This window comes from Cygnus olor, chromosome 8 (assembly GCF_009769625.2).
Source record: "Cygnus olor isolate bCygOlo1 chromosome 8, bCygOlo1.pri.v2, whole genome shotgun sequence".
Lineage (NCBI taxonomy): Eukaryota > Metazoa > Chordata > Aves > Anseriformes > Anatidae > Cygnus > Cygnus olor.
Window position 1 is genome coordinate 30,806,467 of NC_049176.1, and position 564,007 is coordinate 31,370,473.

Sequence of the window (564,007 nt, forward strand, 5' to 3'; positions counted from 1 at the left end):
ACAGGACCGTATGGCCATAGGGCTGCTGGAAACACGTGGACGTGGTAGGTGATTGTTAGAGGTAACCACAAGGGGAAGAAGGTGTACATGCTGTCTAGTTTACTTTTTCTGGATGTTTCTGACTCTGGATGAGCCAGACTTAGAGCAGAAGCAATCTTAATGGGCTCAGAGGACTTCTTCAGTCCTGCCTTCCTGCTCTCCATCCTTTTTTGTGTTTTTTTTTTTTTTCCAAGTGTCTGTAGAAATTTGCTGCAACCCAAAGCCTGCTAGAGCAGAGCATCCTGGCTCCAGTTTTTGTTCCTTCTTACAGCTTGCCTTTTGCACGAAGGAATTCTTATTCAAAGGGAAAGCTATTTACTTGTTCACCTAGCACACAGAGTACTGGCTCAGCACCATGCAGGCCGCGTGCAGGGAGGCTCGTTGAGCAAGGCAGCTTGATTGGATTTCTTTTTAATTTTGTTTTTAAAAAGACTTGGAGTTTTTGGCTTATTAATTAAGCACCTTTGGTACAGGCTTTTTTTCCTGCTGTTAATCCTTGTAGCTGAAGCGTTAGAAAGCTTTGTTGGTGGTGGTGTTTGTATATCAGTGTTTGTGACAAATTATGAGCCAGCCAACTGTGATGGACAGTGTGGGTTTGCTTCCCTAGAATCCTGTTGCAAATGATTTTGGAGTTAGTTCACGCAATGATGCCACTGAGACGGCACCAGCAGGCCGTCTTACTCTTGCTCTAGCTCAGCAGACAGTAGTGAAGCCATTTTTTCAATATGGATTTTTTTCTTTCTAAAGAAAGTCTTAAAACGGCAGGTCAAGCTTTGTGATGTGACCAGGATACGTATTTTCAAGGCTTAAAAAAAATAATCCTCTCCTCCCTCACTTGCTACGTTCTATAGATAAGCTAGTCTGCACTGGGCATACAGGCAGGAAAGGCTTAAGACAGCCACCTAGCCGTGCAGTTCATGGACTTAAGTTTTTCTGGGATTCAGTATGTATTGATAAGTTCACTTGTAATATTTTGTTCAAACTCTTTTTATATATGGAACTTGCTCAACTTGTTACCCTTTTCAATGAAAAATAAATTGTTGGTAAAGTGGCATTCTGTGGAACAGAACCATCTCTGGACTACTGTTAAAGTGAGCACATAAGGTAGGGGAAGGTTGTTTTAAGGACATGTTCTGAGCACTATTCCTATGGAATACACACTTTAAAAATCTTTAATAGATAATGTGAAAAAGAAACACATGGAGGAAAAAAAAACTTTATTAATTTCTTTGTATAAAGAGTAACAAAGTGCTTACAGATTTAAGTCGGGCTCATACGTGACATACAGAAAAAAACAGGTAATACTGTAAAAATAAATCTGACCTGGTTGCTGCTCATAATTACAATTTTATATATATATATATATATAGATAGATAAAGACATCTTTCTCTGTTATTGCCAGAACTATTTCCTCAAAGCACTTCCAAAATCGAGGTTTTGCCCAAGTTCTAGGACGCGGGTCAGCAATAGGTTTCCAGTTAAACTACTGTTCATCAAAGACTGACAGATGTACAAAACGAGACTACACTCCTTCACTTGACTCAATTACAGTTTAAATGCTGGATCTGGTCCTGACAGTAACACTTCCCTGGTCCCAGTCTGCCCCAGCTGGGCTCCGGCACTCCTGGTCAACCAAATACTTCACAAGCACATGGCTGGAGACTTAAGTCAAATTAAACAAAGGCCAGTGATAGTATTTAAAGCATAATCACCTTGCATCAAGGGAGCAGCTTTACAGAAAAACTGCTAAAATGAATTAACATGCTGGCCAAAACTGGCAAAAAAAAAAAAATAGAGTACGGTGTGCACTCCTCTGGTGGCACTGCTGATAACAAGACACCTTTTTTTTTTTGGTTGAGGTGTTCTTTCCCTCTCCTAGGGACAGTTTTCCTGTTGTTCAGTCCTCCCCTTTACAATTTACAAAATTATTCTTTGCTAGGGGAGTGTCTCCCCCCCTCCCCATCTGTACATGGCTTAATTTTCTTTTCTATCCCCAAAGAAGTTATATGTTTTCCTGCGTACATTTCCCCACACCGTGCACTGTGGCTCACTTGCAACACAAGCTGAAGATCAACATGTTTGTTTGCATGTTTAATAGCTACATAACTGGTGGAAGCTTCAGGGGGTAGAAATGTGTAATGTGGGGCAGATGGGTTAGGAAAAGTAAATGCATTTATCCAGAGATGGGGTTTCTCAATGAAACACATGCTGATGCATACTTTTTTTTTTTTTTCCCTTTTTGAAGCATGATGGTGAAGCAATTTTTTTTTAAAATATGATTGAGAGCGCAGAACCGCAAATGGCTTAAGCAGAGTTATGATACTGTTTTCTCTGAATTTTTGCGCCCAAGTTGTTTTTTTTTGTTACTGAAATGTAAGCGCATCTCAGCCAAAATTTTCTAAAAGCTTCCTCAAAAACGCCATAAAAATTAGGAGTTCTCTTATGTCCACTAGGTTCACGGAATAAATGTGAACCACAGACTTGCTTTAAATGCTACAGTTGCACTGAGATCCATGCACTGAGAACTATGCTACAGGTTGCACTGAGATCCATGCACTGAGAACTGTAGCATTTTTTTTGACACTGCTCTTTCAGCTCACGTTTATCTGGACAGTTCAAATTGGAGCAAGACCATAATCAAATAAAGGTGAAACTGTGTTGCAGTAACCGGCGTAAAAGGAGTTGAAGCTATTGTTTCTGCCATACCTTTTAAATCAATTTGATCCAACTGTTGACTAAATAAAAAAAGGAAACCTGTTGGAAAAATAATCCTTTGAACACATTAGCACAGTCAGAATACAAATTACAGTAGTTAAAAAATGAAAGGTCTGGGCATTTATATTTTGACACACATTTAAAGCACATTATAAAAAATTAATTATATTTTGCTCATAATTGTTTCAAATCCTTGAATCAGGTTGTGAAAGGTTGTCCGTTTATCATGCTTGAATATCCAGCATTTCCTCATCAGCTGGTCAACCTAGCAGAAAAGAAGAGAAATTTTTAAAGGATGAGTAAAACAATTTGTATCTCCAATGAACATCATAGACCTGATTCTTACTGCTGTGAAGTCAAGAACGCAGGATAGAAACATGCCAAGGATTCTGCTCAGAATTGGCAAGTTTTTGAAAGCAGGGCTTTTTTTGGTTTTGCCTATGTAAAGGTGTATGTTTGATAGCGCAAACCACTGACGCAGTAATAACGTAAACAGCTGAAAACGATGCAACAGCTTCATTACAGTTTCAGGAGTGTTTGTTTAGTCACAGTATCTACTAATTGCCTATCAGTGGCTAGGGCACTGCTTAACCAACAGCACCTGGACCTAGGGGACAGTGACTGGCAGCCTGATGCACCTCTCAGTGTTGCACCGGTCTGGGCACCAGGAGCTTGCTGGCGACCAGGGCCTGCTGGTGCTGAGCCCTTCCAGGCCAGGGCCCACACACAGCTCACCTCCCCATCCTCCCAAGTCACTGCGGCAGGTGCCTGCCCTGCCCTGAGCCGCGCTGACCAGCAGCATCCTGCCCTCCTGCCTCCGACAGCCATCAGCCCACAGCCCATCCCCAGCGCAGTGCAGCCAGCCCCTGGCTCCTCCACGGGCAAGAGGCCACGGGCCAGGGTCTGCTGGGGACAGCAGTCTGGGCTGCCACACACCCAGGAACTGTACTTCAAAACTCAAGGACTCCAAATGAATTTTATGTGGAACCAGGTCCTTTAGCCAAGGTCTTAACCCCTCTGCAGGGATGGTGCACTGTGGTAAAATCAGTGCTGAAAAACATTTAAAGATAATACTTAAAAAACTTGCAAATGCCTTTCTAATAGAGCTGAAGCACTTCTCACTGAGAGCGTATCCAAAACAAATATGTGGTGCTTTTGCTGCTAGTTCACTGTAAAAGGAAGACGATTAGAGAAGTGTAAAATTGTTTGCTAGTGTTTATAAAATTATAAAAGCATAGCTGTGTTACCTCTTCTGGGCAGTTGGGAGGACGTGGCAAACGCTTTTCTTCTTGTAAGACGCGCACGAGCCGTGCTACTGTCATCTGACCCTGCGTGGGACCGATCATTTTCAAGAACTCCTGTGAAAAGAGCAAGAGTCAGCTGTGCATCCTCTTACCCAGCACAAATCCAGACTGTTGCAATTTGACAGCAAGATGGCATTTCAAACTCAAAATGAAAAGAAACTGTAGATGACTGCCATGCAGATAACGTGCACCATACATTAGAAAATGGGGAGTGACATCTGTAAATTGAGTTTCCTCGCCAGGACATGCAGCCTGTCACCACAACTTACCTCTGTCTTAGTGAAAGACAACCTCGAGGGTTGTTTTCAGAAGAGAAATTCTTTCCATTTTTTTGTTTAAAAAAAAAAAAAAACTGATTTAAGCAGCCTTAACAGCAGTTTCTTTCACAACCACTTACCGCCATCGGGCTGGACTCCGAATCACAGTAGGTTAGCAGCTCATACAGTGTCACCCCAAACGACCAGACATCTGAAGCGATGTAAAATTTACTCTGAAGCAAGCATTCTGGAGCATACCTGTGGCCACAACGTGACAGTGTTACATTTTATTCACAGCTGCACAGATTTACTCATAAGTACACACATCTAAAGTAAGCAAATTGAAGAGGTGCGCTCTGCATTTATAGAGGCCTTATACATGAAAGTGTCCATAGGGCTTGGAACGCCACAGAAGTAGTAAACAGGGTGTAACTGTTACACAACAAATCACTGTGAGACTAAGGAGACCAAAAACAAATACAAAATAATGCAAAAAATACATAAATCAATGCAGGAAGAAATTAATAACACAAGAGCAGATTAGTATAATCTACCATGTGCCTCTTTCTTGCTCTGATACCGTCTCTTTATTGAGGCCTCTTACCAAAATAGGATAAATTATCAGGACACCTAAAAGCCCAAGTCTCTGGGAGCAGACAGGTTAGTCTGCTGCACAGTCTGATTAATGAAAATTAGTTCTAATTTATTACCAAAAAACAGGGCTGTCGAGGTCATCTTTGACAGTGTAGTACTCCTTATCAGTCTCAATTGCTTTGGTGAGACCAAAATCACCAATCTTCACTCTGTTCTCACTTTCAACAAGGACATTTCTTGCTGCTAGGTCACGATGCACATACTGACGGGAGCCCAAATAGTGCATTCCCTGCAAGAGAAGAAAGACTATTGCACTAGTTTCTCCAACATCTATGTCACTGTTTTTCTTCCAATTTCCCCCTCAAATGCTCCCTTATTCATCTGGTAATACTCCAGGCAGCTATTCAGATGGCAGGTTCTCCTGTTGGCACTTCCCAGGGTCCTTTTCTGACCCACATCCTCCCTCTAAACTCTGCCTTTGATTACCCCCTGTTGAGGCAGTTTGTTGTGCTTCTGCTTTTACTCTGTTTAACTTTCAGTCAAGCGACCACCATGTCCACAGCCACCTCTCCATGACACGTTTCTTTGTGTGCTGCTAGAACTGATGTCTGTGTTTATGCTGCTTCTAATTGCCTGGTCCTCCCTAATCACAAAGCTACAGCCTCTTAAAGCACGTTGCTTCACGCAGTCTCACTCACTGTACTGTGCACTTGCATCTCTTCCTCACTTACAATATTTGCAGATTGCTCCTTCCCTCTTACCTGCACACCATTTCTAAATGCTGTTCTCCCTCCTCTCTATTACTTCCAATTCTGTAGTAGGAACAACTTTTTCTCATAGTAATCTTTTATGCAAGCGAACAAAATAAGTACTCCCTTGCTGATCTTTGTGCCAATAGCATCTGCAACACTGGAGAGACTGCTTTAGGATACAGGTTCTTGGGGACAAAGCAATGAGAATGGTTTTGTTTATAAAGCAAGCCTCCCTTTCCCTTCTCCCTTACTCTACAAAATGAAATAAATGAATTAAACTAATAATTAAACTAATCAAACAGAGGAGTTGCAGGAAGTCTCTGGTGCCATGCTCACCTTGCAGATCTGAACTGCGTATTTCAGAAGTTGTTTGAGATTGATTTTGTTCTTGTTCCGTGGCAGATACTCCTTTAAGCTCCCAGAAGGAAGAAATTCCATGATGAGTTTAATCCCATTTCCTCCTAAAAACAGAGCGTATGCTTAATTTGCGAGCATGCGTCCCTTTATGTCATTAACACCTTTTGTACGAGGCCCACAGCACTGGTAATATTTGTTCTGGAATAATACTGACAACCTTGGCCAGACTATGGGCTATCTCCCGCATCAGTCATTGTACCAATACAGAGGAGAATCTATTCCAGGCAGCACAATTACTGAATATAAAGTTCTTAAAGCTTTTAAATATTAACTTAAAATAATCACTTTTGCAAATGCAAAGTATAAGGCAATGGAGCTCTCTTTGATGATACCGCGGTTTATGGGGTGATTCTGTCAGCTCACTCCTGGAACACAGAAACCACCACCCTGCCCAGGTGGCTCATTCCTTTTAATGGATTTGGTGAGATCATCAACCCCTTCGGTCACATCAAAGTTAGCTAAGCACAAAAATGGGCAGAAAGAGGACGACTTCTGCCTCCTTCTGCCTCTCAGAGAAATTGCTGCTTTTTCCATGAAGAAAGAGATCTAAACCCATAACATAGAACTAAGACTGTTCTACTTTTTAAAATGCTTAACTTTTAAAGGAAAACTTTTATACTTTGGTGTATAGTTTTAGTATTCTTTATGAAGATTTACCGTCTTCTGTGCAAATTCCCTTATATTTGACAATGTTCTCGTGATAAAGATTCCTCAAGATTTCTATTTCCTTCTTGAGGTCAGCAATGTGATTCCCTCCGCTCTCCGGCTTTAGAGATTTAACTGCCACTTGTTCTCCTGTATTGTCACCTTCTGGATCGTATCTGCACAGTTCAACCTTGCCAAAGTGGCCCTAATTGTCAAAGAAAAGATAACATTATTTGACACAATGCTCAGTAACCTAACCCTAACGTCACTGATGCACTACTTCAGGCATTTACGATTCACCTCTTTGTGCTGCGACACAGAAAGCACACGGAGCTATGTACACACACACACACACACACACACACAAACACACACACACACGGACACACACACACTCTCATTTCCATAAAAACACAGAGACCAAGAGACCAGAAATTCCCCTTAGTAACAAAGGTGCAAACACGATCACTGTTAACTGGCTATCCCCAGAAGATTGCCTGCATTTCCATACAGAGCACACCTACTTTCTTGAAGCTGGATTCACCAGGAATTCCATGCCCCCCGTGCCCCTGAGCAGGCCTTGTGCATACGAAAAGCCTCCTCCTCGGTTGCCTCCACCACCCCCATACTTCGTGCAAAAATTTTTGCAGCTGCCCTTCATGCTCAGCCCTAACTGGACTTAAGGGCAACCTGGTCCAGAAAAAGTTGTATTTCTGGTTTCCAGTGCAGGGATCTAAAGCTGACATTCCTCTTACCTCTCCCAAATCACGGATCCTCTTCAAGAATCGTTTTTCGAAGAGCGTGGGGTCGACCTCTGTAACGGGCTTCTTCTCTGAGACAATATCAGGATCTGGGAGGGGAAAAAAATGTCCTAAGTTAGGCAGACCCTTCTGCAAGGACTTCTTGGTCTTGACACTTCAAGGTATCCTTGCTCACTTCCAATCTGCTGCTCTAAGTGCCTGTCTCCCTGCTGTCCCAACCTATTATTTAACCTTTGCCTATTTGTTGACAGGCAATTCCTCCCATTTGCATGTGCCAGTCCATCATTTGCTTGCTGGGTCTTTCTGCAGACTCTGACTCAGTTTTCTCTCCCAGTACTTCCTGCCCTGCAGGAGTTATTCCCCTTCTATGACTCTGTACTGCTAGACAGGGGCAGTACAGCTTTGCCCTTATTACACGCTGATTTTCTGTTAGCTGCTCTTTAGTAACTACAACAGAAGGTGAACCAGGAATGTTGTTAATGCCCTGATTCAGTCACGCGAGCCCTGTGGAAATCTCATGGAGCTCAAGGACTGCCTTAAGACTAACTTAAGCTGTTGCATAAAATACAGACTATCAAATGGCGGTAAACACCAGCGTAACTTAAGCCACATATTCAGTACGAATTAAATGCTTGCATCCTATTTGCACTTAATCTGTAGAAAGGGGCACTTCCACTGTCATAAGGACAGCTCCTGTCAATACAACCGTACACAGCATGGTTACTGAGATTCCTAATTCCTGAGATGCTGCTGCTCAATTGCCTACTTGTAATGCCCACTAAGTTCTAAAACACCTTGTTTCGTAGAACACAGTCAGCACATGTTCCTTCTAGCTTCTTTGTTTACAAGCTGTGACGGCAGGAATTTTATTCCACAGAGGAGCAGCAAGTGGGTATCTGACAAAGTATCCACCTGCAAGATCACTGTGGAAAGGAGCCTGTTTTGTGCAAGGGCTACACATTACAATAAACGGTTTCTAAGGCTCAAAGATTAAAAAAACACCTGCATATTAACAGACTTATTAAAAATAAATCTGTTCTTACATAAACAAAAATGGAACATATAACAAAATCATGTCAACTGATTTTATAGCAGCTGCTGTAAAGATAAGAAAGGATTTATAATTTGTGGTATATAGAGAAACAGGATTCAGAGTAACAGGATCTCTTCTCTCTGGTGACTAGCAATAGGACCTGAGGGAATGGCATGAAGCTGCATCATCGAGTTGGACTCGATGATCCTTGTGGGTCCCTTCCAACTCAGGATATTCTACAATACTGTCACCATGCAACAATGCTGCTGTAAGGTGTCCCACTTAGCCAAAAAACCTGGCCTTCTTCATCCAACCCTTCAGCCAATAATTAAAACCAAGCCTTACTTTGCTCCTCCAGTTTGTTGATGTCTCTCATGATTGCTCTGAAGAAGGGTCTCTGATGGGGATCGTAGTTCATGCACTGTTTCATCAGGTCAGCTAGTTCCTTGCATGATGGTGTTGCCAGCACGAAATGCCCCTCGTAGAACCTCTCCTTCTGTAAGGTGCAAATCACAGAATCACGGAATCATTAAGGTTGGAAAAGACCTCCGAGATCAGCTGGGGCAACCATAACAAAACGGAAACTCCTGCATGAATTTTAGCTTGTAACTTCATCAGCCCATGTTCTGTATCAGAAGGTGTGACCGTAAGAGCCTGAACTCAGGAACTTTTTCGTAACTTCATTCTCCTTTTCAGCAGTGACTCTAAATCATCTCCTGCTAGTAGAGAGCTATTATTGAGTCTGGTGCCATTTGGAGCAACCACTTACAGCACATGTAGTTTGCAGTATGTGCGGAGCATTTCACCTTTCAGAAGGTATTTTTCTGCCAGACGCCAGGCTCACCAGGTTACTTAGGCACTGGGCCACATGGCTACATGGAAGCACTTGCCAAAGAAACATAATACTGGCTGCTCTTCACAAACTCTGAGAAGGTAAGAGCTCTGGGACAGATGGGACGAGGGTGGCCCTGTGCAAAAGCTAAAAGCAAAACTACCCAGCCGTCTACCACATGCAGGAGGTAACCTGCAGCCAGGGCAGCAAGTTCCTTTCAGTTACCTCCTGTTAAAACAACTCAGGCAGTGACTCAAGTACTCAAGTCATTTCCTTCAGGCAAGCAGCAGCTGCCTTGCTCCATCACCTTCCCAACACAGCAAAACTTCCAAGAGAGAAAAGGCTGATATGGAACAATGCTGAGGGACTCTGGCAGTGATGAACAGAAACTGCCAGCAGTAAAGTAGAACGATTTTTTTTTTAAGCTTTCAGATCAAGCCATATGGAGTCCCAAGGAGACTAGTTACGAGCCAATGTCCAGAAGGAACAAACAAGAACAGAAAACTAGGTGCTTTTAAGCAGAACCTGAGTAAGTTTTTAACTGGACATATTGATTAGAAAAGGACAGGTGTGACAGCATCAGAAGCTCTGTTCAGTTGTCACCGTGCTGCATTTTGAGAATCACCAACAAGGTCAGGTTGAAGCAATAAACAGCATCTTTGTAGTAAGGACAACAATTTCTGCTGTGATCTGTGGCAATTTAAACAGCATTTGCCCCTTGTCAAGTACAGCTGAGCTGGTTTTGGTACAAGTTGAAAGCAACTTAAATTGGGTATAGAAACTGAAGTGCCAAAGAGGATGCATGTCCAGGTAAAGTTAATATAATGTAGTTTTACCTCTGCTAACGTCTTGTCTTTCAGTGGTATTTCTCCATTATAGCAGATTTCCCACAGCGTTGTACCAAAACTCCACTTATCTGCTGCAATGCTTAAATTTTTTGAGTCTTCAACACATTCAGGTGCAATCCAGGGGATTCGCTCGACACATTCTTAGATAAAAGACAGAACCAGAGCATTTTGGAATTAATATTGAAGGGCTTAAGACTTACAGCTTACTTATTCTTGCCTAACAGCTGCTTAACTAAAATAAACTAAAGCTGCAGTATTTGTCCAGTTTCAGGGAAATCTTGATTCTCAAATCCCTGTTCTCATACGGACATTTTTGTGGCTTTTATAAGCTCTAGCTTTGAGCCATCCAGAAACTAAGACTCCTCCTGTATTATCTCACTGGACTTTCACATGACTTTAGGAGAAATGAATACAACAAGCACTGACCATCAGCAACACCCCTTTAGTTCAGTGTAGTTTTCAGCTTCACAAAAGCTGATTACTTTTATTTGAGAACCAATTCTAGCTGGTATAATCTCCATTGTTTCCCTTCCCCACCACACTGAAGAGAAAAATCCGATTCCTGTACCATACCTTGTCTGGACAGCACAGTTATTGGTATTCCTGGGTCGCTCAGCTTTATGAAAGGACCATATTCAGTATCAATTCCCTCTCTTGCCAGTAGGATGTTTTTAGTACACACATTTCCATGTACCAAATCCTTATCCTCCTACAGTAAGGTAGGAAAAGAAAACGGTGAGTGCAATGAGCTAGCAATGCTCAGCAAGTGCTCTAACACCTATGGCATGGGGGGAATCACTGTAGAATACTCCAAGCTGAAATCCAAAAATACAGCTTGGAAGAAATCATCCTAGAGAAAAACAGGGAAAGGAGAAGTAGGAATATGCTGTTCACTCTTAAGCATTAGTATTTGTAGGTGTGATAGATTTTAGAAAAAAGACCAACATTTGATTCCTGTTTCATGACAAGAAAACCTGCAGAAATGGAACACTGACTTGCAACTACAAACAAGGAACCAGTGGCAAACACAAGCATGAAGAGTGTTTGGCTTATTTAAAGTAATAGAAAGATTTTTTTAAAAAAATCTATACATTGCACAGTCTCAGTGCCTGCGAGAGGAAATTCATTAGTTACTAACGCAGATGAAATCTGTGTGGCCTTAGATTGCAGCAAGCTATAGACAATGCTTTTCTCAAGGTGCCTTCTTACCAGGTAGCTTAGTGCACTTGCAAGTTGCTTGGCTACTTTGAATTTCCAAGGAGTTGTCAGGAGTTCACTTTTCCGATGCATAAACAAATCCAGAGGCCCAAATTCAACAAACTCTTCAACCATGACATCTACAAAGTCGGGTACATAAGTCAGTATTGCAATGACCAGTGTCTGGAGAAACCTTATAGGCCTGTTCCCAACTTCTCTTTCCACCCCCCACTTCAATGCAAACTGGTTGTAAGAGGTCATTATTCCACCTTCTTAAAGTTTATTTCAGTGCTCAAAGAGTCCAAACTAAAAGGCTGCCAAGAGAGGCTTTGCATAGTAAAAGAACAGAAAACTTGGAACAAAGCATTTCCAAGGCCACGGGGCAGAGCCTTCCCAGGGAAATGACTGCTGCTAGAAGGCTAGTTTGTATTGACACTACTGTCAGCACTTGGCTTTCTGACCTCAAGGAATCACCCTTTAACACTTTTATTCAAAGACAGCACTGGAAGGGAAAACTCGTTAGTGAAAGGACTTGGCAGCTGCTTGGCTGTTCCCATTCCACTTCTGTCTGCCCTGAAAAATCAACCACATCTCTCTCAAGGCTAGCTCTGAACTGAATGGCTGCCCTGTCCTTACCAAAACCTGCTGCTTCAAAATCTGTCCAAAGAGATGTTAACTGAACTCACCTTCTACGTCCCGGACACAGACTCCATGGAGGAGGACAATGTGCTTGTGGGAAACCTGCCTCATCATGCTCGCTGTTTCAAAGAATGCCTGTTAGAAAGGGAAGGAGATTAGCCATGAAACTGCTGATCATCGTGGCAGTCGTCCATGCCCTTAACAAACTACAAAGCAGCAATAACATAAACATTTGCAAAAGATCCCTGTGTTTTCCAGTAGCATAAAGGGATCGACATAAAAGGATCATAAAAGGATCAACAGTAGGGAAATGCTGTCCCACTGCAGTAACGGGGCAGGGGAGGGCTGTTGCGGATGTGTTGTTCACTGGGTCATGTAAGCAAGCAGTGCTCTCCCTGGCACTCTTGCAGACACACAGATACCAGGTCTGATCGCCCCCACTGTGATGCATTATTAGCTTCTCTTAGTAGATGACTAAGCAAAATGTAAATCAAATCACTTGCCTGTGGCCTTGTTGATGACAGAGCTGGCAACAGACTGCCAAGCCCAGTGCACAATGCAGAGGTAGTTTCTGGAAGGTAGCGGTGCCCTCACTGAACTCCCTTGCTCTCAGATGACAGTTCAGACCTTGGGTATGGGTATGCCTGTGCGTTTCACACCACTACAAGGTGTGGGTCCACGTGCAGGCTAGAAGTAAATAGTGGATTACTCCTGCCAGAACCCAGTGCTGCTTCCTGTCTAAGGAAATCAACTTTTTTAGCTTCTCAAAGGGCTGATCAATGATGGATTTGACTACCTGGAATGGTGAGAGCTATCTTCAGCGTTTTTCCATTCCCCTACCACATACACAAACACTAAGTTTCTCAGGCATTGCATAGTTACAATGTGGTGAGGCCCAGTATTGCAGGACAACAGAAAAAGAGAAAAAACTTGCCAAAGAAATGTCTCTGTGGCTGGGGTCCAAGACTTTGAGGAGGACTTTAATCTCTTTTTCATTTTGATATCCTTCATTCTCATCATCTTTGTAGTTGAGAATCCCTGAGTAAATCTGTGTTCTTGTCCCTCTTCCAAGATGTTCACCCTAAGACACAACACACCATATACTTTCAAACCAGGACACGAAGCAAACAAATACATGTTTACACAAATAGCTGAATCTGCACTCAATTCTGCCTCTCAGAATTAGCCCTCCACTTGATCTAGCTACATGTACTTAAAATTTTTAGAGTGGAAAAAACAACGACAACATGTTATTCTTCATTTTAGTAGTCTCTCTGAGAACACTTACCCCGTAAACTCATTGGATATTAAAGGGCTATTACATCTGCACTAACATCAAACAGGCTCAGTGTGATTTAATGCGATTAGACTAAACATCAAATGAATAAATAGTAACTCTTATTTACAATAAGCTGCTATTGAGGCAATCTTTTATGTGTTTCCAAAAGTTAAGGAAGTAATATTTCAATGGAACACTTTGTTTGGGAATGTAATTTCCTCCTAAATAACAGAGGATTCCGTCTTGGGATATTTTTGCAGGAAGTCTGCATACTGACTGCAAATTACCAATCAAAAAAACAATTGATACAAACTCTATCTGTCTTCCCCAGTCAGTAATTTTGTTTTGTTTTGTTTTTAAAAAAGAAAAAAAAGATGAACCTTTATTTAACCGAAGAAGCTAACTGCATGATTTAAGAGGCAAAGTCTTTTAGAAACGTTCAGTGTGATCCGTGCATTCAAACAAATGTTTTTTAAAATTTATTCAGGTTACCTGCACCACTAACTGCGAGTGACTGTCACAAGATTTAGGAACATATCTGCTAAATCAGTTTGGAAAACAAGATTCTAAATGCCAAGACTCTGCAGACCTTTTGAATATTTTACCTTTTTTTTGCTGTGGGATATTGTCTTAAACCTCAAGTTGCCCATTTCCCTAATATGCCAGGCTTTAAAAGATACAAGTACATTTAGTAACAAACCAGGTAGCAACAGCAGGTCCTAAGACTTTCATGATTTTTTTAATAATGACCTTACAAGCATCTTTTTTCACATGCTTTAGAAAATTGCTTAAATATTCATTTGATTTCTGGTGAAACGCATTACTCCCAAGCTTTGCTTCTTTTTCCATGCAAGGCCATGTAAACATCTGGATTCTGCAATAAGAAGCTTTAATACAAATAAAGATTCAAAAGGTTTTATTGAGGAGAAATGGGAATAGAAGAACTGTCCAACCAGCCATAATGTAGCGATTCTCTATTACCTGACTGGGTATGGAGGGCTGCCCTACTTGTTGGATTTTAAGAGACAAACAGTGTTCAGCAGCTACCTACCTGCGTAATTTCTTCTTTGAGGATTCGATGGAAACTCAGCTGCCCTAGATGATAAACAGGCTGCCATTCCTGAGCCTTCTTGGTTGCAACTAGCAAGTTGGAGATCTCTGGAAGGCAGGGAGAGAAAATATTCGTTAAGACTTCTCAAAGATAACTGCATACACTCACCTTTCTCAAACAGTAACATTTTTGTATGCTCACTGAAGTAAATTCTCAAACAAATGAGAAGGGAGAAAAGAAGAAACTTTGACCAAATTCCTGTTCAAGTAACTTCTGCTCATCACTCAACAGAGAATTCACCAAAACAGAGCTATATTTTTTATTTTATGTACACGATCTAACATGAGCTGTATCACAGCTGATAAGAAACCATTGGTACTTACTGCACAGAGAAGTATCCAGGGCCCAAAAAGACACTACTTCGGCCGCAGATTAAGTGAAATAACACACATTCCCTCCTGCCTACAGGTATGGATGGCCCTTTTCCACTATCCAGGTGGATATGAGACAGCTGGAGTCTCATTTCCTCTCTTTACCTCCTTGAAAGTTTCTTGTGCTCTGGGAAACACTAACAGTCTGTTTTCAAAGCATAAAACTTAAAGTAGGGAACGCGAAATAAGCAGAAGGAAAAGTCTGCTGCTGCTTCCCCCTGTTTCTGGTCAGGGAGAGGCATCGTTAGATCCAAAAGCCTTACAGGTTAATGTTGTCTTCCTGCATCTGACAGCTGGCGTTATTTATTACGATACAATGGTTTTAGATGTCTGTGTGCACCTGGCCCTCCCAGTACTGGGAGCATAACATGTACGTGCATCAGGACTAAACCACTGTCTAGCACCTGAAAACAATCCGTTAACAGATCATTTGTTGGAAATACTCTTCTCTTTCTTCAGGCCCTAAGCATCTTTGTGAATAACCAATTAAACAGACAGATTCAAAAGAAAATGAAGAGGAAAAAAAAAAACAGGGAAGAAACAGAATAGGGAACAGCAAAGACAACACATTGGGTCCAACTGAAGTTCAGAGATGCAACTGTCATGACAAAAGCTGAGGAGGGGAGAAAACTCCTTGATCTGTTTTGCTTATTTATTCTAAATACAGCTGTCAAAATTTAATTGAAATGTCAAAACGTTTAATCTCTCCGTGCTCCAGACAATTAACAACGTTCTTGAGAAGTGCTGAAAAACTCAAACTAGCTACAGAATGCTCTACGATCTTCTAAACAAGCAGGTAATGAATGCAGCTCAGTTATTCCCCTTATTCTAACAGGAAACCATTATCTGATCAACACAACCATGCCATTGTGTGTTTCCTTTCATAAAAAATTCAGCTGCAAGACACTTGTAGCTTACAGCAGTTTTATTAAGCGTTGGCATTAACAGTTTAACAAATGCACAGTTGTCCCAGTCATCTAAAATCTGATCTCACAGACAAATCTACTGACTTCAAGGGTGCTCGGCTTGATAACAGCTCCAGACAAAGCTTTCCCCACTGCTCTTTGAAGATTAATAAAATAAACAACACATCATAATGACAGCAAATAAGCTTGATACCAAAGGTTGCCATGCAACAAGCTGCAGGTTGCAAACCTCTGCTGGAACAACATAACGTGATGCACGGCAGCACTGCCTGGCGTACGTGACTCAGTGGAGAAAAGGAAGAACCTTATATGGTCCCTGCTTTGACACAACATCGCAGCTCATGACTCAGAGTCAGCTGTGACATTTTCTTCTTAAACAAATCTAGCGCTCTGCCTCTGCCATCGATACTGCAGAGGCTAGTTGTTCAGGTGCAAAAAGGCAAACCACTGCCATTAGAAAAGTTCATACAAACAAGGCTCTTGAGAAGTACCAGCCCCTGAGCATCCTGTACTGAGCTTGTAACACTAAAAGGAAACCCCTAAAGCCTTGTTCACAGCATTTGCTTTTGCTTTTTGACAAGATCCCCAAACACAGAGAAGCAAGAAACTTAACAGAAGAGCTTGACACAAGAATACAGAACAAACAGAGCAGACTAAAAATGCCTCCAATGCTGAAGCTTGTTTCCTTTCAACAGCAAAGTCTGTAGTTTTTCTTAAGGGACAGAGCCTACCTCTTGGTTTTGGTTGGCAGCACCTCTTCAGTGTAAAGCTTATGTTGTCTGTCCGAAGTATTTGTCCTTTAAGGTGATCCATCAGCTCTTTTAAGGATGCGAAAGATTTGTTTGAACCGTGTAGGAAGTACCCCCCTTTTTTCACCTCAATCTGGAAGTTCTTGTACTGGATTGAACTATTTATCATCTGGAGAGAGTGGGGAAAAAAAGAAAGGAAAATACTGATCACTAAAGTGAAAGAACATTTGTAGGAGTGAATAAAGCCATAAAGCCTTTGAAATTACTACTAGGAACAATTAAACACTTGCTCCTATGCTAGCTAGGTTCCTCTAATCAAACTTCAACAAAGCCAGAGAAGGCCCTGGAATTCCTGTAACCTTCAGTCCCAAGAAGGCTCATAAAAAACAGAGTGGAAAAAGAGCAACATAAAGATGCAAACTTTTAACAGGTCCAAATTACAGCTTCTGTGTTCTGCACAGCCTGAGAGTATTCAGAATCCCTGACTCTTCAGAAGGAATTTTCTTCCATGCTCAAGAAGCATTAGGTAAGTTGCAGTGACAAATTCTGTATGTCACTCTCACAGCATATGAGCTAAATAAGCTTAATTTGAACCATGTTCATGCACAGTTCTATTGCTATGAACAGAAGTGTTCTGGATGTAACAAAACATATTCATCAGAGAGAGCACAAGAGTCTGGGGAAAATAAAGCTATGAATACTAGTGTCTACCCCCTGCCGCATCAGCTGTCAAAGAAAACTAAGAGGAACTGCCCTAAAGAAGATAAATATAACATCATGGATTACAGGGAGCCACTAGTCTTTAGCTCATTACCAGATTACTACTGGGAATGCCACACCTGACGTACCTCTGAGCCTTCGAAACAAGTCACTGTCATGAGGATGTGGTTAAAGTTCGTGCAGCTCCATCTCAACACGTACATTCCTGCTTCATTTCCTTCCTGTCGCAGTTTGTTGATGGCATATTCGGTGCTGAAAGAGTCAACGTGCAAATGAATAAAACCATCAAATGAGCAGTTGCATCCAAAAGCTATTGTTAGTAAATACACAGGAAAGTAATCCTAAATTTGGAACAAAAACATATCATCGTAACTTTCGTAACTTACAAATATTTGTACTATTATTAAAACATAATTTGTGTTTATTACATATGCTCACATTTAGCTGTATAAGAGCAAGGAAAGATTTATTATGCTCTTAGCATGCTTAGTGGGGAAACTCTGCTTCCAACACAGTGCACATGTAAGTTCTCTTAAACACAAAAGGAAAAGCCAGAAACATGGACAGGAAGGAAAATAATTCATTCAGCAAATTAAAAATAAAAAGCAAAGCTTTGTACATCCATTCAGGGACTCCCAGGGTCAGCACAGATAAGAGTAGAGTTTACCTTTGTGTACCTAAAATATTCCCATCTGCTCAACTGATGATTATAGCTATTAATGAAATAAGTCTCAAAATACTCCTACACTGATGACAAGAGAATTGGTGACATTATTTTTTCTTCTGATTACATGAAAAAAGTTGTCCTACAACCTCTTGGTAACTAATACTGGCCATTACAGAAACCTTTTAAAGCCAGATTTCCTCAATGGATTCAATATGCAGCAGAATTAGAGGACTAATTATTCAAGTGGGTCAATTCAAATCAAACCATTTTACTAACCAAATGGGTCCGTGGCATCCGTTTTTTATGTTGTGTTCGATCAGTGGGGGAGCCACATCTGTGCAGAGATAATGGTGGGCATCTGCTGTAAGTCTGAAGTATCCATCTATCAATGATGCAAATGACAAGGCCTCATCATGTGAGGACAGTTTTAATTCCTAAAACAAACAGATATTTTAGTCAAGAATTCTTACAGTTCTGTTAAAATATTTGAGAAATATCTAGCAATTTATTCACAGTGAGTAAACAATTGTTCAGAAACACATGATAGAAAACCATACACATTTAGGAGGCCAACAGTGACCATTCTGCACCCTCCCTACTTATTACTGGCTAGAAACTCATTCTCTGGCATGACTTGCGTTCTGCTGTAATCCTGGGTGAGATCTGTAATGCAAGCTCTTGCAGTACTCATTGTGAAACCTCACAAGTTCAGGACTAGGGCAGGCATGTTGGATTTGAAGCCAAGGGCACTTTGGTAGCTCCTTTCTAAATTCTAACAGCTGACAGCCCACAGAAAGAAAAAAAACAGTTAGGAGACTAAAATTAGTGACTCTCCTCCTCCCCTTTCCCAAGGTCCCTCTGCCCTCCCTCACTGAGCTCCTCTTTCTTGACGCTCCTTTTGGCTGTTCCAGGCTGTACGCAGGAAGGCCACGGGCTGAGAAGCACAGCTAGGAGATCATAAACTCTTACTGGTATGCAGCAACAAGTGTAGAGAAATAACTGTCTTCATCAACTTGCTGCTCTTCTAATTAGCACTTTTGCATTTGTACACTGTTGAAGACAGTATATTTAACTACTCTTTAAAAGTCCCATTAGGAAATGTTCCCCAAGGAGGTTGTCACCTGTCGCCCAACAATACTGTGCCACTGTAACAACCCACAGGAAGGAAAACTATCCAGGTTTGGATCTTACCATCCTTTTGTTATCCTGCTTGTTAATGCTCACAGTAGACTCCTTGATGACAATGTGGGTGATTTCAGGGAAATAGGAAAAATTGTTCCATAAATCTCGAATTTTGTGTTTTTCTTCTTCCTTTTTGGTTTTGCCATCAGATTTTTTCTTCTTCTCCTTTTCTGTCTGTACAGACTGCAAATATATTTGGGATAAAAATATATCAATACAAACATTTTTTTAGCACAGTGCTTTCACTATGAAACAAAAATTCACAACAAATTAATCTTCTACATCTAGTTAATTGTTGAATGCCTTTGCACTGAATTATCAATTCTGTGATCACTGCCTGTATCGCCAGGACTTACTTCTATCAAGAACTGTCCATGAGACAACTTTCATGAGGATGAAAGAAACCAGTTGTTAGCCAGGCAAGTTACCTCTCTCACTATGCTAGCAATAATAATAGTGGTAGTGCAGGGCTGAAACAGCGATACTGAAATTTCTGAAGTATGTACATGAAGTACACTTTCTGAGCTCAGCCCAAAAGCCAGAGCGACATTCTTCTCACGGCGCCTGCCTGAACTTCTGCCGACAGCAGCTGGAAATCTGCATGCAGACCACAATGACACTGGTCTCCTCACAGATCAAAAACTACTGAAAACTATTACTAACTACATACTTGAAAAATACAAACGTTCAGACTAAGCAAAGCTTCCTGCTAGTCACTGAATGCTTTTCACTGAGATGAAGTGTTTGGTTTAGCCATTTAAATAAAAATAATCTACAAATCAGCAGAAACAGAAGCCTTACAAGAAACAGGCTGTACTTCTTGCAAGCTTTTCTTCTCAATATCCGTTCTTCCTTCCCTCCCCCTCATTAATATTATCATTTCAAACAGAAATTCTCCACCAGAGATAATTAGCTTACATCTAAATGTAGAGAAGCACAACATTTCTGTGCTACAAAAGATAGCCATCAGTAGGTTTCTCATCACAGTAGGGAACTGAGGCAAGCAAAAAGAGGTCTATTTGTTCATGTATTGTATGTGGAGAAAAACTATAGAATATGCCATAATCCCTTCAAGCACAAAGTACATTTAATATTTATATACACAAAGTACAAAAGAGGTTAAACAAAGTGAGCTCAGCAGCACTGAAACAAAGGACATCATATGAAATATCACTGGCATGAGAAAGCTGAGCTTTAATGTCACTATATTTTAACTTACTCATGAAAAGTCTATCAGTATGAGTAATTCTGGCATCTGGGGTTGCCAAACATACAGAAAAAAGCATCAGCAGACCTTGATATCAAGACAGAGCACCAAACCGTAAGGGCCTCCACGTGCATTAATCTTTCATGACTTGAATCTGGTCTGGCAGATACAGCAGTCTTTAGTTTTTCTGGTGAAACTTCCAGGCAAAGAGGCTGCCAGAGAGTATGTGGAGTGTGCATCCTTGGAATTTCCCAAGACCAGAATGGCTAAAGCCCTAATCAATCTGGTCTCACCTCAGAGCTAACCCTGAGCAGGGGGTTGGACACGACAAATCCTGAGGTCTCTTCCAACCTGAATTATCCTACGATTCTATGAAAGGAGCCCTTTTAAAAAAGAAAAAGCTGATCTGCAGTGTCTGAAGATCATGTACACTTTTTAGCAGTTGTTGTGCCCGCGAAAGTAATCTTCAAATTCCCATTTATCAAAGGATACTTACATTTGGCTTGAGCCTCCACTGAATTCCATTGTTTCCTGTCACGATGACTTCATATAGTGGAAGGATTTCGTTGTCACCACAATTAAATCTATTTATTTCATTCTCGGATGAAATCAGCAGAGATGAAGTCTCAAAAATTTCTGCTCCATAATGTTTAGTCAAAGTCTCCATTGTTGATAAGTATTTAACTTTCAGATCGCGTGGAGACACACTACTGTCACAAATGGTTTTGTTGTTAAACTCTTTAAGGAAATGCTTGAAAACATTATTTATCCGAATCCTGGTTAAGAAATTCCTTTGTCTGATAGTCTTGTTCAAAGTTTCAGGAATATAATGTTTATAACTAGGAAGAAAAACAACAGTACGAGTTAATACAGTTGATTCCTAAGTTTTTAACTCTAAAATGTGGTACTGCCTTACATTTTGAAAGTAATTTATAGAGAACAAGAGGCAGTAAACCAGTGTGCAGCTGGTACTGCAGAAACAGTTTATGGCATTAGTAGCCAACAGGAATTCAAATAATAACCTTACCTGGAAGCTTTATAGGCAAACGGATACAGCCCACCCAAATCAGTAACATTAAGTTGCCACTTAACAACGCTACCATTTCTGAACTTATTAACCTGGAATCCTGAATTTACAGCAAGTATGCAACACATCAGTACACTGGCTGCACTAGCTGCATAAATTTCATATAATCTTCAGGTAAGAAGTAACTCAAATTTTCTATTACATATCCCAATTGACCAGATTAGGAAGACACACATAGCAGTATTAGTGTTGGGGCTTGTAACTCCTACATAGTCAGACCGTGCAAAGTAAAATGCTTAAGGTCCCTTTAGGAAGAGAAGTGAAGCATATCCAACAGCAAGGAAGAATTCATCCCAACTTACCTGATATCTTTGGGAAGCTCTGGAAGTTTCAACTTTTTGTTGATGGCATAGTGAGAGATTGCAAGGACAGCCATTCCCAGACATTCATTTTCAATTTCATGAACTTCTTGATCATTTTTAGGGTCACGGATTGGTGCTAGGCCTTTCACTAAGTCATACTGACCCTTAACAAGGAGAGAAAAAAAATATATAATAGGTTTGGCATTTGTCATGCTAGCAACCGAAGTCACAAGATCAGAGGCTCTCCTTGAGCAAGAAAAGAGTCACCCAAAACTGAAAGCCATGACAAGAAGGGGTAGAGGAAGAAGATAAGAGCTATGCAGTAAGATGCCATCTTCTCTTGGACCAATAAAACAGGAATGTAGGCAAGCACTAGTCACCCCACAAACCCTGCCTATTTGAGAAGAAACATCAACACTTGTGCCTGACAAAAGTTTATTAAAATGATGATTCATGGAACAGGTGGAATCATCACAAACATCATCACAGCACATCCATCCCATACACAGTCTCTGTCGTCTGGCAATATTCACTAAGGTCCCTACCCATTGTTTTTACCTTTTTTGCTGGCAATCAGAAAAGAAAGAAAAAAAAAAGACAAAACACACTTTGCAGCATGTTATATGCTCATATAAAACAAGGCACAAATTAGGTAGATTTCGCAAAAGAAACCCTTTGCTTCTTACTACTTTAGAATGCAAGTGGTACCATTAAGATGTATTTCTAGCTGTAGCTACCTGGGTATTTTCTCATATTGTGGTTTCACAACAGAACGATTTTCAGTTAGGAACACAAGCTTGCTGAAATAGAAACTGCACCTACTTGCCACGACTAGCATGCAGCATGCTACCAGCAACTGGGAGGCACAACAGAAGGAAAGAAAAACTGCATGCAAGTAGGCTGTGTGACAATGGCTCACTCAGAGGGTGGTGAGGCACTGGAACAGGTTGCCCAGAGAAGCTGTGGATGCCCCATCCCTGGTGGTGTTTAAGGCCAGCTTAGATGAGGCCCTGAGCAACCTGATCTAGTGGGTGGCGTCCCTGCCTATGGCAGCGGGGTTGGAGCTAGATGATCCCTGAGGTCCCTTCAAACCCAAGCCATTCTGTGATTCTATGAATGGCATCATGTGCAAATTTTTCACAAAAGGTATAGCATTTATATAAAAACCAGTTAATAGTAAAGCAACTGTGTTGTAAAAACGTAGCCTGTGGCTACGTTTTTGGACTGTGAGACAGTTTCTTTACATATTCTGCATATGGCCTGATTGTTCTTCATTAGGAAATTCTCTTTTCTCCATGTTGTGTAAAGTATGACCAATGCCAACAGGTAAGGTTAAACATACATTAAAGCTTGAACATAGTTTTTTAAAGCAGACAATTTCTACTGGATCAAATAGTTGTCGTGCTAGTGAAATGGCACAGACACTTGCATGCAACCTCCTACCTGTGCAAAGATGTACTCTAATGAGTTTGCGTCAAGGATCGGGGTTCCTTCTGGAACATGCTTCTTCTCGTAAGAGTTCTTTGACTTCTTTGGCGAATGCCTCCACACGGAGGGTTCATTTTCACTAGTCCCATGCCAGTTTGTAAAGTAGTATCTTGCAAGAAAAAGAGAAATAAACTTTAAAAATCCGGGAGAAAATCCTCAATTTATATTAGATACATATTCTAAACTTGCAAAACAAAACAAGGTACATGCCAAAAACTTTCGATTTTCTGCCTCAGTGTAAGAGACTATGCCTCTACTGTGCATTAACCAATAGTTGACATTTGCATTCCAAATTAAAATGGCTCATCTAAAGCGTTAACACGGCTTCAGACCTCTTCCTCTATAACCGCTGAGTGCCTCCCTCCAGGCCACAGCTGGAAGTACTAGAAGCTATGCACTGGAATTTCTGCTTCCCTTTGGTTTTGGATGGAGATGGTGAAAAAGACACTAATTTAAATCATCCAGCTTTAAAGGGACACAGTCAATCTTCTCTGTGTATTACAACTAAGCTTTTTAATCTATCTGCACACAAGGCTTTTTAAAAACCTGCTAAAAGTAGTTGGCATCTGCTGCAAACGAAGGAAATTGTTGAGATCAAGCGTCTGCCAGAAGCTTTGAAAAATCTTTGTCTAAATTGCTCTAGAAATTTCTTTCTGAGTTCTGTTAAGATTTTAAATCGCATAAAGCTTAGTTAAATCTGGTATGAATCAATGTGCCTTTTGCAAGAGTTCATTCCTTGCACATGATCATGACGTACTTACAATTAAAAGGTTACAGGAGAGCAGATTTACCCAGCTGCTAAGTAGGAAGGATTTCTGTTAGAATACACCACTAACTCCAGAGAAGCATTCGGCGCTACCCACAGCAAACAATGCAGAAGTACTTACTAATACAAGGGGAGGTGCGAAAGGAGACTTTCCTGATGGACAGTGACCACAGTGAGCTCCACATAATGTTACCACAAACTCTTGACAGCTAAGATTTTAATGTCTGCCTAAATGTGCCATCGGCAAAATCGTAAGGAGCTTGTGTGACCAAAATAACATTGAGAACAACTTACAAAGGAAAAAGACAAATGAATGTGAATGATAATAAGCACTGCACATAAAGGGAGAAGTAAAGAAAATTGAGTGGAAAAAAACTAAGTTTTTAAAGTAAAAAATGCTGCGGCATGAGGGATTAATATATCCAACTCCTGAATTGCAAATACACATTTTCTATATTGAAAGAAAAAGCGGAATAGATGAACTAACTTATAAGCTACAGGCACATTTGAAAATTACAAACAACAAATCTGTTTAAGTAACAAATCATAATGTTGCCCAAACAGTTTCAATTCGAATGTAACGCAATAAAAATTGCAAGAGGCGTATCCTGGAAGACAGGAAGAGAGCGGGCAGGCAACAAATCAGTCAGCAAATGCTTATGAATGGTACAGGACAGGACAACCCTCATGCAAGTGTGCAAGGTCTAAAATATGTGACTATAATTTCGTGATTTGTCTCTGACCAGAATGGGAGCTCATGGATTAAGTCCCAGTTCTGCAGTGGTCAAGGTTGGTGCGTACCAGCCTCAGTGCAGGCTCAGGATCTTGAAGAGCAAAAGAAAATTCGTGCTCTTAGTTTAGGACCACGTGTTTTCATCACGTTATCTGCACAGTAAGTTGACTGCCCATATGAAGAATTATGTATTACCCTACTCCTAAAGATACTCTCCGCATTGTGTTTTTGTCCTTTCTTTCTTTTTGCTAAGTCTTTTTAAGACCCAAAAGGCTTACATACATAGCATGGGTAAGAATACCAACACACAACTATGCTAAAAACTCCCAACACATCCTGTAAGATACTGCAGAAATCCTTTGGTTTAAGCACAAAAAGCAAAAGGAAAGAAAGCAAATCCTTCTGCCTCCAGGAAATTACTTTTTTTTCCACATGCTACTTTATAAAATGACTGATAATTAATAACACTGATTGTTTTGTTATTTCCTGAAAACAATTATGGGCAAGGTATTGTGTATTGTTTGTAACTGAGTGGAGAATTTGTTCCTTTACCTATTAGACTGCCATGATTAAAACAAGACTTATAAGTTACAATAAAAATTAAAGCCCCATTGTTTGTGGAACCATACACACAAAGCAGGAGAGTCTCTGCCTTGAAGGGACTGATTGACTTGTGGCAAGGAGAGAAAGACGATTATTATTCCACTTTCAAAGACAGAAATGGGAGCACAAGTTTTTTGGATTCAGAAGTCCTGCAGAAGACCTGGAAAGGAGATCCATTCAGTCTGGCCAAGGAGTGTTGAAATGCTGGAGGGGCACCTGCTCTTCCTTCTCTTTCACCTATGGGTGACTCTGATGACCCTTCTTTCCTGGATTTCCAAACCCTATGCCTTGGGTCCCTTTGCCATGCCAACAAACACTGCTACCTCTGGCTTAACCACCATCCAGCTATGAAACAGTTAAGCTTGTGAGCTAATTAGTCAGGATATTACAAAATACTGTGGTTTCTTATGCTGTAGACTCCTTTTTCACTTGATGCAAATACGGGTCCTGTTACAAAGTTTCTAGTAAAAAGCAAGTCCTTTCAAAATATTACCAAAAGTATACTAACTAGCATGGATTTTCCAGGGAGAAGAGGAAGATGGGAAGTCCAGACTATCAGAAACGAAACACAAAGCTTTCAGCAGTGGAAGAAAAATCTAACATCTAAAAGCATTTCAAACTACTAAGTCACGTACCTTCAATTTATATACATATAATTTCAATAGGAAAAACCAAACCTATCAAGTCAATGAAATTTCAGAAGTAAGGTTGTCAACATAAAACTGATTTAGTCTCTGAATGATTATATACAATCTAATACAGTGCACTATTAAAAAAGCCCAGCCCACTTTCCTTTTTCAAAAGGAATTCTGCCTCTTGCAGAGCTCTGAATAAACAGTATTTATTTAGAGAACAGTTTCACAATCCTGTGCTGTTCATAATTTCTTAGTGCCCAGCCCTCTCTCAGTTCAGGTTCCCAAGCCAAGACACCAAACAGATAGTAAACGAAAGAAAGGAAAACCCCACTTCAGCAAGGCACTACAGTATTCCTGGGGAGACAAGAATCTCTAGATTTTAGCACCTAAATTTATAGAAGTTCCTGGAGTGAGTCCTCATCACCCACCCAACGTGGAAACATACAAACACTAAACACAGTGGAAAATATTTTTTAAGAATTAAATTAAAATTAAAAACAAAGCATCGAACTTTTCAGAGGATTAAATTCACACAACTGTATGTTTAAAATACCCTCTTTTTTTTTTCTATAGAGAAAAGCAGACCACATCAAATTCCAGCATCAGGGGAAAACGTCCCAGATTCAGATTATACGAAGAATTTATTATTTTTTATTATCAGTATACTGTTAATCTGACTGATCTCTTGAAGCAAGAAAGGGCACTTAATGCTCTGTAACAAGCTTTTAGAGTTTTCAGAGCTTTCTTTAAAGAGTCACTCAATTCACTCTTGTAGGGTGTTTATCTGCCAAACTTAATCACAGCTGTTTAAATCCAAGATTAGCTGAGGTTAAGTCATTAATGCTGCTAATAACAGCATTTATGCGGTGTTGCAGAAAAAAGAAAATACTATAGTATCCTCTTCCTCTTTTGAATGTAGGTATCAGTACCATGATTCTTTGAAAAGCAAAGATCTTTCTGTAAACTGGCAGTATTTTTTTTCTCATAACAGTTCAACCAATAATAGTAACAATTCCAGTATAGCACAAGTTGTAATCAGAATTGGAATACTTTACAGTTCAAAGATCCCATTTACAAAGCTCTCTTTTTGTATCTGCATAAGCAAAGTGGCTGTTATTCTCTAACAAGCCTAGAAAACGATTTGGATGCACAGCCTGAGGCTTACATGTGCCAGTTCCCTCATTAGCATGTACAAGTGATAGCAATGTTGATTATCAAGAAAAAGATATTACAATGCATACAGCTATATAAGCACCCCATTTTAGAAATGTTTTTCTCTGTAGCCTAAACTGACCATATATGTGAGTATTACATTTTATGCCAATGAGGGGTATTATATAGAAGCTTATTTTCTTATAGTTGTTCCTTGAAGAATCAACAAAAGCGTGATGATTAGTGCACTTGCTTCAGGAACATAGGCAAAGTTTCAGAAAGTTCAGAAGTTTCTAGACTAATTATTCCTACATTACACACTTAAAGCTCATACTGATGCAAAAAGTCAAAATTTAAAAAAAAAGAGGAAGCATAATGTGCAGAACTGGATTTCTATCAAAACAGAATAACAAAAAATATATCAAAAAGGAAGGACATCTTTTCTTTAGCTAGTGAATGTGGCAGTGCTCAAGAGCTGCCAATTCTGCTGCTTTCACTTTGCAGTGGATGACAGCCAGTACACCCATTCTGCCCCACACATCTCAACAGGGAACGTGCTGTATTCTAACAGTACCCCCTGAAGTTCAACCTCCTGGTATGTATGGAGGATAAAGATCCTGCCAACAACGGCTTTGATTTTCTGATGCTTTCTCCAGTCTAGTAACTGCCACCCGCAGTCAGGCCACATGGATTCCCCTACGGTCCTAGAGGAGAATTTCAAAAGCAACAGCGTGTTGCTTTCTCCTTTCAAGCTAATAGCAAAATTCCCATTGACTTCAGCAGGAGTACAGTTCACTCTGAACACTTCAAATGGAAATTGAAACATGCAAACTACTGATATGATAAAACAACGTTTCTGAGCCATTTTTTTTCAATTTAGCTGTTAGACAGTTCAGTCACCTACTGTTTCGTGGATATGGGTTCTTGTGGTTTTCAACTTCTGGGGTGTTTTTCAGGGTTATATAGCGAAGATGAAAAAAAATCAGGAGACGTTTAAAGCTTTTCCTGTTAATCTCTTATCTATGGTGTGAAGAGCAAGCTGCTGCTTTTGGTTTTACTTTTTAGCTTCTTTAGTGAGTTCAGTAGTATGAGTTAGAGCATCTATCTATTGTTAAGACAAATGCCCCAGTTCCCAAGGAATCATTTTTCAGATGTTTTACACTTACCTCATTCGATAATGCAGCCGGTGAGAAGTTTTTTCATCTATCTTAAAGACCTGGTTTGGTGCGTACCAGAGTCTTTTGTTCTCATCAAACAGTGCAAAGAGATTATGGCACAGAGGAGATATAGCTGTCAGAGGAAAGAAAGCAAGCACATGAATTCACAAGGCCACAATACATATGCACAACCTAAAAACATAAATACATAAATTAACTATCTGATCTTGCAAAATATACCATAAAGAAAAACTGACACAAGGATTAGTTTAAAACAATTATTAGAAAGATATGACCAAAGGGGAAATGCAAACTGTGTACTGGTCGACTCCACTGATTGCATTATGTATTAAACAGCCTGACATTTCTATTAGCTATTTCTACCATGGAATTTATTTGGAAGTTGATTTTGCCAAAGGTCTGAACTTAAGAGGAAAAGCCTTTAAAAAATTCACCTTTTCCAAATTACAGAAATGGGTGTTTTAAGAGAACCACTCAGCAATACCACAACTTTGTTCTCAGTTTTACTTTATTAATAAATTTTGCTCCCATAGCTGAAAGAGAAGGTTTTAGGAAAATGATCAAAATCCCCTTTTTGTTAGCAGACAGGCACAAAGCATAACGTACCATTTTTCCATTCTTAGCTAATTCAGCAGAGGGTTTTCCAACAAAGAACAGACTTTAACTTGTAGGTCTAAGCTGACCTGCTTTAACCTTTGCCTTTACATCATCCCAGAGAAAAACAAGCTACGGTATGTTTACAGGGCTGTGTTTGTTTGAATTCCTTGCTTCAGCTTCCTGTTCAATAGGAAGCAGTACCTTTTTGCAAAAGCCCCGTCCAGGCAAGCAGCTCTGTCCCAGAGAGCACTAAAGCATGTGCTTAAGTGCCGTTCTGAATCAGGGCCAACTGCCGAGCACATTGTTTGGGTCCTACAGAACTCAGTGAAACCAATTCTGCTTCGAATTTGTAAGAGAGAGTGCAAAAGAGAAGAAGAGAAACCAAGGAAATAAAACCTGAACAACCTAACTGCAAAGTTCACAGAAGATGGGGCTGGACACCCACTACTTCCAGCAGGCCAACCAGCAGCACGTAGATGCCGTCGGTGGTTTAACTACGCAAGCAGTGATTTACAGCGCAGACCAGCATCACAGGCTTGCTGAAATGGGTAAGACTTTTGTCCTTCACACGCACTTGTTGTGGACTTAGCAAAGACCAAGAGAAGGCAGAAAGAAGTTCCCTTAAGGAAAACTCACCTAAAGTCATTTCTTTAACAGTTGTAAACTTTCTAATAGAAGTTACTGGCAGCAGTTGCACAGTATGTGGGCTCACACCTCTACAAAGAGCAGCAGCTCATAGCTCTTACATGCTGACACAAACAGGTTTTAAGTACTCCCCATTCTCATTAAAACTATTCAAAAACAGTATGAGTGCTTATTTGATGAGATTTGTCCTTCAGATTCCTATCATTCCTGTCTTTAGAATGAAAGAGAAGTAATGAGGTAAATGAACTGGAGGGTGCTCAATCTCACAAGAACCAAGATGGCGTGGGAAAAGAAAATATTGTAAAACTGCAAAAAGCTTATGCCCAGAAACAGACAGTTAGATGTTTATACAGCTGGATTTACTACTCCCGTATCAGCTGAACAGTATTTAGTATTCCAGGAACCTTGGGAAACAGAAAATTCTGGGGGATAAAAGAACCTCAGAAGTTCGGAAGTGTAAATGCAGAAGTACACTACACCTAAGATTCATGAGGCTTAAACATAGATTAAACAGACTGATTCCAGTAGAATTATACATACATTCAAATATTTTGCTGAGTCAAGGAACACAACGGCAAAGCAAGGAGCTTTCATTATACATTTCTGTATTACCACAATTGTGCACAGTTACGGTAATCTTAGCTGGTGAGTTATTAACACTACAGACATTGTAATTCTGCAAAGGAGCGTTGGGCAACAAAAGAGAAAATTAAAACTGGGAAAGCAGCAAATGGTTATATTTTCTCCGATTAGCCCTCTCCAAAATAATATGGAACAGATCTTGACAGGCTTACCAACTAGTATAAGGTAAAAACAGCTTTGTGTAACATATTTGTACACTGTGTCTCCTCTTCTCCTATAAGAGGCCTAATCAATCCCACTAAAAGAAATCAGTACTTGTATCTGCCAGAAACCAGGGCAAGAGATCACCATTTTACACGAATCTCAGGAAAGTCTCTTCCATTTCTTCCATGTTAAACAGTTTGAGAACTGCCCAAGCAGACCCTTGGAAAAGGTTTCCACCCTAGACTTTTTATCATGCATACTTTTTCTATACGTATTGACTGATGTGGAGAGAAGGACATACCACTTTTAATGCTGTCACGCCTTGTCACTGAAAACTTGTACAAAATCCATATACTCACAACACCTCCGGGCGGCTTCAATGCACAACTCTTCCGAGGTAAACTCGCCGCTGGTATACCGAATGGGATCTTCATCTTGCAGGTAGAAAAGAATTTCTAAACCCTGATGCTGAGCTTCCAGGTTTACTTCGCTCTTCTTTGTGCTCCTCATTTTTGCACAGAAAGCCATGGCTTTGCAATCTTCTTTTACATTTAGATACTGAAAGTGGAGGAAAAGTGTTTAAAGAAAACATGATGAAGGAGAGTTTGATTGATTTGGTTCCATGTTTTTAGTTGCCAGTTCAGTAGCAAACATTCCAAAACACAAATTTCCATATTGAAAAAAAAAAAAGACAAAAATAAAAATGTGACTGGAAATAGACTATTTAGGTCATAGAATAAATAAAATGCAATTCATAGATAAAATTAGAGATTGCTTGAAGGTACAAAATTGAAGGCTCAGTTTGGCTCATCCTTATTTCCTGTGAAAATATTTGTCAGTACACAAATGTGTTGCTTAGAAAGGTTACTGAACACTGTGATGAGCTAGGCACAGCATTTCTCGATCTTTTCATATTGGTAACCTGATTATTCAAAGCCAACATTTTTCATAAATGAGGGGAAAAGTGAAGAAAGAAATGTCAATGGTTATTCTGTTTCTGGTAACTGTTTCAAATAATTCCCCTCAGCTGAAGTTCTGGTTGTTCCACAACTATTCTGAAAGGTTTCTCTTACTGTAAAGCAGGAATAACTTTCACATCCTTAAGTATCTAACTGATTGAAAAACAATACTTGAGGCTGGCTAATATAAACAGCACAATTTACGCTTCCTTAAAAAAAAAAAAAAAAGAGTCAGCTTCTATTTTTACAATCTATCTTAACAGCCAAATACATCTGACAGCTTTCTCCCATCCCACCCTTTGGTTTTTTGAACTCCTTATACTTCGTGTGTCATGGTGAAAAAGTGGGCTTAATGAAGTATCTTTCAGACTGCCAAGAAGGCATACAAGGGAGCTCTGACTCGAAAGGAAAGGCGCGTAGCATTTTATACTTGGTACTTAAACAGAAAGGGCAGAAAGGAGTTAAGTGACCACAGACTTCATTTACTCTGGGGTCTGTGTTCCACATTTTACTAAACTTCAGTTCAGTTAATAACAAAAGCCCAAACCACCAATTCTGTAGTTTACAAACATAATCCTCCCACCGAAAAACAAACAAAACCAAACCTCATAACCCAACACACCTGCATTTATGTGACTGTCTGATCCTCTACGTGACTGAAACAGACTATCTTCACGCTCTCCAAGAGCAACTTGTACCTGGCTGGAAAAAAAGAAAAAGTCAGGAATTCCTTTGTACAGTATCAGAGGCACCAAATATACGGTCAGGATGATAAAAAGCCACGTGCACTCTGACAGATTCTTCCCATTAATGTAAGCCAGATCCAGATCTAGTCAACCAAGTACAGACAGAGCAAGCATCCAGGAGTGCAGTCCACACACTCTTCGTAAATCTACTAATTCCTTTTGCCTCTTTGGGTGCACTGGTTGAGAGGCAAACAAAAAGCAGGTGGAAAGCCTTGATTGTTTTATCATTTTTTCATATTTTCAGAGCATCAACAATCTGTCTGGTCATGCCCATGGCAACCCTGGGAGTATTTTTCCCTTTGCTTCACCTCCTTCATGGCTTTTGAAGTCACTTCATTCTTCGTAACTTTTAACTGAATATTAGCAATTGTAATTATTCCCTAGACCCTCCTTCCAGATTATCAGGTTCTGTTCTTTGCCCTTTTACTCTCCTTTGCTCTGTTGGAGATGCAGAGCCTTGGCTGGGTGGCAGAGGATAAGGGAACTGCCCACAGGAGTGAGTATCACTGCAAGGCTCACATTTCTCTTGGAGGAACCTTGTTCACAAGGAACACAGCAGTAACTTCCATGCCTTCAGGCAGCAGGGACACCTTCCAAGAGCCTATGTTTTTTTAAGCCTTTCCCATGACCACAAATAACCTCAGTATTCTGAGGCTGCTTTGCAAAACTACCCCCACCCAAAGGTACAGCTTATCTGTACCACCTGAAGCAAACTAGAAAAACATCAATACCTTTTTTTTTTTTTTTTTTTTTTTAATGGTAGGTGTGACACTGCCTCTATTTAATGTATTGTCTTATGCTGGGGCTGTAAAACCAAAGAGGTGCTACAGGGATGCTTAAGAAGCACAGGGAAAAGAGTGGGCATCAGTAAGGAGTCTCCCTAGTCCCAGTCCTGATGACAGAGCGCGGAGCATCGGCGAAGGAGCTGGCACGTGCGGATGTTCCTCTTCAAAGAGCACAGGCACCATCCATCAACCACTGCTCCATGCTGTCAAGGGGAAACCTGACCAGCTGCACACCAGGAACCACCAGGAACCACTAACTGGATGCAGCAGTAAAACAGAAGTGCCAAAATGTGACTACACCAAACATGGTGGTACCGCTGGTGTGGTAAACGTTGCCCATCACCCATCTGAGGCTGAAAGACTCCTCCATTTGTATCCTCCATCTCTTCTTTCTCTCTTCTTCCCTCTCTCTGCCAACATGTACTTGAACTAAATGTGTATTGGTTTCGCTGCAACAGCATCAGGCTTTAATCCCACATAGCAGACTTTAAAGATATTGCTTTATAAGCCTTAGGCTTAGTTTGGGGAAAGCCTGGCACAGAACCACAAGCTTCCCTTGTGCTTGGAAAGTGCCCAGCAAGCATCACACAATCATAACAAAAATAATGTTTAACAGCACAGCACGTATTTACAATTAAATGGCATGTTCCTTTCATCTGTGTCACGTTAATGTTAAATTTGAGTTTCTAGACACATTCCCTCAGCAATAATATGGGGAAGAAGTAATTGAGAGCATGATTACTGGAACATGCAGACAAGCCAGTAATTATGTCTGCACAGCACCAGAAAATGTAAATGCAAAAGGTTAAGGATGGAGCTGTTATCTAACTGAAAACACTCCCTTTTCAACAACGTATCTTGCAACTGAAACTCAATATATTTTAATGTCTGCGTGGGCATAACATTAAAGAGATTGTCTAGAGGTTTTAAAATGTGAAGGCAAATGTAAAACCATTGCCCTTGCAGATTCATAAATCAAAACTGTTTCTTTTCAACGTAGCGTTCCTTGGTTTTGCTTAATAGCTGGTGCTTGTTTCTAATCGGGGCAGCAATTCCCAGAACACAAAAGTACCACACTGCTGCTTCCACTGCAGCACGCTTTTGGGGGTGAGAGGAGAGCCCAGCGTCCAGCTCCCACCTTGCTGCTCACTACCAAGCCTTCCCGAGGGTGCTGCGTTCGCTGTCAGGAAAGCACCTTGTCAGAAGGGCATGGTGACGGTCTGAGAGCCCCACTGACCTCTCCCCGGCCCCAGAGTAACATCACTGAATGCCCCGGTCCCGAAATGGCTGGGCTCCTGGCCCGGCCTGCCCGAGGCCACCACGTTCACCTCAGTGCCTCCACCCAGAAGCCCGCCTCACGCAGCCCTGTCACAGCTTCATCACAGAAGAACCCTGAGGGGAATTTTAATCCTTTGCCACTTGACAGTTTCAGAGCCTTGGCGCAGCACTGATTTTTGTTTATCTTCTGCAGATTATCTCCTTCCCTCCTGAGTGTTTCGCTGATGAGTCTGTGGGCACCACTGCAGCCCTCCCCTCGCCGAGTTCATTTTGCTTGACTCGCGCCACGTTTGGCGGGCCTCATCCTGCCTGGCGAGCCCGTCTCCCAGCACCCACGCCATCCTCCACCAGCGTCACCTGGGTTGGCGGGGACACGATGACAGACGTGCCCGACTCTGCTGGAAGCCGTGCGACCGCACGGCCCTCACTTTTCCCAGAGCACGTTTCTCTTCACCGCTCTCTGTTCCTAATGCGACAACAGTTTTCTGCGACGCGCTTTGAGAAGATATGTAGGGCAAGATAGGACACCCAGACACCATCTGCTAACAACACATCTAGAAAGCTGATGTATTAAAGTCTTTTGAGCTCTCCCCAAAGCAAAAGGTTTCTTTCATCACTTAAATCCTGCCCTACCTACACACATGTATTTGCCACCTCCTTGGAAGCCCGTATTGGAGTAACCGAGTAGCTCAGCTAGCTGACAGGGAGAGCCAATTCCCAGCCCAGGGCACCCACCAGCAGAGGGGGACAATGACTCATCCTTCTCACAAAGGGTTTCAACCACAAAATGCGTGATTTTTGGTGCACGGGCACATAAACAATACCACGGCATCACAAGTGTCAAAAGCAACATCTAATTTCTTTGGACTAGGTCAACCTACAGACCTAAGACCTGAAGAAAGCTTTCTGTCCTCATGCACAGATGAGAACCCCGTAAAAATTTGGTTATCAGAAAGATGCAAAGTTAAAACCTACAGAGAGGGAATTCTAGTAGGCAGGTTGCTCAAAATCAGTTTGCTTCTGGTCTGGCTACTGAACTATTAAGCCTTTATGAAAATTTGGAAGAAAAGTATCTGGTGAAAACCTCCAATTCCTGCCTAAGATGCTGCAGCCAAGATCTCATCAGTAAAGGCAGAGCAGTTCAAGCCCAACACCCCCGGCATTTCTAAGGAAAAAAAGACAAACATACAACATTGTTGAATAACCCCTCCCAACCCCTGTATGCCTCAAAAGTCAAAGAAAGAGAAGGAAGGGGAATAAACTAAATACTTCAGAATCTATTTGCCAATCTGTCCCTGACCAGAAGGCAGCTGTCAATATGTCGGTGGGGATGGAGGAGCAAGAAAAGCCGACGGGGCTGCGACACCTCCTGCCAAGCTGGCACATTCTGCACCCGCTGAGAGCCCACGCTCTACAAAAATACCCAGAAACGCAAGAAGCGTTTCCCTAGAATAAGGAAACAGGATTAAATTGTCAGCTGGGGGATATTTCAAGGTATCAGACACCACAGAAATTGGCTCTGAGCTCCACCAGGCATTTGTAAATCTCATCTCACATGAGCTCACACGAGGCTCTGGATGCCCCCTAGCTCTGGTTTCTTACGTGAGCAATGGAGTTGTACATGTAAGACATTTTCCCAGGCAAAAGCAACAAATGAAACCTCCACAAGCTTTGAGAAGAAGCCCACACAACTCATGTCTACACTCAAGCGGAGGCAAACCTGTGCGCTGAGACTTGCTTGGACCTGAAAATTAAGTTTTGCTTCCTGCACATTTTGGGGAGCTGACACGAAAGCGAGACACGGATGGACGGTGCTGCCCAGCTGCAGGAAGGCGCCGGCCCCGCTGCACCTCCCCGGCCATCGCTGCCAGGCACTTGAACCACCACAGCCAAAGAACTGGAAGCAAAACGCAAAGCTGGAAGGCCTGTTTCAGGGGCAAAAGTCCCTAAAACACAAGGAGAGGAAAATCCCAGACAATATCTGACCAAACTAGAACTTGGTTTTATGCACCATTTTCAAGCTCTTCCTCTTTTTCTTCTCTCGCAGCCCGCTTAGTTTCTTGTTTCATGAAAAGGACACAGCCAGGGGATGTTTACGATTGCTTACGCTCACAAAGTAACATGTAGACTTTCCTAAAATGTTCTTTTTGAAAATTCAAACCCCGTACTACAGCGCACAATGAGGTTGCCTTCTAAACTGCATCTGTGTCCTTTCAGTGCATACACATTATTACTTCATCCTCGCGATGGATGCGCTCACTGCCTCCTTTTTTCCCACAGGACCCTTTCGCTGAACGCACCGTTCGGGGTTGGCTTTGTTCTCAAAGAGTGATGCCACCCCACGTTGTTTACCTCTGCCCTACAAACAGCGTTATTAATTCCCCTTGGGTTTTTCTACAGTATTCATTCTGCGATGTGACTGATCTATGCTGAAAAACTTTGTTTTAAACATCGGGCTGAGAACACAGAACGGAAATTTTCAGCAAAATTAGTTAACGTTAAAGAGTAGTGAAGTTCTTAAGAACTGAAAAACGGAGTGCACATGATGGGTAGGGCAGCCAGCCTTCACTGTACGCACGCTTACATGAACAGATGTGATATATTTCCATTTTTAGCAATCTAACTCTGAAAAGCAGAGGATGCAGGCTCCTATAGCGTTCACGTACTGACTACTTCAGACCAGACTGAGCGCTTTATGAACCCACTCAGTTCGCTGTCACACTATGAGAACTAAACGCGCTCATTTCCTGTGCTTTTCCAACGCGATTTCAAAAACTTCTGCGAATTTCATGACATGTCACCTATGTGGGAAGAACATTTTCAGCTCACTCGAAAAGCTGTGTGTTAATTTACCACATCTGGTCTGTAACTGCAGTTGTAGACGTGTGAGCACACACACAAAGTCCCGTTTTCCTCTCTTTCCAGCCCAATGTTCCTTTGGACACTAACTTGGCTTCCCCTGGCTGGGCTGGTGTGGAAAGAATAGCCACCAGCGACTCTTTGAGCTTGCTTCTAAACTATAAACTTGTACCAAATCCTTTCTCATCCACAGTTTCTGGTATAACAACAGCTTCAAATGATACAATCTGATATTATATGCTTCAACAGTCAATGTTAAGCAGCTTTCAGCTAAAGCAGTACCTAGGAGGTAAATATATCTGCGTATCAAGCTTCAACCCACCTTGGAAACCTACCACACCTACCGCACAATGACACGATTTCTGTGTTACCACCTCACAGCCGATACTCCCAAACTCACATCACACACAAACCAGATAAAAGTTCTTTTGTTGCTTTTGTTTTGTTGTTTTTTTTCCCATAAGCCGACCAGCTAAAAAAAGCTTCATTACTAAGACCGATGCTACTGGGATTGCAGGGGGATTCCAGGCTTGAAGAGAGAGGATGGACAACCTGATTTTTTTATTCCTGCCTGGGACACGACACTAATGATCCCTTTCCTTCCTCTGAATCCCCCTCCAGGCTGCTCACCTATGTCCCCTGTGCTGCGCCAGCATGCGGCGGCTCGCCCCGCGCGGTGGCGACGGAAGCCCGCTGGCCGAGAGCCACCCCATCTTCCCAGCAGGGAAGCAGGTCTTCAGGAAACTCGGCCTCTTCCTGGTGGCACGGCGCTGATTTCAGGGCTTTCCTGAGGGTCAGTTCAGATGTGTGGAAAAGCTTGCGGGACAATCAGCCGGCGTGGCGAAGAGCTCCACGAATCCACGTTTTCTTGGAAGAGGCAGCGGTACGGGCGTGCAAAGCTCGTTGCTTCAGGGCTCAGCTGGCAAGTGATGCTCGGCAGGTCGCTGCAACGGGCACGGCCAGACTACGCACGTGCCCTCCGTGCCCGTCAACAGCTAAAACTCCGCTGCAAGACTCTGCCACGCAGAAGGACCAGAAGAAAAAACACAGCACGTGTGACAACTGAAACACTGCAGGGACTGACACCGAGCTCGCTGCCGCGGGTGCTCAGGCGAGAGCAGCCACCCGGCCGGGATGGTGCTCCCAAACACACACGGGGACCCGGTGTCCAGCAGTGTGCCGGGACTTCATCAAAGCTTCAACACCTCCCTTCTTCCTCCCTGACACCCTGGCACCCCGAGCTCCCCGACCACTTGGGACTGCTGTAGGAGCCACCAGCAGTTTCCCCAGCAGGAAAAGCCTCCAGGAGGGAGGTGAAGAAGCACTTTGGCCTTCCAGATGCAGACCTGTGACTCGCAACAGCTCCTCTCTTTAACTGGACTGGATCAAGAGAGGTCATCGCTTTGTCCTGCTTCGCAAGCTTTCCAGTCTCTCCGATGCCACCGTGCTGATACATGCAACGAAGAGCCCTGACGCCTGGGGACTCGCTATGCGTCTGCACGCTCTCTGCAGGAGTTCTACATGCCACGATCCATCCAGATCCACCCTGCTCAGCAATCCCAGCTGCTCGGCAGGGTGCAGGTGCAGGGGAGATGAGCCCCAGGTCCGTTACAGCTGCCACGTTTCTCCTGGGTAACTATTTAGACTTAGGACATACCCGGGGGCATCTCTGTAGCCCACTTTCACAAAACTACATCACCTTTAGCATAATACAGCAACGATATGTCCCTTCAGATATAACGGCCATCTCCACGGTCCACTGGTGCTCCCCAATGGGGGAATCCTACGTTGTATTTATTTTTAAAGAAAAGGAGAGCTTAGATTTACGATGATGGCACTTGGACTTCCAATCCTGCCTTCGATCTTTCCTAAGAAACGAACCAAAACAAGCAAACAGCTGACGCCCAGCAAAGGCAAGAGTGCTTAACCAGCACAAGAACACTATCAGCACGCCTCTTCTGCAGGCGAGCAGAGGAGGAGAAATTCAGCGACGTGCCCACTTACCAGGAAATCGGCGCCGGCGCTGGTAACCAGCCCGGCTCTCCCCCGTCCCACTCGGAGGCCTCTAGCACAAGAGGCAGAATTAGCAGCAGTAGTTCCCCCAAATACCAACGGTACGAGTAGGCAGACTTCACACGCGCTACAGCTTTCTAGTTCGAGCGTACATAAAACATGCGAAGGGGCCGGGACTTCTCGGTGACCACAGAGCTCCTGCAGAGCTACCCCTCGCCGCGGCTCGCCGGCTGCTCACAGACCACTCTCGCGAAGCTCCCGGCGCGGTAACCGCACACGGTCACTTCTCTCGTGCTCAGCCCTGTAGCCACTTCCTTGAGAGCAACTACAGATGTTCTTAACCTTTCTCGCTTTCAAATCACAAAATGGAGACTTTTGTCCCAGTTCTCCCCACCCCCTGCTTCCTGCTCCCCGGCGCCTGGCTGCACGTGGTGGCACCCTGGGGGGCACCACCAAGCCCCGGCCCCACGCCTCCCCTCCATATGCCGGGGGCACCAGGCCTCAGAGAAGGACTGGGTGAAGGAAGAGGTGTCGCCAAAGCACAAGTTCCTCAGCCCGGAGGAGGAACTCACCCAGCACCATCCAGAAGCACTTCTGGCACCCAGCACCTCCTGAGCAGCAGGAACCACCCGAGGCGAAGAGCAACCTCGGGCTGATCGCAGCAGCCCTGCGAGGGGGAGCCGAAATGCTAGCACCTCTTTGCACTTTCACCGCTTGTAAAGGCTTAAACAGTTTTAGCTATTTGGTCAACATCTACTGTGCACATGGCAAGACGCTCGAACCCCCCAGACTGCTTTATTCACGAAGATTTCTGGTAGTCACGGGCTTCCTGTGGCGGCTTTGCACTTTGGTAAGTGTTTTTTGATGGTTTGCTTTTTTTTTTTCTTTTTTTTTTTAATGTGGTGAGAAGATAATTTTAAAGCTCACTCTTAAGGGCTCACCATTTAAAACAAGTTATAAACAAAAGCAAACAAAACTTCGCCAGTTATCTTTGCCTTTTTGTGCAGAGCAAAACCACCAACAAAGACATCTACTAACCAGTAAACATGCGTTCTATAATAAACCTACAAAACCATACCATTTCAGAGCCAACTTTGGGTTTGCTATCAAGAGTAAGAGCATTTTGGTCTCAGAAGTCTCTTACCCCTCTCTGAATTCTCCTGCTTTTCCCTGTAATGCCGGTAGCCCCAACACTACAGCTCTGCATGCAGTTCTGGCTGGACCACGTAGCCCCACGGTACCAGAACAATTTCAGGGTTAAAGACGGTCTCTCAACCAAAGCCCTTCCCGTCAGGCGCCACATAAAGAGCTCCAACGCGACGCAGTAAGGAGCTGGGAGTTGAAGCACGCACATCTCCGTGAAGTGGCAGGTGCTCTGGTAGCGCAGGGGGTGCCAAGTGCAGCTGCACGTCGCGGTGCAAAGACATCTGTACAATTCTCCACATGCAGTCAAGCAGAACAGGAATGGAATAACGAGAAAAAAATCAGTAGGATTCGAGATCTGAGCACAGATTGCCTCTGGTCTTACCAACAGGGCTGCAGATTAAGTTAAATTGGCAAGAAACGTTGAGGCACGTTCCCTGCCTGCAGCCACCAAACAAAGACTCTTCTCCTGCTGTCCTCACCCAGCTCCTCCAGCAGTCGCACCCACTTCTGCCCATCATCTCTGACAGGTGAATGCATACCTACACTGCCATCAAGAGAACCAAGGAAACCAAGAAGGAAAAACGCACCTTACCAGTGACAAAGGATGCTCCGGTGGCACCCCGTGCCCTTCAGGCAGGACCTGCCTCCTGCCAAAGCTCCACCGGGCACAGCAAAACCCAGCAACGCGAAGCAACGGAGCGTAGCTTCTGTCTTCCTGTCCCCCTCCTTTCCCCCAGCACACATGTACACATGTAAGGTAGGAATATGGCAGTACTACCTGCCAGCACTAACATCCCATTCCTTCACCGAGAAGGACCAGCCAGCCTTTCTCCAACGCATGAAGCCCTACAACCATCAGGAAAAAAAGATGTTTCTGCATCTAGAAAGTTGGAGGCACTGGTCCAAAAGTGGCACTACCTCTCCCTCTGCCCGATATAAACTGCATTTTAATTTCTGCTACACCATGCAAAGCACCACCTGCGTTTGGAAACAGATTTGCCCCATGCGTGGCTCTCTTCTCCGTGACCGTAAGCAGAGCCCCTCCAGCCCACCCCACGCACCACACACCGCACAGGTCCCCAGGCACCCTCTGGAAATAAGATGCAGGTTACCACTCTCACTAGTACTAAAGCAGTCAAAAAATGGAGGGTAAATGTTTTAATGGTAGTAGATGTTGCAAAGGGGAACCATTACTTAAAAGCCAAAAGCATTCAGGTTAATTAACACTGCAATAAACAGGCAAAAAAAAAAACCTTATTTATCCACGTATGCGCACGAGAGACGTGCTGAAAAGAAAGTGAACACCAAGGAGCTTTCCAGCCCAAAAAGTTCCCATGGAAAGCCACTGGACTACGCGGATTCAAACTATTTTAATGATCAAAACTATTTGGGCTGTGTAAAGAAAACTTGTTCCAAGTTCAGAAAAGCTGGAGAAGGACTAGCTCAGCACTTCGTGTTAAAACACAGCCTGCCCACGGACGAGGCCTCCGGCATCTGAGGACAGGGAGCTGCACGGTGGCAGAGGATCCGCTCAACCCGCAGGAGCGCAACGTGGCCCAAACGCCGCGCCTGCTGTTAGAGCTCTGCTGGAGGGGGAACGCTGGGTGGGCAGGTGAGCGAGGCGGCTTCAGAAAAGGAGCAGCTCCCGAGTCCTCGTGTCATTTTCTTGCATTTTGCGATTGGCGCATGCTGAAACGAAGTAACCGGATATATTTGGCTCAGTTTGGGCGGTTTTCTCTACAAAGTTGTACAGTTTTTGGTGGTTTTCTGGCTCAAGTTACACAGGGCTTCCTACCGCTCCTGGCAGCACGATGGAGATCAGCCCTGGGAAAGGAGAACCAGACTCACGTCCCGACACTGCTACTTGAAGCTAACTTTATTCCTATTTTACTGTGACTACCTCTGGCATGCACCGTGCATACGCTGGCCCGCTCATGCCCACGCACATTTCTCCAAAGACGTGTACGACCGAGGAGGAGAAGCACCGGCTGCTGTTGGGACATCGTTTTTAATGAGTGGGAAACGCAGGTCTTTATTGCCCAGCTGTTGCGATAACCACGCGGAGCAATTACTTTTTATGACTGACTGATCACCAGAGCACACCTGCAGAACAGCCAGCTGTAAACACGTTTACTCCCATTAGTCAGAAGAAGGAACCCCACTAGTTAATGGGGTTGTCAGACACAAAATAAGAGACAACGACACTGAAGCTCCTCTTCAAGTCCATTCACTGCTTGTTTTCTGCTCCCCTCACCACTTCGCCAAGGCTGGAGCTTCTGGGGGAGGACAGGGGAGCAGCTCATCCCTGCCAGGACTGCTCCATCCGTACCACCAAGGGCCTCTCCTCCTGTGGTTCATACATCCCAAAGGCCAGCCAGGGTGGTTGCATGCGTGTGAGAAACAGAAAAGGACAGAAAACGGTGCATAAACTGACTTTTAGAAAAAAGGAATAACAGTGACAGATCTTGAAACTGGTTTATTTTCAGACTGCCTGGGGCAGGAACTCCTCTTTTCTCTTTAAAAAGCCGAGCGCTGCTCTACCTCTTCTCCCACTAACGAGCAGCACACGCCATAGCTGAAAAATGAGTCTGCGCTGACCTTTGCTCGCTTTGGTCTCAGGTAAATGGTTTGTTAAGAAAAAAGTGCTGTGTTCAAAACACGTTCCCCAGCTGGAGCCGGGAGGGTGCCTGGCAAGCCTTGCACATTGTCCTTTTCTCCTGCACCTGACCCAATGCAGACGTCTGCCTTCGAGCTGGATGCCACGCGCTCCTCGTACCGCCGGCCTGGGCAATTGAGTCCAAGATGCTTCCTACCTTGTCCTAAAACAGAAAACTAGAGTAGGTCAAACAAGGCTTCCAAGTCTTTCCTTAGACTAACAAGGGACCTCAGACATCCGCAGCCACGCTCATCTCTTTAGCCTGGAGACTGAAAAGCTGGATGAGCAGACTCTCCCCCGGGATATGCTTCAGTTTACTTGCAATTATTTCTAGATTCCCAGGCCTTAATGAATATATTGCCTACCTTACCATAAAGAGGAGCACATAAGCCCTAAATATCACCTGTAAGGGTAATAAACAGCTGCAAATCTCACCCTAAGTCATTTTTCTCTGATCCAAGCCATGACAAAGAGCTGAATCTGGAAAAAAAACATCGCTTCTCACAGCTTCAGGCTCGTTTCCTCCTAAAAGTCAAATACAAGTAAATCAGCAGAAGCCAATTAAAATAGAGGAAACCAACCAGTGAAGCTATTTAGAAACGAGGTTTGCATAGACAACTCGAGCTCTGCCAAGCAGCAAGGTTACCAAAAAGCAGAGCCCGAACCGCGGTGGCTCTGCAGCAATAGGATTTGATGCTCCTTCTCAGCTCTTTCAGCCTTCCGTGCACAGCCCTGCAGCCAACACTTGCTGCTTTATGCATGCACAACTGTTCACCTGGAGAGGCATCACCCGCTGCTTTCAGGGTGCAAATGGTGCCAGCCACATCTCAAGTGGCCCCTGGATACTAGGACAGCACAGGTCCCGTTGTTTTTGTAGTGATTCTCCTACAGGACTTGAGAAATTGGCATAGAAGTGATGCTGGCTGCCAACCGCTGCAATGAGCCTTATCTAAGAGTCGTTTTTTTCCGCCTGAAGTGGAGCAATACGCTGCTACCCATCTAGGATTGTTCTGATCTCCCGAGACAACAAAGGTAACCGACAATTCAGCGTTTAAGCGCCGCAGACTTAGCCACAAGCAGCTTGTTCTGCAGGAACGGGGGCCGAGAAGGAACCTGTAAATCGGGCCCACCCCTCTGCTATCCCCAGCGTGGCACAGACACCAGCACCCAGCCCGCCTGCACACACCCGGATTAGCTGAGTAAAGCAGTACGGGATCTCAAAACACCGTGCCAGTAACGGTGGAATTTTTCAACCAAAGTTTTAACTGATTTCATCGAGTTCTCTGCTTCCTACTGAACAGCCACCCCCAGTCTAACTGTGAATGCTGCGGCTTGACGCGGTGCGCTCGTCACAACCAAGAGAACTGCTGCTGCGCGTATTTTGTCAGCGATGACTTATATCCTAGCATCGCCCTATCCGACAATCCAAATATTTGCATTCAATTCATTCAATCTCTTGGACAAATCCCCAGGCTATTTTTAACTAACCAGATAAACGGAGTAAGTTTTACATATTGACCTCAGAGTTGTGTCAACAGCGGCTCAAAGGTGGTAAGACAGCAGTGGCTCTAGCGTACATCGCTGAGCAGCAGAACTTTGTTTTTCTTCTCTCCACGAGTCCTGTTTGCGTTACAGGTTTTGGAGCTTACGCTGCAGATTTCAGAAGCGTCCTCTCGCTGATGGTTTGGTCACAGAATGACTGAAGCTTGCCTTTATGTTTATCTGTACCCAGGCAGCCTCTAGCCCTTGACAGAGAGGTGGGGCAATGGATGGGACCTCACCACACACAACAATTTCTGAACAATTTCAGTCTGACAGTCTAAACACTTTTCTGCCTAGAAAGTCCTGTACCTCTTCCGGTTCACCCGTCCGACTGAACTTTTCTCCAAAATCCTGATAGGGTTGAATCATCTCGCGTTTGTTTACAGTTCGTTGATTTCTCTTTTTAGAAAGCATCTCCTTGTCCTGTTCGCACAGCTACTGCACGGTAACTTGGTGGTCTTCCCTTTAACAACGAAATCCTCCTCCTCTGAGCGTCGCACGATGTACGGAAATTGTGGAAGAAGTCCCAGTCGCACATACTCTGTATTTCAGAGCATCGAGTGAAACTCTTTGAAGTCTAGCTATTATAAAGAAGTCTGCCCAAAGAAAAAAATAAATAAAGTTACACAATGGTTGATGTAACTGTTACATCTTCAGGAGTCTGCTGGCACTCCCGGGAGCGCCTTTATATTACACAAGTTTACAGGAGCTCGCTGTTCCTCCATTTCCAGTTTTGGCTAAGAGCAATTTAATACAAGTTTACGGCCAATCCTCACCACGCACTTCCCAGTCTGGGTACAGTTTTACGGCAGTTCTTCAGAAGCACACAGGAGCAGACGTTGCTTGGCTGCAGCCCTCCTGCCCTCGCTTCTGAGGCCTCTCTCCAGGCTCAGGACCATTTCACTGCTGCCCCGACTCAGCACCAACAAGCCATCAGGTCTTGCTTCGCCTCCCGTTGCTGATGAGTCCCACGATACCAGCTGCACACACAACAGGTCGGCCTTTCTTTCCAAGAGGCTGATGACCACGAGTTATCTCACCTTTAACAGCCAAAGCATGCCCAGTTTATCCCAACTCAGCCACCGTGCCTCTGCTCTGAAGAATCGTGACCCCAACCAGCTTCAGAACCAACACGGAGCTCGAGGAACCTGGCTGTGCACCGGACACTTGTTTGCACAGCACGAGAGGAAAGCGACTGCCAGGCCCTGCGTGCGCCCCACGGCTGCGGCCCTTCCTGCAGCACCTTGCCAGGAGGTGGGGACGGCAGGGGAGGGGCAGCTGCAGGCCGGCGTAACAGCGAATCCACAAGCCACACTCTTGCACCTTCTTTGGCCCGAGCCCAAATCCTCACTCAGCAGCAGTAAACAGGAAGCCACCGCTGAACTCCACGACACACGCACGCACCCCAAGCGACCTCCTCTACTTCTTCCTCCTGCAAATACAGCTGTCAACACCTGTAAAGAGAATACCTGTGTCTGTCAAGGCGTGGGCCAGGGCTGCACCTTACCGGTCGTCTTACTGGTCTTAAGAACTGCAGAGCTGAACGCGCTGCTGTCCTGAGAAAGGCAGCACTCGAAGCATTACGGAAATTGCAAGCAGGGTTATACAACAGAAAAACTGTGAATTGAATATTCATGGCGGATAAAACCCCAAAATACTTTTTAAATGTATTAGATCACATCCCTTACGAAACACCCGGTGGGGCACAGAAGCATCCCTAGGTGCTACCGTGCTACTTTCACCACCCTGCCTCGCTGCTCCCGCTGCAAGGTCCAGCCCTGAGACCCATTTATCCGCGGGGGGCCAGATGCGGCGCAGCGAACACTGGACAGCAGTACTTCCGAAAGCACGAAGCAGAACAAGAACAAAAATTACGCCAAGACCTAAAACTCTCAGAAGAGGCAAGACTGAAGACATCACTCCAAATCAATAAAATAAGTCACTGCCATAAAAAGCAGCTTAAAGACCTAGCAGCTTTTAACTGCCTTTCCTGTAAAGAGCTCCGGACAGTAAATGTGAGTAAGCAAATATTAAAAATAGCCACGGAGGGACTGTCTCGTTCAATCACTTTTAGCACTGACTCAAACGTGGCTGACTCACCCCGAGTAGCTCCCTCCGTACCTACTTTCCCAGGGCTGCCTGAAACTTCTCTTATTTTACGCCCCGGCCAGTGTCACCGCCGACCTCGGGGCCTCTGACATGGCCGGGTCACGCGTGTCCCCACGAGCAACACCCACCATTAGCATTTCATCAGAATTTTGTAAATATGCTTTCAGCCTTTAATGATCACTTCTAAGTAAATGACTCACGGCATTACACTACAACGGACTGAAAGCCAACGTGAAGAAGGACCAGAAGTTCAGAAGTTTTCATGGCTAAATCACTCTTGAAAAATTCTGCTATTATCACCAAGCATCTCGCTCTACAAAACCTCTTCCTAGCCCCTTCCCTTCCAGCCACAGCCGTGCTGCTACCTAACAGACCATGGGTCTAGGAGTTGGCACGTCGTGAATGCAGCCTGCCATCCTTTGTTCAAACCACACCAAAAAAAAAAAAAAAAAAAACATAAAAAAAACCTTCTAAAGCAAGCCTTAGTCTTATTTACTGTAGTTTACAGGAACTAGCAGTCACATACAGGGAATTTCCATATTGCTAAGTTCGTAACTTCTATGCTTCAGCTGCACATTTACGATGAAAACAGCAGCAGGGAATGGAACAGCTATCACAGAGCCTTCGCAGCAGCTGTACAATTTAATCAAGGCTAATCAAGCTATTCACATCAATTGCAATCCGCTTAATACCGCACAGACGCTACAGGTGGCAAGATGGGATCTGGACACCTTATATACAGCAGTACTCCTCCAGAACTGTGTGTGTGGTATATATGATTTTTAATCAAAGTCTTTGCCAGACTCGCTATAGCATCCACTGATGCAAATAACTTTATTTTTATGTTCATGCCTTAGAAGAGATCATAAAGAAAATGACCAGGGGAAGAAGCATGAGAGGTCGATGGCAGCAAAGCAACGCACAGTCGGTTCATCAGAACACAACCTTCAGAAGTTATGTCAAGTTTTTATTCCACCTTCACTTCTCACTGACAAAACAAGTGGGAGTTTCTGTTGAGGCTGAGCAATCTGGGGGGGGACCAACATCAAGGGAAAAGAAAAGGCACGAGGAGAATCACTACCTAGAGCAAATACTTGCTATTTCAGCGCAGCTCCAGGCTGTGGGGTGCTCTATTTGCACTGCTGTGTTGGCTGCCATCGGCGTGAATCATCTGTAGTAACTTTTCTACTACGTTACATTGCGTCAATCTTTAAAGTTATCACTTTCTGTTCTTCCCTGCCAGGACAAGCCTAACATGGCCTAACACCCCCCAGTTTGGGGGTGCCCCAGCATCACTCGGAAGAAAGCGAAGGTAGATAAACATTTCGCCCAGACTGACCCATTTGTTCACCACCAGACAGCGTTTGTTTGCTTCCAAACCTACCAAAAACTGGCAGCGATAAAGTCTGAGCTCAAACTGTCAAGTCAGAAAAACAGGAACTGTGCTCTAGGACTGGGGTTTCGTGTTTCCCCTTTTCAACTTGATAACAGAACTGACAACACACTTTGCATGGAGACCATGAGACGCAACGTCTTCTGTATTTATGGTGGAGGGAACGAGCCTAAAATCAATTCTCTGCTGTGAAGACACGGGTATTATTTTAAATATAGAGAGAGCGTAGCTCCATGCTACGTTTACTCCTTTTCGTAGCTGCATGAATGACAAAACAAGAGCAAAGGCAGCTCAGAAGGAAGGGGAACCAGAGAGGTCTCCCCGTGACCGCCCCAGCAGCAAGTTAGGAAAGGCAAGGTGGGGGAACGAAGAGCAGAGAAAGTTTGAGGAAATTTAAAACGCCGCTCCCCTGGTTTTACACGCCGTGCTCCAGCTGTACGTTTTCCAATTACAAAGCCTGAATTTCAACACTAAGGACTATTAAGAAAAGGAACTGCTGAAAAACAGCCGGGCATTCCCTGCTCCGCTCCAGCTCCGCAGGCTGACAATCTGCAACCACCACGGTGCTGCTAACTGGGAGAAAAACATTTAACCTGCAGCGAGAGATACCTCCTGCAAAAGAATACCCGGAGAAAAAAGCTCAGGGGAGCAAATCCATCCGTTAACGTGCAGGCACTTGTGTAGAGACTTATGAAAAAAGAAGCCGGGAGGCGCACGGTGCGCGTGCCACCCCCCCAGCACAGCCTGAGCACGCTAAGATGGCTCCCCGAGCCTCGGCTCTGTGCTCTTAACCATAAAAGTACTTCCTTTTTCTGCCCTTAGAAGTAACTTACAACTTCACTCGTAAGTTAGCACGCAGGAATTTCAACAGCAAAGCTTTTGCCACGTTTTATTCTTCTGTTGTTCACACATCCCCGTATTTACGCACATGCCATATATAAGGTATACACACTAAAACTGTCCAGACCCTACAAAGACCTGCCACGCCACGTAAGTGAGGCGTTGCTCATCATTTAGAGAAGCCCTGGGGAATTTTAGGCAGATGAGAAGCTTCACGCCAAACCCCTGCCCTAAATCACTGCCGGAGGGCTGCTGTCCCCTCCAAACCAACACACAAACGTCCAGAGAACCACCCCGCTCGGCTAATTGCAGGATTTAGTTAGGAGGCAGCCGGTCAAGAAGAGTATTGATTTGTAACCTCATCAACTGTTTTAAACCCTGGCAGGTTGGCTTTGGAAGAGAACAATTATTTCATTAAACATTAAGCAAATATTAGCTGCGTTAAGCAGCCGTCTGTATCGAGGAGACTTCAGACAGAGCAAACTCACAGGGCAGGTAGAGCTGATCTCACGCTTCTTTTTTTAAAGAAAAGCCAAACCTGGCTGCAATTCCTGCAGTAACTTGGATGCATCGCTCCTCCAGCACTGTAGACCCAATCTTTCCTTGGGAATAGAAAATTTTATTCCCCTAATTTCTAAGGGGAAATAAATCCCAAACCCGCAGCACGCTGTAGGTTTATAGATACGTAACAAGGGCAGAACTTGCTCGTGCCCTGTCGGTGCGCCACGACGACTGTCACAGCACCACGTAACAGCCACCGCAGCGAATGTCACCTCCTGCTGAACGCCGTCCTGGAGGCTCCCAGCACCAGGTTGAGTGTCCTGGGCACCGCAGAAATCGCGTCCAAACCCAGCCTACAGAGTACCTGCATCCTTGCAGGACTCCGAAGCAGCAAGAGCTGGGGAGGAGGGGATTTCAGCGCTTCCCACAATTTCTCCTTTCCTCTCCAAAACGCATCTTATGACAACACGTTGGAGGGAGTTCTGGGAGACTGTTTTTAGAGATATACCTGACAGTTTCTGCTCTGGCAGAAGCGTCACCCACACGGAAGGAGGATGCTCACGCAGAGCCCGTTCCACTCTTGGTGCTGCCCCGCTCCTTTCCAACCAAAAGCTTGAGCAGAACAGGGTTCTCAACAATGCCCTCAGAAGAGGGCACAGATCTGATTTTATGTTTTTTAATGCATGACACCCACAGTTATCAGATCCTCACACTGAATCCTTTTTCCATTTTGCAACCAAACCACCGGAGAGCTGACTGTCAGCATCCATCAGTTCCCAACGAGCCTTTCTGTCTTTCCCCAAGTGCTCAGCGTACAATTGATCTCTTAGCATTAATCTCTCCTGAAAACCTGAAAGTCTAGTGGAAAAAGACAGGCGGAAAATATTCTCATGAACAAGTCCACCTGAACGTAAGGAAAAGACCAAAAGCCCTTTCCACAGAGCCACCACGAGCGGATCCAGCTCCTACGACCTGCGAGGGGACAGAAATCTGCCTGCTACTGTTTTGTTGCCAACCACAGCAAGGAAGGCCAAAGTACGCTCAGATTCAAGGAGTCAGAAAAAAATGTTCTATATACTTCGTTTCTTTGATGATAACAGAAGACCTGATTTGCTAAGTGTTAAACCCATCATAAATACCAGACCACTTTTTTTTTCCCCCCCCGCAAGAATTTTTGACAGCTAAGGGACTGTGACCAGCAATCGCTGGAATCAGGGCAAAGGACTTCGTTCAGGCCGCTCCAAGCCTCCTTTTCTGCTGGCTGATAGCACACACACAACCTGCTCTCCAGAGCAGCAAGGGCTCTGAAAGCCACCCTGCCATTTCAGCTAAGAATGACGGAAGCTTAACTGACGGTCACAGAAGCCAAAAAATTTACCCTGTTATTAGCACATTCTATATGGGATGTTCCTGGAGCGGAGCTCTTGGTGCTTTACACAAGGATGCCACGCTACCAAGGTGCCCTTAACCAGGGTTTGACTCTGAAGTAAGTCCTGAGAAGTGATCTCTACTAACATTAGCTTCTTCTTCAGCCTTGGGTTGGCGCTCAGCAAATCCCATTTGCAGGCTCTCCACTAAGAAAAAGGATTTTAGTTTAGAGCGTACAGCAGTTATTGAGGCAGAAAAAAAAAAAAAAGCAACAAACTTTTATTAAAATCTTTGTCCTAAATAGAAGAAACCCCTTCTACCTCTAGCTGTGCCCTGGCCCTCTGCAGCTCTGTTTTCCTACCCTGACCATCGTGTGAGCCTCAGCTGCTGCGGCAGCGCGAAGAACCGGGCTGAGCTCCGCGGGGGCTGCTTGGGCAAGCAGAAAGGGAGCAGCGAGCACCAGGGGATGGTAACCTCCGAAGCCATATCGAGCACATGTGCAAGCTGCCCTGGCTCTGAATGAGGAACTAGCGCCGGTTCATCTGCTTTAAAAATGCGAGCTGAAATACGTGGCGCGACTTACTTCTAGACGGAGCCATGCAGCAAAGACGTCGCAGTTTAAAAGCCTTTGCCAGCTTCAGCAAAATTATCAGGAAGAGACAGTGGTTTGCATCTCCGCTGTATTTTAAAGGCTGAACTCGCCACAAAGTTTGGTACAAGTGAAGGTTTTGAAGCTTGTAATTAGTCAGCCTTACCGGCACGCACTGATTTGTCTGCACCGCGTTCGCTTGGAACTCCCAACACAAGCGGGACTCAGCAGTGTATATGTATAAGAGAACAGCAATTTATATTAATTGGTAATTAAACTTTATCAAGTAATTAAGTACCAGAGACATAATGGATTGAAGAAGTTCTAAGGGACTCGTTCCTCGGAGAAAGAATGAAGATCTCAAGGCCCACAGTGCCAGCCCTGCAGGGATGGAGCTAACGCACGATCCCGATCTGTCTCCCTTTGGAGGCAGAGCCCCGTCACAAATTTATAGGTCGGCAGGTCCTGCCCTTGTCACGTCTCATTAATTCTCTAAGCGTGGAGAGCAAGAGGGTGGTTCTAAATAAGCGCTTCTCCGTGTGCTAGATGGTACCAGGTCAGCAGGCACACACCGCGGCGCACGTCAGCTCCAGAGAACGCTACTTCGTGTGCGCAGGGCTGGATGAAGCCGAACTGCTTCCACTCCCAAGCACACCAGCGTTTCTTCAGCGGGACTGTCACAACAGAAAGCATCTGGGTTCACACATCCCTGCGGAAAGCAGGGGAGGCAGCTGACGGGAAGCCTTCTGCGCTCTGCAGGCATCCTCAGAGCGCGCTGCTTGCCCTGCTGCAGGGGCGACAAGCCCCAACAGGAGCGCCCTCAGGCAGCGCCGCCGCAACCTGCCGCGTGAAACCCCGGTCCTGCCGGCACCCCCGCAGCACGGCTGCCTCCTCCCTCCACACGCACACCGTAAGCGAAGAAAAATCTTGGCTCATTCTTCTCTTAATTCGACGGCAAACTTATAGGAATACGGCGCGATAAAATCGGGAGACGCCTTCTTCACTGCAAGGCAAACTTTCGGTCAGTTCCAAAGGGCAAGCAGGGAACCTGTACAACGAAGCAAACACGACTGGCATCTCAGTTTTCAGGCTGTGCTCCCATACGCCAAATATTCAGGATATGAAAGTTGCCTTTTTTTAAAGCAAAGCGAGCCCTCTGTTTGCCAACGCGCCTTCTTATACAGATGTAACTTGCCTGTGTTGCAGTCACGTGTGCAGGAAGTTGACAGAACTGTAAGAGCAGCAGGATTTTTTCTTTTAACTTGGCCGAAGATCGCTGTTCATAGTTTGAAAAATGATTTCTTTTTTCTTTTAAGTCAGCATTCCTTAAGCGTCCTTTCACTTACTAAGTCTATCTTTAACAGTGAATTTAAACCTCTTATTGAAAACACTCGTAATGCACGGTCGTGAATCGCTCCCAAAGTCAGTGCTGGCACAGAACAACACAAGCTGATTTTTTCCAGACAATGCCAGTGGTGAGACAAAGGCTTCCAGGCAGGAATGCTGGTGGGCAACGCTCACGCTAGCAACGTGCATCTACGTACAACGCGCTCATCGAGCTGCGGGGAGCTTGTTCTGCGTCATCAAAAGGCACGGCCCCTGCTCCTTCCACGCACCAGGAACTGCCATCGGGGCAACGACACAGCACACAAGTCCTCTTGGCAATCAACAGCTGTGACCCTACAAAACAAGGGGGCCGAGACAGGCTCGTTTGCTCTGACCGTGCCATCACTTCAGAGCCGGATCAACTCCTGACTATTCCCCGTCTCTTACAAGACACAGTTACTGAGCGACTTTCCAAAAATCAATACGTGACAGTGCAATAAAATGCATTTAAGCCACTCTCTAAGCCAGGCGGTGATGTTTCTCATAGAAAACCAGTTGCAAGGGTGCTGAGGTCCTATCACTGCTTCAGAAGAACATGGTGTCCATCACAGCCTGTACCGACTCGTGGCGGACTAACTCCAGGCACGTCAGCATTAGACGTGGTGGGAGGCAGCACCCGTGCTAAATTACGGAATCGCAGCCACTACTGCAGCAAGGACACCAACTGCACCTTGCTCTTCCTTCAGCTTACGTCCTTGAAGCACAGGATGCCACGGACCCCAGGGAAAAAGATTACATATAAATTATATATTAATATGTCACCGATGTACTATTAACGGGGGAACAATTATCTGAAGGCTCCACTAGGAAACTGCAAGGGGGAGAGGTGCTGAGGGGTGCTCGCCCTCTGGGTGCTACTGACCACCCCATCACTCAGCTGGCGTCACTCAAGTGCTGGCTGGGTAACAACCTGGGGACCACCCAGTCAGCCGGTGCAGAGCTCTGAATCTAGGAAAAAAAGAAAACGACAGGAGGATTAAAGCTGAAAATTCACAGAGTTTGAGGTCCCAGCGAGATGGGAGAGAAGGCATCCCTGCCTGCACGCTGGTGGGGAATGACGGTTTATGCTCTGCTGGTGCAGATACTTTAAAAGGCTTCCAAAAACTGGAGAGGTCACAGAAACAAGCAGGAAACAAGATTTCTGCAGTAAGACCTGGTCGTCAGAAAATCTGCGAGGTCACTTACTACTTAAGTGCTACCGCTGGGGAGAAAGCCGGGGATATTTAAATGGCTCGTTAGTGGAAAAATGAGAATGAAAGTAAGGGCAGAAGATTCAAATAAGGGCAAGAAATAGTTCAATACAAATGCAACAAATCAGTAAGAGTAGAAAGCCAAAAAGGAAAACAGAAAACGTGCCTTTTTATTTCCAGAGGAGCAGGTAACTCCTGCAGAGCAGCGTGCTCCAGCTCAGGCCACGGAGCTGCAAGGGAGGCCAAGGGAAGCTGCTGCACGCAGGCCGGGCTGGGTGATTTCACTGGCTGGTTCCTTCTGAACTCTCAAACTCTCTAAATACACGGGCTCAGACAATTTCAAAATTATTAGTATGTTTTGCCATACTTTGAGGAAAAGCGAAATGCAGAAGCATTCGGAAAGTGAAAGGTTATTTCTTGACTCAGTAAACTCAGTAAATACAAAAGAGCGCACAGGAGAACGACATAACGTGAACTGCAATCGCCAGCCTGTAATTGTTCTTGATCAAAAACATCAGAACTGAGGGAGGCCACCTTTCCTCTCCACGCAGGAGACCGCCAACCTAAGGTGTGAGAGAGCCTGACATCCTTGGGTCAAAAATTTAAAAAGAAAAAAAAAGGAGAAGAAAAGAAAAGCACCATGCAAAGCAGCAGGTTGAAATAGCAAAGTACGCGCGTAATGCCTAGAGCAAGATTTGAGCTAGATGGTACCTTTCGTACCTTTTTCTTGAACAACTAATGCCCTGCAGCCTAACAGAGCTTTACCAAAGAAACAAAAACCTGCTTTGAATGTATTGTACTCCAGTGAAATCCCGAGCAGTGCAGAGACAGGTATTTATGGATGGCAACCAACGGGAAGTTATTTAGACTGCTCGAGTGCCAAGACTTTTAGGGCTCGTTTTGTTAAATGTGCTGCTTTGTGCTGCTGGCGTCTCAAAATGGGTATAAAAGTTCGGTGTGCCAAGCTCATTTCCTGACGAACCGAGTCGCCACACACACAAACTTCTCACGGAGCGCTCCCTCGCTCCCCTGCCCAAGTCAGGATGTAGTACCTTGGTCCGCTTCTTCTCCTTACCTACGGACACAAAAGGCTTACTTGGAGCACTTTGTGTATTTTAAAGCTGCTCGTGGACGTGCAATGTCCTGTTGTGTGCTTTAAAGCGAGCTGTTGCCCAGCAGTGTTGTGTATTCCAGACTGGAGGGAAGAGCAGCTGTCCCATCTGATTTTCCCCAGCCTTCCTGCCTCTCCAAAGCCAAACCACGAAGACACGAGGTGGAGAGACGGCAAGCTCTTACAAACCTGAAATAAATACTGCACCAACAGATGTTCGCTTTGCTTTACAACGTAACTCCAATCTCAGAATAAACTCCTGCACTACCAGCGATCCAAGTCTCTGCAGAAGACCACGAGAGACACGTCTGGATCTTCCAAGGCTGGAAGGTTTGGAGCCCTTTCTCTTACCCTGCAGCATCTGCATACGCACAAGAGTTTCAAAGCCCTTCAGCAGAGAGCTGCTCCCCTCTCCATTTCAGGTACCAGCAGAAGAGCAGCGCTTGCGCCACCAGCTAAGGCAGGACGCCTTCTCTCAGCTGGACCTGCAGCCTCTGGAATAAAGGTTTGTAAGAAACCAGCAGGTCATCTCACAGGAGGAAATGACAAAACTCTATACCCCTCATTCTTTATTTACAACTGAAAAACATTCAATACTTTGATCTGCAAGAAGCTGTGCTTGCCGCACCACTGGGAATTAATTCAAAGAAGGCAATTACTGTTGAACAGGAATCTTCTCCTGTTTAAAATAGCAAGAGTCAATATTACCTCAATATATGGAGAGGGAATTCAGCATTGGCAGGAGAGTCTGGGGCAGAAATGCACTGCAGGAATAAACAGGCCGTTTGGCCAAAGTCAGGCACCAGCCAGCAACAGCTGAGATTAAAACGAGGGACTTCAAACCCAACCCAAGGCTTCAAAACCCATCCAACGATGCGTTACGCGCTTATCCATCCCGCTCCTATCTTTGTGAGCCTTCCTGTCCCCTCCTCCAGCACACACACAACCCGAGCCTTGACTCACGCTAACTCTTACCTGCTGCAAAACTCAGAGAATTTAGCGCTGAACACCAAATTCCTCCAACTTTACAGCAAACTCTCAGTTATCAACAGTCCAGCTTGAAGGGGAAGCCTAAAGCACCTCGCAGAACAAACTACCAGACAGGTGCATTTAGGATGGATGCGTTTCCTGAAGCCAGTCACCCCACAAAGCCTGCTCGCTACTAGCGAGCCCTCCTGCCCCCTGGGGAGCTGGCAGCCGTGTCCTGTGTTTCTGGAAGGTGGCTGCGCTGCCATCAGAGCTGCTGACTGAGCAGAACCAAGAGCAGCGCTCACCCACTTCCACTAACACAAGCGATTTTCCTTTTCTTCGTCAGCTGCAACTGCATTTGGTCACCTTAAGCCTTCCGGGAGGTTCTGCATCAAGCACCAGCTCCGATTTGGTTGTTCCAGGCCTTCAGCACTGCCTCTCTCCTTAGTTCAGGATGATGTGCACATCCCGAGCTTTTCCATTAACTTCCGATTCTCCGTTCTTTCCCTTTATTTCCTATTTTTATCTTTCACTTCCTGCAGGGAAAAAAAATCTAACAATTCTGTGTGACAGGTATTTCAAAACATTAAGTAACAATAATAATAACCATATAAACAAACACATTTGTGTCACTATTGGCATCAAAAGCATGGTAAAAGGCCAATGCATGCAGTGAGACATACAGATTGCGCTTTTCCATGTACGAAGCTGCTCTTCCAATTTCACGTAGCTCAAGTTTTCTATCATTTATGCAGTTATTTATATCATCAGCTCAGGAACAACAGAAAAAAAATATTCTAGCCAGAAAAACTGTTTGAAGCTTTAAGCCCTTCAGCCACCCTCGTAATGAACAATTCTCAGGACCTACTCCTTAAAAACCCACCCAGCCAGGACATAAAAGCCACTAAATCACGCTTCCTCACTTCCCCCTCCGCTTTGAATCAAGAGCAATTGCAGCCGGTTTGCCCAAGAGAGCCAACATTACCCCACCACCACCACCCCCACGTAACCTAGCGGCTTTTAACGCCGTGTTGGCTCTTCCACAGGGCCAGGTGAATGGGAAAAACAGAATACTGGATGGGATACCCAACGCGCTGCCGAAAACATCAAATAAAGGAGCAGATCAATCTTCCCCTAATCTGTCACTTCACGCGTTGGATCAATGCTATAGAAACAGTTGGGAGTAACAATTTAGCTGCCAGACACCCCAAAATCCTGCTAAGACTCCGCTCTCCTTCTCTTCACGTTTCACCCAAGCAGCAGAACGGAGCGGTCGGTCCTTGGCAGAGCTTCCTCTGCGAACGGCAGGCCGTAAGGACTCACTGACCGAAACGCGCGCTGAACAGGAAAAGCCATTTTCTATCAATTTGGCAAGTGTCTGCCATTATCGATACCTGAAATGTAATTGCATTTTAAGTGCTTTCGAGACCCAGAGCAATCTGAGTGCGTTTACAGGAACAATGCCTGATCAGTAAGAAATGACAAACTGCCGTTCCTTTGTCGCAAGTCCAACTTGAATATCGACAGTTTATGACGAAATGTTTTATTCTGAATGATTTTTAGCTACCGATGGACATGAGGTAAGTCAGGAACCAAGACCAAACTCTGTCTTCTCTCTCTATCTCTATTTCTGATCACACTTTCTGGTTTATGGCTTCTGTTAATGACCCTTTTCAGATCCAAACACAAGCCAGTCTGAAGGGTTTGTTTTCATATCTAAACAGCTTAAGTTCTCAAAACAGTTCAAACACCTTCCTCTTTATGTAAACACGCAGGGCAGCTCTTTCTCGTGCAATTCATGCCCAACGCAGCATGCAGAGTCAAGGGTTCTCCATTCGGGTTTGTGCTGCATTTTGAACTTCTTCCTCGTACCAAAGCGAGCAGCAGCCAGGTGCCAGGAAACCCGGGGCCAGCTCTGCAGGGGAAAAAACGCCCTCCACCTCCACGTCGAGGGAGGATGGGGAGGTGCGTGGTAGGAAAGAGGTGAAGCCTTCCTGTCCGCAACAGCACGCCTGACAGTCAGGATGCTGCCTGAGAGAACTCAAAGATTTTTCCTCTCTGCACAAAAAAGGGAAGCTGCTCTCTGTCAAGTTAGGCTTTTATCTGCAAGACCAAACTACAGAAAAGTTAACCTAAATTTACCAAATTAGTAGCGCTTACTCTTCAAACCGAGAACCCTGGATTACCTCAGCCACTCTAGACATGAGGTAGAAGAATTAAAGTAACTTTAAGCTGTGGGCTCTGCCTACAAAAAAATGAGTTTAAAAGGTTTGTCGATTTTACCCACTGAGTCTCTCCTGTGACTGCTCACAGATACTTCACTTTTTGCTCTGCAGCTGATGCAGGTCTGCTTTCCAAAGCTTTTCTACCAGATATTCTCTCCAGGTTTTGTTTCTCATTTGTTTCCTAAATTCATTTAGCAGACAAGTCAATTTGGATATGCAGAAACAGCACACTCCCTATCAGTTCTGGATTTCCAGACTCTGCTTCTTATTTTTAAAGAAATTCGACATTAATTCCGAAATATTTTTGCAGCACGGAGACTTCCAGGAGTTGACAAGCTTAGATTCATTCCCGTTCCACGTTTATATTCTTGAGCAAATTTAAACCCACTCACTTTGACTTTTTACACGTTTTTTCACCTAACCTTTCCTAAAGGTCAAAAGCTCGCAGTTTTGCACTGTACGAGCGTAGAGTATTCTCTGTTCCACTGGGCTTTGGGGCAAGCGGCACGCAGACACTTAGACAAGTACGATATTCGAGGAGAATCGAATCACTATGAATATATTTACATAAAAAACAGAAATCTGCCTGCGATTGCTCGCTTGTAACACTGCAGACGACAGCAAGGGCTTGATGTGACCTGCCGGCTGCCGAGGCTCCTGCTCCAGGTTCCCAAGCACCTGTCCCACGGCGTCACCCAGCACAAACCCTGACCAAGGTGCAACTTCCTGCGTGTTTTACAAACAAGTGCCAGGAGGAAATGCCTACCGCTCCCCTTATATGGGCAAAACAGAACTTGCAGATATCTTCTGCACTGGCGATTCGAGCGGCACCAGCGTACACACCGGAGAAAAACATCTCGGAGCATCTCCTTCGAGCGAGCGCTAACCTGGGCCGACTGGAGTTAAATTTCAACGCTGGTGCGACTTTGACTGACTGCATCCTCCCTCCCCCCAAACTCTGCTGTACCCAGCTGGTCTGTTCTCCAGTCCCAAGGCCTCAAGACAGCCCTGCCGTGTTCCCCTGCCTCCACGCCAGGTCCTGTCCAAGCAGAGCCGGGCCCAGCCGGGCCCGCCGCACACCGCGGCTCTCGTGCCGCCCTTCTGCCACCAGCCAGACGGCTCCGCGGCGGGGCTGGCGTTCGGCCTTTTATTTCCTGGTTCTCCTATATAAGCTTTCATACGCGTTTTTTCAACCCTAACCCAACAGGAGGACCTAAAACAACAGGACACTCGGTTTTTTTCTCCCCCGCGCACACCGGAGCTGTGCTCCCAGGTGGCCGGGGAAGGTGGGCACGACTCGCCACACAGGGCTACCTGCTTCCAGGCCGTGCCGTACACCCACCGGGCACCGTCCCCGGGGGCAGGAGCACCCACGGGAGGTGCCGAAGGCTGCCCAAGGCTGGCTCTACCTGTGGCACTGAGCAGGCACCGCACCAAGCGCTGGGCCCGCATCCACCCGTCCAGGCCCTCGATCCGCACCGAGGCGTGAGGCAGCGCTGCCTCCGAGCCGCCCCACTCACAAAACAGAACCGGGGGCCCACAGGGGATCCGCGATCGGTCAGGAACACCCAGGCGGTTTGGCGTTTTCGTTGTTGCTTTGATCTTTTAAACTCCGACCCCCGTCCCGCACCACGCGGCCCCAGCCCGGCGCTGCTCCACGCCGGCTCCCCCCCCCCCCCTCCCCCTTCCACCACCCCCATTCCCCCCGCCCCACCGCGGCTCCCACCGCGGGCCCGAAGCCCTCCGAGCCCGGCGGGTCCGACCGCTCCCCCAGCGGCTCCCTCCCGGCTCCCTCCCGGCCGCCCCCGCCGCCCGCCATCTCCCCGAGCTTCTTCCCCCGCCGGAGGCGGGGGGGGGGAAGCGCCGGGCCCCGCCGCCCCGAGCCCCCGCCGGCTCCACTCACCGCCTCCTCCGCGCCTCGGGCGGCCGCTCCCCTCTCCCGCTGCCCCCGCGGGGCTGGGGGCGGCCGGGGCCGTGCGAGAGCCGAGCCGGGGACAGACACAACCGGAGAAGGGGCAGGAGCAGGGCGGCGGTCCCGGTACGGCGGCAGCCCCGGCCCGCGGAGCATGCGCTGGGCCCGGCCCGCCCGGGGGTGGCGCCCGGTCGCGGCCGCCTCCCGCTCCGGGGGGGCCGAGGGGCCGCCGCCATTTGGGGCGCTGTGAGGAGCCCCGTGAGGGGCCCCGGCCGGGGTAGCGGGGGTCGGCAGGGGTCTGCCTGCCGGAGGGGGGCCGGGTGAAGGCAGCGCAGCGCCCAGCTCTGCGTCCACAAGGGCGAAAGTCGGTAGCTAAAAAAGCCCGTCGGGCAGTCTGTGCCGACCGGGGGGTGTCTGCTGTCCCTCAGCCTTCGAACAGCCGTTCAAAGCCGTGTTATAAAATGTAGTTAGAAATGGGGTGGAAGGGTTCTCGTGGTCAAAAATTACTAACGAAGTCTCCCACAGCACCTAGGTGCAGGCAGGCGCTGCTGCCTGGCAGGCTGATGGTGAGACTTTTAACCAGGACTTGCCTGTTTCTTTCTTAATCCTAGCCAAAAAATCCAACGGAGCTTGCCTGAACGTCTTGCTGTTGCTTTTCTTTGGGCTCCTCATCTTCTGTTGAAAACAATACTGGCATAACGCTGGTGTGTTTTGATCCGCTTAAAAAAGAAAAAAAAAAAAAAGCCTGTCTCCACGCAGACGTGCACAACGCGGCGGTGTGAATACCTTGCTGTTTACACCGAAATGATGAGATAAACAATTCTCCCCTCTGCACAGAAAAGAAATTGGTTTCTTCATTGTGGTTTCAAACTCTCAAACTCACAGGAAACAGTCTGAGTGGAAGTAATATCAGTAAGAAAACAATTCACTTCAATAAAATGATTGCCCCCTTCCTGCACATGCACACACACCTGGCATTTTCTTCTGAGAGAAGAACCAGTCTCCAGCTGCATTTCACAGGAATTGTCCTAACAGCCAAATCGAGCATTAAAAACACACAAAGCAACAAACAAACAAAGAATGGTAAACCTGATTGCTTTCAACACAATGCTAGTTTCATGTCATTTGCCTTGGTTTAATCAGAGCATGCTGACAGCTTCTTTTTGTCGAGGCCTTCTCACGCACCAACAGTACATGGGTGTGCAAGTGCCTTTGCTGTTACGAAGTGTTTATACGCTGACCCGCTCATCAGTCCCAGCTCATCTGCCTCATGCTTTGGCTATCCCGATTTTCAAAGCTTTTCTCCTTGGAAATCACCCCAAAGCTTTTCGTCTCCCACACCAGAGCTGGGCGGCGGGGGCTGATTGCACATCACTGCATGTATGTGCATGTCCATGTGGTTGTAGTTTACAAACTAAAGATAGATGGACATGGATTTTTCTCCCCTCTCCCAAGAGGAAACAAGCCAGCACTTCCCCGCCCCTCTTTTCAGAGCTGTCAGGGAAACAGCAAAGTGTAATTTGGATGCTATTTCACGGTGTTCATCTTTTTTCCCTGCCACGTGGCGTTGTTGTCTCTGGATTACCAGTGCTCTGGGTGCATGGGTATGGCCCCGAGCAGAGAGCACTGGGGTCTCGCCCCATTTCCACCGTGCTTGTGATCTTTGCTGAGGTTGGAAGGAGAGAGGTCAAACCTGTGGCTGCAGCTGGTGGCACCTGCGGCCGTGCCATGGCTCTCGGGCCTGACTTTTTCTTGCTTTCTTATTCTGCATTCCCCCTTGATTTACCTGACAGGGCTGCACTTCCAGTGATTTTGTTTGACTCTTGTTAGCCCTTTCTGTGGCTCTGCCTGCATGGTGATAAAATCAGCTTTCCTTGGTGAGTTTTCATGCTTTGTAACATACCAGATCTCTATTACTTATGCATTACAATCAGTGTTCGTTTTCCCGGCACAGCTACTGGTGCTGCAAATGTCCTTAAATTCAGATCAGAGCTGCAAATCAAACCAAAGCCAAGAAGAAGGCTGTGACGGAAGGATTGCATAAGGGACTTAGCCCGGGGCTGCTCACAGAGGCCACAGCTCAGAGGAGAGCAGCTTTACCTCTGCCCCCATCTAAACCAGTGCTCAGAGCCTGAGACCATGCCCAGGGATGAGCCAGGCTCCCAAGGGCCACATCCTTCAAAGAGGGCTAAATTCTCATGTGCTCACACACCTCCATTCCAAAAACGGGGCTGGGCTCCTGTGGCACCTACAGTCTTAAAGAAACTGTGTGTTTAGTCTCCTAGCCCTGCCTACAACATGAGCTTTTTGCTTTTTCTCCTTAATTTCAGGACTGTGGTGTCCTCTGATTTCTGCTGGTTGTTCTGTGACATGTAGTTTTGGTGAAATCGACGCGCTTCTAGAAATTAATCCCAAAACTCTGTTAGTAACAGGATTTCCTGCCCATCCCCAAACGTAGTGACAGATCTGCCCATTTTCCTCATTGGGGCAGCACCAACGTACACCTCTCTGCTCTTTCCAGCTATCAGTTTCACAAAAATCTTCAGGAATTTAGTATTTTTAACACTGCCATCTCCCTGCTAAGTTGACTGGAAGCGACCAACAAGTTCAAAAGCTGTCAGCGGGGATGTCAGGCTGTCAGACAGGCGGACGGACAGACAGACTGCAGTTTCAGAAAACCTATTCCTTGGGAAAGCAGGCTAAGTGCTCAGACCCCCCAGTCTGCTTTCACCACAACACACCATCCTATGGCAAGGATGTAATTTTATATTAAAACATTGAAAGTAGTTTTCTCTGTGGAATTAATCACAGGTACTTGTAGCTGAATATGTTTTCATGCTCATAAAGCGAGTGGGCCTGCAAAGAGCTGCAGAAAAGGTCTTTGATGCAAAACATTTTTTCCTACCCCTGTAAGTACCGTACTGGGGTGGAGCGACAAGTCGGACGAATTACTTCGTATCTTACTTATTTCTTTATTTTGCAACTTCCAGGAAGCACTGATGTCCTCCAAGAAAAAAAAAATGTAGATATCTAGACTTGACTTTCTTGGTATTTGTGAATTAAAACTCAAATGAAATTCAAACGAGTTATCTCTTACAGCCTTCTTTAAAGAAGAGGGTGGGCAGTTATGTACAAATTTTCCCCTACTTCAGTTTTCAAGTTTCCAGAAGTCAAACTTCACCTCTGCTTTGGTTATCTTTGAAAAGGCGAGGTTTTCACACTATTTAAAACAGTATAAATGTTAAGAAAACTTTTTTTCCATAGCGTTTCAAACTACAGCAAGTGGCTCTGTGTACGGTAAAGTGCAATAAATCGCTGATGCCATCAGCTTGGAATTGACTGCACCCTTACATAAATGTGATTTAACACCATCTGAGCGGTTTCACTTGTCTTTGGTTTGTTCCTGGCAGTACGTCTGGAGTCTGGTTCTTCTCAAACGTGCTAGCGAAGATCAGGAGGAGGCAGGGAAGTCGGAGGAGCTATGTAAGGTGTAAAACTGGCCTCTGCCTTTCAATGTCAGCAATTCCTTACGTTGTAATGGCACTAGAAAGTATGCTGGCAATAATTTTCTGTGCTCTTGTATGCTTCTGCAGAGCATCAGGCTATGCTCACTGCTGTTCAAATTAGAGTTTATTTTTTAAATATTTTCATTTTTTTTTCCCAAAGAAAAACATTCTTCCAGTTTTCCCTCCAGGGATGGGAGTTACAAAGTAGAGCATGTCGGGGATTTTTTCCTTAAGATCATCAAAACTGATCTTCTCACTCAGAGCTATTTTTCCTAAGGCAGATGGCAGGAGCTGTTCCCAGCCGGACCCACGCCAGGCTGGGCTCGCCCCGCGGCCGTAGTGCGAGGAGCAGCCGGGACACGGGGCCGGAGGAGCAGGACCAGCACCACGAGGCAGTGCAGAGCTGGGCCAGGCAAAAAGGGTGCCCTAAACCATCCGTTGGATGCCTGTCAGTGGTGCAGCGGGGAAATTCGGGCAAGACATTCTCCCTGCAAAGCCTCCCCGTCGGTGAAGTGGATAGTACACCATCACCACACAATATCTTAGGGAGTGCGAGGCCCCCGGATACTGCAGTGATGGGGTGGGACTTGCCCCGGGGGCTGTATAAATAGATATGCAAGTGCACAAGTCCTTTCATCTGATCTGTTGCTGAATTTATCTTAAACTTCCTGTGCTCACATAACATGCGTGAAAACGTGTTTGTGACACTGCTTTCAGAGTGCTTGTCTCTGCTTGGAAAAGCAAGTGAGAGAATTTATTTTGAGACAGCTGGAATGTGTGAATTATTTCTTCCTAATTAACTACTTCTAAATACTGTTCTCAACCCCAACCACCACCAGCACTTTTTTTTAAAGCTAACTGGGGTTTCTAATAATCTCCGTCTGGGAAGGCGAGGTACTCCTTGTTGATGATCTAAATTTACTTTGAAAAAAAGCTCAAATCGTGCCTGTCCAAAGCAGTCCCTGTTCCCAGGGTGCTGTGGCAGCCGCTGCTGAAAGCCAGGCTGCGGGGGGATTTCCTGCTCAGGGCCTGCGAGCTGGCAGAGCCGCGTGGGAAGCCGAGCACGTAGCTCTGCTTCCCGACTTCCCTCTTCCCTGGCTGGGGACTGGAGCTCGCACGCTTGGCTCTGAGCTCGGGAGCGTGGGGATGCTGCTGCCGTGCCTCGGTCCTGCAGCGGGAGCGTTCGTGTTGCTACCTGCATTTGTCTGCTGTTTTTTCCTGTTGCCAGCTTTCTGGTTCTTCCCTGTCACCGAAGCAAAAGTATTATCTGGATTTTCTTCAGCTTTCTCTGATGAAAATATACCAGTGGCTGGCATGCTGCAACCAGTGCAGCCCAAAGCCTGTGGCTTGTCCCAGACGAAATGCAGCAGAGTGGTGGTGGTGGCCAGCTCCAAACCCCACTCCTGATCTCCTTGGTCTCTGCTGGAGAGCAGCAGTTTTATGTGGTGTTTGCCGTATTCCCCCTTCCTTCTGTCGTCCGGAGAATTACCATCATGTTTCCAGGAAGGGTGGTGTTCAGGGTCAGAGAGTCACAGAATTAAAGAACCAAAGAATCATAAAATAGTGGCACAGGGGGGCTTAGAAATAAGAGCTGGATGGCAAACTCCAGATCTGGAGATCTGTGGACTTTCCAAGCCCCTTAAGACGAGCGGTGCCACCACCAGGAGGTCAGCGCCCCCGTCTTTGCCTTCCTCCTGCCGCGCTGCTTCGGCACGGACACAGCGCATGCAGCAGGGCTGCGTGTCCGTCTGCGGGGTGTTAGGGGGGAAACGGACAGTGCCAGCGATCGTGGAGGTGCGGATGGTGAGGCTGGAGGGAAATGAACAGTGCCAGCGATCGTGGAGGTGGGGACGGTGAGGCTCGGGCCCGTTCGACGGCTGGGCTGCAGTAAGAGCATATTGCTGTAGTGCATTTCGGTATCGTTAGCCGTGGGGCCAAAATATTCTGACAGCATTCGGGTTGCAGTGCAAACTCCTGTAAAAAGAGCTGATGTTGCTGTTAAACTCCGTGGAACTTAGGGAGGTGAAAAGCAGTGCAGGATTTGTCTCCCGTTTATGTAACTGCTTGGCCTCTTTAGCAAAGCGCTCTGTATTTCACTTAATAGTTTTAAAAGGCTGTGGTGTGTTTCCTTACACTTATCTGAGTTAAAAGGGCAAAAAAGTGAAAAATCCTTAGACTAAGAAGGAGCTGAACAGATACTGTGCTCCTCTAATCATTGCCAGATAAAACACCCACTGTGGGGTTTGATTAAAATGACTTTTCCTTTAATGGGGATTCAAATGCAACTGCAGCAGCACGTCCAATTTACATCCAAAATTAATTAGGCTTCATTAGCAACAGGCCTCTGGAAGCTTTAATTTCCAGAGTCCCCTGGAGCATTGCGTTTCACCCCAGAATGCAGGAAGGCTTCGGATGCTGGAGGGGCGGCGTCACAAGCTGTCCCGAGAAGCTGTTGTTCTGCACAGGATGGAAGTTTTTCTCAAAAACAACACATGGCATTTTTTTATCATTCTGGGAACATGAAGCTGACACGTTTAAGGAAATCGCTTGTAAATGAAATGCACCAAATCGGCGGGCCAGCCCGGGCAGTGGTCAGGAACATGGGCATGGAGCCTCGCTGCCTCCTCCTCACCGCTTCCCTCGGGAAGAGCCGCTTCTGCTCGGCTGCTCCAAAACGCTGACCCAAAGGGCACCAGCGCCATCGCGTTTCTCTTTGTGTGCTTCTGTTAAAGTCACGCTCTATTCCATACCCACAGGACGTGAGACTCCCAGTTAGAGAAAGCAGAGAAACCCCTGGAACTTCAGAGCTACGACCAACACCACCAGCCTCACCTCCTCTGCTGGCCCTTTCCCCAGGGCTCTTTGCTGTGAGCTTTTTGCTAGCACCAGAATTAAACCCTCTGGGCTGGTGCTGCCCTTGTGCCTGCAGCCCTGGACTCTTTCCCTTGAACTTTCCACCCTCATCACCCCCGGGTTGGTCCCAGCAGCAGGGACTAGACCCACGGCTGGGCTCCGCTCGGGCAGAGCAACAAGACGGTGCCAGGATGGGGTCCGTGGCTCTGCTCTCCATCTGCCAGCACCTCTAACGGCAGTAATTTGCTCTCTCACAGGCTTATTTTTAGCCAGCAAGAATCTGAGGCTTTTGCAAATGTTTAAACACATGTCTCTCTTGAATTATTCAGTGTACTTTGCCTGCTTCTGGAGTTAATTAAAATGGAGGGCAATCGATAGCAAGCTCTCCGGCTCACCGTGGGGAGGCGGCGGCGGCAAGGAGCAGCTGTGGGACCGCTGATAGCCTCCTGTCCTCTCCATCCCTCCCAAGCCACCGGGCTGCCACTGCTCTGCTCCCTTGACAGTGCTGGCCAGCAGCTGCAGAGCACCGAATCATACTGGGTTTGCCTTAATTTAAGGAGACCGATTTGTGCACAGCACTGGGGATGGACGTGTCCTGAGCCGCACAAACCAAGGGCGTGGTGGCCGCGCCAGAACTAAAACCCAAATCCCGTGGCATGGTCCGTGTGAGATGAGCACGTGTCTCACAACTGATGCAAAGCGAGCACTGGAGCATGGCCCAGAGGATTTGCCAGGTGCCTGAGATGTGTCCTCCTTCTTCTCGGTGGCTCCTCGTGGTCTTTGGCTTTACAGCCAAGCGCTTTTGCCTGGAACAAGAAGGAGTCGTCTGCCTACCACCCTCTGCAAGAGGTGAGGGGCCATGGAGAGGCTATTTTAGCTCAAAAGCCGGAACCTATGGTGCCAACACATCTCTGCACGTGGTGGGTGCTCAAGGGGTTTAGGCAGAAAGAGCCCCCCATGCCCACCTCCTGCTCGCAGCCAGCAGCTGCGCCTCTTTGTTCCCTGTTTTCTGCTACAGCTGAACAAGTTTTTTCCCAGAGTCAGATGAACCTTCCCCTGTATCTCTAAAACGAAGACCAAGTGCAGCCCTCCTCCTCTTGAAGTCGATGGGGAATCTGGGACTGGGACCAGAGTTTCACCTTTCATCTGAAGAAAAGCGCAACGTTTGGTCCCAGAAATGGTAATATTAGCACAATACAAAAGCGTGACCTTCTGTAGGAGTATATTCATCCACACGTACCTCCGTGCCCTCTCCTGCTCCTGTGCAATGTTACGAAGAGCAAACTACGTATCAAGTCAAACCATGCCGAATTTATCACCTGCCTGAACGCGGACACGACAGCAGTGGCTTTGGTATTGTGCCACAACACCCAGTTCCTTGTGAGGAGTTCTGTCCCCAGCCCGACATCGATTAATGTCAGTCTCCCTTTGTGAATCAAGCTACTGACAGAAGTCTAGGGTTTGCACACTATCTGAGTCAGGAGGAACCATCAGTGGTGGACAGAGATACCTTTATTCGTTCCTGTCAGAGGTGGAGGTAGATACGGGGATGCAGGGGTGCTGTGCAGCCAGCTCTCAGCCCCCAAATGCTCAGCAGTGCCTAACCCCCCCCCCCACCCCCAACCCCGCGTGCTTTGTGCACAAGCAATGTGAGATGCGGGCAGAAATATTTTATGCAGAAGGCAAAAACGATCACGTCGTCCTTTGTTCAGGCAGCACACTCGGGGAGCACTTTTCCCCGTAGGAGGCACGTGCCGTTGCCATCCCTGTTACTGCGGCGTTTGCTCCACGTGGAGAGGGACCCCCCTCACCTGGCAGCGGGAGCGGGGAGACAACCACGGCACTCCGCTGGGAACAGCTGGAGGGGAACGCAGCTCGAACACGTTCATCTGGTTTTATGCTAGGTGAAAATATCGCCACAGCTGAGCTGAGCATGCTTGTCACGAGTCCATGTTGAATTCCCTTCACGCTCGTGAAATTTTGCAGGCGGCGTGCTGTAGCTGGGATTGTTTTGGAGCTGGTATGCCAAGAAAATACCCTTGGATCTGAAGAAAAATAATGTTGCAGGGCTGAGCTGGTAACGTTTCTGATCACTCCACTAGGCTTCACCGGAGTCTTCACCAGCTTCTTTCCTTTGTTTGTTTGATTTTTTCACTCTAGTTTGCCCAACATTTCTAGGCTCACATTCAGGAATTGCTTAACCTGACCTAAAAACAAGCTTGTCATCGTTACATTCCAGGGCAACTAATAGTTGCACTTATCAAGACGTTGCAGTTAGGGTTCTTGATTTATAGAAATGTTTAATCAAGAAGGCCTGGACTAAAGTTCAAGTGGAAGTGCTTCGTGCTAGCCAGAGACAATTTGAATGAACAGTAATTAAAACAGTGCCTGATTCATATGGGGCACTGCTGGACTTTGGAACGACAACTGCATGCTTGGAACTCTGTTGGGATGGATTCCTTTTCCTTTTAGTACAACCACAGCCAGGTCTGTTGGTGCTGATGCTTTCTGCTGTACAGTAAGTCACATTAAAAAAAGAAAAAAAAAGGGGAAAGGCAAAACCTTCACCTGGTTCCAAGGTTCAGTGCTAGCAGACAATGGATGTCTTTTATCCCGCTGTTGTCAGAGGCAGATAGCGGCTGGCCGGCTCCCTCGGAGCAGAACTTCTACCCTAAAAGGATGGTTTGTGGACGAGAGCCAGGAGCCGAGCAGCCGTTCTGGTCTGCAGCCTCGCGGCCCCGAGGAGATGTGGCAGGAGCAGAGCTGCTGTTCTTCGGCGAAACGTGGGTGGGACAGCGACAGCCTCCAGATGGGAAAAGGGACTTTCCTGGTGAAAAAGCCTGAGAAACGCTGGGGCAGAACAAATCCATCCAGAATGACGGCTGAGAAATGTCACGAGAAAATCGCCTTTCCTTGGCACCAAAGCTATACGTTGCAGAAAGTTTTATCAGAGAACGGACGGCCCTCCGAGAGCTTATTTTTGAGAAGAAAGTGATGTGATATATCGCTGTGTGCATGTTGTTTACATCTTGCTTTAACACAGTTCGTGGGAGGAAGTGTTCCACTGCCAAAAAAGACTTGATAGCTGCATTGTTCGCGTGTAGCAATATTTAGACATAGCAAACCCACAAGTATTTATAATAAGTCTGTCCGATTATGATATCAGTCGGAAGCTACAGGAAAAGAGATGGACGCTGTGTCCACTGAGCAAGAAAGGGAGATAAAGGCTCCCGTTAAATCTGATCAGAGAGGTGCTGTTCTGAGGCACAGACAGCGTTTTCAGTTCCTGTCCCATGCCAGAACTCGAAGCTGTGCTTGTTTTAACAGGAAATGAGAATCACAATCAGGAGCCCAGAGGCACTGTCACTTCAGCTGGCAGCTTCGCTCTGGCTTTCACCAATACTCGGTGTGGCAGTTACCGCATCTCACTGAGCAGCCTGCCTCGCTTATCCGCCCTTAAATCTGACTCAAGGCTAGGCAGGTAAGGAGCCTTATTCCGTGCACCCGCTCCACAGCGAAACTTGCATCTGCCTCCGGGCAGTTATCCTGCTCCTCGTGGGGAAGAGAGACCTGCCCGTGCCCGCCTGCAAGCCCACGAACGCTCCCACAGCCCCTCTCATCTCCCCTGGTGGGACTTCGTGTGCAGGCTGCCAGCAAACCCCGAGCAGGGCACGGCCGGGAAGGGGCAGCGCAGGCGTCTCGCTGCCGTACGACCAGGGACAACCACGGCCGCTGCCTGCTGCCAGGTGACCCCCTCTGCCTCCGGGTGCTCCTCCTGCCCCGGTCAAGGGGTCCCTTCGGGCTTCGGAAAGAGGCAGAAAGGAAGTCGAGGGTTGACTGCTTAGATTTTAATCTATCTAGAACTTTAACTCTTGTTAGCAGGATGTCTTTTTATCATCTGCATGGTTTCTAGTACAACAGAGCCCTCCTCCAGACACAGACTCGAGCCGCTATCACAACACCAGTAATAATTTCCCCCGCGTAAATGACGCATGCTGGCAAAACGTTCCATCGCAGCAGCACAGCCCCGACCCTGGCAGGGCTCGCAGACGCAGCCAGCGGCACGCTCGGGCAAACACCTTCCAGCAAAGATCAGAGAAATAGCACAAAGCGTGTAATTGCCACATTGGAGCAGCCGCTGGCTGAGCTAATCCTCTTCCGCGAGCGGCAGCAGTGCGGGGCAGCACAGGGCAGGCCCCGGATGGTTCTTAATCACCCCGTCCAGAATTAAGAGCCTTCTAAGTGCTGCAGGGTTAACAACCACAGGTAGTGTCAGTATCAAGAATAAATCGTGACCTCTGCAGGTTTCTGCATCAGCCTCTGCAGGCTGAGGACTGGATGTTCCCCCAGGGGGACACTGGGGACAGGCACACACCAACACACCAGCAGGCAGGGGGGACACTGGGGACGGGCACATGCCAAAACACCAGCAGGTCCCTGCTGGGCTCCCACCAGACCCCACAGGGCTGCTCGCTGCCCACCACTCACGACCCCGGTACACACACACACACACACCTCGGCCGCCGAGCACTGCTGGCTTGCCACCCACACAACGATGACAGACTCGAGCTTCACCAAAAGCGGGGGCCCCAAAAACCGTCTCTAGGTATTTTGTTGGAACTGTGACAGAAGTTACCCAAGGAAGTTGCAGTCTCGTCGGCCAAGGCAGAGAAGCCCCAGCCCCAAGTGAGCACCAGACGCCCCACCGTGGCTGCACCGCCTCCCCGCTGTGCCTGCTGCAAGCAGCCGCATCGCCCTGGGCTGCTGGAAGATGTGAGATGGGCCCTGCCCCTCTGCCCACTCCCTTGTAACAGAGCGGGTGGGGACACTAGCCGGCTAAAATCATGCTGTCTTTAACGAGAAATATGTAAAAGTATCTACAAAGATACTGTATAGCTGCAGAGTCGTTCCCATTTTTCTGGTACCACCCACTGACCCACACCGCCTTACCTCTTCTCCCAAATACTCCCCCAGCCGCACAGGACCCCACTTTTGGGAGCCTTATTGAAGCTTCTCCAGCACAGCATTTCTGGAAGGTCAAACAGACAACTAAGAGGCAAACTCCCAATAAAGCACAATTTTTATTCGAGTCAATCTTAAGTTTTCTTAACCCGTGACTTTTACATGACAAGGTATGTTTAGAACGAGGACACTTGAGCAGGATGTCGTGTGTACATCTGTCCGTCAGCTCCTGGAATCAAAGGGATGGGGTGCGGTGGGCACGGGCCCCGTGAAGCTCAGATGGCTGCCATCCTTCAGTTATCACAGTACTGTACCTTTACAAGAGACAGCATCAGCACTGTGATAACTGAGCCAGGGCAGCCTGTCAGTCATCGCGGCCCCTCCATGCACTGCCAGGTGCTTCCTCTGTCTTCTCAGCCCTTGCACGCCTCCGAACCCCAAATCGCCCTCAACGGGTGCCCAGCTGCCAGATGAGAGGCTCAGGAGTATTTAACTGAAGTGGCTTTGCATGTTGGGCTCCAGCTCAAAAAATTATCCAGATAATTAGCGCTATCTTAATGACCGCGGTGACCAAAGCAGCCTTCAAAATCCAATTCACCAATGCTGGATGTAATGGAGAATGGTTAATGCTCTCTACAGTTAATGCTGGAGAAAATGAGGGTACCCCTTCTCTCCATTAAACTCACCGGAGCTAGAGAGCAGCGCTTGGTTTATGCTACTCAAGAACCGAATGTCATGAACCAGACAGTCAGCAGGCAGATGTGGCCGCGAGCCAGGTTAAGTCGGCGGAGCTGCACCGTGTGTGCGACAGCCGAAGGCTGGGATCACGACCAGCACGAGTAGAGGGCAGCACCACACCGCGACCGCGCTGCATACTGCACCGAGCACGCCAGGCGCTCGCCCAGGCAGCGGAGCACTCTGGCAGGCGGTGGAATTTTACAGCGCCGCGAACACGTTCAGCTGGGCTTCATCAGGGTTTGTCACATGCGCTGCGAGAGCTGGGATCGCGGGCGTCCACTCCTGTGCCTACCGAGGGGGCTCCGACGGGAGCAGTGCCGGACGCCGAGCAGCCAGCTGTGCTCACGAGGGACTGCAGCTGGAAGAGGCAGAACGGGTGCCTCAAGGCTCTGCGGGCTGAAGTATGCAACTGGAACTTTTAGGTCACAGGATCCAAACACAGAATTGTGAAATCAAAACTTACACCGCAAGTCAAACTTATATCAACCAGTATTTTGCACCCCACTTTTTCTTTTTAAACAGGTATTGCTGAGAAGATCATGGAACTACTTCTACTCACACACACCTCTGGTTAAGGGAATCACGTTGACTTCTGAAATAATTAAGTTTAAAAAATAACACATTTTTTTTACACAGAAAAAGTTAACGTGTTATTATAAAAAGTTAATTTATGATGCTGATGGACTTCCTCAGTACAAGCTGCTCTTGTATTTCTAACAGCAGGAAGCAAAAACTCCAGACGTGGTTTACTGCTCTAAATAACTTACCTGGAGAAGAGCACGTCTGGAGATGTTAAGTAGGTTGTTTTCAAAAGAGAAAGGCGTAACGCTCAGACGGATCCAGCTACCAAAATGGTGTTTTACAAGTTTTTAACGGAAGAGGGCAATGGTGAGACAAGCAAGAAATATCTGAGGAGAAGCACGCAGTGGAAAAAAATATTTGTACATTTTAAAACAAACTGCAAACATACATTACATAAAAAGGGGACAGTCAACAGATTACGCAATACTGACGTCAGATGATGACACAGATGACTTAAACATATACCCTAAAACTTGCAGATTTGCCACCAATTGTAACTAATTACATCATCTGCTGCTGGAAGAAAAAAAAAAACACCAAAAAACTTTGTAAAAAATGCTGAAGAAAATCTGTACGTACAGCTGTGACTTTTGGAAAGGAAGGGACGTGCCCAACAAACAAACCATTTGCTGCCACTCTGAAGCGTTTTCACACCACACTGTTCCAGCAGAAAAAAAGTCTACCCATTTCAACAGAATGGAAGAGCAGTGGAATTGGGAATCCCACATTTCGGAGGCCGAGGCGGTTAGAGAAGAGCTGCTATTTGGCAGTTCAGGTGTGTCTTCATCTGAGCCTGAAGATTTTATCCTTGCTCCGGCGGTTACTGGTAGGCTGTTTAAAGAAGATCCGTGACCGCAAAGGTGAGCGGTCCCACCCAACTCCCCGCCACACCGCCTGTTCCAGTCACACACCTATTCTAACGTGCACCCACTCGTGGCTGGTGCCATTTTCCCCCCAGAGGATCCCGCTCCTGTTCCACACAAACCTGCTGGGCCTCCTCACACGCCGATTCTCGCGCTGCTCCAGCCGGACCACGCACACGGGGACTCCATGCAAACAGGTGTGGGAAAACGCAAAACTTGGCTCCTCGTTACCGTCTCGAGAACCCTCCCTGCTTTTCAAACAAAACATTTAGCTAGTTGGGCACCCAGCACACAGACTCGTGCCACGGCCAGGACGCTGCGTATTTCCATAGGGTTATTTAAGAGTATCTGATTGTTAGCATAGGCTGCCACCCCTTGTTTCTGAAAGCCTCCCAGCTTGGCCTGGCTGCTCCTGAAGCTCCGGTTCCCCCTCCAGCCCCCGGGGGCCGGTTACTCGTTGTGTTTTCGCGTTGTTTTGCGGGCACGTTCCCTCAGCGCGGCCCCGCGGCCCCCTCCCCACCCGGGCCGGGTACCAGCACCGAGTGCCGGGCACGCCGCGCTCGGCAGCGACCCGGGGGGGGGGGGGGGGGGGGGGCTCTCGGTAACCCGGCGGCCCCCAGCGCCTCGCCCCTTCCCTCCTCGGCCGCCCCCCTGAGGCACGGCCGCGCACGAAGCCCCCCCCCGGAACCCTCCCGGCCCCCCGCAGCCCCCCACCCGCTCTCCCCCTCCCACAAAATAGCAGTGCGCAATGGGGGGGGGGGGGAGGGGGAAGAAAGCACCGCGCCCGGCCGCGCTGTCGGAGCCGGGGGTCCGGGAAGAGGGGTGGGGGGTCCCCGCCGGGCGCCCCCCGCGCCCCCCTCAGGGCCGGGCCGGGCCGGACCCACCTGCGGGCTGGCGGCGGGGCCGGGGGGGCGCCGTGACGCAGCACGGGCGGGCGGGCGGCGTGAGGGCCGCCATCTTGGCGTGTTTATGGCAGCGCCGCGCGGCCATGTGATGCGCCCGCCGCTTCCTGGGGGAGGGGAACGGTGGGGGGGGGGGGGGGGGGAAGGCGGCGCGCGTCGGGCACGCGCACGGCGGGACACGCGCATGGCGTTCACGCGTGGGCGCGCAGGGTGCCCCCTCACCGCTCCCCCCCCCCCCCCCCCCACCGAGGGGGCGCCCCGCGGTGCCGCCCCCGGGGGTGCGTGAGGGGGCGGGGGGGGGGGGGGACGGGCACACGAGGGGATCGGGGGTCCCGCGGGGGCTCCCCGTGCCGCCGGAGCTCCGTGAGGCGGCGCCGAGCCCAGCCCAGCCCAGCCGAGCCGCGGGGGCCCCGTCGGGCGGCGGCGGGACTACAAGTCCCAGGGTGCCCGGCCCGAAGGGGCGGCCCGAGGGGGCGGCCGTACCCCCCCCCCCCCCCCCCCTCCCGCTCCGTGCTGATGTGTACGGGCGGCGGGTGAACGGCTCGGCACGGCTCGCCTCGGTTCCCCCCCCCCCCCCCCGCACGCCATTTTGCGGGGCTCCCCGGCATGCGGGGTCCCGTCGGGGGCGGCGAGGCGGCAGGGACCCCCCTCAGTGCCCCCCTCCTAGCTCTGGGTGCCCTCCCGCGGGCTGCGTGAGGCGGGTGCGTGTGTGTGCGTGTGTGTGTGTGTGTGTGTGTGTGTGCGTGCGTGCGCTGCGGCGGTGCCCCCCAGGGACCCCCGGCGCGGCCGGCCATGGCCTCCAAGGTGCTGCGGGCCGTGGTGCTGGGCCCCCCCGGCTCGGGCAAGGGGACGGTGTGCGAGAGGATCGCCCGCAGCTTCGGGCTGCAGCACCTCTCCAGCGGGCAGTTCCTGCGGGAGAGCCTCCGCCGCGGCGGCGGTGAGTGCCCGGGGTGCCCCGACGGGACGGGGATGGACGGGGACGGGGACGGGGTCGGGGTCGCGCACGGACGGGGCGAGCCCCGGGGGGAAACCCCCGTGGGAGGTCGTCGCCTCGCTGCCGGCCCCACGGGGACGAGGCGGCCCCGCGTGTCCCCCTGCTCGGCCGCCGGTGTGCGTCCCTGCCGGGGTTTGAGGCTGGAGTTCATTTGTAGGCTTCTCCCTCCATCTTGGATGTGCCGAGCTGGCCCGGGGAAAAGCGGGCTGAGGCGAAGCGGGGAGCGGGGTTTCATCCCGGCCCCCGGGTGGGCACGGCTGGGGAGAAGCCCGGCCAAAAAACCTGGGTGTTCGTGCACCGACGGCCAGCCCCGGCTCCTGGGGTCACAGACCTCCCGTGTCAGCTTCGTCGTCCACGAGGCCTTTGTAGGAATGGGGTTAAATCGCACAGCTTGGGTCCCAGTGCCTGCCGCGACACCCGCGGTGCGGGGGATGCGCTGGGAACGTGCTCGTGTTCACGGGGAAACCCCTTTGGGAAGCTTGCTGTGGGTTGTGGGGTGTCCCGACTGCGTGCGTGCCGTGCCGTGCCGTGCCAGCCCCTACGGTGAGGCCACTGGGGTGGCACGGGGCTCCCCTGTGACCCCCGAGTCCTTATTAAGCTCCCCTCCAGAACCAGGGAGGCCGGGGGGCACAGTGCTGCCAACCCACCCCGTGTTTCACATCCGAAGCCCTTCGGAGAGCTGACGGTCTGTGCTGTGCTTCGCCGGGGCCAGCCGTCCCAGCCGGTAACGGATCCAGCAAAGTTTTGGGAGCCGGCAGCCGGGCGGCACGGGGCTGCCCCCAGCCGTGGCTGGGCAATGCCGGCGCTGCTGCTCCCAGCGCCGCTGCTCGCGGCGGGTGTGCGAGAGACCTGCCCGGGGAGGAAACTGACTCAGAGGAGCCATAAAACGACACAAAACAGCCCAGAGGAACAAGACGCGCTTTGCCTTTTTAGAGGTGTGACAAGAAAGGGAGAAAAAAAAAAAGGGGGGGGGGGGGAGGATAAACTTTCAGAGCTGTGTGCTCTGTGGGGCGTTGCACGCTCGTTTAAAAATACCCAGATTTCCTTCCATAAATAAAAAAAGCACGGTAATATTTCCTCTGGGGAGAGGCTCGAAATTTGGAAAATCCCAGTAACTCTTTTGGCTGAGCCACGGAGCACCTGGGCGAAGACCAAGCGGTGCAGCGGCGGGTGGGAAACGTGGCTGGAAAGGCAGGTAAGATTGCTCAGGAGTAGAGCCGCCGTAATTTCACACAGCTGACGTGCCTTTCAGGTGCCACCTTTGACTTCGCCTCTGGTCATAGCTCTCAGTAACGTGCAGCTGTTTGTTTGTTGTTTTTTTTTTTTGCTTCTTCCTTTTTTTTTTTTGCTATTTGCTTTGGACGAGCTGTTACATGACCACGCAGCGATGTGCCAGCTCTGGAGGAAGCTGGATGGAAGTAAATTCCCTTCCTGAGTTTGTCATCCGCACCACTGGTTTTGCATTGTAGGGGAGATGAGGCCAGTCCTACAGACACCCCGCTGCCCTCCAGAGGGACCCGCCAAGGGGTTTTAGAGCAGCCTCTTGGCAAGGATGCCGTGCAGGAGTGGATTTGGAGGTGATTTTCCCGTCTCAGGAAGCCGGAGGACACCCGAGCATCCCGCACAGAGCGAGCCCCGTGGCTCCACGTGGTGCGGGGTGGCTGGGTGTGCCGCTGCCTCTGAAAACCTTGGGGTTTTGTAACAGTGACTCGGCGAGTGCATCCGCTGCCACGGATGTGTTGGTTAATCAGTGCCTCGTTTAGTGGCTGCCCTGTTGTGCAAAAGTGCTTTGTTTGGATCTCGGGAGAGTAAGAGGTAAAGAAACTGCTTTTGGTGCTGTGCAGGGGGTACTGGAGGGCGGTGACCGTTTTCCTCGGCCAGTTCTTGTCCCAGTGCCCAGGTCGTTGCCTCTGGTGCCTGCAGCGTCCCGGGGTCTCAGCAGGGCTCAGCAAATTCCAACAAAACCGCACGCCCTGGGAGACGCCTGGGTCTCGTGGGCGTCTCACTGCTCCGCTCGCTGCCCCGCTTTTGGGGGGCAGAAGGGTGCTGTGATGACGGGAACCGTGAGCTGAAGGGGGTGGGAGAGGGGAAAAGCAGGGCAGCTGCGAGGGGGTCAGTGACGTCCCCAGATTTGTGGCCGTGCCATGCTCCAGCTCCCCGGAGGGAGGCCAGGCTGGCAGAGACAGGGTGAGAGTGAGAGCCCTGGATTGGGGGGGTGGATTCGGGGGCTCCGAGAACCCCATCCAGCTGGGGTTGTTCCGGCTTGGTGCACGGATAACCACGGGCAGTGCTGCATTAACCACCCGGAGCTCCTCCTCTCCATCAACGCTGCGCTGCTGTAGCCTAAACAAGAAATCCTGCAGAAGGTTGCCCCGGGGGGCCCGAAGTCCGCGTTATCTCGCAGCGTCTGGCCAGGGGGCCGCTGGCAAGCGAAGCCCTCGCGCCCCGCAGTGCTCCCAGCCGCAGCCCGCCTCCTGCGCCCCGCGTTCGGGAGCAGCCTCTCCTTGAGCCCCCGCGGCCTCTGCAGCCCCCGGCCGCAGCGGGAGGCGTCGCTGGAGGCCGGGCCCCGCTTTGATGATACGGGTTCGGGGGCACGGGTGCAGGGTTGCGCCAGGGAGGGACGGGGACGGCGGGGTCTGAAGTCCTGCGGTCGTTAGCTCAGCGGGCCGGAGCGATAGCTGCGTGGATTTTGGCCCCCGGGTGGGATCTGCGCCAGGCCAGGCGGGTGAACCCCTGACCGTCGCGCGGCGGGCCCAGGATCTGCAGAGAGATGCCGGGCACGGGCTGAGGAAGCCCTGCCCAAACCCCGCCACCGCACGGCTCGGGGCTGGGGCACGCTTCGCCGGCGAAGTGCACGAGGTGGGTTGGGAAAGCTCGAGGTGAAGCCCGCCTTACTGAAGCCGCGCGGTGGGAGCAGGGCTGTGCTGCAGGGACAACGAGGTCCAGCGCATCCCGGGCGCCGGGAAGCTCTGCGGGTCCTCCGCGACAAGTATCTGCCCCCTCCAGGAAACGTCCGTCAGGGAGCAGCAGGCGGTGTCTGCTCCTCTCGTGGGCACGGCAAAACGCAGCCCCTTCGGCGCAGAGCTGTGGCCTCAGGTGGCCGTGCGGGATGCGTTCCAGGCTTCGCAGCCGTGGCTCGGTGCATTTTTGGCTCACGGCACCGGGGATCTGCTCCCGCAGCCCCCCAAGCCGCAGCCGGTCCTGGAGCTGCGGGGGTGCCGGTGGGGATCCCGCCAGCCAGCACGCGGCAGTGTGCAGGCGCGTGAATAAATATTAAAAAAACGTGGGCGGACGCGGGAATATTTATGCCCTAGGAGGTCTCCGTGCTGCTTGCGTAAGCCGTAATGTTTTCTTCCCGTCGCCGTGCGCTTCCCCAAGCAGGAGCGCGGCGTACGGGCAGCGACGTCGAGCCTGTGGCTGGGAGAGGCACCGGGTGCTGCCCTGGGCGGGCGCTGTGGCTCCGGGCAGAGCTGCTCAGCGGCGTTGGTTGCTGTAATTGTGGGGCGGGGGCGAGGGGCTCTCTCCGGGAGCCGTACATCCTGCACGAAGCCTCCTGCCTGTCAGAAACGCCGCCTGTGGCCAGGTGCAGGTGCCTGCCGGGCTCGGCGTCTGGCTGCCGTCTGGAAAAGCAGGGCCTGGAGAGCCCCTTCTCCTTCGGTCGGCTTGCGCGTTCCAGCTGCTGTGCTCCAAACTCACCGATGACGAACACCGGGACCAGTACGGGGCCCGGCTCAGGCAGAGGCGGTGCTGCAGGGCTTGGTGGGGTCTCCCCTGGAGGGAGAGACGGGCGATGGGCAGCCCCACCGATGGGCAACCCCACCGGGGCTGGGATTTGGGGGGCATTGCCCCGCCTGCGCCTCCCTCTGCTCGCAGCCGTCGGTGCAAAACCCCAGCAGCCGGCCCCATGCAGCACGGCTCGTGGGACTTCAGGTGGAGGGCTGGTGCTTTGGGAGGGCCGAAACGTGCTGTTTCCCCTAGAAAACCTGCGAGAATGTTCATTTTGGTTCCGGACGTCGTTAGCCGCTCGGGGAAGGGGAGCTGGTCTGGTCCCCGTGCAGACAGAGGGGGCAGAGCCTCTCCGGGGGCAGGGGCAGGACTTGCCCCAGCTGGTGGCAAGGAGTAGCTGTGTTTTCCAGGTAGCTTCTTCGTGTCTCCGAGTGGCTAAGAGAAAATTGTGGACAATCTGTAACGTAAGACCCAGCCGAATTTGTCTCGGGCCCCTTTTCTCGCCGTCTGCCCCGTGCTAGCCGTGCCCGTTGTGCGGGGCTGGTTGGGGGGCGGGCAGAAACCACAGCAATCCTCCTCGCTGTTCAAAGTACCCAAGCTGCAATAAAAATGGGGAGGGGGAAAAAAAAAAAAAAAGTGGCACCGAGCCTGCTGGTGGCTGCCCAGGTGACCGAGGCCGCAGGGAAGGTGGATCCGGGCCGGGTTCGTGCCGCAGGGACCCGTCGCTGCCCCGCGGGGCTCCCCCCGAAGCACTTTCTCAGCTACAGCTGATGCGGGGGAGAATCAAACAGGAGCCTGCTCAGGTGTAGCCGCCCTGCGGGTACGCTGCAATTACGTTCTCAGGTGTTTGATCTGGGAAATAGTTTTCTTATCTGAGCGTATCTTGAGCTGAGCCTCTGAAGTCTTAAAGCCCCGTGGAGGGGAAGCTGTGTTCTGCTTTCTGCAGCAGTAGCGAACGCTCCGAGGCTTGTGTTTTCAAACGAGCTTTCTGATGGTGCCTGTTTACTGCCGCAGTCTGCATGTGAAATCTTGAATTTGCACCTCTTAGGATAATTTCTAAGAGATAGTGCCAGCTTCTCGTGACGACGGCCGTACGTGGAAGCAGGAGGAGGCAGACTTGGTTCCTCCGAGCCAGGTGCTGCCAGCTGTACAAACGTTACCCAAACGCACCGTTTGTCTTCATAACTTCACTGGAAACCTCTCCGAAGCGCAGCGACGGCCGCTGTAATTCTGTGCAGTGTAATTATTTGTACAGCAAATGTACAAATTTGTCCCCTCTGAGGACAGGGATGCTGCCGAGAGGCTCCCGGACGAGCGATCTCAGAGGGCAGACAGAATCTGAGGGGGAGCGGTGCTTTTTTAGCAGAAATGTCATGCGCTTTTTTTTTTTTTTTTTCTTTCCTTTAACTTGAACAGAAGTTGGCGTCTTGGCAAAGCAGTACCTTGAGCGAGGCCTCCTGGTGCCGGACCACGTCATCACGCGCGTGATGATGACGGAGCTGGAGAAGCGGCGAGCGGAGCACTGGCTGCTCGACGGTGAGTGCCTCCCGGACGGGAGGATCCCAGGGGCCTTTAAAACGTCACTGTGCTGCCGATGGGTTTGCAGCAGCAGGAGAGAGAAGACCAGAGGTGCCTTTTGGGGTCCCGCTGGCGGCAGGAGTGGGGGCAGCTGGCCCTGAACTGCTCCCAAGGGCAGCGCTTTCGGGGGCCAGCGTGAAGTCCACCTATAATTGCAGTAAACCAAGAGCTCGAGGAAGGGCTCCACAACCTTTAAGTTGCAGAGCTAAAAAATAAGAAAAGGTTCGCCCCGAGCTCCGGCTGCCCTCGTGGAGACGCTGCGGACAGCCGCGGTGGCCTGGGTGCGGGAGGAGGCAGGTCCTGACGGCAGCGCCCAGAAGGGCTGTGGGATTTGGGGAGGGGAGGGACGGGGCAAGTAGCTGTGCCCTGGGGGTCCGGCAGCACTCCGGGACCTTGAGCCCTGTGGGGTCAGGCTGGGTTGAAGCAGCCCCTGAGTTAATGGAATGTGAGAAGAGTTAGTTAATAACTGGCTATTAATAACCGCGAGCCTCATTTCCTTATATCGAAGAGTTTCTTTGATTGTTTCCTAAGTTTTTACGTCACAAAAAGAGGCAAGTGGGTGAACAAGCCACCCCAAACTCAATCCTCGCTATCAAAATTTCATTACTCTTGTGATAACATTACTTAATTCATCTGCTGGTTGGCAAATAGTACAGTGAGTAGCGCTGTATGAACAAATACGTATTTTTGCTGCGTTAAAACTCAAGCGTTTCAACATCCACGAGCGTCTGCATCGCAGCGCTCAGATCCAGGTCCGTGCAGCGCGGGGCTGTTCTGGGCTGGTTGGTGGCGGTGCGTGGGAGCTACCCCCAGGCAGCACGGCTCGGGGACGAGCTGCTGTCCCGCCACTGCTTTGTGCCCAACACCACGCCACGAGGAGCAAGGAGCGGGCTTATTTCAAGCAGTCCATACGCAAATGACAGCCCGACTAGGCGTGGTAAAGCAGACCTCACGTATTCTTCCTCATAACGACTCGTTCATTAGCTGTGGTGGTGTCCTGACCGGCTCTCAGCTAATAATTCTTTGCTTGGGAAAAGCCTGGGGTTTTTCAGATCTTCGCTGAGCTCTGCGGTGGCCTGGAGAGGCGGGGAGATGGGGCAGGTCCTCCTGCTGGACACGGTTTCTCGGGAGAAGACGAGCCCGTAGCGACCTGCGTGCTGTATTTTGGGAGCCGGTGCCGGAGGAGCTATTTTTTGTCGCAGCCATCTGGTGGATGCCTCTCTTTCACACCATTTGGGCTGCGGCGGGGAGCTGCGCTATCTTTACAGCGCCGGGGCCGCGGGGCGGGCAGACAGATGCTTTCCTGCCGCTCACCCGGCCCCTCTCTGCCGCGGCGTGTGCCCGCAGGTTTCCCGCGGACGCTGGGGCAAGCCGAGGCGCTGGACAGGATCTGCGAGCTGGACCTGGTGATCAGCCTGAACATCCCCTTCGAGACGCTGAAGGACCGCCTGAGCGCCCGCTGGATCCACCCGGCGAGCGGCAGGGTCTACAACATGGAGTTCAACCCGCCCCACGTTCACGTAAGAGCCCGTAGCGCCGGGGTCGTGCCCGTCAGGAGGGAGACAAAGGTCAGAGGCGCCTCGTGCTGCGTGGGCGGGCTGGCACAATCCTAAATTACATTGGGGAAGAAATGCCACGTAGTAAGACCCAGGGGCTGCGGGGCACCGGAGGGCTTTGTCCTTGGCAGCTGTCCCGCAGGAGTTGTGCAACGTGCACTTAGCCAAGTGAGGTTTGTGTTAAGCGCCGTGTGAAGGCGCTCGGACGTAACTGCCTCGAGCAGCCGGGGCGTGGGGCAGCTGGGGCAGCTCTCCGGGGAGCTGCAGCCCCTGGATGGCGTTGGCCTTTCCGCAGGGCGTCGACGACCTGACGGGCGAGCCGCTGGTCCAGCGCGAGGACGACAAACCCGAGGCCGTCGCTGCCCGGCTGAGGAAGTACAAGGATGCCGCCAAGCCAGTGATAGAGCTATACAAGTGAGTGGGACCATGCAGAACAAACCACAGCGTGCCCACGGCCCCTGCTGGGTGCTGGGGGGCAGATCGCTGCGCTCAGCAGCGCATCGGGGTCCACGGAGGTGGTGGCCTTGCAGAGAGCGCTTCGCTGTGCTCGCAAAACCAGCAGCATCTTTCTGTGCTGCTTAAACTAGCACAAATGGACGGGTTTATTAAATAACCCCCTGTGCTGCGCAGCCCGGAGCGGTGTGTTTGCCCTGCAAAAAACAGGCTGAGGCCCCTGCCCTTTTAGGTGAAGTACGGGGCAGTTGGCAGCAGGGCAGAAGAAGGGAGAGCAAAGGGTGGTCGAAAATGCGTGGGCTGGGAGCGTCCACGCTTGAGGGGAGGTGGGAAGGGGTCCTCCAGCCGCTGCTCACGTGGGAACAAGCTGTGTCGTGAGCATCTCGGTAACTCTGCATCCTTAAAACATCCCTCAGAGCTCAGCTGTTGAAGCTTCTAGCCACGCGTTGCCGCGCTGACACCCAGGGCTGGCTTGGGTGGCTCCGCTGTAAGCGGCCGGACGTGCTTCAGGCTCTGTCCCTTCTGCACGTGCTGTTGTTGTTTTGGGGCAGGCATCCCCTGGCCGTGTTGGGGATAGATCTGGGGTTGTGAGATGCTACCAGGACCTGGTGAAAGGGTGCAAGGAGCATTTTAAAAAGGAAAATTGCCCTTATGTTGGGCAGGGTGGGAAGCAGGGCCCTAATTGTCCCACGCCCTTAAGCATGTGAATAAATCCTGCGGCCTTAGGCCTACAGAGTGCTTTAGTGGGGACGGAGGTGAGCTGTGAGGTGTGTGGTAGGATTGGGGTGGCCGCCTGGGTTCGGCTCACCCATGTGTGAACACGTTTAACCCCTCGCTGCCCTTCCTGTGGCCCAGAAAGCCACGGGCGAGCTTCCCCGGAGTAGCTCGCGCTCCTGCTCTGCAGGCGGAGGCATTTCAGCAGCACGCCGTGCCTGCAGATGTCCCGTCCCTAGGTGCTGCTGGCACTGACTTCTCCTCTCAACTCTCTTCCAGGAGCAGGGGTATCCTGCACTCGTTTTCGGGGACAGAGACCAACAAGATCTGGCCGTACGTGTACGCTCTGCTTTCCAACAGGATCCCCCCTGTGCACTCGGAAGAGGAAAACTAACCAGTTTGGGTGGAGGACCAGGAACTGATGTGACAATGTGTTTGGTTTCTCCGCACAGTGCTGGAGCTGTGCTCTAATTAGGTGATCAGGCAGTACCTATGGCTGCTTCCCCAGGCGTGCTGGATAACAGCTGTGGAAACACAGCTATAGCCAGTATCAGGGTGAAAAGGTCTTCGCTTATAAGGTCAAGTCTGCTAGAATAAGTGTTTTTTTTTTTTCTTCTGAGGCTAGAAAGTATTCCTGCCGGTGATCCAACTGCACAGATCAGTGATGCAAACCTAGGTAATGATTATTTCAGGTTTACACAACTTGCCATGATTTCCCTGCCACCCCCCTATGAAACCCCAACCTCTCTCTAAGCCTATACCGTGTCATTCCATTGCTCCACAGTACTGTTTACTGCAGATCACTCTGTTGTAGTTTTTTTAAATTATTTTCTATTAAATTTATTTCTTAGAGAAATAAAGCTCTAGAACGCGAGACTTAGCCCCGTGGGAATTGGTGAGGAACGCAGAAAACGTTCACATTACAGAGCTCAGAAATGTGAAGATCACATTTCCAGTAATAGAAACAGAAGAGGGAAAACATGGGAGGTAAACTACACACTTGTGCTTTTTCTATAAAGAGAGATGAAAAAAAAAAAACCACATTATGAAAAGCTGCTATACAGTCTGCTTGTCCTGAGCTGACGTGGAGCAGGAAGGTGAGCAGGTCGGTGCCAGGGAAGAGCTGCACTCCTCGTGCTTACCTTGCCCATAGCTTTTCCTACCATGAGACATGTTGGTGTTGTAGTAGCTTCTCCCAGAGATTTATTTTAACGCATTTTGCTCTGGGGGAGGATTTGAGTCATTCCTTGTTCCTTGCTGCCTTTGTACCCGAGGTCCTTGTGGAAACCCGGGCTGTTCCCCGAGGAAATGCCCGTCGCGGAGGGGTTCGCCCGCAGTGGCCGCAGGCTCTTGCGCTGCCGTCCCGCTGTCAGTCCTTATGCCCATGAGGGCTGCCAAAAGTGGTCGTGCCCTGATGCTCAGCCCATTTCAGCAGCGTGCACCTCGTCTCAAACGGCATCAGCGTGCCCCTTCCGCCCAGACGTGTTTGTGTAACTGGGATTTAAAGGCCCTGCGGGTGTTGCTGCTGCCCCGTGTGCAGGAGCTTTGGGCGCAGACCCCAGCTTTTCTGAACTGGACGTGCTGTGAGCCCGCGGGGGGCTCGCTGCTGGGGCACAGCACCAAATCCGTGGGGATGCTCTGCTGGTCTCCTCGAGTTGCCTTATTTTATAGACTATATATTTAAGAAAAAAAGCAAGATGTGTATTTTTTAAAGGTTTAGAAGAAAAGCACTGAGTTTTAGTATCCACTTTGGAGAACGCTTCGCTGAGCTGCTTGCCCCGGTGGAGCTGGGCAGCGTAGCAGGGATGCAGAAAAGCTGTCGCTACCCCACCCCCGTGGCATCAATTAGAGCGGCCTGGGCAAGTTTCTGGTGCTGAAGTGTCACTGTTTCGTTGCTGGGAGAGCGGGTCTCTGGCAGGGCGGCGGGAACCGACTTTGGGGTTTGTTTTTGGCTGCTTGTGCAAAACTTCAGCACATCTTAATGCCACCAGAGGAGCCCCTGACGGTTGCTGGCTCAGTCAGAGGCAGCTCTGCCGTGGCTCTCTCCTGATAACGGAGCCAGAAGCCGTTGGGCATCCGCCGAGCAGCAGCATCCATCCCCCATGTGGTGCCCAGCCCGGGGCAGGGCTTGCGGTTGGGTTTGCCCCAGGAGAGACCCTGAGCACTTGTTTTAAAGGCTCTGAGCCCTTCTGCAGATGCAGAAGCCCTGCGACCACGCATGCCTCCAGCCCTCGGGACAGATTTTTCTACAAGAATTGTTGTACTGTGCACTTTCGTAGACCAAACCCCGCAGCGGCACGCACCCTGCCCCTCGCCTTCCCTCCCTGCCGTGTGCTCCTTCAGCTCCGTGCTGAATCCCATTCCCTCCAGCGCCGGCCGTTCTGCAAGGACCAAGGTGCCGCGCGGGGGGCACTGGGGGCCTGCGCCCCGATTTGCTCTTGCAGCTTCTTCCCGGGGAATGGCCACCGCTGTGCTGCTGCTCGAAAGATGTAAATAAAATTTTTCTCCTGCTTATCCCTGTGCTGGTGGTGTCTGTCTGTGAGTTTTGCCTGATGGCCACTGCGCTGGGCTCTGCACAAGCCCTTTCCCCACACCAAGGCAGTAACGGGCTCGTGTTTGACCCAGGGTTTGGCCATGGGAGCCTCTGGAATTACTGGGCACGAGGGGGAGGAGGGTGAGGAGGAAGGAGAGGAGCCGGAGCATCCCCACTCCAATGGGAGGAAATCCTCCCCTATGTTTTTTGGCTTGAACACAGTGCTGCTGTTTGGGTCCTGCCTTACAGCCGGCTCCTTTAGTTGGTAAAATCTAAACTAAAAAGTTAAAAGGGCAGCTCAGGTGCTGCGGATGAGGCTGGCTGTTCCTCCCCTTCCACTCTTGTTGCACAGCAAGTCGTTCTCATTTCCCCGTGTAACTTCCCCCAGTAAAGGCACTGGAGCATTAGGTGCAGCAGCAACGCGCCAGCTCGCGCTGTGCCCCGAGTAATCCGTCACGTGGATCGGGGCAGAGGGAATTAAAAGCTGGAAGTGCCCCAGCTCATCATTACCGGCTCGCGGATCCCATCGTTTTTTTCTTCTTTTTAATTACAGCCAGCAGCTCGGGGCCCCGGTCCCACGTGTGGAGTAAAGCAGAGACTCTGCAGTGACTGGGAGGGGGAAAAAAAGGGCGATGGGGCGGGAACTGCTGCTGAGAGGGGGGAATGGGGATCAAGGAGCTGAACCCCTGTGGGGGAACGTGGGGGACGGGTGGGTTTGGGAGAAACCCAGACGGCTCTGGAAGTTTGTGCCAGCCGCGGCTGCCCTTTGGCTTGCTGCCGTCGCCAGGCACCGCTACCTGGGGGTAAAGCACAGGCCCCTTTGGCGTCGCTGCCCCACGATCTGTCACTCCCCGTTTACTCCCCCGCGATTTCACGGAGGGGAAAGCGGCTGCGGGTCTGCAGCCGAGGGCTGCCAGTATTTCTTCGAACTTCACCGCCACCCTGAAACCATCCAGGTTCCCACCTTTCTGCCCGCTCACCTGTATTGCACAACGCCCCCCCCCCCCCCCCCCCCTCCCGCCCCGGTTTGTGTAAGGGCCGTAGCGCCGCGCTCTTTATTTGCTCTCCGCGTTCCTGCCGGTTGTTCGCAGCCAACTTGCTTCAACTCGGCCTTCGGGGCCGCCGGGCGAGCAGCCCCGGGGCCACCCCGACCCCCCCGGGGGTCACCGCGCATCCCCGGCGCCGGGGGGGGGGGGGAGAGACACGGGCCACGAGCTACTGGCGGGGCTTGGATGGCGCCGGGGGCTCCGCCTGTCCGTCCGTCTGTCCGTCCCTCTGTCTGCCCGGCCGGCCGGCCGCGCGGCCGCGTGCGCGTGCCCGCGCCGCCGCCGCCGCCGCCGCCGCCGCCGCCGCCACCGCCCCCGCGAGCGGGCGCTGCCGGCTGCGGCGCGGCCCCGGCGGGCGGCGGGAGCATGGAGGCGGCGGCGGGGCCAGGTGAGGCGGCGCCGGGCAGGGGTCGGGGCCGGGGTCGGGGCGAGCAGCCGGGGGAAGGGGCCGCTGGGGGGCCCGGGGGGCCGCTGCCCGTTGTCTGGGGGGGCCCCTACGAAGCCCGCTGCCCGCTCGGGCCGCCCCCAACGCGGCCGCGCAGCCGGGAGCGGGGCTGCCTCCGGACTGCACCGAGAGCTGACATCCCGAAATCCCGGGTCCCTGCATCCCGAAATCTCGGCTCCCTGCCTCCTTGCATCCTGAAATCCCGGGTCCCTGCATCACGGCATCCTGAAATCCTGGGTCCCTGCATCACGGCATCCCAAAATCCTGGGTCCCTGCCTCCCTGCCTCCTTGCCTCCCTACATCCCGAAATCCCGGGTCCCTGCATCCCGAAATCTCGGCTCCCTGCCTCCCTGCATCCTGAAATCCCGGGTCCCTGCATCACGGCATCCCAAAATCCTGGGTCCCTGCCTCCCTGCCTCCTTGCCTCCCTACATCCCGAAATCCCGGGTCCCTGCATCACGGCATCCCAAAATCCCGGGTCCCTGCCTCCCTGCCTCTTTGCCTCCCTACATCCCGAAATCCCGGGTCCCTGCATCACGGCATCCCAAAATCCTGGGTCCCTGCCTCCTTGCCTCCCTACATCCCGAAATCCCAGGTCCCCGCATCCCGAAATCCCAGGTCCCTGCATCCCGGCATCCCGGGTCCCTGCATCACAGCATCCCAAAATGCCGGCATCCCTGCACCCCAAGTCCCTGCTTCCCTGCATCCCAGGTCCCCACATCCCTTCACCCCAGCGTCCCAGCGTCCCGGGTCCCTGCCTCGCTGCATCCTGACATCCCAGGTCCCTGCAGCCCTGCCTCCCTGCAGCCCTGGTCCCTGCTTCCCTGCATCCCAGCCCCCCGGTCCCTGCCTCCCTCCATCCCGGCATCCCCGCTTCCCTGCCTCCCTCCATCCCTCCCGGCACCCCGAAATCAGTGACCGTACGCAGCAGCGCTGTGAATGCCTCTTGGGCATACCGCCTCCCCCGAAGGGAAAGGAAATGATTTGGGGGCTTGAAAAAATAATAACAGCTTGTATCCGGGCCTTCCTGCGGCAAGGTTAACCGGTGTACGTGTAGCACAGAAATGCTGATACGAAGCGCTGATACGCAGCCTTCTGCAGCACATCTGCTGCGAGGCTGACCTTCAGAACTGCGTGCTTCGTTACTGGGAGACAAACACGGCGCTGCCTTCCCTGCAACAACCCTGCTTCAGGCCCGAGAGAAGGAAAAAAAAAAAAAGAAAAAAAGCAAAATTCGTGGCTGCTGCGGGAGGGGCCAGCAGGGCCGGGGCAAGTGGTGGGCTTGTGGCCTCCGGACCTCCACTCGCCGCTGCGGTGCAGGTACGCGGCTGTCCTGCCCGGCACTGCTGCTGGATCGCCTGAAATCAGGAGATATTTAATGTTTTTCTGATGTATTTGGGGCTGTCATTACTGCAGCCTTATTTTGCGTGCTGGCAGGGGGAGAGGTAGAGGTCGGGGAGGAGAAGAAGAAGGGGGAGGAGGAGGAGGAGGGTGAGGAATATTTTGGCCAGGACTCCAGGACTGCAAACGACGGACTTTTTCAGTGCCTGCATTTAGCCGAGGGCCTCCATCTTCTGCTGTCCCTTCCCCAGCAGATTTCTCTTAGTCATAGCCTTCCCGGAGAGAAAAAAATAAACACGCATCTGTGCATCGAGCCATTCCGATGGCACAGGCAGCATGAAGGCAACCCGGGCCGCACTATATTTAGACAGCTGTGACACAGCCTGCTTGTTTATGGCCCCAGAAAGACTCGCAGCCCACAGATGCAGTATTTTGGGGCGGCTGTGGCCTTTAAGGAGGAACCACGCTTTGTCCTTGAGCTCCGGGTTTCTCCGCTGGCCCTGGCAGTGCTGGCTGCGGCCTTTAACTGCTGACCCAACTAATCTGCCCCGGGCCGCACGCTGCGCCCGCCGCGCTGCCCCGAGCAGCCCTGGCGGGTGCTCGGCCGCCCAACAGGACGGATTTTTGGTGGGGATTTGCTGAAATCCAGCCCTGTGCGTGCCGGTCCCCAGCGTGCAGATTTGGAGGATAAAACCCTGGGGCTGCAGAGACGTGGCCTGGAAATCCCAGCTGCCAGGGCGCCGCTGTCACCGCCGCTCAGATGGGATTAGGGGCGCGGGAGAAGCTGCCGTGAGGAGCTCTCAAAGCCGAAACGCTATAAATAGCTCTTTTTATTATTTATAACCAAATATGAATAATAATTTATGAACCTTTAAGGTAGTTCATGTTACGATAGCGTATGAAGCCCTGTTTTGGTAGGCGCTGTAGACAATATAGAGATTTTATTTTCCTAAATATATTTTGGTCTTCAGTAACCCAAAATACACAGGATGGGAAATGGTATCCACGTAGATCTGAATCCTGGCAGGGAAACAGATGCGTGCTGAGCAAACTCATGAAGGCAGGCTGAGGCGGGGGCCAGGATTGTGCCCGAACCCTCTGCGGTGGGGCTGTTGCCGTGCAGGAGGTGTGGGACGTTCGCTTGGCGGCAGCGATTCCAGCCCAGGGTGTGCCGTGTGTGCTCAGGATGCTCTCCCGGGAAGCCAGGACAGTGCTGGAGCTGCCAGAGCCGAGGTTTTGGGGCGAAGGCAGCGCTGGGTGGCACGGCAGGCGCGGGCTGTGCTGTGGAAACCGAGAAGCCGGCTTCTGGCTCCTGCAGTGCTCCATGCATGGCCTGCGGCCACAGCCACGGCGATGCGCTGCCAAGTCCCCCCACACCGGTGCAATTCAACCTCCCGCCCCTTGAGACGCATCCAAGCCGCTCTTCCGAAACTGCGGAGTGCAGGCAGCGCCGTGGGGAGAGCGTCGCCTGCCTGGGGGCGGCTGCAGGAGCACGGCCGAGGAAGTGAGGAACGGACACAGACCTGGGCCCACACCGCACCGCCGCCACGGTCGAGGGCTGTAAGCCAGCTGGTGCTGTGAGCGGAGACAGGCCCCGCGCTGCAATGCTTCATACAGCAGCCAGAATGAGTAACAAGGCTCTGATAATGTTGTTCTTCCAATTAGTAGTAGAGCAGCAGCCCACTACCAGAATCTGTAAGAGCGCAGAAACACTTCAACGGGGGAAAAAAGAAGTGCTGGCTTTGTGGAGAACCTTCCGGTGCTATCAGGCCCACCTGCATCTCCTCACCCTTCGCAGGCAGGACCTCACGTAGATGTTCGTCAGAGAGAAACTCTGAAAGCTGTAGCGAGGATGCTCATCCCCTGCCCCATCCTCCATCCCGTGCAGGTGTGCCGGCTGGAGCGGCATGCGAGGGGTGGCGGTGCCGCCTGTAGTTCCCCTTCTGCTCTCGGGGCCGTGCTCACGGCCTGCAGGGCTCCTCTCCCGTGCCCTGGTCGTGGCCACCCGAGAGCCTCGGCTGATTATTTTCAGACACAGCGAGTGCTGAGGGAATCGCATCATGTCTCTGGAAAATGAGCCAAGGCGGTTTGGGACTCACGGCATTGCTCGTGTCAGGTGAAAGCTGAGCTGCGCGTCACAGCTTACACATTTGATCGGGGATGTTAGCATTTGCCACAGGAAACCCATTTGCTTCCTTTAGTTTTCAATCTTTTCTTTAAATCAAACTCCTTAATCTTCTTTTTTTTTTTTTTTTTTTGCCTTTTTTTTTTTCCTAATGAAAGTAAAATCCTGTTGAACTGCTGCTGGGGTCAGACGCAGAAGTTAACCGCGGACGACTCGCTTGCTGTGTGTGGAAGAAGCTGTATAATCACCTCCCTCCTTGTTTGTACCACCAGCCTTTCCCAACGCAAACAATGCCCTGAAAGGGGAAATTCAGCATGACACTGTGGACGTTTTGCATGCGTTTATAAATGCAGAGCTCTGGGTGCTAGCTTTGTGTTGTGTTACACGCAGCAGAAAGGAGCAGCAGCACAACCTGCAGCTGTGCACCGGCTGCACGGAGCGTTCGCCTTCCTGCTCGGTCCCGAGGCTCAGCACCACGCTGGGGTTTTCCCGAGGCACCAGCTGTGGGGCAGGCGCTGGGTGCAGGACTTGTGCTGACGGAGATGCCGCTGTGGCTCAGAACTCGTGCCTCTCCTTCCAGTCGGCATCACGCACAAGGGTATTTTGCAGCCTTGCAGACAGGCTTTAGGAGGCCCAGATTTTTCATGGCATTTAGCCACTTGTTGTTCAGTGAATGGGAAGCAATGGGTGGTAGGCAGGCACTGAAATACCTGATTTTTACCCAAATACCTGATTCAGCCTCGATGCGCTGTATGGACGGCTGCACAGCCTCCGATTTCCCAACAGCTTGCAGGCTGGGGACTTCCTGAGCTGACGGTGACACTCTCCAATTTAATGTCCCCTTGGGCATTGGCGTCCTTTGTGTTTCCCCAGCTCTGTGAACCGCTGCTGGGGAGCCCCCCGAGTCCTTGAACACTCGGAAACAAGGTCCTAGGCTGGCGTGAGTAAGCCGTGCATCGTCCCCAGCAGCAATTTAACAAGGCTGAGAGGCGAGCTACAAAAACATGCAGAGGCAGCAATACACTTAATGGTGTGTGATATCACAGAGGGCAGGAACGGACGGGGAGATAATAACAGAGTCACACTGAAGTCACTGGAAAACAAAATAATGACAAGCTGTATTGATAAAAAAGGGGGAAGAAGGCAGTGAGGGTAGTGCAAAGGGGGATGGTTTGTATGTGCTAGATTTATTTCATGGCCAAGTTGTCTGCCCCCAAGTCCTGACCCACAGTGGGAACGCTGTGCACTGCGAGAGAGAAGACACAAACCCAGGAGCCCGAGGGGGCCGCTTTCTTTTCAGATTTTACATTTTTGGCTCCCTGGTAAGGTTTAGGTTTTCTTTCAGAACAACTTTTCTAAGCCACTTCACAAAGGATTGGATCATCCGACTCCCCTCTCTCCACCTCCATTCCTAAAAATCCCAGCCCAATCTGCCTGGGGCCCAGTGCATCCCACAGGGGTAAGATGCTGCGCTGCCCTGAGTAGCTGCTGCCTGAGCAGCTCCTTATTTCTCCAGCAAATCCAGGCCTGGACAAACCATTCCCATAGCCACAAGCAGAAAAGGAACCGCATGGCTGTCCTTGACTCCAGTCCAAATATCCCTTATTTATCCTCAGCACAAGTCCTGATACTGCTCTGAAACCGTATTTCTGGCTCTGTACCCAGGGCCTGTACCTGTGGTGCTATCACGTGCCTGTTCCCCGAGTAGTGCACGGGTGTCGGTGCTCCTGGCCAGCCCGTGGAGCTGCACGAACGATGAGCAAAGCCCCCAGGTGGGAGGGCAGGGAGCATCACCCTCGCTGCACCGGCCATTTACGCCCCAAAGTCATTTGTGCTGGAACCACATCTCATGCCTCGTGTCTGAATGTGGCGACAAAAGTTTTGAGTTTTTTTTGTTGTTGTTGTTGCTGTTGTTTTTTTAATATTTCAATGCACCAGGCCAAAAGTAAAATGGAAACATTAAGATATTCTCCACCTGCGGCAGCAGCAACCCAAAACGCAGTGGTATTATTTCTTCCAGTCCATCTGGGCTGCCTGCTGATGGGAACCGAGGCAGACCTGGCCCAGACGAGATCTTGCTGGCTTTAATCAATTCAATCAGATTTGCTTAACCAGGGTTAAACGAGCAGCACTTATTTAAAATGCTGGCAGCTGGGGAGGGCTTGGGTGTGCTGGGCTCTCCCTGGGCAGGAGGGTGGTGGGACAGATATTTCTCCTGAGAGTAAAGCTCGTGGGTGGTTGCCAGAGTAAAATACCCATGGGGCAGGTTCAGGAGGAAGGGTCTGACAAAAATGTGGTGATGCTCTTGCTTTTCTGCTGAAAGAGTCAAAATTAGGGGTCAAAGCTAACCCATGTGAGCCATGCTCTTCCCTGCCTGGTGGGGCTGAGCTGGTGCGAGCAGGGCTGTAACCCCATGGCCATGCATGTGGCTGGGGAAGGGTTATTTTGGGGTTAGGTTCTGTATTTCTGCCACGATGTGGGACTTCTGAGGGTAAATGTGATGCTGTGACAGATGCAGTCATCAGGTCTGTACCAAATCAGTTTTTAGGGCAGGCAAGAGGCTTTTACTGCATCAAATTCCTGAAGACTAATTAGATTGAGCATCAAAATCTCAAGTTGAAAATACAAGCAGTGCCCTGCTATCTAATGCATTCAGCAGTGACTGTGCTGTAGACTTGGGTACTAAACGAGCACAAAAAGGTGGTGGTGGTGGCAGCTGTCTTTTTTGTTTGCTTTTAATGTCAAAAACTGCTTTGATTTACACAGGTGTTAAGCCTCCTGGCCCTGGCAGGCTGACTTCTATGGCACATAGCTCAAATCCTTGATAAGGTGGCAGGGTGGGTTCCTGGGCTGTTGAAGGGTTCTCCAAAACATAGCTATGGCTGAATGCCATCAGCCTTCCTGGAGAAGTTGCAGGGAAGGTAAGCAGAATTAAATGAGCTTACAATTTTTTTGTTATTTTTTTCCCCTCCCAGAAAGCTCATTTTATAGATTATTTGTTACAAGGCTGTCGAAGGAAGTTTAAATCTGGGAGTCTATGAATTAGGGTGGTTTGATTAGGGTTCGAGCCCTTTGAAGAGAGAGGAGGCAAACATGTTAATTCTCAGCATGCAGTGATGGCACAGGGTCCCACTGCAGAGGACACAGTGCACATAAATACAAAGAGAAAGGAAAGAAGAAATTATGGTGCCTTGAGGTGCAGAGAGAATGATCTGCCCTACAAAGCAGTACCAGGTGCTTTGGGAAGTGGGAGTACAAAATCAAGCAGTAGGGACAAGCTCTGCATGCTGTTTATGGTCAGTGATAGTATGGAAACAATAGGTGGTCTCTTGGCCTTCTCTTAAGGTAAGATAAAGGGAAAATTTCACACATGAATTTTCAAGAAACAAGTGTTTCAGTGAGCAGAGTGAATTTGTTGTTTGCAATGGAATAACTTTGAAAAAAATGTTTAGTTCATTGAATTTTAAAGGTATTGCCTGGGATAGTAAACTAATTTTTGGGCGATAGCTGTACTTCTTTTGGTACTGCACAGTTTGAATGTGTTCATGAAGAATTAAGAGTTTAAGGTTTCACCTTAATTGTGCATCTAGTTGGGAGAGAGGTGAAAAAGAAATAACGCCTCCATACATTTGGTGCTTGATTACAGCTACCATAAAAGACTTCTGCCCAGGAGAGGCTGCAGCCCAGACAGAGGAGCAGACAGTGTTAGAGCCTGGGCAAATCAATTGACATTTGCAAGGTCAGCAGTGAGGAGGGAGTTTGTATCTCCCGAGTCTTGAGCAAGATGCAGTCCTCTTCATCGCGTCGTTAACATCTCCCGCAGTCCTAATGGCACCTGCCAGCCTTACCGTTCATACATTATAAAAAGTCTATGTTATTTTGTAGCATCGTTAGCCATGACTCAATAAGCCTTCGAGGATGCTAATGAATTTTTCTAAGTAGCTGTTTCCCTGGACCTTTTTTTTTTTTTTGCTCTCATTTTTGAAAGCCATCTGCAATTTTCTTTTTTATACAGCATTCTTTATGCTGCAGACCTCCAAACAGGAGAAATTGTATGACCATTGACAGACCGGCCCAATTTAAGGGATGAAATGGGTGAGGAAGGCATATTACTTTATATGTGCTCTTTGGTTAAGCTTCCCGTAGGGCTGGAAAATGAGCGAATATGTGAAAAATCAAATCCCACATAACGTAGTCCCCTAATTCCACCAAGTGCTCTCTTTGCTTTGTAGAACTGGTAATTGCCCCATGGTGCCCCAGGAGGCTGTGCTGTCCCTGCTCTGTGTCTGTACTGATGCTCTGCAGAGCCCAGGCCTGGAGTGTCAGGGTGCTGTGGGATTCCCCTTGGGGAATCCTTGGGAGAAAGACAGCTATGATCCCCCAAATGCTGGGACAAATCTGGAAAGAGAGGAATTAATGGATTCAACAAAGAAAATCAAGCTTTCTTTTCTGAATGGGACTGCAGTCTGCCCACTGCAGATGCAAGGGCAATATCGGTGTTGGGTAGGAAATGCTGAACCCTTTTCCCATAAGAACACTTTTGGAAGGACTTTCCTTTCACTGCCTAATGCAGATAGTCCTTTGCAACATCCCCTTGCTGCTCACCTGTGAGAGATGACTCATGGATTCAGGGCATGGTCTCACCTAAGCTGAGCTCAAAGTGCTGGATGAAGGCCACAGAACAGGCTAGCGAGCACGGGTGATAGTTCAGCATGGGGGTTAGGCTGTGTAGGGTATGTGCTGTGCCAGGCTCCCCAGCTCGTTCCCTCCAGTGTGAGCGTGTCCGAGTGCTTGTGGTGACATTACATGGCCTCGATGTGTGCTCTTCACCCAAGAGCCTGGCTTTGCCTCTTCACTGGTGGGCTGTTATCTCAGTGAGCAAGATAAAGGAGAAACCATCTTGAATCCCTCTTCTCCCCTGAATTTCCCATTTTAATACTAGAATGTAGAAGGAATTGCCATATCCCTGGTTAACTAGGAAAGACTCACAGATATCCCTCAAAAAGTGCCTGCACTTTTATTTTGTCTTCGCTAGGTTGCTGCAAATGGGCAATGTGAGGGAGAGGGGCACGTACCTACTGGTGAGCATCGCAGTCTATGTATCGCTCTGTACAGAGCAATGTATTAACAGCCCACTAACGAATGGGTAGCAAATACCCATTTCTAACCTTGAGTTCAAGCTGCTACCGTGAACCACTTAGGTTAATTCATTTTAGTTTGTTGCTTGTAAATCTGCTTGGATTTTTCTGAGGAAAATTCTGGGTCACAGATGTACCCGGTCTGCAGCGTAATATGAAATTGTGGGAGTTACGTAAACAGGCACGCCTGACGAGGTACGGCTGTACCAGCTGCCCCCTGCCCTGCAGTGCCAAAGAGGGAAGTTTAAGCTAAATGTTGGAAATATTTCAGGTTACGGCCATTGCTACAGAAGTGCTTGGTGGTGGTACTGCTTCAGAAGCAACCCCACTCTGTTTTTCGAAGCAGGGTACTTTGTGTCCTTCCTGTAAGAGACCAAAGGCGTGTCTCTCATGTCTGGATGCTACAGATTTTTTTTTTTTGGTCTTAATTTTTCCTTAAATTAAAGAGAAATGAATGTATTAGAATGAGTCTAGAGGAGGCTGCGAGGATGATCAAGGGGCTGGGTCACCTCTCCTGTGAAGACAGGCTGAGGGAGCCTGGAAAAGAGAAGGCTCAGGGGAGACCTGATAGGGACCTTCAGCGCCTAAAGGGGGCTGCAGGAGCGATGGGGAGGGACTGGGTAGGGATAGGACCGGGGGTAACGGCTTTAAGCTGAAGGAGGGCAGACTGAGATGAGACACAAGGCAGAAATCCTTCACCGTGAGGGCGGTGGCTGAGTGGGATCTGAGCAGCCTGAGCTGGTGGCGGGGGGCTGGAACCGGGAGGTTCGTGAGCCCCCCTTCCCCTCGGAGCCCACTGAGACCCGCTCAGCAGTGCCGGCAGCGGCCGCTTCCCTTGGGGCCTCCCTCACCCCCCGCTCCACACAGAACGGGGCCGGAGGGGTTCCCGGAGGAGCCCCGGCCCCGTCACAGCCCCGGGGGGCGGAGGTGGGCGCCGCTCAACTCCTTCCGGGCCCGCGGGGGCGGGCAGGGGGCAGCGGCCGCCCCGTCCCCGGCCCGCCCCGTCCCTCCCTCCCCGCCTCCCTCCTCCCCGGGCCGCTTCTCTTCCGCCCAGCCGGCGGCGGCTCCCGGCCCGGCTCGCCCATGAGCCTGCTCGGGGGGTACCGCAGGAAGCCGGGCGGGGAGGGCTATGAGGCCCTGCAGCTGGTGGAGGGCGGCGGCGGCGGGGCCGGCGAGCCGGGGGCGGGCGGCCGGAGCCCCTCGCGGCAGCCGCAGCAGCAGCAGCGCGGAGCCGATGGCACCATGGACAGCTCCGGTAGGGCCGGGGGACAACAATAGCCCGGCGGGGACAATGGCCCCGTGAGGGGGAACAATGGCAGCGCGGACAATGGCAGCGCTTTGTCCCGGCCAGCCGCAGCCCCCCTCCCTGCGGCCGTGGGGTGGGTGAGGGTGCCCTAAAAGCACCCGTGGGTGCGTGGCTCTGCCCTGCTGAGGGCTGGTTTGTGGTTGGGGGGGGGGGGGTGACTGGGGGGCGTGTGGCTGCCTTGTCCCCCGGGGGGAGCGGGAGGCTTGCTGTGATCGCCGCTGCTCGGGTCCCTCCTCTAAAAAGGCAGCCGTAAAGGTCGGGGGGGTGGTTCTGGTGGAGGACACGTTGCATGCACCGCTTGTTTTTTTTTTTTTTTTTTTTTTTTTTTTAAAGCAGGGAGCGTTGGTCCAGATGGTCTGTATGGCTGGAGATGGGACGGAGCCCGTCGCCGCTAAACCGCGGCGTCGCGTTTGCCTGGGTCGCCGGTAATGGAGAACCCGCGTCTGAGGGCTCCTGGGGCTCCGCTGAGATGAGCGGGCTGGGGCTCTGGCTGGGCAGAGTGCCCGTCTCACCCAACGCCCATAACCATCACAAACTTCCAGAGATCAAACTCAGGCGGGGAAATGCCCCCATTTACTTGCGGGGGACCAAATTTTGTGTCCGTCCGTTGCAGTGGCACCATATTGCAGAGATATCCGCACCGTTCCGTGAAAGGAAGGCGTGGGCCCGAGGCACTCGGCAAGAACTTAATTCCTTAATTCATCGCCGTTGTTTTAATGTGGTGTCCTCTTCTGGGGGAGCAGGGGGCTAATGACCCACGTCTGGACCTGGGCGGGGAGTGTCTTACCTTGCATCTTTTCCACGTTTTCTCTGCTGTAATGGGAGTAATGTTTCCCTCTTTCCCCTTGCCATTTAAATGTGCTTTCTGGAGTTCTTCTTGGGGCTAGCTTTGTGTTTTTTTTTTTTAACTTTTTTACTCCTGGACTTCAGAAATGCAATTTAATTTGCTGCTATGATATCTTTGCTACAGTTGCTTGTAATAATAGTGTGCGTCAGTAGTTTCTTACTCACAGTAGGCTGCTGTGTTACAGTTATTTGGATTCTTACATTAGCATCCACTGAGTTGGTTAGATATAATGGTCAGTTTAATGTCTGTCATTAAAGCAATTGTTTGAATGAGTTTCCTAGAACTTGAAGAACCAAAGGCGTTAGTGCTGGGGAAGGTGGCGTTCACATCTAGCCAGGTGTGGGAGCATGCTGGAGCTCGTGTCAAGCCATGGCTTTTGTCTCGTGTCAGCTTGCTGTATTATTTGAGCGTTGCTGTTGCAGTCGTTCTGTTCTGTTTCTTCAAGCTGTTCTGCTCCCTGCCGAGCCAAAAAGAGGTATTCACGGATAGCTAGACAATGCCTGTGTTTACAGGTTCTGTGCAACATCCAGCCAGGCCAACAATTCAGCTGCAAACTGCAAAGACATCCCAGAGTGGTAGTTCTACGAACACCCTCTGTCTGTTTCTAGGATGCTCCCCTCTTAAATGCGTGGACTTGAGTAAGGACTGTCTCTGGGGCTCAGAAGGTGACGGTGCAGGGGTCTGCATTAGCCCAAGCTCCCCTCCTCCTGGGCACTTGGTACTCACTGGAAGCTCCTTACAGTCCTCTGCCTAAAGCTTACAGGCACTAGAACCAGCCACACGCTTGGCAGCAACAAACCTCAGGCCTTATTGTGGCCCTTGAATTGGGATTATAGAGTTTTTTTTAATACTTTGTCTGTTTCATAAGCATTTTGGGGGGGAAAGGGGAGATGGGGGCTCTAAATCTTCACATGAAGTTCAAAAGGGCTGTATCTAGTGTGATGCTCTGCTTTAAACGTGGGGTCATACTTGTATCTGCCTTGTTCATTTATTGTCTGCTGATAAATGACCAATTTTTATCAGTTCATAGCAAAGACATTTTTCTTTGCCAAGTATGAAATTATAAAAGCTTAAAGAGCTGTATCCACCCCTCAGGTGTGCTTTTGACTTCTGGTGATTCAGTAATTGAAGCTGCTCGTGAATTGTGGAGCAATTTATCTTTAATGCTGTGTGGAGATGGATAGTTCTGGTGGGGGAAATTAGGTAGCAGTATAAGAGAGGGACAGGAAAGGAAGGTGGCTGGGGTTTTGGCTTACTAGTAGCAAGGAAAAAATACCAACATTTTTATTTATTTTTAATAAGTAGATAATATTCATATTAAATACTTGAGCCTCCTTCAGCGGTGGTGACAAAGTCTAAATTCTCACGATGGGGAGCAGCAGAGCGTGTGCTGGCTGGGAGAAGAGACCTGAGTCCTGGGGATGGAGGGGGACAAGGTGGCTCGGTGACTTGTGACAGTGCAAGGGAGCTGCTGCTGCCTCGTGGTGGGGTGCGGGAGCCTCTGCCCTGCACAGGGATGTGGCTGATCCCAAAGGTGGAATCCTTGAGAGGTCCTGGCCAAAGCAGAGCTCGTTATGTACATCCCCCGTACCTGAACTCCCTTGTTTCTTTTCTTTTTTTCTTCTGGTTCTAAATGATGGTTTCATGTGTGGCAGAACAGCTGCTGCCTGCGTTATCAAAATGGCTGTTTGCAGCTGAGGAGTGAAATGGTCCTGAGGTCCCAGCCTGCATACCCAGCACCGCAGGATGTTTAATGCAGGAGGCTGTGAGGGCAGGGGCTGGGCTCTGTCTGGCCGAGTCACTGCTGTGCTGGGGGCTGGCCTCTCCGGGGGCTGTTACAGAGCACCCCGGTGAAGCTGCAGAGCTGGAGAATCAAAGCTTCCTCCCTTCCTCCTGTTCTTATTGCTCATCTGCACTAGGGCAGCGCACTCCAGACACAGAAAAATGGCCTTTACTGTCTGGAAGATGTGTGTATAGATTAATATTAGGTGGTTATGGAAGTTAGACTGGTGAGGATTTGTGCTGAAGGCAAAGTTCTGACAATTCCGGGGCAAAGTGCTGGTGGATGTAACTAGCTACACCTGCTACTGCTGCAATTACGTGAGCTGAGAGTGGGGCCCTGTTGGTTTTCATGATTAAATTTTTTTTTTTTTTTACTAGTTCATAGAAATCAATCTTAAAGTATCATCTCTTACCAGGGGCTTGCTATCTCATAAACAGCTTCTTGCAATGCAAGTCATCAGCCGTGCTGTTGACTTCCAACCACTTAGGATTATTGGCTTAGTGTTTGGGGGGCTGGTGTCCGGCAGAGGTGTGGGGCTGCACGGAGCTGCTTGCCCCCTGCTGCTTGCGACCGTGGGCTGTGAGCACTGCAGGGCTCTGGCTGCTGTTTCCAGCGTCTGAGCTTGGGAAAATCAGACTGTGAAAGTCTCTGGGGCTGGTAAACACTTGGTCCAGATCGTTAAAAATTCATCTGCTCCCATAGCCTGTGCCATGCAAGGAAGCACTAACACGAGCTGTTTAATTGGAGAGGTGACCGTTTGGGCTGCTGGAAGCCTGCCCTAGGGTACCCTCGTGCTCACAGGCAGTGCAAGTGGAAACTCCTTACGCTGGAGTCCCTCACTATCAGGGTTAGGTTTAGCTCAAAGGAATTAAGAGCAGAAACTTTATTTGAGGTAGGGCAGATGTCTCAGGGCTGGTAGCTGAAGCTCCATGTGTTATCACCTTGTCTTTGCTTGCTTTAAGCTTTGCTAGGCTCAAACCATTCAGAATGAAATGCTGGCCTGTGTGTGGTCTGAGATTTAAATTGCAGTGTAGCTCCCTCATATAGGGTTATGTTTAAGTTCTGCGACACCTGGGGTGGGCACTGAAGCTCTGTGCAACTGCAGTGTGTGCCCTGAGTGCTCAACTCTTGATGTAACACTTTTAACAACCCCTACAGAATATGCTAGATGCCATATAGAACCACAATCGTAGTGCCTAAGTCCATCTTGGTCTCCAACGGGACCTATGTGTTTCTCCTCGCTGCTCATTCATCCAGAAAGCTGCTGGGTTTGAGGCTGGAGGGGAAGGGAGATGGAGGGAGACTCGAGCTGGATCTGGCAGGACACAAAACATCGCAAGTCCCAAAACAGAATTCCAAGAAGAGCGTTAATGTAGTTCTCCTTTTGTCTTCTTAACCTGTTAAGTTTCTGGACGTGCTCAGAAGATGAGAAGCAGGCGGTGAAGAAGCAATTTATTTTGGCTTTTGCTGTGGCATTCAATAATGCTTTCTTAGCAGCTTGCTGTGTACTGAAAGAGGAGGAGGAGGTTCTAGGAAATGCAGAGAGATAAAAGTAACAGCAAGGATACGTGTTACAAAAGGAGCAAACTCTTTTTCTGTGCTCTTCTGGGATGTTTATAAACTGCCTAATCTACAAAATGGCTTTTAAACACTCGGAGGCTAGCCTGGCTTGTGCTACATACTTCCTCAGGCAGCATAACTGCAAAATAAAACGTTTTAAATAAATTGCAAGTGTTCGAGTTGAGATTTCTTTAGCTGTTTTACGCTTGCAAACCTAATCTCTTGTATGCTGGTGATTACTTTTCACTGAGTCAGGAGAGAGACGTCTCCATGTCACTGGCATGGAGACAAAGGCTGGCGCTGACAATGTTGTCTTGTCTTCTTTTCTAGCTGCATTTTCAAACAGGGAGGCTCAGTTTAATAACTCCTTTGTTTGTGTGGTGTGTTTTGGACACTTGGATGGTTTGGTGTTGGCAATAGCTTTTTTTCCCCCTTTTTTTTTTTAATTGGTAGGGAGGTGAGGCAGAGAGAATGTCAATCACCTTTAAAGACCAATTTCACGGTTTGTGCCAAAATTTCAGCGTTCCAGCCTCAAATGCTTTTTGTTCACTGTAATATCACTTTGATAACTAAGGGAAAATACGTAACAAGTTAAACAAACTTGGCACAGTACTGAGGGGGGATATTTTTCCTATCTCAACACTTCTAAACAATGAAAAAAAAATCTCTCATTGTTGAAATCTTACATATTGCTTAGTTAATGGTGCGAGTGGCATCCTTAATTTCTCAAGCAAGAGCAGAGATGTCTTAATTCTTAAAATTTCCATGAAGTTTACATTTATGCAGTCTCAAATGAACCTTCAAATAATAAGCCTTGGGCTCCTGCAATGTTAGCTTTAGAACTTTATCTCAGGAGGACGCAAAAGGAAGCTCCTGAGCCTCCCTGGCCTGTGCTGCCCGGGGCTCTGAGCGCTTCCTGGCCAGTGGCCCCGTCCCAGCCCACCCACAGAAAACCGAGCACAGAAAGGGACGTGAGTTCTCGTGGGAGGAGGAATGCAGCTTTTCATCCCAGCCCCAGGAAGGAGGCACCACTGGGCATGTCACCCAATGTCTGCAGAAATGCACAGATACGTATTTATGCACATATCTGTGCATTTCACATGCTTAGGGTGTGAGCCCAGACCTGGTCCTGTTGGAAACGTCTCCTTTAGGAGCTTCACAGTTCGTAGACTCACAGGCTGGTTTGGGTTGGAAGGGACCTTAAAGCCCACCCAGCCCCAACCTCTGCCATGGGCAGGGACCCCTCCCAGCAGCCCAGGCTGCCCAAACCCCATCTAGCCTGGCCTTGGGCACTGCCACGGATGGGGCAGCCACAGCTCCTTTGGGCAGCCTCAGTGTCTCATCACCTTCATAGCAAATAATCTTTTTCTCATATCTAAACTAAATCTATCCTCTTCTAATTTAAAGCAATTAACTGTCTTTCCTCCCAAGGTCTGTGCTATGTGAGCCCCTTGTAAACTTACAGTAAAGGAGGACTGCTCCTAGCTTTCTGGGGTGAGAAAGGCAGAACAACACAAGGTGGCCTTTCTGACAGAAAATGACTTCTTGACAAAGCTGCCAAGAAGTTCTTGAGCAGACAGTAACACAACTCCGAGCTGTGAGGTGGTTTCTTGATGATATGCCAGCTATGTCAGGTTTAAGGTCTGGGTGTGTGTGGTGCCAGATAACTGCAGGAAAGCTGTGGTAAATAAAGAAGCAAAACAAAAAAAACACAAAACGACAACAAAACCCAACTATGCCCTCGCTTGAATAAATTATTTAAGATGTCTTAGTGCTTGGGATGTCTGCGCCACAAGATGGGTCTGTGCTGAACCAGCTGTGCGCTGAAGTGGTCGGTCCCTGCGGTGGAAGGGGTGGTACTGACTGAGGAGCAGTGGCTTTGGTGGCCACACGCCCTTCCCGGCCCCACTGAAGGCTCCAAATTCTCGCTCTGTGCTTATGTCCTGTAGCCCAGCTTCACCCAGTACTGCTTGTCTTGCAGTTTGCATTGCTGCCTCTGCTCCTTATGCAAACCACCTGGTTCATACGTGAAGGCCTGGCCTTGAGCAACGTGGCCTAGTGGGAGGAGTCCCTGCCCATGGCAGGGGGTTGGAACTGGATGATCTTTAAGGTCCCTTCCAACCCAAGCCATTCTGTGACTCCGTATTTGTTTGTCTGCCATGTTTCTGAGCTGGTTGTGTTCTCAGGGAGCTCACGTGGGCCTAGTTCCTCCCAGCGCAGCCAGCCCCTACTTGGTTCCCCCAACATGCCTCGGATGAATCCAGCTTTTTCTTCCTACTCCAGAACTGCTGGTTTTGTCTTGAACAGTCTTGTTGTTAATACGTTTGCTGAAAAATATCCCAAGGGTGCGGTTGTTAGGGTGAGGGATGACTGCTTTATCATCTCCTGATTTTGGCTCTGATGAGGCCTCGTCCTGTGCCGGGCTCATGGCACATCTCCCTCTGTGGTGTTGGTCCGGTCAGGGTCTGGTCGTCACTATAACCCTCCTCTAAACCTCCTGTTGGCCATGCAGAAGGCAATCCCGTGTGCCATAGCCTCTTTCCTTGGGGGGTTACGCTTGCTAAAACAATCTGCTGCTGTATGCCTCCAGTCTGTATTTTAAACCCTAGGGAAGAGCGACGGCTGTGTGTGGGTTTTGGCTGGACGAGCGATGACGTGACCAAACGGCACGGCTGTTTGGTGCTGCCATACTGCAGCTCTGCTCCACACGGGTGTTGCTGTGTGCTTTTGCAGAATAACCTTTTAGTTTCAGCTATCTGTGCTCGGTCTGGTGGGGAAGCTAGCGCAAGCAGGAATCTGGGGCAGCGCAGGAGGAGGGGACAGATGAGACTGGTAGCAAAAAAATTAGCAAAAGCATCAGTCTTCAGGGCCTCTGTGAGTCTGAGGAACTTGCCCATTAATTTCGGAAGTAGCAGTGCTCTCCTTTCCATCGCTGCTTTGGGTGCCTCTGTTGCTGCTGATTTCTCCCCAGCCTTTTCTAGTCCCTTTGCAACCCACGCAGTTCCTTTGGAAAAGTTGATGTAATCTTGACACGTGGGCTCTCTCTGGCCTGGGAGAGGGTGTGAGTGAATGGAATAGCAGGGATGTTTCGGAGTCTTTGCTTAAATTTTACAAAGCTTAGCCCCCCAAGGAGGGCTGTGTGCTAGGAGGAATGGTGAAGGAGGCTTGGGCTCAGGACTCGCAGACTGTGCTCTTTAAAAACGTATCTGACAAGCAAAGCACTCAGTTTTAAACACTATTGATTATCACTGGATGCAAAGGAGCTGCCTGCCCAGATAACTTCATTTAGAAATATTTGCCACCCTCCCCCTTGAAATGGGAGCTTTAGCTCTTCCAGTAATGCTTGCATTGATTTGCAGTCTCTGAAAGGTGACGTGCTGAGTGTGGAGGATGCCTCAGCGTGGGGATGGGAGGACCTGGGGTTGCTGTGGGTACCCAGGGATGTGCATGGGTTGGTTTCTCTGCCCCTGTTCTTCTGCAGACACACACCCCACCATTTTATGAGGTACCTGTAGGGGATGCTTTAATTACCTGATGGCAGGGTGCCTGCATCGGGGCTGCTCCCCCTCCCCTGCGTGGGTTCCTGTGTGATCCTGAAGGGAAGCTCATAAATACGATGGGGCTGCAGTAACCTGGGTTTGTGTCTCTTAATTCTGGTTTGAAATCGTGGCCTGCCTTACGCAGCCTTTGCTGGGAGAGGAACGTGAGCTGAGGCTGCTCCTCAGCACGGCTGCCTGGGGGCATGGGGGGGCAGAAGCACAAATAGCATCATTTTTTGATGGGTGCTCCTTAAAAAAAAAAGAAACGAACAAAACAATTCGGGCGTTGTTGCTGAAGCCACAACAACAGCAGCTTGACTTCTTTCAGATGGGAACCTTTAAAAGGGCCCTTTCTGTAAGGCAAGGGGTGGGTGCCCGCCACCACGTCTCTTGCTCCCCATTCACATTGTGCCCTGGTCATCACGTGGGGCAGCGACAGGCAACCCCAAACCCTAGAAGTGCTTGGTGCAGAGGGAGAATGCTGAAAACTTCCAAAAATCTGGAACTGGGACATGAATGCAGCAGTTATGAGCGTTTTCTCAGCATGGTGTCAGGCTCTGGTACCATAGAAGCAGAATACAGAGGAGCACGTAATGCTCCTAGACTACCCCCATGCATGGCTTTGGCTTGAGGGAGAGCTGAAATCCTCCATAGCTGGGTTCTCTTTAACCGATCCATCTCTCCCATGCTTGACTTCAAGTCAGGTTTTACTTTGCTGTGGAAAAGCGACACCTGCAGTGACATCGATTTACGGGAGCCGCAGCCACTTCAGTGTGTGTAATGCACTTGTACAGAGGTATGCATGCAGGGAGGGGGGGAAATGAGTTGTGTCCCCCTGCCAGGGACCGAGCTGCACATAGTGGAGGGAAATTGCAGCAGGTTGTGGTGAGGAAGGTATCCACTGGTTTTTGAGGGGGTGGCAGATGAAAGCTTGACTGCTTTTCTAGGAAAGATCCATGGTGAGGAGCAGGGAAGATTTAGTTCTTGTCTCCTCCCGAAGCACAGGCAGTAGCTCTCTGAGCAGAAAAAAGAGTTTGACATTGAAGATACTATTACGTATAGTTTTGGCAGACCAAGATGAACCTGCTTCCTTTCCTATGGTTTCATGTCTGCTTTTGCCCTTTCAGGCAAAAAAGGTTTTCTGCCTCTCAGTAAGTAACATGTGAAACGTAGCACTTAGCTGCCTGCTCTTCCATTTCTAGATGTCTTGTTTTCACCTCCCCGCTCTCAAGTGAAGTATTGCTTCATCAGCATAAATGTTCAAACTGACAGAGTCTTAAATGCCACTTACATGTCGGCTCGCTTCCCCCTTGATTCCCGGTGGAGCTGGAAGCCTTGACCTGTGGTTTGTGGGTCTGTGGGTTCTGGTGCTCGGGGACCCCCAGACAGACAAGGACCCCAACATGCAAATCTTGAAGGAAAAGCTTCCAAAACAGGCGTTGCTCACTTGCCCCAAGCAAGGAGAAAGCTTAAGTGCTTTAACTAAAATACCAATGCTCTCCAGCTCCCATCCTGTACCACGCAGCACAAGGCTGGTGCTGTGCAGAGGCTCCTTTGGTTGCAATCTGCCCAGATGTGCAGAAATCCCACCCTTTGGCTGCTGATGGGAATGTGTTGCGGCAGGAACACCACCGTACGACAGGCTTGAGTTTTGTAAGAAGGCACAGAAGGCTGTTGCTCCATTTGGTGGCTGCTGGAGGCTTGTCCTGACCACCGGATCATCCCTTCTTGGGGGAGGCATTAGCTCAGAGCAAGGAGCTTCAGCCATAACAAAACCAAACTTAGCTTGTCATCAGGATGGGTGAAGCTTCTCGCTTCCACACTGCTCCGTTGGCTTGGAGCACTTGAGTGCGGTCATCACTGCCGTCCCCTAACAGAGGTAGTCCAGGAGAGCTGTCCCACGCGATGTCTCGGGCGTGCTTTGCAGCACTAAAGTCCCAACCTTAAAAGTTCCTTGGCCAGGAAATGGAAAGGCTGTAGATAGCAAGCGATCCCTCTGAAACCTGTGCTACAAATACAGGTCAGAAGTGTGTCTCTGAAGTGCACCGAGTCTCAGGGAATATCCAGTAACTGGGTTAATACAGGGTTCTTGCTGTATAAGGAGCAAGATGCGTCTCGTACGTGGAAATTAATTCTCCCTAACAAGACTTCTGGACAGCAGCTCTAACGCATGGCCTGAGTTAGCTGAACTGCTGCGTGATGACACGCTGAAAGCTGGGATGTGCCATTCTGCCACTACCTACTGCCCTGCCCAAAGCAGCGGTGATCACCCCAAAACCTGAACCCCTTCCCTCCAGGCTCCGAGGGAGCCCCGGCGAGCTCGTCCCTTCAGACCCAGCGAGTGTCCTTGGTAGCCCGGGCTTGGGTCTGGAGGCAAGCAAGGGCAACCGTGTCCCATCTCATTTGCAGCACTGAAGCCCTCTCTGTTAGAGGGGCCATCTCTGGGCATGCTGCAGGGACGTGCAGTGGCAGCGGTAGGTGACACCCAGACAGGGGGCTGACTTCCACAGCAGCTGTCACACGTGGGAGCTGTGGGTGTCCTTCGGAAAGGTCTGCAGCAGCTCTAAAGGTCTGCATTTACAAGAGGGACTTAGCAGAGAAGTGTTTTATTCAGCAAAAACTGCAGGAGCAGGCTGGTGTTTCTTTTTTCCTTTTTAATCAGATTTTTCAGCTGTTCTCATGGGTTTCTGTGTACGTTGTCAGCTCTGTGTGCTAATGCATTAACACTTTCTGCTCTGCTGTTGGGATTCATCATCCCTTTATACACCTTTATGCTTTGTAGGAGATGCTGCCTATTAGAGGAGCCTTCAAATGCATTTGTTTTGCTCCTCTGTGAGCAGCTAGCAGAGGCTGTATCGTGCTGTAACAGAAGGATGGCCTTTGTCACAGGGCATGCTGCTCTGATCCAGTGGCTAAAACATGCCTGAACAAATTAGTGCACCTGGGATAGAACTGAGTAATGTTATGTTGTAAGCTTCCTCAACAGCTTCCCAATAGCTAAGCAATACTTTCCTCATGGTCATGTAGCACCAGCTTGCATTTCTTGTTCAGCAGTCCTTTTGGTCTCTCTGTTCTAGTGCATATAGTAAACTTGGAATTAATTGCTAGTTTTTTTTTTCTTTTTTTTTAGGAATGGAGTGAAATTCTCTCTGTCTCCTTTCCCAAAGATTCTAGGTTTTCCATGTTCTTGAAGCCTTTCTGTTACTCACAGAGCACTTCCAAGAATAAAATGTGTTCAATACCCACTGGCTCTCTGATCCCTTTGCTCCCCCTTTCCTCCTTCCAAGTTACCATCTTTCTCCCTTCCTTTTTTTTAAAAGCTGACCTGCAGCTCCGCACATGCCTTTTGAACTTCACTTCTCTATCCCTGAGCCTCCTAACACAGTAATGTGGAAGCAAAGTATTTGAAGAAAGATCAAACGCTGATTCCCTATTTGGAAGCCAATGAGCTACTTCCTTTTTTAATTTTTTATTTTTAATTCATATTTGAAGTAGACACTTCAAAGTGGTTTGGAAAGGAAATGTTCCTGTGCCTTGAGAAGGCATCTTCTGTTCTGAATCAGCAGAGTATTGCCCATCTTTTTAGAAGCACAATGCAGAGGAGAAGCTGTTGCCTCTAATGTTACCAGTTTTGCACGTAGGTCACGTGCATGTGGACTGTGGCCGCATCACAGTGCATTAAGCACTCTTCGGGCATAGGGGAATAAATAGCATCACTTTACCAATGGAGTCTCCAGTTTAACAATATATATTACATTTATTGATAGCTGACGCTGGGTTTGAAAGAGTGAATAACATTTAAGTGGGTTTGGATCTAGGTCTTCTGACTAATCTGACATAATAATGAGGTAGCAAATGTTTAATTAGAGTAATGTAGTTGAAGTTTGTTAAGTCAAAATAGTTGAGTCCTAGCGAACAAAAAGCAATTTAGGTAGTCAAGAGCCTACCTTATAGCTAATAAAATGTAATTTTACTGGTTTGTGTCTAACAAAATTCTGCAATAAAACAAAACCATGTTTACTCAAGTCTACACGCAATTTATTATATTTTTCTAAGAATGACTTATGCTATTAACACAGCAGTGGTATAATAAGAAAAACTGCAATGAATTGGTTTTTGGTTAAGGGAGTGGAATAGTTATTCTGGTATAATTGCAAAATGCAAACACTTGAGGTGGAACACCACATCACAGTCCATCAAAATAACATTTAAATGGCTCTTGCTCTACGTTAGTCTCCTCTCGACTGTGGGAAAGGAATTCGCAGGGAGCTTTGTGCTGTTTCACACGTCCCTGAGTTAGAGATAATGAGGAAAACAGCGGCAGAACCAAAAACTTGAGCAAGGTCGAGATAAAGTAAATTGGCTACAGTGTTAAAGATGAGCTTTGGGCAGTGGCCAGTTGCTGGCTGGCTCAAGGCGCGTGTCTGAGGGTCTCTAACCAATTGTAAGACAGATTCGGGCGCGTGGGGCTATGGGGAAAGTATATGTAGTAGTGAAAAAGGGCAATAAATGTTCTCCTGTTCAAGAGCCATCAGGAGTCCGTGTCGTGCATCCCTTCACTCGACTTTGCAGCTTCATGATGTTTCAAGCTGTGAGGAAAAAGTATACCAAGGAGGTGAGCCCTGCTCTGCTTTCTCCTTGTCTATTTGCTGATTCCTATCCTAATGCTGCAAATGTAAAAAGTATCCCAAAAGGTTCTATTTCTCAGGTAGAAAGCTTAATTTCTGGACTTTTCTCTCTTTTCTTTCCAAAGACCAAACTTCTGCCATCTTTCACTCAAGGAAATCTGACTGGACTCTTAAATGACTTGAAGTCACTCTGATTTCTCCTGTATGCATAGTCATAAGTCTCCTATATGCATGTAGTCATAAGGCAACCTTCAGTCATCTGGCTGCAGTCAAATTGGTAGCTGTGAAAGTCGTGCCAAAGAGCTGTTACATATACTAGTCTCTCTTTCTTGCCCCTGTAGAGGTAGTTGTTGGTTTGGACTTGGTTATGATCAGCAGATCAGGTACGTACTGAAGAGCTGGCCTTGCTTTGGGTTGGGTTGAGAGGCAAGGGAGCTTGGATGGCAGTTGTCTGTACTGTACCGATACCATGCAGTCAACCTACATACAATGCCGAGGGTCGCTGACACTTTCTGTGCCTAGAACATGCAATTTCTCATCTCTGGAAAACCATTACTTTAATAAGCAAAACTACTTTGGGCCTACACTTGACTTGCGGCAGTGCACATGAATATGTTTGGTCTGAGCAGAGCAATGGGTTTGTTGGCTCTGTGGATTTGTTCCAAATAAGTGACGTGGGGTTTGCTTTTGTTGTATTTGAAGGTGCCTCATCACCAGACATGGAGTCCAGCTATGGGGGAGGCTTGCTGGATATGGTGAAAGGAGGAGCGGGGAGGCTCTTCAGCAATTTGAAGGATAACCTGAAGGATACCCTGAAAGATACATCTTCAAAGGTCATGCAATCTGTTGCCAGGTATGGTACAGCTGGAGCTGGCTAATGCAGGTAGTATCGCTAGCTTCTGGTCTGACTTGCCATCTTAACTAGTGCAACACAAGGAAACAATACTTCCAGCTACGTAATGAAAGGAGGTGAAAATCACAAATGACTCCTACAATCGTCTCACAATTGGGTATTTGGCCTCAAAGAAGCAGCAAAACCAAAGTAAATATCTAAGCTTTAAAATAAATGAACACCAACGTTCAGAAATCTGGAAGAGGCCTCCCCGGTGAAAGCGGGGCACTTAGTTTCCGATTCCTTTAACCTCTGTGGGGTCCTGCTACTCGGCCACTGCATGACTGTTTTGTCACTGGAAATTGGCTCGTGTTGCTGTTCAGTGAGACTCTTTTTGCTGATATAACTGTTCCCTTTGCTAAAACCACTTCCCGAGTTGAAGAAAGAACTGAAGTGACTTTGCTTTGGTCACCTCTGCTCATGGTGGCCCTTGTGCTTGGCACTCCGCCTGCCTCTGAGGGATATGGGGCTAGAGTAAATTAAAGAAATTTAATGGAGGCAACTCCTCAGAGGCTTTGATCTGTGAAGTGTCTAACAGCTAGAGATTCTCCTGAAAACTGGCACTGAACATTAATGGCAAAAGGGAAGAGGGACTTTTTTTTTTTGAAGCTTCTGCATCCATTTAATAGTGTATGTGAAAGGAAGGCTGGGTCACTGTCTACAGTAAACTGTTTGTAGCCTCTGCTTAAGACAGAAAGAAAAGAATCGGTTTTAAGATCATTCTCTTCCTTGTGTCAAAAGCAGATCTATGTGGGAAAACAATGTCCTTCTGGCTCCTGTAATGGGCTGTCTTCTGTAAATGTCCATAATATCTGTCTCCTACTTTGTCTTCTTTTAGTTACACCAAGGGAGAGCTAGATATTTCATACATTACCTCGAGAATCATAGGTAAGTACTGCTGATGGGATAAACAGAACTTGTAGTACCTCGGGGTTTAGAAGTTTATAACCATGTTATGGTGCATGCTCAGGCTGGCTTCTTCTTACCCTTCTAGTGATGTCTTTTCCGGCTGAAGGCGTTGAACTGGGGTTCAGGAACCACATTGAAGACGTACGGACGTTTTTGGATTCCAGACATCCTGACCACTACACGGTCTTCAACTTGTCACCTAAGTATTATCGCAGTGCCAAGTTTCACAACAGGGTGAGTGTCTTCCAAGAGGTTAACAAGACTGGGGGGAAGCTTTTTTGTGAAACAGGGCAGAAGATCCTGCTTCTGTCTCTCCTGTGTGTGGCGGAGTATACTGCGATGGAAAAGGAATTACAGAATCATTGAATGGTTTGGGTTGGAAGGGACCTTTATTATGGATGTTTCTAAGTGGTCATGGTCTCTTCTGGGTTTTAGCTGATGCCTGGGACATTAAAGAGTATTAAAGAGATGGAAAGTTCAGGGCATAATGCTTCTATCAGCAGTCTGTGAGAGTGGCGCTGCCCTGAGTTGAGCCTGTGCTGCTCTTGACTCCTACATGGTTGCTGGAAGCTGCTGCAAAGAAATAAGGAGTAAACCCTTCAGCTTCCCATGCACTTACAGAGGTGAGCTTCAGAAGGAATTAATGCACAGACTCAAACATATGATGTGGGTGTGTAGGACTTCAGTGTGGTCTGAGCCCCAGTAGATCACTACCAAGAATCTTAATAAATAGCAAATTGCTGGCAGTGCCTTGAGTGTGGAGTACAGATAGCTGTGGGTTACCATATGGGATTATCTGAGGGGTGATGGGGAATTAATAGGAATTATAAAGAAGGTCTAACAAGAATCCTAACAAAAGTGCTTTAAAAGAAATTATCAGTAAAAGGACGTAGATAATTTTCACGCTGAAGAATCCTTCAGCGGTATTTTAATCAAGCAGAAGCACTTACGGGGCAAAGCACAGGACTGGAAACTGTATTTGAGGTGCATTTTGGCTCTTCCGCTAGTGCATGATTTTAAAAAAAAAAACACCTCCAGTCTGTCCCAGTTTCCTTCTCTAAAACCAAAATGGCATACAGGAATAGTTCAAGGTTCTGGTTCAGTAATGGCTTTTGGAGGATATCTCTACAAAACACTGTTGTTGAAATGCAAGGTTAGATCTAATCTAAAAAAAAATCCTGTTCTTTCCCTCTCCCACAAGGGAGTGATGATTTTCTTATTTTTTGTTAACTTTAACTGAAAGGGCAACAGTAGTCGCCAGACTTAACCCTCTGTCAGGGTAAGAGAATCTCATGCTGTGTATAAGCCTCATGCCACTTTACCTTGAGCTGTAGCTGAATCTATCCTCAGCAATTGCTTTGATCACCAGTAACCACTCACTTATACTTGAAGCAAATTTCTCTGTAGCAATCGGTAAGCAGCCATGACTTCAACTGTGAGTAAATGAACAGGAAAGACTAATTAAAAGATATCAAAGGCTCTGAATCTTCAGTCTTGCTTTGGTTTGGTTCATTACTGTTGCTGTTGGTGGGAGGAGAAAGACAGATCTACTTTTGATAGCCCAGCATTAAACACCTGTTGGTATATTGCTTGACCTGACCGTAACCCCTCCATCCCCTGGACTTTCTCCTACCGTACCTTGACAGATGACTTTGTAGGTCACTCTCAAAGCATGACCAGGTGCTTTGTAGGCTGTTGCCTTGACACACACACGAAGAAAATGATGCATCTTTTAATAAAAGATTGTACTTTCAGGTTATGGGCTAGGAAATATTGGGTCCAAGTATTCTTCAGGAAAATTAAATGTGCAGAACAGAATACGTGAAATGAGATGAAATGTGAAACAATTGTAAATATGAGGTTGAACTTAATCTATAGTGGGGAAAAAATACTAATGGACTATCAAGGAAATAAAATCACATGAAAAGAATTCTCTGCTTTGGGTAAGGATACCAGACGAGCTGAAGTTTTGAGAGGCATTTGTTCTTTGAAGTGAATGGCTTCGTAATTCCTGTCTTCTTTAGAGCCATTTTTTTCAATATCAAACTAGGTCACTTTGCATAGTGACAGAGGAGGGAGATGACAGTTAATGTCCTGCCAGCCCATTTTCTTGTCCCTGTGTGGCTGTGTGTGGCTCAAAGCCCTGAGTGCCCAGTCTAGTGAAGAGAGGAGACAATGTGAGCAGTAAAAGCTGCTGCTCAAGTCCAGTTGTGCTCTGCTTTTCTCCCTGCCTCGCCACCCCAGCAGGAGGGGAGAACTCACATCTGCTCGAGAAAATGTGAACAGTTTGAAAACATATAACTCAAATATAGCATTAAACAAAACCAAACTTCAAAGTCCCTGTAGGGTCACGTTCTTGGCCGTTACTACCCTACTGCTAGAGAAAAACAAGCACTAGCTGCATATTTCCAAAGCTCTAGAAGAATTCCTGTTACTTTTCTGTAAGGCTGCCTTTTGTGAGTGGTGTCGAGGTTATATTTGAATTAAATGAAATGCTACTTACCATGTATTTAATTTCCTAATTGCGAACCAGCAGAAAGACGTGTAATTATAGACAAAGTAAATATATAATTATGGACTGTGGGAAATGTGTATTATTTACTTGATAAGTGATAATGGCTTTTCCAGATGCTTGACAGCGTGTTGTCCTAAGACCTTTTCATAGAATCATCAGTGGAAAGGTCGCTGGTCATATTGATTCTAGCAGCCGCTTGTAATCTGAATTGTGGTTTGGTGCTCTAATTGCAAGTAGATCTTGTACCTCTAGAAGCCTGGTGCAAAAGTACTTGGGGTTGGAAGGAGGAGACTTGCCTGATAATACAAAAATAATTGGCAGGCACCTCTATCTCACTTAGGGCATCAGCATTCGGGGTCTATTAAAGAATTGAATTAATGTTTGTAATCACTCTCTAGTTCAGAATTTGCAATGGTCCTGTACTTTCAGCAAAGCAAACGCTGTCAGCTCTGTAGAACAGAAAGCTGATGGTGGCCATTCCTGCATGGGAGCTACCACATAGTGAGCCTTTGGTTGTTTTGTCCCCCTTCCTGAAAAGCCACAGAAGAGGTATAGGCAAGAGATAATCAATGATGTGCTGGGCTAGGCAGTGCTGCATGCGTGCTCTGACCCTGTGTCCTCTGGGTGCCACTTGAGTCATCATTTGAGACAACACTGCTCAATGGTTCTCCAGTTTGAGTCTGTGTGGAAGGCAGGATTCCTGCTTCTGCTGTCAGCTGTTGTGCAGGTGTACGTATGTAAGGGAGAATCTTAAATGCAACTTTTATGAATCCTGGAGCGTTGCCTTTCTCTGAGAGATGGCACGGTCGGGTATGAAGATGGTGTGGCCATTTAAAAACACCTGGTCAAACAATCTTCTGCCTGCCCCTTGTTTTCATTAACCAGAAACCAAATCTCAGCTGAGAGAGAAAAGCAATCATTGGTCTAATGACAAATATTTCTCCTTTAAATTTCTTCTAGCCAGAAATGACGTTTTAAAAAGACATTTCAATTAAAAACAGATGAAACTGAGATGTCTGTAGAAGGCTATTTGATGTGCTGTTTGAGACTGCGAAGGCTCTTTTTGAGATGTCGTGACTCAGAACTAGTACGTTGATGAATAGTAACCAGGCGTACTTTAGGATTTGTGGGTTTTCAACTCTTAGAAATCATTCATTTTTTCTGGCTCATATCTTAACTATGCTTACTCAGATGGGATTTTTTTTTTTAAACAGAAGTTTCCCTTTCATCAATCTAATATCTGTCAAATGGGGCTTGAAAATCCTATTACACAAAATGACTGAGAATAACAGATGTTCAGTATCCTTTGAAAATCAGAGCCATATTTTTTGGGGACAACTTGTACAAAGATTTTTGACAGAAATCAATGTGCAGCTGCGAGACTGGAGTGCTATGGAAGGCCACTCAAGATAATCTGACTTGGAATGCAATTAAAAAATAAAAACATATCATCAATGAAAATACATCAAAATCTTGTCATTCAGTTGAGGGTTCCTTTTTGTTTGTACATTCATAATTCATGAAAGTCGGGGATCAGAATTACACATAAGAGAGGGAGCAGGTTTCAAGTATGGTTGCAAAGGAGAAGTATGTTTCTTGGCAGAAAGCATTTGTAAAAGCGCGCACTGCCTAATGCTCTTATGAAGCTAGCTTTTGTTCACTGTGCAATTCCTGTAGGTATCCGAATGTAGCTGGCCTGTACGACAAGCGCCCAGCCTGCACAATCTCTATGCTGTCTGTAAGAACATGCACAACTGGCTACAGCAGAACCCCAAGAACGTGTGTGTCATCCACTGTATGGTAAGTACAGCTGAATGTAACCAGATTTTCAGACCTGTGAGTCTTATGTCATACTGCGTGTTGCACATCTAGAGTCTGTGTACGAGGATGGTGACAATTTCTAAAAGAAAAAGAAATGTGATAAAACCAGCCCCCATAGAAAGGGGCTTTATTTGCAGCTCCATAGCTAACCTGGGAGACCTAGCACTGAACACGGAGCAGTGCAAGGTAAGAGAAGTTGCAATTGTTCCAGCAGTGAACTATGAGCCTGTGATGGCTTGAACTTCTCTCAAGAACTGACTGTAAGGATTGTCAGCCTTCTATTGCTTTGTGTTTAATTGTATGTAGCCACAGGACTGAACTCAGCTCTAGACGGAGGGTTGCTGGTGGAAGTGCAGGAGCAAACACATCTTTGGGAATTCTGTTTAACTGCAAAACTGAGGTGGTTGTCTCTTGTGATGGCTGCTTGTCAGACCTGGCTGAAGACATGCAGTTGCCTTCTGGCCCTGGTGGTGCACCACAGCCAGCTGGGCTGCTGACTCCCTCTTAAGGGTTGTTCAGGACTGGGTAACACGTAGATCTGATGCATGAGGGTGCTGTCATTCTGTATGACTAGTTTGTAATTTACCCCACACAACCTTTTATGTTGACAGTAATGCCCAAGACGAGAGTTCTGTTTTGCTCCTGGAGCCTAAATTAAATCCAGGAGGCTGTCAGTTTTCATCAGTGTAAACCTGGGAGGAACTGAGGAAATGACTGATCCCAAACTGCGTAAACCTTACGTAAGAGTCTGGCAGTTCCTGCCTCATGTAGTGCAGCCAGCGGCTCCAGGATACAGGTTCATCTCAAACAGAGGCTAAGATGCACTTGTTGCCTCCAGTCCTGGAAATTTAGCTCAAGAATCAAATTCCTTTACTGTCCTTTGGGCAACGAATGTCAGGGTAATGCTGTAAAAGATGGTGAGTCCTTCTGAATACTTTCTGATGAGTCTGGAGAAGCCTACTTAGCCCAAGTGAAACTGAGAGATCTTTCCAGAGGCAGGGGCTGGACTTAAAAAGGCAAATAGTCTGTTAACCTTGAGTAGATCCTAGGCCTGGGCCAGGAATGGTATGGCAAATCCTACAGCTGGAGACAAAACATGCTTCTGGGCATTGAAGCCAACTCTGAGCCATCCTCGGCTTTGACTGCTTTTTGGATGTCAGCTTTGACCCAGGCCACTGCAGCTCACTGAAGTCCTAGGCAGTAAACAAATGACACAGGACTGGAAATTCCTTGTCATCATGCAATTCATTACTAGGCTTTCTGGAGAAATTATTTTATGTGACTTAGGGAACAGTGGAGAGTGTTCTGCTGAAAATAAAGGACATCTCTGATACTTACTCATTTCTTCCTCCCACCCCGCTCTAATTAACAGGATGGCCGTGCAGCCTCAGCAGTTCTGGTCAGCGCGATGTTCTGTTTCTGTCACCTCTTCTCTAATCCAGGCCCTGCTGTGCAGCTGCTGAACACAAAGAGACCTGGAATCGTACTGTGGCCATCTCACAGGAGGTAGAGTATACTGGCTAAATGCCATGCAGGAGAGCTATGTTCCTCGCACTAAACACTGCACGAGTATCTGTGTGTGTTTTGTCAATGTGTCCCCAGATCCTAGGCTGAGATATGCATTCAGTTATCACTTTGTTCCCCAGAAAAAAAAAAAAAGTGGTAAAGTAGTGATGAGGCACTGGAGCAGGTTTTCCAGGGCATCTGTGGGATCTCTGTCCTCAGAGATCCTTGGCTGGGTATCACCTTGAGCAGTGTAATCCAGCTCTGGGGTTAGATGCTACATTAAAGTTAGTCCTGCTTTGAGCAAATTCCTTCAGAGGTCTCTTCCAACCTGAGTTATTGTCTGATTTTATGAAATAATGCATGTGAGCTGAAGGGTGTGCATACGGTATGCCCCATTTTCTCCACCCAAACCAGCCTGAAGGTGCTGGCAGGAGGCAACAGACTGAAAATCCAGGATTCCTGTTGCAGCTTGAGCAGTACTCATGCATTAGTTGTGTAACTTAGCTTTGACAGGTCTTAAATGATATTTATGGCCACTTCCATTTCACTCACATTGATGTAATAGTAATGGAGGAATAAATGTTCCAAACCCTTTGTGCTCTAGCTCGGGAAAGCTGACAAGTCTGTAGTTAACAGGACCTTGGTGAATTCCCCTCCCTGTGTCAGCCTCATCCTTACAGGAGTTTAAACTGTAAAAATATCTTGTTTATGATTTCTATTAAGCAGAGGCAAAAGTGCCTGTCAGAGCAAACGGAAGATGTAGTGTTATGTAGGTAGTAATAACAATCCTTTGGTACATGACTAACAAAGTACTTCATCTGGTATGTGCATGCAGAATAGAAGGTGAACTTCTACTGGTAAAGCAGGAAAAAACCATTGCTCTGCACCTTCACTCCTAAAAGGTGCAGAGAAGTGACCTTCAGCTTGGAGCTAGAGGGTAATTTCCTTCCCCTTGGGCTGTAGTTCTTGTAATCAAACACAAATGGGAGTGTAAATTTTGTGCCAGCTGCAAACCTGCTGGAGTATACGGAAACTCCCACGCTTCAACTGTGGAAAAGTTGCACGTTTAGTGGATGTCAGGGTAGACTTCAAGTACAAAACGAAAATTGGTTGCCTGGGATGGAGATTTCAGTAATGGCTTTCTCTGCCTGCAGATACATCGGATACATTTGCGATCTAATAGCAGACAAACCCATCATTCCTCACTGCAAACCGCTTACTATCAAGTCAGTCACCCTCAGTCCAGTCCCCTGTTTCAACAAGCAAAGAAATGGGTGCCGGCCCTTCTGCGACATCCTCAGTGGAGAAACCAGAATCCTTACCACGTCCCAGGAGTATGAAAGAATGAAGTGAGTTGCTGTGATCTCCTGCTGTCTTTAGGAGCTTAGCGCAAGGAGGCTTTGGTTTTGCTGTAAGGTACCTGAGGTCTGTGCTGCAGTTGTTGTCAGACTGCCTGATAATCATGGAGTGCAGATAAATAATTGAAGGCTGGTGCCTAGTGTTGAAATAAACTGCCAGTCAGCTGGAAGTTAACATGCAGTGGGATATCTTCACTGAGATGGTTCAGGGCTATGCTGGCTTCCCCTGTGAAGTGTTTGCTTCACCTAAACCTAATGTTAAGTGGAGCGCTGAGCGTGGCTTCTATTTGCTCGGCCTGAACGAGATGATAGCTTTATGTTGACGTTGTTTTTGGGTGGTAATGATGTTATGGAAGGGAGCTTAACTGTGGATTTCCTTCTCATCCCCTCAAAGAGAATACCGTGTGCAAGAAGGGAAAGTCCTAATTCCACTGGGAGCCACTGTCCATGGAGATGTTGTTGTTTCTGTCTACCACATGAGGTCAACCATTGGGGGACGCCTTCAAGCAAAAGTAGGAGTTTAACTTCTCTTGCATGGTAGAGGCAAAGTAGTTAAGTAAGAGGGGGCTAAGGATGGGGCCTAAGAATGCGTGTGGCACTCATGATGTAGAAAGTTTTCTGAGCATAGACAGAAAACACAAATTTGATTGTTTCCAAGTGAAAATGAAGAACAGCATTTGGAGAAGTCCATGATGCCTCTGGGGTCTCTTTATGGCGTCAGCGTGTACTGATGGTGTGTAGGATCCTTCCAGCTGATGCAGAAGACAGAAACAGCTCTATCAGTAACCAGCTAAGGGCAAAACACCACCAAAACTTCTAACTACTCAGCTTAAATGGGTATAGCTTAGTGAGCTGTCGCTCCTGTATGGTGTCCGTGTTGTTTGTTCTAGAACAGCCTTCACCTTATTGATCATTAGGGGCAAAAAGGCAATTTGTGCTGGTTGGGCAGCCGTGGGGATGGGAAAGACTGTATAAGCCAGAGGCTGGCCAGGCAGCCACCCTCCCCATAGACAACAGACCTCTCTACGCTGGCAGATCAAAGAAATGAGAGGCAATGGAAACTAGGGGGAGAGAATAGAGGGGCGCGAGTTCACCCACAGGGGAGTGAGTTCACCCACAGCATAGCAGCAGTGCTGAAAGTGAAAATATTTGTTGGCCTATGCAGTTCTAGGATTTCAGATTGACTTTAAAATGCTGTTCTCTGAGTCTTATAATTGCAGAAGAGGAATTTGGAAATGCAGGCTGTTCGGACTAGCAAACTTTTCTTGGGTTTGCGAAAACCGAATCGGTGGTTGTGATGGACAACTCGCTCCATTAACCTGTGTAGCAATGAGGGTTAATTGGTTTAATCAGTGAAATAATTTGAATTGTTGTGACTTAAAGCGTGAAAAGTGATGGGGGGAAGTGGGGGTAAACAAATGTTTTCCCACCTGCTTGGAGTACCACCTCATTTGCTCCCTGCAGGCAGATCAGGCAGAACAGCTTCAGCCTGCAGCTACCAGCTGGGTGTGGTGGCTGTGTTCTCCAGTGGTCACTGTATCCACTGATACTTTAATCTGAGATCTTAATAATTTTCCTGAAGATATGTTTGAAACCTTAATATTCAAGTTGCAGAGTGACTCATGAATGTTTCTCTTCTTAATTCATTACTGGTGCTGGTTGCGGTATAGAGGACGCTTTACTGAAGCTGCTACTGCAAGTGAAATGGTCTTGTATGTTCCTGGGGTACAAACCTGTTTCTCCAATGTGTTTAATGGAAATATATCAGCTTCATTTAAGTGCTAAAATGTCAAGTAGATCCAAGAAATGAAGACCTAGTCCTGAATGCTGTGAAGGCGCTCCACTGTCTGCAGGCAGCAGCAAAATTTGAGGCCGGTGGAAATATTGGGGTTTGAGAAGAGAAAGCTCTGCTTTCTGTAAAACAAGCAGAATGAGTTAGCTTTTGTAGCAGTTATAATTAGTCCATGTAGTAACAGGTAGTAAGGTAGACTTAAGAGTCTGTATGTGCAGGGAACAAATATTTTAATTTCATCAGTTTAAGCTCTTGTTCAGTCTGGTGCTCTGTTTTCCAGATGACCAACACACAAATATTCCAAATTCAATTTCACACTGGATTCATAGCGCTGGGAACAACCACATTAAAATTCACCAAGTGAGTATTTTAAGCTGAGCATTAGTCAAACCTGAAGCATAAAAGCCTTATGAAGGCTGAAGGAGAATGTTCACAGCTGAAACATGAAAGTTTGTCTGTGTGCATCTATTGAAAGACTATATAGATTTGCAGAAACATCTTTTTCTTTTTAATTGACCAGTTCTTGTCCCCATTTAGACCTGAACTGGATGCCTGTGACTCTCCAGACAAATATCCCCAGCTCTTTCATGTCATACTGGAGATAGAAATACAATCTACTGATAGACAAACAGAATTAACTCCTCCTTGGGAGAACTTCACAACAAAAGACATCAATCCAACCATTCTTTTCTCCTCTCATCAGGAGCATCAGGACACTCTTGCTTTGGCAGGTAAGAGCTGCACAGGTTTACTCAGCTTGATTTACATGCTTACCTAGATGCTGAAATTTGTTTTGATGTATTTTAATTTTTATTTCTTTATGTTGGTGTTCTGTGCTACAGGTAAAGGTCCTACAGATTCACCCCCAGACAACATCAGAAACGTTGGACAGAGTGCATTCTTCTCATCTCTCAGCTGGCAAGGTATGCAGACTTAGTCTTTAAAGTAAAATCTGCTTAGAATGATATAAACAACTTTTTTTCCCCCCTCCCTGAAGCACAGAGGGAGGCTGAAGGATCTGACTGTAACATGCCTTTCACATTAGATCAGTGTATTGCTGGTCACACCCGTATGTTGCAATTGAGTGGAAATTAATTTCCTACAATGTCCCCTTCAAACATCGTCTGCTCGTGCTGTGTGTGACAGGCTATTGACATAGTTCTAACGTAAACCTTTGCCCTAGGCATCCTTGATGCTAAAACAAAATTCAGCTGCTTTTTGCTAATGTCGTACTTAATATATGAGGTGCTATGAGAACGCAGCACTGAGAGGGTGCCTGTCAGAGAGGCCATTCAATAGCGCTGAATGCCTCAAAACCCTCACGGCGGTGCCAAGCGCAGCGTTCCTCCTGTGGCCCCAGGGATATGTTCGGTAGGAACCTGGCCTAGGAGACAAAGCTAGGAAGGTGGTTTATGTCACTGCTCCTTTTTAATGAGCCTTGTTTTGCCTGGTTTGTGAGGCATGGCTGGAGATCACCATGGATGCTTGGTCCTGACCCAGAAACTTGCTCAGTTCTCCTCTGTGCCTGCTCTTCAGACTTCAGGAGAGCCAATTAACCTCCCTCTGTGTTTCCTGATCAATAACACTGACTGCTTACAATGCAGGCCAGCAAATACTTTAATTTAATCTTTACCATGGCAGCGTTTTGTTAGGTTTCATTCTCAGGAGCTTTTTGTTCTACGTGTAAGCTGATTTTTATGGGAGCTTTGTGATGAAAAAACTAACAGCTACCTAATTTTATTTTTAATCGTCATTTAGATCAGAAATCTGACAAAAGTAGCTCTCACCCCACCTCAGAGGATCGAGCAGCGTTGGTGCATGAGGAAAGCGAACAGTCAGATGACGAACTCTTGTCCCTTTCCAGTCAGCACAGTAATGCCAGTGGTGACAAACCTCACGGGACACCAAAACACAGCAAAAAGCAGCAAGAGCCTCCGGCACCACCCCCGCCTGAAGACGTTGACTTGCTGGGGCTGGACGGTAGCCCCATGAGCAAGAGTTTTCCCTCGCAGCCCGCCGCTGCCCCCTCTAACTCAGACTTGCTGAATGATTTGTTTGGGGTTGGCGGCTCAGGTTCCCAGAGTCAAAGTGGACAGCCCGCTGCTGAGGAGGTCTTTCACGTGGGGGGACCTGGATCGGTGCAGTCAACTCCTCGGCGTTCTGCAGCTTCGGCGTCTCCATCCCCGTCCCCAAGGGCAGGAGAAGGTAATGCTGGCTGTGCCTTGCGTGTGACATGGGGCACGTGCTTGAGAATGCCACCTGGGTGATCTGCTCCAGGCTGTTCGTTCCTCCTTGGGTACACTCATTTCGTGAAACTAAGAGCCAGGAGGGATCCCAAGAGGCCTCCCAGCTCCTCTACTCTGAGACAGGAGTCAGTGCATTGTCACAGCCATGAACACAAAGCAGATCGCCGGTCTCTTGGGTTTTGGTTAGACCTGCAGTGCTTTGGATTTATTTTTTTATTTTTTTTTTAACTTTAGTGGGTCTGGAGCGATGGGCTTGTCTTGGACTATGAAATGTGGCTACACAATTCTGCTGGTTCTGGTCATTCTGCAGACAAGATAGGCAATATGAGAATATTTTTTAAATTATTTTTTTATCTTTGTTGTTCCAAAGATTGAAATCAGACTGGTGGAGGGAATGGTTGAATAGATACTAGGAAGAGGGATCTTTTGGAGGGTTAAGTGAGCGGAGGAGGGTAAGTGAAAACCACGTGTAACTGAATAGGGTAAAGAGTCCAGTCCAAGTTGCTCAGATTCACTGAGGGTCTCTGGAATAGGTGGTCGGTTTTGCCAAAGACAAAACGAGAGCAACTGGCCTGCTCCGACAGCAGGTCTCTGCACCGTACTTAACGGCACAGCCTCCCTGGGTTTGGTTTGCCTAATCCCTTATGTTACGGCTTGAGAGCTGACACATTGTCAACACGTGCATAATTCACAGAGCACAGTAGGCTTACTTTGCTTTTTCTCAGCAACTAGTAACTTAAAGTATTTGCAATGCCTGCCAACTTTCTTGTACAGAAACAGTATTTTTTTTTATTTTGTTAAGGAGGCACTGGCGTGAGCGATGCTGTAGCTGACGTCAGTGGCACCTTCCAGAGGTTGGCCGTGCAGCAGTCATTGTACATGGTTAGTGATTTTGTTTTCTCAAATTTGTTTTACAGCAACTGCCTTTGATCCATTTGGAAGTAGCCCTAAGCAAGCTGGTCCAGACCTCCTGGGTTCCTTTCTTGGTTCAGCAAATGTCCCTGGTGATCCTTTCCTTCAGGCAACGAGAAGTCCTTCACCAACTGTGCACAGCGATCCCTTTCACATGGGTAGGAAATTGAGGATCTTCTGGTGTATTTAAGTAAACATGAAATGCTGCTTTTAAATTGTGATGGAGCCATTAAGTACAAACCAATGCTTACCATGAAATGACTGTAAACCACACAAACCCCACTACACAGGGAAGGGCCTTTTGTCTCTAGACTTAAAGCATATTCATATTTGAAGTGTGGTAGGATGAGACTTGTTTTGTTCAAGTCTTATACTTAATTAATAAGCTATTTGTATACATGAGAAAAGAGACCATGAAGAATGTCTGCCTGCATATTCCTGTGGTTATGAAGTCTTGTTTGAACAAACTGCCATTAATTGAACTAAACAGAGCATGGCATATTAAGCCTGCTAGAGCAAACACATGTCCTTTGGTGACTTTAGTTAAAGGTACCTGCTTTCTTTAGATCTGATACTAATCCTGGCCAAATTCCCAGTTAAATTTGACTCTCTAAATTCTAGTTTGAAGAGAATATTATTTTTCCTTTGGGCTCTTTTCATCTCTTTCTTCATTTGAAATAATGTCCCTTAGCTGTCTGTTTCTCCCCCCATGCCAAAACTTAATGTTGTAACCTTCTCTGACTGAAACACATTCAGATACTAATTTGTTTGTGTCTGACCATCTAACACATGTCCCTTGGGTAAGAAAGCCTCCCTGGAAAGTCAGAATGACAAAAGGGGGAACTAATGTGTTGCTGGCACTGCTTACATCCTTGCTTTGCCAAATTTGGGTACTGGATATTAACTCTGTGAATAAGACATTCGGGTCACACTTGGAGCTGGCTGCACTAATGAAAGGAATTTAAATGGTATCCCAGCACGATGAGGTATTAGATTACAACGCTAGTGTCTATGTATAATGAAAAGCTGGCAGGGTGAACTGTATAGATGGACAGACTTTGATAAAGGGTTAAAGAAAAGACTGCTTTCTTTATGGCTTCCATCCGTGTGGGTGCTGTTCTGCTGTATTCGTGTTCTCCATCCTTGCCCTTTGCATATAGAATATTTGCTTGGGTTGTGTTGTATTCAGAAAGGCAAAAACCTATGTTATTCTGGTGATAAGGTTATATAAACCTACATACAAAGCCGCTGGCCAAAGTTGCCATGAAATTAAGACTGTACGTCTATGTTCATATACCTATGAAATATGTAGTGTCCTTTGTGGGGCAGAAGTTCACTCCAATTAGCAAATGGTAAATGGACACAGCCCTGTACTGTCTCTCTTGCTTCTTGCTCCCTACTCTTCCTATGCTGTTTTTGCTGTATTGCTTTGAGATATTTATACATAGTCATTCTGCTTAGCTTCTAGCACACCAACGGTTTCCATACAACCAGATGTTTCAGGTGGTTGGGACTGGCCCAGCAAGCCAGGTATGTATCGTAAAAACCTAAGGACACCTAAGAAACCCTTAGTGAACCCTGAGAGAGGAGAGGCAGGTGGAAGATGCTACCAGTGACTGCAGACAATGAGTCTTCACTTTCTGCTGCTTAGCACATTAATACAGCAAAGCTTCGATCAGGATTTTAGTTTTGTCTGAACTGCAGCAGGTACACTGCCCCTATTGTCCTGGTCTCCCAGTCATCCATGTGAGGATGCGGCTAGAGATTGCTAAACTTCAAAAATCTGTCTTTCCTTCCTCAGAAGACCGGGCCTGAGGTGGGACAGGTGCTAGGTGAGGGTGCATGCAGTTGTGTTTTGTTAAGATGTGGAGTCAAGAGAAGGACCTGGGAAGTGCTGTGCGTTCTTTGGATGCTGCTAAATAATAGCATGATTCTTTTTACTCCTGGGAGAGTATGTGTGTCCTACCAAAACTTGCTTCCTGAAGGCTTTTAGTTCTTAAAATATATCCATTTATCATAATTACTCTGTCACTGCAGACAGTCTAGGGAACGTTCTTGTTGCTGAGCCTAATTGTGAGTGGGAGTGCAAGTAGTCTGGGCCAACGCTGAATTGAGAGTGCTTAGGAACCTGACAACAATATACTTAATTTTAACAGCAGTCTTGTAACATTATGTGACTGAGCACTGGTTAAGAGCTGCACTCAGCTAAAATAAGGATAAAAACTGAGGTGTTTTTTTTTTTTCCCCCCTTCCTTTCTTTAAGGTGGCCTAGGTGTGGGAAGCAGGTCAGCTGCCACCAGTCCTACAGGATCCCTCCATAGCACTCCTACTCATCAGCCTAAACCCCAAACACTGGATCCATTTGCTGACCTGGGGACTCTTGGAGCAAGTTTAGCAGGTTTGCATCCCTTACAAAAAACGTTACCAGCTTCCTCTGTTTTAGAGAAATAAAATGAACAACCTGATATGTGACAAAGAACTCCGGGTTTTTTCAGCCTAGCTGCATGCCAGTGCTACTTTCAGGCATTCCCTCCTGCCTAACTCCCTGTAAGTTTTTAGCAAACCTGTGCTTTTACTGATGTTCCATCAAAAAAAAAAAAAAAAAAAAGGTGCTAACAACCTGTTGGGACCTTGTAGGCTACACCGTTTGCAAAGCGAAGCGTCAGTCTCAGCAGCATCCTTAGACAGAAACTCTTGATACTGATGAGTTTAACTCCAACTGCAGAACTGTTGCTGCAGACCCTGGAGCAGTGCCTGGGAACAGATGCTGGCTCTTCAAAGCTACTGGGGTCCTTGAGGAAATATTTTGTCCTTCTAGCCTTGACTCACTTTCCTCCTTTTCTGAGGAAACCTGTGGTACCTCACTAATCTGCCTCCAATTTACAGTACTATCGGAAGGTGGAGTCCAAATCCATTTTCATTTGCACCTGGCCACAAAGGACTGTTTACTTGACTCTTAGACAAGCATTTTCTCCTTGTTTTATTTCACAAAACTATCAGCAAACCCTCAGCCCCAACGTTTAAAAAGTCAATTTTGACGAATGATTTAAGTTTTCCTTAAAACCCAGCATGCCAGTCTCTCTGACTCTGGTAAATAGATTTTTCTTCCCTTTGTCACTGCCCTCAGCTCTTTGCAAGCCATTGTGGTTTTATCTGATGTTTGTTTTCTCCTTTGCGTCAGTACCAGCATGGTTCTGGAATTAGGTTTCCCAGTTCCCTCTGCTGGATCACTAGCTGCTCTGCAGGAGCAAAATAAAAAGAATGCCAAGACTCATGTCGGAGCGGTTGAGGTGCTTTTAAAACATGTATTCTGTAGCGAAGCTATGGAGTTCAAAAACAAATGACTTGGCTTGCACAGGATATTTAACCGCATTTTTGTTGTTCATAACTAAGTCAAAAGCACTTGACCCACTTTCCATGGCATGTTCCAGAGCTCGAAGTTAAGCGTGGAGATTAGTTTCAAATAATAAAACGTCAACACTAAATATCACCCAGCACAAACTAAATCAGAGAACTATCCCCTAAAGTAGCAAAGTGCTGAAACACACACCTCTGTGGGATAATACCACAGCAGCACGGCATAAGGAGATACTATTTCAACGTGTCAACTTGATGGTGCCACTATAACACAGCAGCTGTGGTTCCCAGCTAGCTGCGTGTCCCTGTCCCTGCTTTTCCCCAGCAAGCTGCTGCTCTGATTTCACTGCGAGCTCCAAAGGCGGGTGCTGTCTTTTAAGCAGTTTGCAGAGCAGTGGCAGGAAAGTTGCAGGGCTTTGCATGATGTTGCGAAAGTACGTTTGTGGCAGAGCTGAAAGTGGAAGCTAGCTGCCTGGGGGATTTTGTTTAGGTTCCCTTTTCGGAAAGTGAGTCATTGCCCTGTTTTCTAATGCACGCCCTCACTCCTTTTCCCCTTACTGTGCAGGTGGGCCTTCGTTTGCCAGTAAACCAACCACGCCAACAGGCATGGGCGGAGGATTCCCCACCTCGCCGCAGAAGCCCTCTCCCCAGCCCATGGGCGGCAGCAGTTGGCAGCAAGGAGCTGGCTACGGCTGGCAGCAGGCACAGCCCAAAGCCCAGCCAAGCATGCCTCATGCCTCTCCCCAGAACAAGCCCAATTACAACGTGAGTTTCTCTGCAATGCCGGGAGCACAAAGCGAACGTGGAAAAGGACCAGCTAATGCTGGTAAGCATTTCAGAGTTCAGTGTCCAAAAGGTTGGCTCTTTGCAATACCGCTTTAATGCTCAGACACCAAAACAGGCTAGAGTCTGGCAAGCAAGTCACGCTGATCGTTTGATATATGAAGTTCAACACTAGTTGTCCTGTCCTAGACTCTAAAGCATGCTAATACTTAGAAAATCCTGGATTAAAATGGGCAATGATGATAATTCTAAAATAGCATTAGCTTGTACCTCTTTTGTGAGAACCTACGTATATTCATCAGCACTGTGAGACTGGTATAGTGATAAGTGTGTGGGGGGTGGCTTGGGTGGAAAAGCTGTGTTAAATAAACCTGTATTGTGAGAACAACTTGCTTTTCAAGATTCAAAACCAAAAGTGTCTGCAGATTTCGAAGATCTATTATCTGGTCAAGGTTTTAATGCTCACAAGGACAAGAAGGGGCCCAAAACAATAGCTGAGATGAGAAAGGAAGAAATGGCTAAGGAAATGGACCCTGAAAAACTAAAAGTAAGCAATGTTCTTGTTTATGCTCTTAGCGATTCAATCTGTCTTTCACTCTCATCATGCTGGAGGCTGCTTAAACACCGCTCCTGAAAGGTAGAGGGGGGCAGTCCGTCACTGGCCTTACTGCATGTGAGGGGCAGCGGAACAAATGGAAAGATCATCTAGTGCCAGAAGCTGTGCTCCTGTTTTAGCACTTAGTCTAGTGCGCATTCTCCACGGCATTGCTGGATGGCGAGCACACATGGTATCTCTCATCCTTGTTTTCCATAAGATAGGTGTCTAAACTTGGTACTGTTGTGCTCCCCATTTGCATCCCAGACAGCAATGTGATCAGAAAACAGTCAGATACTGCAGGTATTGGAGAATATCTTAAAGAATCTCCACTTTCTCATCAGAATGAGAGAGACCACGTAGAGAAAGGAGTGAGTTTTTCTAAAAATAACACCCTCTGTTCTGAAATCGCTGCTCTTTCATCTGGCTTATTTGTAAGAAGCTAACGTCTCTGCCTGTTCTTCTGCCAAACCCAGCTTTTGGCCAAATGAGGGACCTTGCCTCATAATGAGACTGCCTTGGGGCAGAAAGTGAGAGCTTCCTGCTGTTTGTTCATATAATACATTTTCACACCTTTCCTGGAGAGGTGAATATCCCTTGGAATGCAATTAAAACTCCAAGGATGCATTTCTGTCCTAAACGAGACTGTGGCAAACAACAGTGGCTTGCTCAGTTCATGGCTGCTGGTCTTCCACATTACTCCAGCTCTGATTAGCAGGTACAGCTGATTGAACTAAACCTCGGTCTCATTAATCTTGTCTACTTTGATATTCTCACGTTTCTCCAGAATAAATTGCCAAACTACAGGTCTATTATGAAGGGAAGGAAATTAATTCTGCCCCACTCTGCATTGGGAATATAAAGCCACAAATTATAATTACAGAAAGATACAGAACTGAGAGTGAAAGAAGAAAACTTCTAAAAACCAGAAAAACAGAATGAGTGGTTATTATTATTTTTTCTTTAACCTTTTGGAAAGTCTTTAACATTTGGAAAGTGTGTGCCAGCAACCATGCTGGACGCTACCATCAGCCACTTGTAACTGAGCTGGACAGCAGTCAGGCCATCAGCTGGGCACACTTCTCTCAATTCATGAGCTGTACAACTTCAGCTATTCGTGTGGTACCACTTAACGTCTGCAACATTTTCCCCTCAGCAAACCGCAGAATTACTGAAGCATGATTCTCCATTCCCAATACCATTCACTTTGCTCTGATGCATTTTGATTCATGGAATCACTTCTTAAGCCTCAGAATCTATTTACACTTTGGTTTTCGTGTTTGCATCCCTGTCCTCCTCCCTTTCTGTGACTGTGGGCTAAAATGGCAACCACTAAGGGGGACTACATCATCTAGGGAAGTGCTCTATTTGACTGCTGGATTGCAGATTAAAAAAAAAAAAAAGGCACATGGAGAGAATTTGAGGCTTCTGACTTAGAGTTTGAAAGGATTTGCAATGAAGCCAGTTTTCAGCATGAGTCTTTTGTGCATGTCTAGAGTGAAGTCTTCTAAAGATGTGTATCCACAGCAGAGTTCCAGTCAAGCTTATTTTTAAGTATGCAGTTAAGCTTGCCGAAGAGCCACACAGTTAGACATTTTATTTACTTTTGACTATTCCATCTAATGATTGTTCAGAAGTGTTCTTAGCAGTGGACCAACTCAGTAATTTTGGCAGGGGTGTTGCTCTGGTTGTGTCTTAGCTTTCAAGTGGTGATATAAAAATTAAAGAAGAGATTGATGGATATCTTCAACAAATATCTCCCAAAGGCTTTCAAAGCTTAGGAAGAAATACGAGATGCTCCTTGGAGTCATTGCTTTTCAAATGTAGAAACCTTTTCCTACTGGAATATCTAACGTAAGGCATAAGTTGAGAGTCATGTTCTTCTCTTCAGGTCCTGGAATGGATTGAAGGGAAGGAGAGAAATATACGAGCGCTGCTGTCCACAATGCACACTGTCTTGTGGGCAGGGGAAACCAAGTGGAAGCCTGTGAGTATGGCAGATCTTGTAACGCCAGAGCAAGTGAAGAAGGTCTACCGGCGGGCAGTGCTTGTCGTTCATCCCGACAAGGTAAGATTTTCCTAGTTCACACTGATCAGAAGTTGTCACTGTCCTCAAAAAAATAAGGTTAATTATGAAGTGTTAAATGTGGTTGAATAATTAATTGGTACAAACAAGTTTGTGGAAACATTCTAGTTCAAGATTTTTTCAAGATTTAAAGGTGAGAACTGCAACTGCGTCCGGTCCCAGGTCTGTGCTTGGTACAAGCCACTCTGAGCAAGAGATTCTCACCCTCACTTTGACTCTAAGCTGCGTTTCTGGTGAATGACGGTCCAGAATATTGTGCCTGCTAGAGGAGATGGGGCTGTGATGAAGGCGTATGAAAGGCAGGGGTGGGTCCTACAGTTGAACTTCTAAAACGGAAGAATCAGGTTCTGATTATCAGACTTGTGGCTTCTGGTCTTGCTGCTTACACTTAGCAGCCTGCATGCGGTGACACAATCTAGGAAACCGTCTGGTGATGAGGCTTCCAACTTGAAGGAAATGGAGGCTGTGAGGTTTTCAGTGCAGTGGGTGTCAAGGCTTGAGAAGATGCAGGCTGCGGAGAGGATTGCAGGGATACTGCTTTTATCAAGGAACTGTGTCAAGTGGTAGCTCTCCCCCTTCAGTGCAGGTAAAGTGCCTCTTGCAAAGCTTAAAGTTTTTTACCCCTCTTGGGACTGCATTGCTTTACTCTATCACATCTGGGGGGCTATCAGCTCTGAGGAGCAAAAGAGCTGAAGAGCTAAGAAACTTCTGAGCTATAAACAAGGTAAGCAGCCCTCAACTGTAGTTTTTTCTTGTCAAAGAAAAAAATGAAAACAATTTATGGAAAGTGAACGATAGCTGCTTGAGAATCTAACTGCACAGAGGTCTGCTTCTGGTAGTTTCACTTGGTAAATGTGATATCTCTGTTTCTGTTTTTGTTCTAGGCCACCGGGCAGCCATATGAACAATATGCAAAGATGATATTTATGGAGCTAAATGACGCCTGGTCAGAATTTGAAAACCAGGGACAAAAACCCTTGTATTAGATTATTTCTCAGTCTCCACTACAGACCTGTGCTAGTGCTTGTATAGTCTCTTGTCACAAATGTCACAGATCAACCAAACTCTGGCTGGAAATTCAGAAGTTTCAGAAAACTAAGAGCCTAATACTTATCATGAAGAACAAGAGAAAGGTTTCCTTATACTTGTTTCAAGAATCCTGAGCTCAAAGGAACTCTAGCCACCTGGCTTGCCATATGGGAGCCAAGGGGCTACAGTTACTTGTAACGTTTTTTTTTCCCCTTTGGATTCTAGTGGGGTGAGAGAGAACACATCCTGGGAAAAGGTGGAATTGTTCTGTCTCTGACACAGTGTATCTGGTGAATTTCGTACTTTTTTTGTGTGTGCAAAATGTGATACGGCAACACTTCGCTTGAGTTCTATAACTGGTGGTGAAGCCCAGACTTTGATGTACTTTCTTCCTAGGTTTGGATCAACCTTTATCAAATTTAAGTGCTCAATTTAGGCACATTTCTAACAGTCACCATTTGCTGCTTAATTGCTCATGTAGTATAGTATGTCTGAGTAGAGACAAAGCCGAAGCCTGGGTTGATCAGTGTGGCAGCTTACTGCTGCTTTACGCATTAATACTGTACTTCACCTCACAGTCCAGCAGTGAAATGTATGGAACAAATTCCTCAGCATCATGGAGCAAGTGTCTTTAAAGCAAAGAACAAGTAATTGATGTTAAACTGCACCTTGTTGGCTTGTTAAACAGCAGTTCTGGGGGAATAATGAGCTGGGAGGAAGGGTGGTTACACAGTTGTAAAAAGGGAAGAATGAGCACTGTACTTCCCATGAAGTTCTCATCAGTAGGTTGAAAGCATCAAACAAAATAAATATCAACAAGCTAAAACTCTGCTGAAAAGTTTTAGAAACTTCATAGACTATAGGTAACACTTCCCCTCCTGAGCATTCAGAAGACTTTTTCCAGCCCACTTGCATCACCTCTATGCCTTTATCAGCTCCAGAACATGTGGCAAAGGCTCTTGACAGAATGCAACCCATTGCAATTTCACTTTCAGACCATGGTGTACAAGCTGTCATGTAGACATCTGTGGGCCAGGTCTGATTTTTGAGGTAAATACAATGCAAATTGATTATCTTAGAAGTTTGTTTTGGACCAAAGCAATAATATCACAATGAAATATCTTTGCTGAAGCATCTTTCCTAGTTAAAAACGAAATTATGCTCCTCACCCCAAATCTGACTTTATCCTTTTATAGAATCACTAAAGCTAGCAGTTCATTTACCAACAAATCGTATCTGTATTTGAGCTTTGAGAAGGCAGGTATATTGAGAAGATAGGCAGGAAATCATTTGTATTTACTGCTTGAGGAACAGGTTGCCATCTGATGTGAGTCTTTAAAGCTGGTAGTTTTTAAAGACAATCCACTTGTTGTTGCACTTAAATTTTCAAGTGGCAAAACTTTTACTGCAAAGACAGTGTGTCAAAGTACATTGCTTTCTGTATAGAAGTCATCCTTTTGTTGTATCGGTCCATTATTTACTACCATTAATTGAAAATGTGAAACCAACACATAGGTCTCCTTTTATATAAAGGACCTTAAGATAATAGTAACAAACTGGATGTTATTTATTAATGTTTTGATCCAGTATGTGCTTGTCTTATTTAAAGAGATATCTGGAATGTGAATTATGTTCCTGTGATTTGTTGGTTTGTTTCTCATTCACATTTGTAGATATTGTGACCTATGCCTATATAATAAAAAGGATCTCATTACTATAATGTACTTTTTTTAATAATGAAAACTACATTAGCTTTGTATCAAGTTTGTCATGGCAAACAACTCTGGATACTCATGTTCACAAAATCCAAATCCATCATTAAACTTTATCTACCAAAAGAAACCTTACCCCACTTAAACTTTGATTACTTCATCCCTAATGTTTTTATGGATGCATGAAAGTATTAGGACGTATGTATATCAAGATAATTAACTAAAAAAAAATTCTTGTCATATCTGGTAGTGACAGAGGTTATCAATGTTCAGGTTTACTGTTTGACTAAATTATTGTAATTTTTGTAAATACAGTATATACTCAATGAAATTGTGACTGGTCTAAAACATTTGTATATACATTAAAAGCTCAAATTAGCATTCTGGTATGTTTTGTGCTTGGGGGGGCGGGAATTCTGCCTTCTTGCTTTCAACACAGTTCAGGGTACCTTCTCTGTAAGTGCTGGATAAGCAAAAAATCTGTATATATTGTAGGTCCCAAATCTGTTTACGGTAGCAGTAGCTGTACCAAGATGTAAATTTGTATTAAATTTCCTGGGTTTTATTTTTTTTTTGGAAATAACTTGTCTGTATCAGACCAAACGTGGAGTGAGGAGAGGTCATAGCCCAAGATGGGGGCTATCTAAAGAAAATCTCTCTTGGGAGGCGGGTTGTAAGGGCTTTGCAAAAATTGTTACTTCAAAAAGGTGGCTTTTGTGCCAAAGTTTCACCTTTGTATGATGAGGTGCCAAAACCCTTAGTGCTTGAAGAAGCCTGCCGTAAAAGCGACGTGCCCGTCGTGGTGGAACTGGGGGTGAGCTGGGGCCTCCTGTCACGGGTGGGTGCTGCTGGGGGAGGCACAAGGAGACGAGCAGGTAGCTGGGCTGTTTGGGGCAAGAAAACAGGTTTTGGAGGGGGCTGTGTGAAGCTGTGCTTGTGTACTTGAGCGGTGCCTGGGCACCTCACACACACGCCCGCGTCCCCTCAGCCGCCTCAGCGCCTGACAGGAGCTGGCGCAGCACCGCCCCGTTGCCATGGCGACGGGCAGCTCGCGGCCCGCCCCTTCCCGCCTCCCGCCCCTTAAAGGGCCCGCAGCCCCTTTCCCGAGCCGGGCCGGCGTAGCGCGGGGATCTGCTCCGAGCCGCCGCCGGCCCTTTAAGGCGGCGGCTGACGTGCTGGGGACGGGCGGGGCGGAGTGCCGGCAGGCGGAAGCGGCGGGCGCCACCTCAGCGGGGCCGCGGAGCTGGGCGCCGGCCGGGAACATGGCGGGCATCAAAGGTACCGGCCCCCCCCCCCGCCCCCCCCCCCCACCCTCCCCCCCACCTCTGAGGGAGCGGCGCGGCCCCGCTCCCGGTCACCAACGGTAACCAACGGTCACCAACGGTAACCAACCGCCGCCTTGTGCCCTTGCAGCTCTCGTGGGGCTGTCGTTCAGCGGAGCCATCGGGCTGACCTTCCTCATGCTGGGCTGCGCCCTGGAGTACTACGGGTGAGCCGCTCCTCCTTCCCTCACGCCGCCTTATTGTTATTATTATTATTATTATTATTATTATTTAAACACCCCCCTCTGGGCTTCTCACAGCCCAGGTGTAGCCAGTGGGAGCGCTCAGGGGGCGCGTGTCGCAGGGCGTGCCTTCGCGGCTGGCTTGGTTTTGGGCTGAAATCCCTCAGATTTGGGAAAGCTTCCGCTGCTTCCCGTCCTTCTGCGTCCCGTCCTGCGTCTCCTCTGGGACTGCGGTTTCCGTGAGGTGGTGGCGCGAGTTGAGTCAGCGAGGTGATGCAAACATAAATAAGCGAATTTTAGGGCGTGCCAGGGAGGCCCCTGCCCTGTGTGAGGCCATGGGAGCACTGATCCTGCCAGGCAGGGCAGGCGGTGTGTGGGGGGGGCCCTTCTGGCAAAAGCTTTTGCTTAAATCACTGTTTTTTAAACCCAGTTTTCCAACCACAAAGTAGGGCAGCAGCCTCTGCAATCACTTTTCTTCTAAACAGAACGTACTTCCCGTTAAAGCACGCGTCTAAACTGACAACGTATCTTTTTTTTTCCCTCCTCCCCAGCGTGTACTGGCCTATGTTTGTCTTAATATTTTACTTCATCTGCCCCATTCCCCACTTCATCGCAAAAAGAGTGAGTGACGACAGCGACGCAGCCAGCAGTGCCTGCAGGGAGCTGGCGTATTTCTTCACCACTGGAATTGTGGTCTCCGCCTTTGGGTTTCCCATAATCCTGGCACGGGTCGAAGCGGTGAGTTCCGCTAGTTATCTTGTAAGAAACCAGCTATTGAGTATAACCTTTAAGTGTGCCCTTGTTTCTTTCTAAGCCAGGTGAGCCACTTTTGTTGGTAAATCCTTTCAATAATTTCTTGATTGTGATGTTTCTAGATTTTGATGAAAACTATCATTGCTGAAACTCGTGTCTGTGCCTGTGCAGCTTTGTGACCTGAACAAATGACTTACATGACTAAAAAGTTTTTAGATGTTTTCTTCTAGCTTTGCTGTGGTCCACTACAAGATATTGCCTACTCCTTCATCTCATGCCTTTCTCTGTCATCAGCTTTTCCAGTGCTTCTTACACCACCTTTCTTATTTTTATCTGAGAATGTCTGCTTTGTCCATCTAGGATGCTGAAAACTTGGTGACTGGAGCACATTATCAGTTAAAAGATAACAGGCCAGACTGCCAGAACTGCCCTCCTGGTTTTCAGAGCATTTCTCAAGCTCATGCTTTGTCCTCTCAAAGTCTGAGGAAATTCTGTTAACTTTTCTTTGCTTTATGAACTGCTCTTCAGTGGTGAGATTTTTGTCACACTTATTTCCAAGGCCAAGAACTCTTTTGTCCTGTCTCCCAAACTGCCTAATGAGATTCTTGTGTTTGTGTGTGTGGTTTTTTTTTTCCCCTTTGGTCTTTCAGTTTTGCCTAAAGCTTTGTCTGCTTAGCTTTAATTTATTTTTAACGCATAATTTCCCAACGCTCCGTTTTTGTTCAGTTGTGGACCTGACAATAGGCAGAACCAGAAGTGACCACGAGGGGGAACTCTAATTCATAGTTGTATCTTTTAAGAGTAAATGTCGTTTATTAGAGTAAACTTAGCTGGGCAGATAGTTACAGAAAGCTGTTTACCTTTAAGACCCTGTGCTGTTTTCTGTGCTTGTTCCTGGCATCTATTTGAAAGCCTATCTTTTATTTTCATATGTAGTATTTAAAAGAGAACGCTAATCTAACTGGGTTTTCCTGTGACTTAGGTATGTTTTAGTGACTTGTATGGCAAGGTAATGATTTTGGTCTAGAATATAGCACCATTAGTCTGTCTGTTGAAGTCTTGTGTTAATAATGAGTAGTTGCTAATTAAGTAATTAGTAGTATAAATTGAAGTATTTATAGTTTGTTTTTTCTCTTCATGCTTTTAGCACCTTTCTGTAGTATTTCATTTAGTTTATCTAATGCTTGTAATTAACTGCCCTGTACGTGTCTTACGAGAACTGCTTTGATTGTTTCATTTCCTTGCATTTCAGATCAAATGGGGAGCCTGTGGCCTGGTGCTGGCTGGCAATGCAGTCATTTTCCTTACTATCTTAGGCTTTTTTCTTGTGTTTGGTAGAGGAGATGACTTTAGCTGGGAGCAGTGGTAGGACCTCACCCTGACGCTGGTAACGTTTTGCAGCGTACATCACCGCGTGTAGCCTCTGTGTGTGTATCTGTGTCTGTATTGCAGCATATGTGTGTGTGCACGCCGAGGCGTACGTGTGTGCATATGCATGTAATGTAGTTTTCCATTATCAGATCATAACATGCTTTTTAAAATGTCAGCCGAGGGGGAAGGGCCTTTGTGACAGCTCTCTTAACGTGTTCAGTAAAAGTTGGGATCACCCTTCCAAATTTGTCCGCAAAGAAGTTTGCAAAACTGTTTTACTCATTTTTTCAGTATATATGCATTAATTTCTGCTCTAATCAGAGTAGTATCATTGTATGAGATGTTGGTCAGCATGTCTGTGTTTTGTTTTTTTTAACCTGTAATCAAAATAGGTCAATAGAAAGATTATCCTACTTACTGTTGTTCAACTTGATTGCCTTTCTACTTTGATTATGGATAAATGAGTACTTGCTTTCCATTTGAGTAATTGTTATTCTAGTTGGTTTTCCTCATAACAAAAAAATAACAAACATAAGTTATGCGAACTCTTTTATTGCCTAACGAAAAAAAAGAAAGAAAAAAAATGGTTAAAAATCCTCCCTTCCATTTATGGTGTTCATTTATAAACTACTTTTTTCCCCCCCCTAAAGACACTCTTGATTTGTCCCTCTTCAACTTAATGACTGTAGATGTATTTTGGGAATAATCTAACGTATTTTAATGCTCAGAGCTGACATTACTTCTCTCGAAGGTTCACGGAGGAAGAAACTACTCTCAGGACACTTACAATCACAACACAGCATACAACTCTATTCCTATGTGTAAAATGCTTAAATCGCAAAGAAGTGAGTGTTCTGCTGGGTAGGACTTATCTCCTCAGTTCTCATTGCTTTTAAAACGTACTTAAACTACTTTTCTTGTCTGTAAGAGAAGATCATTATATTAAAACTATATTTTTCTGATGGCATTATCTTACTAAACATTCACATAAAGTTTACATTTATAAGTGAGATTGTTACTATTTTGTCTTGCTGAATCCTTTGAATTCTGGAAGCGTGTAACTTTACACAAATGCATTCCGATACAACCCTAAGTCTAGAAGACTTTTCAGTAGTCTACAAAGGGATAAAAGAAGAGACACGTAGACACGTTAGTTTATTATTCCGTAGGAAAATGGACATAAGGAGATTCCTGTTCTGTGAAGTGAGAAACTGAATTCCCACGTGGGGTATGTTTTACTGTTGAGTTCTTTAGATTAGCAGATTGCAAGTGAGTATTTTATAATTCATGTTAGCTCACAGCTGACTGCTGTCACCCAGCATTAACTGTAAGGGACCTTGTGCAAAGAGGTAACAGAATCGACTCTACGAGATGTGGCAGCTTCACTGATGCAATGGTTTCTGCCTACTAAATTGTATGGAACTACTTATGATGCTCTCCAAACTCCCTCATTACTGGTGTACTGCAAAATGGAGTCCTGTGGATTGCTGCACAGAGCAAAGCTTAACCCATTAATGAATGTTACGTGAGCACTCTGATACTTGGTCTTTTGTTCACTCTCAGGGCCCTAGGAAAGAAACAAAAACCACGGTATAAAAGTCATTCTGGGGACCAAGTAACGTAGTAGCACTCCCAACAGGAATGTGGAGTGTTGTGTTTCAGGAAGGTAAATAATTCTTGTATTTGATTAGATAGAAAGCTGTTAATTACATGCTTTAAATGCAAACTTCAGGTGTGTATAAGGCGAACGCTTCAGTGCTGAGGAATGCCGAGTAGCTCTAGTTTATTCTGAAGTGTGCCTTAAGCTGTCATTCCAGTAAAAGAAGAGTTAACAGTAGAGGACAAGTTTTTTTTCTGAAAGTTAATGCTTCCTCACAGATGAAGCAGGAACATGCCTGTAAAGATGCTGGGTGTAAACAAGTTGTCTGCCAGTTGCTTCTTCCTCACTTCAAGTGAAATCTGCTGTGTCCTACTGATTTGTAAAGTACTATTGGGGAAACTGTTTTAGTCATGAGCTGAGTTGTTGAGAGCAAGCACAGTTTCTACATAGAGGTCCTACTTTAATTTTTGAAGAAGTCGCTTTTTTCTCCTAAATCATGGCATTTTTCATTCAAGTGGGTGAAGTGAAACCAACAGTAATACACAAACGAAGTGCCTGATTCTACACAAACCTGAAGTCATTGCGAATCGTTCCATTTAACTCCTGTTAAAATACCTGGGCTTGCAGCAGGTTCTTGAGTATTTTCACTCCTCAGAATTTATGGACCGACGGCTGTGGTAGAAGTCTACAGAACTATTCAGTTACCACTGAAATTTTGCTTTTGAGACAGTGGAGTAAAAGCCAGCTGACATTAATTTTTCTTTAAATTAGAGAACAGTTACTGTAGAATCTGTTGGCAAATGGGGTGTGTGTGTGTGTGTGGCAGATACAGGCAGCGAGCATGTGACAATCTGAAGTGAAAGGGAGGACTAGAAATAGTAGTACATGGTTAAGGAGGGGTTGCTTCTTTGACGAATTATGCTGTTGTACTGTATTTACTTTGGATATTACTGTGGTTGGTGGGTACCTCATGAAATGGCAGGTAGATATTGAATGAAGAAAGCGAACGCTTCTCTTTTGATGCAGCTACGTGCACTAATACTTAATGTGAACTTCATGCAGATTTCATCATGGACTTCTGTTTTAAATTGTTTAACGTTTAAAATTAATTTTAACAATGTTTAAACCGTGGAATTCTTCCTTGAACTCCTTAGAAGTAAATTTCCTTGAACGAGTTTTCAATGTTTAATTGTCAGGGTAAAAAAAAATCTCAATGCTAGCTTCACTCATTCACACAAACCTGGTGCTCTGATGGCCAGTACTGGGCATGCCGTCACTATCTACCAGTAGCAATTTCCTGTGGTTTCTCTGAAATTGTTTTCGTACGTGGAAGTGAATGTTATGTATCCAAAGTGCCTTAATTACAATACTGTGCTGATTTTGTGAACGCTTATACATGGAAAGATCATTATTTCATAAGCAGCTGAAAATGTTATTGCATTTTTATAAAGCTTCCTTGTCAGTTAATCACATTTCCTGTAACTCAGAATGCAGTGCAGCTTTTGTAACTTTTGTAAACACTATTCTTATTTTTCTGTGATCGCCAGGTTCTCGAGATGAAGTATTAAGACACATCTTACTTTTCTTTTTGTTTTGTCTAATAAAACTGAGTAAACAGACCTGGTGTTTAAGTCTTTGTCTTTATTATATTTCAAGAGCTGACAGAAGACTCCTGTGTAAGAGGAAAGATGAGAGAAACAACATCTCCAGTGCTCTCTTAACGGTACTGCAGCTGTCAGACATGGCCACGGTGGGGAGGTTAATGAGCTCTTCAAATGCCTCTTGTACTGGTGATGATGTTTCTTATTGGGTGAAATGGGGTCTTGGAGCGGGTTCTCAGGCACTGTGATCCCCGGGGACTGCCTTGCCAGGTGTTCTCCCACATCTTCACATCCTTTCTGGAGATGCATAGGATGTGTCTCATAGCTACCCGCAGACGTTTTGGTACCTGGTCTCCTGATCATTAGGAGGGCATCAAAGCTCTCTTCCCTTCCCACATTTCCTTCCTACTACTCCTGTAGCTCAGTTGGTGGCAATACCGAGTAGGTGATCTCGATCCCACCGCTGCTTGTGAAAATGAAGCCTGCTCAGTTGGTTTAATCCAGGCTGTGAAAGCACCCGCCATCAGGAGAAGGTGGCTGTAGCGTCTGGGTTCTAAATTCTGATATTTTCTTTGCTTTGATTTGAGCATCTAAGCTTTGGAAGAGGGGTGAGTATGCTTGAACTTTGAATCAGTTAGATGATTCAAAATCATTGCCCTGTTTCGCAGAACAAATAATTTGGGATTGCTACTCTGTGCTGCCTCACCCAACTCGTAGTCTGCTTATAGAGTGACTTCAGGCTCTAGATTTTTGAATGGGAGACTTGGTTCCTGAACTCCTTTATTCCATCTAATTTTGGATCTGGCAGTACTATGATAATATAGGATGTGACTTATTTTTCCTACTCCTCCCACCCTTGTTTTTGTAGCTGCTCAGACAGAGCCGTTTCCTGTCAACTTGTTTAGCTGGGGAGAAAAAAACAAATATGCTTGAGCCTTGAACTGGTTTTACAGTCAATTCAGTCCTCTCAGCTTGTCACTTTCCTAACTGGTTATAACCTTGGATAACTTTCTAAAAATTTAAACAGTCATAAAATAAATCTAAGCTCATCAATACCCCGACATTAACCAAACAAACTTGGCCTAGGAAGCTGAGCAGAGGCTGTTACTGTTAAACTGAAAATTATATAAAGCTCTAAAATGATCTCTGTAACTCTGATCTTAATTGTTAACACAGTGTGACTTTTAAGGTACTGCATCATTTACTCTGCGGGGATTGTGTCTGAGCTATGATAATGGATGAAAAGACTATTTCATTAAGCTGGATGCACACCAGGTACTAATGACTAATTGATTTGTTTAAGTGGCCTCTGCAAATACATGACCAGTACGTACTGGAGGGCTGCACAGGGAAGTGTCTCTTGATAAAATATGGAGGGGAGCATTGACTGCTGAGTTTTGATTGAATTTTAAAATCAGCTGGACACTCATAGAGAAACATTTTCTCCTGTGGCCTGGTCCTGTATTTCTCTCTCTCTCTCTCTCTCTTTTTTTTTTTTCTTTTTCTTTTTTTTTTTTTTTAACGTTGAGGTTTATTTTAGCTATGCCTCCCTTTTGGGGATTTACATTCACAAACTGGTTACAGCAGTTTATTCCCTATAGGTAGGACTTTGGCTGGAGGTACTTTACTTTCTATTCTGGAATTAACGTTTCCTGTACGCTAGTTTGAGATTTTAACAAATATTCTGGATGCTGCTTCTTTCTGCTGGCTCGTTGTAATGGACTGTTTGATTGCTCCCTGTTTCCTCTCCCGTGAGGGTGCTCAGTCCTTGTCTGCGTGTGCAGACGGCTTCCTGCTGGCCCGCAGCACTTGGGGGCCTTTTGGCCCTCTCTGAAGCAGGTATTGCTGGGCAGGAGATGGGGGTTTATAAATACATACCCCCCATCCTCCATCCCTAAAAAAAAAAAAAAAAGCCTTAGATGATAGGAGGAGGATTATTTTTCCAGTGAGACTAAAGCTACGGCTTTGTTTATTGTAGTAATTTATGTTTAATTAACATAATTGTACATAATTGCGCATTATACAATCTCACTTACAAGCTCACTTTAGAATCTTTGCATATAGGAAAGACTTCTTCCTATGAAACATGTTTACAGCATTGTTGTCCATTATTAAGATGAAGAATTTCAATGAAATCACAGAATCTTGGTTGCAGCCGTCCTGGCAGAGGAGGTCTGAAACCCAGACCTTGTCTTTGTTGGCTGTTGTTATAACAGCTGAACTGGAACGTGCCCGTGTTACACTGTATTTTTAATTGCATGTTTTCCTGGGTTATAAAATTAATAAATAAATAAAATTTCCATGCTTATAAAATTAACCCCTCACTTCTATGGAGTTTTAAAAAAGCATATTCAAGCTGGATATGGCTGCGGCCATCCATGGCTGTGAATTTTGCTTTTTATCGCTTGCTTTGAGCTGCTCTTTCGACTGTATTGGCAAACTTTCTTTCTTGGCCAACATGAATAAATGACACCATGCTTGGATGTTTTTGTTTGCTTGAGGATTTGGAGAGAAGTTAAATGGTATTTATCGTGCTCTGCAAAGCATGGGCTAGAAATACGAGGGTTGATCGTGACATTTATATGATTTGCTTACTTCTTGTTTTGACTGTTAAAACTGGGCTTGTGATGTTGTTACTCATTTAATTCCCGCCTAAGACTGGTATTTCACAATATAATAGGCTCCTTTGTTACCAGTCTTCCATCAAAAAAAAAAAAAAAGGCCTTTACACGACATAAAAACAAAAGCTGCAATAATTGTGACTTACTGGCCACTGATCAAGTTCTCCTTTTTGAAGCTGGTGGGAATTTGCTGTTGGGGTCAGCGGGGCAGGGAAGGAAAGATACAAGAGGCCGAATCCTGTTCGACGCTGCAACCCCTTGAGGGCCGAAGGCAGTCTGTGAGTGCTCGTGAGTCACTTCGTGAAATGGATTGGCCCTCGTGTTTGGTGTCTGTTCCTTCTGGCAGCACCACACAGGGAATGTGGGTAACGGTGGTCACAAAAATCCACGTGCCTGTACTTCCACAGAGGGCTCTTCGCTACAGGAGAGAACTTCACAGCTCGTTCTTGTTTTAACAGCCTTGCTCTAGTGTCACCCTGCCTGGCCAGCCTGTCTTTGTGCTGTTTTTTCTAACAGTATAAATGCTGATGGTTGCAACGAGGGGTTAGGATGTTTTTAGGACAAGGACATGATAATAAAACAATCTCCCATGTAATAAATTTTGGAAGAGTTCTCTGCTCTTAGTTTCATTTGAAAATATTTAAAATGCACAATACTTCTCATGCATGCATAAAGTAAATTTTACCTTTTGAATCAAATTATACAAAATAATATACCTTAGGCAGTCCAGAGCGTGCTCTCTCTTCTATCCACTCCTTCAAGAAAGCCTGCATTCTTTAAAAAAAAAAAAAAAGTATATATTTTTGCTGTTTAATTAAAACCTACAGCAGAGCACATTAATTTACAAGGTTCTTTAATAGCTAGACACATATTCATTAGAAACAATCATTACAAAATGCACAACCTTTCTGGTAGAGTCTTATAAGTGAACGAAGTTAACTGGGATTCAGCAAATAGCCTCGGCTAGAGTTCAGATAATTCAACCCCGTGAAGATGCCTAAGGTGCGGTGCAGGTGTCTGCTCCTCTCCTTGCTCAGGACAGGGTCGTTGTCTGCTCTCATGTCTCTTTTCCCGCAGGACCCAGCCCTACAAAGAAGGCTCAGAAGGTCCCAGGCTCTGTCTCAGCCCCTGCTTGCAGCAGTCCTGGCTCCAGCCCTCGTCCTGCCTCCTGGGGCTGCTCGGGGGGCTCCCGGACCCCTCCTCTGAGCCTGCCCTGCACGCAGGCCCTGCTCCACACGTGCCCGTAGCTAGGGTTCCCTAACAAACACACACAAAACCAACCCAAAGCGACTCTGCCTTTAATTGCTGCTGGCATTTCCCGTTTCTCTGCAGTAAGGGAGTGAACGTTCCCCCCACAGCCAGTGATTGCAGCCAGCTCCTGCTTCTCCGCCCCGGTGGGACCGAGCTCTTGTCAGCTTTGGGAATCACGAGAAGGCAGCTGAGCCAAGGGCGAGCCACACATCAAAAACACTTAAGCATGGATTTATGAGTTGTATTAACAAGATGGAAAACAAGGCAAACAAGTGGCGATTTAGGAAGAATTATGTTGTAAAGTACTAATTGGTCTTGGATGTGGATTGATGGCTCTGACTTCCAACTTCCACTTACTCGAACCTTATGTTTAACAGGGAGGGGCTAAAAATACCCGGTGCTCTTTCTGTGAGGACTTTCTCAGATGCACCATCTAAGAAATCATTCTGAGATAGCAATTTCTTTAACCAGAGAAAAACAGGTTGGGTGATTGATTTGTCTGAGTGCTCTCATTTTGTTGTCCTTGCCCCACCTTGCGGGTGGATTGTCCAGAGCCAACCTTTAGATGCGGAAAGACCGAGCAGAACAGATGTACGGGTAGCCTTGAGAAAGAGTTCTGGTTTCTGGAGAAATTAGCGTGTTCTCTTAAACCATGTGCTTTTTGACCATCACATATTAATGTGACATAAATCCAGCGCTGCTAAACGAGGCCAGTGATCTCCATCAGAACGCATTTCATTAATCCTATTCCAGTACAACTGTACAGCAGAATCATCTAGATCATATCCCCGACTAGTTCCTGTGTAGAGAACAATTTTACTTATCCCAAGTTCACCATTTATTGTGTTCCCTTAAAAGCTTAACCCCAAATCCCCTAAAAAAAAAAAAAAAAAAAAAAAACAAATCAATGGAACGCCTCCTGGTCATTTCAGTGCATGCTGTGAGGGGTCCCGGTAGGAACATTTTTACATACACATTTCCAGCTCAGGACCCATCCTTCTCCAGCAGCATGTTAAAGGCATGTTGGCACAGATGGGCCATAACGGGCACAATGGTAGCACTGAGAGCCGCTTCGTGTTGATGTGCAAGTGTGTGTGTGTATATGCGTACCCTCCTACACAGACTTCTGTGGGTATCGTTTCGTTCCCAAACATAGGGTATTAACACGTAATGACTTCAGGGTGAGGAAGTTCTTTCACTATGAAAGAACTCAGATTCAAACAAGGAACAAAATAACTGACTGAAAATGAACTTGTACCGTGTGCATTAAAAATAATGTCTGCTGTCCTGCAGCAAGTCGCCTGGGAGGCCACAATCATGATCTGGAAGAACCCTTCTCCTGCAAGTCACTGAGTTGTGACGATGGTGTTGGGTTGTTCAGTAACTAGTGAGAGGGTTCCTGCATGAATAAATAAGGCAATCCTCCTCTTCCTCTTTGATTTGGTGTGAAAAATGGCCCAGTTAGCTTAATTTTAACTTTGCCTTCTGCTTATGCTGGGAGTGCTTCTGATGAGTGATGGAAGTCGTAGTTAGTGACAGCACTGATATCTGTGCATACTTCTTTTTCTTTAATGACAACGATCGTTACACCAACAGACAGAAATAAACACAAAGCCAATGTTTGTGGATCGTTTACCAGTAGGCCCTGAAGTTTCCAATTCTCAGTGAAACGCTCTGTGTACGTACCTCAAAGGGCAAGCCCATCTTTCTTCCATCTGTGTGTCTGACGTTTGAGTGGCCGTGTTTGTTGCACACATCTCTGCTGAGTTACGGTGCAAGGCATTATAGGGTACTGGAGCTAATTGTATTCTCAGCACTAAATCTCTTCTGTAATGCGCAGGTAATGAGGAAGTCTGCAGGTAAACTCATTATGAGGATCAGTCAATGTGTGTTTTCCTGTAGCACTTTTAGTAATCATATTTACTTGATAGCATTTCCCTGGCCTTCTGAAAACTTTTAAATTGCAGAAATGGGCCATTTGTTATTACTGTGTTTTTACTCGGAGTGTGGGAACAGGATTTAGGCTATTTTGTTCCCTTTTAAACATCAAAAAATCCTACCCAAAACCAAACCTTCTGAAGTTAGTTTTTATTAATCACAGAATCATGTTCATTAGGCTTTTTTTTTTTTTTTTCTTTCTCTCCTTAACCCGTGTACAAAGAAAGTAGAGAGGCAGAAATGCAAAGTGGCAAGGTGGAGGAAAAGGCCACTGGTGCTTGGCCGGGGTTATCCTCGGATGCCGCGGTGTTGGCCATTCATATGTCCTGCAGCCAGACCTGGGACGGAGTGAGGCTGCATGAAATGTGACCTTTCCGAAGGTAAACCTGTCTGAATAATGAAATTCGACCTGTGTTTGACACATGTCAAGTGGAGACCTTTGGACTAAAATACCTAATCAATAAAGGAGAATCGTGATGACTGGGGATATCTATACCCATTATTTCTGCCCCAGTGGGATCCATCTGCTTGTTGTTCATCCTTCTTCCCATACCTGGCCCATCCGAGCCCCTTTTCCCCTCCTTCCCACCACACACAGTTTCTATACCCTTGCTGTTCTTTTCTCATGCTGCTTTTTCATGCTGCTCCTTTTTTCTCACCCTTTATTATTTCTGTAGAAAACAAGTCGTGCAGAATGTCAACATCTCAGCATAGAAAGAGGTCCACCCATTTCCCATTTTTTTCACTCTGTTCTTCTGATTTCCTTCCAAAACTATTGGCTACTAATGCTGGCAAAGTCCCTGATGTTTTGAAATTGTCACATCTGGCTCTGAAAAGTTACTGAGACAGAAATATCTTCACTGCTGAACATAATGTCTCAGCAACCCAGTACATCTGGTTTTGAGATGCTGCTTTCTAAAAAGTCTTGACTGCAGTGCATCTGAATATGCATAAAAGACTGCCAGATTTTGGAGTCTGAGGCCTAGGTCCCAAAGGGTAGATGCCAAGTTCCCACTAAAATTAATGCCTAAAGATGTGGTTTAGAGCAATGTTGGAAAACTAGTAGCTTAAAACTGGACATGGTATAGTAGGACTTTGCTCAATATTTGAGTAAAATAATCATATTTTTAGAGTTTTCTTTGTTGCAGCTACTTTGGGACAAATTACACAATTTTCTAGAAGTTAGGAGAAAAAAGCATATCCTCTGTACCCACTCAGTTATGAAGCAGATCTAAACATGAATACACTGAACAAGATTTGAGGGCTGCGATAACTTGACAAAGGGCAGCCGCCAAAAAGCTGCACAAAATCAATTAATAGTGGCTTGACAAACCATGCAAAATATCAGCTATTGCTGAGCTGGGACCTTCTTCTTGGCATCATAAAATGATCTGTGGCTATTCCCAGGGTTTAAACTGAATTCTAGAGGCAATCACAATCGGTAGTAGGTGTTATGTCATGAGTGCAATGCGCTTACTGCTGTGATCTGTTCCATTTACTTTTGGCCCTGACACTGCGAAGCAACGCACCCATTCCAAAAGCAGGGCAATTAAATCTTTTCCATGTAAAGCGTATTCCAGTCATTGGAATACAATGACTGTGTTTCCATATATAATCCCCATATAATTTCCATCTAATCCCCAGATCTGGTCCCCAGCAATACTCAATAACTGTGGCTGAAAAAGTTCTGGATTAAGGCAGTGTGATTTAACACACAACACTAGGAGTATTTTGAAGGAACTTTAAAAATCAGGTCACCACAGAGTACTTCATTCCTCAACAAGTCTTTTTATAGGGAGGAAGTTAATTAATGTAAACTCAGGTTGCATCACTGAATTTGAAGTAGTAGGATAGACTTGCAGCATTGCAGAGCCTCAGTCACAGTTTAAATTGGCACTGCCTCTAACTTCACAGGAATGAAAGAGAAAAGCACATCTTTCTACCTTGTCGGCTACTGGCAGAAAAAAAAAAAAAGTTGTTAAAATTAAAAAGTAATGTTTTTTTAGGACATTTCACCAAATATGTAATATTGAGTAGTAATCCGACTACAAATGAAAGGGAAGATGAAACAGTAGAAGGTACTTGCATGGCCTTAATTTACGTGGCAATTGACAACAACCACAATCTGCAATGATTTATAAGTGCCTTACACCATTCACCCTTGAGACAGAAAAATGGGATTCCCATGTTATTTAAGGGGAGTGCAATCCCTCTCAAAACATGAGAGGCTGGGGTACACTACTGAGTACTGAAAATCTTAAGATTAGGCAGCACCAAACTCAACTGAGAAGGGGGGATGAGCCTCTTTGGATCTTCATGTAACAGAAAGGAAACTCAGATGTGTTAAATCACACTGCCTTAATCCAGAACTTTTTCAGCCACTGTTATTGACTATTGCTGGGGACCAGATAGCAGTTGTTGGTACTGTGCAGCACCCCATCTGGGGCTGTGATGTAGGAGCAGCTAAGTCTTACTTGCTGTTAATGGTCCTCTTGCTCAAGCTGCTATTTAAAACTCTGATTTGATATTGCTGATCGGCTGAGACTAGTACTCACTGTGATGGGCAAGGAATGAGCCTTTCTTAAAGGAAATCACTTGCCCCGAGGATATGGTGCTCTAACAGACACGGACATGAAGAATTGCCAATATTAGCAATGAATACCTCCTGATGGGCTGAGACCAGTTCCGGAGATGTGCTTACGATCAAGTCTGAATCAAATCTACACAAAGTTGGTGCAAGCAGCAGAGAACTAAACTGCCAAGTCCGTATGGCCAGCATGACACCACGAAATCTGTGGGCTGAGCCCACCACCGACCCGTTCCTCTGGGGCTGCGTTTAAGGCAGGAGGCTCGGCTCGCAGTGACTCAGTGACTTGTGCCCCAGCATGCATGACTTGCATGGCCAACGCCGGCCTTTCGGGCTGTGCTGAAGCTGACCTGCCAGTGGGCAAGCAGAGCTATGAACCCTGCTTTGTAAACCTTGTAAGCCTGGCTGCTTTGGGAGAGAGGAAATCACTCCTCGGGATGACACAGAATACTGAATGCATCTCTGCGTGTGTACAGATACAGGAACACATTTGTAAAGGAGAAGCTAAATATTTAGTCTTTTCTTTTTAACAGCATTTCTAGTTTTTTTTTTCTTTTTTTTTCTTTTTTTTTCTTTTTTTTCTTTTTTTTAATATATATTGATTAAATTGTCATTTACTTGCAGAAATTAATTTCCCCTAATGACCAGCTGCAACTCCCACAGGACGATAGGGTCACTGGGTGCTTCAGGTTGGAAGGAACCTCAGGAGGTCCGTACAACAACCTTCTGCCCAGAGCAGAGCCAGCTGTGAGATGAGACCCGGTTGCTCAGGCCTTACCCATTCTGGTCCTGAGAACCTCCAAGGACTGAGACTGAACAAACACTGGGCAGCCTGCTCCCCTGCCTGATGCTCCTCCTGGGGAAAAAGCTTTTATTTCTGTTGGCTCTGAACCCTGGCTTGTTTCAGTTTATGCCTGCTGTCTCTTGTTTTCTGATCATGCGCCCAGCGAAGAGCCTGGCTCTGTCTTCTTGATAACCTCCACACTGGTATGGGTGCACTACTCACCAATTCGTGAACAAGGGTGGCACTGATGTGTCCAGAAGATTACGTTTTTCCTGCTAAAATGGCAGCAGTCTGTACGTATTTTTAGTATTGTTTATACATTTGCTTCAGACACTCCTACTTCATAAACTGGGAGATGGTTAAGAGAAGTAACACGGAAGTTTAAAAGCACAAGAAAAGAAAAATCCAGAAACCTGATGTATCTATTGACTTGAATTATTAATGTGTGAAAAAAGCATGATGTGCAAGTGGGCAATTTGTCGCGTATGAATCAAACGTTTTAACACTCCTCTCATGAATAATTTTCAAGGTTTTTATTATCCTCAGACACTTATCAGTTTTGTGTAATTTCTATCTATATGACTCACAGAATTACTTCATCCTCTGTAACTATTTTCTTGCCTGAAAAGCTTCCATATAAGATGGCAATAGCTGTTTATTCCACAATCTACATCTATTTAGGTCTCTCTCCATTTTTTTCTCTCGCTATGAGGAATGAAGTGTTCAAATGCACACATTTCTGTAAGCGCCCAGAGTATGCCATTGAGTATTAATATTCTGAGCACAACGATTCTTACATTAGCCTGGCAGTGATTTCTTCCCTTTGCTTCTGTGCGTTTCCATCAGGCGTTTAGTAACGTCGCGCTAGATTCAGTAAGGACTGCGGTGTCGTCGTGGGATGCTGACATCCTTCAGGCGTGCTAGAGGAGTGATAGTGAGAGGCCAAACAGTTCTAAATCAAAGCTCTGTTGAATATTAGCATAAGGTTTTCATCTGCTTCTTGGTATCCTTCTGTTGTTTCCTGTATGCTTTTTGGGATGGGGAGCATCCACTCATCATGCATTCCTGGAGAATCTGAAACATGAAGTTTGCTGCAGGTTTACGGTTAATGCAGCTCCTGCAGGGTGAGGTAGTTTTCCAATAATATTCAGTGTAACCCCAAAGAGAGAATTCATTAACTAGTTGTTAGTAACTTTTACCTGGATTTGTTTCTCACAGAAGCATTTACACCCTTTTAGGTTCTTGCACAGTGACAGAGAAGGAGGTGAATTCTCTTCTTTCCTGTAAAGACATGTATTTGGGATCCCACTTCTCATTTTCCCCATGGACATTTAATAGCATGTTACCAGGGCGCTCTGAGATAAGTTCTCTGCTGACAGGGCAGTTCCACTATTCACAAACAAACTGGTCTTATCCTGCCATCATGTGAGAAAAAGATACGAGTTTTACTGATTTTTTTTTAATTATTTTTTATTTTTTTAAAGAGATCAATTTTGCGCTACACAGAGTTGCTCACAAGTTTCTCTTGATGCTAGCATAAAGTGTCTGAGGGTGAGTCAGGGTTTTAAGATCGGTGCTCTGCTGCCAGCATCTCCGCAGTTAACAGACGTGATTCATTCCTGTATGCCCCCGAGGTGAATCACTGTCAATAAGGCTCCGACAGCTCACCGTGAACCATTCCCTCCTGGAAGGTGAGCCTGTGTGCTCAGATGGCTGCCTTTGTTTCTCAAGTTCAAAGCAACAGTTTAACTTTTTGTCCTAGAACAAAATAAATAACAGGAAGGAGCCATTCTGCTCTAAATTGAAAAGGTGCGTCTCCAGGATTATCTTTACTAGATTAGTATAGTTACGCTTGCATCAGCCTGGGGAGGAAATTTGAGCACACAGCTGCTAGGGGTTTCCAACAAAGGAGGAACATGCATTTAATTATACATTTAATTATACATTTAATTATCTGGTTGTGTTTTATTGTGGTATGCTCAGTAAGTTTTAATGTCTATTCAATTATCCTTTCTTATGGTAATAATAAGACTTTTTGTTTTATTTTTATTCTAAAATCTTAGTTTTTTAGTGTATTTTATGCCAACTTATTGTATCAGTCAAAGTATATGACTAGTATCTGCACAGCTGTGGAAAACATGAATCTCTCAGAAAAGGGAACTTTTTTTGTACAGAATATGTTTAATCTCTACCTGCTGCAATTTAAAATTTGCAGTGTGGATTGCAAAGAGCATTTCTGTAGGTGTCCAAAAGTGAAGTCTAATTCTCTTTGTGGTCTTAATGCAGTAGCAAGATTTTGGCTGGTTGATTAGACTTGGGTGCTGGTGTGGAGGTCCGGAGAGATTAAATGCAAAAGTTTCTTGCAGCAGCAAGAATATCCCTGGAAGGAAACACTGTGAAGGCAGTGTCCATCTTTGCATCAACTTAACAACAAAGCTAGACTTTTCATTTCTGGTGGCCATTAAATGGCTTAGAAAAACTTCAGACACACACACATACGCATGATTCGTTTTTACATAGCATAAGAGTGTTTGATTTTCTACAGCAGTCCCACAGTCAGTCTCTTTCACCTGGCTAAACATAAATTGGTTAATCCAGCATGAATAAATTAGATGAATTAGAAAGGGGGGGAAAAATGACAAAACCCATGCTATACACTCAGAAGAAGCTCATCTGTGCTCAGGACTGACAAATTTAACCTGGGAGAACTGGTGCTGAATTTCTAACACTTTTTCTAGCTCTTTCAGATGCATACGTGCTAAATTTGCATGAAGTTACTAAGGTTCAATATGCTCCAGATTTCTGCGTCTTTATTCAGAACTGTGAGCCTCGGAAAAGGATTTATGTTTAGGCTTGTTATGTTGGCACCCTCCTCTTACTGTTGGGGGAGATGGTTGGACAATTTTTCCTCAGCAGTAGAGGAAAATAGCGTATTTTTTTTTGGTTGTTCTACTATCTGGCAGGAAGATTAGCATTACAATAGATATCTGTATGGATGTATGATGGTACAGGAGATTAGTCACTTTTTGTTCCTGAGAAGTCAGGGTACTGCCATTGTCCACGGACACAAAGGCTACATGACTCTATCCAGCATGACTGGTGGAAGGGAAAGAATTGGTTTAATGCTTCATTATTTAAATAAATAAAGAAACCTTCAAGGCTAAATAGCATTTTTTTTTCTGTCTGAAACTTTACATACAGTTACATGTTTCTTGCTCTCAGTCAATTGCACGTGGATTTCTGAAGTCTTCTCAAGTGCTTTACAAAACATTTGGGACTTGGTATTTCATGGTATTTTGTTGTTGCTCAGCGTGTAACTCTTTGAAAGGCTGCTGGACCTTTGCTGTTTTTATAGTGTTTCGAGGGAGAAAGTCTGAGGTGAAATGTGGAGGCTGAGAGAAAATAAATTTCACTGCTGTTTGCATTTATAAAGACATTCTCCAAAAACTGTTCCACTTCCACGAAGGGTGAAGCCCTAAGAAGAGGGGATGCTGTGGTGACACTGGAAAACATCGTCTTTGGTCACAGGCCTGCCAAACCAAGGGGTTTTCCTTCAAATTCAGGCTCAGAGTAGACGATGGCACAGGCCCAATGGTTAAGAATAAACTCAGAGCATGGAAAAGGTGCAGGAGCTAGGGAGCCTCGTCAAGGTACGGTTACAGGAACAGAAGAGGAGAATCACGGGGCAGTTGGCTGAACATCCTGGATGTCTGTGTGCAAATGCATAAAGTGTGGAGAAAAAGGAGAAACTGAAAATTTTTGTATTGAGTCAAAGTGATAACTGCACTGGTAAAGTAGATCATTCGTGAGGTAATTCAGGATGGAAGGAAAGACTTGTTCAGAGAGGTCAGAAGGCACAGGAGGAATGAAGGTCTTCACCAAAAGGATATGTTTTTTGTTGAGATCCAACATATGTGGGAGGTGAAGTAACTGGAAGTATTTGGGCAAAGATGTAAAGAAAAGATCAAGGCAAGGGTTTATTGTATGCTGCAAAGGTAGTCAGGTGGGCAAGGAGCTTTTTAACTAGAGCTGGTTAACATCTTGAGAAAATACTCCTCCAGATTGAGACTGAGAGAGAGGAATTAACCAGTTGAGAACATGAAAATGTAAGGACACAGTGGAACACAGACAAAACTATTTGGGAAAGAAGACTCCAATAAAATCAGTTATGGTGAATATCAAATGGCAATTAAGTCTAACAAGTGGAGTTGTCCAGGGGAGTTGGCATTTTCTTGAAAAAATATGTGTGAAAGTAAACATCATCGGCTTCAAAGTGAATTAAAGGTGGCAAAGTTAGTAGGGGAGCAAATATTTTGAATTTAATGTGAAACCTTTGTTAGAATAGAAAGTTGTGTTACATTACTATAGAGGACTTGCGAAAGAGTAACACAAACATGTAGGGGTAAATCAGAAAGATAAATAGAAAACAGATTGGACCAAATGGCTCCATTAGGGTCAGCAAGAAAATGTTTTTGGTAATCAGAAGAATTCCTGCAGATAAGGAAAGCTTATAACATAATAGTATACTATCTTCAGCGATGTTTTTGATACTCACGTGACTTCCTCCTAAGCAAGCTGGGAAGTCGAGCTTACATTAAACCATAGAATCACAGAACAATTTGGGTTAAAGATCACCTGCGTCTAGTCCAACCCCTCTGCTATGGGCAGGGACATCTTTATAGAAAGTGCTCAGATGAAAAGAAAGGGACTTTCAAAACCAAACAAGAACAGAACAAACCCTCAGCCAGCAATTCAGACTGATGGACTTCATGTAGGGTGGTTGTTCAGGGGTGCACCTGAAGCCTAAGACTGTCTGATATTTTCACTAAATACTTGAATAGTTGAAAAGTGTATGCATATTAAATCGTCGGATAACAATATGCTAGGAACAGTTGCAAACACTTTAGCGAACAGGATTAGAATTAAAAGTGATCTTGACAAATTGCTGAAATGATCTGAAATAAATAGGCTGTAATTCAATAAAGACGAGTGCAAGGTACTTAGAAATAATCAACTGCACAAACAAAAGTTATGCAGGAAGGATCTGAGGCTTAGGGAGACATGCAAACCAAGCCTGAGTCAACATAGGTACACAGCTGGGAGGGAAGAAAAGCAAACACCCACATGGGATGAGTAAACAGGGTTGTCTTGTGTAAAACGTGAGATGATCCTTTCCCTTTACATAGCAATTGCTGAAACTTCAGTTGGAGTTCTGGCTCCAGCTTTGGACATTGCCCTTTAGAAAAGAGAGCAGCAGGAATGAGACCAAAGGAGATCTGTAAGCCTCAGCAGGTCTCCTGAAAAGGTGATCTGTAAAGAAAGGCTGAAGGAACTGGAGCTGGTTAGTTTACACGGCGGAAGATCGGTATGAGACAATAACATATCTAACATACATAAAGGGACTTCTTAAAGGAGGATTACATCTGCTGTCTTTCCCAAATATATGAAAAAAGTAAGAGGATTACGCTGCAGGAAGATTTAGTTTAGATATTAAGAAAGAAAAAAAAAAAAACTTTAAAAATAATTATGCGCTAGCATAGGCTATGTAGGGATTTTTTTTTCCTTTCACTGAACAGCAGTGGTATATGGCAAAGTGAAATAAAATTTACTCAGTCAAACATTTGCCTTGAGATGTCTCAACCTAAATAGAATATTATTTCCACGTGGGCCTGTCGTGTATCTCACCCAGCAGGGATGTGGCAGATTAGCCAGCATGCGACAGTTTTTGCTTGCGCTACGGAAGTCCAGGATACAAAAGCTTCATCAGTTTCCCAGCCTCTGAACAGAAATTGCATGTAGTCAGATTTCCGAAACTGTCACATCAGAATACAGAAATATTTTAAAAATAGAATTTATATTCAATTAGAGATGGTGATTCTTTTAACGAGGAGAGAGATTGGCTTCTGCTGCTTTGAGGAAATGGATCATGAATTACCGAAAGGCAATAAATAAATTAAAGCCAGTCCGTAGGTTTGTGTTTACGGCCATGGTGGAGCTGTTTACACAATCCAATAGATGGTATGATGAGACATTAGAGTCTATTTACCGAGAAGAGCTTGCAGTAGCTAAATCAAAATATTTTTCTTCATAGCTTATGAAACAGATTTTTTTTTCATTTGTTTTAAAATAATACTGCTAAAAATAAAAAATGTCATAAAAACCTCTGTGCACGTATCTGGGACTTATCAGTCTCTGGTACCTTGGCTCTAAACTCTTGCTGTCTTTTCCAAGAAAAAGGGTAAGCACATATTTTCTATCTGTGTTCAGTCATCACTTTAAGTTCCTTGATATAACAGAGAGGGGTACCAAGGGCTACAAAATGGGGGTGAAATAGGTAAACTCCCAAGGAACTCCCATTGGTAGCAACAAAACCTGAGGCTAAGACAGTCTGTCTAGATTATTTTATCCAATTTTCTTGGAGCTACAAAGCTGTATAATGATTCTTTTCATTAACTTATTAAACCCTCACTTAAACTGTTTCTTTTCCGTCCTGTTTTTCTGATTACAGGTTGTTCCAGAAATGAGTATTCTTCTACTGACCAAGACTCAGATTTTAATAACAGGCCTAAATGTTTTTGAGGCAGGTTTATACCCATCTGATTTCATGCCAGTATTGTCCTTCGCTTTAAGTGGTTTGTAATTCCTTCTGCTTGGGAGTTATTCCCCAGCTCTCACCTCTCTCCCCCAGTTTGTTATAAAGTCTGTATGCTTTAGAAATCAGATTTTATCACACTCTCCCCCTTTGTACAGAAGCAGTATGTATTTGTTCTTGACTCTTACAGTACTACTTCTTAACAAATTTGGTTAAAATACCAGTGCCTGGGACTTGCAATTTCACGTGCTATTTTTTCATAATTCTGTTTGCATGTATTAACCCTTTCAGCACCCTCCCTGCTGCAGCTATAGTAACTTTAGTTTCCTTACCCTCTTGTTATCCTTCCTGCTACTGTGGTCAACATAGTTATCTTTACAGCAAACTAAGGAGATTCTGCATTCAGTGTGGAGTTATAGAAAATTTGTAATCTCTACTTCTGCTGTTTGTTTTAAGGTTGTTATCTTTAATCTGTAACCTAATCTCTACTTTTGCTGTTTGTTCTAGTATTTTTTTTCCGAGCCTTGTTTGTGATATCTTTAGTGACTTCTGGCATGGACTATAGTTAGAGACAAAGTACTCTTGGTGCATATTCGACTGTGTGCCTGATCCAAACTGGAAATTCACGTACATAACTGGGCCCATAGCTATGCATTAGAAGAAAGAACATACACATAACAAGATGACATAAAAAGATCTTTTATCTCACTTAGTAACTGGACTTTTAACTTCTGTGTAAAAGTAGCTTCTAAGCTATAAACTGTATAGCTTCTGGAGAAGTACAGATTACTACAGCGTGCTCACTGCTCATTTTAGAACCATTTTGTATAACCTGGGGATGTTTTTCATTTTTCCAACTTCAGACCTGGTCTTTATAAATTTAATAGTTGAAAAACTCATTCTAGCAATTCAAGGTCAGGATTTAAATTTAATTTCAGTTATTAATTTTCACTGTCAATTTCTTCACTATGACTCAGGATTTGTAAATTGCAGAAGAGTAGTATAGTAAAGAAGAAATTAAAGTAGTCTCTCTGCATCTAGGTGGTTCACAGAAATGTAATTAAAAAAAAATAATGGGAAATAATTATCTGTCTTCCAACTGGTTCATAACTGTGTTAAAGTCTATTGCTTTTTTTTTTTTTTTTTTTAAACATATTATCTTTGACAATTTTGTGATGCAGAAATCAATTCCAGCTGGAAATTTAGGTGTTTAAGGAAACCAACCACCATTGATTAATATCAAAATTCTAAACAGAAAATAAATTCTGCAGAGTTTTTTCTGGAGAGTAAATTCAGATTACATTTCAGAACAAATTGCTTCAGACCAGCGAGTCCTCTGTAGACAGCGAATGTTAGTCATGCTCAACTGTGGTGTATGCCCACAAGGCAGTTTCAGTGAAGAGGGATGCATGGAGGGTAAGGTGGAACCTGGAAGAATAGAGGTGTTCAGGATCATCTCCTTCTGAAGGTTTCATTGCAGTGCATGCAAAAGTAATGATCCAAGTTTTCTATCTGCAAATACGAGTGACTGGATTGGCAAATTGGTCAGAAATGATTGCTTGTTACATGAAAAGAGGAACAGACTTCTCTAAATATCTTCCTGTATGTAAAAACACCATGTTTTCTGACTTTCTGTACAGATTACTGCGTTTGGGCTGTGGTATTTGTTGGTGGTGGTGGTGTCTTTTTTTTTTTTTAATGGTGCATATGACTGGGTTGCCCTCTAAGGAGTATCTATATGTACCAAAGATGCTACTTTAGAACTATGCATGTATACCTTATGTACACGTGTATCTTATGTACGTACATGAACTGTATGTACAATTTTGTGAATATAACCAATGCAGCTTAAAGATGATAGATTAAGCTATCTTCCTTTCTAAGATATTTAGAAAAAAAAAATGAAGACACAGGGATAGTAAGGATACTTTGTAAATAAAGCTCTGATTTTTGTCCTTAAACAATCTTAGGACAAATTACTATTTAAAAATCAATAAAATTCAAATGATCCATAATACTGCAGGTTAAGTCATCACTGCACTGAAGTTGATGGCAAAGCATTTATTATTTTGAGCAACATTACATGCTGTCTCGGGTAAATAAGTTTTTGTTGTTTTTAATAAGAGATACTTTATAAATAACTGTTCTTTTAAAACAATCATCTACAGATGGGCTATTTTGTACATTTCTTGTATCTGTCTTATTTGAGGTTTTAAGATCACATTTCCTGATCAAAATCATATTCTTACATCAATGCATGTGGTGAACACTGTGGTATTCACACTTTTGGATTCAAATAGTTAAACATAACAAATTGTTTATGTCGAATGTTCACATACACCTTGGAAGTCTCTGGCTAGCTAGTAATACTAACATTTTCACAACTTTAAAGAACAGGATTTTCAGGACTAACTTCTGGTACCTTCACTCACTTTGAGGTATGTAATTCAACAAATAGACAAAACTGAACTGGACAGCACTGCTTGCAGTAATATGCCAGTTAGAAGCAGTGTATCTGAGTCAGATTTTTTAGGGCACTAAATAATCTTTGTCCTTCTGACAAGTGTGTTTGTGTTAGGATCAGTCCTTCACAACATTTATGCCTATCCTTTTGTGAAAATGCAGAGAACCTTGGGAAGCACATTAAACAGGCTAAATGTTCAGAAAGCGCTGCCTGTGCTTGTGGTCGCTGTCACCTCTTACATCAGCAGTCGGCTGCTGAGCACAGCCTCTGCTGCGAGAGGCACTGCTGCGCCCGAGCGTTAATTAAGCTCCCAGCAAACGTTTCCGTGGCTTCAGGCAGCACTGGTCGTTCCCCGAAGGTTCCCTGTTCACGTAAAAAGGAGGAAAAAGAAAAGAAGTAAGAACAGCCCTTAACTTTCCTTAGTACCCGTGCCGCGTGGAGCCGTTCTGACAGGAGTTTGTCAGCCTCCCCCCGGCCTCGCTGCCCTCCCCCGGGAGCGGGGGGCGCTGCCTCCGTGGGCTGAAGCCCCCCGTCCTCCCGCGGGCTGTGTGAGGCTCAAACTTTCCCTTGGGCCCCTGCCATCGTAGGAAAATTCAGCTGAAAAGCCCGGGGGAACACCCGTCCCGCTCCGCCCCGCGCTGACGGGGCGCCTCCGACATCTTGTGCCTGCGGCGAGGCGGCGGGGCCGGGGCCGGGGCTGGGGCCGGGGCGGGCCGGGAGGGGGGAGCCGGAGGCAGGTGGGGCCGGGCCGGCCGCTGGGAGGGCGAGGCGGGGCGGCGGTGGGACGGCTCCTGCGCCCCGAGCGGGGCCGTGCGGGGCCCGGGGCCGGGACCGGCGCCGCGGGAGCGAAGCGGAGCAGGTCCGGGAGCGGGGCGCTTGGGGCAGCCGCGGGGCGGCTCGTGACGGGAGCGGGCGGCACGGAGCCCACGGCCGGACCTTTCTGCTCTTTTATCTCTTTCACCCCTGAGGCTTAGCGCCTGAAGAGAGATAAACCGCACTAAAATCACGAGCGTGCCGCAGGCTGCAGGAGCCGCTGCGGGCTGCGTGCGGGGACCCCGCTGTTAATTACCGCACGGGTAATTAACGCACGAGGGCAGCCGTCGGCAGGGACCGCAACCGGGGGGAGGCGGCGGTCGGGACGGGTCTGACAGGCGCCTGCTGCCGGCCCCGACCCGCGGTGGGCGCCGAGCCCAGCCCCCGAGCGAGCGAGCGGGCGGGCGGCGGGGCACGGCTCGGGGCGGCGGGCAGCGCTGAGGGCCGGGCGGTGGGGTGCGGGGAAAGTGAGTGCCCTGCCGGCGTGTGAGTACCCTGCTGAGGTGGTGTGAGGGCTCTGCTGAGGTGTTGTGAGGGCTCCGCTGCTGGATGCTGCGCTGCGGTGCTGGAGGGGAGCTGGGTCAGGGCACCGCGGGTGTCGTGAACTGAGGGCAGCCTCAGCACAGCCGAGAGGAGAACCCGCTCCAGGGTTTGTCTGGGGCGTGTTTAGGGCATGTTTGGGATGCGTTGTTGTTGGGTTTCACCACCGGACCTGTAGCTTGTTACCTCAGCAGGGATTTCTGCTGCTGCCTCTGGAGACAAGGGTAGTTCTGCTGCGGGTCTTACTGCGTCTGCTGGGGGGAGGTGGGCGTCTGCACTTGCCTCGGTTAAAGCTCTGGTGGGATCTGAAAGCAAAAACTTCAATGCAAATAATTTTCATTGCTATTGTGCGGTTCATTTGCTCCGAACTCCTTATTTATGCTGCTTGCTACTGTGCTAAATGACAACAGAAATTCATGCCCAGGAGGGTTGACCACAAATCACGGGTGTTGTCAGAACCCCACAGGAATGGAAACCCCCTTAGCACCCATAAAGAGCAGGCCAGAAGGCGCTATATGGAGGCATTACTGCTGAAATATTTGTATGCATAATAGAGAGCTTTTGAATAGTTAAAAACAGCTGTAGCAGAGAGCTTGCAAAAGTCAGGGACAGTTTGTATGCTCGCGGTGTTATGTTCCTGTTTCCCATTAACTAGCAGCTGTTGTTGTTTTTTTTTGGGAGGATGGGAGTAAGAAAAAGGAAAAAGAAGACCTTCAGACTCTGTATATGTGTGTGGGTACGTTACTGGAGGGAAAATATGTGATCCTGGCAGCTGAGTTTCTGTAACTCTCTGTAGGTTTGAGACTGCTCGCCGACAAACCGCTGCTATGTGAGGCTCTGATCCCGCAGCATTTGCTCGTCTCATCCCTCTGTTCCTGTGAGACTGGGTGAGAGCTTCAGGGTGAGATCAGCGGTGTCAGGGCGTGCTGCTCGCTGATGGCCAGGCTGGGCTGATGCTCACACCTGCCTCGTACAGCAGTCCTCTTCCCACGTGAACTTTGTGGTTTGGTTTTGGTGTGAGTGTAGTTCAGGAGGAAGACACGCAGAAGTGCAAGCTGTCAAGGTAAGAAACTGTGCGGGGAAAAACAAGAGGAAAAGGGCAGCTTCAGAGGGCAAGGGCAAACTCCCAGTATGTTTTTCTGAGCCCATTGAGCAGGTGCTTGTGGATCACCAGCCATGTTTCAGGCTGTGCTGAAGCTGTTTCCCATGCTAGTATGCCAGTGAAGTATGTGACTTCTCAGCCGACCTGTAGCAGATTACCTTATGTTCATTATCATACTCCTTGCTTATCGTATTTGCTGTTTTGTTTTCCTGCCTTGACAAAAATCCCATTGAACGCTCCTTAATTGAAGTTTTTTCTGCATCAGTGAGCATGGAGAGGGAGAGTAAGAAACTGGAAAATGTCATCTTCTACGCAGCAGCAAAGTTGGTGGTTTCAGGATGCAGCATCTTATGGCCAATGTGTTAAAACAGGCCCCGATTCTTCCCATTTGTGTGGAGACTTCCCCCACCGTGCACAAAACCATTTGTCCTGGCTGTGTTAACTCTCTCCAGGACAGAGCTGTAGTTACAAGGTTTCATAATGTTCCTTTATTAAACTTCCAGTTCCTTTAACTCTTCTTGTAAAACTTTTGTCTTTCTTACAGTGCAGTTAGGATTTATGGTAAATTCGATATTCTCACTGGAAAAAGTGTTTAGTACTCCTGCCCAGTCCAGTAGGACATTGGTCGTGTCCTGGGCATTACCTGCAGGTAGCTATTTTTTAACCCAGCCCCTGTGCAAAGCATCCAGGAGGGATGCTCAGTGGACCAAAAAGGAGCTCATGCCGATGACTCGTAGTTTGTGTTGCTTTCTTGATCCTACTCAGCGCTGGTTTTTGTTTGTGAGTATTGTTGGGACCAGAGGTTAAAAGCAACAGCTTTGTGGTATCCGCTTACGTCGATGCAATAGAAGGAGAAAAAGAAAACGTCTTGAAGTGGTCTGAGCAACGTTTTTGCCTTCTGGCCCAAATATTGGTAATTATGGTTAAATTGGTGCTGATATCAGAATCTCTTTGATTGCTCTATCTGGATGTTTATATGGCAGCAGGAAGTGAAAATGCTGTTATCTTCAGGAGACTGCGTAACTACAGCTTTCTTCTTTGAAGTGTTCGTGGTCCTGGGCATCTGCGGTTGCTTTCCTTTCAGTCTGTGAGAGGTATTGCCTTCTTGCATCTGGGGACAAGTGAGAGATGGTGTTTCACTGATGCTGCACGTTCTGCTTTGAAATAGTACAGTGAAATGCGAATGGCTGCTGAAATAGAGGTTCTTTCTTTAAACATCTAGGAGCAGAAGGGCTAAGGTACCTGGGTGGCAGCTTTAGCTTCGTTCAGTGTGGGATCTCACAACGGGAGAGCGACTGATGGGCCGTGACTTTATGGACCATTTAGAGCTTTTGTTGGTGGAAATATTTTACTTGTGTTCAGAATGAGAGCTCTAAAGACATTTTCAGTAACGTCCATGACATACGAATAACTTTATAAGCCTTTGGTGTGTATGTCTGATTTTCTTGCACAACATATGGAAGCGGTCTCTGCCAGTTCCTACTGAGAAGTGGTTGAGCTATGAACTGCAAATTTTTGTTGTGCCTATAAAAGAGGAAAATGGACTGGCTTTCATTAAACCGTAGACTTAATAATGGGAATGGCATATGTTTATGCCAAGTAAATTGTTTTAAAAGCTTTTTTTTTTTTTTCCTCCAGTCAGAAACTTTGAAAAAACTAGGTAACTTTCATCATAGGCTTTTGGAAATAATCCCAGCCTGTATCTTCGTGAAATGGCAGGCCTAATAGAAGGCTGTAGCTAGTCTAATTCCGCTGGCCTTCATGGCTCACTTATTAGGAAATTGGCTAATGGCAGATGTACAGGGAAGGCTGGCCTGATAACAGCTCTGCTGAGAGGCAAATTTTCCTCTGAAGTAGGGGTTGTGGAGCACTGCCTTTGAAATCTTGAGCTTTCCTCTTTAATTGATCAAAATGTAGCTTAAAAGGTAGTCTGATTATAACCTGGGTGAATGGGGAGAAAAGTGGACGGGACCGACTCATTTTTCAGACCAAAAAGAGGACAGTCTGTGCTGAAGGAACAGCTTGGCTCCAGCCCCGCTGAATTTCCAAGGGCTTTTATTGTAAGAGAACTCGCAGGGAGACAACACTACGGAAGTACTGTGGCTGCCCTGCTCAGAGCTCTGCTGCTGCAGGTAGACAGCCATGCCTAGCAAAACGCCTTTGCTTTAAGCCATGGGCAAGGCTTAAAGCGGCGTCAGGGTCCCTGCATGATCCTGTTAGTCTCTGGTGGGGACTTAAGGGAGAGGAGGGATAGTTCTGGGTGTAGTCTGGGCACGGAGCAGCTTTCCTTTCCGCAGCCAAACCCCTTGGCTTTATCAGCAGCCACCGGTTCCACTGTGCTGGTGCCCCTCTGCCCCGCGGTGGCTCGCTGGGGCTCTGCCCGGGGTGAGGCAACGAGGATTTCTCACCTTCTGCGCAGGACAGAAGAGCGGGGAGTGCCCTGCTTCTTCCCTCCTGCTCCTCCACCACCGCGGCAATTTGCTTCCATGCAGCTCCCAAGACCGCATATCATCGTGCAGCGCCGCGTGGTGCAGTGCGTGCTGCCCCAAACCGAAAGGCCAGGGGATTACATACGTTGGCACCAGCTCTTTTGGCAGCATCGATGGTCTCGAGGAAATTGTTCTCAAAATTATGTAAGGAATGAGAACGCCTTTGGAGGGACTCCCTGAATCTTAGTTCTTGCCATAACACTCTCTGTCAGACTCGATGTGTAAATTTTACTGATCATCCAGTTCTAGTTAACTACAAAGGCAACCAAATTCTGCATGTTTTAGTCTGATATCCTCTGTCAAACTGTTTCTTAAAGTATAAAAATGCTTATATTTGGGCTTCAACAGAATTTGTGTGGCTAAAGGGTGAAAATCAAAAAGAACAAAGTACCTCAAATGAAAGAAAAGTATTTAAACATGAATGTAAAGTTTAGTAAACTCTTCACCAAATTGATGTTTGGGTGCTTTTGTGTATGCTTCACTTTTTTTTTTTCTTTTCTTGGGGGAAGAGATACTTGAGTACCCCTTGGACATTTTGATAGTTTAGATTCATAGTGCCTTTCAGATTACCAAACCCAGAAAGTGACCAACCATCAGCCTGGAGGAATAAGGTGCTATATAGCTCTAAGGATGTAAGAAAAGCTGCATTGATATTTAATTGATATGCTAAGCAATGTTAATGAGTTTTATTATGTGACATTCTGATTTTGTTGTTGCTTTCTGTTATAAAGGTGTGAAGACCAAAGAAAAAGAAGTGTACCGTAATGAAACCCTGATGATAATTATCATTCTCAGTTAATTTTCTGTATGTTTTTCAGACTGGCTCTTCAAAACAAGATGTATTGGCAAGTCATTCTGACCACGGCTGTGCTGTTGGGTAAGTTAACAGTGTTAAAAATAAATCTGTCGGGAATTGTTTAGAATGAAGAGTACTCCCCATTTCTGTTCTGCAGTGGTGTTTCAAGTCGTATTCCTGCATTAGTATCTTATCACAATATGCAGCTAGTATATGCAAAGGTCCTGATTTACTGTTGTGCAGAGCTGAAATGTTGATTCTCTTGGGGCTGTGCCTTTGTACATTATCCCAAAAAGCAGCGCAGTTGATCTGTAAGATCAGGATACATCAATGGAATATATCTGGTGGGTCAAAATGCATTCAAATAAATGCCTCAGTCAAAATTTGGGAAGATGAGAAGTTCACACGAGTTTTGTTCCTAGCAAGGAACAAGCCTAGCAAGCCCAAAAGCAGATGGGAAAACCCAGATTCCATTGGAACTGCAAAGTTTCTGTGTAGTTCAGTGTACCAAGGTGTCACTTTGAGTTTGAGCTTTGCTTTTTTTGGTGGCTGACATTTTCCTTCATGTGCACAATGCTGTTAAAAGGTGCTCAATTTACTGTAAATGTTGATGAATGTAATAAGCTGTTTTTCTAATTGGGAAATGTCCACAGCAATATTGGTGTATGCTGTTCAGGGACAGATGGTATTTGCCTTTCATTTTTTTTGATTGAAAAAAGAGCTACTTAAAGACTTTATGATAATGTTCATGGAGAAAGCAGATACCACAATCCAATGAAGTTAGGTTCAAAATCTGTATCTTTTATCTTCATGAAAGACGAAGAAACCATTAGACAGCGTACATACAGTGTCAAATACTGTGTTGATGACAAATTCTTCTTTCAAATACCTTACGTAATCTAAAGATGTTGTGTACCTTTTCATTAGAAAACCTGGATGCTTCGGGGAGTTTCCATTAGGCTTCAGAGCTGTTGTGTCACTAACGGGTGGCCTGCAATGACAGAAAATCAGTGCATCTATTGACTGGCCATCTCTGTGTCCAAATAAGCAAATATCAGTGGTTAGCATCTTTGTCGCTCTCTTAACCCAGGCACTTAAATACACCTCTACTTGAGAGGCAGATCCATGTGTGATGGCCTCCCATGTGTCCATGCCACAGAGAAACAGTTCCGTCTGGAGCAGGGAAGTGTTCTTAACGCATGCTGTGGTATCAGGCCTTTAAGAGCTATAGCAAGCCTATGCTAAACATTCTGTGTCGTAATTCATTATAATTCTTTTATTTTTAAACACGTCTGTGGCAATGGCAAGTAGCTGCATACATTTTGATTTACGGGATTTAATTAATCCTGTGGTATTGATAGTGGGATAAGAGAGGGGAGAGTATGTTTTTTAGGAGAAAGGTGACTTGGCAGGAATCTCTTCGCACCCCTCAGTTGACTCCGTGAATTGGGCAGTATGTTGGTTAACTGTCCTGCTTCATAGGCAGTCACGTCACTTACTCATTTGTTCGTTTTTTAATCATGTATTTTGGACTAATAATCTGTTCAGTCAACTGAATCCTCCACATGGTGCCAGGGAGCCTAATGAAGCTGATATTTACGGAGGCACAAACTCTTTTAAACGAGAGAGGAGAAAAGAGCAGAACCCTTCAGGAGCCTGGCATTACAAAATCCATGTAAAGACAAAACGAAGCACTTCAACACGCTGCGTAGTGACATGGTGTCTGTCCGCTTTTAACGTAGCGTGCATCTACTTTTAAAAAGCTTTCATTTTGTATTTTTACATTATTAAGCTTATGCACTGTTAATCGAACAGTGCTAGAGAGTTTTTTTTATTATTATTTTAGACGTTGCAAGGCATAGGGTATGAATTAATTTCTATCTAATGAGTGGTTTAAAATATTTATGCCCAAACTGAGCGAAAAGCTAAAAGCAAAGAAGTGCACAAATCACCGGCTTGCCTTTCTGTAACTGGAGCTTTAATCTTTGGAATTCATTCAGTGTTTTACAGTAAGCTATTTCCAAAAGCGATACGTTCATAATTCTCAAAATCACTGCTAGCGTAATTCAAGCCATGGCTTACCAACAAGAGCTATGACTGTGGTCGGAGCGCTTTTATTTTGAAGAATCTAAGTCTGATGGAAAGATCGTTGATTCTATGACCATTTTTTTCCTACATCTCATTTCCCAGATAATGCTCTGGCATTGCATAGTTGTGTCCAGTCGTATATTCTGGTAATACTGTTCTGTGGAATTTAACAGTTACAACGTGACTGTGTTATATTTACAGTGGGATTATTTTTTGCTGCAGTAATGGCACCATGTTATTAAGAGATGGATTGCAAAAGTCCCAGCAAAGTGTGTGAATTTAGAATTAGGATCTGGTGTATTTTGAATTAATAGAAGCCATTTTCCCCAAAGTGATGCTTCCCCTACAGTCGTGATCTTGACCTATTTGAAGAAGTTGAGAAAACAAAATGTTCGTTGTAGTGACTTTGGGAGAGGAAGCTGGCATTTGGCAGTTGTGACACCAGTTCCTGGGGGATGGTTTTCAAAATTTTTCTTTCCAGCTCAGAGGAGATAAGCCCCTGGGATTGACTTGATATTTTTTCTTCTGTAATGAAAGTCTTTCTGTATAACATCAGCCACTCCCTTCATTGTCAAGTGATAAGAACTTTTACCTTTATTTTTGGTATCTTTTCCTTTGTCTTTTTATTTGCAGGCTTCATTCATGCAGCAGTTGCCCGTTGTATGGTCCATCAGATTCTTCCCAGGAACTTTACATTACCCTGTATGTTGCTGAATGAGACAGTTTTGAGTCCTTTCTCTGCTGGAGTTGTAGAGAGCTGGTCTGGTTTGAGGACAGAGCGTGGAGCTGCTGAAACCAACCCTCCCTTGCTAATGAATGAAGAAAGTTTTCTGTGTTGCCTTTGGAGTGATAACAACATTGATTGTTCTTTGTACAGAGCAAGCATGCAGCCAAGGATGTTTATTCCTTCAGAAATAAGCATCTCTGCTTCTCAGGAAAGAGGTAGGTTTTTCAGTCAAAGGCATGGTAAGTTAGTTGTTCTCCAAAAAAACGGTTGTTGTGTTTTGGTTTTCTTTTAGTAGCTTTTTGTTGTTTATTTTAATGGGTATTAATTTTTATCCAGAGCAGACAGCATTGTATAATATATCGGAAGTCTGCAGTGGAAGGCAAAAGAACATGGTAATAGCACATATTTCATTCGGCATTTCTGTAGAAAGACAACTATTTTTTTTCCCTTTGAACAGGTAGCACTGCTTATGAGGACGCAAGCCCAGATCTTCACAGGTGTTTAAATGCTGTGGAAAAGAGTTTAAATTTTTTTTGTGGATGTGGGCTTTAAACTCCTTCAGGATGGAGGAGATGGGAGGAGGACAGCAAGTGCCTTCTTCCCTGACTGGATTGCTGTGCCTTAGTAAATATCTGTACATGGATTTGATGGAATTACTTTTCCTAGACTGTCTTTCTCCTTCTGTAAACCACACTATGCGAGCAACATAGGGACCTGGTGGTCTGCTGACTTAGGCAGAGTAGAATTCTGTTTTGTAAGTGTTGTCCCATGGGAAAAAAAATCTCTTTTAAAGACTGCCACATGAAATGTGCTGCAGTTGTGTATGCCGTACAACTGCATGTGTGAACAGAGTGTATACAGTGCGGCCACATAGAGGCTGTACGTGTTAGCAGCAAAATCTTCAAGCAGCAGCAGCTTCATTTCTTACTTTGCCTTGTTGCCTCGTCCCCGTGGCTATGTAAAATATATTCCTTCTCTAATAATCAGAATGCAGCAGGCTGTTACCGTACGAGTGGTTAGCCTTTTCTGTGTTTAAGGTTGTATACTGGTCCCCGGTTCAAAAAGGACTATTTATACACATTTGCATATGTGGGGTCCAGCCTTGCCTTCACGAGTATCTGTTACTTGTCTCTTTTTTAGGGAATTGTACTCTGGCTCTTCAGTTGTTCTTTGCTTTTAATATAGTTCAGAAATGTTTTCTCTCTTCCTTTTGTTTAGATTCAAATTGGAACATTGAATGTTGGATTAAAGGCAAGCTGGATCTGTTAGTTTGTAGCCTCCGGTTTTTGAAGCTACACTTGGGACCTGATTTGAAGGTTAATCTTTTATATGCTGTGTAAGTACAGACTTAAATTTCTCACTGTTGGCATTAGAAATCCGAAAGCATTTTCAAAAACATCAGCATTAGTCTCCCAGGCTTGCAGCACATTAGTAGCATTAGCTTTACAAGCAGATGATGCAGTTTATACCTTGCCTTATCTCAAAGTAATCAAAGGCAGTACAGAGGAAAGCATGTGGTTCTATTTTTGAATGAGAAACGATAAGCTTGGAGGGCCCCTCTCCTCTGTTCTTTCTGTGCTTCTTGAAGTGCTTTAATGAAATCCCTATTGACTTGCTAAAATATCTTTGCTTTTACACTTGCTTAATTCTAAAGCTGTGATCTTGGTTCTGCCTTTTTGATGCTTTTGACCATAATGTTTTCTCACAGTAATTATGTGACTTGGCATTGTATTAAATGTTGCTGTGATCACACTGGTGCTGCTGAGGGGCACTCACCTGCATAGTTGTCACCGTCATAAATACTCCATGTGATGGTAGTACATGGTAATCGTCCTGACTGGGGGGTGGGCACATCTTTGATACAGAACCCGTCTGATTTGATTGTAAATTGATCTATTTGATTCCGCTTCCAAAACCACACTTTCTCCTGTATTGTTGGTAGGTTGGAAGGAATAGTGTGAACATGCAGACTGAATTTCTTCAGGAAACAAGCTAAGTATAGGTAGCTGGCCATGCTGAATTTACAGGTGACAACTTGTGTTTAAAATACAGAACTGGATGACGGATATCGCTTACCACAAATTTATATCTGTAGTCAGTGTAGGAAGCAACAGTATTAATTGATAATAAGTGTGGTTGTTTAGTTGGCATCACGCGTTAAAGCTGAAACCAGATTTTGAGTGGGTTCCCACTTTGAGTGTTCCTCACTCTGCTTTGTGGCATACCGCTACGTGTGTGTTTGTGGGAGAAGCAGATCTGACTTCACCTCTGTTCCATTCAGTCTCAGCTGCAGCAGAAAAATCTCAGCCAGTAATCCTAGCATAGTAATCTGTATATTGATTTTTTTGGGTATGGCTAACATCCGTGGAACAGCAGATTCAGGTCCCAGCTGGTATGAAGAGGTTCTTTGTATTATGAAGGGAATTCAGTAACCATCGTGCGATTTACGAGAGGAGGCCCTAAAGGCTCCCTAGAGTACTTGTGGCATTTCTGCATTTGATTACTTTTAGCTGAAAAGGCAAAATGCAGTGCAGTCCCTGACACCAGAGAACATGTTTCAGTTCCAGGACTTAACATTAATATTTTTCTTTTAGGGTCCCTGTGTTGTGGGGGAACAGCTAGCAAAGCATTTCAGATTGTGCTAAGGTGACAGCTTCCCCTCTTGGCTTGCTGATACCTTAATGTTTTATTTGCATGAGCCAAAATACCTTGAAAACATTCCCAGTTTTAAAAATATGCATTCCTGGCATGTGTTACTCCCTGGGAGTCTGGAGCTTAGGCCAGAATTCTCACATATAAGACAAGCAATGTATGAAAATAATGACCTAGAAGAATCACAAAGTTTGAGTCCTCAGCAGTTTTAAGTTTTTCAGGATTAGAGGTGTGTATTTTTTATTTTACACATCCACAGTTTGCCTGCTTGTAGTAATACCAAGTTACTTTGAATAGAAAATGTTTTGTTCTGTCCGAAACAGTGCTATGATGGAGCTCTTACCTTCCCCGGCAGCGTGTCTTTGGGAGGAGAAAGATTACTCTGAAACATAATTAGACAAATTAGGTTAATTGTCTCCCAAAAGTGAATGATCTTTCCAGTTGCATGTATTCTAGGAATGCTGCAAACCTTGATGGTAATTACATTAACTGAAATCACTTAGCCTTAGGGATGCTTTTGCAGTGACACAGATGAATGCTCCCGGTTGAATTTTGAGCGCTGCCTATAATTTGCCCTTTCGGTGGATGGTGATGTATAGGGTGTGCTCGTGTTTCTGACCTGTTCGCAGTACCTGTGGGGCACTGCTTGACTTCTGGGCCTAGGCTCCTGTGTTCTGAAGGATAAATCACACAATTTACCTCCTGATGCCTCGGTTGAGCACATCACTTATACGTGGAGTGTTCCTTAGCTGGAGAATACGAACCTTTCCTTAGAGACTTGGCATCTTGTGAGCTAGGCAACCATCAGATGTTCTGTGATGGTAAGGGGCAGCTTGTTCAAAGAAGTGTTGACCTAGAGCTACTATACTTCACATGCGTTTATATATACTTATTGAAAGCCCATAGAACCCCAGACAGCCTTGCTCCATCAGTTCCTAATAAAGATTGCACTTGCACAAGCACGGTGTAGAGAAATACTGAAAGCAGTGTTACAGTGGTGACCTCATTTCTGGCAGGCCTTAACATAGCTACCCAAACGTGCTGTTGTACCTTTCTTGAAAATAGAATAATTGTATTTCTTGTATCTCTTCTAAAACAATTCTGACCCTTTGTTTTCAGTCAGATGTTCCAGTTGCAAGAAATAATTTGAACTTCTGGAGAGAGATTTTGCAGCTTCTCATTTAAAGTCTAAAAATTCAGTACAGGGCCACAGATTAATTTAGCAAAAATATCAACGCTTTCTGAAGTATGCGTGAAAACATCTGGGAGGCCTTAACTTAATTTGTTGACAAGAACTGTCCCTGCACAACTGAAAACGACGCTTGGAGTAGAAAAGAAAAGCAGGTGTTGGACATATGCCCATGTTAATTACACTGTGGCTCAGGGCAAGCATTATTATATTTTTTTCTCCTGTTGTGCTTTAGCCACTTGTTTCCATCTTAGTCACATCTCACATCGCCTTTGAACGTTTTCCTTCCCTTCTCTGTAAGCTATGGAAAGCTTAACTTCAGTTCACTAGTTTTCTCTTGAATGTCAGAGGTGGGCACTTACAATCTGTTCACAGAAGTCACTGTATTTAGTACCTGTCTGGTTTTTTTGCTCATCCCTCAGTGCCAAGACAAGTCTCTCTGATTCCCCAGCCAGCGCTATAAAAGCGAATGAGGACAGCAGTATGCACTTGTGTATTTGCTAAGCCCTCTGCCTTGCCTTCCCCCCACAGCAAGTTGGATGTGGCTACTGTTGTGAGATGTGAAGTGCTTCCTGAACTAGGATTTATAGCTCTCTGTGTGCTGCAAGTCTCATAGGAAACTCCATTTTTTAACAGCCTGTTGCTTTGTTTTAAGTTTATCCAGAGTTCCTCCTCTCACCCTACTGAATGAGGACACTGACCTCTCCTGAACTTCTGAGGGCTGTATAAGCATAAACTCCTCTATAGTCGGTATTTGCAGTTTGGGAACAATGGTTATTCTGTGGCTGGATCCATCTGCAGCCAAACTGGAGATGACAGGCAGCTCGTGCAATCCCTCGCTGTAGCTGTTCTCCAAAATACTTTGGCTTTCTGTTGTTCTGTTTGTAATCGAGACTCGTGTGTTTAGTCCTGGCTTAGCAATTTGGAATGAGGTGATGTGGGGGCCCCTCAGAAAGCTGTCATCCGCTGATCCACTCTTATCCCAAACTCGGTGTTGTGAGGTGGTCCCTGTGTCTTGCCAGTTCGCTGAAATGCAGAGGTCATTACCTTCTTTCTCAGTATCTGGCTATCTTCCCCTGGGAGTGCATCTGGCATCTGGTAACGTGGCTTAGAATTTTCCTTTGCTTTGCATAGTTGCCTGGAGAGGCAGTGAGGTGTTGGAGAAGCCTTCAGTGTACAAGTGAGACCTTGGTAGTTTCTGTCACGAAGGGGTGAAAGACGTGCCTGGTACGGACCCATTGGATTTTCTTCTGGTTGTGCCTGCATTCCTACGTAGAGCACTTTATACAGTAAATAGATGAAAAAATTTGTTTCTAGAAAACATCAGCACAAAATTAATAATTCTGGAGAACACAGGTGTCTGTTTTTTTTTTTTTCCTGAATAATGTAAGTTGTTGAAAATTAGTACTAAAGTATGTTCTGAATGGTGGATTTCTTTAGCCTGTTGTTATTACAAATACTGTTTTTCACTTGAATAAGAGATTTTATCTATTATATTACTTATAATGTTTATGGTAGCAGAAGCTAGAATGAACATTACATTTGTTTAGATTTTATTTTGGTGCCCCACAAGTAGGATTTCAAATGAAATCTCTATGGGAGTGGCAGAGAGCTGCATTTAGTCCAGGGTAGGGTGATTAACTTTGTGTGCTCAAGGAGTATCTAGTAATGGTTACCACCGGGATTTGGAAACTAGTCTGACTGAACTACAGGTCTCATCTAGTGTGGTAATGCATTTGTTTTAAGGTCAGTCCTTAGGAATACTTTTCATTAAATCATCTTATCTGCTTTAAACCATTTAAAAAGGGAGAAACAGCAAAGCAAATACAATTAGTTACAATTACTGTCTTTCTAACTTTTTTCATTACAGGTGGTTTTTTTGTTGTTTTTTTTTTTTTTTGAAATAAACTTTACCCAGAGGATAAATCTCCTCTATTGAAATAACGTTGAGGAAAAAAATCAATTTTTTTGTTGTTGTTCTGTTTGTTTTACTTTTGTAGATCGGATCTGCCGCTGGGAGATGCATCTACGAGCTCTCTAAAGGGGACTGCCGTGGCTGCTCAGTGTGGCTGCAGTGAGTATGGCAAGTGTGAATGCTGCGTGCCTTCTCCGAGACTCAACTACACCTACATCATGTGGCTGAAGATTGTCACTGGGGTAACACCTCTTTGGTCACCTTTGATGGCAGTCAAGCCCATAGACATCGGTAAGCATTACCTACGTTTTAAATGTTTTTTTTTTAGTGGGGAGCAGGATGTCTTTTGTGGAGAAGGAGTGCACAGGCAGAAAAGGAAAAGACTTGCTGGTGCTGTCTCAATTGTTCAGGATGGTGCCGTACACATTTCTTAGCTGTCTAACTCACGTTGAAGGTCTAGTACAAAACCACAGTCAGTAAAGACAACAACCTTCAACATATATGAGCTTTTATTTCTAATTGGGGCCTCTTTGTGCCTGAGTTTGGGGCAGTGGTGGAGGTTAACTTTCCGTTAACCTCCTCTGTTAAGTCCTCTGCTGAGGACTTAAATTGAAAAGTGAGGAAGAAAAAAAACTGTTCTTGATCTTACTTTGCAGTTAAGACTCTCTCTTCTCTCAAGCAGCTCTGTTGTTCTGATGCTTTCTTCCTTACACGTACAATTCCAGCACTTTCCAAGTTGAAAAACAGTCCTCTAGTATTTAATCAAGTGAAAACCCTACTGACATAACGAATTTGATAGGTGTTGCTCTCCAGTATGCACAGTTATTACAGATCTTGGCAAAGTTCAAAAAGGTAGGCACTGTCAGCTGAGGGGGAAAAATAGAATTTTTATAAACTTCTTTCTAACTGATGTGCTTTGCAGACAGAGCAAGCTAAAAGTCTCTGGGTGGGATAGTTTTGAAGGTGAGAGGTTGCATATATATCATGTTGCTTTTAAGTAACGCCACAGGAAAAAAATAAAAATTCAGAGTCAAGCATGCCAGTGTTTAAAAATGACATTATTAAATTGTTCTGCTTAGCGAAGTATATTTGAAAAATGCGTAATATTAGTATGTGCTCTGCCAAGATCTAGCTGAGTTAAAAATTAGTTGGAAAGTAAGATGCACAAAAGTGTGATGTAAAAGTTACGACTTTTTTGTTTTAAAAGCTATGAGCCTTCACCCACATCAGTAATTTCTGCTGGTCTTGAGTAAGTTAATTGCCTTGAGATGGTATAGAGGGTTTGGATTAGTAATAAAAAATAAGTTCTGACTTAGTGTACTGAGTTTGTACTGAAAATAATAGCAGTTGTTCAGTAAACTGAGTGAGGTTCCAGTAATACCACCTGAATGCGGTGACTTGAGCAAAGAAATCAGTGGCCACTTGGTATCTAGCCCAGTATTGCTAGGTGCAGGCTCTTACTCCAGCGAACCCCAGGGGAGCTGTAGGAGTACACTTCCCAGTAATATTACATGACATTGCTCTGTCGTACATTACCTGTAGAGCAACTCTTGAAAACTGAACTTAAAGAAAAGGCATGAAAGAAATTTCAGAATTGGTTAAGTCATTACAGCCAGCGGTCGCAGGCAGTGAGGTTAGTTGTAAACTTGTCAATTAATTTGTCCGCAGTAAAGCCTGAACCTCCTTTGAACCTGCATCTAGAAATGACAGAGAAAGGTGAAGTGAAGATCTGCTGGTCTGACCCCGTGCTGATGCCATATCCCCTCCAGTACGAAGTGAACATCTCTGGAAACGCAGGTCAAAACAGCTGGCAGGTGAGTCAGCTCAGCTCTGTCCCTCTGCTTTTCCCTTTCTTTTTCCTAAATTATTATGTGGTAGTAATGGCTTCTGATAATCCACTAGGTGGTTCAAGTTGCTTTAAACACCTCACTGGCCATAGACAATTCGCTGCTCGATTCCTCCTATTTCGCTCAAGTGCGGTGCAAGAATCGTTATGGTCCAGGGTTCTGGAGTGACTGGAGCACACCATATAATCTGAAATTGGGAGGTAGGTCATGCGCAGTCACCCTGAGTAGTAAGTAGGCTTTCAGAATACAATAGATTTTCCAGTTTGTTTTGTTTTGTGGAATCACTATATGTGAGTACGTTATCCAGGGAGGTGCACTACGCTATGTGCATGATTTGGGCTGAAAACTCCTCTGGAAACTCTTTAACCTGCTGCATCTCTTCCGACATAACTTTACCTGAGATCCTACTCTTTGCTTGGCATAAAATTTGCATGGAATGATGAATGCATGGAGACTGCACAGTCAGCTTCATGACACCTCCATGTGTGCCCTGTTACTTGCTCACCAAGCACCTGTTCAGACCCAGAAGCTCTTTTTCTAAGGGCTTTTCCATTTCAAAAGACAGCAGTGTTTAACTTCTACTCGATTTAAAAAAAAAAAAAAAAACAACAACAAAAACAAACAAACAAAAAAAACCCACCTTTCTCCTAATGCTTTCTCTAACTTTTAGTTTAGCACGAGGCTCTGTAGCTGAAGTAAAAGTGCAGAGTACAGACTAGGGTTTGTAGATTTAATGTAACCCATTTTGGTACCTAGGTGCATACGTGTACACCTGGTAGCTGTAGGCAAAATAGAGTAATGTTCTCTCAAGTACACATACACTCTTATTTTCAGAAGAGGTTTCTGAGTGTGTTGAGAAACAAATATGTATGTAAAAGAGGTAGATACTGTTAGATGTATTTATTTTTTATAATCCTGTTATGGGATATGCAATTGTATTAAACATACATCTCATCAGCAAAATAACCCCATTGTGATAAGCCTGATGTAGCGTAGAGGGAGTAATTTCTTCACTGCAGGAGGCTCAAATTGACATATTTTCCCAATGGCCAATGTTGGGATGAGCCAGTGGAAGAACAGTGGAGTGTGCAGCACGGCTGGTAGTTGTTAACAGGAATGCTGCCTTGAATTCAGGTGTGCAGGTTACTGCCAGAAGAGTATATGCTGTATATGCTGAAATCAAGCAGTTACATGTTTGTACAGCTGACTAGTTTCATGTTCTGATTTATATTTAATAAGAAAGTCTCCGACAATGACAGTATTTTAGGTCTTCTCTGCTATCTAAGAGGACCTGTGTTTTGGAAAAATGCTAAAAATATCTGAGGTGGTTCCTGAACTGCAAAAAGCAAGCCTGGCCAGTTAAGGAGTTCGGTGCTGGCTTTGAGTCTCTCTTGGACAAACTGTTCATCTTCAGCCAGTGTATAACACATGCAGCTTCCCAAAGTACTTGACTGATGGAGGCTGAGCTTATGCATGTGTACGTGCTTTGCAAAATCAGTGTCTTTATGCCTAGGTGAATTGCTTATTGAATCACTGCTACCATTTGGTATCAACTACGTTGTTCAGATTGTAAAGCAATTTTTTAGCGATTAATCTCCTGGTGACTTTAATAGGAGCAGGATTACTAACTATTGGAAAGCTTGATTTTTCTATGCTTCTGAATCGCAAATCTCTCAAAGCCTATGTTCCAGTATTACAGTCATGGTTCAGCTAGCATATGCCTTCGACATCCTTTCACGGTTCAGAGAGTTGGATATTTTTTTTTTTTCAAACCTAAACACTGCTCTTCACTCAATTGGATCTTCTCTCACTTCTACCTGAGGACAATTTTACAATTTTAACATCTGTGGTGTATGCACTGGTGAGTTGTGCTACAGAAGCTAACTCTTTCTAGGCTCCAAGTACTTCTTGCAGCATTCAAATAAGATGATTTTTCAAAAGTGGATAAACACACTCATTTAGTTGGACCTGATGCCTTAAAAAAAAGTGGGCTGAGTATGCAGTAGCAGTGTTGATCTGGTTTCCCAAGATTTAATTTGCAGGAGCCTATATGACTCTGTTTCACTTATGCTGCTGTGCATTGTTTTTCACTCTACTCCCCAGTGATTTCCTGATCATTTAATTCCTGTTTGCCTAGGGATATTAAAGATTATTTTTATCAGAATTTACAGACATAAGTTATAGGAGGAGACAGTCAACAGCCTATTTCTGCTCCTCTGCCCTGTAATGATTAATAATAATCAAGCTGGAAGAAGTAGGTGATTTAGAAATACAACTGGATAATAAAGATTTTCTATTGACATATGTTTTGTTGTTGTTGTTCTGATTCTAATCTCAATGGACTTTTTTCCTTCCTTGTAGCTGAAGTCTTGTACTTCCCTTCTAAGATACTGACCAGTGTTGGTTCTAATGTTTCATTTCATTGCATCTATAAAAACAAAAACAAGAACGTATTGTCAAGGAAGATTGTTTGGTGGCTGAATTTAGCAGAAGAAATCCCAGAAAGTCAGTATACGCTTGTGAATGATCGCGTAAGCAAAGTTACTCTTTTCAACTTGAAAGCAACAAAACCTAGAGGAAATTTCTTCTATAACGCATTGTACTGTTGTCATCAAAATAGGGAATGTCATCATAGATACGCTGAATTATATGTAGTAGGTAAGATTCCAGATGATTTACAATTATAATTTTGGTGCATTTTAATAGTAAGGTTAGAATATTTCAGTCTTAAACTCTACTTAGCTTTTATCAAGTAGCTATGTCTTGTAATGCATGTTTTACGTATAAAGAATTATATCTTTATTAATAAACATTTAATGTGTTTTTAATTAGATGTGAATATCAATATCAAATGTGAAACTGATGGGTACTTAACTAAAATGACTTGCAGATGGTCCACAAACCCAAACACTTTGCTCGTGGGGAGTTCCTTGCAGTTAAGATACTACAGGTGTGTATAGCTTTAAATGCACTCTTTGTTTGGAAAGTGCTACCCTGGAAATACTTTAACAGCAAAGAATTCTGAATAGTTGTAATTATGAAATGTGCAGTTTCTTTAAGCTGGATTTTTCCTCAGCTGGGACTCCAGAGGCATCAACCACATGTGCAGAACAGGGACTGTAGATATCTGAGCATGTAATGTGGATTTTATTTACCTGTTTTTGTTTTTTTTAGCATTTGTGAAACTTGTAGGTGCAATTCAGAAGCCAGTTCTGTAAATACAGTTTAAAAGTAGAACACAAATATTAAACAGCTCTGTTGTGACAGCAGGCCTGAATCTAATTGAACTAATATGCTTTTTAAGCTTTTATTTTTCTTTCAAGCCAGTCTTCCTTTCTGCTTGCATTAGATGACTGGATGTAAGTTCATCTGGCTCTTAAAGTGGATATATTTGCAAGTATCAGTTAGGAAAATCTTCTAGTTGCTTATTTCTACAAGCTGTAAGGAAATAATTGAAAAACAAAGCAAAACAACCAAACAGAAAACCCCACCTCCTAGTGAGAGTGACGGAGCACTGAGCACTAACCCAGACTGGCTCTAGCATCTCTGTCCTTGGAGATCTTCAGACCTCAACTGGACAGGACCTTGGGCAGCTTCATCAGGCTTTGACTTTAACCCTGCTCTGTACTGGGGGTTGGACTTCAGACCTCTTGAGGTCTCCACTTCATCATCAAGTTTTCCAGAACTTTTTTTTTCTACTTGTAGATAGTACATAAACATAGAGGAACAGCATGTATTTCATTCAAGATGAAAACAAAACAAAACAAAACTCACTTAGTTGGAGATAAACTTGATTCCTAAAGGGACTGTTGCTTTATGAAGGTAGTGTTTTTGGTGGCTAGAGCAATTTTTACTTTTCATGGTCTTGGTCGGGCATTTTGGCCTTGCTTGTTTTCAGATGGTTGAATACAAATTAACTTTCAAGTCAAGACCAAATTCTTATGATGATATGACAGTGAAAAAGCCACTGATGCCAATGGAATCTTCCCAGACCCAGTCCAACATAATGGGTCACAAAATGTCAACTTTTCTTGAGAAATGTTTGAACAAATGTTTCTAGAACTGTGAAACAGGTCTCCTGTTGAGATCCTCTGTTTTTCTGAGCTTTCCACCTTGTTTTTTTAAGAACTAGGAGTAGTTAAAGGACTAGGAAGGAGATTTCTTACTCTACAAAGAGAAGACTGAGTAAGCTCAAGGCAATGTTTTGTAGACAGCTAACATTACAGCTGTTTCTTTGCCTTTAGGCATCTGTTCTACTCTGCAGCTAACGTTTCTTCTTGTCCATGCCCCTACATTAACAAAGCAGTTCTTATAACCTCTACAGGTTCCTTCTTAGTTCCTTGGAGCTTTAATTTTTATTTTTTTTTCTGTCTTTTGGACACACAAGAAAACTGGGGTGGGTTGCAGAAAAAAAAGTTTAAAAAAGACAAAACTGATTATTAAATCAGTGATATAATCATCTTCATTCATACAATTAGTGCCTGTGAAAGTATTGCTTTACCATGAAATAAAAAGGATCCCTCTGAGATACTAACACATTGAGTTTGAGAGTTTTCCTAGAACCATGCTAGTATTTATACAAACAAGATAGACAGACAGCCCGTCCTGAGGAATAATCTTTTGTTTTACTGGACTCTTTGCTGGACTAGTTATGCAAAAGTTTTGCCAAAATAGGCTTAAATCAGTCCTCAGAGCCTAATCCTTTGGAAGGCTGGACTGTCTTTGCTAATGAAGGTGGGTTTAATTTCTGAAATATTATCATACCACAATAAATATTTCTCAGGATTTTGTGGACTAAAGCAATAACTGGAATGGTTGAGATTTCATGTGGAGACTTTTAGGGCAGGATTAGTGACTGACTGACTAGTAAGGTAGGTTTTGTTTTGACTGCCTTCACAAATATGAATGTAATGAGTGCACTGCTGGGCAGGGAGCCTGAAATAAACACTGTGCTGCTCTTGCCATGTCTTTTATTCCCACTTCTTCATTGTTCAGGTTTAGCTAAAAAAGGCGTGGTTGTTTTTTTTTTTTTGAATGCTACATGATAACCCGTCCATTTGCTGCAGTGTTCATGCCTGATGAAACACTGAACAGTAATACAACTGAAAATGCTTGCCAAATGCTAGTATTTAATATGATATTTCCTTCCGTCTGTTGGGTTGCTTTGTTTTGGTTGTTTGGGGGTTTTCTGAGTTTTGTTTGTGTCTGGTTCTGCTTTGTTAATACTAAGGTCTGAAAGATCAAATAAATAAATAAATAAAGTTCATGGGAAACCCACATGAATGTAATGACTACCAAAAAGTTTCAGGATAGGACTTTTTAAGATTTATAGCTATGAAAACAGCATCATCATTTGCATAGCATTCTATTGTATATTGTGAACAAAGATACAAAATGAACGTTTACTAGCCTGAGATGTGCTAAAATGGTCATTTTTTTAAAATTGTCCAAGCTTGTTTATGGGAGGCAAGGATAAATATACTGGAGTTGCGAGTGTTTTGTTAGACATAGGCAAGTCCTCAGGATAAAGGTTAGAAATTAAATGTGTTGCACTGACATCAGACGCATCAGATTTTCCAAGAGCACACAGCTATTCTTCTTACTGATGTGATTACATTTTACAGATGAAACCCCATGCTCTGTGATAATGTGGTGTGCTAGCTTTGCATGTTGGTGTTTTGTTTGCGTTGGCTTGTAATTGCGTCTTCCTCTACAGTCAGTGCTGCCAACAGCAACAGCACAGAAATGATCATCCTAGAAAAACAGAATGCTAAACGAAACCTTCAAAGCTCCAGACAAATGTTTAATCAGTATTAGCTATGTTGACAGGAAGAGGAAGGATTCAGCTAAGTCTTAACCTTTGTGGTCCGGCTGAATAGCTAATACCCGATCTGGCCACTCTTACCACAAGTCTGAGCTGTGCCCAGGCTTAGGAGAAATTTGGAAACTTGCTTTTCCCCCTCAGATAAGGTGTCACTGCCATTTTGTCCAGAGCCCAGGTCTCCTCTTCCGTGGCCAGATGTGATACTGACCACATGTGGGATTTTAATACCACCCTCTAGCATTGATACTCATTTGGGATTTCAGTCTCCTGGAGACTTCCCTGTGCAAATCTGTTTGGGCCACTTTGCCCTGGACATTAGGTGGTGTCTCAAAAGGCATATTCCTAGCTGGAGGTCTGCGTTGTTAAGGAAAAACACTCAAGTAACACGATTCATGAGTATTAGAGATGCCTGTACCTTTCTTTTTGTACCTCTTCACGTTGTTAGTCTGTTATCAAAAGATTTTGCACTGGGGAGAGCCTTCCACATCCTGCTGTTTTTTCAGGCTAAGAGCCAGAGCTTTAAGGAGTAACACCACAGTGTTATTTATCCATTCAGTGCAGACTTAGTTTGGACAGATCTTGAACTTATCATCAAAAAAATCACACGTTTCCAGTGACACCATCTGTATTAATTGCCTTCTGAGTTCTATTTTATTGATGTCATGAGCAGCTTGTTGTTGCAGTGTATTAACTTAATGTTTTTTTTCCTCTTTTTAAGGAGCAAAATTTATTGTCCTAACTTTCCAAGTATCCCTCCAGAATCAGAGGTGAAAGAATGCCTTTTACAGAGGAATCATTCTTATGAGTGCATATTTCAGCCTATTTTTCTTTTATCTGGATATACCATGTGGATAGAGTTTAAGCATTCGCTAGGAACACTTGAGTCCTCACCAACTTGCGTCGTTCCAGCAGATGTGGGTAGGTCAAGATTTCTGCACGTCTTTCTTTGCTTGTGACCTTGGATTTCATACCTTATATGGTATAGATAAAGTACTTCATAGCATTTTAAATGTATTACATTGTGGAAAGAACATAAAAACATAAGAGTTTCAGTGTCATCTTCTAAAAAACATTGGATTAAATGTTATTTCCATAGATTTTGCTTGGCACAGGAGCAGACTGTAGCTGCAGCTAGTACCTATAAAATGAAACATTCGGTTTTGCATGTTTGTCCTCAACTGTTTTGCAAAGACATCTACAGAAAAAAAAAAAAAAGAGTATTTTAAAAATCAGTCTAATTTTTAAGATTCTTGATAAGCTATCTTTTCTGCTCTTCAGCTGGTTAAGGTTTCCTCCTATGAGGAGAGCCCAGGAGAGCTGGGACTGCTCAGCCTGGAAAAGAGGAGGCTCAGGGGGATCTCAATGACTGTAAATAACCGAAGGGAGGTGCAAAGCCTCAGCCCTGCTGTGAATCTCTGGAGGCCCTGCTTTGTTGCAGTGTAGTGCTACATGTGAATTAGTTACACGCCTGCTCATTCCTGTTTAAAATCACAGGAACTGCTTATGTTCTTGCACGCTTTTGCAAAGTTTATTTTGCAACACACAGAGCGCTTAAGTGTGCGTGAAAGCTAGAGGCAGAAACAGCATTTGAGTGTTTTCAAACACTGCAAAATGTGCAAAGCAAGTCTTGTTGTCTGGTCCGTGAGTCAGAGCATTCGTTGGACTGTGTATTGCTTTGGACACAAATGTGAACATATGCAGAGAGAACACACTGCAGCTTTGGCTTTGTGTGACTTCTGCAAAAAAATTGTTCTACATCCATCCACAAAGAGGAAATAGCAGTTTTCCACCCACAATTAGTGTTTTCAATAGATAAGTTCCTTCTGTATTCTAGGTAGACCACAGAACTGCTACATGAAATAAAGCAAAGCAATACATATCTATTTGGGGGGCGGGGAGAGAGAAGTGTGCACATAACATAAACTAAACCAAACTATGCTTTTCATTTCAAATTTTAAATAGAGTGAGCAAAAAATGAATTTATAGGAAGGAAATGAGATGTTTAATGCATTTATAGCTAAGTGGGGTACGGGATTTAGCATTTGATTATTACTATTTTGGTGGCCTTGTGGTTTTCAGGGTTGCTTCTGTCTAGTTCAAAGAGGATTGTTTGGCAGCCTTGAGCTTCAGAAATAAAAGTGGCGTAAGGGTTGGTGGGGGAGGTCCTGCACTTTTACTGCTTAGAAAATTTGCCAAAAAACCTGGTGCTTGCCTGCATGGCAGCTGTACTGTTAGCCTGTGTCAGGGGCTTCTGTGCTCTGCGGGGTGTAACAGGTTGGTTGGCTGTGTTCTTCTGGGGGGAGGTAGTGGCTCTGTGTGATGCTGCCCAGTGAGGAGTGCTAGCAAGTGCAGGCTTTCAGCTGCAGCAGCCCACAGACCTCCAGGAGGCTGGTTTACTCAAGCCAGCCCTTCAAGGAAAAAGCAATGAATGGAACTGACCTACATTGGATGGAGGATGCTCTGTATTGTCGTAAAACAAAACCTGTGCATTCTGGCCTTGCCCAGGATTTAAAGCTTATTTCAAGTTTTTTTTTTCTTCTTTTTTTTTTTTCTTCTTCCTCACCAGCTAAGTGGTCAAAAACAAATTTATTCTAACTTTGCTTTGTTAGCAAACTGGGGCTTTCTGACATTCACATCCAGTTTGTTGGAGAAGCTCAGTTCTGATGAAATTTTCAGTAAAATAAAACCTTCACATAAAATCTCCATTAATGTTTGTATAAGCCTGCACTTTCCACATCCTTTAGAAGATTTGCCTTTCTGGGCCACATATGCTTCTACTTTGTATACTGGGGCACCCTATTAGTGCCAGGCTGCATCTTTTGCCGTTAGTACCAGGGGATGAATTGTTGTGTTTGGTTTACGATCCGGCTTTACCTGGAGTAGCAGAGGCCATGATGTTACCTGCCACCCTTGGGAAGGAAGAAGGTAGACCACAATGACTTGATTTAATGAGAAATGTCAGTGCAGATATTAGTCTTTTTTTTTTTTTTTTCTCTTTCAATTTTCTAGTGAAGCCACTTCCTCCCTCTGACATTAAAGCAGAGATCACCAGAAATGATGGGCTGCTGAATGTGAGCTGGACAAACCCTGTGTTTACAAATGATGATCTTAAATTTCAGATTCGGTATGCTGAGAACAGGGAAGAACTAACATGGGAGGTACTGATTTTTTAAAATCTGTATTGAAGTGTGAATTGCTGCAGTGTTATTTAGTGTGTCAGCTAGGATTTACGGAGTTTGTTGTATTTAGTGAATCACAGTTCTGAGCATTGCATTATCTAGCAAAGGATGTGACTGAGAAGGCCACTTTTCACTTGATTTATTTTTAGGAGTTTTGATCGTAACAAGTGCCTAAACAACCTTTTTTCTTACTCTGAGTATTTTGACTTCCGTTACAGCTGTATGAAATTTCAAATGTGCCAACAAGATCAGCTATGATAAAGGTTCAGAAACTCTGTGTTGAGTATGTTGTTCAGGTCCGCTGCAGAGCACTGGATGGTTTAGGTTACTGGAGCAACTGGAGCAGATCAGCTTATGCAGTTGTGAGAGATATCAAAGGTACGTGTGCTTTCAGAGCATGCTCTGATGCTCGGTCCAGTTTCAGACTCAGATGTGACACTGTTCTTTCAAAACTGTAATCTTGCAGCTCCCTTACAAGGCCCTGAGTTTTGGAGAGTTGTTGTTGAAGATCCAGCAAGGAGGCAGAAAAATGTTACCCTCCTGTGGAAGGTGAGAACACTTAGAGTTTGGTCTTTCACTTTGAAAGATACATGACCCAAAAGCATTGGTAGAATTAATGAAATTGATAAGCACATGCTTCCCTGCCCTGAGAGGCAACCTGGGGTGGTCACTGTTTACAGGACTTGGTATGCAGCATGCTTGCAGGCTTTGGCTGCCAATTTCTACTAACCGAGTTCTCTGAGCAGAATGTGCCACTGAGTCCTAGACAGCTGCCTGTACAAACACCTCGGCAATGGCGTGTAAACTGGGCAAAGCTGTGTTAAAAGGTTAACGCAGGATAGAGGGGAAAAAGTACATCAGTGACTGGCCACTCCTGTTTGTCTGTGCAGCGATATTAGGTGTGCAGTCATCTGTATTTTTCAGTCCTGGAAAATGCTAACAGAAAATTGTGAACTGTTTGAGGAGTGTGAAAGTTTATATTTCCTTGTATTCCCCCCTCCCCCCCCCCCTTCAATGGAAAGATAGCAGGTAAGGGTGCCAGCTTTCAGACAGAGAAGTTAAGTCTTTAAATGGACTACAGTGTCTTTGCTAAAAGTAGACGGTCTATAAAATATCTTTCTTGGGTCACGTTTTCTTAGAACTCTTTAAAACCAACATCTTCTGCCCAAATAATGTTTCCTTTTGAAATCAAAGACTGGGAAATTAATTAATGCCAATGTTTGCTGCAGCCACTGATGAAGAATCACTCATTGTGCAGTGTGAGCCGATACATTATAAAGCATCAGACATCAGAAAACGCCACGTGGTCAGAATATGTCGATAAAGGCACTACCTGTTTATTTCCATGGACTGAACACACACATACCATTACAGTTTTAGCCATGAATTCAATTGGAGTTTCTTCAATTAATTTTAATTTAACTCTATCACAGCAATTGAGCACAGGTAAGAACACCAGTTAGTTACCATTTTGCGATGTGGAATATGTTAGGAATTCTTGTGATGCTTTTGGGAAAAGCTTTCTTTGTAATAAAAATCCCTTTGTTAAAAGAAAAATCATGATATGTTCACCTGTATTATGGGAATCAGATTCTGTATCTCTCCAACAGATCTATTTGAAAAATGAAATTTCTATCACATGAAAATTGTAATGAACTTTAGATTGGGAAAAAAGTCGTCCTTAACAGTTGTCCTTCACTAACAGAATCTAAAGTAATTGATCAAATAAAAATGAAATCATACCGTAAAACTGATCTTTCATCCTCTTTGTCTTGGGAACACCCAGCATTCCTGCTAGGGAATGTTTTGTTGTTTCCAAAATGAAATGTGGTCTAATTTCTCTGGCTGCTCACCTGACAGGGTGCCAGAGTGCATAGTTCTCAGAGGTTTGGCTTTACTCCCTGGGCAGCCTTTTCATCGGTTCAGCTGCATTCTGCTTTATTAATAAAATAAAGGCTATCGGTTCTGACAATTTCAACTGTGTAACATTCATATGCAAATATATAACGTGGGAAACGTTACTGCAGTCTATTCATAGAACTTTACAGCTGTAATGCAATTTTAGAAGCATTTTTATAGGTAAAAGTCTTTCTGGTTGTTCTGGAAAGCCTGTAGTTGGTGGCAGATGTTAGGGGAAGCATTTGTTTGCCTGGACTGTGATCTGGGTATCTTACTTAGAGAGATTTACTGGGATTTAGCTTACAGGCTCCCAGTGTGTGTTTTACTAGCTAAATGTTGACAGTCCATTTGTTGATAATTTCTTAGCTAAGCACTGATAATTAAGGCGGTACATGTGAGAACCAGGCTATTTGTTTAATGTTTGGTAAGAAACTTGTTCTGTTTAGCGTTCGGGATTAGTTGGTGTGAACCACGCTTCACTGGCTTAAAGAGAATTAAGTTTGCTTACGTGAACTAAGGATCAAGCTTTATTGTATAAAAATAAAAACAAACAAACAAACAAAACCACAAAAAACTAAAGTAAATAGTGAAGCTCCAAAACTGTCACGCATTTTACAGTATGCACCTCTCCTGCTAAGCCAGCTCTCATCTCACCTCTGTCAGAGTTCACGTAATTCACTCTTTTGTCCTTGTTTTGTCAGTGAATGCTGTGCAGTCACTCGTTGCTTACCCAGTGAACAGCACTTGTGTGATTTTGACTTGGACGCTTTCACCTCACACATATGTGATAACATCTTTTGTTATTGAATGGAAAAACCTTAACAAAGAAGAGGAGATGAAATGGGTGCGAGTTCCTCCGAATACTAGTAAATATTATATTTATGGTGAGTGTGTACTTGAAAATGTAATGCATTAAGTTAATTGTTATTGAATAGAAAAATCTAGCAGTTTTCTGAGTTCTTACATTTCTTCCCCCTATCTCTGTTTGTGATTTATATTTTTTTTATGGTAAGGAACAGTAGAACAATTTTTAATTATTGTTAGTGGACTGACTGTAAAGGACTGACTGTTGCATTCATAATCCAGGTTGACAAAGAATGAAGCTCAGGTGTGTGTTCATTTTTTGGCAATACGATAAAATTAGTTCTGGAATACTGACCATACCAGCTAATTATGTAAGTTAATATGTGTTAATTCCATCTGCATTTTTGGCTTTAATCTTAGAAAATTTTATAATAGTTGCATAAAGGTGCTAATTCCATTGAAAAAAATAATGCTAGATTATGCTGTAAAGATTAATAGTTTTAATCTTTTGATATTACAGTGCATATCTATAAAAGATAGCTTTTGTTATGACCCCTCTGGGCTGGTCTGAACTCTGATATGTGACCAGAGCCTCTCTGGAAGTCACTGTTTAATAGCAGGGTAATAGTTTTGATTCAAAAGGCTGACTTCTTCTTTCCAGATCACTTTATTCTTATTGAGAAGTACCACTTCAGCCTGTACCCCGTGTTTGCTGGAGGAGTTGGCAAATCCAGAGTGACAGATGAATTTACCAAAGGTGACTTAACGGCATCTTTCTTCATGTTATGAAATAGGAGCTTGATAGTAAAAGTTAGGTTTAAATGTGGAAGAAGTCTGTAGTTTATCAGAAGAAAGTCAATAATAAGGTAACTTTAATACATCTATAAACTGCTCGAGATTTCAGTTGCTTTAATTTGAAAACTGTGTGAAGTTAATTGAGGGAGGGAGGCAACTGAATTCCCATCAACCTAACTTAATAGCTGAGATCCTAGGTCTCTGTGATTCTTCATTCTCCAGTTATGGGCTATTCTCTTATTTTATGTGCTCTGATTTCATTTCCCAATAACAAGGGAGCAGGGGGGACCTCCCCCAGCAATGGAGGAGTCACCTCTATTTAAAATAATTCGTTCCCTTTTGTCTGTTTGTTCTCAAGGTAAAAGTTCATTGATCTGCAATAAAACTTTATCAAGTTTTTTTTTTTTTTTTGAGGGAGGGCATACGCTGTTGCTTCTCCTGTTTATATAAATGTTCGTTATTTCCTGTTTACAAACTTTTCAGAAAAATTATTTCTCCTGCATTATCTGCATCCCTTTTAGTTCCAGATGGATATGAAAACCAGAATAATGCTAGCCTCTATATGGTTCTGCCAATAGTTATTTCAACCTTGGTTTTGTTGCTTGGAGCATTGCTGATTTCACAGCAAAGGTAAGTTCATTTTTATATAAAAGTCACGGCCTTTAGAAGGTGATGCAGCTTAGCTGGCTGTCTGCTGAACTGGTGGCCAGTGTCTTTCTGGGGAAAGCTAGGAATTATTTTTATCACTTGTACTTTTGAGATGTACTCAAAGGCAGTGGACTCTGGAATATAGCACCAAGAATTTAAATGTCTCGAGTGCACAAGCTTGTTACCTTGTAAAAGTCAGACCTTCCAGGGCTGGTGTCCTTGTGGTAAGGTGATGATCTTTTTCCCTGTTCTTTTTCCCTTGGAAATACCACTTCAGCCTGTACCACACACTGCTTACTTTTGCAGTGTTTTGTGGACAAGCTAATGAGTGTCAAGTGCTTTGAAGCACTGTGTGTCCCAGATTTAATTGTCATCGCAAATAAAGCCAATTAAAAAAAAAAAATCTGAGTTTTGTGGAATGTGGGTTGGGATCTTACTCAGCAAAGACTGCCTGTACATTTCATAATTTACAAAACTGCCATATGATATCTCACTTTGTTATTTTTCTATTGAATTTTGACCATCTAGAATATCTGAAATGATCGTTTCATTGTCACAGTTCTAGATAAATAAAATCACGCATGTTCCCTTTCTGACATAGCAAAAGTACAGAATGTATGAGAACAGTACCAACTCCAGAATTTACCTAATATTTCAGAATGAAGAAGCTGTTTTGGGAAGATGTTCCAAACCCCAAGAATTGCTCCTGGGCACAAGGAGTTAATTTTCAGAAGGTATGCATTTCCCTGGTGATGCTTCTTCCCCCACCCTGTGGGTCAGGCTGCTCTTTGCTCAGTAATGAACTCTACGTATTGGGTAGACCCTGGAACCTCTGAAGTTAGTAATACAGCGGATCTGTCAGCTGTAGAAAGTTCTTTCAGCTGCAGAAATGGGCTAGGACCAGAGACCAGCATCTCTCTTGAATGCAGGGGTGTTTAAATTTCAGGGCTATTAGTAAATCAGTTGTAGAATCAGAGTGTGCCCCGTAGGTGTAATGCTCATTTATCTCATTGAGTGCCACATTTGCATCAACGGCCATATATTTTGCTGGGGTAAACTGCCTCTCAGCACATGAATCAAGAGCTGTGATGTGATGGGCTGTGGCAGGTAAGAGCCTTTACATGGACTTAGCCAGTTTGCAGCAGAAAACAAAGTTTCTCACGGTCTTACGGGTTGACAATGGGTAATTGCTGAAACAATAATCTGAATTCAGGCCTGTTACTACTAAAAGAAAGAGCACCTCATGGCAGAAGATTTTTTTTCAGGTATTTAATTTGCATTCCCAGTGAAGGTTTCTTTTCTCATCTTTAATTTTATTTCATTTCATTTAAACAGAGAATGGACATTCTTTGAAGTCTAATCATGGTCACTGCCTGCAGAACCATTGGGCCAGCTCCCAGGCTTCCTATACAGAATTGTTAGAAGATTTTTCTATTTATATTCAGAAGACAGGAAACAGATACAATACAATGCTGATTTGCTTAAATATAATGAATCCTGCAAGTAGCTCTGTCAAAAATCTAAAATACCCTTGCAAAAATTAGGAGTAAGTGCCATGTTACAGATCAAAAGATGGTTTGTCACTTGCGTAGGCAGAAACACTTTAGATTTGGTGTTTTTAGTGCCCTGCTGACTAAGGCTGTGACTAGCAACGGGTTCGATGCTTTCAAGCCCCAGCCTTCAAAAGGAGTTGAAAGAGGAGTTGAAAGGCCTTTCCCAGGATGCAGCTGTGGAAGCAGAGATATCAGACAGGTTTGGGATTTATCCAGTTGAAAGCAAGATCTGCCTAGCTGTTGGCTTCACATTAAAGTGTTTTTTTGTTGTTTTTTATTTTTCTAATCAAATATTTGTTCTAGTCGAGAGCTAGCTTAGGAGTTCCCACTGACTCCAGGCACATCGAGGTGATCGGATCTTGTATTTGCACAAGTACAGGGTTCTCCCATTAAGGTCTTTCGAAATTATATATATATATATATCTGGGTGCAGCAGCAACTCAGAGAATGCAGAAACTGTGCCTTGTGCCTTGCTTGATTTTTCCTTGAAATTCCAATATGCATGCTGTTTATCTGGCTTCTTCGTTCATTATCGTTTAAACATGCAGCCAGGTCAGTGCAGATGCCTGAATAATCTGACGTTACATCTGTGTTGGGGAAGATGCAGTCGTGGTCTGACAGAGGACGAGCGGGCGTTCTCCAGCCTTGCGGCAGCAGTCACGTTGGCTGGCGGTAGCAGAGCCTGTGCCTCTTGGCTTGGTCTGGAAAGCGAAGTGTGCTGTCCCTGTGCGGTTTGTTAAATCCCAGACCGGGCTGACGTGTCTGCTTCCATGGCTGCATCCTGGGAGGGGCTGGGCTCTTCGAACAAATAGCTGTGAGTTGCAGGAGTATCAGTTGCACCAGCACACCTGTATTTGTCTGTTTAATCTTTTCATCTGTAGTGACAGGAGCTCGAGACAATCCTTATTATTCCAGATTGCAAAGGTGTATGAAATTTGCACGGTGGATTTGACACATTGGAAATGATTCTCCTCACCAACTGCTAGAGCTGAAATAAGTGTATCGAAGTTGATGATGTTTTTAACTAGGAGGGGAAAGTCATGCCCATGCTGACACGCTGGTGATACTGCTCCGTATTCATATGCCTTGTTCCATAATTAATTGGAAAGAAATGATGCATGCAAGTATGAAAGAAATTGAAGTTTGACATGAGTTTTGACAGCTTGTTACATAGTAGAAAGCATGCCTCTTTGGTACGGTGTACTAATCTTACTGGAAAATATTGCTTAATGTTAATTGCACTGAAGGCATAGTGCCCGTCCCCAGATGAGCATGATCACCTCTCGCTAGTTTCATGATGTCCGAGGCTGAAACACGTTCTTCAAAGCAGTGTGTTTAGGGTCAAATTCTGCATTTGTACGTATGCATGCAATTTCCACTAGCGAAAGCAGTGCACAGGACTGGTATGGTATTTTCCCCTCACTGTAATAACCATTGATTACACAAACAGCCTGGATACCACTACTGGAAAGTTCTGATGTCTTTCTGAAGGCATCTGCTGTGGAACACATTTTGTCTTGGTACATAGCCATACTAAATCCTTCAGTCAACATCTAATCATTACCTTGTATGTCCAGTACAGCATATTGGTATATGGTACTCCTGAACTGCATTTATAGAGTATTCCTTTATCGGGATTGTATTGCTTACAGTAGCAAGAGATTAAAATCACAATTTAAAACAGGCAAATCTTGCATCTAGATTCAGTCTTGTGAGCTTTTACATAATGTCAGAACCATGAAAATTTCTGTTACTTGCTCAGTAAAATAAACAAAGTTTTAGTGCCTGCTGTTGTAGAATACTAAAGCACAAGTACACTTGCTTTCCAAGAAAATTCGTGTAAATCCTTCAAAGAATGATGCATATCTAAATTACCCTACCAAGTCCATGGGGTTACTTGCAACATGTAAAGCTAAAAGCCTGTACAGTCACAATCTGGTCTTGATGGAATTAGGCCAACAGCATATTTTGCTGTATCTGTGTTTAGCAACTAGAGTGCAAAATATTTTCGACTTGAACCTGTCTCAGGCGTGGTAACTGGTGTACAGAGATAGTCTTGCTTCTGACAAGTCTGTGACAAATGCAAGGTAAAACCTAGACTGACCAGGAGGGCAAAACACAACATTGCTTGAAATTCCTTCTTTGTTTGGATCCTGTTTCATCTGGTCAGCAGAGTTTGGGAACTGGTGACCTGGGACTGTGATTTTTGTCCTGCGTTTTACAGAACTGCTCTGCCTGTTGTTTAGCACACTTTGTGCGCAGATTACACCGTACGTGTATATACTGTGGAAATCCAGCGCTGTTCACCCAGCTTACTCTGTAATTCTTGATGTTTTGTTTTCTCAGGATGATGCTGGATTATACATTGTATTTGATCTAACTTGTTTTAATAAGTGACATCTGAGCTGGCAGATGGAGGCTTTTGCCAAACAGCCTACCTGTCTTTGAATGCGACGGATTTAATCTCTGCAGGCAATACTATTGACGTGTTTTCTGTGGTGCCTATATGCATTTATAAGAACAGATACTGGAGGCGGGGGTGAAGAAGGAAGCAGATTTTGGAAGGAGATAAACCGTCCCTGCTCAGGACGAACCAGCTGCCGGTTGCAGGAGGGTAGTAGTGGCAGGAGGGCCGTGTGGTGGTCTGGTTGTTCCAAAGCTGCCGGCTGGCCTCTGTCTCCTGTTGGAAAATGCTGCTGGGGCAATGTCCCCTGCCCGGACCACTTGTCTGCTGGACACAGCAGTGCCTGTGCAAGTCCCTAGCAAGCCTGTGAGGGAGCAGGTGGCTGTCACTGGGCAGTGTAAGTTAGGGTTGTTACGGCTTGATACGCGCAGCATCGTAGCACTCCTCAGCTCCTTTCAATAGCTGGCCAGTTTTCTGTGTGCTGCCTGACACGATCGGAAGCCTGGGAGAGATGCCAGTGTGGGAAGGTGATGGGCTCGTGGGGGCAAGTACCAGAGCAGGTAGAAACCTGCTCACAGGCTTTGCCACACGAGGGCATTGTCACTGCTGGTAGCTAGGCTGAAGCAGCAGCCCGAGCCGTGGAAGTTAGTACGCTCTTTCTATAACTGCATACCACTCTAAGTATTTTGACACGTTCCTAGTTGTTTTGGCAGCTTTCCTGATGTAAAATATGGTTTGCTAATATACACAAAATCTGTTTTAATCTATTTGTTTTGTCTTGAATTCCTTAGGAAATATATGTTCTTTCAAGTGAATTTTCCTTTGTAGCTAGGAGTTCCTGTTCTGTTCAGCTCATGCTGTTGTATATTTTACATGTGTATATATATTAGGTAGTAGCAAAGCACACATTTCTCCAAAATAAACGTGTTTCTCTTCGTGCAGTTCAGACATACAGCTGTTACGTAGATGGGAATGCTCTAAAAACACAACAGAAAGACTGAATTTGACCCCAAATAACATAATCCTAGCAGGAGAAGTTATTTTGGCGTGTATACGATTTAAGATGATTTGTTTATACAATCTAAATAAAAAGCCAAGAAAATCTAAGGGTATAAGATCTTTGTCTTGCAAAGCACTCGCGTGTGTTTTTAACAATACGTGCATGTTGATTAATGTCGAAACGTTTGGGACCACTCGGCTGCTTGTATTTCAGCTTAAACCATACGCTGTTGTGGCTGGAGTACTGAGCGCTTCACAACACGCTTGCTTTGCAGCACTTGCCACACAAAGAGGTTCTCGCTTTGTCTTTCCCCTCAGTCTTCACCAACGCACAGACATAAAGAAAAGGGGAGATGATTTTAGGGGATTTTCAATTATATGCGCTCACTAAAACGGTGGAGGTTTTGTCTGTGATTCTTAAAATCAGTAACTTCATACTGAAATAAAGCTATTAAGTAGTAGATGAGCATTAAAATATATCTTTTCTTCTAGCCTGAAACTTTTGAGCACCTTTTTATCAAGCACCCCGAAGCAATGTCATTTGAGCCTCTTCTTCTGGAACCAGAAATAGTGCTGGAAGACATCAGTGTTACCAAGGCATTGAAACAAGAAGATACGCAAGATTTTTTAGTAATTAATTCAATGTTTACAAAAATTCAAGACTCTGAACACGACTCTGCTTGTTCTAGCAGCCATTTCACTAGCAGCAGCTTCTCTGAGAGCTTTCACAATGACCAAATCGCTGGAGAAATTACAAGGCAGTCCGACATAAAATATGCTACTATTATCAGCAGCTCCAGATCCAGTGGGCTTTATGAAGAGAAGAAGAATCTCAGGAGTTGTTTTGAGAGATGCTTCTTAGCTGAAGATTCCTTAGTTGCAGGTGCTTTCTCAAGTAGCTCTTGGGAGGTGGGAAACCAGGCTTTTCTCCTGCTGCCTGATCAGCCTGGCAGTCGGCCCAGCAAGACTCTTTCCCTTTCCCTGATTTCTTCAGAGGGGTTTTCAGAGCCTTCAGATCAGGATGACGCCTTCACAGATGGAGGCAGTCGTGAGCGAAGCCTCTATTACCTGGGGATAGCATCACTTGAAAAAAGAGAGAGTGACATTTTTTTAACAGAGAGTTCCGGAGTGATGTGTCAGTTCCACACAGCTGATCTGCTCAGAGACGTGGGGTTCCTTCAGAACACGCCTCCTAGTTTAAATGCATTTATCCAAAGTAGCTTTAAGTATAAAGCCATTGTGCCGTACATGCCTCAGTTCCAGATGCCTGCCGCCAAGGTGCAAGACGCCACAGAGAACAACTCTTAAGTCATCACACCATAACTTGATGCTCATCGTGGCTTTTTAGGTGTTGATATGTTCCCCCATTTCCCCTCTCCTGACTTCTTTCAGGAGCTCTCCTGTTTGGAAGTTGGGTGACTAATCCTGTATTTGAGTCCCAGGATTTCAGCAGGAAGAAATTCTGTTTCTTGACCTAATTGACCTGATTTTCACATGAGGGGCCTTCCTTTATATATTTGATATATAAATATATTCAAATTAGCCTCTGGTGCCAAATAGTTTATTCCTGTTACGCGCACATCCGAGCACCCCGGTGCAGAACTGCCCTTGCCATTGGACTTTGTGCCACAGGCGTTGAAGTGAGGGCTGGCTGGGACCAAACACGGTGCTCAGCCCAGAGGCTCCGTGCCGCGGGCTGTGCCAGGATGGGACCGAGGGCAGCTTTGCCAGCCCTCAGGAGCCGTACCTGGTGCTGCTCCCGTGGCTCGTGTGTGGGCAGAGCACAGCAGCCCCGGCTGGGTGGCCTCAGCGTGTGGCAGGAGCCTTCCTCCAGCTGGGAGAGGCAGAGGAGCTGGGTGTGGAGACTCCCAAACACTACTAAATGGCTGGGAAGGGTTCAAGCAATGTCCCTCAAATAAACACAGCTCCAGTTTCATGCACTTGCTGAATGACACTGTACAGCCTTCTTGTGGCTTGCACCCAGTTCTGTGCCAGCGGGCTCCTTCCAGTTTGTCACTGCCAAACATCTTTGGGGGCATAGCTCGTCTGTTGGCAGTACAGATCCATGCACACGTTTCTCTCTGTTTAGGAGGAAGAAAATCTCTATTTAACATGTTGGCCAACAGCAGTGAAAGAGCTCGCTCTTGCTCTAGGTTTTATTGGGGAGTCCAAGGGCGAGACAGAAAGGAGTGACCTAATCCATAGCGTTAAAGAGCATATTGAAGCAGAAGGTGCCTACATTTTGTCTGGGGGGGAGAAACTCTGATGTGTACAAACTCGGATACTGTACAAGTACCAGTGGCTTTTTTTGTTCGTTTGTTTCTCCAAAATCCTGATATATTGATTGCTTTGCTGGCACCTGCATTTAATTGAGCCTGTGGGTACCCAGATGGTCCACATGAGAAAGCCGTCAGAATTCTGCCCTTCAGTGGTTGAAAGGGAGGCCAGGACCAGTGGAGGCAAACTTGGGGCTCTTTTTACGTTGTCTCTTTTACAGTAAAATGAGAAATGTTCAGCAGCAGCATCAAAGAGCTGTAAGAAGGGCTGTGAGGGCAGAGGCCTGTGCTGAGCAGTGCCTCAGCACATTAAAGATGCCCTGAAGGAGTGACTGTTCTGCTAGGCAAGGACTTGCGGCGCTGCAGCAAGAGGAACAGAGTCAAAAATCTTGGCGCTGCACAACCGCGGGGTGTTACCTGGCTGAAACCGTGCGCTTGGAAGTAGAGCACCCATGTTTTTGTTGACCATGAGATTCTAGTACAAATAGTATTGTGGTAAAACTAACATCTCTTCCAAATCTAATTTGTAAGAACCACAGTAGAAAAGGCAGTAATTTGATCCAAGAATCCTGTATTTTTGATCTGCAGTGGCTATACGGACATGAAGTCAGTTCGTGAGCCATGCTCAGTTCAGCTTTGGCTAGGAGGAAAATCAGATCTTGCATCCCTGCTGTGTTTGTAGGTAAACAAAACCACACACTTACTTGCAAGCCAAATATATTTTTTTCTATTTCATAGCTAATAAATATTTTTGTATACATACTTTTTCAAGGAACTATTTTGAAAAGCTAAGAAAGATGAAAATACTGTGTATTCCTTAGCTAAATTTCTGTAAAACTTACTTGGGGAATTAAAAACAATAGGGCAAAATTCAGCAACAATAGTAAATAGCAGGTGTGTGGAAATATTTTAATATATTAGTGATAAGAAATCCAATGGAGCAGAAGGGACCAAAGCAAGTATATGGTTGCACTTTCAATTTAAGACAATTTAAAAAAAAAAAAACTTTTTCTCAAACAAGCTGCTAACCTGGCTCTTCCTGGGTGTCTGTGTTTTGAATGCCGATATGACCCAAGTCTGATGTGGTTGTTTCAGAAAAATGGGGTGTGCAGGGAGGTAGTTGGCCAAAGCTCCTTGTCACTAGGAAGTGTGATTGGAGCTGCAGGGACGAGCCTGGAGTCTTGAAAAGGCTCCCGTAGGGTTGGGCAGCCTTGTTGCAGGTACCGTAATGGCTGGCTGCTGGCTGCTGTGCTGGAGTAAGCCGTGCTTCTGAAGCCAGCAACAGGAGCAAAGTAAAGCTGTGGTTATCTGCCTGGAGAATGCTAAACCTAGAACGCCTCTGAAGAAAAATCCACTCCTGCCGGTGTGTGGATGTGATGCGGCACAGCCTGCGGGGCCCGGGAGCTGCCCGGGCACTGGGTCCTGCCTCCCTGGCGTTTGCCCACCAGACCCGACGTCCCCTGGGCGCATGAAGCCAGGTGAGTGAGGCTCTGCTGCCCCACCGCACCTCCCCAGCAGCCCCACAGGGACCCCTCGTGCGCTGCATCAGGATTGGGGGTGGAAGACCTCGATTCTCACCTGTCAACCTTCTCGTTAACCTGGTATGTGAGGTGATGTGAACGCTCGAACCGTGGTTTTGTAACAGCTGCCACAGTGCAATCGTGCCGCCTCTGTTTGGAGAGCCCCTCCCTGGGCCCAGCAGCACCCTGTCTGCCAAACCTCCTGGCTGCTGGGAAGGGAAGGGGCCGTACGGCTCCATAAACTGGATAATAAATGCATGGTTCATCACGGAGTGTGGGTTCCTTTAATTATCGTGTCCTGCAGAGTTGTCTGGTTGCATTTGAAGATCTTTCCTGAGAAATGAAAAACCTACACTGATTTTATCGCTGGGTGCTTGTGGCGAGTCCTCATCCAGTAACTGCTGGCACGGGAGCACCCTTAAGTATGGGAGCGATCCGCAGAGCAACTCCAGGAGGGCTTTCCTGGGCTGCAGCCTGTGGGAAAAGGCAGGAGTTAAATCCTGTCCCCTCCATGCAGGGCTCTGATGTGGCTCAGAGCTATCAAACAGGAATTTGATCCCACTCTTCACTTTTCTTCACTTTTGTATGAGGCCCAAGTCTGCATGCCCTGCATCCCCCAGCTGCTGCCTCTGCTCTGCCCACGGCCAGCCTCTGGCTGGGAGAGGAAATGGGGAGCTGGGGCAGCTACAGCTGCGTTTTCTCACCGAGATTTTTTTCCCCTCAGTTTCAGGTCAATTTACTCATTTAACAAAGCTGAGTGCCTTCCGTGCCACATCAGGTAACGTTTTATTCCGTGTTTACAGCAGTCTCCTTTTTTTCACAGGGCAGCCTATGTCCTTGCTTTCTTTATGCGGGAGCAAATCTCGTTTGCTTATTTCTGGGGGTGACAGAGATGGGCAGGTGTCAGAGCATGGGTGTTTTGTGATTTCAGAGGGCTGTTCTCATGGCAGAGCTGCCAGGCAGACAACCCTTCTGCTTTCCCTCAGCGGCTTTGTGTCTGGCTCCGTGTGCCAGGCCCCTGGTCTGCGAACCGGGGCTGGATCTTGGCTGTTGCCTCCCTGCGGCATGGCGAGGGAAGGGAGAAGCCGCAGAAACACCTTTCGGACATCCCGGGGGCACAGCACCACCACACACCCAGGCCCTGGCTACATATTTCTGTTAGCTTCTAGTAGTGAAACCGTCAGTGCTTTCCTATGAATACACCTATGCCTCAGCTACAAAAAACTCGGTGTTATCCCCCTCTTCTACCAGTGCTAGTAAGTTGGTCATTTTGCAGAGATTTTACTTTTACATTTTTTGCCATGGCTCCGTGGCAAGGAAAGGCCTTTTGGTTTAAACAGGAAAAGCAATTAGGAGGATCCATGTGCAGCTTCAGAAGTACATATTAAGCCCCAGAATTAACCTCCTGCAAATTAATTTTGAAGAGCATTCAAGAGTCTAGCTCATTTATCTAAGAAAATTAATGTTTTGCTATTTCTTTTACAGGTCATTTGCAGCTAAAGTTAACTGCCCGTTTTTTTAGTGAGATTGATGTGTGAAGCAGCAAGAAATTGTTTTCCACATTTTGTACATTTGTTAGTCTGTCTTTTGAGTCACTGACCTGTCTAATCAGCCTTGGATTTGAAAGTCTGCAGTAAAATGGGTTCTGTGTTTTTCTTTTCCTCTTGCATAAACTGTGAACTAATTTCTTTTCCAAATGTGGCGTTCACTTCTGGAACATTTACAGTAATCATTTCCCACTGATGAGAATATAACTCAAAACACCACCTCCCAACAGCGTCAGAAGAATTTTGTAATTATTTTTGTGAATAAAATGTTTGTTGTAGATGTTAACGTTGAGTAGCTGTTTGTCTGTCTGAGTTTTCAGAGGCTTTGTGTGAGAGGCAGTCGTGCCCCTGCCGGTGGGTTCCCATGGATGAACCTGGTCTCCGAGCTGTTATTTAAAAGGGGAAAAAATCTTCAGAGTTTCTTTTTCGCAGTTTGCCATGACTGGACCTTGGAGATGACAGAGCTGCTGTATGGTACAAGGTGATTTTGTCAGGAGGCTCCTAGATGTAGGTGCCACCAGCCTGCAGCTGGTCCCGGGCAGGGACAAGGCTCGCACCTGGCTGGGGGTGGCTTCAGCCTGAATGTGAGTCTTTGGTGATGGAGCTGGAGCATTCCCTGTGCTCTCGGCTGCTCCCATCCTCAGTCATTTGTCACCTGGTGTTGGGTGACAGGACCGAATCCCTCCCTCTGCATCGGCTGCTGCTGGGCTCTGCCAGCGCGGGGCTCTGCTTCGGGGGCCTGCTCTGACCTAGACGGATGGATGGGGCCAGGGAGATGGGGCAGGAGGAGACAGGACAGAGCCTTTTATGCGTCTCTCTGTACAAAGAAAGCTGTGAGGTGCTGGGAGAGGATGGCAGCACCTAGCCAGGCCCCAGCTGCCCCCAGCACCCCAGGCCTCCTGGCCCAGCAGCGCTATGCTAGGCCTCGGCGCGGGGAGGCCATGGTGGAGGGCCCGGATCACCCGGCACTGAGGGCTGGGGGAGCTGGGGCTGCTCGGCCTGGGGAGGAGAGAGCTGGGGGAGCTGACCCATGGGTACAGAGAGCTGGGGGAGCTGCCCTGGGTGCAGAGACCCGGGGGGAGCAGACGGGATGCAGCCAGGCCCTTCTTGGTGGTGGCACGGGGAAGTCCTGCCCCAGAGAGGCTGAGAGCGAACAAAATATCCCTGCCCTGGAGGAACCTGTCATCTAAGAGCTTTATCTGGTGGTGAATCACATCTGCTGGTTATAAAAGCGGTCCCTTAATGATTGTGAGCAATTCTCTGAGGAGGAAAGGGAAGCCTGGGCCCAGGAGCAGCGCAGGCCGGCAGCGGGGTGGCACGGAGCAGGGGTGCTGTGAGAGCCCTCCCTGCCCCTCACAGTCACAGGAGGCATTCCCCAGGCTCCCCAAAGCTTCAGAGAAACCTTTCTGTGGGTCTTAGTTTTAAAAATACAGAGCCGAACAGTATATGCTGCAAATAGTTACCCAGACTGTGCTTTTGCTGTGGATTTTCCACTTTCTGTGTACCCTACTGCAGAACACCTAGTTAAAATGCAGATTTCTACTGCATGTCCCATTCCTCCATCCTTCCTTCTGCTAGGAAAGCAACAGGAGTTAATTTTGTCCAGGCTGGAATGAAATCTGAAGGCCCTGATGTGATAAAGCACCGAGTTCCATGCTTGACCCGGTGCCTGCTTGATTTTGGCAGGTGTCATTCAGTTCAGTAATTATCCTAAATAAAAAAAAGGGAATTGTCTGTGTGAGACTCTAATTAATTATGACCCATCAGGAGCTTCTTATGCAAGAGCTGTCATCAGCAAAGCAGGGAAAGGCACTGAGAAACTCTCACTAGGAAATCTGAAAATCAGCCTCAATGGCTTATGAAAGAATGCAGTGCCCCGCTGCTAGGGAATGAATGGAAAAGCAAACGGTGGAGGGAGGTGGAGGAAGGGAGATCCTGGGGGGCTCTTAATGCTGATGAGAAGCCCCGGCCAGCGAGGTCTCTGGGCTGTGCTGAGGCTGCGCGTGGTCGAGGTCCCAGCAGCGCACACCCCTGCTTGTACTGCAGCCATAAATAGAGCGCCTTGTCTGGCCTTTTACCACCCGCAATGCACGGTGCTTCTTTGCACAGTCACGGACGGGTCATTTCTGAATGCAAACTGAGCTAATTTCATTTTTAAAATGTTTTTTAAAGCATCCATTTATGTCTTTAAACCCGAGCAGAGCATTAAGGACAGATACCAAACACAAAACTTTCTGGTGCTACTTTTACAAAGCTGCCTCTCAGCGGAGAAACTCATTTCAATATTGAAACTAGCGGCTTGTCAGCGATGTCGCTCTGTGAAGAAGAATGGATGTGATGGGGGAGCCAAGGAACAGACTTGCTGTTAGTTCTCCCAAATCAAAGCTGGCAAGGCAGTGCTGGGAGACACGCATAGGTGGGCAGGAGACACAGCACAGGCTGGGGCTTGTGGTGGAAAGACACACGCAGTGACTGACTTCAAGCTTCAAATGATGATTAAAGATCTGGGCCAGAAGAGCTTGGTGATTAAATAATTATTTAGTTTTTGGCCTGCCTAATGTCAGGAGTGAGCTGCAGAGACCTGATGCTGCTTTGCCAGAACAGCTTGCCACCCCTCTGCCCCCAGCCACGCGGCGATGAAAACCCCTTTCCTAAAGTCCCCGGTACAGATTTATGGCTGCAGAGAGATTTCTTCCTACGGCTGTATCTGAGGGATGTTTGCTGAGTTTGTTTTTTGTTTTCACTTCACAGGATTTTGAAATGCACTCTGAAAATGTATGCCACATTTTATTTGCTGCCCGTCTCATAAACATGGGTCCCTTTTGCTCTTTTTCTGATCAGTTAGATATGAAAAGAGATGGTGAATTAGGAGCCCTGTCCTTATCGCTCTGCGATGACTAACATCCAATTTCCTGTCTGGGGTTTCAATAGATTGCTCTCTAAACCACATGGAGCTATCTAGCTGCAGCAGCCACTCCTACGTTGTTGCATTAGCAAGGTTAAAACTGCACGAGCGTTTGCAGAGATCTAAATTCAGCACATCTGAAGATATATTTCAAGGTGAGCGCTGCTTTGTGGCCCCCTCGCAGTGCTGTCCAGAGCCATTAAGCGGTGACAGGGACCAGGAACACAAGCCAGGCTGGTGTCAGGGGCCGAGGCAAATGGTAAGAGCCCACTACTAGCGAGAAATGAGCTCTTTAAAGCTTGCCTAGCTGTAACGAGCAAAGGGAGGAGAAATTCTGCTTCGGTGATGGTGCTGACAGCATTGGGAAGAACAGATTTCTGCCCTACACTTTCCCAGCTGCCCACGCACCCTGCGCATCCATCGCTGAAGCCCTCCACCCTGCTTGTGCCATCACCGTCAGACACCAACCAGCCGGCCGCGTGTTCGGCGCTCCTCTCTGCTACTGTTGAATCCATGGGAAAACACAGGGGGCTTCAGAGAGCAAACATTTCCACTGCTGTCACGTGTGTTAGCAAAACAAACCGTTAGCGCTGAGCTTAATACGCGCCACCCAGATCACAGCCTCGGCCTGCACAGCAGCCCCTACCTGCTGCTGAAGTGGCAGCGTTTGCCTTCCTTGCTCTTAAGGGCTGTTGTTTATTTGATCTTGTTTTCATCTACCTCATTTGTCTTGGATCAGTTATTGCCAAGCTAAAACACAGAAGGCTTTCTTTCTTTTTTTTTTTTTAATTTGCTCTGGTTTTTTGTAGTGCAGTGCGTGAAGGACGGAGGGACTTTTCTTGCCAATGGGGGATCTTTTGTCACTCCAAAAAAAAAATATATAAAAAAAACACAGGATTAGGGTCTAAAGTCTAAACGGGTAGTGCATTGGTATATTTTTAGAGAGCTGATGTTAGTTAGCTGAGTCTAGTAAATTATTTTGCAAAATTGTTGCTTTTAGCGCAGCTGTACCCTGGCTGGATTAGACACACTTTTTGGAGGTGCTTTTCTAAACCTTAGCAGTAAAAAATCTAGATGCAAACAAGAAAGCCAGATAAGACCTTATCTTTGTAACCCTCCTGACAGGCCGGAAAATCACTTCGCTGGGCGTTTATCAGATTGAACCTGCAGGTCGTGTGTCTGCCTGCCCCAGCACAGGGTCCCTGGAAGAGCAGGCGCAGGACCGGTAACGGCAGACGGCTACGAATGGCTCGGGCCCTGTTTATGGCATTTGGAGGCCCAGAAGGGGAAAAAAACAAATTCTGGCTCCAGTCATTTAAAGGCCACGATTCCTAGGGAGAGCAGCAATGCGTCAGCAGCCGAGATGAGTGACTGGAGAAAGGGCTCAGCAGCACAGGAGCAGTGGCAGCCAGCACAAAGGGCTGCGTGCATCCCGCTGCGGGATTTATCTCTTTCAGGAAAAACACTGCAACGTACAAATCGAATTGTGGCCCTTAACAGGCAATTTGGAGCCACCCATTATTCAAGTCTGATGAAAACACAGTGAGAGCTGAAGGTGTGAAATGGCGGGGACCTCTCTTCTAGACACCTCAGGGACTTCTGCGATGAAAGGCATCGCCGGCCCGTTCACGGCCATCGCTCTAGGCTCAGATTGCAGAGCAAGACCTGGAAAAGGAGGCCAAAGTCTGCAGAAGAGGTGTCGGTTTCAGTCCCTGTGGCAGTGTGAGAGATGGGCTGATATTGCTGTACGTGCCTCCTGCAGCTGATAGAGCGACTGTGACCTGTGACGTGGCTGCTGTCATCTGTACTGGTAGCAAAGAGCTCTGCGAGGCGAGGGAAGGTGTAAGTGGGAAGGGGGGGGTCAGGGGCTCGCAGGCGTCGGGTGTGCATCTGGGCGCCCCTGGGCAGGCAGCAGCAGCAGCTCTGTGACAACTGTGGTGTGTTTTCTGGTGGTTCACAGAGAAACAGTCAGCGAGGACACGGAGTGGGCACCAGCACTCCCGGTAAGCACCCTCTGCGGGCACAAATCACTTCCTGGCAATAAGTCCATGCAATAAACGATCCAAGACCATGAATTACATCGCAGGGCAGTGAGACAACCTGGCAGGGCACCGAGGGCACTCTCAGGTCTTTACGGCCCTGGCGTGGCACAGCCCCTGCCCGAGCCTTCCCTGCAGCCCCATCACCCTGCTGCTCCCAGCCCGAGCACGGCTGCCCTCCGGACCTCGGGACCTCGGCTTGGGAATGTGCCCGGAGGAATGGCGAGGGTGATGGGGGCCCCAGTAAAACAGATCAGGCCTAAATCTGATAAAAAGCAATAGCCGATTTATTTATTTATTTACTTGAGATCCCTCAACGTGCTTTCTCCTAGGCAGCCGTAAGGAAATGGTATGCAGAACAGATGATCTGGATGAATATATATCCAGTTTGGGCGGGTGATTTTGCAAATACCCTGCCAGAAAAAATACTGCGTGAACAGAATCGTAAAATGACTGAGGCTGGAGGGGCCCCCGGGGGCTCCCCGCTCACAGCAGGGCAGCGAGAGCGGGCTCCTCGCAGCGCGCCCACCGGGGTTGTGAGAGCTGGCCAAGGGTACGGGGCAGCTGGCAAAAACATTCTGTTCTGTGGAAAATGGGTTGTGCAAGGATTGTCCTTTGGGACTGCATCAGTTGGTGTGGGAAAAGAATGGCCCACTGAACGACTGGGATGGAATTTTATCGAAATTTGTCGTTGTAACAGGTATCTGCTAAGGGTAAATGATCTTAGCCTATATTTTATAGTAGGGTTGACCCTCTAATATCTGTTTCAAAGTAAATCCGTTTTCCTCTTCCATGTAAAATACTGTTTACTTACATTAAGTACACTTTGCAAAATCAAACATTTCCCAACGGATGAAGAATGCTAGCTTTAATACCAGGGCTTTATTTCTTGTACAATACATGTATTGCTCGTGATCAGATCAGTTCGTTAGATGGATCTTTAGCTGGTTCCTCTGTAAAACACAGGGGCCTTCCAGCCTTGTCTCTTATGCAAGACGAGCTGAAAAATACTGTTAGTGGCTATTTTTTTCACAGAACTCATCCACACCTAGCCAACAGAGCAGCCCTCCCTCCCACAGTTTTACAAACTGGGCTGGAAGTACCAACACGCGGGTTTGGGCTGCCAGCCAGGGAGCCCTCACCGGGAGGATTAATGTCCAGCAGCAGGTTCCCGCTGCCGGCTGTGACCCTGACCCTCGCCCTGCACTTTTCACCTTGACCCTCTCAGGGATTTAGGTTTTCAGGTAGGGCCGGGCTGAATGAATCAGCTCTCGGTGCCTCACAGCCCTGCCAGCGAACGCTGGGAGGCTGAGGGGGAGGAAGAGGAGTGAAGTGCTCGTACGCAGCAGTGTAAACAAGGAAGGCTGCGGAAAAGCTGCAGAACTGCTGGATAAATGGCATCAGCTATTTCCTTGCTAAATACTCTGCCTGAAGGAAACAGTCTTGTCCTGCCCTCCCTGGTGAAATCAATACCGATCCTTCGGGGGCAGTGGTTACAGTGGTGACTTTTGGTCCTATCACGAAAGCAGCTGTTGAACCTTGAAGTGAATGAATGAGAACATCCAGCATTTCTGGGGCATAAAGGCAACAAGGCATAAAATAATCCACCTTCCTCCTGGCGTCTTTTTCTGCTTCGTTATGTGTGATTTACACGGCATCCAGCTCTTCCCAGCTAATGTCTACGATGCCCCAAGGCTATGAATTCCCCCGGTGCCCAACCTCCCTTTTAGAGCCTGGTCTATAGAGGCTGTAACATTGCACCAGCAGTGAGAACCAAAGGTTGTGGTCAAATTTCTTTCAGAAGGAGAGCTCACCAATGGAATTACCCTCACTGGCCTTAGATTGGAAGAAAACCGTTCATGCCACCCCTGGCCCCTGGCCCCACCTAGCATCCTGAGTGCTGCGAGCTACACGTGCGTGCTGGCTGATAAATGACGGCTTCCCGTGGCTGCACCCCGACCTCGGCTTTGCTTTAGGGCTGCAGAGAAACCAGGCTCTGTTTAAAAGCTGCACTGCATTTTAGAAGACTTTTAAATTAATAAAATGAGCTTCAGAGGTTTAGTAAGCTGCTGCTGTTTTTCATAAGAAAACCTAGCTGATCATTCCTACAGCGGGCAGTGTACTTAGACCTGCCTGCCCTGGGAGTCAGGAGTCAGGCTCAGCCCGTCTTCTCTCGGCTCTTGGAAGCAAAAGCAGCAACTCTGCCAGCATTAAATGTGGACGGTAAATTTCACTGCCCGATCTCAGGATCACAGCAGCCATCACAGCCCATCCTATTCCCCGGTGCTTGATATGTGAGAGCTTCCTCAGCTATTTCAGCTGCAGTGGAAGGGCAGAGATGGGAGCACAAGCTGTCATTAATTATGCCCAACGAATTAATTCACTGGTCTCTTACAGCATTCAGTGTATTTGTTTCCTCCCCCTATTTCCATGCTGCCCTATAAATCTCCCACCTGTCTGCAGCCTCCCATCACCTTTCACCTTATTTCCCTTGCTGGCACCAAGGCCTTTAGGGGAGAGAGGAACCACAAAGCTGCTTTGGTTGCAGCAGAGGGGGAGGCACTGGGCACCTTCTCCACGTGGTGCTGGCAGTAGCAAGACATCTCCTGGTCATCTCTTTGGTAAGAAGAGGAACTCTGGAGGGCTTGCAGAAAGTCATGCAAAGGAAAAGGATGGGAAGCACCTCCTCAGTGGCAGTTCTGGGATGGTGGAGGGCACAGGAGCCACAGGAACTGAGAAACCTTTCTGCCAGCGGTGTCCTTCGTAGTGCGACACCAACTAACCAAGCAGCACAGCACGGCTGGGGGAGGGAAGTAATTTCACCTTAGAGACAGGAAAATTTTCCTTTTGGCAGTGAAGTAAGGGCTGTATTCCCCTTATTTTTAGCATTGCTAATACCAGCCGTCCTCATTCAAAAACACAGTTGCTTTTACTCCCTCTCTATTTTAATAGGAAACATATCTTCTTTTTACTGTTTTGACAATACCTTGCTGAAGCCATTTATTCTATTCTATACAAGCTCTCCCACCACATTTATCGCCAAGGTATCTGAGTGCATTAAGCAAAATGACTAGCATCTGCCAGCTGATTTTTTCCCTCATAGTCTCTTCAGAGAAAAAAAAAATGGATACAACAGTGTCCTATTTTGGTAGGTGGGATTTTTTCCCATCCTCTTTTGCATATACATTGCCCTATTTTTTTTTTTGTTGTAGAGAAAGCAAAGCTCAAGAGATGTACACTTCTTATGGAACAGCAAGTGGTGACATTTAATGGCACTTCTTGTTTCATTGCATATCCTGGGATTTGATCCTGTGACAGCTCTACCTGCTGACCACAGAGCCATAGCATCCCTCCTCTGACTGCCAGCCACGACGGTGTCAGTGGCGCCCTTCATCCTGCTGGGTCACCTTCTGGCTATGGTGGGCTCGGAGCACGGAGTGATAGCAAGGTGAGAATGCTGCACTTGATTTTATGGGCAATTAGAGCCTAGGGTGGTTGTTGGTGGTGTTCGGCAGTGTCCTGTATGCTCGCTGGCGTTTCTGAAGTGCTGCGAGCTTCCTTTCCAGTCACATCACAGTGATGAAGACATGCCTAATATTGGTCAGGTCATCGTACACCAGAATGGGACAGAAATGGTAAGTCATCACCTGCAGACGCTGAAAAACATTACTCAGACTCTGGTAAGGGAGAGCTCAGTGTCAACAACACATCCAAAAATACTCTCATGTTGCCGCCTGAGCTGACCGCTTGCGCATGGCCTCCACATCGCTGGCACCTGGGGGTTTGTCAGCGGACGGCAGTCCACTGACCGGCAGGGTGAGAGGTGTAGCGGTGGAGGAACAAGGCCCCATTACTGGGACACAGATGTCCCCCTACAGAGAGCATTCGAAGCCTCTGAGTAATTATCCTGTCAGTTCCTGTAAGGAAGGCAGTGGGATCCCAGGGCCTAAAGCTTAAACGTGAAGCGACTCAAGGGAGAATGAGAACAGATGCCTCCCTCCTACCTCCTGAGGAAGAGATCAGTTCATCGCTGCCATTAAAACTGTTTCATCTGTATGCCTTGGCCTAAATTTGTGCTGGGCTCTGAGCTTTACCTCGGGGAGAGGCGCTTGTAGGAGTTCTCTGGGCAGCTTCTCTGTGGGCTTGTACAGGAATGGGGGGCCTGGCCGCGAACACCGGCTGGACAACCTGATGTGCCCCCAGGTGGGAATCTTCAGAACTTGCCTGCCACTGTGTGTGTCTGAAAGTTAAAGACACGTCTGCAGAGCATGGCGAAAGCATTGATCATGTAGTATTTGTCCACATAAGTCACGCACAATCCTTTCTCTTGGCTGGCAGGATATCGGTCAAATTTGTGAGCCTTGAGTCCTTTAGGATGTTTAGAGCTTCTCAAAAATGAAATATTTGTGTTCAGGAGTGCTATTTGGTAAATAATACAGCAGTGTAAGACCAGCAAACTTCGCAGCTTTCAGCATTCAGTTGCAGTGCAGATTATGAGCTCTCAGGGTCAGTGGAATATCTTAATGCCACGGACGACTTCTTGAAGTAGGCTTGGCAGACTTGGGAGTGGAAGATAAGAATAACTCAGCCTGTGATATGATCACAGCATGAGCTCTAAGAAATTTCTTAATTTCATCCTCCCAGTATCAGCCTTTGCTATCAGCGTTTGTTTCCAATAGGATGTCAGAAAGCTGGAGATCTGCAAAGAGAGGAGGATCATGGCAGTCATGGCCAGGTCCTCCTCCACCGGGGGAAGCTCCGTTGTCCGCTGGGAGGCCTCGGAGCTCGGTCGGTGTTCCCGAACCAGCATTACTGGTGGATGGTCTTGTTGCCGGGGAGCTAAAAGGTACTGCACGCTGCCTGGAGGCTGCGGGGGGCTAAGAGCAAGACTCTTATTTTCTTGGACTTGCAGTCAAGAAGACAAGGTTTTCTTTTAGTATTAGAGCCATTTTATTTGTCCTGTCGTGACTTATGTACAGTCAGTGCTCATTTAGTTAAGCAGAACTTAGAGGTGATGTTCCTAAATGCTCCACACCCAACAATCAAGGACTTAACTCCTTACCGTAAGTGATGGACACTGAATTCACTAGCCAATGCTAAAATTATTTCAAAAATTACTAGTTTTATTCAAGTGCAAACTATATGAAACTCTCAAGGTTGAGATGTATTTTGCAAGGAAGGAAATGTGGGAATCACCCGAACCTAGAACACAGAGATTAAATCTGGAATGTATGGAAGGGTTGCTGACCTCGACCTCACTGCAGAGTTTCACGACATTAATACCCTCACACTCCAGAATTTTCATCAGAATTTTTATGTGTGACTCTCTGAACAAGGCAGCATACAGAGGGGAAAAAAAAAAAAATCTTGCTTCTACTCAGTGCTCCTGTGTGTAACCAAAAATTTTATTTCAAATGGAAAAAGAAGGGCTGATGTGATCCTTAGATGTGCAAATAGGAAGCAGGGAGTGAGAGTGGCAATGTGATTTATGGAACTGATAAGACTGCTATCAGAATACTAGAAATAGTTTTGCAGCCCAAATATTGTAAAATGTATTTACAGGTTTTGAGAGGCCTAGAAAAAAAAAATGCAAAAATATATGTTTGAAGAGTGGAGAAAATGCCACGTATAAGGAATTTAAAGAGCTTGATCTCTTTATTTTACCAGAAAGAGGAGTAAGCTGTGGTTTGATTACCGTGTTAAATACTGTTAGAGTTTTTGGTTCACCAGGGAAGGGCACAATAAGAAACACTGCTTGAAAGCTGAAGTCAGACAAGTTCAAATCGGAGTCTTAAGTACATATTTTCTTGTTGTCAGTGAGCAAACAGTAGAACAGACTACCAGCTGGTGACTTCTCTGATGTCCTGTCTTCTGACTCAGACTGGGTGGCTTTGGGAAATATGCTTTTCTCAGACACACAGTGCTGAGCGGGGGGAACTGGTGACGGCCTATGAAGTGCAGAAGGTTAGACCAGACCTGGTGCTGGTCTAGCTTGTGTCTTCTGGAGGCAATTGAGACTTGTGCACCTTATTCTTTCTGAAAAGTGGGTGCCTATTTCTTTCTGTTGTCACATAACTAAAATGAAGGTGTTCCCTACCAAGGGTGAAGCTCAGGGTAGGGAATGTCTGCATATTGGTGCAAACCAGTATGTGTCCATCCATGTCGGGCAGTGCCATGTGGCCATAAATCACCCCAGGACTTTGGGACCAAGAGCGCCAGGCTCACAGCTCTATCTCAAGCACAGTTCCTGCACACAGTGCCACACAGGCTGCTTTGGCCACTGTGGCTTTGCACTGGGGTGAATTATCCCCCCGAGAGCTGCTTATTAAAGCAGTACAACACAAAGTGGTGTTGCTCTGCAGGAACTGGAGGTGGTCACAGAGAGAAACATCCAGGTGGCCACTCTGCAAGGTGACAGCTCCTGTTTCTGCTGGAACTCAGCTGAGTCCCTGTTGGCCCTACCTCTGACATCCTGCTTTTACATGAGAACAAAATGCAGCTCATGCAACTGAACGTAAGCATCCTGGGTTCCACTTCCAACCAAGAAAGTACATTAGGAAGAGCTCTCCAAGATAAAGTGGTGCAAATCTTTCTTTTTTTTTGAGATTGCAGGCTCAATAGGCAATGAAATGTCAGGAGCGGTATTTTATTGGCAAAGAAAAGGATGAGATGATAAGTGTTAAAGGTGCAAAACAATTCCACGGGAATGCTTTTCAGTTGCTGTAAAAAATCTGGCATTACAGCATCATGTATTCTTGGAGGTTACCTTTCTTCTTTGCTCTTGTTTGTGATGTGAGGTAATGGAAGGAATATGGTACATACAAATCATCATTTGAGTTATAACTATTAGCAGCCTTACACTCTTTTACATTACAGAAATAAATTCCACCTTATTCAAGAATGGAAAAAAGTTAAAAATGGAACTTTTACTGGTCATTAGTAATATATGCTGTGTATGCTAAAAAGCTACCTAAATGTATTTTATGGAAATCCAGCAAGCAGTTATTAACTTTTCATTTTACCACAATGTAACTAAATTGCTATAGAGGCAATCTTTTTTTTTTTTTTTTTTTTTTTTCCCTCCCCTATTTATGATCGTGGTACAAAACTTTCATTCAATATTGTTCTCTTACCCTGCATCACATAAAGACTGGTTTATCAAGATCTGGTCTGGCCTGCACTGAATCTATGGGATGCTCGGCTAGGGGATAGTACTTCAGCAAGAACTACAACACAGCAGCTTTCTGTTCAGCTTGCAGACACTGTAGTCATTAATCACTGAAATCGAGGCTCCGTGTCATCTACAAGTAGTAAATTTAACTTGTAATTCAAAGGGGTTTACAATGGCTACATTTTATTTTTGGATTCTGAGGTTTTGGGGAGTTGGAGCTGCTCCTTTCAAGCCTTTTAAATGTTGCTCCTCAACTGCGGAGGGAAGAAAATTACTCTTTTAAAATCCGAACCGAGTTACATCATTAGATTGCTCGGCCTTTGATAAGGACCTCGGACAGCCAAAGACCTACCAACGTACCGAACACCCCCAGACCCAGCACCAAACACGTTCCGGCAGCAGTCAGCCCCGGTGAAGTGACGCCTAAAATTCCCCATCGGAGGTGTCCCGGCTCCGGGGCAGCCCTGTCACGGCCGCGCCCGGCTCCTGCCCCGCGCCCCGTCAGGGGGCCGAGGGCGACGGTTCCCGGGGCCAGCCTTGAGCCCGCCTCGGCCCGGCGATAACGACGGCGGCCGGGCTCCGGTGCTCCCCGCTCCGCTCCTGTGCAGCCGCCCGCGGCTGCCGGGCAGCGCAGGCCGCTCGGCGCCCCTCGGGTGTCACCGGGAGGGGCTCCGGCCTCGGCGGGCCGAGTGCCGCCGTGAGGGCTCCGGCCGTACCCGGGGCCGGCAGCGCCGCCCCGGCCGTGCCCGCCGCGCTCCTCACGGGCGGCGCTCGCCCCTCCCGCCGCCTGCCGGGGCTGAGGCGAGCCCGCCCCGCGGCCGCGGGGGAAGGCGCCGCTGCCTGCCGGCAGCCCGCGGCCGGGGAGCGGAGCGGAGCGGAGGGAGCGGAGCGGCCGAGGCAGGTGCTGGCTCCGGTAGCTCCGCCGCGCTCGGTTGCCGCCGCTGCCATTGCCGGCGGTGAGGAGCGGAGGAGCCCCGGAGGAGCGGCGGTGGCGGCGGGCTGAGGGCGAGCCCAGCCCCGCGGCGAGCCGGGCTCAGCTCCGCGGGCACGACGCCGGGCTGCCGCCGGAGGTAAGCGCCCCCCGGATCCGCCGTGCCCCGGGGTTGGGAGCACGGGACTGGGGACCCCCGGGCCGGGGGTGCCGGGGGCTGCGAGCCGGGGGCTGCCGGGGGCTGCCGGCCCCCTGCGGGCTGCCCTCCGCCGGCTGGGCGGGCAAACGCCGTAGTCGCTCGTCGGTTGTTTTCGGTGGTTTCGGTAAGTTTGGTGGCGTGGAGTCGCCTGGCATTGGGAATTGGTAGTCTTTTTTTTTTTTTTTCCCCCTTTATTTATTTATTTAAGGGGGAAAAAATATGTTTTTTTTTTTTTTTATGTGTTTTTTTTTTTTTTTTGTTTCAAGTGTTCTACTGGAATTGTTCTATTCCTAGAGCTGTGGAGGGAAGGGGGTGCCAGGGCTGAGCCTCACACGCCGCCGTCGTGTCCCCGAGGCCGTGGAGCGGGGCCGCGTGTGCCCGCCGTGCGGTGGTAGAGGGGCCCTGTGGCCCCTTCCCTCAGGTCAGGGCTCCCCCCGCGTTGATTTCTCTGTGGCGTTTTCCCTTCTAGGCTTTGCTGCTATGCACCACGTTGGCTAGAGGGTGGTTTGAGTGCATTTGTGTGCCCGGTTCTCCTTCCCTCAGTTCAGTGCCCGGAGGCTCGGGAAGTTTGGTGCTTGCCCAGGGCACGGCCCCGCAGCCCCAGCGGTGCTGCCTTCTGCTCCTGCCCGAGGGCGAGGGGTGGAAGTGGGCCCCGAGAGGCTCCAGAGGCTCTGGCTCCTTACCAGGGCATCCCCAGCGGCCACCTGTGCTGAGGAGGGAAGTCCTGGTAGATTTCTGTGTTCTCTTAGCAGCAGAATGCGTATCGTGGCTTGTGTTTTTTCCTCTCTGAAACTCAGACGTCCAGAGGAAGCGACAGTGAATAAGCCGAATAATTGCATTTGCAGGTTTTAAATCCAGCGACCCAGAGAAGTTCTTACGCGGCTTTGAGCGAGGGCCTTGTTTGCTGCGTCCCTCGCAATCGGCTGCAGAGGTGGTGGCCAGATTGTAAACAAATCTCTGATTTATAACTCATCTAGACCCTAAGCTCTTTAGTACAAAGAGTGCTTTCCTCATACGCTATTAAGTATACTGGCTGCATATAGCAGATTATTCATAGTAATTACCTGTCTGTTTCTCATGTCATCTGATCTGCCTTAGTGTGTTACCACCTGCCTGCTCAGGTACGCCAAGCTACATCAGTACCTTGTTTTATTCCTGTCCTTGGACATCTTGGATTCCAGTAAACCATTTTAATGTAATGTTTAAATTTGAGCCTGAACTAAAATACAAGATTCAGCCTCGCTTGGCTGCTGCTTCCAAAAACATGCTGAGGTTGAATTTGCACTTAGGTGCAAAGTTCAAGCTCAGAATACAGTGTCACGGACGTAGGAAGTGGACCAAATCCTGGTCCTGTGCTGTTTTGGACCCTTTTCTCATTTTCTGGTAGCAAAGAGGGTGATGCAAATACATCCCGTTCTCTTTTAGGTGCTAACTTTGTCTTTGTGCCAGCTCCTCCTCTTGCCCAGCGCTGGCAGCTTTGTGTCCTGGACCTTCCCACACCTCAGCAACCTTGGTGCTTCCCAACAACTTGGAACTCACACGTAGGCCTCCCCTTCTTCAATATTCAAATCCTTACTGAAGAGCCTTACGTATCTATCAGGAAGCTTATAACAGATTAGCTGACTAATCGTCTCTATGAACAGTAGTCTTATTTAAAAGTCTTACAATCAACTATCTTTCATATTTAAAATGGGTAACCCTGGGTAGAATCATCAAATCCTTCCCAAAACGGCAGTTTTTGGTGCTGATAACTTGGCCAGTTGGGATGACCCGCTTTATCCACACAAAGCTGCCTCGGAGTTATCCACACAGCGCAAGCTATCGCTACGGCTCCTCTGGGTTCTTTGTAATAGTACAGTGTATATTTATTATTAGTGTACAGTTATTAGCAGGAAGAAATCAAGTCTAGGTGACGTGCTCTGCAGTGCATCTGGTTCTGGGCGTTGTGTAGAAAATGTGCTTGGCAGCTGTGCTGCTTGGAAGTGCCCTCTGCATCTGGGAGCACTGGTGTGGCCGCTTTTAATGCCACTTCCCCAATTTCGTGCGCATTTACAGAGCAGGCGGTTAGCAGCCAGCATCCAGAAAGGAACGCTCTCAGAACTTCCTTCAACTTCTGTTTTGTAACGTGAAACTTCCCGTGCTTGCACAGCACGAGGGGGGTTTATTGCACTGCTAGCACCGCTTGTTCTGTGTGTAATGGGCTCGTGGTGTCAGGCTTAAGGGAAATTCACGGTACAGACGTGGTAGTTCTTGTGCATTGAGGAAAACAGAGACAAAATGGTGTGGAGAGACACCTTTATTTGTTTAAATGAAGTGCCTATAGTGCAGGAGATAAAGCATGCAGGTCTTCACGCTGGCTACATCAGTAAATGAAATTGTATAATTATGACAGTGGGATAAATATAGCCTCAGCAGATGGAAAGAAAACTATTGGAAAGGCATGGAACTGAGGATATGAAAGAACTCCCCTAAACTGGAAGGCTATTGCAAACAAATGTGTGTCTGCATGTATTAAATATCGCTTCTAAGGCAAAAGGATATTAATCTGATGTTATTACTCATGCTCTTTTTTTTTTTCTTTCTGTATTTCTCCCAGTTTAGAGAATTAAAATAATTTGTCAGCTTCACTTTCAGATGCTTGCTGCTGTAATGTTTTGGTTTCAGGCAATGCAGAGGAATGGTTATGTAGCTGGTTTAGGTAAAATATTTTAACTGAACTCCTTAATTATGAAAATATTTTCCAGCTCTAAAAGCTTGTTTAAAAAAAAAAAAAAAAGAAAAAAGGGATTTAATTGATAGTATCACTCTGCTTGCTAAAAATATGCATGAAAGGCCTGCTTCTCGTTTCTCTTAGAGCCGTTCTGTGGCTGTGCAATTCCACAGGTTCTGTTTGTCTGCAAGCCCTAGGTGCCATCACATCTCAAGATATTTGGTAGTATATTTCCTTTATTCAGGGTAACAGGGTGGGATGATGGTATAGAGAAGGTTTGTTCAGAACCTTTCTCCTGGTAATATGATACAAGAAAAAGTGGGCATGCGGTGGAATTGGAAAGATTCAAGACCGTTATTTTTCTTTATGAGGTGTGGAATTAGATTGAAGGACTATTTGCCAGAGCGTTCTGGAAGCACAGGACTTGGCCAGATCCAAAATCATTTCTGTAAGTCACAGAAGAGTCCGGAAATATGCAAAACTTTGCAAATACTAGAGACAGTTTTGGAGTGTTAGAAGAGATGTAAACGTCTGCCCTTCATAGCTGAAGCCAGTCTCTGAGAAATAAGGCCGGGAGGAAACTTTCTAGAGAGCAGATTATTCAGTGCCTGCCTGCAGTGGAATTTCTTGCGCTTCCTGTTGCAGCATCTGGCGTTACTGCCAGTGATGGGAAATAGATTAGTGGATCATGATGGATTAGAGCTGTGGCTATTCAGATGCTTAAAAAGTGTAATTCTGTCAGAGCACGTGTGCGCTCCGAGTTGGGCTTTTTCTCACGTTTGAGCACCGACAATACACTTTGTCTTAATATTAACTCAGGAGGACCTAGAAAAATCGCACACAACTGTCTTTTTCTCCCTCTCCTTTCTACGCGTGGTGTTTGCCGTTGTTTTGTCTGCTTGTTTTTCCCTCCTAAATCCAACAGAGCCTCCATAGCTAACGCGAAGGTCGGCGCCGTTGACTCCCCGGTTGGTTTTTGTTGCACGGATGAGTCATGGGGTTGGTGTGGTGCTGGTGCTTTGTGGGCTGGTGCATCCTGTGCTGCTTCTGTGGGCTCCACGGTGCTAGCAGGAAGGCATGGTTCAAAGCTGGGGTCGGAAAGTCAGGCCGTAGGGCTGCGACTGAGGAAACAGGAGCGCAGGCAGTGAATTTATTGCCAGGTTCTGAGAGATGTGGTCTCGCCGTCAGAGAGTGGCCTTGGGATGGGCTGTGAGGTAAATGGATGCTAGCGAAGGTTTGGGACTGGGACTTGATTTCTGTAAAGCTACAGAAGATTTTGGTGGGGAAGAAGTACCCGAGAGTTCAGCACAGCACAGCACCGCTTATAAAGCCACTGGAAAACAGGTGAGACGCGACATGAGTTGAGGTGGTTTTTTCCCTTCTGTGTAGAATTTGTAGAAGTGCTACAGCAACTTGTAGTCTGGTTAAACTTGGGGCAAGGGGTTGGCAAGTGGATCATTTCTTTCTGTACGGACTGGTATCAACAGGGGAAAATGCCTCGGAAGATGAGTCTTGACGGGATCAGCTTGCTGATAAGCCCAGCTGTTTGCTCCCTGCTTTGCTGGCTTTAGGCTTAGGAATAAACGTGGATGTTCTCTTCTGAGACTCAGATGAGTTTAGCTGCAGTGTCCTGCCCCTGGGGGACGTGCACTGCCCAGCTCTGAACACCGCACGGCTGCCCAGTTTGGGCTGTGCACCTGAGAGCTTCCTCCAAACCTGGCTGGGGAAGCCGCCTCGGAAACCTGGAGCCCGAGGAGTGCTCTGCCCGGCCCTCGCAGGGAGGGTGAGCTTGGTCCTGAAGAGCGGCAAGCTCCGTGAGTTTTTATACTGTTGATGGCTTTAAATCCTCAGTACTATTCTTCACAGGTATTTTTCCCTCTCGTTGTATGCCATTCTCTGAAAATGACAGCACTAAGCTGGTCGGGTCTTTTAAAGTTTCTTTTTGTAGTTGAAACGTGAGTTAATTCAGAGGACCTTTTGATTTCAACTTGTTGAAAGCTCCTATGATTTTGCTGTTGGCTGACCAAGAAATCTTACAGCAGTTCTGTTTTCCTCTGGGCTGTAGGTAACTTGATGAAATACCAGCGTTTCACTGTACGACACATTAATTCATGTGTTAAGTGAGTTTCCAATAACAGCAGAGCAACAGGGGCCACCAGGACCCTTTGCAACGCATCCAGAAGTCGAGGTGGCCAGTCCTGTTGTTTCTTGGAGCATCCTTAATGATGCACAGAAGGGGATGGAAACCCTCCTCTGTGGTTTTGCATTATGTTGAAGGCCTAGGCTGCATTTCAGTGGGAGCACCAGGATACGAAGTATTAGATGCCATTTTGGAGAAATACTTTGAATATCATGTGCTGAAATACGCTTCATTTGCAAATAGCTGCCTGTTGAGAGCATTAAACTGACCTGACTTAGCTGCTCAACAGTTGACGTGTACTCCTTTGCTCTCTAATTATTTGCAGCACAGCTGATAATACCCTTCTTTTGACCTGATTATAAGCAGCAGATTTTGCAGGGAACGGTGGCTATTTGTGGCAAAAAGCATGCCTTCCGACTATGAAGCATTGGTGAGCGGCGGCAGAAGTGGAATGACTGTGGTTAATGCGTGAGAGGTAATAAAAGGCTGGCTAAAAAGGTTACCAGGCAGCAGGAACTAACACCCCTTTTGTAAGAAATATTTTTAAACTTGCACCAACTAGGACAGGGCTGGTTGGTGTGGTGCTCGCAAGGAAAGAATGATTTTGCACAAGACATTCAAAGCATATGTTGTGAGACAATGTACTGAGTGGAAGCTTTGTTCTGCGAGTAAAGAAGCGGTAAGAGCGGAGAGGAAGCAGAGAGGTCATCTAAAGCAACTTCAGGCAAACAATATGGTCTTGAAGACTGCGGAGAGTCGGGCAGGCACGGCAGACGGGGGAGCAGCTGATTTGCTGATGCCATAGGGTAACTTTGGAAGTCACCTCTCAAAGATGACATTTAGGAGGTCAAGGGATGCTGAACGTTTCTCTAAAACCACAGCGCAACACGCCCTGTTGGCAGTGTTTTGCAGGCAGTAATCTGCTGGAGTGGTTTTGTGGTTTTTGCAGACAAAGACAGTGTGAAGAAGCTGCAAAAGGGCGAGAGCTCAGCGCCAGGATTTCCTCCTCATTATTCCTTTAACTGTTTTTCCTTTATAGCAGTGTTTGTAAACTTGTAAACCAGAAATTGACCCTTTTCTTTGCTAGAATAAATAACCGTGCTGCTTTCATTTTTGTTTTTGCCTGGGGTTCCAACTGAACTCAGGCGCCACCGACAGACACAAGGAGCAGCGTTTCTTCTGGAAACTAACCCAAATAACGAGGCTGGCTGCAGCGTGCCCGGGTCTGGGAGCTGCTGGAGCTGCAGAGTTTTCTCACGGACATACAGGATCAGTTTGGGGACGTAAACTCTGAAAAGCTCAGGAAAAGGAGAGAAATCTCACTCAATGGGGAGAACCTGCTCTAGCCGTCTTGTTGCTTGACAAAGTTCAATATCTGAGTCATGCAGATTGATGTGGGCTGAATGCTCTCTGCCTGCTTGGTGGACACCCAGTGAAAAATGGTTTCAAGGCATCGGTTGAAGTAACGGTACCGCAGTCAGATTGAAAAGTAAGTTCTTGCAATTGATTTTTGTTTCATTCATGCTTTTGTAACTCAGTAATTGCTCGAGGAAGCAATAGACTGTGTACCGCTTCAATAGAGAGTACCAGAAGAACCTTCTGAAGTTGCCAGAGCACTTGTTAAATGTGAAAGATAAATTGGGAACGGAGCTCCTTGCAGCAGGGATACGTTCAAGAGTGCTTATAAATAGTGAAAACAGGAACTTCAGGAAGAGGGGAATCTGAAATGATTAATCCTTGGTAGTAACCATTTCTCAAACTACAAGCCCAAATAAGAAACAGAAAATGATCCAACCTCACAGGAGCTCTTGAGAAGAAAATAAGTATAAGACATATGGAAACCTTCAGGGTGAAGCTGCTCTGTTTGATGGGATTCTGTTCAAAGAAAATCATATTCTCCTGATGCACGCTGTGCTCGGGAATACTAATCACAAATCTCACGCTGCCTGTGTGTGGTGCAAGATCTAAACCCACTGTTACCTATTTTGGTCATTCCACTTGAGGAAAAGGCATCCGCACGTAGCATTTGCAGTCACTAGAGACATCAGCTGGGAGAATTGTCACTGAATGAGCACAAGATTCCCCATTTTTCATCTGAGGATGGCTAGTGGCGTTCTGGTTCACAGCAACACTAGCTATTCTGGGATGGGAGGCAAAGAACATTGAGAACCAGGATGGGAAGTGTTATTTTGTCAGGTTTGATTCCACAAGCGCTTCTCTTCTCGCTGAAGAAACCTCTCTGGGTATTTAGGGTATATCTTTTAGGATCCTCGAGGAAGAGCAGGAAACTTGTTCCAGCGTTGCCATCCTTGAAAGCCCTAGATGTTCTCCAGAGAGTCTTGGTGGTGAGGAACAGTGCAAAAAGAGGAGAGTGCAAGGTTGGATCAGGTGTAGCAGCATCCTGCCTGCTAAGCCTGAGGTTTTAAAGGATTCTTGCTTGAGACAGCTCCAAAAGGAGGTACATTGTCAAAAAGTCTGGGCAAGTGGCCTCCTGCCATCATAACGATTAATATTCTGCCATAATAGTTCTTAGGATTCCTTTCCCTACTTCCTTTCCCCAGGCACACAGGGTTGGAAGTGAATGTGCCTAAGTTTCATTTTCTCTGTCTCAATTTTGTACTAAAATTCCTTCAGAAATTTCTGTTATAAATCTAATTCACCAGTGCACTTTGCTAATGAATTAGGTACATATGCAGCCTGCGGACCTCTGGATGAAGGCCATTAACTTGAAATACGCAGAATGATTAGGAGCCTGGCACTTCTACAAAACGCTGATCTTCTTTTTCCATCCTGGGCTTTACATTTGCTTTCAGCCTCTGCATAATGTTTTGGTGTCCCGAAATCCCCTGCCTGTACCGTTACAGATCTGACGTGATGCTTGCCATCTGACTAATGCTTCCCCTGCCTGTAGGTGAGTTGGGCCCCTGCACATTTTCACGTTTCTCATTAGTTTTCATTCATTTCTGTAATTTTTGGAGGAGCCGCAAGACCATTAATTTTTTTCAGGCAGCTTGTGGGTCACTGGTGAATCAATTCAAATAGAAATCGAACACTTTAAATGCCTTTTCTGAGAAATGCAAGAAGGAAGCAGTGTTCAAATCAAATCAAGCATAAGAACTATAAAAAGAAATACTTGTTTACCTATTGCTTAGTGTGCTTCTGGATCCTATTGGCAAATTCACAGGAAAACATACATTTAGTAAGAAGGAGAAATAATCAGGTCACAGATAAATACACAGGCAGATAGCTAACTGGAAGGAGGTATAAAGATGCATTGCTTTAGCATCTTTCCTTGTTTCTTAATCATTCAGTATAAGTGTAAAAAATATTTGGTACGAGTACTAGTCTACATGTGTGCAAGTACAAGTCTGGTAGTGTTCTGACGCAGGACTCCTGCTGCATTGCCTAGATGGAATGGAAATGAATTCCCCACTTCAGTTATGTGCAATGGAAGTTGGGAAGTACCCGCTAAGTAAAAGACACGTTTTTTTCTTTAGGCTAATGTAAAAATAGAGAAGCTTTGGGTTAAAAAATGGCAACTTAGTCCTAAGCAAAATCCTGTTGACTTTGTGCCCATCGGTAAAAATCTTTGGCAGATTTTGCTAAGTTAAATATTGCTTCTCCTTTGTGGTGTGAGCTGTTAGTGCTGTGGGGTTTGCTTGTTGTCCTTGTTACCAGGAGGAACTGCTGGAATTTACTGAGCAGTTTTGTGAGCTACGTTGCTTCATTTATAAAGTTAGGAACAAGCAGAAGACATCTTCCAGACAACTCTCCGTGGAATGGATCAGCTCCGTGCACCTCTCCACCTGCACAAACACACATTCTCCTTTACTCCTTCAGAGCAGGTAGTGGTTGTGATGGGTCTCCTGCTGCGCTCATCTTTTAGGGCTCTCCTTTCCTGTGCTGAATGCCTCAGAGAGAGCCCTCGCAACCAGCCCCCAAGGAAAAACGCCCTTCTGCCTTCCCACAATTCGCTGTCTGATCGGGCTGCAACAACACGGTGCAATCCCTGGAGTGGTTCTTGCTGTAACTTTTTCCATTTTACTCTGTGGAGATGTCTAATTGCTTCTTTATTTGGTAGGTCTTGTGGCTGCCTAATGGATCAAAGACCTGTGTGTCCATAGGCACCAGCGCTTGCTTTCCCGGATTACAGTGCAGAAACAGAATAGAAATGGTGAACCAAAATGGAAACCTCCACCTCTACAGCCGCGGTGCTGCCGGCTCCAGGCACGTCTTTGTAAAGTCCGCTTGCATGCGGTAGGCTGGGCTTCACATTTGGTTGTTCGATGCTCTTTGAAAGAGGTGGATTCTAGCCAGGTAAAAAGGCCGGGTTGATACAGCAGTGCAAGGGGCAGTAGCTATTCTGTGGCATCTGGTTATCTCCTGGTTGGGAAATGAGTGGTGTGCCCCGAGCTGTTGCACCTCGAGCTTCTGGTCAGTACCTTATGGTGCTCTGAGCAGTGCAGGGATCTTCCAGTCTGAAAATTAGCTGTGGATTTGAGAAAACTTGTGAGGGGTAGCTTTAGAACCATCCTAAGGCCTGCTGCTTCTTGGAGACTTGGCAGTCTTGTCCCCAGTACTTCAGGCTAAACACATCTGCAGCAAGTAATTATTCCCAACGCTGCTCCAGAGCACATTCCTTCTATTTCTACACTTGTACCAGTTCTCTGTGGTTCTGTAAAACAGGTTTTCTTCATGAAACCGTATGCTTTTCAGGCAACCAAACCCATTTTATTTTTTGTTACTGATATTGTGTCTCGGAGCAAGCAAGTTGCAGAAGGATTGATGCTGTGAAATGCAGTCATGCGCACGCCCAGCTGCTTCACACTGGTTTTTACTTCAGACATATTCCTTGATTTTTTTTTAATATGGTTACAATAATAGGTTTTAAATGGGTACCCGTAGGTGTCTAAGAAGTGTACATTGTAATCAGGGTAATTAAATTCGTAGAAATTAGTAGTTTGAAATAAAAAAAAAATTTAATTGCAAGCAGCATAAAATTATTTGCCCTGTGTTCTCATATTTGTCATTGGATACTTGATTAAAATGTGCATGTTTTTACACTGTAAATATAATCAACTGTTATTATTGTTTCCATGATTTTTTTTTAAATTTAGAATTCTAGAGAAGATTTTTTCCCTGTGGAAAGTCTGTAGGATCCGATCCTCTTTGCTTGTTCTGCAGAGGAGGGTGAAAGGAGTGTTCTCCATATGTCTGTGGGGTTAAAATTATCCTGAATGATGTGTGGCAGTGGCTCTGCAGATAAATGCAGCTCCATGCTCCACAGCTAAAACGGATAAATCTAAATGGAGAAAGGAGCGTGGATGCTTTATTCCCGAGTCATGCAGGGTTCTCTGCTGGACTCTGTTGTCCCCATGCTTATGGTTTGGCCCTTTTAAGTTGGACTTTTTTTAAAAGCAAGCAGTAGATGTTTTTCCAAAAATGTGTGTATAAGGTAATACTGTAATCTCCACTCACTGACTACCTGGCTATCTTCCAAAACGTCAGTCCCTGCGTTTGCCGCGATGCTCCTGAACCTGGGGTTTGCCTCGTGGTTCAAGCATTCCCTGCCGCTCCCAGCAGCAGAGGCCTGCCCATCCGTACACTGAGGCTGCAAAGGTAGCCCTAAGGAAACGTTCTGACCGCTGCTTTGCTTGTGCTTGGTAGTTTTGCTTGCGAAGTGCTCGTTTTTTTCTTCTGGGATGCGTTATACATGCCGCTTGCAGCCAGGTTCCAACTGCTCCGTGCACTGTATGTACCGCAGAAATACAGCTGAGGATACAGCTTTACAACATTCATCACAGGCAGCTAACTTGGTTACAGGAAAAAAAGAATGTTCCTTTCTATCCTGAGTTCTGTACAGAGGGAATACGAGCATTTCCTTACCTCAGTGGAAGGAGATTTATGGTGGGGGGGGGGCACCTGAGTGTTGGAGTTAGGAAGGTGAGGGCCCCTGAAAGCAGAAGCTATCACACCGTGCCTCCTCCAACAGCCGGTACGAACAGATTAAACTGAACGCAATTAATAACATCAAAAAGAAATCCATTAAGTTGTTATAGTAACTGGGAGGCTGAGGTTTAAAATGTATGATCCGAGTGACTCAGCCGTGGGGGAAGGCGTGCGGGAGCCCGCGTGTGGCGTGGCTGCGGCCTGGCCTTCGCGCGGTGCCCTCGCGGCCTGGCCCTGCCCAGCGCTGCCCCGGGCTCGTGGCAAGGCCCGGGCACTCAGCCCGGGTGTTAGCAGGGGGACAACTTTATGCCACCCACTGCAAAAAAAACACGTGGTTTTCCTGTAGGATATCTGCCTAACAGTTAGCTCTCCTCTTTGCAGCATCTACGCTCGATCTTGTGTAGTGATACTTGAAGAAATTTGGCAGAACTCACCCGAAATAACTGGCAGGGGCAGCAGTGCTAGGTGGCTCTGAGAGGGCTTCATAATAGGCATGGGGGATGCTGTGGGTTCCTGCCCGGCAGCACCTCGTGTCTGGAGGTGCCCAGGAAGGGGGATAGGTGCTGGCATTCCAGACAAGGCAGTTTTCTTCCTGTGGGTTGTTTGGATCTGCTTACAGATCTGCAAAGAAGTACATTACTTTCTTTGACCTCATTGAAAGTACTTGTGTAGAGTGAGTGTGGGAAAGGATCGTTGTATTTCCCGATCTGTGCATTTAAATTATTTGCCCTCGGTGTTTTCTCAAGATGTGGGATGCAGCGCTACCAGGCGAGTGCAAGGGAATTCACCTGGTCCCTCTGCAAGCAGGGTGTCAGCGCGTGGCGTGGGGTGTCTGAGGACCCGAGGGCAGAAATCTGTGAGGCTTCTTGCAGCTTCTGTAAAGACATTTTTTGCCACTGCAGTCTAGGTTGATTCTTCATATGCAGCTCTGCATAAGAAATTAATAATAATTCTCTCATTGCTCTGTACAGGGGTGATAAGAACGAGGTGAAAAGCTGATACCATTTTTTTTTAACCAATGCATTTTCCAAATTGTAAGAAAGTTGTTGATCTGTTGCTTTAAATTTTGCATGGAGACTAATCCGTGCTTTAAAACCCAGCTAGTAATTTAATGCTGCTGTTTTACTACAGGAGTGCAGGAGCCCTTTGGCTTTTCAGTAAGGTAATCCTGAAAGACGGGCGTTTGAAAACTCCTCCGTGCTGTTTATGCATTGGGGATTCATGTTGCTGGGTGGTAATTTAATGATTTCGAGGAGCCATGGTAAGCCATGTATCCTCTTAATCATCTATTCATCTTTGAAAATCCTTACCTTTATTTTCTTACGGCCGTTTAAAGAAATGAAAGGAAGCAGGCACGTAGTTGTTACTCAGGTTTCTTTTCCCTTAATTGTCACATAAAACCCTCTTGCCTGGGAGTCATGTTGAAAGCCTCTGGTAGCCTCACAGGGCTATAAAAAGTTTGTGGGTTTGAAGATTTTTCCACACTGGAGAGGTGAGTCTAGAGGGTACAGTGAGGGGCATGTTTCCATGGCAATCTCTTCCATGCGGGGCTGAAATCTGGCTGTAGTATTTCCATACACAGGCATCGTTTCCGAGCACAGACACCGAACCATCCAAGCCACCTTCGCAAGCCTCTTCTCCAGTGCCTGGTGCGGTGGTGCTGCCTCGCCAGAGGGAGTTTTGCTGCTCAGAGCAGCAGCAGCACCGAGGTCAGGTTTCCAGCGTGTGATGTTGCTCGTAGGAGAAGGTTATAGGACAGGCAGGACTTCTTTTGTCTTGAAAGCTGGCATTTCTCCTGCCCGGAAGGAAAGTCTACTTTGCCATCCAGAGAAAGCAACACTTCATTTATTTATTTATTTTGTCTGAGTAAAGCACATCCTACAAACAAACCAGGAAACCTTTAAAAAATGCTAGGGCACTCTTGTGACTTACTAGCATTTTGTAGGCTGGTGTGATGTGGTACAATAGGTCATTTTGTGTCTGCATCGTGCTGCTATTTTGACTTTTTGACATTGGAACAAGTAGCGACATATTCTTCTGCTCTAGGGGAAGGTTAGTTCGAAAGAATACTGTACTGATAATACCCAAATATGGTATTTCTGGAAAAAATGTATAGGAGCTAGTACTTGATGATCTGTGGCCAGTAGTGTTACCTGTTTAAAAAGAACCCAAGTTTCAAAGACGGTATTTTACTTTGTTGCTGCAAAGGTGAGGAACTGCCTGTTACCCCTCAATTTCCCAGTCTTATTAAAAGAGCAGTATTAATTGCAGCTACCAGCCACCTCCTCAAGCAGTGCCTGAATGTCTCTTGCCTTATGGGTCAGAGACGACCAGGAAGGTATGAGTTGCTGCATCTAAAGGTAAAAACATTGACCTTTTTCATCAAGACTCCAGTTTTCAGTTGCTGTAGTTTCTCCACGTGTCCAGCTCCGTGCAGAGCAGAGGTTGTTTTCTCGGTGGTTGGGATGCCTCTGCCCGTGCTTTGGATGACCTGGGACTCTCACACATCCCAGCCTTTTGGAATTTCCAGCTTTGCAGTTCACTTTGCAACTTCAGCGTTGAACAATTTGGAGAGAAGAACCAGAATTTTCCTGGTGACACACACAGAAGAGCACAAAGCTTGTCCCAGTGAAGTGTGAAGTCTGTGCTCTGAGCACGGGTATGCTGAAAGTAGATTACTGAACAGCGCGCTCCTCATTAATTGCACTCTTTGAAGTGACTGAATTCGATCAAAACTTTCGAAACTATGCAGCACGAGGCAGACACTGAGTGTTGGAAGTATCACCCCACATAATTAAGGGCTTGAAGAGCTTTAAATAACTAGGGGGAAAAATTACAATGGGAAACTTGAGGAAAATGCTGGTGTTACCACTTTCACCTAACATAATAGCACTTGATTTCTGAGAAAATTGCAGTGTTCTAAACTATTCTTTCCTTTTAAAAAAAACGCTGATAACTTCAGCCTGAAATCTAGAAAAATGCAAATATTTTCCCAACAAACAAAATATCAGATACTGAATGAAACAAAATAGCAGTAGGATAAAGAAACAGTGACATCTGCTAAAAGAAAATCCTGGAATAAAAAAGCTTGAATGCTCTTGTAAATGAGGCTTTTTTCAATCTCTTGTTATGAAGTAGTTGTTCAGAATACAAAAATGGTGTTGTAGATGCCTCTGGAAGTGTACGAATTAAAAGATTTTAATGGAAGTGGTCTTAGCCAGTGGTTGGGAGGAAACATCTGTGCGTTTGAAGAATGCCGAAGGCTTTTCATTTGGTCTATTTTTCCCAAGGAAAATATAAAATCTCTTTAATACAGCTTCTTTACTGGAACTCTGAGGAATACGTTGTGTGAGTTTTGGGCTTTTTTTTCCCACTCTGCCAGAATTCGGCTCTTGACACTTGTACCCTTTTCCTGTGCATCGTCATCGTGCTGCTTTTCATTACAGTACTGCCATATCCTGAGGGTGTTTGCCATTGATCCAGGGCTCTGCTAGCTGCGAGTACGAGGTCACTCCTGATGGTTTTCTGGTAGTTTCTTCCCTTCCATTTCCTTATAGGTAAGGACTGAATGAAATAGTGTTTCATCTTGCAGGTTGCTTAGAGAGTGCCCTCTTCCAATTACTGTGGCTGCAAATCGAGACCCTGGGTGAGGTAGTGCAGGAGGCAGAGGGTTGCTTTCCAAGGAAAGAGTACTGCAGTGCCCTTCCTTCTTTCCTTTCCCGTCTTTCCTCCAGCATGTCCTCATCTATGTGCATTTACTTTCTGTTCTCCTTCCACTCTCTAGCTCGGTCCCTCTCAGTGGGCTGTTAGGGGCAGTCAGCACGAGCCTAATTTGCTGCTTGCTGCTTTCATCGGGGGACTTTTATGGGGTGGACAGCCAGGATATTTCGTTCTGCAATAGCCAGTGTGGAAGAACTGGGGTAAATCAGGTTTGCAGTTGGCCATGCTACGCTAATGCAATAATGTCCGTTTTAGTACTCCAAGCGCCAGGCTTTGCCTCTGCAGATGAGGCTGTGCAATTTAATTTTTACTCTCTGTTCCTGTGTGGAAAGGAGACTTTCTGAAAACTGGAGCCGTTCGATGAACCCCTTACCCTTCAGAGAGAGAGCAGTATGTCAGATGCTCTTTCTTAGACATGAATTTTGGGAAGAGTTTAGCTCTCCCAACAAGCCTTACGTCCTGCAGGTACACAAGTGCCTTGGTTCTAAATGAACAATAATGTTATTTTCAAAATCTCAGAATTTAGCTGGTTTTAGATGAATAGTAAATAGGGGAGCTAGGGGAGAGATGTGAATTAAAAACAGGTTCTCTTCTGATCTGTGTGCTTTTTCCTGGGCGCTCCTGTGCGGCGGTGAGCGTAGCTGGGTCTGTTTTCTTTCCAGCTCTGCTTTGACTGCTACGTGATTTTGAGTCAGTCGCTCGCTTTCTCCGGGCTTGTGTGTCCGCTGCTGTCAGACTGAGCCCACTCGTCAAAGCCTTGGAGATCTGTGGGTGAGAAGTGTTGCAGGGATGTTGTGGTTCGGCGTGTACCAAACCTGGGTAGGAGGTAGCTGAGGCAAGTTGGCTTTGCTGTGGGTGCCTGGCCATTTCTCCTAGAGATGATGTCTGTGTTCCTGTTCGTTTTATAAAATTTTTGAGACTGCAGCAGGGAGTGGTTATTCCTGTGGTTAATAATAGAGTAATAGCAGCTACTCCTGCACAAAATCTGTGATCTAGAAAAAAAAATAAATCCGTTGTTTTTCGCTAACAAAAATGATGCTGCAGACAGGCAGAGCTGTTAGAAACGAGGCATCGAGTGCGAAGAGATGCTGTTAGCCCAGAAGTAGCCTCATTTTGTACTCGTTTAACAGCACAGAGAGATCTCTCAGACTCATCTTTCTCCTTCCTTGGATTCCTTATGGCATTGTCTTTTATGTGCAGGCTATGATAGGCAATTTATGAAAACACAATTTATCGGCTGCAGAACCCTTCCTGGTGCAGAGATGATGCAGGCGGGCCAGAGACACATGGCGGCAGCGGGCTGCCCTGGAACTGGGCATTGGTTTTGCTTCTAATAATTTATTTTTTTTTAAATGTCTGCTCAGAAAAGCTAGTTACTCTTTTCCCTGTTCTCACCGCAGAAACCTTTGCTGCCGTTTGCCATGGAGGAGGTTTTGCACCAGGCAGTGTCACTGCCCTGTGAGGCGCTCGGGCCTCCCAGCCCCTTGCCCGCTGTGTAAGCTACCTAGGAGCCAGGCACGGCAGCAGGAAGGGTGAGGGAGGACTCTTGAAACAATTCAAGATTAAGGATGCTCCTCTGTTACGGGTGTTGGAGGGTGTGTTCATGCTAGGATGCTCTTTGTTTGCAGGCTTGTCTCCTGTGCTTAGGGTCGGTGTGTTGCTCACAGCATGGCTCCAGTGTTTTAGAAGTAAAAATCCTGCTTGCGTGCTGTCTGAAGTGGCCTCTCCCCGTGGAAGCTGCAGGGGGAAGAGAGCTGCTCGGTGGATTTTAGAGCTATTGCCCTTGGGACTCAAACAATATTGGAGTGACTTCAGGAAGGTAAGAAGTAAGTCAGTGGCAGGAGGCAAGAGCCGTGTTAGCTGGTGGTGGTACCGTGAGGTTCCCCACGCTGTTCAGCCAGCCCAAGCTAATCCTGCCTGATCTGTGCTGCTGTTACCTGGGGAGACCGGCGAGGCTCAATAAAAACACCTGGGGAGCATGAAGTCTATTGTTTTTTGTTTTTTTTTTAAAGCAACCTTCCAATCTAAAGGGGGGGATTTGCATTACACGCGTTTTGCTGCACCATTTTTTGTTGTATTTTTAAACTGACACAGTCTCTTTAAAAAGCATAATTAATAATTGTTCTCTGCTCTCTGAGTGCTGTTCAGCTGCACTCCGAGGAGTGGGAGGCTCTGCTAGTCATTTGCACATGGAACAAGGAAGGTATAAATTGTGTCTTTTAATAGTATGCTTCACTTTCCAAAGTAATTACCTTGGAAGTCATGTATGTGCTGGTAGCCACCGCTATTTCACTGCATCCTTTGTTGCTGCCAAAATTGATTTTTAAACTAATTGCTTTTGACCACAATATTAGACAAACTTTTAGAAATACGATTTTAAAATCATTAACACAGTGAAGGAAATAGAATAGCGGTTTTAGCTCTTTCCCCTGCTCAGGCTATTAACATTTGTTTGAAAAATTCCTGAAAAAAATACGGTTGTACTTCCTTAGCAGTAATAGTGAAAAAATACTGATTGTATTTCCGTGGCGTTCTGCAGAGCAGGATAGGCCTTATGACAGTAAGCGGTGTAACAATGGCTTCAAATTAGTACTGCTTTTGCTTATCAGGCCTGCAACAAATGAGGAGCAATGGCAATCTGAGTGTCCCCTCTGCTGGAAACCAAAGAGTTACTGGGATTTCTGGCGTAGACTGCCTTGGTTATTCTCAGCTTTAATGATTAGGTTGCCAGAGAGAAGATGAGCCTTTGCAGTCCTCTTAACCTCGGTGCTATCTCAGTAAGCAACCTGCTAATGAAAGTTAAGACACTGTGGTAATAAGGATAATTTACCCGGCGGTAACATGGGCAGGGAGGTTTGAGAAGTTTGTTATTTGCCCCCGCAGTATCCTGCCTTTGACAGAACTTTCTCAAATATGTACGTGGAGTATCCTGGGTATGGCATCGCTTTTTTAGAATCAAAGACCTGATTTCATTTACCAATTGTAGACAAATTTGCTGTTGTATTACATCACACAGATGCCTTCTCGCTTAAATCACCTAATCCAGACTTGGTTTGTGCATCCAGCCCGCAGTTCACAGGGTGCCAGTTCCAGGAGAGCTTTGAGCAGTGGTGGAGGACAGAGGCGAGCAGGCTCTTCCCTGGTTGGGTGATATCGGTAGCTTGTTAGCACTTCTACAGCAAGCAATTTGTGTGAGAATTGTGATTAAAAAAAACCACTACAAACAAAAACTGTGTTTTATCTCTTAGTGCAATTCTGCCTTTTCTGTTTTCCTAGGTCCCAAGCATTGTGGCAGTAGATGCTCTTGCTTTTGTTTTGTGTAGTGCTGCAAGTCTGCGGTAGCCTTTCCGGTGATTGATGGACATGGGAATGGGCTGACTTTTCAGAGCAGTGAGTTTCCTGGGGCTGCCGTAAGCTCTGCAGACCAGTTCAGTTGTTTCTGATCACAAGAATTGGCAGAAGACCAGTGGAAAAAGCAGATAACTTTTTGCTCTCTAAATAGAGGAAAGGGCTGTTTGGGCAAATCTTGTGTGGGTGTTTCTGGGAGACTGTGCAAAGGTAGCTGGACTGAATCATGGTGGTCACCCAGCTAAAAGTTCAGGGCTCGGTGCTGGAGAACAAGAGCCAAAAGCCTAAATTGGTGGAAGGGAAAACGTACGGGTGACTGTTGAGTGGCTCGAGACTGTGTGTGTGTGTGGAGCAAAAAACCTAAATTCCTGAGACTAATTTTTCGGGGAATGTGATTTCAGCAGAACCGTTTGACTGGTATTTCCCTGAAGGTGCTTTTGTTGTGGGTACAGTCTGCTCCTGCTGTGGGTGTGCAGCTCCAGCGCCGCTGTGCTGCGGGCCCTGACCTCGTTTCCTTGCCTGCAAGCAAGCTGAACTTCCTAGCAATCTGAGGGCAAATACTGCTTTTTTATTTTAGACTTGCTGGTTTTATTAAAAATAAAATGCGAAGCCATCACTGATATCAATTGCTAGTTATATCTCAGCTTGTCTTTGACTAATGCTAAGTCCACCTAAGGTTTATTTTTCTTCCAGCAACCCTGTGCAATTTCCAGTCCACGTGCTTCGTCTGGGAGAACGAGATGTGAGCTTGTCACGTTTTTTTGGTGACTGTCACCCTGTCTGAGCATGCACTTCGTCCTGTGAAGCTCTGCTGATCTCCAAAGAGAATCAGGTTATTTGAATGTGATCCCAGCTCACAGATGATGTAACTGTCTGTGTGGTCAGAGCAGCTCCTTCATCCCAGCCCTTTCCTTAGGAAGGCTTTTTTCGATCAATTTTCTATCAATTCAGCGTTCAGGTCAGATGCAATCTTCCCGGCCCTGCCTTGTCTGTGTGTCCGGGTGTCATCAGGAGGGGTGGGAGGGCGAGCCTGCTTCCACGTAACCCTCTGGCTCTAAACCTGCCTGTGCAGAGGCCGGAATGTGTGGGGAGACAGTGTCATGGTGAAACACGTGCCTGGTATTGCAAATCGTAGCAGAATTTGCACATCAAGATGCACTTTAGAAATTTCTTTAAATAGTGTGTTTCACACTGGATGAATTCAATAGCTATTTTTAAAAAAGTGTGTAGGAAAAGCAGGCTTTATCACATGCATCCATGTAGTTTTATCCGCACCGCTGTCAGTTGCCAGTTTTGAACCCTGCTGTTAATTCACACCCCCAGTACCAGGCTTCATCACCCTGAAATCACAGCGGCAGTTATTGTCACGTCTGAACAACGCGGTCAAGGAGCACGAAAATGGCCAAGTGCAGGACCCGGGTCAGCTCATTGTAACCAGAAATCTCGTACCTTCCTAAGACATAGGCCAGCAAAATGGATTAGACCCAGCCGTGGTACTGAAAGAGTGCTTTCTTTGTCGTCTAATACCACATGCAAAGTCATTCCCTGTTACCTACACTTAGCTAGCCCACTGGGATCGTGTCTTTTTGGAGAATTTGGGTAGAAGAGAGAAATTCTTTGCCTGTAATTCATTTTACGTGAATTAGAATATGTGCCTGGAAGAAAAACACTTCTGGTAAAGCCTCTTTGGGGTGGGGAATTTTTGTATTTTTGAATTTTTATTTTTCTTAGGTGCTTGTCCCAGGTATCAGATCTTTTGTGTAAAGGCACGAGGAAAGAACGACTCAGGTTTTACTGGTAGTTTGGTCATGGCTAGTGGAAGTCTTAGGATTTTTCTTGGTATCAGAAATGCAGTCCATATTGAAAACAATATATGAGGTTTTTTATAATTGTTCATGTTCTGCTTAAACTTACTTTGACAAACTGATAAGTATTTATGAAGGAGAGGCAGTTGTGCTGTGTGAGGACTCTGGCTTCCACAGAACCAACTGCTGGTAAACCTGGTCCCTTGCTCCCCACCTCGTATCCAGGGTCTGTTCTGATCCCGGAGTTCAGCACAATTTCAGAGACACCCTGAAACTCGCATTCTTTCAGATTTCTTTCCAAAGATGTTTTCCTCAGTACTTGTTTCTTGCAATTATTTCTTTTACTTACGCTCTGTTACTTCTCTTTATCGTGCTCCCTGCGGTAGGTAATCCTCGTGGCATTTCTCACCGTGTCTTCTCACCGGTGCTCCCCGTGCCCGCGTTCAGGATGCGCAAGGTTGTTCATCACTCTCACAGGCTCTATACGAACTATTTAGGTCGTCACTCCTGTATGAGCTATGTAGAGTTGGTCTTTTTAGTCTCTCTGAATTACTTAATCCATCAGATCTTAACAATTTCTTCCCGAGGCTGACTGCCAGCCCGAGGCACGGGGCCTTGCAAGCATCTCTCTCCCTGTGCCCCGGCAACACAGCTTTGAGTCTCTTTGCTGACAGCAGCCACATTTTGAGGAGCTCTGAGCATCTGAAGCGTGCCGAATTCCAGCGCCTGTGTGAAAAAAGGTAGTTCTGTCCAGGAGGGAGCTGTGGTGCGTGTCCCGCGTTAAGGCACTGGGGATCCAGCTGTGCCAGAGAGCTGTGAGCTGCTTGTTGTGCCACTCAGGAGACCGCTTCCTCCTTTTGTTCTTGCTCGTGAATTTTGCCTCTATGTTGTAGAGCATTGCATATTATTTTTGGCAGCAAGTAGTCACGCTGGAGTTACTCTTCCTGCTCCGTGAATTCATGCCGCTGTCTTGGGCGTCTTTACTGGTGTCTCATCTCGTTTGCTGTCCGCTGTCATTTTTGGATTCCTTTTTTATAACACGGCTGCATGGCTTCCCCCAGGTGTTGAAGATGGATTCAGATTGTTAAGTTTATTCTAACGTTTTTTACTGATAATGTAGTGTGACTTCTGTGCTGTTCACACAGTGTGAACTTTTCTCACTGCTGGGCTGCTCATCTAATTAATTACATCAGGCCTTACAAGCCAGGTAAGGTTTGCAAGGAAAAGCGGCACTGCCGGGAAGTAGCCTGGCCAGATTTTGTGCCCTGGTTCCCCGCGTGGAGGCTGTTCTCTGCCCTCTGCTCTTCCTTTTTTTGGAGGGAAGCCAGCGAGGCGCTCAGGCAGACAAATCCCCCTGCTCCTTCCCAGTGCTCCTCCGTGCAGGGCCGCAGGACGAGGCGCCCAGCCTCGCGTGCTGGCGCTTGTGCAGAAATGGCTGAGCGCGTCTGGCAGGGATCTGAGCGCGCCCAGCGCTTTGGCTGGCGATGAGCGGGGACGTGTGTGTTGCATGTGTGAGCCCCGAGGAGAGGAAGGCGGCTGGAAGCGCCTGTGTCACTGCCAGAGCTGCAGTCCGACTCAGCCACCGCGCTGGTTCTGTGGCAGGGTTTGGTCTGAGTTTATTTTGATATTTTTTCTCTCTCTCTCTTTTTTGTTTTTTCCTCCCGCAGCGTGGTCTGGTGCAGAGGGAAGCAGGTTCATTCCCTGCTTTTCTGCCGCAGGGAGCAGCAGACGAGCGGCTGGCTCCTGGCGGCTGACGCTGCCGTAGGCCTGCGAGCAGAGGCACCGCTCTTTCCCTCCCATGCTGTGCCTGAGACTTAGCGCGCATTTGCTGTCACCTTTTAAAATTTAAATAGGTAGTGGTGCGAGCTGAACAGCGTTTCACCTGGACACAGTGGCGTTAAACTAAACTCGAGCCCCCTGCAGCACAGATGCGTGGTGGCCGTAAGCCAAGGCATGCTGCCCTGCACGAGCGTTCTCCCCGAGCTGCCGCCGCAGGTGGGGACCCAAGGGCAGGTTTGCCCACCCAGCAGCGCTGTGCGAGGTGGTGCTCAGTGCCTGCCCTGCCGGGGGGCTGTGCGCTAAGGGCAGGGGTGCGGGCTGCTGCTTTCTGCCACCCTGTGTGCCAGGGGAGAGCACCGGGAGCCGAGCTGCGGTGCCACGTCCGCTCCTCTCCGGCTGGGTACATATGGCTGGATTTGTATGAGCAGTAAATCCGCAAGGAAAAAGAGCAGGGGGCTCGGGAACACTGCAAAGGGGCTCGGGAACACTGCAAGGGGGTCATTGCCCTCTGCTGGTTGCCCCTGCTGCCACAGTGCTCATCGGTTCAGCGTGGCTGCGGTGCCACCCTTGCCAGAAGGCCGCGGTTTCGTGGCTGAAGTGCTCGTTGTGTGCGTGCCAGCTTGATAGTAAATAATGCCAAGATTTACAATTAATTCTTAGAACCAAATGCAAATGCAATTCTTAATTATGGTTTTTCGGACTGGCTTCTGTCAGAGCCAGCTCAAGCCTTTCTCTAGGACTTCTTGTACTCTTGAAAAGAGCTCAATTAAGGAAAAATCTGCTGCAAGTGGAACCTGTTAGCTTTGATCCTGTATCACTAGATATGTTTCAGGGCTTGCCTAGATTATAGAGCCTTGTGAATACCGATTACTTTTAACACGATTTGAGTAGATGTTAAATTACTCTTTCACTAATGGAGAGCTACGCTTGCATAACATCCGCTGCCAAGTGTTACATGAAAATGGGCAGTACGTTATGAATCAGCTGTGATATCAGCAGTTAGCTGCATAGTTTGTCATCAAAAATGGTTTGTTATTCAAAATTACAGCTGCAGATGTTTTTTCTTTCAGGTTGCTCATCCGAAGAAATCGGATTGAACAAGAAGTTCATATAGCAGGGTGCACTTTAATCTCAATAATGAAGAAAAGCAGAAGTGTCATGACAGTAACTGCAGATGAGGTATGTTTCTTCAAAAGGTGTGTTTTATTTATCCCAATACTTTATGGAAGTAAGGTCAAAAGTTCGTTCTTTTCTTACTTTGTAACTATCAGCTGACTTTGCTTCCGTCACTCATTGATTTTCTTATAGTTGTTTGCAGCTCATACATTAAGCATAAAATAAGGGCCACACACTTAAAAACAAAGAAAAAAAAAACAAACACCCACACCATGAGTTCTGAAGAGTTTTATGCAGAGCTCGTACTTTATTATTCTTTGCTCTGTGTAATAATGACATCTGGGAGGACTGAACATTCACTTCCATATCTTGTGGAAGCTCTGTTCTGGATCCCATCTTTGTGCATGTGCTGTAGTTTTATACTTGCAAGCATTTCAACATCTCTTGCTGCTGTAGTTGCTGAACACCTAATGTGATGCATGTGTTATTCCATTACTGTACTTGCTAATCGTCATCGTAATCCCCTATTAATTAAATGCCAGTTCCCGTTCTCTGGAGAAATGCATCAGCTTGTAATGATGGCATGATAACTGCAGCGTTAATTGTCTTGCTTGTCACAGCTGGGACTCTCCAAAACTGGAAAACCACAGGAATGTATAGGAAAATACAGCGGAGGAGTAGAACTTAAGAGCCAGTGTATCCTATAGCACTCCTCCAGTAGATAAGTGATTCTTTTACACTCTTAGACCATACGTTGCACCGTTTCACGGTCAGTTTGCCTGCATGTGATGGTGGGGTTGCTGTAGGCATCTCAGTCTTTGCTGATAACGAAAACAGGCATCTGACATCTAATGGGAAGTTAGAACACTCTGCTGTACGTTTCTTAAATAATAACAAAAAGAATAGTCGTACAAAAATTATTCATAAAGGCATGTCAAGTCAGATCCCCCTGTAGAAGCCAGGCTTTTCTTTCTGGGCTTCTTAGGAATATTTTTGACCAGATTTTAGGCTGTGTAAGAGTAGGGTTTGTATCACTGAAGCTCTCTAGGATATTTTTGAAAGCACAGCATGCCAAATATTTAAACTTCCATCTAGGTCATTATGATTTTGATGTTTTAGTAACTTCAGGGACCTGCACCGGCATGCCCTGTAGTACTTCAGACTACAGTGAAGGAGTGCAGTAACTGTGGGCCGCGTTGTTTCCTGTCTGGATGCTTTGCATGGTTGTGGGATGGGCAAAAAAGTAGGGAGAGTTGAGGAAAGCGGTAATGTGCCATTCTCATGTCATTCTTGTCTCACTCCTGTGTTGAGAGTCCTTGTTGCAGTAAGAGAGCAGGCAGTACCATAGTCTCATGTCTATGGAGAACATACTTTCCATTAGAAACTATGAGGCAGTGGTGGCCTCGTGCTACTTTGTAGTTGTTCCTGAAGGACCTAAGAAGTGATTATGGAAACTTACACCACTCCTTTATTTTTCAAAGTTACCAGTTACCTGTTGTCACTCAATGCTCAACATGTTTCCCCAGAGGTGAGGCAGATCCTTCCACGCTCAGTGCTGGCTAGAGAGGCGGAGGAAAGGATGCAGTGGTAATAGCTGGACCAGAAAGTGAACCTAGGGATTTGGGGAGGCTGGAAGGTGGGCTGAGGGAGGTCTGAGAAGGGTGGAGAGAGCAGGGAAGAGATCAAAATTCAGAAGCAGGTAGAAGAAGAGTAAAAATGTAGAGAGGTGGTCATAAAAATACGCGCCAATTACAATAACCCTTCAGTTTAAACTGCTCACAACACAGAACTATTCTCATTTGTATTGGACCAGCTAAATTCTGTAATACCAAAACTGATAGCCTTCTTACAGTGCTGTTCTGCTCTGGGAAAACCTCCGGCTTGGATTTGGGAAGAATGATGGCCAGCTCTGTGATCATGTTGGTGCTTTGAGACAGAAATAAATTGAAGCTCTGAGAGAAAAAAACAAAACAAAACAAAACAAGCAAGCAAACAAACAAAAAACTATTTCTATTAGAAATGACAAGCATAGGGGGTAGGGTAGCCCAGCAGGAAGTTCTTCTCACCGAGTCGTCAGTGATTCAAGATGTACCTAAGCCCTGTGTTGGCACTTTTCTGTGCCTGGTGAATCAGAAGAAAAAAGTGGCAAACCAATATGTTTGTGCTGTGGAGTGGAATGATACATGAGATGGATGTTGAGTGGACTATTCTCTGAAAAAGTTCAAAATATCAAAAGTTTAATATATTACTAAAGTGACTTGGATTATTGAAGTGCTTGTTTAGATTAGAATTTAGCCTAGACAAGTTATGAATGAGTTTTCAAGTTAATTCATAATTTGATAAAATAACAATGCAACGCAGTCAGACTCTGCCAGGATTTCATAAAACAATTATCTTTTGTGAGTAGATGTGACTGTAGAACAGTGTAATTGAGTGTGGTTTATTCGCGTGGAAGAAACTGATTGTTTGAAGAATTTTGTTGGCTTTTCTCTTTGCAGAATGCTCTGGATTACCTGGAGTGTGGGCTGAGTAAGTCCTACAGTACTTCCAGCCATGCTCTGGGCATAGACCTCTGGAGAGGAAGAAGGTGTTGTTCTGGCAATTTGCAGTTACCACCGCTATCCCAAAGACAAACGGAAAAAGCAAGGACACCTGACAGAGACATTGTCTGTAGACCAACAACTCTGCCTTTGTTGACACCTCCAAGTATTGCAATCACCACTTACCAAGACTGGTAGGTTATTTTCCTTATGAACCTCATGTGGTTGTTTATTTACGGTTTGCTGTTGTTTCCTATTTTATTTTATTTTATTTTTTTTCTTAAAGGCAGTAAATAATGTGTATATTAATCAGTATTGTTGACGTGTATCAGTTGGTGTATCATGGACTTCTGTTTGCAGAGTAATTGCCAGCCCTTTTTGAAACTCTTCTTCTGTTATGGACCTCTTCCGTTCAGTTTTTAATGCATTTTTTTGAAACTTTTGTTTTGTAAATTCTTATCTTGGTGAAAGGATTTATGTTATTAGCTTTCCACCCACAGGAGATGTGGATTGCTCAGGATAAACTCTTTTAAAACAGTTCGAGGAAAGAGGCTTTAGCTCTCTGGCTGTTTTCTGTCAAAATGTTAGAAGGAGGGCTTGGAAAAGCATTTGAATCTGGTGTTAAGCTAAAGAAAAGTCCTGAAGAAACTATAGGAGAGCTGATAAAAAGGGGGTTGCAAAGAGGTGAATTCCAAAACAGCAACTGAATGCTAAGTGCCAAAGCAAGGAAATTCATCTGGAGGCAGGAGAGTTACACAAGTAAGTGTTCATGATTTGGCATTGCAATGGTAGAATTTAATGACAAAATAAAGTCAGATGTCCAGCTTACCATATGATTTTTGAAATGGCATTGCTATGCAATGATAAACACTGTCCTTTTAACTTGAATTTCAAGTGTGCTTTGGGTTCTAGTTTTTAAATAATCCGTTCTCCATTTCATTTCCTGGCTGCAAGGTGTATTCACTTCATTGTTTCAAAATCTGAATCTGGTTTTAGCTTCTGTTAAGCTCAGCACTCTTTTTGGAGGACCTCCAAAATTCCTTTGTTACGGTACTTTAGGAAAAACAGTTTTCCTATTGAAAATGGGATTTTAAACAATGCACTTGACATAAGGAAATCAAAGAGGAATTAACAGGTGTTTTTGCTCAATATTTGCTTTTCACTGCTGTGAATACAGTTAACAAAGCGAGTTATCTAATCTCAGATGGATCATGTGTTTTGACAGTAAAAGGTTTGGTTCGACTTTTTTGAGCATTTTAAGTGTTTCCCTCTCATGCACGTTAAGCAATTTGTAATCTTGTCTACAAGACGATGTAGAGCCTATTCATAAGGTGTGGTTTTGAGAGTGAATTAATTTTGGTCTTTGAATAAACCTTCATGCATGACTTAGGAAAATGCAAGGACTTGCAATGAATTTATGATTAGCTTCATCGGGACACAAGGGGGCATTGCCGCGCCTCTCTTCCATTACAGGAGAATCAGTGTGTATTGTACGAGGTGTGTTTTTTCTGGAACAGTATGCCAGTCAGAGAGAAGGCACTTACAGCTGATACTCGGGTTACTGTTATTTCTTTATCATTATTCATAAGTAAGCAATTAGCTTCTGACTTCTTAATTTTGCTTGAATCTTGCATATCTGTAGCCGTATAGAAAGTTGGTGTTGCTGGTTCGCGTGACTCTTTGCAAGCAGAGTGCTGTTCCAACCCACCTTAACACACAGGTGTCCTTGTGTCTCCATCACCTTTCTGACCCGGGCACCAGCTAGACTGACTGCTCATACAGCTGGGCAGAAAGTGGGTCTAAACTGTCCCATTTTCTGTTTAAGTTCTGGTCATCAAAGGTCTCGAATAGGTTGACCCAGTTCTGTACCCCATGCTGGGCAGCTGCTTACCTACAGGATTTCAGGTTACGTGGGGCCTGAGCGTGCCCTGAGGAAGCGCAGTCATGCTCGAGATGTGTCAGTGTAGGAGTGGTACAAGATGGATCTGGTCCCTAAGCTATTTTGGCTTCTATACCATGGTACAGTCCTGCACGAAATACACTCCAGAGGCAGCTTATATTTATATAAGCCCAGTTTGTGCCATTCTGTTGGAACAGCTTTGGAATGATATGAGCATTAAGAGACTCAGTGAGTGGGCAATAAAATGATAGGAAAATTTCAGTGTAGATAAATACAAAGTGATGTATCTGAGCATGAAAGGATCGTAGCTGCAAAGCAATATTACTGCTCAGCAGCAAAATCCTCGGTACAGGAGAGAAGTCCGATGGAATTGCAAGGTCAGTGCTCATTAATGGTCAAAAAAGCAGATCAAAAGTTAAGGATCTGAAGGAAAAGAACGGAGGTTAAAACAGGCAGCATGAGGACGCCGTGGCAAGAGCCCATTATTTACTACGTTTAATTAACTACCATTATTACTACTGCGCTAGGAATGCGCGGGAGGCTGGAGCTGTCCCGCATGGAAAAGACACAGCTGAGGAGAGGGATGAGACAGACATCTTACGAGCGGCGTGAACAGAAGAGGTAGCTAATCTAACACCACTGCTCCACCGCTGAGTATTCAGGTCGCACTGCTTTAGGCCTGTAACCCCTGTCTCTGCGCTATGGAAAGGGTTCCCTGAATTTATTCCTTGGATTGAGCTTCGGGACCCAGGCATTTCCTGGCCTCTGCGAATGTTCCCTGAGGTGCAGCCTTCCTATGGCTAGTACAAAGTAAGTTTGTTGATGCTGTTATAGAAATGATTTTTTTGGGCATGCGAAAGGAAACTCTCCACTGACATTTAAATGTAAATGGCATTGGTTGAGGACACTTGGGGTTCACACAAGTAAAATGCATAAATAATATAAGGCCCAGACTTGGGTTTTCTATAAGGCATATAGGATGCATAAGATTTATCGTGATTTAAATTGACATTCACTTAGTATGTTTTTTTTTTTCCTGAGGACTCACAGAGTTGTATCGTGGAGACACTCTCTAGAAGACTTGTTCAGAAGTGTGTAGGTTTATCTGAGCTTTCTGCGAGCTATTTCTGTGCATACAAAATCCCGTAGACGGTTGCAAAACACCTCATTATTATGACATGAAACATGAGTCTTTGAAATAATGTCATTATTTCATTTGTCGACTGCGCGCAAATTTCTCTTTTCATTTTTTTTTAATGACTGTAAGTTTATAAAAGAGCTTCCTAGTGGTATCAGCTGACTTTCCTTTTTGAAACACAAATTCCTCGTTACACTGTTATATTTGGTATTTCTTCAGGAATACACGCAAAACGTGTATAGGAGACGTCTCTGTCACCTAGGCGGGTTCGATGGAGGTGAGGCTTTGCATGGGCATTACGTGCTGAACAAAGAAATCCCTTTGGTTTGGGGTTTTGTTTCCTGTTTGTGCAAGCCATTGTTGTCTTTGTGGAAATTTATCATCTTAGCCAGAAAAGCAATAAGGTGGTTTCTGGAGACGCAGGGATAGATCAAAACCCTGTCACCAAAGGATTGCACTGAACGGTGAATGCTCTGAAGGGGTGCAAAACCTCTGCCTTTGTTGGGGTCACTTCTCTCCTGTTAAATCCATCAAATCCTTGGAAAAATGCTTGCTGTGTGTATTTGGGGTGTGTGTTCTGCTGAGCCAGTTTCTACCAGTTTTTCCATTTCTTGTTGGTACAAAACCCTCTGCTACACGGGGTATGTTAACTTCTTGGAGGGTAATGGATAGGCTGAGATGACTCTGGAGGTAATAATTAAAGAAGTTCTGTTGACACCCAAAGATGTAGAAATAGATCTATGGCTAGGAAGGGAAAAAACAAAACCCCCAAATAACAACAACAAAAACCAAATCAACCCCTCCCAGCCCCAATCCCTACGTACCAAAAAGATCTCAGCTGATTTCCAGCAGCACTTGGTAGAGTAAGATCACAGTCTAAATGATTGTGCTGCCTCTTGACTACTGCAGGATGCCAACAAATCAAGTAGAATTAATTCTGATACAGGTAGTAGAGCTCAGGTGGGGATTTTGGAATAACCATGCATCTTGCACAGTGCTGTACGTTACCAAGCTCTGCAAAATCTTGCAACTTGTTGGAGAATATAGCCAGATTATATTGCAGTGGCTTCAAGACTTTGTTTCCTTTTAAAAATACTGGTCACTGTTGGTCAGGTGAAATTTGGTTCTGCCATCACTGTAATAGTACAAAATTCATCTGCAACATCAGTGCTGTGTTAGTGGACGTGCTAAGAATGTGATTGTGGAAATCCAGCTGTTCCTGGGGTGGCAGGGACTGTGATTTGAAGAAAGGCATAACGGAGTTCAAATACAGAACGAGTTATTTGGGAGGGGCAGAGGGAAATAAGGCATAGCTCATTCCTTTCGTAAGTGTTTTTCTGCCACATTTTTTCAGGAATCACCCAAAATTCACCTTCCGGTGGTAATACAAAGGTAAGAACTATGGGAGGCTGAGCCATGACTTACATAACATTTTAACTGAAGATACATGGGGACCTAAAAAAGCAGCTCCTGAGGGTTCTCTCTCTCTTTCCCTCTCTCTCTTTAATGTTAGAATTGTATTTTCTGGAGACCAGTGCTGCTGTAACCAATAAAGAGAAAAATGGGCAGGCTGACTCCAAAGCAGTATCGTTAAGCTGGCTGTGGTGTAATAACATTTTGTGTGAAAATGGCAAGGCAGTACCCATACAAAATAGCTTCTGTAATTCGTACAGGGAAAGAGGGATAGAGGATATAGACCTTCACGTGGCAGTCTGAAAGTAGAAGCCTTGTAAGTGGCTTTCGTACAAATATTGTCCATATTTTCATAACAGTTGTTGAAATATTTGCAGCAATCCTTTTCCATGTTTCATAACTAAAGCTTTGTGATGATAAATCCAGGCAAGAGGGAAGAGCAAAGGTGTGAACGATGCATTTGTAGCTATACCTGGAGCATTCAAAATAATTCTCTTCCCCTGTTCTTTGATCCTTACCAGCTCCTGGGTTGGGTTTGGCAGAGAGCACTTCTCCTTTACACCATTTCCATGTGTTTGTATCGGGCCGTGGAGATGCGCTGACCATCGTGCATCAAGTTTCTGCATTGAAACAAAACTGTTTCATGGTCATAAGGAAATAAGCTGTTTATAATAATTTAATATAATAATAAGCAGGGAATATGGCTGTTCCAAGCCATAAGGAAATAAGGCAGTTTTGAGAATTCTGTAAAGAGTTGATATGCTTAATATTAAATAAACGAATGAGTGCAATTTTTCAGGGCATAGAAATTCTGTTAAACATTTAGATGATGGTGTTAAATGCTGTATTGGAACATCTGTGCTAATTGTCCAACACAAACCATGCCTCGCTCTTCTCTGAGAAGTAAATAAGAACTTTTGAGGTTTGAAGGAAGTTGCAGCCTAACAGAATTGGTTGCTCTTCAGGTTGTGTTCTTTTCACTTAAAAAAAAAAATAAAGAAGAAGAAAAGAAATCATTAATCTTTGCTTTTAAGGAATTTTTTACAGCACTCATGATTAACCAGTAAACCACAGCGTTCTGTGTGTTTGTAAGCCTGTTGCATTAGCGCTGGTCATTTGCCAGTGCAAACTGGTGGTGGTCAGAATCTGGAAGCAAAATATGAAGGGCTTGATCCTATTTTCCGTGTCCATCTGAAACTTGCCGAAGCAGGTAGGAAGCGGGGACATGCGAGGAGCACGGGGTCGGTGCATGGCTGCAGCGAGCAGCATGGTGCAGTGCTACATCATGTGCAGCGGCCAGGCTGGTGCCTGCAGTGCTGCAGGTTGTTCTCCAGGTGGTGATAGTGGGCAGCACATTAGATGCAGCATTAAAACCAAGACAACAAAATTCGGTGTGATTTTGGGCAACTGAGTCCGAGGCCACACCTTCAGCAGACGCTGACCTCAGCTGGGGCTGGGCTCGGCCGCTGTGAGGCTGCCGTGCTGGCGGTGCTGAGCCAAGGGGTAGGCACGGAAAGTTAGGATGTGAAAGGGAATGGAGATTTGCTCACCCCGTGAAATAGGCTGCAGTTTCATTTCATAGATCATTTCAAATACAACTGGATAAGAACTGACGACATACGCTGCAACCCTAGAACAGGAGAAAAAATAGATGAGCTGGCTTTGTGAAAAATGAAAACCTAGAGGGGAAAATAAACAAAAACATTTTTGATTGTCTTTACACCTGTACTTAAAAATATTTACATGACAGACTGGTTGAGGTTGGAAGGGACCTCTGAATGTCATCTGCTCCAAAGCGTTTATTACTTATATAAATCCCATCCTGTTTTCTTGTAATGAAACAGGATTGGTTCTTCCGATTGAACATGCTGCCTGTATTTCAAAAGTCTGTGCTATGTTTCCAGAGCATGCATGAATCCTGAAAAAGGAGGAAAGGAGGTCAGCTGTATTCCTCATAACATATTGTATATTCTACAGGGAAGGTAGTTTTTAATTAAATTGTGGTGTTTCTGGACGATGTGTATGGTGATGTAGATTTGAATAACGGAATTACTGGGATTTGTTCTAAGTCTCTTAACAACAAGAAAGATGTAAGAGACTGGGATGTATGAGATGAAACACTGGGAACAGTCCTAAAACATTTCACCTGCTCAGTGGTTTTGTTTGTTCTTCAGTGGAGCTTCCTTTGAAATGTCACCTGCTGCATTTAAGAACTGCTCATTCCTGGTGCTGAACACCGGGTTTCGTAGGAGCTTGGGGTGCTGGGAGCCCCTCAAGATCGTCTCTGAAAAGCTGAAAGCGTTCTGTGTCGATACACTTCCTATGGTGTCTAGAGGTAGTTCATAAATATCCCATAAAGAAGCTCACTGAGGTTTAAATCTGTTTGGGTTCGGCAAGGTGGGAGGCAGGGGGGTATCTGTCTAGTACGAGAAGAAGAAAATTCCTTGAATTTATTGTCATTGTTGCTCCCCCTGCCCCAGCTTCCCTTTAACACCTCACGGAGATGAGGAGGAGGAAATCAGAGTGAGGTAGGGCGGAGCAGTGTCTTCTCTACATGTCGCTGGTTACCCTCAGTGAGGTGTTTCCCCCAGGGAATATCCTGTCCTCATCGACCCGGCTGGGGCAGGGTGCTGCCTCCTGACCAGCAGCTGAGCAGAGGACCGGAGACACGAAACCGAAGCGCGGTGCGCTGTCACCATCAGCCCTTGGTCTTCCCAGCTGCACCGTGCGTTCCTGGTTCCTAGTGACTTGGAAATGCAAGCACCTCGTGGTTTGTAACTGGATTTCAAGTGTCTTCTGCCGGGTGTGCTGCAAGCGGGTCGGTAGCTGTGCCGCCTCCCAACTGTGAGGCCGAAGCCTCAGGTAGGCAGCAGAGTACAGAGGAGAGCTCCTCGGCTGGCGTCCCTCTGTCGAGCCCTGAAGCCAGCTGCCTCCCTCTGCCAGCTCTGGAAGTACGGTGTGCAGGGACGCCGTTAAACCAGGAGGGATTTGTGCTGTTTCCTCTTGTTTCCTCTTTGTCAGGATTGCCTCGCTGGCTGTGAGCACGCGACCGCTCTCCCTTTCTGGCCAGCGCAGCATCTCTGAGCTTGTAGGCTGCCCTTGGACCCTAGATCCGGCCTGGGAGACGAGTGGCTTCCAGCTGACAGGAGCTAGGCGAGGAGCCATATTTCTGCGTTGTTACTCTTTTCGGGTTTTCAGCGGGAGCTGAGCTGTGTTCAGCACTCCAGGGCGTGAGTATGGTCCGTGTGTGGAGGGCAGAGGAGAGGTGCCAGCCGTGCCCTCATGGCACAGACTGCGGTGCCTGCAGGCAGGTGGTGTGGCCCCTGGCCCCTCTGACGTTCTGCTGCAAATCCTGCAGACCTTCCCGTGAGACTGAGTCACAGGAATCCTCCACAATGGGAAAAATGGTGGGCAACCCGAATACACGGGGCTCGCCGCTAGCTCGTTTTACAGACAGCAGTTCGGTACGGCCGCAAGCCCAGTGCTGCGGAGATAAGGCGCTATCTCTGAGTTATCACCGCGGCTATTTCTCAGCTAAGAATACACAGATAAGTGTTTTGACTGCCTATTTTTAGACATCGTCTGGAGCTTTTTTTTTGAAGTTCTTGGATCTTTGTCCCCGTTGGAATATTTTTTGATATTCATGTTTTCCAGAAGTCCTAGATTAGATAACTATGATTTATATGTGGTATAGTTGGTACAGGGGAATTTTCAGAAGAAACATAATGTTAGATTAATCATAGGTTTCAATTTTTAAAGTTCATTATTTCTCATTTTTAAATTTTGTACAAAATGCCTTTTTGCAAATTATTACAATATAATATTTTTTGTAGTTTGCATTTATTTGATTTGTTGGATTTTAGTCTGCTTATATGCTCAAAATGATAGCAACCCTTTTTTGTATGAATTGCAACTTGAGGACATGAATTTTATTGAAGATGATCCAGAAGTTTGGTACTGCAAGGTTTGCCTGGAGGTACTAGTCGTTCAAAACAGAGGTAGCTGTCGGCACACAGAAAAGGCTTTTAATGATTCAATTATAATTATACACCTCTCTCCAGAATGAAGTAAGACAGCTTGAAATGTATCTAGAATGGAAAGAAATGAGTCAGTGTTAATTAGAAAAAGACAATGGAGCTTCTGAAATATTATGTTCAAACTTCATCCTCCCAAGAATATAAAATAAATGGAGATTATGGAAATACCGTTGATATAAAAGCTGAATCAGACAAGAATTTGACACAACTTTCTTTTATCTCTAACTTCTCTCCTTTCAGATGAAGTTATCATTAGTCAGATCAAAACCGGCTTGCATTGTTACCTGGAGAGCTGCCTTCTCCTTCTCAGCGGATCCACGGCGTTAAATGGGTATTAAATTGGGGTGGGTATTAAGCATCACAGTTTGGGTGGTGGGCTGCTTTGTGCTGCCCCGTGAGCCAAGAGGTTGTGCTGAGTGCTGGTGCAAAGGTGTGCGTACCTCGGCTGCCTGCCACAGGACAGGGGGGAGCTGTGCACGTCGTGGCTCCGTCTCTCGCCGTTGCTCTCAGCTTTTCGGGCGCGCTGGCCGGCAGCAGGCAGGGCTGTGGTTATGGGGCCACCAGCTTCTGCTTCTCCTGCCTCCGGGAAGCTCGGCTGCCTGCAGTAGGATTCCATGCGCCACGCGCTCTTCCCCAGCCAAAACTCAGCAAAGTCCACTTATAAAACACATTTCTAACTACTTGTAACCAAGCTACTCGCTCAGCTTTTTAACAGCACTCAATTACCTCTGATCTGCTGTGAGCAGTTCCTCTGATTGCCGAGACTCCCTCGAGACGTGAGGGCTCTGGTTGTCAGGACATGATGAACCTGTTCGTTCTGTCAGTGCTCAGTCCTTCATCCCTGGGTTGGGTTGTCCCACGTGGCCATGGTTATTGCCGGACGGCGATGCTGGGCACGGCAGCGGAGCCAGCCCTTCTCCCCGTGGCTGTGGCTGTGGCTGTGGCTGTGCTGCGTGCTCCAGCTCGGGGTCTGCTGGAGGACAAGGCTGCTGCCGGGCAGCCTTGTCTGGCATCACCTGGGCTTGCAGCTGGTGGCTTGGGCTGGGAGTGGGAAACGTCTCCTGGGATTGTGCCTGCTCGTTTTGTGTTCTTTGGAACATCTGCAGCCTAACTGGAGACCAGCTCCTTCAGCTGCCTGGCACTGGTGGGTGCCAGATGCCTTTAGACCTTCTCTGTGTGTTTTGAGTAGGTAGGTCTTGAGCTCCTGGTATCTTCCTGGGCTTAGTATTTGTATCAGCTCCTCTGAGCAGAGTTGCTTACAATATTGAGAGCTTTATCTGAATGAATTGGTCACCTTCTGTAGGACCTCACCCTCAGTTGCTGCTCTGAGGCTCCTTGCTGGGTGCCGGACAGTACACGCTTGTAACTTAAGGGAAAAAGAATGTGTGCTCCAAGAGAAGGATGTTGCTGGAGCCCTTTAACAATAGAAAGTGCTTTATGTTTGATTTGGCTAACACCGTCTTTATAATAATGAAAACCTGACACTTTACGCTTGGAGGGGCCAGTGCTGCCTCCTCTTCACCACTGGTTCTGTTGGCACTGCCAATTCACTGGTCTCTAGGTTTGTGGCTGTGAATTTATTCCTCTCACTGAGCTGTAGTGGATAAAGCAGGATGTGAGTTCTGATTACGGTGTGCATTTGGTATGGTTTCTGAGCACCAAAACTCAAGACACTTGGCAAAGCTGGAGCTTCCAGCCTTGCAGTTGAACAGTAAATGTAGTGATTTTTTAAGGGAACAATAGTTATAAATAAATGCTTTTGTAAACCTTCTACTGTTTAGTTGGAGAGAGGTGACAAGCTGTAGATGATCTGAACCACAATATAGTAACCAAAATCACTCGCGTGCGAACTGGGATGATGTTTTCTCAGTTAACTACAGCAGAACTAAGAACCTGGGAGAGCGAGAGTAAAGCACTGGAACTAAACAGATTCAGATTAACGGTGAAGTTGTTGGGTCCTGTTCATCAGGTGAGACCAATAACAGGAAAATATGATTACTCATGGAAATGGCTTAAATCCTTTCTTTGAAAGGAGGAGAAGGGGTTGTCCAGGGCTAAGCATTTGTTGTTAGACCATTTCCATTGCCTGTGTCAGTGGAGAGGTAGCCAACCAAAATGAACCGTAATTTTTCCGTGAAATTTACGGCAGAGTGCCCAAACGAGCTGGCAAAGGGGACCCTTGAATCGGTTAGATGGGGTTATCTGTTATCAGGAAGAACATAGCTCTGGCAGAGCAATATCGATTTTTCACGCTTGTCACTGTCTTGTATCGTTTTCATTCTAGTTGCATGAAAACTAGATAATTGTTTGCACTCTGTATTGAGTAGGGAGGCTCCCTGACCGACTCACTGCATGTCCTGGCCAGTAACAGTGGCAGGAGCCTCTGGACGCGGTGCAAAAGCAATCGAAGAGCCAAAGCTGGCTGCAAGGGAGCGACCCCGGCAAGGTGCACTCTTGCCACAGTAGCCTGTCCGGGCAAGTATCTGTACAGAGATTCCTTAATGCTGTCTGTGGAGTAGCAGAAAGCCTTTTCTGATCGCTTCTGATTGCTTCTTCCGTAAAGGATGTGTGAAATTGTAAGACTTCCTTGCATTAGCTTCTTTTTTCTCCGGAGCCACCACCGAGGTTTCTGCCTTTGAAGAATAAGTTTGCTTATTGTAAAGTATTAATTTGTAGCACTGAAATCAGAAAATAATCTGAAGTAATACAGATCGCTCTGACATAAGTGATTACTCACTAGGGATAATGTAGACGGCAGTTAAAATTTCCTAAGAAATATTCTAAATCAAGCACAAAGTTGCTAAGGAAATTACTGCTATGAGTACTGTATCTTACATCATGCCCCAGGGGTTTATAACAGGTAAATTTATCTCCTCATTTGTAGCTACTAGGAGGTAACAACGTAAAGACCTACATGAAAAAATGGCATTGTGGCACCGTAAGAAACTGTATTTTTTTGTTTAAATGTTAAAAAGTGCAAGAAACACACATGGTGCAGGGGTCTGCTTGACCCAGAGGGCCAGTCTGATGCAAGCAGCCGGGCGTCCAAGCCACCAGAGACTCTCAGGGTGTCTTTCTTAGGGATGGAGTTTTGTGATTAGTCACAAATAAACAAAGTATTCTGGATCGTCTTCAACTTGGTAGAGGTACTGGATGGTTTAAAGACTTAAAAACTTAGGAAATGTTATGCAGAGACTGCAACTGTTGGGTGCTAAACCAAAAACTAACGAATGAGCTGCCTAATAAATAAGGAATAATCTGTTTTAAACAAACTGGATGCTAATTAAATGGGAAGAACTCCAAAGGACGCCTTCTAGATAGAGTGGGTCCTGTTCAACCCTTGGTAAACTCTTAAAAGTGCGTAATTTCTTTGTGCTGGTGTCCGTCCAGGCTCTCTGAACTAAATACAGACAGACTTTTCCAGTTGCTTCTTGCTTTTGCAGTTGGCTCAGCTCTTACGCTGCAAACGTAAGTGTTGCTAGGTGCTGTGGTTCTGTCTTCTGTGGCCATTTATAGCGCTCCAAAACGTCACGTCAAAGCCCTATGCAAGAATTGCTGGTGTCTGCCCCTCAGGAAAATTCAGAGGCCCCTAAATCTGTGGGAACGGAGATTCAGGCTGTATAATTTTAAACTATTGAATATAGAAAAAAGTTATCTTCCAATGGTAGTATAAATTGCAGTGAATTGTAATTATTATTTTTTTCCCTTAAATGTGGGAAACTCGTCTTGCAAACCAGTAATTAGTGATGTTTTTCTGCCTCTCATTCAGCTTTTCAGTTTTGGAAACATTCAGGAAAATACAAGAAAAATCCTCAAACATGTCATTTAAAGTTTTCTGTCATGGAGCTATTCAGAGGCCATCTTTTAGAAGTTCTGGCTTGTGAGACAGCAGGCATTGCAACTGAGCAAAGGCAAGGAGAGAGCATGAGGCTTTTTCTAAGTAAAAAGATTAAAACAAAACAAGATGAAAACCCCAAACCATAAAGCCTCCCACTTCTGAGCCCAAAAGACAGTTCCCTGCATTGGGCCTCTATTAAAGAAGATATTAAGGGAGGGTTGAAGGAGTTCACTGCATCAGCATCTCTTCACAGCTTCCAGATAATATTTCTGTTGTGACATTTATGCTATTATTAGTCCTTAGACTAGGTTTGTACTGCAAGCTTTGGAAGTGTGACTGCTGGGCTGTGTTGAGGCTTTCCTTTTCCGTGTTGTAGGATGTTGGAGCTGGTTGAATGCATCTTAAATTAGAATGACAAATTCTTAATATTCAGGCTAAACTCCTATTCTAAAGCATCAGATTTTGGTACGGTGGCTTAAAGCTGTCAGTCACAGCTATGTGTTTAAGTAGAGGCTATCACTGGGTTTGCTGCTGCTTTGAAGGGAGCTAACGATGACACGAGGATTAGGATGGGAAGAATTAACGAATGCTGCTTCTGATTCTGACGTGCCCAGTAGCACTCGCCAGTGGAGTAGACACAGCACGCCGCTCGGTCGTGATGGAATTGAAATAAAGAAGGCACAAAGCACACGCTTTAGCGCTTCCACTTGTGTCGGTCTCTTCAGCTTATGCTCCTCACCTTCCTTTTCCCTTTTCCTCCACTTCTGTTGTAGAGTCCAGGGAACTAACTCCATCACTGGAAGGGTGTAAGGTCTCCGCCACACATCCTTACGTACAACACTGGCTGTACAGCTTTTTTATGTTCTCGGAGTCTTTTCCATGTGGTTAGCAGTACTGCATCTAGCTCTTCTTTTCACAGTGCTGTTGCCTGCCCTGATCTTTCTTGTGAACCCTTGTGCTGGTGTTCCCTGTCCTTATGTTTCCGTCTGCAGTGACTTCTAACTCCACGTAGAAACACCATTCCTTGGCACCTGTTTTCTTGGCCGCTTACCTTTCTGCAACTTCTGGTTCATTGATCCATTTGATCTTGTTCTGTTTTCTCCTGGACATTCCCAGTTTGCTTCCAGTTTACCTCCCCCCTTGCATCTTTGCCTGCCTCCCATTGCCTGTATTGCTTTTACCTATTGCCAGTGCTGGCTCATACCAGCAATTGCGTCCTCTGCCTCAGGTCTCGAACTGAAGATCTCATCCATGGTGGTCCTGTGACTTTTCCACTGCAGCTTTATGCCCCCTATTTAGGGGCCTTTATTCCCTCCTCTCCTGCACTCTTTTTAACTGAGTTATTTTCCAGTACCAGTAGCTATTCCCATATTGTTTACTCTCATCTACCTTCTCATTGTCTCTGCCTCTCTCTAATCATGTGTCTTTATTGGTGTAGTTCAACAGAAGATTATTTTACACCTTTTTTTCTCCCTTACCTTGCTTTCCTTTTCCTCTTCTCGTCCGAATCTTCTTCCCTCCTCTCACAAGCGCAGATGTTCCTCTGCTGCTCCATTCCGCTAAACTCTTCCCCTATTTCCGTGACCCGATTGTAATTCCACTTTCTAATTTCCTGCACGATTACTCTTACTCTGTCATCAACCCTTTTCTTTTAAAATGGAAACATGATTTGGCTGACCTGTTGGAGGAGGAAGGTGATTTAAGTGCTCCCTACTTAGGATCAGATCGCCCCTTCGTCTCTCTCTGAGCTAATTGAGCTAATCGGCCCCTCGAGCTTCTCTCCTGGAGGTCCATCTTAGATCCTCGCTCAGCCCATTTTCTACCTTCTGCCATCTTCAGGAATAGCAAGTATGTGGGGCAGAAATCCAAATGAGAAGTAGCAGCAGTGCTGTGAGATTCCATAATGTCGCAGGCCAAATAGTTTTTAACATCAACTGTGTTCAAATTAGAGTCTAAAAGAGCGATACTGGTTTCTGAGTCCTTCCCTTCCTGTGCATCATCAGCTACTAATGAAGGCTCTGGAGATGGCCATCTCTCCTGAGTGACCATTACCTCCCCGTGTTTGCACAGATGCCTGATATATATATTTGTATATATATATCTGTGTTTGCTCGGTTTATGAGGGACTGGAATTCGGTGCTCTCCCCATTACCATCAAAGTCCTTCCAGGAATAGCAAGTACAAAAGAGTTGACTCTCTTTATTGCTTCAGGAGCACCTCAAATTCCTTCAAATCCCTTGAACAAAAATAAAAAATATGCAGGGAGAATCTGTTTTCTATTTCTTAGTGATTGGCACAAGTAATATTCTTAAAATTATTGATTTTTGCTTTTAAAGACACAATACTAAAAGTCAGCACTTCTGAGGAGACCGTACTTGATTAAAAATGTGTTTTTCTCTATTTTTTTTTTTTAAAGTAAAAATAGTACCAGCAAACTGCAATACCTTGAAAGATTTTTCTTATTACTTTGTTGACGGGTTAGCGTTATCCTTTTGGGATGCCTTGCTAATGTGTATGGATGGAACAATGACCTGAGTAACAGGGAAGGAACTTCCTAAACGTTTTTATCTAAATGTGCTTCTATGGAGTGTGCCTTATGGAAGAATTACCCAATTTGCCACTGACAGAAAATGCTGTGCAAAGTTAGCTACCCTCTCTTCGTCTCCTACTGAAGCATGCGGGGCTTCTCACAGTTGTCTCTTCTCTGGCATTTTGTTTTATCCTGGCAACTACGACTTAGAAACAGGTAAATAATAGTGCTACCGTAAGGAAAAAGTATGTATTCTTGTTGCTTAGCAATTGTGTGCGCTCTCAACATAACGAAGACCAGTCTTTGATGAGCAGTTACATGCTTGAAAATGTTGCTTTCCACCTATATTAGTTATTCCAGTAAGAGATATGAAAGTCCTCTGCAGTCCTAGGTGCTTTGGTGCATTAGGAAGGTTGTATGAAAAATCATCCAACTGCACTTAAACTTGAAAATCCCTTAACTTCCTTTGTTCTTGCAAGCTGTTTCTTTTTCCTGCCATAGCTACCAGGCCCTTCTTTAATCACCTGTTCTGCCTCCACAACTCTTTCTTTGTATTACTGGTCACTTTTCTGATGATCTGGAATTACTTGTTTCTCCTGGACTGCTGACCCTACTGCACGGTGATCTGTAAGGACAGGCAAGTTGTTGCCTTGCTGTGTTGCAGGAATGCTGCAGGAGGTCGGGCACGAGTGAGATGCCGGTTGCCCGTTTTTGTCTGTATACAAGGGGAACTTCAGAAAACTGGTCCTTGTGCCTGGTAACCTCTGCAGGTGTTTGGTGCCGTACGTGTCCCTTGTTTGCTGGTGCTGACTGTAACCTCAGAAAGCACTGTCCTTTTTCAGAATTACCGCCAAGTTTATTCTGATACCAAGCTTGCATGCCAGTTAGTTCAAGTCTCTTGATGTTCTTCTTTTCACCTCTTCTTGGCTTATCCCGGAGCAAAGCAGCGTGTCTTGACAGGACTCCAGTACTACAGATAGGTAGAGACTGTGTAGCCGTCGGCTGCATGCAGCGTGCGCGCAACGGCAGAAGCAGGCAGCAGGAGGGACGGCAGCCCAAACGGAGAGCTGCTCTGCAGCCTGGCTCAGGTAGCCACTCGATCCCACTGCTGCCGAGGTCTGGGAGATGTTTAGTAGAAGACATACGCCATGCCCGTGGTCAGCCTGCAAAATACTCGCCGGTTATGTATCAAGCACCTCGCACCCTAGACCTCAGCTTGGAGAAGCACCCGTGTTCTGGCTGCCCAAAGCAGGGTGGCACTTTGGCTTTTCATTCTTTGTGCTTCCACAAGGGAGATGTGGGCTTGCTTCTCCCCATGCCCTCCTTTCCCATCTTCCTAGCTTAATGTTTCTTGTTTTTCTTCCCTCCATCAACAGCCTTAGTGCATCATCTTACCACAGCATCCTCGATGGGCTGTGGGGTTGACACCTCATTACTAATTTATGGTGTCCAAATAATGAGAAGCGCTCCCTTAATGGACGCTGCTTGTGAAACAGCTCTGAATTCTGGTAGGGAAAGTACGTGTGCAGTACGAGGAGCATGCCATTGTACAGCATGCTTTATTGCAGAGCGCTTTTAAAGGGTGGGCTCCCCATTTTTCTCCTTGCCATTTGAATAGCTTTATGAAAAGGCACAGAAATACTGTTTCTCTAATATAAGATGTATTCGCACAAAACCCCTCCAATATCTCATTTTGCTTCCTGGTGAGTTAGAAAATTATTTTTTTCCTGTCTGGAATTCCAGATTCTAAGCATTTGCATGGATTTTATTTATCATTCAGCATAGCTTTCAAGCTTCCCTTTGTCTTTCACTGGCTGTCAGTACAGTCGAGATGAAGAATAACAGATCACAGTCTGACACGTCATAATTCCTAAAGCATTAAACGTTCCTGTTCTGCTACTGTGTGAGCCTCTAAGCATCAGATAGCACTGTAATTTCCAGTATCCTTAGGTTAGGCTCAGGGAGATCTTTGTACTTATGTTTTATTTGTTTTAATAACTGTGTATTGCATAGTGGCAAGGGTGGGCAAAATGTCTGGTAACCCTATAGTCTGAGCTGTACAGGGAAGCTCTACAGAGAGAGCCTTTTGCTTGATGCCGAGGAAGGCATGCTAATGTTTTTGCAAAGGCATGTGAATGTTTTTGCAAGATGTTTGTGGATAGGACTGAAAAGACCACTGGAACTGATGGTGATTTGCTGTGTAATTGATACCTATAGCATGCAGTCAACCTCCTGCGTGCAGATCGGAGCACTTTCACCTTAGTCTGCCTGGATATTCTCTTTCCTTTCTCCTCCTCCTTTAAAAAGAATTACTGTATTTATGTTTAGAGGGTCACCTCCTTCTGGCCAGTTAAAAAGATGCTCTGCCACTCTCTGTAGTGTTTTCGTACTGTAATCATCTTGTCTTTAACTTCCTTGCATGTTTGTGTTTTTTTTTTCCTTACAAGTGTGGAAGTTGTTTTTGTGGTGTTTATGTGCAGAACAGATTTTTTGTTTGTTTCTAAATAGCGATATGGCTTAAGTTATTATTAATTAATATGCATTGTCCTTGCAGGGAAGTGCCAGGTCCCCCACCCTTCAGCGTTTCCCTCTGCTCGCCGTGTGCTGGTGTTTGGTGGTGGGCTTGGGCTGTGCGGTGCCTGGCACTGATTTTGCCCCTTGACCGCAGGTAGGATCCCACAATACCAAAGCAGGCTGCTTCGGCAGCCCTCAGCTTCATCTGTGGAGCGTGCATCCTCACAGTCTTTGTTCTTGCAGAATATCATTTGTTGCTTCCCCCGCCCTTTGCCCCCCCATCAGACCTTTTCTGGGTGGCTCACCCCAGGCGCCGTGCGCATCTCTTGGTGCCAGCGCTGCCCCCCGTTGGAGCTGTGATCCTGGGCTCGCTCCCGATGTGCCTGGGGTGCACTCGCCGTGCCCAGGAACAATGTCACGGGCTTTAACATTTCATGAGAATCCGACACGCTCACAGCACAAGACGGAGCCGAGCAGAGTCCAGTTGTCAAAATAATATCGAGCCAATAAGCACGTCATGGGTGGAGCTACTGCGGTATGGCTAAAACTAATTCTGAATGAAGACCTTTTTGTTAAACACCCTGGGCCTGAATGAATCGGGTTACTTGGCTGGTGATCGATTTGGGAATCCCTTTATTTTATTAGCATCCACCCCAAAACCCAGCGTTTTTCTGTTGTTTAAGAAGCCAAAGCGTTCTGTGAGAGGGATTGATCAGGAGAGGGTCCTTATGAATTTTTCATGAGCTGGTGCGCTCAGCTGAATGAATGCAGCGAGTGTCGGTGTGTAGCTTGCAGACAGCCCCATCCACAAGGAGGCTGCTGACACAGAAACACTTTGGCGCATTTTCAGAGGGAGAGCTGGGCTGATAAAGGCTTTTCTGACAGCGCTGGCTTATCGTCCTTCGATTTATGCTGCTGTTGCTCTAGGCAGCCTTTGCATTTGGAACCCAGCCTTGTGAATGAGTGGGATAAGCTTTGCCGATTTATCAGCATTTTTAATCTGCGGCAATGCCTGAATGATGTGTTTTTGTTATGGTTTCTGAATGGTGAGAGCTCACACAACGTCTAAGCTATGACAGCAAAAGATTCTTCCAGGGAACTTGCTACTCCGGAGTCGGAGATTTACATAAGGACTTTCAAAGAACAAATGCATTTAGAACTTGAGCTTCCCAAGCTGCCTGGAAACAGACCTACATCTCCGAAAATTTCTCCTCGCAGCTCACCGAGGAACTCTCCATGCTTTTTCAGAAAGTTGCTTGTGAATAAAAGCATCCGTCAGCGTCGGCGCTTTACGGTGGCACATACGTGGTAAGATCTGCTGGGTATTGGGACGGGTTTACAAAACAATGTATGTAGCTGTGTTTCCAACTGGAAAACACACTGAGATTCATTCACAGCACTTGCTGCAAGTGTTAAATGAATAGAGCAGAAGGCAGCCAAAGTATGTATAATGCAGTGCCTCTACGATTGTCATTCAGCTTCTGTTCTCCAGAATAAATCCAGCCCATTATTCATGTGCGCGGTGGCTAATCTCCGCTGAACAAAGACGGCAGCCAGTAACTTTCCCGGGCGTTATGTTGCTGTTGGTGGTAGACTGTACGAATTGATTTCAGATCCTTCAAGCTATGTTTTTGCTTTGCGCCCGTCAGCTCTGACTGCAGATGACAGTACAGCATAGACCAGGCTGTGTGGGCAGGGGACTCCCAGGGTTAGATTATGGCGAGGGCTTTAACTTCGCGATGCGTGACTTTTGACAGTTTTTGCTGGCGTCAAACATCCTTTCAGCCATTTTCATAGAAGCTCCAGCTAAAAGCTTTCCCTTCCCTTCTAATTGCTAACCCCGAGTCCATTTGCATGCTGTTACAGGTGATTGTGAGCTGCCTCTGACTCTCACTCCCACTGGTTAAACCGTGTCATAAGCAGTAACCAAAATACATGACTCGAGGAAAACCAGTGAGAACTGCATTGGTTCATTTCCTAAATTTGCTCTATATGCCTTGTGCAGCCCACTTTTTAAATTCCAGAACTCTCTAAAATATGCACTAGTTGACTGTGAGGATTAAACCAGAAAACTTTCAGTAACCTGAGGATTTTTAAACCAGCCATGTTAATTACCTTCCTATTCCATAGATTGGATCAGAGGAGGGAGGACGAGGCTATCCCACTTAGATCTGTGTGGGCCAGATGTTTTAGGGTATCTGAAATACCCATTGCTGTCAGTTACTTTTGTAAATAGGGTGTTGTTTTAAAATGGTTTGAGTCATGCTAAAACCTTTCAAAGCTGTAATTCATTCTGTAATTTAGTAAAAAGTGAATTACTAAAACTCTGATACTTTCACAGAATGTATTAATAGCTCTTACAGTTGTGCTGTTAAACAGTAAGAAAAACAGGAGGGAAAAAAAATGAACTTTGATATCAGGGAGTTGCACTGAGTAATACTGGGATAACTGATTGTTATTTGTTTGTTTGTTTTGTTTTGTTTTCAAATACAGTTTGAAATGCGTTTGAGATGTGGCAGCCTTCAATTCAAGTCATAATTCTGGAATCACACAGACTTTCTGCTTTTCTGTCCAGGCAGTAATAACAGCTACCCAGACTGCTACATGCTGCAATGGTTTCAGCGTAGCGCTGTAGTTGGTTATAGGCAGCAGTGTTTAGGTCTGTGCGCATGAATTCCTCGAACATCTGTCATATCTCTCAGCATTGTAGCAGTGGGGTGCTGTTCCTCTTACCCCCACCAACACGCTTTGAGAAAGGCGTGCTGTGGAAAAGCAGCACTGCTGGGAATGAGTCGAGCAGAATGTGGCCAGCCTGGGTACCTGTGTTGCCCGATGAAATCAGCGTGTGTGTACATACAGACATACACTACAGATGTAGCTGATGGCCTCTGCTTGGAGTGGGAGTATTCTGGGTTTGTTTTTAATGGAAGAGTGGAAGGTTCTCGTGCTCTTCCGTTTTTTTAAGATTTTAAAATCAGGAGCTTATGAATTGCACATACATGTTTTAACCTTAGATAAGAAGTAAACCACTGTCAAAATAATAAAAGTCACCCTTGCAAGGAAAGGTTTCCAAAATGTACGAGTGCGTGTACTTGTGTAACACAGTCAAGACAGACAGCCGATCCAGACATATCGTCAGTTTGGTTTAGGATGTTATAAAACAGGAGGGAACTTAAAGTATTTAATTGTGATATAACGTCTCATTAGGAAGTCTGTATAGCTATGTTGCATGTGTGCTGTGAGCAGGACTTTCAGCGACGTAACCGTATTTGCTTATTAGTTGTAAATCTGCTGTGCAGTGCATGAAAACATTCATCACCTGTGCTGAACAGAGATGCCGTTTATGTAAGGTGTTCTTTTGTGTTGAGCTGGGGTGGAGTGTCTGGGTAGGAGAGGAATTGCCTCAGGAGTAAACGTACAAGAAATACAAACTACACAATAATAAAAAGGCAGTTAATCCACGCTGTTGAAAATCATGTAATCTATAGTCTCCATAGCCTTGTAAACAGGAAACTTCTGCAGTTTGGGGATTAGTGACACAGTAAATTATGATCTTTCACCACCTTTATCCTGACTGCTAATGTCAGTACTTGATGAATCTTCTGTTCGTTCCTCTATGCCCTTCATTTTCAGTTTCCTGTCTTCCCTTGCTCTGTTCCTTTGCTTATTAATTAATTGTCTTTTCTAGGCATTTTCTTTCCTATTTAACTAAATGCATTTCAGCTTTTTTCTCCTGATTATGTTGATGAGATCTCTGTCATCACCAGTCTTCTCCAATGTCCAATCATCAGATCTTACCCAAAAAGAAAGAAAAAAAAGATTTTTAATTTTTTCATTTTTTTTAAACAAGACCATTATTCAAATGCTTCTATATTCTAAATCTTTCTTCTCCCTCAGGATCCAGTTCTCATGACAGTACATATGACAGTACATTACCAACATGTCAACATAGTGGCCTTCAAACATCTGTCAAGTTGATCCCTGCCTGCCTGAAACCCCTTCCATAGTTTGCCATGGCTGGTGTTGCAGGGTCCAGTCTTTAAATACCTCATTCGTGTAAGCTAACAGTACAAGAACTGTTAAGCCTTCACTCTTTTTCCTCCACCAGAATCCACAGGTCTCGTTCTTACTTTCTTACATCCATCATTTTTGCCTTGGAGATCTTGAAAGCCTGCATCCTCTTCCTTCCTTAACGTTGCCTCCACTGGTATCACTTGCGTTAGCTGGGATCTGGGGAGGAAAAGAGCAGGCAGTAGCTGATGTGAACTGATACGCGGCACTAGCCATCTGCATGTCGAACACGCAGTGCTGCCTGGTTGCAGAGTTTGCTCTGCAGTTTCTGGAGTGAGGAAAGCATCTCCAGAAGCCAAGGAGAAGTGCTCGGTCTGCGGCACTTTCTCGTGTGAGCCAGCACTAACGCAGAAACGTCACCTTCCCTACCCACTGCTCACGGACTGTCCTGCGGCGTCCTGCCCTTAGCCCAAGCACTTTCAAAACAATAGTTCTAAAACCAGCTTTTATTTTCTTCAGATCTGCCATCTTACTTTCATCAGTACTGCTACTATCACCGTGATTACACCCAAAGCATAATCCTTCTCAGCAATGTCTTGCAAGATCCGGCAAGATCCAGCAACGTCTTCTAAAAGACAGTAGCTATTTTCTAGTGTGCTCTACTGCTTATAATAGGGTTTTGTTTAAATATTTATTTCAAGTTTATTTATACTTCTTCAATAATATTTATACAATCTAGACCACTTGGTTTCATAACATATAGTCAGTCATCAGCAATGTTGTGTGATGAGCACTCGCTTTTTAATGAACTGATTTCTTGGAATACAATGTTTATTGTCTTTTATCTAAGACTTGTGTTTTTGTGTTGTTGTTTTTTTTTTTCCAAATTAATTCATATTTATCTTTCATCATTTTGGTAAGTTTAAGCCTGCTTTTTCTTTATAGTTGTTATCTATTATATAAAGAAAATACAGGGTAGAACAGAAATGGTATACTAGGACATTTTGCTCTGTTTTTTCTTTTGGTTATCCTTCAATGCAATTGAAATACCTACACATATTTGCTTTTTTAAACTATGCTGTAAAATTTAAATCATATGCTAGCCTTAATTTTTTGAAAACATGATCTGTTTTCATTACAAAATAAAATTCTGTGATGGAATTTACTAAGTTAAATAGTATGGCACAATCCAGTCAGAGGGGTAGCATTTGAATTTTTTCCAAGCCTGGTGAATAACAACTGATCAGTTTAATGACTTGGAGCTGCACGACATGCTGTCAGCACATCAGAGCCATCAAATGATGTCACGTTTTGTTTTGCTTTCTGATCGTTGTGCTTCTAGAACCAAATACTAAAGACTTACCTAGTGGCAACCAACACTGCAGCAGTGCTTCAGAAAATTCTGGGTTTGGAGACTATCTGTATACTTGAAATTGCTGAGGATAACAGGCAGGTTTATGAGATCCATCGCTTTCTCCAGTCATTTGGTCACAGACTGGTTTGGGTTGCAAGGGACCTCAAAGCCTACCCAAATCACCCTTCCCACCACCCCAGGCTGCCCCCAGCCCCATCCAGCCTGGCCTTGGGCTCTGTCAGGGATGGGGCACCCACAACTCCTTGAGGCAGCCTGGGACAGGGCCTCACCGTCCTCAGGGTGAAGGATTTCTGCCTTATATCACGTCGTGGTGGCATGTACAAGTTGCAGGAGAGACGAGGGAGGGAACTCCTGCAGTGGAGTGGATCTGCTGGAAGCAGCTGCTCCATGCCGGGGTCCCTTTTGGCACCCAGTCTGCCCACGGCCAGCCGCGGTGTGGCAGCCTCTGCCTTGCTGTGGCACCCCACACACCCGTGCCTCTGACCCGAGGTCCCCGCCAGCTCCATCAGGTGCTCGTGCTCGGGATGGAGTCGCAGCACGGCCTTTCGGAGCAGTGAGGTGCAGGCCTGCTTCGTGGGCCTCACCTGCCCGAGTCCCGCTCGGACCGTGAGACTGGCAGGGCCGCCTTAGGGATTCGCTTCTGGTTTTGAGGCGAAGCTGGTCTCTCATAGCCCGTCTCCCTCTGATAAGATTTTGGATGCGTTTCAACTTTGCTGTATACATAGCAGGATGCGTTTCCTTAATTCCGGCGTTGAATAACATGCTTGCCTTAGCTTCTGTGAACAAATCTGGTTTTGTTTTTCACTGGATATTGATGTGATTTCAAGTTTGTTTTTCTTCTTTTGGAGAAATAGGGTGGTTGTCTTGCTTTCTCTTGCTCACTGGTATTGGACAAACTATGTTGCTCAGTTGTCTATTGAAACTCTTCGGAGAAACAAACTGAAGTGGGTAGGGAAAAGGAAGGGGAAAAACAGAAGGTTCCTTTTTTTTTTCTCTGCTGAATACATTCCTCCATGTGAGTTGAGCAACCTCAACAAGGTAGCAGGAAAGGTTCCAAGGGACATGAAAGTAAGGAGGGAAGAGCTCACTAAACAGCAGAATTAAGCACGCACAAAAACAACAAAACCAGCAGCATAATCTTTAAATCTGTCCCGTCTGCACGTATTGCTCCTAAACCCTGCCTACAGCCACAGAGGACAGGAAGGAGAAGCTTCCTTCATTCCCCCACCTTTTATGTGGGAAAACAAACTTTTAACTCGGTGTCAAAAACATAATTACCAGCTGTTAAAGATTCAAGCAAAGTACAAGAGATTATGATATTAATGATAATTTGATTTTGATGAGCTCAGCTATTCCTCTGGGAGGGAGATAGAAAGAGTGGATCCGTTCAGAGAGGAATAACCAGGCTTAGGTATATCTGTCTGTCCTGCATCCGTACCTCCACCTCCTCCCCTTCTCAAATGGAAGAGCGGGACTCAGTGGAAGATGCCTGATTTTAAAGTTTTAGGTGTCTATGGATTCACGGAAAATGATGATTTATATCATATTTGCCCCTTCCTGGATGGTTTTTGGTACTTTGTGAAGCTTTGTTAACAAAATCTGAAATTTTACATGTAAAGCAGATAAAATGGGTGCCTTTATAAAAGCCTCTTCTGACCCTGTGGATATGAGTCCCAGAGGTATTCCCTATCTTAATTAAAAAAAAAAAAAAATCTATTTCTGGCAGTTTTGATGCCTGACTTACACTGGAGTGCCTGACTTAGAGCGGTGGTGGCTGAGACCTGCAGAACCACGCAGAGAATCCAAGAGCAGCAACTCGCACGCACAGGCTCTGCTACTCAGTCAGTGTTTTCTGTGCTAAAATGGTTTCTTAACAAAGTTCTACAGTTGAATTTAGCTTTGTTGAAAGCTATGTTGATATGTGAAACTTATTATTGTGATAGCATCTACAGATTTATATTTGCACTATACGTTTCCAGGAAGCGGGGTTTGCTTCTTACGTGTTTGAGTTGGTTGCCAGTACAGACTGATAAAGCACGAATGTGTCTGCCACATAATTTATGCAGTGTAGATTAGCTTCACTGCAGAGCTATATGTTCTCTGGTTCTTCACTGTTTTTTTTTTTTTATCTTTTTCAGCTTTTTTGTTTCTGAATAACCACAGCTAGCTCTCCAAAATGATGTCTGTGTTTTACTTGTATTACCTTGCATCATCTTATGAGAACATCCCATCGATTCCAGCACGGTGGCAGGTTTCTGTGCCACCCAGCGCAAGTTTGTAGGTTCTTCTGTCCTGGTCACACAGCACAAGGCTTTTGCAGTAGTCAGAAGGGCAACGATCTTGGCGGAGGTGAATTAAAGCGGTATCACAGAAAATGCTCTGCTTAGTCTGTGACAGGCATCTTTGCAAACATAGATTTGGAGACGTAGAAAGAGGAGAACAGATTCAGGAAGTTACAACATGAAAATCACAGTTGTTCTCGGTTTCCTACTGAGGACACGAATGAGTACGAGATACAGAAGTAAATCAGAACGCTGAACTTTTACCAAGCACCATGAGATACTGTATAAGACGAAATTGTTTGCATCCATGTTGTTCACTCCACCTTACAGTTCACTTCTTGCTTTTTCTACTGTACTGTCTGGTCTGACAGAAAATATGGTGCTTTATCAACCAGTAGGTAGCTTTGCTTGACACATGCTAGTTTGCTGTAGCATAATATAAGGCTATAACTGATAGTAAGTAATAGGCATTTGTGTAACACTCTGACTTAGTGACACAAGCGGAATGCTAGGGTAAAACAAGGAGACTGGTTACAAGAGCAGCTGATGATGTTTTGGGGTGAAGCACTGTCACAGCTGCCCATATAAAAATATTCATATGAAATATGGTTTTATTTTTCCAAGAAATACAAGCAAAGCTTGAGTCTGATAAACCTCTACCACTGGGAAGCACTGAAAGAAAAATCAATTTTAAATTTTTCAAAGTTTTTTTGTTCTCAACTCTACAGATAGATATTGCTGAGGGGCAGGTCAGGCATTAAATAACACCAGAATAAGACTGTGGAAAATCAGCAATGAATTATACCATTTATTTTCTTTTTATGGTAAAAAAAAAAACCAACTGTTTTTTGTTGGACAAAACACTTGATTGGCCTGCTGGGTGTGGGGAGCGAGGGGCTGGAGGTGCAGGATGGCCGGCAGGGCCCACCAGGCCCTGGGCCCAGAGCTCCCCTCCTGCGGCCTTGCTGTCCTGGGCACAGGGCGGCTGGGGACATGGGTGGTTTTGGTGCCTTGATCGTTTGCTGTTAGGAAGCTGCCTACGATGCTGTCTAGAGCTTGTTTTGCTAGGAAAGGAGAGCTTTTGTGGGTAAGGTTAGGATGCCTGCTCTCACTGGAACTGAACTCGCCTTTCTGTGTTCAGTGGAGCATTGGGTAAAGGCCGCACGCTTTCTTTTGTTGAAGTTGCATTTTATCACAACAGAGCAATTTATTGGAGCTTTCTCCACAAATGCTACGAAGGCAAAACATCTGCACGGCAGTTAATGGACCTAGATGTGAACCGTTTTTATCAGTTTGTGTGGAATCAATCTGTACCCATGTGGTGCAAGGGCTCTTGTAGCACTTCCAGCAGCTCCACGTGTCCAGCATTAGGTAGCTCGGTTACTGCTACGATGATGATTTCTCATTCCAAGTTGTGTACAGTAAATGATGCATCTTAATGCAGACGTCAAAAAAGGAAAGTCTTTTTTCTGAATGAAAATGTACAGCAGGTAGATTTTTCCTTATATACTGAATAATTTCCATTGCACTGCATTGCCTGTTTGTCTTGATAATGAAGCCTGTATGTAACTTCTTGGATTCCATCTTATTGATTTCTGACGTAGCTAGCTGTCTAGACATTGGAATGGAAAAGCGAGCGTGTTGTGCCATCTGAAAACATACATTCTGAGAAGAAACATGAGAAATTAATCCCATTTTATCACTAAAAAAAACACAAATCAATTGATGTTTCTCTTAGCTTAGGCACAGCTTTTGCACTGATACAGGTTGTCAAAGTGCATGCAAACACAAAAAAATATTTAACAAATTGCCTCCTTTTATAATATTGGCATGCACTTTTTACCATAGTCTCACAGTATTTACTGTATGTTCTTGAAATGTGCAGAATACAGTCTGTAAATGAACATTTGCTCCCTGCCTTTTCTCTTCAGTATATAAAGAACCATGTAAAGAGCTCTCTGTGTGAATTAGAAACGTTTTCTGCTGCTACTTCATTTTAAAAAGCTTTCATGAACCCTGCTGACATTGTACATATGCAGGTAATAATTGCATAAATGATGGACAACTTCATTAAGTTAGAGGGAAAGTTTTCTTTCATAACAGTAATGTAAAATTAGCTCTTCCATTTTATTGGATTCATTATTACTAAGATAATTGGAGGATCTGAATCTGTACTGAGCCCAGTGTGTTCTGGAGCTTATGCCACAGAAATGAGGTTTAAGGGAACTCAGCATAATTCAGAATTCAGCCCTTGTATTTTCAAGTGTATTTTCAGATCTCTGCTTCTTAGAGTGATAATTCTTAGTCAAATTATGTGTTATGGTTTAAAATTAATTTTATCGTAGGCCTAAGTAAGCATCCAGTTCGGACTGCCATTCTCTCTGTTGGGTGCAATAAACTACAGCATTTCTCTTCTTTAAGCATAGAAGATGGGATGGAGGAAGAAGAGCTACCAAAATGAACAAATTAAAAGTAATTCTCTCATTTATGTATTACTTTATTTCGTATTTTTCTGAGGATGGTGGGGACAGAACAATCAGATGTAACATGAGGAAACTCAAGAAGAGGCTGACAGGGAGCACAGAGCCAAGGCAGAAAGAGAATAAGAGAGGCCGAGGAGCTGGGCAGGAGCTGGGCAGCACACTAATCCTGCAGGCAATTCCCAGATTACTCTGCATCGATTCTAACTGACGCAATCCCTGCCCGTCACTGGCAAGTCAGACTGTCCGTAGGTAGTTACCAGCAGAGCCAGCTGCTGGAATTAGAGACCAGTGCAGCTGGGAGAGGCAAGGCTTTGAAGCACTGACCCTCACTTTTTCCTCAGCCTTCCAAATCTGACCGTCACCTCTGAAATGCTGCCTCTGTGTTCTGGCTTTGGAGGAAGTTTTGTCTGTTTCTCTCAGGTGAGGACCTGATGTTAGTAAGCTACACATTTCTTGCCTCCAGGATCCTTTCATCTGTGAGCAGTTGTGTCTAGTGAATACACTGCCATCCTCCAAGGGGTGTATAATACAGCCATCTACTTTTTAAAAATGCAAGTTTCTGTGAGTGTGCAGGAGCCAGGTGAGGCACAGTTTAGATAGGCCTCAGTGCCAGCTTTCACAATCTTTATTAAATCATCTGTAAGAGATTTGAATGCATTTTTGCCAAAGACTTGCCAACATATACGCAGACTATTACTGTTTAAATGTTGAAGAAAGCAACATGGAGGACTAATTTACCTAGCTAAGAAGGTAAAATCAAGTAGATCCAGATCTTGATGCTATTCAAACAACACTGTAAAACCTAGGTGAAAATAAACCATGTTCACAGCATGGTACACTTCTGTTCCTAGCCCTACCTCATCTTCAAGAGCTAGAATTTTATCCTGAAATATCAAATTGCTGTGAATGTTCGTAGCAGTATCATTTGGTTTTAAGATGCTTAGACAGTGTACTGTCCAAGTGCCCTTCTCTGCCCAGTGCTCTGGATGTATTTCACAATATTGACATTTTCCTATGAATATGCTTAAAAGCACGAAGTTGGTAGTATAATTTTTTTGACTTAGATATCTTTGTCTACGTTGTCATCTCTTGTTGCAGCTTCATAGCCTTAGTTGAGTAGATTTTGCTCATCTGGACGTTTCTATGGGATTCCCTTATCTCCAACCTGGAACGTACTCCTGTTCTTACCAAAGACTGCTCATACTGCAGCTTACACAGAAGCAGAAGCAGCAGCATAATGACCATCAATATGACTACACTGAGTTAGAGCAGTGTTTCCTCTCTGTCATAAAACCAAGCTGTTGTTACACACCACAGATGGAGACACCTCTCTGCTGATGGATAAATGGCATGGCACTCAGCGTGAGAGCCTCATGGTGTCTGTTAATGGCTGAGTGGCTGGGAGTCCCGCTGTAGGAATTCACACACACGTGTGAGATCGGCTGAGGGTCTAATTCCTGGACATTAACAAGTGAGTGCTCATTTAAGAGGCTCTCAGCCCATTTGCCTCATTCTGTCCCCTCTCAAGCAAGTTAGACAGGGAATTGGAATATTTGTGTAAACAGCAGATGAGGCAGATAATCCTAGGGAGGCTCACTTCTGTCAGCATTCAGTTATTATAACGATGAGCTCTTTCACAGTATGTGCAAGGGCTTGATTTCCCAATGGCCATGCAGAGCTCTGAGCATCTTTGTGGTGTGCCCTCTGTGGCGTGCAGTGCCTAGGGATCACCGAGTACTGTGGCTGGAAACCATGTGCTTCCCACCAGTCTGGAGCAGAGGGCTGCAAGCCATCCCATTACACAGGGTGCCGTGCTCTGAAAATGAACTGGGGCTGCTGGTGGTTATTGGAGTATGTGGATAGCATTCTCTATATAAGTATTTCTTTATTGGTTGACTTAAGCAGGAAAGATTTCAAAGCAAATGGTAATGATACATGTCTTAACTATGATCGCTGTAAATTAATGGCATTAAGCAAGCCCCGGTCACCCTTAGCTTTTTGAGGCCTGGGTATTGGTCTGTTTTTAAAATCTCTCTCTTCCCCTGTAGGGAATGTGTCCTTCCAAATCTAGTCAAGGTCTGCATTGTCAAACTGGATCCCTTAACAAACTGTTCTGCTCAGCTGTTGGAGGTCAGAGGTGGGACATGAAAGCAAGTGGCTCTTGCATTGTCCCTCCAGTGTTTGCAGAATGGGTTGCCTCAAGCCGTTGTGGGCTTGCTGCTTACTTTTTCAGCAGCTTGCTGTTAGACTAAACCAACATACATGTTCATTTAACAAACCCATCCTGAGGCCACACGCTGTATTGATAAATTCTTACAGCCCTTTTTGTGTGATACCAAGCTCCTTATGTTCCATATGAAGCTGACAGAAGCTGAAAATGCTGTGTAATTCTCCATCTTAGACGTTGTTTATTTTTGCTTTCAAAGACAGCTGGTAACAAATGATGAATTATGTCCTTATAAAAAATAAAAATCCCCCCCCCCAAAATCAAAAGAAAACAAACAAACAAAAAAAAAACAAAGCCAACCCTCCCCCCCAAGAAAAAGAGAACTCCATTGTTATTTAATTGGTATTTACAAGACAAATATCCTTAAACAGTGTAAAGACTGTATGAGAAATATTTTTTTATAATAATAACCTTTTCAAGAGATCTCTTCACCATCATGTTGGTAATGATGCAAGTGATGACATTGACGTAATAACAAGGAGGGAAAAAAGATGGTACAGGGTGGAGAAGGTAACGCTGGGTGATGCAGACTGAGAATTGCTGTAAAGAGAAACCCACACTTCCTCCAGAAATTATTTTGAAATAAGCTTCTCTTGAATACAATGGCTTGGCAATACCTGTATGGCTAGGGCCTGTAGTCAGCTGCTGTCTTTTCTTCTAACTTAGGGAAGCGTTAAGCAGTCACCTCTATAGGCACAAGGATGTTTTCTCACATTCCCTGCCTACAACAGAGGCACCTCTCTAAATCACCAAGTCCCAGGGCTTTGCCCTGCTTTCAAGAAGAGAGTGAAGACGATCTGCACTACCGTACTTGAAAACTGCCTCCATAAGGGAAAAAAAAAATAAATCGCTAAATGTCAGGCTTTGCTATTTTTACTGCATATCCCAGAAAAAAAGCTGTTGTGTTGCTGTATGCATTCACAATTGCAGCACACTGCATGGCTGCCATGGATGATTATTACCGTTTGTCTCATACTTGTCAGTTGTTACTTTACAATGAAAGAAATTTCTGTAACAAGTTGTGAATGCTTTCTGTTGGTCACCTTTTGTGAACGGAATGTGAATCTTCTTCAGCCGTGCTTGGAAAGCACTGAAGATTTTTTGACAACAGACTGTGTACTTTGGGTTAAATTTTCGTTTTCTGGAATTCTGTAAACAAGGACTCCACACAAGGCTAAGTGAAAAATGTCAGGAGTTTGCTCTGTAGGATAGAAATATTTTCCGATGGGTTGTTTTGTTGTGTTCTGAGCATATTTACATTGTTTGGAATCACATACTATTAACCACTAACAGAATTTGATAGCATACTCCCTTTGTAGTATACTCCCTCAAAATAGCCTCAAGCTGTACTTGAGAAAGGAATTTGGTTTTAATGGTTGGTTAAAATAATTTAGAATGAACTAGAAGGACTTAGTGATGTTAATTCACAAAGTGAAATTTGAAAAATATTATGAATAAGGATCATGGCCCTATTCTGAAATACCAGCTGTGGAAGAATTGACAGGTTCTCCCAGTGGCCTGAGCTGACGGCTCTGCTCCCGTGTCGGAGTATTTCCATCAGCCTCGACCTAGATCGCTCCACCACTCGCTGCCACCTCTGTCGCTTCACCTCTCATCGTTCAGACTCCAGTGTCAGACCAGGCTTTCTGTTAGTTGACTTATTCTCATTTGTAATGTAAGCCCCAAAAGAGCAATCAAATTGAGAAACTGTGCTCCTGCCTCTGTGCAGAAGGGATGGGAGACGGAGCGAGACAACAAGGCAGGAGGTTTTCGAGCACAATACTGAAGGTTGAGCTAGTAACTGCGATAGTGAGTAAGGAAATAAGCAAAAAATAAATAGGACTGAAAACTCATTTAAAGTTGCGTGCATCACGATATAAGGCAGGTATTCAGAAGTCTTGGAGTGATGTCACGTATCGATCATATAAGTCAAAATGTGGAAGACCAGGAGCGTAGTGTTCAGCCCTGAGGCTGTCACTGAGAAGTGACCAGGCATTCAGAACGCTCTCAAGTTGAGAGCAGCTCCCCCAGGTTGGTGACGTGGAACACTCAACCCACGGTTTAAGGCCCAGGCATTCAGTTGCTGGGTTTTCTTTTCCTTCGTGTTTATCGTGCAAACAAATGAGCACTGTATTTCATTGTTAAAAATCTAATTTCTAAGTTGTTAAAGATGAAATTGCTCTCATAAGAAAGGTCTTGGTTAATATCCGATTTCTCTTGCTAGCGTGGCAAAGAAAAACAAATTCTAATTATTTCAAGACTTTAGGGAAAATATTTCCTATGTAATAAACACCGCAGGTTTGCTCATTCAAATGTATTGGGGTGGAAACTGATTTCTTGGTGCAAGAGCAATTGCTCATTGTAGACAAGTGGCAGCAGTCATTGTCAAATCCAAATTTTTTTCTTTGTAAACTGAATGGTCCTGGCTAGGAGTGATACAAACTTGAAATGGCATTGCCTGAGGCAAATAATACCCTGTCTAATGTATTTGATTTTGCAAAGATAACAAGCTGAGTTACATTTCTGCTTTCAGTTATATTAATGGTTCAAGAAAAGGGAAGATAAGAAACTGAAACAGATTATTAAATCTGCCTTTTATTCTAGTATCACTTAAGGTAAAAGCTAGTGATGCCTTAAGGAAATCTTTGGAAAAAAAAAAAGTAGTATTTAGTGCTTTATCAAGAAAAAATAGAATATATAATGTATTTTTGTTAGATTTACAGCTACTGGGCATTTTGGTAGAGCATTTGGTTAAATACCTAATGAATATTTCATAGTCACTAATTTATGAGCCCTGTCATATAGACTAAAAGCCAACTTCCAAGGCCTCAGACAAAGAGAATAAATACATAGCATTTAGCGAAACTCTGACCAAACTGGGAAGTCAGCGGGGTGGGAAGGAGCGCTGTGATACGGCTGTGACCGCGTGAAGGGCATCGGCTCTGGACTGAGAGGGGGGAATGATTTCATTCCAGTGGATTTTTAATTGTCAGTATTAAAATCTCCCACCGAGAGCAGGAAGCCTGTTTTATTGGCAGAAGCACAGCTCCGTGGGCAGAAGCCTTCTGCTGGAAGTGGTCGATGGAGGACCTCTGCACCCGCGCTCTGTAATGCCATGCGATGCTTCTGATGAACTTCTCATCTGATGCCTTTGGATGCTGCACTTCTGCCAGGCTGCTACAGAAATGGGAAACAAAAGAAGAGGCAGGTTTCCCTGATGAGCTTGCAGTCTTAATTAACAAGACTTAACAAAAACAATTACCGCAGACAAAGGTTAAAAAGAGATAAGAGAGATAAAAGTAAATCTCAAACAGGGACAAGAATGCAAGCAGAGACTTTAATGTTCAAGAGTACTTTGCCTCCACCTAGAACAGAAGGCTTTAATACAAATGCTTTTCCAGTGCTGCAAATGGCCTATTTTCATACCACATCTCTTGATCTTACGTTTTCAGAAATTTAAATATCAAAGCCGAATACAGCATTTCAGAGCCTTAAAGAGCAGTTCATGGCAACATATGCTCTTCACCTTTCCAAGTAGACGTGCTTTGAAGGAACTTTGGGTTTAAAGTAATAACAGCAATCTCTAAAATAGCAGTATGTTGCAATTGGAAATAACTTTATTTTTCTCTTTCAGTGTGACCCAAGTGTAAGCAATTATCTGATATTCCCCATTTGACATAAAGGCCCTGGGCTGGGAATCCTGCAGCTGGTAACAATTGAGTGGATATGGCTACTTTAAGGGAGAACTGTTCACAAAAATTACCCGTCATTTCATCTTGGTGAAAAGAAATAGCAATGATCACTTAAAGTTTCAGAGCTGTTTAGTACTCTTCAGTCAGCTTTTTCTTTGGCAGACATCTCCTTCAAGTAACTTCTGTTGATTGTGCTGGCACGATTGTGCTTCTGTGGTCCAATTGTTTTATTCCTCTGTCAGAGGCAGCATAGATGCGTCTTTGTGGTCACCTGGCCTTGCGTAGCGCTTGCCGAATCTGCTGGGATCTGGGAACTGGGCAACTGCAGCAGTGAGTGTTTTGTCATGTTGAAAAATTGATCTTTGCAGCTTCTCGCAGCTGAATTGGATTTGGCTTCATGCACAGAAGTTAAATTGATGTGATAACTATGGCTGGTTTTGTCACCCATAACTCTTGCCTAGAGCAGGATATTAAAAAGGACAAAGGAATTAAAAACAAAACTGCTACTGACTGTGCATTTTTATTTGACTTTCTTAATGTTAGGTGATTGTTGACAGAGATTATTCAAGCAGATTGGGTTTGTGCTATAGTTTAAATTAAGCCATTGTGTTCTTACTTAGCATGCAGAAAAGATCGTTCCAAATTTTGAAAAGGTCACTGCTGTTAATCATTTCAGAAAGGCAATAAAATATTCCAGTAATGACTCAACTGTAAAGAATAACCAAGATTAAAAACTTATTAGCGCTTAATAAATACAAGCGTGGTATAACGGGGCATGCCGAAGAGAAGCTGCCGTGTTCAGATGAAAGACTCTTGGTGAGAGCGTTTGCAGCTGGCAGCTAGTTCTGGTAACTCGCATCGTCAGCCCTTGTGGCAAAGGTATTTTGTACAGCTGAAGAACATAGTCTTGGGGGGCTGCTTGTTTTGAGTTCTTTGGCTTACTGCCAAAATTTAAAAATGAGAGTTTCCTCGTGGGTTAGATTTTAGACTGCTCCGGTCTCGGTGGTGTCTGCTAGCAGGTCGTCGCGGCTGAGTTTGATTCTGATGAGCTGCAGAGCTCCCAGCGACTTTGGTTACGTCTGCAAATCGGGACTCTTCTAATTCTCCAGCTGGGCACCCCAGTCAAGCTTAACGTATTTTCAGGTTTCCTCTGTTGTATAGTTATATTAGTATGTCTTTTGTGCTGCTGGAAATGGCATTCACTTTGGCAAAGCTTGGTAAGGAGGAGGCGGTACAGAGCAAAAGAAGGTACAGGCACCTGTGATTAACAGGAACATAGTGCAATGATTGCAGATCAAGGGTTATTATAAATATATTTTCCAGAAAATAATTTCTTTATAGCAAACTTTTAATATTCCTTATTGAAAAATTGTCACAGGTCTCATAGGAACTAGATCATATTTTCATTCTAAGATTGTTTTATTTTTTATTAGTTTTAGTCTTGAGATATGTTTCAGGATCACAAAGTATTTTTGAAATAATCCGCTAACCTTCTCTACATTGATTTAACATATTTATGTTAAATAGGATGTCTACATACAGTACAAATAAAAGAATTTGCAAGCTATAAAGTAAGTCAGGTTTTTTGTCAGCCAAGCCCCTAATGAGGTCCTTTTTCCCCCCTCATCTCTCCCTGGAAATTTGTGGGTCCTTACTAAAGAGAAGTACCTTTACTTTATGGATGCGCAAACAGAATAGATATTTAAAAATTTAAGGTAATAGTGATTATTTATTGTGTTTTTGGATGTTTACTCCATTTTGCATGTACCTGATCATTATGGAGCATTATATTCCCCACACTTTGCTGCGCTCAGCTTGCTCCATGCTCTCTGGGTCCCTGCATGGGCCCAGCCCAAAGCGTGCCATTACTGGTCCCAGTAACCATCGGAGCAGGGAAGTCCACGGACGAGTGTTCCTGCAGGTCTGGGATAGATGTCCTTGGTGTCAGAGCCTCTGCAGCTTGATGGACTGTTCCTATTGAGTGAATATTAGGGTCCGGAAGCTTCTTTGTATAGTGTAGACCTTTATTCTTCATTTCATCCCATTATTCCTAGCAGTGCTTTTATCTGTTACCACTCTGATATGTTTTTTACTGCTTGTATTAATACCTGGAAACAAATGTTGACAATCAGAGTGACTGTGTTAGCTGTGACATGCCTAAAAGATGAGTGTCTTCTGATTTTAGTCTTCCTTGATATTAATCCCACCGGACCTGTTATGCTTTCCTTATTTCCTTTCAAACCCACATGATTTCTCTGTAGCATACACTGTCACTTTGGGTGTCAGCATTCAGTTTGTTTTTCTAGGCCTATCCCTCTCATACTAGTGTTTACTGATAAGCAAGGGAATTTCTAATGTTTTAGACATATGAACTAAAGAATCCAATTTCATTTGTGTCCTGCTGTTCCTGTATTGCTCACGCTAGTGTGTTTTCCTGTGGACAGTTTGTTTAGCTGAGGTTTTACGCAGCCGTAGCATCTATTTGTTTTGTTCCTGCTTTATCAGTCTGTACTTGCAGAGAGCGTATGAACCTGGAATTCAAGCCGAGGTGGAATATGTTGACTTCACGTTTCTAATCTTGCATTTACTGTTCAGAAACAGAGTGGACATCTTCATATCTTTAAGTATTTTTAAGATGCTGGCTGGCTTATTTAGCTGTTAAAACATTTTTTTCATTCCACTGCAGTAATCCTTTCCTGAACTGGTGGGGCTGAGCTGTTTTGATTGCTGTGACATGTGTGGGCCCCCTGCTGCTCCGCTTGGATTTACGTTGCGTGCAGAAGATTAATCTCTAGGTCATCACATTTAAGTCTTTTGAGGACAGACCAAGAGGAATTTTCTGTGCTGAATGTTTCCGAGTTGCTGTTGATACAGAAGGCCCCTTACAAGCACCCAGGTAGCAGCTCCTACCACGCTCAGAGTCGCTGTACGTGTAGGCCTCGCGGGGCCGAGCCGCCTCGCTTCGTCAGGCCAGCCCCTGCCGCGTTGCTTTGCAGCTCGAGGCATGGAGCTGCAGGACCACCGGCTGCAGGACAGCCCCTGCTGTCTGCCAGGCCCCTTCCACCCTCCTGCTGGGAGAGGAGAAGTCCTGGCACAGGCCGTGCCCAAAGGTGGAGGTCAGGGACACCCCTCTGTGGGTACTGCAGCCACAAGGGCCAACGAGGCCGCTGCTCCCCGTCAGAGCGCTAGTGTTGCTTCCAAGAGGCCAGGCTTGTCCCCAGGGCTGAGACCCACCTCTGCCAGGCACCCAGGGGACCCCAGTGCCCTCCCAGAACATGATTTTTAAGGTTTCAGTAATTAATGCAGAAATTCTGCTGTAGCCGGGGTAAGTCCCCGCGTATGAGAGGCAGCACAGCTCTGGGACACGTGCATCTGCAGGAGCATGTGTTGTGACAACTCCCATATGGTGCCACCTACACGAGGAAATGTAATTTCTGCCTCATCAGCCTTAATCCTTCCTCAGTGAGAAACGTTTAACGTTTTGAAAGGCACTTGGCTATTGACCAGTCTTCCACCACACGCATATATGATATCGTCGCTCCAGGTCTGTCGCATCGCTTCCCGAGTCTGTTGATACCTTTACAGCACTGAAGTCTCTGCTGCTCCCCATACACCATCACTGCAGACGTTTTTCGGGAACGTTTAATCCGCAGTGTGTTGGACAGGGAAAGCTCTGTTATAGGGAAGCTCTGTGGAGATCAGGAATCCATCCTCCTGTGAGCACCTGGGCAGGGCTCGTTCTCTCCTCATCTGGCCCCTTTTCCTACATCGAAGGTTTCGGAGAGCTGTCGCAAAGAGATTATCCTAAAGTACAAATCGGATCTGTAAGAAGAGATTAAATTTACTTTTTTTTTTTTTTTTTTTAAAGCCAAATTCATCCCAGGCTTGTGGAGTTTCTTTTGTTGTTTTTTGGAGGGGACCGTGGGGAGAGAGACACCAGCATTGCAGGGCACCATGCTGTGACTAAAGCAATAGTAGACTAAATCCAGTGCTTATACCAATTGCTGTTTAGGTTCATTTAATATTTTTAATTGGACTTTAGTCCCTTAATAAGCTATCCGTTGTCCTGCAGATCATGCTGTTAAGTAGTGCAGTGTGTATACTTTTTCTCCACTCTCAAAATATCTGTGTATAAAACAGCCAGGGTTTAAACTGCAGTCCCTGACAGAGCACCACTGGAAATTGTGGAGCCAGATTTCATGAGAGTTTTGAAAAACAATTTGCTTTTCAGTATAAGTAGTGCTTCAGTTAATGCATTAACATTTAAGGGCTGAAAATACCAGTGGAATGTCCACATGGAGTAACAGTGAAATTTGTTTCAGTTTTCTTGTCAAAATAAAAGGAAATTTGGCCAGTCCGAAATTGGAGTTGCTGTCTGATTGTGGGGAGTTGATGATCTCTGGTAAAAATGAGGGTGAAAACAGAAAGTTGCACCACAACCCCCAGGTCTGTGTTCTGCTTCCAACACAAATTAACCAAGCTGCGGCATCATTTTGCTGGGATTGTTTTCAGTGCCTGTTGGTATGCTTTTAACAAAACTCAGCAGGAGAGGTAACACGCAGTTTTCACAATGTATTTCATTTGTACTTTTTTATTTCTGACGTTCATAGGCATTCCATAAATTATTTTATGAATTTTAAGTAGTATTTCACTGATGTAAATAATACAAATTGTGGATATAAATGGTTCATTTCTGGTTCAGTGAATGGTCAGGATTTATGTGCATCGAGTACACCTAGTTTGTTGGCCTTCAATCTGAACCGAGGAAAAAGATTTGGTTGAAGTTCTCGTTGGCCTAACCACAATTAGCAATTCCCACCAGGCTCCTGTGTAAATAATTTCACTCTACATGATGAGAAAAGAGGAGAGGATGTGATCACAGTGTATAGGAGACTTCTTGGCTGACTGATCCTGACAGTAATGGAGAGATGAGGAGTATGTCCCCTTTCCCAGGTAGGGTGACTGTCCAGACAGTGGTCCTCATGCCTGCCCTGGGGCCGCAGCATTTACAGGACAGGTTCTGCCCAGGTGAGGAGAGATTTGCCTCCGTGCAGTGCTCCGTGTCGAAGCAGCAGCTGGCCCTGCAGGCTGAAGCTGATGGTGTGTAGCACCTGGGTCGCCCAGCGTCACCTTCTCAGGCCAGGGGAGAAAATGTGATGAATTGTAATGAGCCTCTTTGCCCATCCCAACATGGTGTCGGATTCTGGAAGGAAAGAGTCACAAGAGATATATTTATTTTGTATAAACTTATACATGGATGACTTTTTTTTTCCCTTGAGAAGCATGAATGTTCAGGTGGTTTCTTCATTGCTTTCTTGTGGGAATTTCAGTGCCACTGAATAAGCAACCACAATAACACGTGTGCATGTTGCAGCTTGTTTACTTGAGGAAATATTCCTAACACAAGTTGTGGTTCATTAATCTGTATGCATTTCCTCAACTATAATTGTTAAATTAATTTTAGAATATTTTTAACCAATTTCATGGTTTTGATCTGCGTGTCAGGGCTGTGTATAGACATAAACATTTGAAGAATACTTCCCCTGAAAAGCCTCTACTTTTGTTGAGAAGCGTTAATATTGAATTATTGATATTAGGCCAACAGAGTGGATAGATGCTCTTGCCTACAGCACTGGAAGCATATTGTTCAGTGCATTGTAATCTGTTACAATAATATTCTTTTTCTTGCCATACATATCTCGATCTGGCTGGCTGAGCAATGTTGTTGCTTGTAATCTCTGTATCCAGAAAGGCAAATATAACATTAGAGGAGTCTGGGGAAACATCTCGGGAGGTCAACAAATCACTTGCATTTTCACATGTTGTTTTTATGAGATCTTACGGAATTTTACTGTGAAAAAGTGTGGTAGACAGAGGCAAGGTAAGATATTAATTAAAAAGGTGTCAGGTTCTGTGGTTATTTTTGATCAATGTATGTAGAACAGCAGCAAACCAAAGAGATGCGTTTCTGGCAGTCGTCCTGGTAGTCTGGAGGTGGCTAAATGCAACATAGTCAGGCTGGAAGTCAAGGAACAGCTAACACCTTTCTGCAGGCTCTGAGCACAACGTTCACTGTTTCAGTTCTGAGTAGACTCACAGATGAGAGGGATCCTACCCGGCTTCACGTAGCGAAGTCACAGCTGCAGGATTGCGTCCAGTTCGGGGGCCTCACTTCAAGAGGGAGCACGAGAGAGTCTGGAAGAAAGTGGCAGAAATGATCGTAGTGCAGCAGCCATCACCTGTCGGGAAAGATGGAAAGATTGGTGGTGTTTACTCAAGGGGCAATTACTTTCTTTTAGTTATGTGAAATGTTTCAGGAGGAGGAAACTTTCCTCTATGTCTGCTGCAGATAGGGCAAGAAAGAATTAGCAAGTTCCGCAGCAAGAGAGGTTATCTGGATACGGGCATTCAGAAAGGCTCCCTTAGAGGGATGGCGGGGAGCTGACCTCCATCTGCATTGAAAATAAGCCTGTGAGGGTGTACAATGCAGTGAGAAGGAGGATCATAACAGTCACATTACTGCTTTTACCTGTGTTTCTTCCCTGTTGGTCTTGCAGTTGCCACGTGCTGGTGGATTCATACTCCTTGTAATTAAAGCACATCTCTCCACGCTTCCTGCGAGGGTGTTAAGTCACCTCACATATGTGTCTGGTGTCTGGGACCAGAGGTCAGAGTGGAAAATAACTGCTGGACAGATTGATGGTTACGGTTACGTAAGGCAGCAGGGTCACGCATCCCATCCGAGGCGCCCTGCAGCCGCGCTCCGGTGCTGGTGAGCGTGCCGAGGTGCGCCCCGGGCACCCTGCTGTCCGCAGGTCTGCTGGGCTCCAGGGCGCACCGTCCGAGGCTGCAGGGGGCTCGTTTTGTTTGTTGGGTGGTGTCTTTCCTCTTCTGGTGACCTCTCCGGCCTCCTTTCCCCATCTGCCCTGCTGGAGAAGCCAGGTTCAGCAGCAGCCCTCCACCGGGCAAGTCCCTTCTCCCTGGTGAGACCAAAGCCCCCTCTCCAAAGGAAGGCGATCTGTGCTGTTTTTGAAGTGCGGATTCTTAAATACTTGAATGAGAGTGCAACATCTGCTGGGGACTGACATTTGTGAAGCTGTTTTCAGCTCTGCAGGTTCTCCGAGAGATAAATGCTGTTATGCAGCAGGCAGGTGCGCAGGCTGCTTTATTTGCTCTTTAAGGTCTGCCATCCTGGTGGCTGTAGGCAAAGCTGTCATCGGCACGGTGAGGTTTAGTCCACGCTGGCAACTAGTAGGCTCAGTAAGAGCAAATGAGGAGAGCAGTGGTGAGGCGCTGGTGTCCGCAGACCCTTTGTGTCTGTGCCACAGCTCTGAGGGTTCGACTTGGGGCCGGTTCCATAAACCAAGTGCCCATTCGGGGCTGGAGAGCTCCAGGTGCATCTGGGGCACCCCTTCCAGCTCAGCGTCACCTGGAAAGATCCAGCTGGTGTCTGTCAAGACTGCCGAATTCCTTCTTCCTTTCTTACAAATAAGTTCAAGTGTTTTGCATGATACAGAGTGTGGACAGAAATTGTCCTTGTGCTCTCACCTCAAGTATAACAACTGACATTAAAATAAGAGGAGGGAGTCTGCTCCAGATCCACTACTACCTAGTTACTATGGCAGTTAATCAAGGGACCATGGAAACAGTGCAGCCCGCCTTTGGTTTCTCCCCCCAACAAGGAAAAAAATAGCTCCCCAAAACAGGAAATCTTCCTAATGGTCTCGTGCCCCCCAGATTACATCCAGGTTGTTTATATAACAGGAATGAATTTAAAAAAAAAATAATCCATTGTAACTCTGTCTTGTCTAGCACTTTGGTGAGAATGAAATTGCTTTGTTCAAAGTATTTAAGCGATGTCTGTGAATCCTGATAATTGTTATTTAAATAGACATTTTTAATTGGGTTGAGAAACTGACAAATATACAACTCGCCCTTAGGAATTTTCACCTTTTCTCATTCTTGGTGAATTTTTTCAGTTAATGTCTGTATCCCCCAAACTCATTCGCATCTGACTGTAGAGATGAAAATACTGCTAGAGGACAGTGGCTGTTCCTAAATATTCTCATTGAGAAGTTAAATAACATGCATTTATATGCTGTTTGCCGTCCATGCCAGAAGGTAACTTTTTTTCTCTTTCTTTTTTCACCATTGTTTGTTGTTTCAGATGACGTTAAAATAGATTAGGGGCTTGCTTAGGGCTGAACGTCTCGCCCTCTGATGTCAAAAAACCACCAAGATTTGCATGGGCAGGGTTTTATTTCATAGTTGTCTTTCTTCCTAAGGTATAAATCTTTGTATCATTAATCTAATTCTTGGGTCTCTTCCTGTCTTACAGAACAGAGTAAAAGACAGCTCTTTGTGTTAGCCAGGAACACTTTATACAAGGTTAATTATAATTTTGCGGATAATCCCTTACTCTGTTTGATTCCAGCTGTTCTGGGCAGAATTGGATGTGCCTATCCTGGGTTTGGAATACAGCAACATTGCATCTTTAATAAGTTTTTATTTTGTTTATAATGCATCTTGCCATGGCAGTTGGCAGCCTGGATGTAACCACGTAGGTACCAGCCTCAATGGTGTAATTCTGTTTGTTTTATTTTTAACTGCAGTAGGACTTGTACTGGGAACCGCAGTCAAGCCATCCTTCTTTTGTATTAGTGACACTTGTGTTCTGCATATTTTATTAAGAACATTATTTTGTGTCACTTAAGAGTAAGTTAATAGCTGCTTTGCTTCGTGTGACATGTTCACTCGCCAAGGATTTTGTTCTGTAAGATAAAGTCATGCAATTTTCACTAAAAAAAAATTAAGTATAATTTCTATTAATTAAGCGTGTTATGAATGTTACCTAACATTTTCGAGGATTAAAACAAAGATTATTTCTCTTCGCTGTCAGCATCTCGTCGTACAAGCCTCTAAATGCTGTTTATGTTCTGAGAACTGTGAGGACATGAGGGTATCGGAGCATTGGCCTCTGGCTGCAGGGTCACCCGAAGGGAGGGATGCTGTGCGGGGCTGCGCTGAGCTGACCTAATGAATTTGTACCTGGACAGAGCTCTGTCCTGGGCCTGGGGGGTTCTGCTCTGCTTCTAGGAGTCATCAAGCGCTACCAAATCGCTGCTTCCCAGCAATGGGTGCCCTTTCTGCTGGGATCTCTTTTGTCTTTGCTGGCTGTGAATGGAGATTCTTGCTTTTAAACAAATTATGTAATTTTCAGATTGGCCGGATTCCATTGTCAGTGTGTGCAGTAAAGTTTAACGCAAACAAATCAACAATGGCAAATGATTGCATATTTCTGTGGGTGAGCCAGAACGAGAACGAATTCAGGGTGTTTATTAATTCCAGGTAGTGAATTGATTTGTACTTTTCCACTGAGGTAGATCCTCCATTGGGAGGGATTTCTGAATGTCCCCTTCTTCATTAAGCAGTGATTCTTACCGTAGGCACAGGGAGAATGCTTAAGACATCTAACACCACATCCAGACAAGGAAGGATTTTTGCTGTTATTTGTAGTGCTTTAGAAGAGATGTGTTGGGCGTGTTGACCTTTAAACAAGTACCTTTGGTGCTTTGTGATATTTAAATTGAAACAGTGCTCTTCCTTTACTTCTCATCTCCTTCAGGCTTTAGAATAGCTCTGTAAGATATTTGAATGAAAACTTGCATGGCTTTACATTTCACTAATCCCAAAGAAGAAGTTAGGGCTGCCATCGTTACTGTGAGGAGAGGACGTGGAAACCGTGCTGACGGCAGAGGCAGGCAGAGGGGTGCTGCTGCAAGCAGAGTAGAGAAGCTGGGGGGACATCGGGTGGTGGAAGGGAACTGGAACTTGGCTGAAACGAGGAGGGGATGGAGTGGGGTGGGAAGGCAGGGGCATGCTGGAGCTTTGGGTTCCTCTGCTACCTCTGCGCTGTGGGGCTACGCACACGCCAAACGAGGTGCCGGTACCAGGTCCTGCAAAGATGCTAGAGCTGTAAGGAGTAAGTGCTGTATTTTCTGCTGAATAATGCCCAGGTGGGCAGCACACACACAAAGCATCCTTGCAGTGGGACCTGAAGCAGCAGACACTAATAAAGGAAAAGAAATGCCAACCTATAAAAAAAGAAAAAAGTGCCTGTTTCTTCCAGTGGAATTTTCCATTCTGTCTTGCAGTTTGATGTGTTTGTGTGCTCAGACTTCCAAGTCACTTGAGTGAAATACCAGAAGTTATTCTAACGCTGGAAGCAGCAGCAGTTACTCCTTTTTTAATCAACACAAGTCAGTAGATTGTATCTTATAGCAGGACTTAAAGCCAAACAGCATTGATTTCAGGCAGGTATTCTTGCGTAGTGTCTGATTCTGCTGGAATCTTAGAACAAGTTTGTGTGGGAACTGGCAAGGAGCAGTGACGGATGTGGATGCGTTAGCAAAGCTAAGATGTTTGGGCTTCAGTGAATCTGACTTCTCTTGGTTTTACTTCAATAGGAAGTCTTGCTTTCCGTAATGCATACACTAATTCACTGGTAACGAAAGCATGAGAGGAAATCAAGAAAAATTAAGTTATAAAAAATCTCAGAGAAGTAGTTTGCTCACTCTATTGCCAGTAGGAGCCAAGCCAAGTGGCATGGCAGCGGGGACGGTGCGAGCCCTTCTGCAAGCCCGTTGTGCTGCTGGTGGAAGCTGCCGTTGCCTGCCTGGCACCTGCAACTCGCTAGGACGGAAAGTAAGCCATGGCATGCCTAAAGTGCGGCTGGTGCTGCTGGCGGTCTGAAAGTTTGAAATGCAAGCAGATTTTCACAGAAACTGAGGTTTATTTTTTTAATTTTTATTTTATTTTTTTTCCTTGGGGCTATCATGGCAAAGAGTGGGCATGAGGCTCTTTGAACGCTAACATGTGCGAGGCTGTCAGCTGATCAGTTAAAAAAAAAAAAAAAACTGAACAAAGTGGGGATAGGCAAAAGAAGAGAAGAAAACAAACTGGTGTGGATTTTGCCCTTTTCAAACTTACTTGATAAAGCCCTGTTTTTATCTGTGTTGATCCTGTGTCAGACACAGTGGCCAGACTTGCTGGAGTACACGCAGGCACAAGTCATTCTCCATCGATCTGCCACTTCTCTGTGCTGACATTTAATGGCTGTCAGTCGTTCATTATTTTAAGAATAGTGGTGGAGGGAAAAATGGTAGTCTGATAATGGGTAAGCAACCATTATGTCAAGAAAATGCTTGAAATTCTGCAGATTTAATTAATGCCTTCTACCATGAAAGACACAGGTGGGAGTCATTAACTTGGAAAAAAATAATAAAGAAAAAAAACAACCCAAAACCAACCCACCCCAAGCCAACCTCTTCTTCAGTTCTGATTTGAAAATAGATAATAGTGAAATTACATTAGTATTCAGTAATGTGAAAAATGAGAAAATTGCATAATAAGACAAAGATTGACCAGAGTAATCTTCTTTTCAGGATGGACCAATAGGTAGCAGAAAAGGGGATATAGTTTGAAATTCAAAACAAGATTTGGAATTGAATACAACAGTATCAAGATATAAGCAAATAATACTAAAAAAAAAACACTGCAAAGCCCAGCTGATGAGATTTCTGTCTGAATAAGGTTTGCTTAACTGTGCTCAGAATCCATTGTTTGGTTATTGAGCTTGGTAAGGTTCTGGTGAGATGAAAAATCAGTTTTTTTGTGTTTGTAAATGGGGAAAAATAGTATGTAGAATAGGCTTAAATTACACACCTCAGAAAGAAAGGTTCAAAGACCTCTGCTAGAGCCCGCAGAGCTTATTAAATGTCTGTTTGTGTGGTATTGCCCGCTTGTTCTTTTTCGCATGACGTAGGGACTTGGAAAAATTTGCACAACAACAAGCACAGCTCGTGGTCAGCTAAGGAGCCTTCCTAAGTGCTGAGTAACTTTTTTAATAAACAAAGACCATTAAAATATAATGAGGAAGTGAGGGCTGTGTACATTTTGCTGTTAAGTACTGCTGGGCCGAGCCGACAGCTTGTGCCCATGCCGTTACGTGACGAGTGGCCGCGGTCCTGCAGCCCCCTCGCCAAGTCCCCGGGTGGCAGCGGGGTTGTCCCCGGCTGGCAGCGAGGGGAAGGAAGGGGCCTGGCAGCGGCTGCGCCGCGCCGAGGGGTCCCTGGTAGCAGCGGGAGAGGCGGGAGCGAGGCTTTGTGCGGTGTTGTTGTAACCATGGCACTGCGGGCGTCATCCAGCGAAAATAGCACTTGGAGCGTCGGGGAAACAAAGCTGGAGCAGCTCTGCCTTGCTGCACGAGGGTCCTTAGCGGACCGATACCTTGTGCCCGCTGTTCATTTACATATAGATTAATGACCCACTCTGAACTGCTTCCTGGCTTTTCGAAATGCTCTCAGGCTCGGGGTGGTGGCCGCAAGGCAGCCATCGTGCCACACAGAGGAGGCCCTGACCCGCACCCCTGCAGCCGGGGTCCAGCGGCCCAGTGCCTCACGGGTCCTGTCGTGGCCAAACGAAGGGGGTGAAGGCTGGTCTGCAGATTGTGGAAGCACTGATGTGCCATTAAAGTGGCTGTCATTGCCATGAGAGCACATAGCCAACCCCTAAATAAAATCTCCAAAGTCTTTGCCTGCTTGTGTTTGTGCCAAGGCCTTTCGGCTCCCTTTCAGTTTCCCCTAGAGTGGTGTGAAAAAAAGAATGGGATTACAAGGGAATCATCATGTTTGTAATGCGAGAGAAGCAAATCCGCCTCTGTTTGTAAAGGAGCTGTTTGACAGGAGGTCATAACACAACAAGGCCTGAGAAGGAGCGGCAGCTAACACAGGGAGGCCCACGCGTGCTGCCCGGCTGAGGTGCCCCCTGCAGCCCCGCAGAACCTGTGGCCCTCTCTCAGGGAATGTCGTCTTCTGATGAAAATTCACAGTTTGCTGGTGATTAACAAAAACAGTGAACAGGGAGATGAATTGCTATTTTGGACATTTGAACGCCTTTTCAAAAAGAATGAGTTATTTATATTCATAGATAAATATTATTAGTATAGCTCTCTCCTTCTCTCCTGACAAAATATTGTCAGAGAGTAAAGTTGATGTTAAACATTTTTGTCTCTAGTATTAAAAATGAGCCACAGGTTTTGAGTAATATTCAGACCTTTTTTTTTTATACAACTGGGAGAATTTGAGGACAATTTTACTTGACTTCAGGGAATATATTCAACAGAAATGCTAGAGAATTTGATTTTCTCTAATTCCTATGGGCTTTTCAAGTCTAGAAAGTGGACATAATTTTTATATGAAATGATCAGGGTTGTGTAACAATTTACATACTCTGTTTTAAGCTTAAGGTGCATTTTCTTCCACTGATTGTAAGTTAAGAAAATGCAATAAATGATAGAAGGAGTTCTGTACCGCGTTCCACAAGGCTGCTTGAAATGTGATTTTCCCAGCTGAGAGAAACATTGGGATCCATTTTTCCTGGTACACCTGAGGGCTTCCGTGTCATCTCCAGTAGTTCAAAGCTGCCTTTGCATTGAGTGATAGGTCTGACTCATCTCCATCCTTAGCTTACTCATACTTAATATTGAAACATTCTTCAAAGGAAGGAGATCTAGAAAAACTTTCCGCTCTTGGCAACACCCACAACAAAGACTTGAGTCAATATATTCAACGCAAAGTAATTGACATAAAAGGGATCAAAACATTATATTTTATTTGGCAAAAGACGTTTCAACCGAAGAAGAAAGGTAAATCCCTCAACTAACGGCACGACCAAGACGGTATTGCCGAAAACAGTCCATCGTCTGCATCAAAGGCACTGCCACTGCTCTTGTTTTGCGTCCTCAGATCAAAGTTTCTTTTATCCATAAATTATCCTTACTGGAAATTGTTGATTAATTTTCCTTCAGCTCCTTCTCACTGCAAAATCCTGAAGGTGTTGTTTAGCACAAACCATGTAAGAGAGGACAGGAGGAATAAGCTCACCAAGCAGCTTTCTCAAGAGCAAAATAAGTTGCTGTTCTATTGATTTTATTTTGCGGGTTGGTCTAATGTATCCTGGCATTTGTATTCTGTATTATATATTGTCTGAGGCAATTATTCCAGATGCATATTCCAGACCCATTGCATCCTAGCAGGAGACTGTTAGAGTAAGGAACATCCTCTGTGCAACTCAAACATGTTTGAGTCCTTGTGTTGGGCACCAGGGCAGAAAATGGGGGAAGCGACTTGATGACTTCTCGGTCCCTATTCACAGCATGGGAAGCAAGTCCAAACCTCAAGTTTTCTGAGCTCCTAACATTGTCTACTTGTAGCTAATTAATTACTGTATTTAATAAAGATAGCAGTTCTTATACTTAGCTTTTAGATACACTTCTCCAGTTGGAAATAACTTCTTATTTTCTATCCATGTTTTCTATTTCTAGTCTAGATTTTCAGCTAGGACAAACCCTTTACTAACATGTAATGCGTATTTACAAATGGTCAGCATTTCCTATGACGAGGCATGATAGCAAAGTCAGTCATCTTCACGTCCTTCATGAGGAGATGCCCTCAGTCTTCTTATTCTCTTGCGGGTGAAACTGCATTGTTTCAATTTTTTTCAACATTTAATGATTATAAGATTTTTTTCCTTCCATTGATCTAAGAAGGCAGAAGAATGTCTGTAACTTTGGGGATCTCCTGAGGAACTGCAAATCTTATAAGCAGGCTGTCTCTTGTTTAGTTTCTAATCAGGAGTTAGTGAGCATGGCTGAAGACTTGTGAAATTAGTCACTGCTAGCACCGGGTTCAAAATACACGCACAGATGTGACAGCTGCTAGATCTGAGCTGGCCTCAAGTTGTGCCAGGGGAGGTATAGGTTGGATATTAGGGAAAAATTCTTCACTGAAAGGGTTGTGAGACATTGGAACCAGACACCCAGAGAAGTAGTTGAGTCACCATCCCTGGAGGTCTTCAAAGGGCGTGTAGATGTGGTGCTTGGGGACGTGGTTTAGTGGTAGGCTTGGCAGTGCTTCGTTAATGGTTGGACTTGATGATCTTAGAGATCTTTTCCAATCTAAATGATTCTATGACTTGATGATTCTCTCTCTTTGTGCAGGACCCTCAGGTCTGACGCTGGCTTGGAGCAAGGCGAGCAGACGCCTGCTCCTGCAGGTAGCGAGCATCTGCGTCTTGGGCTTTCTGGCAGAGGAGTAGATCTCAGAGACGTACGCAGCTAATAGTTATGGGAAGCCCTTGCCTTAGACGATGTGCTTTTAAGATCCTTGCACCTACAGATTGCGTGGTATATCGGGGCTGGTGCTAGAGACCATCAATCTCCACAGGAACCTCTGGAAAGGCTCTCAGAAAATTGGCTCTGTGTTATGTTATTAAAAAAATAATTTATCATCTGGCAGTGCAGAAGATAAAAGCTGGCTTTCTGGATGTTGCAGAGCTGCTCTTACACTATGTGATCCACTGTCATGTTGTCCATTTTCACACAAAAACTGATTTTCCAGTGAGGTAAGGAAATAAAGTATCACTGCTATGTGGGCATGTACAACTGTATGCAATTTTTCATTAATTCTTAAATTGTGTTTGCACTTTGTCTGGTGCATGGCAGTCAGTATGGTGCATGTATTCAGCCTTATTTCTCCTCATATTTGTGGTATCTAGGGTTTTTAAAACTAACTATATTTATTCAGACTATTTCCCAAGGATATGCTGAAGTGTGATTTGTACTACTCCATCTGCTACCTGAGGAGGAGGAAGAGAAATGAGCGTCAGTAATGAGAACTTTAAGGAGACAAGCATATGTATTTCAGATTTTGTATTTTTTTAATTGTTTTGTGTCATCAAAGTGGGGCCGACAGTCTGGGTTTCTCACTAAAATGCACAGGGAACATTTCTGTAACTGAACTCAAACACCACAGTGATATGGACAGGGCCAACCAAAGTGGCCGCAACGGGTATTGCTTGCTGTTGTAGGTTTTTGGTCATTACACGGAATCTTACAGGACTGCTTCCTCCTAAACTTGAATCAGACAAGTGAGGGCTCCCAGCACGTTTACCAGACCATCTCACCATGCTATTTCTAATGCGTCTCTAAGCGGGGTGCAGCGTGCGGCCGTGCAGTGTGGGTTTTGCCGTGGGGCAGACCCCGTGAGTGTTTCCTTTGCCATCCATCGCAATGGATTCTGCCTTTGGTGGCCACACGGCCAGCACAGTGACAGAGGTCCCTTTGTCATCAAGGGGAGCAGGATGGCAGGTAAGTTGTAACTACCTCAGGGCACTATACATTCCAAATACAGGAAATACCGCAGTGATCTTGCCATGGTATGTAATGGTGCTTTTTGTAAAGTTAACCTTTTCTAACCTTTATTTTTAAGGATTCAGGCACTCTGTTCTGACCCACAGGCACCAAAAGATCCATACTTCAGTGTTCAGTCCTACCTCCTAGAGCATTTAGGTGACTTTTCATGAGACCTTTGCCATAAATAATTCAGGTACTAGAAAATACTTGGTTAAATAAAGATTATGTGCTGTAATTGGCTTTTTATATTTATAATCTTTAAACCCTACATTTATGGAAAAGTTTCTATTGCCAGCCATGGGGCCTGGTGGTTTCCTTCTTCATGCCTTTGTGTTCCTTCCCATGGAAATCAGTCAGGTTACAGGCTGGTAAGACAGCAGGTATTTTTTTGAAGTGTGTGTATATTTATATATATGTATATATATATGTATAAATAAAATATAAAATACAGAATTGGCAAGCAATTCAAGCATTTCCACTCTGCCCTCCTACCAAGCTGCAACCACTTCTGCAAAACAGTTCTCGATCACAGAAGCAATTGAGGAAAAAAGAGTGTACAAATTTTTGGTATAGTGTCTCGAGAGAATGGCTCATAAAATATGCATGAAGCTAGTCACGAAAATGGCTCATAATCTTCCCTCTGCCCACGTTTTCCTTGTTGCAGTGCTGTGCGCCGCACATTGCGGGAGCAGTTCGAGGGGTCAGCCCTTGCGGCGGCGCTGCTGACGTGTTGGGGCTGGCAGCTCCTCGTCCGCAGGGCCGCCTCGGTAACTCCTCTCTGGAAGCAGGTCAGCGGCTGTTACAGCAGAATTAGCCTTTTGCTTGCCTGCAGGATTCTCCCCCTGAAGTTTCCCTCGCCTTTGCATTCGTACAGATCAGCTGCGGATTTAAAACATTTGTTGACCTTTTAAAATGATGTAGAAGGCAAAGCAGCCGGCTCGGTGCATCAGGTCCGACGTATCCCCGGGGCTGTCCGCCAGCGCTAGAGGTGATGCTGCTGGCTGGTTTGGCTCACGCAGAGCCACTGCTGGCTTCCTTCTCTTGTGCTGTGGCCGGAGGCTGCCAGGCTGGGATTTGAGCAGAGCTTGTGGATGTGGGACGGGGACACGGCCCCAGGGCTCCCGCTGACCGCCCCTGCCAGCAGCGACGCTCCTGCAAGGGACCTCGCTAGCACAGGTTTTAACCTGCTGGGCCACTCTGGGGAATTTTGTCAGGGTTGTCACAAACAAATCGATCATTTCTGCCCATCTCCTTGCCCAATGAGCTTTGTCTTTTTATTTTTTCCATTTATTTTTTTTTAATGAGCTTTTTAGGCTGAGGTTTCTGTGCGATGGCCAGCTTTCCCTCACGGTGACAGGCTGAGCTCTTCTTAGAGCCGTGGGCTTTGCAGATGTGTGTCAGCCAACGCGAGCGAGCAAATGTAAACTTGGCCTGGTGAGTGCTTCACGCTCCGCTTTCACTTGGATAAATACAGCAGACCCGATGCGCAGCCCCAGCACCGAGCTCAGCTGAGTGCCGCATCCTCGCCTGGCCGAGATGGAAAATAAATCTGACCGGGTTCGTTGTTTGCAGAGGGAGATGCAGCCGGGCTGCAGTTACAGAGCTGCTGAGCTTTTGTGGCACAGGTCTGTGAAGTGTTGACACAGTTCACACTGCCATGGGAACAGCACTTGTATAATGCTTTTTAATCCGCTGTAATCAAGTACATAATCAACATAATTAATTTCTATACTGTTGCTCTCCTTGCTTCAATTGGAAAGCTATCAGAAATTGCTAAATTGATCCTAATTTGGGGGGAGTATTTTCCCTAAGTATTCTAGGTAATTTCCTCTTTAGCTAGCTGCTAATTGCTAATCATTATATTGATGAAATTCATTTTACCTTATGTTACCTTTACCCGCCTGTTTTGAGATTTAACTGTGTGGAAATACTAGTTTGGGGGTGACACCTCTTTCTTTGCTAAAAGGCAGTAACGTTCACAGATCCGTTTTCTAAGCCTGGAAAGACAGAGCTACACGTTGAGGCCAGTTTGAAAAAATTACAACCAGAAAATAATTTCACCGAAGATACAACTTTATGCGATGAATAACTGGAATTGAATTACTGACCCAAGGGGAGCGTGAAGTTTGCATCATCGCCTTATTTATCGCTGGCTTTAGCGGAATGGTAACGCACATTTCCGTGATCATTTCTGGAAGTTACTGGCTAAGGTGAAGGGCTCGGGGCTGCTCTCTGAGGCGCACGTGGTGATACCCAGCGTTTCAGCACACCGCCTGAATCATCAGGCTGGGTGTGGGTGAAGCGTGGGATGGTTCAGGAAACAAAACTCTCCTGCTCCAGCTGTCGCTTGCAGTTTGGCCAGCCGGCGGCAGGTCAGATGGTGCCGGCAGAATTCAGGGCGCTGCCCAGGTGTGACCGTGCCAGGCTCAGACGGCGCCTGGAGCCCGGTGCTGAGTGCTTGGTAGTTTGTTTTCCTTGGCGTGCTGCATTGTGCTGTGCGGGATTGAGCCCCACGCTGGGCAGGAGCATCTCTGCGTCCTCATCCTGCAACTGCCGATGGAACTTCATCACCTGAGCCGTGAGCTCCAGCTGGGTCAGTCGAGCACTAAATTTTAACTTCTTCTCATCAAGATAACGGCATGCGTTGTGCTGCCACTTCCGCAGACACAGTCTGTGTTGCCCAAGTTGTTTTGTTTTTGCTTTTATATATTCCTTTTCTACTGAGAAGGGGGATTATTATAGTTGCAATTACCATGGAAACAATTACCATAAAGTATTGATCGACCAAGATAGATTAGTAAGCACAAAAGGATAGAGGTTGTCTCTATGGTAACATGGACATTCAGAGAATTGTTTTTTCTTAAGAAAACAACTATTGTTTCTTTCCCTTCAACAAGCATCTGGTCCGGTTTAAAATCCCTTTATAGTTTTAATTATAATTGCTTGTCATCAGTACTGTGTTTTAATATCTTTCACCTCTTTATTGAAGGAAATCTCTGAAATAGACTTTTTTTTTTTTTTTTTAAAAAAAAAGGATTTACCAAGGAGCCGCGTCATTTGCACGGAATTCTTTAACATCAAAGACTAGCTGAAATGTATCCTTAGGTGTTAATGAGAAATGGGTCAGCAGAATTGGCCATTTACTTCTAAAAGTTAAAGTCCAGAATCCACGTTACTGGACCACCCAAGGGAAAGCCTGTCACCCCGTATCGAGCGGCGCAGCGAGGGCGGCACGTGGCGGTGCTGCTGGTCTTCCCCCCTCCTGCCTCGGACCGAAGCGGGCATCCGTGGCCGCCCGAATGTCCTTAGGCAGAGTGGTTTCATTAAGCAGTGTTCCATGCGTCTTCAGCTGCCCGGTGAAATACTTTCTAGCTGTTGCCAGCTGGCTTGTTCGCCGTTTCTGAAGACGAACTCGTAGGGTTGTTGTCCTTCTGTGACCAAAGCCCTCGCAGGAGGTGCGGCACGGGTCGGCCAGCAGTTCGTGCACATGTACCGCCTGCCTTGTGCGTGTCTGGGTCCCGGGGATGGATATGGGTTGTGTGGGAGGGGGTGCTGGGGTCTCAGGACGCGCGTTTACTGTGCAGGTGAGTTCCCGAGCATCTCAGTGGAGCAGGAAAACGAGGCAGGTGAGATGTGATTTAGGGAAGGGTTGAGGCGTCTGCATAAGTGCGTGCGTGTAGTTCTGGGAACTTAAACGAAGTCCTCTGCCTGGTGGCCAGCCTGCCGTGAGCACGGTGCTGAGCCAGGGCTGCCGAGCAGGAGATGAGCGGGAGCAGAGCGGCACAGACGGCTCCTTGCCCCGCTTTAAACATTAGGAGGGAGTTTAAAGCAGGTGGCAAAGGAAGGCAAAATGGAGAAGAACTTGAAGGACAGTCTGATAAACAAGCAAATTATGCGATTTTGTTCTTGTCTGTTTGTTTCCCCAAGTGTTGAGAAAATACCATTCCCTTCCTTTCCCCAACAGGCGAAAGCAGCCCTGAATGAAGAGATCAGCGTTGCTGTTACTGAACTTGTCGGTACATATTCTCTGCTTTTATCAGATGGAAAATAGAGCATATTGTTTGCTCAGGTTGTCCAATTCATTGTAGTACACGCTGCTTAATGAAATGGGAGAGGTGCCCACCGGTGTCCATAGTCACCCAGTTGTTCCATCTCTTCGCTACCAATTTTGAGAGGACTGTTCTGTTTTAATGGATTTCTTTTGACTTGACCATATGTAAAGCATTCAATGAGCTAATCTGTTCTTACGGGATGTCAAGTGCCTGGTCTGCTGAAATGGATGGAGAAGTGTCATTGTCACCGTGCTTCCCCTGGCACAAAGGGAACGATTTTCCGTCGAGGCCACTCTGAGTTCCGTGATCAGGAGAAAAAGTGCCAGTAGCTCTTGTCTCAGACCCAACGAATGTGATGTGAGGCTAGAGCCTGTTAATTGAGAGATTTGGAAACGACTGTGAAGTAGAAAATGCAATGGGGTAGACTTCTCTAAGCGTTCACTCAAGTTTCAGCGGACAGGTAACAAGATTTAATGCAAATAGTCTACCAAAGTGCAAAAATACAGAAGTGTTTAGTACTTTGCTGCCCTTCAGTTTTCAAGTTCCCAAATGCAAAAATGTTTTTGCCAGCTTTCCACAGGGAAAGGAAGGAAGCCAGAGAGGCCACGCAGCTGGCGAGGAGCGTGAAGGCAGCCTCTCTTCGGGGCTGGGGGGCATTTTTGCCCGAGTTGCACCTTCTGTTATTGCTCATTAGCGCAAGTGTCTTGGAGCAGGGGTTTGCTTTTCCATTAAGTTTGCACAGCACCAGAAAACAATGACAGCTTGTGCGACAAATTGAATGAAACAATGGCACTGCTTGGGCTCCCCGTGCATTAACATAATCCTGCAAAGGGTGCAGGGCTTCGCAGTTATCCACTCCACTGTGCTTCGTTCTCCTAAGCACTGTGCTCATTTGTAAAATATAAGAGGGTGATACGTGAAGATAGTGATCCAGCGTAGACTTTTTTTGTGTGCACTAGGCTATAATTTAAAAAATAATGTCATCCTATGCTTATACATAATCGGGTCTTCATTACAAATGATGTAATTAAAGGCATAAGATAGTTCGATGTCAGGCTGTGATCTTTACAAATAATTGGTTTCAGTAGCACAAGCAGTTTGTGATGTTTCTTGCCATAAAGCATTACTTGCATTTATTTTTTCCGTTGCTTTTGTAGGTGTACAAATGTTACAGCTATATGTAATATTTATGCCATTTCAGGGAAAGTGGAGATTTTAGGCTTTATAATAAAAATGTAAATGCATATATAGCACCTTTCTTCATGAGAAATTCCATGTGTCATCTAGGTGTAAATCACCATAATTTCACAGCAATCTTAAAATATTTAGCATAAAACACAGAGAGGGGGCAAATGCAAAAAAGAAAAATAGCCAGGCTGCTGCTGGATAACGAGATTCAGCGATGGAGCAAACGTTGCGTACAAGAAATGTAAAAAGGTAAGATCTCATTGCGGTTGAAAAATGTAGGGCTTCATTTACTTTCAAGATATTCCCCTTACTTCTCTGTTAACTGGTCTCAAAGTGAGTGAGATGAAAACGATCTCTTATCCAGTAAGAGACCCGTGTATTTACTCAGTACTTAGCATGAGAGGAGAGCAGAAGGGCTGTGCTGCTTCGCTGCTGTGTGTACACCATGGTGCATCTTGGCTGCCCCACAGCTGCCCCACAGCCGCCAGAAACTTTTGGCGTTTTTAGATTTTAAAAAACGTGCAAAATGAAAAATACCAGATATCTTTAAGGTTCTTCTTTGTATTGTTTAATATATAATGGCTCTCAAAATCACTTGGATAAATTACTGGGACGTGGGCATTATGCTGTTGACACAAACACAGTTAAGGCTTTAAAGAATTGCTATTGAATGCTAATTAAGTTTTGATTAAATGAATCCTGTGGACAACAGTTTCTGTTTCCTGGGAGAAAACATGCACTGGTGATACCAGCACCACTGGATGTTGGAAAGTTTATTTCCGTTTTAAAATGTACTTTATATGCAAATTATATTATAAATAACCAGCCTGTGTATTTTGACTGATGGTTGCTTGGAAATTTTTGAAATTATTAGGCAGCATTGCTTATTGGAAGTGTAGGCATGAACATTGGAGCCAAGGAAAAATATGATTAAATCATTTGTTGCCTTTTGATAGGCACACTATATTAATGCATATATCTTGGTGTTTTGTTTTTTTTTTAACGTTTCAGAACAAAACTGTTCATTTTTCTCTTAATTTTCTAAGCCAAATGTGTATCCTTGCTGTTGACATTATTTGTCTGCAGATATACAAAATAGTCACTTTATAGGGTCTTCCCTGCCAAAAGCCTGTAAGGTCTCCAAACACCAAGGTACATAGTCCAGACAAGCTAAATTCAAGAAGTTTATCTTCCATCTCTCTTGGTAGCAACAGACTCCTTTTGACCACTCCTTTTGACTTTTGACCACTTAAAGCCTCCCGTTGACCACTTCAGTCTGCACTGCAGCTTTCGACCTGGCCGGCTGGAGGCAGATGTGGCCTTACACATCAGGGTGCTCACCTCCGGGGAACTGCGGGGCCCTTTGGGTAATCAGAGCACCAGAAATTCACCTCGAAAATGCTGCATAGAAACTGGTCTTCGTATTTAGCTAAATACTCTTAAAAGGTCTCTTTTTCTTTTATGCATTTCCATCCATCTTCCCAATTTCAGAAAGTCGTGATTCTTCTCTGTCTTCCTTTTAAAAATCAAATGTAGTCTGGTCTGGAGCTGACCCCTCTGACAGATGCTGCTTCACACTCTGTTCGTCACTGCTCATCATGTTTATATCCCAATTATTTCTAGCAGTGTACACACAAACACAATATTATTCCTATATGCACTGTCGCAAAAACATTTGCTTTCTGTACTGTGTCTTCTAGGGGTCTGGTTCTCTGTTAGCATGAGATGTTAAATATTTAGCGTTACGTTAAACATTTCATCAAGTAAATTTCGGACTCCTTGAACAGAGCTTGCAAAGAATGTCTGTCTGAAAGAAAGTAAGCCCAGGGAAGTAGGAAAAGTGGCATTTAAGCAAGAATGTAACATCCTTGTCAGGTACAAAGTAATACAAAATAATTGCAGACTTCCAGGTTGTACATAGAGGTTTCCTTCTCTTCCCAAGCTCCTCTCCACGCAGAGGCAGGGTGACAGCGTGCTGGGGGTTCCCACCAGCATGCGTAAGCAGGAATGCACCGACCTCCTCTGCCGCTGTCCTGAAACAAAGATGTCCTTTCATCCCAGGGCGACTTTTCAGGCTGTCAGGCCCCGTGTTCCCTGCGCTGACCAGATGTCAGCACGCTGCGCCTCGGGGCTTTGGCGTGAGGTCGCTGGGGGAAGCGGTGCTTCGTGTTAGGCTTCCTTCTGCAGGCTTCTTCCCAGAGGGCGGCTGTCAGGAACAAAAAGTTGTTCTCCTTCCTGGCACGTGGGTAAGAAAATCCCTCCCGTGACATCTGCATGGCACGACGGCTTCCAGAATGAGATGTCACAAGACAGTCAGGGTTTCCTTTCTTTATTTTTGCAACACGTGGGCTGTTTTAATAGTACGTGGCAGAGGGTTAAGAGGAGAAAGCACCAGAAGTGGCTGCACTGTCCCTGTAAATCAGGTTTTTGCAGGGTTAATCCCATTCATCTTGCCTGTTACGAAAAAAGTCTGGATTAAATATTGCAATATAGAGAGAAGCAACTCATTTTCCATTTAAGAACGAAATTCATCCATTCTCGGGCTTAGCAGAACTGTGCGGTTAGAGATGCTAGGTAGAAAGGACACACTTTCTTGCTGAGGCCTTCGGTGAAGTTCTTGATCTCTCGCTCAAGCGCAGTCATCTGTCACGAGGAGGATGCCATTAGCCTTCCCTGCCAGCCGCAGAGCAAACCCAGCTCTGCCGTCCCTGCTGGGGTGTGCCGCTGCGGGCCGTCGGGTCAATAAGCTGCAGTTTCAGCCCCCCACCGCAAGCCCCCAGCTGCTAAGGAGCCCATCCGGAGGGTTTTTAACCCAAAACAAAACATCTCATGTATAAGAGTATCAATTACTCCTTCCATTTTGGTAGGAGTTGAGTTGTTTTTGTATTACTTCAGAAAGAATATTTAAAAATTTACAGGCTGCTCTCCGTCTATGACAGCAAATTGACAAAGCCCAGGAAATAAAGGGTAATACTGCACAGCGTTTGCAGCTTGTTTATAAAACCTCCTGTGCTTAGCCATTTTATATCCGCCCTGAGATCCATGATGAAAACACATCATAACTGACAGCCTGTACATCTCTGTAAGATTTTCAATTGACGCTTTAAAGTTTTATTAGCAATGAATAGTTTACAGAAGTTTTTTAATGGATTTTATAAATCTGGTAGAATAAATGACCCAGAGGAAGCCGCTGGTATACACAAGTCCCTGCAGGGCAGCGTCAGTGCTAGCGAGGAGTTCTTGCTGCAACTGGAGTATGACGTGGGTTATGTGACAAAAAATGAATAATGCTCCTCGGGGAACAGTTCTGTCTTAATTTCCCAAAGTGTTTGGGGAGATATTTTATAACCCAAAATGTTCAGCAGATTCAGGAAAAATCTGTCGATGAAGAAATTCCTGTTCTTTTATCTGCTGTATTCTGATGGCCTTGTCAGAAAGTGAGGGGCAGCCGAGCAGATCTGTAGATAGGAAATACCAGGAGCAATGAATAAGAATTATCGAGCTATGATGTGTAAGGGAGAAATCATATTGACAAGTGCTTGTGCCTGCTGTTTGCTTTCAGGAAAGTCATCATGTAAATCAAGGATGGGTTTCACTAATACCTTCTCGGAGGGCTTTGTTTTCTCTTAGCCTGTTCAGTTCAATTCTTACAACGAATGTGTTAACTTTGAATTATAAAAGTATTATTCTATGTTAGTTCTAAACAAAATGCCTCTTTCCTAAAGAAATGCATCACATCTTTTTAAAACTAATAGCAGAGATTTCAATTTCAGGTTTTAATTTATTGTATTACAGTTATAGGGAATAGTTTTCATAAAATGCAGGCTTGTTCCTGTGAAATACTTACTTCTTTTCAATCTATCTTTTCCATCTGTAGTTCAAAAACATCAGTTTTTATAAAATATATTAATGAATAAGTAAGTCCTCCCCATCCCCCTGAAGAATAATTCTTTCGTGTATCATCACTTAATTGACATAATCTGTTTTGTTAATTACTTGGTAGACCTAGCCCATTCCCATTTTCTGGGCGGTTTCGCATGTTTGCCATCATCCTTTAAGACATCGTGATAAAATTTACTAATCCTATCTCATTAGCAGCACTCATTGCTCATGCCTCTAGATGGGTTAATAAATATGCATGTCCCTGACATCAGGCGTGACTCATGTGCTTGCATGCAGCAGTGAGGGCAGATTGCTGGGACTCGCCGCTTGCCTCGCTGCCCCTGTGAGCTCTTCGTGAAACTCAGGGAAAGGAAAATCATCTCCCGCAACAGCGCGTTTGTCTTGTTTTCGTTATTTTTAACAAAGAATAGACTAAATGCAAAAGCGTTTTTCCTCTGTAGTGTCAAGTGAGAGATATTTCTAGACAACCACTAGCTGATTTTTTATTTTTTTGGAAATGTAACTTCAGGGAGGATGTTGATGGGCCGTCACCTCACCCAGGCGTCCGGCATCCTGAGGCCGTAGCTGGCATGGTGCGAGCAGCCAGCCCTGCGGGAGCCCTCCCTGAAACTGCAACCCAGAGTGAGGCACCAGGGCTGCCAGGGACTGGGGTGTCCCCTGGGACCCCAGCTGCTGCCAGGGCCCTGCAGCAGCCTCTGGTTCCCCAGCTTGTCCCTGTGACAGGGCGGTTTGTGGTGGCTCTTTGTTAGCAGGTGAAGGGGAAGGGAGCAGTTCCACGTGGTACATCCTAAGTAGGAACCTAAAAGTTCAGGCACAGCAGGGCGGTGGTATGAGCTAGCCTAAGTTCCCTGCATTTAGGGTGGTTAATAATTCATGCCCAAAGCTTTGGAGATGTAACCCAAACGCCTTGCTAGTACATGCAGAGGAACGTACGCCTCCTGCTTTCTTTTTGGTATATGCAGATGGTATTGATGTATATCGCAAATGTCTCCATGTGCTTTGTGAGAGTAAACAAATGACTTTTGCCCAAATCAGTTAAATCTGGTATTGTTATTGATCATGGGACAAATCGTGTCCGTTCAGACCCATCTGTTTCCAAGAGCTGGCCAGGCCAGGATCTAGGAAGGGCTGAGGTCCAAGCAAGGCCAGAGCCTGGGCATGGGGCTCTTGGGGAGTGAACACCCCTACCACAGCACCATGAGGGATGCGTTGTGTGCTGAGCCTTGTCAGTTCAGTGCTTCTGGTCAACCTGAGTATTTGCCGTACGAAAGGGGTGGATAACATCTTCCCCTCATACTTGGTACATTATTCCTGTGTCCTTCACGGAAATACCTAGTGGCATTAGTGGGAGAGTCAATTATGTTTTTAAAAACAAAGTGTTTATATCATGGTTTTGAAGGGTACGTGTTTTTTATCACTGTAATGTGGATGTTCACTAAGCCATTAGCATTTTTTAAAGTCCATGTTTTTGAAGATGTGTACTTCTCTCATGAAAAATGAATGTGTTTTGATAACATAAATGATCCCTATGCTTCAGTTCAAATTAAAATCAATTCCAATGATACAGTGAATATTTAAAAAGTCTATTGTTTGTTCATAAAGAGCTGATGGGAATGATGAGTACACTTTTAAAAATAGCAGCGATTTCTGGAATGAAAACCAAATTCCAAGCAAAGGCAAAACAGCATAGATTGAATCAACAACAAGAAGAAAATAATTAAAAACATGTAGGCTGACAGGAAGGCACAAATTCCGACGGTTGCATCGGTTTACCGCGTGTGACGGTGCAGGCTGGGTGCCACTGAGGTGGAAAGCACGAAGGCCTCGGGGGGCCTGGCCAAGAAGCCGAGCCCGAGGCATGGCAGGGCGGTGCCCGGAGCAACGAGGCCACCAGCTCCCAGGCCATGTGGTCGGCCCTGCCACCGGCAGGTCCACAGGGCACGTCGGCATCGGTGGAGAAAAATGGGTTTGGTCAGCCTCCGGGAGAGAAGGAGGCAGGCAGGTCATGGCGCTGGCCCTGGTGTCCAGCGGCTTGGCGTGCAGAGGCACAGCCAGCCTCCTCCTTCCCAGAGCAAGTTGGAACGTGGGCAGTTCTAGCTTTTGGCAAGGAAACACGGTCTGGCTGGGCTGGGAAGGCATCAGACCGAAGCACAGCTGTCAGGGCTGTGGGATTGCTGTCCTTGGAAAGGCTCGGAGTGCGCCTGGTCCTGAGCAAGCTGGCCTAGCAGGGCCTGGGCTCAGATGAGAACCTTCCAGAGGCCCCCTGGAACACCAGGTGTGTCGAGTCTGTGACTTCCGGAGTCCCAGCAGCATCCTTGGAGCCCGGCCTTTCGTACTGGCCAGCTCAGATATCTCAGGAAAAAAGGCAGATACCTTGCAGCTACGGACTAATCTGATTTCATACTCGAGCCCAGCTGGAACGTTTGCAAGCTCCTGCCTATTACCCTTAGGAAAAATCGTCTCACAGGACCACTGTGAAAAGAGAAGAAAATAGAGGAAAAAATGGGAAAGTTGGCTGGAGCAGAAGATGTAAGTGGTGCACGTTACACACCCTGGTGTTCTGTCTCAGCTGTAACCAGCATTACTCTTTGTTGCAAACATTTCAAATAGGTGTTCATCACTTTCCAGCAGGCAGTGAAGGAGTGGGTCTTGGTACAAACTAGCCAAAGAGTTGACTAACTTGCACGGCTAATGCATTCAGGTGGGCTTCCTGGGGTTTCCTCCATGCCTGGGCTACAGGGCAGTGCTCACAGCCAGCTGAGGTCTGGGAGGCGAAGGCACGCTACATCCTGATTGTTTCCCTTAAGCATAAAAAGCGAGGTGAAAAATAGATCCCTACTATTACATCTAAAACTAGATTTTTATATAGAATTACCATTGAATGTAGGAATATGTAATTATTGAGAGGATCTGTCCAGATTAAAAATGCTGTCATAGCGATCTTTGTTCAGGTGGTTACTGATATCTATGTGGAAAAATACAGAAAACTGAGGAAAATCTCATCCAGTTTAATCATTTACGTTATTTTAATTTCTTTGTGTTCTTTGTGAGAAGACTGTTTTCAAAGAAGCTTTGCAATTTAATTTGCTGACTCCCACACGCGGCACAATCCTATTGCCTCACAAATGCAGCAGGTTAATGCGTAACCTGGAGCAAGGCAGGCTGCAAGGAAAAAAATGAAACGTTTTGTTTTGCTTGAAACCTAATGCTGTTATCTGAGTTGGCAGTAAAGGTATCAGAATGTGTTCCACTGTTTTTCTACTTTTGTATTAGATTTGCCTCTAGTAAGAGGATATAAATAAATTTTATATGTTGGTTCCTAGAAATTAATATCTTTTTTAAAGCCTTCTTTCTGACACCTGGGCTGCAGTCTATGTGAAAGTAACTTCTGTAGCTCATGGCAACAGCATTTTTATGCTTCCTATCCTGTAGTTTGCCCACCAACTTTTAATTCAGAGGGGACATTGTGTTTAGCTGATGGCAACTCTTCGTCTCGATTAACATGTGTGGCAGTCGGGCCCCTGGGAGCGACTCAGTATTCTCGGTGCATCCTTCAGCGACCTAAGCCTGGAGCTGCATCACGTCCTGTTCTTTCCAGGCAGGTGATTTCTTGACTACAGGCAGTTTTCTTTCTTGTTTAAACCACAGCAACAAAGAGCATAGCAGGGATCCCCTCCGAGCAAAGAAGCCTTTCTAGTGCAGTCTTGATCAGCAGGAAGCCAGAGGGCACCTGAGGCATCTCCTTTAGCCCTTTGCAGCCGCATGCCAGAGACAGTCCGAGGGTGCCCACGCACCACCGCGGCAGTTTCCAGCACCCCAGAACAAACCTCAAACCTGCTGGAGAAGGTCACATCTGTATTTTGCTCCCGGAAGAAAGCAGAAGAGGTTAAAGACATCAGCAGTGCCCCCTGTGCAGCTGCAGAGCTTCTGTCCATCCTTTGCTGGGCCACTGGGCAGGGGATTTAACTCTCTCCTCTGTGCTGCTCGTTGCCACTCAGAACTGGCGGGGAGATCTCTCCCTGGCTCCTGGGCATATCGACCTTTGGACTAGAAGAAAGGTTCATGAATGTACCAAGATTGTATTGAGAAGTCTGTTGTTGTCCAATGCAAAGCCACAGACTTTAAAGGAAAAGTAATTATAGCATATACCTACAGAAATGAAGGCGTATTGTGCCATCTCTTCTGGAAGCCCACTGATACGCACTGAGCCTGGAACGCTCATTTTGGCAGTTGAGTTTCTTGCATTTTTATCACTGTAATATTAATTCCAATACATGTCAGTTGCTTATTTTTGTTTGCATTTCTTTTGATTTGATTAAGGGGAAAACAGACATCATCTCTGAAGGATTTCTAAAAAAATAAAACAATTCAGATTTTCACCGGAGACTCCTGGGTAAATCTGGCGGCCGCTGCAGAACGGTGTATTTTTATCCACGAGCTCAGTCTCTGCAGGATGCTGCAGGGGGTAGACACTGTAATACAGATTTTATTGTTTCCTGGTGGAATCCCACCGAAGCTCACAAGCCCCTTTCCGTCAGCAATTCACTGTTCAGCGGTCTCCATTGTACACATTTGGAGAGATCTTTTGAAGACATTTTATTTACCAACTGTATTAAAACACCCACACAGATGTCACTATGGGTTCCTCAGCGAACGCTGTATTTAAAATGTTTAGACTGCTGTTACTTGACTGATAGGGGGCAAGTGGCTCATTTTCAGCCATTGTTTCTGCTGGCTGGATCGTCACCGCAGCTTCTTAACAGCTTCAGAGGCAGTAAACAAGGATGGCTTTTACTGAACGGCCTTCTGAGGAGCGGCTTTAACCTGGCGGCTGGACACCAGCCGGTCCTGCTGCCGCTGCCTCGTGCTTCAGGTGAGAGTCTGCCTCTGGGTGTAACGGGCCTAGCACTGGTCCGTAATGATGGACAGCTAGGAATCTATTTTAAATGGCCTTCACTGAAAGATTAAAGCATCGTTTGAAGGGGGTTTGGCCTGTGGTGGGTCTCACTGGCCTTGTGGCCCACATCTCTAGTGCTGGAGCAGGCCCTGCGGCCGCGCTGGGCCAGGGACCAGAGCCCAGGGAGCCCTGTGGGGCTGTGGCACAGGGCCAGCACCATGAGGTGGCCTCAGCAGCAAGTCAGGAGCCTGAGGCCATGTATTTGTCCCACATAGCCTGTTTTGTCACACGCAGGCCAGTCAGGAGCCTGAGTCCATATATTCGTCCCACATAGCCTGTTTTATCACACGCAGGCCGAACACCTTGGATCAGAGACAAGCTGGTAAATTCAAATAGCTTTTGCCAAGGAAATGAAGTGCTCAGAGACAGGTATCAAACAGCAGGAAAACGCTGTAGGTATTCACCTGGAGTTCGCCTGCAGCTTTCTGTCTCTCTCTCAAAGATTTAACTGTTTCTGGCACATCTGCAGAAACGCGTTTTCGCTCCACATTGTGTGTATCCCAGTGTCACTGCTTGCTGCATCTGTCCTTAGGCTAAGGGTTTAACCATCTGCAGCTCCTTGGACTTGAACCCTTCTTGGAGAATGGGCTGGTCCTTCTGGCAGCTGGGGCAGAGACTTTCCAGCCCCCTGTCTTCCTCCCAGGCGTTACTGGAATTCCCTGTAGAGGTACTTGTCTGTGACAACTGCTTGTTTCCTGCGTGTTCTTCTCAACAGCATCCTTTGATTTAACTCTGCACCATCCATTGGAATAAAACAAAGAGAGATCTCCTTAATACACCTACAGAGTAATGTGTCTTCCCAATTTTCCTTAACAAGCTGAAGACCAGCACTCTTTCTGTTTTGCCCAGCCACTACTGGACACTGCTTAACTGTATAGCAGTGCTTGTACGTTTAACATTAAAACTTCCAAGGATGTTTGTCCTTGGTTCTTTTTGAAGACCAGTGGACTATACAAATTGAAGTTTGCTTTCTTATTTATCTGGGGACGTCTAGGCACCAGTCTGGCTTTACAAGCCCAAATTGAGGCAGACAGAGGAGTCATATCAACGTTGTTTTCTGCTGCTATATTTTTGTTGCAGTAACAGAGATGAAAAGTTTATGGTACCACAGAGAAAATCCTTCATTTGTAAAATCCCATAGTGTTCTCACCTCCAGATTTACAGATGAGGCATCGAATACAACAGCCAAAGCCAGAAGAAATTGGTTCACAGGTTTGTAAGCTTTAATTTGATTCCCTTTTGAATTGGCTCAATGCACTGTATCCTTGCTCAAGTGAAGTTCACTCTTTCTACTTATGCAATCCGTGTATGCTCATGAAAAATAAATATAAACAGTAAAAGACCTCTGAATTGCTCAGAATAATAATGCAATGCCATGAATACAAAAGCAGCAGGGACATTCAGGAAAGTTTAAAGATGGTGATGTACATTACTTCAATATGCAAGAGTATGTTGTGAATTACTGTTGATTTTCAATAAAGAAGGATGCATTCATGGGTTTCCAGGAAGTCACTGGATCGCCCGCCGTCACTATATGCTGATAAAGTCTTCAGTTGTTCATTTTATAACTCTCACTAGGTGCTGATTTGGAATGTATTTTGTTACTATGAGGTAAACTATTCAACAGTTTTTTTCTGTCCTACGTAGGTATTTGTATATTTGTGCTGTAAAGATTTAAAATAAATACAGGGGAGAGGAGAGGAGGAGCCAACCCAAGCCTCTTTGTCTCAACTGGCATCTGCTCAGCCTCCGTGGTCGCATTTACGACCCAGGAGTGGGCTGTTCGCAGGCAGGACAACTTCGGGATGGGTGCTTGTCTCATAAAAAGTGCTGTGAAAAAATTGTTCCTACTAGTTCATAATTTGTGTTTGCGAAGTGGTATGGCATGGGTTCTCATGCCGTGTTGCAGTGCAGACTGTGCAACTCCGGCTGTGTTTTGAGTTACTGCAGCTGGGTTGCTCCTCCACCAAGTCACCCATCTAAACGGAGCTCAGGCCCGCTCCCGGCTGCGGGACTTGTCACGGAGAGGAAAACACAAACATCCTCCATTTACAAAAGCATTTTTTGCATTTTTGACTTTAGCAGTTCTGATCTCTGACCTCTGGTCGGGACTAAAGAGGTTGGCCACATTCAGGAAAGAACACAAGAATGGCTTTGTGCCATATCAGCTTGAAGAGCACTTCTTTTGGTGACAGCAGGTCCAATAAAAATGTGGGGGAAAGCCCTTAAAGTCTGTGATTTTTCCATCTTTTGTTTTTCATCTGTCTTAACTATTGTCAGCGTCTTCCCTGATGAACTTTTATGTCGTACTTACCTGTAGTTATTGCCGTAAGTTCTCGTTGTGTCTCTCCATAGACATTCAGTGAGTGTTAAATGCACCCCACATTAGGACAGTGAATTTTTATTCAGGTAAACCCGTTCCTCACCTTACATCGATTCACATCCTTGTGCAGTTCCAGATGTACTGTCTTTTAAATTTATGCTTGCATATATCATGTAAAGCTTATTCTAAGCATGAAAATGTTGTTTAATTCTTATTTTATGCCGCACCTTGCAGTGCACATTAAATTATTAGTTTACATACTACTTTGCTGCAATGAAAAAGACCTCTACTACATTATAAAGAGTAAATTCTCATTTTGGAGTTATGTATTTGCTGCTGCTGTCATTTTGATTCTTTCCTAGTATGTGATTTTCATTTTTTTTTTATTGCTCATGTTTGAAATAATGAATATCAGTTCCAGTAAATTTTCGCAAATGAAAAAAAGGTTACAATTTGTTATTGCATTTGGTTGACTAAAGACTTTTTCTGAAAAAAACTCTAGCTAGACTAGCTGTAAATATTGTTGGAGCGTGGCTGTATCGGCAGAGGCAGGGGGTGGCTGGTGGAGCCCGGTGCTGCACGGCAGCGGGCTGCTCCTGGTCCTTCCTGGTCACGGCCTCCACGCTGGCGTGGTGGGGCCAAGCTCGATGGGATTCATGCCATGAGCTTTCCTGCAAGGGGACGCCAGATCGGAGAAGCCTAATTTGTGGGTTCAAGCTGAGTTGGGGTGGGAGCTAGGTATGATGGTAAATAAGGCTGTGGTAGTCCTGGATGGATGCAGAAACCGAAAGTTGGGCAAATGAATACCCTTACTGGTGAAAGAGAAATTGCACATTGGCAGGTTTGAATGGATTTCCTTGGAGTTGATCCTTCTGAATTTGCATGCTTTTTTTTGATCTGTCCGTAGTTATTTTTTCAATATTCATATTACATTTCAGTATTAAAGCACTACACTTTGGCAGCATTTTATGTGTGCCTAATTTTTAGCTTTGTGAAATTCATAATGAAACCATAATGAACTTCATAATGAGCTACCGGGACAATGAGGGAAATGGGGTTTTAAAGCGATTAGCGTGTACTGCATGAAAGGATCTATTTCATGTGCGTGGGGGCAAAGTTGGGCTTGTAGAACGCAAGTTTCAGAAGACGACTGGTAGAATTGTGTGTTTGTTGATCTTGGATACTTGTGAATTTCTCGTGCCGCATCAAGGAACTGCAGTGGCAGAGCTAATCCGTCACTCAGAAACCACGATTGGTTCCTGATGTTCTGTTACCTAGAAGGGAGTGCTTCAGCAGACGCGGTGTTGTTTTAACTGTTGGTAAACGAACTTTTAAGTGGTGGCCAATTCTGTGCTTCGTTGAAAAAGAAAGTATTTGGCCGTGTGTTCAAAGCCTTTTTGAGCTGGAGCAGGCAGTGCCCAGCTCGGCGTTGGCAGGAGGCAGAGCTCTTCCCCTGGAGGCCATCAGGTCCCTCAGGGGTGCCGAGAGCAATTCTGGCTCTCCTCAGGGCTCGAGGTAACACACTCGCCTTTTAGAAAGCTTTTCATAATAAAAGTGGCTGCTGAGCAGTGGGTTTGACAATTTCTCCCAACAAACACAAGTGAGTTTAACAGGAGTTAATTTAACAGTGCTTTCTTAATTATCCACCTATACTCTAAATGAACTTTGGATTTTTATTAACAAGTATTATCATAGCTCCTATGTGCCCTACTCTTGCTGACTGCTGTGTTGGAGAAATGTAGCCAGTTATGTTAAATATTTGTTAGCAAAATATGAGTTTATCTCCGTGGCTGCCTTCAGTCAGATCTCCCAGCTATTGCTGATATATCAGCCTCTCGTTTTGTAGTCTTTCCAGGACAGATTCCCTGATATTCTAAAGGGGTCTTCTTGAAGTCAAAGACATTGAGATGCACCAGCTTCCCTCTGGTAAAGAAAGAGTTAAAACCTGGTGCAACATGAGAGGAATCTGACTGAAAGCACAATAAATTACTCTTTTCAGTTTTGAAAGCAGTGAGCATGGGGAGGAGAAACTTCGTAATGAAAAAGTTGGAATAAAATACATATTAAGCCGCTTTTTTTACACAAGCTGAATTATTCATGTGAGGCTGAAGTTCCATGGAGGGGCTGCTGTGAGATTAACAGCCCCTCAGCCTCGTTAGTGCCACTCGAAGCCCCCTCCCTGGACTTACTGTCATGTACAATTAGACAAACATTAATCTATATGCGACTGTTTTCTTTAGCAGAAATGGCATTTAACTTGTTTCTGATTCCGTTAACAAGGTACAACTCTCAGCTAATATCAGACATAACAGCTTTCGGTCGCTCTTCACGTAAAAATAATACATGGTCACTGGTCTAGAAGCCATTCTGTCCAGTGTTCATGTCTAAACAGACCCATGCAGAAGACTAATATGTTCCAGATGTGCTTCTCCCGCAGTGGACTTGGAGAAAAGTCAGGCAGTGTCCAAGTTTCCATTCTCCAGACGTCCAGAACAAATGCACCTTACAAATGACACCACTCTTCCCTGCTAAGGCTGGTTCTGAGTTCTGAAGCCTCGCAGGTTCTCAGGCATTCACCTCTGAGGTTGTGGCAGAGCTCTTGACTGACCACAGGCCAGGATCCGCGGTGACTTTGCAACCTGATGTGAGAACACAAGCAAGCGCAGTTGCTTCATCTTCTTGACACGGGCTGGTCTTGTATCTGGTGCTCCAAATGAGAGATGGGCCCGTGGCCCACGTTGCCCTCCACTACATTTATGCATGCTGGTGATAAAATGTGTTTCCTTTTACGCTGCCCTCTGTTGCAGACCAGAATCTGGTATGCCCTGGAGACTGGAGGAGTAACAAAAACATGAAGAAACTCAGCTTCCCATCATTCAAAAACAAAATAGTTTCCACACTGACTGCCTCCCGGTATATGTATTTTCTGTGACAGCTGAGGCAATTTTCTGTCTCAGCAGGCAGGTTGGCTCTGCAGCACGTAGGGCTGTACACAGCCATTGTCTAGGAGGAGCTGAAGGGCAGAGGCACGGTGTTAGGATCCAGCGCAGCTCTGAGTAAGTGGATCTGTTCTCTCTGAACAGTAGGGGTTGAGCTGAACTTCTAATGAAGCATTTCTTAGGCAGGCAGAGAAGTGTCATTTATCAGCTGTGAATTGCCTCATTTAGGGGACTAGATCCATCTCTGAATTTTCTGCCGCTGTGTCAGTCTCGCTTTCAGAATAGAGAGAGAATTTAGTATCTAACCTGCTCTTTTGGGAAAAGTAGCAACACATTGCATCTGCAGCAATATTTCTTATTTTGGCTGGCTGGCCCTTCTGCGGTCTCCTTGCCTGATGGAACCGCCGGGGCTGGGGCAGGGGTGTGTGCGCACAGCGCCCAACCAGCCGCGCTTTGACATTTGAAAAGGTCATCACTTCTGCCTTAACTAGCTCTTCTTCCTTCATAACGAGGCAGTGGTGTGATCCCCTGCTTGCAGGAGGACTGGGACGTGAGCAGAGGACATTTCACGAATGCCTGTTGGTAATGGTTGCAGGCTGTGCTACATCGGGTAGATTTGCGGCAGTTTAGGGTTAGGCAGTTGCTGTTGATTGTGCAAACATTGATAACGCTTCCCTGGCAGTACACTATTCTTCAGTTGCTCTATGAATAATAAAGAGAAGTGCCAAAAATATGGAAGATGTTAGGTTGCCCTTTCTAGCTTTCCTGTGAAGGAAGGCACAAAGCCCATCTGAATGAAGGAGGCAGAAGATGTTTCTTCTTAAATCAACTTAAACACGAAGTAGTGCTTACTGTGCAGGGAGCTTCTTTCTCCCACAAGGTAGAAAACCTTGCTCAGCGTGGCTCTATTAATATACCTGTAATGTCAGTGTATCTCTAAATCCTGGTCTTTAATAGGAAGAGCTTTTGTAGAGGTGAGAGCAGATGGCCTCCCAGCTCTCCACCAGAAGGACAGCTTTCTTTCAAGGCTATTTGTGTTTCCTTGTGCACTATGATAGATTTAATCATCTCAAGCAGCTTCTGACCGTTGCAGAAGCAGTAGGCTCTATAACTTTTCCAAGCAGACTAAAACAGGATCTTCACACATTAGCTCCTTGTTTTATTTTCCCCGTGACGATGGTTCCTGCCCAAAAGCCTGTTTTTGTATTGTCCCAAGTACAGGACAGCTCTCCTATAGTGGAGCTAATTTCTGGTTAATAGAAATATCACATTTGCTGCTGGTTGTGGCAATACGTTGGGGCCATCCGTGAAAACAAGCAGATACCTTCCACATCCAAACCCTACTCAACGGCGAGCCCAGGCGAGCTCTTCCATGATCCCCCGAAGCAAGGAGCCCCGCAGGGGGAGCATCGCGGCGCTTTCGGCAGCAAGCAGCCTCTGGAAGGTCCTGCCGTGGTGCCGGCCAGACACCGGTTAAGGAAGTTCGCAACCCTCACACTTCCTGGGTAGCTGAGTTTGCCAGACTTCCAATGGGCAAGCGGGAAGAAAATTCCCTTCCCTGTGATTTACCTCTGTTTGCTCAACTGATTCAGCTCAGAAGTGTCATGACACTGCCTTTTATTGAAAATCGCTCTATTTATGTTGGAAAAAACCCTGTGGTGTAATGTTTAATCAAAAAGACATGATGGTCGGAGAATAAATCCTTCTCATTCTAAAACATTTGTATAAGGAAAGGGAAAATCTATCAGCAGCAAGTGAGAGAATCTCCAGAGAATGGCAAAGAAAAGCCAAGTGCTGTGAGCTGTTCTTGCTGCCGGGCTCAGTTGTGCTGTATGGAACATGAGGTTAAACTTTTCTGGATCTCTTTTATTATTATTATCCATTAGCCTAGTAGCAGAATTCAACAGGAATAATGTTTTGATGCATTATAATCTGCTCAGTGCTTAGCAAATGTACTTTATAATTCCTAAAATTCTTAAAATCAACAATAGAATGATAGAATGCTATAAAATTACAGATTTATAGAATAATCTTTTAAAACTTCTTTTTAGAAAAAAATCCTAACTTCAGAGTATAATTTAGTAAACAATTGTTTTCATTGTATCTTTTCAGATCATTTTTTTGTAGCATTCAACTGCATCTTTTAAATTGAACTTGTATAGAGCTTTTCCATAGGAAAAACATCAAGGAATCATAAGCAGAACAGAAATCATAAGAATCATAAGCAGAATCATAAACAGAAATCATAAGAATCATAAGCAGAATCCAATATATTTAAACTGAACTATCCAGTTCCTTTTAATGAAGTTCCTCAGACCATGTTTATAATTGTAGTGAACTAACCTGCCCACATTCTCTGAGCACAGTGTTTTGGTTCTTGAACTCCTGGTGCGTCGTCGATCTGGGTACGGGTGCTAAGAGGGCAGCGCTCTGGCTGCAGGAACGAACACGAGCATGCGTCTTCGCTTTCAGCTGGAAAAAGTGGTGCTGGGGTTCGAGAAAGGATTTTACTCCTGATTGCAAAAGCCACGTAGCAAAGCTGATCAATCAAGCGATGTTACATTTGGTTGCATACAGTGGGTTATTGCACAGCAAACAGCATTTGGCCAGAAGTCGATGCTGCCGGTCCCGATGCTGGTCCTGATTTTGTGCCAGTGTTTTGTGCGAGAGCCTGGGTAAAGTACTGACAGAAAAAGTGCAGGTCGGTGGTGCTGGATAGCGCTTCAGTCTTTGTGGCCAAATGCTGTTTTCACAAGCACTAACAGCAGTGCATTGGTGGTTATTCAAGGTTTTGAAGTCTCCTAAATGAATAAATGTTACTTATTTATTGCTTCATTTTTGTTTGTCACTTAGAGGTTTGCTTTTAATCCTGGTGCACAGCATAGCTAAATCAAAGTCTCCCAAATTCTGTTAAATGGGTAAGTAATTATATTTCTCGGTGTAGTTCAATGGATTTATTGTTTTGGTTGATGTGAAGACTTACTACTCCCATAATCGAGATAAGTGTGTTTTCATTGTGTTCTATTGCTAATAAAATAGTTGTGATTTAACATCTTGCTGCCTTAAAATAGCTAGACCTTGGGCCTAATTACAGAGTTTTCTTTTGCTTAAGATTCTGTGCAATGAAGGTTGAAAGGGTTTGTTTCCAAGGAAACAAATGCACTGCACTTTCGTTGCATAAAATGTTTCCTGTAAGAAAATTCCATAACCAGGCTCCTGGGAGATAAAAGTGTCGTAAGGTAACTGCGGCGTGTTTGGAGCCTTTCTCTAAAAACATCTGGGTTTGTGTTTTCCTGAGCCTATCGGTGCATTTCTCAGGTCTCTGTCTGGGTGCATTAAGAAGTGGTCCAGTGTCAGAATACTAATTCCGGCATCGCAGAACTTGTCAGCCTGCTTCAGCAGCATTTCTTCTGTTCACGTGTTTAAGTGCTCTTAAAAAATATGCAGTGTCATGGGAGCACACTTTATTGTAAAATAATGCACCTACCGTTTTATATTACAGCTCTATTTTTACATGTTGCTTTTAGTTTGCGTATTAGATAAGGAAACTCTCAACGTATTTTGGGTAGAGACATTTTTGCATTGTCATGTGTCTCAGTCTACTCTCAGTCTACAAAAGTCTGCGGTGCGCACGCATTCTGTGCCTCGGGCTGAAGAGTGCAGAGGAGAGTGGCTTCCAGGCGCCTTGTCGTTTTCTCTGGAATTTTCTTTTTTTTTTCAGGGAAATGGGAGCAATGGTTGAAAATCGTAGCAATGGGCAAACGAATTGGAAAGATTCCAGATGCCAATGTTCAAAAGTTGCCTTTTTTTTTTTCCCCTAAAGTGGGAAACAGATAGGAAGAGCGTGCCTTCTGCCTGTGCCTGCGACATTTGGAGGGTGGCGAATGTGAGAGGCAGTGATCACCATTTAAATATACACGCTCACGAAGCAGGGCTGTGACGTGCACTATTGTGAGCTGCATGAGTAAGTCTCTCGAAGGACTGAAACCCCTTCGCGAAATCTGTTCTGGGAATAGTATTTTGTAGCATATCCCATAGGTCAACCAGAGAGCCAGGCAGGAGCAGCCCATAGAAAAGTCTCGGAGGCCGGCGGGTCCGGTGCGACCCGGGGGCTCCTCTGCCAGGAGGGGCAGGATTTGCGCAGTCCCGGGATCGAAGCATCTCATTTTAGCCCTGTTGTCTGCCGAAATGATGCACACGGTTCTACATACAGCATTGAATTGTACAGACAAGCTGGATTAATCGGCTTTGTCTATTTGAAACTAATAAGTATGCATTAAATTAGGTGCAATACCTTTTCTCTTTCAAAATGCTGCTCTAATGCCGAACTTCAGTGAAACAGATGTGTGCTTTCTGCGGGGCATTGGTTGGCAGAGCTTGCTCTCTTGAAAAGCGACATCCCCGGCTTGCTGCAAAGTCTTTGCTGGCAGGGCTCAGCAATCCGAGAGTGATGCTTTGGGATTTTTAAATCTGGAGCCTTGTCTGCCAGGAGACGCGGCGCCTTCAGCGACGGCAGGAGAGGCGTGTAGGTTCTGTAGCGCGCCAGCATCGCCCAGGGCTGCACAAGCGCTGGGAATTAGATGCTTTCCCACTGCTGCTAATGATGACAGGAGAAGTTTTGTTATCTGGGCGAATGCTCCTTGTGCTGCTACGTTACATAAACTTGTTGGGCGCACGTCGAAATGGCAGATTGGTAAAAGTGCTCACGTGGAGCCTGCTCTGGGGGCTCTGTCTTTGAAAGTGCCCTGCTTGGAAGGAAAAGGAGATACCCCTCAAATTCTGCCTGCGTATCCCTCTTCTCTAATTAGGGTCAACTCGGACGATAAACTCAGAAAATAAAAATCACATTGACTGTAAGAAATCCTTTCCCTCTGTGGCTCTTTAGGTCCATCCTTTCAGTTTTTGCACAGCTGGTTTCCCACCGCCCCATCCCCCTGGTGTAGGGGTGGTTCTCCTGCGTTTTGGTTTTGCACTTCTAGGGACAGTGCTGGTAACCTCCCCTCTGACTGCAGTGGCCTTGCAGCCCACTGATGCGCATCCCGTGATGTGGGCTGTGTTCACAACTGCAAGGGCTGTCTGGGAAGCGCTTTCCCTGGGCTGCGCTGTCCTGCAGGTGCGTGTGCTCACCAGGTGCAGTTCTTCTCTGGTGATCGATTTTTTTTCTTGAGAATTGCGTGCCACCCCAGACCTCACCCTCCACGGACCTGGCTCAGAGCAAGCTCAGAGCAAATCGTTGCTCTGTGTTCCGTGCGTATTTCGTGGTGTGCTGGTGTAATGATGGCACGTTCGTTGAGTATGCCAATTGTTTAAGAAGTATTATTGTTCTGATTTTGCACAAAGTCTGCTGGCTTGAATGAATTAAGTAGAGATGCATATTATTCTAATGTTGGAAGTTAAAATGAGAGTCATTTCAATATGAAAAAACAGCTATTGTCAATATAAGTTAATTCTTTGTTAAAGAGACTTATCATTGAAAGGGAACTTTCAATACGCCAAGGAAATGATGCATTAAACAAAATCATAACATTGATAACTCTGGCGGTGTTGTTTTAGCTTCTGAAAACTGATTCAGAAGGGGTCAGAGAAACTGAAGATTCCCTACTATTTGGGGTTCCAAATATTGTACTGTCTTCCTTAGAGTGACAATCCAAATATCAGGGATTGTAACGTATGTTAAAGGTGTACAAAGAGCCTTGTTCTGGGACGTGTAGGTGCGAGCCTTCTCTGTGTCCTGTCCTACAGGGCCTTGTGCCGTCCCTGCGCGCCGTGGAGCGGCTGTGGCCTCGCTGCTGGTTTCGCTGGGCTGGCATCAGCCTGCCCCGAGCGGGTGGCGGCTGGATCGTGTCTGCTCAAGCAGAGGCTGAGGGGTAAATGTGCAGGGACGGGCGATGCTGAGGAGCCTCTCTTCGGGGGAATCACTCAGTAGGCTCAGGAGTTAGGTGAGAGCTGGAGGTGAGGCCGTGGCCATGGCTCACGGCAGATGTGAAATACCTGGTTGCAACTGAGGAAGCACGGAGAACGTACTTAAAATTTCCTGTCTGTATTGGGGCTTTTTTCTTGTCACGAAATTGGATGGAATAGAAAATATTTTAAAATATTTTCATGCAGATGGATTTGTACTGAAAGGAAATTGAGAGCATGATGGGAGTTTGCGTTATGGAAGAGAGCAGAAAGGAGCAATCTGAGTACCTGAGGAAACTGCTGCTTTCCCTCGTCTCCTGTCAGGAAATAGCTCCTTAAGTACTGCACTCCCAAATTGTCATCTGCTTGTTTTAACACAAACTGCCATAATGTAAAAATATCCCTTCTTCGCTCAAGTAGATATGAAAGCTAATGCTCTTGAACACTGCAGCTTAAAGGGTTGAAGACAAAAAAAAGACGAAAATAAAGTGTTGAGGGTAATAAGTCATAATATTATGACCTGTGTTGAAGAGGCGATGATTCTTTTCACGCACACATCCGTGCTGTAGGTGAGGCGTGCGAAGCCGGCGGAGCTGCGTGCCGCCGCAGCACGGCACGACCCGAGCGAGGTGAGCGCCGCGCGCTGCGGGTACCAGGCCGAACCGTGGCCGGGCTGGAGGCCGTAGGCACATCCAGAGGGCTGGCCCTCTTCACGGATACCTAAACATCAGTCCGGCTGTACGTATTTGATTTCACAAGCGCTCAGGCCACAGCAGGCCCCAGAGCTGTGTCTGATGTGCTCGCCCAGAAGAAGCCCAGCGCGGTGTGGGGCTCCAGGCCCACCGCTCAGCTGTCTCCCTGGCCTGCAGAAGTGGTCAGGAGGGCAGAGGAGGCTCTGGGGTCAGGCTGCTGGTTAGCATCTGGTTCTCCAGGTGGTTCCACCAATGGAGAAGCTTGGGAAGCCTCCTGATGTTCGACACGTTGCCGCTTAAGCATCCTGCGATTCCTCACCTCTAATTGCCAGTCTGTTACAGGTGGCGATATCCCGAGATACAAACACTTACAGCACCTTCTCTCTGTTACTTCACCAAATTCCATCCATAAAGCAACCAGCAGCAAGTGTTTCTTTACCAACCGAGGTAATGCAGCGGCCGCATCTCAAAAGAACAGGAGCATCGAGAGCTAATAAATTTCGTGTTAGGCATAAAGCTCATTTTGAAAAATTTGTGGTAGTTTCTGCTTCAATCAGATAAATGATTATTGGTTTTGGTTTAGTCACTTCGCATGCTGCCGTGGGAACTCACGTCCCCTGCAGCATCTCTGCCACAAATTGGTTTGAGAAAGCTTTAGAGTTTGGAAGTAGCTAAAATGGAATATAAAATTAAACCCCCCTAAAGGCATAATAAAATTGTAGATCAAAATGTAAGCCGGTTGGAAACCTGTTCCGCACATGTACTTCTGCTCTGTACAGTGCAGGTGTAGCGTTAAGGTTTTGGCGTGCTGTTACCAAAAATGTGCACTCTGAAATGCCGTCCTGTGGTCTGCTGGCGAGAGGTGGATGGGACCGGTCCCAGGGGGGCTGTGGGACGGGTCAGCACCGGGACCTGGAGAAAGTCATGACATGGCTTTGCATCTATAAATGCGCTGCTGGCGTCAGCTCGTTGCGTTATTTTCTGTTGGAAACTTCTCAGAAAGGCTCGCCGCGAAGTTGCAGGGTGGATTGAGAATCACTGAGCTGATTTTCCATCTTTTCTTTTTTTTTTTTTTTTTTTTTTTCCCCTTTGGTCTCGTCTGCTTCTTGTACGCACGCTTTTTGCCTGTCTCCTGCTAGCTGACAGCAGCCTGCGGAATGAGCGGCGGCGCGCCTGCTCTGGCCAAGTCCGCCCGCGGTTCCTGTTTGGTTTCTGCCTTCCTGCCTCTGCCTCCTGCATCGGCTGAACGCCGCTGTGGCGGCAAGGCAGGACGAGCCATCCCTCTCCTTGATGAATTGGGGAGCGCTGGTTTCCACGTGAAACCATCCCAAATGTGCGCAGCGGCGCGACAGAAGCCGAGCCCGCCCGAGTCTCGGTTTCCCTTTGAAGGGGGCTGTACTTTGTTCCCTCCCGTACCTGCTCCCAGCCGGAGCATAAAGCACGCTGCCTGCTTCAATGCCGGAGCAGTCACCTGCTCAGCTCAAAGGCATCGCACGCATTTTTTACGTAAATGCTGCTTTTTTGGGCTGCGGTAGAACGTAAGAGCCAGGTCGCGCATTTGGTGCACCTGGGAGGCTCTCTGCAGCACAGGTGCGTGGTTTCCTTTGAAACACCTCCTCTTCCACATTTAAGTTGCTTAGCTTGAATTTTACCCATTTGAAAACAGGGTTTTATCCATGGGAAGAGTGGAGGGAAGGTGCTCGCGAGACAGCTGGAGGAGAAGTGTCTGCTTTGAAAAGACGGGCTGCTCCTGGGGGGGCTTTATGTTTGCGTCTGTCTGGGGTCTGTTCATAGCACCGCTGCAGAGAGCAGGGTGACTGCCACTGACACCACCGCTGAAGGCCCTGCCATGCCGGTGCTGGCTCTCTCACATACTTATTCTGAGCCCCACAGAGCCTGTATTTATTTCAGAAAGTGAGCAAGAGGCAGGGCCCAGGGTGGGCACACATCCTCCGGGCTCCGGCTGCCCTCATGCCCGAGCAGCCCCAGGCAGCACGGCCCTGGGCAGGGCAAGGGCTGGTGGCAGGAGATTCCTGCGAGCAGGTCCCCGATGAATGCTCACCCGTGACTGTGCTCACTACCTGCTGCAGTCCTGCGCTCGGTTTGTCTCAGGGATGTATTCCTGTGGGGTTTTGGCACGCCCCTTTCGCAGAACAGCCTGCATGAGGTCCAGCTCGGTTTTGGAGCAGGCAATTTCCTGGCATGCTGAGTTACTGGCAGGTGTCGAGTCAGCTTACGGCAGTAAGAGCTCATTATTTGGTGATCAGAATTTAAGAATTAAAGAAAAAAAGATTATCTTAAACTTATGTTTGATGAGTTAATCATTTTAAGTGGATATATGCTTTATGATTGCATTTCTTAAATATTTTCTAGTATTACAGGGAAGATGCTGGTATTTAAGATAAGGGTTGGTAAGGCAATGCACTCCTTGGGCAGCCTACTTTAGAGAAAAAAGGGAATTTGAATTGCAGATCAGGATGTCATCATTATGAATCAGTGTGGCCAGAAAGAAAGAATGAATGAAAACCTTCTGCATGGCCGAGTAGTTTGTTTGGTGCCCAGGCAATCACATCCCTTCCAAATCAATAGATAGCTTTGTACTCTGCAAATCAGCCTCTGGTAGTTGCGTGTGCTGGAAAAAACAACGGCGCAAACATTTGCAAAAGGGTCAGTGCTGCTCTGCAAAAGAGCTAATAAAATACCAGGGAGCAGCAGGAGATGGGGAGTTTGCTTCTGACAGGTCGGAACGATTTTCATGCTTTCAGATTATAAGATAGGATGTTTGTATATTATCCTGATTTGCCACTATTAACACATAGGAGGAAGACAAAATATTCATCTCAGTGTTTTAATAGCTTATTTATTAGGAGCGAAAACCCCAATATACTTCTGAATTTGTATAAGGCTTTTAATCTGGAAAGAGATACCATGAAATGCGAACATTTTGATAAAGGTACTGTGCTTCTGTTTCGTCTCAAAATATCAAAAATATCAGGCAGTTTTTTTCAGGCTACTGTATCTGTACCTTCTGGGGACAGAGAACATTCCTGAGCCTTTGCAGCAATCTGCTGTTGATCGAGGGGAAAAAAAAGGTAAAAAAAGTGCTGGAGGACCTGGAGTGTTTTAAGCCAGCATGATAGCGTTCCGGTTGCACAATAGGTGCATTATGTAACTTGTCTGAAAGACAGGAGAAATGTTATCTGCTGCTTTCCTATCAAGTGGTTGTAAGAATCCCCGCAATTGTTCACAGAACGCACTCAAGGTGTTTCCCTCGAGCACGGGCGTTGGGGTGGCCGGGGTGAACCCATGGGGCCAGGGTTCATCTCTAGTAGGGCCTGCAGAGCCCTCTAATTAATAGACATTAAATATGCAGCTGTGGCACCCAGTGGGTAAGGATCAAAATGAGCTATTTGATGATTTTTAAAGCATGTGTGATAGAGTTGGTGTGGGAGTAGGAGGCAGGGCACTCGTGGCGAGACCCAGAGGTAAGGGAAAAGTGGCTCCTGAGCGTAGCCTTGGAATTACATTCTTGTATGTCGTGTTGGTTTTTCATTTGGGTCTCTAATGGGGGATAATTATTCAACTGTCTGAGTAGCTATAGGAGAAAAAAAAAACAGGAGAAAGACATGGTCCTTCCCACCCAGCCACCGTTTCATTACTGCCGTGTTCCCTGCAATTATCCACATCAAGTTCAGGATGCTCGAGGGAAAGAGAGGGTTGGAAACGCGAAGTGAGATACTGTAGAAATGGGAGCAGGGACAGAAAATGCAGAATCTCAGATTCTGAGTAGATAGAAGAGAAGCAATAGCACACGGAAACTTTGCTACCAAGTGAACAGTGAATTCGTTTGGTCTTTTTCGACAAAACCAATGAGAATCACACTGAAGGCCATTTTTGGGATATTTCAATGTGCCAGGCTGAGAGCTAAGGAAAAGCAAAAAAGGGCAGGATCACCTAGGGCAACAGGAGCATATTGCCTCGGAATTTCCGTGTGCCTCATGAAATCGTGAACACTTTCAGCTTGTTTGGTGCAAATGGGATGGGAAGCCTGCGGAGGGGCGTGGGGGTGATTGTGAGGGTGGCAGTTTGTTAGACCCAAAGCCCCACAGCGTTGACATCTGCACTGAGATGGCCACAGGCTTGGGTTAAGCTCATTAAGTGAGCTGAGTTTCTCTTATTTAATGGTAAATTAGGTTTCAGCCTGCCCCACGGGTGTTGCTGTTTAATTTAACTTCTGCATGCAGTGCTTTTCAGCGTATGAGGTATATCAGTGGTTTTGTGATGTATAAAGCCTACACGTTTACAATACGGTTGTGATGCTGGGTTTTGTTTCTCCAAAGAAATGGAGGGCAGGATGGAGTTCCGGTCTAGAAACGTCCGCATTGTGAAGAAATGCCTAAAATATTTCCTGATTGGAGTGTGCAACTATGTCCAAAACAACATGCATTCCACTTATAACATGACTTTTGAAGATGCAAATTCCCTTTTTGGGGCCCATAACTGCAGGACTGACATCTCTGTTGGCTGCGTGTACAAGTGGCCATTTGTCCAAGGCCTGCTGTGCAAGCACAGTCTGCTGCTGGGGCTGCAGGTTTGGGTATGGCTATGTATCTGTGTATTTCTCTCCATCCGTATATGTTTGTGGGCTTTTTTCATATATAAGATGCATAAATCCAATCTGCACAGAGTTGAAGGCAAAATAATTCACCATTTCATGTCAAACTGGCTCATTTCAAAACAAACAGACAAACGTAGATATGCAGCAAACCAACTGGGAAGGTCCAAACTATTTAGGTGCTGGTTAACCCTACTCCATCTTAATAGGCACGATTCCTTTTTTGGTGTATTTTAATCACACCTACATTTTTTGCAAAGTGTTTTCAGCGTCGGCCAGTACAGTAGGACATGGATGAATGTTTCCACCTGGGTGCTGGCTGTGGCCTGGTGCTGGTTGATGGCCGGTGGCACAGTCAAGGAGTTTCGCCCTCGGCATCGCGTGTGGCTCTGGTGGATGGTAAAGCACATTCACACCTTGTGGAGGCTCTGGGCAGGGTGGCCGCTTGCCTTTGTTGCATCTGATTTCAGCTGATCCTAAAAGCCCTTCCCTTTGGATGTTGAAGGGAAATGTCTTGAGACATCCCTGGGAGAAAATACCCGGTGAATGGAAAATGTGCCCGTCCATACTGCGTGTTTCTGAATGGCCGAACCCCTCGCTGCCCTCGCAGAAAGCCGGGCAGCGCATCTCAGCCCGTCACCGGAGCTGTCACCTCCCGCCTGGCAGCGGTGCGGAGTGGGCAGGTTCGCCTCCAGCATTCCCGAGCCACCCAAGGGCTGCTGCTGCCGCCGGCGGTTTCAGTTCCCCGTCCTAAATCAGCCCTCCCCTGTCACCACGCGGGCCCCTCGGCGGTGCGGGGCAGGGACCGTGCCCAGTGCCCTGCGCACCGGGGCTGTCCCCGGCAGCGTCCCCGGGGTGGTGGCAGGGGCTCCGTGCACCACCCGGCTCCGTGCACCGCGAGCTGTGCAGGGCTGGATGGTTAGCAGCAGGGCTTCAATGTACATCCTGTAAAATTCCACTTTATGCAGAGACGTACAAATCTGCTCTTGCTCAGAGCCTCTGGATGAGATTGCGGCTGTGGACGTACCTGCTCGGAGGATTTTCCTAGCGCCAGAGCACCTCTCCGACCACAAGGAGGGGGCTGGAAAGGCAGCTAGCGGCCCCGCTTGTAAACACCGACACGTCCCCGGGTGACAGGAACGAAGAAGAGCGCGCCGGTGTTTATGCAGGATGGCCAGCACAGCCCCTTGCAGAGCGCCTGAAGCCTTCAGAAAGCTTCCTTGTTTCTTGCAGTTCGATGTCACTGCTAATCCAGGCCTTTTGTCATAGAGCCCTGCTCCCTCCCGGCTCGTCATCGGGGCTGCTCCTGGTGTCACCGGGACGCGCTGCAGTGACAGAGGTGCCCTCTCCTCCTGCCCCGTGGTGCCACCAGCACCGCCGCGGGTGCGCGGGACGCGGGAGCCTCGGGAAACTCGGGTTCATCGGCGACGGCGGCGGCTGAATGAACGATGAGCGTGACCTGGGAAGGATAAACAGGAACACGGGGATGCTTCTTGAGTTTGGAAAATGCACGCTTTTCTTTTTTTTCTCCTGTGTCAGTGTCATTGGAAGGGATTATACAAATGAGAGCAGGAAACTACAGTCAGGGTTTTGCCAGAAATAGATTTTTTTTTTTTTTCTGATGTAGATGAAGAAATATGGGAGTCTGTAGAGGCTGCTCCACGGCACCCTCACGTTTTGATTGCCAAGTCATTTGCATTCATATATAAAGTGACATCCACCCTGAAATGGGAGTTGACATGTAATCAGAAAGAACAAAAACTCCTGCAAGTAGCTGTATGCCACTGATAAAACTTAGGCAAGACAGAAGCTGGGAGTAAGCGTGAAATGTACTGAGTGTTTTCAGGCGACTAGAAGAGAAATACTGTCTTGGAAGATGTTAAATATTAATATTACACGTAGTCGCCGTCATTCGTGGATTTGGTAAGTGGTAATTTGGTACTTGTGTTTGTCTGGATCGGTGCAATTCTGGTGGGCAAAAGAGCTTGGAAGTGTGCAGCTTTACGTCTGCAAAAAGCGGAGAGGTGTTGGTGAGGCCGTACGTGTTCCCCGAGTCCTGACATTTCCCTGGTGCTTGCTGAGTGTTTCCTTTTGCTCTCTCAGGTCTGACCAGATCTCGATCTGGGACCGCTGGCACCCTAACGCCTGGGGACTGGGGGGCACGAAAAGGACGGGAACTGTTGTATTGTGCTGAATTATTTCTGTTGCAATCTGTCCTTGTCGTGCATACTTCTGAGTCACTTTCCAAGATCTTCATATGTGAGGGCCATTTTTCAGTTATTTGCTTTGCAAGGCTTACTTCAAAACCGAAAGAGGGAGGTTTTTGCCTAAAAAAGCTGCGTGAGAAAATACATTTTCTTTTAAAAAAAGTAAATGAGTCCCTGAAACGCGTTTTCTCTTGCACGCTTTGGTGGCGTTACCTCTGTAACTTTTCCGATCTGCTGGCAGTGGAAGTGGCACCGCAGTGCCCGGAGGTGGCTGCGGCTCTGCCTCTGCCCTGGGCTGGCGGCCGTGGGCTGGGGGAGACGCTGGAGGGGCTCAGGGCTGGGCCCGCGGCGTGTGGTGCTGTCCTCGTGAAGTGTTCTGCCCCTGGACGGGGCTGGTTTCACTGGTGGGGCTCTGCTCTCGGAGTTACGGTAGGAAGTTATCGGATAGAGTGGTGTAAGTGTTCCTGTAGTTGCAGATAATCTGTGTGCTCTATATAGAACTATAGATACCCTGTCAGCATATACAATACCTAGAGAATTCAATATTCTGTAGGTTCAAGGATTATATTTGCTAATCTCGCACATACAAGCGTGTATTCTGTTCTTACATAGAATAAATTCTCTGCGTTATTACTGCTTGTACGACACATTCCGCTGCGGCCCCTCCGCGCTAGGCTCTCTGATGAAGCTGTAGCTCAGTGCGTGTACAGGGTAATGCAAACTCCGAGGTCCTGGACGGCGCCTTACAGACGTGCAGGTGCTCTCCCATTCCGGCACCACACTGGTAGTCGTGGGCAGCAGCGGGTGGCGCTTCAGGGACAGGAGACTGAAGTGGTAAATATTTAGAGAAGAGGAAAAATGCGTTACTGATGCATTATTAAAATGCATTATCCTCGTACGTCTGTCCGCGATGCGGGAAGGAGTTCTGACGCAGTGTCTTGGTCAGGATCCTGGCAGACAGAGGCAACGCCGCCCTGCGCCTGGTGCCCGAGCCGCGCGCAGCCGGCGAGCGAAGGAGCCGAGAGGTGTCCTCGGTGCCGAGCCAGCACCAAACAGCCCCGATACGAGACACAGCAGGGACTGCTGCACGGGCAGAACGCGGAGCAGGCCCATCCGGAGATGGTTCCCTGCGGTTGTGGCAGCGGGAGCTGTGGGCCTGCTGCCGTGCGCTCCTCTTCGGGAGAGCCGCCGCGTGCCGGGGCCGAGGAGCGCTGCTTCGGGCCGACGGGGTGGGAAACGTTTTGCAGCTGCAGCCCGCAGGTGCCAGGGACGGTGCACAGCACACAGCGAGAGTGGCAGGAGTAATTTTAGCTCAGGGAAATGTAGAGCTGAAATAAAGCCCCGCGGCACCGCGATCGCAGGCGTCAGGGCTGTCAATGAGTCGCCCGGACAAGGGGGCCACTGAGCTGATGTGGTCGACCAGTACAGTTTGGGGTGGTTTAGACCAGGCATTTTGTTGTTGTTTAATACATTTTTGGTCCTCTTTTGAGCTTCCCTTTCCTCTGTCCCATCACGCATACACAAACTCTTTAACAAAACTTGAATTAAAAAAATAATGGTGCTGTAGGCTTTGGTGACAGCATAACTGGTCATCAATCCTGAACTATCCAAAATGTATTAATTAGAACAAATCAGCCCAGCAACCGTGCACTGATAGGTGGGTATGCAAGTGAGCAAGCACCTGCTGTACATCGCAAAGGGGTTGTTAAAAACAGACACTAACGGTGTCTGGGATGTTGCTGGGACGGTGCAGCTCCATCCCTGGCTGGATCAGTGCTGGAAATCGTTTGAATAACACTCCGGTTTGGAAGCAAGTAATGTTCCCTTTTGGAAACAAATAATGTTCCCTTTTGGAAACGAATAATGTTCCCTTTTGGAAACGAATAATGTTTCGTTTTGGAACCTCCCTGGTCAGTGCCTGCTCATAGGGATGGGTCAGGGTGCAGGGCAGGGGTGCAGGACGTGAGGCTGGAAGTGTTTTGCAGACTGTAGTACCATATAGACTGACCCTGATTTGTAAATTTGTTCTTGAACTACTTGAATTGAAAATGTTTAACATATCCTTTCAATTCCTCTGCCTTCCTTCTGGAAGTTACTGGGGTGAAACTCGGGCGGTCTGTCTGAGGCTAACAGTGTTTTGGCCTCGATTCATGCAGTATTCGCGATGCCCTTGGCAGGTGTCACTCACTGAAGGGCCCGGTCTGATCCCCGCACCCTTCTCGCTCCCTCGATCTCTGCAGCCACCGGTGGCTGCCCCCATTCGGTGTCCCCTGGGTGCAGCCCAGGGCCGCCCCTGCCCACCGCCCTGCCTAAAACCCCTTTGCCTCCAAGTTACCTGCGGGACCCCAACGATTCGCTTCTCCTCCCGTGTTAGTTCCGTAGCCTTCTATAAATGGGTAGGATCTTCAACAAAGAAACGATTTATATTCACGGAGTGTGTTTGAGGGACGTAGTTCAGAAATCTGTAGGCACAATTTAGGAAGAGAAAGCCAAATATTTTTCTTATGCTCACAAATGGCTGTAAAAAGCAAAAAGAAAGCACTGTTGAAATGTGTCTTCAGTGAAGACAATGCCTGGCTGAAGCGTGATCTTTAACAATAAGATAATTGTGCTTTAATTGGCTCTGAGCAATCCAAAGAAAGACAGGCGTTTGCTTTTGCTGTTTGAAAAGCTTGTTTCAGAGGGGTTCTTGTGGAGAAGTGGCTCTGGGGGTCCAGTAGCCTTCCCCGTCCCAGCACGCTGGGCCTCGTCCCGGTGTCTCTGCCTGCATTATCCAAGCTGCTTCTTCAAGGCAGAAGGCAGCACCTAGAGCAATGGGGCTTCTCTTGCCATAGCTGCATTATCATATTTACATTATTTACTTCGAATGCAAATGAAATAATCTTTGTAACTTTATAACAACAGGAACCCTTTGGATCGCACAGCATCCCAGTTCGATTGCTTCTTGGGCTTGTTTTCGTCTTTCATTAGACTGATGGAATTGTGGCATACTCATATGTGGTGTGATTTCCCTAAAAAGAAAAAGGAGCTAAGAAGGGTGAACTTCTATTAAAACCTTGCAGATATTTTTATTTTCTAGCGTTTATATTGATTGCTACCTAAAAAAGCAACAGAATGTACTAATAACTGGGGGAGGAGAGGGATCCTGTAAAAATAATTAAATCCTTTTATAGGAAAAGCAACGATTTTGCCACCTTGGAATTTTATTTTTTCTTCCCAAAAAAATCAACTTGCAGAATTCAGCAAAGAGCTTCAGTGTTTTAATACACTCGCCACCTGCAGTTTTTAATCCCATTTTCATTGCTAATTGCACTGAACAAAAGAAGACACTCTCTGGGTGAGCCGAACAGTTCTACCGGGGCCGTTGTCTATGGTGCCCTGGTGCGGCGCCGATGGAGCTGCCGCGGGCCTTCGGTCGCATGAACCTGGGCAAGTGCAGCAGCCAAACCATGCTGTGCGGGCCCATGGGTGCCCTGGGAGCCTTCCAGCCATCCCCGTCTGCCTTTTGGGCGCTCACAGAAAGGCAACAAACGCAGGAAGGGTGATTCTGGACTGATCAGGCTTCTGGTTCTCTGGTGGGCATCAGGAATCCTTCTCTTCATACCACACTCTTTTTAAGAACTTTTTTTCCTTTTTGTATCTAGATGCAAGCAAGTGCTTTTTAAGGAAGCAGCAGCATTTCTGCAGAGTGGGCCTAAAGATGTGAGCGAGAGCTTTGTGGGACAGGAATGATGTTTCTGAGACAACCCTGCTGTGCCCTCGGGCCAGCACCGGTGCGGGCTGTGCGAATATGGGTGCGTTCGCTCCCATCCCGGAGTGGTATCCATTTGTGGGATGCATCGCTGGTAGTTAATTCACAAGGATAAAAACGAAGCTTGTTTCTTGGAAAACTTTTCCTGTTTTTTTCTATTTTTACATCCCATATGTAGTTAGTATTTCAATAACTAAAGCGGCAATTATAATAAGCATTAGGGATCACCTGTGATAAATGGGGCAAAGGTTCAAGATGCAGAAGAGCAGCTCCATGCAGCCTCCTTGCCGTTTAGAATTTCCAATATGACCAAAACCAGTGCGGTAGGTATCCAAAATTTCCCTCCTGCTTTCTGCAGGATTCAAATTTCAAGCCTGTTTTTTTTTTTTTCATCATGTTATTCACTGTAACAGATAACTGAACGTTTGTAGCTACAAGAAATCTTTATCCCCGTTATTAACCTCTGTAAAAGAGGTTTATGCAGGAAATCCCGATAAAGCTTTAGAAACAAGCATCTGCATTCCAGAGCATGCAAAATACAAGTGCAAGAAAAAGAACTTCTTGGAGAGGGCAAAAAGTGCTCCTGCCTTCCCGGGGCTGGCGGGTGCTGGCGCCGTGTCTGTGCCTGGACTCGGTATCAGCACAAAACTTGGGTTTGTAACACAAACGTCAGAGGGCTTCAGGGTTAGATAGCTTTAACTGTGCTTTCCAGAGAGCTGCTGGGACTCCTTTTAGCACCTAAACAAAGCATATTAAATACCCCAGATTTGCCATTAAAAGAGAAAAATTTTGTTTTTTTTTTGTTTTGTTTTTTTTTTTCTCTAGGTTTTCTCTAAAGCTTTCTCTCCTGAAAGCTGGAGGACACATGAACCCACAGCATACTCATGATATCTTAGAGGAAGGCAGTAGGTGCAGGCCTGTTAGTGACATGGCAGGGAGCTGAGTCAGTCCAAAGGGCCTGATTTTATTATACAATATGCTTGGAAGCTGTGGATAAAACATGACAGGTTGGCAATATAAAGTAATGTAGTGAAGGCATTATTTGGTGATTTGAGTAACGTGCTTTTGGGGTAGGGGCATAGAAAAAGCAGAAGACTGGAAAAAGCAAATATAGCACGTGTTTGTAGAACTGAATAGGTGGTGGTCTGGGCAATTACTTCCACGGGATTAAAATCTGTCATCATTAAGAGCCTACTAAGGGACGATTTGCCACATTTACGTGCATATACTGTGCTGCCTACACTGGCGCAGAAGCTTTTTGATTTCGGTGCTTGGCCCGCTGTCAAAAGCACAAGCATGAGCAAAGCGCAGCATATGCGATTGGTGGGTTTGTTTACAGAAGCCGGGGAACTGGGAGAGGAGCGGGACTTGACAGACAGTATTTGGCTTTCAGTAGAGCATGAAGTGAAACTTGGGGGATCCACGTCGGCTGTCACGAGGGACATGCTGGGAGAGGGCTGTGAGGGCCCGGCGAGCACTGGCGAGGTCCTGCAGGGAGAGGCCGCTCCTCGGAGCCTGAGGTAACCCCTCACAGCGGGAGGAACTGCTGTCTGCAGAGATCGGCAGAACTCTTACAGCCTAAGCTCAGAAACTCTGAAAGCGTTTGCTTTCCTGCGTGTGAGGATGAAGGCAGCGCTGGAGGAGGCAGGATCTGGCTGGACAAGGTGCTTCCCTCTGATGGAACCGACCGGGGGGCCCCGCAGAGCCCTGAGCCCACCTCACACAGGGCAGGGCCTCGGCTCACGGCACCCCACGGCTGTCCTCCTCCTGCCACCCGGCCCACCGTGCCCCCCTGTGGCTCAAGCCTGACGGGGACGGATCTCCTCGACTCAATGATCCTCATGGGTTCCTTCCAACTCGGGATATTCTATGATTCCTGGCAGAAACCATAGGGCTGCATGGCCTGGTGTGTGAGGACGTTTAGCGGAGTCTGCTGAAAAGCAAACATTACATATCTGAATGCTGCTTTAGTTAGCTCGTTGGTTTGTTACGAAGACAAATAAACATTTTTGGTAAGTTTGTGTGCTGCTTTGGAGGACAGGAGTTCTCTTAAGAAATGAACATAGTGGCCTTTTTTAAAAATTGCCAACATCCCAAAAGGAAGGCCTGGAGAATTAGCGTGGCTGGTAATATCTCAAGGTGTAGCTTGTATAAAAGAGGTAGAACTAAGTTGCTTGAGGTGGTAGCATGTTGGTAATGGCTCCGCTGGCAGGACGCAGGGCACCAGGCCGGCCGGTCGGCATGAGGAACCCACCGTGGGTTTGGTTTTTTCCTTTCTCTAAAGCATCAAGCCCCTCTCCCCATTGATTGCCGCGGCTCCAGCTGCATTGCCCACCTGTAGGAACAGGGCATGAGCTTTACTGTTCGCCTCCAGACAAAGTACAAACCGGTTCTGAGCGCACACTTGGCTTGAATCCTGCCAGAAAGTGGTGAGGAGGAGTGAAATGTCAAGGCTGAAGGGCAAAAGAGCCGCACGCAGTTATTGTGAGCAGGGAGGGATTGTGAGTGGTCATCACTACCCTGTGCTTGGTGAGCAATGCTGTGACTTGCACTGTGTTTGAACAATCCAGCAAGTGGATTTTAAGTTTATTTATTTATTTATTTATTTATATTAGTTTCCATGAAATATCCCTCATTTTGAGGAAGTGCAAAAATAAACTAGTAAAAATGTAAAGGCTCACTGCAGTTACCTCGGCCATAATCCAGTTGAAGTTCCACGTGGCGTCTTGTGGGCAGGTTCTTGGTTGGTATCTCAGTGACTGTGCTGCATATGGTTTTATTTAACCTTTTTGTTAATGATCTGGAAAACAAAATAAACAGCAAGCTAATTAAATGAAGAGATGCCGCTAAACTGAAAAGTGTTGCCAAGCTGGTAAGGAGAAGTAGAGGCAGGGAATAAATGACATTCGTATTGAATGGTGGAGAGAAACTCCAACCAGATGCGGCGGGTTTTAGTACAAGGGCACTCTCTGAAAATCGATAAGGCTGAGAAATAGCCAGGAAGAGAACATTTACAGCTATTTACAGAGGAACAGCATGACCCAAGGAAGGGGCTGGAGTGAAAACATTGCTGATCTGAAGAGCGACAGTGTGCACAGAGGCCAAGAGATGATGATGAACACAGGAGAACGTGGTGGGACTGTGCTTGCTGTCAGCGTGCTGTGTCATAGCTGGCATTTCACCCAGAGGATACACACAAAACGGGTGGAAATCTGAGAACAGGGCTCATTTACAGGAAGAGAAGTGATGAGCAGTATTAGCCTGTTAGTTGTTTGCCCATATCAGTGGTGCACGTGCTCAATGTCATTTGCTGTGAGAGCTGAGAGGGAACCAAGAGTATTTTGCAGGAATTTACGGTGAATTCAAAAGTGGATAAAACTTGTAAAAAAGAACAAAAAATATTTCACTTGTTCATCTTATAATGCACAAAGAGAGGGTGCTTTTTCAGCTGAAAAGTAAACTTCAGTTGTCCTAATGTTCTTTCTAGCAAATCCCTTGTGAAGAGGGTTATGTGTATGTAATTAGAGGTGCAGGTAGTGCTGAAGATGGAAGAACAGGACATGCTCAGGAGTTAGCCTGAGAAGCTGGGGGGCTGCTTTCCCACTGTCAGTCTCTTCTATGGCTTACCCAGACATCTGCTGTACAGCTTGATCGCTTGTGTTATTCACTGAAAAGTGCAAACGAACCACCCTTAGGTGGGGCACGTAAGCATAAACACCACATACATGATGTGCAAGCATGGATGGATCCCTTAGAGCAAACCACTGCTGTCTCTAGCAGGTTTGCTGGAGGCCAAGAGGCTGGTTTAGTAGCAGGAAATTTCAACTTTTCATTCTGCTTTGGTGTGCATCTTGAGTTAGGCTCCATCAAAGCAATACACCATTGGCTTTGGTTCGGTAGGGCACACCAATTTTAACTAGATGATCTCTTTCCTTTTAATAAGTTGTATCAGACACCTGCACTTGTTCCTTCACGTTTCTGTCAAAGTACTTGCATTTTGCTCTCGAGATGGCAGGTTTTAGCTGCTGGGTGTGACAGGGCTGCCCTGTGCTAGCCCAACCAGAAGGGTGTGACACAGGACTGTCATCCCAAAGCCCTGCGGTCGGTGCCTGCGGGGCTGGGTCTGTCCGACCGAGAGGAGGTACTGCCAGTCTGATATAGCCCAGTAAAATGTTTAACAGCTTTTGTTTTTATGCTATGACCACATGAATCCTAAAACCCCAAATCTGTTTCATTTAATAGTAAGTCCCTCATGGCTAATTTTGTATGCAGTACACAGAGTAGCATGACTATTCTGGGATATGATCCCAGTAACAGTGGTGAGTCATCAGCCGCAGCAACAGTAATGATATGAGGATCTATTTATTACTGCTCTTCTAAGCTGTGAGCTCTTCTAAGCAGTGAGTTCATCTAGAAATTATGTAATTATTCCTCCTGGATGATTTTTCTTATTGGTTTGTAATTACAAAACATTCTCAGAACACTTCTGTATTTTAAAATTAAGTCCTCAGAATGACTTAATGCAAGAAGAGCGAAGAGATTAAATCTTACCTTGTTTATTTATTTTTTTTTTTTTGCAAAGCTATTTAGAACATCATTCACTAGTTCAGTGAGTTTATAAATAAATGTTTGGGGTAGAATCACTCAGTCTTGGAAATGAGTCGGTGGTGAAATTCCGTGTAGGAGCTCCTGGCTCCTCGTGTCCTGGGAGGAGAAGGGCTGGATCTGTAACTGGTTAAGGAGTTGTCCTCATTGCCTCCCGATTCCCAGCTCTCCCCGGAGAGGGAGGAGGAAATCACGAGCTTTTAGGGAACGCACGCTGCCACCCACGTCCTCCCCCACTTTCTGCTTGTTTGCGTAAACAGTTCCTTTGCCAAGCGCTGCTTCGTCCGTGTTTCCCCAAGAAAAAGCAGCACTGCTGCTCTGCGAAAGTGAGGGGCAGGTTGCTGGCAGGAACCCTTTCCCAAAAAAAGGAAGGTGGTAACTAAGCCCTTGGAGCCCCCGTGTGCCGGGGGAGCGTGGCAGGGGGCTGCTGCCAGTCCCATGTGCAGCCCGTGGGACCCAGAGCGGAGCCGGCGGGGACGCTCTGCGGCGGCGTTCCCAGCCTTGGTTCCCTCCCGTGCAGCCCTTCCCAGCGGTGTGTCATTCTGCTTTGCCTTGGGCCCCCTGGCACCCGTTCCCACAGCCCCCGTTCGGTACGTGCAGGATTTCTGATCGCGCTCTGCACCGCCAGCAGCTGCGGAGGAGCCGGTGCCCGCTGAGGAGGTTCCCCCCGTACGGTGTCGGTCCCACAGGGCGCTGCTGTGCCCGGGTGTTCCCACAGCCCGTGCCCCGAGTCACCCTCCAGGATGGCTCCTCAGCCTTGTACTGCACGTGCCAGCAGGGTCACGCCAAATTTCTGGGGACTGCAGACATGGCCCCCCCTACCCCTGCAAAGACCTAACTCAGCAGTGCCTCAGATGTTGGGACTTACACCAGCAGAGGAAAATCAGTAAGAAAAATATATTCAGAACTGAAATTTCAGGTCGTTTTTTCATTCACCATTAGCTGTGGGTCTGCTTTACTCATCTCTGCTGGGGCCACCTTGCCCTGGTGGCTCCGGCAGCTCAGAGGGGCTCCTCCGGTGCCGCTGCAGGAAGCTCGGGGTGAAACCCCCTGCCCGGCACCGTTTGTCCACTCCAGCAAAAGCGCTGGGTGACCTCAGGAGGAGAAGGAATGAGTCTATGCTGACGGTAACTCCAGTGAGCTAAATTCCTGGTTTTACTGGCAAAGCACCCAGAGGGTAGGCACGTGTCGCTCTGCTTGCTTGCAGCTGTGTCCGGGGGCCAGGAGCCGGTCGGTCTCCTGGCGAACTTCTGTGGTGCCGAGGAGCAGAGAGGAAGGGGTTTGATCTGCATGCTCCATTACACGTCTGCAGTGACGGGCCCTGGAGATCAGCACACACCGAATACCAAGGGTGCTGGTGCTGAGCCAGCTTGTCTGGTCCCTCAGCACCACCGCTGGGCTCCCCGGTGCAGGACACCGGAGGTGCGGGGCGCTGAGCCCACATGCTCGTGGCTCAATTTGGGACTTCGTGGTGAGGCACTCGGGGAAGGAGAAGTTTGCTGGAGGAAAGAGGCAGCCAAGGAGCTGCTGTACCTGTATCCGGCTGTGTGGAGTGCATGAAAAGGCATTCTTGAAAATGCAGAGAATAAATATGAGCTGAATGAATAGCGTCTGTGAGTGAAGTTCTGAAGTGGGTATGTATTGAATGGCCTAGTTTCGCTGAAGTCATAAAGGGCTGCCTACATTTGTTTCATCTGTAAAGACGATAAATTGTTTGGAGTGGAGTCTAGGAGAACAAGCTGACCCCCTTTTGCTTTACTGCAACGAAATTACACAGTGCTTTAAAAACTGCTTTATTAAGCTCTACGCTTACTGCAGGTTTCCAAGACGAGCTTTAGCACCGGTAGAGCAAGCCCAGCTAATGAGACCAGCTGATGGCTGGTGCCATATTATATATTTATTTCAGATTAAATGTGTTAAGAACTGGATTCAGAAAAAAAAAATTCTCAGGGGGAAACACAGAAAATTGCCAAAGCTGTAGCAAAAGTATTACCTTCAGTCAGGTTTGACGTTAGCATAACAGCATGTGCAGTGCAAGTAGTGCGCTGCGCGCTGAACAACAAAACCCGTCTGCTAAAGCAGTCTCGAAACCTGCATTAAGCTGCGTGTGCTTCAAGGGACCGCTCACAGAGGTCATCTCCGGGCTGGGCCCGTGGGTTGCAGGTCCCCGAGGGCTGTCTGGGGTCGGGCTGAGCTCCCTGCGTGGCCACAAGATGCTCGGCTCCGCCGGTGGGCGCACAGCGGAGGAGCGCGCGTAGAGAAAGGGGCACTTGCCAGGTATCGACTGGCTTCTCACAGGACATTTTGCTTTCCCCGTGGGCACTCCTGTGCATCCGTGGATTAATCCTGTAAACAGACAAAATCTTTGGAAGAGGAGTAATTCTGCAGCTCTGGGCGCCTGTGAGCACGGCCTCTGTGAGCACTCGGCCGGGGACACCGACGGCTCCAGCCCAGCACCGGGTCCTTTCACTGCTCTGGGCTGTGAACTTACCAGTCACACGCCTTTGTTCCATTTAATATCCTTTACATGGCTGCGTTTTCTCTTCTGTTATTAAAAAAGAAAAGGAAAAGCTCTCATGGGCATGAATGAGGATTTATATAATAGGTTGCAACGGCTCCATCAAAGCCATTGTGCTCTATCTTGTGAGTATCTATTTAATCAGCGGTTAAAAAAAAAGGTCTTATTTGTGCTAAGTGATTTTTCTTAGGTTGCAGCAAGAATTTCATCCTCTTGTGAAGACTGAGTGCACCAGTCCAGCTACTCTAGACTTGAATGCTGCTATTGAACTGTCTTTATGCTGGCAAGAGGTTCAAGTGCCCCAAAAGGCCATTCAGACGGTCACGGAGCTGCTCCACGAGTCTAGGAAGGAGCACTGCTCCTGTGTTAACACTGTGACGAACCAGTGGGCTTTATTAACTGATCAGTTAAATTCGACAGTCATTAAGCAGCTCAGTTGTGTTCATCCTCATTCCTGCATCGTGGATTTGCTTGAGAAGCTGTATCCTTCCTTAGGATGCAGGCCACGTGCCTGATGAAGACTACATAGATGCCATGAACATAGAAAATATAGATTTATATGAACAAATATACAATAGGAAATAATCAGTATACAAGGACTTACATGTAAAAATATCTTTTTTACTTTCCCCTTTTCATAATTTACAAAAGCATGCAAGGTTTCCTATTGCTTATTGTTAAAGCAGTGTGAGTAAACCCTGGGTGTCATGTTCCCATATAGCTCTTTAAGTGTGCACAGTATCGGCTAGTACAGTGTTAAATCTGACATTCCAGATGTTAAAATATTCCTAGGACACATTCTAAACTTAAAGCATTAATTTAAATGCAGTTTAAACAAAACTCACATGTTTAGTTGAATTGTGCTCAGATTACAAATGAGCCTGCTGCAGCTGAAAACTTTCCATGAGAGTAACCTTGGAAATACATATTTCAGCTGGAGATGAGTGTGTTTTATGTACTCCCCGAGTGACTCTTCTGGTGGAAGGAGAGCCATCGGGGGCCCATGGTCGTGGTCTCAGGCTCTCAGTGGTGGTGGCTCTTGGCTTCCACCTTGCAATGAAAAGGGATGGGAGTTAATTCTACTTTTGCTTCTGGAGACTAGTGCGAGTATACGTTTAGATAGAACTTGAGCGATTTCAATGTGTGGCTGTTTAACAGCACACAAAGTGCCTGTATTGTTAGATTAAACTGTTGAAAACATTTCTTACGATAGCAGGCTAAGAACCTGAAGCATACCCTGCAAGGACGCTGAAGCCATCACGAATAAGACGTGTTCCTACCAAACACCAGGAATGAATCCCTGCTCTTAGGCAGGGTGACCTAGGCATGGCACATGCCCTTTGCCTCTCCGTCTCTCCTGCTGTGCGTGCCGAACAGCCTCCCTTGACCATTTAAAGTAGCAGAAGATGAAAACCACGAACTGTTCGGGGCTGGCTCTGCTGGGAACAAAAGGGCCTGACACGGAGGTTTTGTTCTGCGGTTGCATCTCGCAGCACCCCGCTATCTTGTTTGCTCTTCACATGACTTGCCACCAGGTCCTTGATATCTGCCTGGTATTTTATGTTCCCCTCGGTCAGATGTTTCGCTCGGTGACGCCAGGTTATTAATATAGCATGTCACATTTTATCCCGACGGACCGGTACAAAGGGAATACCCGTTATTTCCCTCCCACCCTCTGCCTGTAATCTTGATCTTTTCCAGACGCTGCCCGAGGCCGGCAGGCAGGCAGTGCACGCTCCGGCTCACCCCGTGACTGATTGCTTTCTTGGACGCCATCCAATTCCGAGTCCGCAAACACATTTACAGGAAGGTTTTCTAACCTGGGAGCTCGGGGCTGGCGGCTTTCGTGCTGCAGGGAGAAATGAGCCTGATTTCTGCCGGAGGTCAGCAGCAGCCCAGAAAGCGAGGGGCAAAGTTTCAGAAGCTGCACTTCAGCCCGGCTAGGGCGGGCAGGTGCCCCCGCTGGCACTTCACCCCGGGAAGGGTTAAAAGCCCTGGGGGCTTCCAGCAGCTCCCCACTCATCCCAGGTGTTTTCTCACACGTGTTTCATCGCTCAAACCAAACAATTTTCTTTTCTCCCTTGGAGTAATTCATCTGTCCGTACTATTTTCTTGTTTTGAAACCGTTAGTTGCAATTTTTGTGCAATTCCTCTTTTTTTTTTAATGGACCCGTTCTGCCCTTTGATGACTTCTACCAACTCACCCTTCATTAGCTTACTACAAACCTCCCTAAATACAATAATTTCTCAGGGTGTCTAAATTCTATTAGCGGAAGAATGGGGCTTTAATTGTGATGGCTTTGAGTCTTAAGCCGCAATCAGATATAGTGATTTTGTGTCATGCCTACACATTTATGCTTATTCACACTGAAAACTTCACCTACTGCATTATTCGTAACGGCAATCAATTGTAGCAAGCTCTCCACTACTTTTTTTTTTCCTAATCTCCAAGTATTTATGGCTGCATTGCTGCGTTGTTTGCTGTTACAGGCCTTGATGACTTATGGCTGCATCTGGTTTCTTGTCGTGCGGGGCCGTGCTGTATTTTCCTCTGTGCTCCCACGTCTCTGTCTCTTTTGGACAGAACAGCGTTGTGATTTGCAGCAAGTGACCCCAAAATAGCGATTCCAGCAAGTGCTTTCCAGCATGAAACAGGTCTTCTAAGAGATTGTTAATTAAGTAAGATCAAAATGAGCCCTGCAGCAGGTCTTGGGAAGATTTGCAGGTCTAGAGAAACCGAGAGTGTTACTACGGGACGTTTTGGGTGCCAGCAGCGCGCTCTCTGCTGCCACACCAGAGCTTTTGAGAAGCAGGGCATGGACGAGCTGGGCCAGGCACAGGGCTGGAGCCCTCCAAAGGGTTTGCAGAAGGACTGAGCTTCCCTGAGGAACTCAAACACATGGGCAGCTCAGTGCTGTAAAGATGCAGAGTGCTGCAAGCCCAGCGATGCTGCAGAGGAGGTGTGAGGTGGCTGAGAAGCTGGATGTAAAGGCACGTGGCACGTCAGACTTGTTTTGGGATGGGGAGCAAGCTGCAAGGATGTGAGAAAGGTTAAAGCCATTAAAAAAAGAGAAATAATGGGTATACTGTGCAATGGGTAATGACGTTTGCTGCCTCCGTGATGTGTTTTGCCATCACCAGCTGGCAGGCCCCTCGGGACCAACACTGGGGCCCTGCCATGCTCAGGAAGCCCTCGCTTTTCCCACGCGTGTTCACCGTGTCAGCGGGCTGCAGGAATCGGTCGCTGCCAGGGGAAGGTTTTCCCCTTGCTGCCCACCACTTGTGGCTTCTTTTCGTGTTGAAGGAGGATTTTCTTCTGGTGGACCCAGTTTGCCAACACAGAGTCATTAAGGTTAATTTTAAGGCATGGACCTGAATAGCAGAAAGTGAGAATCTGAGAATGGGATGGGATGGGATGGGATGGAGTGGAGTGGAGTGGAGTGGAGTAGAGTAGAGTAGAGTAGAGTAGAGTAGAGTAGAGTAGAGTAGAATAGAATAGAACAGAACAGAACAGAATAGAATAGCTCAGCTCAGCTTAGTTGGAAGGGACCCCCAAAGACCATGGAGCCCAGCTGCTTGGCCACCCTGAGGCTGGCCCCCAGGCCCATCACGTTCACGAGGGCATTGCCCAAACGCCTCCTGCACACGGCCAGGCTGCCCTGAAGCGTGGTCGGTGTACTTGGCCATTTGTTACATGCAGTGTCTTTTGCTGCTGATTTAAGAGATGACAAGTACAGACATTTGAAAGATCTGAAGCAAGTGAAATCTTGCTGAAATGTACCCAACCAGATTAATTATTTTTGTGGAGGGCTGAGTTTAATAATCTGCATACCATTCGAGGACATTTTATTGTCCTTTTGCTGGCAGGAACACAGCCACCAGTTACAGGAATAAATCCAAAAATCAGGTCAGATAGTTATTTTATGAATCAAGTGAAAAGGCTGGGCGCGATTCTTGGTGCAGCAGCTTTCCACGCAGTCGCCAGTTGACTTTCAGGCATTGTAGATGGGCTGAGGGAGGTTTAATAGGTTAGTGCAAAAAAATGGTAAATCTTAGGACTGTCTGAAAGGCTTTTCTGGCTCAGCTGCTCCTCAGCTTGGTGGCTGAGGTGTTTTTGGAAGGAGAATGAAAAGCCCTTAGGAGGTGGCAGTGCTGCCTGTGCAAAGAGTGGTCGTGCATGCTGCCATTGTACACACCCGTCGTGCACACTCCCGTCGTGCACACACCGGCCACGTACACACCATTTGCATTTTCGTTTTGCTGGTAATGAAAGTAGGGAGGGTGTCTGCTGTGTTTGACTATGCCCTGTGTTTCTGAGAGCTTAATGGCAGTGAACCATAGTAAGATGATAACGTAGCCGGGGATGTGCATTTGGGAAAATAACAACTGGTTTATGAAATTCAGGCTTTCTTCTGTAGGGGGCTTAACCAGCCACATGATGTTAACTTGTTAGAGGATAATGTCAAGCTACTTATCTGCAGTAAACACGAAAAGGATTAGGTTTCTTGGAAGCCTCCACGCTAAAAGAAAATCCAAACTCATTTCTGCCTCCCTCGTGCTCTTCGCCAGCCGCACCCAGGGCTGTTGCAGCCCCATCAGAGGCTGCAGCCGTGGGCACGCCGTGGGGCAGGCTGGCTTCCTCTGGTACTGCTGGAGAAAAAGCAGGAGCAAGGAGAAGCCACAGCCCTGGTAGCTGAGAGTTTGGGGCAGCGCTTGCATCAGGCCTGGGGCAGGGAGGTGGCACAAGGAGCCACCGGGGCTGTGCCTGCGCTTCTGTTCACCTCCTGGGCACGGGTGGAGGATGGCTGCGGGGCAGGAGAGCTGCTGGAAGGGTGAGCTTCTGCGTCCAGGGATCACCAAGTCAAAGAACAAGCATTTTTTTGCTGTGTAATACCCACAGAGGCTCAGTAACGCGTTGCAGCAGACGACAGCTTGTGTTACCAGTGCTCCAGCAAGCCCCGGGGGACGTTCTGCGCCAGGCGGCGGTGAGGGGGGGCATGGAGAGCTCAGGAGCCGTGTTTCAGGGGAACGAGCGTTTGGCCTCCAGGGATAAAAACCAGTCAGGACCCACACCAAGGACACGCCTGGTGAGGGATCTGAACACTCAGGAGGCCCCTGAGCAGCAAGGTGTTCTCGTGGTGGGTCCTCGTGGTGGCACGGCTTGGCTCCGGACCCTCCCACGCTTCTGGGGGGCAAGCTGCTGGTGTAAAGGTAGGGACCCAGACCCACTCGGGTCGTCTGTTCTCCTGCCCAGTTTACCCAGTTGCTCCTGAGCGTGGGCCGAGCTGGGAGCGGCTGCCTGCTCCCTTGCTGGCTCAGGGCAGCAGGTGCAGGATCGGGCCCCCCAGTCGGCGGAGCGCCGTGCCTCTGCATCTGTATCGGCTGTCAGCGTGCTCGGCGCAGGCGTGCCCAGCCCGCGCGCCCGAGCCCGCTTTATTAAGTGCTGGTGGTTTCAAGCACAGCCCTTTCTGCGCAGAAGATCGTTCAGAAAAAACAGCAAGCTGTTCCGATAATGGGAAACAGGTGCACGAAATTAGATAGCAGTGAGAAGCGGTCGTGCTTGTGCAGATCTGAAGATGTAAGAAACGGCATTTCTTCATCGTTCGTGGTCTTAGAATTCCAGCTGAATATCTTTGTGACAAACAGGGTGGTAACGGTTGCGAGAGGATCTTTGTAATTAGCAGATTCTGCCCAAACGTCCCGAAATGCCGTGTTTTGGAAATCCGTTCGATGCCGTGGTGAAGGTGGGGTCGTAGCCAGAGGCTCGGGGCTCGTGCCTCAGGGGTGAGCCCGGGAGAGCGGAGCAGATGGGAAGCTCGGGGAGAGTCAGTGCTGTCATCCTGGGGAAACGTGTAAATTCCTCGTATGAGCAAAGCCCACACAGCCCTGCCTGCCTGGCTCCGCAGTCTGAAATGCGTCTGTCCTTGTGTTTTATGTTACAGATTTAGAAGCAAAGCGCGAGGCTGCGTGGCTCTCACGGTAGCCATTTGGCTTGCAGTCTCTATTCAAATGCCTCCGAACCCCACCTCAGCCACGGAGCCATTTCTGTGTCCCAGCCTTAACCCAGAGCTCCCCACACGCCGAGGCTCCCAGAGGGAGCACGTTTGGGATGCCGCCTCTTCCTTGTGCCACCCCGCCGGGAGGTTCTGTGCCAGCCCCCGCTGGGGGAGGCAGAAGAAAGGGCTTGGAGCCGCTGGCTGTGTTGGAGAGGGCGCTGGGGACCTGTCCTCGGCCGCGCACGCTGGCAAAGACAGCTGGAAGGCGAAGGGGTCAAGGCCCTGGTTGGGCTTTTCCCCTATGGCAAAGGTCTGCAGCAGTTTTTAATGTAGAGAAATCGTAGTCAGTACTGCCAGACTGCAGGATTTGGGCACTGGGGGCTTGCCTTTGCTCATTTTCTTTGTTTTCCGGAACGGTGCATGGAGGCTGCCGTGTCCCACGGCTATGCGTGATTCCTGCCGGCGTGTTGTTGCGTATTTCCTCCGTTCGCCCTCCGTGCCATAAAATCCTTCCACAGGTCTCCAGCCAGTGCCGCCGGCTGCTCGGGGAGCGAGCCGCAGCTAACTCCTGCCACCTGCTGCCTCCCTCCTCGCTCTTCACTTTGTTCTCATTCTCCTTTCTTTCCTAAAAAGCGCAGAGGGATGGAGGAGAGAGGCCTGGCCGCCTCACAAAGCACCTCGCTGGCCCGGCCGTGCCACGTCTGCGGCGCTCGTTCACGTGCAAAATAGGACAAAAAGGGGGAATGCCCACCCTCTGAGGGGATAACTACAAAATCCTGACTAGCTGTCGCTTCTGGTAGGGGGATCCTGTGTTAACTCAATGGCTGAGGACATGGTTGGCCAAGCACCGGGTCAGGCCCAAGGAAGGGGAAGGGGTGGCAATGCTCGGTCTTGAGAGACCACAGATGCTGCAGAAATCTGGAAGACTTGCACGGGGCAGGAAGACTGCTTCCTGGGGAGCTCTGTGTTGGCCAAGGTCCAACGTCCCTGCTTCTGGCCCGGGTCACAGGGCACTGGGGCTCCTTCACCTCAGGCGACGAAACTTCCTCCGAAGGCACTGAAAATCCCGCAGGGCTTGGGTGGCAGTTCCTGTGCCCGATAGGCTTAGGCCGGCAGAGAACTTCCTTCATGCTGAAAGAGGGATAGGGGAGGGGAGGGAAGGGAGAGGAAGGGGTGTGAACATCTCCCACCACCTCGAGACAGAGAAGCCATACAAAGCCAGATTTTAGGTGGATCCCCTCCGTCCACTGCACGTGCTCTATTACTGCTGTGTAGTCTTTGCAAAAACCCTTTTGCCAGCCTTTCCCTCTGCCTCCCTCCCTTCACTGTTACACTTTTTAAAGCTTGCATTTTACCTTTTCCTCCCAAAGTGTTTGCTGATGCCTGTCAGCAAGTGGCAGGTACAACAGCAAACCACCAGAAGCGGCTGTGCCCAGCGAAATGCTCAGGTTTACCTTGATGCTGTATTTCCATTTGTGTTTGTAAGCTTAATGTTCATGATAGAGGGCATTTGTGATAAAATGTTCTGAGTAATCAGAATTAATTTTCTGAGTAGGTATGGATTAATTATCAGCTGGTAGCAGTTTGTAGATACAGTTACAGCGCTGAGTTTCTTCTGTCAATTATTTTGTGGGCAGAAATAAAGTGTACTCAAGCAGTCGTTGGTAAAAGAGCAGATAAAAAAAAAAAAAGGTAAAAGAAAAGAAATTAATTGAGCCAGGAACTTTTGTCTCAATGGGATGAGCAGGGTCACCAGCAGCACGAAATTGGGAGAGGAGGAATGGGAGCAGGGAAAGGGGAGCATGAGGGCTCGGCTCCTGCTGCGGGATGGAGCCTCGGGCTTCCCAGCTGGAACAACTTCCCAACCCGTCGCTCACGTGGCGTGGCCGGGACCTGGTCGCACATCTGGGGAGTGCATCAGGCAGGGGGGAGCGGGGGCGACCCGCTCGGTGGGCTGTACGAGGGGCGTCGCTGCTGGGGCGGCCAGCCTGACTTCAGCCCCAGGCCGCAACGGCCAAGTTATGAAAGCATCAGGAAGTGGGTGTAGAATGGAAACGGTGACAGAGGGTTCGGGTTTTCTCTTTCAAACCTCCCTTTTGCAGCCCAGCTGTTTGAAATTCGCTGAAGTAATTTCTCAGGATGGCTAAGATGTGAAATGTGGCTGAAACGGGAGACCAGCGGCTTCAAACGCGGGTGCCCCATCCTCGCAGCTCTTGCAGGATTTCAAAACCTTGCTCCAAACCTGGACGAGGACAGTGTGGTGCTGCCAGTGTGCGGTTGTACAGTGCAGTGCCTTTAGTCCCCGTGAGATTTGCAAGGACTGGGGTGAGATTTGGCACAGCCGCCTCGTTTGCACTGTGCAACCGTGGGGCAAGCTGCAGAGCCTGGCACCGGTGCTCAGCTGCTGCAGGCTGAGAGCATGTGCAGGGGACAGAGCAGGTGAACTCAGGGGAGAAGCCTTGAGGGTAAATGGTGGATCTTAACACAGAGCCCTGCTTGCAATAGAAATACATCGGCGGGAGGCTGCAGTGAATGCAGCACTGCGTCTTCTGCACTGCGCGAGGGACGGTGCAAGTGGCATCGATGTGCTGCACCTGGAAGAACATAACAAAAAATGGCTTTTGGTAGGCACGTGTGACACGATCTGTGCTTTGTTTGCAGCTTCGATGTGGAAAATGGCCCGTCCCCAGGTCGCAGCCCGCTGGACCCGCAGGCCAGCTCCTCCTCGGGGCTGGTGCTGCACACCGCCTTCCCGGGGCACAGCCAGCGCAGGGAGTCCTTCCTCTACCGCTCAGACAGCGACTACGACTTGTCACCAAAGACGATGTCCAGGAACTCCTCTCTCCCGAGCGAACAGTAAGCACAAACTCGGCTCACGTCGTGTTTCACAGCAACTGCGACTGGGAGCTCTGCATGTCTTCCCGTAGTCCCCAGCACACCATTAAGAGGCGCCTATGGGTGGCTCTCACATTTCACAGCCCAAGCGCCCGAGACAGGTGCTCGCACAGCCTGCCAAGGCACGACTTCCTTTTCCCCATCGCACCCTTCAAATGCTCCCCTTTTCTCCACAATCTGGTAGAAGAGCTTTCCAAGCCGTGTTGTGAACTAAAAGGGAATGTTTGCACGTGCCCTTCTGCACTTGTTTTTCTCCGTTACGCTCTCACCGTGCGTTCTCAGTGCCTGGTTAACATCACCGCACGCCATTAGCCTGAAAAACAGAAATATGACCGTACGCATATTTACAGTATTCCTCTTCTCCATCCCGTTTTTCTGTCATGAGTTGTTTGCTAGAACCGAGTGAAAAATAAAGCAGAAAGCCGAGCCAGATGGTTGGCTTGAGAGGATCAATATAACTCAAAGCACAAAGCTTAAACGAATGTCCTGGATTTGCAGCCCTTTATTTTAAAAGGCAGTTTAAAGTTTTAAAGTGACCATTAAGCTATAAAAAAGTGCTCATAAAAAAGCTTGGCTGTTAAGAAGGCCGTACAGGTTTTGCCATGAAATAGAAATCTAGATAGCAGCAGGATCCATTATGAGTTCCCCTGGAAGAGAGCATCCCTCCGTGCAGCCAGCGCGCCTCCTCTCCCTGCTTTCCAGCCGCGGTCAGGTCAGCCCCGCACAGCAGGAGCTCAGCCCACTCTGCGCTCAGTTTGGGAAAAATAGATCCCTTTGTACGGGATTTATCACACAGACACAAGTGCTTTGTGCACTCTTGCCAGCAAAATCCTTCCTATTGATAATGACGGTCGTGATGTATTTTTCTCAGAACTTGTGCTCAAATCTTCCATGATGAAAATGGCCAGGCAAAACCCAGTGTTTGAATAACATTAAAGACTGTGACACAAATCAACAAAAGCCAGGAAATTCAAAGCCGACCTTTACCCAGACCGTGGCGGGTTTTTCCACCGCGGTGTGAGTGTGCTGCCTTCACTTTGAATTTCCTGGCTTTTATTGCCCCGCGTTACCAATCCGAGCGATTGTTCCAGCCGGGCTGCTTGTCGTCCCTGGACGTGCCCGGCGAGCCGAGGCCTTCCCAGCGCCGGCGGTTTCGTGTGGTGTCACACACAGAAAGGCTGCGCGGGCTGAAGGCCGTGTTCTGGGTGCAGGGACACCTGTGAAATGCTCCTTGGGGTGACCGAAGCGTTGCTTGGGGTACAGATCTGTCAAGAGTGCTCGGGGCTGGGGTTGGGTACGAGCCCGTGGTCCGGCGGCGTGCATCAGTGCCCCGCTCTGGTAAACGGGTCCGGCACAGGGTCCCCGTCCACGCAGCGTGCTGTCCGAGCTGACGCAGCCGTGTTCTTGTTTCCCCCCCAGGCACGGCGATGACCTGATCGTCACACCTTTCGCCCAGGTGAGTCGGGAGCCCGCTGCCTCGCGCCGGCTGGGGACGCGTTGGGTCGGAGAAGCGCTGACGCCTGCTTCTGCTCGCCCTAGGTGCTGGCGAGCTTGCGGAGCGTGAGGAACAACTTCACGCTGCTGACCAACCTGCACGGGACGGCCAACAAGTAAGCCGAGGCTTCTCCTTCCCGAACGGGGCCGGGGCCGGGGCCGGGGCCGCCGCTGGTCCCTCTCCGCCCGCCTGAGGGCGCCCGGCGGCAGGGGCTGGGCCGGGAGCCCGGGGTTGGCCGGGGGAGGCCGCACGGCGCGGGTGTGAGGGGCTGCGAGGGGCCGTGGGCGCTGTGCAGTGCCCCCGAGCACAAATCCGCCCCCTTTTGGGCTTCATTGGCCATCCAGCTCAACCCGGGGTGCCGGCCTGTGCTACCTCAGGTGTTCACGAGGAGCACAGGCACTGGGAGGAGAGGCTGGTGGTGGATGGTGACGCCTGGCGTGGCTGTGGTGGCACCGCACGGGCACAGCCACCCTGCCCATGCCACCGTCACGTCCCCACGGTGTCCCTTAGCAGCAGTGACACCGAACAGGACCGAACTTAACGGCTGCTTTCACACTGAACAGGAGAAACCCTGAAACAGGAGAAACAAACTCCTTCATCCACAACCCTCGTTTCCCCTTGGCCATTTACAGTGCACTGGTCGTCATCATTTTCTGCCCGGCTTTGCCCTTGGAGAGCCGTTCGGCCCCAAACCACCATCCCTCGTCCCTGCAGACGTCAGGTCTCTGAGGCTGTCTCTGAGGCTGGTGGCACCGCCTGCTCCAAGCCCCTCGTGGCACCTCGCACACCGCCCCGGTACCGGCAGCCACCACCGCCGCTTTGTGTCTGCCGGCACCGTCCTGCGCTCCACGCACGGCCCGGCGTTTCGTTTGGGCGTGAGGTTTTCCTCCCATTGATTGCTGTTGGCGAGTTTTGATCGGAAATGAAGCGCCGCATTCCAAGATGGAGGTTAATAGAAAAACAGATGGCTGAAAAAATAGATCCGTTTTTTTTGTTTTTCCGCTTTGCTTTTTTGAATAGTTGAAGCATTTCGTTCCTAATGAGGAATCTGAAATTGGACGGGGCCGGAAGGAAGCGAGGGCGTAACCTGTAGGACACAGAGGCATCTCGCCGTGTCCTTTTGAAAACATTCCCAGATTTGATTGAGGTATAAAGTCATTTGCCCAGCCAAAGTAAAAGTCATTAAATGTTTAAGCCATTAAGTGCCAAACATCCAAGTCCGTGGTGGAATGTGCTTCCAGGCGCTGCGGAGCTTCCCGCACAGTTTCCAAACAACTCTGCTGGGTTACGGCCGTGCTGCCAACTCATGATTTTATCATATGTCTCATGATATGTGGTATTTTTCTTAAACTTCTGCTCTGGGGATCATGAGAATCTCAGCTTTTCTTTAACCCTTCCTCATCCCTCTTTTTTCCTGCTCCTCCACCCCCACTGCCCCAAGAAAGAGAAAGAGCATGCTGTCCCACTTATTTACAGAAATGCTGGAAAATATGAATCTTAAGGACTGGGGGAAAAAAACCCAACCAACAATGAAAAACAAGAACTCTTTATTTTTTTGGACTTTAACATCGGGGTTTTTAAGACAATTTCCTGCCTGGAAAAGAGGAGAGCGTGATTAATGGTTTCAGAGTGCCTGAGTTTTGCAGATGCGGCCGAGGACACGGTCAGAAAGCATCCGGTGCTGGCTCCCCGAGATGCCCATCGGCAAGGAAGGAGTGGGAGGCGGGAGCCATGTGCACGTGGTGACCCAGAAGGGGCAGTGGCATTGAAACGCAGATCTCCGGGGCTCCGCTGCCTGCTCCCTGCCTGCTGTGCAAACCAGGATGGGCCCGGCCGGACGTAACTCGAGGGTGCTGGGTGCGGTGCCGTTCCCTGTTCAGGCTCTGACACGGGGAATACCCTTCCGAGAATGAGTTCACCCCTCCCTGCCCCCCGAAGGCACGTCTGTGCACCTCGGCGCGGTGGTGGAGGTACGTGGAGCACTGCTCTCCAGACGCTGGAAGCGCCGCAGCCGCAGCGTGGTGTCCCCGCCGAGGAGTTTCTGTTTTTGAAAGATTTCAAGATTTGGATTTTCAAAGGCTCAGCACGGGCAGGTTGGGGCAAGCTTTCAGAGAAGTCAGCATCCAACGTGCTGGGCTGAGCCCTTCGAAGAATCTGTGGCCCACGGTTCCCTCCAGAAAAGCCAAGCCTTTGCCATCCCACCCAAAAGGCGAGTGCTGCGGCCGCCAAGCCACCGCTCGCTGCAGCCCCACTCACCCTCGCCCTGCTGGTAGGTTGGGAAGCCAGGACCAAGGTTTTGGAGCAGGACCCTTGCTGCCTTACTGTAACACAGATCTTACCTGGCTAGCGAGGCCCTCCTGGAGCACTTCTGAAGAACCCCCTGGAGCTACAAGTGCAGCAGAATTGAGCTGCTCGCTTGCTTTGATTTTAGCTTCAAAGGAGAGCTGGCAAATAATGGATGTTTCGGTTCAGTGGCTGACTCAAAAAATTGGGGTTAGGAGGTTGTCTAAGAGAGAGCAGGGGGAAATCCGGCTTCAGTTAAAACATATCAGAAACTTCTTTGGGAAGAAAAGCGCCAAGTTTCACTTTTGGTCAGCCTGAAATACCACGTTCAATCCCAAATGAAGTATTTTTATTTTTGTGTTAACTCCTTTTAACTCCTTTAAAAAAGAAGTCTAGTTTTTTAAAGTAAATTATGGTTTCAACGTGAAAAATCAACCGTTTTATTTGGCAAATGTCACAATGAAATCATCTGACATTTGGAGAAATACTGCACCATTTTTCCAGTCAAACCTGCTTGCTTAACTTGAGCCGATTTTTCAGATAGCTCTTGATCCTTCTGAAATCCAGAGTTTCCTGATGAAATTGTTGCTCCTAGTCAAGAAATGTCATTCAGCTTTGTTTCAGAGCTTGCACTAGTGATAGTGCAAGTCCTCTATCTGCAAGATAGAGGAGCAGATAGCTCCTTATTTGTTTCCAGGTGCAATTCAGGCTGTTAACTCTGGGATTTAAAGCCTTATACCTGCACACTGGTATAACAGTTGACATTACTTCAGGGTCCAGTCAAGACTTCGTTGTCTTTTGGCCTTGATTCTGGGACCCAGCGAGCCCTTCAGTCACAGAAACTGGCCCTTGCTGACCTCCGGGCATGTTTTGACCATGAAGCTGCCAAGGCAGTGTGGGATGATGGCACATCTTTTCTGATATACGCTCTTTCTAGCATGTGTGTGTGCTAAGCCGGGGGACAGGACATGTTTGGGTTTTTCTAACAGATATATTGATATTGCTCATTAACTGCCAAGTCATTTGAAAGAGTTTTGGGTTCTTTTTTAACATGGAAAAGGATTTCTAGCTATGGGAACGGATAGTAGCAGTACTTGAAGAGTTAAAGTAATACCTATTTATAGAGTATTCTTTATCCCTTTTAGGAGATCTCCTGCAACGAGCCAGCCACCTGTCTCCAGAGTTAACCTACAAGGTACGTGTGTGACTTTGATAATCAAGGCCAAATGAAGAGGAAGGCTAATTGCACATCATTTCACTAAGGGCTGCTTCTCTGCTCCCCCAGCCCAGCGCAATTCTGGGCTTCCAGTGCTGCTTCTGGTTTACTCGTGCAAAACCAATACGGGAGAACCATCAGGGCCAGATTATTGTTATTGTAATAGTTTGGGGTTTGTGTTTATCCTTGCGTGTTAGCATAAAAGACGAACATGATTTTGGTTTGATAGTCATGGCCACAGTGACTGCTGCTCTTCTGAGTCCCTGTGCTGCACAGGCCTGGACAAGCACCAGCCTACGAGCCTCGAACAGGCTCAGACACAGCTGTATTTCTTATCCTGTTTATTTCAGTTGTTTGCATGTGCTCTATGTAAAAATTGCAATCTCAAAAACCTTTCTCAGGTGAAACTTCCTCCGCTTTTATTAGGCTGCCCTAGAGTGGCTTTTTTTTTTGTTACGTTGTTTGTTTGCGCTCTTTTGAAATCTGCATTTAGCAACCGACCGAGAGCAGCAGTCAGTAAGTGAGGCTAATCGCATCATCTTCCCTGCCTGTTCCCCTTCTGCGGGCTGCGGCCCTCTGTCACCTTGTCCTCGTCCCTGTGTCAGGTCAGGGACCGCAGCAAACGCCCAGGTTCAGCTTCAGCCAGGGAGGTGAATAACACTGAGCAGAGGCTCTGGGCAGAGGGCCCCGAGCAGTGAGTGCACTGTGTGCAGCTCGTGGTCCTGAGTGCTTGTGGGACCCCTCTCAAGATCAGAGCTGGTCCTACTGACGCTAGTTTAAATGTTACTCCCACAGAGAAGGAGATGAGATTTGGAGGAGTGCTCGTGTAGGGTTTAATCTCAGCCTTTCTTATAATTCAGTGCTAGGAGGGACTAGTAAAATTTAATTATTACAGCGTGTGAAGCCTGGATAACTATCATTTCCTCTCATGCTGTGTGTTATTTACTGTCTGGGGACACGTACAGCCCGGGAGACTGCCGGGTTAGATTCCTCAAAAATAGTTACTGGAATGTGGAAATCTCAGATGCAGAAAGAGAACAGGACAACGCGAGCTTCAGCTCCTTCTCCTTCACGCACTGTCTTGTGAGCAGCACGGAGTCAGGGCTAACAGGAATGCAACTCGTCACTTTATTTCAAGATTTGTTTTAGCAAGACTTCGCTTCTGTGGCCTAGGTAAAAGAATTCATGGAAAATTTCATAACCTTTGCATAGATCTGTTTATATAGGCTACAGAATCTGATAACAGGGAGATAATTCCCTTCCAGGAATTTTTTGATTAATTTTCTTAGCACTTTCTGTGGAAACAATAGCTTTCTGCTTTTTAACACTTCGTGGACATTTTTCTACACGTATGAGGACATTACAGTGTATTATAGTATTTGCAACATGAGCAGTACTTGATACTTTCTAGCTAGCCCAAGCTTCTAACACTGGGAATAGGTGAAAATTTCAGCTCCCTTTTTGACTGAAGGGTCTGGCACTTGTAGGGAAAGTTTTTTTGTTACCCTGGAAAGCTCAGAAAGAGAAAGCAACTGACAAGAATCCAACTTTTAGCATTTTTAACCAAGCCCTTGTGATCCTGACTCATGATTTTCAATGTTTCAGTGCTCAGTGGACAGGTATGTCTAAATAAACTGCATTAACATCTTAACCTGAGGTGTGAAAAAAGAAAATGTCCAGTGGTGGAAGTGAGCCACGCTGGATGCCTTTTCCGAATGCAGATTTTTATTTAATACAAACGGGCTGTGGAAGAAAAGGCAGGAAAGCTCTGAAAAGCAGCCTGGTAAAGCTGCCACGCTCGCTGCCAGGCGGCTACGAGGCTTGTAGCTGACAGGGGACGCGCTTCATCTGGCTCTCAGGTGAGGCCAGCTGAGAAAGCAGAAAGCAGTGAAGGCCATGTGCTTTCTAAGGAAGTTTCCATTTAAACGCAGAAAGAGCAAAGATCTGTAGGGGATTTTTTTTTCGGTGCGTGCAGTTTTTTTTCTTTTCCCCTAGATGGCTTCTGATTTGGAAATTAGGAAAGGAGGGAGAGATTTCCCTATCAGAACACTTCCACTTTTGTGCCAGTGGCTCCTGTGTCTGAAAGGGTGCCGAGTGTTTTTCCCATAAGCTTTGGAGAAGGAAACAGTAATGTTTAGATTGGGACTAGGCTGTGTTACATCCTTCTAGATAAAAGAATGTGTTTCGAGATGAAATGTGTTTATGTTCTCCAGACGGGTTAGCCGGCAAAGCTCGGTATTTTATTTTAGCTCTCCCATGTCACACATTGATTCATAGATCTACCACAATCAATTGACATCAGTATGAGCACCTCGTATATGTCTCCTTTTATTTGTCATTAGTGGAGTGATTTATATCCTGTTATGAAAAGTACAGAACTCGGGGTTTAAAGCGAACTGGCATACATTAATAAAATTACCCTGGAGGGAGACAAATTGCATTCAGCGTTTGCACTGGAAGTAATTTGTGCCAGCTGTTTACTCCAGCAGAATATTACGGGATTTGTCAGTTGTTTGAAACAGAGAGGAGCCAAACCCACTGCTCGTGTGCTCCCGAGGAGTTGCATCACTCAGGACCCAGGCCCATGGCGAAATGAATGAGCTGTGTCGAAATTATGAAATTCCTCTTCTTTTTGCTTTCATTTTCTCGAAACCATGAAAAATTCTGGTCAGGTTTTTCATGGGACAGAGGGCTTTCAAAGCCGATACTGATGTCAGTGTAGATTTCAGAGCTTTCTTAACCTTATAACCACAGCCATAAAAGGAAGAGGAATATGCATTGGACATCCTGTGTTTTGTCCTTGGTATCAGCTTAAGTAAATCTGGCAGATTTTTCCTGTTATTTTGTTATAACCGCAGATCACAGGAACAAACAAAATTGCTTTTATGAATTAACTAAGAAGCCATAACATGGAAATATGAAGCTGTAGCAAAAAGTCCATAAATCCTTAATTAGCTCATGTACTTCACAGCTGGGGAGGATAATGGGGATTGGCAAGGCCGTGAGGTTCCTGAGCAGTCCGTGGCACTGCGCAGTGCCGTCGTGCAGTGCCAGGGTTGTGAACAGCTGCCAGCCTGCTACCTTTTTTGGTGTTACAGAAACAAAAGGTATAAAACCATTGTCATGCACGTGTTTGTGATGCTTCCTTCTCATATATTCCTTTTCTTTTTTTTTTTTTTTAATGTGGCCTCTGCCACAGCTCCTTTCTTTGACCTCTGCGCTACCTCGGTCTCGGTGCATCCCTCCGTGCCTGCTCTCCGCGATTCAGCTCCCTCCGCCCCTGGTAGCAGTGAAAGGTTCAGCTCCTGCCCAGTTAACTCAGCCAAGAAAGCCTGTAACCAGCAACAAGTCTGGCAGTTCCTGCTCAGTTCTGTTCCTTCCTCCATATTTATTTTCGTTGCTGGTCCTGATTCCCTCCAAACTAAATCATCTTTCACTGGCAGCCACATTCAGCACAAGCCTCTCGTTCTTCCACCCGGTTTAGTACAATCTTTTCTCCGTCTGTTTCGTTTCCTTTCTGTTTTTTTTCCAGTACTTTTTCATACAGTTTCGTTTCGTGTTTTTCCCAGTACTTTTTCATGCTGTCCTGTTTACCAGCGTGGGCTCCGTGCTGTTTGCTTAATCCCAGTAGCAAGGCCTCAGCATCACCGCGCGGTGGTGGCTGTGGGCCTGGTTTCATGCCTGGCTTCGTGCTTGCCCGAAGCAGCCCAGGCTCTTCAGGGCATCATCTCCACCTCCACCTTCACCGTAAAAGGTCCCTCATTTCCCGTGTGTGTGTAAAAGGCCCCTCATTCCTGGCGGGCGCTGCTGCCCTGATGAATCCCGGGCCGCAGAGGAAGCGCCGCACCGGTGGGGATGCCACGGGGAGCGAGAAGCCGCCGCTGGATTCCCAAGGGGCTGAGGAGAGGCGGCCCTGTTCTGCTGGCAGATCGGTGCCCCGCAGACAGCACGGGTCATTTCCCCCCAGCACGGGTCATTTCCCCCCAGCATTTCTCTCGGGAGGCCGGGGCACTGCAGTGCTGCCCACGGAGCGCTGCACGCGGGTCCCCTCGCACGGTGTGCTCCCTGCAGCCCTGGGGGGGTTGCAGAAACTTCTCCCAGGAGCAGGCAGCCAAGTGCCCCTCGGATACTTTCAACACTGAATAATTACAGTATGTCCTCACAATTAATTATATACCTAGCAATATAGTATAGCTGATTGGCTTTGCAACCCGAGGCTTCGGGGGATGTAGCGCTTCGGGATATGTCACACACAGGCTTTTCAGGGCTCATGGGATTAAAGCTTTGTTAAAATTCCTCTCTGGGGGTGGGAGTGAAAGATTGGTATTTTTCTTGCTTGTGCCTCAGTCTCTGCTTCCCTGCTCATCCGCACGTTTGTCTGCACTTCTCACATGCCTTTACACGAACTCAAAACTCGTACTCTTTCATTTTTTATGTGGGTGTAAGACGTACACAGACTCGTGCACGAACATTTGTATAAAGCATAAACAAAAGACTGGATAAAGCTGGTGCTCGTGCTAATGAGCGCCCCAACTTTCTGTAGGAGTTAAGAAGCCCTGTGCATCAAAGTTACAAATATCTATAAATCCCGTGTAATTAGCATGGAGCTGGTGCTCTTGCACCAGACTTCCTCTGCTCGGCGTGCGGACGGTGGCTCTGGGCATCTACAAAATAGATGATTCATCCTGAAATTCTGTTCTCGTGGTTTGCTCTGCCGTGAGTTTGGCTGAGGACTGCAAGATCTGGACTTTAGATTTTGAGGCAGCTTGTGCAAGTCGATGCCGTGTTTTAGGCTTTCAAAGAGTGTGCGAGAGGAGCCGCATACCACCAGATAGCCGAGCCAAAAGTAACTGATTGCGCACCGTAAAGCAGTGGGGCTGCGCACTTATCTGTAAATGCTGCTGCCCGCAAATGTTGCTGCTAAGGGCTGCGGTCCTGTAATGATGCAGATGATTTAGAAACTAGCAAAACTGCCGAAGAAATCAGATAGATAGCAGCTGAGTGACGCGACTGCGTAAAATTAAGGCTGTTGAACAAAGAGGTGATTCGTACTGCTGGGGGAAATTAAAAGCGTGTTTCGGAGCGAGCCGTAAAAGCTACCTGCAGGAAAAGGCCCGCTGACATCCGGGGGCCGATCCCCGCTCGGCGGGGGCAGTTCATTCCCACGGCGAGTCCGTTTCGTGTGTTGCTCCTGCCTGCGAACACACACCCCCTGAAAGTTGGACTCATGCATCTTAGTAAGTATTTCAGTTATGCTATTGACGTCAATGCAGTCATTAAATAGATTGCCGGCCCTCCCATCAGCAAACCTGTGCCAAAGACCTAGAGGCAGACACATTTTAAAAGAAGAACATCAGGTTTTCTTTTAGCAATTGGAGAGAATAGGGGAAAAGTTTATTCTGAAATCACCGTGCTTTGCAATACTACCAGTTTTTTTTTTTTTTTTTTCCTTAATTTTCTGAGGCTCGTTTTCTGCAAAGATAATGGCTGCATTTTATTTAGCACGCTGTCGTTACGTTACTGTGCACATAAACTCCAAATGAGGCTAAAGAGTAATTTTTTGTGATCAGCTCCAGCTGAAAAACGACACCCGTTTTAGGTCTCCCTGCTAGATTTATTCGTATATCAAGTAACAGAAGGTATTCAGGCAAACCTGCTTAGCCTTTGACTCCAGAAATTCTGCAAGGGTTGATTTCATGACATCTATATAAGAAAATAGCCGTCGTTTCTCCTCGGCAGGCTCTGAAGACATACAAGCTAATCGCGGCTCCATAGCAACAGATGAAAACTGTTTTCCCCTCCGCCCCACCTGTGGATGTCACATGAAGATGCTACACGTGCTGCTGCCATCAGGAGCCTGTCACTCCCTGGGGCCCAGCTGCCACCGGCGGCCCCGGGGCGGCGGCGGGTGCCAGCGGGACTCCCCGCGCGGTCCTGCGCAGCTCTGGGCTCTGCGGGCTGGGCTCTCTGCTCCTGGCCCTGCTGGGGCACCTGCATCCCTGTGCCACCTCTGCTGCTCCTGGCCCCGTGTCGGGAATGGCCCCGGCCGTCAGACGGGGGCTCCGGCGGGGCGGTGAGCTGGGAAGCTGAGGACATGCGCAGGGGGCACCCTCACGCAGGTGGAGGGAGCGCCCTTCCCTTGGCAAGGTCGGCAGGTACGTTGTGATCGACTGCACAGTCGGTTTAGGAGCTGAGACACTGGTTTTTGGTCATCTCACTGGTGATCCCACACTCTGCTGTGTAGCGTAAACCCATTAAAACAGTCATAGGTTATTAAAAGGGCTGCTGGCTGATTTCTTTGTGAATGATCCAGCCAGCTGCGAAGCCAAGGTGGCAACGAGGAGGTCTTCATAGTGGCGTGCTTTCATTGTGTCCCCACGTTCACTCTGCTCTTTAAACACAGGTCAAGCCCTGAAAGCCCTGCATTGCTTTCCTCAGCTCCCATTCGGGCGGGATTGCTTAAGGCCTCCGTGAAGACAATAAGGCTTTGCCATCGCTAATATCGGAGTTGATAAAATCTGTGTTTCTTTTGTTTTCTGCACAGAATGATAATAGTTGTTGTGGGTGCGATTTTGACATCGCAGTCTTCAACGCACTGAATCAGTTCCATATGAGTTTGAGAAATATGTACTTGGACTGTGAAAAAAAAAACAAAAAAACCAAACCAAAACAAACAAAAGCACCCAAACCAAGCTGCTGGCAGGCGGAGTTATTTTTTTAGGTTGCGGGGCACAGTTTGTGCATGCCTTAGTGATGAATAGGGTTCTTCATTGTCCCACTGCTTCGAGCCCCTTCAGCTTCCATGTCATCAGCATTTTCCAGCTAGAGAGAGCTGAAATGGGCTCCTGAAAGCACCCATGGCTCATCCCCGCAGCAGCTATATATAAGTTTCTCCTTCCTCCCCCGAGGTTGAGCTCACTGCTGCAGCATTGTGTCCCGGACACAGCTGGCAATGGGAGTGTGAGAGGCTGCATCTGAGTATCTGTGCCGAGACTTTCCCAGGGTAATGCACCGCACAAGTCCCAGAGGCAGCAGCCTGTCCTTGGACAGTCCCAATGTTCAAAGCTGTGTCCTCCTGCGGGATCTGATTCCGAGTGTAAGTCGCTTTTTTGTTGTGTTTTAAAAAGTAAGTATTTCTGACTTTGTCTTGTGATTGTCAGCAGCCAAAGCTTTTGGTCCGTAGCCGGACAAACGCTCCCGCTGAGCGTTTGGTATTTATTAGTCCTGGTGGGAGCAGTTCCTAGCTCGCAGGGACGCGAGAGGGTAAAGCGCCGGCCTCGACGGACAGGATTTGGATTTGTTTGGTGTCCTCAGCGGGGTAAACACTTTGCCCACCAGAACTAACTGTACAGGACAGCGTAACAATTGTAAAGATTAAAACCAAAAGATCTTTTAAAATCGATATATATTCCAGGCAGGGTTCAAAAAGGCAGTAGGGGATTGCTGATGCACTTTTCCCTCTCGTCAGTGCCTCCGTTCCGAGCTGCGGTTCGGACTCGGGGGTCCCCCCATGGCAGCACCGAACAATGACCCCCCCCCGACTGTCTGCAGCCTTCAGGTCACCCAGAAATGCTGGGGGTTTATTGCCGGTATCTTTTCATTTCCTGATCGACTGAAGAAGATTTGTATAGTTAAGCGTGTTATGCCTATTAATACGGGCACAATGTCATTGTGCAACTGGTAAAGAATGTTACGCCAATAGTTAATGAAACGTTTTAGGGTAATATTGTTTTCTCTGTGAGAAGTGTCTGTGAATGACAGCCTTAAGTATTGTATAATTGGGATACTTTTTTGACAGAAAGGAAACAACTGTTAATTATTTATGGTTATTAATAAAACATGCTAGGTTCTTAAGTTAATTCAGTTCACTGGAAAAATATGTACGCTTGCAAAGATTTACATTTTTAAGCAGTGAACTTTAAAAAGCATCTAAACACGTCCCTGTGGGATATATTTTCATGTCTAAAGGTATCGCTGATTGACTTTGTCGTGCGTTCAGGAATTTAATCATTTTAGGAATTCAAAATGAAAAAAAAAAACCTGCAAAACCTGGCAATGCATTGGTTTGATAATTAATGTCTTTTGGTTTTGTGTTCAGTACTGGGCCTGTCAAAGGCCGGAGGCAAAGAGCCTTTCATCAGCGATAAGGGGCATAGGCTCTGACCCAAGGTTAGATGCCTGTTATTTGGTTTTTGCTGTTTACTAGGAGCCACGATCAGTGGCCATTATTAAGTACTGAATACTTATGTAGTTAATTTATTTTTTAAAAAAGCTGTGCTTTCACATATAGATACTTTAGTATAAATATCCTGCTGTCATAAGTATAGCTTTGCAAGAGGAAACCGAACGTCTGTGCATATGAAAACTCCTCTATCACACCTCCACGCTCTTCAAAAGCTTTACCAAACAGACGTTTTCGCATCGTGCCCAGGAGACTCTGGATTCCAGCCCTTTAAACAAGGCTGCTTTGGATCCAGCATCCCAGGCCATAGAGCATATTCTAGACACCCCAATGTTTTCACTTAAAATGAATTGAATCCAGTTAGGCCCTTCGTGCTGCAGGCATGTGTTCAGGGAGGCTTTACAAGCGTAGCACTTAATACCAAGATGATTCTAAAAGGTCACATTTTACAACCAAGGTATTTTTCTTTAAATACCGCGCATTAGGCTGATGAAAGCAGGACACAGCCACAGCAATTGTTGGCTTCTCTGAAAAAACAGCGTGCTCTTCCGAGAAGCAGAGGAGCCAGCCTGGCCTCCTGCTCCGACCTGCGCGAGAGGTGCCCTGCGGCGGTGGCACTGCTGCGACGGGCACGGGGCGCTCGGGTCGGCACCGGCAGTGTGCACTGGCACAGCCCCCAGGGACTGGTGTGTGAATGGGCTGAGCACGGCCCGGGGCCACTCCCGCTAGCAGAAGCCCAAATAAACACTCACAAGCTGAGGATGCACTAGCGAGTAAAGGTGTGCAGGTTGTCATTCACAGATTTTGCTAGCATTTGGCGTTTGGGAAGGGCTTTCCTTCCCTTCTTCCCAAAGCTGCTTCTGGAAGAAGAGAAATCCAGACCCAAGTTTCCAGTCTAACCGGAGTGTCTGCTGTTTTAGCAGTAATTCTTTATGGGACATGGTCCACATCCAGATCCTAGTCAGACGCGTTAGTTGGGCCTTCTCCTTTATTCAAGTTTTTTGGGCAGGGTATTTCCCGAAATTCCTATTGCTAGAATGTCACCGACTGTCAGCAGCTTCCTGGGTTTCAACGGTATCGTGTGAAACTCTTAAATATTTCCGTCTATGCTCAGCGGGAACACGCTACCCAGGTATAAGCCAAAACTTCGTTAATCACACTTTATAGATCAGGAACCACAGAACTGGCACGGAGAGGAGATGCTCCTCGCACCACATTTTTCAGCAGCAGCTGCTCGTTCTGAGCCGGCATTTGTAACGCGTCCAAATGTGGTCAATTTAGTGTGCCGCTAGAATGCCTTTTATTGCAAATTGCCTTAAATGGAAAGCCCCGGGCAGCTGAAAATCAGATGTTTCGCAGAAATTGTATGAATTTCACTGAACTTATGACACAGAATTAATTACTTCAGAGAAGTAGCGTGAGTTACAGCGCTGAGACCTTGGCCAAGGCTAACATGAGGTGCCTCTACTATGCTGCTGAATGTAAGAAATCCGGAAAGGTGCCACATAGCATAAAACTTAAGCAGCAACCACTGGAATAATTTGCAGTAGCTCAACCTGTGTTTGACCTTCAGTGGGGGACATTTCAATTTTCATGTCCATTTAATCTGATATTTTAGCTCAGACAGTTAATAAGGGTGCCGTTAGTGTAGCTGACATTTTGATTTCCTTGTATTTGATTTGAGGAGATTACATAGGTATATTTTGAGGGCCTTAAATAAATATATTTTGAGGCTCTTAAATAATATAATTTGAGAGGGGAAGGCCGTTCTTGCCTGCAGTGGCTGTAGCGATTTGGCAAGCACTTGCGCTTCCAGGCCTGCCTGTCAGTGCTGGGTTGGAGTTTATCCTCCCTCTGCCCTTCGGGGCAGCTTTCCGATGGCTCAGTCCCAGCACGAGGGCCTGATTCAGGTCAGCACCGAGACCTCAGACTCGAGGAAAGTAGTCCCACGGGACTCAAACCTCCACATTTAGTCACTTTCTGGCTAAAATGAGCCAGATGTGAGAAGAAACGCAAATTGTTGTCTGGTGTTTCTATATAGAACCTGTTTCTGCTTCTGGATAGCCACGTAGTGATTCCAACGCTGTGTCCCTAGGTCTGTCAGGCAAAATGTGGTCCAGTTCTGCCCCGTGTCCCAAACAGATCTTTAAAAGAGCTGGTGACCAGGGTGTGATGGCCCCGGCCTGAGGGTGATTCAGAGGCATGGTGGAGATCAGCACGTGAAACTATTAATATGGAATATTAAAAGCTGTCAAAACAAATGATGCTGGTTTGTAGGATACTGACATCTCCCTCTTCCTCCCCACCCTTTTACCCGTGGGACTTAATCTGTGATTTTAAACAGATTATTTTAAAAGGCTGTACGTGCGGTTTAGTAAACATAAAGCACACTGAGTCACAGCTCCGAACAGCTGAAATGGTTTGCTAGGGTAGATTAATACAGATGATTAGCACAATGAATAGTTTAGCTCTGTTTTCGGCTACCGCAGGTCTGAAGATTTGTAGTTTTGTGACTTAGAGCATTCTCCAAATGTTCGCAGAGTTACAGCGTGTGGATGTGTTAAAAGTGAATCCATACGGCTCGGGGTGCAACCAGAGAGCTCTCTGAATGACTCTAACCTGACGAGTAAAATATCCTCATTTTCAAAAGCTGGATGATCACGGATTAAGTAACATCTTTTTAAATTGCATGTGCTTCCAGATTATTCAAGCAGTTTCTGCTGGTTCTGCTCTATGACCAGCCCACGATCTCCAGTGAGCAATCCTCCGACTTCCCACAGTGCAGCTTAATACAGTCACAGATCGGTTGATAGGGCTTACTCAGAGTATCACCTGAAAACCAAATATGTCAAAACAGGTCATTTTTTGCAACGTGCTGCATACCTGAGTGGCTGTGCTCAGTGCAGGGTAACGATATCTTTGCCTTTCAGCAGTAGGATGGCAGTCATATGCATTTATTTTGAGAGGCTAAATAAGGACATAAAGTTCAAACAAGGTAAATCAGCGAGGTAGGCACTATTACTCTGTGAGTGCATAAAATATCTATGGTAGCAGAAAAGATTAAAATTACAAACAAAATCAATTTTTAAGCTTCCGTCCCTAAGGATAATGCTTTCAAGAAATTAATTTAGTAATGAAAAAATCTATTTAATTGTATTTTATAATTAATATAATGTGTCTGGCATGCTGGCTGAACACATAATGGACGACTGCATGGCCAGGCTTTCAAGGCAGGGAGTGGGGCGTACGGGCACGGCGGTTTGTGTGTGTCCTACAGAGTTCCCGGGAGTTATGGCCAGGATGCTTTTGGGAGCCACGTTCTTAACTTTCCTATGGAAGACCTTAAGGAAACTAAGTTGAGATGAAATGGAGGACAATTTTATGTTAAATTGTGACCTTTTCAGAAGCCAAGGAATCTGAGTTAAACAGGTCTAACATTTTTCCAACAGCATGTTCTACATTGCTGCGGTGACCTGGGTGGCCTTATTCTGACTCTCCTTTAAGAATTTCTGAATAATTTGCCTCATAAAGAGCTAAGTATTATTAATTAACTTTGTCTTTATGTCTAATGCCAGTGGCTGAGAGGAGCTTTTCAGGTAGATCAGGCACCATGCTTTGTAGCTCCCGGATTCGTTCCTGAGGTTCCTCTTCCATTCCCTACCCCGGTGTTTGTTTCACCACAAAGGACTTTCACTCTTACAGAACACGTATACCATCAGATTTATTATCTCCAGGTTAACCTGGTTCAAAACTGGGTTTAATTGCTATGGATGGCTTTGTGGATGAAAACATCTGAATTCTGTGGCAGATCCAGATGCAGACTCTTTTACCTGTGATTTACAAAAGTGAAATGAAAACAGTGAAATACAGTGCAGTTCGTCCTTTACATCATTCATGATTTTTCCCCTTGTTGAATCACAATCATCGCTGTGGTCTCCTGTCTAGATAGCTCCTTCTGTGTCTGAGGCCTGCTGTGAGAGCCAGCTCATGGTTTCCCAAGGAGGAGTTTCCAGAGCATTGGCAGGGGCGCAGGCACTCCATTTTGCACGGATGTGTGCACAGAAAGCTCGTGAGAGCCCCAGCTCCTTGATTTCTGCCGTGGGGCCACGTGGACAAGAGCCCTTGCTCCAACACACGTCGTCAGTGCACGGCACAAGGCAGCGAAGTGCCGAAGCCTTCGGACTCGCTGTGGGTGAGCCAGCTCCGGAGCCGGAAGCCGTCTAGCCACAACAGCACAGGATGGTGCCCCACCTAATTAAGCCTGTTGAAAGGCAGGGCTAATTAGTTTAGGTGGAGTGCCTTGTTAGCACAAGGATGTTGCTTCCAGGATCCAAGTTGGTTTCCCTGCACGTGTAAGCTTACCATCGCTCTCCGAGCCAGCCCACATGCACCCAGTGAGATAATACGCTGCACGGTGCTGCTAAATCCTAAGTGGGCAGCTAGGTAATTTCATAATCATATCCTGATTTTTCAGTGCCTTTCTCACACTTGTGCATTCACATGCACGCCATGTGCTCAGGAAGAAAACATTTCTAGTCACACACTACAATGTTCATCTTGCTGTGATCCGGCCTTCCCTTGTTTAGCCAGGGAAACAAAAACACAATCTGGCTCCCCATGGTGTACAGGATGCTGGAACTGGGATTTAAATCCTGGTCCTCAGTTCTAGATCTGGGTTGGCTGCTTATTTCTGCCAGTGGGCCTCTCCTCCCCCAGGCTGCAGCCCCCTGGGACAATTTCACGTCCCTTTGAGGAGCATGTCCAGTAGAGGTGTGATGGGATTCACTTCATTTAAACATTTGTGTCAGCCTTGGGAACTGTGGTCTGTGTTCTGAAACTCGTTCGAGGCATGTATTAATTTCCCGGCGAAATGTCATCTGAAAAAACATTTTCAGCATTCCTCCTCGAGATCTCTCCCGTATGTGTGCCGTCAGTCTCTGCACTTCTGCTAGGCTCTAAGGGGAGAGGTACCCTCTTACGTCGTGTTTCTCCTTCTGCCTTGTGATTAAGGCGGGACAACAAGGAATCGAGCCTGGTCAGTAAAACGATAACGTGCCAAACCGTGTGTTTGCTCCCCGAGATCAAGTTGGAGCAGAGCAATCTTTCCTGTTCATTCACCAGGCCAAGATTAGATTCTGCCCCTCTTGCCATTTCTGCTTCTCCCTGTCCCTGGACCGAGGAATTTCTACTATGCAGGCAAATCCCGTTCCCAGATTCCCCCGTGATATCACTGCTAAGTGACATCTGACAAAATGCTTCCTGCATTTTGTTACTTCCATTTGGCACCATAAAAGCACTGTCACTTACGCTCCTGATTTGTGGCAGCCACAATGTATTGTTCCCCCTGGGAGGGGGAAAGGAGGCTGCAGGCACTGCCCTGTGCTAAAACCCTGCAGGTGAGACCCTACCTCCAATCTAAATCCTTCTTCAGAGCTTCTTCAGCTTTCCTCTCTCATGACCATTTCAGGTTAAATGTTTAGGCTTACCTTCAGATCAGAAATGGCTTCTCTGGGAAGTCTCGTAGGCTTCTATTCACCCCCCTTAAGATTTTCATAGTGTTTATGCCTCGTTTTTGCAGCTCATTGTCATGCAGAAGGTGCAGTGGGGAATCTTTGTCATTTGTCTTTATGCTGTAACATTTAAAACCGAGGTTTAGACAGCTGTTTTAGAGTGCACGTGCATCAGATGCCTGTAAACACACCAAGTAAATGTAAGAGTACTTCCCGAGCTTAATTCAGGACCTTAACTTTTTGTTAGCTCGTCCTTTCCAAGTGGTGTCCCGTGCTCTCTTTCAGTTGGGCAGATGTCGGCATTACTTTTTCTATGGGAATGGAGATTCATGACAAAACATATCATGAAAACATGTCTGCGGCAATGCCCAGTGAAGCTTTGGTCCTTCCTTCTGAGCAGCATTTGGTAAATCCAGGTCTTTGCAAGACAGTCCCTTGAGACCAGCACTCTGACTTCTCCGTCAGCTCCTTGTGCTCAGCCTGGCGCTGAACTGCTGGGGTGGTCCCAGACGCGTGTCTTGGTTGCCTCCTCCAGTTCATCCTCCTCTGCTGGAAGGAGCAGTGCTCCTGGGACTCTCGGTACCCTGCTGCCCAAGCCAGCCGGCCATTAGAGGACTGCCTGCAACGGTGCACGCTGCTTGGGGGCACCCGCAGCGATTGCCACAAAGCCCAGCAAAAGTATCGGGAGAGCTGAGTGACTTCTCCAGCTCCCAAGGTACCAAACAGCAATCGCCCTGCTCTAGATTAATCGGTAAGCAGTTGCCCGCTTATTGCTAACAGCCAGTGATCTGTTCATCGAGTTGCCAGCCCGTGCGGGTCCTCGCTGACCCGACTCTCACGCCCCGGCCGCGGATCCGCCCAGCTGCCCACGGTGCCAGTGGGTACAACGTGGGCGCTGCAGGTTTGGCCAGTTCTGGCCGAGCTGGCTTCAGCGCTCCCAGCCCCGGGCTGACCTCTTGCTATGGGTTTCCTTGAAGTGTTTCGTTTTTGCCTCAAACCAGGGGCAGGGTCCCCCGTGGCCACTCTCCCTGCCCTCACCTTGGGGTGGTCACGGGGATCGCGGTCGAAGCAAGGCCTGGGGTGGCCACGCTGCCCGGCACCAGGTCTCTCCAGCGTGCCAGCTGCTCGTAAACGCCTTTGTTCGCTGTTGAGGGCTTCCATTCGCTGCTTGGCCTCAAGATACCGTCATTGCCACGAGATTAATGCAGCCTAACCAGCCACCTAAAAATTACAGGCCGATTTTGAAGAAAACGCGCGGCGAGCTGAGGAGCTGGCCGTCCTGCTGTGCAGGAGGATCAGGAATTTCAGCAGGAGCCAGCTCGATGAAGCAAGGAGCTTCTTAGTGGACCAAAGTGAAAAAGGAGAGCAGGGAAAGAGTGAGAACAAGGACTTGTTACACAGGAGGGATGTAAAAGCGTTGTGTAGGTGCGGGGGCTGATGTGGGGCAGGCCGCAGGCCAGCTGGAGCTGTGACTTGCAGGGGACGTGAGGGGAAAAGAGGGGAAAACAGAGACTGTGGTGTGGAGTAGGGAGGGAAACCTCAGGGAAAATGTGGGTCTGTTGATCCGTGGGGGAAACAGCCTAGTGAGAGCCAGTGCACAAATGGCTGAATTGCTCATTCTTGCCACAGCCGCCCCAGACAAAGCCTTTGCTGGATCTCAGCACCTGCCAGTGCCTGGGAAGGAGAGGGATGGGGAGCAGCAGGTCAGGGGCAATTTGGAGGGGGTAGCTGTGCTCAACTGCATGGCGCTGGGCAGGAGTCAAACTGGAAAAGCTGGTGGATGTGACTGCAAGGATGCTCTGAGTCGTTTGTGAAAAAACATGGTGCTTGGGAGGGTCCGTGACGGCTGGAAGAAGGACCCTTCCTGAGAAAAGCGAAGGGGGCCTGGGGAGCCATGGAGCGGTCAGGCTCCTCGGTCAGCACAGAGGGTGGTATCCGTTTCTGAACATGTAACGACACGAAATCAGGAACAGTAAATGCAGATTTGTAGGGGCAAATTCTTTTTGAAAGCTCCGACCTCCTTCTGCATTGGCTATGGGGACGGCATGGCTGTGGGGACGCGGGGCAGCCTGGGTGGGCACACGAAGCGGCGCTTTGGCACCGTTTCCCTCAGCATTCCCCCCCGGATGCTGGGGCAGCGTGGGGGGCCCAAACAGGATGGCATTGCTGGGCCTCCGGGCTCCACCTTGTCCTGATGGCTGCTGGCGGGGGAGTGCCTAGCAGTTCCCTGCAGCTACTGGGAGAAGTGTTAAGGCAGCGGCAGCAGCAGCAGCAGCAGCAGCAGCAAGGCGATGCTGGTGGTGAGCCACGAAGACAGCGCTGGGGACAGTGCTGCTCTGGGGGGGCTGGAGCAGCCGCCCCGTGATGCTGCAGCAGCGAGGAGCCTCGTGCAGCTGGTGGGGGAGGACAGGCACCCCCAGAGGGTGATTCAGCCCCTCGCAGGCGGCGTGCTGAGAATAGACCAGAATCACCCTTTGGAGGTCCCAGTCACTTTCCACTGACTGTGCAGGGAGCTTAGGTGATTAACTTTTAGCTGGCTAAAGATAGATCAGATGACCCCCCACACACACCCCGGTGACATTTCTCCGGGCTAATATTACTGCTTATCAGTGGTGCTCCGGTTACATCGCAGCTGGCTCGGTGGTCGGGCAGCAATCACATCGGCTGTTGACTCAGAAACATCACCGCTACTATGGCACTGAATGACTAGCAGACGTCTTCGCGCTGCGAGCCGTGTAAGCCGGCCGAGTCACGCTGCAGGCATTCCTCCCGTCACTGGGAGCCCCCGCGCCGGTTGTTAAATGAGCGCTGTTCCTTCTTGGGACCACCGCGGCATGGGGACGCGCATGGCTCGGTGTGCCACAGTCCTTGTGTCACTCCCCACAGGCAGGACATCTTTCTTCCTCCCTTTCTTTGCTTTCCACAGCGCCGTGTCCTCCCTCTGCTTGCTCCCTGCAGCCTTTCTCCTCGAACCTGGCCGAGCCTTTGACACTGCTGCGGGTGCTGCTGCAGCCTCTGCCTCGGCACCCTCAGCCTCTCCGAAGCCACTTCTCTGGTGGCTGAGTTTTCCCAGCAGCTTTTCTGGGCAGCCACGCTCGTGTGTCCCAGAAAGGACCCGTCTTTAATTAGAGTGCCTTATAATGGCTCTGGAGGGCGAATGCCAGACTCCTCGGCAGTGTAACATACGAGTTGGTTGCTATTGCTGCTCGTTGCTTTGAGAAGGTGAAACCCAGAAGTGCCCACCGAAATCTTGGCCTTGTTTTCCCTGAGGCTGGAGCGCATGTCAAACCCTTTCATCACCAATTTCAGCATTACAAGCGTTATTCCTGGCAACAGCATCTCGCTCATTTCCTGTCATTTTTCGCAATTAGCCGTAGAAAGCTTTCGCTTCGTTTTTTTCCCTATCTTCCTCTATCATCGCTGAATACAGGCTCCATTGTTCCTGCTGCTCTGGAGCCCGCGTGGAGCTTTTCTCTGCTTTCCCCCACAGCCGGGTTTCCTCCGGTGCCACCTCTCCAGCATCTCCCTGGGCGAGTCTGTGCCGGCTGCTCCGTGCCTTGCCTCTTTCCAGGGCTTTCACCACCCTCACCTCCGTTACCAGCGGAGGAGCCCATGCTTTTGAAGCGGAGTTTGCTAAAAGTGTTATCTGCGATGTGCCACGTGCCCTCCGTTTGCCTGCAGTGCCATGGCATCGGCTCCCACCCGGCTGTGCAGCGCCGGGGGGGGACGCGCAGAGCCCTCGCTGCCGCTGCGGGACGGCTGCAGGTGTGAGAAACGTGAGAGGGGGCAGCTGGAGCGACGGGCAGGACCGGAGTCCCAAAAATACGATCCGGAGGGGGCAGAAGGGCAGGCTCGTCCATTTGTTCGGGGCTTGCTCAAGAGGACTGGCTCCACCTGTTCCGCAGGTGCTGGGGCTTTGTGCCTCTCTTAGCACATCTGCACCTATCTTTGCAAAAGATATAATTAGTTTCATTGCACGCAGTGAAATGCTGGGGGGGCGGGGGGGGGACAGTGAATCTAAATGCTCCGTCGTTCCCATGATTGGAGATAAGGCCGTAACTCGGGCCCCGCAGCCTGCTGCGCCGGGAGCACACAAGTCTCTGGGACAAGGGGACGTGTTCGTGCGCTGCGTGGCATTGGGTGGGTGGTCTGCTGGGTGCTTCTGATCAACGGCAGGTCTTCTTTGGGGGGGTTTCTAGCTTTTGTGCTTGAACAAAAGTTGAAAATGTGGCCCCTGGATGCCCTGATCACCAAAAAGCACACGGCACCTCTCCAAAAAGCCCTGCGCTTACAGGGCGCAGGCTGCTTCAAGGCATAGGATGGCGCTACAAGGCCCAGGCATTTTCATTCTAGATTTGGAATGAATCACTGCAGTTGCGCTCTGCTCCTTTTATTTCGTTTCCTGTGAGTTTTCCAACCCGTCCACAGAACAATTTTCTCAAGTCTGTTTGTTGGGTCTGCTGGAACAATGGCTTAATTCAAGGAAATGGCTCTCTGCTCACGGCTAGTCATGAAGGCACTAACAGGATACATTAAACAAATAAATTATTTAGTGTCAGCCATTCACTCAGCATTGTCAGGGATAAATATGTAAACACGTCCGCACCATCTGTAAACAACCACGGGTACCTTGGGAAGGCAGAGGGTGAATGGCTGGCAGCCGGCACCGGTCCCTCTTCTGTCAAGTTTTGGCACGTCGCTCGTTGATGAACCTGTTCTGCTCAGCGTGCGCCATGCTCCGGGTCCTGGGGTGATGCTAGGCGCTGGCGAGGGATTGTCTCGGGGCATGTCACGAATCCCGCTCTCCCGGGTTAAAACAGGCACGTTCTTGTGTCGAGAGGGGCTGGAGGGAGCACCGCAGCTCGCCTGGATCTGTTGGACTTGTCTAAGCCGTGACCACACACGTGCCCTGGTAAATCACACAGGCCACCACCCTCATGGTTCCTTTTTTCTCTTTCTCTTTTCCTTTTTTCTTTTTTCTTTTTTCTTTTTTTCTTTTTTTCTTTTTTCTTTTTTCTCTTTTTTTTTCTGTTCTATTTTTTCTTTTTTTCTTTTTTTCTTTTTTTCTTTTTTTCTTTTTCTGTTTTTCTCTTTTTCTCTCCTTTTTCTCTCCTTTTTCTCTCCTTTTTCTCTCCTTTTTCTCTCCTTTTTCTCTCCTTTTTCTCTCCTTTTCCTTTTCCTTTTCCTTTTCCTTTTCCTTTTCCTTTTCCTTTTCCTTTTCCTTTTCCTTTTCCTTTTCCTTTTCCTTTTCCTTTTCCTTTTCCTTTTCCTTTTCCTTTTCCTCTTCTCTCTAATCTGCATCAGGGCTTGCAATCCAGTGGGTCTCAGCTGAGGCTGGTGGGTCAGGCTTTTGTGGCTCAGCTCTTCTGTGAGAGTGGCACAGAGAGGGCTTCCACCAGGGCAGTGCTTTCAACAAAACATTTTGGGTGCGTTCTGATATCCCGGTCTGTTGCTTGCTTAGGCATAAGCTCTTAGTCATTAGTAGTCGAGGACTGAGAAATGTGAATGAAGCCTTCAGTAAACATTAGTGCTATCTGTACTGCTCACAAAATTATAATCTGTCATTCAAATGATTATCCAGAGGATCTGCCTTCTCTTCTTAATCATTTCTTATCATCTCTAACAATGACAGCAATGACAGCAATGTGTAATGAATATGTTATATAATTAAAAATGGGTTGTCTTAAGATCCTCTAGCAAATGCTAAGTGATAAAGACTCCTAATGTATATTGTTACATTTTTAAAGAAACATCTATATCTGAAAATGTCTACTTTTTTATTCTGTAAGTTATTTTAAATATTTGTAAATAAGCAAAATATTCCTGTATGCCTAAAACCTCTAGAACCGGAGCTCTGTCCTGATTCACACTGAGGAGTAGGTACCTTTAAAAATTGTCAGTCTCATTAACAATATCATTTAATGTTATTACTTAATATTATTTCCAAACACTTCTACAAGTTAGGAGGCTGGGAGCATGCTTCTGGACATTTCCTAAGGCAGAGTTTTCAGTGACTGTAAGCAGTTTCCAGCACCACGATACACATTTACGTGTTTCCGTGCGAGGACACTGGACTCCAGAGCCCCCAGCTCACCAGGTAGCTGCAGCCCAGCTCGCGCACCGAACGCGGTGCCGCGCTGGCAGTTTGCTTCCCTGACACTAGTGGGAGGTAGTAAGCATTTTCCTCTGCAATACTGGTACTTCAGTTCATTTCTAATGAGCGTTCTGCTTCAGGTTTTGGTAAATGCTACCGGCTTGTGAAACTTGGGCATTCAAGGGACGCTTTGGTGCCTGCCCACTGGCGGGTGCTCCGTGCTGGTTTGGGATCAGGTCCGGTACTAAAGCCTTCCCAAGGCACAAGTGAGCCACTGATCTTTTTCTTCTTAATTTTAAATGAACAGATTTGATCCTGAGTCTGAATTGTTCTTGAGGTAAGGTTAAAACAGAGTGATACTGGTTTTTTATTTAACGGACTGGAATAATTGAGAAAATGGGAGTGTTGGTGAACTCGGGGGCCTTCCCTCGCGCCCCAGCTGATGCTGCTGCGCCGGCAGACTCGAGCTGTGTGCAGAGTGCTGGGGGGAGGCCGCCCTTAAATGTTCAAGAAGTTCATCATTATAAATAGCTGCAATTTATTGCAGCCAGGATGCAATTAAAAGTAAATAACCCAGAAGGTGCCGTACTGGCACAGTACACAAACAGCTTTGCACGTGGAATAGCATATACCTTAAAAGGTTGGGACTGCTGTGGGCTGCGATGACTTGCTTTTGAACCTTCACCTCAAGATCAAGGCTGATCTTTGAATTTTTCAGTGTGAAATGTATTTTTTCATAGGGACTAACATCTTCTTGTAGGCCTTAAGGGTTTACGAGTGAAGTTACAATGCATTTGAAGTAACTATTTCTTTTTTGCAGAATGAGGAAGTCTTTTATCAGTACAGTCAGTACATAATTTGATGTTTAATTGCAGAGGAGAGCTGAGTTTGTACAGATGTCTGCAAATACTCGTATTCAACCTTTCTCACCTGCCAGACTGGACAATCTGTTCACGAGACAGTAACCTTTAGCAATATGAGCCTGCTTGGGTGTGTTTTGTTAGTTTGTGGAAGACTTAACTTGTTTGGCACCGGCAATAGCCTACTGAGCAAAGAGAACTGCCGCTTATCTCCAATTTTTTAGCTCACCTGCTTGGGGTCTGGTGTTTTGGCCACTCTTAAAACGTTTTAGCCTTTCCACTTTCAGCCAGAAGCAGGAAACGCCACGTCTTTGCTTATCTATTTAAAAGTGACGAGGGTGACGGGAGGATCGTGAATAGATCAGGAGAGGGAGGAACTCACTTTGAATTTTGGCATTTGGGTCTGGTTCCTGGATGCTTCTCAACTCAGTTCATCTCCCGTGTGAGTTGAGGTCAAAGCTGCCCCTTTCTCCTGAAGCTTCGGGAGCAGCCCCATGCTCCGTGCCTCGGGCACTGCCGGCGCTGGGCGCTGGGCTGGGGGATGGCTGGTTTGTGGGCTGAGAAAGGAACCACGCCGGGCAGCTGCAGCTGCAGATAACGTCGGCCCCGTGCTCAAGGATATCCTGGCCCGCGGTGAGGGCTTGCCGGCGCGGTCTTGCCGCCGGCGAGAGGCACAGCGAGGGCGCGCGGGACGGAGCGGGCTGCGGGGAGAGCCAGGAGAGAGCTCGTTGTCCAAGCCCCCTTCACGGGCCTTCCGATGAGGTGCGTATTTGATCTTAGCTGAATCGCTCCCCAGAAAAGAGGATGATCTCCCAAACCGTTCACTTTCCAAGTATGCAAGGAGAAGACAAGCCTCAAGTCCATGTTCATTAGCAGCTCTCGTCGGGAGGAAAAGATAACAGAGGCGAGTCAGTAAATGGGACAAAACTTCTAAAAATGGGCGGCTAAGTCACTTTTCTAGTGAGAAGTATTGCATGTTTCATCAGCTAGCAGAGATGCAAAGAAAATAGAGGGGAAATAATACAAAAAAGTAGTTGTTGCAAAATACCAGCACATAAATAAATTGCATTTAAATGCATTCGAATATAAGAATTTTCAGAGTGCCCATTGAAAAACATTAGACCTTGGGCTTCTTCTGAGGGCTTGGCAAGTGTGGCCTCTGAATGGACTGGCAGCGACCAGGGCTGGAGATGAAGTGTCACCTTAGTTCCTGCTAAATTGCCATCTGGATCAAACGCCGTGTAATACTTGTGGTAAAACTGAAACGGACTCCTTTCGTTAATTGGTTCTTTATTCTGTCTCAAAAATGGTTTCACATATGGCACTGGAAAAAATTACGGAAATGCCAGTCAGAATATGGAGGTAATTTTACGGGTAGGAGCTCAGTTATGCAACACCCAAATATAAACTGAAACACGATACAGTTGAAGAGACGTCATGTAGTATTCCAGGAGACTATATCCAGAAATTGTACAACTGCTGCCGTCAGTGACTATGTGCGTTCGGCTCTACCGGCAGGGTTATCGAAACCTTCGGGAGAGGTTTAACAGTGTGTCTGGCAGGGGGTGTTGTACTCCCGATGCCCGTGGGAGTTTCACGTGGGTTTCGGGAAAGAAATGATGACAAGTAGCATCCGAACTTCTGATTGCTGTTGATGTGAATCCTTACAGTGACACTAGGTGCCATTCAGCAAGATAATCCCCATGCACTTCATTTTCCTCCTGTCAATTCTTTTTCTTTTCTCCCCACTTCTGTATATTCCCTCAGTTCTGCCACTTGTGTTTTTAACTCCCCTGTTGCTTCCAGTGCCCCCTGTGCCCTGCCCTGGCTCCACAGCAGCCTGCACTGCCGGGGTCAGCCCTGGCCCCAGAGCATCACCAGCACCGCCACGGGGTTAACCAGGGAGAGGAAGGGGCCGCAGGCACCATGCAGCCTCTGGTGGACGTAGGGACCGAGGTCACGGTTCCGTGTTTGCAAGATTACCTTTGTCCAGCTGAGACGCAGCAATTAGTTTTCTTGAGCCCCCCTCCCTGCACTTGGGCTGCGTCGCAGAGGCCTCAATGCCCCATGTGGGCACATACAAAGGATGGGCCACACACTGAACAGACCTGGTGCAGACCAAAGTTTCTTCCCTCTAAAAAAAATGGTTGAAACCCCTTGTATTTTTTTTTTCCTTGCAGTTAATGCTAACCATGTATTGACGTAGAGACCCTGCTGGCACGTCACGGTGTGCACATTGATTCCCGTGACTCAAACAAGATAAGCCAGTAGGTCAGACCTCCCTTGTTAGGACTCACAAGCCTGCTCTCGCTGGGTCCTGGGGAAGGCTCTGACTGTTCAGGGTGTGTGGTACTACAGATGCAGAGTGCAGCGTGCTATATCAAATGCAGCACTGACTGTGTTGTCTGCAGGGGCTGTTGCTCCAGGGATGGGCTGGTTCTTCTCAGGTTTTCTGTCCGGGGTTCTGTGGCATATGTTGTCCTTCAGCATTAGCAAAATGTACTGTTAGTTTTAAAATATTCAAATGTAATTAACATATATATGCATAAATATTAACTGCTAAGAAAGTTAGAAGATTTATGTTATTCCCTTCTAAGATCATTCCCGTAAAAAGTTAACTTCTAATCGGCTTTAAATGTGACTGCTCTTTTGGCTAGTCATGTAACTTTAAACATTTAGTAGGGGCTTGGAGAACGTGTTTTAATTTTACATGCTGTATTTCAAAAACACCTGGTGCGAATTTAGCTTTATCTATGGAATCACAGCCAGGTCTTTCACAATGTATTTGTAAATAGTCCCAACAAATTAACACACAGTGAGTGAGCAGAGCAGCTCGTGCCCGAGGAGGGCTGGTTGGATATGTGTTGGTGTCCCGGAGCCGGTAGGTCCCTGCCTGGCTCACTTAGGAAGTGGCTGAGGAGATGACCACCGAGCTCCTCAGAATGGTTGAGCTCTCGGTGTCTTCCTTCTGTCGAGCAGGATAGCATCTTTCCATCTGCATGGATGAATTTCTTGCAGCTTATAGGCAAGGGGTGTCTTGGCCGAGCACATGGAGCTAGTGAGAGAAGCGGATGGAGCCTCCGATCAGTAGCATCATTTACTTAGGAAAGTGAATGGGAAAAAAATAAAAAGGTATCAGTCAAAACCAGGAAACTGCTAAGAACTGAAGAGTCCAGGGACACGTGGTCTGCTGTGTCGGGTCTGTCGGGAGCCCTGCCACTGCTGCTGCGTGAGACCTGGGGGAGTTGTGGGCAGCGAGGCGACTGTGCCAGCTGGGGAAGGGGCAGAAACCCCAAGTTCTCTTAAGCTGGGTTCTGAAAAACAACTGCGCTGTCTTTCGCGTGGAAATGCGCACACTGCTGGCCTGGGCACTGAATCGAATTGAACAGTAGCAGAACTCACTGTTTTTCTGTCAAGGGACACTTAGCAAAACTAACACTTGACCACATGCTTGCCATTGAAATGACTAGAGATACCTGAAGGGGCAGTTTTCAAAACATCTGCATTTAAATTGTTAATCCAATGTCCTTTAAACATTGTGCCTGAAAAGGCCCAAGAGGCCCAGCGCTGGATTTTGCCACATTTTGTGGCCAGTGACCGTGCTCCAGCCCCGAGGAATCCCCGCGGGCACGCAGACTGCGCTCGGGCGGCCCGGCGACAGGCAGCCCTGGGGAGCAAGGGGCATTTTGCACATCCGTGCAAATACACCGTGCTAAAAATGCTAAGTCCTCCCTTTATAAATCATTCATTGTGTTTTCATCTCATTTTATAAAAACTAAAGCTAAAAGAAATGTAGAGCTGGCAGTAGCCTAGCACCAAACTTACTTTCTCTATACCAAACAATCTGAATTTTCCTTTTCCATTAATTCTCATTGTTCTTAACACATGACATTTTTTCCATGCTTCCCCCCCACCCCGTTTGCTACACAAAACTCAGACTACAGAGCAGGGGAATAGCCTGGACCCTTGCTCAGCTCCATGGAAAACACGTACATTATCAAGGGCAGATTCCTCTTCTCATCCTTTGGAAGTGAAGGCTTCAGGCGAAGCAGAGTGGTAGGGGCAGGCAGCGACGGACTGGGTCCTGCAATGCCGACCCCTGGCAAGGCTGGAAACCCCCAAATGGGCTAAACGGGTGCCTAGTGCCAGAGCCCCTCTCCTCCACAAAGCTATTCCTTCCCTGCCGTGGGAACGCACTCGTAGCTCACGCCGTGGTTCTGCTTACTTAGAAATCTTAGAGCAGAGTACTCTGCAATAACACGTTGCAGCCCATTATTTAAACATATGGCCAGCTCCTGTTGGTTTGCCTGGAGAGATGATTTTTCTCCTATTCCTAAAATAATGATTTAGTCCCTGTTAGTTTTATCAATGCAAACATTTTCTATTGCAAGAAATTTGAGCCCTTCCAGTTCAACTAATTTACGTGATAAAGTAGTTGGTGGAGAATATGCTTGTTAGACAGGGAATGTGCTCAAGTTCTGTATGTTTTGGCTGTTTCTACCTGCTTTCTGATATATGTATCGCGGAAGTGTGCATTCTGAGAGAGAGCGCTTGCCATGTTTGGAGCTCCGTGAGCACAGAAAAAAACCACACTAACCTTTGATGACAGAGATTCAGACTTACTGTTTCTTTTCTTTATCTGTGCTAAGTGCTTCCTGATAGTTCGTTGCTCAATTACTCCCTGGCAGCATTTATTTTCTGCTATGGAACTTCAAACGCTGAGCGCGGGGTTGCTGCACAACACTTGCTAACGTAGCTCAGTTGTGTTGTGGCTGTGGGTAAGGACGAGGAGGATTTCCCCTGCCGAAGGCAGCTCCCTCCCATGGGGCAGCTCCCTCCTGTGGGGTGGCCGGTGGGATCTCGAGGGGCTCTGCAGGGAGCTCACCCCTTGTAGGGAGGGCTGGGGTCTACACACGTATGGGGCACGCGTATGGCCAGCGCGTGTGCTAGAGAGCATTCACTTTGCTGTATATCATAGCAATCCTGACCACTGATGTCACTGTTACCTGCTCAGCCCGGGCCATTAGAAATGCTGAACTCATTAACTCTGACAGATTTATGGGGTAAAGCGTATGTCGCTGGTATTATGAGAAGCAGTTACATTCATAGGGAGATTTTATGATTCACCGTATCCGCTTATGTAAACCTTAACTTTTACGGCAAGAGCCGCTCGGGAGCACGTTGTCCTGCTGGCAGGGTCAGGGAGCGGAGCTGGGGGAGGCCGAGGAGCAGGGCTGGTGGGGAGCAGGTACTGGTGAGGCTGGGGAGCGGGGCCAGCATGGAGCTGTGGGCTCAGGAGCAGAGCTGGGCAAGGCTGGGGCGCGGGACCTGCGGGGCAGCACGGGCGGATGGCACCAGGGAGCGGGGCCACCAGGGTGCTGGAGCTGGTGGTCTGGGCTGGTGGGGAGTGGGGCTGGTGTGCTTCGGGTTGACGAATACAAAGTTGGGGAGCAGGAGTAGATGAAGTAGGGGAGCAGGCGTAGATGAAGTAGGAGAGCAGGATTAGATGAAGCGGGGCAGGATCGCTACAGAAAGCAGGGCAGCAGCACCACACGAAGCGAGTCAGGACCACCACACAAAGTGGGTCAGGACCAACACACAAAGCGGGGCAGGACCACTACATGAAGCAGGGCAGTAGCACCACATGAAGCGGGACAGCACCACCACGCAAAGTGGGGCAGTTAGGATCAGCGTGAAGGGGGTCAGGACCACCGCACGAAGCGGGACGGCACTACCACACGAAGCAGGGCAGTCAGGACCACATGAAGGGGGTCAGGGCCACCACACAAAGTGGGTCAGGACTACCACATGAAGCAAGTCAGGGCCACCACACAAAGTGTGTCAGGACCAGCACATGAAGCGGGGTAGCACCACCACACGAAGTGGGGCAGCGGCACCGCATGAAGCAAGTCAGGACCACCACATGAAGCAGGTCAGGACCACCACATGAAATGGGTCAGGACCACCACATGAAGCGGGTCAGGACCAGCACATGTAAGCGGGGCGGCACCACCACACGAAGTGGTTCAGGACCGCCGCACGAAGCGGGGCAGCGGGGCCGTACCACCCGCTCTGGCCAGCCGCGGGGCTGGCGCGGGAGCAGCCCTCGGGCACCACGGAGCAGCGGGGGCGGCCCGGCCCCGGCCGCCGGGAGCGGAGCGGAGCTGAGGGGGGGGAGCAGGGGCACGGAGGCGGGGGGAGCCCGGCCGCGGCCCGCGGGCGCCTCAGCAGGGCGGGCTGCGGGCTGCGGGTCTGCCCCGCCCGGGGCGCGGGGCCGGGGCGGGCCGGGGCGGGCCGGGGCGGGCGGCCGAGGGCCGGGCGGCCGCGGCGGGCGGGGATTTGCTCGGCGGCGGCCGGGGGAGCGCGGCGGCGGGCGCATGATGAAGGAGCGGTGCGGCACCTCCGGCAGCGCTGGCGGCGGCTCCGGCGGCTCCGGCATGGAGAGGCTGCCGCCGCGCCAGCCCGACTACATGTCCGTGTGCCTGTTCGCAGAGGAGCCCTACCAGAAGCTGGCCATGGAGACGCTGGAGGAGCTCGACTGGTGCCTGGACCAGCTGGAGACCATCCAGACCTACCGCTCCGTCAGCGAGATGGCCTCCAACAAGGTGAGCGAGGGGCGCGGGGCGGCGGGGCTGGGGGCTTCTTGGTGGGCGCTGACCCCCCGACCCCCGGGATGTCACCCACCGCCATCCACCCGCAGTATCGCACAGCCGCACGTCGTGGCGCACGGTCTGACCGCTGCGTTTTGCCTTTCAGCAAGCGTTTCGTGGTGGCGGCACGTGGCGAGGGTGCGAAGGCAGAGGTTGTGCGTGGGTAACGGGCTCTGGGGCAGCGTCGCGCCGCTCACCTCCTCGCTCGGCTCTTAGCGCGCCGTGAGCCAGCGGGAACCCGAGGCTTCCCGCAAGGACTGAGGTGTTACAGCGAAGTGTCCCGCATCGTGGAGCGGGATGAGGTCGATAGGAGCACCCTGTGGTGAGGGGCAGGCAGGCAGAAGGGGCAGCAGTGGTCCCGGGGGTATGCCAAGGGGCAGCGCAGCGGAAAGAAAATGAAGCGTGTTGTCCAAACGCCCTTCCTGACACTACTTTTTGAAGTTCGTTTTCCTCGCCTCCCCCTCCCAGTGCCTGGAGCCGTGCTCCCCAGCTTCCATCCTTCCGAGCCAAGCAATTGCAGCTGCATTTTGCTGAGAGATCTCCCGAAGCGAGCCCTTGATCCGCCAGCACTGCCACTGGTGGGTGCAAGGCACCCCCTGCCCCAGCATCACCAGGCCAGAGCTTGGGGGGCATCCGACAGCTCCCCGTCCCCTCACCAGCACAGTTTCTGCAGCTGTGCCTTTTCCTTTACTGCTTACACCCACGGGCTGCCCGACGGAGCAGATCACAGGGTCCGAAGAATGAGTGTGCACCGTCTTTGGTGCGAGAGCTGTGTCCGCTACATCCACACCTGCAGCCCGCTGCTGTGGTTAAGGCCAGTGCTGGGCTGTACTGCACAAACCCAGTGCTATTATTTTTTTTCCTAATTGGAAATTAATGAAATCAGAAATGCTGAATCATAAGCTGATTTTATGGAAAACTTGAGCAAACAAATCCCGTGTTGTTTCAGCTTCCTCCCTCTGGTAGCGATTACTACAACGTGCAGGGGCAAAGGAAGCAATAAAAGTTTATAGATCGAGCTTTCAAGTGAGGAATACTTTTTTTTTTTTCTGAGTTTGTGTGAGAGATACCAGGCTGAAAGTTGGGAAGGGTTTAAGCTGTAGAGAAAGATGCGCCTCAAATGTGGGCGTTGATGCCCTTCATTTAGAGAGATTTCTTCTTTGCCAAGGGCTACATCTGGATTCGGGAAGGTGAAAGACTAAATTGCTTATTGTAGTAATTAAAAGCTGTGGTCCTCTGTGTGGAAATGTCTTACAGCTGGGTGAGCAAAAATGTTCCCGAAACTTTGTTCTTTCAAAATCAGTTTTTGCGATGTCCACACTTTTTGGTCAACTTCGAGTATCGTTTCTGTCTATGAAAGAAGAGCATAAAACAGTCTCACATCCCACTTCCCTCATCAGCAGTAATATTGTCACAAAGTAGTTTGGGGCTTGTGGCTTTTGGGTTTTGGTGGCACACACACACGCCTGTAGTGACCTTGTCAGTGCCACAAGCGGCTGGGTTGGCAGCGTGCGTCTCCGAAGGGGGCTGCAGCGTGCCTTCGTCTCACAGAGTATCCAAATCAACTGCCTGTTTCGGTCAAAGGCGTTTAAACTTGTCGCTGGTAAATACCAAAACAGCCCGATGTTTTGAAAACAGGATGCTTAGGCTCCACATTATTAAAGAAAAACGGAAAGAGAAACAGTATAGATAGGAAGAAAGCAAATAGACGCAGCATGCTCCCGAGTGCAAGAGCAGTATAAACAGTGACCTATCTTCCTGACCTCTGCTATTGCCGAGTTCCTGGCCCCGCGCCACTCAAGCCAAACTACGTCATTTGAGACTGATAGTAGGCATGGCACAGCTGTTGCAAGTGTGACTCGAATTTCCTGTCTCCTTCCTGACAGACGTAGTTTAGAAAACCCAGAGTTGCAACAACAGCAGACGGAGAGGGAGGATCTCCGCATACGTGTTTGCAGGGCGATTCTCAGAAGTGCTGCATCAAAAAGGAATTTCTGGGGGGAAACACCATGCAGGACAGCATCCTGGCTAAAACCTGATGGGTTTCGGAAAACATCGGTTAAGGCATGTGCGTATACTTTTTTAAGACGTGAGTTAATTACAGGAGAAGCGAGGAAATGAGCAGCTAATCTTGCTCTGAGCTAACGAGCCTGATTGCACTGACATCAGTGTGAGCCGAGGGAGCACTGCTGCTTGCACGACGGGACCCACGGTGTGAGGGGGATCGGACATAATAAATAGGCAAAAAAGGGAGCTCTGTTCCCCGTGTGCTGTGAGTCTGTGATTCCTGACACATTCATTACCCACTGAAGAACAACTGACTGCACCAGTGCCTGCCGCGGCGTTTTGGTGCTGTGGACAAACAGGAGACCTGCATCCTATCCGTCCTCTCTGTTTGGCAGCCGTTAGACACTTTACTTTCCCAATCAGAGAAAAAAACTACCTGGAAAAGTACCTGCTTATGGGGAACGCAAGCAGCACGAAGGGAATTCCCTTTCCTAACACTGTACTTACCTTTGGCTGCGAGCAGGGTATGGCGCTGCAGCTTTGCAATGAAACAAAATGACCTTTAAAGCTCCGTAGGCCCCCGGTGCCGCTTGTGGAAGCAGGCCACGCATATTTACATTACTGTAACACATCTATTCCTTTTTTTTCCCTGTATTTATTACCCTGTCCAGCCCAGGCAACTGCAGAGCCTCAGAAGGATCCGTGACTCATAGGCCTCCCGATAAAGAGGGGTATTTTCTCTCTTGGTGGCCACGCTGTGATGCTGCATTTGGCATCAGGCAGCTGTCCGCAGCCTCGATCGTCCTGGAGGCGGAAGCACAAGACCCTTGCGTCTCTGTTACCTAATATAGTGTTCAGATCTGGGGAAGGACGTGCTCAGTGCATCCATCCCTCAAGTAGTAAAAAGGGACAGTTTTTTTCCCGGCTGAAACACTGGTCTGGGCAGCTCCCGAGTTTTTACGGGGCGTCAAAGTCAGAAAATTAGGGGCAGAGGAGGTGTATTACTTCTCAAAGAGCTGCCTGCCTGTCTGTGCAGCATATAGCCCAGGTCACGAGTGACGTGGATGTATCGGGACCTACGCAGCACCTTGCCACGTCCTTAAGGTAGACCAGTCTTGTTTGGAGCTGTTTGCAGTCCGTCCAGTAAGGAAATGGGCAGATAACCTAATTTGTGGTCTGTGGGAACGTGCTAATTCTGAGTAGACCGAGCTGTTGTCACCAGGGTGTCTTCCCCGTGCTATCACAACTTTGGAAACCTGTTTCGCTCCTCGCTCTCTTCCCTGGAGGACCCTTCCCAGCCAGGACTGCCAGCGCAGTTGCAACATGCAGAGCAAATCGTTCAAGTCTCTTATTTCGATTCGGAAAAGCTGTCTCCTAAAGAACCCTCTGTTACTCCCGAGCTGATCGACCCGGCCCCAGCCCTGCCACCAGGCGAGGTTTCCAGCCGGCAGCTCCCGGGGCAGCAGCGCGACAGCTCTCCGTGCTCCCCTCCATGTCGCACGGGAGCCAGGAGCCGCTAAGATAAACAGAAGTGATTTCATCTTGCGTGCGTTTCAGCGGGCGTTTCGGGCAGAAAAGAGGAGCAGGGCCGCACCTCGCTTTGAGGAGACAGTGGCTAAATAAACATCTGGGCACTAATGTAAACTCGCGCGGGTCTCGGTGGAGGTTTGGCGCAGCGCGGGGCCGGGTGCCAGCAGGGTATGTGCCGGGCTGCACAGCGTCCACGTTCGCGCGAGTGTCGGCCCCGAATCTTGTCCGCTTCGTACGTGATGTTTCCCTTGAGCGGTGCCAAGCTGTTTAGTCTTTCGGTTGCTTTGCTGTAACTTCCTTTGTTTAATATCCTTTAAAACAGCCGAGCGCCTCACAAAGAGAAGCTTGTTCGGCTGTGCAGCAGCCAGCGAGACAAAGAGACTTCCACGTCTCCTGTTTTTACAAGCCGGGATGAATCACCCAGCTCCGCACGCGGTTCCCCAGCCGCGCGCCGGTATTCCCCTTGCCCGGGGACTGGCGCTGAGGAAGCAGAGATGCGCGGCCGAGCTGCCGGGAGGGCTCACACGCGGGCCGGGAGGGCTCACACGCGGGCCGGCTGCCGTCAGCATCCCCTGGCACCGCGCTGCCCTTCCCGCCGAGGCGCTGCCGGTGTCGGGTTTGACGTCGGCGTGCTCCAGCGCCGTTAACTGTTTCCTAGTCCTCCAGCTGCAGGGCACGAGAGCATCGCTGCCGCCAAGCACGGTAGGAGCCGTTTGTGGCCGAGGCTGCAGTGGTCGCTCAGACTTTGCTTTATCGGATGGCGTCTGCTTGTGTGGAAGTGTCCTTGCTCCAGAGGAAAGGGCTCCGTGTTTCTTAAGGCAGTGCTGCACGTAGTGAGCGACCCGTTTGCTTTTAACGGGAGCGCTTGGGAGTGGTGCACGCGAGGCTGCGGGACGAGGAGGGAGCAGCCCCGGCTCGTGAGCCCCCCAGAAGCTGCGGGGTGCTCGAGGCGGGGGAGCTGGCTCTGCCCCTGCCGTGTGCGTCAGCTCTCAGCGCTCTCACACACGGGCCTTCGGGTCAGCTGTCTCTTTATCCTCCCTATTCCTCCCCCTCTCTCTCTGGCCTCTACAGTAAATCATTCTGGTTCTATGAAATACGGCACAACAGCGGGGAGGAATAGCGGGCCATGCACAGGCGGATTTGACAACCTGATATTTTTGTCTTGCTAGCCCCGTGGGCTGTCAGTTTCCAGATATCTCAGCTGAGCTGATTCAAATATCAAAGGCAGCGGCACGTTAGGAAGGTGTGCCGCTGTCTTGGTGAAGTGCCAGCACGGCGGGGGGAGCCAGGGCCGCCGTCCGAGATACCCTCCTGGAGCAAACGACTTCATTTCCAGCGGTGGCTGCTGCCCCGTCCCATCACGCTGGTGCCGTAAACGGGTCAGAAAAGCCCATAAGAGGGCAACCCCACGACCACGCACCATGCTGCCAGTGCACATCCGGACAGCCACCGCAGAGGTGAGGATTTGGGGCGCTGAGTTTCGCTTCAAATCCATCTTCCCGGGAGCCCTTCTGGGGAGCCGCCGTCCGTCAGGACGCGACGGTGCCCAGGACTTCCTAGCTTGCCCCTTAACATTTTCTGCTTGTGCTTGGATGTGACGGCTGTTAAAGTTCTGCATTCTCAGACTTTTACGTTATAACACATCAGGGTGGGGCTTAAATAAATAATAGCTCAAAGGCAGGTTCGAAATGAATCATGATTCGAGGGCAGGACGCGAGGGTGACTAACTGTTCGGAGCAGTGACCTCTCTGGAAGTGAAGTGAGGATACCGGAGACGCATGAAATCTCGGAGGAGCAGCACCGCTGCGGATGGAGGCAGGCAGTGAAGGATCTCAAAGCAGGATTTAACCCTCGGAGCAGTCCTAATCCTGACCCTGATGCTGTGATGCTGTGGACCGGGCCGATTGGCACAGCCTGACTCCAAACCCCTCGATTTTTACCCAGGTGCAGAGCAACTGCTCTCAGGGAGGCTACTGGCGATCAAAATATTTTCACTAAGTGAAACTTAATTGAAAGATGTTGTGTTATCAAAGCCAAAACATGTTGTGGAGATGTATTGGTTTGAAAGCTCATCTGTCAGAGCTCTTAGAGGGAGAGATTTCTCTGATTAAAGTCTTTGCTCTGTGTTTAAAGCAAACAAACGAGAAGCGCCTCACCTTGCTGCTATTTTAGCACAGCTGGGCAAACGCTACATAAAAATTACTCTGCAAATCATTTGCCTATCTCTCTGTGAGAAGGATTTTTCATTTGAATATATTTACATTAATTAGTGCCTTTCGTATGGTTTTGATGCCTGCACTGGGCTCAGTTTCATTTTGGCACCAAAACTGGGGGGAGATCCTGCCTTGTAGGGTGGCGTACGCCGTTCGCCAGGTCCGCAGACCTCTGTGTCCTGCGCTTCCCGAAGCAGACTTCTGTTGATTAAAAGCTGCCAGAGTTTCGCATCCCTGCAAGCATCTTTGAGAAGTCGTTTCAGGGCACCAGGTTATTTGAATTTTCCAAAGCCTGTTCTCCTACTCAGGTAAAACCCCTGCCGGATTTGCCTAAACGAGGACTGCGGAGCCTGACTCAAATTTAAATTAAATTTAAATTGCTGCTTCATACGATTAACAAAATCCCGCTTTTAATTGCATTGCTCTCTTGTTAAACGATAAGCACACTTCCCCCTCTCTGTTGTCGAAGGCCAGGGAGGCAATCCAGGTGCTCAGCGCCCTCCTGCCCTACGTCCCCAGGCGGTGGGCAGGACGTGGGGTGCCCCCCTGGGTGCCGGGGACCCCTCGGGTTCCAGGGACGCGCTGCCAGCTCTGCTGCTGCCTGGCACGGGCGGAGGAGCCGGGGAGGTGCTCTGGTTTGTGGGCTCTTTTTACGAAGTTGTTTGGCTTCCTTTGGCACTTGAGGCTTCGTCAGTGTGGTTTGCATGGGTGGGACTGACAAAAGATTTTGGTCTGAGATCTGCAGCCTGCTGGAGCGTTATCTGCTCTCACGGCCGCAGATGTTGTCAGCTGCAGCAGGGCTTTCTTTAATCAAGTTTTTATGTCAACAAACAAACTGCTGCAGTTTTTAATTTTGCTGTTGCTTCCTAGCCCCTAGCCTTCAGCTCAGGCCGGTGCTCATCGGCTCTTGCTTCCTCAATTTTCTCGTGCACTTAACTCACAACAAACATTTTTTCAGCTGGTAAAACTCTGTAAAAACAATTTTGCAGAACCAGTGTTTTCGCTTGTTCCTGCTTTTATTGACGGGCCTCTTGTTAGGCTGAAGAATAAAACCGGAGCGGGACTGACAGCCTGGTGCTAGGGCTCACCAGGCTGGCGCTGGGCTCGGGACCTGCCCCTCGCCTGTGACCTGGTGCTGGAGCAGCCCTGTCCCCGTCCCCTGGAGCGCGTGCTGTTTTCCAGGTAAAGGGCTCCGGTGCCAAGCGTTTTTGGGGTACTGGTGAGGACATTGATACCAAATACGATTCTGTCAACGCACCAAACGTTAACCCAAAACGAGGGCTGTTGGTACAAAGAGGGTACGGAGAGCCCGGGGTACACCGGGACCTGAATTCATCGGCAGGAGGTCCTGCGGGCTGCCCGGCCGGAGGAGGCTGGGAGCAGATGTGGCCCCGCAGGGCACGGCGCGCATTTCTCAGCGTGCCAACAAAAACTGGGGCGGGCACACCTTGTAAACACATGACAAATTCATTTTCAGGAAAATAAGCAGGGTGGTTTCTCCGTGACCTTGCCGATCCCCCAGCATCAGGTGGAGGGGTTTTTTCTTCTGGCTCACCATTTCCCAGCAAGTGAGTAACGTGCCCCGAGCCTGCTTTTAAATGAGGAAATTCGGAATCGCTTCTACGCAGGGCTAAATGCACAGCGCCTGCCTGGTGCAGGACCGTGTGGGGAGTTTTTCCTTTCCGGCATTTTAATTCAATTTGCATATTTCAAGTCTCATTTATCTGGAAATGAGCTGGAAACGTACCGGTGATAACACTGGTGGTTCAGGTTCCATTTCATCACTTTTTAAGTGCTGCGTTGCATAAATGCATACCACCCAAGGGAGGTTTCAGATGAAATGCTAAACTTTACGGGTAAAATCTGAATATTATGCCGTCTACATCAGATATATGTTATTGCTTTCATGAGCAGCCACATGCTGATTTATGGCAGCGTGCTATTTATTTATCAACATTTACATTGTGGATTTTTAAATTATTCTAATAACACAAAGCCAACAAGTTGGTCATGATGTTTTTCCTTTAAAGTCTTCCTTTGAACGCATATATAAATCAACTCTCCTTTGATGTGAAATTGGAGATTTCATAACCGTGTGTTTACTTTTTGGTTTAAAAAATAAGCTGAAGGGAAAACAGAAAACAAAAACCAAATAGTACTTTGTATCTCATTAGAAATAGTTTCTAGCACATTAAAAACTATATTGTTTTAGGAAACAAGAACTAGAAAGAGTTGCAAAAGCATTTGATTTTTTTAATGACTGGCTGTTGACTGCAACCATTCCACTTTTCTTCAGGCACTGAAATATGTCTGAAAACCTTCTCCTGTAGTATTGATTTAATGTGAAATTAGGCTTCTTTTTTTCTTTAAACATTATATTTAAATGCGCCTTCCCGACGTCTGTTGTGCGAGTGCTTGAAGAGGAAAACTAATAGAAATTGTGGAGTAACAAGGGCAGCTGCAGGCCAGTTTGACGATCCTTCTTGTAAGGGAGGTGACGTCGGGAAAGCACAGCCAAATGGTCGGGTTGCTCCTCCGATAAATTAAAGAACTTTAACTCTTTTGGCTTGCAAACTTTTAAAGAAAACAACAAAAGAAAAACCTCAGCCCTACAAAATCAACAGGCTTCCCAAATGTGCTTTGGTGAAAAGCAGAACGGTGACAAATTGCTTCTGGGTGGCGACCAGGTGCTGGGCTGCAGAGACCTTTTTTTGGCAGCCTGTTTGAGTAAGGACCAGTACGGGACAAGGTGCATCAACGCCAGGAAGAGAGGTATTTAAAACGTTTCTCCCAGCTCCTCCGGCGCTGGTGATGCGATTACTCTGATTTTTTTAAATCTGCAGTAGCACATCTGCGTCGCATCCATTCTCTTAGCGCGACCAGAGATCCGGACAAAAGCATTACGCACTCGCCGCTTGACCTGGTAGTCGTTTGCATGCATGAGTAATTTCCCTCCTGCGTGTAAATAATTTCCGCCTTGATTCCCATCGCCGTCCCGTCCCGGGGCAGGTAGGTGTCAGCTGTTCCTCCCCAGCTCCCGGGGCCGGCCGGCCCGCCATTCCCAGGAGAGGTGCTGCTAACACGAGTGGAGTTAATTGTGCCTCCAGAACTGAAGTGATTTACCAGGGCAATTAAACCGAGAAGGATTAAGCCCAGCTGCATTTGCGTAGAAATCAAAGGCGAAAGTTGCCCTTGTACCACAAATCCCTTTGTTCTAAGGATTTCCAAGCGCAGTGGAAGAGCGAGGGATGTAATATTTGCGTCAGAAGGGTGGGTCACCGGGAACAGAGTTTATAAACATTTTTACACGCTGGAGATCTGCAACGAGATTCCCCCATCAAAGTGCGGGGTGGGACCCCACTCTCCGTAGGTATTCCAGGCTGGAGCCCCACAGCATCTTAGCAGCTCTTTTATCTTGCAATTGCCCTCAGCTCCTGCAAATGACTCAAACTTTTTCAGGCAGCCTGTTTGAATAAGGACTCGTGGCCTCAGGGAACCTCAGCTGGTATACATTGACTTCAAAGGATTTGCATCAGCAGCAGATACATCCTCCTGTCTTTATGCTGTCTGTAAGGCACCAGGAACACCTCTGATGCTGTGCTCCAAGGGGCAATAGGAACAGGAATGACAACGGGACTATTGCCGGAGCTGGCTTTGGGCTGGAAAGGCCAAGAACTGTATGTACATCTGCGTAGCTCTCTGATGAACCTTCTCGGGAAAGGAAGAGAGTTATTTCTTCCCTAAAAAGCTAGAAAAGTAGGATTTACCACACTGATGCATGAGGAGGATCTCCCGGCTTGTGGCTGAATGCTGCCCTGAACGCCCCGTGCCACACGCATGGAGAAGGAGTGCGGCCAGTGCGGCGTGCTCAGGCTCCTGGGTCTGGCACATCCCATCACAGGCAGGGCCACTTCTCTTCCTTTGCATGAAAACGAAGGCAAGCAAGCTTTGCCTGCAGAGCTTTCGGTGGGATGGGTGAGAGGGGCTGTACCAGCTCGCCATAAGGTTGTGGGAGCTGTCGTGCACTCGGTGGCAATGCCACCGCCTTGTCACCGCGCTTCTGCTCGGTGGGCACGTCCTCGCCACAGAACCTGGTGCTGGGGCAGGTGCTCAGCCACTCCCTGCAGCTGGAGGGGCTAACCCCATCCTGAAAATGCCCCTACCGAGGACGTGGACCGAGAGGGTGCGACGTCAGGAGTGAGGAGGGGAACCGTGAGCTGAGTTCCTGAGCGGTAATCAAGGAAATTCCCACATGCACGCAGAGTTGGAAGGCTGGAAAGAAACTGTGACTCCCTCTACCAGAGAATACATGAAAAATTAATCAAAGAATGATTCAATTTCTGGGAGGCTTAATTTGGTTCAGATGACTTCTGCAGTTACTTCAGAGCATGCGAAACAGGAAGGCTCCCCCCACTGTGATGTCTTTTTCTCACACGATCCTCCAGATGGTTTTAGACTTCTGTTACTTGATTAGGAGGTCAGGTGTGCTGCCGTGTGTGCTTCCTTATTGCAAATTTCAGGTTGGGTTTCATTTCATTCACAGGATTTGCACTCTTTTCATCAGCTCTACGTGTTGATTGCAGTGGTCGGAGTTGGGGTAGAGGGAAGGGAGCCCCAGGACAATTCCCAATTCTGCCTCTTGCTTCTTTTGCACGGGAAGCAGCCCTTGAACCCCTGCACGCAGCCATTCATGTGCCTCTTCCGCATGCCTCAGCTCCCGTCAGTACGGCAAGGTTATCAGGGCCTCTTTCCTTTGTAAAAGGCACTGAGATGATTGTTAATTATGAAAATAACAGCGCACGTGCACATGTTGCTGATACGCGTTGCTGTAATTGCCGAGCCGAGTTCTGCAGCTACGCACGAGCTCTCTAAAGCACACAGCCTGCTCTCCCCAAAGAAGCAACACTTCTGTTTGCTTAATGGCAAAGCAGTTGGTATTTTCTCAGTGCTAGCATGCAATCTGTTTGTTTTACCCTTCGCTGTCAAATCGATTTAACGAAGGAATCGTTACCGAGGTTTGCACATGACATCACGCATTGATCTGTGCGGAGAGGGAGCAGCATGCTTTCTCCCCGCGGGTGCCGCAGGCAAATGGCAAAGCAGCTCGGAGGAAACAGCGCCGCTCCAGAGCATCCTGACGTGGAAGGAAGCTAAGGAAAAACCCCCAATCCCCCCACCAGCAGTGAACACATTGGGATTGCCATGCGAACCATCAGCGCGCCTTGTTCCATACCAAGATGAGTTTTTTTTTTTAAGTGTGTCGTGTTATTAAGGAAATCCCCCTTAGGTGCCCGCATCATCCAGATGGTAAATTCCGGTAGAAGGTACAAAGCACGGGGGTACTCTCGTGCACATACCTGGCACTGTGGGTGTCTCGGCTGGGTTTGGCAATGACAGACTTTCCAGCCGTGCTGTAATACCGCCGTCTGCGTTTATAAAAGGTTGCCGATTAAAAGTCTGGAAAAGTGAGCAAGATTAAGGCTGTTGGAAGAGATGAAGGGGACAGACTTCTGGTTAAAGATCAGATATGAGGGTACAAAGGTCTTTTATCTGTCCTCATCTCTGCTACGGATGGCTTGTGTGACCTTGCAGAGGCTGTTTAATTGCTTTGTGCCTCTGTGAAAGGCAAGAGCTACCCTTTGTACTTTATTAAGCCAGATGTGAGGTAAGGGCGCTTTTTTTCAAATGTTTGCCCACCACTTGGCATTATTTGTCTGAAAGGGGCGATTGTTTGTGTAGAAACCCCAACTGATGTAACTTTACTTAAAAGTTGTTTGTGTGATCATCTGATTATGGTGTTTTTCTTGTAAAGATAAAGGCCTCAATCCAGAGAAATATTTCGGCACGTGCTTCACTGTAGGTCTGTGGGAGGGTTCACATGCTGCTGGCATGGTGCTTGTGACCCACGAAAATACGTCACTTTGAGGAACGATAGGGTCAGAGCTCTCATCTCATCCCAGAGGCTTTCTCCAGCTCCGTTTGCAGTCCTTTTGCCACTAGTTTTCTAAGTTTTTCATCACTAAGGTTTCTCAGCTGTCTGCCTCTGAGCCTCGTCAGCTCAAGGGGGAGAAAGAGGTGGCTTCACAGCTCCTTTAGCTCTGGTCTTGTCACGGAGAAGGCGCTTGTCACTGGTACGCGGGGCATGGAGGCTGGGTTAGTGACGGTAGCTGCAAGGCCCGAGCCTGGTTTGTGTGCGAGGGGGAGATCTGGGGAGGTAGCGGGCGTTAGAAGGAGCTTTTCTGTTCAGAAGGAGAGTGAGGGAAGTGTGTCATGAGCATGGACAGCACCGTGACTTGGTGTTGTCCCCCAGCTCGACTTCCTGCTGCCCGCAGCAGCCCGGCCTGCTACGGCTGTGGCTGCAGCTGTGGAGCCCCAGTGCGGGGCCTGCGGCAGGACTCTCTGGAGCCTTCCCCCAGTGTTTCCAGCATGGTTCAAACTCCTTTATCATTATTACCGAGGTGAGCGTGTGGCCAAAACCCAAACGCCCCATCCGGCCCGTGCTGAGCAGCGGCTGGAGCATCCCTGGGCAGGGGGCTTTGGGCCCAGCGTGGCGCTCAGGGAGGGCAGCCTGCGGGCCGGGCCTTCTGCCTTTGGTGGCAAGGTTAGCGTGGAGGAGCACAGCTCGGGAGCCACGGAGCGCCCTTCTGCGAGCAGTGGGCGAGGAGTCCGCGTAGGTGCTGGCATTCGTCAGAATCGCCCCGAGGCGCTGTGGCTCCGCTTTTAAAAGTCAAAGTGAGAAACGGCACCGAAAGCAGCCGCAGCTCCGCGTGGGGCAGTGCTGGGGTTCGTGGGGCGATGCTCCTCGGGGTGCCCAGGGAGCTGCGGGCTCTGCACCTCACTGCACCCAGAGCCCTGTGGCCAGGGCTGCCCCGCAGCACGCCAGGGAGCCTCGTGACGTTGCGCGGAGCACCACTGATAGCGTTTAATCAAAGCAGCCTGAGAAAGGAAATAATTCAAGACGAAGGATTGCCCTTCTGTTTCGGGAGCCCCAGCCGTGCGGTGTGGCGTGTTGCAGGCACCAAGGTCGCCCGAAGGCAGCGGGGGCGCTTCCCCACAGGGGTGATTCCTCACTGCGATCGCTGCCACGCACACCAAAACGCGCTTTGCTGCTGGTTTGAGGCTAAAAGGGCAGCTGCAGCTTGCTAATAAAGTGATTGTATTTTGGCTTAACGTAACAATGAAAGTAGCGAGTAAACCTCCGAATTTGGGCTGTGCCTATATCCTAGCGAGAAAGAAAGAATTTATTAAAATCCTGCATTGAGACTGCAGGCTGACATCACAGATGTAAGGTTATTGCTAGTTTAGCCTTCTTCGTTGAAAGATATTCCCTGTTGTAAAGGTGCATTTTCCTACATTGCTGTGTTTTGCCCTCTACCGTATGGGGAAAAAAAATAGCGATCCCAGTAAAAATGTGAAAAATCGTGGTCTCAACAATCCATCTGAATACTTGCCTTGAAAATCCTCAGCCTCTGTCATGAAGAGGATTTTTTAAAAAAGCATAACCAGAGATGAGAGGGCTGCCTACTTTGACTTATTTAAATATGCACAGAGCTTCCTCCATTTTAATCTTCCTTATAAAAAGATGGCTGTGTTACTAAAGCTGGCAGCCCCTCAGAAACCAGCATCATTTTTTTGTCAGCCGGTTCAGCTGAGCAAGGCTAATGTGGAGTGGGGACCCCCTTCAGCCAACTAAGCAACCAGGACGATTCATAATTCATAAGTGCTCGAAGCCATCTCGCTGAATACATTTGGATTAGTTCTTGTTTCTTCGTGCAATCCCTGATTTCATTATTCTCTCCTGCTAGCAAATAACACCCACGTTCAGCCCTCTGCAAAGATGCTGTGCCAAGGCTGGCTTTGTCTGGGATTAGCGACTGCCGGGCTTTTGGGGATCTCTGGGCTTGATGAATGCTGATTTTTTTTACTGACTGGGAAACCGGGGTGTCCTTGTGCTTGTGGAGCTCTCCTGTCTTGCCGGCGATTTCTGCATAAGGATCTGTGGACTGTGGTGTGGAGTTTTCCAAAATGCCTGAAGCAAACTATTTGTTATCTGTATCTTGGGGTTATATTAAGGTGGGTTAAATCCGGAAGGATCACGAATGCCTGTTTTTTGTGCTGTATTTCTAGGCTAGAACCCCTAACAGGAGAACATGCACGTTAACTGGTTATTTTTGTGTACTGTATGGCATGAGATAAACGTGTGCACGGTGCATGCAGCATACATGTATGTGAATTATTTTTCCCCTTTGGGAATTCACTTTTGTGGGATAAAATGATACTGCAATGAAAATGTGTGATTAGAAAATTAAGAGGATCGTATCTTGTATATCTGGGTGAACAAATGCTTAAATCCTATGTTTTACTGCAATGATCCAAGCAGATCTTCAGATTTATGGCATATTTGCTCCTCTGTTATGTTTTGAGCATATGCAGTTGTATTTTGCTTGCATATTTCAAAATGGAGCAAACTTATATAATGAAACTGAGAACAAAAGAAGGTTGCAGGATGTGGAAATAAAAACCAATATGGGACTTCGATCTTTCAGGGAGATTACCTGAAACGTCTTCTCATTTATGACAGTGAAAATTAATATCTGCCTTTGCAGGAAATGCATTTTGCAGTGTAGTATGCTGAAAAGAAATATCTAGTCATGGTGGTTCTGAGAAGGACCTAAATCAAACCATATGTCACTGATTCTGTTCCAAATATCTCCACAATTTTGTTTTTAACATCTTGTTTGTGCGTTGCTTGTAATAGAGTTAAAGCTGTATTAATTCAGACCAGTGTTCAGAAAAATACCATCTTTGTGTGTGTGCTTCTCCCCTGCCAGTTCAAGAGAATGCTGAACCGCGAGCTGACACACCTCTCTGAGATGAGCCGCTCCGGCAACCAGGTGTCTGAGTACATTTCCAACACTTTCCTGGGTAAGGCGTTGCATCCCGAGCTTTCAGATGACTCAAAGATAACAATTAATGGCAGCCTAATACCCACCAGTCTATACTTGTGCCCAATTTCTGAGTGGTGCTTTGAGGCAGAGCGTTATTAAAACGTTTTGATTTTTCACTTTCAAGATGGATATGGGGAAGAAAGCAGTATAATGTTTGAATAATGTTATCCACAGAGGAATTCCCTTTCCAAATCGAAAGATTTTTCTGTTCGGGTTGAATTAAGCTATTGTCAGCTGAATTGTGCAATATTTGACTTTTGTGTTGACCTTATGTAAAGGACGAAGTCACACAAGCCCAACTGCATACTCTCCTCTTTGCTCCTTCTGCCTCATAAAACTGCATTTTCCCCCTGCAGAGTCAGGGGTTCAGACAAGCAAGTCCAGCCCAGACATTTTTAATATTACTCTGTGTTTATTTGCTCATTTTGCACTGGAAGTCAAAAATATTTGTAAAAAAAAAAAAGTATTTTGCATGTCATTAGTTTTGTTGGAGCTCATATGACTACCAACACGAATTTAAGTGGTTTGAGAATTGGATCCTCTGTGCTTACAAAATACATCTTTTATAACAAGTACAGTTTGCTGTGATTTCAAACAGCTCTAGAATTTGTGATCGTTTGCTTATAAAAAGAACCCTCATCCATATATGTCTGAGCTGAGTGTGTGTGGTGTGCTGGAGCTCACGGGGGACTCATGCCCTGCGGTTAAGATGGCCCAGAATGCATTCACTGTATGACACACAATTATTTCCATTAAGGGATTTTAAAGTGATTTCAATAGCCAGTTGCAACTGGAACTACCGCGTGCATTTAGGACACATCACATCATTAATAATCCATGTAAAAGTCTGTAGTTGCTTTGTGGGAATCCACTGGTCCTCTCTTATCACTCAGCTTAATCGTGACATCCAGAACATGAATTAATACAGGGGATAAAAGCAAGACTGCCTCGCTGCCAGCCAGCAGGCCACTTCTGCAGCTGGAGAGCCTGGAGCGTGCACAGCTTACTGGGGATCATGACCACCCTGGCATTTTCAGGGAGTTTGTTGTGCATCAGCACTTCCAGTAGGCGCACACCTCTGGAGCAGGATGCGCTGCAGCAGAAATACCCCGTGTATTCGTGATGCTGGGTATGCAAGTAATACACAGCATTCTTGTTAGTGTGGACTGAATGCAATACTAGTAAACCCCACGTACACCCGGGTTAGTGTAGTCTGCATCTCAGCAGGGGCTAAGGAGCTCGAGCCGCTGCCGCTGCTGCTGTGGCTGTATTATTCCCTGTGCTCAGGCTAGGTCAGGGAACTGCATTTCCCTTCATGTCTTGTTTATTCCTGTCCTGCTTATTCTCACATATTCCATGGTGGTGACGTACTCGCTGTTTGGTGGCAGTGTAAGGGCCACTCAGCCACTCGGGGCTGTGTTAACGCCGAGTGGTACAAGCTCTCCGCATTGGGCCAGATCCCACCTTGATTGCTTGTGTTAGAAAGAAATGAATAAAGCTTTTAAAAGGACCCTTAAAGCTCCTTTGGGAAGTTGTGCTGTAACTTTTTTATGAATTTGCTTTTTTTCATAAAACTTGGCTTAAAATTTTAATGAATGCACAAAGTAACAAGAGTCTAAAACTGAGGAAGTTGAACCAAAATGAAGGAATATGTGGGTAGAATAGAACAGACTTATCATTTAACTCCAAACAGTGTTCATAAGATGGGGATAGCTTATAGATAACTAAAACCAGATCGAATAACTTCATTTGGTCTATTGCCTTTATTAAATGAGCTGAGGAATACCCCAATAAAGCCATGTCCTCTGCCAGTGGGGCCAGTCCTGCTGTCATCATTTGGTCAGTAAGAGTAAGGACACCAACCTTAGGTCTGTATCGAGGCCAAAGATTAAAAATGGTGGGTTTGTCCTTGGCCCCATCATGTAAATGGGAACGAGCACAATAAACTTTTATCACCTGCCCTTTCCTACAGCAGCGAGGGGTATTGAGGTGCCGTGGTTCCTGGCACTGCTGTAGGGACACCCTCTTGGCCAAGCGGCTTGCTCAGAAGCTCGAAGCAGTCCCCAGCCCCCTGCAAGCCCGCAGGCAGCAGCGTTAACCAAGCAGAGTCCTGCCAGCAGCAGTAGTCCTGGTGCTCTCAGCCCCCACGTTCAACATTTTGACTTCCAAAGACCGCGGGCATTGTAGAAAGGTCTTGTGTGCCTGTTGTCCCCGAGTCATGGATGGGGACGCTGCTGCGAGCAGTGCGATGGGGTCACAAATAAGATCTGCAGAAGCAGTAACATCTCAGTGAAAGGACGAGAGTCAAAGTGGGCAGGAGCCTCTGTACAATAATGCTTAAGGCACAGGAATCCACATGTGCCCTCTGATAGGCATTGAAAGCAATGAACGTGATTTGTTAGCCAACTATGAAGCATTATGAAAACACCAATTAAAGGTTTAAAATTAATTACCATATTTTCATAAGTGCTACTTTGTGCTGTACGTTGAATAGCAATATACACTGTGTAGCTATATTGTCTTTCTCTGAGGATTTTGCCTATTTTGTGTTCCTCAGATTCTCCACTGCACTACTCCTCAGGCTGTTAGATATATTGAAAGGATCTTTTCCCAGAATTCAACAAGTTTGTGAAGCTCACGGTTTAATGAATTAGAGATTTCTGTTCAAGAATCTCCATTTTACACTGCCTTAGCATTAGTCATTGCTAAGGAGATTATATATAGGAAAGTCCTTCTGTTGTTCAGCAAAGGCACACAAGGGAAACACCCATTGATGTCAGCTTGACTGTTGCTGTGAATAATGGCTTCCTTCTTAATTGCAGCGTTGCAGACACACTGGTAGTTCTTATTTCAGAGATTTTTAATTAAGCTAAGGCAAAAGTAACTAATGCTTGGATGCCTAGTCCCTCCGGAGGTCCTCAGATCTGCAAAGGTGCAGAGATTATAGTAGGCTATTTTAAAAGTTCACGAAAAAATGGCTAGTATGAAAGTCATGAGCCACTGTATCTCCATTTTAATGCAGCAAATGGAGTGGTTTTGAAGGCAGTAACTAGCGTATGTGGATAGATTTATCTATCAAACACATCTCCCCAGCCAAGTTTGTGCCCCACTGCGAACCTACTTAATGCACACTAATATTGCTATTATCTCTAAGCGTACTTGACAGTAGGGATGTACCCTGCACTTTGTATGTTATTCTACACATTTTTAGTAGAAAGAATTGTTGTAGAGGGCAAACCTTTAATAAATAAGTGCCACCAATTTATTATTGGGTTGTTGTTTTAGGAGCAGGGGGTATGGGCCCTAATATGCATCAACTGGGTAATACTTAATCATATTTAATGATCGAAGGTAAGGGTTGACTTTAAGGAGTGTGATGGGTGCTCACACTCTGTTTCTGCAAATGGCATTGATTCATTTCACCTTTATTTGTTACAGACAAGCAGAATGATGTGGAGATTCCTTCTCCCACACAGAAAGACAGAGAGAAGAAGAAAAAACAGCAGCTCATGACACAGATCAGTGGAGTGAAAAAATTAATGCATAGTTCAAGCTTAAATAATACCAGCATTTCACGATTTGGTGTGAAAACAGAAAAGGAAGACCATCTGGCCAAGGTATGACAGATCCTTACGGTTCTGGGAGAGTCAGTATGATCTCAAAGCAGGGGTTGGATTGGCTGAATTGACTGCCCCTAGGTGAAATTGGAACCAGTATCCCCTAAGTGATATGGCCACTACAGATGTTGTAATTTATGGGACCAGACCCTAACAGCATATTCCCAGGTTGACAAATTCTTTGAAAATGTCACTAAAATAATCAGAAACTGTGATGAAGGCTGAGTAGAGTAATTATCAAACACAGGAACATAAAGCAACACTATGTGCAACAAACTGGCTACGAGGCCTTTGTCTCCATCAGGTGCATTGCTTCTTGCTACCTGGGAACAAACATCACAAATAATTCCCCTGGTGCAGGGAAATGTGGTCTCCTTGTACAAGTGCTTTGACATCAGCACTTCACAGTCACTCTGTGTTCATGTACTTTAATAATTACGTGTGCTCATGCACTTACTTGATTACCACAATTAGGGTTGAATTCTCTGTGTAAACTTTTGGAACATGCAAAAGCCTCAGTGAAAGTGATAAATGCAGAAATGTCTTGAGAAATATTTTAATTGTTCCCCTTCTGTCTTTTCAAAAGGAACTGGAAGATCTGAATAAATGGGGTCTCAACATATTTAATGTTGCCAGGTACTCCCACAACAGGCCGCTCACCTGCATTATGTATGCTATATTTCAGGTTTGTGGTTTTCTGATCACATTTGCTATTCTTTTACGACGCTATTTTAGTTTCTAATTGCTTTCTGCTATGTTGCCTTCCACAATATGACATCCTTATTTGATACATACATCTGTACTTATTTATTATACAGGAGCGAGATCTACTAAAAACATTCAAGATCTCATCAGACACTTTTGTAACGTACATGATGACTCTAGAAGACCACTACCATTCGGATGTAGCTTACCACAACAGCCTACATGCTGCTGATGTTGCCCAGTCCACCCATGTTCTTCTCTCCACCCCTGCACTGGATGTGAGTGACCTAGTTTGAGCAAAGTGGTCTGTGTCGGGCAATTGTCAAGTTTTAACGTGGGATGTTTTGAATGGTGGATTAAAACCAGCACACTGCTTATATGAACACAGAAGAACCTTAAACTGAGTCAATCACTGATAGCACTCAGACTTGAAAAAAAAAATGCAGTGGGCTGCCTGTTCTTCTGAGGGCTCAGTTTACTACCAGAGAAGAAAACATAAAGAAATTTCAGCAGCAGCTTTATTTGTAATCTCTGTTTCATCTTAAAGGGCACATGCTGCATGTAGACCTTCTGAGTAAATGCCTTGTAATTCAGAAAGAACAATTTGTTTCTCTACATCAGCATCCCAAACTGTTGAGCAAGAAAACATAGGGACTTTTCTGACAAATTTCTGTTTTCCTTCCTAGGCTGTCTTCACTGATTTGGAAATCCTTGCTGCAATTTTTGCAGCTGCAATTCATGATGTGGATCACCCTGGTGTCTCCAATCAGTTTCTTATTAATACAAGTGAGTTTTATTTCAAGTACAATTATAACTTCATCTGCAAACTTGGAGTACATTTTCCATTACAGCGAGGTCACAAATTATGACTTTCAGACTGTGTTGCTTTCTCAACATATTGTGCAGTAAACTAGTCCTACATTTTGAAATGGAGCAGTAATTAAAATTAAATTCCTATCAAAACAAGGGAAGCTATTGTAGTGCAATTTGCAAAGTGGCCTTGAATCTTGTGGTTATTACTTGATAAGGCATAATAAATCTTCCCATCCTGAGTGCAAATTTTATCGTTAATATAAGGTTAATAATGCTGTTGCTATTGACAACAATAAAGCCTAAATATTGTGGTTCATATTGTATTCTGCAACAGGCTAAGCATGTATTTTGATTCCAAAATATGTGTATTGTTCTTTTTTGGAAAGTGCGTTTGCAGGATTCATGCTTTCTGTTGTCAGTGGTTCTGAAGCCTGTAACTAAGTCAACCAAATACTATTTTGTTCATTAGAACTGAGCAAAGGGCTGTTTATGGTATTTACATATGTGCTTAGATTAGAAAACTGTGTGCTCTTGGCACATGTGAAACAAAAAAAGAAAACTTTCCCGATTTATTGCATATGGATAAACAATTCAGTGCCCAGTGTTTGCTGTTTGAAGTCACGCATTTCTCATACTGGAGTCACGTATTTATGTTGCTCTGCTAGATTCTGAACTAGCCCTGATGTACAACGACGAATCCGTCTTGGAGAACCACCATCTTGCTGTGGGTTTCAAACTGCTTCAAGAAGAGCACTGTGACATCTTCCAGAACCTGACCAAGAAACAGCGTCAGACTCTCAGGAAGATGGTGATTGACATGGTATGACCTATGCTCATGCTGCTACCCTTAAACATAATACTGGCTTCTTTGTATGGCTGCCCTTGCTGAGATCGCGTTTTCTCTTCGGTAAAGGTATTGGCAACAGATATGTCCAAGCATATGAGTCTGTTAGCTGATCTGAAGACCATGGTGGAAACCAAGAAAGTGACCAGTTCAGGAGTCCTCCTTCTGGATAACTACACAGATAGAATACAGGTAGGTCAGAGGACGTTCCTGTAGCATTTCGTGTATTTTGTTCGGTACTGAAGAAACCATGTTCCTGTTTTTGCTGTGGCTTCTCAGTAGGCTATATATAGTAAAGTTGCTGACCTAGATTTTCAGCAATCACGCAAGAACTGTAGATATATTTTCTTCTGTTCTGCACCACAGAGACCAACAAGGTGGTACAAGGCGGTCTCCTGTCTTTCAGGTAGAAGGATTTACGTTTTTAACACTTAGAGCGTGCAACTGCAAGCATGCATGTCCTTCTGAGGTTAATCTGTAAGGCTCAGTTTTTGAGGGCTCTTGAATTTCTTTTCCACTTTCCCCCCATTTCTTTATCTTAACAAAGAAGTATAGCCAGATTGCTATAGCATTGCAAGATTGCAGGAATTTAATTTGTAACTCCATACCTAAAGCAACTCTTAAACTGGGTTAAAAATTATGTACACTCTGTTCTCTGTATAGTCTGATCCTTGATTTACAGAAATGACAAAGCAGTACTGGTAGGGGGTTACGTAGTTAACACGTAGGACGAAGTACATCCTGATCCTCTCTCTACTTTGATGGCCAGCTTCTTAAGAACAGTCTCATAGGAAAACTGACCTTACATTTTTGTTTAAGACTGCTGCTGTTGAAACAGGTCACTCCATTGCTGTCTAAATCCTTGTAGCCACAGTTAGTCAGGCACATTTTTGTGTGTGTGGAAGGGATATTACTCATTTAATAAAGAAGGAGCGTTTAACCATATGAGAGCATGAAAATAAAGTTTGAATGGTGGGAAGCACCTGCATTCAAAAACAAACCTATATGATGTAATTAACATTGCCACCGCTGCACCCTCTGTAAGTACTGAGTTGTCTAAAAAACATATAGCACAGTTTATTTTTGGAGCAGACCATAGCAGCTAGTCACATATATGGAGATATTACAATGTTAATATTTTTATGGAATGTTGCATAATCAAAGAGTCTTGTGGTTAAATGTTCTGAATTAAGCAAGCAGATACAGCTTGAAGCCGTCCTCTTTTTCCATTTGATTTTACGAGTTTTCTTATTAATATAATTGCAGGTTCTCCGAAATATGGTACATTGTGCAGACTTGAGTAATCCCACAAAGTCTCTGGAGTTGTACCGGCAGTGGACAGACAGAATCATGGAGGAGTTCTTCCAGCAGGGAGACAAAGAACGAGAAAGAGGAATGGAAATCAGTCCAATGTGTGACAAACATACAGCGTCAGTGGAAAAATCACAGGTAATTGGCCTTGAGCTGCATTTTTGTATTGCCTAAGCTTGTATTTTTAAAGCAGAGACAAAAATTCATCTGCTTTCTCTAATACAATTAGGCAAACAGCCAGCTGTTCAGAGGGTTGGTTCTGATTGACCCTGACATGCAGCTGTGCCTGAAGCTCATATAGACTCACTAGGCTGTTCAGCCTCCTTTATGTACTCCTTGGCGTCTCCTCATTTCTAAATGCATGCTTATCTTGCCTTGTTTGTGTCCCAGTTTCCAGAGTGAGCTGGTTTCCTTTTGTTCCCCAGGCTGGAAGAGTGTGATTCTGATCTCCCCAGGTCTCTTCTGTCTTCACACCCTACAGCCTCCTTCTTAGCTCTTAATTAGCACCTCCTAAACCTACTGATACTGTACCCCACATTAGAAATTTATAGCAATGCCAGTCCCACTGAATGGCAGCGATAGGAGTGTCCCCAAGCTGAGCTCCATTTCAGGACACGGAAAAAGTCTGAATGTTGGTTGTTTTTCAGCCTTGTGTAGAATAGTTTTGCACTTCTTGATTAGGCCAGTAAAGTTAGAGGCCTGATGGAGTCTCTGTGTTGTGAAGTCAAAGAATAGGTATTTAAATCAATACAAATCTTAAAAAGAATTTGGATATTTCTTTTTTTTTTTTTTTTGAGATTACCTGGCTCATTCCTAGTTCTGGTTCATAGATTAGACGATATAAAGGTCAAATTTCTTCTGACCTGTGTAGCACAGGCCATAAAATTTCACCTGGCTGGTCTCTAATGAAGCCAGTAATTTATGTTTGCCTAAACTTATTCCTGTCTTCATATAATGGTGTCTTGGTTGTTGTTTTTAAATGACTTGAGCAAGCCATCATCGAGGTTTTTCAGCTTGAATAAGTAACAAAATTGACGATAATTATTTCCAAATGTCCTCTTGGGCTAAGCCAAGTGGTTTCAAAATTATTCACTCAACCGCATGGTGATTTTGTTGGAAAAATCTGTCTTATTTGTTAACCTAACAAGAAGTGAATCCTTTGGCCAGGCTTGGCCAGAAAATGCCCATGTGCTCCACATATAAGCTCCAATTATTTTTTTTGTTTCACATATGCCCTTCATAGAGGTTTCAAGATGGCATTTTTGCTATGCAAAAAGAACAGGAATTGCACGAAATGGCTGCCATCAAAATACCAACGAGTGGCGGGGGGGGGAGGGAAGTGGCGTTTCCATCCTGGAGCGAAACAAAGAACCGATGGGCAGACAGTATGCAAGTATTGCAGGGCTCTGGATGTTCCCTCTTTACACCAAAATATTTTAAGATCAGCCTTCGGCCATCTGGCCAGCTATTCTGTGATATGGGATGTTTGTTTAAAGGAACAATGGCTTTGCTGCAAGGTTTGTAGCCGTAGGTCCTGCAGCCCTTGAGCATTTTGGGTGGCGGTGAAGCCATCGGCCAACCGTACAGAATTTTTTTCACTTTAAAAGTGCTCCGGAACATGTGCTGCAGGAAATTTTCATCACCTTTTTGTTTAAGCTGCCTCAACAGTACGTTACAATTGAATGTTAATGGTTCTATTGACATCCTGTTGTGTCTGAAGGAGGCATGTGTGATTTCCAAAGCAAACATCTGCACGTTGAGTCTGGCCCCTTTGAGAGCCATTTTCCTGCTGCACAGAAATGTTGTCCAGCAGAGCGAGGAGAGAAGTGACACACGCTGCCAAGACGGAAGAATTTCAATCCTCTTTATGGCCATTCAGTTTTCTCCATCCTGGACGTACGTCCTCTTAGTCAGACAATTGAAAAATGATTTAGCTCAGAACTTACGCGCCAGCGGGTGGATGGACTGACGGACCCGGCCGCAAGCCTCACTGTTTCCACCACTGGCACGTCACTCCACGGGAGCCAAGCAGCAGTGGTCTGTCCACGTTAGTGCAGGAGGACTTCTTGTCAGGGTTAGTTACCCTGCTTTCTGCACTCTTTCCAAAATGAAGCAAAAGGAAGGGAAATCTCTACAAGGTTCATAGAGGTGGCTGTGTTGGCAGCGCAGAGGAAACACGCTGAAGTGTTTAAAGATGCAGCACCACAAAAGAGTTCAGAACAGATACAAGCTGCACACTGTAGTAAAATACATCTAAAGGTCAAACTTAAGTCCATAAAAGCAGGGACATTCAGCATTAGGGCTGGTGCTCACCCTGAGAACACTGGCATTTTCACAACTGCCAGCCAAACGAAGCCCCTGGGGTGTGACTGCACGTTGCCATAAATACACCAACCTTGTCCGCAGTCCCCAGGAGCCCCGTTTGAGATAGAGCACATTTTCTCAATTCACGGGGTGGGGACAACAACTGTCTTAAAATGTCTCTGTGCACTGGCAGTTGGTAGGTGGCATTTCTGCAGGGACCTCAGTGGGACGTTCTGCCTTCAGAGCAGTAACTCGCCCTGCCTCCTGCACAGCAGCGGTTGATTCAGTGGTCAGGAAAAGACACCTACAAGGACATCCAAAATCATTCATGCAGCCAGGGATGGAAGTGGCAGCTTTATCGCTGAGTTTCCAGGTGGCTCCTGCTTTTCCTCAACCTTCCATACAAGGCTTGGTTTTGGACAAGAGGTCAACCTAGCCCCAGCTTTGGGGGTGCAGCTTCGGTAGGAGATGATTATGTCTGTGATCAGACTGTTCTGGGACGGGGAGCTTGCTCCCAGGCAGCTATTTTGCTTGTAAAAATCATGTATTACGCTCATCTTAACTCTTTAGACACCCATCTACTTCCCTTCCCTTAACTGTGCGTGTTCTTGTGTTTCTCAGGTTGGGTTCATCGACTACATCGTCCATCCGCTTTGGGAGACGTGGGCTGACCTGGTGCAGCCCGACGCCCAGGACATCCTGGACACGCTGGAGGACAACAGGAACTGGTACCAGAGCATGATACCTCAGAGCCCCTCTCCTCCGCTGGAGGAGCGGAGCAGGGACTGCCAGGGCCTGATGGAGAAGTTCCAGTTTGAACTGACCCTCGAGGAGGAGGATTCGGACGGACCTGAGAAGGAAGGAGAGGGCATCGGCTACTTCAGCAATACAAAGACACTCTGCATGGACGACCCAGGGGAAAAAGATTCACAGAGGGAGGCGAACATAGAAATTGTGACAGAAGACACATCTCCTGTTGACACATAATGTCCTGTACCTGTGTAAGTGGATTTTAAACACTTAATGAGCATGCGAGCAGTCTCGAGGGACTCGCCTGCAGCCTGGGTCTTAGGCCTGTGTCTAACATTGGCTAAAAGTTCTCCCCAGCTACTTGAGATTGGAGTCAGGGTTGGAGATCGTGTAGTGAATGATTGCTCAGGAAATTGCCGGATGATTTACATTGTGGTTTAAGCCTTGTCAGCTAAAAGCATCGTGTTGTCCTGGAGCTGGCTTGAATCGTAACTGAACAGTAAATGACACACAACTGAGAGATTTTATACTGTTAGTTTTGGAATTTATACCAGTTAGACTGATAGAAACTACTGATTAATAACTCTACGTATAAAACCTGTCCACCTGACCACCTGTCTGCAGACCTGTGTGCCTTCTTTGTAAACACTTTCATGTCTTTTCAAGAGTCTATTAAATACACGGAGTTTAGTATAAAGAGCAACACAAAGTGTTTCAAAATTGATGGATACTTTTTTGATTCTTCCTGTTACAAGAAGCAGTCTTCCTTTTTTCATGGGCAATACCTGTCACTTTATTGCAGTTAATCACTTTTACAGACTAAATAGAAAGGACACCCTCTGTTTTGCATTACTGCACCTCTAGTAGTCTTCTTACTACTCCAGACGGCCCATTTAGAGTCACTTCATGCCATCGTGCACCCTCTCCGTTGGCTTGCTAGAAATAACAGTATTTTTTCCTCAACTGGGTTTTCCTTTCGTTGTGCACAGGACAAAGGGTAGTTTGTTTTCATGGCACCGTGCAGTACATATATCAGTAAGCGTAATAAGGCAGTGTGTGACGCGCGCTCCCCCTCGGCAGCTCCTTGGCTCAGTGGAAGTTGCACGCTCAGATGTTTGTGTTTCTCTCGCCTGTTGTTCACGTTTCCTAGGTTTAGGTCCACCGTCCTCCTCCCGCACTGCCTTGAGCTCTAACACCTCCATTACTGTTTATAACAGTGTATTTATTACGTAATGTATATACTGTAATGTTTTGTAAGTTATTAATTTATATGAATTAACATTGCCTGTCGGCGGTGATGTTAATTGTGTAGAAAACTCGGAATAAGAGTTGCCTTTTTTTCTTGTAACCTTTTGTATTGCATAAAATACAAGAACCTGAACATAGCTGAAGAGACATACGCAACCCAGGAAGGGCATTTGGGTGGCAGCCGCCCGCGGGCTTCGTCCTCGCAGCGAACGGGGGCGAGCCAGGCCCCAGGGGAGGGGAACTGGGGGGTCGTGGGCGCCGAAAGGCTGGAAGGGGAAAAGGAAAAGGAATCCCCCCGCCAGTGGGCCGGCTTTTAAATGTCACGTTCCAATTTCTGAACAACCCAATGTGAATTTCTATGACAAAAATGTGAACTGATGTAATAATTGTGCTGTGAAACTTCTTCTGACAAAGCTTGTTAGGCATCGTGAGCGGTGTCAATCTCAGTTTGTAAAATATGTTTCAAGCTTTTGGTCCAACTTGTGACTAACTAGTTAATGAAAATAGCACAGTTGTGCATGATCAATGGGTTTGTATGTCTGTTGAACACTGCATTGTTCCAGGTGGTTATTTTATTGTTTTCAAAAATTTCACACAATGTATGTTATAGTATTATATATTGTGTTCAGATGCATTCTTAAGAGATTTTTATATGAAGTGAATAAATGAAAGCATGACCCTGCCTTCGGCTCTCCTCGGCGTTGTTTTTTGTTGTTTAAGCAGGTCAGTTTGGGGAGTACCTAACAGCAGGCACGGTACCTACGGTCGCTTTAGGCACAATAGGAAGCCGGCTGGCACGTGGTTATCGAGCAGCTCAGGGAGTAAAGGAAAAACGACCCCTCCTGTGGCCGAAATCCAACAGCCACGCTCAGGGGCTTCCTGTGCTCGGGCTTATGAATGGTGACACAGCCAGAGGGCACGGCACGGCTCTCCGGCACCCGGCGGCACCATGGCTGGGCGAGCACGGCTCTCCGGGTGCTGGTCCTGAGCCTCGGCAGGGCCGGGGCCTGTGGCCGGCCGCGGCGGTGGCGACAGGAAGGCGCTGCAGACAGGAAGGCGATGGCCGCGGCCGGCGGCACACCAGAGGCCGTGGGCTGCTTTCATGTCCTGGCCTAACCCAAAACAACCGACTTTCCAGTAAAAACACATCCTGCCAGCGTGCGGGAGGACAGCCCGGGCAGCGCCGCGCTCCATCTGTGACGCACGGCCGGGCAGGGCCCCGGGGTCGCCCTCGCTGCGGGCGATGCACGGGGCGCCCGCGGTGCTCGGGGCCGATCCTGCGTCGGCGCGGCGAGGTGCTCCGGCTGCCGGCGCGGCGTGGGCTCCCCCGGGCTCTCCCCAGACTTCCTGGCTCCGAAACGAAGCCACTTGAAAGCGCAGATCCCCGATGCCGCGTCTTCCTTCCCACACAGCACTTAATGGCAGCAGCAATTAACAACCAGCCTTCATCAAAGCCTCACAGGCCCAGATGTAAGTGGGCTTCAATGGAAGCTGACCTCCAGGTTGGCGAGAGGCGCGAAAGCTGAGTGTGCACGTACGCCGCCGAGCTCGGGGCCGCATCCTGCCCCGCAGCGTCCCGCAGCGGCGCCTCCGGGGTGCTTTGTGCCGCGGCTTGCCAGGATCCTAACCGCTAATGAACACCTTCTTGGCAGTGCTGGTACAAATTTCCCTGTTCCGCTGAATGTGCCCATGCGCACGGTTTGCTCATACCCTGCTGCGGGTGCGCTCGGCGAGCCACGCGCACGGCTCTGCCCTGCAGCACCGGGAGCCGCGTGCCTGCTCCCGGGACGTGCGGAGGTGGGGAGCGGGTTGTGGGGCCGGGAATCCATCCGAGGGCAGAAAGCAACGAGCTGCGAGTGCAGGTGATCCCCCAAAACCGCAGGCACGGTGGGCGGATGAAGGGAAAACGAAGCGATCTGCCGAGGGGGCCGGGAAGAACAGGGTGCGGCGTGCTCTGTGTGGCACCCTCTCGCCCGGCTCTGCCCCCCTCCTGCCTTCCTGGGCTTCATTTTTTTTCCTTTCCAGTGACCCATTTCTGCCAGGCAGCAGCTTTACCGTGAATACATGCAGCGTGGCGGTGCTCTGCGCTGAAATAGCAGCCCCCTTTCGCTCCTCAGCAGCAGCAAGCGCCCTGCCAGCAGCTCTGCTGCTGAATAACCCAAATCCTCCCATTTTGGGGTGGGAAATCCCAGTTTAGGTGTGGGCTTGCTTGGTAGCTCACTTTCCTCGGGGGATGAGGCTGTGTGTTGGCTGTGCTTCGCTGGCCCCCAGCACCAGTGCAGTTCCTGCAGTTTCCCTTGGCACCGGGCGCACGTCCGCGCGCACGCTGTGGATGCGGGGCTTCGGCTGTGGGTGCTGCTGGCGGCTGCTCCCCTCTCCCCAGCCATACCCCGGGGTGCAGCCGCACGGCTCCAGCGTGCAGCCGGGTGTGCAAGCAGGTGTGCAAGCAGGGGGTGCCCTTGGGGTTGTGGTTGGGCATGTAGGGCTGCTACCTGCAGGCAGTGCCCACAGTTCCCCAGCTCCTGGCTGTCCCGTGCCAGGCACAGGACATCACCATCCCCTTGTCCCAGTGGCACTGGAAGACCCACGCTGCCCTGTGCTGGGGCTGTGGGATGAGGGGAGCCCAGGCTCGTGTTTCAGCAGTGGCTGAGTAACAGCTGGGCTTGGGAACGTAGTTCTTGATGTTCTTCCTTTTCCCAGACACGCAGGAGTTGGATACCAACCTTCCTCCTCTCATCAGCCCCAGCGATGCAAAGCCACAGGGCTGAGCCACACACGGAGTGCACCCCCAAAAGGTCTCAAAGGAGGGTTTCTTCTGAAGGAAGAGGCCGTGGTTCTCTTGTCTGGGTAAGGGCAGCTGCAGGATCGTGCCACGCCATCGGTGCTGCCCCATGCCGCTCACCAAGGGACAAAGGACAGGGACACGGTCCCTGCACTGAGGCCCCCAGCTGCAGGACGTTGGGCTTGCCGAAGCCACAGCAGTTGCCTCCGCTGTGCACAGTCAGCAGAACCACCTCCAGAAATGTGCTTTCATTGTTATGGCTGCTCGGCCTCCGTCGGCTTCTGGTGGTGTTTAGGCCGTGCCCAGGTTGCCTTGGGGCCGGCAGGCTCCCAGAGGACAGCCCTGTGCTCTGTGGCGCCGTGTCCTCCCCGGCGGGACAGGAGCAGCTGGCAGGGCAGGACTCAGCCCCAGGGACCTGCAAACGATGCCGAGAGCTGGAGGTGGTTTGCTGGCCGTGAAGATTTAGGTGCCACTGGCTTAGCGTTCAGCTAAAAATCCTACAGATTAAAAAAAAAAAAAAAAAAAAAGAAATTAAAATCTCAAGCGCTGACGGTCTCACCGTCAAAAACAGGAAGATACTCGGGGCTGGTGCACAAAGCCCAGATTTTATCGTGCCCGCGGCGCTGGAACCAAGCCCAGCGGCAAAGAGCCCCGGTGCCAGGGAGGTGGTGCCGGCACGGCGGCTGCGGGGCTGAGCGCGGTGCTGTGACCACGCGGTGACCGAGGAGCCCGTCCCCAAGGGCTCCCCGTCCCGAGGGCGTCCTGGCCCTGCTGTCACCCACACAAGTCCCTGTTCCGGGTCCCTCTGATGCTGTTTCGGCACCTGCTGAGATGCCAGCATCCCCCTGGCCCACACGGGATGTCCCCGTCTGCCTGCCCGGAGCAGGCACCGCCAGGAAGCCGCCCGTGTTGGTGAGTTTCCCATCCCAAAACTTATTGGTGGCAGCACCAGGACTCGTGCCATGCCCAGCTTGCCGTGGTGCACGAGGGACCAAATGCAGCCCGTGTTTGGGCAGGGTGTGCCGGGCCGTGCTGCTCCCCCTGGCACCGTTTGGCCCCATTTTAGGGGTCTGCAGTGGTGCTGGTGGGGGGCTAAGCCCCAGGACCAGCCCGAGGACATTCCCTGCACCCAAGAACAGCACCCGTGGGCACAGCACAGGGTTCCCCGTGGGCACCGGGGCTGCCTTCCCCTTGCTCCCTTCACTCCAGGACTGTTGCTGTCAGCCCAGGCGTACACAGCCGCAGGGATGTGCCAGCTGGGGGGGGGGCGCAGCACGGGCAGCAGGACACAGAACCACGGTGCCCCCGTCTCCCCCCACCCCACTGCTGGTGGCTGAACGCCCTCGCTGCCCCTCGGGGCGCAACGTGCCACGGCTTGGGTGCCCCCCACGCAGCTCCGCCTGCGTCCCGCTGCGGCCCCGCGGGACAGAGGCGGGGGCCCCGCCGTGCTGCAGCCCCACATTTTGCCAAGCGTGGGCAGTGCCGCCCCCGGCGCTCCCCGCACCCTGCTCCTGCACCCACGCAGCAGCCGTGGCAGCCAGGGCTCGGCCCGCTGCAGCCCCGCAGCCAGCCCCGGCCTGCCCGCGCAGCCATGCGCAGCTGCACAGCTCCATCTGCCGAGCCCCAGCCACTGCACAGCGCAGCAGGCGCAGCAGGGCGTGCGGCGGGGACACCCAAAATGGGGACAGAAAGCAGGGATGTGCACGGCGGGGTCGGCACAGCTGGAGCTGGAGCGGGCCCCAGGCAGCTGGAGCCGTGCCCGGCTGAGGTCCCGCAAGGCCGGGGCCACGCACAGGTGGAGGAGCGCGCAGCTGGGTCCTGTGCCGCAGGAGGGGTGCACAGCTGGGGCTCCGCACAGCTGGGGCCGTGCACAGCTGGAGCCTGTGTGGCTGGAGCTCAAGCACAGCTGGATCCCGCACACAGCTGGATCCCATGCACACAGCTGGATCCCACACACCCAGCTGGCAGCAGTGACTCCATGCCGCTTCCATCCCCAGGGAGTTCATTTTGGGACCTGTCACTTTTTTTGCCCCCCTTGCACATTCATTTCCCCCCACAGCCCCTCCATTCCCTGCCCTCTCCCGCCCCCAGCACCGCTCCTGCTCGCTCCGAAGGAGCTCAGGGCTTCGTCTGGCCATGTGCAAGCGCAGCTGGTCACTCCCAGGCAGAACCGTTTGACCCACTGCACAAGCACAGCCCTGCTTACTTTTCTCCAGCCTCCTCTTCCTCCCCTCTAACAGGCAACACTTTCAGCTCTGACACTTTTTTATAGGGTCTTAATACATAGATCTTGCAGAAAAATCTTGTTTTTACGAGGGAGGGGTAAATACTTCTTCCCTGGAAATGCAGGCCACGTTGCTGGTGGCTGGGGGATGCAGTCACCCGGAGCACATCCGCGGGCACCTGCGCTCTTCCCAGGTGATGCCAGGTGCAGGAGACACAGGGCCAGGGCTGTCACCTCCCTCGCTGTCACCCACGGGGACCCGTCCGCAGCAAAACGCGGGGCAGCCCCGACATCGCCCCAGCGCGCCCCAGGAGCAGAGGCAGGAGGCTTTCGCAGCACAAATGTTTTCAACGCCATTCATACACGTATTTTTTCCATAACCTCATTCTTCAGACTCAGCTGAGCTATTTCGGTGGAAACCTTCCTGATAAAAAAAAAAAAAAAAAAAAAAAACAGCCTGAGGCAGGCAACTGTCAGAAGCTTTTAGCATGGGTGGTTGGTGCTGGCAGCGGGGGCGGCGGCGCCTGCCCATGGGCACGGGTGCAGCTGTGGCTGGGGCACGGGGCAGCATTTCCAGCGTCTCACGGGGCCGGGGAGCAGCGCCCAAATACATGAAGTTTCTTCAAAATACCCAAACCTGTGCTGTTCCTATAGGTTTTACGTTGGATCTAAAACCCAACCCTTTGCGTGCCACTGAGCCTCCGCTTCTCACCTTGGCATGCAACGATTCGAATGGGGTGTTTCTTGGGGCAGAAACGCACGAAATGGGACTGTTGGGTTCCCGGGGAGCAGGCACTGCCTGGGCTCATCCCCGCTCCCCCTGCTGCCGGGGCTGCTCACCACGATGTGGGGCACACGGGGAGGGTGGCTTCCACCCCAAATCACACCCGGGCTGATGCTCGCGGCGATACCGCCCCAAAACAGGCTGGGCAACGCTCAGGAGCACACACACGTGTGCTGTGGGGCGGCGCTGCCGTCTGCGAAAACACACACCCATCGTTTGCATGGGGATTTTTTTCCATGTTCCTGAATACCTTCTTTCTAACTGAAAAAAAGGCACAACGGCCTCGCGGCCAGGCCAGTTAGCATCCCCTGTGCCGCCCCGTCGGAGCAGCTGGGGGCTCAGGGGCTGCAGCTCTGGCTCCAGCCCCGCTCCCCACCATGGGCAGGGCTGCAGCAGCTGCTGGGGCAGGGCAGGAGCAGCCCCCGCGGGTGCGGGGCCGCAGCTGTGCCTCATCCCATCGGGCCCGGGCAGGATTTAAGCTGGGGAGCCCACCTGCAGGGTTTGGCCTCCTCACGAGTGGGGGCAGAGCTGAGCGGGGGTGTGAGGCAGGTGAGTGCTGGCTGGGAGCTCGGTGCTGCTGGTAAATGGGTGCTTGTGCTCCGAGCTGTGGCCGTGGGAGCTGCTGGCAGGGTGTGTGCGGGGCTCCCGTCGTGCTCCAGTGCCCCAGGGCACAGCCTAATTACCTCTGTGTGCATGAGAGCCATTAAATAAGGCAGAGGCTGCTCTGGCAGCGTTCAATTGCTCCTGGAGCTCTGCACCCTGCTGCTGCTGCCCGGCACGGGGCTGCTGGCCAAATGGGCACTGTGGGTGCTGCCGGTGCCTGGGGATGGATGTGGCCATCTGCTCGGTGGGTGCCCTGGCATGCCGTGCTGGGTGTAAGCTGGTCTTGGTCGTGTCGTGCTCGTGATGGGTGGTGCTGGAGCTGGGATCCCATCGGAGCCCAATGGGGTGCTGCTGCCACTGTCCCCATCATGTGCTGGGGGTGGGGGGATGCTTTGCAATGCTCAGGGTGTTTTGGGGGGCCCTTGGCAGCACACAGAGCGCTTGCAGGGCCCTGGTGTGGGCAGGGTGCGGCTGTGCAACCCGTGGGGCTGGTTCCCCACGTGTGCAGCAGGGCCAGGTGCCAGGCGGGGCAGGAGGCAGTGAGTGGAGGGTGCGGGGGCTGGCGGGGCCGGGGGGCTGGGGTGCTGCATGCTGGTGCTGGGCTGTGGTTTAAGAGCCTCAAGCAGCTAATCTCTGTTTAAATGTATGGCAAGCGTGGCTTCCCCTACACTGCTGGGGAGCTGTGCCATGTTGGTGTCTATTCCCCAAGGGCTGTAGCTGGTTCTGGGGCACAGTGAGGGCTTGCTCCTGTGCTCCTCTCCTTGCTCGCTGGGATGGGAAGGGCCCAGTGGCTCTTTGTACGGGGGAAAAATGGGATGAGTGGAGCAGATGGTAACAGTCCTCGTTGCTGAGCATGGAGCTGCTGCATCCTGGAAGGGGCCCTGGGATGTGGGGTGGGCACAGCACCGTGGGCAGCTTGGCTGCTCTCCTGGCTCGATGGTGTTGATTTGGTGCTTGTGGCTGGTGTCAGGCTGAGCTGTGACACTCAGGGCAAGCTCCAGGAGGTTGCACGGCCCTGCTGCCTCTGCACTTACCACGAGTCCCATGCACACAGAAACATCAGCTGTGGTGAGGATGTGAGTGCTGGTTACAGAGAATGCCATGTGTGTGGTTGAGCTCAGTGACATCTTGGTGTTATGGTCTTTTCCAGCCCCACATGATGTGCCCAGGTGCCCCATCTTTTTGGAAGTGCCCAGAAACTGCCATGCCTGCCTCCATGCCCCTCGAGGCTCTCCCAGTGAGGCCATGTTTCAGTCTTCCCCTTGTCGCACTGGGAGGAGGCATTTGGAGCAAGCAGCCTGAAAATGTCACTGTATCAAAGCCCAAATGGCAGCCTATAAAAGGCTTTGGTATTTTTCAGCTGTCTCGCAGCGAGGCACAAATGTTCACAGTCTCTAAATCCTGGTGAGGTGGCCTGCGTGTGATGGCTCCCGACCACGGCCCCGCGTGCGGCCTACCCTGCGCAATGGGCACATGAGGCATGGGGCCTGGTGTCAGAGCCCTCTGTGGGCAGGTGGGGAGAGATCCCCAAGGAGGTCTGCCTAATTAGCTCTTCCCAGGCTGTTTGGCCTCTTTAGCTCTGGTCCCACCTGTCACAGAGAAGCCCACAGGCTTGTTTTCAGTCAGATGCCCCATTAGGCTTAGCAGTGGGTTGTCGAGGCAGGTGTGCAGACCTGTGACCGACTCACTGCTGCCCGTTAGTGCTGTTAATGCTGTGGGATTTACGGGGCTGTGCCCTGAGAGGGATGAGGCTGGTGGATTTGAGCTTTATTTAGCAAATCCCTTCACCCAGGGGCGTGGGGGCACCTTGCCCTGTGGCAGGGACGTGCCGGGATCGCCCATCACATGCGGTGCGAGCATGACTGCTCCGGCATGAGTAATGCGCTGCTGTGACTCATTTTCTGCCTTCTTATTTTCTCCTTTGGGGCTGACTTCCCCTGTTTATGTTTACACATGGCATCCAATTGCGCACCCAGCGGGGTCTGGCTCCCTCCTCCTGCTGTGATGGGAGGGGGCTGTGCCAAGGGCGGGTTTGTGGTGTCCTCTGCGGGGCCCTGCCCTGGGGCTGCCTTTGCCCGCAGGAGGACACAGGGATGGAAGATGTTAAGGATGCTTCATCAGCTCCGTGCCTCTGGGCCAGGTGTCCCACAGGACCCAGCCGGTGCCGTGTTACTTTGTGCAGTAAGCCATGGTTTCTTCCCAGCGCTCCTCTATGTCAGCGCTGTGTGGAGGCTGCCATAACTCAGCACTCAAGTGAGGAATTAGCAAAGATAACTTGGTTATGGGCTACCTGGCTCCGATGGGCTTGCACCAAGTCATAGCTGCAAGCTCCCTGCAGGGATGTCGGCAGGAGCTGTCCTGCGGGGACAACCCTGGGGTGCTGGGTGGCTGTAGCAGCACCCTCTGCTTTGGAAGAGCTGTATGAATTTTGGGATAAGTGTTATATTGCAGAGTCTGCCAGCCGACCCACTGTGATCCCTTGCTTATTTAGAATGCTTGTGCTCTTTTCCGCAGGTAAACTGGGGCTGCTTGGCCTCATGGGGAGCCTGTATTTTGGGAGCCCCAGGGCTGTGGGTGAGCCCATGGTGTGAGCTGATAAAATATGGGGAGCAGCGAGGTCCAGAGTTAATCCTGCCCCAGCTGGAGCCAGGGTGGTGCTGGAGGAGTGCCAGTGGTGGGGACTGACAGCGGGGAGCCTCGTGGTGGCAGAGGAGACGTGAGGTGGTCTGGGGAGCAGCAGAGTAGTGCTGGATGGGCTGTGCTCCCCATGGGTTACAGCCGTATCTCCCAAAGCTGCTGGGCAACCATTCTTGCACCTGCAGTGCTGCTGGGGTGGATGGTGGGTGATAAATGCCCCCTCTGGCAGGTGATCCCAGTGGGCACCTGCCTGGGGTGGCTGAGGGTGTCCCCAAGGGTGCGTCCCCATGGATGCATCCAGCTGTGCTTCTCCATTATTTTTTCAACAGCAGAAATGCTGCACCCATTGGTGTCCCAGCTTTTCAAAGGGGCAATCCAAGAGAATCCTCAGGCTAGGACGGAGCCTGAGGGTGGTGGTGTGGGGTGAGGGGCTGTGGTCAGCCCCTGCTGCAGGCAGAGGGTGATGCTGGAAGGCTGTGCCCCAGAGTGCTGGCTGTGCCCGATTTGTCCTGGGGGGTGGCAGCTGTGTGCCAGAGGTGCCTCTGCATCGTGGTTTGCTTCTTGGCCCTGCCAGAGCCACCCAATGACCCTGAGCAAATCCCCTGCCACATCCTAACTTCACCAACCCCATGGATGCTGCATTCTTTTATTCTCATCGCACCCCCTCACATCTCCTGTTCACGTACAGCAAACTCGCAGATTTTCTGAATAATGCTATTTGCCCCCCAACCTTTATTTATTTAATTTTTAAATAACATCTCCAGAGCTGCCCACGGACCCTTCCGTAGGGTTGCACCAAGCCCCAGAGCCCAGTGGCTTTGCAGCCCTTGCTGGCCTCTGTAAGCGTGTTCCCCAGTGGGGGTGTGCCTGGGGGGGTGGCACGGGGCAGCATCCCCCTCCCCAGGTGTGGCAGGGTGCTGGTACCGGCTCGGGGATTGGGCTGTGTCCCCCAGCCCCTCGTGGCAGTGGGAGCTGCCGTGGGAGCGAGGAGGATGTGGGGCTGGGTCTGCTTCAGGGCAAGGTGCAAGGGTTTTTAAGGCATAATTTTTACCAGGAAAAAAAAAAACTTTTGGAGGTGGTGATTGCGTGAAAATCCCAAATTTATATTTTTGTGGGGTAATCCCAGCACTGCCAGGTGTAACTGGCGTGCTGGTGGTGCCCCGTGGTAGCTCCGGGTGGTGCTTTGTGGCCGAGGGGGGTTTGGGGTCAGGGTGCAGCGTGGTCTCCTGCCCTCTGCAGCACCTCCTGTCCCTGCTTCGGTTGTTCCCCACGGGAGACGAGGTCCCGGTGCTCCGGCAGGCGGCTGGGAGCGATCCCTGCCCGTCACCCTGCCAGGGCTAACTGACGTCAGCCCCATCGATTTCTCCCTCGGGTGGCTGTGGGAGAGGCGAGGGACGAGCAGCCGTGGGTGTGCAGCCCTGGTGTGTGTGCCCTCGGCCGGGGGGATTCGCTTTTCCCCCCTGCCCAGCCCCACTGCTGGAGCGCTCTCCTAATCTGACAGCGCCGGGTAATTAATCTCGCTCCCCCAGCTGCTGCAATAGGATTACGGGGAGGGGAAGTGCGTCACGAGGTACGAAAAGGGGTTCTGCTTTTGGTGAAAGTGGGGGGAAAATGGGAAATAGGTTGGTGCGCTCCCGGGGGCATTGTGGCAGGGCTCGGGAGCGAGCGCGCATGTGACGAGATGTGGGGCGGGAGGGACGGGGGCAGCGCCGGAGCCGAGCCTGGCTTATCCTGCCTTTCTCTCAGCATCCTCCGGTGATCCTGGAGGTGATACAGCCACAGCAGCATCCATGGCCTGCCCTCGGCATTAGCACTGGCTTTTTCTTTTTTTTTTTTTTCCCTTGTTCTGGCAGCTAAACAAGCTGTGGATCGGAGGTGTTTGATTTAAGGGCTTATGTTAAGCAGCTGGTAACCAGGATTGTGTTCTCCTGTATTTTTTCAGACTCCTTGGAAATTGAGGAATGCAATTCTGCCACCATGATGGAAGGTAGGTGATGATCTGAGCATGTCTTTCGGGATCGCCGGAGTTTTGAAGGCAATGGTGGGGGAAGGAGAATGCATTGAACCCGGGAGCGTGAATCCTTCACCTTTTCCTTTCAGAAAATAGAAATAAGGATGATTAAAAACCCCTCCCCTCCCCCTAAGCCGAAGCTCCCTGCCTGCTGTCAGCAAGCTGGTGGGTGCTGTAATGCCGAGCCCGGGGGATTATTCGCAGTGCTGTGCCCGTGCCGGGGGGCAGCAGCCAGGCAGGGAGCTTGGGGCCGGCGCTGGCTGCTCTGCATCGCGCTCCGGCGAGCAGGAATTCATCCCCCGCGAGGAAACCTGCTTGTTCCCCCTGATGTGATGCGGAGGATGATTTTAAATGTTATCTGCCCGCACAGCCCAGGGGCCTATTGACGATAGATGGGACTCCGTGTCTCTGTAGCACAGCGGTATGGATGTGAATCTTTCCGATGGGGAGCGAGGATGCTGGGCTGAAGGCGATTTCTGCCATGCAGTGTCGCTGGCTTGGAGATGCAGGCTCTGGGAAAGGAGGGGGGTGGGGGGTGGGGGGACACTGCTTTGAGGCTTATTGGAATGGAAAAGGAAACGAGGAGGAAATATGGGCTCCGGGCATCAGATGCTCCGGGGAGCGCTGGGAGAATGCGCGTCTGGTCGTGCGTGGGAAAAGCCCCCGGGCATTTCTTACACAGATTTTAACCTGTGTCATCCGTCTCGGCCGTATGCAAACCTCCCCTTTATGCCTTCTGGAGCAAGATGCCACGGAAGGGAGATCTTTTTTATTTGCTTAAAGCAGAACAGCTCTTGGCCTTCGGGGCCAAAAAGCTCAAAATGCAGGTGATTTATTTTATTTACGGCCCCTCGGCCAAGCCGGAGGCCTGCCTGGTGTGATGTGCCCAGACAGCAGCACCCAGCCCCTGCGGGCATGGGCGGCCGTGGGGGCTGGGGATGTGTCACTCGGTGGTGACGGCGGCCCAGGGACGTGTGGCCGTGTCCTGATGGAGGCCAGGGATGTGTGACCGTGCCCAGGCCGGCCGGGAAGGGAGCTTGGTGCCGGTCGGCGATGTTCGCCTCACCTTGGGAGCCCAGCGCCGTGTGTGAGCGCAGGATGGCTGCTTGTGCTTCTTGACTCCTGGGTGCGAGGGAAACGGGCGCTGCTGCCCTTCGGTGCCTTATTTGTGCCTCGGGTATCGTCAATATTAGGAGATTTTAATCTCGAGCCATGGCGCGTGACGTGTTTGTGGCAGTGGCACGACGGCTCGGCTGTGGGGAAGGTGCCGTTAACAGGGCCCCTCTCGAAGGCGCCGACGTGTCAGGAGGAATGAATGCAGGGAAATGAAAGCTGGCCTGCTGCAGTGCGTGGTGTGTGCTAGCTGCTTCTGTGGCTGTGTGTGAGGAAGGGTTGGGTCTGGTTTTCTGCTTTTTGGTGTGTTTGTTTTTTTTGGTGGCTCTGCTGGAGGCGGAATCAGGCCCCGTGGAAAGGTCTTGCCTGCCTTTGGGAAAAGGGGACTGGCCACGAGAAGTGCCCCATCAGCTGCGACTTACTGAGCTGCTTGGTGTGTCGCTCCCCAACTATCTGATGTGCATGGGAACCTGGGATGGGAGTGAGAAAACGGAGTGAGAAGAAATAATTAATGCTTTTGATTAATTTTTAAACGGTTGGAAGCTAGCTCTATTTGTGGAATAGCGAAACTTTTGTGAGCAATGCCCTGTTGAAACTCTGACACCTTGCAGAGATGCTCTATTTTAATACAAGAACGGTCTCTAATGCTCTCGCTTTAGAACTGGTCTGAAAGTTGGAAACCTGCGTGAGGTCCCTGTGGCTCCCTGTGCCAAACAGGCTGGAGGTTTTCAGTGGTGTTATTTAAATGGTGGTGCCTAGGGACGCGGTTTAGTGGGTGATATTGGTGGAAGGGGGATGGCTGGACCAGATCTTGGAGGTCTTTTCCAGCCTCCATGGTTCTGTGAAATGGCCTGTGCAGCACTTCACCGGCACGCTGGGGCATCGCCCTGCAGGCAGAGCGTGGGGCTGTGCGTGCTGGTGCCCCTGTGCTCCCGGCTGGCGGCACGGGGTGGCTCCGGGGCTGGTTTGGGATCCTGCTTGGGAACGGGAACGCTTGGCCTCTTGGGGGGAGATGCAGGGCTTGCGGTTTGTGTTTGTCCTGAACCTGATATAGAGCATTTTCTAGCAGATGGCAGGGAAAAAAAAGCCACAGCTATGTTTCTAAACACTGTGTTTCTCAATACACCTTTAAAAATCAGGGTGCATAACCGAAATCCACATTGATGATGCTGTCCCAGGCAGCCAGGCCTCCCCAGGAGGCCGGTGTGCACTGCATGGCGCTGGGGCACCACTTGGCCAAGTGGGGTGAGGCCGCCAGCAGCAGGGGCTGAAATCCCCAGCTTTGGAACACCAAAATGGAAATAACCCATGGCGAAACGGCGTGGCGTGCCGGCACTTGGCCTTGGGCAGAAGCTGGTGCTGGAGAGGTGCCGGCGAGCCCTCTGTGTGCGTGGCCGCGGGCTCTGGACCTCCCCTCTGGTGGCTCAGGAATGCACCCGGTGATGATGTTGAGGCAAACATCCGTGCGTGAGAACAAAGGGGTGTATTGATCTTTTTTTTTAATTAATCTGCTGCATCTCAAATGCACTGAAGGTATTTTATACGGCTTAATTATGTTTTGAAACCACTGCTGCAACATGTCACTCCCGCAGATACTGTGCAGCATTCGGGAAGCTCATCCAAGGGTGGGAACGGGGAAGGGCCCCGATTGTACAAGGGACGGCAACGTCTTCCTCCGCAGGGACGGTTCTGCTTTTCTGCCTCTCCAGAGCCCAACTCAGGAGTTTGCTGGGGAGAGCAGGGAGAAGCTTCCCCAGAGCAGGAGTTTCTCTTTGCAGTTATTTTCCAGGTCTCTGTACCCATTTCTGGGGCATCACGCTGGGAACTTCCGTGGGTGGCTGGTCACATCCCACACAGCAAAGGCTTTGTTGCGTTGCCTCTCAGCAATGCTTGTCTGATATTTTCTTGGTGCTGAACGGGCAGCGCTGGGCCTGGAGGCAGCAAATGGCACAGAGCAAAGCCTCTGCCTTGGCTAAGCAAGATCATGGGCTTCACATGCATGGGGGGGAATGCTGTCTGTCGTCCTCCCCCCGTGGGGCCAAGCTGTGGCAACGTGCTGGGGTCTCACCCTTACAAGCCCCTGCCATGTCTCAGGGTCCTCAGAAAGGCCTTGTAGTGCCCGCAGGGGTTGTTGCTGTGCTTGGAGGATGCATGTGGAGCATTTGGAGGTGTACGGGCTGGCTGGGCTGCTGGTGGGCCTGGCTGTAAAAGCCAGCCGAGCTCTGGCCATACAAACCTTTCTGGCCAGCCTGGTTTGGGTTTCCCACCTCTGGCAGCGTTTCTCAATAGGTCTTAGTAAGGGAGGGAAGGGACAAAGGGATCCAGCTCCAAAACACAACAAAACCCCACCCAAACCCTGGGAGTCAGGGAAAAGCTTTGGGTTAAGCCTGGAAATACTTCCCAGTATTGGCCATGAGAGATAGCAGGACTTCCACAGATGAGGCTTTTTGGGTGGAAAGGGTAGAAAGTAAAGCCAAACTCAATAAGTGCATGTGATGCAAGTTTGCAAAGTGTCCATTTGGTGGGTCCTGGTTTCAAGCGTGCCCATGGGCATCTCTGGTGCCCAACGTGGCAATCGCAGTCTCTGCTGAGGCAAAACCACTGCCTGATGCACTGACAGTGTGAAAACTTAAAGATGCTTAAAAAGAATCTGGGTTAAATCAGATGCATGTTCCACTTGAGTCCTCACCCCAGGGTCTTAAGCAGCTCAGGGTGAGCAAGAGGCACCTCCTTGAGTGCCTGTGCTGAGGCTGTGGGTGGTGTGGAAGGGGGTGATGCTCCTGTTTGTGCCTTGGACCCCCACCTGCTGCCAGGGCAGTGGGAGAAGTGGAAGAAGCAGGGACAGGAGCAGCCCCACCAGCTGCCTCAAGCTGCTCGGACACCCAACTCACTCTGCTTATGAGGAGGACTTTGGGAGCCACCAAAATCCCTCTGCCCTTGGGAATTTGGTGGGGTTGGATGCTGTTTCTCCCCAGTTGGATGCTGCTTGTGTGGTGGTGCTCCTGCTTCCAGGGCTGGCCCACTGCATCCCTCTTTCTCCCCCAAGCAGACCACACGTATGGTTCCTATGAGCCCAGCAGAGTGCCTTGCTCATGCTTGCCTTGTGAGCTGCTGAGCAGCCGCAGCTGTTGGTTTTTAATTGAAGCTCAGTTATGGGCTGAGGCTCCTGGGGGTTTTGGGGTTGTTTTTTTTTTTTTTTTGCTTTATTGGTGCCTTGGAAGAGGAGGAAGGCCTACAGAATGGCCACAGCTGCTGTCCTCCCTGTTGACAGGCCCACAGAATGGCCTGTCTTTAACTTTGGGGTTGGTTTCAGGGATTTTTAGCTTCACGGCTGCTAATCGTGCAGGGGGAGGCTGCGAAGGAAGGAAATCCCTCTGGGTGATGTGCTCCTTCCAGCATCATGTGGGAGCACCGGGGCTGGATATGGCCACGTGCCGGTAAAACCCCACCAGCCCCCAGGGGGATTTAACCTGCCTGCTACCAGAGCAAACACACAGAGAACATTAACGTGTTGATGTTGGGAACCAGTACAGGGGAAACCACACTTTGCAGCCAGCCCATGTTATCCTGGATCTGTTTTGTGTGGTCCATGCGGCGAAGGCACTGCTGCTGACCATGACCTGACCAGACCTGGCCCCCTGGCACTTCTTGGTCACTTGGGGGGATTTTTTGCCTTGTTTTTGCACATGTTTTCCTATGTTTTTTGGGAGTTTTTGAAGGAATTGGGGGGTGGGGTATCTCCTAAAGCCTCCCACCTCCAGGCCACAGGGAATGTAGCAGACCTGCTCGGGGTGGGCATCAGGAGCGTGGGATGTGCTGGAATGACGCGGGGGGTGGGAAGGCAGGGGGCATGGTGCCAGGGGGGCTGTGCAGCAGTGGGGCGCATCCTGCTGTGTGCGGTGCTCCTCTCTAGAGCCAGATCTGCAGAACCTGATGGAGAAACCATCAGGGATGCACCCTGTTATTAGGGCTAATTAATAATAAATGGGTGCCAAGCTTTCAAGCGTGTGTGTCAGTGGGCATTTGTTGCTCTGTGCATGCCTTAAGGCACCTCCAGCATCACACCGACCATTGCATGGCCGCTTCAGATGGGTGGGCTTCATCCTTTATCCTGCCCTATATTTCAGATGCTGTAAGCCTCATAAACAAGCTCATCTGGGTGTTTGTTTTTTCATGGTGGCTTCTTTTCACGGCCTTGTCACTGAGGTTTTCTGGGAGCCAGTGGTGTTTTCAAACATGCCTGAAATGGGCTCATCTGGGGCACTTCTAGCTCCCCAAGGGTGCCCTCCCAAGTGTGTAAAGGGATGGCTTCAGTGATGTCTTAGCATGGCTTATTGAGTTTGGTGGGGTGTTGGCCTGGCTTTGGCCCTAGCACAGAAGACGCAGAAGAAGCCAGTGTGATTCATTAATAATAAGGTCACTTGGGCTCTGCTTGCATAGCTCCTTCCACCTGGGACCTGGAGCTCCCTCCTGTAGCACCGCTCCTCTGCGGGGAAGCAGATGCTGGGAAGAGGCTTGGTGGTTGTGTTAAATGCCCGGCAATGGAGCCTCTCTTTCGGGTCAGGTCTCCTCTGCTTATTTTTAGTTACAGCATGGCTGCGGTTAATCGCTCCTTTAAAAGCCGAGTATTTGATGGCAGAGCATGGGAGGGATGAGACAGTTAATGGAACTGCCATGCTGTGCTATATTTTGGGTGTAAATCTTCATCTTTTATATATGCACACTAATGATTATATATCATTTATACACTATATAACATTAATATGATATATTCATACTTGCATATTAATCATAAATAATGTGTGTGTATGTGTATATATATATAGCTGCATGCATCCTAGGCAACACCAGCAGGGTGAGGAGGGGATTGTCCCCCTCTGCTCTGCTCTCGTGGGACCCCACCTGGAGCCTGTGCTCAGCTGTGGGCCCCCAGCACAAGAAGGACATGGAGCTGTTAGAGCAAGTCCAGAGGAGGCCACGAGGACGCTCAAGGGGCTGGAGCACCTCTGCTCTGAAGGCAGGCTGAGGGAGCTGGGGTTGTTCAGCCTGGAGAGGAGAAGGCTCGGGGAGAGCTGATAGCAACCTTCAGCCCCTAAAGGGGACTGCAGGAGAGATGGGGAGGGGCTCTGTTGGGGGTGCGTGCATAGGGTGGGGTAACGGTTTTACACTAAAAGAGGGTAGGTTTAGGTCAGATATGATGAAATATTTTACTGTGAGATGCTGTGGGTGCCCTGACCCTGGCAGTGCTCAAGGCCAGGCTGGGGGGGATTTGGGCAGCCTGGGCTGGGGGCAGGGGGCCCTGACCATGGCAGGGAGGCCTAGGGGGGGCTTTGAGGTCCCTTCCAGCCAAAACCAGTTTGTAATTCTACAATCTCTTAAAGTTTATAACTGCCTTAATTCTCAAGGCTTTTGGTCATTCACATCTCACGCTTTAGCTTTTCATCTTCACAGGCCAGTTCTATTAGTGTTTTCCTTGGTGCCCAAAGCCCTGATCTGAGCAGGTTCCCACCGAGCGTGCCTCTCCTGGCACCAGGGGGGGTCACAGCCCCACAACCCAAATCTGGAGGCAAACTGGGAATGAGGCATCCTGGAGGGCCACAAATATCTGCAGCTGGGTGGCCTTGGTCTCAGGAGTTACAGGGTAAATGTAAGGCTGTTGGTTATTGTCACGGCCAGGCAAGGATGGCGGTGGTCTTTGTCTCCATGTTCTGTGTAGATTACATGGCTGCAAAATCCATCTCTTCATAGACAACTGTCAGGGTCCTCGGCTGCTGGGTGCCCTGCTGTGGCTGCTCGGTGCTGGGGAGGTGCTGGGAGCGCCTTCATCTCCTGATCCCCACCAACCCCAAAAAAAACAAACCCTAAAAATAGGGATCTGAGCATCTCTGGGAGGGAGAGCCTGTCCTGGACAACTGCTCAAATAGCACAGCAACCTTTGCAAGTGCATCTGGCGTTCCTGTGCGTGTGCCAGCCCTGAATGAAAGCCACAACTGTATGCCCGAGGTGCCGGCAGTGCTGGCGGGGACGCTTGTGTCCTGCGGTTCTCTGCAAGCTGATATCAGAGACCTGATTTCTGGGGCAAGCGGGCAGCAAGCAATTCCTGTGGCTGCTTTTCTGAGGTTAGTGCATAACGTATGAGCAATGATTTACATCCTTCCAACCCTAAATATTCCTCAAACAGTGCCTGTGGGCAGCCGGCCGCACCAAGCCATGCTCACCACCGGGTATGGGTGCAGAGCCCTGGCCGTGCAGCCCACGGGGAACCTCTGCAGGGAGCCAAAAGCTGCTTTTAGCCTCTGGTGGGTTTTGGGTGCCTGTCCAGAAGTCCTTGCACTATAGATGATGATGGTTGGATTCCACTGACGTGATTTTCTGCAGGCCCGCAGACGTGCAGAGTGTGCTCCCACGTGCTGAGGCTGCAGGCACAGACGTGACTTGAATCGGGGCTTTAGGGCAAAGGGCCAGCATAAGGCACAGTTGTGGGTTTTATCTCTGGATGGGCTTAAAGAAGCTGGTGCGTGCTTCCCTCGTCATCGCCTTGGTGTGTGTGCAGGGGTGCTGGCCGTACCGGGGATGCCGCTGCAGTGCAGCGCTAGTGCAAGCCCCGGAGCGACCACCTGGCCGCAGGAGCTGCCTTGTTCCCTCTGTGCATCCAGCAGCTGAAATAGTGTGTATTTTTAGCAAGGTGTCGACTGTCAGTTGGAGATCTCCTCTGGCAGGGCTCATCACAACCTGCTCAGAGGCTGGATTACCCTCATGGCACAAAACAGGGCCCCGTTTCTGAATGAAGCAGGGAGGCCTGGTGCTCTCTGCCCGCTACCACCACGTTCCCTTTCCCGAGGCAGGTCCCGGAGCAACCTCATCCGCTGTAGGAGAAAATGATGCAGGAGGATGTACCAGCGATGTTTTATCCCACTCAGACTTACTCACAGCTCTGTTGCAGGCTCTCCATCCCAGCTAGTCGGTCAGTAAAACAGATTTTACTTCCAAGTAAAATTTCTGGTGAGGATCAAAATTCTTGGCGTTTCATTTTGAAAGCCTGTAGCCCATTCTTGTTTTCACGTACCTGCTGACCAGAAAGCCGTGGGTGAGGATGCCCTGCTGCAGTGGGGAGCGACAGAAGTGGCCATGAGGCCACTGTCCCTCTGTCCTCAGTGGGCCATTGCCTAATGGGGGAAACTGCTGTGAGTGTGTGGAAGGTTGTAACGCACCTTATTTGGGGGTATGCACGTGGGATTTGCTAACTAGGCAAAAATATCCTCAGTGTTTTGGAAGCCTAATGGTAAAATTAATTCACATAGACAGCAGGGAATATTAAGGAGTGGGCAGCTCGCTGTCAAAGCTGGCTTTACCAGTCCCCCTCACAGTAAAGCCACATGGAAGGGCTCAGTGACTGGAGGTTTGGTTTATTCGAGGGAGGTAAGGACCACGGCGAGTTCCCGTGACCATGGGAAACAGTGGGATGTGCACTGGTGCTGCATGCACAAGTGGCATAAATCACTTAAACCTAACTTTGCCACATTTTGGTGTGTCAAAGTAAGCTTGCACAGGTGCCTCCTATCTCAAGGGTTTTTCCAATAAACTTTCAGAAAACTAAAGTTTTCTGGGTGGTCAAAATGTAGACTTGGCCTGTGGGGAGAGAATGAGTCTTGTCCTTGCCCTGGGATGCTGCTGGGCCCCCACCAGTGAGATCTCCAAGATTATCACCGCCAAATATCTTCAGGTCTAGTCAATCCTTCTCACTGGGAGCCCAGGGAAGGCGTGTGTCAGTCTGGAGAGGCTTGCTCCTGCTGCAAAGCAGAGCTCTCCCCTGTCCCTGTCACCCCGTGTGTCCCCTGCCCTCCTGCTGTGCCAGGGCTGGCACTTTCCTGTCCTTCCTCATGGGCTTTGCCGAGCAGCAGTGTGTGCTCGGTGTAGCTGGCTGGAAGCAGGACACTGACCTGGCCTCGGGACCCAGTGTTACTGCCAGGGGGCTTGCCACAAAGTGGCTTTCATGCGTGAAGCTTGCATTTTTGCAGTACTTTTATTATAACTGGTATTAACTTTATGGATAAGCGGGCTGCCTCCTGGCATTACTGCCCCGCGAACGAGGCGGCTCCCTGGGAAGGAGCTACGGGTGCCTGTGGCATTACCAGGGGAGCGGGGCTGTAGGGACTGCCCGTGTGGGGACACCGGTCAGAGCAGCTCTGGGAGCACCTCTGGGAGCCGGGGCGGCTGCGAGGACTGAGTGGGACCTGCGGGGAGCCGGGGGTCTGCGTGGGAGGCGATATGCTGACTGAGAAGACAGACGTTCGGTGAAAAGAACTGGCGCGATGTGTTTGTGTCACCCATGGAGGGTGGGAGGCTGGTGCCCAGCAGGAGTGCCCCAAGCAGGAGGGAGGCAGGGCTGCCCACCGCAGGCCAGAGGCAGCGTGAGCCCTTGCAGGGTGCAGGATTGTGGTGGGGGACTGCAAGTGCTGCTGCTGACAAAGTGAGCCTTGGAAATGCACCCTACGGCAGTAGCTGGGATGTGCAGCAATTCAATACGTGGTGGGCAAATACCAGGTTAAATACGAGGTGGCAGACCCAAGAGTAGCACGGACAGAAGCAGCGCAGTTTCTGGGACTTGACTCTTCTGCTACCGAGGCCGTGGTGGTGGAGACTCCCCGTTTGTGCAATGCACCAAACATGCCCGTTCTCACGTGAAATACTTGCTCGGCACAGCAGCCGGGCCTGAGGTGTGTGGGGCTGTGGCTGTCAAACCAGGTGCGAGCCAGGTTCTGGGCTGTGGTGCTGCTGTTGGGGTCACGTATTTGGGGCTTGATGTGGTCACACCCTCCCTGCTTGGAGTTCAATTTGCCTTTTGACTTTCTGTCCTCTGGGTGTGACTGGAGGGATTTTGGCTTTTTTGTTGTCCTCCCTCTCTTTTTGTTTTGCTGAGCAAACTGAGGATTATTTCTTTAGCAATGCAAGCCCAGAGCAAGCACAAGTCTGTTGGCTTTGAAGCAGTGGCAATTTCCCCATCTTTGGACCCAGCGAAGTAATTCAGCAGGGGCAGGTGTGTGTGCAGCGGGGGAACAGGAATGGCTCAAACCCAGCTCCAAGCAAAACAAGAACAAACCAGCCACGAAACAAACCATTTCCTACTTCTCATGACAGCACCTCTGCCTTCAGCAGTGCCCGGGCTGCCCGCAGCAGGGGGTGTTCCTCCTGCTTTCCGTCTTCCCCCATCCAAGGGCCCAAATCCACCTTTCCTTGCCCATTCCTCCATGCAGAGCTGGTAAAATGCAGCCTCTGGGGCTGGCCTTGGTGCTTTGCCTTGTCCCCATCCCAGGCACCTCCCCTGCTGCAGAGCAGAAGCATGCACCCAGTGCTGTCCCTCTCCCCAGTGGCACTCTGATGGGAATTTCCCCTCTTCTTCCCCACCCCCCACTGCTTTTTCTCTTCCTCCAGTGGTATTTTGGGTCTTGAGGCTCTGCACGTTTATTTTTAGTGCTGCTCGGTCCGTGCACAGTGAATCAATACATTTCATTGGCTTTGTTTTAATGCTTTTGTCATCAAAAGAGTGTGTAAGGCAACGGCAGTGTCATTGGTGTCTTCTCTGAGGTGTGCGTTGCTTTCACGAGGCTCCTCCTGCAAAGCCCCCCGAGACGTGGGGGACCAGAAGCGTCAGCAGCCCCCACCCATGGGGGTGCAGTGGGGAGGGCGCTGGGTTTGGGTTATTTTTCTTTTAGAGCTGCTTAGTCTCTGGTGTATAGAAGACGTTTGCACAGTTTTTAAGAATGAAACTCAGAAAGCTTCACAGCGGCAAATACAAATTTGTATTTCTCAGATGCTGATTCATGGGGGTGGGGAGGAGGAGGGTAACGATAAGGGAAAGGTGACTAATGCCCCGGGTCAGGGGCTTGTTGGGAGGGGGGTCTCCAGGCACACTGCAGCTGGTTCAGCCCTGGTTTGTGGTGCTCTTGGAGCTCTTGCTCGAAGCTGCTCGCCTGGATGAGCGCTAACTGCGGCCCCGTGGTGTGGCCGATGGCTTCCCATTGAGGAAAGGTTGTGCAAGTTCAGGCTGGTGGCTGCTGACCTCGGTGGGTCTGTGGGGTCCGTGTGTCCTTGTGCCAACAGCAGGGGGTGGCTCTGGTGCAGTGGTGGTGCCCAGCTCCCCTCTGCGGGCACTTCTTTTAATGTCCCCTGATGCAGAAGGATGCGGTGCCCACCTCGGGGGAGCACAGGGTTTGGTGCTGACAGTGCCTTTGGACAGTCTGGCGAGGTGGGGCTCTCACTGGTGCTGCTGGGTGGCTCCGAAGGGCCTGCCCCACCTGCCTCTGTTTTATCAAGGCACTGGGAGATCAGCTGTAGGTCCCTAACCCAGCAGAGCAGCCTGGTGGCTTGGGTGAGAGCGTGGCTGCGGGGCTGAGAAATCCGGGGCAGGTGCCCCCTGTGCTCTGCTTTCTGTTCCTGTGCTGCTCCTCCTGCTGCCTCGTCTCTGCCGTCTCCCACTTGCTGTCACCTCCTCTGTTCCAGCATTAAATGTTCCAGCATTAAATCCATCTCTTTCTGCATCTCTCCCAAACCTGCTGTGTTCCTGCGTGTGTGTTCCCCCCCATGGACAAGGTATTTCTGTAAGGGGACTTCTTGCCAGGACTGTTTTCACGGTGCTTCAGCACCCACAGAAAGCTGGGAGTGAGACTGAAGGACCAGAGGGCTCTCATCTTTGTTCTGCCTTTTCCTAAATATCCCTTTCCTTTCCCTAATTGTAGTTACATTTCAAGCAGATGGTGGGCCTATTATATAACTGAGCAGAAGGCTTGGTTACAGAACTTAGCCAAATCAGGCTCTTCTTCAGATAAGGCCAAACAACTTATTTTTGTGGTTTTCATCCCTCCCTGTTCTACTTCGGGTCTGGAGGATGAAGTTATTCTGGGGGGGATTGAGGTCAGAGGAAATCTCCCCTGGTTATTAATAATTTGCTGGAAGAAGTTGTGGGGAAGCTGGAAGGCAAGATGCGGCAGGAGCAGAGCACGGGGCTGAGGATTGCAGCATCGCCTCCAGGTCCCTTAGCACAACCGCAAGCTCCATCGGAGAACCCTCACCGGGTCTTGCCCTGGACCAAAAAACACCCAGCCACAGGGTATTGAGGGCCTGAAGCCTCCCCTGTGTCGTGATAACTCAACCCCAGTGCCTTTTGATGCGCCGCAGAGAAGCAGCGTTTGTGGTGCTTGTTGCATCAGCGCCCAGAGGAGTGGGGTGCTCCAGGGAGAACAGAAATATCTTCCATTTGGGGGTGTGCTCAAACTAGGAGGCAGACCAAGGAAATCCACTGAAAAGCGCTGAAGGAGTTGGAGCTCCTGGGAGCACCGCTGGCAGCCGGGGGGCCTGTGTTGGTCCCTGGGGGCTGGATGCGGCCGCGTGTTGCAGTGCTGTGAGCAGCACGGGTCTGCACCTGGGCAGCAGGAGGGCAGTGCCTGGCTCCCTGGTGTCTGCCAAAGGTTAAAATGCTCCAGAACCACTCCTTGGTGTGCTCACTGCCAGCATTTATTAGACTGCTCCCAGGGCTGGCTCCTCCAGGAAGCAGGAGGGGAGTCGCAGAGCGCTGCTCACTTGTACCTGCGCTGCGAGTGGTGCTCTGCTGGTACTGGGGCTGCTCACGGCTCTGTCCCCATCTCCCACAGGCTGGCACTGGTGTAACTGTGTGGGAGATAGCCAGCCTCGTGGTTCAAGCTGGTTCTGTTTTGTTTTATTTGCATTTACTCCAAAGAGGGGTTTCCCTGCTGCACGCAGCATGGCAAGGGAGTGTATCATTAAGGTGGTAAGTTCAGGAACACTGACTGTGAAATATGGAGTCATGCATGCCAAGAAAAAATGAGTGTTCATTTAACAAAGGGACGGTGTATAAGCAAAGTGTACACCACCTGCAATGTCCTGCTGGTGACTTCTTGGGTTTGGACCTCTTTTAACTTACAGCTGACAATCGGATAAGTAGCCTCTTGGGGGATTTATTTGAAGCATAATGTTAATTTGCGTTCTTATTTGTACTCCTCCTATCCGCAGGATTGAAAAAACGTACAAGGAAGGCCTTTGGTATACGCAAGAAAGAAAAGGATACCGATTCCACGTAAGTCCCTGAGATACGAAGCACATCACATAGTGCTGCTGGGGAGCAGTGTGCCAGGGCAGGAAGAGCTCGGTGCGTCAGAAGCATCTGTCGTCCTTCGGCCAGGTCTCGTAATAACGAGTGCATCGAGGCCATTTCCCCTGCACGCCCAGGGGCCAGCAAGCAAGGCGTGTGCTCCGGGATGCTGTGGGTACAACAAAGCTGGCTCCCCGGGTGCTTGCAGTGCACGCTGGCAGTTAGTGGTGATCACAAGCAAATTACTCCTCTGAGAGGTCCAGCAGGTTAATCTCTGCCCAAACAGCTGATTTGCCCATCTGCTGATTTTTTTTTAGATGCAAATTCCATCAGAACAGGAGCCCCTGATGGTCAGTGGAGGCACGGTGCTCACTGGGGGCACGTGGCTGCTCCCTCCCTGTGCTGCCAGGGTTTTTTTCTCCCTGGGAGACGTCAGGGATGGGGGGCATTGTGTCCCATCAGGGCAGGAGATGCTGCAGCGCTGCTGCCGGAGTACTGAGCCCGGTCCAGGCCCTTGGCTCTCCCTGGTGCATGTTTTGGGAGACGCCCCAAGGCAGCGCCTTCCCCAGAGCGCTTTCTGCCTGGCGCTGCAGAAGCCCGATGGCGTTCTTGTTCTGGATCAGTTTTCCTGAGCTGTTCTGCACATCAGCAGGCAGCTGCTGAGGTTTTCCTGTGTGAAAGCTGTAGCACAGTGAGCCTGGCTGTGCCAGCATCATGGGCGCTGCCTGCTGCAAAGGGGACCCAAAAACGTGGGGAGGTGAGGAGCTCGTCCCCAAAGAGGGTGGCAGGCAGAGTGAAAGCTGGTGCATTTGTGATAAGATGCTGGAGGGAAGGCTGCAGTGGGGGAAGCCAGAGATTAAAGGCAGGGTGAGAGAGCAGGCAGACGTGCTGCCTTACGGAGAAGTTTGCTGGGAGGCGTTAATCTCCATTAAATCAGACCCAACCCGGCAGCAGCTCCCTTCAGATTTTCTGTGCTGCTGTGAGTCAGACGTTAATTTGTGGAAAATCTCTGGCAATGCATAAACATGGGGCTGTGTGGGAGGTGAGGAGCCAGTCTGGCTCTGATAAACACATCTGTCTCTTTGCTAAATAACTCGGCATCCTCGGCCAGCGCTGGCAGGCGTGTGCTGCCGTACCCGCGGTGCTCGCTGTGCCCGAGGTCCGAAGTCCATGAGTGTTTGGGGACCGTGACCCCCACAGCTCCATTGGTTTTCACATCTGGTCGTAAGCAAAGCCGTGATGCTTCTGGCAGGAGAAAGCCTTCCTGGATTAGATCTAAGTAACTCACATGTAATTTCTATCGTCTTCATCAGTGCAGAAGTACTTTATGTACTTTTATATATATATATATATATATATATATATATATATATATATATTTGTGTGTTTGATAACACGAGCACAGTTGTTTAGACTCCATGAGGCACGCACAGGTAATTTAGATCTGCTGGCACTGCCATAATTAGGCCTGTTGCTGCTGTGGGTGCCCTCAGAAAACAGTTTGTGCATTTCACCCAGCAGGGCTGCGTTGAGCTAACCCCGCTGCCTCTCTCTCTGTTGCAGGGGGTCGCCGGACAGGGACGGCATCGTAAGTACTGCACGGCGCTGCTCTGCGGGATGGCTTCCTCCTCTGCCAGCCCCCGCGGGTGTTTTGGGAACCTTCTCCTCCTCTTTAATATAGAAAATTTCAAAGTCCATTGCAGTAACAAGCTGTTTAAAAAAAAAAGGTCAGGATTTCATGCAGGAAATCCTAGCTTCTGCTCCCCATGAGTGCAATTGGCTCAGGACATCTCTGCTGTACAAGGAGTTAATGAAAAATGTCCACCTCACCTGTTTATGTCAGTGTTTTCTATATTAAACTGGAAACAAGAGGATAGTTGTTCTGTTGTTACTGCTGCTTTTACTGGTTTTGGATGGAAATGCCCCTGCTAGAGCTGGGCAGTGGAAGGACCGCGTTTAGCCATTTGACAAGTTTGCAGTTAAGTATGTTGGGCTCAGGCTGGGACTGTGCAAATTTGGACATTACAGGCTTAAAATAACCCCTGGCAGATGCTCAGCAGGGAGAGCAGTGCTGCATGCCCGGCCAGCCCAGCACCAGAGACCATGCAGGGCACTGCTGGTACCCTCTGTGTCTGATGTCACATGGAAATTGGGGTCCCAAATTGCTCCTTTAGAGAGAGAGCTGTTTTTTCCACCTCTGACCCAAGATCCTTGGCTTTGGGCTCAGTCTATGTTCCTAAGCCCTCTGTTACTGGCTGTTAAGGACTGGTGATTAAAAAAGTCTGCAGTTCAGGTAGTGCTTTAATCAAGGCTCTATTCAGCAGTGAAAAATAAAAATTAAAAAAAAACAACACTTTCAAAGTGTCACAAAACAGTGCACTGAATACAAATGCTCTATTTAGCAAAACCAAGTTTAATTTTGGAGAGTGAGAACCCAGCTGGCAGCTTGCTAGGGCATGGCTGGAAGTGGGGCTGAGGGACCCCAGGTGGCCCTGATCCACCCTCCCCAAGCTGGAAATGGACACCCCAGGAGAGCAGGGCCGGAGCTCTGAAATGTTTCCAACCCTTGTCAGCAGCCAATGCCTTCTCCATAAGGTTGATATTTGGGGTTTTCCAGGTGGTTTGCTGCTTATCTCTGTAGGGCCGGTGGGTCTCCAGTGCTCCAGCAAGCTGGAGGAAGCAGAAATGCAATTTAGTTTTTTTTTAATATAATGAAGCCACTGAGTGTGTTGGAGACAAAGCATTGCAGGGTGGAAATGTTTGAATTTTCCTCCTCTAGTATGTTCTTGCAAGAATACTCGTGGTGGGGGTGGCAGCCCCGGCTGGTGCAAACCCTGACTGCTGAATACGGCCCTCGCTCACCCCGAGCACCCCCATGCTTCTGGGGGGGGCCAGGCCGGGCCCTCCCCTCCTACAGACCCTACAGCCTTTGCTAACTCCTTGCCATTTGCTTTGATGTTGAAAACCAGCCACCCGACGCGTTAACCCTCTTTCTGCCCAACCCAAATCCCTTCCAGCCTCTCAGCCCTCATCCCACTGAGCCACCTTGCCATAGCAAACCCGACAGCGTGCGGGAAGGAGGAAAAAAAAATTCGGTAAGGAAAACAGTGCTCGGTTTACAGCTACGCACGGGTTATTGAGAGCAGTGAGTAATTTGGGGTTAGAAAGCCAAGCCATAGAAAAATGCCGTTTAGGTTGAGTCAGGCCAATATTTGGGCCGTGGGAATGCCATCGCTCTGGTGGGGCCTGTGCCAGTGCTTTCTCTGCTGGGAAGAAAAGAGCATTTCTGTTGGTGGTCACCACCATGTGGCAGTGATTTTGTGATGACTGCAAGCTCTGAAGTAAAGGATGGTGTCTTGCTTGACTATTTTTTGCCTTGCTGTCCCTCTGGAGTGGGCAGTGCTGTCCCTCGGCACGTACTGCTGGGTGCTGAGCACGGTGGCATTGCCCTGAGCCTCGCCAGCCACAGGCAAGCCCCTCTTACAGAAAAACAGGAACTTTGGTCACTATCTTGGTGCTGGCCTCCAGCACACATGGCTTCTGCAGGAGCTTGGGGCCGGCAGAGAGCAGCCACGGCTCTTGTGGGCGATGGATGCCTGGGGCCCTGTGTTGGGAGCAGCAAGAGCTCACCGTGCACTGTCGGCTGCAGCTGCTCGCTGTGGTTTTGTGGTGAGCCACAAACCCAGCTTGGGCAGGGGCACAGAGCTGTCCTCATTGACCTTCTTGCCCTCCAGAAATGCCAAGTGCTCGGCCAGTGGTGGCTCCAAGCAAGCTGGTGCTGGGCAGGTCAGGGCCCTGCTCCGCTTGCACAGGTGGCCACGGTGCTCACGTTGTGGTCCCGGCATCAGATGCACAAACACAGGTATGCTGCGGTCATCTTATTTTCCTTCCTTTTAAAATGCGGAAATCTTGTTTTCCCGTGTGTTGCAGAAGAAAAGTAATGGAGCCCCCAATGGATTTTACGCGGAGATCGACTGGGACAGATACGTAAGTGCCCGAGGGCCCTTTGTCCTGGGGGGGCTGTGTGCGTGTGCCGTGGGTTTGGCTCCTGGGTGGCTGTGGGTGTGTGGGGCCGTGTCCTCATGCCCCGGGATCTCAGCCCCACTGTGAGAAATACAGCATGAAAATAGTGATTCTGGAGGTGGTGTTAGAGTTGTGCAGGGAAACCTGCCCTTGCCCTGAGACATCGTTTGCATTTGCACGTTAATTAGGCTGTATGATCCTGCCCAGGAACCAGGTGGCTCCAGTGTCAGTCACCCTGAGGAGAGCACTGCTGCCTGGAGGACGTTAAGGCTTGCCAGAGAAAAACCTGGGTTAAAAAAAAAAAAGGCATGGAGGGGGGTGGGGAAAAAAACAACCCATGGGCCTGGCTTGCTCAGTGCCCCAGTGGGTGCTGTGCTGCAGCCCCAGGTAGCACCGCTCGCTGCAGGAGCGAAGGGCAGCCTCAGCTCCCAGCGGCCGTGTCCCTGACCCTCCGCGTGTTGTGCCCCATGCAGAACTCCCCGGAGCTCGACGAGGAGGGGTACAGCATCCGGCCCGAGGAGCCAGGCTATATCCTTTGTGGGCTTGGCCTCTTGGCTTGCAAAACCGTACGATGAGCTGGGGTTCGCAGACAGGCCACTGACTTTTTTATTTTTTATTTCTCCCCTTTTATTCTCCTTTGAGCTGTTATTCTGCAGCCAGAACCAACTGCCCCAGAGCACTGCCCGAGGCAGCAGAGCAGAAAGTTTCTGGCTGCCTTTGGTCCGCTGCTGTGGTATGAGGCGCACAGCGGTGGGCACTGGCCGATCCCATGTGCTCTGCTTTTTGGATGCTGTGGGTCCCTAACATGCCCCTGTTAAGGGGCAAGGGAGTGTGGATGCAGCCCATGCTCACAGCCTGTGCGCTGAGCTTGTAGGAGATGTAGGAAATCGATGTCCTGCTCACAGCTGCAGGAGGTGGGTGGGAAACCAGAACTCTCCCTCTCCTGCTGCTGAAGGACGTCGTCCCCTTCAGCCCGTGGGGGATGCCCAGGCTCCATCTCTACTTCATCCTTGCCAGCCGTGATTTTCGTGTTCTCTGCCCACACGTGGTGTAGCAGGAAGTCAGCGCAGAAATCAGCACAGCAGGAGGGGTTGTCCCTGCTGCTGCTCCTGCCATCGGGGTTAGGGATGAGCATTTCAGGAATGCCTAATCCCCATTTTTTCACTGAGATGCGAGCTTTTTGAATCACTGCTGACATGCAGGGGCGCTCCTGAACCTGTGCCTTGCTCCAAAGCCAAGGCTTGCCCTTGGGAAGGCTGCAGCACGCCACGGTGCTGCTGCGCGGCCGCGTCCCCTGCAGCCCGGAGCTTCCTTAGCTGCGCTGCACCCACCAGAGGAAAGCACTTCTACTCCTCCAGCGAGTCCGAGGAGGAGGAGGAGGCCCACAAGAAGTTCAACATCAAGATCAAGCCGCTGCAGGCTAAAGACATCCTGAAGAGTGCGGCGACGGTGGACGAGCTGAAGGCGTCCGTAGGCAACATCGCACTTTCTCCATCCCCTGTGGTGAGTGCCCTGTGCTGGGGTTTTTCCCTGGCTGTGGAAGCAGGAGTGCTCGGTGTGTTCGAGCCCAGGGTTCCTCCTCCTGGGGTGTGAGTGGGGAATGTTGGCTTCGTGCCCTGATCAGTGGGGTCTGCTTGGTGCAGAGCAGCGCCCTGGGTTTATTGGGGTGGTCCCAGGAGCGCTGCTGGCTGGCACAGCCCTCCCAGGCTCCCCAGGTCCCGGGACTGTGTGCCCTGCTTTTCTTCTTCTCCCCAGTTTGGTTGTCATTCAGGACATAAATCATTTGATGCTTGCCCTGATCCCTAGCTCAGGGAGCACATCTGTGGGGTTTTCTGTAGTGCTGCTGCAGGATGCTAAAGGGCACTCCCTACCCGAGGGGTGTCTGAAGGGAACGGTACCTGTCCCCCGTCTCCTCCCTGCTGCAAACACTGATACCTGCTGGTTCTCCTAAGGCTTGTTGGGATTTGTCATCTCATCCCAATCTGTTTAGCTGGGTTAAGATTTGTGGGTTTTGTTTTCCGTGGGCTTCCGAGTGGGCTCTAGTACCTTTCCATCTTTCCAGCTGAAGCTGTTCAGGGTTTATAACCAGCCCGCATGCGAAGCGCGAAAGAATTGCAAATATAAGTAAAGATGAAACAAAATCAGTCTCACTTCCCAAACCAGTGGAACGTTGCCAAGCCCACGGTAAGCTCCTGGGAGAAGCCGGTGCTTCCCCCAGGACTGCAGTGGGGCTGGGCAGGATCTGGTGGCTGCCACTGGGGCACCGCTCTGGGCTCCTCCCGTGATGTTTTTGGGAGCTTTCTGTGACCAGGAGCTTTGTGCTGGGCTAAGACTGATTCGGCCCTGGCGAGCACCTCTGGGTGCAGTATGAAGCCCTTCGGGTGGTGTCTCGGGACAACCCCCCCAGCTCCCTGAGCACACGGTGCCCTGCCAGCGACATGCCTGGGGCTTCTCTGCGGGTACACACAGCCTGTTGTTGTCATCCCACTACAGAAACACCTTTTCTCATATTTTTTTTTCTGTATTCTTTTAGAGGAAAAGCCCGGTAAGATGTACATTTTTTTTCTTTTTTTCTTGCATTTTTAGCACAGACTTGACTTGTGCTCTGCCTGCATGCCGCCTGCTCTGCATGTCTCTAGAGCTGGGATGGGAACTGTGAGCAACAAATCCTGATGTTTTGGAAGGCATGCCGTTTGTTATTGGCCCTCTCCCTCGGGTTTAGCTCGGCATGCTTAAACAAGAGCTCGGCTGTGCTTGCTGTGAATGTGTGTAGTCGGGGGGCATGGCCCTGCTCTGCGTGGAGGGGCTGGGGCTGGTTTTGGATGAGATACGTGAGGGCACAGTGTTGTCCCAGTGGGTTCTGCATGTGTCCTTGTGCACCAGCATGTAGCAGGAGGCAGGAATGCCTGCTGTGGTGCCACTGGGTGCAGCAGCCAAGTCATCCCCACCAGGGCTTGGCTTGAGACTGCTCTGAGATGGGGCAGTCCCAGCTGTTTGGGGTGCAGGGTTCCCCTCCTGCTGCTCCTGCCTTGCTGCAGGAGCTGGCTCCGGCACAGCCAGCCCTGGGCTCCAAAGGGTTTCATCGCCAAAAAATCCATGTCTGAGTGCATTAAAGGGCAGGTGTGGGGTTTGATGCCTCCTGGGGTGCATGCGCACCAGTAGTGCTAGCATGGGGGAGCCCCAAAACGCTCTGGGGTCAGCTCTGCCTGCGTGGACACCGCGGTTCTCATAGGCAGAGGGAGATGCCTGTGCCTTGGCGCGGGGCTGCTTGAAAACCCAGGGCAAAATGAAACACATCCCCTCTTCAGCTCCCGCACAGGGGTGCGCGGGGCCCCGGGTGCTTGGTGTGGCACCAGGCGTCCCTCCCTGACCCGGTGTCTCACCAGGTGTCTGTTCTCTCTCCCTTCTCGCTGACCGCAGCGGCGCAGCCCGGTAAGCTCCCTCCCTCCCTCAGCTCGCTGCTTCTGGCCGGGCCTTGGTGCGGGCGTTGTGCCCGTCTGGTCTCCCGGAGGGGTTTTGGGGAGCTCCTGCTGCATGCAGGCACCTGTGCTGTGCGGTGGGAGCGAGGATTCGGGTTGCTGAAAATGCATTATTTGCCTCGGATCAGTCCTTGGTCCATCAGAGGTGAGGATTTTGTTTGGATGCTGCCTCTGACAGGCACCCGCTGGGTTTAAATGACGAACGTAAGACGTTTACAGCCAGGGTGGCTGCGAGCGCAGCGCTGCCAGGTGATGGGTTTAGGGGCTCCAAATCCTCCTGCTGGGCTTTGTCTGCCCCGGTATGCTGGGAGCAAACCTGGCTTCCCAGGGCACACCTGCAGCTGGGTGTCTCAGCCACGTAAAGCAAATGTTGTATTAGATGATGCTGCCTTGATTGCTGTGCTGCCGTGGGTCTCGTTTGGTGCCGGCGGCAACGTGCCTGTGTCCCCGCACACCCCACTGACCTCCTGTGTTTCTAATTCCAGGGGACGATTAAGAGGAATTTATCCAGTAAGTATGTCCTTTAGCCTTCCAGAGCAGTAATTAGTGTGCTGGCAGCCTGGTGCTGGTGGTTAAAATAAATTACCTTTAAAGGTGGGGAGAGGTGGGTTCGCTTTAACGTGGTCACAGCAGAAGTGATGGCACCCAAATGTCCCCTTAAAGAGGGTCATATGGACATCCTTGGGAGGCGCCATAGCAGAAGCAATGTCTGCTAGCCCTGTCCTCTGTAAAAATAAATTAATAATAATTAAAGCCAGACCTCTCTGCCAGTGCTGCCATAGCAGGCTTGGTGCAGGACATGTGCTGGGTGCCAGCAGCACGCCTGGGGTGCCGTGGTGCATGTGGGACATAGGGGTGGTGGGGGACAGGGGCACCATTTCTAACCCTGCTCTGTCCCACCCTGCACAGGTGAGGAGATCGCACGGCCCCGGCGCTCCACGCCCACGCCGGACCCCAGCAGGTCAGTACGGGGGGGCTGTGTGCGTGCATGTATTTGCACACACTCTGTGCACATGCAAAACCTTGCTTTGGCACCCCCCAGAACACCAAAGGCCCCATATTTCAGCATCCATCAGTGCAGCTCTCCCCTACAGCTGCCATCAGATGCATCACCCAGATGTAATTAAAAAAAAAACAACAACAAACTTGGTACACAACCATGTGATTGTAGTATTGTTCCAAGGGGAAATATCAGCCTTCTCCTCCAGGTTCTGATCCTTCCTGCGTGTGTGCCAGGCTGGGTCAAACCTGGAATAACACCCCAAGCTCAGTGTCACTGCCTGTCTGCAGCAGGCTCATCAGAGATGCAGCAGCACCAGGCTTACAGCGTTTCAGGCTCGTGAGCCAGCCCTTCACCTTATTCCAGCGCTGAAACGAGCGGGGTGAATGCTCAGCACTGCTGGCTGCAAGGGGCAGGGAGCGCGCCGTGCCCATGGGACCTCCGGCAGCCGCCGCAGAGGTGCGGGATGAGAGGTGTGGCTCCTGCCTGGGGCAGCAGGGCTGGCACTGCCCACCTTTGGTTTAACAAAAACGCCCAGAATTGAGGCACAAAATAGTAACAACACCCTGATTTTAGATGCTACCCCTCTTCTTTCCGTTCTCCATGCCCCAACCTGTATGCTTTGCAAGCTGGACACAAACTCCCCACAAATAGACACACCTGTACTCAGCATCAATTCTTACGGAGTTTTTGTTGAGGAGAGTTATTTAAATCCTGTACAAGCCGGAAAAACACGCAGGTGCTGTGCTGGGGGGGCCACCACAGTGTTGTGCCCCCAGGCTGAGGACACCCTTCCCTTCTGTCCCCCCCCTGCAGCAGGAAGCCCCCCGAGGACCCCGCTGCGCTGGCACCGCTCTTTGGGCCCCCGCTGGAGTCGGCGTTTGAGGAGCAGAAGCTGGACGGTGTGTCGGGCACGGGGGGTTGGGGATGGTGTGTGGGGCACGGGGATGGTGTGTGGGGCACGGGGACGGGTGTGCAGAGCAGGGGCTTGGGGCCAGGCCTCAGAACAGCTCCAGTTAAACCACACATTCAAAGCAACCTCTACGTGCAGTTCTTCGCACGTAGCCTAAGAAAAACAGCATGTGATGAGCAAATGAGAGTTGTGGCGCTTTCCAGGCGATCTATGTGAATAGCTGGATCTCTTCATTTAATACCTGTCGCTTTTCTGCGCATCCTAAAATTCCAGAGGATTTCTGCAATTAATTCAATGTTTCACTTAATGCAATAAGCCTCCAAATACACAAATGGCATTGTTTTGTTTGTCAAGCATCATGATTGTCAAACTAATTGCGTGTCCTGTTTTAAAAATCAGGCAGGCTTGTAATTATCTAACATTACAGAAATAACCCTGTCTTTAATTAGAGGGGGGTTGCTGTCAATATTTAGTTTCCTGTTTTTGCATGCCTCAGACGAATGCACCTTGTCTGCGTGATTCTGGTATTTGGAAGAAAACAGTCACGTTTATCATCACCTCTGCATGTGTATTTATTTGTATCGTCACCTCTGCACGTGCATTTATTTGCTTTCTTTTCCCAGCTCCTCTGGACCAGCCCGAGATCTGGGGCTCCATCCAGCCCCCCAGCAGCGCCGACTCCCTGAAGCTGCCAAGACCTTTTCCAACTGGAAGTAAGTCGACCGAAAATCCTGCTCTGCCTTCAGCTGGGCACGGAGCGGGTCCCCCCGCAGCCATTTGGATTTATTCCAGCTGTGCCCCGGTGGGATGGGACACAGGTAACTGCAGTGTGTGCCCCCGGCAGCTCAGCCCCTGACCTCCTGCTTCTCTGCTTTGCAGCGCCGCCACCGCTGCCGCCCAAGAACGTCCCGGCCACGCCGCCCCGCACCGGCTCGCCCCTGACGGTGGCCCCAGGTAAAGGCCAGGCACCCCGCTCCTAGTGCCTGGTGTGGCACAGCCGCATCTGGACCCGTGGGGGCTGCACTGCTGGGGCCGGTCCCCCCCTATCCCCAGGGTGTCCCGTGTGACGGCTGCATTTCGGACGTGGATTTACCCCTGCGCATCCTCCTTGTGGTGTTGGTGTTGTTTCGGCAGTTGTTGTGTGCGGGGCGATGCTGCAAAGAGCTGAGCCCAGGCGGCACCGCCCTGGCTGGGTGCCCGCTCTCTGCTCCCCACGCTGCTGGCGTTGGTCGCTGCTAGGAGCAAAATGCAAAGCTCACCTGAAACCCTGCTGAATGCCTGCAGGGGGGACTTGCAGCCCCTGCTCCTCGAAGCCGTGCTGCACAAGGCTGGCCATCCCCTTGTGCTGGGCGTGCCAGCATGTCCCCAGGGCCAGCAGCTGCAGCCCCTCCGTGTCCCGGGGCTGCAAGCAGGGACCAAAGCAACCAAACCGAGCAGTGGTGGGACCGGGGAGCATCGCGCTGTGCTGCAGGCGTGTGCCTGAGCTGCCGTGTCCTGCTGCTGTGCTCGTTAACGTGTCATCGTTAACAGCTGCCTGGTGGCTCAGTGAGTGAGCAGAGCCTTGTACCTTTACCTGCTGCTGGTCGCAGCTGAAATACATCCATGTGGTCGCTTCCCTGTGTTGCATGCCCTTGGCAGTGTCGCTGTCCAACCAGCATGTCTAAGTGTATATATTTATATGGACCTGTATATAAATATATGAGCGGAGTGTGCAAGAGAGCTTTCGTTTGAGTTGAGTGCATAACTTTAATGTCTTCTGGAAGCTGAATACCTTCTAATAACTGGTGCTGCTGCTGCGTAGCCAAGAGGTAAGGAGGGCTGCGTGCCAGCCGTGAAGGGTGCAAGCAGAGGGGACTGGCGGGGGCAGCCCCGCAGGAGGCAGGGGTCGGCATGCTTTCCCTGCAGTGTATGTGTTTCAGTCCCGTGTGGCTTGTTACACGTTGCACATGTTCTGGTGTGGATACTCGTGCCTGCATTGCGGTCCTGGCAGCTCGTAGGAAAACCCTCTAGAAAGCAGCGGGCGCGAGCCCCCTCCCTGGGTGTGCCGCAGCCCCCCTAAGCCTAAACCCGACTGCTTTGACCGCAGGAAGCGACCAGCCAGCTGCCGAGGCCAAAAGTGACAAAGTGCCGTCGATCAATGACTTGGACAGCATTTTTGGCCCCGTGCTGTCCCCCAAGTCCGTGGTTGTGCACACGGAAGACAAGTGGGTCAATTTTTCCGATCCCTCCCCGGAAAGCGTGACGGTGGTGCCGAGGCCCCGGGAGAAGGTCGCGTCCCCCCCGGTGGGGGCAGTGGGCAGCCCGGTGACCGAGCCCCCCCGCGCCCTCCTGTCCCCGCTGCGCCTGGAGGAGCTCCAGAAGAAGGCTTTGGAGCAGCCCCATGCTAAAGAGGAGAACGCGGAGCCGGCCACCTCGCCCAAGGATTTTGGGCCGGGACAGAGAGCGACCCCGCCGCCCCCCCCGCCACCCACCTACCGCACGGTGGTCTCGTCCCCCGGACCGGGTGCCAGCAGCGGCGCGGGAAGCCCCAGCGGTATGTCCCTGCCGCCCCCCCCCACCTGCTGTGTGCCTGGCTGCCCTCGGCCCCCTGTGTCGTGCTCCCTGCTGTGCCTTCCCCAAATCTCGGGGGCTGTCGGTGTCCCACAAGCCGCCCTTCCCACCCCTGCTGTGTGCGTAACCGCCCCTAAAAACATTTGGCGTAAGCGTGCTCGTGGCTGCATCCGCTGTAGGCTTCAGAGTGAACAAAGGAAGAAACATTCCTGCTTCGTAATCAACTTCTAAGCAAGCCTCGGAAACGTGGTGCTTTAACAAAATCTGTTGTACGCCCCAGGGCTGGCAGGAGCAAAGCCCCAGGACAGCAGTAGGCACAGGGGTGAATGCAGTTCCCACCTGCACGGCCCCGGATTGTGGGAGCGTGAAGCCCCAGCCCCATTTGGAGAAATGGCTTTCAGAGTATGTGTTTCAGACAAACACCTCCCCCAGCTTTGTCTGACCTGTGCTTCCTGCCTGGCTTCACCTGCTTAATTATAAATGCCTGTGTGGTGGGGTCAGCTTACACCTGCCCTCCCCCAGCCACCCCCCAGAGCAGAAACTACCCAGGGTCGCATGGCCCCAGCCTGGCACCCCTGGGTGCTGGTGGTGGTGCTCAGCAGGGCTTGGCTGTGCTGCTCTCACCATGTGTCTGCGGGGGGTGGCGTGGCCCCCCAGGGGCCTGGCTGGGACCTCTCCAGGAGGCCGGCAGCAGGACACGCTGAGCCTCTTCCTCTGGTGCTTCCCTGCCACAGTGACAACGGTGCTGAATGAGCTGAGACGGGCAGGACAGGGATGCGAAGGTGGCTGCGCGTGTGGGGACTGATGGAGCAACCCCACTCTGATGGCTGGGGCTGGGATCACGGGGTAGCATCGCCTGCTTCAGAGGATCCTCGCTCACCTCTTGGCTAAAACTTGCCTCCTGGCTCCTTTCCGCGTGCTTTGCAGACTGCTGAGACCTGGTCCTCAGCCAGTCCGGATGTAAAAGCCAGAAACGTGGACTGTAAGGCTGCTGGGGGTTGAAATACGCACACAGCGATGGTGCGAGCCTTCAGAAAGCCGTGTCTGGTGGCAGTGGGTCAGGGTGCATGGTGCCGGCCAGGTTCCTCTCCTGTTCCGGGCTTCTCCATCTTCTGGAGGCCCCTGCTGCTGCGTCCAGCCCCAAGGCTGTTGGGGGGGCTCTGCTTCAGGGCCAGCCCCCAGCCCCCTCCTGCCCTGGCATCACGCAGGAGCGTGGGGTCAGTGGTGTCACCACAGCAGGGCTGGGACCAGCATCTGGATGGGTTCCTCGTGTACTGCTGGCCCACACCGCCGTGCTGCTGCTCCTTGCTACAGAAAGCATCCAGAGGGCCCTAAAATGTGGAGAGCCAGCATCCCCCTGCTAAACCTGGCGTCTGGCAGGGCTTTGGACTAACGGCATGTCGCTGATTCTGGGTGCGATGAGCGTTCAAAAGCCACCTTGTGGCATCTGTTCAGTGCTCTTAGGTCACTTCCCTGAATAGTTCCCCTTTTGCTAAGCTTTCATGTGGACAAGGAGGGAAAAAAAGTCAACTTTGGCACCCAAATTAGGCTTCTAAATAAAAATGACTTAATTTTTCGAGGTGCTCACGTGAACGGCCAGGACTTGCTCTGCTGAAACAAGCCCCTCTTCTCTTAGCAGCCTGCCATTAGGTCTCCATTAGGTCTGATTGCTATAGGTCTCGCTCTCATGGTTTCTTAATCAGAGCTACCATCCGCAAAGCTCCGCCAGCTGTTTCTCTTGTAAGCAGGAGAAGTAAAGCTAAACACGTCAGCTTGGTGTCTGCTCAGGCAAAACATGTCCCTCCGCAACGGAGCTTGCCTTTGTGGAGGCTGCTAACAAACACTGCGCTGCTCGCTGGTCCCGCAGATCAGGTCGGCATCGCCCTGCTGCCCTTCCTTGTGGGCAGCAGCAGCCTTCACTTGTGCTGCACAGCTCCGAGTAGTGCTGAACGTACCCAGGAGGGACTCCTGCCCCCATGGCAAAGCAGGTGTCCTGCTAAGCAGCTGTTAAAATTTGTTTGATGGCACAAGGTCAGCCTTCGTGGCATGGTCACAGCCAGTGATGACTGCATGAACTGTGAAGGCATCACCGTCATCTTCATGGAAACTCTTCTACCAAACTGGGAAACGCTTTCTGCTCCCAGCAGAGCCCATAACGTCGCTCTCCAGCGCTTCCTGCCCTTCCTCTTCATCACTGGGGTAAAACCCCATCCCTCTTGGTATGCCCACGAGGCTTCCCTTCTTCAGGGGGCAGGACTGACCCTGGTGGTCCTGTGACAGATGGTCCTGTGAGCTGTGGGAGCCATGCCGGGGCAGATGGAGGCGCGTGGTGGTTTTGAAGCTCACGAAGCCTCAGGGCATGCAGGAAGAGCCCAAATCTCCACTGCGAGCCGGTAGGATGGAGGAGAAGCAGGGCCTTCTCCCGCAGCCCTTGGCACGGCAGCATCAGCTGCCGCCGGGGTGAAATGCCTTGATGCATCATCTCCTCCTGCTCAGGCAGAGCTGCAGGGCTCCCGAAAGGATTGGGGCTGGATATGGGGCGAGGGGCTGTCCTGTATAAAGCCGCTGCCCTCAAGCAGCCGTGTGGGGATGCCGGGGGTCCCCGTCCCCTCCCTGCCACCCACACCAGCTCCCGGGGAGCAGCGTTTGGGCACCGACGTGGTGCTGATATCTCTGTCTTTGTTGCAGGTTCCTCGTCCCCGGCTCGCCCCGGCACGCCGCTGGCCGCCTGCGGCACCCCGCCGCCCCCACCGCCGCGGCCCCCCTCCCGGCCCAAGCTGCCCCCCGGCAAGCCTGCTGTCACCGACCTGGTAGGTGCCGTGCTGCGGCTTGGGGTCAGGGGCTGGCTGGAGCTTTCTGGGTTATGAAACGAGGCACACGTGGGAAAAGGGCAGCACGCGAGCTGGGAGCTGTTTCCCAGGGTTCGCACAGGGTTAGCGGGTTTGGGACGGGCACGAAGCTGCTGCTCCTGTGCAAAAAGGGATGGGTTTGGACACGAAGCAGCACAGAGAGTGGGGATGGGGACAGCAGGGCGGGCTCCCCGTGGCCGTGCTGCAGCCGGGGTGCTGGGCTCCTCCCTGCAGCTCGGGGCCAGTGCAAGCAAAGAATTTTGGGTGGGCGTTATGGTACAAAATTATCCCAAAAGGAGCCATGAAGACCCAATGAAGGTGCATGGGCACGATTGGCACTGCTCTCTTCCCGATACCGGTTGCATTAAATGCACCCAACATTTCCCTGGAGCTGTGGTGCCCCGCTGCTCTCCAATGAGCTGTGCAGTGGAGGATTTTATCTGCCTTTTTCCTGGATCCAGAAGGAAATGTCTCCGCATTAAATAACTGAAGTCGCTCAGGTTCACCCTGACCTGGCAGGGAGGCGCCGGGGCCACCGGGGAGCAGCCTGCCTTGGGGTACACAGGGGTCACTTCTTCAGCAAAAGTTTCTGGTTGTTATATGTGAATGTTCTGTGCATATTTCCTTTAACCTTGTGTTATTTTATGTTTTTCTACAGTCCAGGCCTTTTAGCCCTCCTATTCACTCATCCAGTCCTCCTCCGATAGCACCTTTAGCCCGTGCTGAAAGTACTTCTTCCATATCTTCCACCAATTCCCTGAGTGCAGCCACCACTCCCACAGTTGGTAAAAAAAAAAAAAAAAAAAAAAAAAAAAACCTCCAGCACTGCTTTTCTTTCACCTTTCCTACCTCCAAACAGCCTTGAAAGAGCCCCGAGCCCTTTCGATTTGCTAGTTTGGTCTTTGGTTTCACGTTCGCTCGTTTTAATCAGGTTTTGAAAGGCAAAAAGGGACTGGAGGTGGGCGCAGCGGCCCACCAGGGCAATGCTGTCAGGGAAGCTTTCTCCTCCTGTCAGCCCCAAAAGTTGCGCAAAATACGTGTGGTGAGGGTAGAGGTTACCACCGAGCGGAATGCAGCAGAAAACGTGCTTGCGGTCTGTAACTTTGGTCAAAACAAGCTTTTTGGGGGAGCTGCTCACACCCTGGAGGGGAGGGGGCTGGAAGCCAGATGCTGGGACCCAGGGAGCGATCACTGCACAGCCCCTTGGGGTGCCTGAAATTCACGCTCCCCGTTAAAGTGGGGGTGGGAAACGGGATCTTGGCAAAGGCCCTTCAAAACCCTGAGCTTCGCACATCTTACATCATAACAAGGTGCTGCTTCTGGAGGAAACATCCTCAAAAAAAAAACCACACACGTTTCTTGCCAAATCCATCGGGTGCCTGGTGTGGCGCGAGGCAGTCGATGCAGGCAGTCGGCGTCTGGCTGACAGCTCCGAGGTCCCCACGCTCTGGGTGCTGCCGGCTCCCCCCGCGCCTCTGCCTCCGTCCCCGCTGCCATCCCGCCTGCACCCCGCTTCCTGCAGCTCCATTTTCTATCAGAATCGCCCCCCCCCCCGCTCCCTTTTATTTTATTTTATTTTATTTTCCTGTTTGTTGCCCTGATGTGTTGATGCGCTCGGCGGGGGACACCCCGAAGTGCCACCTGCTGCAGGCTGGCAGCGGCCGGGGGCGCTCGCGGAAGAGGCAGGCTGGCCGCTAGGGAGGGAAGCTGGAGCCCAAAATCTCTTTAAAAACAAACAACAAAACAACAACAACAACAAAAAAGCAGATTTGCTCGGGTCTGTACGTGCTGGGCCATGACGTGAGGCGTTCCCATGGGGCACCCCCATACGAGGCTGTTGTGGATGGCGGCACCGCAGCCCCGAGGGAGGCTGGAGCCTCCCAGCTGCGTCTCCATCCCGCTGCTGCTTCACCCTGGAGGTGCCGTGGGTGTTTCTCCGTTCTGTGTCCGTCGGTCCCCGTTACAGCATGCTGCTCAAATAGCACGCTGCCAGCAGCCCTTGTGCCCGGGGTGCTGGCTGTGGGTCCTGGGGGACCCGGCAGCGGGCGCGGGGCTGGCGGTGCCGGTGGGCACGGCCGCTGCGGGGAGTGTGGGAGGACGGAGGCTGTGGTGGGAGGATGGAGGCTGTGGTGGAGGGCAGAGCGGGGCTGAGGGCAGGGTAAGGGGCTTAAGGAGGCCTGGAGACAGTGCTGTGAAATTCAGGCTGTGCGTGAGGCCGGCAGCCCCTGCCCTGCCAAGGCATGGGTGGATTTTCCCATAGGATGAGCATGAAATAAGCCCTTCAGGCACTCGCTTTTAAATGTACGTGTTTTCCCTTTAACGTATATTTTTGTGAGCAGAGCTGCCTCTCCGTGTTTTGTAATGGCTTATTCTGCGCCTGCTGCATGGCCAGGGAAAAGTGGTGGCAGTGCAGAGCGGGTGCCCCAGCCCCGAGCCTCACGAGCTGCCCCGGGGCACCCCAGCACCCCCTGTGTCCCCAGGGTGACCAGTGCCAGGCGAGCACCGGTGTAACACTCCCCTTGCTCCACGGCGGAGGAGGCAGCGTTTTCCATTTATGATTTTTTTTCACACAGAAAGAGGAAAAAGATAAGGAGAAGCCAGAAGGCAGAATTGGGGCCGCGTGGGCAGGAGGGCAGGCGGTGCATGGCAGCGGGTCGGGGACCCAGTGGCCCTATGGCTCCCCCCGGGATGCCCACGGCCAGCACCACGCTCCCGGCCTCCCCTTTTGTAGGGGCAAAACCGACAGAGTTCGTCCCAGAGCGCTCGGAGCTGTCGCCTCGTTTACGTGTCCCTCGTGCTGTGCTGGTGTGCTTCCGTCGGGGCTGCATGTGCGGTCATTGACTGCGGAGAAAGGCGCTGTTATGTCTGTGCCAGCGAGCCTGCAATTATTTTTCTCGTTAAAATTCTTCTCTGTGTGTTCTTGTGGATAGACGCGCTGCTTGATTTCACTGGGGACTCGTTTTCGCATTCTTTTTTTTTTTGCTCTTCGTTGCGTGTCTTCTGCCCGCGTCATCAGAAGAGGGTGCTCTCAGTGGCACGCTGCCCACCTCGGCAAGGCGCCGTCAGATGCCTGCGGGTGCACTTTGGGGGAATCTGGCCTAAAAGTGGGCATGCCGGTGGCTTCTCGGTGACAAACAGCACCAAGAGGTGCCACGCCATCGCCTCCTAAATTCAGAAGTGAAGGGTTATTGCAGCAGCGCCCGGTGCCAAGCGCTGATCCATCTCCGGTGGTTTTTGGGTGGTGTGAGCGCAGGTAACTGGTGAAAATGGGAAAATCCCAGTTAGGCATCTCCTCCCCCGCGTACACATGGTTCTCCAGAAGTGGCGTGTCCCAAAATGCACGCACACACACCTGCATTTTGCTGCACGTGCTGCCCCCGGCACTGAGGTTGGAAGCGAGCCCCCGGTGACGTCCCTGGGACCGTGGGCTGGGGAGCCTCGTCCACTCCACCTACAGACAGAAAAGAGAAAACCAAAAAAAAATTTAAAAAAAAATAGTTTTTAAGCGTTCAAAAATTCCCTTCCATCTGGGCTTCCATAGCTTTGCTTCCTGCTTTCTGTTTTCCGAGCAAAACCCAGAGTGCCAGCGCCCGCTCCCTGCCCTGCACGCTCGGCTTGCGGCGCCGCTCCCCGCCCCGTAGCGAGACGAATGTCCTGCTCCGTGACTCACTCTGTGTCCTTCTCTCTCCCTCTCCTGAACCTTCCCCATCCCGCTTCAACTCCCGGCCACACAGAGAATGAACAGCCTTCCCTCGTTTGGTTTGACAGAGGAAAGTTTTATTTGACTTTCGAAGGTAAGTAGCGCACAGCACGCCGCCTTCCGCTCGCCCCCGCTCCCGCTCGCTCCCCCGGGCTCCTCCGAAGGCTCCAGCCCAGGTGGCTGCGAGGTGCTGCGGCCAGCTGCCACCGTTTGGGTTCGATTTCTGCCATTCATCTAATTTATTTTGGGAAAAAAAAAAAATCTGAGACCTGGGCTGAACACCAAGTGCTCTGAAACCTCCCGCGCCCTCGCCAGCCACCCGGGACCCCGTGGGAAGCGCAGGGTGCTGGGCACGGAGCCCCCCGGGGAGCTCGGCGTCGCTGCCGGCTGCAGGGTGCGGGGGCTGCGGGGCTGGGCTCCCCGTCGGGCTGTGACAAGGGGCATCCCACCACCGCCCGGCCCCGCAGCCCCCAGGCCCTGCAGCGGGGTCCCCGCCTGCCCCTCGGCATGGCCTTGCGCCCGCAGAGACCCGGCGGGGCGAAGCCATCCCGAATCGCTTGCTGCCCGCCTTGCCAGCAGGGCTTCACCAGGCGGTAAATTCGGACGAGTCCAGGACGAGGCCAGGTGTTTAGAAATGCTCACAAACCGACAGCAATTTTTTTTAATTATTTTTTTTTTTTGGCTCATCACATCGATTCGGTTGCCTTTGAGCTCCGTGGTTCATTAAATGTGCCCCAGCGCACAGCACAGAGAAACGAGCGCACGGGATCAGGACTCCGGAGCAGGCTGCTGCCGGGCTCCTGGTGTGGCCACACGGAGGGGACGTGGTGGCACTGGGGGGGGGGGGGCGGCGTTCCCGTGGCTGTCACACCGCTGCCAAAGGGGCTGAGCGCGGGCACGTGCAGGCAGTGTTGGCGAGGGCTCAGCTCCTTCCCCTCTGCCTCGCCTTTCCCTTCAGCTCCTGGGCCCTTTCCTTCCGATGTTCGGTTGAGTTTTGCCTTTTCCAGCCCAAGCCCTCCCTGGGCTCCTGTCCCCAGTGTCCATCTGTCTGTCCGTGCAGTGGGAGCTCTTCTGGGGTTCAGGGAGGATGGAACGAGGCAGGACAGGGCACGCAGCAGCCGCCTTTGAGCCTGCACATCCCCACGGCGCTCCCTCCTCCTCCTCGCTCGGTCGGGCACGCGGCCCTGCGAGCACGTGGCAGGTTCGCCTGTGGGTTTACGTATGAATGGTTTTGAACGTTTTTTTTTTTTTTTTTTTGGCTGGTGTACCTGGATTTCTGCAGTTCATTATGGCAGTGTTTCTGTAGGTTGGGTTTGTTTGGTTTAGTTTGTTTTTTTTTGCTATGATCAAAGTATCTGTGGACCATGGGGTAATTTACGTGCAAAACGCTGTGATGCGGTGCTGGTGATGCTCCTCTGGACACTGCAGAAGAGCTGCGTTTCCTTGGGTGAGGGCTGCTTGTGGTGGCTTCATGCCACCGCCTCTATTCCCCACCTTTGTGCAGGGAAAAGTAAGGTAAATGTCACGTTTCTGTAAAAGCCACCCAGCACTCAGGGGTCTGGCTGTTTTCAGACCAAAAATCATGGGCTCAGGTGCCACGTTCCCAACAGATAACGGCAAATGAACCCAGCGCGCTGCTGGCGCCTGTGCCCCGAGCCCCAAAGGTGGATTTATTCTGCGTTGCCGGGATGTTTTGCCAAAATGAAATGTTTCTAAAAGTGACTCCTGAAGCGGTAGCCAAAAAGCACAGCACGTGCTTAAACTAGAACTGTCTCGCAAGCTGCTGGGAAAGAATATTAGGGCTTAGAGTAGAGCGATTTATACTTCTCTTTTTGAATTAAAACTTCGTGTTTAAAAAAAAAAAAAAAAAAGCGGGTTAGGCACTGAACTCGTTAGAATAATACAGGGGTTTTCCTGGGGAAGGGTGGAGGGGACTGAGAGCCCCGCATGCCAGTTGCAGCCACAGGATTTCTCGGGAGGTTTTCCCGTTGCTCCTGCCCAGATGGACTCGGGGTTGCCCCCTCCTTTCGCCCCGTTGGCACCCAGCCCTGCTCACCCCACCGAGCCCCTACACATGTGTTTGCCTGACCCACAGCAGCTGGACCTTTCACTCCTCAAATCCTCTTTTTGCTGCCTCCGTCGCTTTGCAGGTGGCACGCGCATATTCAGGAGGATTTCTTTTTTTCTCTCCCCCAAAATCACAATTACACGGCAAGGCAGCTGCCTGCCCGAAACCTTCCTCCTGCCTCCCCTGCTGAAATGTGGTGCTGGGCGGCACCTCCAGCACCTCCCAAAGCCTTCGCCCTGGTTCCTGCAGCGGTCGGGGTGGTTTTGACCCCCGGCTGTTTCTGTACGGGTGCAGAGAGCCCCCTCGCTCCGTGCCGGGGCTAGGACGCGTGCGGTTGGCGCAGAGCCGGGTTTGGGGATGTGGTGATTTGCTTCCTCGCGGGTCGGTGAGGCTTCCACTGGCGTGAGCTGTCCCTGCTCAGCTCATCACCTTTTTTCCAAGAGGAAAAAAAACTGAACTGAAGGCAAATGGTGTGCTTGAGACGTGAACACGTCTAGCAGTGTTTGTTAGGGGGGGTTTCTGTGCGTGCTGGACGTGCCGGGCACGCTGGCACTCGCTGAGCATCATTTCTTCCAGGCCAGGGCTGAAATAATGTATTCTCCTGGGTCTTTTAAGATGTATGACCTAGAGGGAGATGTGCGGCTACATTAATTTTTAACACCCTTCCAGGCTGCGTTAGACCTCTGAAAGGAAAATGCCGGCACTGGAGAGGGCTGACCCGTGCCGCGGGGAGGGAGCAGCGCTGGCTTCGTGTGGTAACGCGCTGCCTGCCCTGGGGTCTTTGTAGGGCGTGCGGGATCGTCAGCTGCGGTGCCGTGTTCTTTCACAATTGATCTATCAAAGCCCAGAGTGTAATTTAGCTGGCAGGGGTGCTTCTCCCGGGGGACTGTATGAACCCTGACTTCCTTACCCAAACCCCGTGCCTGACTCGCAGGGCACCCGCAGTGCCACAGAGCCAAGCCACAAGGCAGGGCCTTACTGCAGCCAGCAGCCAGCAAACACACACACACCCCGACAGCAGGGGAGCAGCAGGTGGAGAAGAGGGGATTATTGCCGAGGACAGCCTCCCAAGGAAAGCATGAGCTCGCAGCAGCCCGCTCGCTTGACGTCTTGGCGAGGGTTGCCGCCCGCCGGCCCCGCACGGCCGTGCCTGCAGCCTGCGCTGGGAGCTTGCATGGGAGCATGCTGCGAGTGAAACCACTCTGAATCAGCCCATTTCACCCGTTGCCATTACTTATGATGTATTCTGGGGGCAAAACAACCCCTGCGTTTAGCTAATGTACAGGCAGTGATATTTTAAAAAACGTTGCAGGATGGTGCATTGCAGAAATTCACTGGGGGCACGCTGGAGCCGGCAGGTTTGTGGGCAGCACCCGCTCCCCGCCACCTCCTGGGGACATGCTCTGGTCCCAAAGGCTCAGCCCAGGGTGTGGTGGTGCGCCCGAGCTGGACATGTTGGACCACGAGTAGGGGACCAGAAGCTCCCCTGGGGCTGATGTTTTGGGGCAGAAAAAAGCACTCTGCATGCTGGTAGCTCGTGTTTGCACTGCCCTCGGTGATGGTGGGGTTGCCAGCACGCCCCAGGGTTTCGGGCAGCCCCTCACACCGATGCCCCTTCTGCAACCCACCACGGCATGTTGCAGACTTGATGGCTTTGCAGCCTGTGGAGCCACACATGGGGTTTCCAGGCATGCAGGGCGGGCAGCAGCATCTCATGTGGATGCATGCAAGGAGAGGGACGTGCACGGGGGTCCTGCAGGCAGGATTCGGGCAGTGCCCTTTGCATCAGGGTCTAGCCTGGAAAGCAGCACCTGCTGCAGGGAAAAGGCAGCAAGCATCCTGCTCCCTTGTGAATGGGGAACCAAACTTCCCAGCCCCTCCAGGGGGGGCCCAGGACCCTCAAAATGCCCAAACCACCCTGCACTGCCCACCGTGCGGGGCTGCCGGTGCCCTGTGCTCCTGCTCATCTGTTTTCTTTGCTCATTTCGGGGCGGGGGGGAAATAATCACGTAATGGCGTTAAAGCTTCATCCAAAGCCTGGGGGATTTTTTTTAAATATCTGTCCCCAAAGCCCCGTGGGGGGCTCGGTTCTGAGCGGTGCAGCGGGGTGGGAGCGGTGCCCCCCCTGCCGCAGCGAGCGGAGGCTTTGCTCTGTTGCAGGCTCCTCGCGGGGCCCCAGCCCGCTCACCATGGGGGCGCAGGACACCCTGCCCGTCGCCGCCGCCTTCACCGAAACCGTCAACGCGTATTTCAAAGGGGCCGACCCCAGCAAGTAGGTGCCGACCAGGGGGCTCTGGGTGCATGTCCAGGGAGGGGGTCCCGGCTGGGAAGGGGGGGCTGTCACCTCGCCGTCCCCCCCCGTGCTGCATTTCGAGCCCCCCGTTTCCTCCCCTGGGTCTCTGTGCCTGGCGCTGCAGGTGCATCGTGAAGATCACGGGGGAGATGGTGCTGTCGTTTCCGGCGGGCATCACCCGGCACTTTGCCAACAACCCCGCTCCGGCGGTGCTCACCTTCCGCGTGCTGAACTACAACCGGCTGGAGCACGTCCTGCCAAACCCCCAGCTCCTCTGCTGGTAAGTCCCACACCGCCGGCTCTTACACCCAGGCAGGGCAAGGCGGCTTTCCGCGAGAGCAGGGCGCTTGTAAAAACACGTGCTGGAAGTCTCCGTCCTCCCCAGGGCCCGGGCAGGTTTTGGGGAGGAGACTCTCAGCCCCTAAATATTTGCCAGACTTTTTGCTCTGAGCACAGCCCCTTTGCCAGGCAGCAGAGAGGAACAAGCCCTTTCCTGGGGTTTGCTCATTTTCTGCTCACAAAATGCTTCTGCGGTGCCTGCCCTGAGGCACCTGAGCACAAGCAGCGATGCACAGGGGGGACGCGGTGTTTCTGTAAGCACGGGATTAAACCTGGTCACAGCCTATGGGTGGCTGTGTCCTGCTGTGGAGGCAGCTTACGGAAAGGGTTAACCCTCCCCTAATTATAATTAATTCCGTTAATTGCTCGCAGTGACAGTGCACAGAGCGACGCCAGCACGAAGGAGTTCTGGGTCAACATGCCAAACCTGATGACGCACCTAAAGAAGGTATCGGAACAGAAACCGCAAGCCACCTATTACAATGTGGACATGCTCAAGTACCAGGTACGGCTTCTGCTCACGCCAAATTCTGCCAAAAATGTGTGCTTGACCTGTCGGCGCGAGGGGCGGTGTACCCTAGTGCAGCATGAAGGTAGCAGGAGGTGGGGGCGTGCTGTCCTGGGATCCCCTCCGTGTGTCGATAGATTTTTGAGCCCCGTGCGCACTTGCTGTGTGAATGCAAGGCGTTGCCTCCTCTGAAACACATTGCAATTGCTGCGTCTGTAAAATGGGATTTCTCCCTTCACCCCTATGGAAACTAAATGTTTTTTCTGTCATTTTGGAAGGTATCTGCCCAGGGTATTCAGTCTACTCCATTAAACCTTGCAGTGAGCTGGCGGTGTGAACCTGCAAGCACTGACCTCCGCATTGACTACAAATACAATACAGAGGCAATGACCACACCGGTAGCTCTAAACAACGTCCAGTTCCTCGTCCCCGTCGACGGAGGAGTAACCAAGCTGCAAGCCGTGCTTCCGCCCGCTGTCTGGTAGGAGCCCTCTGCGACGGGTGCCGTGGGTGCCGGAGGGGCTGGGGGGTGCCGGGACCGAATCCTGTCCTCGTCCTGTAGGACGGGGCACGTAGCTCTGCTCTGCAAAGGGGCACGGTGTTTTCTGCTCAGGTCAGGCCCGGGGCCTCGCTCCCAAAGGCGCAGCCCCGCCGAGTGGCACTGGGGCCCGGCGCACGTGGCTTTTAGCAGCCTTCAGATGCAGCCTCGGGAGCGACTTGGTTCCTACAGAAACGCTCTTCTTCCTCTGCTTGCAGGAACGCTGAACAGCAGAGGATATTGTGGAAGATCCCCGATATCTCTCAGAAGTCAGAAAATGGAGGTAATCCCACAAACGTGCATGTAATTAGTGATGAATGCTGCACTCAGACCTTGGCCTCTTTCTCTTGTCTGCACCCAAGTCCAGACAAAGCAACCCCTGCCAGCACTGGCTGAGGACGATGCTGTTGAAAGCCTCACAAAGAGCCTTGAAAATCCGGGACACGTCCCTGGCGTGGCTCTGCCAGCCAGAGCTTGGCATCACGGAGGGTGTTACCTCGCAGGGCACGGGTTCGGCTGCTCTCCAAGCCCCTCGCTCCCTCAGCCCTCCCTGCATTTGTGTTGCATCCCACCGGGGGGGCTACAGCAACCCGCGGGTCACTTCTCACGTGTGCTTCATGCGCGTGTCCCACGCTAGGGTGTCCAAAAAGTACAAATCTGCCGGCAGGACGAGGGGGTTCGCCTCCTGCCCCCTCCTGGGGGCTGCTGCCAGCCTGGGTGCACCCGCGGGAGCGGGCAGCGCGTGCCAACCCGTCGGCGGGGCGCGCGGCGTGCCCCTGCGGGCCTGTAAGGGACTCGTGCGGGACTTTCCACCCGCAGGCGTGGGCTCTCTGCTGGCCCGCTTCCAGCTGTCGGAGGGGCCAAGCGCCCCAGCCCCGCTGGCCGTGCAGTTCACCAGCGAGGGCAGCACGCTCTCCAGCTGCGACATCGAGCTCGTCGGCGCCGGCTACCGCTTCTCCCTCATCAAGAAGAGGTTCGCGGCAGGTAGGTGCCAGCCGGCGGCTCTCCCGCGGGGCGGCAGGAGGGCAGAAGCTCCCTGGAGTGAAACACCCTGTGAAATCCCCCAGATACCCCCCGCGGGACCCGCATGGGGGGTGCGGTGTCTCCAGGTGCAGCTCTGGCTCTCTGGCTGTGCATGGGCAGCGCCCGCTGCTCGCGCCCCGCTGCACCCCGGGGTGGGCGGCTCACTTCTGGTCCCATTTCCAGGTAAATACTTGGCCGATAACTGAAGGAAGCTTATGCAAGTCTGTGGAAAATAACACGGAAAATAACCAAGGACTGCTCTGCGTGGAACGGGTTTTAATTGCAGTTTAAGGAAAATGAACTAAATCCTGCACTCGGGACATTTCTGTTGGAAGTGTCAACAACTTTCAGCGTTTTTTTCCTCGGAAAACACCGTCTTGACCAGTCCTACAGTATTTACTTCTAGATGTAACATTGTTAATGGTTTTAAAATGTAATTATTGTATTTGTAAATTGTACTCATTCCAGTAAGGCTGTATTTTGGCAGTTAGACACTTGAGTTTTAGCATTTTACCATTCATGAAATGGATGTAATTTAAACTGTGGTATATAAATTTAATAGTAGTACTGTTGAATGGCACAAAGCTTACAGAGGTAGATTACATTTTGTCAATATATACGATTTAAATACAATACTGATAGCTGTTATAAAGGGGGTGCCTCAAAACAAGAGAGCTAAGCAGAGCTGACATGCTGGTTTACTTTTTCTTCAGTCCTTCGTATGCCTGACGGAGATGAATAAAAAGCTCAACCTTCGGGTTTAGCTGGTCGAACTCCAGAACCACATTTCCGTGAACATGGAGGCTCCTCGTGCAGCCTCCCAGCAAAAAGAAGGGAAAACGCCACTTCTGTACAGAGCATTTACTTCAAATCTCCATTGCCAGACAGCTCCGGGAGCAAGCCCGTGTTCCCCGAGCCCTGCAGGTCCGATGTCAGGGATCTGAAGACGTGCAGCCCCTGTGCCCTTCCATTTTACCAATTAGGCAGGTAAAATATATATATTAATATACAAATATTGAAAAAGTAACGCAGCCCGAGCCTCACCCTGCCAAAAGCACCTGGCACTGGGATCAGCATTCGCGTGGCCTGATGTTTCCGTCCTGAGGTGGCTCTAGGTCGGGATGTGTGTGGTAGGAAGGTGGTTTGTGTGCACGCTCACGAGAAGTGCAAACACAGAAGGTAAAGCACAAGTTTTTGAGAGCAAACTTGCCGGTACTCCCAGATGGAGCACTCGGCCCAGTTACTTATTTTCCCTCCGAAATGGAAATATGCGTAAGCTGTGCAGCCCACCCCCTTCAGACATAGGGACGTAGGGCAAAATCTAAGAATCAGTTTCCGCATAAGTGGTTCATGCTGTGTACAATTGTTATAAACTCATGCTTCCAGAAGAGATCTATGTCATAGTTCTGAAAATAAGGATTTTATAATGTAAATATTACCAGAACATAGATATTTTACTTTATATTTCGTTTGAAAGACAAGGTGTTTACATTAGCATTCGGTTTTTAGATGCTTTTTAAACAAACAAACGAAAGAAAACCAAACCAAATAACCCAAAGCTCCCGAGCTTGTCCCACTCGTGCTGTCCCACAGACCAGGTCCCTTTTTCCAGGCGTGTGTGCTGGGGCTCAGCACCCGTCTTGGCCGTGTGCCCCATTCCCTGTGCACGCATGGGCCCCCGCCACAGGCGATGCTGGGACCAAACCCAGCAGTTTGGGGCAGTTTTCCTTCATGCTGTTTTTGCCAGTGTTTCGCATAGCTTTTCAGTTCACTTGGTGTTTTTTTGGGAGCATTGAATGGTGTCTCTGCTCCCCGGCCCAGGCTGCTTCGCAAGGAGACGCTGCTCTGCGCTGACAGCTTGGTTTTCCTGCCTGGTTGGTGTCTGAGCAGAGAGCAGAGCAGGGATGTTTATTAGCCGGGGTATTTCCCTTCCCGCATGCCGTACAAGCATGGCAGCAGACACTTTTCTGCCCTCCCAAGCAGTGCCATGCTCAGGGAGGGAACAGAGCAGTTGTATTTCTACATCTGATGCGCAGGAGCCTGCTTGGCTCCTTCCCCTGGCTTTCAGGAGGTGTCAGCAGAAGAAAGGTTATGGGGAGCAGCCTGCAATGTATCAGACTTAAACTCAGAGCAGCAAATGAGGGTGTACGTAGGGACATTTACCATCAATTCCAGCCTCTGTAGTGGTGGCAAGAGCCCCCAGCTCCACCACATCCAGGGCACTTGAGCTCCGCAGGCTTCACCTCTGCATTTAGGCAGGAAAACCTGGGTGTCTGCAGGCAGAGGGCAGGCGGGTCGGCAGGAGCTGGAAGGCAGCAAGGGTCCGTGGTCTGTAAGTCACCTGGGTTCCTGCAGCTCAGCACCACCTCTCGGGCTGGGAGCATGCACACAAACATGTCAACAAAAGCTGGGAGGCTCCAAGCTCTAGTCCTGCCTGGCCCTCCTCCCTCGGCAGCACTCAGCCTGTTTGATTAAAAAAGGAAGCATTGAAATAGTCACTAGGCTTGGTGCGTGCACAGAAAGGCCTCAGCATGGTCCCTTTGAGCACTGTTCCCTTGTGCTGGGTCCTCTCGCCACGTGCCCTGGCACCTGCAGGTTCATCGTGTTGTAAATGGGGCCGGGGTGTTTTTCTCCACAGACACCTGCAGACTTGGCTCTTTAGATGTAAGGAACAGAAAGTCCTTTTTTTTTTGCAACTTTTCTTCTCCTGTTTGCTGCAAGTATTGAAGTTTCACAGCCAGCCGAGGGTGCTCCTTGCAGGAGGAGTTCCAGAGCAACTTTCTACATTAACAATATCTAATAACTATGAGATCATTCAATACTAGAAAACATTACCAAATCAAAAAGATTTCATTTGGCGTTTACTTTTCTTCTTAAATACCACTCCCCTGCTGTGAAGCTGCTGGTTATTTTTGCTGTAAGGCTGCCGGCCATCAAACTCCTGGCTCTGTGCTGAGCTCTCACTACGTGCGTGTGGCTTCCCTTGCAAAACCTTGTCCCGAGCGCAATCGTGCAGCGAGGAAGTTGCACAACTGCACACTCCTCCCGGTGCAGGTTGCTCTTAGGATGTCAGCGCAGTTATGTGATATTTAAATTACGTTACTTTTTTGTCTTCAGCACGCCCTTTCAGGATTTATCCATTATAGCGGGTTTTTTTTTAACATCGGTGAGAAAAAAAGCCAATGCCTCCTGTAACGTTAAGGTGAGCTCTGGCTCCCAGGGCAGCATTTTCCCTGGCTGTAGGCACCGGGATGTGTCGCAGCGGGGTGCTCGCGGGGTCCCTTTTGCCTGGCCTTTGGGCTGCACCAGAGAAAAATGCTGCTTACGCCCATCGTTTTGAAGCCATGCACACCTGCAGGTGAGAGCCAGCTGCCTTTCCTTTTAACATGATCAGGGAAGTCGTTCAGTGCCCAGGTGAAAACTTGCCCTGCTCTTGCAGGGGCAGTTATTTTCTCAGCGAGACCCCACACGCCGTACTTGTGCTCCTTTCCCGGGGCCCGGGTGGTTCAGGGCAAACATCCCAGTGGTGCTTCCCGAGGCTCCTGAAGCACGAGTGTCACATCAGGAGCCACGGCTTCACCTTTTTGCAACAGAAACATTTCCAAATGGCCAGACTACCGCGAGAAGGTGTCGTATTTTTAAATGACCTAAGAAGAGGGTCAAGCATTTTTTACCGAAAATGCCCTCAGACGTATGTTGCAATTCTGTGTCTCAGATGAACCCATCTCCGTTTGACTTTTTTTCTTAATAGAGCTGATGGTGCTCTCCCTGAACACGTAGCACCTATTTCAGCTCATGCTTGAGAAAGCCAGTTCTATATCCTGAATATGGAGTGATTCTCCCCTAGTCCTCTGTTGTCAAAGGCGTCATCGTTATGTGAAAATGTCTTTGTTAAAAATCTTAATTTTGAAGCTTATCGTGACTGAAATACATAATATCATCACATTATACTTTCCCTGTAAGAAATTTCTGTCTCAAAGACTTCATTTCATAGCCAGAATTCTTATTCTTTTTCTCACAAATTTACAAGGAAAGCAATTCTCGTAGAGCTAGGAAGTTTTATGATTTTTTTATGATGTATTTTAATCCTCACTTCATTGCAGGGCAGGAAAAAGGCCTGTAGAAATAGCCCACACCTCCTGTACGATCTCCCCTTGCATTTCAGGAGGGACTGCCTGACAATTTTCTTGAAAATCACAGGTGTTGGTGAGGCAATGTTCCTCAAGGGTTTGCACAGAAGCAGGACTTCACTACAGGTCGAGCAGTATGCGATAAGATACCGCAGGTTTTAACAGGTGCTTAGAATATTTATTTCTTTGTTAGAACTCTCTCTTTCCTGACAAGCAGCAAATTGCTGGGGAAATGCCACACTGCAGTTTGGTCCTGTAATCCATGCATGGTGTGTTTGAAACCCACTCCTTTCTCCCAGCTCCAGCTACGTCCAGGATGCTCTAAGGCTAATGAAATTGGGCAGGTGCTTTGGTGGCACAAATCTTACCCAAAATTGAGTCACAGTTTGAGAGAGGAATCGCGTCAGGTCTCGGTTTGCAGCTCTGGTCCTGCACAGGCAGGCTGGCAGCAGGGGGACAAGGGAGGCTGGGCTGCGCCCCGCTGCTGCAGCCCCTCCAGGCTCAAAGGGAGCCCCAGCAGCGAATTGGGTTCCCCGGGGTATCACCCTGTATAAGCTATATCATTTTATGAAATCCCTCGTGTATAAAATGTTTATAAATATTTGTGGATTAAGATACACAGGTCTATTTTTAAGATTTAAGTTAAATAAGTTAATGAATGGCTGGCCTTTCTTGCCTAAACGTGCAATGAGATATATTATACCTTTAGTCTACGATGGCCTAGGTACTGCTTAGTCTGTGATGAAAACTTTGCTGCTTACCTAATGTTCTCAGAGAAAAACTGTAAAAGACGTACAGGTTTGTTGCACATGGACTAGTGCAGCAAAGCTTTGTATTTGACCACTGGTAATATGAATGTGTTGTATTGACTTGTTGAAGATAATCATGAGACAACATATTTTAAATGTTACTTGCCTTATAGATTAGGATACAAATATGTGGATATCATTTTTGTAAATAATGTTTTTTATAAATGTCTTTCCTCCATTCTCCCTATCACCCATTTCACAAAATCTTGAATATGCAATTATTTACCATGCATAATATTGCAACAAATAAACCCCCACATCAGAACAAAGTTTATTAATTCTATACATGAGAACCACATTAAACACCCAATTAAGTTGCAATTTAAATGTGATTTTTTTTTTCCTTGAAAATAAAAACCAGAAAACACTACTTTGAGTGTGTTTTGCTTCCACATGCAGGAGCACCCGGAGGAGCCAAGCGAAGGGATGGAGGCTGCCGTGCTCCCCATGGGAAGCTGTCCCACAGTGTCACTGCTGTGCACAGCTTCCCAGCTGGGGCACGGGGCTGTGGTTGGGGTTGGCATGTGGGGACCTATGGGGACATTTAGGGCTTGTGGCGACACGTGGGGGCTGTGGGGACATGTGGGGACCATGCCTGTGGGGGCGCGTGAGGGATGGGAAGAGCCATGGAGGCCACGGGGACTTAGGGACATGCGGGGACCACAGAGGCCTGAGGGGACTGAAGTGGCCAGCGGGGACCTGTGGAGGTCATGGGGACACAAGGGGGCTGCAGGCACACATGTGGATCTGTAAAGACCACGGGGACCCCTGGGGACACACTGGCGCCATAGGGATATGGGGGAGGCTGTAGGAACCCATTATGTAGGACCATGAGACCCATGGAGGCTGATGAACCCTGCTGGAGTGCTTTGGGGACACACGAAGGGGGGCTGTAAGGACACACGGAGACCATGAGGACACAGAGAGGCACACGGGGACACAGGGGGGGCTCGGAGGGACCTGAGGGGCTCACAGGGACGTGTGGCGGCTGTAGGGATGCTGTGTCAACAGAGGAGAGACCGGGGGCGGGGGGGGGCCCATGAGGGGCTGCGGGTGGCGACATTATGAGGGGACCGGGGACACAGGGGGACGCTGAAGGGCCGGGAGGGCTTCGGCCAGCGCCGCCCCGCGGCCGCCGGCCGCGGGGCGGCGCTGGCCGAGGCCTTCCCGGCCCTTCAGCGTCCCCGGGGGGATGCGTCGCGGCCCGGGCGGTTCGGGCACGGAGCCCCGGTGCCCCCCGGCCTCATCCCGCCGGCCCAGCACCGCCTCCCGGCCGGGCGAGGCGCAGCGGGCCGGGGAGGAGCGGGGCGGCGGCGCCGGCGGCTGCCCCCTCGCGGGTAGGGGCCGGGGCCGGGCCTGAGGTTGGGGGGTGTCAGCGGGGACCTTGCCCTGGCTTCAGGGCGGTGGGTTTTCCTCAGGAAATTGGGGTTTGGGGTGAGCTTCAGTGTGTGTGTGTGTGTGTGTGTCCCCGCTCTGAAACAGGTCCCGCCAAGCGCTTTCCGGTGGGCGCGGTGGATGCCATCCTGCAGGACGTGCTGCGGGGATACCTGCAGGAGCAGCCCTACGAGCCAGGCGTGTGCAGGGAGATGGCGAAGACCATCGCCGAGGTACCCCCCGACTTAATTCACTTTGTGGGCCATTTCATCCTCCTGCTGCACCGGGGCGGCCGACAGCATGGGGAGGTCAGGGAGGGGGGTCCCACAGCGTGGTCTTGCAGGTATTGTTCTCCCTTGGTAGGTAACGAGGCATCCGTTCACCTCCCGGCGTCAAAACTCGAGGTTTTGTGTTTTTTTCCAGCAGCACACCTCTCACTTGTAACTGCAGGCAGAGCAAGGGTGGTGGGCACCATCCGGGGTCAATAGCAGCATAAAGCAAACGCTGGAGGGGCCCTCAAAATGTGCCGAGGGGTGGTCTGAAACGGGTGCAGATCTATACAGTTTGATGATGAGGATTGTTTGAGCGGCAGTGGCTCTGGCCAAACACACGGTTCAGAAGAAAATTCTTGTCCTGTCCAGAAATGCTACTAGTAAGTTTGAAGTGTGTTTCAGACCTTTCCAAACTAAGTCCTTGGTAGTACCTGTGTTACTATAGTGGCTTAATTCTGCGCAGTGACACGTGCAAACTCCTTGTTGGCTAAATCCAGTCTTTCTGCACATGCTGCCAAGAAAAGGCTGTCCTGAGCTCTTAGTTTTTCAGCTGATTTGGCCCAGGAGGGCTTGTCGGCATAGAAAAAGTAGTACTGCCTGAGGTGCCTTTTCCCTCTGTACTCAGCAGGTAAGCGTGAATGCATATGGGAAGGTGATCTGTGCACTGGGAAGATGGCACTCAGGTACGGTAACTCCTCACTTAACATCCGTGCTCACATTTCTGTAGTCAGGCAGAAAGATGTGCCTGCTTTAGCAGATGAAAGTGTTGGGTTTTTTGTCAAGTAACATCAGTGGCACGCATCCACCTGCCCGTGGGGCTGGGGTGATTTGTGTAGATGTTTCAAATGCAGCGTTTCAAAGATTATCATCAGGATTATTGCAAGGGCTCACTAGCGCAATGCTTGCACTTCTGTGTCCCAGAAAACCCAGTCACTGAGCATCCCCTGCGAAGAGAACTTGCCATTTGAGTCTAACCGTGCTTCTCTCTTGCAGGTTATCAAAGCTCGGGTAAAAGACCTTCTGGTGCCCAGGTACAAGATCGTTGTGGTTACACATATTGGGCAGCTGAATGAGCAGAGCATGCAGATCGGAAGCAGGTGCCTGTGGGATCCTGCGACTGATACATTTTCATCGTATGTGTTCAAAAACACTTCACTGTTTGCTCTTGCAAATGTCTATGCTATCTATTTTGAATAATGAGGTAGTTGAGTTTTAGCAGTGGGAGAAATTAACATTCTCTCTAATTCTTCCTGTTTCTGTTTCTGAGAACAGTTGTGAAGGACCTCTAGGAGGCAACTCTAGCCTGTTTTGTAACGTGGTTACCATAAGGTTTTTGGTGGCGGATGTAGTAATTGTATTTCCCAGGGCTTTCTCTGGGAAGTGATTTTCTGTAAAATGCCGTTTTGCACCTGATTCTAACTGCTTTCAGAACAGCGTATCCCTGTAATACTTTTTCTCCTTGAATTTACTGTGACTACGTGATCCCCAAATAGAAATCACAGGGGGATTTTTTGAAAGTAAAACAAAAGCATTTTGAAATAGTCCACATTAAATGGCATTTTCAGGCAGTTAAGCACGTGCCTGGCTCTGCAGCAGTGGCTCCGCGCACACACTGGAGCCACATCCCCTGCACACCTTGTGTGGGAGATGGAGGGGTCCCTTCAAACCTCCTGCCCCGGGAGCTCTGTGGCAGGAGGGCAGCAGCTCATGCAGGGGACGTGAGTTCTGCCCTGAGTGCAGCCCTGTGTGCAGAGAAGGCAGTTAGCTGTGCCTGGAGAATAACTGTCCCACAGCATTTGAAATCAAATGATAAATGCCTTTAAATTATATCATGTTTAGAGTATATACATCCAACATGTCTGGCCCCTTTTATTTAAGGTGCTTGAATCTAGCAAAAAATTTGAATTGGGTTTCTCAGCTGATTCCTGCCTATAGATAGCAGGGGACATACATCTGTGTGCTCAGAAGCGTGCTCAGAAGCAGATTTCCAATCAGTCTGGGTGCAAATTAACTGCTCCCTAGGCAGGACCTTGGGTAGACTTGGAAACAGCTGCAATAGGAAACAAATCATGGCACCTGCCCTTTTTAAGGGGAATCAGGGCTGAATTGATCACAGTCTCTGCTGCTGTAGCAGTGGCTCTGACTGTGGCAGGGCTCTGACTTGGAGGCCTCGTGGTGTGATGTTCTGCACGGAATTATTTGCACGGCATTGTTTTTAGTCTGATACTGCCGAAGATGGGCGTTTTGCTACCCGTATTTCACAGTTGATACCAGGTCCAAAATCGGCTGTTGGATTTTCGTAAGTAAGAGAAAACACCTGTGGTAAATGGCTTATATTACTACATTTTATGTGCAAAGATGAAGCTGGACTAGTAGTTAGATGGAAAGAAAAATTGTACTTGTGTCTAAAAATGTAATGATTTTAACATTTAAAAATTAAAACACTATACTTTCTAGAAGGTAGACAAACCAACGTGAGCTGCCATTGCAGCCACTAGCTGGTTTGCACTACAGCATTTACCATTCAGCCTTTACTCCTTAGTGTACTCCAAAGAATAATTAATTAAAAAATACAAGTGAAATAACTGTGTTTATGTCATGATTACTTTAATACATGAAAGCTATGGATGGCAGTGAGCCTCATCAGCATCTGCTGCGTTTTAGCACAGCGAGCTTATATCTCTCTCGCTGCAGCCGACGCTGCAGCAGGATGTGGTGAGCAACTTGGCTACTTCGCGCTTTCTCAGCATCGACATTTTCCTGGTGCGCTGTAAGTCTCGCTTTGTCTCGGGCTTGATGTTAAGGATTTCCTCGCTGTCAGTCCCCAGCCTCCTGTCCGTGTATGTCAAGGGATCTGCATAACCGTTGCTCTCCTCAGAGAAGGGCAGGGGATTTTCACTCTCTGTTGCATAAAAATTAGAAGCTAAGCGTTAGAAGTCATGGAGTCACAAGTCAATTACAGATGTTTATCTTTACCAGAAGGAAAGTCAGACCAACCTACAGCTAGAGAGCTGAAAGTATTAGCCACGTTTCTGATGTAACAGTTGAGATGTATGGGATCACTGTCTTCTCACCAGGATGGTGTTAAGATAGATATGTGAGGTAGACGTTCTGTGATTAACATGTTAAAATAACAGGAATTCAGGGATTTGTACTGAAGAGTGTTCTTTGCAGGAGCAGTTGCCTAATCAGTCTTACACTGATACGTTTGCTTCAGAGGATAAAAGTGATTTGATGTGTCAGCGGCACTTGATGAGCATGTTAACCGAGAACTTCTTGTGGGTTTCCTGAGATGCAGCTACTGTGTTAACACATCAGACACACATAGTTCCTGGATGTTCCCACTTAAATCATGCTTGTAATTCATGTGCATTTTAAACACCGTACAACCAGGCACTGCCACGGGGAGTTTATCAAGCTATAGAAGATACCTCGCTGAATTCAGCAGCAGTGTTTTCTTCTTTAACATACTTTCTGATAGGGCGTTGCAGATGGGATCGCTTTTTCTTTTTAAAGCTGCTACCATAAAATTTTCAAAAGAGGCAGTTGTTATTGCATGGAAAACGTAGGAAGCCTCTGTTTCTGTCATCTGCCTCGTTTTCATTATTTTTTTTTCTTCTTTTAACCTGTCACAGTACAAATTTTGAGCAATGCATGCAGTGGCTGAATTTTCTGACTCTACCTAAGAATGTACTAATAAATATATACAACAGCATATAAGATACTTCAATCACAGAGCATATATTTGATGTTCTGTATTCTGGCTTTTAATATCCTCAAGCTGTTTATAAAGTTTCTGGGCTTTGAGGGGGAAAGAGGTACGTGCTACCCAGGATAATGGTGAAACTTGTATTGACTGCAGCAAGACTTTTCTCTGACCTGTAAAATGTTATAGCATAGAAGTGTTCAGTGATAACCTTGGACTTAACTCACGGTTACTCAGGTTGACTTGGAAAAATCTTGATCTGAATCTTTTTAATTTAGCAAAATAGCAAATAAAATAGCTAAGCAAAACAAGGAAACAAGAAATGTGAAGTTGCACCACATCACTGGCTGTCTCAAAGCAAAGTCCACACTGTTCATCTTTTTAGGAGGGCAGCAGAAGGCAAGGGCTTAGTTCTGCCCTTAGACAGATTTGCTTCTTCTGAATCCCCTCAAAGTCAGGCACGCCTAGCCCTGTGATAATGCGTTAATTAGTACTTACCGAACAGGTATTGGTAATCGGCCAAGTCCCTTTTCCACCGAGAGCCACCGCAGGTGAAAACGATGGCTCTGACAAAGTCTCTCCCGCAGAGCTTCACGGCGTTTCCCTCCCCGTGGGCTTGGTGTGCTGCAGCCAGGAGGGCGAGCGCGGCGAGGGCCAGCAGCGTGCTCCTCATTCTGCGGCGCTGCGAGGCAGTGTGGGCAGGGAGGAGGTGATGTGCGAGGCCGAGGTGGGGAGTGCTGCTGAAATCCCCGCATTTATACGGCTGCTCCGTGCGCTCCGCTGGATAATGGCTCGTTCTGAGGGTGACGATGTTTGCCCCAAACAAGTTAATCGCTTGTTTCTGGTGGCGCTTTAAGTGCTTTGGGGTACACGCTGGGATTTGGTATTAAAGACGTCTTAAGACTATCTAAGTGCTTTAAAATAGGGACGTGTAGTGTGGCACCTTTATAGGGTACGGGCTTAGATCAATACTGTTAATGTGTATGTTCTGCAAAAATGTTTATTACGTGTTTTGTAGGTAATGGGTTTCCTCTCTGCGAGTCTCCCACACAGCTGTGCCACCACAGCCTGTTGCCCAGGTGTTAGCACAGTTTAAGTGACACTGGGCATTCTTCTGTTAGTGGTCCCAAATGAAAAGGGAGTTAACTTCTCCCAGGGAGGTCCTCAGTTGTGCACCTCTCCATTTCCCCTGCCTGGTTCTCTGGCCAAGCGGCAGCCGCACGCCTCAGAGGAGCCTGCGGTGCGGGGCAGCTGCTCATGCTGTGCAGGAGGACACCTGGGCAGGAGAAAACCACATCCCGAGGGGTGTTCGTGGCCAATTTAGCCATCCAGACCTGCAAACGCTATGCTTCCTGGCATGCTAAATGACAGGATACGATCCTCCAGCACGTGGAGTATTTGAGCACAGTGAGCTTGTTGGAACAAGCAGTAGAGCCATGTAGTTGCTCTCTGCCTCGCGTCCATAGGTGCTTGCTTTGCAGATACCCAGGGGCAGTGAAATGGCCCCACTGTAGCTGCAGTGGTCTGCGCCTGTCCAAAAGGCACGGAAAAGAGCGGGCAATGGCTCTAAACAAAGCACTGATAGCTACAGAGCAGTGTCCTGGCCATCCTCTTCCTTTCGATAAATATCTGAAAGGCAGAAGGGGGTGCACTAAAGCAGCATGGAGCAGCTCTGGGACCAGGAGCTGGCACATCAGCTACAGGGTCCAGAGCTCGGTGTTGTTCTGGACGTCGTTGGCTGCAGTTGCCGTGAGCTTCAATTAAAAATTCTTTCAATAAAATGCCTTAAAGAACAAAACGGGTCAGAATTTCCATATTTGAGAACAAAATACATGAGGAACTTTGGAGATTTGTAGCACTTCCTAGCACCACGAGTGTTTTCCAGCACCATAATGTTACACTTATGTGGCTTACACAGTGTGCAGGGTGAATTACGATATGTTACAGCCTTGACAGAAAGCTTTTTTTATTCTTTTATTATTTTAACCAGTAGCATGAGTAAGTAAACAGTCACGAGCACTGATGAAAAATATATGGTGTATTTTGATCTAATTTGTAATAATGATTAACTAACGATTAACACATGATTCACCTTAATGGCTGGATGTCTTTGAAACGCACGAAGACTCATTTCATGTCAAGGGTAAGCTTGCAGGTTGTGTAATGTGCAGACCGCAGAAGGAAGCGAACGTTAATGCATCACAAATGATCTTTAACTTCAGTGATGTGTTTAAATGTTGGGCATTTACTGTGAGCCTAATGAGAGTCTGAATGTTCTGTATCTATAAAATATAAGTCTCGCTACATAATGCTCTCAGGAGCAGACAGCTATTGCCTTTGCCAGTTGACAGGCAGAGCACTTTACTGCACCGAGCTCTTGTGACAGGGATCTCTGCTGTGCTGATCTCTTCTGTGGCTATAACCTAGCTCATTCTTAATGACTCATCTTTAAAAACGTTCCATATCTTGTGCGAGCAGTCTCTGAAAATCCTCTAAGACACCATGGTGCAGCTGGTGGCCCACTGGGCACTTTGTGTGTGCGTGCGTGCACGAATGTGTGTTTCAGATTCTTCTGTTCAGCCCCCAAAAAGACAGCCTGGACTGCCGAGAGCTGGACTGCTCCACGCTGACCGGAGTTCCTGTCCCAGCCCCTGCTGCTGCCCGACGGCAGCAGTTGCTGCAGCGGAAGCACCCTGACCTCCCGGCTCAGGCTGCAGCTTTTCTACTTCCTCACCAGTTCCCACCAACAGCTTTCGGTTCTCCCGCTGCTGGGGGTGGTCTGGGGGAGGCGGTGACGTTTCTAAAAGCACAGATCTGGCTTCCAGCGCTGCTCAAGTCAACCCTTTGCTCCACGGCCATGCCGCTGTCTCGTATGAGGATCTTTGACAAAAGTGTCAGCGTGGAACGCAGTGAATTCAAACTGCGATTTTTACATTATTCAGATTTGTCAGGGTGAAAAAGTCAGCCTCTAATTCTGCCTGGTGTGGGGCGATCTGCAGGTGGCAGGAGCACTTGATGCCTTTCAGAGCTTGGCTTTCAGCCTCAGCTGTGGTTTAGGGGATGGCAGGCAAGATGGATCTGAGACCACAATGGAAGATAAGGGCTACACATGGCTGTATTCTAGGACTTAAGCCTGGATTTAGGGTGTAGTCTATTTCCTGACGAGTGGCCAGCACAGGAGGGGATTTGGGGCATTTATGCTTTCTGAGTAACCCAAGGAGAAAATACATTAATGGAGGCCTTTCTACTACCTTATCTGTATTACAGGGGAAGGCCCTCCCTCTGTGTATTAATACAACAGCCTGATCACATGAGGGGGGGATTCCTGGGGAAAATTTACACCATTTAAGATTTCCAACCCATATGGTTCCAAATATAAATTTTAATGAATTTAAAAGCAATAAACACTTCACGATAATACTACCAGAAGTCTTTCCTACTGTTTACCAACTGGGAAGTGGTGTCATTTAGCTACTGTTAAGTAGTTAGAGCGGGACTGATTACATCACGTAAGGCATCAACCTGTAAAACAAGAGGTGAGAGGGAAAACAAAAAAAGGCTGTGTGGCAGTGCGATTGCAGTATAGGAAATGCAGTGACCCCAAATTCCTATTTACAAACTGATAACAGAATTGCTTGTGTAATGAACATCCAGAAAGCAGGCTAAGGTAGTTTGTATTATATTAGCTGATTTTTCTTTGGACTTTTGTTAAAACTATGCTCGCCTCTAACAGAGCTTCTTGAAAATAGCACTTCTTGGCGGGCCTGTTTGGATTGCGTTTGTAGCACCATAGTTAGGGGGCATAAACATACTATCTTGTTTATAAAGCAAAATAATTTTCAAGATGATACATGTGTGGTAGCTGTACTTAGAAGTGATTGCCCCTGCCATAATAATCTTTTAGTACTAGTTGTACTAATGAGAGGATCCATGCTCATTAGAACCCTGTCTAATGAGGCTCTGTGACTCGGTCACCAGTTGTGCCACATCTCCCAAGTCTGAAATTAAGCACTGATATACCCAGAAAATGATTCCTATACTCTTATTGACTGAAAAACTTATGTTCAGAGGACTTGGACTGCTTCATGGTAACTTGTAGGGGAGAAAAACAAACAAACATTTTTTATGTTAACAGTGGCCTCACTTCCAGTTTTCAAGGGAAGTATCTTTTTGCTCTGTGGTTTACAGTACTTAGCAAATGAGGCTGCTAGTAATTACCAGAACTTCTAAATGCAATGCTAGTAATCATGAATTACTAATTCTTAATTCCCTAAGAATGAAAGTTAGATTAACACCAACATTTTAATCCTCCCAAAATTATTTAGTGTTTGTGCTGTATAACTCAGAAGTGATTTTTAAAAGTACCAGTGCCATTTTACAAAGTGCGAATGCAAGTCCAGCAAGGCAAAGCTCCTTGCTCAATGTTGAAAGGATGAAGGGAGAGCTGAGTTCATTAAGCAGCACAGTTCAGGGCTCCAGGCCACATGCAGGGAGATGATGGGAGGAGGGATCTGCCTGTTCTTCCAGTGCCCAGGATGGCATTTCGTACAAGGGATTATACAAGGAGGGCCCAGTGGAGCTTTGGTATAAATTAGCACCAGTTTATGCTTACTGTCAATTGATAGGAGCAAAAGTGACCACAAGCAGTTCACAGCTGATTTCACACCATTGCTGACACAATATTCCCACTAGTAGGGTGGGAAAGGAGCCTAGTTGTAATGAAAGGAAACTGGAGAGAGACACCCTCTAGGACAGTGGGAGCTAAAAGCTCAAGAGATTAGCTAGATAAATAGCGGCTTCTAAAGCAATGAAGGTATCACAGAGCCAAAATGCTGGTGGGTTTGCTGACACCGATGAGGTAAGACTATCTTACAGGCAGCCAGGAGAGGGCATGTCGCTCCTGCCTCGGCAGCAGGGGTGGCACTCCGCCACTTACCTGCCTTCGGGGGGAGCTCGGGCCTCCAGCCCTGCCCCACGTGTCCTCCCGAACCCAAATGTGGGGAACCTCTGAATTTGCAATCAAGTGCAACCTGAAGTCTGAAGTTGACTTACCTGCTCCTTCTGGTTTGAGAAGTTTCTATCAGTGTGGCATGCAGAAGAGCAGGAACCACCTCAATTTTTAATCTGGTCGTCTGATTGTATCCGATTCCACCTATTTCAGGATCTACTAGCTAGATCTTCAACTAGATTCCTTAACAGAAATCCCTTTCTGAAGAACGAAGTACCAGACATGCAGGCCACTGAGGACCACCACCTCTTCCTAGGGCATCATACCTTAGTACTGCTGGAGGCAGCCAGGTTCTGCAGCTCAAACACACTGACTTCTCCTCTACTGTCTCCTACTAGAAGGCAGTCAGCGTTCTTAGCAAAGAGTACAGATGTGAATTTCGCTTCTGGGTTGGCAAAGCGAGTGATCACAGGGTCCAGGCTGCAACACAGGAAAGGCAGATATTGATGATGATATAGGTAAAATCGCATTTGCCTGGAGTGTATTATCACGTAAAGTCTAGTGGTAGTGCAGGCCTGATAAACGCCACATGTTTTGCTTTTTATTTTCTAGCTTAACTCCAAAAGTAAGAAGTGAGGCTGGGATTTTTGTTCTGTTAGAGAAGTGAGGCAATGTTTTGTTTGTTCTCTACCAAGAACAAAAATTCCAGCTGTTATTAACTAAGATATCCTGGTTGCCTAAAATCTGTCCTGTTGCCTAATATTTTTGCGGTGTATGTGTTAATATTCTTACAATATGAATAATTTGCTTTCTGCTAAGACAAGATTCAGTGGGCTTCCCCCTCCACTGCTTTCTTAACGCTGTCATTATTACTAAATAATTCATACTAGCAGTAGTACAAGACCACAGATTGACTAAGATTAACTAAACTCACATAAAAAATGAGTGATTCTCAACTACTTTGCAATAGTGGGAAAACATGGGACGTATCCGAACCTCTGACAATCTCTCATCATTACAAAAGGTCTGAAGTAGTTCAGTTTTGTTATTTTTCTTTTGGCTGCAGATGTGGTAGAATCTATAATTTCTGCAGCAGAAAAGCAACTTTACCCTTTATCAGTTTGGAGGCACCCAGCTTCTTCTTTTGTAATTAAAATTCTCCGATAACTAGCATTTGTTTTTACAAAATGAGTATTTCAAAATGCAATGCTTCTATCAATAACTAAGCAAGCAAAACAAATGACATGGACTTGTAATGATCTGATAACAAACTGGTTAAACAATAATGTTTAGCCTCTGTGCTGTAAATCTATAGTTTCAGAATCTTCTTTGAGAAAAGTAGTTACTTACATGCTGACACTGAGATCCCAAATTTCTGCTCTGCTTTCATTCGCTGCTGCGAATATAAAGACTGATTTTGGAGACCACATAATGTCATGAACAACAGTAGTGGTGGAACTGAAAGTTAAAATGGGCATCTGTGAGTTCTGGTGCCATAACATAATGGTCCAGTCCGCAGAGCAGCTTAGGAACATGTCAGTGCTGAACGGATTCCAAGCGACTTTGTACACAGGACCCTTGGTGTTTGGGAAGAAACAAAAAACAACTTTATGTTACTCCAGAGCTACAGCCTCACAGGATGGCTTTTAATAGTGCTTTCTTCCCACAGACCTTTCACGGAACTCCCTAACTGTCCTCTGACCTTAGCAGCAAAACCAGCATTGTTTTAAGTGTGCCCATAGGAAATCAGGATTCAGCCGATGTGATAAGAGAAGAGAGGTCTTGGGAACAAAAGCATTCAGCTGATTCTGTCCCTTCACTTGTTGTTAGGAGAAGCTGATGCTGAAAGGGCAGCTTCTTGGCTGAAGCAAAGACTTGTAAAAAATAGGAGGTGTTGTTAAAGTTCTGGCATCTTTCTTTCAGAGGTAAGCTATTTAACTGTGGTTTCCAGGATAATCGAATCACTGACTGTTCTCTTTAAACAATGCCAGAACTAAAGCTTTAAAACAGTTTATAGTACAAGCTTTAATAAATTACTTTAAAAAACGCTTCTAGTGTAGAAAGTAATCCTGTAAGACTGTGATACTTCATGCTACAGGAACTCATTCCTTGCATAAGAAAAGAAGTTTAGTTTTCTTTTGTTGCAGGTGTTTTGTTTAGGAACTAAAAGCAAAGAAACCATTAAATTGGTAAACTTTGAGTGCCATTTCTGCTCTTATTACTTTTTTCTATGCATCACTCACCTTATGTCCTTTGTATGTCTCCAGAAACTGCTGATCGTATGAACAAGAACACTTGTGAATAAGACCCTCTTCTGTTCCAGCAAGATAAAAATTAGTGTCCTGAAATAAAAGTAAAAATAACCTAAGTTGGATTAACCTACTTATCACTTATCCAAAAATACGTACGGAACTGGGTGAGTTTGGGCAGTGACAGTCCTCTGAAGAACTAAGGTGGAGCTGCTAGGATGTTGTGGTTTGGGCTGCCTGCATGTGTGCTATGCAGAACATGTGCCTGATTTTTGACTCCTGAAAATCTTGGATTTTCTGTGATTCATGTGGATGAATGCATGGATTCTTCAAATGCTCTGTGCGTGCGCACGCACACAAAATCAGCTGGATTGCACTGGTAAGCATTTTTGGAGAGGCAGAAACATCCGAGTCCAAGACTCGGGATATGTTGAACAGCCAAATTCTCACAGCTTTGACCAACACACAGAGGAAAGCTACCACAGGATCTAGTCCAAAGCAAATGTGAGTAACATGGCTGAAACAACTCGGCTGTTCACATACAGAGATCACTCACGTGGTTTACCCTATCATCCAGTTTGGGTAAAACTGTTCCTAGCTAAGTATTTGTTTCAAAACTAAAGATGCTTTAAATGCCAGTGCTGAATCCCAGGCTAGTGCATATTACAGTAGCTTGAGCTGAGGTTTGGACCTCTGCTACATAGTTTTCCTGTACAGTACTTTAGCCCTGGTGGACTTGCTGAGCCTACCTTTGGATGGAAGTCGAAGCACATTCCAGCTGCCTGCTGAGATATGAGAACTACACTTTTCCTTTCTTTCTCACATGGTAAGTTTTTCTTCTCACTTCCTGCTCGCTTTATTTTCATCAGGTCTGTGCAAATAGCAAGAGTTTTTGTCAAACAGATATGAGTTATTCATAGCACTGTCATATGCTTCTCTGGAATTCTCAACAGCTCTTAAATGTTTTGCTTGTAATAACTGTGTATGAAGAGTGTCACCTGAAATAAAATCAGGCAATTGCTATTCCAGTTATTAGTCCTGTGCAGAAAAGCTGCAGGGGAAAATGCTTACCAGTGCAATCTAGTCCCTTCTGTATAAGCCACTTGGTTAGTCGGCCATCTGCTGAGATAGAGATTAATCTCTCTCTCTTGTCATCATCTGCTGTGTCTCTGTCCTGTTCCAACCACTTCAGTTGCCATACAGGACCTGTATGTCTTTCTGAAGAATCTCTGGGACAAAAAACACACATGATAAACTATATATCAACAAAGACAACATTTTTGAAAAATAATTGGGAAATAAAGTGGAAATAACTGTCCACTTTGTAATGAATGTCAAGTATTATGACAGAAATGCTATTTAGCTTTTCTTACAAATATGTATCTCCCAGTACCAGCTGTTTACACCAAGATTTTATTTTATTTTTTATCAGACATGTTTTATATTCAGTTTCAGCGCCCTTTTTAAAGTGTTGACACACCTTTTGTTGATTCCTGAATCGTGAAATCAATCCATCTCCTGTAGGAGAACTCCCTAGACCTGGTGAGCTGGCCTCAGGGCAAATGTCTCCCTCATCATCCCTTCTCTCTCATTTCTTTGTAATTCCTGCTTATCTCACTTATTTTTGATGTCTATGTCTCGCTCCCTTTTTTGGCAAGTGGAATCAGTGAGAAAACACAAAAGTCACTGCTAGTCTCTAGTAAGTATTCGTTTATTGGAGCAGGACTGTCCTACTTAGTACATGGCGACTACATCGAATCATAAGAGGTGGTAACTTGCTGCACTTTCTTAAAAAGCCAGAACGTAGTACTGATTTTCCCCTTCCAATGCGGGGAATTTGTTTTGTATTGGTGTTAAAGTAATGTAAGCATTTATTGGCAGAAAAAAGATTAGAGAGTGGTGGCAGTGCAGAGGGAGAAGGGCAGTGTCTGAGGATTTGGCTGTATCAGTGTAAATAGGCGGATGGAAAAAAGTCTGGTTTCCCCACTCTGTCCCTTTCTGGGCAATTGTGCACTATTACAGATCTTTTGTGCCTTCAGTTTTTCTCCAGAAACCTCTACTATTTGAGAATAACACATGTTTATATAGGCATTTCCAGTCAGAACTGGAAGCTACTGATGAAAGTTGGAAATGAAAAAAATAAACAAAATCCCTGAGTATTCACAAGCAAGCTTTACTTAGCAAGTGTTACTATTCATGCAGCAAATAACAAATAAAGAAATATCCATAACTGGGAAGCTAAGACCTGACCAAGGTGGGATAAGACAGCAAATCATAGCCTTACCTGCTATTCAGAATTGCAGTGGTGGTACAACTCCGTACATTATAGATTGTGATGGTACCATTGTACATCCCAACTGCTAAAAGGTTCGGGCTTGTCATAGAAAAATCCAATGCAGTAACACCATGCTCGCACTGGAAAATACGCTCTGGCCACTGACCAGTAAAAAGATATAAGAATGTTTTGATTTAGTTTCTTAATTTACCTTGGTCTTATCAACACTGGATAATAAATTGCCAGGCCATGCTGGGAAATTAAAGTACTGATGACCTTAGTGACTACTTCTAGACAAAAATTAGGGATTATATTCTGAATGGTTGAGTTTATTATTTCTTGGTGTACTGATAAAAATAGGGAAAAATAAAGACTGCAGAAATATGACACTGTGAAATAGATGGGCCTATTCCAACCAATTACCTAAAAATCAAGTTCGCTAAGATTCAGCCTAGTACAGTATGGGGTTTTATTGTTGTTTGTTTTCTCTTTAAAACAAACGACATTTTGGAAAGTTCTTCCAATTGTTTTCTGTCTTGCAGTTGGAAGGCAAGTGACTTTCTAATTGCAGAAACTTAGCTGAAGATGCAATATAATCTAACGTACCTCGGGTAATCTATAAAACCAGTATTTTCATGTTATTTTTCCTAAAAAACTGATTCAGCTCTGTCGTAAGGTTAGACCCTTAAGCTCACTGCACTGATCTCTTGAAATGTGAAACAGTAAAGTATCAGTATGCAAAGAACTGTATTTCAGCATGCCTGCGAGGTTTAATTTCTTAATGTTAGGCACTTGAGGACTATCATGATGCTAGGGAAACACGTTTAATTGTTGTCGATGTGATAATGATGCATCAAAAGTTAGAGAAGGTTTGAGTCTGCATGATTTAAATTAGTCTAATGCACATTTTTGGCCAAGGGAAGTTTGTAGAATAAATCCAGCTGGTGATCAGATAATTTTTACTGTGTCATTTTGTACTGGAAATTTCCAAGATTCTTTTTTTAAAAGTCTAAATTTAAAAGAAAATCTGCAAGGATCACTTTTCAGATGTATATATGAAATTTAAATATTACATCAATGAAATCTACTGTCTCTTTGCCACTGTTATGAAAAATTACATTACATATTTAATGTTGTATATTTTTCCTTCAGGTTAACATTGAATTTCATTGTATAACAGAAAATGGATTGGAAAGGATAATCTTTAAATTTAAAATATGGATGTATTGTAATCAGAGTTTGCACGTATTGAACAAGTGTTTGAAAAACAGAAGGTAAATGGATTGATTTTCACATTTGCTGTGCTCAAGGCTCTTACAGTCTAAAAAAATATTTTTTTTCCAGAAAGATCTGCACACCTGGGTCTACCCATAATAATAACAAAACTGATTTATAGTCTTGGGTAGGTTGCTCTAGGAATTGGAAATGGGATATAGAGGTCTGCGTTAAGTTGCCTAAAATAGACTGGTATTACCTGAGAGCTGTAACCATCTGTTAGTTGTTTGGTGGCCTACGTACGAGTGCAGTTCCTGCAAACAGATATCCATATTACAAAACCACCAGAACAGTTGGCACCGCTGTTGGCACTGTCAACTGAGAGGATGGACAGGTGCAGAAACTAAACTGCATCCTATAGGCACTTTCTTTGTGTCAAGACTTAAGCACATCGCTAGGTAGTGCAGTCAAAATCAGTTTTCCAGAAATGTGTGGTTTGGGCTAGCAAATTGAACCTTACTGGCTAGATCCTATGTTTTGTTTGTTTGGTTGGTTTGGTTTGGTTTTTTGTTTGTTTTTGGAAGAGGGGGTTAAATATAGCAGAAATAGTACAGCAGGAAAATGCACTGAAGAAGAAAGAAAACAAACTTGATACTGCTGTTACCATGGGGTTCTTCAATGACCAACAGCATGCCAAGCCTTTCTTCTGTTCTTTAAAATCAAACGCTCCATAACCAACAGCCAAAAGATCCTAAAAGCACAGATTAACAGATACATCTCAGTTTAACTTGATGTTCAGTTGTACATTTTTAAAAGGCAACTTTCCACTAACAGTGACTCTGAGTGCAAAGCTTGGAAACATGTTTATATTGTATGCCAGTAGCATAACACCCACAAAGAGAATTTCTAGAATAGTGGAAACCGGTTCAACTAAAAGTGCAATTATAGTCACTGTCAGTTGTGTTTGCAACCCCTTCCCCCCAAGGCCATTAAAAAATAAGTCCCCTTCCAAAGATGGATATACAGTATTCTACAAGTGTATTTTAATGTGCAGTGTTTAATAGAATATTTAATACTAATTTTACTCTTCTCTATCAATGTTAGCTATAGAAGGAGTTTCAATGATCATCTCAAACTTAGCTTTCAGCTGTTGATGGCGGGGTTCGATGAATTCCATTAACTCTTTTCCATAAGGAAAAATAAGAAACAACATCAGACTTTAGTCTTCAACTCCATTAGTTAAATTTTTCCTACACAAAACAACCAGTTTGTGAAGCTAATATTCTAAAAGTAGGTAGGTATTTGTTTGCCTTCGAATGCTAAGACTGAAGTCTGTTAAGTGTGTCATACTTCATTACATCTGGGGATCTGGTGTGTTTACATTATGCAGTGTTCTCCATTTTCTCTTTTTTCCCCATGGGGAAATCTGAATGGTTTTATGTTTCTCATCTTCACCTGCTTTTTACCTTCCTTCTATGCATTATTTTTGTTGCAGCTCTAAGAGAGCTCTGTTGAAAAACTAAGCCTTACATTACTCTGAAAGTGGAGATGTCCGAGTCATTCTCACCTCCACTGAAAACGAATTAAATAAACTCAGGCCAGCTGCTCAAAAATCTGCACCTGTTATTATACATCTTCTGCTTAAATCTTGACGAATGCAGCTTTCTTGGGAGATTGCTATTAGAAACAAAGATGGTCTCTAAACTGTCATGGATAAACTCCATCAATGGCAATAGTTCAATGGTAGGGGTTTATACTTCGACTTCCAGTTCTGTAATAGACCAAGTTTATTATCTTAACGTTGTTGGTCAGGTGACTATCCATAGTAAACCGATGTATTCTTGACCAATTAAAGCTGCTGTGATACATGTGTAAGGAAAGCCTAAGGCAGCTGTCCAACCTGTAGAATAATGTAGCGATACTGTTATAAGGAAGGACAAAATACAGATGTTGGGATGCAAACACAACCCACCTGACTGTAGGGATGTATCCAGCAATTTGAGATCCCTCCCAGCAAAGTATATAAAAATCAGGAGTTTATATACCCTGACAATTACGTATACCACTATGTAAACAGCTTAGAAGAAGCAATTTGTTAACTCACTGGGTTTACTTTGCTCCAAGCCATACTGCTCACATTGTGACCCTTAGTTAAATCACACGTATATGACCATAGTTGTTCCAAACTGGGAGGCACAGTTTCTTCCAAGGCTTTATTTAGATCTGATGGAATTGATGGGTCAATAAGTGCTTCCTTCTGCTCTTCCTTACTCTTCTTTCCCTTGTCATGCTCTTCCTGTTTAGCTTCTTTCACAGCAACTACCATACTGACATTGTCTGATGTAACAGCAGGATCTAAAATGCACAAATATAGTAGAATCTGAAAAGTAACACTTCACTTATTTAACTCAGTCATTCACCTCAGGAAGAAATTGTCCTTTCAGCAAATACTTTACAGCAAAAATAAAAAGGGAAGATTTGAGGCATTAAGATACCCTAACTACTAAAACTATGGTTGAGATGGTGACAGGGACATAAAAGATGTCTGGATCAGGCTGTAGTGTGCCAGTTACGTTCAAGGTTTGTGTAAAGAGTGGATTTAGCTACCTAGCAACTAGCAGTTATGAATTTATGTCCACCCCACCAGGAATGTTTCTAATATCTTGTATTAAAAAACTAGTTTAAACAGGGACTTTATCAAGTTAGATACCATATTTTAAAGGGACATACTTAAGCACTGATGTTGTAACACCTTAGCTAAGTTACGTGTGCTGTAATGAAAGTTGCTTGTTATTTGGCAAAACTAAGTGTAGAGAATATTTTTAGACTGTTTAAGTGCTTTTTTGTTTACTTTATGTAATATGCAAGTCATAAAATGATCCCAGATCACTGGTAACAAAATAATAACACAATAACTGTCATAGTGACAGAACAAAAGTCCTAGTCATTATCACGCTCCAACTAGCCAGTAGCCCGTTAGTGACAGAATATAACAAGTTTGCCTGTGAATCTGAAGCTCTCTATAATATGAAAAGGTACAATACTGTAAAAGCAGTTTGAATCTGCTTATTGGAATATATTTTTTAATAATCCATGAATAATTTTTTATTCCTTTGTTAACTTGGAACTCCTGTAAAAGGTACAACGTTACTTAGTGCTTGGGTCTAAGTAACACTTCTGCAATGAATGCACTTTGTTAGAAACCGAACAGCTATCAAGCTAAAACTTCTGTTTACCATCAGTCCAGACTGGCCTAAAAAAAATTAAAAAAAAATTTGGAGAAATAGCAGAATTAATCTGTATCTTAGCTGTCAGGAAACAAGTTTGACCAATATCTCAAGTAATTCAAGCTCAAAACTCATTTATTCCGTTCTTCCACCAAGTATTGTAGGAATGTCTGTTGAAGTGAGTGTAAAGCTGCAAAATTGATGTTGACATTTCATAAACTCTTTTGTCTGTTTCTTAAATACCTGTCATCTGTGAAGACCATCAATGAGGGACACCTTGACTTTCAATAGTATGTAAGGCCTCGTGCTGAAAACGGGTTAGCCAATAAAAAACTAACCTATAAGGACAGGAAATTGTCGATAAGCTGCGAGTTTGGGTTGAAAAATATTTTCCATTAGAACCCTCTCCATGAAAAATAAATCCTGCTGAAAGTTTTCTGATGTCAATATAGCTTCTAAACGGTTTTTCTCCTCTTCATGGATTCTGGCAAGAGTAGCACTTTCCAAAGTAGTCACAGAAGTTATGTTGCCTGACAACAGATAATATTGGAAAATACAGTTTTAATGTCATAACATTTTGCACATAAAAGTCAGAGATAAGCAGTCTCCTCTTCCTCCCCTGCGAAAAGCATAGAAGAATCTGTCATCAAAAAAACCTTCCACTATTTTTTCTTGCTTTAGTTTTGTTTTCTCTTACTGCTCAAATATTCAATATGATGAGATACTTCTAGAATTTTTCACGATTTGTGTTTTGCTTCTACTTTCCAAAGTAACTTTGTACCATCAAACCTTGTCAACGATTATTTATCTTTATTTAAGATGGTTTATAAAGGGATTGTATAGAAAAGTCTTGGTGTAGATCTGTCTGAGAATCTTTAACCATCTCTCCTTCAAGTGCCAGACAGGCAGACCGAGCATTTTCTTCATGTAGTTTGTGCCATGCAACAGAGTGATATACATGGTTTAGAAGGATGAAAACACCGCAGAAATGTAAACCTCCTAGAAAAATGTTACCTCTGGCAGAAGTCACAGATGCAGTCTGGTCATGCTTTTTAGTCATATGAGATGTGCTACTCTTCCCATTTGTGGCTTCTCCTTTTGATGTAGGTTCTGTTTCTGATACATTAAAGGAATCATACAAGTCCCAGGAAGTGACCACCATCCCTAGAAATTAATTACACTGTATTATAAAAGCCCTTCATTTCTGTACATAATTATAAAGAATTACAGCTGAGAAAGATTTACTTTTAATACAATACTGTTTGACAGAGGGGCTTGAAAACTGAGAGTCGGGCAGCAGCAAGAGCTGCTGTGTGATCGCATTGGCTGCGTCAGGGTCTTCTGGGTGCGTGGCTTCCCTTCAGTGGGGCCATCTCCCCACAAAACAGTGCTCTGTATCCTTGCCTCTGTGTGCTCAGCTCTTCAAACATGGGTTGGAATGAGCCCTGCTGACGCTGAAGGCACACAAAAAGGGAAAGACGTGTTTTCAAACCAGATTAATATCTATTTTAGTTCTCCTCTTGATATTTTCTTTCACTCGTTTTACATACAGTAAAGAACACAAAGCAAAAATGTTTGGAATAGCATTCCCCATAGTTTTCTTTGGCCTCCCACACAAACAAAAGATCCATAGTGAGGGAAATCTCAGCACGCACATCCAAAACCTTGATATTTCTTCTAATTTTTTTTTTTACGGCATTGAAGTTGAATGTTTTGTAAAATTGCATTTTCTTGTGAGACTGCCAAGATTTTCTGTTTTCCCCAAGATTTTAAATCTTATAACAGAGGTTTTCTTCTTGCATTGACAAATAGAAATGCAAACTAGTGTCACTAAAAAGTTAAGAGGAAAAATGGGAACTGTTTACTTTCATATTTCAAGGGCATAATTGAATATTAGGTGAAATTCTGTCTCCTAAGAAGCACTCTGTTTGTAAAGCGCAGAGGCAGGTGGGACACAGCAGCTCTTAGATAGCATAATGACTATTTTATTGCAACAGATACAGTGTACCAGTACCGATTTTCAAGTATTAGGAGAGGCAGACAAGGCCACCGCCATCACACTAGCCTGTCTGAACTTAAAGCTCTGGAAGTGAAAGTTGATGAAGCATCTTTTCCTGCTTAGAGACGACAGAAAGAAAAGAAAGCTTTCCTCACTATCCTACCTGTGTGGGGGGAGTCTTCTGAGGTCCCACGACCTAGCTATATGCTAGTGTTTTCCCAGATTAATATTTAATGAGGAAACAAAATGTAATAATAAACCCAACCGCCAAGGATACAAATGGCAAGGGAACTTGTAGTAAATGGGAGCCCGGTCTTACTAAATAGCCTTTCCTGTATGGTACTCAGAGTGTTTACCTTTATCTTCCATGACGATTTTGTCACATTGTACTTCCTTGTTCTTTGCAGCTCCGTTAATGGTTTGCATCATTTTTTCTACAAAGCGATCATTACCAGGTCTATTTTTGCAAATGTCAACATAAATCTTATTACGCTCCCTTGGGGGAGAAAAAAAAATTGTATATTTGCTTTCTGAAAAACATTTGCATTCAGCTTCTCAATGTCATTAAGCACAAGTTGAACAGAAGAGTATAGTCCATGTCATTAACTTTACTGCTCATTTTTTTTTTTGGGGGGGCTACAGATTTTGTTTCGCTCCACATACCACCTTTCAGCAGCTATTTCTGACCTTGTGATGCTGTTCTGAAACAGAGATGGCCTGTAGAGATGGGCCTTAGCAAAAATCTCTACTCCAGCTTTGAGCTTGGGCAGAATCCAGATGAGTTCAGAAATACACAGCTCTTGTCACCTGGGAGTGAAAGGCAGTGCTTCCAAGAGACAAAACTGAATTAGTACATTTCTATTTCTTACAGCCCTCAGGTTTGCAGAAATGGTCAGTGGGAACCGTGAAACATTTTCTACTATCTTGGTTTCAATATTCTAACAGCAGACGTGGATTATACCTGGCCTTAATCCACCAACAGGTTGCTGTATTCAGGAACAGTCACTGCCTGTTCCTATAGAGTTGGCAATATGTGCTGTGTACACCAGCTACGTCTGATTCATAGAATGAATGTTCTTCCTCTTCCTTCTTCCCAAAAAAATTACTCCAGTGTGATTCACAGACAGTGGGGGGGTTGGAGTCCTACCATGAACTTAGTATATTAGCAGAAAAAACACATTTACCTAAGTTGTTTAACTTGCCAGCTGCAGTACGCTGCATCCCAGGTTTTGGGGTTTACGTCTACAAAAGCTGTGTGACAAGTCTATCAGTCTGACATCCATCACAGACAACTTTGCTGCACTCTGTCACAGTCAGCTCCTGGGTGAAAGCCAAAAAAACTGCCTTCTGGGTTAACTCCCTACCAAAGTTCATGCTAGTCCAGGGAGGAGACTCTGAAGTGGAAACAAACTAGATATTACCGAGGGGAGGCGTAATATTTTAAAAGGCAGAATCATCTGTGGTGGGTGAGGTTTCTTCTAGCTAGAAGCACTGTAAAGAGCTTCAGAAGAAGCCAAGACCTGCCTAGTTTGTTTATATCTTTGTTATTAAGAAATTATTGGCTGTAAAGCTAAACATAATAATCAGTCCAGAGGTTTGCAATTTCTGACTGTTAAATCATGAAATTCATGTATACCCCACTTCTCCATCTTCTCTTTCCCCCGTTCCCTGTGTGTTCTCTTGTCAGCATCCCCTGCTTTTGCTAATCTGCATTCATTTACCAGTGAAAGAGGACATGAACTTGATCAGCAAAATGGAGGTGTTAAAAAGTTTAGACACTCTTGTCAAAAGAGAGAATTCAGCCCAATATGGCTTCAGACAAAGATGAAATGGCAAGCTGTAGTAGTCAAAACACTGAACCTATGTGTGAGCAGCCTGTTGAGGACTTTGTGGTCAGGAGAAATTGGGTGTGCTGAGCATGCTACACGCATGTAAACAACTACAAATATACATACAGAATTCTCCCCGCGTCTTCTGATTCTACAGACGCCACAACAGATGGTATATCCAACATCCAGATAGTTTCCGTCTCCGTGAGATAAATATCCACTCTCCTATCTAAGTCTTCTTCTGTCAGTTGCTCTTCTACCTCCTCTCGCCTCACCTGTACATCTGACAAATTATATGAGGTTAGCAAGCGAGACTTTTTCTGCTCCAACTTTAAAAGAAGGCAAATTAATTCTAAAAGCGTGGCAGCAATCAGGAGCCAAAACTTGTGAGGCACTGGGTTCCTTTGTAGTGCTGGGCATTTCGCATGCACTGTGACTGCAGTCTCTCACAAATCTCAGTGCTCCAAAGAACCGTTTAAATCTATAATTACGCAGTGTATGTTCTTTACCAGATAAGCTAACAGCTGTGTCTCCTTGAGAGCCAGGTTCTACAATTTCATCTAGCATGAACTCCATTGTTGATGCGTTTGGTTTAGAAATACTGCTGTTTCCACACGTCCTTCTGTAGCAAAGAAATAAGCAGAAATGGTACGTGAGAGTCCAGACGTCGGTTAGCAAAGCGCTACAAAAATAGCAGCGTTGTTATCAGGATAAACCACAGAAGACTGTAATAGCACATACAGGAATGCCTGCCTTGTGAAGGAAGTCACAGAAGGCTTTACAAAGAAAATAATGAAACGGATTGGAGAAGACTTTAAAAGGAAGAATTCCTCTGACAGCATATCCCAAGGCATTAAATAGCTGATGGAAAAGAAGCTGGTGAGTTTCAGATTCATTCTTAGCATATAATAACGCCAAGTGTTGGTTACCTGCTGTGTGATAACACGTACCTACAGACAGCACAGTTCTCAAGTGGAATTAAGATCCTCTGGGGCTTTGCATGTGCCAAAAGGTCTTTGAAATACACAAGAAACTCATTTGAAGGGATTAGCTTGTTAAAAAAAATAGATAATGTTCATAGAGGGGATAGCTGTGATAATAACTAGAAGTAAAACTCAAAACTGATGTACAGTTGAGAGGTTTTTTAGCAGATTTCTCTTCCTCAAAAGCTAAGTGTGAGCAACTGTAAGCATACAAGAAGCATTTGAAAAGACATTTTTAAGATTTTTATTTAAAGCTAGGGTAAAATGATTTCATTTTGTCTTTTAAATTAAGAGGTCTAGTCTCCGAAAGGGACGTATTTATTTTTCAGGAGATACTTTGTATTTTTAAGCCATTTTTTGTGTATATTTGCTCCTGCTCAGTATCCCTACCTCTAGGATTGCCCCTTATGATCAGCAACCCTAGGAAGCATGACAAAAAGACTGTTCTCAAAGAGCAATCTCTTTTTCTCAGAAATTACAATGGCATTAACTTTGCCAAAGAAAACAGTAAATAACGCTTCTTTTTTATTTAACTTGTAGTGGTTTTTTTTCTTCCATTGCTGAATTTGTCTTTTAGTCCCCGGGACTAAATAAATAGAATCTCTTCTCCACGCAATCTGACTGTGTACACACCATCTGAGAAAGTGATGCGGCTCATTATTTCTCATTTTAAACACAAAAATAGGTTTTTAAGTAAGTGTTGACGTATTCCAGTTTGTGAAGACAGAAGTGTGAGGAAGGCAGAGCTGGGGCAGTATACGGAAAAGCTGCAGAGGCCCCTTCTTAGCTGTGCAGTCTTGCTCAGACAGCTGGAACACAGCTTCCCTTACCGTGGAGATAGTGCTTCGCCACGTGGCTGTGCAGAGGTTCTAACGTAGCTTGCATGCAGGCCTAACCGGTGCACAACCTGTAGGATGGACGTCTGCATTTTCAAACTGGTGCACGCGTTTCATCTCTAAAAATGGTCCATATTGGAATGTTACCTAGGAGAACGTGCTTTAGGAGGGAGAATTAGAATAAAACTAGAAGTAACACAGCAGTGTATGCTGCGGTCTGCTTTCAGCTGCACGTATCAGCGTTCAGCAAGTAGTTCTTACACAGAGCCAGTCGTAGTCACCGGTACTGATCGACTGCACGTATTCTATTCCTTACTTTCCCTCAAATTTTAAATTATGACTATGACAAGTAAATTTACGTATTTTGGTAATACAGTGTAATTGTTAGCCCTGCACAATGATTCCAGCTCTCGTCCCCTCTGAAGAGCAGACGTGTGCCCGTTGCAGGATAGGTACGCTGTGAGACAGGAGCTAAGAGACAACAGCTAACTGACTTACCTTGAGAAGGGGTCTACAAAACTACCGTCCCCTCCTGTCTGATGCATGGGAAAAGAGGAGAGAACACCTCCAGAGTAATCACTCGATGCGAGGAGCTTGGCTTGCCTGGGTACAGCAGTATCAGGATCTGAATGGAAGAGCGGGTGGGGGGTCACGTCCTTCCCTTCATCATCAAAAACCTGAAGAGATGTTTAAATAATGAGAGTAGTTTCGCTGCCATCCCCAAACAAGCGACAGCGATGACACATGCAACGTTTTATCTTATCTGGAACAAAAAGAAGACCCTGATCCATGCAGGACAGGGAGGTGTTCACCCTCTGACATAACAGACAGGTAACCCTGTCGTGCAAATGATGCCTAATATGCACCAGTGACGGGGGCGAGGAGGGTTGCATTCCTGCTTTCCCAGTAGGGTTCAGCCTTGGAAGGGCTGTCACCCTTGCTTGGGACTTCTTTGGAGGTCTCTTTACAGAAATGGTGCAAAATATCTGCAAAAAACTGCGTTCATCTCACTATCTGAGCTGCTTCATGTTCATCCCTGTTGTCTTTTCTGGCTTATTTATTCCATAATCACTACCAAGAGTGGCTTATTGACTGTAACTATCCGTATCAAATTAATGGTACAGCAAAAGCAACTAGAGAAACAATGCATCTTTTTTATTATACTGCTCAAAATATCACTCGGCTGTAAGGTATTCAGCAAGGTCTTTGAACAGGATGCTCACGTTATGGTATGAGTATCTTCTATTTTTTTAGGCAAATGCATCGAGACGCCACAGTTAACATATCTCTTGTAGGTTTGAAAGCAGCAGTTCTTAAAGTAGAAGTGTTACTTTTAAGTCGCTTACCTTCAAATCAGTGCAGGCAAATACGTGACAAAGAACATCGTACCAGGCTTGAACACTTTTTTGAAGTAACTGCACTTGCTTTAAAATGCTGTTTACGTTAATGTATGTAGAATGTATGATTGGCTTATACAGCTGACTTCTGGAAGTCTCTCAAGTCAGATGCAGCCCCTTGCCCCAAAGCACCAGGAAAAAAACAACAACACACAACTAACAGAAAGTTTAAAAAAATAGCAAAAACAAAGCAAACCGTGCTACTCTTTGGGGTTTTATACCATGGGGAAACAAAGGTGCTTAGCTGTTTGGCTTTTCTTCCTGCAGATTGTTTTTGGGCGCTGATGGTCACCGTTTCAGAATGTCTTAAAAGCTCTTGGATCATTTTCTCCACAGCTCTGCAACTTCAGCCAAGCCTTTTCTTTCCTCTCCCCCCTCCCGCTTCATTTCTGACAACTTTTTAAATCCCCAGTAACTGACATCTAAACCTTTCCAGTACCGGTGGCAGTGGTTTCTCACCCGCACAGCGTACTTCTTATCCACGGGAGAGCCTTTGTCCGCGGCTTTGCCATAGGAAATGGTGAATTGGCTCCTGCGTCTCGCTGCCCTGCTCGTGTAGGCGCCGCTTGCGAGGCTGCCTTTTCTCTGGCTGCCCAAACTCGTTCCCGATCCTTGTCTGACACTGCAACCAGGATTAGAAGCGATGGCACACCAAACGACAAAACAAAACACAACCAACCACATACGACGTACAAGTCCACCTGTTCCTTAACTTGCATTTAAACCCTTCGGGATGATGAATAATAAATAAAACGAGTAACGTGGCTCTTCTTTTTTTTTAAACTGTTTGGGGTGATGAATAATAGGCAAAGCGAATACCGTGGCTTTTTTAAACCGTTTGGGATGATGGATAATAGACGAATAACGTGACTCTTTTGGAAAAATCCCCGATTAGCGTCTAGAGGGGCTTCCCTCACAGGTAACGAGGAGAGGTGGGCGCGGCGGGGAAGGCTGCTGTAAGGCCGGGCTCTAAAGCGTTTTATTGGGGTCTGGGTCTGCGGGGCCGCGCTAGGGGGGGCCCAGGAGGACGCAAGGGCCCCGCGGCTTCCCCCGCAGGGCCGGAGCCGCAGGGGGGTGCAGGGGGAGCGGGGGGGGGGGGGGCCCGGTCCCGATGCCCACGCACCCGAGCAGCCGCCGGGCTCCGCCGGGGCCCTGCATGGCGGCGGCCGCGGGCCGGGGGCAGCGCGTCGCGTGGTAACCACGGCAACGCGCCGCAAGACGCGGCGCCCGGATTGGCCGCCAAGAAGGGCGCCGCCGATAGGTGCGGGCGCGGCGCGCGCGGGCCGCGCTGTGCTGGCGCCCGGCGGCTGCGGCGGGAGCGGGAGCGGCGGCGGCCTGCCCGTGCCGGGCCTCTGCGCGCCGCCGGGCTGCGCCTGCCCGGCCGCCCCCGCCGGCCCTTCCCCGCTCCCGCTCCGTCACCGGAGCGCGAAGCCCCTCGGCCGCCCGGGCGGGAGGGAGCTGCCTCCGCTCGCCGCCGATCCCGGCCCCGGGAGCAGCGGGGAGGCGGCCGCAGCCGCGCCGTGAGGTGCGGGCCCAGCGGGCGGCCCCTCGGTACCGGGGCGGGCCGCCGGGGGCTCGGGGAGCCGCGCGCGTCTCGGGGAACGGAGCCCGGCGGTGCGGGGACGCGTCGTGCTGTGCTTCCCCCGCAGGCCCGGCCGAGCGCTGTGCCCGCGCGGGACCCGCGGAGCCCCGGCGGACGGCGGCGGCCCCAGGTGGGTACCGGTACCGGCACCGGCACCGGGCCGGGGCGGGCCGGGCCGCGCTGACAGGGCGGGGGCGCGGCTTCGGCACGCGGGGGCGTGGCCTCCGCCGTGATTGACGGGCGGGGCGGGAGGTGCGCGCCGCTCTCCCCCCGCCCCGCCGCTACGCGGTGACGTAGCCGTGCGTGCCGCCGGCCCCGCCCCCCGCCCCGCCGCGCAGCCCGTGCCCGCGGCGCCGCTCCCCGCCGCGGCGGCGATGTGAGCCCGGCCCCGCCCGCCCCGCCCCGCCCCGCCCCCCCCCCCTCCCGGGCCCGCCGCGCTGCCGACATGGCGGAGGTGAGAGCGCCGCGCCGGGCCCCGCACACGGGAAGGAAGTTGCGGGACGCCCCGCCCGGCCGCGGCACCGAGCAACAAGTTCCCGGCCGGGCCGCGCCCCCGCCGCCGCGACCCGGGAGGCTCCGGCCCGCCGGGCGCCTCGGGAGGCTCCGGGGGGGGGGGGGGCGCGGCGCGGTGGCGGCGGCCGGGAGGGGAGGGGAGGGGAGGGGAGGGGGAGGGACGGGGCGGGAGGGGGGGGCTGGGGGATGCGGGGCCTGGGGGGGGGGGGGGGGGGGGGGGGGATGCGGGGCCGTGCCCTCCCCGGGACCGGCCCCACCTGCTGGGGGCGCGGGGCGGAGGGGGGGGGCGGCGCGGCCCCGGGCCCCGTCCCGGCCTGGCAGAGCCGCCCATCCCGTCCCGGCCTCCGGGGGTACGGCGGGCGCTCGTCGCCTTCGGTCGCCGGTCCGGGGTCGCTGAGACAAAGGGGGCTCGTCTGAAGGGAGGAGAGGGCAGCCCCTGCTGGCCCCTGGGGGGAGACCCCCCCTGGAAGGGGGAGACGGGCTGCTGGGGGAGGTGGGAGAAGGCTTCCTGGCCGCTTCTGGGGGAGCAGAGGGAGATCCGTGCTTGGGCATTGAGGTGTGGGTTTGTCCATCCCGGTAGGATCTGTAAGAGCAGCTCCTCAGCTTCCTAGGAGGCAGGGTAGGACAGCCAAATAGATGGGTCATCGAGTTTTCTTCAAATTATCCTAAGATTCCGATCTGAAGGTGACTTGCTGCTTGAACAGCATCAGCAGATGGGTTGGAAATGCTTGTGTGAGGGGTACACCGTAAAAAAACTCATCTCTGGGATGGACGTGCCTTTCAGCCAGACGCGGGTTCGGTGCTACGATATCTCACAGATGAGGTTTCTTTCCTCTCTTCCCTTGAAATTCCTGAGTACATGTGAATTTTCACTTAGATTTATTTTATTTTTCTCTCCCAAGTGAGAACTGTAAAGTAGCGTTCTTCCCGTAATTGGTACTAAATGTACTAATCTATTCTTAAAAGTTGAGAATCCATCTGTTTTTCTTCTGTGTCTCGAGGGGCAGAGGATCGCAGGTCTTGTCCCTGAATAATTTGTTGGCTGAAAAACTGTGCCTTTTAAACTCCTGTCATCTGTGAAGTTGGCGAGGGCCGGGGCACGTGCCGGCCTAAGCATCGCTGCGTGCAGGGGGTTTGTCTCGAGTTTCACCAACTGCTTATAAGTTTTGTTAATTAAACGCAGCATTATTGTGAAATACCCTCGCTCTGCTCTGGCGTGAGCTGAGGCTCTCTGTGACCCACAGTCAGGGCGCCCAATTACTTCCTATTCTGTGCTGTCGCGTACTGGTCCTGACGTGCAGCACCGAGACTTGTAGGGGATCCGTGCTGCAGAGAGCACTACAGCCAGCGGGGTGCGGAGGTCAGGCAGGTTTTTCGCTTCGTGGATCTTGTTCCAATGCGTAAAGCTTTTACTGCTTGTCGGAATGGATATTTTACGCAGAAAGGAAGGGGGTGGTTTTTTTCGCCATCACTTTTTCTTTCTTTTTTTAAGAAAAGCTGTGACAGTTTTTTGTCCTGTTGTGGTTTCTTTATCTCGGGTTAAGGGGCAGGAGAAATGCAAGGAGGCTCTGGGAGCCCTGAGCCACCTGCGGGTAAGTTCAGTGGCACGGCACCGTAGGCTCGGCTGATGTTCGTTCGCATCCATTGAACCGCAAACAGCGGTTGTATGGCCGCGCTGCATTCTAGGTCTGGAAACCAATCCGAATTTAAAAATAATAATAAACTGCCGGTGATTTAAGCTGCGAGCGGTGTGCTGAGTACGGCTCCTGGTGCGGTGTGTGAAGCCTGTAGGGGCTGGGGTGCGAAGGGGAGGGAAGGGGAGGGAAGGGAAGGCTCCCCCAGCAGCAGCCGTCGGCCTGCGGGCGCTGCAGAAGAGTGCCGCTGCGTGGTGGCGTGCGAGGCAACGGCACAGGCTCAGCTGGGAGCGAGGGAAGGCGGCTAGCTGACAGCCTCGGCCGCGAGAGGGGCCTGGGACCCGGCTGGGTTTGAAAGCGTAGGTGGGAAGCGAGGCTGCTCTCCTGCCTCCTTCCCCGTCCCTCCCCAGCGGAAAACCCGGTGTCGGCTCTGACAAAGAAGTGGGCAGGAATTCGTCCTGAAGTCAGGAGAAGCCCTCAGACGTTGCATAGAGCTAGAGCTGTAGACTTTAAAAGACTAACGACGTGAGAGTGGAACTTTGTGAATCTGACGGGGAAGTTCTCCAGAGCGGAGCTCAGAGCCCGGTTAGCAAGTAAATGAGTCCAGAAAGTGAAACTGAATTACCAAAAAATGCTCTTTCACTTTTGTAGGAACTTACCGGTTTGAGTACAGCACAGAAGGGAGGGGGGAAAAAAAAAGGGTTCTGAATGAACGTACGTTGAAGTGGGTTTGGATTTGGGATTAATAACCCGAACTAGGGTTTCATTCTAGTCAAAGCAGGCTCGTGGGATGGGTCTGAGTGCTAATACTCTGAAATGTTAGAAGATTGTTCCAGTCATAATCAGAAGGAAAACATCTCTCGCGTAAGATCAGCTCGGGCTTTGTGAATATTACGGAATCGTGCATTAAGCAGCTTATTTAGTCTTTGCGGTGGAGTGAACGCTGGCTGATACGCGTATTTTCTCCAAATATAAGTATTTTAATGTCTGTTCGGAAGAGAAAAATTTGACTTAAAAGCTTGATTAGTAGTTGAGTGTGGGGTTTTTTTTGTCTTTTCGGCCTTTATAACGTTTGGATAAAATGTGAGAATGAGATCTTCTGATTCAGAGCACTTGAAGGGGTGAGGGCAGACTGTTAGCCGAAAAGTCGGGCAGCTGGGACCTGCTGTGCCTTCCAGAAGTGCTGCGGTCCTGCTGCCGCCTTGGTTTGCTCCGTGGCGGCACGCACCAGTCAGGCGCTTGCCAGGATACCAAACCGGCAAAACTGGGGGTAGATGCCGAGGGTTTTTTGTTTGATTTTGTTGTTTTTTTTAACAACTCCCTGCAGGGTAAGAAGTGCCAGGCCTGGTGCATGGGGGAGAGGGTGCCCAGCTTTGGTCGGGGTGGGCGGGCAAGGGCCGTGGCGCCCCCGCACTGCGTTGGCACGGCTTGCTGGGATTTCCGGCTGTCAGGAGGCTGGAAGCAGCCGAGGTGGGCTCGAGGTGGGCTCCTCGCTGCCGGAGGGGAGGTCCTGCTCCCCCGCTGCCTCTGCTCAGCTGTTCCCAGGCCGCCTCCTGGGGGTCGGTTCCGAAGCTGGCAAGCTGAAGAGCAGAGGAGCTTCCTGCAGTGACCCCTGGTACTGCCTGATGGGAAGGTCCGGAGGTAGAACCAGGCGCAGGGATCAGCGGGGGGATGTCCTCCTCCTTCCAAAAACGCCAAGCCGTGGGCTTGACTCAGCTTCTCCTCGGTCAGCGCCCTCATCTCGGGCACTTCTGACCGCTCGCGGGTGCTGAAAATCAGAGCCCCGTTTGTCGCTGCTCCTGGGCGGGCAGCGGACGTTCCTGACACCAGCTCCGAGCGTTTCTCGCCCCTCAGGGAGACGGTTCAGGCTGCTGACCTGCTGCAACAAACGACTTCAGCTTCCCTCTGCGGCGTGAATTTGTGGGGCTAACAACTTGAATCAGCTTCCCGAGGTGTCAGCCAAGGCTGGGGAGGAGCAGGCGCGTGCTCTGTCGGAGGGGAGCAGGGCACGGTTAAACTTCTTTGAGTGCGCTTGAGTAGCGTTTGGATTTCTGAGAGTTTAGTTGCTTTTGATCAGAAAACCAGTTCATTAACGTTGCGTGGAAGGGCTTTAATAACCCTTCTTTAAGTCTGTAATATCTGGTAAAATTTCCTTTTATCCAAATGCTCCACTTCGTAGCGTTGGAGTGTGTTAAACTTTGTGGATCTCCCTGAAAGCATTTTGTTTGCATCCCGAGACAAGTTCGGGACGTCATGTTTAAGAAATGTCATCTAATAACATTTTTCGCATTCTTAATCGTTCTATTTTTATTACACTATACTGCTGCTTTAAAGTAATACACATAAACGGGTAGTGGCCTCCCGCGTAGGAAGCAGTCGTGAAGTTAGCGTGCTCACTGGGCTGGTTCCAGCCTGAAATGCGCTAGCAGCTTGGGAGCGGTGCCTGGACACAAAATAAGGCCCGCGCAGGTTAAACTGAGCTTTCCCGCTGACTGATTAAAACTGGTGATTCACATCACTCCGTCCTGGTGAGCAGCACTTTTTTTTTTTTTTTTTCTCTCTCTCTCGTTACCTTTGACTGCTTTTTTGTTTCGCTTTGGGGCCTCACGGGAGTGGCTGCGCAGCGATGCGGGGCCGGGAGCCCCGCTCCTGCCGTCCTCAGGAAGCGCAGCGGCTCCCGAGCACTTGGGTGTGCTCACTGCTGCCGGTCCCTCCGCTTGTCCTACAAGCCATTGAGGAGAAAACAATAGCGTTTAGTGTTCTGCATGGCTAGGATTGGAAAAGAGCTTTTTCCTGTCACAGCAGCAGAACTTTCTGGAGTTCTGTGCACGTATGAAGGAGTACCGACGTTTGTGGTTTGCTGCCTGAGCCCTCGAGTTCTTCCCCACGCAGCGTGGGGACCTGAGGCCAATGGTGGGATTGTTGGAAGTTCGGGTTCGTTCTGAGCTTTTTCCCGGCCAGAAGCCCCGCTCTGTATTAATGTTTCACTGCTAATCCATTCGTGTCACAAACGGCGCGCAAGAATGTTTGCTTGTGGTGCTCGGCATGTGGCGGCGTCTGGTTTCAGCCGCAGCGGGATGCGATCGCTCCGTAGGCTCCCAGTCGGTCCGAGGAAGAAACTTCGGGGTAGTGCAACAAGTTGAGGCTGCACCTTGTAATGGATGTGAATAATAAATGGCTAGAAAAAGCCCAGCTGGAAGCGTGTGTTTCGGGTAGGGCAGGTGGGTTCCTGAGCAGCTGTTGTGGCCGTGCTCCTTACTACGCCTTGAGAAGGAAGCTCTCCTGGTGAGCGTTACGGTGGGTCTCCCTGAACAAGTCCCGTCGTTCCCCGCCAGCTGCAGCTTCCCCACCTGCCGGTCTTCTGCTTGCCTCGGAGCATCTGCGCTCCTCCGGCGTTCCTGATGACCGGCTCCTTAGGTAGGACACGGTGCGGTGGTTCTCGAGCAGAGCAGGGCTGTCTGCCGTGGGCTGCCCCGGGTGGCTCTGGTTCCGGTCATCTCCTCTGCTCCAAGAGGAGCAAGAAGCCACGCGCTGTAAGTACGTTAGGTTAACGTGTGAGTTCAGCAGGTGATTCTCCTTCCCCTCAAGCGTGCCACCGCAGAGTTAGGGAGCCAAACCAGGTGTCTGGAAGGCCCAGGTTAATGATCCCAGTGAAATCCTGGGCATCACCTGCTTCTCCTTTCCAGCCTTCTGGTGAAGAGATTTACGCAGCTTTATATAGGTAAGGTGCGTAAAGGCAACCCGGGGCTCTTGCCAGTTGGGTGCCGTGAAGCTGATCAGGCAGTTTCTTCAGGGAAAAATTTAGACTGAGCTTGTTTTTGGTTTTTTATCAAGTACTAATAAACAGAAAGAGACTATATCCGTTGCCCACCTGTCTGGTGTGAGAAGTCGTCACTAGAAACTCGGACGTGGAGTTGGGTTTCTTCATTTTTCTTCAATATATTGCTTCTTTCTGAGATAAAAACAAGGCAAACCGTTTTCAGACGTCAGAGTTATTTTGATACACAGCACAGGTAGAGAGGGCCAGGATGGAACTGAAAGCCTTTCACTGAAATACCCGTAAGTGAAAAGGGAAGTATGTGAAAAGGGACGCGTGCCCTCTAGAGAAAAGGTTGTTCTTTGCCATTTTAACTACTTGTTCTCTCCAGGCTATCATTTAGCTCAGCTTGCTGGAGAGGTTATTAAATGGCTGCCACAGTCAGTTCTTAAGGCTTCTGCAGCTTATGCATGGGTCTTACTGATATTTTTAGCTGGTGTTCTGAAATAATTTGAAGGGGAAGGGATGGATACCAGGTTAGTGTCTAAATTGTGCATTCAGAACTTCAGTTTTCTGTGCAGCCTTTGAATGTTATTCATGCAACCATATCTGCGTTTTGAGAACACCAGTTATGCTGAGAACAGAATACACACGACTCCTTTCAGATCAGCAATGTACTTTTAATTAGTCTGCTTAAGGACACGTAGCTTCAGTGCTGTTGGAGCAACGTAGGTGCCTACTTCTGAAGTAATGACATGGACTCTCCACCAGCTGCTTATGCTTCAGTGCTTGTGGTGTCATACAATAGGTAACGCTGCTACGTTTTACGGTTTAGTAGCCAGTTACTGTTGTGTTTTCAGCACCCCAAATGTTCTTAAAGCAACCCACTGCAACCCAGAAACTAGCTGCGATGTTTTCCTGCAATAGAGTTGAAAGGACTTGAGCATCTGCTTGGTGATTTGTCAGGCTTATTCCCATCAATATAAATTTAATTCTAGTATCTTAATGTTTTTTTTAAAGAGCTGCTAAACATAACTGAGTAAATTTGAACAGAATATATATTTGCCATTGTCTGGTAGAGTCTGTAGATAGCGTGTGTTAAGATGTTTCTTTATAAATCGATTACTAGGCGGCATGAAAGGTGTTAATTACAGCAGTGGTTTTGGAGGTAGAAGTGAAACTGCAGCGTCAGTTCTGTTCAGATGCTTATTTGTAGGTTGTGGGAGAGACGCTGGGAGCAGCCTCGGTGAGGTACTACCACAGCTTTCGCTTTTGGAGTGTCACATCCAGACGAAGCAGCTATGAAGCGCTGGAATAAGACGTGAAGATCCCCTGCCAGCATGCGGAAATGAGCCTCGCTGGGCGCATACCTGTGCTGCAGCTTCTGAAGTAGTGGGTTCAGAAGCAAGCTGTGCAAAACGAGTAATGCCAACAGCCTTCTGGAGACCTTAAATAAATCTATCGCGATGTCAGTTCAGTTTTACTTCTAGCACTTATTTCATCACAAATTACTGTAATACAGACATCCCAAAGCCCAGGGTGTTCCTGTTACCAGAGTAACACCGTACATCTAGCAGGTATTTTTCTGTGTCTGCTACACATCTGTTAGGCTCATCACTTGCCAGTCCAAAGACATCTGCAAGACTGGCCAACTTCACTTCCGCTCATTATATCCGTACACTGCAGAATGTTTTTGACATAAGATTGTTTTGGCTCAGTTGCTGCTGCGAGTGTCGCTCCCCCTCTCACACACCCAGTCTGCACCTCTCTCCTCAGACTCCTGAAAATACAGAATAAAAACAGTGACCGATTCTTCAGGTGCCGCCCAGGCCTGATGTTTTGTTCAATCTCTTTTTCCCTTTACCTTGAGGTACGCTTCATATCTCAGAATTACTGTTTCCTTCAAGTTGCTCAGCTGGAGCCTGACCAAACGTGCTCTGCTACGCTGTGTCCGTTCAGCAGCGCTCCCTTGGTCCTTGGGGTTTTTCCTGGTTCTCCTTGAGTTAGTTCACAAATACTTCTTCGTTCCTTTGAACCCACAACAAATATTCACTGTAACCTTTTTGGGGGTGCTGTGCATAGAGTAACTTGAGCATGTCAGCCCATATATTCTAAGACTCCTGTAGTTTTTCTTTACTGGGCCTTGGATGCCATTATCTCTTTATAGGTAGCAGCTCTTTGTTCCCATGAATGCCCTTGAGGCTAAAAAGCACTTTGCACTTCTCTGTGAATTGCTGCAGCAGAGAAGGAAAAGCCTCTGAAGTACCGGGGTATCCTTTTTTGCAGGAATTGCTCTTATATTGACATACCGTAGCTTAGGACTTGGGATACAATGATCCTGGCGTAGCCATATGATCTTTAACTACTGCCAGGAAATTTTCATAAGCAAATGCCCTCAAAACCATCTGTTCTGCCCTGGCCACAGTCATGATTGCTTGGAGACAAGGAAATAAGGACTGGGTAGTCAAGAATTGCGGTAATTGCAGCAGCTCTTTAGTCACAGGATGCTCTTTCACCTTCTGTGTAACACCAATGTTGTTCCTCATCTCCTGCCTCTCCTCCATGAGTCTGGTGTCCAGCCTGGGCTGGGGATTGTTTGCTGCATGTCTAGCAACTGCAAAGGCCCAAACCGAGAGTCTGGCTCAGCGGTAGGATGGAAAACCAAGGTTACTGCTCTTTGAGCTTGGTTTGCTGAAGAGGCGCATGCTGCGGCTTCCCCAGTGCTGGGCCCGACACAAGTGGCAGAGGCACGCGGGGTGGTGGAAGGGGTCAGGCTGCTACTTTGGGCAGCAGCTGGCCGGTAAATAGACGAGCTGTAAAGTGAAACCGCACCTAGCTGGAAATAGAAGGCAGAAGGTGATTGGCAGGGCATCGCTCACACAAGAAATGTCTGAAACGCGGAGATGATAGTCCACAAGCTAGGACAAACTAAGCAGATGTGGTAGGCAAGGCTTAGAGGAAGGGCACACGCCTGGAGACTGTTCTCCTAAAGTTACTTAGGAAGTTTTTAGCAAAAACGAGCTGGAACCTTTCGAGGGATGTGTCCATCCTGGGAGGTAGTCTGCAGTGAGTGTGGTGTTTCTGGAGGTGATCAGGCCTTTGCAGACTTCCTGGTTCGAGGGTTGTGTTTTATTATTTTCTATCTTTCCATAGACTAGGATTGTACTGGATACATATTCTGGAGTTGTTCAGAAGTCACGGCGTCGCTCTGAACTCCAGAGGCGTTGCTGTAGCTCAGCAGTGCTCCTGAGGCTGGGAAGGGGACGGCGTTGGCAGCATTTCGGCCTAGCGGGAAGGCTGCTTGCTTTCTTGAGCTGTCGTGCCTTCTCCATGCTACCTGAGAATACCGAAAGCTGAACTTTGTTTCTTAAGGCTGGCTTGACTTTTATAAGACCCCGTTGTGTCTTGCTGTGGTGTTGTGGCCGCTCTGATCAGAAGGTTGTGGTAGGCTCCGTTGCTGTATGCGTAGGAGTGCTCGGATCCAGAGGGATGTGCCCAGAGCACTGCCGGCGGGCTGAGGGGGCGATCCTGCCCCTCTGCTCGGCCCCGGTGAGACACGGCAGGGCTGGTCGGGACAGGAGACATGGGCAGAGACAGAGGGAGGCCAGCAGAGGCCCCCGAGGGGACGGAGGGCCCGGAGCAGCCAGCACAGAGAGGCTGGAGGAGCTGCCCGGTGGGTGCAAAGACCTGGGGGGGGGGCAGAGGGGATGCGGCCAGGCTCTTCTCCGTGGTGCCCAGGGACAGGACAAGAGGCAGTGTGCTCGCGTTGGAAATCGGGAAATTCCATGTAGACAGAAAAAACTTTTTTACTCGAAGGATGGTGAGGAACTAGGTCAGGTTGTCCAGGAAGGCCGTGGAGCCTCCATCCTTGGGGGTATGCAAACCCTGACCGGATGAGGTCCTGAGCAGCCTGCTCTAGATGACCCTGCTTTGGGCAGGGGGCTCAGCCAGAGGTCTGTAGGCATCCTTGCAACCTCAGCTGCTTTGTGAACGTTCTGCTCCAGATGTGGTGTCACCAGGGCCGAGGAGAGGGGCAGGATCATCCCCCCCAGCTTGCCGGGAGCTCTCTGAGCGCAGCACGGGGCGCTGGCGGCCTCCTGTGCCCCAGGGGCACGTTGGTGGCCCGCGTTCACCTCGGTGTCCTCCAGACCCCCGGGTCATTCTTCACAAAGCTTTTTACACACAGCCCTTGGAGCTGGGCTGGTAATAGAATAATATCCTCGATACCAAGCAGTATCTCAGTTAACCGAAGGCGGTGGAGAAAAGGGTACTGCAGCTCTCTGAAGGAGAAGTCACTTTCTGACTTTGAAAAAAACCACTCCACGAGGTATCTTCCTGAAAGCAGTGGAACCATTTGCTTGAATTTTCCAAACAAATGAGGTTTGCACGTCTGACGTGCAAATTTGAGCCCAGGCCATTAAGGATTGGCCAAGCTGTAAGCAAGGGAAAGCAGAATTTGATGGTTTTGTTCTGGAGAAATGTAGGGTTACCAAACGTGGGTGTCTGGTACATGAAGAGTGTTGTCAAAGCATGATGTTTTTTTCCGTGTTTCAAAAAATATTCTTGTTTTGCAGTCTGTGATTCTTGTCAGTTTGTGTTACACTTGGGAAGAAAGTGGCTTGCAGAATAATTTTATTTTTTTTTCTCTCACAGTTGTGTCAGAGATTAAACGGCTTTTCCCCTTTGTTCTGTGAAGAGTCGTTACTGCGCCCTGTGACTGATTGCCTTCTAGAAGTGTGCCTGCCTTTAAATACGAACGGGATTTTTGTGTTGTGTAACATGCAGCTTCGAATATGGAGAATAATTTATTTTACACCTTTGCAAATCTGAAGAATACTTTGTTTTAAATTAAATTGTGCTTCCAGTGTTGGTGTAATCTGGCATAACCCGGGCTGTGGAAAAGGGGATTTAGTACGCAGGGCCAGAACTGGGACGGATCCGTTAAGAACTAGCCCGTCACTACTGTCAGTTTTCAGTTTTGTGTTGGCACACAGAAAGGGGTGGAAGCGAGCAGCTGGGGCAGTGCTGCTTCCTCTCCATCCCTGTACGGCAGTAGCACCAATTGAAGCCGTACTAAGTTGGTTGTGGAGTTGTAATGCTATTTTCAAAATGAATTGTTTTGCTTTATTTTATACTTTCATGAACTTGGTTATTGTATCACAAAATAGGTGGTTCTTCCAATTATTCTCACTAAAATAGAAGGACATAGGTGTATAAAGCAGAAAATGAATGCTGTTTACTGGAATTGCTTCGGCGTGTTTGTGGTGCCCTACTTGTCAGTATATTTGCAATGACTTGCTCGTTTGTAACCTTTTATGTCAGACGAATTATTGAATTAAGTCTGTACACATGCAACATAGGAAAAATAATTTCTTGTGTTTTCTTTTTTTTAGCCTTCTGTTGAGTCTTCAAGTCCAGGTAAGTATTTTTAGCATTTCTTAAACTTGTGAGGGAAAAGGGCACTCCTGAAATTTTCTGTTTGCAGCTCTCTTCCAGCTGGTAATCTACGGGTAGAGTTTGATGGATAGGTTGGTGGCAATATTCGTTCAAGTAGTGACTGCTTTCTTCCAGACTGTACCAGCACAAGTTTCTATATGGTAAAATACCCCAGGGAACTGGTTCTGTTGTCTGCAAGGCGGCACCAACACGTGTTGGGAGCACTGGTGTGTTCAGAGGAGCACAGTGGGAGCTAGTGCTGGCACCATGGAAGAGAGCGCTGCTTCAGTCGCTGGGACGGGCTCCCCGTTGGTATTAGAAGTAAACAGAGTCAAAAGTGAAGGGCACTGTGTGCTCCCAGTTATCAGATACGCCATCGCTGTATGGTTTTGTACATGGAAGCATCAAGAACAAAAGCAGCAAGAAAAGCAGTATTTTTTTCCTCGTTGGATTGCTAAAAATGAGGATTTTCATGACTTCAGCTTTTAAAAACTGTTATTTTCTGATATCCCAGTATCCTGGAGTTACTGGGTATTTAGTAGTCAGCCTAGGTATAAATTACAAATGTCTGTTTTTATAGTTTGGTACCACTTTAGTCAGTAGTATGTACGTGCAGGGTTTTTGGCATCCTACTTGTGGAAAAGCTTTCCGCTAGTTACTTTGGCTGGACTGCCTTTGTCTCTTTCAGGAAAACAATCAATTACTTTAAGGCTTCAAATTACGAAGTATAGTTAATCCTAGCCCTTATAGTTAACCCTTCCCTCTTGCACCCGTAGTGTTGATACAGTCTTTGAGCTTTGGAAAATGAAATTTAAATTGTTCACGGAGACAAGTGGAAAAGCGCTAGCAGAGCTAGAATTAGAAATCAGGTATTGCTGAATTACATCAGAGTGCCGCATCTGCCAAACCGTTCATCCATTCATTTATTTTTCATTGTCACAAAATATGATTGATCATCAGAAATAAAATCTGCATAATTGTGAAGCTTACTCTAGGTTTAAACTTTGAAAAAGTCATTAGATTATCCTTGTAGTTGTAAACAAGAAAGCTTGCAAAGTATCAAGGAAACAACTGCCCTGAATTTGTATTTTGAATATGTCTACTCCCAGTAGAACTCTTGATTTAAAGAGATTTATGATTATTTAGGAATTAAGTCTTCAAAAACTGAACATCTTACAAACATTTAACTAGGGATCTGATGTCCAGATGCATAGTACTTCGAAAACTGGCTGGTTAAACATTATCTCCTGGTTCTTTTTCCCTTGATCTCTTACTACCTGGAGGACAGCTTTCATTGTCCTCTGAATAATGTGATTGGCTTTCCCTAAGATAAATGATCGAGCTATTTTGAAGATATTTTAATTTCTCAATATCATTTGAGTATTAAAATGTCACCAAAATAATAATAGTAATAAAAAAAACCACAACACAACTAAACTCTAACTAAAAAAATTCTTTAAAATGTTTTCTATCAGGAGGTTCAGCAACATCTGATGACCATGAATTTGATCCATCAGCTGATATGCTGGTGCATGACTTTGATGATGAACGGACATTAGAAGAGGAGGAAATGATGGAAGGAGAAACAAACATCAGTTCTGAAATAGAGGATCTTAACAGGGTAGGTAGTATTAAGTAGTTATAAAACATAACCACAGCCCACAGTCTTACGCAAAACATATGCAGGTTTTTGCCCTTATATTTGGGGTTAAAAAAACAAACCACTCATAAAACATAGGCAAATAATGTAGATAGGGGAAAGGGGCTGAGCTAAATTTGCACTTCTCAAAAGTTGGGGAAAGGAAATTGGTACATAAATATTTAATAATGTATGATGCTGTACTTGTTTAGTATAGATTGTTGCATATATACACGGGTATGTGATTTACATTTTAGAGCTACTGTAAGTTAAAGCGTGCTCTGACTAAACTCGTATGTTCCAGTGTTACTGTTTCCTAAAACTATTGCACTTGTTTAGTGCATATAGATTTTGATTTTAAAAAAATCTAATAATGTCGCATTCCGTTCACATTTTTATAGAACCATTCATATAATACTTCAGTGGAGAAGCTAGGAGTCTCTTCATTTTTTAAGGTAGAGGAAACAGAGATGTAGATTAACCGATTTGCTCAAAGCAAAAAGTTGTCAGCAGAGCCTGGATTAGAACTCCCGTGTATTGATGATAGTGATAAATACATCTTAAAATGTGTATCTTCTGAAATAATTGCATATTAGATTTATTTTGCATTTTGAGGTTATGCTGTCGCTTATGTACTGCTTTAAATTACTTCTCAGCCAGGAATAGTATCCTTAAACTACAAACTAGGTTCATTGTAAATGCAAAGTAATGTAGATACTGTCTGGGACCTCGTTGGCTGAAAAGGCTGCCGGAGCAGGTCATTAATGATTTTTAAATGCATATTTAATGTACAAATCCTGTTTAGCACAAGTGGTTGTGCCAGTACGGCATTAAATTGATTGAGTACATTTAATCTACATTTTGGATGTAAGTGATAATTTCTTTCTGGTAATTTCAAGTTTGATATTAAATGGTAAACATAAAAATAAATAAATTGTTTGTGAATCTAAATACGCTTCATTGAGATGAAGTGAGAAATGAAGCTCCACGTCATTTTTTTTAAGTTGAAAAAATGTTTTGTTTTCTTCATAATTTGTGAGGAGTCAACATCTGGCTGTATAGTTCTATCACCACATTAGTGCTTTGTTGATGAGTGTAGTTCAGCAATCGGTGTGTTCCCTCTTGGTCAGCGGGGCTGCACGTTCAGATTTCTGCCTGTGTCAGCTCTTCCCTGGTCAGGACAGCAGCGGGTGTTGTAACTGAGGCTGACATGGCTCCCCGCGGGACTCAGGAGGATGCTCTTAGGGGCTGGCCCAGAAACTTGTTCAGTTTCTGTGAGTGCTGTAGGTAGAGCTTGCACTGCCTTTCAGATGCTTCCCCCCAGCGGGGTCTTGCTGGGGACCCATGGTTATTTCTGGTTGGGGGATAGCAGCCACACATCGAGGCTTGCTTCTCTCTCCTTTTTGTGCTGCCTTTCTCTCTCTCTCTTTTTTAATTCATGCCTTTTCTCAGACATGGATGATAGACGATCTAAATCTCAAAACTATTGTCAAGACAAGTACTATCCTGTCTTTTTCTTTCCCCAGACATCTACGCCTATTACTTCAGATTCCCCCAGGCTGTAAGTGTGCCTGATTTACTAGTACAGCTCCTTCAGAGACGAGATGGCAGTCAGGTTTTGCAAAGGAATTTTTGAACCTTAGTGATTTAACTCCTGAGTGTCATAAAAATTATGCATTCCTCCTCCCAGGAGGAGGATCTTTTCTGCTCGTTGTTTGAAACTGGTAAATCTGTAGTGCTTGAAGTTGATCAGCGTCCTGCATTTGTGTGTGCAAGCAAGCACGTACATTTTTGTCGGAATAGCAGTACTGTATCTATGTTTAGAGAAGTCGCCCTCTATGCTGCTCCAGGATAAGGAAAAACCACAGTTCCCTGAGAGCAGAACAGTATGAGAAGGGAGTAAGAAGTACTGAATTTGGTGGTTTTTAGTAATATTTCCTGAAAGGTAAGAATTTTTCTCGGGGAGGAAGGCCACCCGCAGTGTCATGCAGCAGACTGTCCTCAGTCATACCCAGACGTGCACTCAGCGGTACTGGTTTTGTTTGTAGGAACATCCCTGCCAGGTCTGACCAGTGCTCTTTCTTCAGCAGCCTGAGGGACAGTGCTCAGGAAGGCGCTCCTGGCGTGAGGCACAGCTCTGGTGTTCTGGGCACACTGGTGCTGCAGTTCTTCAAGGTGCAGGAAACTTGGCTGCATCGTTTTGGTAGGAGGAAGCAGTCTTTACGCTCTGCCTTGGAAGCAGTAAGTGACCAGGCCCAGCAAGCTGCAGAAACTCAATTTCCTCCCACTCTTAGCTAAGCTGACGGTACAAAGTAGCAGCAGGAGGGAGCCTCCGATGGAGGATTTAAGGAACCTGGAGCCCAGGTCTTGACCTTTGTGCTGCCCTGTCTGTGGGCAGAGCACTGCTGGGTGCTGTGTGAGGCGCCCTCCCTGCACTGCTTAGGGATTTGTAAGTCTTTGACCCCCCTCCTTTTTCTGTCTGTTGTTGTACATAATCACTTGGGTTCCCCCCCCCGAGGTGCCCCTTTTCAGAGAGGGCTCTTGGGTTTTCTTAGGGTTGTGCGACAGCTTCCTTTTCTCGGTAAATGAGAGATCCATGCATGGAAGTACCCAGTGGTTCTCCCAAATACTCCTCCAGCCTCTAGCAGGGTGCAGTTCAGGCACATACGAACCAGATGTTGTCTCTTGTAATGCCTCTCGGCGTTATTTTTCCCCTTCTGTGGATTTGTTCATTTGATTTTTAACCTCTGTAAACTTTGTGTCCACAAGGCATGTGGCAGTGCTGCACAGTTCATTTAGCGTGAGAAGTGTTTGTGTTCTTCAGATGTGTTTTGTGTTCATTGCAGAGGCTGCCCCGAGCTCTTCAATTAGAAGAGTGCAGTCATTTATATTGACCTTCTCTGTGCTCCTTATGAAACGGTTCTCTGGTATATCACTCCCCCTCACTTACCTCTCCTCCAGATGCACGGTGTATAATCCAGTTCTTGTTATTAAACGTCTTCCACCTGAGAAATTTCTGTGCCATTGATTACCCATGTTACTTTTTTTTTTAACCTCTGTTTCTGCGATATCCTGAAACGATACAGAGATGATGATCCTGGTACCAAAAGCGTTTTATCTTCGAGAGTCACAGGCACTTGGAGCTTTGTAAATTGCAGTGGGCTACTGCAAGGCTCTGTCTAGGAAAAATGTCCTAAATACAATACCACTTTCCTAAGCAACATAGAGTAATCCCCCTGTTGCATAATTCACACACAGCTACAAATGATAGTAGAAGTTCTTTCTAATTCTCAGTCTGTATCTACAAATAGCGTAGTGATGAGGAGTGCTCCGTAAAAGTATATTACTTTCAAAAATGTACTGGAGAGCATTTGTTTGGATAATTATATGATTTTTTTGATAGCCGTTCTGTAAGGTTTTAATTAAGATCACAGCACTGTCATGTTGTCCGTGTCATTAAAGCATGATTTCCCCACTTCTGAGAATTCATTCTGTAAAACGATAAAGTAGGGACCAAGAAGTCAAACAGGGAAGGTGAGGAAATTTGGGTCCACATGGCCTGCATCTACTGTGGATATAGCTTAACCAAAGACTAGCCCAGTAAGTGGGTGAGAGGCTTAGTCCTTTGAAGCAAAATAAAATGAAACACACAGACAATGAGTACAGGTAACTCCTGTGTTACTCTTTGTTTTACACAGCAGAACTAAATACACTTAAATTTTGTGAAAGGTAGTGTCAGTGTGCTTCCAGAAAATAGAGGTGTGCTGAGCAATGAAGGCCCTTAGGGAAGGAGTTCAGTGGCAGAAGTATAGGGCCAGCAGATAACTAACACTGATCGTCAGCCAGGATTCACACTACGTACGTATTTAGAGCTACGTACACCACTGAATAATAAACAAAGGATTTGATCTTCTGAGAGAGGTAATTCGAAAATGCTCTCTGAGAGTTTCATCTCTGAGAAATCCTTTTAAGGGTTCTGTATACTGCCCCTGAATAGAGGATACTGAGGTATTAAAAGCACTAAAGTGACTAATTTGCAGACCTGGCAATTAATCGTTCGTGTTAATAAATTGAATGCAATTAATTGGTAACAGCTCAGGAGTCACCGAACTTCAGATCTGGCTGGATCGTTTGAAATATCTCTTCAGAGTAGACCAGAATTCTCTATAGAAAGATTTTTAAATCTGCACGTATTTTTGTAGGTTTGCTTCCTACCTACCTCCGCTTTTGTAGGCAACTAGATTAAAGCTTTGTGTTTGTAAATGAGGAGATGCGAAGGTAAACACTGCTGTCTTTGCCTGGATATTAGGTGATGCTGAATTAAGGCAATCCCTTACCCTATCCAACTCCTCAGGGTTGGTTATGCACAGGAAGGGGAGATAAGCATAGGTGAGGTGCATTTTTTGTGTTATTTTGTATTGAAAGTTCAGGTTGTAGAACCGCGTGGAACTGTCCCTGTAGCGCAACTCTGCAAACAAAGATTTAACTCCATGTTCAAGCCAGGCACTGCGAGTTCAGGTCCTTATTCTGCTGAATTATTGGAAACACTGCAAAAATCACTGCTTTTCAGTAGAAAAAGCCCCTGCCATGCAGCTAGCTTCATATTTCCTGCAAAACTGTCAGGGTCGTAGCTGGCTGCTTGAAGTGGTTGCTGCTGACTCACGTTTTGTTTGTTTCTTTAGATAGGCACAAAATACTACAAATTCTTTGGGTAGTTTTTGGGTGGTAAAGGGAATATCATCGTTTTTACATTCCAATAATGAGTGTGCTTGCTCTACATGTACTAAAAGGGTGTGATGTGTGGATCGCACCTCATACTTGGCTGCCAGAGTAATGTCTTCAAATAATCTCTGCTCCTCTCTTTTCTGAGGTCATCTTGGAGCTGGGCACGAAACAGATTGCAGGCGATGGTTTAGCTCGGTAGCCTTCAGTCAGCTACACTGACACCACCTCCAAGCACATACCTAACCCGCAAACATCCCCGCTGCATGACTGGTTGGACGTCCAGCCACCTTTTAGGATCCAATGCAATGCGTGCCTTGTTTCGTAGGCGTGAATGCACCGCGGGATCGTATCAGAAGCATCTCTCCGACACACGTAACCAGACGTTACCTGCCACGTTGCAGTGCTTGTGGTTTGGTTAAGTAGTAGGGATGGGGCATGCAGCCCTCTGGTGCCCTTTTAATGAACTTTGTGGCCCCTTTGAGAGTTTGTGGTATGTGAAGTCTCCTATAAATTTATAAAGGATTAGGAAATTAAAAGTTCTGCTGCATAAATAACCACACGCTTTTCTTAGGAGCCAAAACTTCTCACTGTCCATTCATTTTAGAGTGGGCATTCTTAGTTTACCTGCTCATCAGCTATCTGTTTTTTGCTCTCACGTTTGAAATGCACACCTTTGGGCTGTAGAGCAGATGTGGGACGTGAAATACCTCTGATAAACCTCCAACTTTGTTTGAATATTTATCAGGAAAGTGATATGCCAATCCAGGAGCTACTTAGCCTTTATGGCTATGATGGTACCATTCCACTCCAAGAAGATGATGATGATGAAGATGATGAAGAGGAAGAGGAGGAGGGAGAAGATGATGATGATGTTGATAATGATGACAACAGTGGCTGTAGTGGTGAAAACAAAGTAAGTGTTTACACTAATTTGATTTTCATACAGCCATTCTGTACTAGACAACCATTCAAAGTCCCAGATCCCAGCAGAAATCATTCATGATGGTTGATTTCAGATGCTTTGTGTACTGAACTCTGATGTTTCTTCTTCATTACCCATCAGTATTTCTCTTAATTGCTCTTAATTCCATCTGTATCATTCCAAACTGTTGCTGAGGCAAATTAGAGTATTGTGTATACATTTAGCATTATGTAAGAAGGAATTGTAATTGTCCTTCAGAAATACTGTCTGGCTTAACTGAAGTGTTAAGTGTCTGAAGGTACCTTCATAGATATGGCTGAGTACTTGTTTCAAGATGAAAAGCTGATCTACTGAAACTGAGCAGTAAAGTATGGAGTTGAATTAAAAGATGCCTCTGTGAGCATTGGAGGTTACTGCAAGTTTTCTAACTTCAGCATCTGAATTGTATTTTGTCAGCCTGGCAGTAATCGCCCTGCTTGTTTTAGGTTGTTAATTAAATCTAAGGCCTCAAATATCTTTGCAGAATGTATAGTTTTGAATTTAGCATCTTTAAAGTCCTGTCCTGTGTGCTCTTAAAATAACTTATCTGATTTTAGAAGGGTCTTTTCTGCTTGTGTATTTCGTATGTACTTGTAATAATCCTGTCCCGTCATGGGCACAGCTGTAACTTCTCCATTACTGGTGGCATTCAGAGTTGCTTCCCGAATTCCATTAAAATATGAAAACCTTTGTACTGTCAGTGACAAAAAAAATCACAGGCATTAATGGAGGTTGAATGACCTAATCTGGGTTTAAACAGGATACATTTTCTTCTTTGATATCTTACCCATTTAGAACGTCTGGGATGAGACAGAAAGATGAGAAATGACATACTTGATTCCAAAAATGAAGTTCTTAGGATTTGCACACTGCCTTGTTATATGCTGTAAAAGATCGGGTTTTTTTGTGGGTTGAATGGTTCAGAAAGAAGAAAGATATGTAGTTATATTGCATTAGGAAAGCTTCAAGAAGCTGGAGAGGCAGAGAAATTTACATACCATGAAATATGCAAAATTAAAGGCACAGAAGTGTTTAATTTTGTTGTGCCCAGTAGCATTCCTGAAGCCCCACTTCGTTCTACGTCCTTGTCTTAACTGCTTCCCGACACAACCTCCATCTTGTGCTCTCAGGGCCTCCTCTGGTTGTCCAGTTGTGGTACTAGCTGGTGTGAGATAGTGCCTCCCTTTTCTCTTAAATGGATAAAATCCCAGCGTCTGCCATCGCTAAGGTGTTAGCAGCGAGAGGAGCAGTCCTCGTCCCCATGTAGGGGACCAACACCTTGCGGCGTGCTGCAGAACCAGATGTGTTCCTGCCCGGCAGCAGCCACAGGCGCCGTCCGGTGCAGTGACCACAGCCAGTGTTTCACCGAACGCTTGGAGCTGTGGCTGGATCGAAAGTGCGTGCTCCCTTATCCTACCCCAGCCTTCAGAGGGCTGGACCAGAGGTGGCGGGGAGGACTGGGCACAGAGCGAGCGAGCTAACCCGTTACGTTCCGGTGGGTGCCTTGGGCTACGAGGAGAGCTCTAGCAACACTCGGTGCTTTTAGCAGAGAGGCAGTAAAATGCATCCACGGGGGTGGAATAATTTTATAAATCATTCAGGCTTTCTCTGCAAGTGCACATCTTTCTACAGCTTTTTTAGCTCTACTGCACTTAGCTGCTTTCTATTTTTAAGCTGCTTTAAGCCGCACGTGTGGTAACACCGGGCTCGCTGTTAAAGGTACACACAACCATGTGTTGTGCCGTATGCCTGGGTGCTACAGCCAGCAGGTGTGAGCGCTCACCGGTAGTCATAAAGCCCATGAATGATGGAGACAACATGCCTCAGAAAAAATGTCTTTTTTAGCCTTTTCATTTTAACTGATTGTAACAATTCCCATTGTTGTCGTGAGTTCTCTTCTAACAAAGTAACTTATTCTTATCTTTGTTCTTTTGGTGACTCAACGATGTACTTACACATAGCATGCAGGTTTAGCAATGTACCGTTCCCGTAGGGTTGAACCACTCTATTGACATTTATTTTTATGGAACATAACATTTCCGTTTGATTGAGAAAAGTAGAGCCATTAAAGATCTCCTGCTCTTCCTACTGAAAACTCATAAGGAAGGGCTTTGAAGACTGAAGTAAAATTTAAAGTTAAATGAAATTAAATGAATACTGCAAGGATTTTCTTGACTTATTTTAAAACTAGACATGATGTTTAACTGTGTTTGTGTTTCTGATTTGTATGTTAGCATCTGAGTGTTGAGTCTGATTTGCTTAAAATCACGGTCAGCAAATAATACGATGTGCTTACACATTTGTTATGGCTCAGTCTGAACAGACCACAATCTGTACGGTCACTTGAAGTCAGATAGATAGAGGATGTCTGTTTGGTTTTGATTCGTTGGCAATTTTGGAAAAAATACTGCCCAAGTAGTATTTGCCACACACGAGGTATACCTGTCTCCTCTTTGCTTTCTTATTTTTAAGGAGGAAACCATAAAGGATTCATCAGGTCAGGAAGATGAGACACAGTCATCTAATGACGACCCGGCACCATCTGTTGCTTCTCAAGATCCACAGGAGATAATTCGCCCCCGTCGGTGTAAATATTTTGATACAAGTATGTACAGTTTAGTACTACGAGCAGTTATCTCACTGTGATTGACCTTTGCTTTTGAACAGCTTCGTTAACACAGTATTCTGTTTCTGAAATATGCATCTAGACATCTGCAAACGTGTGTTTGCTCTCTTTCTCGATTTCCCTGTTCTTGATTATCATTATACTCAATAGGCACCAGAAATTCCTGTTTTTAGCTGAACGCTACATCTTCTCCCCAGATAAGGCACTTTGTATAAGCCTAGATATTCTGTCTTCATAAAGGGTTGTATATGTGGAAATAAATCTGAATTTCTGCAATTTGGAAAAGCATGCTCTCAGCCAGTCTAACTCCTTTTGCTGTGTTACTCCTGGCCTAGTAGCAGTCCAGTTTATGATCCCACAAACTGGCTTGTGCGGATGTGCCCTTCAGGAAAATTTCCTTCCGCGTGGAGTCCAGGTGCAGTAAATGGCTTTGGAGACCAACTGGCACAATGAGGAATGTGCTCTTCCTAACAAATACTCTGCTGTGGAGTCTACAGCCTGTGCATTGCTACGCTGTGCAGTTGCAGCATTGCTGTGGAGCGTTCAGTAGGGGTTCAGCAACACCTGGCTGTTCAGTACGGTATTACCTTACTGTCAGAGCTTCAGCTGCCGCTTCACACTAAGGACATAGGTAAAAAATACTGCAAGTAGAAAATGCACTATTTCAACTAGATGACTGCTGCACAGTGTGTGATCATATTGAGAAGGCCAGGTGGCATTAGTTTACGTACTCATTCGAAGGTGAGAGTCTGAATGAATAAAAAAGTAAAAACTGAAATTAGCTGGAAATAAAACCTTTAAGATCACTAATAGATAAAACAAAAGGAATGAAATCCGAAAAAGGCTGATAGATTTTTAAACCTGAAGTGATGAAGGGAGAGATAACAACGAAGAAAATTTATTTCAAGAATTCCACATTTGATACCGTGGCCAGCATTGTAGATAGATTATTTTCTCTTGTTTTGTTAAAAAATTGGTTTTGCATCTGTTTGAGACTGTTGAGCTGCTGTTATGTAGCTGTCCCCTTAGGCAGTTCCCATTTCTGTGGCAATTTTACTTAGTGGGATTTGAACCTTTTAGTACTGAGCTGTCAGGAGGGCCATTTGGACAACAGATATTTTACCTTTGACTTTTATATACATACCGGTCATCACTGTCGATAATGTTTAAATTCCTACTGTACTATGTTTTAACTAACACAAATTAAAGCAAAAGGTTCCTTCTGATATCTTAATAGTCATAGCATAGTAGATTTTTTTTTTAATCTGTAATTAATGCAATTTTTTAATCTGTAGTTTATTTTAATCCAAAAATGTCAAGGAACCTCAGCATGTAGCTGTGCAGAAGATGGCAAGTATCTTAAATGAAATCTCTTCTTAGGATAATGCAAGCGTATTGCACTAGCTTTGGATTTTTACAGTGTTCAGCTGTATGTAAATTGTAATTTACTGCACAAATCATTTTAGTGCTGATGCTGTCTTTTGCCATAGACATGAACCAGGTATCGTGATTGCTTTCACTCTGCTGTGAAAGGCAGCTACCCCCTATCATGATCCATTATTCAAAGCACTGCTGTGCAGCTCTGAGCAGTACGTCCAAGCCTGTTACACCCCAGTAAGACTGAGAAGAGCCCACCTGTGGCTTTCTCACATGTTGTGCTGTAGTTTACCTCAAATTCAGTGACCGCTGCTGTGAGGGAGAAAGAAGAGCAGAGCTAGGAGCTTGTGGAGGATGGTGTTGAAATCCACGTGTGGATGCTGAACGTCCACACAAAAACGCTTTCAGAAAGTAGCTGTTAGTAGTCAGTTTGGATGTGGATCATCTCAACTGCTTCACAGCTGGCTGAGGGAAAGCAAAGTTTTATTAGGAAGCATTAAAATTGGAGGATGTATTCATTTCTGCCTTAACTTTTCAGAGTCAGCCATGTATCTTGAGCTGTTCTAAATGTGAACGTTGGGTGGGTTGTTTTTAAAGCAGTCAATACTCGGGCGTCTGGTCCGTCACTCGCACTGCCATTTGCACTTCTGTGGTGTTAGATAAGGCGGCCGGGAGGCAGAGCAGGGCTGCGGGTGGGTGGCCGGGCTCGTGTCCTCCCCTCACCCTTGCACAGGAGCTCGCTGAGACATCCCGGGCTGTCTCGCTCAGCATGGCTCCGGCGTGGCTCCTTCTTTGTCAGTAAGTGTTGGAAAATTTCTCGTAGATAGCGAAATAGAAGAGGAATCCGAAGAAGATGAAGATTATATTCCCTCAGAAGACTGGAAAAAGGTAACTATTATGGGCTGTTAAAAAAGTATGTCTTCTGTGAATAATGAGCTGATCTGTTACCTAGTAACTTTGAGCTCCATAGATCACACAGTTTTTCTCCATTTTGTCCTGACAGATATTGATGTTTTTATGGTAATGACTGTTAAAGACCTCCCTAGATAGTGAGAAATAGGTTTCTATATAATGCCTATTTGCCAATTTGTTTTTGATTTTGAAGAATGAAAGTTTCAAGAGAGAAAGAATGATATGGTCATATTTCCTTTCACTAAAAAAACCTGCAAGGCTGTGGTTGCTGGTTGCTTAACTTTTCGCTTCTGTTACTTCTAAACAGGAAATCATGGTGGGCTCTATGTTTCAAGCTGAAATTCCAGCTGGCATCTGCAAATACAAAGAGAATGAAAAAGGTGAGACATAGCGCCATTGCCATTGCTTGACTTAAGTTTCTAGTGGGGAAAAATAAAAGATATATTGGACTTAAGTCATGTATGTGGCAAAATATAACAGCTCTTTCAAATGAAAAATAGAACCACAATCTCAAACTGTAGTTCATCGTGTGCTTCACCATCAGAGCTCGAGACTTGGAAAAGAAAGATTATATTGCTGGCCTGTTGAGCCCTTGTGTTCTAATTTGGTAATTTACACAAGTTTTCATACGGAATGTGTTAATCTCTTCACCTGATGTATTTTGTTTATGTGAAACATAGTAAAGAAATGGTGTTGCTGGAATTGAATTAACATGTTAAAAGAGACAAAATGGCACCAGCAGCTTTCATTTTCACATTTTAAAAATTTTCAGTCATTATTTAAATACCTCTTATTCTATTTTTTTTTTCCCCTCCCAACCAGAGTGTTTGTCAGTGCTTTGTCAGTGTAACTGAGTAAGGAAAAGCAGACACAGTTTAAAACCAGCTGTGAGCTTAAAAGAAGAAATTTTATTGCTCATTCAGCCCATTACTAAGAATTCATTTACTCTGCAGGTCGGTTGGAGACTGCAGTTTTCATATGTTAGTTTTTAAGCTAACCAGCAGAAAACTCCATGCCTTCTTAGAATCTGAGAATATGCTCAAGCGGTGGCAATTGTCTTGCTTCAGGCTGCAGGTTGCTGTAGCCGCGCTGTAGCCCGATCTGGCTGGAAACTGAGAAGGGCATCAGTCGTGCTGCTGACAGAGCGGGCTGACAGTGAGGCTGACACATTTTGTCAGCTCTGGGCTTGGTGGCCACAGAGGTTGAAGAGCATGTAATTTAAAACCATGTGAGAAGTCAGGAGCTTCCACTGAAAATGGAAAACAGTAAATTAGAAAATACCTGCTTTTTACTGTGAAGTTGCTCCTTGCATGCTTTCCTGCTACAGTCTAAAAATAGAGCTTGAATTATGTATTTACCTAAGATGTGGCAAATTATGCTTTATGGATCACTCACCTGCTCTTACTGGTATTTACTCAGCTCTAAATGGCTTCTGGCCTCCAATAATAAAAAAGATAGAGCTGTTTTATGCACTGCTGTAACCTATATAAAACAGTTTTTCATAGTCCTGCACACAGCTCTTTGCAGAATGCAGAGCCTACGTCATGGGCAAAAACTGTTGAAGGGGAAAGTTAAATTTTCACTGATGTTCTAGGGTTGTTCCACTCTTATATACCAGTGGGGTTTGGTATCTTCTGCCCCTCCTTTTCCTTTCCGTGTTTTAGATTAAGTCTTTGACAGGATTCGAGATGGAATATTAATGAAATCTAGAGCTGAAAAACAAGTGTCTGAGATTATGTATTTAGTCCTTTTATGTACATATGCCATCTTCTTTGTTGTTCTCTAAGAAGACTAGTCCTCTTGGATCCACTCCCATAAATGAAAGCACAAAAATGGTGGAACTCTCAAGAATAACCACCTCGCTTTTCAGAATGTGTTCTGACATGCTGGTGTGCAGAAAAAACAACCGTGCATGCTGCACTAAGCTAATTACAGTGGACTGGCTCTCAGAGGACTATGCCTGGAGTACAAGTAGCTACTATTAGAGAAATTCAGGTTATGAACAATCTACAGAATTAAACAATATGTTTTTCAGAAGGCTTGGACTTGAAAATCAAAGGGTAGCTCTGAAAACTGAAAGGTGCTGAAGCTGCTTTCAGACCTACTGACATGGACCTTAGTAAACATTGCGGTGCGCTTAGCTTGCATCAGTAGGGGTGGCTTGGAACCAGTTATCAGTTGTCTCCTGAAAAGAGTCGTTGCTTCTAATGGGGTTTGTATCCCAAGATAGCTAAAATCCTTTTCTTAAATGGGCAACCAAACATCAGATTAGGACTAGCCTTTGGGAGGAAAAAAAAGCTCCCAGAAAACTGTTGAGGGCTATTTCCGAAGTGTGTGTTATTTGTGAAATGAAGGTGTCTTCCTTTGCAAGACACTTAGTTATTTTTCTTACCATTTTTTTTCTATTTGTATTTCCATTCTGTATTTATTTTCTATTCGTATTCTATTTACTTTAACGTAAAAATTGATTTTTTTCAAGTTGCGATGCACCCAGCCACCACTCTGACCTTTCCAGCTGCACACAAACTACTGTATCGGCCCTTTCTGTGCTCACCGTACCTTCACAGGGGCTTGCTCCTTCTCTCTCTTGTTGAGCAAGAGTCAGAGGTGCTCACCAAGCTAATGGAATCAGTGTTTAAATTACTTTCTTGCTGGTTTTTGTACAGTTATCTTTCAGGGAAGACCAGGCCACAGGCAGGTCAGGATACTTTCCTGATTCTATTTTATTTAATAACTTGAATTTTATTTTACTGTACTGATGTTTTAATCTTGCAAAGCTTGTAGGCTATTCAAGATAAAAATAGGAGATAGTTTAGAGGGTATGGCCTTTGTTCATGTTCCTTCCATTAATGTAAGTCTGTGAAAGTTTCCCTGGTCTGAAAGCTCGTGCAAAAGCTCTGAAAAGACAGTAGAGATCTGGTAGTATTAAAAATTAATGTTCTTCACCTGAATGTTTTTGTTTTAGAAAGTATTTCTAGGATTTAGTAGGAAAGTCCAAGTGAAATTTCCTTGCAAAGTGTCATTCTGATTGCAGAATGTTTGGCATCTGGGTGTTAACTGTGATGGAGGAGCAGTGGACCTTGGTGCTGGCTTTATAGGAGAGAACAGACTTCTGCATGGTTGTTTTAGCTCGCTTTTCTTTTTGTTCTGGTTATTTCAGTGTATGAAAATGATGACCAGCTCTTGTGGAATCCTGACTTCTTACCAGAAGATAAAGTGATTGAGTTCCTAAATGAAGCGTCAAGGCGTACGGGTGATGAGAAAGGCCTAGATGCAATTCCTGAAGGATCACATATTAAAGACAATGAGCAGGTATATAACAATAATAGGATTTGTAGTTTAATATTACTGAATGAATTATCCCTTTATTTTATTTCAATCCTGATAATTAAAGTTGGGCTTGAAAAAGCTTTATTATTCCTTTTGGAAATAGAGATACAATGTTTTTTTTCCTGTCAACAAATATTGAAATGTTCACTTTGGCTCAACCTTGGTCTATGCATCAATGCATTATTTTATTTATAAATAATCATGCAGAAATGAGTTCTGTTCTCTCAATTATGTTTTTTTTTCTAAGCTTCATGAATGCATGAAGCTAAACGTATAAAGGTCTTTATACAAAAAAAACATGAATTTTACAAATGTATGCAATGTAGGAAAATGTTAAAATACTTCACCTGGGTGTATACCTGGTTGTGTAATTAAGAGAAAAGGAAATTGAACAGAGGGAATATGTCTTTGTGCTTTTGTAAATTGCAATACATTCATTCAAAAAGTTTATTTTTAATCCTCTTTGAATTAGGTTTTAATGATTTACTGAGTATGCTCCTATGGCACAACATAAGTTTAGCACTATTTAGAATGTTAAATGTATGTCTTTTCGTCTTTACAGGCATTGTATGAACTGGTTAAGTGCAATTTTGATACTGAAGAATCATTACGAAGGTTGAGATTTAATGTGAAAGCAGCCAGAGGTGAGCATACACAAAAAGCTAGCTTCCTATTGTTGAACTTTGCTTTAATTTGTTACACAGATAGCGGGTTTTGCTGTCAGCAGACTGAGACATTTTATTAGAGCTTGACCGCACGTCAGCATTACATATCAGTGCTCACTTAAATGCAGCCTTCAGTGAATGTCTTTTTGTTCTCTGAGAGTGAAGTTAGCAGATGTAGTGTAAACAAGTACATCCCCAAAGACAGCAAGTAAATTAGCCTTCTGTTAACAAAGCTTGATATTTATATTTGTGACTTTAATGACAAGTTAAAATGTAAAATGAGTTCTTAGCAGCTGAACTGTGCATTTCCCTAGTATTTCATTCTTTGTTCTACACCTCTTCAGTCGTTAATGGAACAAACATGTAAAAAATGAGATAACTCTCGGTTCTAAATAAGGGAGAGCGAGCATCAAAACCTTTTATTTGAAAAGGTATACCACTAAAAAGATTCTGGTCTTGAAGATCCTTTTGGAGCCTAAAGCATTTGCTGTTTTGGTATTAATCTTTGTGCTCACAGTAACAAGCAACTAACAAAAGGTTCTTTTAAACAATTGGCTTCTCCAGAGTTTACTGTGCAAATCACAAGACAAGGGTGCTCAAATCAAGATCAGTTTGTTCTCACACTATTTTAGTCCTTACTTGTGACCTTAGGAATCAATAAGGCCAAATTATATTAAGTTCTTAGAACTGTGACTGAAAGTTTTTAGGGGTTTATTCTGGCTTCAGCGGAGCTAAGATTTCCCATCCGTTTCCCATTTTTTTGTGTGAGCAGCACAGTTTCTTACTTTACCTAACTGGAATTCACATCCTATCATTGCTGGCTCCTGCCAGGGGTAGGGGAAGATCTCATTCCCCACGCCTTTTCCCCTGCTTCTTCCAAATACCCGGAACTAGTTTGAGTCCATAGGATGAGCTAGCTCCTTGTGCTGTGTGCTGGGTTGAAGGATACCTGCCTGCTTCCTGTGGTTCTAGGGCAGAATGTTGAGACCAGGTTTCTAAGCCCTTCTTCTTCTTTCTGTTGTCGTTTCCCCCATGCAGCTGGGCAGGAATAAGGGACTGTTTATAACAGTCCCTACCAACGAGCTCCTTAAGCCAACCAAAATTTCCCATCTTCTGACTAGAAGGGAGAATTTTCAGTTTTGTACCAGTAAGTGAAATTTCTGGAGGTGGTTCTCATTAGTCAGAAGGTGCTGTAAGAAACTTGAATGCCATATGTTTTCTGTCGCTAAATTCTCTTTTACTGGCCATATGCTTTTATGTAAAGTGTTTTCTTTATCTCATTCCTTTAGAAGAATTATCTGTTTGGACAGAAGAAGAATGCAGGAACTTTGAACAAGGGCTGAAAGTGTATGGCAAGGATTTTCATGTGATTCAGGCAAATAAGGTAAACACCTTAAAAATGTAAAATGTAGTTCTTGCTTTCTGTTTTTTTAAGAAATGTAGATAAGTTCTTGTGCTCAATTTCTTTCACAAATCAATATATTTACTTCTAGTTTTGTCTACACTGGTAGTCAAACTGGTTTGTCAAAGTCCAGAATCGTCTGTGACTGTGAACCCTAGGTTCAGGAAAGTGCAAAAGTCTTGCTATGCGTACATACAGGAAGGGTCTACATCCCTATAGTCTTATTCTGGTCTGAATAGAGTGGCGAAACAGACATGAATATTTCTCCCGAAGGTTTTGCCTGCAGCACCCTGAGATGTCATCAGTATTACTACAAAGTGTTTTAATTTCTGGGCCTCTGAAATTTTGAGTCAATAGTTTCCTCTCTTTTGTAGGTTGTATAAAGAAGCATTGACTTTGAATTTCACACATTTTGATTTAAATGTTAGCTTTTTGACAAAACACATATTTGAAGTCATCAAAATTTTCATGGCACATATTTCCTAGGTACGAACAAGATCAGTTGGTGAGTGTGTAGCATTTTATTACATGTGGAAGAAATCAGAGCGTTATGATTTCTTTGCGCAGCAGACCCGATTTGGAAAGAAGAAATACAATCTTCATCCTGGTGTAACGTAAGATGTGCATTATTCTTATGTGCTTTTACATGCTGGATCTAAATCTTTCTTTTGTACCTCTCTAGTCTGAAATGGAATGAATCTAGAGAATCTATCTGAATGGAATGGAATCTAGAGATTCCATAGTCCCAGGTTTCGGCAGGGGTATAAGAAAAGCAAATTGGTGTGTATAATGTAATTTCTAAAGTACGTTTGTTTGGAAATAGGCCAACAATGTGCATTGAACAACAATTTAATTTGGTGTGTTTTCTGTTTAGATGTTTCACAAATGTAACATTTTGCAAATATGTGATTTTTTTAAGTACTTGTATTGCTTTAAATGCATGTTTTGTACAGAGGCATGAGTCACAAATTGTGGCACATGCTGTGGTGTATGCTTGAAATACATCGTCTGTAAAGCATTCTGGCCAACACAGTGCCCTGCACTAGGGCTTTTTTCTTGGTACATAGCTTCTTCCCACATTCACTGTGCTAGACAGGGAGGGAGATGTCTGTGCATAGCTCTTTATTCTCATCCCTCAAATCTGAGCAAGTCAGCCAACCTTATCTTCTGCCCTTCATTCCAATGCTGTGATTTTTGTGTCTTGCTCTTTCCGCTGCCTTTCTCCAAGTTTTTTTTACAATTATTTTTTCTTATAATTTGTTTCTGGCTTGTCTATCCTTCCCTCTTTTAAATATTACTGTTTCTGTAAACATTTTAGAACTGTGTGTTGGAGCACCAAAGTGAAATAGCAGGATGACATTGAGGGTTGCCATCTGTGGCTCCTTTGATACGTAGACCGTTACAGAGCTGCTGGATTTTCTTCTCCAGTTGTCAGAGACAGTCTATCTGCCCTTCTTCTCCCCACCTCTTTTTTTTTTCCATTTATACCCAAATCGATAGACATTTTTGCTTGTTAATCACTTAAAATATCCTCTGATTCTTTTGCTGTTGATTGCATATGGTGTTCAAAAGTGTTACCAGAAGAAGAGTCACTACGGATTGTACTTGTCTGTTCTTGAAAGCTTTTGCAGATAGACGTTGGAATTCAGAGTGCAGTATCAGTTCCGGAGTAGCTGCGTGTGAGGATATGCTGCTTCTGGAGTTAATCCAGACTAATGCCCTGAATGGAAGGGCTTTACCAACCGGCTGTGTTTGTATCTGTCATAAGAGATTTACAGTTAGTGACCTAAATTGTGGGATTGTAATAGATTTCAGATACGGGAACGTGTCTTAACGTCTAACTGAAGTTTCTCATTTGCTTTTAACTCTTACCCCTTTTAAGGCTGTATAAGCACCAAACTTCCTTACTTAATAGCGTGCTGTCACTGCCGCAGCAAACTGAGAGAGCTTAGTGTGAACCTGCCTTGGAGCAGCACCTTGAAAACACAGTCCGCAGCATCACAGCATTGTTGATGTTCCTGCTCGTGCATGATCTTAGGGGATGTAGCACAAGCGCGGGCTGAGTTTCTGTGAGCTGACTGCAGTGCTCGGTCAGCAAATGGTAGTCGCTGTGGTCAGACCGTCCGTGGGCCAGTTAACAGGGCTGATCTTACAGCCCTTAAGTTTGCAGAAGTTGTGCACTTCAAAGAGATACAAAGATGCGAATAGGTCACACGTGCAGTATGTGCAGTGAACGCTTTTGTACAAACAAAATCAGTCCTTTCAGTAGCGAGGGCAGTGCTGAGTGTGCTGTTTGTGTTGTGCAGAGATTACATGGATCGCCTCCTGGATGAAAGTGAAAGTGCTGCTTCCAGCAGAGCTCCGTCCCCGCCTCCTACGACTTCCAACAGCAGCACCAGCCAGTCTGAAAGAGAGGACAGTGCAACCAGCAGCAGTAACCAGAATGGTGAGTGCCCCGTTGCTCCGAAAATGGGTTGCCAAGTCACAGCAGCGTTGCAGATGACAAGCCAAAAGAGAAGTTCAGTTTCCCTCTCTAAAAACAGCTCTAGTTTAAAGTATTTTCCAGGGTGTTAGCAGCTTTAACTTAAAAATGTTTTTTAAAAAAGAGCTACATATTTGCATGTAGCCAGTAGCCATGTATTGAAGATAAATCTCAGTAGAACCTTCCTTTTAAAAGCACTTTACCTGGTCTTGTCTCCCCCATGCTGCTGTAGTACTGTAATGCTAACTTTGTGAGGAGTTCCATGCAGCGTTTTTAAATCAACTGTCTGAGATGGAAACTGTCGGGCAGTGCACTAGTGCTTGCCTAGTGCTTATCCCAGGAACGCAGTTAACTGTTCTTACCAGATGTGGGGCATCAAGGGCCAGTGTGGAATGGGAGAAGAGCCAGGGCACGCTCGCTCCCGAAAAGAAACCTCAAAAGCAAGGGACAGCCGTTCTGATGGAGCTGAAGTAAAAGCTGTAGCAAGTGGAGGGAGGGGCTAGGGAGCTGTTTGAAATTTTGAAAAGAGGGGAAACTACAGAGACTGCCCAGGTGAGGGCAATCCACCTGCAGCTTGCACTGTTGTGGGTTTCTGGGACATTTTCTTGGCTGATGATGCTTCTGAGGGCTTCCAGAAACTGTCATGATATATCTGTCATTTGTATGCAAATAAACCACTTGTTCATCGCACAGTGAGGACACAAAGACCAGTATTGGCTTTTTAGTTCAGTGGGGAGTAGTTAGGCTTCTGTTTATTGACCTGTCACAATTTTTCCTGTTCTACTTACACTTCTACTCTCTTTATATGTCTCTAACGCAGGGGTGTCTGCTAACGGGCCAGGTGAGATACCAAATAAAGATGAAGCAAAAATTGAAGGATTGCATGTAAATGGACCTACCAGTGGCAAGAAAACACCTCACACAGATCTGGATACAAATGGGTATGAAACTGAAAACCTTTCCATTGACCCAAAACTTGCTCATTCAACTTCAAGAAATGAAAATGATTTTGAAGAAAAAAGTGAAAGACCTCTAAAAAGAAGAAGAATTAACAGCAATGGAAAAGAGAGTCCTGGTTCATCGGAGTTCTTCCAAGAAGCAAACTCACATGGGAAGCTTGAAGAACTAGAATCTTTGGATGACTGAATATTAAGAGCTGATTTTATTCCTTGGAGTAAATTTTGGGTGTCTAAAATTTTCAGGGTTGATGGGTTACCTTACAAAATCCAGTTCTGTAAAACAATCTGCTGAGATTTTCCTTATACCTTCTAGTTGGCTCTTAAGATCTGATTATTTGTTTCTGTCAGTGCTGAAAAGCAGTAGGAGAATATTCTGTTTCTCAGAGCTGTCAGCTGTAGTTCTGGGAACACTAAGGCGCTTAAAAATATTTGAGAGACAAATCGGTGATTTTCTGAAAAAATGCTTCCAGCCTAATACGTTAAAGAAAATTAATTCTGTATATATACGCTATTTAAGCATTGTACAAGTGAACAAAGCATCCTATTTGAAGCAGGGGGCTGGTTTAAATTTCTGATTGTTGTGGGGAGTTACAATGAAATAGAGAATTCCGAGACACGCATCAGAGTAGGCACAGAGACTCGAGACTTCGAGAGAGAAAAACGTGTCACGCCATTGCTAAGGAACCCTTATGAATCCTGAAAGTTATGAGCACAACTATTTTTATATATAGAAGTTTTAAAAGGTAATAACTAAACCAGGTCAGGTTTGTATATGTAAAATTGTTGACATCAATGATGTCTTTCCATATTCTTATCTGGGCTAAAGAAATACATTCTGTATTTTTCCAGATTTCTTTGTAGCCTTTGAAAGATTTTTACAGTACTTATGTCTTGATTGAACTGTCCTTTCTTAAAACAAAAGCTTGTATAATTTTCTTAACTTGTACAGTTGGTAAACTTTTATGAGAGAATTGATATCCTGAGTCTAATGTCAGCTTCATTTTATTTTGCTGAACTCTTTTCTTAAAAAAAAAAATACACAAAAAAAGACAAACCAAACCAATTGACCTAGAAAAAAAAAGAATGCTTATCAGTCACCAACATGTTATTTTCTTCTCAAAAAAAAACAGTAAATCATTAACATCAAGAATGGTTAGAAGTCATTTGATTTTGAAAAGATTATTTTTCTTGTTTTATGACAAATAGTGATGCTAAGAATTTGTTAAGCATGATGCTTGCATTGCACAAATTTTCTTGCTTTCATTTACATTTTCTCATTTTATTTTGAGCTCAGATAAATTTCATGTCAGCCAAATGCTTAAGTTTACTAAACCTTGTTCACCAGGGTCAGGTTTTAGATTATTCATTGATCTATTTTCAGTATCTCTCTCATCATCTACATTTCACCGAGCACAGGAAGGACAGGAAATGGGTCAAGTGATTCTGGCTGTACCGGTTAGAAATGGACATGCAGCTGGTAACCTGGTGCCTGATCTTGAATTTCTGAATACTAATGGACCTTACGTGGATGGATATTTCAGTGGGAGCAGAAACATCACCCAGAAATACTTGGTACAGTATATACACATAAATATGTTTGCTATATAGAGATTCACATGTGTAAGAAGTGAGAGTAGGTATGGGTAACTCTTTTAAGATTAACGTGCTAGAAACTAAAATTCTTTGTAAATGTGTGTGGAGCAGGGCGATGTTCACCTTCCCACTAGCACAATTTGAAAGGCGTTGAAGTAGGGCTTACATCCATGAAATAGAAAGATTCTTAATACCAGTGTTTTTTTTAAAAAAAACTTTTTTTTTTTAAGCCACAGCTACAGTCTACTGAAATAAAAATAGGAAAAATTGTTCATTTGTATAATTAATAATCTTGTCTCCTCCTCCTGTGGCTTACATGTGTGCTGTTAATTTTTAATTGGTTTTTTACCTAAATGATCTTAAAATGTATGTCTTCACCATTCCAGTTTTAAATGTAGGGTCCCATGGCTTGAAACCGATGTATCAACCTGAAAAAAAATCTGCTAAGGGTTTCGTTTCGTTTTGTTCTTCAACTACATGTACTTGGACTTCATGGTCATTAATGAGCCAAATTCCCTGGATCCAGATTAGCTTCATCAGCATGGTTAGTTCCTGGACTGCATTTACCTGCTGTTCCCAGAAACGTTTGGACTGATGTTTTAACTGGTTCAGCTGACGTGCGAAGTTGACATCTACCTACCTTAGGCAGTAATTGATGTTGAGAGGCACATGGGTAAGGATTGGTAATGCATGGCCTGCGTTAATCACTTGATTAAGCAAGCGGTTGCATTAGGAAGAGGTTGCTGTTGATTGGCAATCCGTTTAATTAACGGAGCCCCAAAGTATCACAGTTATCTCAAAGGTGTGGGCTTGAGACGGTTTCAGACTGGAGGGCAGTGCGGTGTTTCTAAGAGTCTTTGCAGCTGGCGTCCTTTTTTCAATTTTATTGTTATGCATTTCTGTTTGCAAGTTGGAGATACTTCCAAAAATTTATAGGAAAGTTTATAAGTCAATTGTCTCAGGCTTGTGTGTGAAATACAGCACTGTGTATATTTTCAGGAATGTTGCTTTGTTTTTTTTTTAATCTTACCTTTTTCTGGTGATACATAGAAGAGACCTGACATTCCGTAATCAACACCTATGTAATGCTCAGTTAGACTTTAAGAATATTTAATTATAATTTACAGTTTGTTCATGCTGGTGTTTTAACACAATACTTTGTTCATGTTCTTCAAAATGCAGCCACTATAACTTGATAAGTCATTGCACTACTAAAGCTATTTAAAAATCTAGAAATTTAATAACTTCGATTTTGTTTAAAAAGCATTCAGTACACTTTGGAGCCCAGAAATGGTTGAACTTGTTTCCAGCCAGCACTGGCAAGGTTGGAGCTTGCAGTAACACTGGGGTATGTTTTTCAAGCACTACCACGATGTCTTCAGCTGGATGGGGAGTCTGGCTTTCACAGAGTGCTTTGTGACTGCAGCCTAAACTGAAAGCTCCAGTTCAACTGAGTAAATCCTTGTTGGGCTTTCCAAAGGCTATTTAAAGTGATATTAAGACCAACAACCACAGACACACAGAATTTACAAGTTAGTTTTTATACAGTTTGTCACACATAGTAATTTTGCACTGTTAGTAACTCCCTTGTCTTATCCCTGTTCCCTGTCTGCAATTCTGAAAAAGCTTATTAAACTATTTTTTTAAACACACTGTCTGCATACAAAATTCCTGAGTGGTTTGGTCAGAACGGGGCGGAGTGGTTCTGCTCCTGGGTGCCTTGCAGACCCACGCCAGCTGCAAGAGCGTGCCAGTAACTGGCTACATCAGCACAACTTGCAGAAACCCATCCTTGTAGGCAAAAACGTCATCCTTTGACTGCCATACATGCCCTGGGCCCCTTCCCTCCGATGAATTTCATTTCGGGGCCGCAGCCTGCCGCTGGGTGTTGCTCTGTGCAGCCCCGGGCACCAACCTGGTTCGGCTCCAGCCTCCTGTGCTTGCCACTGGAGGGAGCGAGCGGCAGGCCCGCGCAGCCACGTTAAAGCACGGACAAGGTAGGAGGAAGGTCGATGGTTTATTGGAAGCCGGTACAAAAATACGTAGGCACATAAAATCCTTTTTTTTGCTATCATTACTGACTTACATATAAAGCCTGCCATACATTCAAATAAAAAGGTCACCCTTTTAATCACTAAAATGGTGAATTTTGTAAATAGATTCTGTATAGAAAACAATTTAGTAGATTAATAGCATAGAAAATACTGTTGTAGGAACTCTTTGCTTTCCCAGTGTGTACAATACATCCAGACCCGGCACTGAAGTGTGCACATTTACAAACAAAATAAGCTTTAAAAATATTTTAACCCTTTGGACAATAAATCTAACCAGTAGATTCAAAAATAAACCAAGAAAAGCTCTAACAGAATCAACATCCTGACTGCAAATGCCTCAGCACACAGCAAAGTTATAAGTGAACTTGGGGGATAAAAAAATAAAATAAAAACATGACTTACGAGTGTGCGCTCAAGGAAGTGCCACGAGTACCTGCGCTGCCCTACGCCCCTGCCAGCCCACCGAAACAGCAGCTCAGCAGCAGGTTGCAAAGCCAAGGGTTTAACAAAACCCAGGAAGCTATAAAAAAGGATCGGGGAATGTCTGGCCTGCTGTGTGGCACCGGGAGCACCCGGCCTGCTGCTTGCTGCCGGACCAAGCCAGGGCAGGGGGGCACTGGCCCCGGCCAGCAGCCCCCAGCGCAAGGAGGGGGGCACAGGGCAGCAGCCCCCCACTGCCTCTGCCAGTCTCACTCACGCGGACGAGCCCCGGTGGTCAGGACACCCCTCAAGGCAGCTTTGCTGAGCACCAGTTACATTTTTAGCAGTTACCTTCCAGAAACAGAAACGTATTGCCTACGGCGCTTGGTCTCCTAGTTCCCAAAGGGAAGCGTACAAAAAACTCACTAACACACAGTTCTACTAAATTTTTTTTTTTCAAAATTATAAAGAATTGTTTTTAAAACCGAAAGACAATCTGAGGACAGGCCTAGAAAGAGGTGCTGTATAAGACAACCTTTAAAAACCCTTCAACGCTGCTGGATGTATTAAAAACCCGGTCCTGTCACCACACCACGGCTGGTGCCAGACAAGGCCCAGGCGCTGCAGGTGACGGCCCGGCCTGGCACGGCACAGCTCGGCACGGAGCCGAGGGCCACCAGCCCGTGAGGCCAACTGGCGAGGTTGGCACTGCCTTGCTAAGGCCGGACGACCCCACGTTTCCAGCTCCTGTACCTTTCCCAGGTGCTGATGAGTCCTCTGCAGTCCAAACCCTTGCACCGCTTGTGCAAGCCTCTCCTGCCAAGTCTCAGCGTGATTAAAACCCCAGGATTTCCTCACAATCAATCAGCCTTAATCAGATGAATTCTTACACGTGCAGTCATTTTATCTTCCCCGTGATTTTTGAAGGCAGCAATCCGGATTGTGCAAATTAAAGCGCATCAACATTCCTCTGCAGCAGACACCCCTAATTCCTTACTGTACTCTGCCAGTGATCAGCTCAACAGAAACATTTTGCTTTCAGATAAAGCATTCCGCTGGTCACACAGAGCTTTTTCCTTTAATATCCATCCTGATGCCAGCTTCAGACTGCTTGCTCAGTTGCTCCTCTGTGAAGGTGATGTAGGAATACACCAGGCTTCCAGCAATACTGCAAAACAAAAAAAGGTTGAGATAAAAGCGTGAAGCGAGGCACCACATCGCCCAGCAGCACACCGGTCTGCCAGCCCCTGCAACCAGCTGGGCAGCCACAAACACTGGTGCCTGAGGAACGGTCCAGCCGTGGTTCCGACCATCAAGGAGCCAAAGCAAGCATCAACTTGCAAGAAAAAAGTCTGTTTTCCGCCAAAGCCCACGTGTTTTGCTTAACTCATACCCAAACGCCTGCTATTCTGAGCGCCTGCTCTATTCCTGGGCTTGCTCCACCACTGGGGTAACCCCACCGCAGAACAGGAGGCACAAGGAGACGTTTTGCGGCAGCCGAATACACTCCAGTGCACAAAAGACTTTTCCAAAAGCTGTACTAAAATAGCGGGTGAAATAAAGCAAATATTTCTTTTGCTACCTTAATTACACGCGCCGGCTGCTCTGCGCCATGCCACGAATGGAAACGAGCTCCTGTGTTGCCAGGCAGTGAGAGGCAGGGGAAAAGCCCCGCCAGCGCGCTCTGCCAGCACGTTACGTCCGAAAGCAAAGCACGACCCATCCGGGTCAACAGCGCTGTTTCACCAGGCAAAAAGGAGCCTTTCCACTCCCTGTAAGCTCCGAGCAGGAAGCTATTTTCCTCCGAAGGGTTTCAACGTAAGTGTACCTGGTTTTCCTCTCTTTTTTTTTTTTTATTATTATTTTTTCTACTTTCCTAAAAAAGCAGCAGCTAAACCCACGTCAAACACGTCAAAGCTGCGCGGACGTGCCCTGGTGAACGCGTCCCCGCGGCGGTGCCATTCACAGCCCGGCTCACCGCAGGGCCGGGACTTGCTCCGTCCCAGCTCACGGACAAACGTGGCTGTTCTTCTTCCTGCCTGGATCAGCTGAAAACCACAACTATGCAAAAAGTCAAAATCCCACGGTTTTTTTGAGAGAAGCGTCTTACTGGTCAAACCGTCTCAGCTTCACAGCAACTTTCATTTGCAAAACATGAACATTTGCAACCCCTACGTTCTTACCTGATATTTAGACCAATGAAGTTTGTCCATGTAAAAATATAGTCTCCTCCAAAAAACATCCCAATATAGGTTATTAAAATATTCTGCAAAGGAACAAGATTTCAAGAACAGGAGTGAGTGTCTGCATAACCTGAGCCAAGCGTACGCTCTGGTTTTCAAAGCAACGTGGAAACAGGAAAGCCTGGATGCGGACAGTGTGAAATATGCGAGCGCTGGTAATCCGGGATTAAAAGGGGTCGTGTTTAGTGCTGCTGGATGAATGGAGGCTTTGATTCCTCAGGCAGCGGTGCAGAGCAACGTGGCACAGCACACAGGGGGGCAGAGCAATGCCATTCCTGGCCCCTGGTGCCCGCGGCAGCCGCAGGGCTGCAGATCTCCCCCGGCTCCGACACCAGCCCTGCCGGACGGGCAGCTCACACGTGGCAGAAAAACCAGGAAAACCCCCCAGGAGCACCCATCGATTTTTATAGCCAGCTTGCTCCGCCCCGGGACGAGGTGACCCAGAAGATTTGGCTCTTTCTGGGCGTTTTGCACTTCATTAGCCCAGGACAAGCTACACCAGAGCTGTCCGTGCACAGCTGCTGGCAGCAACCGCTGTGCAAACACGCCCGGATCTCCTACTGCACGCAGCGACGGCCTCACGGCACGACACCAGCACGTCCCCCTGCTGCTCCCAGAGGTGCCGTCCCACCTCTGCCAGTCCCATGGCGCCAGTCCTGCACCTCCGTGTGCCTGAGCAGCCAGCGCAGCAGCCGGGAAGGCTGGGTGCTGAGCACCACGCTGACGCCTCAGCCCCGCTTCCTCCCCAGCACCCCCCTCCCAGGCTTCTGGGAAGCACCAGCGTCCCAAAATGGGATGCAGGGAGGCTGCTCGGGGCCGTTACCGGAGTAAGCTCGGCCCTGCTCCAGGAACGGCCGCGAGCTCCCGGGGCAGGCAGCCCGGGCACGCGGCCACGCAGCATGGGAAGAGCAGCGCCGCCGGGCACGTCACCGCGCAGCCAGCCCACGTGCCGGCAGCGCGGCGCGAGCGGGAATCACTGCAGCGCTCGCCCGGCACAGAAAGCTGCTTACCTTAATGCAGCCAACTATTGTAGTTGTAAGAGCAGAATTATACTGAGTGCAAAGAACCGTGGAGTACATCAAAATAAACCTGCGGGAGGAACAGACCGCGGTCAGGCTCCGGGACGCGCTCAGAGCACGGCAATTCAGCTTCTCGGCCCGCGCCCCCTGCTCTAGAACGGTGTTTTCCTGGTGAAACCTTCACGGAGTCATTTCCGTCCACCATAGCTTTCAACAGTATCGTGTCTATCAGGACTAAAGTTATTTTTTAACCCAGAATTACTCAGGCGACCAAAATTCACCACTGCTGTGCCTCCCAGGCCGGGAGCCCCGGTGCTGCCAGCCCCCGCCACGCGACCAGGACGGACCCCGGTGCGGTCACGGTGCCCCTCCAGCCCCACACACACCTCGGGAGCACCACCGGACGCAGCCTTACCCCATCACACACGACAGCGTGAACTGCACGACGAAGAACACATCTGCCCAGCCCTTGTACTCCATTGCCTGCAGAGAAACGGAGGAGGCGGCACGGTAATTCACAGCAAGACAAGCCCCAGCCCCCAGCTTTCACATCACAGCAGCAAAGAGCCGCCCCAGATGAATATCCTGCACCAGCATCGCCCCCGATCCAGGGGGTCAATGCACAACCTGGCCCAGCACCCACCGCAGCCCTCCTGGAAAAAGGGGTCCATGGTGTCAAAGGAGCTCAGAGGAGCAGGAGGGACCTGCGGGTGCTGCCCAAACCCCCCCAGTGCCAGGCAGCAGCTTCCCAGGAGGCTGGGATCACTTTGCCATGAGAGCAGCGTGGAGCACCCCAGCCCTTGCCCCAGAGATCCCGACCGAGCTGCGACGCTGCCGTTTACAGCTGCACTCCCGGACCTTTGGCCACGAGCTCACGCAGAGATCTCGTGTAGGTGCTGGGAGAGGTGGCAGCTCAGGGAGGCTGGCTGTGAAACCTCTCGCTCCTTGCCCAAGCAGGAGCTGGGGGACACGAAGCTGAGCACGACCCAGAAACACGTCCCCGGGGGCAGAGGGGGCTGACGGCAGCCCTGGCTGCGTTGGGCAGAGCACTGCCAGCGGGGCAAGGGGCTCTGCCCCGCCTGCAGCCCTGCACGGCCTCGCTTTTAATCTCCTCGTCTGCTGACAGATTTCTTAATTACACCCGGCCCTGCCAGGCCCGGCGGGGCGAGACGCTGCCGCTGCCGCCCAGGTCCCGCGGCTCTGCCACGCGCAGCGGCCGTGCAGGAGGCAGGGGAGCAGCTCCTGCGCCCACCCCGGGCAGCTGCCGGCGCTCACAGCGGCGCTGTTCATAGCGGGAGCCCCGACAGAGCACGGCTTTGTCCGCCCCGACCGCCAGGAGCTCGGCCGGAGTTTATTCAGGGGGAAGGGAAAATAAAAAATAAAAAAAAACAGCGAGAGGAGATTTCTACTGAGGCTGAACAGAGGCTGCACAGTGCAGCACACAGCGACGTTTTCTCCTCGGCTGCCAGCTCCCGGTTATCAAGGAGCACTTTATCCCCAAAGGCTCCCCAGCTCAGCCGGCCCGCACGAAGCCCCTCGCCCATCGCTGCTCCTCGTCTCAGCAGCTCCCACCGGGTTCATCACCACGGCACCGGGCTCCCAGCAAGAGAAAAGCCACCGGCCCTTCCCAAGGGTAACTGGCTGTGAACTGGTGTGACAACACCACAATATGCAGTCCAGGTACACAGAAGCACAGGAAAAACAAAACCCCCAGGGATGAGACAGCAAAGGAGGCAGGAGTGCCTCGGAGCGGTTCAACAGAGCTGCTACAGGAAGGGGGAAGGACAACGAAGTTTGAAGAAACCCATTTACACTAAAAATACTCAACTTCTTTATTTTAGATAATATTTGGTTTCACTTATTGCTCCTGTACTTCCCCATTCCTGCAACTTTACAAAAACGCTCAGATGAGGCAACTCCGTGGATTTTAAGCCAAACGTAAAGACTTGCAGTTACTTTCTACTTAAGCAGTTTCCCCCCCTCTCTACCCCAAAAGCTGGCCTCAAACCGCTCTCTGCCCTAAACTCACCCACCAGACGCCACGTAGCATCTATCTACAAGCCAGGGTAACGAGCTACTTCGCAGCTCCACGTTTGGAGCACTCGCCACTGTATGCAAAGAGGCCAAGCTGCAGAAAAGTGCCGTACAACCAACGCTGAGATGTTCTTCCCAGCAAGTTTTTGCCCGCAAGGTATCGTGCCACTACAGATTTTGCTTTCGGGGGCAAGAATCCTACCTTTTGCGCATCTCCGGTGAAGTAGGCAATGGTCAGGGTGGGAAGGATCATGAACAGTGCATTGTAGTAGAGCAGACCGTATTTTCCCAGCTCCTAGAAACAGAGAAGTCTGAGTCCTTACGCTGGCTCCGCACAGGACCGCAAATCCTTATCCGTATTGCTGCTGACGAGCAGAACTCGTGAGCTAAGTGCACGTGGGATTCCTGGAGGCAGGAGAGCCGGAGGGCTGTACACCAGCGAGACACCAGCCCTACGGTGCTTTAGGACAGGAGCTCAAGCTCTTCAGGACAGGACCTCAAGCTCTGCCCGCGGGGCTCTCCAGGAGCCAGCGTGCTGCTGACAAGCCCCTGGGTCTCTCTCCCAACAGAGGAGCAGCACAGGAAGGTTTCGCAGGGCTGACAAGACGGCTTGGGACCAGGAGAGCCAACAGCATCACACAGCCTGATGCCTCCAGCAGCTGGCTGCGCCTCCAGCCACCAGCGTGAACCAGGCCAAATAATCTGGGTGCAAAAATGTCAACCAAGCCCCCAGCGGGGCTTCCCTGGCTGCAGGGGATGATGCTGGACCTTCTCAAGGTCTCTGGAGCATCAAGGCACAGAAACAAAACCCACCCCTCCCAGCAAAGCACACAAAGCACGGGATTTCCCCCCAGAGCTTGCTCCTTAGGCAAGGTGTGAGCCAGAGGGAGGAGATTTGGGGAGAGGGACGTGGTGGCACCAGCTGGAGACCCCAGACACGGCAGAGGCGTCCCCGACGGGTGACACATGCCCCGTGTCAGCCTCCCTGGTGCCACCCCCACAGGTCAGCCCCAGGCAGCACGGACAGAGGTCAGCCTACCTTGGAATCCAGCTTCTGTTTGACGTAGGCACCGTTTGCAGCTGTTAAGGCATCGTTAACAAGGATAAAAATATACCCTTCCAGATCAAACGCCAGGTCAGCACTGGGAAAAGATAAAATAAAAGTTACGGTGTTTAAGTTTCGTGGAGCGTGCCACTTGGGGGATTTCTTCCACCTTCTGTTTTGCTGGCAGCTGTCAGAAAGAGTTAATCGTGCGGGGAAGGAGTGGGACTTGAGTCTGGAGAACATTCCTTCCTACCGTACAGCATGTCTGTCTGAAGGGGAAGAGGAAAGGTCACCGCGTACTCCCCGTGCCAGGCCGTAACGGGATGGTCAGGCACTGCCCTCACCTCAGCCCCGCGCTCTCGCAGCTTCCACCAGAGGAAGCAGACACCTTTGTGGGGCACCTCGGCTGTTTTCCTAGCAGTACATGTAGCTCAGAACGTGCTGCCAAGATTTCACCGTGGAAAGGCCTCCACGTGTGCCGTTTTGCCGAGCGCTGCTGGCTGGACAGCGCTGCACCGGGGCTGTCAGACGCCAAGCAGAACCACAGCCAGGAAAGGTGCGAGAGCAGCGGACGAGGGGCTCACCTCGCAGCCACAAACGCGCCGATGATCATGGCGAACACCGTCATCTGGACGCCCCACGAGAACTTCTTCCTGGAAGGAGAGGGACGAGGACACCCTGGTCAGCCACGGGCAGGGTAAATCCTCGTTAAAGCACCCCAGAGAGGAGCAGCACCGGGCGGGGGAACCAAACCCACAAAACTCCAAGCTAACAAGGAGGTGCACAAGCAGCAAGCGAGACCAAAAAGTTTGCAGTTTGGCAGGGTTTTATTATTACTGCCTGCAAATAGCTGGCATGGACAAGGTGCGCGTACCTGGGGAGCGCTGCAGCCCTGCCCGCGGCAGCCAAGGACACGGCGTGGGACGAGGGGCCAGCCCTGCACCGCCTTGGGGTCCCCCACACCTCATCCCACCCCGTGCCCTGTGGGTCGGGGCTGGAGCCAGCAACGCGCCGCTGCTCCGTGCCCGTTTCCTCCTCCCACCCACGCTCCCAAAAGGCGGCCCGGGGCCAGGAGCCGTGGCCACGCAGCCCTCGGGCACGCAGAAGCCGGCTGACACGGTGCGTGCGGCCCTCCAGCACCTCCTGCCACCCCGAACGGCGCCTGTTGCTGCTGGCCCGGAGGAAAGCAGCCGCGAAGACTCACTTGAGCAGGAACCCCTCGGCGAACATGGTGAACAGGATGGAGAACCGCCGCAGGACGGTGAACATCGGCAGGCTGCAGGGGGAAGGTTTGGCAGTGAGAGGGGCCCGACGCTCCCGTGCTGCTCCCACCCGCCGTGTCCACCCCCCGCGAAGCCCCCAGCCCGGGGTGGGAGGGGGGGGGGGGGACACGGCAGCTGCCCCCCAGCAGCCCCGTGCGAGCGAGGATACGGCCCAGGACGAGGAGAGCAGCCGTACTTCAGCTTCTTGGTGCTGAACAGTCCCGTGATCTGGTTCCCGAAGTACAGGAGAGGTAGAGGAAATGTCTGGAAAATTAAAAATAAAAGGGGGGGGGGGGGTTAATAACGGGTTGGGGAGCTGCGCCCGCGCACACAGCACACGGACAGACGTACCCGGGGAAGTTTCCCCCCCCCCCCCCCCCCCGGGGAAGTTTCCCACACACGTGCTCCCCAAACCCGCTGGGGAAGGTGCGTGGAGCAGGGGATGAGGAGCCCCCAAAAAGGGGCTGGGGGGCCGGGGGTGGCCGCAGCTTACCCGGCGGGGTATGTGCCTGTCCAGGTCGGGGAAGCTGAGCACCCGCAGCGCCTTGCCGGCCCACAGCACCGCCACCGTCGCCACCATCTGCGGGAGAGGGGACGGGTGGGGACTGAGGGGTTATGGGGGGGGGACTGGGGGGGCTAAGGAGGGATTGGGGGGGGGTTAGGGGGGTACTGGGGGGCATTATAGGGGGTCGGGGGGGGTTAAAAAGGGTTAAGGGGGGACTAAGGAGGGATTGGGGGGGCTTTGGGGGGGTTAAGGAGAAATTGGGAGGGCTAGGGGGGTATTTTGGGAGTACGGGGGGGGTTAAAGGGGGTAAAGGAGGGATTGGGGGGCTTAACGGGGGTTAAAGAGGGATTGGGAGGGCTATGGGGGGGTTAAGGAGGGATTGGGAGGGCTATGGGGTTATTGGGGGGGTTAGGGGGATTGGGGGGGTCGAGGGGGAATTGGGGGGATTGTGGGGGGTCTTGGGGGGGTTAAAGGGGGTTAAGGAGGGGTAAGGGGGGATTGGGGGGGGTTATGAGGGTACTGGCAGGGTTAGGGGGGATTGGGGGGGTCAAGGGGGGATTGCAGGGGCTAAGGGGGGACCAGGGGGGTTAAGGGGGGACTGGAGGATTTATGGGGGTTTAGGGGGGCGCTGGGGGGGTTAAGGGGGGGGTGTTACGGGGAGTATCGTGGGGATTAACGGGGGTGCCCCCAACTCACCTGTCCCAGCCCCACGCACAGCGAGGACGGGAACCTGCGGGCAGAGAGCAGGCGTGGGCAGGGGCCCCCACCCAGCACACCCCTGCCTGGGGGGGGAAGGGGGGGGGGGGGCACAGAGCACGGGGAGACCCCCCCCAGCACCGGGCTGCGGGGGGGGGGGGGGGGGGGGGGGCCACCGGGAGGGGAAGGAAACGGGGGGCGCGCGGAGCCCCGGGGCTGGGGGGGGGGGGGGGGGGGCCGTACCCGTAGGCGGTGAGGACGCTCTTGTTGACGACGACGATGAGGAAGGAGCTGAGGCCATAGAAGGCCGCCGCCAGCAGGCGGAGGCACAGCGAGAGCCCCGGCGCCGCCATGGCCCGGCCCCGCTCCGCATCGCCGCGCGCGGGGGCTCCCGCGGGGGCTCCCCCCTCGGCCCCGGCCGCCGGGCGGCTGCGCGCGGCCCGCCGCGACATGGCTGCGGGGGCGGGGCCTCGGGGCGGGGGGGCGGGGCCTGCCGGGGGGCGGGGTCTGGGGGGTGGGTTGGGGTTGAGGGGGCGGGGCCGGAGGGAAAGGGCGGGAAAGGGGGGGGGGTGCAAGGGGGGAGCGGCACGGGGGGCGGGGGCACTGCGCGGGGACATTGTGCAGGGACATCGCACGGGGACATCGTTGCACGGGGACATTGCACGGGGACGTTGCACGGGGACATTGTGCAGGGACATCGCACGGGGACATTGTGCAGGGACATCGTTGCACGGGGACATTGCACGGGGACATTGCACGGGGACATTGTGCAGGGACATCGCACGGGGACGTTGCACGGGGACATTGCACGGGGACATTGTGCAGGGACATTGCACGGGGACATCGTTGCACGGGGACATCATTGCACGGGGACATTGCGCGGGGACATTGTGCAGGGACATCGCACGGGGACGTTGCACGGGGACATCGTTGCACAGGGACATTGCACGGGGACATTGTGCAGGGACATCGCACGGGGACGTTGCACGGGGACATCGTTGCACGGGGACATCATTGCACGGGGACATTGCGCGGGGACATTGTGCAGGGACATTGCACGGGGACGTTGCACGGGGACATCGTTGCACAGGGACATTGCACGGGGACATTGTGCAGGGACATCGCACGGGGACATCGTTGCACGGGGACATCATTGCACGGGGGCACTGCGCGGGGACATTGTGCAGGGACATTGCACGGGGACGTTGCACGGGGACATCATTGCACGGGGACATTGCACAGGGACATTGTGCAGGGATATTGCATGGGGACATTGCACGAGGGCGTTGCACGGGGACATCATTGCATGGGGACATCATTGCACGGGTGCATTGCACAGGGACATTGCACAGGGACATCATTGCACAGGGATGTTGCACGGGGATATTGCGTGGAGACATTGCATGGGGACATCATTGCATGGGGACATCATTGCACAGGGACATTGCATGGGGATATTGCATAGAAACATCATTGCACGGGGACATCATTGCACAGGGACATTGCACAGGGACATTGTGCAGGGATATTGCATGGGGACATCGCACAGGGGCGTTGCACGGGGACATTGCACAGGCTCATTGCACGGGGGTCATTGCACAGGGACGTTGCACAGGGATGTTGCACGGGGATGTCACACTGTTGCACAGGGACATTGCATGGGGACATCATTGCACCAGGATATTGCACAGGGGCGTTGCACAGGGACATCATTGCACAGGGACATCATTGCATGGGGACGTTGCACAGGGACATCAGTGCACAGGGATGTTGCATGGGGATATGGCACGGAGACATTGCACGGGGACATTGTGCAGGGACATCATTGCACAGGGATATTGCACAGGGACGCTGTGTGGGGACATTGCATGGGGGTGTTGCACGTGGGACATTGCTCAGGGACATTGCACGGGGATGTTTCACAGGGACATTGCATGGGGACATCATTGCACCAGGACATTGCATGGTGGGCACGTTACAGGGTTGTGATATTAGGGTGTTACACCAGGGGGGCAACTGCACAGAGGTCAGGCGTGGGGGCACAGCATTGCCCAGGGGCCTGGGGGGAATTAGGGGGTGTGGGGGGCATCACACGTGGGGAGGGCACCGGGGCATGGCCCGGGCTGGGGTCCCTGCATGGCAGCGGGGCACGTGCTCAAAGCACAGGTTTGTGTGTCCCCAGGCGTGGGGATGGACGGATGGGTGGATGGATGGGTGGACAGACAGACAGGGAAAGCCAGGCACGCGGCGCAGGGGGCCCGGGGGTGCCACGCAGGAGGCAGCCCTCCCCTCCGAGCCACGCGGGGAGCGTTTCTGTGCTGCCGCTTCCCAGCTGAAACGTGCAAGAAGGGACGTTGCTCATCAAATACGGGCAGTTCCCTGCTTCTGGGGGTTTTCCCCACGAGCGCAGGATGGGGCCGTGGCACCCGGGGCGGGGACAAAACACGGTAAGGCAGCCTAGAAAGGGGAAAAAAAAAAAAAAAAAAAAGTAGGTTACTTTCGAAAAACTGCCTTGCCCAGTGCTTCGTGCGAAGACGAGACCAAACCCAGCCCCTGGCCCAGGCACCGCCGCGCCTCGGCCCTGGTCTCTGCTCATCTCCCCTCGCCCCGCTGCCTCCCGGCGCTGGCAGCAGCCTCCTGTACCCGGCCGGCACGGAAAGCCACAGCCACGGAGGTTTTCCTGCCCGCAGCGCCCTTCTGCCCGGTGCCACGCCACGTGCCTGCGCAGCACCACGTGCCGCCAGGGCCACGTGCCGCCGCGTCCCCGCGTCCCCGCGTCCCCGCCAACCCCGGGCACGGCAGCGGCGCTGCGCTCCCGGCCGCCCAGCCCGCCCCAGCCCTGCCTTTCCTTCCTGCCCAACCCGGCCGCTGACTCACCAACGCAATTTTAGCACGCCCGGCCAGCGCCGAGCCCACCAAGGGTGACGAGCAGGCAATTAATCCCTTCTAACCTTAACTGTGCCCGGGGCTCCCGGTGCCAGGCGGGCAGGGACGCGGGGGTGCCGGGGGACATACGTGCCGCGGGTCCCGGCGGATGTCACCCGCGGGGCGCGCGGCGGGCGAGGAAGTCTCTGCGAGATGCAATCGCCTGCGCGTGGGCGGCCGGGAAGGTGACGGCAGCGAGGAGTCGTCTGCGGGGGGCCCCCCCACGTTTCCCTTCCCCACTCAGTGTGGGGCTGGCGGGTGGCCCCGAAAGGCGGGCGCTGATGCGGGGTGGGGGGGGGGGGGGAATGGAGAAAATCCGGGACGCTGCGTGCCGTGCCGTGCCGTGCCGTGCCACATCGTGCCGTGCCCCTCCGTGGCAGCGAAAGGCTGCGGGGGTGATTTCCACCCTTGGCCATGAGGCTGTAAGGCAGACGGAAGGAGCGAAGAGCCCAGGAGAGAGCAGCGGAGGTGATGTGGTTTGGGGAACGTGGCCGGTGTAAGCTGCCGTGAAAAAAGGCCAAAGCACCGGGGTCTTAGGCGAAGAGAAAGAAAGGAGGCCCTGCTCTGGTCTCATCCTGCCGAAGGGGAGGTTGCAGGGGGACGCTCCCCCACGGCCCCCTGTGGCTGCTCAGGTGTTGCTGGGGGAGCTGGGGCGCAGCTGCACCAGCCCCAGATGTGCCACACCAGCCCCAGATGTGCGTGCCCACGCTGCTGCCCCAGCCGCACGCGATGTGCGCCCACAGTGGGGCCCCTGCTCTTGTTTCAGGGGGTTTCAGGGGGTTCCCTCCCTGCCCTGCTGTCCTGCCGCCGAGCCCCGGCCCTTCCCAGCCCCGGGGTGGCCGCAGCCGGCGGCTCCTGCTCAGCCCCGGTGCCCCCGAGCCTCAGCAAAAGCCGCCTGCGAGACGAGAGCCCCCCATGTCGTTAGATTAATTAATACTCTGATACGTGACGCCCTGAGCACATCAGGAGCACGCTGGAACAAGACTTCCCACTGCAACCCTCGTGGGCCTGCCTGACACGGGTACGTGAGCCCGTACCCAGCTACAGAGCTGGTGTTTCTTTTGGCACCCCGGGCTGCGCCCTCGCGCTGCCAGCTGGCTGCTGCTGCCCGGCTCCGGCTCCCCGACCTCCACGTTCACAAGAAAAAACACGCGGATCAGTCAAATCCCAGCCGCGGGCAGGGGCTGCTGGAGCCGAACAAAGGGCTGCCTTGCCCGGAGGGGAAATCAGTTTCCATAACCTTTACTGGTGCTGCAGGGCGGGCGAGCTGCGGTATTTCCTGTGGTTGCAGCCTCGAATGAGGTTAACACCGTCACCCAGATTAACCCTTCGCCGGCGGGGCGGCCAGGGGGGGGCGCAGCGGCAACCGGGGGGCACCCGCACCAGTACCGGGGTATACCCACACTGGTGGCACTGGGGTGCACCCGCACCGGCGCCGCCGCCCCGACCCTGTTCCCCCAGGGCTCCCAGCCCGGGAGGAAGGGCGCGAGGGGTGCTGGTGGCACCATCCCCGGTCCCTGCAGGCTTTCTCCTTGAAGGTTTTTGGGTTTCGAAGCAGGAAAAAAAAAGAAAAAAAAAGAAAGTAATTTTGTGACGTTTGAGCGTCGGCAGCCCCCCACAGCGGCCGGGAGGGCAGCACGAGCTGCGCACCACGTAGCACGAAGCCATGGGAACACAAAAGGCGCTTGGATGCGCTCAGCGCTGCGGGGTGACTAATGGTTCTGTGACAGCTTGAAGACACGAGAGAGAGAGAGAGGGGAAAAAAAAACCAACCACGACTGAGTCTGTTCCTTCAGGGGATGCTGGGTTTTCCCATGGACTGACTCAAACTGGAAACTTCTTCGGTAGCAGCAGCAGCGGCGGCAGCAGCAGCAGCAGCAGCTATCTAGGTCAGGGCTGCTCGCAGCCGCTGGTGCTCCTCGCCGCACCCGGCGGCCCCGGCCACAGCGGGCGGCAGCGGGGCCACGCCAGCCCTGCCGGCCCCCGGCCCGGGTCCTGAGGACTGGGGAGGTAACGGGGAACGGGGAACAGGGAGCTGGGAACGGGGAACGGGGAACAGGGAACAGGAGAACCGCCCAGGGCCGGCCCTGGCCTCGGCTGCTGCGTTCGCGTGCCCGTGGCTCCCAGCGCGCTCCGTCGGTAAGGGTCTCGTGGGGCTCGAGCAGCTGGAACAGCTCTTCTCCTCTTCCTCCTCCTCTTCTCCTCCTCCCCCTCTTCTCCTTTCTTTGCTTTGCGTGTGTTTACGGGAACCTGCTGGGAGACTTTTTAACAGAGATCAGATCGCAGACCCGTGTCTGTAGGCAACGGGAGCGGGCTCGTTCCTTCTGCTCTGGAGCCTGCAAACGCCCGTAAATCAGGGTAAAAACACGGGCGGCAGGAACCCCCCGAGGAGGCAGAGCCCGCAGTCGCGCACTACAGCTGGCAGCCGGGGAGATTTATTGTTTTTTCGGATCTTTTCACAGCCCACGAGGTGTGTGTGTGTCCTTTGTAAGTTGCTTTAGGTTGCAGGAGGCTGGCAGGCAGCTGGGGGCCGTCAAGGTCTCTTTCTGGGTCAGGTAACGAAAGGGCACTGGAAATTGGACCCGCTTTTACAAACACTTGAACAGCGCTCGCAGCAAACAGGGCAGCTCGTACCCACACCCGAGGTAACACGGGGAGGACTACGAGAACGTTAGCTGTGCTCAGCAGGCTGGTTTGGGTTGAATACTGCTATTTTGACGCTTTCACCGCGGACTCCGTCGTGCCCCACTTCTGACACAGACTGTGCGCGGCTCTTTGTCTCGTTGCTGCCCCAGGAGGAGCGCCACAGAGGCGAGGGGGTTCGGCAGCAGCGGAGCCCGGCCGTGCTCCCGGCGGGCGCAGCTCTCGGAGACCCCCGCCGCCACCTCCCCTCGCGCCCCGGCCCCTGCCCCAGCCGTGGCTCCCCCGGGGCAGGCGGCTGCGCCGGGACGGGCGGCACGTGCCCGGCCGGGAGGAAGGCGAAGAACTCGCTGAAGTAAGCAGCTAAAGTCAGGCGAGCTCGTGGGACGCGAACACGAGCCCTGGTTTGGGGCTCGGTGATGCGCGGCCCCGGGGGTGAGCACGGGGAAGGAGCGGCAGGAGCAAGGCGGGTGGGAACGCGTTAGGAAAACGGGGGGATTTCTGCCCAGAGCACCGTGGGTGGTTGGGTTTGGCCATCTCCAGGGATGGAGACTCCACGGCAGCCTGCTCCTGAGCTCCGTCACCCTTACAGCAAAATGCTTTTTCTTACGTTTAAGTGGGATTTCCTGATTTTTAATGTAAGCCTGAAAACAAGAAGCCTGTCCGCATCCCCTCTGCTCCCCCCATGGGGAGCTCCCCCAGCTCTCCCAGCCCCTTGGTGCCGGGTGCTCTGCGCCCTCCATCCCCTCGGTGGCCTCCCCCCAGGCTGCCCACGCCTCCTGTCCCAGCCAGCCCCGCTGGGTGTCACCAGGCCGAGGGGCAGGATCATCCCCCCCAGCTTGCCAGGAGCATTTTGAGTGCAGCACGGGGAGCTGGCTGCCTCCTGTGCCCCAGGGGCACGTTGGTGGCCCTCCAGACCCCCGGGTCATTCTTCACAAAGCTTTTTACAAACAGCCCTCAGAGCTGGGCTGGTCGGGCACCTTTCGGTCCCAACCCCAGCCGTCCTAGTGTAACCCCGCTGACAGCTCCCATCGCCTCGTGTCCTCCTTCGTGTTCTGGGAAATGGCACCCAGGAGGGTTTGTCCCTCACCGGCCCCGGGGAGCAGGGCAGGCTGGCCGGCCTGTGCTCCCCCGCACTCGTTCCCCATCCTGGCAGGGTCCGGATCCTTCCCTCCCACGGCTCCCAGCCACCTCGGGGCTGGTCCCTGAGCACCCCGCAGCCAGGGCAGGCGCCTCTCGCCACGAGGCTGACACCTTTCCTGCCCCCCAGACTATGCCACGCACGGACGGCGGCTGCAGCCCAGGCCATGGCGGGGGCCGGCAAGGCTTTGGCGCTCCACGTCCTGCTCTGCTTCCTCTGCAGAGGTAAGTGGCTGCTTGGCATGGCACGGCACGGCACGGCACGGCATGGCACGGCATGGCACGGCATGGCATGGCATGGCAAAGCACGGCATGGCATGGCGCAGCGCAGCATGGCACAACATAGCACGGCATGGCACAACACAGCATGGCATGACATGGTGCAGCGTGGCACGGCACGGCACGGCATGGCACGGCACGGCACCCGCCCCGCAGACTGCTGGAGCGCACTCCCCAGCCCTGCTCGGGATCAGACCCGGGGCGGGAATGTTGCAGCACGGCCCCCATGGCTTTGGGGAGCGCTCCACCAGCACCACCTTCTCCCACGCCCCTGCACCACCTGCAGCCCTCTGCTTCCTGCTGCCGTCCTCTCCCGGGGGCTTGCCCGGCCTCGCTGAGCTGCCCAGGGGGTTTCAGCAGCCCCGAGCACCCCGCGAGCTGCTGCTGTTGACGTGTGCTCCTGCCTCCGTGCTGCATGAGCTCCGGGCGCAGCTGCGCCCTTTCCAGGAAAGCCAGATCGAGCCGATACCATTCGAGCAGCGGCTTTATCAGGGCTGCTGCAGGGCCCCGATCTGATAGCAAAGGGCAGCGCACGCCTCCCATCTAGGGGCTGCCGTAATCTCAGGGGATCAGAGATAGCAAGCAGGCGCGTTATTTCCCTGCAGTCATTTGAGCGTTAGAGCAGAACGTAAAATTGGTGAAAGTAGCTGTTTCCGAGCTGAGTGGGTGAGTCACCGGCTGCCTGCTGGAGGCAGGGGGATTTACCCCGTGCCTGGGGGGCGTGGGGGGGCCGGGGGGACCCCTCCGGAGGCACTCGCCGCCGGTGCCGTGTTTGAAGCCGCGGGCGCTGCGCAGGTGTTGCCCGAATCAAGTGCCTGGGCAGCGTGTGGATCGAGCCCGCCCTGGAGGTGCTGATGGGCTCCAACATCTCCATCAACTGCCTCTCCACCATCGGCTGCTCGAGGTCCAACCTCTCCATCCAGCTCAACAGCACGGCCCGTAACGAGACCCTGCGCTCCCTCAACAGCAGCGCGGCCCAGCTGCAGCTGCACGACTTCAGGCTGCCCTACAGCACCGTCCTCTGCTTCGACCACTGCCGCAGCAGAGAACGGAAAGCTCTGGTCTGCGGGACGGAGGTCTGGGCCGGCTGTGAGTACGGCCGCGGGGCCGGGGCGCTCGCCGTGAGGCGGGGAGCGACGGGGACGGCGGTGGTGGGGGTGTGGGGAGGGGGGGCGTCTGCGCGCTCCTCCTGACGCTGCCTCCCCAGACCCCCCCGGAGACCCCCGGCAACCTGACCTGCACCATCGGGGAGCGCTCGGGGAGCCTGGCGTGCACGTGGGACGCGGGGCGGCCGACCCACCTGCGCACCGACTACCGCCTCCACCTGAACAGGTAAGGGCCCGCGGGGACGCGCGGAGCAGGCGGCGGCACCGGGGCGCCAGAAGGGTGCAAGCAGAAAGGGTGCAGCCAGCAGCATGCACCTAACGGTGCCCAAACCCCGAAACCGGACTGCTGCCGGCGTGTAAGGGCTTGGCTCTCCAGCAGGCACGCTCGCTGCGGCTCGGTGCGCACACTGACCCTGCACACTTCATGCCGCGTCCGATGCCAAAGCCCCCGCGACACAAGGCTGCCGGGCTTTCAGAGTCATTCTGGCTCAGCTATGCACTTCAGTGTGTTCGGTGCAGTCACGTGCAGGCTGTGCGACGGGCAGTGCTTAGCCTCCTGCCGACGAAGAAGCCCCGCCGGCGGAGCTGCTTGGGTTCGAGCCCTGAGCCTCGCAGCCAGAGAGCTGCGAAAGTCGCCTTTCTGCAGCAAAATCGCAAACGCCGTTCAGCGATGCCAGGAACCAAAGAGAGTTATTTTCTGGTTCACTTTAAGAGTGAAAAACTCCAGCTCCGGGGATGACTGTGCCCCAGGCGTAACCCGTCGCTGCCGGCTGAGGCGTGGGTGCCTTCCCCACGGGCGCGCACGTGCTGGGGTGGGCGCGTGGCACCGCCGCCAGACCGCAGCCCGGTGCCTGCTGGGGAGCCGGGTCCCTCGGTGCCGGGACGGGCTCTGACCGGGGCTGCTCTCTGCTTCCCAGCACGCAGACGGCAGAGGAGGAAGTGTTCCCCGCGGGCTCGCCGGTGCCCCTGAGCGCGCTGCGCGGCGGCAGCCGCTACTCGGCGTGGGTGCAGGCCAGGAACGCGCTGGGCGCTGCCCGCTCAGCCCCGCGGCACCTCGACCTGCGGGAGCTCGGTACGCGGGGACAAGCACGAGCGGCGCCGCTCCCACCAGCACTCCCGTCGCTCGCAGGCCCCTCCGGCACGCTCTGCCCGTGCCACCCGTGGGGAGATGGGTGCCGGCCGGGCTCAGGGCTCTCGCTCCCCCCGCAGTGGTGCCCTCCCTGCCCTTGGCCGAGGGCGCGGAGACGACGCTGGCCTCGCCTCCCATCACCACCGTCCGCTGGAGGCAGCAGACGCAGCTGGAGAACGTGCACTGCGAGGAGCGGCACAAGGCGGAGGACGCCCCAATGTGGCATGTGAGACGGCGCCAGCCCCCCCAAATTTCCCCCACTGCAGACCCGTGGGACGGGGCCCGGTGGGGACCCCCCGGTGCCAGCCCCCCCGGGGCTCCCCAGCGCCTCCAGCAGCCGGCCTTCCCGGCAGCGTTATCTCTGCATTTAAGCAAAAGGACAAAACTCAAAATATTTCCTAATGTTATCTAGCTCTGCAAGGACAAGGCGGAAAAAAGCCACAGAGGGTGCTCAGCGTACGCCCGCTTAATCTGTCTCCGTCTCTCTCGCAGACACAACTGTACCCGGGCAGGCTGCTCGGGGGTCCTGTTTGGAAACCTACTCAGGCTGAGGACCAGATCCCAGCGCTCTCCAGAGCTCCAAAACGGGCACTGGCCTGGTGCCACTGGCACGGGGCTCTGCACAGCTCTGGGTTAAACCTTTTTTTTTTTTTTTTCTCCCAATCTTTGTGCTCCCAAGTGATGCGGGGCAGTCAGGACAAGCCCGTCCGTCACACCACGCGTGGGCACCCTGCTGCCTGCCCACCGGCTGCGCTCACCCCATGCCCATGGGTTCAGCAGCCCCGTGTGCTCGGGGGGCCGTGGGGTCCCCATCCATGCAGACGGGGAAGGTGCTGGGCCCCGCTCCGCCCTAGCACCCGGCTTCCCTTGCAGGTGGAGGCGTGGGACAGCACGGCGCGTGCCGGGCACCCCCTGCAGAGTGACACCCGCTACGTGTTCCAGGCCCGGTGCCGGCTCAGCCCCGCCGGCAGCCCCTGGAGCGCCTGGAGCCCCCCCTTCGTGTACACCACCCCCGAGGCCGGTAAGCGTGTCCCGTGTGCACGGCGGGTGGCGGTGGTTCTGGCACTCCCGAGGTCACTGCAGGCAGGTCGAGCCGCAGGGAGACCAGGAACATGACACACTCACACATCTCGGGGAGTTCGCTTTCCTCCAGCGCACCGCCCCTTGGCTGGCCCCCCAGTACCTGTCAGTGCCCCCCCAGGGCAGATTTCCCCCATTGCAGCCGCATCATCAGCACCGGGATGGGTTTAGGTGAAGCCAGCCGAGATGTTGCTGTGCTGTGAACCCTGTGCGATGTGATGCGAGCTGCACGGGGCTCGTGGGGCGGCCGTACCTTCACCCACACCCCGCTCACGGCAGGGTGAGGGATCTGGGGCTGTGCCTGCCCTAAAAAGCCGTGTCAGCCGCTGCTCTCAATCTGGGCCATTTCCTTCCCCGCGGCGGCGAAGCCACAGGTCGGCAGCTCCGTCACCTCGGTGGCGGCACCCGCTGGGTACGGTGCAGCCGGTGCGAGGCAGCTGGTGGGGGGGCCACCAGGGCGATGCGGGTGGGCGCGGGCCCCGTGCCATGGTGGGCGATGCCCCCAGCCTCAGGACCACGTCCCCCTGGTTCTCCCCGTAGCCCCCGCGGCAGCGCCCGACGTCTGGCGGCGCCTGGGCCCGGCGTTCCCGAACGGCAGCCACGAGGTGACAGTCTTGATCAAGGTAAGGCCTTAGGGTTAAGGGTTGGGGTTTGTAGGGGTGGCAGTGATGTTTTAAGGTCATAGCGTGGAGGGAGGGGTGGAAAGCGACCTCGCTGGGGCCCCTTTGACCACATGAGGGTGAGGAGGGGACCTGGGGCCACCGGCACGGGGCGGAGGGGGGCACCCCGACCCCGTCTCCACCTCTCGCCCTCCGCAGCCACTGCCGCCCCGTGCTGCCCGCGGCAGGATCCTGGGCTACGCCGTGGCGGCGGGATCAGCGCAGCCCCTCTGCAACACCTCCAGCAACTCCTGCAGCGTCCTGGTGCCCCCGGGGGTGCGCGTCCTCCACGTCACCGCTCACAACTCCCGGGGGGCGTCCAGCCCGGCCAACGTGACGCTCGGCCGGGAGGCCGGCCAGCAAGGTAGGACATCGCCCACGCCAGCGTTGGCCGTGTCGGAGGTCTGCTTTTATCAGAACCCGAGGGGAAAAACGTCACGCAGACACGTGGGTTCAAAGCAAGAGGCGCTCCGCCTAGGGAAGGCAGCGTCCTCCACACAAGGCCAGCGTCCCCTGGAGATGCCCCAGCCGCACAGCCCTTTGCCTCCGAAGGCTGCAGGAACAAGAATGGCTTATAAAAATAAAAAATAAGCTTGTCCTGCCTGTGCCTGGCACGGCTCAGGGCACCCCTCTGTGCCCACAGCTCCCGAAATAGCTCCCGTTGCCGTCCCAGCCGTGCGCTGGAGCCTTTGGGGCAGGAAGGGAGGAAAAAGAGCTCTTGGGCTGCCTCGGGTTCCCTGTGCCGCAGGCTGTGGCTTTCCCCGCAACCACACTTTCCTATTTTTGAAAATGTCTCTTTTAATGAGCAACGGGAGGGGAAAGTCCCGTTCAAGTTAAGGACAAATAGTGAGCATGACTAAAACGAAACTGTGCAGTGTAAATAAGGTGGAAAAAATGCTCTAATCTCATACTTATCAGAATGATGCGTGTTTCTGGTAAAAAAATGTCAGGTAAAGCATCTCAGACAGAAGAGGCATGACAAAGCTGAACACGTGTTTTTGTGAGGTAGACACGTGTATATATACACACATAAGTGTGCGCATATTTCTGTTTTTATTTTTATTTTTATTTTTATTTTATTTTTTTTATTTTTATTTTTATAATAATGAATATGATATGATATGATATGATATGATATGATATGATATAACATACCATAATATAGCACATAATAGACTATATAATATTCTATTATAAAATTAAATATATAATTATACAATCATATATATGAAAATATATTAAATATTTATATTATAAATACAAACATAAATTTACATGTATATACGAATAATTAAACCTATATGTATACCTATACCTGTACCCACACCCATACTCACCGCATCCTAGAAGACTTTTTCCCTCCTAGCCGTGTCCCCCCCAACGAAGACCTGTTCCTGCCCAGGCACAGCGGCCTCCCGGCTCGCTGCCCGGAGCCCAGCTCCGACCCCTCTCTCCCTGCAGCCTTCCCGGCGCCGGCGGCGGTGGAGGTGCGGCGCCAGAACCAGAGCAGCGTCTCCGTGGCCTGGCAGCCCCCACGCGGCAGCAGGAGCCCCCCGCTCTGGTTCATCGTGGAGTGGGTTTCTACAGCTCCGTATAGCAAGGAGGAACGCTTCTTCTGGAAGAAAGTCCCGTACCAAGACACGCTCACGTACATCCAAGGTAAGATGTTCCACGGGGCCTTTTGCTGCTGGCTGCAGTTCGTCGAGGTATCGCAAAGCTGAAATCTCACTGGGATTGAGTCCCTGCCCACCACTTTGGGAGCTGCGGGCTGTGAGGAGCCCAGGGAGCAGGAGGGAGCAGAGCAGTGAGGGTTGTAAGGGCAACTGGTGTGTTTGGTCCCCCAGGGGCTCAGCCAGAAGCCCTCAAGCAAGTCTACAGCTTTAACAGCAGCTTACAAATACGTTTTAAAGGCAAACAATGCTCTATTTCAGAAGACACAGCAGCGGCAAGCCACATCAACGTGTCGGTTTATGCAGTCTACCCAGACGGAGTGAGCAAACCAACCTCTGGCCAAGGTAAGCCCAGCTGTGTGGAGAAGTTGCCGCTTGCTGTGGTGGAGCTGCAGAGTTCAGGCTGCTGCTTCGTGCCTGCTGTCCTCATGGTCTGCCAGTTTTATGGAGTTAGAGACAAGGGGCAAAAACCTGGCATGGGCCAGACAGAAACATGAGGCTGCCAAAGGAAACTGGGACAGGTCAGAGACTTTAACAAACCTGTATGAAAGTCTTTTCTAGCTGGTACTCTGCTCTTGTGCACAGATCTCTAATGCACATGAGAACTGCATCTTACTCCACAAGGTACACCAGTGGAGTTGCTCTCCCTGTGCGGGATAGAAAATAGGAGGTTGCTGCTTTGCCTATTTGATAGTAAATTGTTATAGAAAAGACAACTTTTACAGAGAACAACTGCAGGCTGTCCTTTCTTACCTGGAGCTGCAGGTAGGCAGGCTTCAGTTCTGAAACCTATTTTAGATAAAATAGGGCATGGACCAACTTAAAAAAGACAATGAGGATGTCTGTGCATCATCTCCAGCGATGTGTGCATTGGCTTTGATCGCTCTCACGAGCTGGGCATGCTGAATCCCCTAGTGGCCCTCACCTAGGCCAGGACAAGCCGTGCACAGCTCCAAATATAAGGGCTGAGGACACGTCCCAGCACCACCAGACCTGTCCCATGGGCACCACCATGCAGGGTAAATGCACCACCTGGGCTTTCATGGAGGCCCATGGGCGCAGTGAGCATCTTGGGGAATCCCGGCCTCAGGGAGTGTGCTGAGGGCAGGACAGGCTGAGCATAAACCAGGTGTGATAACGCTCAGGGTAGGCGTTCATCAGTCCACACACGTAGTCTGACTTGTTATCTTACACCTGCCATATGGCAATATCTGGAAATAACCTTCTATTTGTGCTAGCTAAATGCTTTAAATGCTTAAAATAGAGAGCTCATCATTCTTAGTTACATAGACTCCTGTGATAAAACCTGGGGGTTTATGTGGGAAAGCACCAATGTAAGGCACCCAGCGGGCACAACCAGCACCTTACACCCTGCCTGACCCCACAGGCTGGCCCTCGTTCCCTATGTTCCTTACACAGACCGAGCCCATCAGTAAGGCATTTCTGTAGCCATATTAACAGATAATACAAGTTAAATGTGCCAGTGACACCGGCCCAAAAACGTGCCTAGTTCCAAGGCTGCTGAATAATTTACTCAGCCGCTTCCCGTCCACAGTTGGTGTGTAGCCGAGGGCTGCTTTGGGACGCAGAGCTCCCCAGCTGAGTGGGCAGCACTGTAACCACACTGTTTAGGGAATTAAAATACTGGGACTCCACGAGCTACGCTAGGAGAAGCACGTCTCCAATCTACAGAATTAGAGACGGTACCTTTCCTGTGATTTTTTTCCCCCTGATTTTGTGAGTGAATTGTGCTTCGGTGAAACAGCGGCAGCGTTACCCAGGTCAGCTCAGGTCGGAGCCTGGTGCCAGCCCGGTGACACCAGATGTAACTGACACGGGGACACGGCCGGTATTGCCACGTCCCGCTCCTGACAGTGGGAGCCCGGGACACCTCCTCGTCAGGAGGTCACCTCCTTGCAGAGCCACCCGGTGGCACCACCCGGTGCCAGCCGCATGGTGGCAGCACCGCGGGGATCATGGAACCAGAATCGCAACATTAAGGCTGGGAAAGGCCTCCAACATCTGGTCCAACATCCCCCTGCCACCAATGTCACCACCAAACCATGTCCCCAAGCACCACGTCCAACCTCTCCTTGAACATCCCCAGGGACAGTGACACCACCACCTCCACCTCATCCCAACGCCTGAACCTCCCCGGCACGACTTGAGGCCATTCCCTCCAGGCCTATCACCAGTTATCTGCGAGAAGAGGCCGACCCCCAGCTCCCCACACCTTCCTTTCAGGTAGTTGTAGAGAGCAATAAGGTCTCCCCTGAACCTCCTCATCTCCAGACAAAACACCCCCAGTTCCCTCAGCTGCTCCTCACAGGACTTGCAGCTCCGGGCCCGTTTGCAAGGACAACCCCAGCAAGGGGCTGCTCACGGCGATGTTCCTCCAGCCAAACCCAGCACAGAGCCACCGCCAGCACAGCAGCAGCACTCACTGCCAGTACAAGATGCAGCCCGAGCCATTTTCCTCACAGGAAAACCGTAGGGAAAAGGGCTCGAAAGCTGTATTACCCGATCCCAGGGGAAGATCAGCAGTATTGCTTTCGTGTGCTGAAACTGCTCCTGGGTTTCAGGCAGAGAGGCCTCTGGGCTCCCGAGACAAGCTACCCCCGTGCTCCTCATCCTCGCTGCCCAACAGTTTTCCACTTTTGTGACCTGTGCTTTAATTGCTCTACTTCAGGACGATGGCTTCGGGCCTGCCCGTGGCCAAAAGGGAACCCCTGAGCTTCCCTGCCCGCAGCAGCACGTGCCTGAAGCCCCAGCACACCTCCTGCCTGGGCTGCTCCCTCGGGACGCTTCCCCGAGTGCTGAGCGAGCACCTCACGGCGTCCCAGCAGAGCCCGTTTTTCTTGCAGGCTGGCCCCAACCTCAGCAGATTGCCCCAGATAGGGGCTTGCTGTAGGGCACAGCGATTTGTTCACTCCCTGCCGGCTCAGGTCCCACCAAGGCAGGTTTTACCTGCGGGCTGGGACCGGGGTTTTCAGCGTGGTGAGGTGATCCCCTCGGTAACAGTGAGGACAGAAGGCACTTGCTGAGGAGAGGAGATGGCAAGGGAATCGCTTCGTATGGCCAGGAAAGAAAGCTTGCTGCCTCTTCTAGCAAAAATAAGCTTCTTGCTACAGCAGACTCAGCTGCAGCTCATCCGGTCGGACAAAACGGTGCTGCCAGAAAACTCAGTGCTATGGGGGTTGGACACTGGGACATAATCTGTAGGTGCTCGTGGAAAACAGCCCGTGGTTCCTCAGGAAGGGTAAATTCTTGTCTCAGGTACTGAGGTGTATGGGGGAGATTTCTTGTAATTTGTTTTACGGTTTTGTTAACATTTCATTTAATTAGAACTCTGAGAAATTCAAGATGATGTAGAGTCCAGATATGCAGAAGATAATAATTACTTTACGGGGCTTTATTTTTCTTATTATACCAGTATTTATTTTCCTAAAAAATATTAACAACATGAAAATAAACCAGAGCTTCATTCACCTGATGTACATTTTCCAAATGAAGTTACGGCCTTTTTTTCTTCTCTCTGCTTAAGTCTCCTCGGAGGAACGGATCCCAGACTTCAGCTACGACGAGACTTCCCACGGTAAGAAGCGTTTCAGGCTTGGTGAGCGAGAGCTTCCGCTTGACCAGGTGTGGACGTTTCAGCCAGCACGCGAGCGCAGCATCTGGTAATATAGTAGTAAAAGGGAAGTGAAAGCTCCGTCGTGATTCAGGGAGGTCAGAGCCAGCAAAGCAACTTTTCACTTGACAGGAAAATGAGCCACATGGCAAGAAAGGCTGCAGTTCTGCCCTGGGGTGAATGCAACTTGCATAATTCCTGCCTTTGAGTTTTGTTTTCTTATGAGACGTAATAAAATGTACGTTACAGCAAGCAGGAGTTAAGAAAGCAAGGAAAATACGATAATGGTAACATATAAAATAGTGTAACAGTGACGGACTGCTCTGGCCTTACAATCTGAGCCGAGGGCTGGTTTAAACATTTCCCATACATTTTTCTAACTGCAGTTATGCTTTTGGTTTGCATGTCTTCTGGTAAAGGTTATACTATGGTCTGCTTCAGTATTTAAAGCAAAACCAAAACCAACGTAAGCTGAAGAGTTTGCTCAAGTATTTCTGGAAGGTAATGTCTGTGTAGGAAATGGTTAAACCCAGTGACCACACTTCCTAGAATTACTTGGCTGGAGGATCCCGGCTGGGTGGCGACTGGCAACCACCTCGGGGCAGCGGAGGGGCGGCCGCTGCCGAGGACCACGCAGAGCCTCTGCCGCCCGCTCCTCCGCTGCTCTGCTCACGGTTCTGAAACAGAGATGGGACAGAGGGCTTTGCCTTGGTGTTGTTATTGCTTTGCTTCCCTCGCTGCGAAGCAGATGGGCAAGTTAAATGCTAAGGACTTATTTTATCAACGATCTCCACTTCACATAAGTTCACGTAGCGGCATACGAGGCGGTGGGAGCAGGTTCGCCACCAGCTGCCCGTGTCTGGCAGCGGCATGGATGAGCAGCAGGAGGGCCCTCCAGAGCCTGGCCCGGATGCCTTCGTGGCCTCCAGTTCTAGATAAATATTGCCCCTCCACCAGACCATTAGAATTGCAGGTGTAAATGTATAGGAATAACAACAGACATGCAAGGAGTCACATTCAACATGACTGCTTGTGATGCAGAATTACTCACAAGTGCGACCGAGGCTTTGGCCTATAACATCTGGTTTAAAATGGGAGCTCCCTGATAAACCTTTTCCCTCTTTATCCTCTTTCAGATGATGACACTGGAGTTTTCCTGGGAATGGGTGTCAGTGTGATCATATCGTCAGTTGTTCTTGCAATTCTGATGTTTAAAAAATCAGCTAGAATAAGGTATTACTTTCATCACAATTTTTTCTTTATTTGTAACTCACACTTTTCTTCCACAATATTCTAAAGTTAACTGGAGAAACCAGTCCTTCTCGCTATGCTCTGCTCCTACTGAGGGCAGCTTTGCCCATTCATAATATTGCTGCATAAAAGGCTATCTGTGCACTCCACAGTAAGGTAAAGACCAATAAAAAGTAAAAATCATTCCTCTGTAGAAGCCAGACTTAGCCAGACATGATATCTTATTATTATACAGATCTAGGGGAGGTGAAAGAAAAAAAGAGGAAAAACATAACCTTCTTTAAGTAAGTTTTATACTAGGATCTGTTACTCTTACTTTTGAATGAGGAAAGGATGCTGTCCCTGGCACAGGCTGCTGGCTGCCCCCACGTCTGCACCCTGGGAGACTGGCAGAGGCCGGGGAGTTGGAAAAGAGCTGGAAAACCAAACAGGGAGAGTCCTCATTCCATTTGGTTAACACGACTGCCGCATACCTAGCTCGCCAGGCAGCCTCTCCGCGGTGAGAGGAGTCCCACCAGTGCTGTTCCTGATACAAAAATAGAAACGATCGCCGCTGTGCCACAGAGCTGGCTGGTGGACATTCCTGATAGAACGAGAAAGAGGGTAGAGAAGACCTGGGGTTAGAGGACGTTGAAGGGCTGCCCCTTTCAGTTCCTGAGCCCTGTCTAAATTTTTCTGCTGTTGATGTAATTGGGAAACACAGCAAGAACTGAGCGCGTGTACTTTCTCAGGAACACAGCAATGCACACAACATCAGCAAAGCTCAACTAAATTAAAATCTCTTGCAAATGATTTTCATTTCTGCAGCAGCTTCGTTTGTCGGAAAATCAATTTTCGTTCCTGCAGCAGCTTTGTTTGTAGGAAAATCAGCTTTCATTACTGCTGTGTATTTTATTTCATCAGCTCAGGACACATGCATCCTCTTATTTATGTACTTAGCTTGGGTTCCACCACCCACCTTGGTTTAGTAACATTTTCCCATACAGATATGTTTTACACAAGGGATTTAAACAGAGTAATTTAGTTTCCAGCCTTGCTCAGTAAATGAAGCTCTGAATTTTTGAAAGTAGTGCAGTGACAAAAAACAATCCTGTTCTGAGGGAAACAGCACCTGCTGTGTTGCAGCCATACGCGTAACGTTAGGGCGAGCCGTCTGCCCCTCTGCCAGCTGCAGCCAGGCTCCACCACCGCCACAGCCAGACCCAGGGGAACAGCGCTGAGAGGTGGGGTTCAGGTGGGAAAACCTACCCACGGGGGAGGAAACTGAGGCTTCCCAGCCCTCCACAACGGCCATGAATGATGGATACGCTTAGTGTTCCCTCCCTGTCTGGGGACAATTTCATCTAGCACAAACAAGTAAATGGCTAATAAAATGGACTAACATTTTGCTTTTTTATTTTTTTTTTTTTGGTAAAGAATTAAAGCAACAGCTGCATCACTCTTACCAAAATGGCTACTTGAAGATTTTCCCCACATGGAAAACAGCAATGTGATAAAGTCACTCCAGGTAATTGCACCATTATGTCCAGCTTTTTTTTTTTTTTCCCCGTTTACATATTCTTAAAAATCATTCTGCGGCTGTGAGAAACATGGACAGAGCAGGATTCAGCTCTAGGGGATCTAGAGCTGACCAGAGAATCATTTACCAGCCATTTGCAAGGTGCATGGAAGCCCAGCTTAGCTGGAGTCTTTAAACCTTGCTTCAATATAAATTTTATCCAGTAGCGACGATTGAATCAAGCTGACCTTGAGGTGCATGCAGAACGGAGACATGCACAGCTGCTCCCGTCTTCTCTCTTCCACCTCGCTGTAGTCTGTTCTATGGAGAGGATTAGGTGAGAGAAGTGGAAAGGATGCTGAGATGAAGACAAGAAGTCATTGCCCTGTTTCCTCCGTGTGATGCTCTAATGATATCTCTCCCCTTGGCAAAATTTGCCAGTTTTTACTACAGTCATATTTTTTTTCTAGGAGAAGAGTGAATTCACAAGCAACAGTTCCTATGAGCCGTTCCTGGATGACAGCGATCCCACAGTCATGGAAATAGAGGAGGTGTCAGTGCATGAGAAATACAAGATTGTGGACATCAAAAAGAAACCCAGCACAGCGGTCCCCGAGAACGTGGTGCACCCACAGAGCTCAGCACCGGCCGTCAGCGCCGCACCTGAGCACGTCAGTGACTACAAGCCTCAGATTTCCGACGGGAACCCTCTGGATACGTAGCTGCCAATATTTACCAAGCACAGTCCCAAACACCGACTCCAGAACCGGAGACGACCTTTTTCTTCAGAGACTACACCAGCCCTGTTAGCTACCTGTGGAACGCCGAAGGAGCGGGGCACAACGTCTGTCTGCTGGAAAAGATCAACCTAATTTTAAACAACAACAGAAGTGGGCAAAACTATGCGTTCAGCTCAGCGCAGGAGGAACAAAACACCCTTTTGGAAAGTCAGTGGGGAAAAACACTGTCGAGTGAAAACGTTCAAGAACAGACACTGGTCCCAGATGAGCTGGTCTCTTGCTTAAGAGCAATGAATGAAGAACCTGTGGATATACAGACCTGTTTGCAGCAACGCATTGGAAGGTTATTTTGAGCAAAGTTATAACTGGGATTAAAAAAAAAAAAAAAAAAACACAAAATTATGAGCGGATGATCATGGCACATGTCTGCCTTTGGGATTACAAACATCAGAAGTGGAACAAAGCTCCAAATCCAAAACTCGCTCCCTTAGCTGACTGTAAATAGTTTTGGATGCACGGATCACCTTGGCCAGTAAATCATCATTTTACACTTACCTCATATTTTTACAAGCATAGCAATGCATAAATGCAGGGGTTCCTGTAAGAACTGAACTACAAGACAGGTGATTTTTACAGGATACAATATGCTACAATTAGTATTCTAAGTCACTCTCGTGTTAAATACTTGGAACATTCAATACCGGGAGCTGATATCTATTAAGATGGATAAAACGGTCCCTTAGACATTCTGACTGAATTGTGTAAAATACCTTGGGATCACTCATAATGAGGAGACACTACACTGAGGAGGATTTATCTATCATGCAGCAGCCATGGCTACCATATGAAATCTTTTCTGTTTGACAGGATAACTCAATTTCATTTTCCCTTCCATTCAATAATAAAAAATGCATCAGATAAGAACAAGCCTTCATCAACTTGGCCTACCAGCCGGATTTAAAAGCTCTCTCTCTAAGTTTGTCACTGGACAGATTCTTCGTTTTGGGTGAAGGATTTATCGTCTCACATCAGTTTGTCAGGGGTTCAGCTTTGCTGTTCTGCATGAAGCAGAACACAGCACAGAGAAATGGCATTTACTAGGCATGTAACAGGAAATTCGGATATCCTGAAATACAGAAAATGAAAAATGGGAGCCCCCTTCCTGCTGAGGGGTCTTGGAACCATTCTAAGTTTGCCCAGGACTTCAGAGGTGGTTTTGCAAGATGTTCCTAAAGCAAGCAGAAACTGCCTGGAAATGGGAGACGCTGGATTTTGTATCTAGCCCTTACTTGACTGAGCACCCCAGCCTTTTCCAGGAAACACTTTAAATGCTTTTGAGGAATACAGGCACAAAGGAAGTTTACTACACCCTGTAAAACACTGAGCGTTCAGTGAGCAATGCGTAGAACAAACCTCCGTAAGGTTTGTTCTCTCGGCCTTTTCTCCTACCTTCTGCATTACTGCTTCTGTTCTGGAGCTGCCCCAGGGGGAGGTGAAGCTGCGTGGGGTTGGGCTGGGAGGGCTGTGAACGCCCCGCAGCCGCTGCCCTGTGGCAGCACTGGAAGCGCTCAGCGTGGAGCAGCAGGAGAGGGCCCTTTGCTGCCTGCCTCCTTCACTGCTCTGCCAGGGCAGTGCTGGCCCACGAGCAGGACCCTCAGGTGCCACAGCAATGCTAAAAAAACGTATTTTTGGTGCCCCGAGAGTTGTAACGCCCCAGAGCATAGTCACACTGCTGTTTTACCTTTGAGCATGGCCAGCCAGCAGCACGGTGCACAGGAGGGAACGATCCTCGCTGCCTTGGCCAGCTCGGGGCAGCTCCCTCACGAGCCCCTCGACCTCCGCAGGCCACCAAAGCCGTGCTCTGCAGCTCAGCTGTGCACATTTTGGGGCTGTATAAAGCATGGCATGGAAGCTCTGTAAAAGCTACTGTCTGCGAGAGCTGGCTGTGGGCATCCCAGAGCCCCCGCTGCAGGCTGGGTGCTTAAAAACACCCGTGGGTGCCCCGCAGAGCAGCGTATGGACAGCTCTGCGTGATCATGGGCTACCTGTCGCACCTGCACGTAGGTCTGAGTCTCCGTTCACAAGCAGTAGCACCGAGGAGCCTCTGAACTATGTAGCCGTACGTGTGATTTCTGTTCACTGGGGAGTCTGCGCAATTGACGGTTCTGGGTAGCTCAGCTGGCTACGCACGTCGCAGCAAATATATGCAGGGGATGTATCTTGTAAGGCTGATGGCAACATCATCACAATAAAAGGAAAAAGATCTGTGCATTACCAAATTGAAGTCTGTACAATCGTAAGAGCAAGACTCAACACGTTTTAATTAGACTTACAAAGCTAATGTAGATGCTAACCTACCTGGTATTAGGTATCTAGAATTATACACTTTATCGGTTTTTGCAGTAAAGCTGCTAAACCTGGAGATTATAACTTTTCTTTTGAATCTTCCGAGGCACCGTATGTGCTTCTCTAACGGCTGTTGCACAAATCGATCGATTTTGTCATTTAGTCCTGGATACCTTCAAACCAGAACAGTTGGGTGCTGTTCTCGTCTCCTCTTAAACCAAGAGATCTGCCAGTCGTCACTTAAATTTACTGAGTAGTATTTTACCTGGCAAGATGTGGTAGGTTTGTTCTTGAGAAGCAGCAAACTGTTTCCAAGCCTGAAATGTTACTCTTACATGTAAGCTAGTCTAAAATTAGTGATTGCTGCCTGTGCAGGAAGGAAATTGTAAAAGAACAGCCACATACTATCAGCAGCCAAAATGTGAGGTGTGGAAGATATTTTTTTTCAATGTCCACATCCTGAGACTCGAGCTGCCTGTGTTGCCTGAACAAGCAACACGCGTGGGGTGTTTACTGCTACGTGGAAGCGCTTGTTTTTTCAGAAAAACTGGACCAAAAGCGTGATCTTACATTTCAGGCACCTGCTGTTAGAAGTCTGAACATGCAGCTTTGATAAATTACCCTAGGAGAGACACCTGCAAATATATTTGTGGATGAAGGAGGCTAGTTCCTTTCCGTTGAGGAACTCACCGCACGCAGTCGTGAGGGCTGAATCCTCTGCCCCCCTCTCGCCGTGCACGCGTTCTTCATCAATGGCACAACTGCCACGGGTTTCGCTGGGGCTGAAGGAAGCCTTTCTTCTCTACGTGGGCAAATGGATGCATCTGGTAAATAAGGACTGGTTACCGGGGAAAATGGAAGGAGAAGGGCACAAATATACAATGCAGTCCCCCTCCCCTCCTGCTAACCCATTAGACGGTGGTGACAGGTTAGGTCTGGAATAAATGCCTGCGATGCTTGCCTCTGGCAATGAATGCATCAGGGCATAAACTGACCAGAGCGCGAAGAAAGCTGGGATTCTGTCAGCAGCCTGGCACCACGCTGTGTCCTCGGTTTCAGATTTTACTTGTTAGACGTGCTCCTGACTCTGCTTTTGTCTTTGCCTGCTTTGACCTTACAAGGCCCTTGCATCAGGCCTAAGCCCTCTTTCCACCAAGCGCAGTGCTTAGTGGTAAAAACCAGCATCCTGAGTGACGGGAATTGAGCTAGCTGTTATGCAAGCACGATACCAAAATCCTTGCAATAGGCAACTCTTGAATATATGGACAGCTCAGCACTTAAAATCAAATCACACTGTCATTCTTAAGACACGTACTTTAACACGCACACATTCCCTTCCTTCCCCAAATATTACGAGCTCTCTAATTCTTGGTACCAGCACTTCCCAACCTTTTTCCAAGTTTGGTTGTGTTGTTGGCAGCTGTATCTCGTGGCGGTGAGTTCCACGGGTTACTTACCAGTTTGGCAGTGAGTTTCACGGGCTCTTCGGCTTACTTGTAGCATGGGTTCGACGTGCTGCTGAGGCACATAAAGGAAGTGTATGCTGACTAAAGTCTCTCCCCACAGACAATATAGACCAAAAAGCATTGATCTCTCACTTATCTACCACTCAACCTCTGAGACTGCAGACTCATATACATTATCCCATGCAAGTGAAATCTGTATGTAATTATTTTATCACAAGACCTTTCTTTTTTTTTTTATGCCTAATGAGTAACACAGAGAAATCAGCTGCTGTCGAAGTACAGTGTGGGAGAACTTCGCACAGTGCCGTCATTCTTGATGTACAGAAGCTGTGACCCGTCCCCTTACCCTGGTGTCTGTCCTGGAGACAGGGACAGTCAGAGCCCCCAAGAGAATCCGTGCTCAGCAGCCTGAGGACGAGCTCTGTAACAGGAATGCTCTTAGTGCAAGCCACATCAGATACCCACTCATTTAAATGTGAAGTAATTAAATTTCAAAGCACTACAGTTCCTGATCCAGAGAGATGCACCATGGCTGTTTCTCATTGCTATTCACAGATCTGACACAACCTCAGGAAAAAAAAAAAAAAGGCAGGAGAGAACAAAGTAGAAAGAAGCAAGAAAATGGAAAGCAGTCTTTTCAAAGCTCAGACAGGCTCTGACAACAGCAAAGTTATTCATTGCCAGCTCTTACCTCCAGCCACGGTGTCCGTACAGGGTGTATCAGGTGTGATCGTGTACCAGTGTGAAGTCTAAGCTCGGATGGAAAACAGTTATTGACAGCATGATACAGATTAGTCAGAGACACTACCCTCTGGGACTCGTTGCTTGCTGCTACCCTTCAAAAAGTGTGTTTAAAAATTAATTAAACTAAGTGTATAACAAATAAAAGAAATGCATAGTAAGATATGCATTAAGTATGCATCACTAGTTACAATTTGCAATCATTTATGCTACTGCACAGCCACCATCCCATGCATCCTTTGAGTGTTTGAAGCACAGGAGAGCTGGCTTTCAGTCTCGGCTCAGTCACCGGCTGTCTGCAACCAACTCACTTTGCCTCAGTTTCTTATCCACAGAGCCAGGGCAGTAATAATTGCTATTTCCTGTAAAGCTTCAGGATCTAGAGTATAGCACCGTATAACATCCAGTAATAGGAACAGTACAAGAATATGAAGATAACGGAAACGTTCAATGAGTAATCTTGTGCTGCTCGTTTTTATTCTGCATGTCCTTGTCAGACTACTCCATGCTGAAAGATTTATAAGCATTTGCTTGTCCATAAATTGTGAAAAAAATTTAGCTACAGATAAATATGCTACAGAGACTAAAATTTGATTAAAAACTTTAGTTAAAGTTTCACAAGCAAAATAACAACAGTAAACATCTGGGGATTTCTGAATGCAAAGACAAAAGATCAAAGCCCAGGTTGTGACCAAGACTTGCAAGCAAAGCTGCAAATAAATGCTTGGATCAGCAAAATCATTCTGAACACAAAGCAACTGAAAAATGGCAGCAGATGAAATGGTTACACAACTAAAGTGCAAATATTCATTAAAATACGCTACTCGGAATGCCTCATATTTCTTAGCCTTCAACAGGATTCATTCTTTAAGAGGGAAGAGTAGTTTTCAAAGGGTAGAAGGACTGAGCACAGCAGCAGAGACTGAAACTAAACTTGAATTTCGTAGAAGAGGATGTGAGAACTAAGGCTGTGGTTTTGTGTCTTTACTAGCTTCACTGAACGTTAGCTTCATAAAGCCAAATCCTATGAAAATGTCACTTGTAAAACAATGGAAGCAGCACTAGGATAAAATATCAAAGCAAGCGTTAAGCACAATAAATACAACACAAGGTATAAAAGCGATCGATTAAAGAAGACGTCAGGATGCTTTTTACCAAACCAGTCAAGTCCTTCCTTAATAGGGAGAAATCAGTCTTGGCACAAGAATATTAAAAAGCAACCACAAAACAACAAGAAAAAACCTCCATAATTCTTAACTTCAAAAAGATGCCAGATGACAGTGTGAATCCTGCATCTTCCATATGATTTCCTAGAATTGCACTGCTGGACTCACACTCCCTGACTGAGTTCAGCCTCACCTTGCTCAGTTACAAGGAGTCAGGGCACCTGCGTTTACAGAACTAGGTAACTGATTTCACTGCTAGGTAAAGGCAAATCTAGAATCACGGGCATCAACGGAGGATGTAAACCTAACCGAGCCAGCACACAGACTACCTGCAATATCAAAGAAACAAACACGCAGTTAATCGCTACCTGACCTATTGCTGTAGCAGTTACTTCAATACCAGCATAGCACAGAGGGCCAGAATTCTGGCCAGGTTGCAAGGAACCTGACATCCGAGTAGCTGAAGCCACTAACGACACTAAAGACACGGCAGCAAGAGAGGCAGATGGAATGAACAGCCCGAGCTTGGTTCCTGGAAACGGGGCAGCGTGCGCTGAGGTTTGACATTCAGCAGCGGTGCAGTTTGGCCAGCCGGAGCGGCTGTGGCTCCTCGATCACGTTTAGGGTTTCCACCTCTTCCACTGGGGCCTGAGTCATATTCTTCCACAGCAACTTGGATCAAAGGACTGGTGGGGCTAAAATGTCAGCTGGCAAAACATGAAAAAAAACGGTATTAACGATGATTTTTGAGGCAGGCGCTTCCCTGCTTTGAGCCACCATCAGGCTCACATCAGCACAGTGGCTGGGACCCCGGCGACAGAGGCAAGAGCTTCCATCGCGAGGGTGGGAACTGCACAAACTGCAGCCGGTGCCAGAAAACAGCTCACCGGAAGAAACTTTTGGGAAAGGTTGCCTGAACAAGAGAATTTAAATGCAAGGGCATACTGCTAGTGTAAGAGCGGGAAGGCACTGAGCAAGACTGGTCAAGAGGCTTAAAGAGGAAAGGAAAGGAAAGGAAAGGAAAGGAAAGGAAAGGAAAGGAAAGGAAAGGAAAAAGGAAACGAAAGGAAAGGAAAAAGGAAAGGAAAGGAAAGGAAAAAGGAAAGGAAAGGAAAGGAAAGGAAAGGAAAGGAAAGGAAAGGAGCGGAAAGGAAAAAAAAAGGAAAAAAAAGGAAATTAGATGAAAGGAGCGGAAAGGAGCGGAAAGGAGCGGAAAGGAAAGGAGCGGAAAGGAAAGGAAAGGAAGGAAAGGAAAGGAAAGGAAAGGAAAGGAAAAGGAAAGGAAAGGAAAGGAAAGGAAAGGAAAAGGAAAGGAAAGAAAGGAAAGGAAAGGAAAGGAAAAAAGGAAAGGAAAGGAAAGGAAAGGGCTGGGATGTGGATGTGACTAGCTGAAACAGGGAACCTAGAGGGCTGCTGCTTTTAATCTGCGAGGTGCCCAAACCTTACACTAATCATAATTCCAATAACAGCATCTGCAATTTGTTCTTGTTTCTCCCTGTATCAACAACGAATTAGTGTCACCTTCTTTGAGCTCCTCATGGGTTACGACTGCCTGGTGTTGGTGGTGGACGCTGTTTTGATGTGCAGATAGGGCTGATGTGTGGTTTGTTGGTGTCGCTGGTCTATCTAGCACGACCTGCTCAAGAAGTCACTCTGCTCGGCTGCCCATGATGGCCCTGCCATCGAGGCTGCTCTTCCCTGCCTTCCTGGCCATGAAATCACGTAGCCAGCTGAAATCAGCAGTTTAAGCTTGGCACTGAAGAACTGGAGAGCTTCTTATCTGCCGTGCCCCACCAGTTCTGCTGTGGGGAGAGTGACCGATGACGGGGGGTTGGCAGCTTCGTAAAAAAACGCAGATTAAACACGAATTTGCAACAGAATGTGACCACAGCTTTGACAGTGAGATCAATGCAGTCCTCGCTGGGTGAACACAGATCTAACAGCCAGTGCTAGACACAGTTACTGCTGCACATCTTTGCCTGTATGGTCCCCTGTACAATTAGATCTAGAAACTGTACTTCATCTTATTTCATCACAAAAAACACACGAGAAACCACAAGATATTCAGAAAAAAATTTTAAAAAATGTGCAGCCTGAAAGGAGTCACCCTCCTACTGGGTAAGAGACTCCAGTCTGAAAGCTGCCTATGAACCTCTGAGGTCTTCAAGCAGGCAGAAGAAGCATTTGTGCTGGCACAAGAACATGGAATTGGTTGGGAAAAAAATAAAATAAAGGGAAGAAGAAAAAACCTGTGGTACACTTTTCAAAGAAGGGGGATGCAAAACACTGCAACAGCTTTCCCTAAGCTAGACTAGACAACGTGGTAAAACCAAGAGCTCCAGAGAAAGTCACCAAGGGAATACATTAAATAAACAACCATTACTCTTCATGACTGATCGCTGATGACAATCACTGCAGATTTTTGGATATACTCACATTCTCTTTCATGGTTTAAGCACTCAATAATTAACTCCCAGCAATCTGTCAATCTTCATGTGTCATTTTGTTGGTGATGACTCACAACCAGTCCTTCACAATTACTCTTTCTCAAGGTTATTTCCAGATCTACGACTTGACATAACCAGAGAGTGCAAGGTCTACACCTGCTGATTTCACTTTGAAGTTGAATTCTGTTTTCTTCAGCAATAATTTTAACATTAGCACTTGTCTATTTTCTGATCCAGCTCCAGTCTTCTTTCATCAATCATCAACTTCCCTGATTGCCATTAAAGTATTTGGAAAAAAGGCAGCTTTTCACCACTTACAACTTCTTGTATTTAAAAATTTCTAATTGTACTTTATTCTTATTATTTAAATCTTGTATTTAAAATATGTAAAGGTAGCATTTTTCCTTGCAAAGTCTGAGTAAGCCACTCCCAATCTGTTTGTTTTGCTTTGCTTTGCTTTAGAAATCCCCTTTTATGTTTACTTTTGTTCTCAGAGAAATTATTGCATCTTTCACTTCCAGAAGCTGAGCAGGAATTGCCAATGATAGTATACATACAGGTTTCATTACATCATTAACGTCCACTTTATTTCACTGTATACAGGAACATCCATATTCTGTACTCACTGTTTTCCCTTGTTCCAGCATTATCGGATTATGAGAGTGGGCTGAAGCAGAAAGCATTTGAGAGGTTGGTTTATCTACCACTGGTGACTCCTTTCAGATTTGTAGCACTGGAGGCTGTGGTAGACATGACAGAGAGGCATGGTAACACCAGACCGATCTCATACCCCACTTGTGAGAGCAGCCCTCCCTGCTCTGTTTCTGTTAGCACCATAATGTTTTAGGCAGTAAATGTCTGACAGGAGACAGTTTGCAATCTCCCCCGGCAGCAGGCTCCACCCAAGGTAACTAGGATTCCCTGAAGCGCATACTCAACCAGCGACCTCATGTCTTGCATTTACAGTTATGCACTGGCATATTCTCAGTTTGATCACAGAGGCTTCACCCCTTGAAAACCAGCTTACTGGAACTGCAGGCCTGCTCTTTGAACCAGGCAGCTGCGGATCTCAGAAGGCACAATGTTTGCCTGAGCGACCACTAACGATGTTTCGTGATAGCCTTTCTTTGGCCTCACTGCTACAGCCCTCTGCTTCGCTACAAATGCTCCTCAGAGCACTGACACCGCGATCACCGAACACCACGTTATGTCAGCTACTGGTGGTGCTTTCCCAGGCTTCATTTCAGAACTGCAGACGCCACCTCCTCGCAGAGAACAGATGACTCCGTACTTTCCTTGACATCATCTTCTGTCCCAGGCAGCTCTCGGGGCGCAGGCCGGCTGGCGCAGCGTTCGGCCAGCACTCGGCAGCTCCGTTTGCAGCAGGGAACTTTCCTTCTGCTCTTTTGTGCAGCCGAGCCCTGGATGAAGGTTTCGGTGGGACATCTGGCTGCAGGGAGCACACTGTTTTCTTTACGATTCTGAAGTACTCGGTGTTTGCCCGTGCAGCACCGTGCCTTTACTCAGACTTGTGGGAGGCAACACAGAATTACCTCGGGCTCGGGCCCTAAGACAGAGCTTTGCTCTTGAAGGAATACCTGGCACACAACGTACCTGGCTAGTCCAAGTGGCTGGTAGCAAAAAGCATTTTCAACGGTTTCTGGAATCCAGTAACATTTGAAATAAGAATAATACTTAGCAAATATTTTGCTTAAAAGCCTGGTGGAATAGCAGAGGGTTTATAAACATCTGGAATATCAAAGCTGTTCCATGACAGTTCTTGGGAACATACGCACAATTTCGACACAACTCAATGAGAAGGAGTCGCATGAAAAGCAGACTTTGGTGTTGAGCCTTAAGCAAAAAGAAAGAAAAAAGAAAGTAGCTGCATTTTATGATAGGCAGTGGATTGGTGTTTTCAGTTTAGTTTCCTGTCATCGTGACACAAAATTCTGATCACTTGGGCCACCTGACGGGCACCTTCCCTTAAACGCCTCATTGATGAGTAAAATGCTACTCAAGTTTTGCTAATGCCAGTTGAGCACCTCATATAACGGCTGCGTATTTTTTTTTCAAAAAATGAAAAGCAAATACACCCAGTGAGGGGAGCAATGGACAGGGTACCACAGACAAGATTCCATACGAAATCCTCTTGGAGTCCTATTTTAAAATGATACGAATCCTGGCTTTACAGACTGTAGATGAAGCGCGTGCTGGGAAGAAGTATTGTAAAAAGCGTAAACTAAAAAAAGACGAGGGGAAATAAGTTATAACTTAAAAGGAAACTGGTGATATTTGGAGTTTCACAGGGTACAGACTTGCACAGTGCATGCATAGTATTCTGTGAACTTCGTCAGCACTTTCTTCTGTCTAGAAAAAAAGTGCAAATGTTACATAGGGATTTGGAAGAGAGACAAAGCGTAGGAGGTTCAAACTCAAAGATTCTGGACTCTACAGCTTCACACTTCTGTAATCATTTGTTTGGATGTCAGTCCCCCAAACACCTTTGCTTCATACTGAAGCTAGTAAAAGTTAGTCACACGAAGCAAACGCTGCGGGAAAGCTGAGTTTGTATCGATGCCTAACAAAGAGGAGGGACAATAGTAACGAGGACCTTTTAATTATAAGCTCTTTCAGACATGGTGGCAGTCTGCCAGAGGGTGATTAAAATGTGAGAAAGTAAGAATCAAACGATGGTGAAATAAAACACGGGGGTGAAGAGTCGCAGCGGCTGTACCTGAGGATAGGCTCCTCTCTCCCACCTCTGTCTTGCGCTGTGGTTGCCTGAGCACTTCTCTTTCCAGTCTACAGGCACCGAGCAGGTAGTGAGAGTTATGCTTTGGGTTTCACAGGCTTTTTTTTTTTTTTCTGGTAATCTTCACTCTTTTCTCATACCTAGGCTTTCTGTAATTGAAATTTCCTGTGCCTTACCTTCCCTGAGAGAAAAACGGGTGCTGGGAAGGGGAGGGAATCTGCGAGCAGCTAACTTTGAGCAAGCCTCCTTCAGCAAGCCTTTTCTTGCCTCTTCTCTACACTGCAGCCCGGCCCGGCCCGGCGGACGAGCGGGGAGAAGGCCCCGGCCGCTCCCGGCCCGTCCACCCGAGGTCTCGGCCCCGGCCCCGCCGCCACAGGGCCTACCCCGGCCGGCACCCGAGCCCCGCCGGGCCCCACCGGGCCCCCGGACCGGAGAACTGGAGCCCGGAGGCGGGCGGAGCCGATCGGCGTGAGGGGAGGCGGGACGGGCCGGGACGGGCGGGCGGAGCCGCCGTGCACATGCGGGAGGCTCCCGGGGCTGCGGGCTGAGGGGAGCGGCGCGGCGGGCGGTGAGTACCCCGGCACGGCGGGCGGGCGGCTCCCGGTGGCCGCTGAGGGCTCCGCCGGAGCTGCGGGAGGAGAGGGGGGGGGAGCGTCCCCGGCTTCTAGAAGCGGTTGAAGGCAGAGCCGGGAAGCCCCGTGCTCCGCCAGCCGCTGTGCTGAAGCGGGAGAGCTTGTTGGGAGGAGCAGAGGTGGTCCTCAGCCCCCTTCAGCTGGAACCTCGGGCGCTGTGCCCTGCCAGCCCGCGGGGCTTCCCCTGCCTCCTGCACGCACGGCTGTGTCCCTCGTGTGCCGCTCAATCCACGCACAGCAATACATTTTATTTTATTTTTCCCACGCTGGCGTGGAATCTGGGGGAATTTTTTTTTTTTATTTATTTTTTTACAAAAGCTTTCCGTGTATCTTTGATCCAAGAGGAAGGTATTTCTCCTTCTTCTCTCGTATTTTGCTCCGATCACGGTTTATACGGCTCGCTGCACTCATTTGATGCTGCGTCTAGCGCCTACCTAGTGAGCCAGGGGCTGAAATTACTTGAAGAGGTACCGCTTTGGTGCGTTGACTCAGGTGTTTGGGGTACAGCTTTGCTGTCAGAAGGATGTTTACACGTCCCCGGGGCGATTTCAGTTTATTGGAAGGCAGGGCATTTACTTGAAGACCTCGGGCGCTGTGATTGCTCATCCTCGCAGTTGCAGAGCACCTACAGACCTCAGGCGTTACGTGCACCAGGGTAAGGCTGAGGCGCTGCAGCATTTTGATCTGAGGAACCTGTGGATTTAAATAAAAAAGCACAGTGTTTATGCATTTGGGGCAAATCTTACATACTTCACATCAGATACGAGTTCGTCGTCTTAAAAAAACGTGGAACGGCTCCTGTCTCGTTACACAAAACCAACCTGAAATAACTTTTTTTTTTTTACGCATTAACACACGCACCAAAGGCTGTATTGTCGAATGCGTCCCCCTGGAAGTCCTCCACAGTGGCACGAGAAGCGATCAGGCTGTGAAGTTTCCCTTTGCAGTGGTTTGCTTCAAATATAACATCAGGCTGTTAAAATAGCTGCGTCTCTGCGAGGGTCAGAAGCTATAAAAATTGGTCATTGCTGCGTTCCCTCCTGAAGTACCCAATATGCTCTCGCTGCTTCTGCCGTTCTGCAGCGGCAGGGCAAAAAAGGAAATAGTTGTTAATGCTGATCGCAAGCGCAGGGCGACTCTGAAGTGCTGAATAATCGGTGTGACCGATTGCATTTGTGACTGCCAGTACCCGAGTGTCCGTTTCGTTTAGGAATTCTTGGCATGGCGTAGCTTTGCATTTGAACCGAGTTTTTGAGCAATCCTGCGGAGTTAAAAACGTCTCAAAAGCTCTGTTTTGTCTGGTTTATTCTTAACAATGTGCTCACTACCCATGTCTGCAGTTTGTTGGTTAGGGTAGAGTTAAATATTCATAAATGAGCTGTGTGCGACGTCTTTCAGTTTGGAAACTCATCTAAAGAAATTACAAGATTGCTAGTTCCCAAAGTCACATCCAACATTTAATGCATGATACTTCAGCTCTGGGAATCTTGAGTCTGTGTTAGTCACCCGGCATGAAATCAACTCCTTTGGGTTTGGGGTCATCTCTGGGAAGTCTGGGCACGGGTCTGTTGAAATGCCTTTGGTAACGGGGCTGCTGCATCCTCTCCCCTGCAGCGGTGGACATCGTATCTGACTCCAGATTGCCAGTCGGGTTCTTCTGCCTAGCAGACGCCCTTAGTCCCTCCTCGCCGTTCATTAGCTTGTCCTTAACTCCCTCTCCCTGGTGTTCCCACAGCGCTAGGCTGCTGCCTCCGAATGCGTGCCACGGCTGCTTGCCCCTGCAGAGATGTGAGAGGTGAGCCAAGCGTCCGGGCTGGGTGCTGAGAAGGACCAGGCATTTCTACCCTGTCTTCTGCCTCCCTTCTCCCTTTTTCTTCCTCCCTCTGCATTCCCCATGAACCAGATATTTTCTGGACAGCTCTGTGCAGGGTATAACGAGTGCGGGGGAGCTCGTACTAGACACCAGGGTGCGGGGTTTCAAGGGAGTGCCAGCTGCGCTGGATTTGCCATCCAGAAACGTTGTCTTGGGGAGAAACAGCACATGTTCTTACTCCCCGAGAAGCTGCAGGGAGTGGAGGGTGAGGGGGCATCATGGAAATGCCTGTGAGCATCCCCGGGAGAGAATTAAGAAGCTTGAGAGTTGCTGCTTCTACATACTGGGTGTTCAAACCTCCTAGTACGGTGCGTTCTCTCTGCTAAAGGTTCTGCCAAATTTTGGATGTTAGGCAGCTGCAAGGAGCTGGAGAAGTTTACTTAAAATTTTTGGGTTCTGGCCGCTTCTGCACAAAAGTGGAAGGCAGGAGGTGTAAGAGCAGAAATGAATAATGAAAATCTTTATCCTTTGCACAAGGGGTACTTAGGGTCTGTTCTGGGTGCATTTCACAGAAAGATTTTTGTTCTGGGCTTGCAGGGCGTCTTTGGGAAGGAAGGGAGCAAGTATGTCTGTTTTGAAAGCACAGAGTTGCAAAGTACCTGTAATTCTGACGTTCCTCTAGCTATTGTGCCTGCCTCTAGGGAGAACCAGTCTGAAAATCAGCAGCTGCATGGGATAGCATCTTGAGAGTCACTCTGCAATGTTAGCGGAGACAGTTAATTAGAAAGGACTCATAAAATAAGCATTTTGAATTTTGTGAAGTTACAAAATAGTACCAATATTTTAAAATGATTTTTTCACTTTTTAGGAACTGGTAAAAGGTACTCATTTCTCTATAGGAAGCAAAATGTTATTTGCATGGATTGTGCCTGCAGCTATTTGTTTGTTGATGCACTTCACAGCAGGTAAGGTTTTATATATATATATACACACAGCAATTATCACTTAAAAGAAGCACCCTGGCTACTTATTTTTCTTTCAGCAGTGAAAAAACAGTTCTGATTGGTAGATTTTGCCTCGGGTTGTGCTTTTTTTGTACGACAACTGGTAGCTAGGCTTTGGTTTCTGATCTCCAGGTAATCGGATCAGTGAAGACTCTGCACAACAATATCTTACGAGTTACTTACGCAGAGACAGGAATTCTTACGCTAAAAATCGGGAAGACCCTCTTCCTAGAGTGCATCGTGTTTTACAGACTGAATGATGTATTCATTTTAAAGCTGTATTTTCCCATTTTGTTGCAGAAGCGTGCAGTAAAGGAAACGTGACTGCTAGCAAGCTTCCCCACGGGGTTGCAGAAATATGCGACAAAGGAAATATGACTGCTAACTCTGCTTCGCATGTCCAGCCTGGAACTAACATTACCCTCTCGTGCCAGCTGAAACAACCGAAATACAATGAGCAGTGCAAGATAGCTATTTTCTTTAACAGTTCTGAACTGATTATTAATTATGGCACTTCCGTGAGCACCGAATTTCAAGTCCTTACATATGGCAAGCACATGTTTACTTGCAAAATAGTTTGTGAGTACAAGAAAAAACTCATTTGTGGAATCGATATAATGTCTGGAGGTAAGGAGAATTTCATTACTTCTTGTTCTTAAACATTTTCTGGGATTCCTCTGAGACATGTTAGGAACTAGTAGGTGGGTGGCCTCTTCCAGAAAGGGTGCTATGTTTTATTGGATTTGTATCTAAAATATTGCTGGCTGGAACTATGCAACACAAAAGGGGCCTTCCACACCCAGATTCCCAGCCACCCACATGGATGTCAGGACTCTGCATACATGTCTGTCCCTCTGCACCCACTGTGTATCACTGTGCAACCTCTGAAAAAGCTAATGTGCTGCTTTACATGTAGTGGCACTTAAATGCTACCCAACTAGTTCCACAATAGCAAACGAGGAAGAGAGTTCCAGTATTTGAAAAACAGAGAGGTGCTAAATGAAACTGCTTGTTCCGAGCAAACATAATAATGCTCACTCTCTCCTGTTCTACGCTTGAAACACACCAGTCTCTTCAGGACACAGGAGACTTGCGAGAATAATTCTAAGGAAATTTTAGATTTTCTTCTTGCCATAGATGAACTGCTGCTGCTGCAGTAGTCATCTTCTGTGTGAGTGCTTTGTTGCCTTTTTTTTTTTAATAAGGAATAATGGTTGACTGCTTCAAGCAAAGCTTGAGGTGCCCAGTTTGATAGTTGTTAAGCACTTGTATTCGTTTGGTACCCTTGCAAATTCACTGCAGGTTTGCTCAAGTGTCAGAGGTCTCAAAAGACTGCAGGATAGACTCAGCTATTTTCACGTATAGCGACCTCTGAATACTTTGCACTTACTTGCTTGTCTTTAAAAACAAACAAACAAAAACAAACCCTAGCATTTCTTCATATTTCTCCTCTCAACAATTTTAAGGAAGAAACTGATAAGAATATCTGTTTAAGATCCTCCAGATCAGCCAAGAAACGTGTCATGTATCCAGTATGGGACAGATGGCAATCCTACCTGCACCTGGGATAAAGGGAGGCTTACATACATAAACACTACATATGTAATACAGTAAGTAACACAGGGAAGTAGGTTCCTTAATACCTATAATAATAACTTAGCGGGTTTTTTATTTTAGTTTTGCATTGTTTGTTACAGATTCAACCTTTTTAGCAAATCACACAAGAGTTGCTTTATGAATCAGTCAGTCCAAGGCTGCCATGATCACAAAAGCCAACTGTCTCAGTTAAAAAAAACCTTTCCTGTTTACATTTGTGTGTGCTGCACAGCAGTGGTTTACTCACTTCTGGGTTAAGTGGGTAAAGAGAATAAGCCAAGTCATGGCTCCCGTTTTGGAAAGGGGTTAATAGTGGAAGTGGTCTTAAAATGTCAGCTTAAACCTGCTGTTTTCCTGCAGTGGATTTTCTCTGTTTAGTGATTATGTGATTAGCAATGCCTGCAACAGAAAACCTCTATTCAAGCAAGTATGTGGGTAGAAAGAATTAATGTTGACGCTTGCAGTCAGCTGGACAGACATTTATTTTTGGAGGTACTGTATGTGACCATCTTTGTCCTGCTAAGCTCACTATTACCTGCTTCTCTTGGCCAAAGTAGGAGCAGCATTCCTAGTTTGTAGAAACCCATCATTGCTCTTTAAGCAGAAGGACACTAGATGGTTAATTTACAGAAGAGTGGGGAAGGATGAGTCCTGAAAGTGTTGCAATGGCACATAGAAATACAGCAGTGCTTAGTAGTAATTTATTAAGTATATTATAAAATACGACAGATCAGCCCGAAGCAACATGATATAATCATCTCTGATTCAGGTGGAGGAAAGTACATGGAGAAGCTAAATGAGTTACCCGGTACAACGGGTTGAATGACAGATTGAGAATGAAAAGGCATGTTTGAAGCCATACCATCTGACTGTCAGACTACAGATAAATTAAATATTTAATCACTGATTAAATTTAATCATTTCAGTTGTTTAAAGAGTCACAGTCTCAGCAGATCCGAACCAGCGCGATTGGGTAGAGAAGTGAGCTATACCTCTGTGAACTCAGGGATTTAACTTTCACAGGGTACAGGGAAATATTAACTGAGAGGTTTTGTTTTTTTCTAGGCTATCAGAAGGCACTGACATCTTCTGTTTTCTAGAAGAAAATCTGAGTAATAAATTTGGCTCACTGGTTCTGAGCAAGAAGTTGAATTTTGACTCTGCTTACACAGTTGTGGTTGCCGCCTCCAACGAACTAGGAAGTGCTTTTTCACAGCCACTCATGTTCATGTTAATAGACATAGGTAAATGTATTACTTACCTTCATTCAGTTAGAACAAAGTGAAAAGTTTGAGCACTACATCTTTGTTGCTTAAACCCGTCAGAAGAAGTATCCATCCAGTCTCAACTCGTTAGTCTTTTCCATTAACCCTCTAGTTGTGATGCATACCTGAGTGCCATTTTCTTGTTTTTGTTTTTGCCTCTAGTGAAACCACATCCTCCGAGATTGTTAATGGAATTTGAAAATTCTGTGACAAATTTCGCATTTGTTTGGCACGATGAAGTACGAGCACAGCACTGTAGAATAAGATACCGTCCGCTTACTGGTTACACCTGGAACACGGTAATCCTTTGTTGGAGAATAAAGGAAGTGATGATCCTTGGAGGTTGCTTTAATATCCTTGTTTCTTTTAGAATCAGTTTTTCCAAATTGGTCTCTCTCTGTTCCCTAGCATCATATTTAAAAAAAAAAATAGACTACTGATCAAAGAGATTTTGATTTGTATCATTGGTCTAAAAATAAGAAAGAAGGTAAAACTCTCATCCTGTAAAAATCTGCATGCAAGAATAGTTCAAGTATGATGCACTGAAGAATCAGAGCTTATGTTTGGTACACTACTTTATCAAAATGTGGTCGTATCTGCCCGTGGTAGCTCATGGCTACAGGTGCTCCATTTACAAATGCTTGGGCCTTATCTAATGCTGGTTGGAAGTCTTTGTATTTATTTTAAATGCTAAATGCATTGCTTGAAGTTGAGTAAAATATGTGAACAGAAGATTTATCAACTTTATTTCTTTGCGAGTTTAATGTTATATGTCCTTTATCTCCATTAAAGGTTGAAAACGTAAATAGTGAAAATTTCAGTCTTTATGGTCTGGAGCCTCATACAGACTACGAATTTCAGGTTAGCTGTAAAATTCATCCTGAGCGAGGACTGTGGAGTAACTGGAGTGCGTTCCAAACCCAGACTCCAGAAGAAGGTAATGCAATATATGGTTTGGTACGCTAAGCCTGTCTCTAAAGTGTACATAGAAATGTAAACTTCAGGTAACGAATTCAAAATGCTGCTTGGTTTTCAGTCCTGGTAAGAAGTTCTATAAATCCAGAAACAAAGCCAACAGAGAAGTGAACTTGTGTAACAGAACAGTTTTCCTCATGAACAAAAATTAAACTGTTTAAGTTCCTTACAAAACAGGAATTCCAAGAGCTCATTGACAAATTCTGAAGGACATATTCTTTGACATTGCTGGAAGTTGGAGAAATTTTCTCCATGTTGCCTGGAGCCCTAGCAGCAGCCTCCTGCATTACTGCACATCTGGAAAAGTCAGAGAAAGTTTGTGCAGCTTAACTGGGAAAAGGAAAATGTTTTGTATTGGTTCATATCTAAGCATTTTACTGAATTACTGCAACAATACCATACAAAAGTCAGGATGGCTGCCAAGTGGCCCTGAGTCACTAAGGAACCTCAGGTTTGGGGAGCACTCTCTGGGTTCTTGAGCTCACTTGACAATTTGCTGAGGAGCTGAATGAATCGGCCAGGACACTGCCTGTTCCGTCAACTTCAACAGAAACGAGGGAGGTTTTAACAAAATCGTTTGATTTTGCCAATTCATCTTTATCCAAGTAAAGAAAATATTTCCTTTGGAGAACTCCCAGGTAGCTCCCTCCACTAAGTAGTGGAGTCATGGGAGATCTGAATGGTTTTAACCTGGCCACACATTCCAGAGAGCAGTCCCCTAATGAATTGCAGCGTGAGCAGATAATGTTCATTGCTTCATAGGACTGCACAGCAGATTCCAGGGAACACACAGCGCAAACATGAGGGCAATTGTATTAGTTTGTACCAGTTCTAATACTAGAGGTCTTCGCGTTGCTGCAGGCTCCTATATATGCTTGCTTGACTTCCCACTGAGCTGTATGAAGTCACGGGCTGCAGAACTGTCCGTTTGTATGAAAGAAGAAAGCTGCTCAGAAGTTTGTGCTTTAACAAAGATGTGTTGGCTGCTTTGGCATCCCCTCCTTTCATATTGTACTTGGCTTTCGTTGCTCTTTTTTTTGTGAATTACTATAAAACCTTCAGGCTCCTGCAGTTATTACTCATGCTGTTTACCACTACTGACAGCATCAGTTTCTGTAAGAAGCATTGATTGATGCAGAAGGTGTGAACTTTTCCTTCCCTCCCCCACCTTCCTCTCAACAGTTTTCTTACCTTCCTGATGCAGTCTGGGTTGCTATGGTATTTGTGGTCAGCATTCCTCCTCCCCAGCCAGTGCTGTAAAACAAGAATATTTCCAACTAATCAGTATTTCTAACATCAGACTAAGTGTTAGCAAGGTGAAGTTGCAGGTGACGAGCTCTGTGTACACAATGGTTGCTCTTCTTCAAAGGAGTTGAAGTTCTACATGAGAGTTTGGCCTTTAGCAAATTCAGGAGTATACCTTCTTAAGACTTTTTTTTTTTTTCCGGGTTTCTCTAGCCCTGAGCTGCCACAAAAACTTGCTTTATGCAAGCACTGTTCTAAAGTGAGCATTTTTTTTCTAGCTA

At 47.7% G+C, this 564,007-nt stretch overlaps 14 protein-coding genes and 3 long non-coding RNA genes across 71 annotated transcripts in view; 11 read left to right on the forward strand and 6 right to left on the reverse strand.

The window, feature by feature from the left end:
* The first annotated feature begins 1,240 nt into the window (after positions 1-1,240).
* Positions 1,241-2,902, forward strand: LOC121074386. The gene is made up of 2 exons (XR_005822302.1): positions 1,241-2,538; positions 2,577-2,902. It is a non-coding gene; the product is annotated as an uncharacterized LOC121074386 (long non-coding RNA).
* On the reverse strand, positions 2,578-74,320 carry JAK1 (Janus kinase 1). 6 transcript variants are annotated; one of them, XM_040566413.1, is made up of 26 exons: positions 74,184-74,320; positions 73,422-73,547; positions 31,800-31,879; positions 30,578-30,776; positions 28,179-28,302; positions 23,079-23,232; positions 21,636-21,799; positions 20,743-21,085; positions 19,049-19,222; positions 18,134-18,291; positions 17,319-17,442; positions 16,453-16,639; positions 14,365-14,471; positions 12,969-13,115; positions 12,082-12,169; positions 11,408-11,535; positions 10,772-10,907; positions 10,187-10,338; positions 8,864-9,014; positions 7,480-7,574; positions 6,737-6,929; positions 5,999-6,123; positions 5,027-5,199; positions 4,457-4,574; positions 4,003-4,113; positions 2,578-3,020 (listed from the first exon to the last, which is right to left on the reverse strand). In XM_040566413.1, exons 3-26 carry the CDS (start codon positions 31,803-31,805, stop codon positions 2,919-2,921), a joined length of 3,459 nt encoding a protein of 1,152 aa, XP_040422347.1. In that variant the 5' UTR covers positions 31,806-31,879; positions 73,422-73,547; positions 74,184-74,320; the 3' UTR covers positions 2,578-2,918. The 6 variants fall into 6 exon arrangements, with proteins under 6 accessions (XP_040422347.1, XP_040422345.1, XP_040422344.1 ...); XM_040566411.1 differs by lacking the exons at positions 73,422-73,547; positions 74,184-74,320 and adding an exon at positions 59,787-59,957 and having other exon boundaries at positions 31,800-31,875; XM_040566410.1 differs by lacking the exons at positions 73,422-73,547; positions 74,184-74,320 and adding an exon at positions 59,787-59,955.
* Positions 74,321-74,748: 428 nt separating this feature from the next.
* On the forward strand, positions 74,749-85,736 carry AK4 (adenylate kinase 4). The gene is made up of 6 exons (XM_040565637.1): positions 74,749-74,903; positions 74,939-75,138; positions 80,338-80,457; positions 81,847-82,019; positions 82,351-82,469; positions 83,502-85,736. The coding sequence occupies exons 2-6, from the start codon at positions 74,994-74,996 to the stop codon at positions 83,614-83,616; spliced, it is 672 nt and encodes a 223-aa protein (XP_040421571.1). The 5' UTR covers positions 74,749-74,903; positions 74,939-74,993; the 3' UTR covers positions 83,617-85,736.
* Positions 85,737-87,108: 1,372 nt separating this feature from the next.
* DNAJC6 (DnaJ heat shock protein family (Hsp40) member C6) lies at positions 87,109-133,404 on the forward strand. Of its 4 annotated transcripts, none has more exons than XM_040565421.1 (19): positions 87,109-87,189; positions 110,216-110,366; positions 111,244-111,293; positions 111,400-111,548; positions 115,507-115,629; positions 117,023-117,156; positions 118,311-118,505; positions 118,909-119,026; positions 120,587-120,666; positions 120,844-121,037; positions 121,149-121,229; positions 122,065-122,511; positions 123,470-123,622; positions 124,926-124,994; positions 125,728-125,862; positions 127,387-127,647; positions 128,006-128,151; positions 130,091-130,267; positions 131,170-133,404. In XM_040565421.1, exons 1-19 carry the CDS (start codon positions 87,168-87,170, stop codon positions 131,269-131,271), a joined length of 2,787 nt encoding a protein of 928 aa, XP_040421355.1. In that variant the 5' UTR covers positions 87,109-87,167; the 3' UTR covers positions 131,272-133,404. The 4 variants fall into 4 exon arrangements, with proteins under 4 accessions (XP_040421355.1, XP_040421352.1, XP_040421356.1 ...); XM_040565418.1 differs by lacking the exon at positions 87,109-87,189 and adding an exon at positions 96,919-97,105; XM_040565422.1 differs by lacking the exon at positions 87,109-87,189 and adding an exon at positions 105,667-105,681.
* A 732-nt stretch (positions 133,405-134,136) lies between these two features.
* Positions 134,137-139,873, forward strand: LEPROT. Its single transcript, XM_040564990.1, has 4 exons — positions 134,137-134,304; positions 134,440-134,515; positions 135,082-135,268; positions 136,536-139,873. Exons 1-4 carry the CDS (start codon positions 134,289-134,291, stop codon positions 136,650-136,652), a joined length of 396 nt encoding a protein of 131 aa, XP_040420924.1. The 5' UTR covers positions 134,137-134,288; the 3' UTR covers positions 136,653-139,873.
* A 10,175-nt stretch (positions 139,874-150,048) lies between these two features.
* On the forward strand, positions 150,049-197,990 carry LEPR (leptin receptor). Of its 9 annotated transcripts, XM_040564995.1 has the most exons (21): positions 150,049-150,052; positions 150,733-150,737; positions 160,280-160,332; positions 163,855-163,913; positions 166,554-166,862; positions 167,866-167,983; positions 172,489-172,694; positions 174,072-174,217; positions 174,306-174,450; positions 176,612-176,908; positions 177,083-177,200; positions 180,793-180,992; positions 183,084-183,232; positions 183,472-183,631; positions 183,720-183,802; positions 184,483-184,699; positions 185,854-186,036; positions 186,618-186,713; positions 187,273-187,381; positions 188,058-188,133; positions 192,848-197,990. In XM_040564995.1, exons 4-21 carry the CDS (start codon positions 163,874-163,876, stop codon positions 193,661-193,663), a joined length of 3,468 nt encoding a protein of 1,155 aa, XP_040420929.1. In that variant the 5' UTR covers positions 150,049-150,052; positions 150,733-150,737; positions 160,280-160,332; positions 163,855-163,873; the 3' UTR covers positions 193,664-197,990. The 9 variants fall into 9 exon arrangements, 8 of the variants coding, with proteins under 8 accessions (XP_040420929.1, XP_040420932.1, XP_040420931.1 ...); XM_040564991.1 differs by lacking the exons at positions 150,049-150,052; positions 150,733-150,737 and adding an exon at positions 159,371-159,467 and having other exon boundaries at positions 160,242-160,332; XM_040564992.1 differs by lacking the exons at positions 150,049-150,052; positions 150,733-150,737 and adding an exon at positions 159,371-159,467 and having other exon boundaries at positions 160,242-160,332; positions 174,105-174,217.
* A 7,231-nt stretch (positions 197,991-205,221) lies between these two features.
* Positions 205,222-397,547, forward strand: PDE4B (phosphodiesterase 4B). Of its 10 annotated transcripts, none has more exons than XM_040565348.1 (18): positions 205,222-205,263; positions 205,855-206,090; positions 233,465-233,573; positions 236,009-236,244; positions 338,051-338,245; positions 339,704-339,740; positions 339,824-339,894; positions 343,208-343,257; positions 370,417-370,529; positions 385,156-385,249; positions 388,711-388,889; positions 389,476-389,574; positions 389,708-389,872; positions 390,281-390,380; positions 391,073-391,227; positions 391,321-391,443; positions 392,518-392,700; positions 395,488-397,547. In XM_040565348.1, exons 2-18 carry the CDS (start codon positions 206,059-206,061, stop codon positions 395,851-395,853), a joined length of 2,307 nt encoding a protein of 768 aa, XP_040421282.1. In that variant the 5' UTR covers positions 205,222-205,263; positions 205,855-206,058; the 3' UTR covers positions 395,854-397,547. The 10 variants fall into 10 exon arrangements, with proteins under 10 accessions (XP_040421282.1, XP_040421283.1, XP_040421284.1 ...); XM_040565349.1 differs by having other exon boundaries at positions 205,247-205,263; positions 205,961-206,090; XM_040565350.1 differs by lacking the exons at positions 205,222-205,263; positions 205,855-206,090 and adding an exon at positions 210,669-210,883.
* Positions 397,548-402,929: 5,382 nt separating this feature from the next.
* On the forward strand, positions 402,930-451,708 carry SGIP1 (SH3GL interacting endocytic adaptor 1). 17 transcript variants are annotated; one of them, XM_040565378.1, is made up of 26 exons: positions 402,931-403,203; positions 407,837-407,881; positions 421,046-421,109; positions 422,688-422,712; positions 424,142-424,219; positions 425,055-425,111; positions 425,621-425,675; positions 426,475-426,650; positions 427,681-427,692; positions 428,568-428,579; positions 429,112-429,136; positions 429,536-429,587; positions 430,443-430,528; positions 431,163-431,252; positions 431,419-431,493; positions 432,626-433,072; positions 435,778-435,899; positions 436,597-436,723; positions 439,673-439,732; positions 443,867-443,978; positions 444,124-444,279; positions 444,711-444,843; positions 445,125-445,327; positions 445,603-445,667; positions 446,204-446,368; positions 446,591-451,708. In XM_040565378.1, the coding sequence occupies exons 1-26, from the start codon at positions 403,032-403,034 to the stop codon at positions 446,611-446,613; spliced, it is 2,637 nt and encodes an 878-aa protein (XP_040421312.1). In that variant the 5' UTR covers positions 402,931-403,031; the 3' UTR covers positions 446,614-451,708. The 17 variants fall into 17 exon arrangements, with proteins under 17 accessions (XP_040421310.1, XP_040421312.1, XP_040421295.1 ...); XM_040565361.1 differs by lacking the exon at positions 432,626-433,072 and having other exon boundaries at positions 402,932-403,203; positions 430,446-430,528; XM_040565359.1 differs by lacking the exon at positions 432,626-433,072 and having other exon boundaries at positions 402,933-403,203.
* A 799-nt stretch (positions 451,709-452,507) lies between these two features.
* On the forward strand, positions 452,508-455,569 carry DYNLT5 (dynein light chain Tctex-type family member 5). Its single transcript, XM_040565384.1, has 3 exons — positions 452,508-452,683; positions 452,829-452,953; positions 453,986-455,569. The coding sequence occupies exons 1-3, from the start codon at positions 452,539-452,541 to the stop codon at positions 454,187-454,189; spliced, it is 474 nt and encodes a 157-aa protein (XP_040421318.1). The 5' UTR covers positions 452,508-452,538; the 3' UTR covers positions 454,190-455,569.
* An 83-nt stretch (positions 455,570-455,652) lies between these two features.
* On the reverse strand, positions 455,653-459,969 carry INSL5 (insulin like 5). The gene is made up of 2 exons (XM_040565385.1): positions 457,197-459,969; positions 455,653-455,894 (listed from the first exon to the last, which is right to left on the reverse strand). Exons 1-2 carry the CDS (start codon positions 457,369-457,371, stop codon positions 455,653-455,655), a joined length of 417 nt encoding a protein of 138 aa, XP_040421319.1. The 5' UTR covers positions 457,372-459,969.
* Positions 459,970-460,062: 93 nt separating this feature from the next.
* On the reverse strand, positions 460,063-478,903 carry DNAI4 (dynein axonemal intermediate chain 4). Of its 5 annotated transcripts, XM_040565380.1 has the most exons (18): positions 478,780-478,903; positions 478,116-478,278; positions 477,126-477,245; positions 476,758-476,936; positions 474,950-475,062; positions 474,567-474,723; positions 472,968-473,107; positions 471,627-471,776; positions 470,951-471,142; positions 469,490-469,740; positions 468,050-468,136; positions 466,180-466,331; positions 464,967-465,124; positions 464,645-464,766; positions 463,890-463,988; positions 462,997-463,223; positions 461,973-462,126; positions 460,063-460,220 (listed from the first exon to the last, which is right to left on the reverse strand). In XM_040565380.1, the coding sequence occupies exons 1-18, from the start codon at positions 478,812-478,814 to the stop codon at positions 460,176-460,178; spliced, it is 2,544 nt and encodes an 847-aa protein (XP_040421314.1). In that variant the 5' UTR covers positions 478,815-478,903; the 3' UTR covers positions 460,063-460,175. The 5 variants fall into 5 exon arrangements, with proteins under 5 accessions (XP_040421314.1, XP_040421313.1, XP_040421315.1 ...); XM_040565379.1 differs by lacking the exon at positions 478,780-478,903 and having other exon boundaries at positions 478,116-478,379; XM_040565381.1 differs by lacking the exons at positions 477,126-477,245; positions 478,780-478,903 and having other exon boundaries at positions 478,116-478,379.
* Positions 478,904-478,954: 51 nt separating this feature from the next.
* Positions 478,955-514,901, forward strand: MIER1 (MIER1 transcriptional regulator). 2 transcript variants are annotated; one of them, XM_040565388.1, is made up of 13 exons: positions 478,955-479,368; positions 490,536-490,560; positions 492,054-492,199; positions 497,688-497,855; positions 500,376-500,508; positions 502,730-502,794; positions 503,126-503,198; positions 505,979-506,130; positions 506,711-506,792; positions 508,103-508,197; positions 508,702-508,829; positions 510,522-510,661; positions 511,518-514,901. In XM_040565388.1, the coding sequence occupies exons 3-13, from the start codon at positions 492,101-492,103 to the stop codon at positions 511,841-511,843; spliced, it is 1,461 nt and encodes a 486-aa protein (XP_040421322.1). In that variant the 5' UTR covers positions 478,955-479,368; positions 490,536-490,560; positions 492,054-492,100; the 3' UTR covers positions 511,844-514,901. The 2 variants fall into 2 exon arrangements, with proteins under 2 accessions (XP_040421322.1, XP_040421321.1); XM_040565387.1 differs by lacking the exon at positions 478,955-479,368 and adding an exon at positions 479,644-479,692.
* Positions 514,902-515,253: 352 nt separating this feature from the next.
* SLC35D1 (solute carrier family 35 member D1) lies at positions 515,254-524,979 on the reverse strand. Its single transcript, XM_040565389.1, has 12 exons — positions 524,771-524,979; positions 524,528-524,561; positions 523,820-523,906; positions 523,523-523,590; positions 523,269-523,340; positions 522,649-522,717; positions 522,059-522,161; positions 521,222-521,314; positions 519,401-519,468; positions 518,977-519,055; positions 517,907-517,989; positions 515,254-516,891 (listed from the first exon to the last, which is right to left on the reverse strand). Exons 1-12 carry the CDS (start codon positions 524,977-524,979, stop codon positions 516,783-516,785), a joined length of 1,074 nt encoding a protein of 357 aa, XP_040421323.1. The 3' UTR covers positions 515,254-516,782.
* Positions 524,980-528,957: 3,978 nt separating this feature from the next.
* IL23R (interleukin 23 receptor) lies at positions 528,958-546,536 on the forward strand. 9 transcript variants are annotated; one of them, XM_040565712.1, is made up of 16 exons: positions 529,214-529,462; positions 529,915-530,447; positions 531,363-532,177; positions 532,307-532,600; positions 532,719-532,843; positions 533,535-533,689; positions 533,827-533,972; positions 534,620-534,767; positions 535,367-535,449; positions 535,645-535,849; positions 536,947-537,144; positions 537,417-537,500; positions 540,700-540,750; positions 541,923-542,019; positions 543,454-543,544; positions 544,006-546,536. In XM_040565712.1, exons 7-16 carry the CDS (start codon positions 533,964-533,966, stop codon positions 544,255-544,257), a joined length of 1,218 nt encoding a protein of 405 aa, XP_040421646.1. In that variant the 5' UTR covers positions 529,214-529,462; positions 529,915-530,447; positions 531,363-532,177; positions 532,307-532,600; positions 532,719-532,843; positions 533,535-533,689; positions 533,827-533,963; the 3' UTR covers positions 544,258-546,536. The 9 variants fall into 9 exon arrangements, with proteins under 9 accessions (XP_040421644.1, XP_040421642.1, XP_040421641.1 ...); XM_040565710.1 differs by having other exon boundaries at positions 528,958-530,447; positions 531,363-531,457; XM_040565708.1 differs by having other exon boundaries at positions 529,211-529,462; positions 531,363-531,457; positions 533,827-534,767.
* Positions 544,447-552,755, reverse strand: LOC121074033. The gene is made up of 3 exons (XR_005822062.1): positions 551,516-552,755; positions 547,312-550,701; positions 544,447-544,578 (listed from the first exon to the last, which is right to left on the reverse strand). It is a non-coding gene; the product is annotated as an uncharacterized LOC121074033 (long non-coding RNA).
* Positions 552,756-555,680: 2,925 nt separating this feature from the next.
* LOC121073670 (interleukin-12 receptor subunit beta-2-like) overlaps positions 555,681-564,007 on the forward strand; it is a 21,062-nt gene continuing 12,735 nt past the window's right edge. Inside the window, 8 exon segments of the mRNA XM_040564830.1 lie at positions 555,681-555,764; positions 557,564-557,623; positions 558,510-558,606; positions 558,946-559,272; positions 560,141-560,255; positions 561,307-561,485; positions 561,669-561,805; positions 562,299-562,443. Of these exon segments, the coding sequence (XP_040420764.1) occupies positions 558,549-558,606; positions 558,946-559,272; positions 560,141-560,255; positions 561,307-561,485; positions 561,669-561,805; positions 562,299-562,443 (961 nt within the window). The 5' untranslated portion in view covers positions 555,681-555,764; positions 557,564-557,623; positions 558,510-558,548.
* Positions 562,437-564,007, reverse strand: part of LOC121073673 — a 6,109-nt gene continuing 4,538 nt past the window's right edge. The window contains exons 2-3 of the long non-coding RNA XR_005821860.1: positions 563,673-563,735; positions 562,437-563,594 (exon numbers count right to left, since the gene is read on the reverse strand). This is a non-coding gene — a long non-coding RNA (uncharacterized LOC121073673). The remainder of the gene's footprint in view (positions 563,595-563,672; positions 563,736-564,007) is intronic.

What these genes read in the sequence shown, in the direction of transcription:
- PDE4B (XM_040565348.1), top strand. Translation starts at nt 206,059, where the DNA reads ATGGTGGGCTCGGAGCACGGAGTGATAGCAAG. An exon ending in CTCCAGAGTTAACCTACAAG is followed by an intron (nt 343,258 to 370,416) that starts GTACGTGTGTGA and finishes GCCTGTTCGCAG; the next exon opens with AGGAGCCCTACCAGAAGCTG. An exon ending in GGAAGATGGTGATTGACATG is followed by an intron (nt 391,228 to 391,320) that starts GTATGACCTATG and finishes TCTTCGGTAAAG; the next exon opens with GTATTGGCAACAGATATGTC.
- LEPROT (XM_040564990.1), top strand. An exon ending in TGCGCCCTGGAGTACTACGG is followed by an intron (nt 134,516 to 135,081) that starts GTGAGCCGCTCC and finishes CCTCCTCCCCAG; the next exon opens with CGTGTACTGGCCTATGTTTG. An exon ending in TCCTGGCACGGGTCGAAGCG is followed by an intron (nt 135,269 to 136,535) that starts GTGAGTTCCGCT and finishes CTTGCATTTCAG; the next exon opens with ATCAAATGGGGAGCCTGTGG.
- AK4 (XM_040565637.1), top strand. Translation starts at nt 74,994, where the DNA reads ATGGCCTCCAAGGTGCTGCGGGCCGTGGTGCTGGGCCCCCCCGGCTCG. An exon ending in GGAGCACTGGCTGCTCGACG is followed by an intron (nt 80,458 to 81,846) that starts GTGAGTGCCTCC and finishes GTGTGCCCGCAG; the next exon opens with GTTTCCCGCGGACGCTGGGG. An exon ending in CCAGTGATAGAGCTATACAA is followed by an intron (nt 82,470 to 83,501) that starts GTGAGTGGGACC and finishes ACTCTCTTCCAG; the next exon opens with GAGCAGGGGTATCCTGCACT.
- JAK1 (XM_040566413.1), bottom strand. An exon ending in GGATGCCACGGACCCATTTG is followed by an intron (nt 17,443 to 18,133) that starts GTTAGTAAAATG and finishes TGACTCTTTCAG; the next exon opens with CACCGAATATGCCATCAACA. An exon ending in CTGTGTCCGGGACGTAGAAG is followed by an intron (nt 11,536 to 12,081) that starts GTGAGTTCAGTT and finishes CCGACTTTGTAG; the next exon opens with ATGTCATGGTTGAAGAGTTT.
- LEPR (XM_040564991.1), top strand. An exon ending in GACCACGGCTGTGCTGTTGG is followed by an intron (nt 163,914 to 166,553) that starts GTAAGTTAACAG and finishes TTTTATTTGCAG; the next exon opens with GCTTCATTCATGCAGCAGTT. An exon ending in CAGGTCAAAACAGCTGGCAG is followed by an intron (nt 174,218 to 174,305) that starts GTGAGTCAGCTC and finishes ATAATCCACTAG; the next exon opens with GTGGTTCAAGTTGCTTTAAA.
- SLC35D1 (XM_040565389.1), bottom strand. Translation starts at nt 524,979, where the DNA reads ATGTCGCGGCGGGCCGCGCGCAGCCGCCCGGCGGCCGGGGCCGAGGGG. An exon ending in TTCAGCACCAAGAAGCTGAA is followed by an intron (nt 523,341 to 523,522) that starts GTACGGCTGCTC and finishes TTCCCCCTGCAG; the next exon opens with CCTGCCGATGTTCACCGTCC. An exon ending in GGCGCGTTTGTGGCTGCGAG is followed by an intron (nt 522,162 to 522,648) that starts GTGAGCCCCTCG and finishes ATCTTTTCCCAG; the next exon opens with TGCTGACCTGGCGTTTGATC.
- MIER1 (XM_040565387.1), top strand. An exon ending in CCTCAGAAGACTGGAAAAAG is followed by an intron (nt 502,795 to 503,125) that starts GTAACTATTATG and finishes ACTTCTAAACAG; the next exon opens with GAAATCATGGTGGGCTCTAT. An exon ending in ATACAAAGAGAATGAAAAAG is followed by an intron (nt 503,199 to 505,978) that starts GTGAGACATAGC and finishes TGGTTATTTCAG; the next exon opens with TGTATGAAAATGATGACCAG.
- DNAI4 (XM_040565379.1), bottom strand. Translation starts at nt 478,340, where the DNA reads ATGTGGTTGGTTGTGTTTTGTTTTGTCGTTTGGTGTGCCATCGCTTCT. An exon ending in GAAGGGACTAGATTGCACTG is followed by an intron (nt 464,767 to 464,966) that starts GTAAGCATTTTC and finishes CTATTTGCACAG; the next exon opens with ACCTGATGAAAATAAAGCGA. An exon ending in AGACATACAAAGGACATAAG is followed by an intron (nt 463,224 to 463,889) that starts GTGAGTGATGCA and finishes CCAAACACCAAG; the next exon opens with GGTCCTGTGTACAAAGTCGC.
- DNAJC6 (XM_040565418.1), top strand. Translation starts at nt 96,934, where the DNA reads ATGAGCCTGCTCGGGGGGTACCGCAGGAAGCCGGGCGGGGAGGGCTAT. An exon ending in TGTGTGTCATCCACTGTATG is followed by an intron (nt 115,630 to 117,022) that starts GTAAGTACAGCT and finishes TCTAATTAACAG; the next exon opens with GATGGCCGTGCAGCCTCAGC. An exon ending in CAGGAGTATGAAAGAATGAA is followed by an intron (nt 118,506 to 118,908) that starts GTGAGTTGCTGT and finishes ATCCCCTCAAAG; the next exon opens with AGAATACCGTGTGCAAGAAG.
- IL23R (XM_040565706.1), top strand. Translation starts at nt 534,428, where the DNA reads ATGCGGGGCAGTCAGGACAAGCCCGTCCGTCACACCACGCGTGGGCAC. An exon ending in GTACACCACCCCCGAGGCCG is followed by an intron (nt 534,768 to 535,366) that starts GTAAGCGTGTCC and finishes TTCTCCCCGTAG; the next exon opens with CCCCCGCGGCAGCGCCCGAC. An exon ending in CCGGGAGGCCGGCCAGCAAG is followed by an intron (nt 535,850 to 536,946) that starts GTAGGACATCGC and finishes CTCTCCCTGCAG; the next exon opens with CCTTCCCGGCGCCGGCGGCG.
- SGIP1 (XM_040565378.1), top strand. Translation starts at nt 403,032, where the DNA reads ATGGGCAGGGCTGCAGCAGCTGCTGGGGCAGGGCAGGAGCAGCCCCCG. An exon ending in GCCCCTGACGGTGGCCCCAG is followed by an intron (nt 431,494 to 432,625) that starts GTAAAGGCCAGG and finishes CTTTGACCGCAG; the next exon opens with GAAGCGACCAGCCAGCTGCC. An exon ending in AGCCACCACTCCCACAGTTG is followed by an intron (nt 436,724 to 439,672) that starts GTAAAAAAAAAA and finishes CCGGCCACACAG; the next exon opens with AGAATGAACAGCCTTCCCTC.
- INSL5 (XM_040565385.1), bottom strand. Translation starts at nt 457,371, where the DNA reads ATGAGGAGCACGCTGCTGGCCCTCGCCGCGCTCGCCCTCCTGGCTGCA. An exon ending in CGATTACCAATACCTGTTCG is followed by an intron (nt 455,895 to 457,196) that starts GTAAGTACTAAT and finishes TTTATGCAACAG; the next exon opens with AGAGTGAAAATCCCCTGCCC.
- DYNLT5 (XM_040565384.1), top strand. Translation starts at nt 452,539, where the DNA reads ATGCGTCGCGGCCCGGGCGGTTCGGGCACGGAGCCCCGGTGCCCCCCG. An exon ending in CGGCGGCTGCCCCCTCGCGG is followed by an intron (nt 452,684 to 452,828) that starts GTAGGGGCCGGG and finishes GCTCTGAAACAG; the next exon opens with GTCCCGCCAAGCGCTTTCCG. An exon ending in TGGCGAAGACCATCGCCGAG is followed by an intron (nt 452,954 to 453,985) that starts GTACCCCCCGAC and finishes TCTCTCTTGCAG; the next exon opens with GTTATCAAAGCTCGGGTAAA.